This window comes from Balaenoptera acutorostrata, chromosome 17 (assembly GCF_949987535.1).
Source record: "Balaenoptera acutorostrata chromosome 17, mBalAcu1.1, whole genome shotgun sequence".
Classification (NCBI taxonomy): domain Eukaryota; kingdom Metazoa; phylum Chordata; class Mammalia; order Artiodactyla; family Balaenopteridae; genus Balaenoptera; species Balaenoptera acutorostrata.
The window spans coordinates 65,259,670-65,836,385 of record NC_080080.1 but is presented as its reverse complement, the minus strand read 5'-3'; the positions used below and the strand labels follow the sequence as shown (position 1 = coordinate 65,836,385).

General features: G+C 39.8%; 1 protein-coding gene, 1 long non-coding RNA gene and 1 other non-coding gene across 4 annotated transcripts; 1 reads left to right on the top strand and 2 right to left on the bottom strand.

Annotated features, from left to right (window-relative positions):
• Nucleotides 1–119,996: 119,996 nt before the first annotated feature.
• TRNAA-UGC (transfer RNA alanine (anticodon UGC)) lies at nucleotides 119,997–120,069 on the bottom strand. The gene has a single exon. It is a non-coding gene; the product is annotated as a tRNA-Ala (tRNA).
• A 9,058-nt stretch (nucleotides 120,070–129,127) lies between these two features.
• Nucleotides 129,128–534,628, top strand: KCNB2 (potassium voltage-gated channel subfamily B member 2). Of its 2 annotated transcripts, XM_057532506.1 has the most exons (4): nucleotides 129,128–129,760; nucleotides 132,332–132,402; nucleotides 156,176–156,846; nucleotides 531,629–534,628. In XM_057532506.1, exons 3-4 carry the CDS (start codon nucleotides 156,268–156,270, stop codon nucleotides 533,786–533,788), a joined length of 2,739 nt encoding a protein of 912 aa, XP_057388489.1. In that variant the 5' UTR covers nucleotides 129,128–129,760; nucleotides 132,332–132,402; nucleotides 156,176–156,267; the 3' UTR covers nucleotides 533,789–534,628. The 2 variants fall into 2 exon arrangements, with proteins under 2 accessions (XP_057388489.1, XP_007185107.2); XM_007185045.3 differs by lacking the exon at nucleotides 132,332–132,402.
• LOC103014295 (uncharacterized) lies at nucleotides 417,067–424,674 on the bottom strand. The gene is made up of 3 exons (XR_451261.2): nucleotides 424,542–424,674; nucleotides 417,950–418,047; nucleotides 417,067–417,582 (listed from the first exon to the last, which is right to left on the bottom strand). It is a non-coding gene; the product is annotated as an uncharacterized LOC103014295 (long non-coding RNA).
• Nucleotides 534,629–576,716: the final 42,088 nt, after the last annotated feature.

Genomic DNA, 576,716 nt, shown 5'->3' with positions numbered 1-576,716 from the left:
TGGAAGGACTTTGTGGTTGCAGGACTGAGGTCTGTGTTCCCTTGCTAGCCATCACTTGGAGGCTGGTCTTCATTCCTAGAAGATGCCTGGATTCCTCATCATGTGGTCCCCTCCATCTACAAAGCCAGCAATGGCATGGTGAATCCTTCTCATGTTTCAGGTCTCTCTTACTTCCTCTTTTACCACTAGCCAGAGAAAGCTCATTGTTTTTAAGGACTGATGTGATTAGAACCACCCAGATCATCACCCTGTCTTGAGGTCAAGTGTGCCACGTAACATAACATAATCATGAGAGTGATATAATATTATATTCATAGGTTCTGGGGATTAAGACTCAACATCCTTGGGGGCCCAGTTTAGAAATTCTGCCACCACAGGCAGTTTAATTCATTAAAGTGTGGGAGTCAAGAAAGCAATACAGACTGCCAGCAAGATGCAAGTCACAATGGTGTGTGACCAGCAGGAGGTGGTGATCATTGGAACCCATCATACCATGGTCTGCCAGCCACACCATCTAATGTTCTTATTTTCTCTGCAAAGTAGGAGGCTGAGAGTGAGCAGGAGTCACTATGACCAGAAATTTAGGAAGAGAGGGGAAATTTTCAAATAGTCACAGTGAAGAATAATGAGGCACACAGACTAGGGAAACGCAGAAGGATTGCTGGACAGTTCCAGTTGATGCCTTGAGGTTGGAGGTTAGGAATTTCACTTATGCTTCCAGTTTTCAAAAATCTCAGTCAGATTTATGTAGCATAGATAGAAGATGGCATTTATAGATTTATGGATGATCTGAGAGACTTTGATTAATTCAGTTATAGCAAACAGGCCATTCTTTGCAAGACCATCTGATGGGCAGCCATGGCTCCAAGGAGATATTCCACCCAAAGTCCACGGATTTACACTGTTTATTTTAGGGGAAAATAACCAAAATTTTAGTCAATATGATAGTACAATTAAAATTTGAAATTACTACTAAGAAACGCAAGGCATAATCGGATAAATGTTTAGTGTTAAAACAATTGAGCTAACAATATTGAGTTACCAACTGAGTTATTAGATTTCTAAGTTTTGTTAGGATTCTCCAGTCTTGCACAATTTGAACAACTGTGCATAGAACAAAGCTATTGAATGAAAATAGCATTCAATAGCTCTTATGTATATTGCTGGGCAGCAGAATACTCTTCTGAACTTAGACAAGTTACTTAACTTCTCTGAGCCTTGGTTTCTTTATCTGAAAAATTGGAACAATAATATATCTCTCATGGATTAATTATAAGTATTAAATGAGACAACATATGTAATTAGAACAGAGTAAACAATATATGTATTGCATTTACTTATTATAAATGTGTTTTATTGCTCAGTTTACCCAAAAAAGAATTATTAATCCAAATGTTGTCATGCTAACCTAAATCATTGTAAAACCAAATCGATGCCCAAGGCCATTTCAAGACCCAGAAGGAAATGAAAGCAAAGTCTTGGACATTTTTTTCTTGCTGGGAGGGAAATATGAAAACAAATGCAACCCCCTTTTCCCTAATAGACACTTTATCTTAATTTTCTACTTGTTCAAAAGGCTGATTTACCATCACTTATTACATTCTGATGTTGGCAAAGAACCCAATTATTCCTCTAATGGAATTGACCTATAAATTTCATATTTCAAAAGGCTTAGTAAATAAATATTAATCAGAGAATCTCACAAGAACTATGAATGAAAAACATACGTATGAGTTCAACCAAGAAAGAAATGAATGTAATCAGACTGCTACTTGATTTTGAAATTGGAGAAGAAAGTAAATGGCTAATTTCATGACAAATGGGAATTACTCATTGCCAAAATACAATGGATGGTTTGTTGTAGGCTCAAAAAAAAGTACGATATTAATTGAATTTTAATTATATTGGCCTTTCCTGTGGTCTTTTCTGTTCACATATAACTTGAACTTTGCAATCCAATTTAACTGAAATTTGGGAGGGAGTGAAGTGTATTTTAATTTAATATCTGCTCTTTTGAAATTAAACCATCACTGATAATCATGAAATATGTTATGGATACATGTGCTATTTTTATACCACAAGCCAAATTTACATTTTATATCACAAGCCTCATTCAAACTACTTTAACGGTACATATACAAAATTAAAGGCTGGAGTGATTATTTGAAATTTCCAATCAGTTTTGACAGCTTGATTCTACTTTTCTCAGGAAGCAACATTTGCTGTAATATAATTCTAACAATTAATTTATTTGGATGAATTAGAACCATTCGATATAACATGGAACTACAAAGGCCAACACCGAACTCAAGATCACACACATACACACACACACACACACACACACACCACATACAAACACCCTTGACTATGGTACATACATGTTTAAGGTAATACTCACTCATTAATTCAATGAGAGAACAAAATTGAGCTCCACATCTTGGTGTCAGGCATTGACCTTTGTTTTATAGACACAGTATTAAACAAGAAATAGTTGCTGACCTTAAAAAACTCACAGATCAGTCAGAGAATGAAACAGGCAACTGTAATACCCTGTCATAAGTGTTCCAAATAGAAGGTATATAGGCTCATAGAGGAAAGCCAACTCCTATTCTCCTATCCCAACCAGGAGACCACTTTTAGGAGGAGACAAAAAATATGGCTGACTCTATACATTGGCATAGATGCCCCTAGAAAATCTAGTCAATCCATATGTCCTACTGACTATGGGCTTCTAGTCTTCATATATTTGAATTACAATACATTTTTTTTCAGACATCTAGTTTGCTCTAAGAACATCCAGTTTCACCCATCCTCTTCTCATGTAGCTAGACCGAACAAATGAACAGAAAATATAATTTTTGATGTTTAAATATATCCTGAAAAAACTTAAGATAGGGTAAAGGGGTTAAAAAAATATGGGAAGATAAACTCTAGTGACAAAGAAAGAGAGTTAGTTCAGAGAAGACTTCTCTACAGAGGTGATGATAAGGATGATGGTGGAGATGGTAATGACATGATGACAATAATGAGGGAGACAAATGAGGTGGCCAAAGCTTAAGCCAAAAGTTGCCGGGCGCTAAATGCAGCTCTGTAATATTTCCACTACATAGTGCTGATTCCCCAGAACAAGTTGTGTCTTGTAACTAATTTGTTAGATGTTTAAATGAAAGACTGTAAAACTGTGAGAATAGCACCATTAGTACTGTTCCTGGTTCTGTTACATTTTGTTCTTTTCCCAAATTGCTTGTTTACTCTTTTAAAAATCTTATTTATACTTTCTAGGATGGATCACAATGTATTTTAAGTAAGATCATCACCATCACTATATCTTATTGAATAGAAAATTTCACAATTCTCAAGGCAAGTAAACAATAAATTCTCATTTTAATGAGGATTTTGACCTAAAGCAAATTAAACATGTCTAATCTTTTTTCAGCAATCAAATAAGTTCCCAGCAAGAGACCAGCCAAAGAAATCCCAAGTAATGATTTTCCTTGACATTAATGTTATTATTTCTTCATCTGGGTAGTTAGTCCTGTTCCTACCCTCACTCCTATCCACCCCCCCCTAAAAAAAGCTTTTAATGATGTGAATCCTTTTCACTATAACCCTGACACTTCCAGGCAAAGAGCAGAGCATATATCTGAAGTAAGCAATTCTCTTACTTCAAGAATAATATAATTTTCACTTCTATTGTAAGTCATGTTATACATCAAGATTAAAGAGAAAAACACCATTGCAAACCTATTCAATTCTTCTTCTTAAATCCTTTCTACATCCAATAATTCCAACCATCTTTCTCCTCTTTATTTATACCCAAAATAGACCCAATGATAAGGATTTTTCTCTAACCAATAATCATTTTCATAAGACTCAAAAATTTATGTTCATTTTAAAAGGTATACTTCCTAGAGGTAAGTTAACTATTTACTGGTCTATACTAATGATTTTCAGTATTAACGTTGTGGTGTTATCCTTCTGGATAATGAAAAAAAACATATATAGATCATTATTTTGACTTTATTGTGCAAAGCCATGGGCTAGACAATGAGCAACCCCAGAAAAGTCTTTTGTTTTCCATTTGCTTTTATATGTCTAGGTATCTGAAAGTGACAATTAAATGATCAAAATATAGACAAGCAAGGTAGCCCATGGGTAGCATGAGATTATTTCAGTGATTTTAGTGCAACATATATGAATCTGGCAAATATTGCATAGCTAATGCAAAAGAAAAGATAGGAAATAAAAGTGATGTCCTTCTTAAAATGTGAACTAGTAAAATATATCCCAATGTATTCCCATTTGTTTATAAACATTGTAAGATAGTACCTTGAAATATTAATCTTTTTTCTTTTTCTGTATTTCCTTAAAAGGCACCTCTTCCATTGACAGTCAGAAGCATGCAAGTGCCTAGAGAAGACATAGAATTTTTTTCACAGTGGACTGAGAAAAGAAAGAGTTGATGTTTATATTTTAAAATAAACTTATATGTTAAATCAATGATCCCCTATTCTTGAAAAGTCAAAAACCCTGGAAAGTCTATGATCACAATTACAATTTTTCTATCAGGAATTCATTGCCTAAATGGAAAGAGCACTATCAAGCTAATAATGGGATTTGCATGAGAAATAATTTTAATGCAGCATAATTTGTGTAAAAACAATGCTTTTTCACAGATAGGGGTTTCCAGCCTTTGGAAATAAGTTGTCTTCACAATATTATTTTGGCTCATTAAAAAGTATATTTGGGGGCTTCCCTGGTGGCACGGTGGTTAAGAATCCACCTGCCAATGCAGGGGACACGGGTTCGAGCCCTGGTCCAGGAAGATCCCACATGCTGAGGAACAACTAAGCCCGTGCGCCACAACTACTGAGCCTGCGCTCTAGAGCTCACGAGCCACAACTACTGAGCCCGTGCACCTAGAGCCCATGCTCCACAAGAGAAGCCACCGCAATGAGAAGCCAACGCACCGCAACAAAGAGTAGCCCCCGCTCGCCACAACTAGAGAAAGCCCGAGCGTAGCAACGAAGACCCAGTGCAGACAAAAATAAATAAATAAATTTATTTTTTTAAAAAAGACTAACCTATAGCTCATGACTTTGTTTTCTTTATCTTATTACATCTAAAATCGACAGTTATGATGAGACCAGTTGAAATTGTAGGCTTTCAATGAAAGGTTCACCAGGGACTCTGTTCCACTCCCTTTCTTTTTGTTATCAATTGTATTGTGTCCCTCAAGAAGGTATGTTGAAGTCCTAAGCCATAGTACCTGTGAATGTGACATTATTTTGAAATAGGGCCTTTGCATATTTAATTAAGATGAGGTCATTAGAGTGGGGCTTAATCCAATATAACTGGTGTTCTTATAAAAAGAGGGCTATGTGAAAAGACACAGAGAGGGAAGACACTATGTGAAGATGGAGTCAGAGATTGGAGTGATGTATCTGCAAGCCAAGGAACATCAAAGATTGCAGGCAACCACCAGAAGCCATGAGGAGGTGTGGAACAGATTCTCCCTCAGGGTACTTGGAAGGAACCAACCCTGCTGACACCTTGATTTTGGATTTCTAGCCTGTAGAACTGTGAAATAATGAATTTCTGTTGTTTTTAAGCCACCTGGTTTATGGTACTTTGTTACAGCAGCCCTAGGAAACTAACACAGCCTTAGAAATCACTTCGCTGTGCATTCCATTTTCCCCTCATCTTCAGATCTCATGGGGCTCAGATGACAGCAACACACCTTTCTGACTATGTTGCAGTTCATCCCCTTGCTGTTTACTCAATTCTTCCCTGGATCACTTCAGATCATCACCAAGGGAGAAGGATGCCTGACAAGGGCAGTCAGGCCCTTGTCTCTGACTGCATTACATTTATTCTAGGCCATAACACAACCCTTTCTGGTCATTTCCCTTCTTTGAAAAAAGAATGGCTTCCACACGAAGTCTTATATCAATCTTTCATTACTTTATTCTTTTAGATGGCAAGGAGACTTTCAAAATGTCATTATCAACTTCCAAAATTCTTGGTAGTCTATTACAAAAACAAAGACACCTGTGTCCAAAGAGAGAAAATGCTCCATTAGATGAACCTTTTACATTTTAATTCTGCCCCTTGACATTGGTTTTCTGTGTCAAAAAGTGGGGCAAATCATTTAATGTTTCAGTATCTCAGTTTAATAATGTTGACTTACCTTACAGGGATTTCCTGAAGATTAAGTAAGGTTGCATTGAAAAACAGCTGAGAATTATAAGGATAAACATAAAGGTTAAAAAAGAATGACCCTTCTTGACCAAAGAGGAAAGTTCAGGTCTTGATTAATTTACTTTACTCTCCAGCCACACACCATTCTCAAGGGATTCTTCTTACAAAAAAACCCAGACTGCTCATTATATTTGGAGCAATAGAAAGTCACCTTGCAAGGTAGGACTGATATATCTTTTGCTGATTTCAGGTTATTCACATTTCAGTCACTGTATTAACGATAATAGCAGGATAGAACAATGTTCCTGCTTTCATGCATTGCATATTCACACTACTTACTTCCGCAGTATTTCTTAGAGGAAGAACCACCAGAATTTATCATGATCTTGTCATAATATATCACAGCTCCTAAAGTCATAGACAGACTCTATGTTTATAGTAGCCGAGGTATCTCTTATGGTTGAATTTTGTGGGTATTAAATCATTTGGAGAGGAGGGTGGGTCATTGCAATTCATTTCACGTTCTCATTTAAATGTCTTTAAATTGTTTACCTTCAAGAGTATATAGATCAGGCCATCAAGATCCTGCCCACATAATGGAAGCCATAAGCCAAGTTCTTCTGTTATTTCGTTATATGAGTGGTTTGTTCTCTGCCGCTCCATTCTGTGCCTTGGTTGGCTGAACACAGTTGCTTTATTGTATTGAAACTCTGAGGTTAATTTTATGTGTTAACTTATTTTATTGGCTAATTTATACAAATTATTGTATAAATTGTCAAATTTATACAATACAATTTATTTAAATAATAATTTAAATAAATTTAAATTTAATTAAATTTTAAATACAATTTATTTAAATAATAATTGTATTATTTAATACAATAATACAATTATTGCATTATTGTCAGATTTCTCTTTCAAGGACCTGGGACCCAGGACAATGAGGAATGGTAAATCTAGCTAGCATTCCATTCTCCCAGTCGTCAAGGAGAGATGGCTGTAATACTCTTTGCAGGGTTAAGGAAGAACAGCGCAGAACCTGCATTCAATTATGGGCATGGAATAAATCTGTGGAACCCTGATGCCTGGTTACTCCTTTGACTGAGCTTCTGTACTTCCTATTGGCTTAAAGGCTGTCTCTAGATTCCTGTGCCTTCTTATGGGTTGCCCCTTAGAGAGTGTAGTTTGCTAAGTTCTAGCCGAGCTGTGTGCTTTGGCCCCTCCCTGTAGGAGAAGAACAAGTTTGGTCATCCGTCAGGACTCAGGACCTCTTCTGGAAGTGATCTGACTGGAGGTGCAAGACCCGCCTGTCCCAACCTTGGGGCCACAAATGGACTCCCCACCTCACATCGTCTTCTATCCCCACATCTGAGAACAAGCTCCCTGTGAGACTCTGCTGTTTCCTGAAAATATGCCCCTTTCTCTCTTATACTTTCTAAACGTTTTTAACAGAGAATTTGAGGCCTCTTTCAGATCTCTAATCAGTGTGAGTTTATGGTAAGCAGCCCCAGAAGTCAATCATTTTAATAGAGAGTGTTTACGCTTTCTCTTCAGTAATGTTCATCTATACGACTTGTTGAACCAGCCTTTTGGATCCAAACCCGTAAGTGGAATCTCTTCTTCTTTTCTTTAAATTTATGGTCAAAAATTTAAGAGGAGAGATCCAACCACTACCAAACATTAACTAGACTGAGTCTCAAAAGGTAGTGCACTTACGAATTTTCAGGGGTATTTGTTCAAAATGTAGAGTTCCTGACCTGACCTAGAGAATACTGATAGCAGGTGAACCTTATGCAGGTGTGTGGTAGCTTGACTCCAAGATGGCTGCCCTCAGTTCCTTCCCTCCTTGTAAGAGGATACCATTCTCCTAGCAAGAGGTGGAGTCAGAGCAAGAGGTGTTCTTCTACCCCTTTGAATTGTACTGGCCCGTAGCTTTGACCAATAGACTACAGAAGAAGTTGAACTGTGGGAGTTTTGAGCTGGCAGCTTCCACCTGGTTTTCTTGAAATTCTCACTCTGGAAGAAGTTAGCTACCACTGAGAAGTCCAACCACGCTGAGACCACCATGCTGTAAGGAAGTCCAAGCCAGCCACTGTGGAGGCTGTATGCGAGAGATGTCTGTCCAGTTCTAGGTGTCCCAGCCATCTGAGCACAGGGGCCAGATATGTGAGGGGAGTCTTCAAATAACTCCAACCCCAGCCACCATCAACTTGTAACTGCATAAGAGATCACAAATGAGAACCAGCACCCACCCCCCAGCTAAACCCATTAGCTCCCAGAACCATAGAATATAATAATAAATGAATAATGTTTTTTAAGCACCAGACTTTGGGAATATGCAGCAGCAGGTAGATTCTCATGCAGGTCTCATCGCACAACACTTTGAGAAATATTATTTTGGTGTCAGCAAAGATACTGAAACATTTAATGCTCTCAGGCTGTGGATAACTTAAAAAAGGGACACAATAACTTTAGTCAGTACTCCACTGACTAGAGCATTTCTAGTTTCTTGATATCTCTGTGGTGTGTTCTAGCCACCATCCAACACCTTATTTTGCTCTAGTTCTTGGCTTTGACCTTACAGGTGATACAGAATTTTGGTAGCATGTGGCATCTGTGGTTGGCCTGATTGCCTGTTTAATATAAGCCCAGTCCTGGATTTTATTCTGGCAAATAATAGCATATATTATATATATATATATATATATATATATATATATATATATATATATATATATATACACACACATATATATAAAGCAGATAATAGAATATGCTCGGTCCAAACACAGCTGCCATAGTTTTCCTTCCCCTACCAAGAAAGACACCAATTGTAAAAGATATGTCATGTCCAGAGATGCTGGCATGCTAACTCAAGGTCTCCCTTACCTGGAGTTTCTCATGGAAATTTCTTTGGAATCATGACTCTAATAAGATTTCACTGCAATGCATATATATTGCTATTTTTTTGAAATATTCAGCTTCAAACGGTGCATGCCACCAATTTCTAGAAGGCTGATGTCAGAGTTGTTTCCTGCCCTCCCTCTGACTTATGCTAGTGTTCCAAGAAAAAGCACAGCATCACTCAGGTTGTAGGTGCTCCAACTTAGCTCCCTGGTGAAGATGCTCTTCTGGATCAATCTAGAGAGGCGGTTTACTTAGAGATGCAAATGGGACCACCTTCAGAATTTAAAATATCCCAGGATGAGCTGCTGTAATGTAACCCAGATAGATGGTACATCTTCTTTATCTATTCATCCATTGATGGGCACTTAGATTGCTTCCATATCTTGGCGATTGTAAATAATGCTGCAATAAACATAGGGTGCACATATCTTTTTGAATTAGTGTTTTTGTTTTCTTCAGAAAAATACCCACAAGTGGAATTGCTGAATCATATGGTAGTTCTATTTTTAATTTTTTTGAGGAAACTCCTTACTGTTTTTCATAGTGGCTGCACCAATTTACATTCCCACCAATAGTACATGAGGGTTCCCTTTTCTCCACACTCTCATTAACACTTATTTGTTGCCTTTTTGATAATAGCCATTCTGACACGTGTGAGGTGATATCTCATTGTGGTTTTGATTTGCATTTTCCTGATGATTAGTGATGTTGAGCATCTTTTCATGTGCCTGTTGGCCATCTGTATGTCTTGTTTAGAAAAATGTCTATTCAGGTGCTCTGCACATTTTTTTTTTTTTTTCTTTCGTGTGAGGGCTTTCTCCAGTTGCGGCAAGCGGGGGCCACTCTTCATCGCGGTGCGGGGGCTGCTCTTCATCGCGGTGCGCGGGCCTTTCACCATCGCGGCCCCTCCCGTTGCGGGGCACAGGCTCCAGACGCGCAGGCTCAGCAGTTGTGGCTCACGGGCCCAGTCGCTCCGCGGCACGTGGGATCCTCCCAGACCAGGGCTCGAACCCGTGTCCCCTGCACTGGCAGGCAGACTCCCAACCACTGCACCACCAGGGAAGCCCATCTGCACATTTTTAAATCAAGTTATTTGTGGTCTTTTTATGTTAATCAAAAAGTGATGTTAATCACCTTTCTTACTTGGTAGTTACTCTGTTTTCTTTTGATTTGTTTGGTTGTTGCTTTATAAATAAATACACTGTTTAGGTCATTCATATGCAAAATTAATAACAGAAACCTCAATTAAATAGAGTTAGGAGAGCAGAAGTGGGAGCTCTTATGAAGAGAGCAGAGCCCACCAGGGAGAAGAAAGACTCCTTTTCTTTCCTGGCAAGGACTCAACCAATGAAAAACCATGGACTCTTCAGCCCTCCCAACTTCTTTTCCCCTCTATAAAAGCGTTCCCCTTCCCTTGGTGAGGGGGAAACTTGCACGTGGCTCACCGTGGCTGCAGACCCAGAATTGCAATTCTCTGCTCATCCCAAATAAACCCATCTTTGCTGAAGAAATATCTGGTAGTCGATTTTTTTTAGGTCCACACATATGACTATAAGTAGAAAGTAAATCCCTGATACTTAGGAAGTGGATAAATCCCATAAAGAAAAATAATCAACTTCAATATAAAGTAATTCTGTATCAAATATGTACCCAAAGAATTAATTTTACTAGTACCTGGAACTTCTAAAAGCATTCTTTCCAGATGCAAAAACATGCTTTGTAAGGCATTCTCTTTGAAGACAGACAGAAAATGCCTATGGTTTTACCAAAGCCCAAAGATGAAAACCAAATCAAACCAAAATGTCATAGAAACATCATTTTAGGTGTAGTATAAGGAATAAAAAGTACCCCATTACTGAATTATACAGTGAACTTTCTCTCCAATACTTCTAGTTGTTAGTCCATGAACAATGTGAATAGAAAATGAATAGTGTATAAACTGGGGGAAAAGAGTGGATAAAAAAGGAGAGCAGATTTACCCCAATATGTATTTTAAATCTAAGCCTCCTTAGATGCAGTAAAGATCTTTTCTGGAGGAAAGTTCACAAGTAATGCTTGGAAAGTCTTCTCAGAACACTTGGCCTTAACTCCCTTCTCTGCTGACATTTGCTGTTATCTTATCTATCCTTTGAAGGTAATTTTTCTTCCTTTTCTCCATGTACATGTGATTTCTTTATCTGTTAGGTTGAACCATATGAAGTTGCTATATTTAACCATTTTGACCTACAAAAACCAACAATTTCATATATCACAACCTAGTAATTTATCAGGAACAGTGTAACATGTATATTTCTAAACTTATTTCATTTCTTTTGATTTAAATTCTTGCAGAAGGGTTGCTTGTAAATTGCATTATAATTTTTAATAAATAAAAAAATTTATTTATATTATTTAGGATCCAGTTAAGTGACTAGGCAGATGTAGAATACCACAGGGAGGAGGGTGGGTTACACAAGTGCTTTTGCTTCTTCAATTATAAAAGATTACTTAGGGTAATCATGAAATAAATAATCAACTGCAGAAGGAACTAGAAACCTTATACATTTCATACATAGATGGAAAACTAAAATCCTACAAAAATTCATATTGTGGCTTACAATAATCTTCAAAAATATAGATCCGATTCAATCTTAATATCTGGGCTCAGTCAACACGCAAGAGAATCATTGGCAGTAACTCTGGGAAAGAGAAGCCATTTTCCTTCCTTCCTTTATTCATTCATTCATTCATTCATTCATCCAGTTAACATTTATTAAGTGCCTTCCTTATGCCTGGCACTGTTCTATCAACTGGGTTTACACTCATGTAAAAGACAGATATGGTCCCTTCTCTCACTGAATTCACATTCTATTCTAACCATATTGCCACTAGGGAGAGTGAGAACGTTCTAAATACCCATACAAATGCCTGCATAATGATCTGTTGCTGGTCTCTTCCAAGTTTGTTACAGTACATCTTATTTACATGACTTCAGTTAGAAGAAGAGTTATAAGAAGCATACTGAACTTGATATACTTTCATACAATCTGGATTCTGTAATTTGACATACGTTAAATAATTTTTGGAATGAAAATTTCTTAATAATAACGTTATTATTTGCAACATGACTCTACATGTATATCCTGCCTCATGTATATTAAAAGAACTCTGATTATTCCCAGCTTCTCTGGTTAAAAGGAAATTGAATCTCTGGCTCAGTGGTTCTCAGCCAGGGGTGATTTTGCCCTACTTTGTGCCCCCCTCTTCTCTTTCTTCTCTGCCACCCAAGGACATTTGGCAGTGACTGGAGACATATTTGGCGGTCACTACCGGAACCTGATGCATACGCGTCAGGGGTGCAACTAACATCCTACAGTGCACAGTGTAGCAAACGCTCCCCTCCCCCCAAAAGAGAAACCAAAAAATGTTCCTCCCCAAATTATCAGTACTGCTGAGGTTGAGAAATCCTGCTCTCAGTTTTATTATAGACTATTCCCTTTACATGTTATTTTTCCTCTGTCTCCATACCTCACTTTAAAAAGTTTAACTCCATTGGTTTATCCAACCATCGTTTATTTACATCCCTCCAAAAACCATAGTTAAGATATTGTGGGGCATACAAAGATACATAAAATAGGATATCTGGTCTTTCATTTATATCTGAGTGCAAGAACCTACCTTACATCTAACTGGAGAATTACTCGGCTTTCCAAAAAGGATGAGTGACCAATTAAAACATTCCTTTTGGTGATGGTACCAGGACATCTTTTGTGCACTCTGTTCATCACTCCGGTTCTGTCTACCCTGAGGTGAATGCCACTTTGCACAGTAGAAGTCTGGTTCTGAATTCTCTGCAAGATAAAAATGCAGTTCTATTGTTCAAATTGCATTAAAGGCAGAACTGTGTGGGGATAAGAAGGAGAGGAAAATATGACCCTTTGTAATCATAACGTGAGGGAAATGTTGGGCTTAATAACAGGTTACAAAATTGATTTCTTAATCTAAAATGATAAAATCTCCTGAACAGGGGCAAGCTGATACCTCAGATCATGAACAAATAAGGCAATATTTATTCACATTGCTTACCTTGGGATAGATCAAACCAGTAACCCTCTCTGGTCTGCCGTTCATCACGTTTACCCTTTGACAATAGACAGATCTTCCTCATTTGCACCAAAATGGCGATGAGTCAAATCAAGGAGAGAAAATAACATCAGAATTGTGTAATAAATCCCTAACTGAACAATCAAATATAGGTGTTCTTTGACTGCATTTGACTAAGAAAAATAGGGACACAGAAAAGCTAAGTATGAACAAAGCAAGGTTACTGTGTTTTTCCATCATCAATCACGACGCACATACACTACGTGTGTATGTGTGTGTGTGTGTGTGTGTGTGTACACACACATATATATTCTGCATTATCCAGAAACACCCATGTAATGAAGAGGTACCCTGCCTGTCTTTTCTTGAAAAAGCTGATTAAGTGGTTCACAGGAGAGCAGTGTGCTATTTGCTCTTATCGTCAATTTTCCTTATGATTCACCTAGAATATGTCTATCTATCTTGAGACGGCTAAAATTAACAGAACAATTTAGAAAACCCACTGAGCTAAAGTTGCACAGTGCAGGCTACAAGAAGGGAGGAAGGTGGGTGACTCAGGGGATTCTTAATGGAATTTTAAACCTTTCGTTTTCATGCTCCCTCAATTTATGGATAAGGTGCTGTTCTCTTGGATACTTGCAAAGTAACTCATTACTTCAAATTGGGAAAAGCAGTTAGCAGGTATGGTGTTTCAGGAGACTTTCTGGTGTTTAGAAACTTGATTTACAGGGAGAACCATCAGTGACTAAGGGGTTGGTGGTACAGCATTTGCTGCCACTCTGATCACCCTGGGGGGCCTGCTCCAGTATTGACAAGCTCTTCACTAAATCAGCTCCCAGTTCTGACGGAGGTTCTGAGAATCCACTGAAGGATCCAGTGACTCCTCCATGAGCAGCTTGCACCCCTAGGGGAAGGGAAGTGTCTGGAACATCCCCCTCAGTCACGCAGGAGAATCTTCCAGACTGGGAACTAACCCAGCATAGGGGTCATTATTTGCTATGAGTTCCCCACCTCCAAACAGCTCTCCAATTCAGATCACAGCATTTGAGTGGTCACAAGACCTGGAATGGTTCAAAGATTTCAAAATCTGCAACAGGGATACTGGGTAGTTTTCCTAAAATAGATAATCATAAGAATTGGTGCAAAGCCTCCCCCAAAGCCCATACTCATCTCACGGTTTCCTAGGATCTGCCAACTGAAAATTGGCACTTGCCACCTGCCTCTACAAGAATTAAGTCACTAGCTACCGCCGCCACTGACCTTCAACACCCCCTGGAAAGAGTTCAGGGTGGAGATCAGGAATGAGGCACTCTGTGCTCTGGGAAAAACTGGCAGAACAGGCCTTCAGATAGATTTTTTTCAGGAGGAGATTTTATGAGCCCAAATTCTTGCATCTCCTCATATCTAGAAATGCACTAAAATCATTAGTGGTGACATCTATTCGTCGTGACTCGCAGCCAGCCTCTGCCAACATGTGTGCTTGACTGCACGTGCCCCCCATTCACTAAAATCATATATAACACTGACCTTCCCCCCTGCCTCTTTGCAGCCAGTACCTCAGAGCTATCTGAAATGCTGTCTCCCTGGCTATAGTCCTCATTTTGCGCCCAATAAAACTTAACTCGCAACTCTCATTTTGTGCATTTTTTTTAGTCGACATATCCCAGAGAAAAGATGATGCTTCCAATTTAGTCTTGTTATTATGGGGGAAAATTCTCCCTTTAATTCATGACCATGGACCTCAAGTGGACCCAGCAGCCCAAATAAGACCAGGGAAAAGGAGGTTCTGGAGAGGTCTACGAGAAGCTATGGCCCCTGTGTAGTCGTCCCCTCTGTAGGGTCCACCGCCAACACCTGGTGGTGAGTCTGGGGTCTCTGTTGGACAGCAGGGCCACAGTCAGGAAGACAAGCTAGACGCAGTGCAGAGGAGAGGAAAAGCAAGCTGCCCTGATCTATCACCACACCTCAGAGCAACGACTCTCTGAAGACAGTAGCCACTGTCTTCCTGGTTCAGTGAACCCTAACCAGGAACCAAACAGAGAAGGGAATTTAGGAAAGGAAGCTCCCAGCTTAACCGAGTTAACAATAGAACACTCCAGCAAGAAACAAGAGTCAAGCTAGAGAAAGACTGAAAATGAATCATCGGATAAAGCAATGGTGACCATGGCGAGAGCTAATTTGGTGGCAGAACGGGAACGAGAGATTTCTTTAGCCTCGGTTCGTAAGAGATCCGTTGGAAAAGATTTTAAGAAGTTTTACTGCAGAGAGCAGCAAAGACATGTGGTAGTAGCTGGGTGAGAAGCGGGGCCAAGGGGAGATTTTTTTTTTTAAGTTGAAAGAATAACAATGTATTTGTGTGCTCATGATAACGATCCAGTAGAGAGTATGCGTTTAATGTTGCAAAGTAAGAGTATTGCTGGAGCAATGCATTTGGATAGAAAAGAGAAAGAAGCCAGCACACCAGAAGCATTGACTCTAGAAAAGAGAGAGGGATCTTGGCCCTGCTCGCCACCTCCACCTCCACTGCCACCAGCCTGTCCAAGCCATCACGGTCTCCACCTGGGTGCCTGCAATAGCTCCTAAGTAGTTCCTTGCTTCCACCCCTTATCGACCTATGAACTATTCTCAGCACAGCATTCAGAGTGATCCATTGATTGATTGATTGATTTTGGCGCCCAGCAAGGCATGCGGGATCTTAGATCCCCCGCCATGGATGGAACCTGCGCCCCCTGCAGTGGAAGCGCGGAGTCTTAACCACTGGACCGCCAGGTTAGATCAGGCCAGCTCTGTGCTCCAAACCTTGCAATGGACCTCACTTCACCAGGAGAAAAGTCAAAGTCTTTGCAAGGTACCTGGGGAATCTGGCTCTCTATTATGTCTATAATCCTCTCTCTCTCTCTCTTCTCTCTTTCTCTTCTCTAAACCTCTTGACTTTTCTTGGAACTCCCAGGAGCGCCCCTCCTGCCAAGGGCCTTTGCTCTAGCTCTTGCCTCTGCCTGGGACACTCCTGTCCCAGACATCCCCCTCTCTTCCTTTAAGTTTTTGTTAACATCTCAGTTTCTCCCCGACCACTTAAAATTGCAAACTTCGTCCCACCTTCTTATCCCCTTTTTGTGCTCTCCTTTTTCTTTTTTTCCCACAAATATCTACTACCTTCTAAAGATGATGTAATTGACTGTTTCCTTCTATTTACAGGATGTTGCCTCTCCCCGCCCCGGATAGAGTGTGGTTTCCATGAAAGTCATATTCATTAGTGTATCTCCAGCTCCTAGAACCAGGCCTGGAACATAGCAGCCAAGAGATATTTGTAGGATGAATTAACGGATTTAGCTAACAGAAAAACCCTGGTGAACTCTTCGAAGATTTATGAATGAGAAATCAGAAACTGCCTCTCTGTGCCAGGTAAATGCATTCTTCTTTGTAAATCTCAGCAGGGTGTGTCTGCTAAGCTGCAACAATTTAACTTGAAAGCAAAAGGAAGTGTATGATATCTTTATCTACCTCTTTTGCATTCAGTGCAAAGCACATTCATCAAATACATATTTATAATAACCTTCACAGGTGCTTAGCAGTTGCGGATTTATCATTTCATTCAGTTAAACCTCACCAACAACATTGTGAGATGGGCATTATCATTCTCATTTAATTGGTGAAGAAAATGAAAATCAGAAGACTTAAGTGGTTTGCTCAAATTCTTACAAAACTAGTAAATGGGAGGGGGGCAGGTCTTAATTACAGCCTTTCTTTTACATTCCATTGGAGATGCTTCTTAGCTTAGCTGTATTACATGGAGAAATATCACATGTAGCACCAAATGTGGTTATTTTAATATTGAAGAAATTTTAAAATTTCATATTGGTAGTTTGAGAGGCCTCATATCAAATTTTAACTAAATATTTTTATCTATATCCATCCATCTGTCTTTCTAGCCATATATATATGTTTATATTTACTGAGTATTTATTGTGCCAGGCATGATGTTAAGAGCTATGCAAATATTATCTCATTTTTATCCTATCCCAAACACAGCAATCAAGGTGTCTCATTTTACAGATGGAAAAACTGAGGCACAGAGAGGTCCACTAAGTTGCCCCAGGTTGACAGGAGGCTGAGCCACACTGTGAATCTGGAAAGTCTAAGAGCACAGTCAATGTCCTACCATCACAACATATATTTTCCTTCCTCCATTAATGAGAATAAGTTTGATTATCTTAATCAGATAACATTTAGAGTAAAATACTTTCTGAACTCCTTTGCTTCACCCCTGAAGAAAGATGCCTGTTTCTTAAAGTGCCTTTGACTGGTGTTCTGCTCTGGGTCCGGTATTGACCAGGACTGCTGTCCCGCATGGAGCTGATGCAAAATTTCCACAGCAGTGCAGTTAGTGAGGCCACCCTGACCCAGCCCCATGTCTGCTGTAAGTGCTCCGTCTTCACACGTACCCCTCACTGGCTCTCCAGACTGGCCACCATCAACTCAATTCCTGGAGGCTGAGCCTGGCATACCAGCATTATAGGTTAAAAGATGGATGTTTTCATAGGAACCTTCTTATTTTAAAATATGGTTAACATGTCTTCATTGGTTAAAACATTTTCTGAAATGAGATGGTGTGAAGAGACCATGCTATAATTTTAGGTTCAGAACGCAGGTATGTTCGTGTGAAGAGATGGGCATCTAGGAAAGCAACCCACATGCCTGTAAGCTCACTTTAGCTACACTCCAGAAATTTCTCCATGCTCTGAACCAGACCAGGATGTCATAGCTTAGGATCTAAGCTTCTGTGGCCCTCAGAGAGCTAGGCAATACTTTTCACTGTTTCTCTTTAGAGAACAGAGGAAAACAATACTCTTATTTTTAAGAGATCAAAAATGTTACATGGAACCATGTTTCTGTGGGCTTTTCCATCAATTTGTGATATAGGCATTCTGCGTTTATCGAAATATATTAATAATAAGAAAGGCAGGTTTCGCTCATTTAACGTAATGAAATTAGGTTGGATAGGACTAACCTAACAATTAGCCTAAAACCAGTACAAACCCATCCCCTAAAGTGGTTAACTGCATAGTTTCTTTCTGAATGCTGTCTGATTTTTACTGGGTCGACTCCACTAAATTTCCATTAGGCTTATGTTGATATCTTTTAAACACTGATCATTTATTCATTTAACAAACATTTTATTGAGCTTCTATGTGTTAGAAACTGCTCTAGGCATCAGGGAGAAAGACCAATTCGGTCCAGTTCCCACCCTGCAGGCACTCACTGTCTCATTACCAAAGAATTACCTGAATAGGTAATTAGTTATCACATTAGTTAGGTAGTTACATTAGTAACTATCACATTAGTTACTCTAATGTGATAACCACAGTGATAGAGATAGTTACACAAGACACTGTGCCTTGTAGGATTGTTTTAAACCAGATCATTTCTTCTGCATACAGGAGCAAATCAGAAATAGAAACTGCCACGCTATTGCGTGCAAAATTGTTTACCAAACATACAATGCGTACAGCCATGCCAGGGTTATCTCAATAACAGAAAATTTAAAAATCTAATAGTTACAACTCTAAAAAAGCATCAAATCATGATATACAGGGTAGTGGGCTACTTCATGAGCCTAGCCATACTTTAAAAAATAGCACTTTACAAATGTGATTTGTTATTTTAAAAAAAATTTTTTTATTAAAATATAGTTGATTTACAATATGTGCTAGTTTCAGTGTACAGCAAAGTGATTCAGTTATACATATATATGTATATATACATGTATATATTCTTTTTTCCATTATTTTCCATTACAGTTCATTATAAGATCTTGAATATAGTTCCCTGTGCTATACAGTAGGACCTTGTTTTTTATCCACATTTTACATAGTAGTGTGTACCTGTTAATCCCATACTTCCAATTTATCCCTCTCCTCTCCTTTCCCCTTTTGTAACCGTAAGTTTCTTTTCTATGTCTATGACTCTGTTTCTGTTTTGTAAATAAGTTCATTTGTACTATTTTTTAGATTCCACATATAAGTGATGTCATAATATTTGTCTTTCTCTGCCTGACTTCACTTAGTATGGTAATTTCTAGGTCCATCCATGTTGCTTCAAATGGCATTATTTCATTCTTTTTTATGGCTGAGTAATATTCCATTGTATATATATACCACATCTTCTTTATCCATTCATCTGTCAATGGATATTTAGGTTGCTTCCATGTCTTGGTTACTGTAAACAGTGCTGCAATGAACATTGGGGTTCATGTATCTTTTTGAATTATGTTTTTCTCTGGATATATGCCCAGGAGAGGGATTGCTGGATAATATGGTAGCTCTATTTTTAGTTTTTTAAGGAAACTCCATACTGTTTTCCATAGTGGCTGCACCAATTTACAGTCCCACCAACAGTGTAGGAGGGTTCCCTTTTCTCCACACCCTCTCCAGCATTTATTATTTGTAGACTTTTTATTCTTAATAACCAAGTTTTAATCAACGTTGCATCTCTGTTTCTTCTGAATCTCAATAGATTTTTGTCTTCCTCTTCCTGACTGGCTATATATTTTAAAATTTGTATTTATACTTATTTACTCAGAATGTAGGTTTGTTTCTGTCTGCTGCATTTTTAAGTGCTCAACTATTATTCTCATGAATGCCTTTCACTGTTATTGACTGGCAAAAAAAAGGTCAAATCCTAAAACTGCAGAGTAATGAGCTAATCCTAGATCTGCTCGCCATTAGCATGCGGCATTGGCATTAGCCAACCAGCCGGGGGCCAAGGTGCTACTTAAACCCAGACTGACTAACATCCCTTCTTCTCTCTGTTGGGGGAGTATGACTTATATCACCAGGAAAATAAATTCCTGTACTTCTCCATTTTACTTACAGAGACTGCTAGAGGAGATGGAAAGGGCGAAATTTCACATCTTGGCAAGTTCTTGGCAAGGATGGGACCCCATGTAAATTTACTTGGGGGATCTTCTTGATTTACTCATATCATCTTTATTTTTTATTTATTTATTTTTTTAAACATCTTTATTGGAGTATAATTGCTTTACAATGGTGTGTTAGTTTCTGCTTTATAACAAAGTGAATCAGTTATACATATACGTATGTTCCCATATCTTTTCCCTCTCGTATCTCCCTCCCTCCCACCCTCCCTATCCCACCCGTCTAGGTGGTCACAAAGCACCGAGCTGATCTCCCTGTGCTATGTATATAGTCAGCATATAGGTGTGCATTTCTTCGCATAATCAAGTAGAGACTTGAAATTCCTAATGCTCCTTGGAGGAAAGTTCGTGAGACTGATGTAAAAGGAGAGTAGAGGGGAAAAAAAACAAGCCAGCAGTAGGCAGAAGGCCTGGAGAGAAAGACAGCCTCCGGAAATGAACGGTAGTGGGTTGGATAAAGGATCTTAAAGAACAAAGATGCCATTAATATGCACTTTGTAGTTTTCAGCCATGCTGTAACTGCTGCAGAAACCCACAAGCTTTCAATAAAGCTCTGCTACATAAAGCAACTTTGTATTTGAGGTTGTTTAGGGAACACAGGTAAAAGGATCCATAATGCACATTAAGGTCATCTTGGGCCAGAGAAGAGACCAGCCACTTGAAGAGGAACTCAGATTTCAATGGAAAAAGAAAATTAAAGCAAGAATTGACAGGAGAAAGGTGATCCCGAGATTTCCCAGGGTTGATATCTCTGGGTGCATCTGTAAGTGTGTGCACATGTGTGCATTCAGGTGTGTTTTAGAAGGTAGTAGAAGATTTCCCATTACATGTGGAATGGAACTTGAAACACTTAAATTTAAAAACTGCAAAATTAAGTGAACCCATAATGCTAAAGGATCTGGGGATTCCGAGGCAGATAATACTTGGATTACACAACAAACATGTTTCACATCAAATGGTGGTTCTACCTATAAACCACACTAGAAATGAGAGATATTTACTGTTTGTGCTGGTTTTATAAATTGGGTAGCTCAGACGGTTTGAGCCCGCTAATGGAGCCAAACTCAAGAATTTACATCTCACTCCAGTTATTTCCTATTGTGCGAAGGAAATTCTGTGACCAAGGCGGGGCCCCTCCAGGGTGGTTGATGCAGGGCAGTGCAAAGGCCATCTTCCTCCAGGCCCTTGCAAATGCTGCCCCTCCTGCCTGAACTATCTCTCTGCTGCCCCACCCCAGACACAGTGCACTCTCACTCACGTTGTCAGGTTTAGCAAGGTTGCTTCTCTGTAAATTTGTTTTTTCTTTTTTGAAGTATAGCTGATTCACAATACTGTATTAGTTTCAAGTGTACAACATAGTGATTCAATAGTTTTATAGATTATACTCCATTTACAGTCACTAGAAAATAATGGCTATATTTCCCTGTCCTGTACAATATGTCTTTGCTGCTTATCTATTTTATACATAGTAATTTGTATCTCTAATCCCCTCCCCCATCTTGCCCATCCCCCCTTCCCTCTCTCCACTGGTAACCACCTGTTTGTTCTCTATACTTGTGAGTCTTTTTCTGTTTTATTATATACATTCGTTTGTTTTAGTGTTTTTAGATTCCACATGTAAATGATAACATAGAGTATTTGTCTTTCTCTGTCTGACTTATTTCACTAAGCATAATACCCTCTAGGTCCATCCATGTTGTTGCAAATGGCAGAATTTCATCCTTTTTATGGCTGAGTAGTATTCCACTGTATATATTTACCACATCTTCTTTATCCATTCATCTGTAGATGGACACTTAGGTTGCTTCCATATATTGGTTATTGTAAATAAAGCTGCTATGGACGTTGAGGTGCATGTATCTTTGAGCCTGTTGGCCATCTGCGTGTCTTCCTTGGAAAAATGTCTGTTCAGGTCTTCTGTGCATTTTTTTGATTGGGTCATTTGTTTTATTGATAGAGTTGTATGAGCTGTTTATATATTTTGGATATTAATTGCTTATTGGTCATATCAGTTGCAAATATTTTCCCCCTTTCGGTAGGTTGTCTTTTCATTTCGTCAATGGTTTCCTTTGCTGTGCAAAAGCTTTTGAGTTTAATTAGGTCCCATTTGTTTATTTTTGCTTTGTCTCTTTTGCCTTAGAAGACAGATCAAAAAAATATTGCTATGATTTATGTCAAAGAGTGTTCTGTCTATGTTCTCTTCTAGGATTTTTATGGTTTCAGATCTTACATTTAGGTCTTTGATACATTTTGAGTTTATTTTTGCATATAGTGTGAGGAAATGTTCTAATTTCATTCTTTTACATGTAGCTGTCCAGTTTTCCCAGCACCACTTATTGAAGAGACTTTCTTTTCCCCACTGCTTATTCTTGCCTCCTTGTCATATTAACTGACCATAGGTGTGTAGGTTTATTTCTGGGCTCTCTTTTCTGTTCCATTGATCTATGTGTCTATTTGTGTGCCTGTATCATGCTGTTTTGGTCACTGTAGCTTTGTAGTATTGTCTGAAGTCAGGAAGCATGATACCTCCAGCTTTGTTCTTTTTTCTTAAGATTGCTTTGGCAATTTGGGGTCTTTTGTGGTTCCATGTAGATTTTAGGATTATTTGTTCTAGTTCTGTGAAAAATGTCGTGGGTATTTTGATAGGGATTGCATTAAATCTGTAGATTGCTTTGGGTACTATGGACATTTAAACAATATTCATTCTTCTAATCCAAGAACCCAGGATATCTTTCAATTTCTTTGTATCATCTTCAGTTTCCTTCATCAAAGTTTTATAGTTTTTGGAGAATAGGTCTTTCACCTCCTTGATTAAGTTTATTCCTAGGTATTTTAATCCTTTTGATGCAATTTTAAACAGGATTATTTTCCTGCTCTCTCTTTCTAATAGTTTATTATTAGTGTATAGAAAAGTAACAGATGTCTGTATTTTAATCTTGTATCCTACAACTTTACTGAATTCATTTACTAGTGCTAATAGTTTTGGGGGAGACTTCAGAGTTCTCTATATAAAGTATCATGTCATCTGCAAATAGTGACAGGTTTACTTCTTCCCTTCCAATTTGCCTTTTGTTTATTTTTCTTGTCTTATTGTTGTGTCTAGGACATTCAATACTGTGTTAAATAGAAGTGGTGAGAGTGGGCATCCTTGTCTTGTTCCTGATTTTAGAGGAAAGACTTTCAGATTTTCACCATTGAGTATGTTGTTAGCTGTGGATTTGTCATAAATGGCCTTTATTATGTTGAGATATGTTCCCTCTATACACACTTTGGTGAGAGTTTTTATCATGAATGGATGTTTAATTTTGTCAAAGGCATTTTCTGCATCTATGAGATAATCATGTGATTTTTATCCTTCCTTTTGTTAATGTGGTGTATCACATTGATTGATTTGTGAATATCGAACTATCCTTGCATCCTCTCCATAAATCTTTTTATACTCCCCACTCAGGAAGAGTGTCCTCTCCCTCACTTTCCTGCTGTCCTGTTGTGCTCCGTTTGGACCTCTTCAGTCACAGCTCGTGGAACCCTGTGGAGAAAGTCAGCCACAGTACATGAATAATGCTGGGGTAACTATTGAGGAGTTTTAAGAAGAAAGATGCTTTTGACATTTAATTAATTAAATGTTAATTAATTAACATTCTGTAATAGTGTATTGCATTGCATCATTTTGTTTGTATCATATGTCAGGCTGTCTGTATTATAGTGTGAATCATGCCAGGTATAGGGACCTGACCTTCTCATCCTATCCTTGAATCCTAGGTTCTTCCATAACAGGTGGTTACTAACAAATATGTGTTACACGAATAAATTAATAAATAGGTAGATGGATGAATGGATTGTTGGATGAAAAGATAGATAAATTTCTTGCCCCTTGTCATCTGTACTATTTCCCCAAAAGATGCAAGTCTTTTTCTTGTTGTTGTTGCTGTGGTTATATTTTGCTTTTTTAAAAAGTCACTGGGTGGAGAATAAAATATTTAACTGAGAACTAAGATAAAACTGAAAAGCAACTGCTTAGGACCAACCTTGTCCATAATTATACAACGCAACTTATATAAACATGTCATAGCTGGTCTTAAAGAAGAATAAGAAAGAGATTGTGAAATTCTCCTGCAAAGCAATAGGAAATGACATTTTCTACCCTCCGGAGGATCCTTTTCAAGTCTGAGTGTTAATTACAGCTGCTTCCTTCTGGGCCTACTCAGAACACTGATTCCTCTGCCCCCTCAGTAGTAACCAGTGAATGCTGAGAGCTTGCTATGTGACATTTGGGTACCAGGTTCTGTTTCTTGTATTCCTTAATCAATTCAACTGTTCTATCACATGTGACTGACTCTGTAGTGCAATCAAATCAGCTCTGAAAAATTAGCTTTATTTTTGTAGCATTTCTCGAGTGCTGGAAACTCACTCTAATCTGCTGCTTTAATTCAGTGATTACCACAACCAACCCGATAGTCACTGACTCATTTTTACTTGATGGCTATGGTATACCAGGTACTATACTAGACACCTGTACCTCCATTATTTAAAAGCCAGAAATACTTGGACAGATAAAGTAGAATCTTATTATAGAGAGCTCAAATTATTTATATGTATCATTAAAACATCATATATTAAGGTGATTGGAAATCTAGAAATCACACAAATTGCTATTGTGCAAAACTCTTCTTTGCATGGTACTGGAGTGTCCGAGGGGAGTTGAGGTCTAAGATACAGCGTATCCTCATTTGCTTCTGTGGTGTATTCCTGTGGCCTCTGCACTTTAATCATTCTTCACCATTTACATTCTTCTTTCAACTGATTAGCAGGTGAACTGATATAAGGCCCTTGAATAAATATTTCTTACGTAAGTGGGACTGATTTACTAGGACTTAGTAAAATCATACCTCCTAAGGGCTCTCACAGCTAAATTTTCTTCAGAAGCATCATCATTGATGTTGATTATACCACTTCACCCTGGAATCTGTAGCGCATGAAAATTTTGGTTTAATTTTATTTTAATTCTACCTGTTTCCTTATAAGCTATTTAGAGTAAACCAACACAGACCAAGATAGAATAAATAACTGCAGAATATATCCACTTTTCTTTCCAATTGACTTCCAAAGGTCAACTCAAGGTACTAAGTGACACATCCCAAGGCTCAGTTCCCAAAGAGGAAAGCTGGAGGCACTAGATAAAGAGTAGGCAACATAATTTCTTAGAAGAGTGGCAGTGTCTTCTACAAGAGAAAAGCATAATTGCTTCTTGATGCCAGCGGGGGATGGGATGGGGGAAGGTGGGTGGGAGGGAAAGGCGGTGAAGGGTGAGCAGAATATAGATGTGTGGTCAAAGAGAACTAGAAGAAATAACAGATTTGGACTTTACAAATATCTTTGAGTGGGTTCTACATATGTGCTATTTACAAGCTAAACCATATTGAAATATGATGAAAATAAGGGAGACTGACTTAGAGACAGAAAGTATGAGGTAGAGATAAATGGAGAAGAATAAAAATGCTAGATTAGATCTTAACAACTGAGTGAGATGATATGGTACTATCTCTCGATTCATAGATATGTCAGTTAGAAGGCTTTGGCTCTGAAACACAGAAGGCTCAATCCAAACTGGCTAAAACACAGTAGTTATTGGCTGACTCAACTGGAGGTCCAAAGGTAAATTGGGCTTCAAGATAAAGTAACTAAGCAACTTCAGGTTCACTTGGCTGCTGTTTTCTTACTTTTCCTCTCTTCTAGATGTCAGATTCATCCTCAGGCTGGGAATAAGATGGTAACAGCTGCTCTGGGTCTTCTGTCTACACAGCTTCCCCCATAAAGGGTCAGAGAGTCATTTCTTAAACTTCTTGAAGAACAGTACCAAAAAAAAAAACCATTCCTATAAACCTCTTCTTTAATCTCATTGGCCCATATTGGGTCATATGTCCAGTTATGAACCAATCATAGGCACAAGAGATGATCTTCCCTCTCTCTAGACCAGAAGGCTCATCTCTGAATCTGGGGTTTGGTTAACTTGAGGACCCACTGGGCCAGTATGAGTACCTACCAACCATCTAATACTGGGCTGTTTTTTCACCGCTGGCAATAGTTATATTTGAGAATATTTGACTAGCATATTTTGCAGTGAAGCTCTTTCCATTTTAAGAAAAAACTTCTCTTGCAATGCACTTTACTGTTTTTTATTATGGAAATGATATTACTCCCTTTAGAGAACTGTAAATACAGAAAAGCATAAAGAAGAAAATAAAAGTTATGTGCAATTTCTCACCACCATTAAAATTCTGAAAATCTCTTGCTACTCTGTTTTCTATGCATATTTGTTTATCCCATATGTTATTGGGTGTTAATGACAGAGCCCATTTCAAATGGCTTTAAACAAAAGTGAGAATTTATGTAAAGTACACTGGGCTTAATCCAGGGAACTACAAGTCAGCAGAACCATATGGGGACGAACACTGGAAAGTGAGAAGCAAGTGGGAACCTAGAAAGTAGAGCCTCTATCCTTCTCTCTTTTTGCAGCCTGGCCTTCTTGGCTTTGGTGTACAGACCGTCAAATATGGTCCCCTGTAGGTCCCAACTCTACACCTTATTCTTTCTACCATTTATTAAAAATAAGCCTGGGTTCCTAGAAGAGTCAATCACTTTCTCCAAGCTTGTAACAAAAAGTCCATCCTTTGTCCAATCAACTGTGGGAAGGGAGTACTCACATAAGATAACATGGCTGCTGAGGGCCCATGTGTGTGGGTAGAGGATCATTTGTCAGTGAAAGAGAACCACTGTACTACTATACTACCACCCTTACTGCTACTACTGCTGCTACTACTGAGACATAAAACATACCTACAAAAACATGCAAGTGTCATTGAGATCATCCTGAACATGAAGTTGTATAACCTGCCTTTAAAAAGACTCCCAAGCATTCTAACATGAACTCTCTGTTACATGACTATAATTGCTCACAAGACATCATCTTCGGTGGCTGTTTAATATCCCTTCGAATGGATATACCACAACTTAGTTGTACCATGTTTTAGTTGGAGAATGAATGTTTACATTTTTCCCAATTTCCTGTTATCCTAAACAATGCTGGAACAGACTTTTTTGTAAAGTGGTGTTTGCCTTCATATTGGTTTACTCCCATAAAATGGGGTCAATAGTGGAAAATATGGGGGTACAAAACTTACCAAGACTTGATGTGCATTGCTAAATTGTTTTCCAAAACGATTGTACTAAATTATATTTCTTGCAGCAATGCCTGAAAGTTCTCATTTTGTAGAGTGTATCTCTGATAATATATCTAATTATCCAGAAAATTCCCTTTAATGAACTGTCATCATATCAGAACAATTTTATAGGTGCTTACAATTTATTCTGTTATGAAAGTAGAATTCCCAAACATTGCCTGCTCCTTACATCCTGCCTAGCAGTTAGGAACTCTGGGTCCCACTCTCTCTCTCCCAAAAGCCTGGGGCCACCAGGCATTGCCGACTAGTTGGGTGTTGTCTGTCCGGCCTTAGAACAGGGTGTGGTTGAGAGGAAGTCTCTTCTGTTTTGACATGTGTACCTGGGGAGTGATGATCAGGAATTGAGTCCTCAGTGAATGTCAGGTCAGACTGAGAGTAAATTCTTCCAAACTATCAATCAAGAGGAAGTCAAGGTAGGAAGCCAAAAAAGAAGGTGGATACAAGGGCATCGGAAGAAGATTGGAGGCAGGATCTCAAATACCTGAAGGGACCAGGCAGGTAAAAGGGTGGAGCAGATTAGGATGTAGGCTGAAGCTGTCTGGAAAGCCCACGTCTTACTTGAAGTCACCGCTCCTCAGCCCCAGCAATTACTACCCATGAAGATAGCTTAGAGCTCTGGGATTCAAAATCTTTTTGAAAGAAAACAGAAATATAGATTTTTATAGAACTCCTAGTTTTTAAACATTGTCTCAATTAAAAAAATAACAAACCATGTGTTGGACAAATGTGTCTAAATATGGACACAGTTTGTGACCTTTGACCTAGAGTAATAACAAAGCTGGAGTATAGTCACCTGCTGTGGCCTTTTTTTTAATTGAAGTATAGTTGATTTACAATGTTGTGTTAATTGCTGCTGCACAGCAAAGTCACTCATTTATACATATGTATACATTCTTTTCTATATTCTTTTCCATTATGGTTTATCCCAGGACATTGAATAGAGCTCCCTGTGCTACACAGTAGGACCTTGTTGTCCATCCATTCTACATGTAATAATTTGCATCTACTAACCCCAAACTCCCAGTCCATCCTTCCCCCATCCCTCCTCCCCCTTGGCAACCACAAATCTGTTCTCTGTGTCTGTGAGTCTGTTTCTGCTTTGTAGATAGGTTCACTTGTGTCATATTTTAGATTCTACATGTAAGTGATATCATACGATATTTTTCTCTGCCTGACTTACTTCACTTAGTATTATAATCTCTAGTTGCAGCCATGCTGCTGCAAATGGCATTATTTTGTCCTCTTTTATGGCTGAGTAGTATTCCATGGTATATACGTACCGCATCTTTATCCATTCATCTGTCGATGGGCATTTCGTTTTCATAACCACAGACGCAGTATGGATGGAAACATATAAAAGTTTCAAGAAGGGATGATTAAAAGACAGGCAAATATGAAGGTGGTTGGAATTTCCAAATGGGAAAAGCTCTTGTCCATAATAGCAAGACCCCTAGGAAAGACAAGTAGAACCTCTATTTTATAACAGAGAAGGTAACTTTACCTTGGCTGAGGCCACCTTACTCAGATGGTGAGTATTGTCACATTCCTATGCAAAGGACACATCCTCTGTCAATAAGCCTCTGAAATAATGCACTCAGGTAGTTGGTTTCACTGACTAGCACCAGCACACCCGGATTCTGTGACTGTTTTGTAATGTATCACTTCAGCATGGAGATGAGATCCAGATAAGACATCAATTTGTGATGCTCAGGTCTAAAAACAGAGCCAAGGTTTAGTCAACCTTGCCCTTTAGCTTCAATTTCCTTTTAACATTGCTGGCAGCCAAGTCCCTGAGATTGTCATAAATCTGGTCACAGAAACAAGAGCCTGTGTTTAGGAAAGAAAATTGACTTTGTGTTGGAAATTGGTGGACGTGCCTGTTTTGACTGGCTTGCTTTCCTCGGTAAACCTTAGCTATGAGGTCTATCATGGCAGCGATAACGTGCATTACATAGGAAGCCTTTGGATTCATAGCCTTCCAAGGTCTTTCATTGTGAATCAGTTCCCTAAATACAGGCAAGCAGAGCCCTTCTGGCCGTGCCTCTTGCCTCGCTCACACCAGTGAATGCTTGCCCTCTGCCTGGCACTCCAGCCAGCTAGGGATGTGCAGCAATCTGTCCCTGGTGAGGGAGGGATCACTCTGGCAGAGAAACCTATGTTGAACGCTCAAGACGGGCGCACACATTTCAAACTTTATTGCTCCCGGATGCTAGTAGTGGTTTAGCAGAGCAGTCAACATGCAGGTTTTTCAAATAGACACATAACTGGAGATTCACAAACCAGCTATTGGTGTGGGAGCTACTGCTTGCCTTTTGCAATGTTTCATGCTGTGTGGGTCTGCATGCTGAGTAAGATGTGCAATAATCTGCCATCATGCCCATGGTCCCGAATTAGATGCCTGGATGAATTCTAAGAAAAGCGTTGAATGGAGGGTGGTTTAGGATGAGGGGTCCTTTTTTATTCTCTAGACATAAAAGATTCCATTACCAAAATCTACTGCTGGGGCCTTAGTCTCCAAATTCTCAGATACTCACACTGGTCATAATTAGAAGAACTCTCAATGATTATGATACTTAATGAGATATTACAAAGCACAGAAACAGCTGTTATTTATTGAACTCTCACTGTGTGCCAGGGAAAGTGCCTCCTGTGCATTCTCTTATTTAATTTTCATATGAGCCTAGGAAGGGACGTAGCATAATAGTTAAGCACAAAGCTTCTGGAATTAGACTGCTTGGGTTCAGATCCCAGCACACTCCTGTTATTAACCATGTGAGTTTGGACAGTTAACCACCCTGAGCTTCAGTGTCTGTATCTGTAAGTGGCCAAATATTGTATTAATGTCTGTGTCATAGAATTGCTAAAAAGATTAAATAAAATAAATCAGACAATGGTCTTAGCTCAGTGTTTGGCACATAACAAATGCTCAATAAATGTTAACTAATATATATTGTAATTAGTCTAATGTTGGGAAGCAAGGGTCAGATAATTTAAGAAAATGGGCCAAGATCTCATAGCGACAGTTTGACCACATCTGTCAGGGGCCAGCGTCCCTGCTTTCAACCCCCCTTGGTATTCATTTCCATGACAAATAAATAGATGTTCTCGAACTATCTTGCCTCCTGTATGGATAAGTGGACTCAAGATGTTGAGTAGGGCACTTGATTTACCAAGTCACTGGTCCACCAAAGATGGTCCAGCTGTCTTTGTCCCCAGCCTAGTGTCCCCAGCCGCTTTTGTTTGAGAGGCCAACAACTGTAGCAATTCTCAAAGTGACCAGGCATCTTAAAGTCACAGACCAGGAAGGGCTGGAGCTTTCATTCCAGGTAGGATCCTATCACAGGGGGGCTTTCACTGGAGAAAGATTAAGCCTTACCATTTTGGGAAGATCACAGAGAAACCTTTCTTCACACTCACTTAATACAATGCCAGAAAGCTGCTACCACAGAAAAATGGTGCTTCCTGGCATATGTAAGTTCTTTTTTAAATTGTAGTTGGTAAACAAATTTATTGTGTACAAAGCACTCTCACATATACCATCTCAGATGATCCGAATAACAACATTTTAGACCAAGCACTATTACCATCATGTTAGAATTGGGGAAACCGACCCTCAGAGTGGTAAAGTCATTTATCCAAAATCCGACAGCTGGTAGGTGGGAAGGCAGGAGTGTAACCACTTCTAACTCCAAAACCTTGTTCCCCTTTTCCTCCTCCCACTGCCTTTTATGTGCATTTAACCTTAAATTCCACCTAGAATTGCAAAGTCTTATAATGTAAAAGGTGGAAAACATTTTAGAACCACGCCGGTTCCAAGGTTTTTATTTCACAGATGAAGAAACCAAGGACCAAAGAGGAAATTGTCTCAGTTACAAAGCTAGACACCAGCAGACATGAGACTGCATTAACTTACTGGGGAACAGCAACCTATAGTGAACAGATCAGAGGCTTTTAGTTCAAATTATGAATTTAGTCACATAGTAACTTTATGTCCTATTCCAAGTTCCTGTTTCTGCTAATTATAATAAGAAATAACAGTTATAAAGCACCCACTTATGCGATAGATACTATTTTACATGTGTGGAAAATTGAGTTGCAAAGAAGTTAAGTTACTTTCTCAAAAGCAGAGGTGGAAATATAAATTAGATATCTAGTGGGAAGCAGCTGTATCGCACGGGGAGCTCAGCTCGGTGCTTTGTGACCACCTAGAGGAGTGGGATAGGGAAGGTGGGAGGGAGACACAAGAGGGAGGGGATATGGGGATATACGTATGCATATAGCTGATTCACTTTGTTATACAGCAAAACTAACACAACATTGTAAAGCAATTATACTCCAATAAAGATGTTAAAAAAAAAAATAGAGCAGAGGTGGGAGGTGGCAGAGCTGGCATTCTGAACCCAGGCATTTGGCTCCATGAACCATGACCCTAACCATGTGCAGTGCTTCTTCTCCAGCCTTGGGTTCTTCCCTTGTATAATTTAGGGTTATGGTACACACCCTGCTGCATTATAGATGGTATTTGTAAAGACATAGTCCATAATCACCAAAATGTCATTTTTTTTCTTTTTCCTGATTGAACAGGACCAAAGGGAGATTTTTTCTACCAAGGACATCACAACCTGTGAGGTGGTCATGGACTAAATTCACAACCCACCAAAAGTTAAAGCTCTAAGCCGTGGAACAGACTAACTGTTGAGGTCAATAGTCAAAAGAAGAAGACAAGTACATGAAAGAAAACAAAACAGAGTTTAAGAAAAGAAAGACACAACTGCTAGAATGCTATATAATCCTTTCACTGTACAACACCCCATCATGGCCCATCAACGAGGTTCTTCCTGACTGTTATAGATCATAAATGCCCCAGGCTCAGACTGCTCTTTCCTCAATTCAGGCTCATTTAACAGGATACACTTTAGATACTTTATTAATGAAAGTCATGAAAATGAATGAGAATAAGACATATAGCTGCATGAAGTGTGTCTCTTCCTCATTAGACTATTTACTCCTTGACATCAAGGACAATGTCTTATTCATTGTTGTATTCCCAAGGTGTCTTACCTGAATTGTATCTCCAGTGGCCCTTTTCAAGCCCTTGTATGTGAACAGATGCCCAACAAATATTAAAGAAATGAATGACCTCAGGAATATTTCCAAGGATCATGCTTCCTTGCTAATTTATCCTACTCCATACTACTCCTGAATGCAGAATTGGCAATGGTCTTTAGACTCAGCCTCGCCTTTGCTCCACAAAGAGTGAGTACCTCAGAAAAACAATCTTACTCCTCTCCTTTCCTTTTTTAAGATGTCATGTAATATAATATACTTCTGTCATGGGAATATTTCGAAATTAATTAGTTTGATATGTTGGTATGAGCATAGAAAAAAATCAATAAATATACACCAAGTTGTTAACAGGTTACCTCTAAGAGAACACGAGACATTTACTTGCTAATTTGATATATTTTTGTAAAGCATGATTTTCTTTGACAGTGAACATGTACTATTTCAGTAAATGAGAAAAACAATTCAGATTTTTGAAATAATTAGGTTTAATTTGTTTACACTCATTTTATATGAATTAACTGATCTCTTCTTTGATGATATTTAGGAGCTACTTTTAACTCATCAGCAAAATCTTTATCCATCAAATGGTTTATCTCTGAGGTAACTCGTCAGGCATTTGTACTGATTTGTATTAGATTTTTTTAGAGGATTATATCTTCTGAGCTTCTAGGGATGCATAATATTGAGGGTCTTCAGTTTCAAGTGACCCTAATGCATTGGTGACGCCCCAGGAAACTTGAAGAGGAGAGTAACATAGGTTCATAATGGTGCAGAGTTGAAAGGCCTTTAGAAGTAATGTAATCCAACCTTCCTTTCCCTGATGGTCTCTCCTGCACCACCCTCTTTGGAAAAATTCCAGGAAGGGGGATCTTGGAGGCTCATGAGGGAGCATTCTCTATGTCTGTGCAATTGTGCTGAGAAAACATCCCTTATGCATTCAGCTGCAACTTGCCCTGCTGTAGCATCCGTCTATCCATACCCACTCTGCCCTCTGGAGCTACAGATAGGGCTATGTGTCCAGCCCCGTGGCTCTCTCCACCTTTAGGACCTGACAAGAGCTGTTTGCTAGTTTGGTGATGTAAGTAGGATAACACTAGTTGGAAGGAGCTGACATGAGAACATTTTGAAGAATAAGTGGGATGGGGCACAAATTGCTTTTCAAAATGAATCTTCATTAGTTTCACACAATATTAAAACACAAAAGACTTTTTATTTCCTTTACAGGAGCAAGGGAAAAGGTAAACCAGCTTTAGATGAGGGGGGAAAAAAGTGTTTGGTCTTACTGAGATATATAGTTTCTAAAGGAAAGACCAAAATATTTAGTGGATAACCTAGGTTATAGCCCACATCCAGGTAGGAAAGCAAAAAAATCTTGGTAGCCTCCACTAATTCTGCTCACAAGTCCAGAGTGCGGGGCCTTTTCTGCGGTGACTACCCTGTGGTGTCCTAACAACTCTCTACTCTTGGACGGAGCCTAGAGTTGAATGACCTTACAGTGCAGAGCACTATGGTAAGAGCACAAACCACCATCACCCTATGTCACGTTGCTGTGGGTTAAGTGCCCTCACTGGGCAGTTAGCTTCTCTTGATTCCATTACAACTACTTGGCAGGCTTCTGATAATGAAAATGACCAGATGATGAAGTGGAATGGTGGGGAGCTTCTGCACAAATCTATTGCAGCACGAGATTTCTCGCCAGGTTGACTTGAGTCATTAATCAGCATCCTTAGGGCTGAGTTCAGCCAAGGACAAGTCTTGTACTATCATCTAAAGTCCATGTTTCTCCTTCTGAGCCACTGGGATACAGTGAAGACTTTGCCAAAAGGTCTTGCCAAGAATCAGGTGTTGGGCCTCCCTGGTTTTCCTCAGTGTCACCATTCCAATTCCAATTCCTTTAATAAGCATATGACCTTTTGACCTTTCCATTGTGTCAGTTCTGAGCTTAGTAACAGAACAAAGATGACTAATAATTCCTCCACTCAGAAAATGGACCAGTCTTTCTTCTCATTTTGTGCTGCATAAGCTCCTTAGCTCTCTCTTCCATGATTTAGACGACAATGGGAATATTTCCCAGAAAATTTGTTAAAAAGTGGAAAAGTGAAATTCATAAAGATTTAGTAGGAGCTTTTGAAAGAGAAGGAAATAAAGTTCCCCATATAGGCTGAGGAGGGGGAATATTATACAAATGACTTTTGAAGAAAAGAGAAGATGGTTGATAAAATAAGGTCTACAGTTGGAGAGATCACCTTGAAGGTGAGAAAGAAATCATGTTCTTCTGAATTAGGAAAGGAAAAAGGGAGCTTTGGATATATGGAAGTGTTAGAGTGGTGTTTTAGTTTTCTCTGCATGCTATGAAAAATGACCACAAACTTAACGGCTTAAAACAACACAAATTTATTCCCTTATTGTTATGTAGCTGAGAAGTCTGATCCAGGTCTCACTGGGCTAACAGCAAGATGTTGGCAGGGCTGCATTTCTTTCTGAAGGCTTTAGGAGAAAATATGTCTCCTCGCCTTTTCCAGTTTCTAGAAGTGCCCACATTCTTTGGCTCGTGGCCCCCTCCCTCCATTTTCAAAGCCACAGCAACCAGTTGAGTTGTTCTCACATCACATCACTCTGACCTTTTTCTGCCTCCTTCTTCCACATTTAAGGACCCTTGTTATTACCTGGACCTCACCTGATAAATCCAGGATAATTTTCCTGAAGTCATTATTCGCAACCTTAACTCCATCTTCAACCTTAACTTCCTCTTGCCGTGTAAAGTAACTTATTCACAGACATGGGCATCTTTGGGAGATCATTATTCTGCCTACCACAGACAGGAAATTGAGGAAACTTGTGTAGAGTGATTTGTTTTTAATGAATGAAATTGAAGGCTTAATCATTTTCTCAAAGTGAGAAAAAAAGGAATAAGGCTGGGAATATTTTCATTTTCAAGAAACTAAAAAAAGCACACACCACCTGCAACAGCTTTGGCATGCGTTCACTGTCTACCCTGATATACCAGCATTAACTTTACACCCTAGGATAAAGATCGTTTTGCTTACCTGTGATGGTTTAGTTCCTTATTTATACTTTCTTGTTTAATGTCTGTTTCTCCCTTAGAGTGTAAACAACATGGTGTGGGGTGGAGGAGACTATGTCTATTTTGTTCACAGCTGTATCCCCTGCACCTAGCATCTGTAATAGGCTCCAAATGAGCATTTACTGACAAATTTAAATAAATCCTACCAGACAGTCTGACTTTTCCACACTCATAAAATTGAAATGGTTTTACCGGTAACGAAACCCAAAAGCTTCCACAATCAGCTCACAGCAGGGTTTCCAAACCATATGGTTCAAAGGCTCTCCTAAGCCCACCAAGCCCATGTTCTACCTCCCACTCACTCCCTTGGTCAGCATATGCTGTTCCAAATTAGTCCTGGGGACCTACAGACTTGTTAAGGTGGGGTTTATCTTGGTGTCTGATAGCTCAATTTCCTGACCAGCATCCAAAGCCCTGATTTCAAAGTCCTTTCTTCTGAAAGCATCCAACAGCTTGCCTCCAAGACAGACAGAGATTTTTTAACAGCTTTACTGAGGTTATAACTGAAATACAAAACACTGTATATCAGTTGTTTAAAGTATATCATACAATGAGTTTTGACATATGTGTACACTCTTGATTGGATAATAAACATATCCATCACCTCCTGTCCCTTTGGTTTTTTTCTGGTTGTTTTTTATTTGTTTTTATTGTGATAAGACACTTAATATGAGACCTACCCCCTTAACATATTTTTAAATGCACAAGACAATATTGCTAACCATAGGCACAATATTGCACCTATTGCAGATTTTGTAGTGGTGTCTCAAAGAGTGATGCTTTTCTTCTTCCAGAGTCCATAAATTGAGCCATGAACCACGAGGTGCTCATTGCAGGGTTTCTGGAGGAGCATGGTCCGCAGGCCCTTCTATCTCTCCTCTCTGGTTGAAGTCATTCTTGAAGGGTCGAAGTCGCCCTGACTCCAGAGTGGCTCTTGGGAACAATGTTTAATCAACAACAGCCATTACTTCATGTTAAATTCCAGCCCCGGTGCTATGTGCAATCTGGCCATGACCCTCACAATTCAAATTACAGCGAACTTGGATTACATCAGTCTGGGCTACATAGTTCCTCTAGACATGAAATTGGCTGTCCTGACACATTGAGATCAGGGAACTTTCTAAGGGTTATTTTTCTACTTGGAATGATAGATTTGTGCTGATCTGTCCAGTTCTTTTTTGTGCTTATCTAGAAAAATGAGACCATGGACTTGGGTCAGGAGTATAGTCAGTGATGAGCCAAAGTAATAAAGGTAAATCAATCTTTTGATTTAACCCTTAATCATATAAGAAATCTAAAGAATTTAAGTTGTTTAAAATATTAAATACACAATGTTCATTTAATTTTGCTCATTAGAACTCCAAGGTAACTCCATTCAGAACCCCATGGATTCTGACAAGAGAGTCACAAGAGAGCCTGTGAGTCTTAAAAGGAACAAATTCGTCAACCATTGAGGGGAAACAATGGTTTAAAATCTCATCTCACTCCCCACAACAGAGCAAATTCTAAATAGATTGAAGAGCTAAACATAAAATTAAAGAACATAGAAAAATGGAAGCAAATATTCATCAAGCGTTTAGGAGAAGAATTGTCTGCTTGTGGACGCAACAGGAGATATTACAAAAGAAAAGATTGAAAGACTTATATCTACATAAAACATTTAAATACCTCTAATTTAAAAATATAATAGAAATGCAGAGTCAAACAGCACATTGGAAGAAAGCATTTGTTATACCAGAAAGGATGATTAATTTTTTCATCTAAAGGGTTAACATATTTTGATTAAAAAAAGCAGGAAGATCTGATAGGAAAGTGAGCAAAAGATGAGAATACCCTTAACTAACAAAGAGAAAACACAACCGGTTGATAAAACTATAGAAAAATGTTCTACCTTGTAGTCATCAATGAACATTTTAAAAACTGAGATACCATTTCCACTCCTTTAGTTATTTACTTATTCAGTACATGATTCACCCAACCAGTCTTTAGTCAACAAGAACAGGCAAGGTGATGAGGATTAGTGATTAGACACCAGAGTTCTGCCCTTGGTGACACTTCAGCCCCATGGAGAGAGAAAGGCTCAAACAGAAAAAAGAGATGCGAAAAATAGAAGGAGTGGTGAAATATACATGATGTAGGAAATAGTTTTGGAAATATTTCACGTTATTAATAGTACCACAGCTGATAAGAATTTGGTACAAACAGGCCTTCTTATACACTGCAAATAGGAGTCGAAATTGTTACCACTTTTTTTTTCAGACCAGGACGCTCATTTATTAATTTACCTTGAGAAATATCTGGACCTGTCAGGAGGTCCAGATATTATTCTGACTTAACACATCCTCCCTTTTAGGCCTTGGGTTGCCTGGATTGTTACCACCTTTTTGGGCAGAAATATGACAAATTATTTTAAGAACTCTAATGCATGAATTCTAAATTCATACTCTCTGATCCCGTTATTATTTTTCTGGGCACCGAGTCAAAAGAAAAGATTCTATGTCCAGAAAAAATTTACAGACAAAGATTTTCATAACACCATTACTGATCATTATAAGAGCAAAAGATTGGAAGAAACTTAAATAGCCAAATTACAGAGACATTTTGGTTCCTCATCTTCATGAAATATTATACAGCCATGAAAGATGTTTTTCATGAAAAGTATTCTATCGAGCAAATATTTGAAATCTAAAGCGTAGATATACTAAAATTAAAACTATGTGGTAAATTAGCCCTAACTAAAAATACTCCTGAAGGAAAGTTTTAGCAGAAGTGGTGCTTGGATATAGCAATTGTGGTAATATTATTGTTCTTAATAATTCACTTTCTTCATAATTGTAAGAGGGTTATACCTCCCCAGACCCCTGGTTCTGGGCTTAGTTACGTGACTTGCTTTGGCCAGTGAAATGTGAATGGGTATGCATGCTCTCTATCCCAGGAGAAGCTTTAATGCAATTGCACAATTGGAGTCAGCTCTTTGCCCTTCACCCTCTGCCATGAGAACGGCATGTCTGGAATAGAGACTGTTCCTTCAGCCTGCATCTCAAAATGAACAGGTCACCCCGCAGACCCCCTACAATGTGATAGGGAAATGAATGTATAACTATGAGTAGCTGAAGTTTTAGAATTGTTTGATTCTTCAGCAAAGGCTGATTAATACAGAAACTGTGTATTTATTTTGTCGAACACTGTATTTTCAGAAATTTCTTAGTAGACATTTAATGATTTTCAAAATTTCAAATATAAACAAGTGCCTCTGCCTGAAACCTAAGAACAGCCCTGGAGGGAATGAAAATTGTTATTTTCAAACAAGATGGAGGATCATGTCTGGGTACCATGGGAAATTATCATGACTTGTCCTGAGGATTAAAAAAAAAATTTCAGTTAAATTCAATAACTTTTTTTTCACTCTTAAACTTAGTGTACTTTTTATTTTTCTTATTGAAAACAAAGGGGAAAATCATTTGGGACAGAGAAACAGGAACGAATAATGAAGATCCAGATTCAGGCACAATACATATATCCTTCTAAAGTGCAATCTTTCCCTTCCTAGCTTGATCTTATTCTTTCCAATTAATGTGCTCCTAACTATTTCAGAATAATAGGAATCAGCTCTGCCACTACTCTGCTAGCAATGAGTGTAGCGGCTCTGCCTGTTGGCAGGCGTGACAGTAAAGACCCCTAATATTTAAAGTACAGAATGGGCCCCTAATAAATAGCAGCAAATAATATTCAAAATGTTCACTGGAGACAGTATTTTTCTTGTTCCAGCAATGAGAATAAGAATCTGTCAATAAACTCACTATTGCCAATTACATATCTAAAATTGTGTATGGGAGATTTTTATCATAGGGGAGATAAAGAGATGTCCTTTCATGAAGGACAACCCGAGAGTCATACTTTGGTATTTGATCTAGAAAAGACAATGAGAAGTGGACCACGAGTTCCATGGCAAGCATAAAAATGTACAATCATTTTATCACGAGTTGATACTGATGAATATTGGAATGTATGTATTTATTCAACAAAATGTTATTTAGCATCTACTGAATCTCACACATTCTACAAAGTACCAGGTGAAGGAGTTAGATTCTGCTTTTCCATACCCTTCAGAGGCTAATATGACCCTAGCCTTCATCAGCCATATAATCCAGTGAAAAAGACATTAATTAACTAGAGAAAAAAAAAAGGTTGCTATGGGAAAAGAGCAGAATCAACTCAACTAGAGTAAGAAAGAGTCAAGGAAGGCTTCTTAGAGGAAATAAAGGCTAAGCCCATTTTCAGAGGATCCATAGGCGTGATCCAGGACAATAGGAGGATGAGGGCCCCGTGATGGAGAATGGTCCAGGGATAATGAACAGCATGTTAGAAAGTGAAACAGAACCTGCGCCTTAGGGGAAATTAGATAGGTTCAGTGTTAGTGAGGGATGATCAAGAGAGAAGGCTGGATGATTGGCAGGGTCTGGGTCACTCTGGGGCTTCACTCATGTAAAGGACCTGGGGCCTGGTCATAAGAAGAATGGGGTGCCAATCAAAGAATTTCAGGCAGAAACATTATATGATCAGATCTGTGTCTCAGTGAGTTCACTCCAATTTATACGGTAGTCAGTGGACCATCACAGTAGAGTCCAGAAAAGAAATGATGTACCCAGAAGTGTAGTGAGGGCAGGGAAGATGAAGAGTATTTGGATTCAAAACATATTTAGGGGGCAGAATCAATTGGAATGATTGGAATCAGCCAGGTCACTCCTCTTGCTTTGTCATTACACTCCCCATTATTATGTTAAAATTTGGCTTCCTAGATATTTTTCTTCCTGGGAGAAATGACCTTGCCCAGCTGACTGTTATATTTAGATAACTAGATTTCCTATTACTTGTTAATAAGTTATATTTCTAGATAGACACTTCAGATATTTGGGTGCTTCTTTAGTAAATTTGAATCAGGATTCCCAAGTCTGATGAACTCTAGGACTCCAACAAGATAATCTGGCTCTGTAAGGCCAAAAGCTTATTGTCTCTTACAGGAAATTCACCAAAGTCAGGCCATCCTGTGACTCTTCCTGGTAGGGTACCTCCCTGAAACTTCAGTCTCATGGAGGCCTTGAGCCATTAATTAGTGCTGGTCCCATATAGTTGAGATAGCGAGAGTAGCACCAGGAGATAAAGCAGCTGAATGTAAGTAAAAACTTTATTAAGGTAGACCAACAAGGAACTGGTGTTCCCGGAAATCTTGAATACTTCCAGTCGTCGTTCCATAAGCATCAAGACTGCTGAGAAGTGTCAACCACAAGCTGGGTCTAGAGAGGGGAAAGGATCACTAGGGCAGGTGCAAGCTATCCTAAAAGAGAAGATTGATGCTATCCCAAAGCCTAAGTGCAAACAGCTTCGTAAGTAAAACTCATCATGCCTCAGTGAATTTACCTTTTTGAGTTTGCAAGTAGCAATGTCATTTGAGATAATCAGTAAATAATTGTTCAAGACTTGCTTTCAGTCATGTGCTGTTACATGTATTTCCTCATGACTGGCCGAGTGGCTCAAAATACAAATCCATCTAAATCAGTAACTCCCATTATACTCTTAATGCATTATGAATATTTCCTTCATACTGTGTTTATCATTTTCAGTAATATATTTGTCAAATAATTTTCTTTAACATTCATTTATTCCACTAAGCTAGTTTTGCTCACCACCATACTCTCAGTGTCCAGTACCTATCTGGTAAGCATTCAATAAATCTATATTGGTTAGTTGGTTGGGTGATTGATTGCATGGGTTAGGAAGTTAGATTACATGACTATAAAAGTCTGTGGTTTTACGATAGCCCATATTTCTGCAGATAAGGATTTCTGGGCAGTCTAGATGATCCTGATGGATTTCATTCTGCTTCCCCACAGTGAGAAATATACTGTGAATAAAGCTAAAGCTCCGAGAAGTTAAATAGTTTTCTGCAGATCACACCATCGTGGTTCATCAACTCTGGGGCTGAACTAGCTCCATGGCTTGTTAAGTGTGTGACCATGGACAAGTCACCTAAAGTCTCTGTGTGCCAGGTTTCTCATTCATTAATTGGAGATAATAGAAGTTCCTACCTTATGGGACTGTTGCAGGTTTTAAAGTCCTTAGGAGAGTGTTTGGCACATAGGAAGTGCTACATGTGTGTGAGTTACTATTATTACATAATTGAAAATTATCTAGCCTTTCTGATTCCTAGGATCATGAGTCCAACTTTCTATTCAACACATGTACTGGACACTTTCTGTGCTAGCCAGGAGTCTAGGTCTTGAAGATGCAAAAGCAGTTTAGACAGAATTGAAGAACATGAGGTACAGGAAGGACAAATAAGCCAGAGGACAGATATCACCGTAAGATTATGATAAATATTGCTGCTGAACTAAACATTCAAGTGCTCCAGGAGTATAGGTGGCAAAATAGCCAATCTTGCTTAAGGCAAGATGACAACTATTTAATGGAAAAGTTGCCATCTCGGTTGGGCCACAAAGGATGAATATGAGTTAGATAGGTATGGGCAGACTCACATTTATGACACCCTCTCTTCTCTAAAGAGAGAAACTTATTTTTTCAAGAACCTCACAGAGACCCCTGATCTTAAGGCAAATAGGTCTCTACCCTAGTCCTGTGAGCGATATCGGGATTGGTTTAAACCAGTCCTAGTACTCTCTGTCCTTTTAGCCATCAAATGGTTCAGTCTGTCAAATTAGATGCATGGAAAGGCAACCCTTTCTAAGTTAAGGAGACAAAGCCTTATAATTAGAAGACCACTGTTTGCTTTTCCCTTCCTCCATCTCCTTGGTACATAGATGCAATGCTTGGAAGGAGATGCAGCAGGGGAGAAAGCCAATGGGCCTCAGAGGAGGGAGCAGGGAGATAGAAGGAGCCCATGTCCCTGATCCTGTGGTTGAATCACCAGAGCAGCCTGGAACGGCCTGTCTTTAGTCTTGCTAAGGGAGAAAAATACACCCTGATTTGTTTAAACCACTGTGGTCAAGTTTTCTGTTACGTAACAGCTGAAAGCATTCCTGACACGAAGCAAAAGTGGGGATGTATTTCAAACAGAGCAGTGTCTGCGCAGAGGGTCTATTTTGCCTACAGATAGGTCAGCAGCTTAGAATGGCAGCAGTGAGTGTGGATCATAGAAGGAAGAGAAAAGAGATCGGGACACAGCAGGAAATGAGGCAAGAAGTAAAAGTCCCTGAATGTGCTCTATGTTTGGATTTGTATTTGTATTGTATTGATAATTACAAGCCAACAGAGAAATGTAGGCAGTTAAGTGACGTGCTCAATATTGCTTATTTAGGAAAATAACCCAGTTAATTGTGTACAACACACTGGAAGCCAGTTAATGGGTATAGTAGTTTAAGAAAGAGGATGAACTAAAACATCAATATGGGGGGAAGAAGAAGAAAGAGTCAGCCACAAGAGGTCTTCCTGAGGATCATATTTATGGCAACAGCAGGCTCACATACTGTAGTTGTGGTTCAGAAGCCCGGATACCTATGGAAGGAGTTAAGAAGTGAGTTTAGCCTCTGGAGTCGGACTGCCAGTGTGGAGTCATAGCTCCTTCACCTGGAACCTGTGTAAGCTTCCGCAGGACCCTCAACCTCGCAAAGCCACGATGTTCTCACCTGTACAGCGTGCTCAGTAATACAATTATTTTAGTTTATTTAACAGGCAGTTATATATTAATACCACTTACTATATGCCAGGAACTTCCTAAGTGCATTACAAATATTGCTAAATTTAATCTTCATAACAAACCTATAAGTACTATGACTATCCCTGTTTTATAGTATTGCCTCGTTTATTATATTGTTGTGGGAATTCACTGAAGACAATACTTGGAATATGCTTAACACAGTAACTGACACGTTGAAAGCCCCCCGGTAAGCACTAGCTTCTGCTACTGCTTCTTTTTTTCTGTTGAAATTGTTACAGTGAAACTTCTTTTTTTAAAATATCTTACCCTTTGCATGGTAAAGAGTAGTACAGAAACATGGCATTTCTCTTATTTCTCTTCTCTGTCTCTCTCTCTCTGTGAGATGGGATGGTCAGGTTTATTGCAGTATAAATTATGTACAGTAAATTTCACCCTTTAAATGACTGCTGAGTTTAGACAAATGTGTAGGTCTCCATCACCACTTTGGAACACTTTGTCACCTATTTCTACCACCCCAAAAAGTTCCCTTTTGTTTTTCTGCAAGTCAGTACTCTCTCCCCAATCTCAGCCCCAGGAACTACTGATCTGATTTCCTTCCCCTTTTTAGTTTTTCCTTTTACCAAGTGTTATATCAATGGAATCGTACAGTGTGGATTATCGTGTTCTGACTTTTTTCACTTAGCAGAATGCTTTTGAGGTGTTGTGTTATCTGCAGTTCATTCTTTTTATGGCTAGTACTATTTTAATGTATAAATGTACAAGTCTGTTATCAAATAAATCATTTGCAAATATTTTCTCCCAGTCTGTAACTAATCCTACCCTCTCTTCAGAATGTCTTTCAAAGAGCAGCAATTTTAAATGTTGATAGTTTGTGCTTTTTGTACCTTATGTCTTTGTAACTCTAGGTGATAAAGATTTTCTTCTATGTTTTCTTCTAGAAGGTTATGGCTTTATGGTATACATTCATGATTGTGATCAATTTTGAGCTATATTTTTATAGGCATGAGACATGGGTTAAAATTTATTATTTTGCATATGGATGTCAAATCATTTAAGCATCATTTCTTTAGTTAGACTATCTTTCCCCTATTGAATTACCTCCATACCTTTGTTGGAAGTTAATTGTCTGTACACGTGTAAGTTAATTTCTGACCTCTATTCAGTTTCATGGATTTATATGTTTTTCCAGTCTGTCTTAATTAATACTATATAGCTTTAACATAAGTTTCAAAGTCAGGTAGTGGGAGGGTCCTCAACTTTATCTTTTCCCCCAAATTTGGCTATTTTAGGTCTTTTGATTTTCCATGTAAATCTTATAAAGAGCTTGTCAATTTTTAGAAAAGAACATGCTGGTATTTTGATCAGGATTGTGATGACATATATAAATCTATAGATCAATTAGGGGAGAAATGACTTTTTTTTTTTTAAATAGATCTTTATTGGAGTATAACTGCTTCACAATACTGCACCAGCCCCTGTCGCACAACAAAGTGAATCAGCCACATGCACACATACATCCCCATATACCCTCCCTCCTACCCTCCCAACCCCACCCCCTCCAGGCCATCGCAAAGCACTGAGCCGTCCTCCCCGTGCCATGCCGCTGCCCCCCACCAGCTAACCATTCTACATTTGGTAGTGTATACATGTCGATGTCCCAGCTGCCGCCTCCCCGCCACGTCCTCAGATCCATTCTCTATATCCATGCCTCCATTCCTGCCCTGCCACTAGGTTCATCAGTACCATTTTTTTTTTAGATTCCATATATATGTGTTAGCATACTGTATTTGTTTTTCTCTTTCTGACTTACTTCACTCTGTATGACAGGTTCTAGGTCCATCCACCTCGCTACAAATAACTCAATTTCATTTCTTTTTATGGTTGAGTAATATTCCCTTGTATATATGTGCCACATCTTCTTTATCCATTCATCTGTCGATGGACACTTAGGTTGCTTCCATGTCCTGGCTATTGTAAATAGTGCTGCAATGAACATTGTGGTAAAAAACTAAAAATAGAACTACCATATGAGAATTGACATTTAAACAAATTTAAGTTTTCTGGCATGTGAAGTGGCATGTTTCTCCAATTATTTAGAATTTCTTCAGTTTTACTTAGGAACATTTGTTTTATTAATATTTTATGTCTTACACACTTACATTAGTAAGTTTCTCCCTAAATAGAAATTAAGCCATTTCCTGGCTTTATGCTACTATAAATGGTATAGATTTTTAATTTTAATTTTTAATTGCTTGTTGCTACTATATAGGCAAACCACTGATTTTTATATTTATCTTCTGTGAATTTGTTAAACTCATTTATTAATTCTAGAAGCAGTTTTGTAGATGCTTTGGATTGTTTATATAGATGATCATGTCATGTGCAAATAAAGACATGTTTCTTTATTTCTAGTGTGTATCCTTTCATTTATTTCCTCTTGCTTTACTTCACTGACTAGGACCTCCAAAGCAATATGAATAGAAGTTATGAGAATAGATACCCTTGCCTTGTTCCTTATCTGAGAGGAGAAGCATTCAGACTTCCACCATTAAGTCTGATGTTAGCTGTCAGTTTTCACAGATGAGCTTTATTAGCTTCCAGAAGTTTCCTACTATTTCTGGTTTAGTGAGAACTTTTATGATGAATGAGTGTTGAATCTTGTCAAATTATTTTTCTGTGTCTCTGGAGCTGAGCCCATGGTTTGGCTTTTATAGTCAGTTAAAATGGTGAATTATAGTGACCTGGGGATGTTGAAACAACCTCACAATCCTTGGATCAACCCCAATTGTTCATGAGGCACTATCCTTTTTTTTTTTTTTTTTTTTTTAAGAGGCTGAGGCCAGGCCTTCCTTTTGTTCTTTTTTTTTAAATTAATTAATTAATGTATTTATTCTTGGCTGTGTTGGGTCTTCGTTTCTGTGCGAGGGCTTTAGTTGCAGAAAGCGGGGGCCACTCTTCATCGCTGTGGGCGGGCCTCTCACTATCGCGGCCTCTCTTGTTGCGGAGCACAGGCTCCAGACGTGCAGGCTCAGTAGTTGTGGCTTATGGGCCTAGTTGTTCCGCGGCATGTGGGATCTTCCCAGACAAGGGCTCGAACCTGTGTCCCCTGCATTGGCAGGCAGATTCTCAACCACTGCACCAGCAGGGAAGCCCGGCACTATCCTTTTTATAGCTAGCAGGATTCAGTCTGCTAGCATTTTGTTAAGGCTTTTTTTTTTTTTTCCATCTGTGTTCTATTTTCTGGAAGAGTTTGTGTAGCATATGTATTATTTCTTCCTTAAGCATTTGGTAGAATTCACCAGTGAAGCCATCTGGGCCTGAAATTTTCTTTACAGGAAGGTTTTTAAATACAAATTCAATTATTTCAGTAGATATAATGCTATTCGGGTTATCTGTTACTGCTTGAGTGAGCTTTGGAAGTTTGTGTCTTTCCAGGAATTTGTGCATTTCATGTATCAAATTTATTGGCATATTTGCTATCCTTTGATGTATACAGAATCTCTAGTGATGGTCCCTCTTTGTTCCTAATCTAGTGATTTGGTCTTCTCCCTCTTCTTAATCAGTCTGACTAGATGTTTATCAAATGAGTTGCTCTTTTAAAAATAACCAGCTTTTGACTTCATTGCTTTTTCTTTATCGTTTTACTGCTTTTTTATTTCACTGATTTTTGCTCTAACATTTTAATTTTCTTCCTTCTTGTTTTGTGTTTATCTTCTTCTTCTAGTTTTTAAGGTGAATGCTTATTCATTAATTTAACACCTTTCTTATTTTCTAGTATAAACCTTTGATGCCATTCATTTCCCTCTAAGCACTGCTTTAGCAGCATCTCAAATTTGATATGATTTGTTTCATTTTCATTAAATTCCAACTAATTTCTAAGCATCTTTGGGTTTCTCCTTTGATCCTTGGGTTATTAGAAGTGTGTTTAATTTCAAATACTTTGGAATTTTTCCAGGTAGCTTTCTGTTCTAATTTAATTTCATTATGGTCAGAAAACATATTTTTTATGATTTCAATCATTTTAATTTGCTGAAGTTTGTTTCATGATCCAGAAATTTGGTAAATGTTCCATGTACATTTTAAAAGAACTTGTTTGATGAGTGGTGAAGTAGTCTATAAATGAGATTGATTGAGAGTGATGTTTAGATTTTCCATATATTTGTTAATTTTTTTAAACTCTTTTTCTATCATTTGCTGAGAGCTGTGAAGTCACCAAGCTAATTGTTGGTTTACCTGTTTCTCTTTTCACTCTCAGTTTTTGCTTTATGCCTTTCGAAGCTCTGTTACAAAGTACAAACACATTAAGCTGGTTATGTCTTCTTGATGAATTGATATAGTGTAATGTCTCTTTTCATCCTGGCTATATCCTGTGTTCTGAAGTCTAGTTTGTCTCATAGTAATAGATTTACTTCAGCTTTTTCCTGATTGGTTTTTCCTTGCTATGTATATTTTCTATTTTTCTTCTTTTCACATCTGCATGTATCTATTTAAATCAGATTTCCCTGTAGGTAACCTATAATTGAGGCTTGCATTTTGATTCAATTTGATAATCTTTGTATTTTAATCAGGATGTTTAGACCACCTAAATTTAGTGTAATGTTTAATATGATTGGATTAAAATCCATCCTCTTCACAGTCGTTTTCTGTTTGTCTCATCTATTCTTTGTTCCTTTTTCCCTTTGTTTCTTGCCTTCTTTTGAACTAATTGAGTATTTCTTACGCCATTTCATTTTCACTCTGGCTTATTAGTTATACTGATACTTTCTTTTTCAGTGGTAGATTTAGGGCAGTGATTCTAAAATAGGGACAATTTTTCCCTCCAGGGAAAATATGGAGGGAAAAATGTCTGGAGACATTTTTGATTTTCAGGACTCAATGGAGGTGTTGCTGGCATGCAGCTGGTAGAGGTCAAGGATTCTGCTAAACACCACAACAAACAATGATCACATCAAAAGTGCCAGTGTTCGTCTGGGAGGCTCCCTGTGACTTCACACTTCTTATTTCTTTTACACAGCCCACAACACTCTCTCACAGCTGAATCTCCTCCCGTACTTCACTGAGCATGGACCCCTCCCCTTGCTTCCACCAGAGCGTCACAACTCACATTCCGCATCCTCCCCAGTGGATGTTCTTCTCCCATCAAGTCCTATCCCCCCACAGCTAGTCAGGACCCCATCCATCCTCACCATCTGAAGGGCTTTGCCCCCTCAGTGAAACTCTCACGCTCTTGTGTCATCAATCAATTCCTCTCTATTAGATCATTCTTATCAGCATACTTATAGACTCTAATAGCTCCCTTCTAAAAGCAAACCAACAAATCTCTGTTGACCGCACATCGCCCCTCCAGCAACCACCACATTTCCTGCTCCCTTTCACAACCAAATGTGTTTGAAAGAGGTGTCCGTACCGGGCTCTCCTTATCCCTACCTACCATTTCTTCTCTCTTCCCCACCGTACTCCTCCACTTCCAGTTTCACCTTACATGTCTCTTAAGCCATCCCTGACCACCCTGCCAAAAATAAGTCACCCTCTCTTAGTTTCTTTCTCAAACTATTGATTAATTCATTCAGACCACTTATTACTGCACATTCTTTTCTGTGTGTGTTTTCGCCGTAGGCTGTTTGCTCCCTCACCAGAATGTAAACTTCATGCATACAGAAACCATGTCCAACTTGTCCACTCTTGTACTGTATTATCTATGAACAGCATAGAGCCTGGCATATAGTAGAGGCTTAAAATATTCCAGGAAGACTGACTGACTGACTATACGAATACATAAATGAGTGGAACAGTGCCATCGAAAACAGGGCATTAGTTGTGATGTTTAGAATATACTCATCAGAATGTGGCATAGCTCTTTTTTAAAATTTGTTTTATTATTCACTGTTTTGATTGAACTTGAAATTTCATTTATTATAATGCTGAAATGGCAAAGTGGCATCAGGTTGTTGTTCCCTTTGCATATTTTCATGGATAATTCAAAGGTGAATATATATATATATATATATATATATATATATATATATATATATACATATATTTTTTTAAATTCACTGTTTCCCAAGCATAGCTACAAATCCTTCATAAGTTTCTAATGTTCAATCTTAAGAATTTAAAACTAGATGAGTTACAGTGTTCCAGTTCTCTGTGAGGCACATTTTCCCTTTTTTTTTTCTGTATAGAGCTGCAATCTACAAAAAAGACAGGCAATAATTTTATAAAATATGTGGCATTGTCATTTGAAACTGGCTACAATTTAACTTTATTTAGATCTCCATTTAACCATAAGTTGGTTTTCTATGTCTGTGAATCTGTGTCTGTTTTGTATATATATTCATTTGTATTATTTTTTAGATTCCACGTATAGGTGATATCATATATTTGTCTTTCTTTGTCTGACTTACTTCACTTAGTATGATAATCTCTAGGTCCATCCATGTTGCTGCAAATGGCATTATTTCATCCTTTTTTATGGCTGAAAGGGAGATAGAGGAGGGATAAGTTAGGAGCATGGGATAAACAGATACAAACCACTATACATAAAACAGATAAGCAGCAAGGATTTACTGTACAGCACAGAGAACTATATTCAATATCTTATAATAACTTATAATGGAAAATGATCTGAAAAAATGTATATATATACCTGAATCACTTTGCCGTACACCTGAAACTAACACAATATTGTAAATCTGCTACACTTCAATAAAATTTTTTAAAAAGATCCCCATTTATCATTTCTTGCAGTTTTCAAGGAGCACTACCATAAATTCAAAAGAGCTTTAAAAAATGTTTTACAGAAACTACACCCTTCTTTTTTTTCTATATTTCATTTACCATTGTTTGTGATAACCACCAGAGTATTTTTATATAAATCAAAACATTCTCCCTTTTAGTCCAACCACTTTTCTGGTTATATGAACGGTGGTGTCACACACCATCGTTTATGACGTCACAGCACTTTATCATGAAGGCATTTGTGATGCTGTGAGCAAAGTTTAGAGCCTCCGGTCCTTCATTTAGCCTTAACATATCCCAGTGATGGGCTTTTCCCCCTTGGACCTTATCAAAGCTTTGATATTGAAACTATCCTTAGGAATGGGCATTTGTATTCAAAACTATGTGATGTTAGACAGAAGCATTCCAAAAGGAGAAGAAATTTTACAAAAACCTAAAATCACCCAATGCTTCCACTGCTAGAAATATCAGGAAAGCAGAAATTCTCCTTCAAGCTTTCTACTAATCACTTCTGGACTTCAAGTTGCAGTAGAAACCCCAAAGAAGGCAAACCAAGGGTCGCAAATTCTTCTGAAAACACTCAGTTGTTCAGCCATCTCATAAGATTTCAACCAGTCTCAGCTTCAGTAACTGAAAGATGTCTACAAAATTGGGTTCTAGTCATTTTAACAGCTTTGCAGATAGACAAAATCATCAAGGTGAAGGGGAAATTGTTGGAGGCAAAACTCTCTCCTGTTTTTATATTTCAATTCCTTTATTTGAAATGCTCTTCCATCCCAGTAGAATTCAGTCAGTTATTAATTTCTTCTAGCACCAGGATGTTTGAGAGCAGGGAACTGAGACAGTGTTACCATTTGATTAGTGGTTTCCGAGAAAACAAAGTTACCAAAAGTGCAATGTTGCTGGTTATTTTGAGAAGAAAATGTACCCTGGTTCTAATTTATGATATATATTTTAACTGGGCTTAGTTTTATCTTGTCACTCCAGTGATCTTTGCCTTTGAGAAATATTTTGAATTTGAATGTCATAATAGCAAACTGTGACTGATTGAAATGTAACAACTTATGTCAAAGGGGTGCTTCCTTGTTTCCTCCAAGAACCTTAGAAAAATATGACAAATGTTGAAACTAGTGCTTTTAGCAGTGTGAGGCTCTTATAAGAAGAGATCTTTGGATGATTTTGAAAAGAATTTTAGAAAGTAATTGCTGCTTTCTCAAGGAGAAATGTTTCCTCTTGTAAGAATTACGGAAACCTTGAACATCCAATTCTAATGTGGTTTTTTCCCCCTAGAACTTGTTAATGTACTTGATATTTTCAGGGAGGAAGAAATTTTCCTCTAACCTTCTAGGTTCTTCTGGCTGGTCTGAGAATTAAATTGACATGAGACATTAACAGGAGGAAATCAAACAAAAATTTAATACCATGGTTACACGGGAGAGACCCAGGAAAACTGAGCAACTGATGAAAAAAGCCAAAGCCTTCACCTTGAATACTGTGTTTGGCTAAAGACAAAGAGGATGTTGGGGGTAGGGGTTTGGGATTTCAAAGGGGAGGAAGGCAATTCACATGGAGATGAAAAAGCAAAGGTTTGGTAAACAAATGTTTGCTGGGCCAGAAGAGACATTGGGACCGGGAGAGGACTTTGATCTCCAGGCCCTGCTAGTTTCCGACACCACACTTAGCCCATATTCTTTGCAGGTATCTCTGGCAATAGCTCTATTTCAGGAATAGGCCCTGTATCTAAATTCTTTTAAGCAGGTATAGGAAGGTCAAAAGTTCTTCCAGAGTCTTTTGGGCCTTGATTGTTTTCTGCTTAAAATAATCTACATGACAAAGAGACACATTTTGGGATGGCAAAATTTGTTCCCCTATAATATGCATGTGACAAATTACTGGCTTTACTACCCTTTGGAGCTAGTCATTTTTAAACATGGTGAAAATAATCAACAGAGGCCTAAATGTCAAGGTGCCCTTTCTATGATGATGGTCATTGTTCAACTACATAAGAACTGACGATTTCTAAAGTATTTTTTACACAGTACTTTAACACTGTTATTTCAATATTATAGTTAAAGTCCCTGATGCAGGAGAAATATAATTTTGTGTTTGTTAAACCACTAGGTGGCATTTCAGGGAGCTGGGAGGAGCTTCGGTCCTTTACGTCTCAGTGCAGAAAGAATTCAACCAGAGGCAAAATGATAGACAAGAAGTGATTTATTAGAATAGGACGCTTGCGAGGGTTACAAGTGGGCAGGCGAGCGTTGCGCTCCCCTGAGTACTTAATGGGTTACAGTTTTATAATCAAAGGAAAAGTGGGGAGGGGGAAAATACCACCTTCTTCCTCAGTCTTGAGTAGACGTCATGCTTCCATCATCAGCTCCTCCTCCAGGTTGGGCATGGGAGTTCTCTTGTCCCTACATGGTCAAGCTGGGACTGTCATGGCAGCATGGAAAAATTATTTCAGGTCTCAGTACAATGAGGGTCTTTCACTTTGAAATGTTACCTTTCCATAAATCACTGTTTTTTATGTGTGCAGAGAGCATGTCCTAGAGGTCATTAACTTAATGAGCTTATTGGGCAGAATGTGGGTCTCATGCCACCATAAAACATCTCATGTTTTATTGTTTTGAGTCATTTCTCATGCTTCTGTTGGCATGGTTTTTTGCTAAGCAAGCCTGCTTGGATTTGTGGTTAAGTAAGCCTACTTTCTTGAGTGATCATTAACTTACAGGGGTCTCCCATACTTCTTTTTATTTACTTACAGTCCCCTAGTGGGATTAACTATTTAATTACCTACTTTGTCCCTTTACTCTGTCCCTATCATTTGTGCCTAGTGCTAACAAAAACATATATGTGTTTTCTAAAGGTAATTGAATCCTGACTACTTTAAGTTCACCCTCTACTACTGATGTGAAAAACCCATATTAATGGATTTAGTATTGGCTTACTTGCTTTGGAGTCCTTGAAGCCCCATAATTTTTAAATAAGAATACCATACAAGTTGTCACAAATGTCAAATTTCATTTTTTATGGCTGAGTAATATTTCATTGTGTGTGTGTGTGTGTGTGTGTGTGTGTGTGTGCGTGTGTGTGTACACACCATGTCTTCTTTGTCTATTCATCTATCAGTGGGCACTTATGAGGCTTCCATCTCTTGGCTATTGTAAATAATGCTTCAGTGAACACAGAGGTGCATATATCTTTTTGAATTAGTGTTTTCAGGTTTTTTAAAGACATTTCAGGTGTGGAATTTCTGGATCGTATGGTAACTCTATTTTTAATTTTTTGAGGACTCTCCATATTGTTTTCCATAGGGTCTACACCAGTTTATATTCCTACCAAAAATGCACAAGTGTTCCCTTTTCTCCACACCCTCACCAACACTTGTTATTTGTTTTCTTTTTGATAATAGTCGTTCTGACAGGTGTGAGATGATATCTCATTGTGGTTTTGATTTGCTCTTCCCTCATGATTTGTGATTTTGAGATCTTTTCATGTGTCTATTGATCATCTGTGTGTCTTCCTTGGAAAAATGTCTATTCAGATCTTCTGCTCATTTTTTAATCAGGTTGCTTGGTTTTTTGATGTTGAGTTTTATTAGCACTTTGCATGTTTTAGATATTAACCCCTATTGAATGTATCATTTGCAAATATCTTCTCCCATCTAGAAGGTCCCTTTTTGTTTTGTTGATAGTTTCCTTCCCCATGCAAAAGCTTTTCAGTTTGATGTAGTCCCATTTGTTTATTTTTGCTTTTGTTTCCCTTGCCTGAAGAGACACGTTCAAAAAAATATTTCTAAGCCTGATGTCAAAGAGTGTACTACCTATGTTTTCTTCTAGAAGTTTTATGGTTTGGGGGTCTTACATTCAAATCTTTAATCCATTTTGAATTTATTTCTGTATATGTGTGAGAAAGTAGTCCAGTTTTCCCAACACTACTTATTGAAGAGGCTATCTCTTCCCCACTGTATATTCTTGCCTCCTTTGTCGTAGATTAATTGCCCATGTAAGTGTACGTTCATTTCTGGGCTCTTTATTCTGTTCCATTGATCTATGCGTCTGTTTTTGTGCCAGTGCCACACTGTTTTGATTACTGTGGCTTTGTAGTACAATTTGAAATCTGGGAGCATGATATCTCCAGCTATGTTCTTCTTTCTCAAGATTGCTTTGGCTATTTGGGGTCTTTTGTGTTTCCATACAAGTTTTAGAATTATTATTTCTGGTTCTGTGGAAAATGCCATTGGTATTTTGAGAGAGATTGTGTTCAATATGTAGATTGCCTTGGGAGATATGGTCATTTCAACAATATTAATTCTTCCAATCAATGAGCATGGTATGTCTTTCTATCTGTTTGTGTCATCTTCAATTTCTTTCATCAGTGTCTTGTAGTTTTCTGAGTACAGGTCTTTTACCTCCTTAGTTAGATTTATTCCTAGGTATTTTATTCTTTCTGATACAATTGTAATGGACTTAGAGGGGATTATGGTGAGTGAAATGTCAGACAGAGAAAGAAAAATACTGTATGATTTTGCTTATATGTGGAATCTGAAAAACAAAACAAATGAACAAAGAGAAACAGAGTGGTAGATACAGAGAACAATCAGGTGGTTGCCGGAGGAGGAGGGAGATGGGGCGGGGGGAATAGGTGAGGGAGATTAAGAGGTACAAGCTTCCAGTTGCAAAATAAATGAGCCATGGGTACGAAATGTACAGTGTAGGGAATATAGTCAATAATTATGTAAGATCTGTGTGATGACAGATTGTAACTAGACTTATCATGGTGATCATTTTGAAATGTATAGAAATAACAAATCACTATGTTGTGTAACAGGAACTAACATAGTGTTGTAGGTCAATTATACTTCAAAAACAAACAAACGAACTCACAGAAAAAGAGACTGAAGCCAGAACCACACACCTAGGCTTGTCGTGAATTCCTGACTATCATAACCGTATGGGATAATAAATATTTATTATTGTTTTAAGCTGCTAGGTTTGGGGTAGTTCTTTACACAGCAATAGATACCTAATACAACTGGTTATAATGTGAAACTCCATTTTATCTTAGCCATCAGTTGCTCACAATTTCCCCTATCAACATTCTATTTTGAAGAACTTCACATGATCTGGATTTAATTGATTTCTTCCTCATGATTAGATTTGGGTTAAACATTTTGTCAAGAATAGTACATCAGTGATAACTTATTCCCAACTATCTTTTATTGCTTATCCATTAGGACTCAGATTAAACATTGCTTCTGCAGGTAAGTCTTTCCCGAGCCTTTGTCCAGCTTTAACATCAGAATTTCTCTTTGTTATACTCTCTCATACAACATGGTTTCTTTCTCAAAGTGCTTTCCCCAATCACACAATCCTAAATGCAAATATTGGGTTAATGTTTACTACCCCCCGCAGCATGAAAACTCTGCAAGATGTATTAAATGTATAATAAATGTATTATTTATGAATAAAGTCATTGATTTATTATATCTATGCATGTGAATGCATATTCACATATGCATGTGAATTTTACCTTGAATCCATTGGATGCCTACTGTATTCTAGGCCTGTGTTAGGCATTTTTTAATAGCTGTAATTCAATGAAATATACAATGTTCATTTATTAATTTGTTCATTCAAATTGTTTTTGAATGTCTACAGTGTGTTATATTTTGCATTAGGGACTTAGACTACTGGTTAGTTGGTGCAATTGTGAACCTCAAATCCTTTAAGCAACAAAATAAGCCATAATTTCTTCAATATGTTTTAAAGAACTCAAGGAGGAGCTGTATGTCTATAAAACTGGTAAGAAACAATGATGTTCCAAAAACGTGTGCCCTTGATTCATCTGTTAATCTAAGTCCAAAGAGAGACAGAAACTAAGAATTCTACCCTTGTTCTACAAGATTTGGGGGATTTGAAAAGGGTTTCTTTTTTTTGATTTATGGAAAAAACTGATGTGTTTAGTTTAGCAAAAATATTTATGAATTTTATGGTAGAAGACTGAGCACAGATGGTCAGAAAAACAAAAGAGATGAACACGGAGAGTTTAATGGAAGGAATTGAAATTGCTAAGTTGGGAAGGGTTTGTATTTGCTGCCAAATGTAACATAGAAGCAAATGCATCAATGCAGGAACACATTTATCAACTTAACACATGCTTGTTGTGTGGCTACCTCCCACTTGACTGTACTGAGCATCCCCACTCAGTGGAATTGGCTGGAACCTCTTTATTTGTTTATTTTTGGATGTGAAAATCTGTGCCCAGTGCTCAAAACTTCTTCTGGGTATACCAACCATATCAATTACCAAGCAAGAACAAAATACAAAAGAAATAAGACAGCAAATGACAAAAGACCCAGATCCTCTTCCACTAAGGTGCTGCTTCCAATCAATATGGCAGAACTAAAGATGAACACGAAGGTCAGCCATCTGGCCAAGGCTCTGGCCTCAAAGGACATTTCCTGATTTTCTTTTCTCCTTGGGTTCATACAAGCAGTGGGGCAGGTAAGGCAAATCACACAGATTAACAGAAACATTCATTGAGAGGAAAAATGGTTCAGATAAAAGAGGCAAAATGTTTATAACATCCTGAGCATGATTTTACTGTATGGGTGTGTGCATATTTCTCTTTTTAGACTATACACACACCTACCAACCACACACAGACACACACACAGATACACACACATTTATATACCATAGCCAAGTTAGTGAGATGACATGCAAAGTAAAAACTGAAAGAAACTACTTCTAAGCTTAATAAAACTGAAATATAATGTTAAACCTCTTATGTCCTAAATCCTTTTCAGTATAACAAAGATAACAAACTCAGGAGGCCCACGTTTGACCATTGGATATAGTAAAAAAAAAAAAGAAAAGAAAAGAAAAAAAATGTGCACATGTAAGGTATAAAGTTGGTGAGTAAAGCCAGATAGAAGCTTAGATTATTCTTGGTCGACACCTTAGAAACACATTTAATTTACCCAAATCTATAAACCAAGGTCAAGAGCCATGAATTTTATAGAATTCTTTTGCTGGATGTGGCTATTGCTCACTCTTATGCTGGAGTGGAATAAAAAGCTTAAGCTAAAGAAAGTGCATTGGGAAGATTCATCTCCACAAATACACAGGGACTGCTATGGAAGAGTGGGTGTTAGTCCCTGGTTTTTTGTTTTTCTTTTTTCTGTCTCTTTTCAACCCTATGGGTAGAACTCAAAGTACAGTTGATCCCATTTTTTTAAAAAAGGAAATATCTGGTGTTCTCAAGATATTAAATTTAATAGTGTAATGCATTCCACTTGAAATTTGTGTCTCCTTTTTAATAGATTGCAATCCTGGAATCCTTAGGTCAAAATTCTAGCCAAGGAGCAGACAGGTCTAATGCATGGCATTTCCATTATGACAACTAACATATATTATTGTCTTTTAAGGAAATCTACTGAGAATATTATAAGGTTATTTGCATTTCTTAACCTTAGCCTTTGACTCAGGTAATTGGTTAATTATGGGGTATGATGGATGGATTTAATACAAATTCTCATCTGATTTCCATACCAAACCCATAGTGTAATGCTATTTCAGGAGTTTGAGAAGAATGACATCTTGAAACATAACACAATAATTTCCAGTTGTCATTTAAAAATGATGCGTTCTGTCATCACTCACTGCCAATCTCCACCATTTAAAAAAAATTTACCTATTATGAAGGGAAAATTCAAACATATACAAGCACAACGGGATAGTATAATAAAACCCTCATGTACTTATTTTCCAGCTCCAACAATGATCAACTTTCTACCTTCTTATTTCACCAAATTCCTCAGCCTACTCCCTACATCCCTAGACTATTATTATTTTGTTCAGAGTTCTTTTTCCACCACTCTGTTTCATTTTTAGCTTGACTACTTGATATCATCTCTGGATGGAGTGGATACACGTCTTCTACTCTTGCAGATAGAAATGTAGGCATTTTTGTAGGTACAGAGGTCAAGGATTTATCATGATCTAGTTTTAATAGACAACTGGTCTGGCAATGCAAATTCTGCCAAAGAGAAGAACAGCAGATAACAATTCTGAAAACAGTCATTGTTTCTTGACCAGTTTCCAGCCAGCCTGGAATTTCTTCTTCTTCTGGGAACACAATTACTTTCTTCTTTGCAGAACCTACTTGTTATGGTTTGAATGGACCCAGACTGTCCAGAGAACTCAATTCCTGTGGTCATCAGAAGTCATGAGCACATGGTATGTGAGCCCTCCTAGGGCAGATGTTCGTATATTTCCTTTGACATTGTGAACTATGAGGACTGTGTAAGCCTGAAGTTAAAAGTCGTCTTTCCGGGGCTTCCCTGGTGGTGCAGTGGTTGAGAATCCGCCTGCCAATGCAGGGGACACGGGTTCGAGCCCTGGCCTGGGAAGATCCCACATGCTGCGGAGCAACTAGGCCCGTGAGCCACAACTACTGAGCCTGCGTGTCTGGAGCCTGTGCTCCGCAACAAGAGAGGCCGCGATAGTGAGAGGCCCACGCACCGCGATGAAGAGTGGCCCCCACTTGCCGCAACTAGAGAAAGCCCTTGCACGGGAACGATGACCCAACACAGACAAAAATAATAAATTAAAAAAAAAAATTCATCTTTCCCATCAGAGAGAGAGAGCCTGAGAATGAAGCAACACAAAAGAAAGAGAGAAAGAGAGCAAGATAGAGACGACAGAGAGAAAAACAGAGAGGCAAAGAGAATCTGGCGAGAACCACACCAGCTGTGCCAGGGGCACTCTTGAACTTTTCAGATACATGAGGCAATAAATTCCCTTTACTGATTAAGTGAGTTTAAGTTGGTTTTCTGCCACTCAAAACAGAAAGAATCCTAGTACAATAAATGTCTCCTACCATTTTACTGGCCACCAGCCATAGATACTTCACCACAGATTCATTCAGCATTCAGCTACCCGGCAACACGTTTTCCAACCACCCTAATGGAGGCACGGACCCTGTGCAGCGCCACCTCTGTGAGGGGCTGGAAGGCTCTTGAATCAGGAGTGTGAGAACTGCGTGTGCAAAAATGAACTCCGCCTTTCCCTGCAGTCATCTTCCTCCTTCAGTGTTTCCCATCCTATAAATGGCGCCTCCATCAGTTACATGAAATGGAAACTCAAGTCCTATTCTTGCCTCTTTCCCACCTTCACGCAACCACCACTCATCCATCACTAAGTCTAGCCCACTCTGTCTCTGAAGCACAGCTCAGCTCCAGCCACTTCTTTCTGCATCTGCTGGCGTCACCCTGTCTGAGCTAGGTCAGCTCTCCCGTATGCAGCTCTACTCAGAGTGTTTGCTAAGATACCAGAGTCTGTCACTCTCTTCCTTAAAACCATCACCCTGAAAAGCCCTATGGTGATCTGGTGCCTGACCAGTTCCCTCCAGACCCGAGTTCCATCATGCCCTGCCTCACTCTTCCTTCTAGTGCACGGCCCTCTCTGGTTTGGTCCAGGATACCCGTCTTCTGATTACCTCAGCATCCTCAGGCAGACGGCTGTCCTCTCCTTGGAAGGGTCTTTCCCCAGTTTTTACTGGGCAAAATACCACTTATTATCTTGTTCTCAGTTTAATGTCATCTCTATCGACAGGCTTCCCTAACCTATCCACTTAAAGTAGTTTCCTCTGTGTGACCCTTGTATTCATCTTTATTCTTTTATCTTTGGAAATAATACAACTTTAATTTTGTTTATTTCTGTGTTTACTTGTTTGGTTTTTGTCTCTCCCATTGGGCTGTAAGCTCCCTGAAAGCACCATGGCTCCCTTCTTCACCACTGTGTCTCCAGGACCTAGCACAGTTCTTAGCACCCAGTGGACACTTAATAAATCATTGTTTAATATATCTTTAGTAAATAGTAACAGCAATAAGTAGCTTTCTAGACAAGCATATAAATAAAAAAGTTTTAAAAATAAAATACATTGTTAAATATTTAGGAGAATATTGTTAAATATATAGAAATTTAAACAAAAGTTTTTATCAAGATGTCTATACTGGGGAAGTCCCTGGCGATCCAGTGGTTAAGACTCTGCACTTCCACTGCAAGGGGCATGGGTTTGATCCCTGGTCAGGGAACTGAGACCCTGCATGACGTGTGGCATGGCCAAAAAAAAAAAAAAAAAAGAATGTCTAGAATTAATCTATTATTATGATTATTATTAACCTGTCCTATATGTCAGGTTTCATTGGAGGCAGCTACATCACCTTTCATTCGCTGGTTACTACTTACATGATGAATCCATAGAAGTGACTTGTGTCCACACATGGTACTGAGGGAAAGGTTCTCCATCTTTACGCTGAATTAAAACATAAACCCAAGACATCCTGACACGTTCTGAAATCAGAAATTGGAATAATTGTTGAGACTGTGGTAAAACCAAACTAATTTTTAGTTTTAAAAGTTTACTAATTCAGACACGAATTAACCATGGAAACAAAATTATTGTGTATGTTGTAAACAGCCCTAAACTACATATGCTTGCATAGAAACAAAAGACCAGCAGAAAATCCATCAAAATGTTCACTGTGGTTTCTTTCAATAGTTGAGCTTGAATGTGGTATTATTTCTTGCATCTCTAATTTCTAAATTTCCCACCATGAGCTACAAATTATGTTTAAGATTAAAAATAAATTTTATTCTATAAGATATAATATAAAACATAAATAATACTAAAGAAATGAAATGATAATCTTGGAAATCCAACATCCGCATAGTTTGAAGGCCACTTTAGAGCAGGAAATATAGTAGAAAATGCATTGATCTGACAACTTCTGAGCTACAACATAATCGTGTCCAGTATCATTAGGGTATAATTTCACTTCAGTGTTATAAGAGTTTCTGTGACTAACAGTAACTAAAATGAACAAGAGTTAACGTTATTTAGGATTTTATTATGCACTAGGCATGGTGACAAGTTCTTATTGTATATTACCTCATTTAAATCCTTTCCACAGTCTTATAGTTTAGGCCAGCAGTTCTCAGTGTGGTCAGGGACTTCTGGGAATCTCGAAGATTCCCTCAGGCAGTCTGCAAGTTCAAAACTGTTTCTAAAATAATCCAAAGACATGATTTGTCTTGTTCACCAGCTGTTCTACAGGTGAGAAAGTAAGTCCAGAGACTTAAGTAAATTGACCAAGATCATACCATGTGGCATTGAGAAAACCTTTAAAAGTTGTCAGTGTCCTTGTTGGTTTCACTCAACTCTGCCTAACAGAGCAACCTCAAAAAGCTGAGATTTTTGATAGATTGAGAGAGACCAAGAGAAAGCCATTCCTCCCTTCATGTCTGTGACTTAGAGGTAAAAATTTGACTTTTACTTTCCTAGGTTTGGGCTGAAACTTCAGGGTCGTTGAAGGACGATGAGAGCAGTTCCTTGGCCTTTCCAGGAGGCTCCACCTTACCTTACCTTCTGATTTGTCTATCAATCCCATCCCCATTCTGCATTGCTGAGGTTTTCTTCTCAGAGTTACGTTTTTGGATTAGAGGTTCCAATATTCTCAGTGTGGCACTATTAGCAGGGCATATGGAAACCCTGGATTCTGGGGCATTAAAGAACAGTTGCACACCTCCCCTCGCTGAGACAGCCAAAAATGTGGGACAAATTCATCTGTGATCATAAAGGCAGTATGCTTAGAATCTGCAATACAAGTGTTTATTATGAGCAGCTAAGCAGATTAGTTCATTGCTACCTTGAAGAACAAAAGAGACATTGACATTTGGAAGGTGAATAGGAAAAATTTGACAAGTAGGTTAAGGCTGTCCCAGGTAAACAAGATGTCTGGTCACCTTGGGCATACAGTGAAGCTGTGTATTAACAGGACCCAAAACAACTGAAGGCACCCTGAGGACCATGGACCCCTGGAGATTAGGACAGGGCACTGGGGTACACTCTGGAGAAAGCCGAAGGTGACTTCTACTTCCTCGACCTTTTGTCCAGATTTTCTTTGCTCAGCACACAAGGGAGAATTCCTAGCCCAGGCTATTAGAACCAGGCAAATATTGGAAGAATTCAAATAGAAAAACCGTAATTTCTTCTCTGCCTCCAAGTCTAAGAATTCTAAAGATTGAGAAGGTAAAGGATAATGCCAGGCAAGAAGCTATTTGAAAATGGGTTAAAAACAAACCAGCCATTGTTGGAAACAAAATGTTGGGACAGGCAGTCATGTGTACATGGGCTTTTGACCTCTGCACGGTCACTTAAGAATGTGTCCTGGTCTAGAACTTGTGCTTACAAAGAGGTAAAGAACTCTCACAGCCTGTGCTGGCCATATCTCTTTGGAAATGGCTTTCCCTGTTCCAGACTTGATGTGTATTTCTTTGTCCTACTTAAGCGTGTGCATCGGATGGCACCTGGCCAACCCCACTGCTGTTCCCAGCAGGAAGGGAACGAGGTCCTTCGCCTGCAGCACAGACCATCTCCCTGTGCCGACTGCAGGGTGAGACCCACTGGCCGTGGAGGACTGACGCTCACCATTGAAGCTGATCTTGCTCTGTCTCTGCTCTATGTGTCAAGCGTTGTTCCATCCAGCGCCTGTGTGAGTCGTGTCTATCTTGGTGACTCCGACATCTGCAAGCCATGCGGTGGGTTGACAGCACCTGCTGCTCCTAGAGATAGGCAACAGGTGTCACTTGCTCGCCACTAAAGGCACCTCTGGTGCCCTCACCCCCACCTGCATGCTCACCCTAGGTCATAGAGCAGAAAGTTCATAGCCAAGATCCCAATCCCATTAAATCTCAATTCATTACTTTTTCACCAAACGCATCAAAGTTATTGTTTACCCCAAAATATATTATATACTCTGAGAGTCCCACCACTAGAAGTTAAGTTAAACCCCAAAAGCAAAACAAAAACAGTCCAAAAACCCTTGGATGTATATGTAGTATCGTGGAATAAGATTCCATCCTTCTCCAGTAAATAAGGATAAAATTCTGAATCCAGACTGCACAGTCTTATTCGGCCACCAATCCCTCTTCTCCCCTCCTCCAGTGCATTAAAGCTCATCTCAATCATTCTGGTAATCAGTTAAGTATTGTAATGGGAAATGAGTTCCAAGTTCAGGTTCAGAGAAAATAGTCTCAGTATATCCAAACTTGTTTCTCACAGAATACAGTCTCACACTGGAGGTTAAGAAGATACAAGAAAATTACATTTTTTTTACATTATCCTTTTTATAGTTGTCAATGTCAGTTGATAAATAATGACAGCTAATATTAATTATCGTCCACATACCTGAGGTAACACTGAATGTTTTCCAGATGAGTGAGTATGAGTCTCATTCCATATATTCAAGTATGCAAGAAAGAGTTCATAACTTTATTTTAAATAAATCAACTTAAATTTTATTTTAATGCCCATCCCTCTGGCTGGCAGGAAACTCAATGTCAGTCATTCTCTGGCTTTCTCTCCTACCAAGCCCAGAATTGTCATACTGTTCTGACATCATACAAAGAACCAAGGACACAGAGAAGGGGCATTTTTGCTCATGGATCATGTATTTTCACAGGTTCCCACTGAAACGTGCATCTTCCCCACTCACGTGGCTTCTCAGCTCTGGGCATGCGCAGCTGCTTCGCGGCTACTTTTGGGTCACAAGGAATGGTTGTGAGGTTTCCTGAGGTCTCATCAGCCTGCACCTATCAAGTAGCCATTCTTCTCTCGGGTTTTGCTGCCTCAGGGGGCGCTGCCAGGAAGCAGCATGAACATTGCCTGGTTTCAGAAGCCACAGACCTCTCTCTGCCACTCTCACAGTCACAGGGTATTCGTGTGATCTGAGAGAAATCCTTCTTCCTCCAAGTTTTTCCACATCCTTTCCTTCTTTACACACTCCTTTCTTCTTCCCTTTGTAAAACCCTCAAGCTCTCTGCGAGATTTGGAAAAACTAAATCCAGATAGAGTCGCAGGCTACTTGTATCAATAATTTATTCCTTTCCCCACAGCTGCCCAGAAGAAGTCAGAGGAGCCAAGCTCTTGTGGGAAACGGCAGAAGGAATGAGGAAGAAAAGGCAAGGAAGGAGGAAAAGTTAGCATCTCCTAACATCCAGCCTTCTATCAGATCAGCAAAACCGTGCAATGAGCCATGTGTTACCATGTGAATTTTATAAACAGGAAAACTGAAATCCAAGTGATTACCCAGGTCACATGACTATTTAATACTATTAAAAACTCTTAAGTAACAGACTGGGAATGTAACTTTAATTGACCCCAATATGTTCAATCAAACTTGTGTCATTCTTTGTAAATAGGCTATACCATGGAATGGTAGAATATATCTATTTATAAGTATCTATTTATCTGGATTATTGTAAGGGTCTAATTAGTTTTTTTTTTAATTATGAGAGAGAACCTTGGTATTGTTTGAAATACAGATACAGATGTATATATCTGTATATACAGACATACAGATGTACAGATGTATATATTAAATGCTTTTGCTCCTTAAAGCATTTTTCCTCATGAACTCCACTAAGATTGTATTAACCCCACCAGTATCAACCCAGGAACAAGTATTTTCAAGGCAGCTTGGCAAGTTTTCATACTTGGAGGATTTCAACAAGAATAATCACTCAGTGGGGCATTGCTGGCCACGACCCTCCTGCCTGCTGGGTTTTGGGCTTTTAGGCATTTTGACAATATGTAGTCTTTAATTGGCCTCTTTGCAAATGCTACTTCTCACTTTTGGCATTAATTGCTAATTAATAAAGGCATGAAAATGTCAATATGTCAGCATGCGAGCCAACACCTCGACATGGAGGAATTAGGTAGAAACATAGCATTTAGATTTGGGATAGGCAAAGGGAATATACTCATCAGGTTCCAACATCTCTTTTTTAGACGCACACTAAAGTGGTTGGAAGTCAACTTTCCCAAGACCCGCGGAGCCTTATCTTCCCCAGGAGACTTAGATCAGAAGGTTCTGCATAAGCAAGATGCTGGGTAACTCTTGCCAAACCCTTCAAGGTACCCACCCACCACCCGAAGTGAGGATTTGTTTGACCTGAACTCATTGGTAAACTTGGGATGCTTCAGGTACAAATATACACAAATATCACACACTTGAGTGGTCTCATTACTTCAGTTTGCTGCTCCTGGGGTAAGAGGTGAGCTTGGCCTTGGCAAGGGCGAGAGGCTTCCCCTGGCCCATGAGACTCAGCCACTGCTCCAGCCCAGGTTCTCAGAGAGCTCTGAATGACAGTGATGAGCTGGAGCCCTCTGGAAGGAAGGGACCTCCAAATTCCCCTCTGCTACCATAACAACTGCCAATGTGTCCTGTGGGAACTTCATGGAGGATAGGCTTGCAAATATTTCTCTTCACTGACAGCCACTAAATACCAGGATGTACCATCACTGAAAATTCAGAAGGTTAAAAAATGGGGAGAGTTCCTTTCTCCACTACTTTTTCTCCCCCTACTTGAAAGCCTCTGTTAAAGCCAAAAAAAAAAAGGAAAGAAAAGAAAAACTATGCATTAAAATAGGAGAGGGCATAGCATTTTCTGAATATGATAGGAATTCTAAAAACGTTGAGTTGAAGTGGGCCCCCCTCCCAAGGTATCAGCAACTGAAGACCTTATCACGTTGCTAAAGGGCAATGTGTATTGGACAGAGAAGAATGTCTCAATTCTCCACTTTGCTTTTTTATAATAAATTTATTTTGGAATACTTTTACAGAAAAATTGCAAAGGTAATAGACACAGTTTCCTTCTACCCTTCACTCCGTTTCCCCTAATGGTAGATTTTTACATGACCATGGTGTCTCTGTCAAAACTGAGAAACCAATGTTGGTTCAAATTATTAACTAAACTCCAAACTTTATTTTGATTTCACCAGCTTTTCCACTAATGTCCTTTTTCTGTTCCAGGATCCAGTCTGGGCACAATTCACATACCGTTGTCCCTCAGTGTGTAGCAAGGATGGGCTCCAGCAACCACGCCCCACGGTGGATACCCAAATCCGCAGATGCTCAAGTCCCCTATATAAAATGGTATAGTAATTGCATATAACCCATGCCCATTCCTCCCTTATACTTTAATGCATCTCTAGATTACTTATAATACTTAATACAATGTAAATGTTTTGTAAATAGTTGTAAATGTAGAGTAAATGCTATGTAAATAGTTGCTGGTGCATGGCAAATTCAAATTTAATTTTTAAAAAAATATTTTTGATTCATAATTGGTTGAATCCAAGGATATGGAGGGGCTGACTGTACTTATTTGTTTAATCCTAGTATACTTTGCCTTTTGAAATGGAGATGCAGCTCAGAATATCAAAATATAGAAGAGAATTGAAGTAGTGGTCTATGTAATTCAAAAAAATGAGACCTGTAAATGAGAATCCTCTCCCCTCCATATAATGAAAATAAATTCAACTTAAGTACTGTTTAAAAAAATAGTTAAAACTCTGTAAAATGCAAAGGATAATCATTTCTACCTCATGAGATTACTTGTGAGAATTTAAATGAGATAACACACAAAAATTTTAGTAAATAGTAAGTCTGGCATAAATACTAGCTGTTATTACTACACATAATAACCAAAGCTATTAAACTAGAATCCTTTGCAAATTTATATTCTAAAATTATAATTCTTGGGGCTTCCCTGGTGGCGCAGTGGCTAAGAATCTGCCTGCCAATGCAGGGGACACGGGTTCAAGCCCTGGACCAGGAAGATCCCACATGCCGCAGAGCAACTAAGCCCATGCACCACATCTACTGAGCTTGCGCTCCAGAGCCTGCGAGCCACAACTACTGAAGCCCGCGTACCACAACTACTGAAGCCCATGAGCTACAACTACTGAAACCTGCGTGCCTAGAGCCCGTGCTCCGCAACAAGAGAAGCCACTGCAATGAGAAGCCCAGCACCACAACAAAGAGTAGCCCCCGCTCACCGCAACTAGAGAAAGCCCACGTGCAGCAACAAAGACCCAACGCAGCCAAAAATAATAAATTTAAAAAATAAATAAATAAAATAAAATTATAATTCTCTACTCTGCATAAAAACCTGAGAGCCTTGCTTAGAACAAACTGGAAATGGGCTTTGAGACCAGAATGGTAGGGATGACCACACTGGCCGACAAAGACAGGAAGAAAATGCTGCCACTGATGTCATGCTTCTGCAGCTGTACTAGTCTTGGTCGATCCCCCAAAGACCAGGAGGCCTGAGACTTCTGTGAAACCAAAACAGTATCACTAAACAGAAGTTCAGTGAGTGCAATTCAGGAGTTAGAGGAGCATTTGGGATTTCAGCCCAAGCACAGTTTATTAAAGATAAAAAGTAGAGACTTACTTTTCCAAAATAGAGGGTCCTGTCTCCCTCTCAGCAGTGTGCAAATGCAAAGAGCCAAAGATATAAGAAAAGTTAAAATATAATCACAGAAGACAAAAAACAAGAGCAGATAGGACAGAAAGCCTCAAACGTCATCATCTCTTCTGTGAATGAGGCTACCAAGGCCCCATAGCCAGCAGAGTCTACAGACGGACGTTACCATGTCTGAAGGCCAGTGATTCTAAAGGTGCAGTCAATGGCCCCTGCTGTGAGGGTCTTGTAAGAGGCTGAGAAATTGATAGGAAATGCAATGTAAATCCCTTCTTTAGTTGTTATCAGATCAATGATATCCCTCACTCCGGCTGTTCATTTTTACATCATTCAAGTCTGAAATAAGGAAACTGAGGTTGCTCTGTTTAACTCCTGTTTAAAATTTGTGTCTGGTTACTAAAGGTCACCAATAAATTTCATTTTACATGAAGTTCATTAATGTTCTAAGCTCCGTGATATAGCCTAATGCCTTTATTTGCTGGTAATAATATGCTGGTAAAAGGAAGTATAGTCTCATAGTCATTAGATTTACTGTCTACCTTGAAACCAAGGCCATAGCCCACTAATCAGGTTTGGAAAGCCATTCTCCTCTTAATTTATGAATGAAATGAAAGTACACTAATTATATCCTTGCAATGCTGCCAATGTATGCAAGTAATTAAATACTTGGTTCAGGCCTCAGAAGGAAGTTTTAGCAATTGCAGACACATACTAGAAATAATCACTAATACTGGAATTTTCAAGAGGTGATTTCCCATGTTTTTTTGAAGAAAAAAATATGTGAGCCATGAATATGAATTGTTCTCTCTATAGAAACACATCTTGCTTTACCCAGTGGTGAAAACTGCTAATTAAGCTTTTTGGTAGAGATCAGATCTAAAACATAAACTTAACCTGATGGAGAGTTGATGGGAAGTATAATTTGACCTCACTAATCATTATATCCAGCTTTTAGGAAAACCTTGTTCCTACCCTGTCCCTAATCTCAAAATTACATACTACTGTCTTTTCTTTATTGCTCATGTTGGGTTTTTCTGACCGCTTTGTCTTAGTCGCCTTTGTTTAAAATTTTTTTTCTCTCGGCTGGTATTTAACACTGGCATCAGTATGATATTTTTTCTATAGCATCTCATTTTTAAAAGCTTATTAAGGAAATGAACAAGGTATCATACTTATTTCTTGATATCTTTAGCGTTCCATGATACCGAGAGATAATTAATGTCTACTCAATCTTCTATTATGGAATTTGGCTTAAACATATTCACAGGGCTTACTTCACTTTGTTTTCAAACCGCTAGTCGATGTTAGCAGATGGCAGGATTTTTCCAACATTTAGATCCCACTATTGAAAAAATTCACAAAAGCATGAACTTAAATTAAGAAATTATACTTTAGTCAATGATAATAAGGCAATATTTATACTGACTTAAAGCACACTTTCAAATGTTCCATAAGTAGACATTATGAAGTAAAAGGGAAAAGGAAGAAGATACTGGGGAGTCTGTAGGGGGCAGAGGTCTTTGAGGTTGTTATTAAAGTATTCCTTTCCTTCTTTATCTCTGTTTTTCCACTCACCACAAAAACATACATTATATAAAATAAATGAGTCATGGGGATGCAATGTACAGCATAGGGAATATAGTCAATAACATTGTAATAATTTTGTATGGTGACAGATGGTAACTAGACTTATCATGGTGATCATTTCGTAGTGTTTAAAAATATCAAATCACTATGCTGTACACCTGAAACTAACATATCGTAAGTCAATTATACTTCAATTAAAAACATTTTTTAAAGGCACACATTATAGTTATTGCTTTTGTCCATCATTCTTCTGGAAGACAGGTATGGATAGGGCCGGAGTGATAGGACCATGTGTCTACCTGCAGAAGGGAGAAAGGCTGCCCTGGGACATGAGAGGGCCAATAACAGACGAACCATATCTGTTGCTTTTTCCCTGAGATTCTGCAAAACCCTGGAAATTAGCTTAGTGGTGACTATTATAGCTGTTAGAAGCATGGAGGCTTTGGCTAGACTGACCGGATTCAAATGCCAGCTCCATCGCTTACAGCTGAATGACTCTGGGCAAATTACCAAATCTCTCTGTGTCTCAGTTTCCTCCCCCGTAAAATGAGAATTAGAGGTGTGATTATCTTGTGAGGTTGCCATGAAAATTATATATATATATATATATATATATACATGTGTGTGTGTGTGTGTGTGTGTGTGTGTGTGTGTATATATATACACATATATATTTGTAAATGCTTTCAAGAGTGCCTGGTATTTAAAAAATGATATGTCTTTATTAAATTACTCAGTACACGAAGTAAAATATTGCTCCTCTCCTGAAAACCTTCTAATTCTTCTCATTTCACTCAGAGTAAAATTCAAAGTCTCTCCAAGGGGTCTGCCCTATGTGATCTGTCCCCCTTTCTTGTCTGACATCATTTCCTCCATTCCAGCACTCGGCTAGAAGGCATTTTCTAAACCCTTTTGCATAATATGCAGCTGACTTCCGGCCGTGGCATGTGCCCACCACAATGCACCACCACGATTTCTAGGTCTGGCCAACAGTTACCAACCATCCCAGTTTTAAAACTGAAAGTCCCATACACTGGGAAGCCAATCATTCCCAGGCGAATAGGGAGCGTTAATCACCCTACCCGTGGCCTGCAATCCCTCTTGTGACTTTTCATACTGTCTTCTACCACCTGCTGGATATCGATGTCCAGGGGGACCTTGAAAGTCACCTGTAGAAGATGACAGAGCCGTCATCAGCCTGGGCTCCTGAATGAAGCAGACTTACGTGAACAAAATAAATTTCTGTTCTGATAAACCATTAAGATTTCATTGCATTAGCTTAACCAATAAACTAATTACCACGCTGGTCATTCTGGCCTCCTTCCTGTTCCCTGAACAAAATAAGCATACACTGGCTGTCACTATGCTCAGAATGCTCTTTTTCATACATCTGAACAGCAATCTCCCTCACCTCCAACCATTCTTTGCCTAACTCTTGTTTTCTGTTGCACTTGCTCGACCTGACCAGTTTATTCCAAATATCAGCATATTACCCCATTCTCCTCCTCTTTTTTTCCCACAGTATCATCACCTTCTAATTTATACTACATCACTTACCCTCATTTCTTATGTTTACTGTTTATTATCTGTCTTGCCTCCTTCCTCAGAATATAAGTTTCACAAAGGTTGAGAAATTTGTTTTGAGTACTGTATAGAGTCTAAAATATTGCATGACACAGAGTAGACACTCAATAAATATTTGCCAAATGAATGAATTACTTCAATTTATTTCATTTTCAGAGTTTATCAAGTTGACAAAATTGAAATTAAACCTTAAAACAGCTCTCCTCCTCAAGAAGTAACACATTTCATGGTTTCAAAACAACAAATCCTTCCAACCATTTCCAGAATATGATTATGGATTTGAGAAATTCTACACAGAACAATCCTGCTCCTTACTGTTTCACAATAACCTTTGCTCCTGGTTTGCACCCAAATTTCTCCAAAACAGAGAATCTAAATTGAATATGTCTAAAATCAAATATTTAAGTCTATCAGTGTCTTGGGCCTTGTAATCACCTTTATTACTAGTTAGACTCTGCAGTACCTCAAACCATGTTCTCTACCTTTTTAACGCTATAGCATTAAAGCTGTAGCATATAGCTTACTATGGGCACTCCCTCTCTTTTTGTTTATCTGTACTCATATCAGTGCTTGCATGTCTCATTAATTCCGAATGTTTCAAAGAGTGTTAGAGACTTACTCAATATTTACCCTTATAAATTGTAAACTCTTCTGCAAGTTGGAGGTATAGCATCCTTGAACAGGATGAAGGGACAACGGAGTCAATTGCTCTCCTATTGTTCCATTTTACAAAAATAAAGAACATATTTGTCATATTTGGTTCCTTGCTTAGAGAAGGTAGTATTATGTACGAGTCTTTTATGGCGATAATTAAAATGCAAAGATCCACAGGTCACATTTTGTGTCTTCTTTCCAAGGAACAGAACACAAAGTATCACCTATTTCTATGGGCACTCTTTTTGGTTCAAGGTTCTAACAAATCCAGACATATATACACTAATATGTATAAAATAGATAACTAATAAGAACCTGCTGTATAAAAAAATAAATAAAATAAAATTCTAAAAAAGTACTAAAAAAAAAAAAGAGATTTGGATTTGGCAGGAATAGCACCCCTGAGTGATTGCTTTCATAGTTCACAGAGCTTTTGCATTCAAGGAAATGTTACCATGGAGAAAATCTTCCATCCATTGATAGGATTGGTATGATTCTAGAAAAGATTAAACAAGCCACCATGGTTAATTTAAGCGTTTATTTATACGCCTCTGAGAACGTTTTCAGAACTGCTGTTATCACTGAAGGGTACATATTAAGAGAAAGTGCCTAATTAGAGATTAGCTTTGAAGGACTAGTTACAGATGACCTAATCCAAAAGCTTTCAGAATTAATTGTTTATAATTTATTTTGAATTTATTTCCCTGTGAACTTTTAAAATAAACCCCAAAGTTGACTGTGTATCAGGCACTGGGCTAGGTGTTGAGATGATATGGTGAACAAGACTATGCCCCCTCTAAAGGAGCTTGCAGGCCAGTGGCGAGGATGGGATGAGTAAATAGGAGAATGTAAATCAGTGCCACCACATGGTATGAAAGAGGGAAGTACTTACTGAGTGCCTTAACCCAGGTTTGGTTTGCCAGAGGAGACTAGTGATGCAGGTAGTTGAGGTGATGGTGAGTCTGGTGTCACAGGGAAATTGCAAGCTGTTCACTGTGATGGGTGGTCTCTGGGGGAGGGAGTGGAGGAAATGTAACCATGCACATAGGCACATAGGCTTGAGAGGTAGCATTCTGTGCACTGCACAAAGGAGTCTGAACACCATTTGAACATAAGACAAGCCATTAACGGTTGTAAGCAGAAGGGTAACACTATCAAATGTGCCCTTTAGAAAGTTTACTTTTCTGTAAAAAGGTGGAGGGGTTTTAAATGATTTAAAACAAACAAACAAACAAACAAAAAAAACAAAAGCAAAAACTAGAGGCTGAGGGACCTCTTTTGACAGGCTTTCCTTGAAGAGGGTCAATGACGGTTGTGGTCTAAATAGTGGCCAAGACATTGGAGGGAAATAGAATACAAGCTGAATGTGTGGATTGGTGGTGACAGTCAACAAGCCTGGAAACATTGGAAGAGTTCATGGAATCGGTTCAGGAGATTTTAAAAATTTGAATTATCGGTAGGAGAACTAAAGAGACATCCATACTTTTTGCATTGGCTTCACATTTCTTAATCTTGTTAAAAGTCCAGTTTGGGGGAAAATGATTTCTCTATTTCAGAGGCTTTCAAATTTTTTATTACAACCCACAGAAAGAATTATATTTTACATCGTTATGCACATGTACAGAGAAATGGAAACAAAAAAATCCACAAAACAGCAATCACCCTCGTTACATATACCGTACTCTGATATTTTCAATCCTGCTACCATTTTTATTATCTCTTCCCAACATAGTACATTTCATGGTCATGAGTATAAAAGTTTAACTTAAGTAATGAGGAATGCTCTGAGGACATTTTCTTCCTTTGAATACAAGGTTTTATGCAGGAAAATATGCCGGAAAAAGTTCTGGACTTTGAAATCAACGCTGGATTCACAACTTACTAATTATCCTGCCTAAGGCAATACCTTCTCCTTGAGGACATATGGTAATTCTACGAGCTATGATTTATTAACATTTTCTCCATAGCAGGCATCGTACTAATTTACACCAAAAAATCAAAATAAAACAACCCGAGGTAAGGATACAATAGTAATACCAAATTAAAGGATTGCTATCCTGATTAAATGTGATGATCCCTAGCATAGAATCTGGAACCTAGTAGTTAAAAAAATGAATGAATGAAAATATATATAATGTGAATCATTTATTAAAACCTTTATTAAACAGGAACTATTTTATTTTTATTATATAGTTTCAAATATTCAAAAGAATACACACAGACACACACACGCACACACATACACAGATGTTTAAAGAATTACACTAACAAACCATAAACTCATGTACTCGGCAATCAGCTTAAGAAACGATATATTAGCGACACCTCGGAAGCACCCTGTGTGCTCCTTGCCATCTCATCTTCTTTCTTTCTCCTCAGAAGTAATCACTGCCCTGAATTTTGTGTTCTTCTTTCCCTTACGTTGCTGTATTGTTTTCCCACATTTATATGAATCTTTAAAAATATATTGTTTCCTTTTGCATCATTTTGAAGTTATATCCATGGAATCACTTTGTGTACATTTTTTCTGTGACTTGCTTTTTTCCTCTCAGTATTGAGCTTCTGATATTCACCCAAGAGGATACATATAAAAGGAGCTCATCCACATTTAGTGTTTGATACCTCACAATTTATTTATAAATGGATGGGTTATTTCCAGCTTGTTTGTTTTTTTTATTACAAACAATGGTCCTAAGAGAAATCTTGTACATGCTTCCTGGTACACATATGCATGAGTTTCTAGAATTGCCAAATATAAAACAGGACTTCCAATTCAATTTGAATTTTAGAGAAAAAATGAATAATTTTTTAACATAAGCACGCCCCATGCAAAATTGGGATATACTAATACTGAGATTTGTCATATCTCTGGAATTAAATTTAACTAGGTGTCCTGTACTTTTATTTGCTTAATCTTGCAATCCTATGGAATTCTTATTCTTAGGAGTGGAATTGCTAGGCCACAGGGAACACACAACTTCAATCTTTGGGGTGTTGTCAAATGTTTTCTAAAATAGCTGAAACAATTGGCCACACACACCACCACCAGGAGATTATGAGTTCCCATGGCTTTATATCCTCACAGTTATGGAATGAACCATGTCCCCCAAAATTCATATGTTGGAGCCCTAACAGCCAACGTAACTGTGTTTGGAGATAGCTCCTTTAAGAAAGTAGTTAAGGTTAAATGAGGTCATAAGGGTGGGACCCTAGTCCAATAAGATTGATGTCCTTAAAAGAAGAGGAAGAGACATCAGAGCCCTTTTTCTCTCCATACAGAAGAAAGGCCATGCGAGAACATGGTGAGAAGGCGACAGCCTGAAAGCCAGGAAGAGAGGCCTCACCAGAAATCAACCCTGTTGGCAGCCTGATCTTGGACCTTCCAGGCTACAGAACTGTGAGATAATAAATGTCTGTTGTTTAAGCCACTCAGTCAGTGGTATCTTGTTATGGCAGCCCTAATAGACTAATACCTTCATCAATATCTGGCATACCAGACAACTTTGTGACTCTGGTGGTAGGAAATGGTATGTCTTTGTAATTTTAATGTATGTTCTTCTGATTACCAACAAAGTTAAGCATCTTTTTATATGTTTATGGGCCACTTCTCTGAAGTACCTACCTATGTCTTTGCCCATTTTCTTTTTGAGTTGTCTTTTTCCTATTGAATTACTGGATATTAGTCCTTAGGTAATTATACGTGGTTCAAATATCTTTTTAAAGTTTGTGACTTGACCTTTCCAGTTCTCTATGGTATCTTTTGATGAACAGAAATTATTAATTCTGATGAAACTGATTTATCTTTTCCTTTACGATTTACGCCTATTTCTCTTGCTTAAGAAATCCTTTCCTAACTTGATATCAAACATATTTTCCTCCATTTTCTTCTAGAAATTTAAAACTTTCTGTTTCACATTTTCACATTTAAATACATCAGAGATTGATTTTTGTGTATGGTATGAAGTAGAGATTTGATTCACTTATGTTCTATTGTCCCAGCATCGTTTATCAAATGACGCACTCTTTTGCCGTAGGTCTACAATGTCTCTTATCTTATAAACCGAGTTTAAATACATGCTCCTATATATCTCTATTTTGTTCTATTGATCAAACACTCTTTTGCTACTCCACACTAGACAGTTTCTTAATTACTATAACTTTATATTAAGTCTTGATAACTGGTAAAGCAAGGCCTCCCATCTCATACTTTTTCTTAAGCAGTCTTGGCTATTTAGAGTCTTTGTTCTTCTGTATAAAATTTAGAATCTGCTTGAAAATTTCCCCAAAGAATCCCTGTTGGGATTTTCATTACGTTGGACCTATAGATCAGTTTGGGAGGACCTTTATGATTTAGAATCTTCATATCCGTGAACACAACCTAACATGCCATTTATTAAAGTCTTTTTTAAAACGCCTTTAAATAATGTTATAAAATTTTATTAAATGTTTGTTCTGCATATATTGAGGTCTCATATCATCTTTCTCCTTTAGTCTGTTAATAAAATGAATGATATTTGTAGATTGTCTAATATTAAGCCACCCTTGATTTCCTGGAATAAACCTAACTTAGTTATGTTGTACAATCTTTTTTAAACATCACTAGGTTTTTCTATTTTTTTACTTAGGATTTTTGCATCTATACTCATGAATGAAATTTTACTATATATTTTTTGATTCTACTGTTCTTCCCAGGTTTGTGTTACACTAGCCCATAGAATGAGTAGGAAAGTATATTAGTCAGTTTATGTTCTGGTAACAAATAAACCCTAAATTCAAATGGCTTAAATGTCAAATTTTACTTCTTGTTCACTGGTCTGCAGATCAGCTTCAGCAATACTGGTCTAGGCTGTGCCCAGCTGGATTCTACATGTTTTCTCATTCCAGGACCCAGGTTAAAGAGCAGGCACTCCCTGGGAATAATCTTCACACAGACAAGCCCAAAGTCAATGGGAAAGCCACATGAATAGAATGGGGATGTATTATCTTATTCTAGGGAGAGAAGAAAAAGTGAGGAACAATATTACAATCTACCACAGGGAGTGTTCCCTTTTTCCTGTGTTTTAGAAAACCTTATAAACAATTGAAATGATCTTTTTCTTGAATGTATGGTGGTGCTTATCCATAAAAGCATCTGAACCTCCCGTTTACTTTGTTAGAGGAATTTTAACTATTAATTCAATTTTTTTAGTGGTTGTGTGTATTTTCAGATTCTATTTCTTCTTCAAGTTCTTTAGGTAAGTCACATTTTTCTAGAAATATATAAATTTCATTTAGCTTTTCAAAATTATTGGAATAACATTGTTTTTAATGTTGTTCGGTTGTTTTTTAAAACTCTGCTAGATCCATAGCTACGTATGCTTTGTCATTTCTAATGTTACTTGCCTTCCTTCTCCATATCACTATAGGTTTAACTATTTTATTTTCAAATAAAAAACTTTTTATTATGTTGATTCTTTTGATATTATTTTTGTTTCTCATCACAGTGAATTTTTAACCTCATTTTCTAAACACACTTGAAAGACGTACTACATGTGATGAGAAGCACTAATTTCACCTCTATTCTCTCTGTATAAAAAATGATGCCCAATTATAGACTAGTGTCCTTTTATGAATATTTCAAGGGTTGGTAAAGTTGTTAGTAGATTGAATGCAAATATTTATAGTGCAAATTATCTGCAGTATAATCTTCCATGCAGCCTGTAATAATCTTGACACATTTAGGTAAGTTCTTAGGTTAATTAAAAACTCCCAAATGGCCTTTTCTGAAATAAATAGGTACATGTCACAGAGATGTTTCTGTCTGTGCTTGGAACTTTATGATAGCCATATATGTTGTAACACACATAGAGGTATGCTTCTTTTTTTATAGTAAATGTCACTTCTCTCTATTATTTCAGTGCTACACAGTATGACAAAATGCATGAGGCAGGAATATTTATAGAATGCAGGTTTTTGAGGGTAATTACTTTGAGATTTTAAAAACACTTCGTTGTCTACATTACTAGTGATTGTGTCCACATCATAGAGAACACTACAAATCATATAGCTATCACTAAAGAAATTATCTTTAAAACATTCAAACATTTTATGGCTCTCTGCTTATTATTCATATTTTGTACATTTTTAAATGTCACAACTACTCTATGGTTCATTAGTTCAGTTTCCTTTCTTCATTATAAAACTTACTTAAGCCATGTGCTATACTATCCTAGCTTGTTCTCATTCTTTTAGATCAAATATTTATATTGAAGGATCTCTTCCTCTTTTTAGTTCCCCAAATGTATAGTAACTTCAATTAGTATTCTTGAGTTTTATAAAATGTAGAAAATATGAGAGGAATACAAATAAGCAGAAGTGTCACAACAGTTAATTTTTTACCTTATACACAGACAGCATGATTTTATTTCTGTTTTGCCTGGCAGAACAGGAAAGATAGGACATGTTATTGTGAGTATTTTATTTTTAAGAAAGTGAAATCAGGGACTTCCCTTGCGGTCCAGCAGTTAAGACTCCGTGCTTCCACTGCAGAGGGTGTGGGTTCAATCCCTGGTCGGGGAACTAAGATCCCACATGCCACGAGGTGCAGCCAAAAAAATTAAATTAAATTAAATTAAATTTTTTTAAAAAGTAAAATCAAAGTGAAAGTACACTGTATTTCTCACTTTAACTTACTTTACTGCTAAAATCTAATTATAATCAAGTGATTCATTAAGGATTACCTGATATGTAAGTGAGCAATGAAAGTTATTTCAAGTTTTCTTCTATATCTGAAAATATTTTTCAAAACTCATAAGAGATTTTTCCATTTCTGAAACACATTGAAAATCACAGAATTCAGATTCACAAAGTTGTTTGATAACAAAGTTGAGAAAATAATTTTCCCTGCCAAAGTAGCACTTTAGTCTCATCAGAAAGGAAAAAAAATGAGATGGCAAATATAGACATATAAATTTAGGGTCTCTGGAGATTTTCTTCTTTTACTCAAGGTGAACCTTCTTTTTCTAATACAAAACATACTAATTAGATTCTTAGTGATGAAGCAATACGATGTAGAGATTTTTAAAAAAATACATTGGATGGGATAAAAAGAAAATTAGACATTTCAGAAAGAAAGATTGGTGAACTTGAACACATAGCAATAATTCACTTCTGAACCCATTCAAATCTGGTTCTACCCTCACTTTTCATGTAGACTTTCTCTCCGGGTCAGCTCCTTGGTTTCCACTAGTATCCTCCCTCTGTAGGCTTCTCATCCTTCGTGTAAGTATTCTCAAGGCCCCCCTCTCTTCTCCTACTTCCTCACTTCTCCCCTCTCTTCCTCACCCTATATGTTCTCCCTGGACAATCTTATGCATGCTCATGACTTTAATTATAACCTTGCTGTTTATGACTTCCAAATTAATAGCTGACTCAAATGACTTGCCTGTCTCAGATCCATATGTCCAATGTCAATGTTTTCTCCACTTGGAATGCTCTCCAACTCAACATGTACAGTAAGGGATTTATCTTCCCCAGAAGCATACCTATGACTTACATTCATAATCTCATATAACGACACCACCGTCATCCATTTACTGAAGCCAGAGACTTGGGAGTTACCCTAAATTTGTCCTTTCCCTTCACTATTGAATGGATCATCAATTTCTATCAGTTCTTCCTTTTATAACAACCCCACTACCACCATTTTCCTACTACTAACATACTGTGGGCCCTCGTCGGTTTTCCCTTATAGGAGAACAACAAGAACTGCCCTATGGTCTTTCTGCTTCAAATTTTACCCACCCCTAGTCATCCCTTCAATTTGCTGCCAGAGAACTTTTTTTTTTTTTTTTTTTTTCAAACATCTTTATTGAAGTATAATTGCCTTACAATAGTGTGTTAGCATCTGCTTTATAACAAAGTGAATCCGTTATACATATACAATATGTTCCCATTTCTCTTCCCTCTTGCATCTCCCTCCCTCCCACCCTCCCCATCCCACCCCTCTAGGTGGTCACAAAGCACCGAGCTGATCTCCCTGTGCTATGCGGCTGCTTCCCACTAGCTATCTATTTTACATTTGGTAGTGTATATATGTCCATGACACTCTCTTACCCTGTCACATCTCACCCCACCCCCTCCCCATATCCTCAAGTCCATTCTCTAGTAGGTCTGTGTCTTTATTCCCGTCTTGCCACTAGGTTCTTCATGGCCTTTTTTTTTTTTTTTTCCCTTAGATTCCATATATATGTGTTAGCATACTGTATTTGTTTTTCTCTTTCTGACTTACTTCACTCTGTATGACAGACTCTAACTCCATCCACCTCATTACAAATACCTCCATTTCATTTCTTTTTATGGCGGAGTAATATTCCATTGTATATATGTGCGACATCTTCTTCATCCATTCATCTGTCGATGGACATTTAGGTTGCTTCCATGTCCTGGCTATTGTAAATAGAGCTGCAATGAACATTTTGGTACATGACTCTTTTTGACCTATGGTTTTCTCAGGGTATATGCCCAGTAGTGGGATTGCTGGGTCGTATGGTAGTTCTATTTGTAATTTTTTAAGGAACCTCCATACTGTTCTCCATAGTGGCTGTATCAATTTACATTCCCACCAACAGTGCAAGAGTGTTCCCTTTCCTCCACACCCTCTCCAGCATTTATTGTTTCTAGATTTTTTGATGATGGCCATTCTGACCGGTGTGAGATGATATCTCATTATAGTTTTGATTTGCATTTCTCTAATGATTAATGATGTTGAGCATTCTTTCATGTGTCTGTAGGCCATCTGTATATCTTCTTTGGAGAAATGTCTATTTAGATCTTCTGCCCATTTTTGGATTGGGTTGTTCGTTTTTTTGTTATTGAGCTGCATGAGCTGCTTGTAAATCTTGGAGATTAATCCTTTGTCAGTTGCTTCATTTGCAAATATTTTCTCCCATTGTGAGGGTTGTCTTTTGGTCTTGTTTATGGTTTCCTTTGCTGTGCAAAAGCTTTTCAGTTTCATTAGGTCCCATTTGTTTATTTGTGTACTTATTTCCATTTCTCTGGGAGCTGGGTCAAAAAGAATCTTGCTGTGGTGTATGTCATAGAGTGTTCTGCCTATGTTTTCCTCTAAGAGTTTGATAGTGTCTGCCCTTACACTTAGGTCTTTAATCCATTTTGAGTTTATTTTTGTGCATGGTGTCAGGGAGTGTTCTAATTTCATACTTTTACATGTTCCTGTCCAATTTTCCCAGCACCACTTATTGAAGAGGCTGTCTTTTCTCCACTGTATATGCTTGCCTCCTTTATCAAAGATAAGTTGACCATATGTGTGTGGGTTTATCTCTGGGCTTTCTATCCTGTTCCATTGATCTATATTTCTGTTTTTGTGCCAGTACCAAACTGTCTTGATTACTGAAGCTTTGTAATATAGTCTGAAGTCAGGGAGCCTGATTCCCCCAGCTCCATTTTTCGTTCTCAAGATGGCTTTGGCTATTCGGGGTCTTTTGTGTTTCCATACAAATTGTGAAATTTTTTGTTCTAGTTCTGTGAAAAATGCCAGTGGTAGTTTGATAGGGATTGCATTGAATCTGTAGATTGCTTTGGGAAGTAGAGTCATTTTCACAATGTTGATTCTTCCAATCCAGGAACATGGTCTATCTCTCCATCTATTTGTATCATCTTTAATTTCTTTCATCAGTGTCTTATAATTTTCTGCATACAGGTCTTTTGTCTCCTTAGGTAGGTTTATTCCTAGATATTTTATTCTTTTTGTTGCAATGGTAAATGGGAGTGTTTTCTTAATTTCACTTTCAGATTTTTCGTCATTAGTGTATAGAAATGCAAGAGATTTCTGTGCATTAATTTTGTATCCTGCTACTTTACCAAATTCATTGATTAGCTCTAGGAGTTTTCTGGTAGCATCTTTAGGATTCTCTATGTATAGTATCATGTCATCTGCAAATAGTGACAGCTTTACTTCTTCTTTTCCGATTTGGATTCCTTTTATTTCTTTGTCTTCTCTGATTGCTGTGGCTAGGACTTCCAGAACTATGTTGAATAATAGTGGTGAGAGTGGGCAACCTTGTCTTGTTCCTGATCTTAGTGGAAATGGTTTCAGTTTTTCACCATTGAGGACAATGTTGGCTGTGGGTTTGTCATATATGGCCTTTATTATGTTGAGGAAAGTTCCCTCTATGCCTACTTTCTGCAGGGCTTTTATCATAAATGGGTGTTGAATTTTGTCAAAAGCTTTCTCTGCATCTATTGAGATGATCATATGGTTTTTCTCCTTCAATTTGTTAATATGGTGTATCACATTGATTGATTTGCGTATATTGAAGAATCCTTGCATTCCTGGGATAAACCCCACTTGATCATGGTGTATGATCCTTTTAATGTGCTGTTGGATTCTGTTTGCTAGTATTTTGTTGAGGATTTTTGCATCTATGTTCATCAGTGATATTGGCCTGTAGTTTTCTTTCTTTGTGACATCTTTGTCTGGTTTTGGTATCAGGGTGATGGTGGCCTCGTAGAATGAGTTTGGGAGTGTTCCTCCCTCTGCAATATTTTGGAAGAGTTTGAGAAGGATAGGTGTTAGCTCTTCTCTAAATGTTTGATAGAATTCGCCTGTGAAGCCATCTGGTCCTGGGCTTTTGTTTGTTGGAAGGTTTTTAATCACAGTTTCAATTTCAGTGCTTGTGATTGGTCTGTTCATATTTTCTATTTCTTCCTGGTTCAGTCTCGGCAGTTTGTGCATTTCTAAGAATCTGTCCATTTCTTCCAGGTTGTCCATTTTATTGGCATATAGTTGCTTGTAGTAATCTCTCATGATCTTTTGTATTTCTGCAGTGTCAGTGGTTACTTCTCCTTTTTCATTTCTAATTCTATTGATCTGAGTCTTCTCCCTTTTTCTCTTGATGAGTCTGGCTAATGGTTTATCAATTTTGTTTATCTTCTCAAAGAACCAGCTTTTAGTTTCATTGATTTTTGCTATTGTTTCCTTCATTTCTTTTTCATTTATTTCTGACCTGATCTTTATAATTTCTTTCCTTCTGCTGGCTTTGGGGTTTTTTTGTTCTTCTTTCTCTAATTGCTTTAGGTGCAAGGTTAGGTTGTTTATTCGAGATGTTTCCTGTTTCTTGAGGTAGGCTTGTATTGCTATAAACTTCCCTCTTAGCACTGCTTTTGCTGTGTCCCATAGGTTTTGGGTCGTCGTGTCTCCATTGTCATTTGTTTCTAGGTATTTTTTGATTTCCCCTTTGATTTCTTCAGTAATCACTTCGTTATTAAGTAATGTATTGTGTAGCCTCCATGTGTTTGTGTTTTTTACAGATCTTTTCCTGTAATTGATATCTAGTCTCATAGCATTGTGGTCGGAAAAGATACTTGATACGATTTCAATTTTCTTAAATTTACCAAGGCTTGATTTGTGACCCAAGATATGATCTATCCTGGAGAATGTTCCATGAGCACTTGAGAAAAATGTGTATTCTGTTGTTTTTGGGTGGAATGTCCTATAAATATCAATTAAGTCCATATTGTTTAATGTATCATTTAAAGCTTGTGTTTCCTTATTTATTTTCATTTTGGATGATCTGTCCATTGGTGAAAGTGGGGTGTTAAAGTCCCCTACTATGATTGTGTTGCTGTCAATTTCCCCTTTCATGGCTGTTAGTATTTGCCTTATGTATTGAGGTGCTCCTATGTTGGGTGCATAAATATTTACAATTGTTATACCTTCCTCTTGGATCGATCCCTTGATCATTATATAGTGTCCTTCTTTGTCTCTTGTAATAGTCTTTATTTTAAAGTCTATTTTGTCTGATATGAGAATTGCTACTCCAGCTTTCTTTTGATTTCCATTTGCATGGAATATCTTTTTCCATCCCCTCACTTTCAGTCTGTATGTGTCCCTAGGTCTGAAGTGGGTCTCTTGTAGACAGCATATGTATGGGTCTTGTTTTTGTATCCATTCAGCCAGCCTGTGTCTTTTGGTGGGAGCATTTAATCCATTTACATTCAAGGTAATTATCGATATGTATGTTCCTATTCCCATTTTCTTAAATGTATTGGGTTTGTTATTGTAGGTGTTTTCCTTCTCTTGTGTTTCTTGCCTAGAGAATTTCCTTTAGCATTTGTTGTAAAGCTGGTTTGGTGGTGCTGAACTCTCTCAGCTTTTGCTTGTCTGTAAAGGTTTTAATTTCTCCATCGAATCTGAATGAGATCCTTGCTGGGTAGAGTAATCTTGGTTGTAGGTTTTTCTCCTTCATGACTTTAAGTATATCCTGCCACTCCCTTCTGGCTTGCAGAGTTTCTGCTGAGAGATCAGATGTTAACCTTATGGGGATTCCCTTGTGTGTTATTTGTTTTTTTTTCCCTTGCTGCCTTTAATATGTTTTCCTTATATTTAATTTTTGACAGTTTGATTAATATGTGTCTTGGCGTGTTCCTCCTTGGGTTTATCCTGTATGGGACTCTCTGTGCTTCCAGGACTTGATTAACTATTTCCTTTCCCATATTAGGGAAGTTTTCAACGATAATCTCTTCAAAAATTTTCTCAGTCCCTTTCTTTTTCTCTTCTTCTTCTGGTACCCCTATAATTCGAATGTTGGCACGTTTAATGTTGTCCCAGAGGTCCCTGAGACTGTCCTCAGTTCTTTTCATTCTTTTTTCTTTATCCTGCTCTGTAGTAGTTATTTCCACCATTTTATCTTCCAGGTCACTTATCCTTTCTTCTGCCTCAGTTATTCTACTATTGATCCCATCTAGAGTATTTTTAATTTCATTTATTGTGTTTTTCATCATTGCTTGGTTCCTCTTTAGTTCTTCTACATCCTTGTTAAATGTTTCTTGCATTTTGTCTATTCTATTTCCAAGATTTTGGATCATCCTTACTATCATTATTCTGAATTCTTTTTCAGGTAGACTACCTATTTCCTCTTCATTTGTTAAGTCCAGTGTGTTTTGAGCCTGCTCCTTCATCTGCTGTGTGTTTTTCTGTCGTCTCATTTTGCCTATCTTACTGTGTTTGGGGTCTCCTTTTCACAGGCTGCAGGTTCGTAGTTCCCGTTGTTTTTGGTATCTGTCCCCAGCGGCTAAGGTTGGTTCAGTGGGTTGTGTAGGCTTCCTGGTGGAGGGAACTAGTGCCTGAGTTCTGGTGGATGAGGCTAGATCTTGTCTTTCTGGTGGGCACGTCCACGTCTGGTGGTGTATTTTGGGGTGTCTGTGGCCTTATTATGATTTTAGGCAGCCTCTCTGCTAATGGATGGGGTTGTGTTCCTGTCTAGCTAGTTGTTTGGCATAGGGTGTCCAGCACTGTAGCTTGCTGGTCGTTGGGTGAAGCTGAGTCTTGATGTTGAGATGGAGATCTCTGGGAGATTTTTGCCGTTTGGTATTACGTGGAGCTGGGAGGTCTCTTGTGGACCAGTGTTCTGAAGTTGGCTCTCCCACCTCAGAGGCACGGCCCTGATGCCTGGCTGGAGCACCAAGAGCCTTTCGTCCACACGGCTCAGAGTAAAAGGGAGAAAAAATAGAAAGAAAGAAAGAAGGAGGCTATAATATAGTGAAGTAAAATAAAGCTATTGTAAAGCAAAGCTATACAGACAAAATCTCACCCAGAAGCATATACATATACACTCACCAAAAAAAAGGAAAAGGGGAAAGATTAATATCTCTTGCTCCCAGAGTCCCCCTCCTGAATTTGGGCTGATTCGTTGTCTATTCAGGTATTCAACAGATGCAAGCACATCAAGTTGTTTGTGGAGCTTTAATCCGCTGCTCCTGAGGCTGCTGGGAGAGATTTCCCCTTCTCTTCCCTGTTCGCACAGCTCCTGGGGTTCAGCTTTGGATTTGGACCTGCCTCTGCGTGTAGGTCGCCTGAGGGCGTCTGTTCCCCGCCCAGACAGGACGGGGTTAAAGGAGCAGCTGCTTCGGGGGCTCTGGCTCACCCAGGCCGCGGGGAGGGAGCGGTACGGAGGAGGCGGGGCGAGCCTGCGGCGGCCGAGGCCGGCGTGACGTTGCACCAGCTCGAGGCGCGCAGTGCGTTCTCCCGGGGATGTTGTCCCCGGATCCCGGGACCCTGGCAGTGGCGGGCTGCACAGGCTCCCGGGAGGGGAGGTGTGGAGAGTGACCTGTGCTCACACACAGGCTTTTTGGAGGCGGCAGCAGCAGCCCCAGCGTCTCACGCCCGTCTCTGGGGTCCGCGCTGATCGCCGTAGCTTGCGCCCTTCTCTGGAGTTCGTTTAGGCGGCGCTCTGAATCCCCTCTCCTTGCGCGCAGCGAAACAAAGAGGCAAGAAAAAGTCTCTTGCCTCTTCGGCAGCTGCAGACCTTTTCCCGGTCTCCCTCCCGGCTAGCTGTGGTGCGCCAACCCCTTCAGGCTGTGTTCACGCCGCCAGCCCCAGTCCTCTCCCTGCGATCCGACCGCAGCCCGAGCCTCAGCTCCCAGCCCCGCCCGCCCCGGCGGGGGAGCAGACAAGCCTCTCGGGCTGGTGAGTGCTGCTCGGCGCCGAGCCTCTGTGCGGGAACCTCTCCGCTTTGCCCTCCGCACCTCTGTGGCTGCGCTCTCCTCCGTGGCTCTGAAGCTTCCCCCCTCCGCCCCCCGCAGTCTCCGCCCGCGAAGGGGCTCCTAGTGCGTGGAAACCTTTCCTCCTTCACGGCTCCCTCCCACTGGTGCAGGTGCCGTCCCTATTCTTTTGTCTCTGTTATTTCTTTTTTCTTTTGCCCTACCCAAGTACGGGGGGAGTTTCTTGCCTTTTTGGAGGTCGGACGTTTTCTGCCAGCGTTCAGTGGGTGTTCTGTAGGAGCAGTTCCACGTGTAGGTGTATTTCTACTGTATCTGTGGGAAGGAATGTGATCTCCGCGTCTTACTCTTCCGCCATCTTCTCTCTAATCCCCCCAGAGAACTTTTTATAGTATACAGTTTGGACCATGTCATGGCCCTAGTTCTAAGTGTTTCAGTGGCTCCTTATCACACCAAAAGATAAGATGAAAATGCCTTACCGATGTCTCGCTGCCAAATCCTCTGCCTATCTGCTTGGTATCATCTCCCACCAGTGCTAGTTGCAGAACACCTCATGTTCTCATGCAGCTCTATGCCCACCCATGAAGGACCATCTCCCTGGACATAACTATCTCCATACCCTGACTTCCTACCTCAATATCCCTGAAAATTCCTACTCATCCTTAACTCTCCTTTCAAAAACTTTCTCCATAAAGCTTTCTAAGATTCTGCCAGTCAGTCTTAAGTGCTTCCTCTCCTATACACGCATGTGCTCTTTGAGTTTCATAAGACTAGGTGCAGAAAGAATTTGATGCAAATAAAATCATGATAAATCAGAGCATGCTTTCTCACCAATAAGGTTGTACAGATTCCCAAAGTAGGAGGGGTGGGAGTAGGAAGGAAATCAGAGAAAAAGGAGTTTAGCTACTGGTTAACCTCTATGCCATTTGGACTGGGCTCTGGGAGAGAAGAGGAAAGGGTGTGGGGTGGGAAGTGATAACACAATGTCCAGATAGATTTGTAGGATCTGAGAGTAGAGAAGATCAGAGCATCTCCCTCGGGAAAGGAGTAGAACAATGGGAGAGAAATGGCTATATGGTGTATCTCAGCAGACAGGGCCACCCAGGATAGAGCAGAACTAGGATGGTGGCACTGTGGGTCTGAGAGCTGCAGGCAGATAGGATCTCAGAAAGCCACATAATGTATTTTCAGGCCTCATGGGTCTTGTGGCAGCAAAATTGATTCCTGTGCACCAATGAAGTGAACAGAAGTAGCAAAAAGAGTCACTAGAACTAGGACCCTGACACAATGGAACCAGAAATAATAGATCATGACTCTCATGGACAAATTGCTTAGAGCCAATTAAGATTTACCCTTGGAGTTGCTTAGGTGTCCAACCTTTTCCTCATCTCCAACTCCAAAGGTAAATCGTAATTGATAGCCAGTCATGGTAGCCACGCCAAGTGATGGTGATTCCACTGGGGGTTCTAGGGAAAGCTTTGTTCACTGCTAGGAGGCCCTGGGAAAGACAACCCCTTTCTGTCTCTGAGCATTGTTGTCTCTTGATTATCTCTGCAACCACTGCTGCCATCTTATAGTCATGAGGCAAGACAGCCTGAGAGCAAAGCTAACATACAGAGGAGGCAGAGAAGAAGATGAAAAAAGCAGGTCCTTTATGATACTGAGCCACTGTATCAACCCTGAAAACTATCCTCCAATTAGGTGAGGTAATATGTTTTTCTTTATTACTTAAACCACTTTGAGTGAGAATTTTCTGTTATTTGAAATCAAAGACATTCTACTTATACAATTTTCTTGTACCTCAAAAAACCTAAAACTTTCTCTTTAAAAAAACAGCATGATCCTTCCTCTTTGCTCATCTGTAGGAGTTTCACTATCGATGGTACACCCTTTGTCAGCCATTGTATGTAGAAATGGTTCAATGAAGCATCAAATAATGGCTGAAAGGGAGGCCAAGCTGGAGTACATAGTAAATTTTATATAAGTACATTTTATATAAATACACTCAGCTGAGGGTTGTGCAGACAGCACACATCAGTTGAGAGAGTTTACAGGGTGAAGAACTGAGACTCATTGGTTGAGGGTGTAGAGTTTGGTCTGCAACGCTAGTTTTCACCGCCTGAGTGCACAGGAGAGTAGTCAGCACAAGGAGGGGATATACATGAATGGTTCCTTAGGAAAACATCTCAGGGAGAGAGATTATACATTTAATTAAGTAATAATTTTATATAACTATAAAATTATATAAAAATCAGTGCTGCCTAGGTAACATCAATCAGGGTACCTAATCAGTATGGTTTTATGGTCTCTGTTCTGCAGAAATTAGAAGCCTAAAGAACAGAAAAGAAAGCAGACAATGGGAGTTACACAGGCTGCTGTGGGGGCAGGCAGGCCAAGAATCTAAGAGAGGGAAGAAGGAAAGGCTGGAGGGAGAGGGAAGGAAAGTTAAAGTTTGAAGGACCTAGGGTGGTAGTGATTGCAGTTTAGCTCCATCTAACCATGAAATTGGTTGAGGAGGGAGGCAAGTGAAGGTAGAATGGAGTGACAGTCTGCAATAATTAGGAAAGGTTGAGTAGATATAATAGGGACAAAGAAGTGGGAGAGAGGATGGACCAGAAATGATGATTCAGAGTCTGATATGTAAGAAATGGATCAAAGGGCAAAGGCTAAGATGCAAGTAAGATGGCTGAGTGAGCGTGAAGGATGGAGGTCACTGAAGGACAGTGGAGGATGGGGAAGAAGTACTGAGCACCACGTGCTAGCCTGTCATCTATATGGATGGAAAGAGGAAGACCATTTCAGAAAATAGAATATTCCTTCATTATTATCCAAATATTCCACACGCAGAGATTAAAATTGCATTTAATGAAAGCGTTCAGCATAACACTAATCATCTCTTATTTATTTGAAAACACCAAGAGATACAGTACATATTTATTAAGGTGTCTGCCTTAGTCTGTTTCAAAGTGTAGTCACCATTCACACTGGCTTGCTGAGCCATTCCTGAAGGAAAACTTATGGGTTTGCTGAGAAGGCCATTTGATTACCTTGTACACAAATAACAATACTCATTTTTTAAAATTTCCTTTTCAATAACTGATGTTTTATGACAACTTTCTGCTCTGCTTACCAAGAAAGGTTGAGATGAAAAAATTAAACAACTCTGTCTCTAGTTTTCATTGTTATCTTTCCTCTGCTGACTAGTTCTTTTTTTGCTGTTGTTGTACATTTGTGTTTGTTTTTGTTTACTCCCTTGCAGGTTGTTATCCAGGCTGAGCCTTTGGATTCCAGAGGAGCTACAGCTTCACCCTCAAGATGCAGACTTTGCAGCCTCCTGGGCACCATCAGACACCTCCATTGAAGGCCCAGAATGAGACCTTTGGACCAATGTCCTTAGACCACATGTCCTGTACGTTCTCTAACTGCTTAGAACTAAGGTCTTTGTTTCAACACTTTTCTTTGAGAGTCAAGACTTTTATGTAATATGGAATGACGAAAGAACTTGAACTTTGAGATCCAACAGCTCTTGTATTTTTCCTAATTATACTTCCTAGAGAAAGTTACTTGACCTCTCTATGCCTCAATTTCCTGTCTGTAGAAAGGGGGCGACAATACTGTTTCTCATTCACAAGTATTATAAGAATTAGGTAAAATAACACCTTATGATATCTGATAAAAATATATGCTCAATGAATAGTAACTTTCTCCTCTAATTTTCTTCAAATAGGTAAAGATTCAGTTTTTTAAGCAGCCGGAAGACTTCATTTGGGTCTTTTGTTCCATTTTGTTTGTGTCTATAGCTCACGGGGGAATAGAAATTTTCTTTCCAACAGACCTCTAATCCTGGCTTTTATGTTTGGTTTAGACTCCCATCACCCAAATTTCCCTCAAATTTTCTTTCTTTTCTTCAAATAAGTCATTAAAGTCACCCTTATGATGACTTATGAAAGTCCCATTAAATGGACATAAGCAGACACAATGCACCATATAGAACACATATAGCACAGATTTTCTAATATACCATCAATTGACACTACTTCAAATAACATGCATTTTAATTAATATTAAACTTACAAATAAAAATATTTTTCTTTATTCCTAGATTTTTTTATATGCTATATGAATGATCTCTTTAAAAAGTTTTTCAAGGACTTCCCTGGTGGTCCAGTGGTTAAGACTCTGCGAGTGGAAAAAAAAAAAGGAATCTGTGCTCCCAATGCAGGGAGCACGGGTTTGATCCTTGGTGGGGGAACTAAGATCCTGCATGCCTCATGGCATAGCCAAAAAAAAAGTTTCCCATAAAGTGTTGACGATGCTTTTTTCTCTTTAATCTCCTTCCCTTAACAGCAGAGGCATTCCAACTCCTGTCACCAATAATTATCATTAAGTGACAATTGCTGCCTCTTACAGTGGAAAAAAAAAAACCCCCACAGGAATAAAAGTCAAGAGACTGTTTTAGCCCAAGCTCTGCTATCAACCAGCTGGGAGAAGTTGAACTAGCTCACTAGATATTCTGTTGCATTCAGTGATTAGAACAGAATTGCTCTTCCCAAATAGTCTTGAGCACAACATTAACATTCTGTTAAGTAAGAAAAAGAGAGAGAAAGAGTGTTTCACACGAGATTAATCAGAGCAAAATGTTTCTTAACTGCAGAACTTTTCAGGGCCTTTAGTACACTAATGAATATGGTGGCTCTTTAGAAAAATGTATATGCTGGATTTCCCAAATTTTTTGAATCTGGAATGACTCTTTCCTGATATTACTGTTGCAGAAGACAGAAGACAATTTGGGAAACTCTTCATGGGGTATTTTCTGAAGTCCCTTTCTCTTTCAAAATTCTGACTACTAATTAATTGATGTTAAATAACATTGAATTAGTTCTTGTTATATACCCAACAATGTGGTAGCACTGGAGGTACTGAGATAAAAGATATATTCAGTAAGATAAGATAAGATTCGGTAATCTAATTAAGGAGAACTATAATACCAGAGTTATACAAATCCAAATTGTTTGTTAGTTTTATTCATACCCCCTCCTCACACCCATCTTCAATGATATCGAAAGATCATCTTGAGGCTAAACTAGGAAGTATGTATACAGTGAGATGGGAGGGTCAGTTAAGCCTCTTTGGTGACAGTGAGAGTTATGTCAGCAGAGGAAACCCTTCTGCTCACTCTCACTGGCTCTCCTAGGAGAGATGCTTATCCTCTACCCTTCATTTTAGTCATGCCTAAAGAGAGGGGTTGCTGCAAGGGGTTTAATATCCCCATACATAAAGAGCTCTCACAAATCAACAAGAAAAATACCAATACCTCATTGGGGAAAAAAAAGATAGAGGACGCATGAATTAAAAATCTACAAAGATAAAGTAAACCTTAAAATATAATATAATATAATATACACTCACACATATTCCAAGCCCTGGAAACAAACAAAAAAAATGACTAGAACAAAATTCTTGTCCTCAAAGACTTGTCAGGTTTAGACAAGCAGTTACAAAACACTATGGTAATGCTAAAATAGAAAGCTCCAAGGGTCCTACTAGGGCACAGAGATGTTGTTTCTCTCTGGCCACACCCACAAAACCACCCAGGAGAAGTGACGTCTTAGCTGAGTCTTGAAGGACACGGACCGGGAAATGAGGGAAAGGAATTCAAGCAAAATATTCATTCTTTTCTGTGGTGTTATATAAAAATCCAAGGATTGTCATTTCCAAGTAGAAATAAAGTCTGTCTTCCTATTTTTTCTGACCTTATTCCTAGCACCTCCCTTTAGATATTTACTTTGTTTATATATAATACAATCAGTCCCTTAATGCACAGCTCTACGTTTCTTAATTAACGTGTTTTCTAATAAAGGGCCGTAGTCAACATGTTAAACAGATTGAAGCACACTTGTGAGGTACCACATCATATCCTTGACCACCTGATTTTAGCCAAGGATTGTTGAACACTTAGTTGTATGCACTCTGCCATATCTCTCTACTTCACTATTTATAAGCTGTGGAGATCACTCGCCTATGATGCACAGGGACCACCCCAAAATGGGGAGGTGTTAATGTCTCCAGTCTCAATCCTTAACCCACGGGAGACAGGAGGTGGTGGAATGCCTCAGTCTTTCTGTCCTAAAGTGCAACGATTCTGAGATGTATTCTGCACAGCTCCTCAGAGGACCACCAGCAAGATTGCATTCCACAAGGTTAATACACTCATCAAGGCACCATTGATTGGCCTTTCTATCATTGATTGGACTTTCTCTCTGTGGTAGGCAGAAGATGTCCACATACTAATCCCCAGATCACATTAATATATTACCCTATATGGCAAAAGACACCTTACCAATGTAATTGAGGTTAAGGACCTTGAGATAGGGAGATTATTCTGGATATTCCAGGTGTGCCTAAGCTAAACACAGGCTTTTTTAAAAATTTTTTTAATAAATTGATTTTATTTATTTATTTTTGGTTGTGTTGGATCTTCGTTGTTGCGTGTGGGCTTTCTCCAGTTGCATTGAGTGGGGGTTACTCTTTGTTGCAGTGCACGGGCTTCTCATTGCAGTGGCTTCTCTTGTTGCGGAGCACAGGCTCTAGGCGCATGGGTTTCAGTAGTTGTGGCACACGGGCTCAGTAGTTGTGGCTTGTGGGCTCTAGAGCACAGGCCCAGTAGTTGTGGCGCACAGGCTTGGTTGTTCCGTGGCATGTGGGATCTTCCCGGACTAGGGTTCGAACCTGTGTCCCCTGCATTGGCAGGTGGATTCTTAACCACTGAGCCATGAGGGAAGTCCTAATCACAGGTTTTATATGCAGATAATCTTTCCTAACTATGGTCCGAGAGACAGGTGACTATAGAAGAATAGTCATAGAGATGCAATGTTGTTGGCTTTGAATATGGAGGAAGGATCCATGATCCAAGGAATACAGGCAGCCTCTAGCAGCTGGAAAAGGCAAGGAAAAAGGTTCTCCCCTAGAGCATCCCTCCAGAAAAGAATGCAGCCCTGCTGACACCTTGATTTTAGCCCAGTGAGACCTCTGTTGGACTCCTAACCTACAAAACTCTAAGATAATAAGTTTGTATTGCTTTAAGCCACTAAGTTTGTGGTCATCTTTGGCCACCCCAGTGTACAAGTGGCCCGTGAACAGAGCACCCCTGATGTTAGAGTTGAAAGCTATTCATGGACCCGAAACATGAGCTCTCTTTCACCAATACTGCTGTTGAAGCCTGACCTATCAGCAGCAGAGACCAAGTCTTAGCCCTTCGTATGGTACCATACCTCCAGGAGAACACTTGATGGCAAATTAATTGCTGCAGGTCTCTATGATCCTAGAGTTTACATATATAATTCATACCTAGTCCAGAGAGCAGTTTGCTTTCTGGCCATAGTGCCTCAGCCTGCAGTATAATGACGGCTCTAAGAAAGCTTAGTTACTGATACAGGGTCTCTCACAACACAGGCTCAGACCAAAGAACCCATTTTATGTGGAAGGGGGTACCCTGAATGGCACGTGACCCTGAGATCCACTGTTTCTCCCATTCACCATATCACCATTCAGAAGCACTCAATCTGACAGATCCCTGGGATGGCCTATGAAAGGCTCAGCTAATGCACCAATGTAGGATCACAACCTGTAGGGTTGGTGTGCAGTTTTCCAGGGTGATGCACTGAAGAAAAGGATGATGTATTATGTGGAAGTAGGATCGGTGCCTCTCGCCATCATGCCCAGTGTCCCACTTACGAGAGCTGTATTTCTCATTTCCACTGAAGGTTGTATAAATTAGAGTATCGTTCAGTAAATAGTCACTGCTTCCAGTCCTCTGACACTCCATGGGAAGAGTATATTTCTCTGCTCTATTGTCGTTGGACTTGGCAGTATAATATGCTTGGCCGCTTAGAATATATCTCGCACACTTTGACTTTAGGATCAAAGGACTCTCTTTAGCTGGTAGGACGGCAGTGAAGATGGCACATGCAATGGCTTGATATGTGCTAGTGCACTTGGCTTTGTCTTCCTGTGCTTCTGCCATCACCATGAGAAGAACATACCCAGCTGGCCTGCAGTTCCCAGAAGAAGAAGACACACACAGAGCAGAACCAATCCAGCCAACCAACAGACCTGCAGCTTAAAGCAGAGCTTTTCCAATAGATCTGTGCGTATAATACATGTTTATGGTTGGAGACTACTGAGTTTTGAAGTGGTGTCTTCTACAATAATAGCTGACTGGGGCTTCCCTGGTGGCGCAGTGGTTAAGAATCCGCCTACCAATGCACGGGACACGGGTTTGAGTCCTGGTCCAGGAAGATCCCACATGCCGTGGAGCAACTTAGCCCGTGCGCCACAATTACTGAGCCTGTGCTCTAGAGCCCGCGAGCCACAACTACTGAGCCTGCACGCCTAGAGCCCGTGCTCTGCAACAAGACAAGCCACCGCAATGAGAAGCCCACACACCGCAACGAAGAGTAGCCCCTGCTTGCCACAACTAGAGAAAAGCCCACGCACAGCAACGAAGACCCAACGCAGCCAAAAATAAATAAATAAATTAATTAATTAAAAAAAAATAGCTGACTGACACTGAGGCCCTAGTTCCAAGGGAGGTGGAGCACACTTCCATCAGGGGACACAAGTGGCAGTTCCTCTGAACGTAAAGCTGGATTACAACCATCCACTTTGAGATCATCATGCTGGTAGACCACGTAGTGGAGCCAGGGAGAGGTATACCTGAAACCTGCCAGATTCACCCAAACATCTCCAGGTGCTTCTATACGCATTGTAACAGTAACCAGGCAACGCCCACAGCCACAGCTGTTAAAGACAAGATAACCAAAGGCTCAGAGTCCTCAGGGATTAAGGACTGTTCTTCCACCAGGCGAGTAAACTAGACCAGATGGCCAATGGAGTGAAAAATGAAGAAATTACAGAGTGGGTGATAAAAAATGGAGATAATGGAATATAACCATGGCTACTTTGGGCCAACCTCAAAAGTTGGGACTGTAGTTTTTCCAGCTAACCCTTCTGTTCTAAGCCCTTTTTTAAAAAGAAGGATTATGAGCTCCTTGAAGAGTCAGTGATAGCTTGGAATTGAAATGATGCATGAACGGATAAAATGAACTACCTGGTGTGAGGAGTGAATCAAGCAGAAGAAAGAAGGAAAGGAAAGAAGGAAGGAAAGTGTAATGGATTGAATAGTATGTCCCCAAAAGACATGTCCAAATTCCAACCCCTGGTACCTGTGAATATGACCTTATTTGGAAATAGGTTCTTTGCAGATGTAATTAAGTAACTAAGTTAAAAATCTCAGGATCCAGACTTGGGTCCACCCTAAATTCAATGACCGGTGTCTTTCTTTATAAGAGAAGAGAGAGGGAGATTTGAGACACAGAGACACTGAGGGAAGAGGCGACGTGAAGACAGAAGAGGCTGGAGTTACGCTGTCACAAACCAAGGAGCACCTGGGGGCACCCGAAGCTGGAAGAGGCAGAGAAGGATTGTGCTCTAGAGACTTCGGAGGGAGTGTGGCCCTGTGAACCCCTTGATTTCAGACTGCTAACCTCTGGAACAGTGAGAAAAGGAATTCTTGTTGTGTGACGCCACCAAGCTTGTGGGAATTTATTGCAGCAGCCCTAGGAACCTAATATGGGGGAAAGAAGACAGACAAGCAAGAACTGCCAATACTTGAAAATAGCTTAATCTTTGATACACCGATTTATAAAATGAGGGAGAGTCAGTGATCACAGTGATTCCTTCTAGCCCAAAATATTCATGCGTCTGTAAAGATCTTGCACTAAGATGTCATCTACGGTATTTTGAAGGAAGTAAGAGACCTCGAGCAAGATGGAATTCTGAAGAGCCCCATTAGCCATGCTGCACAGAGGCTCTCCTGCAGCACAGGCTGGGGATACTCACTGGGTAAATCTTTTCTCCAGAAACGGAAATACGAAAGTTTCCTTTGCATTGTTCTGTGAATTACATGCGGAAAATTGCCCTGTGAGAATTCAGTGAAAACTATTTGATTCAAAATAGTTAACACAATTTTTTAAATACGTAGAATAAAGAAAATAGATTTTAGTCTTAGTGCAGCAGAAATAGAAGAAAATGGAAAATCCTGATGAATGTAATTCAGGTATAAAAGATAGACAGAAATGAACGTAATAAGCAAATTAGCCTCCAGCTCTAACATTAGGTTTCAGTTCTACAGGTAGAATAATTTGTGAAAAAAAATATTTTTTACTCACTAATGTCTTTGGTTCTCAATTTTGTTAATCAGTTAGGAAAGCTGGAGGTATAAAATTATTCTACTGGTTCTTAAATAGAGATGTACAGTGAACAAGTTGAGAATTTGCATCATAGGAATACAACTATAGAGAAAATCATCCAGATGTTCCGGTGCTTTTTGAACATAGATTTTCAGGTGTGAGTCATACAAATTCACTTGCTTGTATATGTAGCAAAAACTACATATTTTTGCTATCCACAATCACTCCTTGGGGAGCTCATTTAGTTTCATGGCTTTAAATATCATCTTACTGACAACAACTCCCAAATTTATGCCTCCAGCCCAGACTTTTCCCCTGGACACCAGACTCATACATCCAGCAGCCACTTGACATTCCCACGTATATGCTGTATAAACGTCTCAAACTTAGCATGTCCCAAACTCCTAATCTCCTCCTTAAGCAACAGCTCCCTTCTCCATTTCCATCAGTAGCATCCGCATTCTGGTCACCATCTTTCCTCTCGAATCCCACACCCAATCCTTCAAGAAATTCAGTTGTCTCTCCCTTCAGAATACATCCAGATTCTGGTCATTTCCACTGCTTCTGCCCTTGGTCAGTTCCATCATCCTGACATGGATCTTGCAATAGTCTCCTAACTGATACTTCAGCTCTGCCTTTGGCCTCCTGCAATCTGTTTCTCAAATAGCTGCAGGAAAGAGCCTTTTAAACCTGAAGTTAAGGAACCCTCCTACACTGTTGGTGGGAATGTAAACTGGTGCAGCCACTATGGAGAACAGTATGGAGGTTCCTTAAAAAGCTAAAAATAGAACTACCATATGATCCAGCAATCCCACTCCTGGGAATATATCTGGAGAAAACCATAATTCGAAAGGATACATGCACCCCAACGTTCATTGCAGCACTATTTACAATAGTCAAGACATGCAAGCAACCCAAGTTTCCATTGACAGATGAATGGATAAAAAAGATGTGGCGTGTATATATATATATATATATATATATATATATATATATATATATATACACACACACACACACATACATACACAATGGAATACTACTTAGCCATAAAAAAGAATGAAATAATGCCATTTGCAGCAACATGGATGGACCTAGAGATTATCATATTAAGTCAGACAGAGAAAGACAAATATCATATGATATCACTTACATGTGGAACCTAAAAGAAATGACATAAATGAACTTATTTACAAAACATAAATAGACTCAAGGACATAGAAAACAAACCTATGGTTACCAAAGGGGATAGCAGGGGGGGGGGGGTGGGGGAGTTTGGAATAATAATAAATTAGGAGTTTGGGATTAACATATTCACAATACTATATATAAAATAAACAAATAACAATGTGTTACTGTATAGTGCAGGGAACTATATTCAATATCTTGTAATAACCTATAATGGAAAAGAATCTGAAAAAGAATATATATATGTATAACTGAATCACTTTGCTGTACACCTGAAACTAACACAACATTGTAAATTAACTATACTTCAATTTTTACAAGGTTAAAAAAACTTAAGTTTTATCATGTCATTCCTTTGTTCAACACCCTGCAATTTCTTTCCTGGTCACTGAGAGTGAAAAGCACCCAATTACCTACCTCCCTGACCTTGCCTGCTACTACTAGTCTCCACCACCACCTCTCCAGCTACCCTGGCCTTCTTGATCTCCCTGACCACAGCAGGGAAGGCTCTTCTCAAGGCTTTTGCTACTGTTTTTCCCTCACCTGGAATGTTCTTCCCCCCAGTTCCCACATGGCTAGCAGTCTCCACCTCCTGCATGTCTTGGCTCAGATGACACCTTCTCACTGAGACCTTCCTCAACCACCTCTGTTTATCTGGATCCTTCAAGAAGCAGACACCAAGAAGGGGTCAGATGTGCAAAGATTTTATTAGGGGAAACCCCTCTTAGGGAAATTTCGGTAGACATCTTGGGAAGGCGACGAGAATCAACAGATTGCGATGCAAGTCTGATCCCAGAAAAAGAAGAGATGGAAGTTGGGGTGGAGGTGTCCGAGACTATGCAGTCTGCAGGGTTGAGGATTTTGCAGCATCTTCCAGCAAAACTGAAGGGCTAGATACTACTAGAAAACAGTGGGCTACCTGTGCAAGCCCACAGAGTCTGGGAAGAGGGGTGTGATAAAGTCAACATCCTCGGGGGCGTCCATAAAGATGTCCCCATCCCATGTTTCAGGATCCCCTGACTTTGCAGAGCAGACCTGCATTGGCTGAGCGTTCAAACATCCCTGCAACTCTAACAGATCTTCAGCCTGTGTCTGCCCTGCTACTACAGGACATAAAAACCTCTTTATAAGCCATAAGACTGTCACACTTGTTGACAGCCCCATTTATTTTCCTCTGTAAAGTGTAAATACAACTTAGCAGTAACTGACTAATTCTGATGTCTTTACAGGCACTGCTCTCCGGATTTTTTTTTTTACAAATGCCTATATATTACACCTGCCGCAGCATTCTCATTCCCATCAGGACATGGCTTCAGATCACCGCCAGTGAAATCTTTAGGAATGGAGGTGACATCACGTATCAGGGACTATCGGTGTCCCTCTTACCAACCTGCACAGCATCCTCTCCATCTGCTGCTGGGGGGTGGGTGAGCCAAGCCCAGATGCCCATCCTACCACCTGTCTGTCTCCACTGACGGTACCACAAAGTCCAGGTGTTCCAAGAGGCAGGCACTAAGATGGGATTCAATGTGCGTGGATTGTATTAGGAGAAATTCCTGTGATTCAAGTCTGACCCAAGTGAAAGGGAAAGGAAAAGAAAGTTGGGTGAGAGCATCCTAGAAAGTCATGCACTCTAAGGGAGGTTCTGAAAAGCCCTCAGAGAGTCCTCAAGCCAAAGTCAGCTGTCAGAGGATCCCATGTGTCCCAGGCATGGGCCTTCCTTGGTGCAGCAGCTGGAGCCCTTGAACTCTGTGGCGGGTATAACATCCTCTCAAAGGTGTCCACATCCTTATCCCTAGACCCTGTAAATGTTCCATTGAATATCAAAAAGGGGGTTTTGCCAATGTAATTAAGGTTAGAGACCATAAGGTAGGGAGATTATCGTGGATAAGAAACCAATCTAACCACATGGACCCTTAAAACAAAGACCTTTCTCCCACTAAAGGCAGAAGAACTGTAGCAGAAGGTTGTCAGAGAAATTCAAAGCATGAGAAGGACTCAGCGTGCTGTGGCAGGAATGCAGGCAGCCTTTAGGAGGTGAGAGAACTCCAGCTGACAGCCAGCAAGGAAATGAGGACTTCAATCTTACAACCACAGGGAACCAACTCTGCCAAAGACCTGAGTGAGCTGGGAAGCAAATTCTTCTCCAGAGCCCACATTTAAGAGTCCAGGTCTGCCTATACCTTGATTTCAGCCCTGTGAGACCTAGACCAAAGGAACCAGCCAAGGCAACCCAAGGCTTCTGACCTACAGAAACCGTGAGATAGTAAGTGTGTGCTGTTTTGAGCTGCAAGGTTTGGGGTAACTCGTTACAGCAGCAAAAGAAAACAAATACACACTTCCTATAGCTGGAGGCCTGAGGCACCTTCTCCAGGCCTCCACACCATCCTATTGAAAGGCAATCCAACCCTTTACTCCCTAGCCTTCCTCCTGCCTTATTACACTCATAGCACATAGCACAGATCACTTCCTAACAATTTATATAGTTTCCTGATTGGTTGGGTTTATTGCCTGTTTCTTGGCATAAGGACAAGTGCCAGGAGCATAAGAAAATGCTTTTTAAAATTCAATTTAAAATTGAATGAATGAATGAATTAATATTGCCATATTTCCAATAGGTTTGGATTGTGGCAGTATGCAGTTAAATCTGTGGGACATGGGTCAAGAAGTCCAAGAATAGGCGAATGTAAAGCTATAAAAAATAAGTATCAGTGCCACTGACCTGCTCCATGGATTTGGATGGTCACAGGTCACCTGAGCGACAGCGTGTCCTATGTACATGCTCACAGATTAATTAGTAATTTGCTTCAAGGGACACCTAGCTACAAATCGCTCAGCTCATTGATTGTCCAGGACATGGCTAGACCCTTCCTCCCTCTTAGATATCTTGGAGCCACCCATTTAGTGCAAGAAAGCTGGTAAACCTTGACTTCAGCATTGTTTTAGCTTACAAATCACATTGACGCCTGTGATCTGGTTATTCTGGTGAGGCCATTCACCTGAGGTCCAGGCAATACAGTCTCCAATTGAGAGATAAACTGAAGCTCAGAAAGATAGTCATTTGCTCAGTCATGCAAATAATTGCAAGCAGAGCCTGCACTCAAACCCATGGTTTTTAATTTCAAAGTCCATATTCCTCACATGGTGATATGCTGCCTTTTGGCTTGATTGGTGTAAAAAATTATGAATGAGAAAGAAGGCATGTAGAAACAGAGAAATTGGTTTAAGAGATCTAAGTGTGGGAGAGTGAGAAGATTTTGAGAAGGGAAAAAAAAATAGGGCATAATACATTTAGAAAGAGCACCAAAAAGCTTTATTTTTGAACATGGCTAAAAACAGACCACGTACATTAAATATGTACATAATCATTGGGGATTCACCCACATATCTTATTAACCTGGATGTGACCCAGGGAAAATTCTAATGAAAATCATGACTCCAGATGCTCTTTTCTCAATGCACTGAGTACAAAATAAGGAGAGAATCATAAGCATTGCTGAAGTCAGAACATCTTAAATTACCATCTTTCCTCAAGCCCACTGGCTTTCACCTGACTAGGAAAGAACATCAGGTATAGGTGACAATGCTTTCCTCATGTCCCATGCTGTCTTCTAAAATGGAGGCTGCCATGATTGTGCCTATAACATGCATGGTTTTTTAAAATGGGGAGATAACTACAAAAGTAATACTTGGTCATTTTAGAAAATTTGAAAAATGAAGAAAAATATGAAGTGTAGGAAAAATATTTCCCAAAATGTTACCTTCCACAGTCATTGCCTATTAACATTTTAGTATACCTCTGTCCAACTCATTTTTGTGGGTTTTTGCATATTATAAAGAAAATGTTATAAATAAAATGGAAGTACTTTAAATTCTCCCTCTCCAGGTCCATTTTCTTCTCTCCCCAGAGCCAGCTGCTTTCAAAAATGTCATATATCCTTCAAGTTAATATTTTATTTTTTTATTATATACATATTTGTGTTATTCTGTGTTTTTAATTTTTTTGCATAAATGCTACCATACTGTAGTAAAGTTCTCTTCAACTCAGTTTTCTTCATTCAACCTATTTTTAAAATCTATCCTTATTGTCAAAAGTGAATGCATTGCTCATGGATTTTTAACTGCTAGATAATATTTCATTATATGACTAGACCACAATTTATTTATTCCCTCTGAATAACATTTACTTTTCCATTTTTTCTCTTATATTAAAAAACACTACTATGTATGTAGCTGTGTATGGCGACAGATGTTACCTAGGCTTATTGTGGTGATCATTTCACCATGTATACAAATATCGAATCATTATGTTGTACATCTGAAAGTAATATATTATGTCAATTATATCTCAATTAAAATTAAAAAAATAAAATCTTTTCACATTAAAAATAAATAAATAAATAAAATACTTGTCCTAGTTATTGGTCACACACTTTACTGTTTTCCTCATTGGCTATTATGAATGGTCAATATTTCCTTCAGTCCCCATAATCAACCTCAATTTCCTTTCTTTCTCTTTTTTCCTTGAGAAAATGGCAGTCACAATGATTAAGGTAACCCTATGGCTCTGTGAAATGTGTACTAGAAATGACCAGCATAAAGTCCTAAGTCTATGCCTGGAAATAAAAGATTCTTCATATTATGGTCTTGTATAGTTACTTCTCCAGCTTACTCCATACCTCTCTCCTCCTCATACCTAATGTGACAGATGTATTGAATGACTGAAAACATTTTATATGAACATGTTTTCAGATTCTTATGCCTTTGCTCATGCTATTTTCTTTTTTTTTAAATTTTTTATTGTAGTATAGTTGATTTACAATGTGTTAGTTTCAGGTGTACAGCAAAGTGAATCAGTTTTACATATACATACATCAACTCTTTGAGATTCTTTTCCCATATAGGTCATTACAGAGTATTGAGTAGAGTTCCCTGTGCTATACAGTAGGTCCTTATTAGTTATCTATTTTATCTATAGTAGTGTGTATATGTCAATCCCAATCTTCCAATTTATCCCTCCCCCTCTCTTATCCCCTGGTAACCATAAGTTTGTTTTCTACATCTGTAATTCTATTTCTGTTTTGTAGATAAGTTCATTTGTACCCTTTTTTTTTTTAGATTCCACATATAAGTGATATCATATGATATTTGTCTTTAATTGCTCCACCCCTTCCCACTCCCATCTCTCCTATATGTACCCCTGAAAAACCTCATATATGATTAAGGAGTCAGCTTTGACGCATTCCCTAATCCTTTCCTGTAGAATTGGTAGATTAGTTAGGGCAGCATTTGCTGCTTTAATAAATTATCCCCAAATGTCAATGAATTGATATATCCACTCGGGCCCCTTCTATCTTGAGGCTCAGGTACATAAAACATTTTGTTTTTCTATGTTCTAAATTCATTCCCTTTATGCTTTGGAGTTAGTTCTCTTTATTCTAATTTAACAGATGACATTTTAATAGTAGCTTATTATTATTTAAAACCTTTAGGCCCCATGCTTCTGTATTTTCTAGGTTTAGACCCAATATTTTGGAATGAAGTTGAAATTATTGATGGTATTTTCTTGAGGATCACTCTTGTTGATAGTTGATGTTGTAAAGAATTCTCAGCATTGACAGTATATGACTCTGGTTTTAGAATGTTGATGGATACTTGGGAAAACAGGAAAACTATTTCTGGTGATGATAAACACAAAGAGAAGGAACATGTGGGCATAGCAGTTACTTTTATAAAAATAGGACAAGACAAGTTATTAAGTATGATAGACCCAAACGACAAAAGTGAATAAAATTTTAGTGACTGCTCTTTTAATGCCTAAAAAGATAAGAATTCTCCCTTTTCATATAACTTTGGAGGAGATTATACAGTGTTTAGGGTCATATATTCAGAAAGGGTGGGATAATATTATGATGTTTTTTAAAGTATGGTTTAGTCATTGGGCTAATCTCAAGTAAAAAAAAATGAAGTGATTTGTTCCATTAGACCAAGAGTTCACAAAACCTAATTATTCCATCATTTCCTCAGGCATAATCTCCATGTCTGTTGTTTTAAAAAGCGAATTCTCAGAGGATGCTATTAGTAACTCACTTCTGCACTGTTTGTCCCACACTGGAAATAGTGCAGGTGTTATAAATGTCACTGTGTTTCCAAAGCATAAACCTCCATTAATCATTTATATTTATGGTTTATCAGGAAATAATGTCACTAGGCAGCAATAGGATATTATTAGGATAAGGTAAATGGGATACTGAGAATTTGTTAAGAACAATGTGCACTTTCACTCCTCTGTGCCTTCATGTGTGTTGTTCCCTTGGCCCAGGATCCCCTTTATCTCCCTCTCTCTCTCTCTCTTTCTTGAACTTCTTGAATTTCTGCTTGTATTCAAGACCCAGATCAAATATCAGCTCTGTAAAGTTTCTCTGTCTTCCCTGGTATAAAGCTTTCTCTCCTTCCTTTTGCTATACAAGTATTTTAATACTTATCAGGCTCTGACTATGCACTTCTCTTTAGTTCTCTTAGTTTAGTTCTCTTGAGTTTTAGTTTAGTTCTCTTTAGTTCTATGCCTGCTTCTTGTCTGTCTACTCTATGACATTTAAACTTTTAAATTTTAAACTTTTAAATCCTGCTCATTTTTGTTTCCCCGATAGCTTGACACACAGTAGGCACTCAATATGCTTACAAAATGTGTTGTTTTTTTTCTGAAGGGTCCCTTCACTCCATCCATGCCTTCATCAGTACCTGTCAATATGGATGCCTCTTTGCAAATGTTTGTACAATCGAATAGAATCCATTTACATGTAAGACAAATATTTGATGATCATTTTAATTTTCCTAACACCCTCTAAATGGCACTAATAATAGCAGATAGATGCCTATTGCTGTTACTGTGGCAGTCCATAATGGCACTTAGGAATGAGTAATTGGCTTCAACTTTCTTCAATAAAAGCCTATAAACTGAAACCACTATACATGGATACTGGAATTAGACAATTAAGTAAATGGATGGCAGAAGGTGGGAGCCAGGTTTCTCCCTGTTGGAGTGGAACAGACAAGCAAGGGGAGGCTAGAATGATCCATGTGATGGTAGATTAGAATTGGCGATATCAGTATGAACTCCTGTTTAGCTTAATATAAATACAGATGTATATACAGATAGACTTACAGATGCAAATAAATATACATGGTACGTTATTATGCACATATGTATTTCCTGGCTCTGTTAACTGAGAAGGCCTAGAAATAAACACTTCAGCAGCAACAAGCACACCTAGTGCTCAGATCTTGATTTCTATACCATTCTTCAATAAAAGGAACCAGGAATCCTTGGAGAAATGGTTGATTATAGAACTGGAGCAGGAAATGTACAAGATGAGCCTGGAGTATCTTACAGCGCCAGAAAGTAAGAAAGTGCTAAAAAAACCAACAATGATGGGGATGTCAAAGGCACAGGAGTCAACTGGAGCAGCTCCCAATGGCCAAAGCTGCAACAATTTAAGCAACCAAATAAAGTAGTATTGGATTATAACCTAAAGTGTAAAATAAATATCTATGAGTCCATACTGATATAAATGATAGACAAACAAACAAATAGGGAGAAGAGTCAGACCTTCTCTGAAGAAGAACCAATACTTTTTATAACTACTCCACCCTCAAGAAGGTGGAGCAGAGCTCCTCAGTCCGTAAGTGTGGGCTGTACACAGTGACTGCCTTCTGAAGAGCGCAGTAGGGAAAGATGAGAAAAGAGTAGCTTTGCAGGGGAGAAACTTGACAAACACTCGCTCAGTCAAGGACGTTAACCCTGTTTGAGGTTAACAGTGACAGTGATAAATCCCGTCGCTGGTATGTGATGAGAATGGTGATTTTTGTCAGTGGATCTTCTTTTATGAGAAAAACACCAGAACAATTCCAATAGAGGTAAATTCTACTAAATTCCTGACCAGTACGCCTCAAAATTTTTGAGATCATCGAAAATAAGGAAAGTCTGAGAAAATGTCCCAGCCCAGAGGAGCCTGACATCTAAAAGGAATGTAGCATCTTGGATGGAATCCTGGAACACAAAAGGAACATCAGGTAAAAACTAAGGAAACCTGAATAAATTGTGGACTTTGGATCATTAAAAAAAAACTAAAAACCTATCAGTATATAATGTAAAGAGCCCAACCAGAGTGTAGGCTACAGACTGCAGTATGGTGAACATGTTATATGTATTAGGTAAATGAGCATGGGAATGGTCTTTACTTACATTTATGCTCCTCACCCAAACACGCAAAGGGACCCTAATCATATAAGCATAAATATTTATACCCATAGATGTCTATATGTAGATATAAGTACTAATAAGTAAGAGTAGATAGGCAATTATATACATTTCCAGCTTATTAGTTTGACCTTCTTTTCAGAACTGGAGCCCTTTGTTTTCATTCATCCTCTCTCATTTCAACAGAGTATAAAAATTTCATTAGGCAAAGTGGTGACACAACTATAGGGCTATTGGCTTCTGCAGTTTTGTAAAATTGAGAGATAAAGACACACAGACAACACTAAATCACTGTACTTAGGAACTCTCACCGAGTGTAGCTTCTGATTACTTCTCTTGACATCCCCGTAACAAGTGACCACATGTTCATTCACATATTTCACAGGGATGCTGGGCACATTGCTTTCCTCAACCCCTGACCACACGCGGCTCACTCCCCATCTACTGAGAGATACAGACAGGTGAACCAGGCAAGTCGGTGCACGGTAACAAACTGCATCCCACAGCAAGGAAGGCGTCCCCAAAGAGGTTCGATTCAGCTGCACTTGAAAGATGAACGGTGTTCATCTGGGAAGTACGACCACACTTGATCTTGAGAAAATTGAGACGCTTAGAAAAACAATTCATTCTGTGCTTCTACGTGAGGACGGGGGAGAAGCCTAGGAATAGAATTACTTTGCGAGAACAAATGTATGGATACCAAGGGGAAAAGGGGAGGTGGTATGAATTGGGAGATTGGGATTGACATATATACACTATTGATACTATATAAAATAGATAACTAATGAGAACCCACTGTATAGCACAGGGAACTCTACTCAGTGCTCTGTGGTGACCTAAATGTGAAGGAAATCCAAAAAAGAGGGGATATATGTATACGTATAGCTGATTCACTTTGTTGTACAGTAGAAACTAACACAACACTGTAAAGCAACTATACTCCAATAAAATTTTTTTAAAAAATGAAAGAAAGGAAGGAAGGAAGGAAGAAAGAAAGAGAAAGAAAGAAAGAAAGAGAAAGAAGAAAGAAAGAAGGAGAAAAAGAAAGAAAGAAAGGAAGAAAGGGAGAAAGAAAGAAAGGAAGAAAGAAAGAAAGGGGAAAAAAAGAATTACTTTGCTAAAGAAAAATCGAGGCAAAATGGCAAAGTCAGTGAGGGTTGAAATCTTTTATTTTTTAAAATTTGTATTGAAATATAGTTGATTGTGTTAGTTTCAGGTGTACAGCAAAGGGATTCAATTATACATATATATCTATATCTATTCTTTTTTAGATTATTTCCCATTATAGGTTATTGTAAGATATTGAGTATATTTCCCTGTGCTATACAGTAGGGAAATAAGGATTGGTTATCTCTTTTATATGTAGTAGTGTGTATATGTTAATCCCAAACTCCTAATTTATCCCTCCCCACCCTCTCCCCTTTGGTAGCCATAAGTTTGTTTTCTATGTCTGTGAGTCTATTTCTGTTTTGTAAAAAATGTTTCCTGCTCTTAGGTGAAGAGAGTTTAGGGTCTGGTGTACTTTTTGTTTAATTTTTCAGGAAAAAATATTTTCTAGAATTCTTTTCTAAAAATCCAAGCATCTATGTACAAATTAAGTGCTTTTTTCAAGTTTTAAATAGTTCACCTCTGCTTCATGAGTGGGAAGGGCAGCAACATTTCAGAAGTGTCCAACTGGGTCTCCCCGATCTCGAGGAAGGAAGAGAAATTCCCGACTCTTCTATGGAATCCTGAATATCAGAGCATACCCTGTGTGCTCCCCTCCCTAAATTTACCATCCTTTTCTTTAACACATCCCCTTTCTGTCTCTTCTAAATGGTATTCCAAACCCTACTCCTCCCTCACCACCAAGACTCCCCCCTTTAGTTTCTAAGTGTTTACTTCTTCCTTCATTCTGGTATTATCTTGTCAGTATCTCATTCCTTGGGATTGGATCTCTACTCTGTCCTAGAGAAAGCCCCCTCTCGACCGTCATTCCAAAGAGGGAAAACATACTGTGTAATATTTTAACTAGAAATAATGGCTCAAATTTGTGGCTTATCACAGAGGAATAATTTAATGGCAGGAGTGCCCAGGCAAGTAGAAAGAAAGGGTAGCTTTTTGGTGATCTGAAAGGGGAGGTAAGTACTACCGTCAAATTTTTTTTCTGTGGAAAAGGTAGCCTTGGTCTGCCCTTTGGTCCCAACTGGACCCTTCAGGACCATTCAAAGCAAATTTAATCTCTCTTCAAAGGGATGACTTTTAAAATATTTAGAAACAGTTTTTATGTCCCCAACATACTAGTTATTTCCCTCAGTAGCAACAGTGTGGAATTTGTTTATTGAAATAAAATGTAACTAAGATAATAGTTTACAATGATTGAAAGGTGTTTTCATTTTTCTTCATGTAAACATTTTCCCTGACAACCATTCTGTGATTGCCTCAGGGACAGGGGTGACAGAGGCCACCTCAGGAAGAGCCTGACAGCTGCAGGGAGAGGAAGCTCCCACACCAATCTGGGAATCTTGGAAAGGAGAATGGGGGCTGAGGTAGGAGAAGCTGGTCTGTGAGACACGTGTGTCTCCGCCCTACCTTTCTGGGTTAAAGTCGCAGAGTTGAAAGCATTTTAGGTAGAGGGAAGCCAAAAGCTGAGGGACAGAATCCACCTAATTGGCTGACACAGTAAAGTGGCAGCATGGAGGGAGCTTGGGGGACAGTCCTGACCACACTCAAATCGTGTGTGGGTAGAAGCGGCCTAGGACGGCACGCACACCCCTCAAGCGTGGAGCCTACCTGGCCAGAGGGTTCACAGCATGGGGACGGGGAGTCCACATTTAAGTCCACAGGACAACCTGCCCAACCTGAGACCAAAGGCAAGTCATGGCAAAACCTCTGCAGTCTTCAGCCCCAGACAGCGCCAAGCTGGGGCCTAGTCACCAGAGCGAGGACCCCAGGCCCTGACTGGACCCGTGGAACAGAGTGTGAGTTCACAATAAATCCCAAAATTTTAAAGCTGACAAATACCAAAAGCATTACAAAATCCAGAAAAAAATGGTATAAAATTATTAATTAATTACCCTACCCACTTCTACAATTTCTTTTTCTACATTACTTGGCTGTATCACATGTGATAATTACTTTTTATAAACCATCTTCTATAGAGAAAATGGAAAGATAATAAATTCTTTCCTCTGAACATTGATTGCAAACTGTTTTTCTTATTAATAGTGAGACACATAAGACATGTGACTTCACATACAGACACCCCAATTGTTTGTTGTAATGCTACAGGTTTGTGCTGTGCAAATACAGAAATTCTCATGAATTCTGTTTTGTCCAAATCTCCTAAAAATGTGTAGTATCTTTGTAATTGTAGTTATACATGGTACATTTATATATGTATGTTTATAATAGTATGCTATTGGCAGGAAAAAACTTTTGCTTTTACCAGGTGGCAATGAGAACCAACTCTTTCACTTAACAATTTTAGATGTCGAAAGATAGGAATCATTTTTAATATAGCTATTGGCCATTTGGTTTTCAGTTCTCTGAAATGTCTGTTCATATCCTTTGGCTATTTTTCTAATTTTTTGCGATTTTTCTTATTGATTTGGATGTATTCTTTATATATCTTAATACTTCTTGCTTTGCAAAACTTTCTCTAATCTGCTGTCAAAGAGATGCACTGTGATAATTTTTAAGTTAAAAAAATTTTTTTCACATTTAGTTCTTTAATCTATCTGAATTTTGTTTTCGCAAAGGTGTGGCTTTATCTTTTTGCTGCAAGAAAGTAACATTACACCATTACCACTACTGAATAGACCATCCTATCCTCACTGAGTTAAGATGTTATCTGTATCATAAAATAAGTCCCTACATCTATTTAGACCCAGACAACACACACATTATATCACAGAGTGTTGTATGTAAATTTCTGAAATAGATGGATAGTAAATGCTAGAGAAACCACAATCCTGAAGGAGTACACTATTGTGAATAACTGAATTTTCCAGAGAGCTAGGGGGCAGCACTTTAAGGTTCAAAATTTTTTAAATTATATCAATTTTGAAGGGATATTATTCTAAATGAAATATCCCTATTTTTTATTTATCCTTTGAGTTACAACTCTAACAACTGTTCCTTGTAACATTTCAAACTGCAAGGGGGAAACGCATTTTGGCACTATGGTAGACCAAACTAATAAAGAAAACTTCATTATTATAAATTCATAGAAATAAGGGAAGAAATACAAACAAATTTGAAAAAATATATGACCAAGCTAGAAAGAAAGAGAAGGAAAGTCCCCAGTGCTAAAACAAAAGGGAAGATTAAGAGCAGAGCTGTGAACTCACAAGCTGGAGCTGTGGCATCCTGGAGGGATATAGAATCAGTGATAAATTGGAGGGTCCAGGAGCTGGGGTTTTCATCTCTGTGCTAGGGCATATGTGACTTTGGGGCCCCATATGTTCAGGGTACGTAGAACTGAGATACCTGCATACAACTGACCTCTGGGAAGGCTGCCTCCTCAAAAAAAGTTGAACTTGAAAAACTTTATCTGCCAATACCTCTGCCCAGGGAAGTGATAAGAAGCTGTGGGTGAAGAAGGAAATTTAAAAGTCTGAGCCATGTACCAGTGATTCTTACCAAAGGCATGATAAGGGAAGCATCACAACAAAAAAATTAATGTTATCAATGAGTCCTGATGTGGGGTAACATCTGGGGCACCAGGCAAAAGCAAATGCACAACCACTATACAGCAAGCTTCAGCGCACAGGACATGTTGTTCTCACAGAAAAATAATCTCCGTTGAAGACAAACTCACCTTCCAAAATTATAAGATGTACTAGGAAATGATCTGTCTCATGCAAGAGTCAACAGAAAAAAGAAAAAGCCATGTTAGATGTATAGACTAGTAGCATATACAAAGTCACAAAAGCAGTCATATCTAGAATGACAAAGATACATTTAAAAATGGAAACATTATAGAAAAAACAGGACATTATAAGAAATAAAACACATTCTCTTAAATAAAAAAAGAATATCTAGAAATAAAAATTTTAATTATTTGATATTAAAATGTTAGGGAATAAATTAGACTGCAGGTGAGACAGTAGAAGAGAGAATTCGTGAAGTAGAATATCAATCCAAGAAAATTTATTTCAGTGCAACACAATAAGAAAAATAGATTAAAATATGAAACAGCTGTTAAGAGACAAGGAGGAAAGAATCAAGAAGGAGAGTGTATAAATAATGGCAATACTGAGAGATAATGACTGAAACATTTTCAGAATTTGACAGAAATCCTCAGATTAAAGAAAAGACACCTCACCTAGTTAGGATGAACAAAAATAAATTTACACCTGGAAAAATCATAGTAAAAGTGTGAATGATCAAAAATAATCAAAGTATGAAACTTCAAAATACCTAGTTTAGTTAGGATGAATAAAAATAAATTCACAGCTGGAAAAATCATAGCTAAAATATAAAACATCAAAAACAATAAAAATCACTCAGAGATGAAAGCTTGATTATCAACAACAAAAAATGTATGCTGATAGCTATCTTCTCAATGACCATAATAGAGGCTAAAAACAAGAGGGTATTTTCAAACTACTGAAACAAAAGAGCTGTCATCCTTAAATTTTAAAAGTATTTAAACTCTCATTTAAGAATTAAATTAAAAAATACATTTTTAGGTAAATGTTTTTAAAAATACTAATGGATGTACTTTAAGAATAAGTATATTGATCATGAAAGGAGTAGGATATATATGAAGCAGAGAAGAACAAAGGCATTAGAAAACACCTGGATAAATCTAAATAACTGTAAAAACAGTTAACTGTAAAAACAAGAGCAAAGATTAATTTGGAGTTAAAGGATTTAAAAAGAAGGTGAAACTAAAATATTTCACAATTATGACAGGAAGATAGGAAGCACAGTAATTCAAGCCCATGTGTTCTAAGGTGCTTCGATTGTTCAAGATAAAGTCAGACCTGTTGATTTTTATTAGCTTTTTAGAATCAAACATGCATGTTAAAAATTTAAAGATAATTACTAATTAAATAAGAAAAGAATCTATAACACTAAACCAGTCGAGAGATAAAAAAGGAGAGGAATAAAGAAAAGTTGATCAATCCAATAGAAAGACTCTATGATCTTACAATTCCACTACTAGCTGCACAAATGAAGTTATTTACAAAACAGAAATAGACTCACAGACATAGAAAACAAACTTATGGTTACCAAAGGGGAAACAGGGGTGGGGGGAATAATTAGGAGTTTGGATTAACATGTACACACTACTATATATAAAACAGATAAATAACAAGGACCTACCGTATAGTACAGGGAATTCAATATCTTGTGATAATCTAAAATGGAAAATAATCTGAAATATATATATATATAACTGAATCATTTTGCTGTACACCTGAAACTAACATATTGTAAATTAACTATACTTCAATTAAAAATGGTTAAAAAAGGAAGATATAGACAACAATATTCATTGCATCATTCATCTCCACCAATAGCAGAATAAATAAATTGTGGTAAAGTTGTATATTAGAACATTATAGGCAATTAAAATAAATTAACTACAACATGGATAATGCTGGAAAGGAACATTGAATATAAAAAACAAGTAGCAGAATGGTAGGTAAAAATGATGCTATTTACTTAAGTTTATACAGACAAAAAGAGATCGCAGTTGTTTATGAATACATCTATGCACAGGTAAATGACAAAATCACGCACAGATATCCTAAAACTGATGAACTGAGGCTCTGTAAGGCAAAGGCATGATTAATATGAACATCAATGCTGATTAAAATCATACATAGCTGGAAGGAATGAGCAAAGGAAAAAAAAAGTCATGCACAGGAAAGATTCATTCCCACATTAAGATAATGGTTACCTCTGGGGAGAGTGGGAGGGAGAGTGGGAACTGGGATGTGGGTGAAATGGCTTTAGTTCTATCTACGATACTTTATTCCTTTTGTAAAAAGAGAGCTGGAGCAAATATGTCAAAATATTGACATTTGATATATCTAAGTGATGGGTAGACAGGTGTCTGCTACAGTTTCTGTACTTTTCCATATATTAAAGTTATTCATCTTAAAATTTAAAAAACTATTCAAATAACTCAGAAGTATATAAATCAACATCAGTCTTCCATTCCTCTCCTCTGGCAATTTTATCTTCCTGTATTTTCCTTTTGCTTGTGCAAGAATATATACATATACTTTTAAAAATTGTATCATAGTTTACATATTATTCTGGAACTTAATATTTGACTCAGTATATTGTAGACAATTTCTTCCAAGTAAATACACAAAGACTTCTTTGTATTTTTTCATAGTATGAATTTATCATAATTTTCTCCAGATTCCCATATTGATTAGATTTCCAGGAGTGTTTTTTTGTTTGTTTGTTTGCTTGGGGAGAAATTGCTACTAAAATAATTCTGTAATGAATTGCTGTACTTTTATTTCTGTCAGATAAATTCCCAGAAGTGAGATTTCTGGATCAAAAAATATATACATTTTACATTTTAATAACTATCACTAAATTGCTTGCAATAACAGTTATAATATTTTTCAGTCCCACCAATTGTGTACAATAATGCCAGTTCATGTCTCCTGGCCAGCATTAGAAGTTATCGATCTTTTCAATCTTTGGCATTCTAAATTACTGGGTGGGTTTTTGTTTGTGAGTTTATTTCATTTTCCTAACAACTTGTAAATTTGAGCATCTTTCCTATGTTTACTGGACACTTGTGTTTTCTCCACTGGGAATTGCCTGTTAATATTTTTTGCTCTTGTTAAAAATAATTTGATATCTTCTATATAACTTGTTCATTTGCTCAGTAAACATTCATGGAGCAGATAGTCAGGGCCTGACAATGGCAATTAAGATACAGATGGTACCTTCGAGGAACTTGTAGTCTAGTAGAGGGATTCGAGTGATAAAGTGTTACATGCACTGCAAGAAATGTATGTCCAAACAGAGTACAAGGGAGACACTTTGGAGATCCAGGAAGGATTGGAAAGCTTAATTCAGAATGTGATGCTTCTGCCACTGTGTCTTGAAAATGAATGAGTATTTGCCAGGCATTTCCCACAGCTGGGAGTCCGTGTGAGAGAGAAGAAACGGTGTATTAAACCTCTCAGATTAGTGCTTAAGAGTTGTGACACTGAGATAGGAAATCAGGAGTTGCAGCTTCGGGAAGAGAATGAGGAGGAGGAATTCCAAGTGCCTGTGACATATCTGGCTGAAGACATTCAGTGAGTAGTTGAATAAATATGTCTGGAGCGCAGAAGGCTGGTCCGAGTTAGAAATCTAGATTTGAGAGTCATCAGCATACCGGTAGCGATTTGTCATTAGTTACAGCAATGACATTAGTTACACCAGTTATAGAGCTGGTGAAGCTGTACCAGCTCTCTGGGGTTTCTGGTATGAAGGATGATTTGTCAGCAAACTAAATGGCCTCCAACTTCTATTTTTTAAAGCTCTTATGTCTGCTTTATTGGGTTTTTTTTAATGTATCTTCCTTTGTTTTTACTAGTCATTCTTGATGGTGTCAAGTATCACCTATTATACTCCATTTACTGCCTACTTTTTTTTGTTTTAACATCTTTATTGGAGTATAATTGCTTTACAATGGTGTGTTAGTTTCTGCTTTATAACAAAGTGAATCAGCTATACATATACATATATCCCTACTACTTTTTTAAGAAGTTCCGTACGTAGAAATTGGATAACCTCCCCCCAAATTTAGGGTTGTGGGTATATATTAATATCAGTATCTATGAATATATCTAACTAGAGGTGGATGAGGAGCTTTCTTGGTAAAATACTGAGACATGGAGGTTTTGTCTTTTAAGAAGTTTGTGGTTTATGCCCTGATTCTGGTGTGTTTTCCAGGATAGATTAAGGGGTCAGATACTTGGGTTCTGGATCAGTGAAACTTTGCTATGTTAATAGACTGAGACATAATCTCAGCATCTTTAACTGCCTTCCCTTTACAAATAAGCTATTTATGAATTGAATTTTTAAAGAAACTCATTTAACCAAATGACTTACATTTTAATTTCAGACACTTTAAGATGAATCTTTAATAGCCCTACTTCTATCATTTCAGCTTGAAGACCATCTTCATCAAGCAGGTCAGGGCTAACAATGAAATGCAGATAGCACCCTCACTGTTTAAATATGCCCATCACTCAATCCTTAGTAAATTATATTTTGTAATCAAATCAGTACTCCAAATTATTCTGATTTATGAATTCTAACCTGATCTCCTATTTTCTTTTCATTTGGCATTGCATTTTGTATTTTACTTTATACTATCAAAACAAGATATGCATGTGGTTAGAAAATCAAACAGAAGAGCTGATAATGAAAAGAAGAGTTTGCTGCTCCATCTTTCCAACACACTAGTTTGCTCTTTAGAGGCAATTCTTTAAAAATATTTGTTTCGAGTCCCTTTGGGATGTCTCAACAATCTTTTAAATTGCTCATTAGTGTTTGTGGTTTTACAGCTTTTTTAGACAGTGTCTTCTGACTTCCTACTGATAGACGAAGGTTAATCTCATCTGTATCTCCCTACTTCACCTTCCTTTTTTCCTTACGTCCCCATGTTTTACCACTGTTTACACTTTTTCTATTAGATACCTCTGCAGTGTTAAACAGCTTGTTAAAGCTCCAGTTGCTATCCCAACAACCATAGCCAATATCTCTTGATCCCCCAATAAAGATCAAGACATTGATATCACTGGCTTTCCCTACACCTCTTCAACTCCAACCCATCTCCTAATTTCTTACTTTTTATATTATTGAGGTGGATAACCTTTACATTCTTTCTTAGAATACAATTAAGTCTCTGATTTGTTTATGGGTTAATTTTTAAAACTTTTATTGGACTATAGCTGATTTACAATGTTGTGTTAGATCTTGCTGTACAGCAAGGTGAATCAGTTATACATATATGTATATTTATATCCACTCTTTTTTAAATTCTCTTCCCATATAGGTCATTACAGAGTATTGAGTAGCATTCCCTGTGCTCTACAGTAGGTCCTTATTAGTTATCTATTTTATATACAGTGGTGTGTATATGTCAATTGTTTATGGGTTAATTTTTAAATCGAAATTTCACAGCTGTAACCGAGCAAGTGGGTCCTCTGCTTAAGGGAAAGACCAGAGAGAAAAGGATTTATTGCAGAGCAGCCAAGCAAGGAGACAGAAGGCAAAGTTCAGCTGTTTCCTCCACTGGCTTTTGAGTGGGATATTTATCATGGGAATGGGGACTGGGAGGGCGTTGGGCTTGAGAAAAGATTGGGGAAGGTAACAGGAAGTTTCAAGGGTCCTCTGCACAGGCACGACTGTCTTCATGTCTCTTCGTGGGTCACATGTGCAAATCTGGGGGGTTCCACGTGTTATGTGTGGTGGATTTTTGGCCCGTGACGTCTAAAGTTCACTGATTGGTCATCTGGTCCCTCAATGAGCCTGTGCAATGTTCAGTGCAAGGAGGTTGCCAACAAGCTGCTTCTTCACCTGTGATTTTCCTGCTGTTCTGCAACTAAGCTCAAAGGTCTTAATTAATCATCTTTTGCCTTATTTTAATCAAGGCAAATGGATATGGGGGTATGGTTTCACAACTCAAAGTTTACAGTATTATGAATATGTAAATTCTGTTTCCTGCAGAGTCGAGTTGTGGGATTGGATTACGTTCCTTCTTCTGTAGATCCCACGTCACTACTGCTGTGCCAGTCAAAGGAAACATTCCTACAGTTAAGTTCAAGTAGATCCTCCTTTCTCTGCTCTACCATATGTCTTTACTATATTCTCAAGCTTCTCAAAACTCATTCTATCTAATCAATTGAATCTCCTTCTAACCCTAAGACCTGAATCGGGAAATCTCGGACCCCTTGCTCAAATCTGAACTGGTTACTCTTTAGGTGTCAGTCAAACTACCATTTGGGGATTATATACTATTGTTCTTCTGGTTTGGCACTTCGGTCTCCTAAAGCTTACCTTGTCCTTTTTTGTTTTTGTTTTTTTTTTAGTTTAGTTGGAACATGTCTAAGCAACTGTTTAAGAATTGATGAACATCTAACACATATATAAGGAATCTAAAAAAAAAAAAAAATTGGTTCTGAAGAACCTAAGGGCAGGACAGGAATAAAGACGCAGATGTAGAGAATGGACTTGAGGACACTGGGAGGGGGAAGGGTAAGCCTGGACGAAGTGAGAGAGTGGCATGGACTTGTATATACTACCAAATGTAAAATAGATAGCTAGTGGGAAGCAGCTGAATAGCACGGGGAGATCAGCTCGGTGCTTTGTGACCACTTAGAGGGGTGGGATAGGGAGGGTGGGAGGGAGACGCAAGAGGGAGGAGATATGGGGATATACGTATATGTATAGCTGATTCACTTTGTTATAAAGCAGAAACTAACACACCATTGTAAAGCAATTATACTCCAATAAAGATGTTAAAAAAATACTATTCAATCAAAAAAGATTGAAGCTGAAAAAATTACAATAATGTTGAAAAAAATAAAGTAACTTACTTAGAAAATTTTTTAAATGATGAATGGAAAGAAAATATTTTGAGTCCTTGAAGTCTAAAAATCTCTTTAATTTCCCTCACATTTTATTGATAGTTTAGCCAAGTATGGAATTGTAGGTTGAAAATCATTTTTACTCAGAAATTTGAAGACTCTTTGCCAGTGAGAAGTCTGATGACAGCTGCTCCTTGAAAGCTCTTAGGAATTTAGCATGTGTTCTTAAAATAAAACATACCTATTGAGGACCTAAGAAATTCCAAATGGCCTTTTCCCTTATATTTTCAACTGCAGACAAAGCTTCAAACTTAAATTATAGACACCTGATCTGTTAAGAAATGTAAGGATTAGTTATGGTATGTAAAAATAATTCATTTTTACAACCTTTAGAGTTCTGCAAGTAATTGGCCATGCCAATCAAATGATCAAGCTGGGGTCTTCCATACCTATTCTAATAAGGAGTTTGAATCTTATGTGGGCACTTGTTTCTTTTTATGCTATGTTATAACTTGAAAATAGTGAAGTCCTACCCCCTAATCAAGTACTGTTGATCCTAATATAAAAAATAGCATGAAACTAATGATTAACTGTGAAGACAAAAGCACCATTGGGGCTGATTTTATTAAGGGAGACTGCTCAATATCTTTTGATACTAGAATTTTAATTAAAAGTGTTATGTGTTCCAATTTTTCATTTCCTTACCTTCCATGGGAAGAGTGCCAAGCCTGAAGGATTAAATACAAAACCAGAAATAATTAAAATATATAATAAAAGAGAGACTTTTAAGTAAACTTTTTTCATGTGCTATGCTCTGAGTTCATTTTAGGTGAAAAGAAAGCTAGTGATATTACCTTAGTTGAGTTGTCTGCTAAATAGTCTATGTACATAATCGACATTACAATCCAAACATTCATAAGTTTATTTCTTTCTACAATTCCACTTCTGTGTTACTTAATGTTACCAAAGAAACATAATCTTTTCTGCAACCAGAAAATCAATGATGAAGGCCCCCTAAATGATATCAAGAAACATAAAAAATATTACTGATTTTTACTTGTTTCTTAATTCTGTTTACAATTTGCAGGTAATTTCAGATGGCTGATTTCTGAATTCGTACTGAATTATCTATGCCCCTTAAAGCCATAAAGATTTGAGGCCTAATTGCCTTTGCATCCAGCATCCCAGCAGCATAGCCAGCCAGGGTACCACTGTCAACTGTTCCCACACCTGAATATAGAAACACAAGAAAACATTTCTACACAGGGACTTCTGCACTACCATTCCCTTGCTGGTCCTTAGTGCTCAAAGCAAAATGCATGCCTTTGTTATGCAACATTCTATTGAATTTTCTTCCTACTGGATTTAATTTAACTTGATGTAATGCTATTACTTTTTTCCAGTAGTCGATGTTGTCTTATATATTTAGTAAACAGTCAAATTACATTATTTTCTTTTATGGAATTTCAGCCTCCTTTTGAAATCTGGCAGCACTGAGACCAGAAAAAGAAGAAAAGGACAAAGAACAGTTGAACGAGCCCATCTTACAGGGATCACTGCCTTTGGTACTGTTATTTTCTTTGTAGCTCTAGCCCTCCTCTAAAATGGGAGTCAACTCCATCATTACCTTACTGTTATCTCCCATTTCACCATAAACATAGACCTGCATCTTGATTTTTTTGTGTGGAGTTACAAGCCATATGGTATATCTCACCAAATCTAACTCTAATAATACTATAATCTATGAAACAGAACATATATGTCATTTTTTATATTTTACATTCATGTGGTACATCTTATTATGTATTATATATTTAATCTCATTTAATCCTCAAAGAAATACTGTGAGAAGGGGATTATTAATCCTATTTTACAGATGAGAAAACAGGGGCTCAGAGAGGTAAAGGGATTTCCCTAGGGCCACACAGCTATTCATTATCAAGGCCAGGACACTAGCCCAGCCTTCTGAAACGAAAGTCTACGCTTTTACAAATATCCAGCACCTATTCAACGTCCCCTTTGGTTCTTTCCCACCTATCACAACGGGGGCAAATTCAAAAGAGAGCAACAGTTCACATGACTCTCAGGTCAATGTGTTTCAGCATGTCTTATTTCAGATTAAGTGAGGAAAATCGGCCATGGCCTGACAATCCAGGTTTTCCTCCGTCTTGTACCAACCGACATTGTCAACCCTATTATTCTCTAATCTCTCATGTGCACTTTTGCTCTAGTGAGACCAAGGAACTTCTTTTCTAAGAAATGTTAAACATTTAAATTGTTACAAAAATTTCTGTTATCAATTAATTTTGACAAAGTCCCCACTGTGAGTAAGCTACTCAGAGGACACACAGGGAAAAGAAGAACCCACATTTTCTGAGTGCCTTCTGTGGTTGATATCTCTATGTATATTAGTTTAATTAGCCTTTAAAGCAAGTTTTCAAACCATATAAAGGTATATCCTTTTCCTTTTTACAAAAATGGGACCTGAGGCTTAGAGAAGCTAAGTAACTTGCCCACTCTCACGGCAATTTCTTGAGTTTGTTTTGAACTTCATAGATGATTGTAATTTCAAAGCTCATGGTTTTTCATTTTGTCTTTACCAAATTTCTCTCAAGTCGCTGATCATCTAATTAGAGAAACACATGACCTTTGCAATGCTCTATAAAAAGCAATGATGAGATAGCACTTAATACATATATTAGACATCCAGTATAATATACTGTAGAAAAAAGCATGTCTGTTCTAAATGCGAAATGCTACCTACCATTTTCTAAGATAAATGAGTAGCAGATAATGTGTTATAGCTTAAGAGAGAACAAAACCTCTTCTGCCTAAAGTAGTCAAGGAAGGCTTCAGGGAGTAAGTGAGACTATGATTATTACTTAGGTGAGACTTTTTAGAATTCCGATTGATGGAGAAGGAAGGAAAGAGTATTGCAAGATAAGAATGTGGTGTGGTTGAAAGTGTAGAACTGGGAAAAGTCGAGTCTCTTTGAGGGATAGTGAGTAGTGTGGAGAGTGAGGGTGGAAACATGGGCTGGAGTCAATCATGGAAAATCTGAACCTCAGGCTAAGGGGTTGGGGATTTATTCTATAGGTAGAAGGGAATCTTTTTTTCTTTATTATTTTTTTGGCGTCACCACACGGCTTGCGGGATCTTAGTTCCCTGACCAGGGATCGAACCCAGACCCCTTGCAGTGCAAGTGCAGAGTACTAACCACTGGACCACCAGGGAATTCCAGAAGGGTATCATTTTTAAATCCAGCTGAGATGGGATGATAGGAGTGTTTGGGGAAGGTGATAGTGGGGAAAGAATTCATACTGGAGGGAATTATGGGAATGAGGTAAAGTAGGAAGAAGTTTTGTGTGTGTGTGTGTGCATGCGCGTGCCCACAAGACTGGGTTAGGAGACTTTATGAAAGAAAAGTCAAAGAGACTTGGTAAGTAACTGAACGTGGGAAGGAGCAAGCAATGAGTTAAGATGCCTGCCAAAGCTTTCCAGCAGGACAATGGAAAGAACAGAAGTAACTTAGCAGGCCTGGAGATTGAGGGGAGGAACTATTTTAGATGAATTATTTGAGGCAATGGCAGAATATCCAAGTGGAAGTCTCCAAGAGACAGCCAGAAATGTAACACTAATTGCAATTATCAAGGGTTAGAAAATATGGCTTTGGGAGTCATCTGGATCTAGATGAAGGTTCTAGAGGCAGTGATGGCCACCAAGAGAGAAAAAGGCAGGGACATCAGAGAGAGGCTGTGGTCAGCACTGATTCTAACTTTCCTAATTTTATCATTTCTGTGCAACTTTCTAAGGGATAACCCAACTTGTGGTAGAAATTATTATATATCTTTTAGCTACTACAACTGTCACTCTAGCTGTGATAGATATAAAATTGTTCACAAAGTGTGACAAGAAGGAAATAGGGAAGGAATATCAAATAGGAACACCAAAAACTTGGCTAAATCTATATATTTCTTAAGGGAAAAAAGTAGAAATTGTATAGAAATTTTACAGAAAAAATAGAAATTGTATAGAGATTATTTACTCTGACATTGTCAAGTAGGTTTTCATTTAGACATAAGACATGTTAGAATGTTAATTCTCTAAATCATAATTATGGATAAAGCAATAAGTAGTCCAAGTATTTAATAATGTTAATGTTTATTATGTGATATAACTATATATTTTCAATATACAATGAGGCCCAAAGATATATTACATAATGTGCCTTATTATTTAAATGATCAAAGTATCACATTTCTTAGGTGCTATTTACATTAGCAAGTATTATTAGGATACAATGTTCTAAAGCACATTTTTTTTTCTTGAGAGAATAAGAAAAGTAGCTCTTTATTGTAAGCAAGTTACATTCTTTAAGTCTAAGTGTCATTTTGTTTTGCTTTGCTCTGTTTTGTTTTCAAGAGGGGCTTACTATAAGCACTTGATACTTTGAGAAGACAATATTTTATAATAACTTTTCATATCTTACAAAAGGGATGTTTCAAAAATAGAGGTTTTGGTTATCTTAATCTCACTCTTCTGTTGTATTTATTTTGTGACACTAAAGTAATCTCAATGTTACCTCCATTCATTCCTCAGACACAGGATCTGTAAATCTCTGTTTCCTCATCAGTCACTCTGGTAGTACAATTGTAATGTTCCTCTTCCTATTTTCTTATTTAATCATTTACGTTAATCTTTTCCAAATTCCCTCTAATCTGGCCACGTTCTTCTGGTAATAAAGTGTACAGATTCGACCGTAATTTTCCAGGTCAAATTGTAACAGTCATTTAAGTGTCAACAGTCACGTTTTTCAAATGGGGATCCCAGGAGTTGTTCATATAGCTCTGCAAACCAAACAATAATACTGTCTATGGGCACTCAAATCTCGTGCTTTGGGGAATAAACTGGAGTCTGTAAAGAGATAGGAAAGTGTTCCTTCCTCAGCATTCACTATTTAACTAATTCAATTTATCCACTCTGCTTTTTCTGTGTAACTTTTCGTTTGCATTAGTTTCCAGTTCTACAACTATTGGTAATTGCCATAGGTGATATAGAAAATTACGTAAGCCAATAACCTGGCACTGTATTGAAATTCTCATTCCTGGGAACTCTCTTGAGCTTGTAGTTCTTAATAGGTAAATTTCATTTTATGTATATATAGAAACACATTCTCCTCCAAACAACAATTTCATGACATCCTATACGGTGCCCTTCAAATTTTCAAATAAACTTTGTGCAAAATGCTGAACTTTAAAGATTTCTCATTAGAATATAAGTATTAGAAATGTTTTTTTGTTTTGTTTTGTTGTTGTTTTTGTTTTTGGCTGTGCCACAGCTTGCGTGGTCTTAGCTCCCTGACCAGGGATCGAACCCGTGCCCCCTGTAGTGGAAGCAGGGAGTTCTAACCACTAGACTGCCAGGGGATTCCCAGAAATGTTTTAAATTAATGCAATTCATAGTAGAAAAGATGATGAGGCTTACACTAGATTTCTCTTGTTTCAATTGTTATCAAACGCAGTTGTCATAACATTACACTTAGGAATTTCAAAGCAGTATAAGAGAATGACATGCTTCTTTTTGTGTGTACTATCATTAGCTAACCCTACCTGGTACCAGTGATGGACACCCCCAGCTAATATCAGGGGCTAGTTTTGGAGGTAAATATATGTAGTGAAAGAGAGAAGAAGAGAAATTCTCTAATTTCTGCAGGTGAGATTTCATCCCCCTACTCAAATTAGCATGAACCACAGATGTGGTTCTAATTTTTGTTGCTGTTCTCAGGAGAGGTTAGTTTTCTACTGAACTCACTTTCTTATGTGCTGGGAAGGAAATGACAGGATGAGTCATGGCCGACTTAGAGCTCATGATGATTTGCTTCTTTAGTGTTACTAACATCTCTCAACACAGTGCCATGTGAACTGATCCATTGCTGGGGCAGTATGGGGACTTCCATGATAGCAGGAGCAGAAAGTCCAATTAGATAGCTTTCATGCTAATTAGATTCATTTAACAGGCTGAATTTCCATGTTTGATTCTCCATTCCCATATCTGATTATCTCTATGAGCAATGCAATTAACTAAATCAAATATTAACTATGACAGATTCTAAAATCTGGTTGGGGCTGGTTTAGCTCTGCATAGAGTACAAGTGATGGTGGGGGGATGAGAAAAAATAGTCTTTTCAAAATTTTCATCTCTGTATTTTAAATTCCAGTCAAAATCACTTGCTCTTGTTTTCTAAAATACATACCTGTGTTTGTTGAAAGAAGTCTTCATTATTTCAATTGAAAAGGATTAGACTAATAAAAAGAACCAACCACCTAACATGCACATTGACAGTATTTAACTTCAAATAATATACATAATATATAAAATAATAATATATTATATGAAGTAAAATATTGATTGTCATAATTAGCATATACATGTAATTCTATAAACTGACACTTTGTTAGTAGTAATTAAACAAAGGTTGGCATTAGTGAAAATAATTGTTTCATTTCTGTATTTTTAAATCTGTGTGCCTTCTGATATGTGTTTAGCAGTTTTGACTAGTTATGCACATCTAGTCATCTTTAATACTAAATGCTTTTCAATAATTACTGTGTTAAATGCTTGATATAATTTTCCTGAATATACAGTGCTAGCATGCTTTAAAAAAGCTTTGATTTTATATTTATTACCATAATGTATTTTATTTAGAACAAAACATTAAAGCACAACTTTAATTAGTAGTGAGAAATAATTGTCAGGCTATGGATCCCAGTAATGATCAATATTTCTACTTGATACTGCAAGGTTTTAAAGGTGCAAGAGCGCTAACAACAGGAAACACCAAGAATTATGGCAGCATTACTTTTTCATCATTCTGAGAATTAGTGGCCCTTTGGGGAGGATATCTCTATTGAATGTACTATCAGCTCAGGCTTCATTCTCAGAAGGGAACAAAGGCACTGTCAGAGTATCTGCCACAGTTTAAACCCAACTGCTTCGTTAGAGTCCTAGGTCCACTTGGAAATTTCTCTGAAAAGACCATGGGTAACTAATTTAATTTTGCTTGCCTTGGCTGTATCTTGGCTTCTGAGAGACAAAGTCCTTGCATAGCCAGGAAGGACATGTTATATCATTCTATCCACTTTTTGCTTATAATAATGTAAAGTCTGGGGCTGAGAAAAATGTCCCTGCATTTGCAAAGAGGGCTCTTTCACTTGTAACTGGTTGTGTTTCCTCTACTGTTGGAGATTATCCATTTGCTACTTATCCAAAGCCCAGATTATTCTAAGAGCCTCAGAAGCTTTCTGAAACACTGTGCTGGTGGTATGTTCACAATCTGGAACTGTTTTGTCCTTCTGCGTGGATCGTGAGCCACACAGATACCTCCCTATGTAAGCCTGAAAGCCTTCATCCTAGCCCACGGCAACATGCCTCATCCCAAATGTGCCCAATCTTGACACATCACATCTCAGACAAATGTCATGGAGACAACTAGTGAGTGGTGTGGGTGGGTCAGCATCAATCTACCTGTTAGGAAAACAACAGATGCCTGTCCTACCTCCATTCACTTTAAGGACCAGCAACAAATTCTTTCTTTTGCTTTTCTCTCCTTTTCTTTTCCTTTTTGTAGATTGTCTTTGGCGACTCCTACATTCATCTTAACCAGATTTCCACCCTAAAAATGGAAAATAATACTTCATACAATATTTCCCACATGAACTTGAGACAACCTCTGAAATAGGAAGAAAGATGGTATCAGCGTGGGGTGAGATGGAGGGAAATAGCCTAAAATTTTAAGGTCACACTATCTTAGGTCAAATTCCAATTCTGACAGCGTGATCTTGGGCAAATAATTTAAATTTTCTCTGGTTCAGTTACTTTCTTTATGAACTGGAATAATAATGATAGCATCTACCTCAAAGAGCCATTATAAGGATTAAATTAGCCAATATCTGTAAAGAATTTAGCCCAGTCCCTGACATGTTGTAATGTTTCGGTTAAATTTACCTGTTATTACACAGCACAAATACATAACAGAGATGGGGCTCAGATCTGACTAGGAATCCAATCCTTTTTCTACCATGTCCTGGAAAAACATGATTAAATATTTTTTATGTAGCATATTTTTGGAATTTCCAGTTAACTGGTCCCAGAAATTCTTTACCCCCAACTTCATGGCTTCCTAAGAACTAACTAGGTTGCTTAGATACTAATGACGTTGGGAAGGAGCTCCAAAGATTGATTCAAACACTGTACTTATATCCCTGTTACTACATAGCAAAAAAATGTTGTGCTTAAGCATTTGACATTTTCCAAAAAGTTCATGCTCCCTACAAGACCTGTTAAAAAAAAAATACAAGTACAGTCATTCTGGAGCTTCTCTCTTACTTTAAATCTTCAAAGGACAGCCTAATCTGTCTCAACTAAATTCAAAAGAATCAGTGAAATAGTACTTATCTCCTCAATGATGAACACACAGGCGGCTCATTTATTTTTCAAACTTTCACTGCAATGTGGGAGTGCAGGATTTCAGTGGCTGCTAGGACTCTGTGAGTTGCTCTAAATTGCCCAGCTTTCCTACCTTTTTATTTAGAAGGGAAAAAGAAGGCAGTTTAGGTGTAAGAATGTGGTAAATTCTAATCACCCTTCAGTGCCTGCTTTCTTGTATGATGACGAGCACCACAGCAGTATTTTCCCCAGTAAAAAAAAAAAAAGTGTAGTCCTAATCTATGTGTATATTTGCTTTATAATGGTGCTGATGTTTAAAGAAGATAAATATTCACCCATCTTTTGGAAAAACCAAGTTATACCAAATAAAAGTAAGTCTGCCTTTCAACTGTTAAAGTAACTCCTTTAGCTGGTTAATGTATATCCTTCCAGAACACACACACACACACACACACACACATATTTACATTTATATTTGTGTATTTTTTCCTTTAATGGGTTTCACATCATTCTTAAAGACTCCTCTTTTAAACTAAATTTTGTTTCTGTTTGATTTTACTCATATGTCATAAACTTCTTTCCATTTAACTTTTTAAATAAATTTAAATCAAATTCTAATTATTTAGCCTACAAATAACTTGTAAATTCTTACCCTTCTGCTTTTAACATTTTAAAATATGTTCTTTCTCCAGCCTTTACTACTGTATTCTTACTTATACAGGCTCTTTCTGTAAGTCAGCTTGCCAATGAAAATTCCAATTTGATAGGTTAAAGTGTAGTCAGTAACGATGTTATACAGATTATAGTAAATATTTTTCAAACACTTTATTCAACAAAAAATACCAAAAACCTATTTTGCTTGATATCGTGTGTATATACATAAATATACCAATACACCAGCATTATGATGTATGAGGAAACACATTCTTCATCTAAATTGATCTAATGACACACATAAGAGTATTTCAGATTAAACTTATATTAAAGTGATTTTTTTACCAAGTATTATGAGGAAAGCATTTTGACATTTTAAACAGATATTTCTCTCCTTTACTTTGAATATAATTTCATCAAATCTCACGATAAATCTGAAAAATTGAAAAACAAGCAAGAGGAACATTTCCATAAATATCAATAAAGGTTAAAACAAAAGATGGCTTAAGAAGCAATGTGAAAACGTCTGACTTTTTAGCTAGATCATTTTAATCTTTTCTTCGGAGAATAACTAAAAAAAGACAAAATTATATACACTAAGGCAGTAAAACCACATGGTGATAATCAACACAAAAGAGTTTTTGCAGCCATCCAGAATTCAAGCTGTGCACATGGAGAACTCAGCTATTCCAAAAAATTTGTATACTAAGGGTTATTCTCTATAGCCCATTTGAGCTATGAGTAATTTTGTAAGTGGAATTAGATTTTATTTCCAAAGATTGTTTTTCCATATCATTGCAGGCTTACAGACAAGACTCAGGCATGATGGATAATTACTCCTAGTACCCTCCTTCCCATTATGGAGATAGCAGCAGTGTGTTTTACTCAATAGATAATCTGCTCTCTTGATCAATGACCACTTAGTAGGAAAATGTGTTCAGATTTCTGAACTATAATGGAAACTTCAGGTTAAAAAAATGTTTTTTAACAAACACTTGGCAAATAATTAAATTCTTATTGAAGGTGATCAGTGATACTGATGTAGGGCTTGTAAAGTAAGGGGATTTTTCACACCCATAAATTTATGCAAGATCATACCACTTATATTTAGGCACACCCCTAAAACGAATATTAGTCTTTCCAGACAAAATATTTTGTAAATCCCATTCATTTAACAAATATCGAGTTCCTGAGAAAAGTTGCAAAATAAATACTTGTTGGATGAATAGGTATTTTCTGTATGTGTAGCTTTGGGTTATATGTAAAGAATGCAAACAAAGTTATAGAGAATCTACCCTGGAGAAACATTTAAGATGGTGAGACTTTTACATAGGAAGCACATACATTCTGTGGGACGCTGAAGGTCATATGTCTTTAAAGAGAGAGCTCAGACCGCGTGCTATGGACGTCAAAAGGGAGGGGTCACGGAGGAGGCGGAGTTTAACATGGACCGTGAAATACTGGAATGATTTGGACCTGAAACTGGGAGAGGAGCACCCCAGAAGAGACTCCAGCGGCGTGCAATGGCATAGAAGTGTGCAGACACTGTCTGGCAGGGAATGGGGAAGCCAGAGAACATTTGTGACCAGGGAATGATAACGGCAGGGTTGTGGCTGCGGAAGAGTAATCTGCAGGAAGTGTGTATGGGAGGCTGGAAAGACTGGAGGCGTAGTAATGGACATCCGGCAGGTCCCTGGAAATTTGGAGCTGAAGCCTGGGAACAGGTCAGGGTTGGGGATAAAGGTCTGAGGATCTGGGAGTCCTCTTCCTTTTCCTAGTGTTCGTACTTGAGAAGCCTGGAAAACAGCAAAGGACCAGGATAGGTCCCGGGCGGATGGGCGATGGCGTTGGAAGAGCCAACATCTATACTAAACATCCTGCCCAATATCTGGCACCTCGAAAAAACCACCCAGCACAAGGTAAGGCCCGTGGAGATGTGGAAAGTCAAAGTGTAGAGAACCCTAGATGATGGAGCGTCCTGGTGTACGTCAGGGCTAAAAGAGAAGCAAGGATTAAGTGAGATACGTTTAAACCTGAGTGTGTTGGACCTTCTTCAGTAGCCATCTTTCTTGGCCTAAAGAAACTCAGAAGGGAGTCCCCACTCTAAATACACTGTCACGGCCTGCATTCTTTTTAAAAGGGTGTTTCAGGCTACTTTGTTTCCTGTAACTGTGCAGGCCGTCTCTATCTCGTGCCTGTTGAGGAGCCCATGGGTCGGCAACCCAGAGAGCCCAGTGATGTTATTATTCAAGTTCATCCCGTCTTTACCTCGACATGAAGGTAGGGGAAGTTCTGGGTGTCCCTTCGGTGGCCTCTCCAAGGAGGAACTTGGCACAATTCTCTAGATGACAGGGAGAGCAGGCCAAAGAAAGGAAGCCAGAGTATGAATAGCGCCCCCGTGGGAAGCTAGAGTTACGGCTGCCACCGACCAGGCTTTTCCTTCAAACCCAGGAAAGCGAGGTTTGGGGGCTGACGACGGCCCCCAAGCGGAGGTGGAGGTGCTCGGGGGAAAGTCAGATCCTCTCTGCTCTCCTAGTTATCCCCGCGCTCTTTCCCCGGGAGGATACTCCGGGCCCCATCACTCAGGAGCGGTCTCTCCTCGCCCCAGTTCCCCGGGTCGAGCTGCGGGCCAGGGTCAGGGGCGTGTGGGGCGGGCGGGGGGAGAACCTAGCAGCCGAGAGCAGAAGGGCCCAGGGAATCCCGCGAAGCCGCCCGAGCGCATCCCGGCGGGGCGCCCCGGGCTTTCCCCGTCGCCCTGTCAGCGGCGCCCGCGGGGCCGCGGACCTCCCGCTCCGCAGAGCGGCAGCCGCCGAGGGAAGCAGGTGGGTGTGCAGCCGGGCCCGGGCCGCGGGGAGCGGCGGGCGCGCGGGAGGAGTGGGAGGCGCCCGCCAAGGTGTGGGCGGTGCCCTCTCGCCTGCGCCCCGGGCCCCGGGGCGCTGTCCCCGCTCGAGCGTATGGCTCCCGCGCCGCCAGGCCGAGCCCTGGCGTCCCCGGCGGTGCCCGGCCGGCCGCGCAGCCTCGCCACCCCGGCCGCTGCCCACCTCGAGAGCTGCTAGCGCCCAGGAAGAGGAAGAGAAGGAGGCGGCGGCGGCGGCGGCCGTCGCTCCAGCCCGCGGGTGCGCGGAGCGCGGGAGGAGGCGGAGCGCGAGGCGGGGTGGCCGCGGGCCGGTGTGCGCGCCCAAGCCGGCGCCCCCGAGCGCCCCGCCTCGCCTCCCGCGCCCAGCCTCTCCCCGGCTCCGCCACAGACACACACCCACCAAGCACCCACCGCCCTCCGCCCCCGCCGGCCGCCGCCGCCGCCGCGCCGAGGGCAACCCGAGCGAGCGGCAACTCCCCGGCTGGCGCGGCTCGCCTTCCCGGCTCCTTCCGCGCGGCGAGCTCAGCCCCGCTCGATTTTTCCTTTTCTATCCCAGCCCTCTCTTGTCTGGGCGGCGGCGGCGGCGGCAGGGGGATGGGGGCCCGCGAGGGGAAGGGGGTGAAGATCGATGAAGATTATTGTTCTTTTTAAGGATGCCTTAGCTTCCTCCCGCCGCCTCTCCTTTGAGCCTTCCTACTAGAGACCGTGAACCAGAGTCAGGGATGTAAAGAGAGGGGTGAAAAAAAAAAAAGACCAAAAAAACAAAAAACAAAAAACCAAAAAACGCCAGGAGCTCCAGCCAGCCGGGGAGACCCTCCTCTCCGTGGAGGGGAGGGGGATTTCCAGCGACACATCATTGGCGAAGGGCACCGTCGCGGGGAGAGGAGCCCCGGAGGGAGCGGGGAATCCCACAGCCCTTTGTGGTGCCCGAGCCCGTGCCGCCTGCCGAGCGGGGTCGGTGGGAGCTAGGTAAGTGGCGGGGGCATTGCTGCTCCCCGAAGGGGTCTTCCTTTAAGAATGAATCATCGCGGGCAGCCTAGCCAGACTTGAGTTGCTAAAGGAATTGGAAACTGCCATATGGCGCCGAGTGGACTTACACACAAAGCTGACTTAGCCCTGAGAGGGTTATTAATGCAAGACTCCATCCCCGTGGGGAAGGCGCTCAAGTGTTAGCCCCTGAAAAGCTTCCGAGCAGTCTGCCTGGGAAGGGATGGGAGATGTTATTTCTAGGAGATGAGCTCTTGTTGCCTTCTGTTCATTTGTTGGTAAATGCCACACTCACATGCACACACTTGTGGGACCGGATTCGGGGAGTGTGATGTCTCTGATGTATGAACAGTCCTCAGAACACAGAGACGTGCATGCATTCTGTTCTCCGAGCGGCGCACGGTCTCCGTTCTGTAGCACAGGGTTCCTGAGAGAGAATGAGTCTGTAAGGAAAGAGCTTCATGGCTGTTTCCAACACACTCTGCTTAGGGGACCTGGGAATATAACTGCCCTGAATGGCACCAAAAGACACCGACCATTTGCCTCGTCGTTTGCTTCCAGGGCTTAATGACGGTTTTCAAAATAGTATGCTACCATCCATCTCGAATTATGAGCATTTTTGTGTATTCATTCATAAAAATTTTAAGTGTGCAGTATGCAAAGACATGCCATGTATACATCATTTACGACCGCACAAGTGTTACAATAATAGATTACACTGAAAAATTTAGGATGCACAGATATACACTGGGTTCATTTCATGCAGGTTCAGCATTCCTTCTAATCAAGTTATGCAATAATGTCAGTGTTTTAAATAGTATTTCACATTTCTGTTTTTGCATTGATGGGTTTTGGAATTTTGTTGGAAATCTGATTTTTTAAGCTCAGCTCAAAGGAAATGTCAGAATTTGTTATTGTTTTTAAATGTGTAGTATTGTGTGCGACAGAGGTCTCTTGATTTATTTACCAAAAAACATCATTCGAGATAATCACATTTCATAGAACAAGAGAAAGATAAATTCCAGTCAAAAATCTAAAGCCTAACTTGTCGGTACTGAATAACTTACAGGAAAGATTTTGAAAAAGAGGGTATCATTAAAAAAATTATGTAGGTATAAAGTTTTACTTTATTTCACTCTTCAGAGGTGTGTGTGTGTGTGTGAATAAATATAAAGTTGTACAAAGCTTACTTGTCATACATGAATAAGCTCTAGGGACGTCAGGACTAGAGAGTTCTTGGTTCTTAAATTTATCAGAACTTAAACAGTTCAGTTATTGGGTGCACTGTACATGTGTCTGTGCATTTAATTGCTTCTAGAGGTGGTGTTTTTAATGTAAGGCATAAATACGTGATTACTTGTTTGGCTACAGTTCTGAGAATTTGGAGGACCCAATGTATAAACACCTTTTCCCCCACTGAATGAAAAGTAACTTCATCACCTAAAAGAGTTAATATGCCTCCACCAAGCAAATACTGTACTCCCCTCCCTCATGCTGTCAGATTCAGACCAGTTGTTTATCACAAATAGAATTGTGTCTAAATGCACTCCTTTTCCTTTTCTGGCACAACTCAGACTCTTGGAGAAAGGAGTGAATCACTTGGCAGTTCTCTTTGCATTCTTCCTCCTTTTAACCTGCACCTTGCCCTCTCTGTGTTAGTGTTCCCAAATCTCCCTCATACACAAATACACACCGCTTCCAGAAAATAACTCCATTGCCTGCCACTTTGAGAATGCTAGTGTCTCTCTTTTCTTTTGCTCCTGTGTTTTTCTAAGTAGAATCAATCCGTGCATCTGTTGAAACTATTTCCAGTCTCACTTGTCTCCACATCCCACAGTTCAGTTTTCCAGGCATACGTGTTTGCTGAATATTCAGATGGGATTAGTGAAAATTATTACCTTAGCCAATCTTTTCTGTTTGGCTTTTAAAGTTTCCTTGTTGATGCCTTGGAGCAACTGTGAACATGAACTTGCCCTTCTAATTTCCAGTATGGTAGCAAAAGTGAGACTGCTAGCGAAACAAAATGATAGGATAGGCTTTCAGTCACATTCTTGGCAACTTTAAAAGCATATCTGTCCAGGTTTCTTGCATACCTGCCTGCGTATCTGTGGAAAATATTCTTTATGCATTGAAATTTTTTTTCTTGAATTTATATCTGGCATTTTGAAATGGTGTTCAAAGAGAGACTGGTGTATGTGTATGTATGTACATATTAAGTATATATAGACACATAATTAATTAAGGCAGATTCAGGAAGAGGATCATGAAAATTTGTCACAGTCTAGGCATTGAGGAATTATTAGAAGACAGTAATAATAATAATAATAACTTTTATTAAAATGTTAAAAAATTTAAATTAAAGCATTATTATTATAAACATACACATATATACATATGTGTATGTATACATATATATGTGTGTGTGTTATGAAAGTAAACCAAATTTCTGGTAAAAATTGGAAATCTACAAGATAATTTCATTCTGATCTAATGTATTTTTTCTTGATAAATTATAAGGAAGTAATTAGTTCCTTGAAATTTGCTATCCCTTAGACTAATTCCTAAGAAGCATCATAAGAAGCGTCACTAAAGTTGATAGGACATCTCCTCATGAACATTTTAAGGTAAATATATAAGGTTAAGACTTTCCATTTACTTCAGAATGTAATATTACTTGAGGTTTGCTTATATTTGTCAAGTGGATTTTACAAAAAACTCTGATGCCTATTATTTTCATAAGGGCTTCAGAGGAGTGGAGAGTGCACATGCATTATATGTGATATTTTTTAAGTTCAGCGTATTTTTTAAGGTAAGAGTTTATAGCCTTGTTACTCCCGAAGTGATAAAATAAACTTTATAAAGCAGCACAGCCGTCAAATTTTTAGTCATATACTACAAGTATCTTTGTACTTTGGATCTATAGTCCATTCTTGTTCATTGCTTATTTCCTCTTTGAGCTTCTAAAATATGTATTCCCACCAACTCTTCACCGAAAATCCAGGTTGTCTGGCAGAAGGTCAAGAGTGTAAGACTCAGCACTCCTTGGCCTGTGTAAGCCAAATCCTACTGTATTATCTTTAAGGGAAAAGTGCCTGTTCCTGTAGGTTGAATTGTACCTATCTGTGCTGTCTGATTTAATGCCATGTATCCACTCACTAACTTATTCATTAATTCATTTAATACTCATTATGTATAAGAAGAAGAGTGCTTGATTAGAATGTAACAAACACAAGAGATGGAAGACCTAGTCCTTTCCCCCCAAGGATTTTTACAGTATAGAGAGTAAAACTTGAATAACTAATTGAAGAATTGTGTGTATGGTTCAAAATCAGGCATCTCTTGCATACATACGTGCATGTCACAATTTCATACTTAATAAATTAATTAAGGCAGATTCAGGAAGAGGATCATGAAAATTTGTCACAGTCTAGGCATTGGGGAATTATTAGAAGACAACAATAATAATAATAACCTTTACTAAACTTTTTAAAAATTTAAATTAAATTAAAGCGTTATTATTATAAATAACATTTTTATTATTATTTTATTTATGTCAATAAAATAAATTTATTTTCATTATTATTATCGTAACACATAGTTGAGCCAGCCACTTTTTAAGTGTTTTAAAAATGCTAAATATTTTAATTCTCACAACCACCCTATGAGGCAGCTATCACTAATACTCTGTTATATAGACATAAAAGTTAAATTACAGAGACTTTTCTTGTCTAAAGTCACATAGGAAGTAAATGATACAGTCAAGCTTGAACCCAGGCATTCTGGCTTCACTTAACCACTATGATATTAAATATTAAGAAGTGTGGTCTCTGGCAGAATGAGAAATGATGTTTTCAGCTCCTAGATTTATTTGGAGCTATATCCTCGCATTAAGGGATACCATAGTTATTATGACAGGGAATGCTTGGAAAAGACCAAAAATGGGGACTTCATTTTAAATAGGAGAAAACCCCAAAACTTTCATTATGAATTTGAAATAAGAAGGTAGTTTAGAGGCTGATTTTTAAAAGATGGGTGGAATTTTATCAGAATGCTAAAACATTAGGAAGTACTGCCTTTACAGTGACCAGAGACTAACACTGGGCAAGACACATGATCTGACTGGTCAATTTCTAATGGTAGTTTATTTTATATTCAGTTTCAGTTTTTTTTTTTTAAAATGTGAATTATTTTGAATAAAGTATAGTATTATAAATATTTTAAATTTATTTTTTAGAATTAAATATTCATATATTGAAAGGAAGTTATTAGTTTTGCAATATAATTTTCTTTTACCCCTGTCCCCACTTTTTCTTCTGTAAAATGTACCCCCAATATATTGTTGGAAATTGGAATATAGTCACTTAACAGGTTTACTTTCTTTTTTTAAATTTTTTAAAATTTATTTATTTTATTTATTTTTGGCTGCGTGTGGGCTTTCTCTAGTTGCGGCGAGTGGGGGCTACTCTCTGTTGTGGTGCACGGGCTTCCCACTGTGGTGGCTTCTCTTGTTGCGGAGCACAGGCTCTTGGCGCGCGGGCTCAGTAGTTGTGACACACGGGCTCAGTAGTTGTGGCACGCGGGCTCTAGAGCGCAGGCTCAGTAGTTGTGGTGCACGGGCTTAGTTGCTGCGCGGCATGTGGGATCTTCCTGGACCAGGGCTCGAACCTGTGCCCCCTGCATTGGCAGGCAGATTCTTAACCACTGTGCCACCAGGGAAGCCCAACAGGTTTACTTTCTAGTATGTTGTCTAGAGTGCATTTATTTTGCTAAGTGATAATAACTATAATAAAACCATGAAAGCATAAATCAAATCATAAGTTGAGTTTTTCATCAAGAAAAGTTTTTATAAGATTTAAAGTGAAGTTCTTTCGAAATATCAACTGCTTCTGTTTATGTGAAAAATACCATCATTAAACTTGGGAGATAAAATGGCCAAGTGTTGCCTGCAGGATGCCATACAATCCAATCTTTAGATACACCCTCATGATTGATTGACATTTTAATTTCTCTCACAGATGTTAGGTCTCATAGGCCCAGTTGCATTGTATTATAGACAACTCTCAACCTACAACTGGCTTGGAGCATAAAGGTTGATTTTAAAAGTTTGGATTTTTTGAAACTTGTAATACATTTATAGAAACAGTACTTTAGATGATGCTTCGGTGTCCAGACCAATCCACAAATACCCTTTGAATCGATAATATACCTGAAGTACAGTACTGTTAGTACTAAAAACACAGCCATTATGTATAGCAATATTCCCGGGGAATAATTTGATTTAAATATTACTTATTTACTGCTGCTTCTATGCAGGGTTCTTTCAGGATACAGAGGTGAACACAGTACTGTCTGGCCCAACAAGGAGGAGAGAAAATTGAGTTTGTATGTAACCGACTCTGACATTAGGCAGAATGAAGAGAGCTTTATAATATTGGTATAGGCAAAATGTTGAATAATTGATTCAGAGTTCTATGGAGAGAGCCAGGGACTGCATACCTCTCAGTATTCTCATTTGTTATTTCATCCTTAAGGTATCTACTGAGCTGCTTCTCTGTGTCAAGCCCTAAGCGAGGTGTTGGGGACACAAATACGAATAAGACATCATACATTCACAGCCTACACATGTAGGCACATAAATCATAACAAAATGTCTTAAAAGCTATTGGTGGAGCAGGATGGCAGTTCAGCTGAGTAGTTGCCTAAAAAAAGCATCCCAAGAGTAAAAAAAATATGATTTCTTTGAATTCCTAGATGCATGTAGCTGTGATTCTCTACTCAGTCAGACCCAATGCCCCCTTTTTCTCAAGCAGTATTTTGTAATATCCCTTTTACTTTCCTGAAATGATATTACAGATAGTGTAACCTGTCTACACATGTAATGTTTCAAAACTCAATATGAATTCTCTATCTGTAATAGAAAGAAGAAATAAAAGGAAAGCAGCTTATGAAAATTGCAAGTATATCAGTATGTCTACGCTCAGGTATACTACAGTAAAAGATGTCATAAAGCAGTCAGATGCTTGCTACTTAAAATGCATGAATTTGGACTTAAGAGAAAATATTCAACTGAATATCAATGACACTTTTGTATATTTGGCATTTTGAAATAAGAACAAAGCAAATATGTTCATTGAGTGTGACAGCTACAGTTGCAAACAGATGTGGGTGTGTTGTATTAGTGAATCAGTTAACATGAGCAGTGTTATAGTGAGTGATGTGACTTTCCAAAATGGTGAGCAAATCCTGGTGAAGTTCCCAATATGGTAGTTACATTCCTAGAACATTCCTATGTAAAAATATTTTGTATACAACAAGGTTAGAATCTAGTCACAGATAATAATAAGCAAGTTTTTCATTTACTTATGTGTCTGATGAAAGTGTAAAAATAATGGAGGACACAGAATTTCTACCCACATTGTAGGGTTTCTTGCATTCCTGGGCCTTGCCTTCCAAATACTTAACAGTTTTAGAAGACTCAGTCAAAAGGACTGGATTAATCCCATTCGGCAGCACTGATTATGGCTATATTCTCCTACAGAAGGAAGCCACTGTAATTCTAATGCATAATTGGGCTATTTTGGAAAACCAGACTTCTCTAAGTTTTTAGTCGGAAGGGAAGTTTAGAGGCTGACTAAATAATAAAATGAGCAGCAACAAAATTCAACCCCTTAGATTTCTAAGCACTAGAAACAAAGTAATAGTAGGCACAATATGCAAAGCTGACTAATCTTATCATAACTGTCAGAGTTTTATTTTCTATGTGGGAGTGTCAGACAAGACTTCACAGTTGAAGTGACATCCAAGCTAATTTTTAAGAGATGAGTAAGGTGCCTCCAGGCTAAAAAGGAGGGAGATGGATAACATTCTAGGCAGAGGGAACAGCATTTGCAAAGCAGTTTCATCAGAAGGGCTTCGCTGTTCATTGGGGCTCAACGTTGGCAGTTGTAGGGAAGTGATGACAGATAAGACTGAAGAACTTGGGGATTAAACGTGAAAGGTGTTGTACGCCTTGCAAAGCCCCTTGGATTTTATCCTGTAGGACAGGCAGTGGGGGTCAACTGCAGTTTTAAATAGAGTGATGTGGTCCACTTTTACTGGGGGACAGTCTCTGAGCTAGCCTGAGGAAGAGGGGCTATAAGAGGAAAAGAGATTGATGCCTGGGAGACTGTTGAGGAATACAGGTAGGATAAGGTCCAGGACTTACCTTTAAAAGGAATGGTGAAGAAGGGGAGAAGGGTTTGGATACTCTGTAGCAAACGGTTGTAAATCAAGTGTCTCCAAATCATCCAGCTCCCATCATAGCACGCTTGAAGCCTCTTTCTTCTTCAAAGGTCATTGTATTAGTTAAGGTAACTTGAGCTTCAGTAATAAACCTCCATTTTGCAGTAATTAATAGAGTAGAAGATTATTTTTGGCTCATATGAGAGTCTATTGTGTGTGTTCCATGCTGTGATTTGGGGACCCAGATTCTTTCAATCTACACTAGGGGCTTGGAGTTCTTTGCATCTAGCTGGCAGCTGTGGAAGAGAATGAGCACAGAGAAGGCACAGTCCAAGAAGTGACACACCTTGCTGCCATTCACATTCTGTTAGTGAGATGATCACATCACTCTATCTAAATACATAGAGGGGAATATGTAACCTCTGGCTGGTCAGCAACTCCGTAGCAACATTCCTGTATCATGAAAGGGGAAGCACAGATTTTGCTAAACAGCTGTTTGTATCGTATTCTGCCTCTGTGGCTGCATGTAGGAAAACCTCAGCCCCAGGAGACCACCTGAATCCTTCTTGGTCGCTGCATCCAAAGTCCAGGTTCTATGGGTAATAATGCTAAACCCCTCCTCCCCAATTAAATCTGTATATGGCCCCTCCTTGTCCAGAGACCTTTATACTTAAAAGGCAGGTTACTGGCCTCCTGTTCTACAATGATGGGTCGGGTTTAGAATAATTGCCTTCAAAATTCCCATTTGGAAGAGGGAAGAATGGGAGGCATAAAGCAGTCATTGGCCCATAATATGAAAGAAATCCCATTACACGTTGCTAAAGACCTCCTGCTCTGGCAGCAGGGGGAATTCCTCTATTAGACTCTGGTTTTGCTGTCTTGGAAGAACTCCTTTGTTCATTGTTCTCTGTAGCCGTGGTCACCTTCTGGAAGGTTCTTCCTTGTCCATTACTCTCCATGGCCACATTCAAAATGGGTGTTGAGAAGTATATCCTTCTTGGGAGTTATATTACTTTCTCAGCCAGCTTCTTGCTGGTATAAGTTTGGATGCCTTGAGGTTGTTTGTTTGTTTATTTTTGGCTGTGTTGGGTCTTCGTTGCTGCACACAGGTTTCCTCTAGTTGCGGTGAGCGAGGGCTACTCTGAGTTGTGGTGTGCAGGCTTCTCATTGCAGTGGCTTCTCTTGTTGCGGAGCACGGCCTCTAGGCGCACGGGCTTCAGTAGTTGTGGCTCGCGGGCTCTAGAGTGCAGGCTCAGTAGTTGTGGTGCACGGGCTTAGTTGCTCCGAGGCATGTGGGATCTTCCCAGACCAGGGCTTGAACCTGTGTCCCTTGCATTGGCAGGCGGGTTCTTAACCACTGCGCCACCATGGAAGCCCCGAGGTTGTTTTATCGTCGCTAGAAATTAGGCTCCTAGTTTCTTTGACAATACAATTCCCTCAAAATCTTCATAGGTTTCTTATCTATTTGCTGTCAGTTACACCACTACCTACCATGTAAGTTCTTTCCTATTTATAATTCTTGAACCTTCCTCATTTCTTTGCTCATGTCTCAACCACCTGTGTCTCAACTGGTTATTTTGGGGTCATCTGAAATAATAGGCTTGGGTGGTTAGGTAACTTCATTAATCAGATCTTTGGCTGCAAGGCTGAGTCCCTTTTCTAACTGGGAAGTCTTAATGGACATTTGTTATTCAAAGCCTTTTTCAGTGTCATTCCTCACCTTTAGAGTCCCCGAAGCAGGGGTTTGTTCCAGCTTTGTAGTCTTATATTTCTAGAGTTTGGCTATTTGCCCTTATTTCTGTTCTCAAACTAGCCAATTCTTTCATAAGTTCATCCATTATCTTGTAATACCTTGATATAGGCAGTGAGGAGTAACCATCACAAACTAGCATTCTGGCTCTTTCCAACCATTTCCTCTAGAGCTGTAGACCTGCCCTCTAAGTTATCACAGTTTTGCCAGGGCATAACAGGGTTCCAGGTCTCTGGTCGTTTTTTCCTCAGCAATGGCCAACAGCACACAATCAAATTTTTGTTCAGGCAGCACCCACTTCAAGGTATCAGTTTCAGAATAAGTTAGGATGATGCTAGCTGCTGTAATGAACTAAACTATTAGTGGCTAAACATAATAAATGTTTATTTCTCACCCACATAACAGTCCAGTGGAGAGAGAGCAACAGTGAGCATTGAAAAGACATCGACTTCTTAAACCTCCTGGCTCATGTGTGACAGCAACACTTCTGTTTATGGTCCGCTGATGACAACTAGTCAGATGGAGCACCTAGATGCAGGGGGGCTGGGAAATGTCATCCTGGCGTCCCCAGAACGTCTCAGTGCCAGCTCTTTCTTCCAAAATTGAAACCCAACTTTAGGTAGACAGTGATCTGTTCCCTGCTACCATCCTCTTCCTCCAGAATAAATTAGGGGGAAAGGGTTTGAGCTGCATTCACTCACTAGTTAATCCACGCTATTGATGGCATCTCCCCCATCTCACTCCTGTCCTGTCTTTGGCTCTTGACGCAGACTTCTGGAACTACCACACATTTTCCTTCATTCTCTATATCATCCCTGGTATAAGCCTCTTGTAGATTACAGACTCTGGCGGAGTGCTTTGGGATGAAGGATGGTAATTATACCATAGACAAGAAACTAATTCTAACTGAATGTGAGATGTCACTGCTCTTAGAAATGTATTTACCACTTCTCACCATGGGGGTTTGTTTGCTCACCGGCCCGGTTCTCTCTGGGGCCCAGATACCAGCCATTTGCTGGGCCTTTCTCTTGCTCTAGACTCTTCCTCACGTCTCTTCATCTAAAATTTTCCCTCTCTCCTTTCCCAAGGTGCCAGTGGACTTGGTGTGTAAGTCCACAAGGGGATTTGCCTGGAATAGCGGAAAAGTCCGTGATGTTTTTTTCTGAGACAAAGCAGCGGTTCTTTCACTAAGAGGGCTTGTTGCTTTCTCATAATCCAGTTGGCTCCAAGTTGTAGCCAGTTTTTTAAAAGATATGCACTTAGCAAATATTTATTAAGCACTTTTCATATGTAAAGCACTCTTCTGGGTCACCAGGTTAAACAAAATTGGTCTTTACCCTTGCTGGGCTTACAGTCTACCTGAAGGCAAACATAGGAACCCCCAGTTTCCTCTCTAGTGGCCAAGTACAGTGAGTCTGCCCTGGCTTAAACGATCAGTGTTTCCTTATGAGCTATTTGGAAAAGAAAGGTGATCGGCAGAGGCAAGCCTCCTGAAAACAAAAGGGTGAGGGTGGCACTTCTGGAGTGAGGAACAGCATGTAGGCTGTGGTTTTGCTGAACTAGGGGAGTTGGGCCATTATGTCGCCACTGTTACCCAGAGATACTTTTATACTCTGCTTCTGATCACCTAGTTTATTTCTTGCAGACTCCAGGACTTGAGCTATTTGGTTCTTTTTCCACTCTCTCCTTTTATCTTCTAGCAGTGAGCACTCAGTAATGTCAGGATAGGCTGGTCCTAAAAGGAGATCAACCAGGTAGGAAAATGTGGCATCTAGAGTGAGTGGAGACAGATGGCAGATGGCAGTCCAGGTAGACAGGATGTTAGGTTGAAGGGGCACTGGGGCAAGTCCTGGCCAAATAGGGGGATGCTAGCCTGAGAACAGGGAGTATTTGGAGATTTAGACAGGCAGGGGCAGGTGGGGCAGGCAAGATTAAGATGATCCAGCCCCATAGGACCAAATGCTATAGTTTGGGGAGACTTAGAGTTTAGGAAGAGGTCTATGTTAAGTAACTAGCAGGGGTTCAGACCAGTTTAGGCATAGGTGTGTGTTAGGAAAGCCACGTGATGGTCACATTATCAACTCAGGGATTCAGGCACAGTGGACAGGGCCCTTTCCTCTACCATCATCAAACCACCAACACCTCTGTCTCAACTTCCACTAAAGCTTACTACTCAGGCTCTTAGCTTCTCTTCTGTCCTCTTAATCCATTTGCCCTTTGCTTTTTTTTTTCTTTTTAGTGATTTTTAAAAAAAATTATTTTTTATTTATTTTTGGCTGCGTTGGGTCTTCATTGCTGCGCGGGGCGAGAGGGGGCTACTCTTCCTTTCAGTGAGTGGGCTTCTCATTATGGTGGCTTCTCTTGTTGCGGAGCACAGGCTCTAGGCACGCGGGCTTCAGTAGTTGTAGCGTGTGGGCTCAGTAGTTGTGGCTTGTGGGCTCTAGAGCGCAGGCTCAGTAGTTGTGGCTCATGGGCTTAGTTGCTCCGCGGCATGTGGGATCCTCCTGGACCAGGGCTCGAACCCGTATCCCCTGGCGGATTCTTAACTACTGTGCCACCAGGGAAGTCCTGCCCTTTGCTTTTTTGATAAAAGGCAAATCTGATCACATCACTCATCTACCTAAAACCCTTAAACGATTTCCCACTTTTCTTAAGATAAAGGCCTAAATCTTTAATTTGGGGGTTACCATATTCCTCCTTCATTTTCCAAAGCATCACTAGTGTAAAGCTGTTGTTCATAACAGGCTCTGGTCAGCCTGGCCCCTGCCCGCCAGCGTCATCTCAGGCCCACTCGCCCCTCGTTTGCTGCTACAATTTCTGGGTTTCTTTTAGTTCCCCTTAGGTGCCTGGGATTACCTGCCATGAGGCCTGCACACGTAGTTGTTAGTGATGCTCTCTCCCACTTTCTTAACTCTTACTTGTGTCTCTCATCTCAGGTCAGAAGTCACTTGCTCTAAGAAGTCTTCTCCGGCTCCCAGAATGGGACAGGTCTCTTCATTCTTCTCTTTCCTAGCACTGTTTTCTCCTTTGCAGTACTTACCCCAATTCTCATTTTAAATTGTGGGTAATTACTTGCCAGGTGTCATTTTCCTGTGTGAGAATGTCAACTCAGTAAAGGCAGGGACTGTCCTACTCCTTCACTGCTTTATCCATCACATGTCTGCAACTCCAGGCACCTAGCTGATGCTCATTGTTTATTTGTTGATCCAATGATGGATCAACAAATGATGGATGGAGCCAGGACCTGCGTCAGGTTCTAGGTCACAAAACAGCACCAAGAACACAGTTAACCAAGAACTGCTGGCCAGGGTTGAGCAGAGGAGGAACAGAGCAAGTCTGCCTGGTGATGGACTGCCAAGCCACGGCCCTGCACTATTTTGCACTCACACAGTCTTACATTCTTCTTGACGAGAGCCAGATGGTCCTAGAATCTGGGATGGAGAAGAGTTTGTAAGCGGAGGTCCAGGGGCTACCACTGCTAAGAATGGAGACTGTGGAATGAGATCCACATGAGGCAGAACATGGTGCTTCCAGGAGAATTTGTCTCTCATCCCTACTTCAGAGCATACTAAGCCTCATAACTTCACGGGAAGGCTGGCTAGACCAGTGATTTCCAGTAGAACTTGATGCAGTGATGGAAATGTTCTCTATCTGTACTCTCCAATATGGTAGGCACTAACCACATAAGCTAGTGAACTCTTGAAATTGACTTGTAAGACTGAGAAATTATATTCTAAATTTAAATTTAAATAGCCATCTATGGCTGGTGGCTACCGTATGAGACAGTGTAGGCCTGGAGACTCTAAGTTAGGAAACTCTAAGTTTCAAAAGCAGCACGGTTTAAATTCTAGAAATATCCATTTACAACTAATGTTAGCCTCCAGTTAACCATATATTAACATGTCTGGAGTCCAATGCCTATTTTGACTCTGATGAGGATCTCCCAGTACCTCCTAGCAAAGAGATTTGAATGTCCTGTGTCTTGTTTCTAGCCGTAGGAATTGTTCTTTAACGAAGGCATTTCTTTCTCTGTGTGAACTGTACAAAATGTAAAATGTTATACAAAGGTAGAACTTAATCTTTGTAAGTATCAGTGTAATGTGACCTTAAATGCTTTCTCACACCCACTTTTCCCATCTCGGATTTTTTTTTCTGTTTTTGTTCCCTCCCCTTTTCTCTGTTTCTCCTTCCTCTGTTCTTATTTTCTTTCTAACCTCTAAAATGACAGACACGACACTGTGTCTTTTAGCAAGTTCCTTTTATTTCACGTATTGATTTCTTTACTTTTGTGCCTATTTACAAAAGCCGTTTTATCAGTTCAGATCATTAACAAAAACCAGCCAAAGAACAGTTCAGTTCATCGGAAAAAAAAAATCTGAAATGATGATAGCTCTTGACAGGCCAATTAATACATTTTTGGAGATTTATCAGATATAATAATTTCAGTATTTAATATGTAAAAAAAGTAAGGTGAAGCATTGTACTGTTTTTTTGTTTTTTTCACAGCTATCACCTAGATAACATTATAGTTGCTCTTAATCCTTTGAAAGTCCTCATGGGACTGGAGCTCTTGAATCCTGATTCTGCTTTTCACAAAAGAAAAGCTTTCCAGTAAGCTAATACCAGGGTGAGAAAGTGGTGTTTAGAAGGAAAAATTCTGAAACATAACAGTAAAGTAACATTTGAAAAGAGATGGTCCATCTTTAGCCCTTTTCTCTAGTCTGTATAGAAAAAATGTGTCTAGGGGCTTTCGTGCTAAATGTCTCCAGTTCATAAAATCACAATTATTAATCAGACTATCGTTAAATATTCATTTACTTTTGAGATAAATGTCATTTTAAATTTGGAATCCTAGTCTTTTCTAATTCTAAGGAGAGCATTTTCATTAGGCTTTATAGAAAGAGTGCACGTAGAAAGCTTAGAAGCTACTAAAAAGCTACTTCTTTAACTTGACTTCTGGTTTCATTCAGGCCCAGCAAAATACTTGGTTTCCAGCATAATAAACATAGTTTGTAATCATGTGTGTATATATATACAGCTAAAGTAGAACATTATAGTAAGGGTTTGGGGCATTTTATGGCATTTGGAACACAGTGCTTGATATGTAATAGATGTAATAGATGCTCAGTAAATATTGTTGAATGAATTAATTAATAATGAATTAATTAAATAATTCATCAAATTCATTAATTTATTTAAGACCTCAAAGAGCTTTCAATATTCCAAATGGTGGCTAAGGCTATAGCTCCCAAGCAATAAATGAAGATTGTATTCTACAAAGCCCCATGAATTAAGACATCTTCATCATTACCTCTCTCTTCCTTTACATCAGTATGTTTAAATCAGGTAGGAAGCTTTAATTAGGTGTCAAATAAATATTTAAGTACACAGTATTGCCTGGGCCTACACAACACATGCTAAAAGCACAAATCCAAAATTTTCTGTAATATTCGTTGCAGTAATCCTGTGGGTTCCTTGAGAGCAAGGGTGCCTTTACCCAATTTTGTACCCCCTGCACTCAATATATACTAATAGCCAAGTAACACAAATTGTTTTGGAAGGAAGGAGGGTAATGAGAAAGGAATCATGGATCTAAGTCAGTATGTATTATTTACAGCTTACGATCTCTTTCCATTCAGACCATTATTGGAATAGTAGAAATTACAGATTTATGTGGTAGTCAGGAATCATTAATAATTAGGTTCAACTCATCAGTATTTATAGGTTTAACTGGGTGTGAAATAGCTAGGTGGCTCCTGCTTCACATTTTTTCTCTTCTATCATTCTAATTTTATATTTATTTCTGAAGCTCTGAGGTAGCAAGGTCTAGTGGAAAGAATATGGATTCAGGAACAAGAGACTTGGCTTCTCATCCTGATGCGGAATGGACCCTGGGAAGATCATTTAAACCTACCAGTGTTGCCCTTCCAAAGACCGAATTTTATATGTTTAACATTTAAAAAATATTTTTAAAGCATCTATCTTGACTGTAGATCTCAAATACTACGACTAATAGCATTACTTTTGAAAGCCACACACTAAAATTTATGTTTAGTTTTGAAAATTTAGAACTGCAGAAACAGTTGCCAACCCTACCATCTCTATCCAAAAGAAAATTATTCCATTTAATATATTTTATACATGCCACCTGTCTAGGCCAAGGGATAGACATAGTGTTACAGGAATTATTTGAAAAATTATTTCATTCTTTCCTTCTCTATCATGCTAAAAAGGTTACTCAATATTGGTCTCATATTTCTATTTATTTATCGTTCTAAGGCATCCAGAATCATGCCATTCAAGGAAAATCCCCAGGGTCTTAGAAGGTTAAGAACATGGACTTTGAGTTAAGATATTGCTTCACTGGTATCCTGGAATGAGCACGTACTGGTTATGTCATCTTGAGCAAGGCACTTACTTTTCTGAACCTCAATTTCTTTATCTGTAAATCAAAGATGATAATACCCACCCCAAGGTGATTGAGAATTAATGAGAATTCTCATTATGAGAATTAAGCGGAATAAGTACAGTGGCTGCGTATAGTAATCACTCAATATGTGGAAAGTGATAAAAATGATAATTATTAACCAAAGTCACAAAGCAAATGAGATCATAACTTTGGCTGTCCTTCAGCTACAAGTCCAAGAATATCCCTACCTTCTAGGAAATACAATTTCTACTTATGGACATTTTGATCTTAAGCTGAAACAAAATCCAAATGGCAAATCTGAAACCCATAGCTATTACTATTTTACACTGACTTCCTCTTTTATTATAATCCTGACTACATGAGGCTTGCAAAGGTGAAAAAGAATGTTTTGAATATCACCATCACTAAAACCAATATAATTAGTTTTTTTTCTTTAAGAAAAAAAGAATAGAATAACATTAAAGAAGAACTGAAAAGCGGGGGGAAATCCATAATTTCACCATCCTTAACCACACTGCTTCTTTCAATGAAAACAATGGCTTGCCCTTATTTCTGAATATATTCACCCTTGGCTCAGGTCACTTTCCCTATTATACTGTTGCAACCATAATTTTTATGATTTTTCCACACTGTGTTTCACATTATTTATTTCAAGACTGTATCATCTGGTACAAATCACATGAACTCAGGGCTTCAGTCAGTCCATCTGTGGTCCCTAATTTTCACATTTTTATTTTAGAAATTGTTGGTGGAATAGTGAGCTGATTTTTTTGTCATCAAATGCTTTGATATTTTCTTATCAAATTGTGCTAAATTATATTATTAGCAGTAAATTTAACATCCTAAGATTCATAGATGCTAGTAGGTCGTCTCGTCCATCTGCCTTAACATTCTTACCATTAATTATTTATTATCCTGGTAGCTCCCTAGCATTTTCTACAACAGAGACACATGGTAGATTGAGAAAGTGGGCAGGGGCCTGGGGAGGAATATTTATAAAGTGCCATACACAGATGGATGCTTAATAAATGCTGTTTAATGATCCTCACTGACGACAAGGGCAGATGGAAAACATTATTCATATAAGGGATATGGCGATGGATGTTTATAGTTCAGTGAACCTCTTCCCTTTTCTGCTTAATGCACAGGGGGAAAAAAATCAAGCATAAAATTACTTGTGACACGTTCTTATTTTTAAAATTAGATCCATTAATGAAGGATACCATTGATTTGTTAGAAATTGGGTTTTTTTTTTCATGCTGGAAACTAGAACACATCATTTTGAATATGCACAGTCAGGAAAAGAGGGAAGGGTACCAATGGATGTGGTTACACTGAGGATCGTAAGGTGAGTTTGCACAGTCGTCTGCTCTGAGTCTAAAGATATGGTCGCCTATACATTGTGATTTGAATACATTGGGAAAGTTTCTACCCTTCACCTTAAGTTATTTTCCCAATCCAAATACTGCTCTGCTTGTATTTCCATTACTGTAGGCTCATTCCTTTGATTAACCTTTGCCCCCCTCTTATAGTCTTCCCATGACAATATTTTATATCACTTAGAAAGAGAAAAGATCATCATTGAAGGGTATAAGCTCATCTTTTGAAAAAAAGTTTAGACTCTAACTTTGATACTTTCTTTTCTTTTCTTTGTCCTTATATTAGTAGCAGTTCTATCATAATGGCTTTTCTGGCTCAAATACTTTTCCTAGGAGTGAGTATAAGCTGAGGAATTGAAAATTCACTTTTGCCAAATTTTAAACTTAAGAAATTGACAAGAGTGAACTTTTTTCTTGTTCTTCATCTATCCAGTGGAATATGTAGATGAGCTGAGGTCACACAGAAATCTCATAGAACCAAGAAATTTCAGAGATAGAAGGTAGCTTGGAGACAGTCTTGTCCACTTCTCAGTAGAACAGGCGGTCACCTGGGGTCTGCCTGAATATTACCAGGCCCAGGAGTGCCTTGAGGAAGCAAATTCCACTTTGGGGCAGCAGTAATTATTAGAGAGTCTTACTTGTTTATCACTTGTTCCTTACATAGCGCCAGAAAATCTAGCTCTTATTTTGAGCCCAGGCCTTATTAAAATAAGCAAATAAGGGCCGGCAGAACGTCTAAACAAATTGGAAATCACCATAATTAACTGGTATTGGATGATGTTAGCCAAAACATGTGGCCGAAAAAAGGATAGTAGTGCTTTGAAATTCATTAGTCACTCATTGATTCATTCTTTTGGGTAGTCCACAAACGTTTGGTAAGCACTTGCATCCCAAAGGTACAAACATGGATGAGAGAATGTTCATCACTTTTAAGAACTCACAGCCAAGAAGGTATTTTCATTTAAGGCTCACATGGCGCCTTCTTCTCTTTTGCAGTAGCTGCTTCTGTATGTTTGTCTGTAGCATGTTTATCTACCTCCACTAGAATATAAGTTCCATGGTGTCACCTCAAGCAGAGTAAAGGCTCATAAATATTTGCTAAATGAATGGATAAGACAGAATTCTAAGTGAATAGTTGTGATACAATGAGAAAAGCATTAAAATAAAACAAACTTTTAACCCAGCATGGCAGAAGAGATGAATTCTCCCTAAACAAGATATTTGTTCTTGACCTTGAATAACGAGTAAGAGTTTATCAGATGGAGAATTTGGAGAAGAGCTTTTCATACATGAAAGTCATGTTGGGTTTGGGGAGTGGCAGGTAATATGAGGTAGCTGGAAGGAGAGGAAAATGATTGTTAAATAAATGTTAAATAAAGTGATTATTGACTTTTTCATTCACATAATATTTATTATGTGTCTACTGTATGCCAGGCACCTGGGATACAATGATAAATAAAATCAGACTTGATCCTTCCCACAAGGAACTTGGTTTAGTGGAGAGGATAGGTATTAACCAAATAATCAAAATACTCATCCCAACAAACTTAAAACTCCTGTTGTGAAGTGCTCCAGGTAAAGGTACCTGATTATATATAAGTTCTTAGAATAGGAGGATGACTGTATATTCAAGGAAGTCAGATGGTATTGACTAAGATGTGATCCTTGAGTTAATATCTGAAGGGGACGTGGGGAGAAAATAGAAGATGTGCAAAAATTCCCTGTCGCAGAAGGCGAATGGCACGTGTAAAGAAATGAAAGCAAAAGTTAGAACAGAGACACAGGGAGAGGGAGGAAGGTACTGAACCGCAGAGATAAGTAGAGGACAGACCTTGCAGTCTTTGTATTGTTCTGTGTCTATCCTGAGACTAGAAGCATGGAAGCGTGTTCTACTAGAGATGGCCCGGATCTGCCACTGTTAGGGCTGCAGCGTGCAGAACCGACTGCAGGGGTCCAGAGCCGAAGGAGGTAGTTATCCTAAACACCGGCCCTAGGGAAGCAAAGCCAAGGGAAGAACGATTCTGTGAAGTGCATCTGTCTTCAGAAGAAAACAGTCTAGTTGCCTGACTGCAGTGATTACCCTCTAAAGAAACGAGCTATGTATAAGAGATAACACGCCTCAACTTAGTGTCATTTGAGTCCAGTGTTTTGACATGGGTGTAGACAAAGAAACAAAAGGTTTTTAAAACTTCCACTAGAAGGTGAAAAGCAAAGAATAACGAGCTGGGGTGTAATGGAAAGAGACTTACGTAGTCATCTGCAGATCTGGGTTCTGGTCCAAGTTCAGCAACTACCAGAGAGAGGTCAGCCAAGTCACGTGACCTTGTTGGATCTCAGTTTTGAAAGCTGTAAATAGGGAAATTGGACCAGATCATATCCAAGCTCCCTTCTGCCACATACTCTGATTCCCATCTCCAAACATGGGGGTATCTAAAGCACGGTATACGTTTAAGTCATAGAAAGTAACCTCAAATCTGACTCAGTATTGGAGCTTTTAATAAAAGCTCCATTGCCTACAGTGTGTTTGGTTGTGGAGAAGTAAGGGACCAGAATGTAGTTGAAAAGTGTATTTTTACTATGAAACAGAGCCCAATTGAGAAACATCCCTTGGCAAGAATCTTACTGCTAAACATTCCAGACCAACCATTGCATGATCTAAAATTTAATTTTATTGGAAGAAACCTTAAAAAAAAAGTTCAAATCCTATCCAAGCTTCATGAACATTTTTTTACTTGGTTTCATAGAGGCTAAATCTAACTTATGCCACACACCGAGATGGAATATGAAATTGAAGTCAGTCACCCAAATAGAAGGTTGTATCATTCACAGAGAACCCCAGGTAGCGACTGAAGTTTGTGATTTCTTTTATCAGGATATTACAGGGTGGCCCAGCCTCATTTCCCATTCCTTTTCAGTGGCGCCAATAGTTTCTCTGTTTGTTGCCTCTTTTATTTTTCTCATCGCCTTTCATCTTTATTCATCCCCTGCACTCCACTGCGACTCTGGGAAGACTTCTGCAAAAGGAGACATTTAAAAGAACATGTCTTGGGCCCCAACATAAAGGGCACTTTTACCGTCATAATAGAAAATCTTCCACCAGCTGAATGGCTGAATGCTCATATGAAGTCTGAGCCTTTTTTGGTGGGCTTTGAAACAGACTGAAAATTTTAAGCCACAACTATACCTTGTAGTTTATAAAAGGTCTAAGATGCAATATAACATTAGTATTATGTTTTTCAGCATAGAGAAGGATTTTTCATGAGCTATGTCTTATAAAAGGCCATTTTTCTAAAGGCAAACCTAGTGTTTTACTCTCTAATTATAGCAAATGTATATATAGGAGCTAATTCTTTAAATAGTTCTCTCTTCTGGTGAAGAAAATTCATATTATGTGTCTAAATAAAATAGTTTATAAATTTGGTTAGTTGGAGACATTGATGATATGGAAAGATGCTCATATTACATATTCTACTTATTACTTGTCTTTTCTCCTTCTTACTGCAACACAATGCTTCCTTTGAGCACTGAAAGCAAAGCTTTTAGGATTTTGTTTGAGTGTATCTAAAAAAAGCATCGGGTATACCAAGGATAAAAGTCCTGGATTTTTTTTTAAACTAAGGAGTAAATAGTTATGCTAATATCGAGGAACCTATTGTTGTTAGCAGCCTTTGTTTGCAGAAAAGAAATGCTACTTCCACTTTTCTGAGGACAAAGACAGTGTTTCAGTTACTACTAGAACTTGACATATTAAAAAAACAATAAACAGTATAAATTCATTAGTATTTCTGGCCAAGTTCTAAAGTACTTCAGTAGGTTTGTTGAATTTCTTAGGATAGCTGAAGGTTTCCAGGACCTTACTTTAAAATAAATCTGATTTGTTTTTCACTAGTTATAAATTTATTCTTTTTCTTTAGTAAATTCTGGAGGTGCTTTTTAAAATTTAGTGAGTACTAATTTTTTTGAAGCACTGATTACATTTCAGCTAACTGTTACGGCGCCTTTCTCTCCAGATAGCTACTGCAAATAATCTTTGCGACTCTCTGAAACAGATATAGCTGTTCCAAAAACATGCATTTACTACTTAATACCATACATGAAAATATAAGAAAATGCCTTAGAGCTATACATAGAGTGATTTAGACTTACAGGTCTAGGAGCTGCTTGTTTGCAAGTGTGTGCTCAGCCCGTACCAGCAACACAGAAAGGAAATGGTAAACATCACTTAGGTCTTTAGAAAGATTTGCTTTTCATCTTCACAGAATCGCACATGGGACTTATCCTGCCTTGCTACACTAAGGAAGTATCAAGTATATGACATAATGGTAGTATTTTTGAGACTACAGTAAAAAAAAAAAAAAATCCCCCCCCACTCCCCTGCCTCAGACCTGGAGTCTCAAGCAGTAATTATGATGCCATGATCAGAAAGTTGTGTTTTGTCAGGTTGAGCCCTGAATGGGTGGCAGCATAATTCCACGCTGCGGGTGGAGCCTGGTGCAGCTGTGCAAAACGAGAATGTTTGTTGTTGTTTATTTTTTTATTTTTTAATTAATTAATATTTGGCTGTGTTGGGTCTTCGTTTCTGTGCGAGGGCTTTCTCCAGTTGTGGCAAGCGGGGGCGGCCACTCTTCATCGCGGTGCGCGGGCCTCTCACTATTGGAGCCTCTCTTGTTGCGGGGCACAGGCTCCAGACGCGCAGGCTCAGTAGTTGTGGCTCACGGGCCTAGTTGCTCCGTGGCATGTGGGATCTTCCCAGACCAGGGCTCGAACCCGCATCCCCTGCATTGGCAGGCAGACTGTCAACCACTGCACCACCAGGGAAGCCCTGTTGTTGTTTATTGTTTCAAGAGTCACTTTTTTTCTCTAACAGACTGATGAAGGGATGTTTAATACATTTGCAACTGGTCGACTGACTGTTGCAAGCTTGACTTTGAATTGATTGAACGAGGTGAAATAAACCAGCAAACAGCCCAAAGAAAAGATTCACTGAGATTCTTCCCTTGACATAAAAATGTGTGTTCAGCTTATATCTATTTGTGTATATAAATTCTACACAGTTGTGGGCTTCCCTGGTGGCGCAGTGGTTGAGAATCTGCCTGCCAATGCAGGGGACACGGGTTCGAGCCCTGGTCTGGGAGGATCCCACATGCCGCGGAGCGACTGGGCCCGTGAGCCACAATTGCTGAGCTTGCGCGTCTGGAGCCTGTGCTCCGCAACGAGAGAGGCTGCGATAGTGAGAGGCCTGCGCACCGTGATGAAGAGTGGCCCCCACTTGCCGCGGCTGGAGAAAGCCCTCACACAGAAACGAAGACCCAACACAGCCATAAATAAATAAATAAATAAAATATTAAATTCTACACAGTTGTATAACATCTCCACAGTTTAAACATGGAATTATTACATTTTATATTAAATGTATCAACTAAATTGAATTACATGATTGATTCTCATGGGATAAAATTATGATGGTAGACAGCATTTCACTTATAAAACTAAACGTGAGAAAACAGCATCATATCCTCTTTAATTACTAAAATTAAAAACAAAAATTTTGCAAGCTCTCAAGAGTGGCAAGACACAGTAAACGGACAGATTCATTGCTAGAAATAAAATTAACGTGGCAGAAAGGAACAGATTAAAAATGGAAAGTTAAAAACACTAAATAAAATGAATGAAACTTTTATGATGTTCTGAATGCAGTCTGTTTCAAGCCCTCATAAATATTAAAGGGCTCTTGAAATGAAATATGAAAACCACCTTTTCTTAAGAAACTAGACATGAAAAAATGTCTTCATGGAATCTGAGACACTATGTTATGTTTATTTCTATCTGAAGTTAGGATGGTGATTGGAGAGGAAGGGTGGCAATGGCCACAGAATCATAGCGAGAGGAAAAAAATTAACCAAGTGTCATAGGAAATGAAAGAATTGTAGGCATGGAAATGCCATGGTTTGATGCATGAAGAAACTGAAGTCCAACAAGAAAGGTGAGGGGGATGCAGGAGGGCAGCCCAACTAGACCCGGGGGTCGTGAGCCTGAGAGCAGAGCCCCTTTTGCAATCTCATACAACCTCCCATAAAAAGCAACTTGGTTTAGATGTTTTTCGCTTCTTCTGGAGAGAAACGTGGTATTTTCAGCTCAAGAGGTTTTCTTATTAAGGATGTAGAAAACTTCACAAAGTATGTACAAGTTTGAAAAGATAGAGTTTGTTTTTGTGGTTGGTTAAGAGGCCGTGAGTATAGAAAGATCTAGGGAACGGGATAGGAAGAGAGGGAGACGAACCGAAGAGAGATAAGTTGGGGGTGGGGAAATAGAGATGGGAAAATGAGAGAGAAAAAATACAGAGGAAGAGAGAGCAGGAAGAAGGGTGGGCGAACGGGCGGGCAGGTAGACAGAAAGGCTCAGCGCGTTTCTAAGGCACTGCTGAGCAGGGCTTGACCTGAATTACAGGCTTACAATTGTGACCACTTGTGTTCTACAACTATTCTGAAAGGCTGATTAACTCTGGACACTAGTTACAGCTCCTCAACTGCTCGAGAACTTACACCTTTGAGTCTCTGCTCTTTACCAGGTCACAGGCAGAATATTCTGCCCAGGGAGAATAAAAAATTTTTAATCACAGTAACAATAATCAGAGCAGATCATCTGTAAGTCTTTAAGAAAATAAAATCAACAGGTTACATTCACTCATGCTAAATTTCTCTACCCCTGCTTTGAAGAGAGGGCATTGAATTTCAGGCTGTCTTTTATTGTGGGGTTTGTAATCAACACTGAATTTCTTATAATAGAAAGTTCTTGATTAGTAAAGAAGATACTTTGAAATTTAAGTCTTACGACCTCTCTTCACTTGAGACACATACTCTACAAAAAGGGGAATTCACTGTAGGTCATGAGTGTGAAATTATTTGAAATAAATGGTGACCTACTGGTAACTATGACAGAGCATTTATGCTTTTAGTAATGGCTTTTGCAAGAAAGGAAGTCACACTAAGCCCTTGACCTTAAACATGAGATGTTTGTACTGCATTGGAGTTTGCTCTCAGTCTTTCTGGAAAACCTCTTATATGATACCATAATCAGTTCAAAGACCATCTCGCTTCTTCACATTAGTATAAGTCATGATATTCTACAAAGAATGAATTCATTTTATGTTTATGTGTAGCCAAATTAAAAATGGATTAGCTTTCCTGCTTATTATTCATATGGACTATTCACATAATCTATATGGATGGCTGAGATATCATTGCACCTGAAACCAAGTAATTTGATGGAGAATAGACATTCCTATTCACCACTCGAATTGCCCATCTCTAATATTTTCAGTTGTTTTGCCCGATCCTAATAGTATTACTGTGCCCTCTCTTGCATGCTGTATGTGGGGTGTGTGTATGTGTGTGTGTGTGTGTGTGTTGTCCATTGCCATCTGAATACAAAATTTCGACGTGGGCATCAGTGGCATCAAAGTTACGTGCTCTTACCCGTTATAAATACAGTGCTCGGTAGAGAAAAACTGGGACCCGTGATTCCTGGCCTTATAGGCTTAAAATCCATTAGAGGGGACTGAACGTATGTATAAGGGAAAAAAATTTAAATGCTAGCATTTATTTAATAGACATCAGTATAGCTTTTAATCGTAGCTTTTGTGCAGTTGATTGGAAGCTAAACTTAAAGGAGAAATGTGAGTTTTCTTATTCTATTCAGATATACCTCCCTGTAGTGAGCACTTCACATAAACTATCTCATTTAATTGTCATAACACTGCCTATAAAGTAGATACTGTTATCCTCATTTTGTAGATTAAGAAATTGAGGCTTAGAGAATTTAAGATTACTTGCCCAAATTATTGTAATTCTCCTTTATTGTAAAAATAGGCATTTTTATCATCTGCAATGAGAGCGTGTATGTATATGCTTTAAATATCTCTGTAACTATGTAGTTGAAAAAACTCCCATTTCAAGTATATTTCTTAGCCGTATTTGAAATACTTCTTATATAGTCCAGCTACATTTTTTTCATAAATTTGATTTATTTTCATTTGAGAGAATACTTGGCTTCCAGGTGGAGAAATAAATTTAACTTACAGGAGTGGAGAAACCAAAGACATGCCAAAATTGGTGTGTATCTTAAAAGAGAATTCTAATTATAAGGACCTCTTAAATCTAAAAGCTTTTCCCTTTGGTATAAGCCATTGACTGTGTGAAACATGGTGTTTTACATTGAAAGCGGTATTTGGGATGAATTGCTTGAAGCACCATGGTTTTCTGCAAAAACATTATAGGGGAAGATCAAATAAGAAGATGCTTACTGCTGCAGATCAGAAGACTAGATCAATAAGAGGGAATGTTAGAGCAGTCATGTTTTAAAGAATTAGTACACAGGAGAAAAGAGCTGTGGGTCAAAGAATATAAACACACACACACATTCTGACATATCTTATGTACACACAAATATATACACATAACATGTAAACATAGATGCATTTTGGGCAAGTGATCCAAATGACTCTGCTTATGCATTTTTCTGGCCATATACATTATCCCCATGAGATCTTTTGTCAGCTGTCTTGTGGAAAACAATTAAAGAACTGACTATTTAACATTTATCAGACCCTCACAATATATAAGCACTGTGCTCAGTGATAAAGATATAACAGAGAAGATAGCCTTTGTCTTCAAGGGCTCCCAGCATCCTTGGGAAAGGTGTTATTGCAGTGATATGAGGAAATAGAAGAGACATTCACAGAGGTTCATGATCCTAGAGGAGATGTATTATGGAGGGCTTTCTAGAGGAAGTGATATCTGAGCTGAGTCTTGAAGAGCAAGCCACAGTTAGTCAAAGGGAAATGGGAAAGGTGGAGGCCCTTCCAGGACAGCATGAACGAAGGCCAGGAGCTTGAAACAAAACAGTGTGTATGGTCTGGGGCTGCTGGAATATGGTGATGAGGGAGGAATGAGAGGTGAAGGTGGAGAGATAGGTCAGATCTAGTAGGGCATGGTAAGGTCAAATGTGTTTCTTAGATCATTCTTGTAGCTGTGTGGAGAATGGTTTTTGTGTAGATAAAACCAGAGCTCAGGATCCAGTTTTAGGTGCTATTGTAGAAACGTAGGCAAGAGATGCTGAGGGTTTGAATCAGCATCATGGTTCGGTGGTAACCAGGACTGGGTAATGGGGATGGAGGGCTTAAGCAGTGTTTAGGAGGTGCAGTTGGTTAAGACCTGGTGCTTATTTGCATGTGGACAGATGCATCAGGATTTCTCAGAGTTTTAGCTTGGATGTGGAGGTGTGGTCAATTTAATTTAAGGTGTCTGTGTTTTATCTGGGAAGAGTTGATCAGCACAGGGGTAGTTTAGGCTAGAGCTTGAGAAAGAGGTCTCTGGTGACAAATTTGGGAGCTGTCAACCTATAAGTGTATAAAATTGAATACACAGCTGCTTCTGCATAGTACATTGTGTTGTCTTTTCCTCCTTATACCTGAAAGCAAAGATGTACATCTCCATCAAGAGACGGTAATTAATATTATACCTCCAGGTTATGCACGAACAACAGAGTGAGCCCATAGAGTAGGAAATGCTTTAGGAAAAATGCAAGTAACCAAAGGGTTTGTGGTTGCTTTCTTCCAGGTGCCTCCGTGGAAATGCCTGCCGCGCAGGGATATTGCTTGAGTTGACCTTCCCGCGGCTCATTCTTTTGAGGACCCTTTGTTCAGTCCAAAATGGCAGAGAAGGCACCCCCTGGCTTAAACAGGAAGACATCAAGGTCGACACTTTCTCTTCCACCGGAACCGGTGGACATCATTAGGAGTAAAACGTGCTCCCGTAGAGTGAAAATCAACGTGGGGGGCCTCAACCACGAGGTCCTGTGGAGAACGTTGGACCGGCTGCCCAGGACCCGCCTGGGGAAGCTCCGCGACTGTAACACGCACGAGAGCCTCCTGGAGGTGTGCGACGACTACAACCTGAACGAGAACGAGTATTTCTTCGATCGGCACCCTGGAGCCTTCACTTCCATTTTAAATTTCTACCGGACAGGGAAGCTCCACATGATGGAAGAAATGTGCGCTCTCTCTTTCGGCCAAGAGCTTGATTACTGGGGGATCGATGAGATCTACTTAGAATCCTGCTGCCAAGCCAGGTATCATCAAAAGAAGGAGCAGATGAACGAAGAGCTGCGGCGGGAGGCGGAGACCATGCGGGAGCGGGAGGGAGAAGAGTTTGATAACACGTGCTGCCCTGAAAAGAGGAAGAAACTGTGGGACCTGCTGGAGAAGCCCAACTCGTCCGTGGCTGCAAAGGTACGAAAAGCAGAGCGTTGCTTTCCTGTGCGCCGTCCGAAAAGGTGGTACCTGTATTCTAGAGAGTGCTGTTTTCTTCGTTTAAGATGTTTGGGTAGGAGAACACAGGATGGCTGTGCAGGGAGACATCCTTTCCAAGATCTTACGGAGTCAAGTCGAGTTATTCTTCCTGTTAAGGCATACGATGGCATTACTCTTTCCTGTTATTATGATGTAGGCATAGACTAAGGCAGCAGGGCGATGAAGAGTTCAGGTCACCCCGGCGCTGTGTGGGGTTGGTGACTTGGAGGCTGAGGAGAGAGCACAGCTCAGATCCATTGGGCGTGGTGTCTTGCAGAAAGGCCTGGGCTCCATCCCAAAGAGGAGCCAGGTGCTGTCGTTGAAGGTGGAGGAGGTGCCTCCTGGCCTGGTTCTCTGGAGGTGCTGGGGAGACCGGAGAGCGTGGTCCGGTGTAGCTCAGTGGGCTTGGGACTCCACACACGAGGAAGGAGCTGCCTTACGAAGCAGTGTAGGTATGAATCAGTGTCAGCGTGCCTCCATTGACCTCCCCATGTGAGGTCTACTCTGACAGTGATGTTTCTGTCTGTTGGTGTATAAATGCGTCCACAACTGAGGTATTCCTGTATCTCAGAGTTCGTAGAGTGTTTGCTGAACATGAAGGTCAATTCATATTTTTCCGTGGGGCCTGCATACATCTAAATCTCAGAGTAAAATTTTTGGCCACTAATTTCAGTATTTAATTCAATGGTGTGACTCTGTTTATCTACTTTGATTTAGAGCTTTGAGGGTTAGTGCAAACTGATTTTCATCTCATATATTTAGTTCTTGATTTCAGTATGAATTATAAGAAAAAAGCCAAAAGAGTCTTCTTTAGCTGCAGAAGCGCAGTATTGATACTTCATGCAGATTAGATGAAAATGGAATATGCAGTAGAGAAGAGAAAAGAGTGTGTTATCTTATAAATTCTTTGGACTACTTACTGGTTTTTTTCAATTGTCTTTTCTTATAAACAGTAAAGATTACAGAAATATAATTGATTCTCTGTGCTTTTTGACTGGAAATTAAAATTCTTCGTGATAGTCTACACCATATAAATATTGTAAATAACCGGCTGAATGCAGATGATCATAAAGCTGCTTCTTGCACCGATGGATATTTCTAGTTTTGCATCTTTTGACTTCTAAAGGCATTTCACTTTCTTGCCAGGATGTGGAACTGAATGGAACAAAATGTTATTTCTGCTGTATGAAATGAGGAAATGCACATTTTGTGGCAAATGAAATATTTCAATTAGGTCTTTTTGTTGTTATGAATAATTTGTTTACTTTTGTTTCATCTGTAAGAAAGAGAGAGATGTGGGATTTGGTTGAGAAAGGTTACTGCTCTTTCCAATGTCAAGTGTTTAAGTTACACATTTGAGTTACTACTAAAAATATGGAGTGAATTTTGAAGCGGAATAAGATAAACCCTGGATTTAAGGGAGTGTTTTGGGTGTCAGATGAACTCTTTCGAGCTTTTAGGCAACTGAGGAATAAATCATTGTACCACCAGATGTTCCAGAGGGAGGTAACCAAATATGTAAAAATAACAGCTAAATCCAAGAAAATTTGAAAGGTTCATGTGATTTATTTGCTGATAACATTATTAACACATACCTAAAATTAAGTGGTGTTATAGAAAAATTTCAAACATATACATATTTTTTTCTGAAGAATTTCTGCTAAGTATGGAAAAAGGTCAATAATCTCATTTCCCAGATGAGGGAGTTCATTTAATCTCTAAATTTTAGACACAGGGCCATGTCTTTTTTTTTTTTTTTAACACCTTTATTGGAGTATAATTGCTTTACAATGGTGTGTTAGTTTCTGCTGTTTAACAAAGTGAATCGGCTATATGTATACATATATCCCCATATCCCCTCCCTCTTGCATCTGCCTCCCACCCTCCCTATCCCACCCCTCTAGGTGGTCACAAAGCATTGAGCTGATCTCCCTGTGCTATGCGGCTGCTTCCCACTAGCTATCTGTTTTACACTTGGTAGCGTATATGTCAATGCTACTCTCTCACTTCATCCCAGCTTACCCTTCCCCCGCCCCATGTCCTCAAGTCCATTCTCTACGTCTGCATCTTTATTCCTGTCCTGCCCCTAGGTTCATCAGAACCATTTTTTTTTTTTTAGATTCCATATATATGTGTTAGCATACAGTATTTGTTTTTCTCTTTCTGACTTACTTCACTCTGTATGACAGACTCTAGGTCCATCCACCTCACTACAAATAACTCAGTTTCGTTTCTTTTTATGGCTGAGTAATATTCCATTGTATATATGTGCCACATCTTCTTTATCCATTCATCTGTCGATGGACACTTAGGTTGCTTCCATGTCCTGGCTATTGTAAATAGAGCTGCAATGCAGAGCCACGTCTTGATCTCTAAGAAGGTGATGTTGATAATGGCCTATTGTCTGTAATACTCCACTATATACCCCTGTACATCAGACAGAGTATTTAAACTTGCTTCAGATTATGTATGCAAATTATGTATGTACAGATAAGATATCTACCTATAAACTATACCCAGCAGCCAAGGACCTTGGTTTTGGAAACTTTTATGTAGTTATAAATAATAAATTTGGTTCCGAATTATTAATCAAGCTAAGGAAATCTCTGCTAACCTAAGCAGATTCTCTACTAAGTTTCCATAAAGGATTTGTGTTTGTTTGTTTAAATGTCTACATTTCCCTCTCTGTTTGAATGGGGAAATATTATGTAAATTCTTTACATTTGATTACATGGTAGTTAAGTGAAAGCATTGTTCATTTGCCTGAGGTTTGGAGCCTTTTAAAAATAGCTCTGTGTGATGCCTTATGTAAACCACTACCTTTCCTGTACTCTTCTCAAGTCATGTAACTTGTTATTTTTCGAGAATAATTATTGGTGTGGGGAGTGCTAATGCTATGTGTGTGTGAATATGTGTGAATAGTATTTTTACAACTTAGGAAAAGTTCATTTTGTCAAAGCTTCAGTTGGATGGTACTCTAGCCCTCACTATATTATGGGTACATCAGGATCCTGCTTGTGCTATGAAACTCTTGTGTAGGAATGCTTGGAATCTATGTGTTTTTTCTCACTTGCTTGGGAGGTAAGATATCTTTGGAGGAAAGTATCTGTTTACCTTGCCTTTTCAGTTATCGCTTATTCAGTAATAATTGGTAATTCAGTTGAATGTATATAGATTGTTCTTTGTGTGCTGTACACATTAGACTAGACGTGTAGAAACATATTCCCTTCTCTCCAGAATTTAAAAAATACTCTCTTAGCTTAAACAGGGGTTTCATATACTTGAAAATACTTGGTTTTTTTCTCTTTTGGTTTTTCTGTATTTTATAATTTATAATAGTTCTGTCATAAAATATAAATGTTGTGAGATTACTTGCCAGATCCCTAGCATAGCAGAAAACTTTGACCTTTTCTATCAAATATTCCACAGTAAGTTAAAATATCTATTCACTGACATGGACTAAATGCTCAGTAATCTATTAAGTAATAATTGTTCAGTCCATGCTAGGTGTATCCACTGTGATATATAAAATTATTGCAAGGCCCACTGATCTGTCATACCATCTCTGGGTATGACCCTGGCAATAGCAATTCAGCTCTTATCAAACATGCTCCTTGGTGTCATTTCTATTAATGGAACTTTCTAGTATATTAATAACTGAAAAAAAATGCCAAATAGAGTTTAAAAGTATGATATATTTAAAATGTCTCTGTTTAACAAATTAACATTTTTATACATTCACAGAGTACCATGCAATACAATTGTACTTTTCACAAAATGGTAACAGGACTAAGAGATGCTGGTAGTTTTCTGGGGTGTGGTGTGATCTAGTAATGGGACCTGAGTTTATGTCTGTGGGATGGACTTTGTTTTTCAGTCCTCTGTATCTAGTGACTGTGTATTTTCCCTCACCTGGAGATAATGTACAAAGTGTACATTAGAGGCTATTTGTGAATGTGGGCCCAGCTAAATGGGCCTGGGGAATGGCTGGGACAAATCTCCAGTTTGCCATGACATGGAATTGCAGGCTCTGGGATGCCTGACATAGGAACATGCAAGGGGAGGAGAACATGCACGGGCTTAACTGGCTGCCAGTTTCCTGCGCAGTTATTTGGAATTAGACTTGATCCGGTACCTCTTCCAGCCCAGGACAATTTAGTCAGCCTCTGAATTGGAAACATTTTCCTCTTTTCTTTGGCCTTTTCCCAAAGGAATTGCAGTAGCTATTCCCCTTTAGATACTGCATAAGGCGACTCGGGTCTAAGAGGTGTTTGAAAGTGTTTATGTAAGGGAAATGTGTTCTGCGGCAGGAGGGCTTATCAGCCTTTTGGATGAAAAATGACCAGGAAGAAGCACGCACAGCCCACCTGAGAGCTGAATGGAACTAGACTCAGTACCCTACAGCGCCCTCACTAGGATATCTGAGGAAGATCAAGAGCAAAGTCAGCGGGTCTTCAGGCAAACCCTGTTAGGAATGGCTGAGCCCAGGAGGCAAGCCTCAGTCCAGCAAGTAAGTGGACGTGCTGTGCAGGACAGTGCTGGCCAACAGGCCAACCCCAGGGGTCTGGTCAGGAAACCAGACTGTAAGCAGCCCTTACTTGAAAAGGACAGTATAAGGCGAAATCTGCAGAAGGACATACCTGATCATCTGAGCCAGTACAGCTACAGGTACAGAGCGCCACCCAGCAGCCCTGTTGGGCAGGGTCCAGGGTCGATGGGGGCCACTGTTGATTATCTGCTTCCCTCTCCAGTGTCCCCATTTATCCACAGCTGTCACTTATTTAAGGGGTACATTTTTTCCCATTCTCTTCTTCTCCTCTCTTTCCCCACCCCCCTTTTCTCTCTCCGTCTCTCATCCTCAGGAAGATGGAAAGGATGATTGATTAGAGAATTATTAACTTTCTTCAGTAATGACCCACTAAGGAGAAAAATTAAGCTAAATTTAAATTCTCCCTAAAGAAAGAAACTGCATATGAAGGATACAGTTTTTGCATACAATTTTTGTCAGGTAGGGTGGATCTTGAAGGGCTACAAACTATTGAAATACCTAAGATTTGTTTCACCCCCTCCCCACAAGAACCAATTTTCTCCTCTTGGCAATGACACTGAAAATGCATAGAATGGAGGGAAGGAGGTGACCGTGTTTCCTGCATCGGCTCATGAGCTGCAAGGCATCCACAAGGCCACCGTCACTGGCGAGGTGCAGCGCAGCCCTTAGAGCAGGCATGAGAAGGGTCCCAAGACCTCAGTCCTCCTTGAATCAAGAGGGAAGCTGGTGAGGGTGGACGTCTGTCCCTGGAGCTCCAGGTCTCTGAGGAGCCAGAGACCAAAGTCATGGGTTTCCTAGGGGATGATGCCTATTCATTGGCCTTCGATGGTAGCCTTGAGAACCGCACTCTCTCTTCTGACGGAATTAAGAGTGTGGGCCTTTCAAGTCACGGAAACAGTAGAAAGAAAATAAACCCAAATAAAACAAAACTCCTGTGTACTCATCAAGAGGAAAAGAATGCTTAACATTCTGATTCTGTTTCTAGTATATGGATCAGTTATTCTCATGCTTTGAATGAAAAAAAGGAAGGTATGAGAACAGAGCCATAAATGATTTACTTTCAGTCCAACAACAGAATTTTCACATGTTGTGCGTAAATATACACACACACACGTAGTATATATATATATATATATAGACATATATACACACATATATATGTAGTGTATATATGTCTATATATATATAGTCAAGTGGAACAACTCTGTCCATACAAAACCCTCAGTTTAGCTTTCTGATGACTTTCTTAGTGATTAACAATAACAGTAGCCATCAAAACCATGAATGGGCCCCCCCAAAGTAAACAATGCCATGTGAGTACACTCAGAAATCTCCCTGCGTTGGGGCCCCTCTGGGGACTGAGCGGTACTCCAGTTCTTACCTCGGATTGCCAGTGGCCTAATTAGTGTACCAGCCCTGCTGTTTCTGTGTTGAATGCTTACTGTTTTCGCTTCTTGGCCTTTCCTTTCTGTATCCCCACCGCACAGATTAGGTTTTGGTGCTTTTCCGATAACAGGGCACAAGGGCTCAGAGGTGCTCACAGGAGGTAACTTAGCAGAACTTGGCCAGTCTGTGGAGGATTCACTTGGAGATATATTTTTCCTTTTTAAAATAGGAAACCTGCAGATGAACAGGTTGAAAGCCTTGAAGAAATTAGGTATAAGAAAAGAAAACAGATAAGATAGAAAATAACATTGGGTTTTGATGAAAATGTCTCAACTATTCCATTGTTTGGCTCCAGTGGTCCTATTTCTAGATCCGTGCTTCTTTGCTTTCCCCAAAAAATTGCCTTGAAAATGTACCACTCTCTGCCCTTTTGGCCTCATTTGATCAGGAAGAGAAGGGCGAGAAAAGGAAGAAATTGATAAAATGTTTATGTCCCGTGTCCTTTTACAGAGTGCCAGAAGTCGTGGTTTTGCTGAAAATACCCCAGTTAAAGTTATTAGACTTTTGTCCTAGTCTAATTATTTATAACATCTCCTTTCACTCTTAAAAAGTGCCCCAGTTTGGACAATAAACTATATGATCACCTTACATGTGAATATTTTTAAAAAAGAAATTATCCATGAATCATGTACTTTTCATTTCCTCTTTGCTTGTTGGTTACATCTGAAGAGGGCCAGCCTTAATTTTCAAGCAATTTTTTCATCTCTTCTGAAAAATCATTGGTTTCTATTAATATTTTAAAAAGACATTCAGATTTCTTTCAAGCTTGAGTTTTAAACCTCAGTAAGTAATTATCATTTTCAAAGAAAAAAAAACCTAGGGACTTCTTTCTTCATTATCTAATGTTATCACAAAACAGAGTACATTGGCAGTATTTAAATATTCTGGTTTTGAAAATCCATGTGCCCTGCTTTGGTTATTAACAGATTTGTTTTCTTTCAAGTGAGAGACTTTATAAAGTGACGGATGTACTATTTTAGGTAAGCATAAGTATTATGAATGTTTAACACTCTCTGCTTTGGAAGGCTCTAGAAGGGTTTGAATAATGTTTTAGATTAAGTGTTCATATCTGAGCTTTATCTCCCATTTTAAAAAAAGAAGCAAAACAAATACTTTCCAAATGCGAAGAGTTTATAAGAAAGTTCCCATGGTGCCTATGCCTTGACCTCAGAGAGCTTGCCCATACTTTATCTTTTAAGCATTTACGCTGTCTAGTGGAACTTGGCCCTGAAAGTTTCATCTAATAAGTGTATGAAAGTACAGTCTGTAACTGCTTTGATTACTCAAGGAGATGGGTAGTCTCTGCCTCATGCGTATGGATTTATATTGTTACTATTTAACTTTTCCCCCAGCATGTTAGGGTATTCAGAGTATCTATCAATTAGTGCTGTGATAGGGTACAGATAGAGCAGTTCGTTGCATTGGAACTGAACATGGGAAGATGCTACTTTGAATGTCATTGATCTTTCCCCTTTTACTAGCATTGTTATATTTGACAAAAATAATTTGTCGTATAGAATGAAAAGAAATAATCTCTTTCCAAAGAACTTGTTAATATAAGGTTGTTTATTATGGAATGTCAAATTAGCCAATTTTTATTGAATATTAAGTATTGCATATAAAATATTGAACATTTATTGAATATTAAATATTGCATAAATCGAATCATCAAAAAGAAAAACATCCATTTATTTTTAACTCCTCTACACTTCCACCTTGTTCCACAAGAGGAAGCTCACTAGAAATACATATGCTAAGAATTCAAATAAAATAACAAAAAAAGAATTAAAAGCAAAAAATAGAACTAGAAGAAATATGTTTTAAATTGTCCCAGTAACACTAGGGAATGCTTCATTTTCTGCAAAATGTTTTGCATAATTTTAATTAAAAAATGACAGTCTTAAAATTTAATAATAGAGTTGAAATTCATAAACAAAATTTGTGTGATTAGAAAAATTTGCCCGTCTGTTCTTAGAGAACCTTGTTTAGTGACTCAAGGTGTAAGAGCCATTCTTAACACTGAGACTCTGTCTGTATACTCATGTGAATTGACCATTCTGACTGATAAGAAAGATATTTTCAAAATAATAAAGTTGATTCTAGATGAATTACTGGAATAAAAATTCCCTTTTGATCAAAATATGATTACATAGGGAAAAATAAACCCAGCTGCTAATGTACAATTCATGAATTAACCATAGATTACAAGATTTTTTTGATTTGGGCATTGATTTAGCATTGGTGGTTTTATTCTTTTTGAAACTAACCCTAGAGTTCCATGACTTTCGATAATCTTTAATGTGCCGAGGCATAAGTCTGAATTCTGTATAATGTAAGGTTGGTCTGAGGCAACTAGTGACTTTGATAGTGAGCTTAGCCGGCCACTTGGCACTGTTAATCTCTCCCAATCTGTTTTTTTCCTCTGATTGTCATATATACTAACTCTTATTAAGTTCCCATATTTTATAGAGAAGATCATATGGTATAGCAGAGATTCATACAGGACACATCCTTCATTTAAAATATCCTATTTAAATATTCTAAGAGTGATACAAGCTTTTAAGGCAGCAGTCAGCCTGGAAATTATTCTTGCCCACCGATAGCCTGGGTGGTCATTAAAACCCTTCCTGCCTCTGCAGTGGAGCTGAGAAGGATAAAGGAGTTCCCAGGTCATGGTCGCCAGCGTGTTCCACGGAGCATGTGGGCATTGGAGACAAACTGTACTTCCTGTATCTGTAACATTGTAGTTGAAGATAACTTTATAGTTTACAATCAGAACTTTGAAGAACTTCAGGAGATGGAGACTTCTCTGCAGTTGCTCTGTCAGCTTTGATACACAGACATAACCAATCTAGAATAAAGCAGCTAGACATAGATCAGCTGGGAACAGAGAACTATAGTGACAGGCAGGGGAAAGGTGGGAGAGGAAGATGTTTGCTCTCATCCCTCTAAAACTTTTCCAGGAGGCACTGAAAGCTAACATCAGAACTCTATCAGACTCTGCACCTGTGTATTATTTATTTGCAGCTGTGTATACATCTGTGTTTAAGTTAACTCCTTAGCTAGTGCAGAAAATGAATGGATTTTTTTTCCCTCTTAAATCATCCCCTTTAATGTCTTTATAAAACTTTAAATGAAACAACTCTGGATATTACTAAGGACCGGTACCTGAAGTAGATAGATCCAGCTGATGTTTGTGGTCAAGTTTCTGTGTCTAGGGTGGGCAAACCAGGTAGCAGCAGCCTTTACCTAGTGGTACCTGAACTAGGTCTGTTCTTGAGAGAGAGAGAGTGTGTGTGTGTGTGTGTGTGTGAGAGAGAGAGAGAGAGAAAGTTACTCATATACACTGCCACCTCTCCATTAGAGCATATTATATAATAAAAAACCACCTGCACAAAAATGCAATGAACTTCAACCTGTATTTGGTAACTTAGGGTAGGTGTAACTTGTCATCCAAATAAGACAGCTCATTCAGAATATAAAGTTTTATGATAACCTGATTGGGCATGAAGTCCATGGAAAGTGTTCTAATGGTCCAAGAATAGCAGGCAGAAGTATTTCCATCACTGTCCCAGGATTTTGTTTCAGGATGCTAGAGGTCATTGCCACCCTGGATTTCATGCTTTTACTTATGTCTTGTTGAGTCACTCTCAACACAACAAGTGTTGAATGCTACTTTAAATAGCTTCTCAAGCCTACGCCACAGCAGCGCCAAGGACAGCCAAGTAATCCCAGCGCGGCGCCGAATGGGGTTGCTTGATCGGAGCATCCTTCACTGCAGGCCAACCTCAGGATATTTGCATATGAATGAAAGATCTTCCGACCTTCTGATCATTGTTTTATTTCGAATTAATATAAAACCTAGAGTGCGGTTTTGGATATTGATGTGCAGTTGTCTTATCTGGTGTCATCTAAATTAAATCCACAGCCAAATGTGTTCCTCAAATTAGTTTTTTTTTTAAACATTCATATTTTAGTTTATATCTCAGAGTTACCACTAAGACTCTGGCAACATTTTGTATAGGACTATCTAACTTATACATTGGTATCCAAACATGTCCTTTCAGCCAGACTTTGGTTGAATTGGAAAATAAATCAATGCCACTATCTATGAAGTACAGCAACAGATTTGTGCTGTGATAATTTAAATGTATTTCATTAATACAATGGAAAATTTCACTTTGGGAAACTAGCAGAGACCTGCGTAATATCTTTAAGGTAAACATCCTGTTCTATTTCAGTGCAGTTTTTAGCTTAAAGGCAGAAAAATATTGATAGACAATCTTGTTTTTCAAAAGGTGATAATTTGCTCTGCTATAGTTGGAATGAACTACCTATGCAATGAAAGAAAATATGAAACAGTAAGCTAGAATCTAGGGTAACATGAATTTGCTCTTACATATTTGCTATGTAAAAAAGCTAGCACATTTTATTATATTTCTTAAATGAATTCTGCAGGTGTGAAAATTACTGTATGTTATAAGTAAAGTAATTGCATTATGCGTAATGTTAAAATTCAAAGCAAAGGTCTGTTTTAAGCACTGGTATTTATTTTTCAAACTCTTGCTCATGAGCCATTATAAATATTTTAAATTGCATGGCGTGTTTACAAAGTGCTAATCACCTACACTTCTTTTTTCAAAGTTTTGTGTATAGATTATGCATGAGACAGCTTAAAGGGGAGCAAACTGTTTTGATAGGCATATTTTAACATTGTATCGGGTATGTTTACGTGCTCAAAAAAAAGAAATGTTATATGACTTCGGGTTCTGAAAAAATTGCTTTGGGTCCTGTGTTTCACTGTCTTTGTTAAGTTATCCGGCAAATGCCAAAGTGTTGATGAACTTTTCTACCCTGTTGCCCTTCGAGGCATACATCTGAAACTGAGTCCGAAGATCAGGTGACAGTCTCTGCCATTTATCAGACATTCTGACCTGGCTGTGATGGGGTGGCCACGGTGTAATTTTAGTTCAGAAAAAGATTCTCCAAGGTGCCGTATTGCCACCAGTGGGTACTTTGAAAATATCCAAATGCCTTTCTTATTGCAGCTCAGCCCACATGAAGAAATGCCTTCATTACTTCCTTCCAGCTCTTATTTCCTCTCTAAGGAGGCTCACCTTCCTCTCGTCCTCTTTGCTACCTACCTGCTTCTCAGCCCCTTTACCTGGGTCAGCACTTCCACGCGAATACAGAAGAAACCGTGTCCCCCTGCCCACTCCATATACAGCCCTGCAGGTCCCCTCCAGAGTCCTGCTCATCAAGGCTTGTTTTGGTGACACCTTATTGAACAACTATTGGTTTCCATTTAATTTCCTTGGCTCCATCTGGATTTCACGTTTGTCTTTAGCCTGGCTCTACATCTTTTCAGTGAAATTGGATGTAGTGAAGAGTCCAGATGAGAGAAGGTAGAGCAACCTAAAAAATCCAGACTTCATTTTGTCTTTAATTTATAAACAGGCATTTGTGTTCCTTTATCCTAAAGCATCAGAGCCTGAGAGTAGGTAGACTTTTTTCTTCTCGACTCTTTAAAAGCAGTGTCTAAATAATACTTTTTCTCTGTTTGAGAGAATCTGATTCTTCACCCACCCTATGCCCTCTCTTAATCCATGAGCTCTGCCTGTGCAAATGAAGCTGGTTTTTCTTTCCACTCCCTCATAATAGTTGTCGCTGTCTGCAGAGCTTTCTGTTTTGAGTAGAAATTTTACTCTGGGGAAAGAGACTGTAGTTAATTGATACCTGCTACAGTCACAGATGCTTTTCACAAGGCTATATGATCTTCTGTTTTCAAAGTCCTCTGTGAGGTCTAGCTATAACTTCCTAATATCATCAGTGTTCCTGCTACCCTTTTACTCTGTCTCTTATCCTGAGCCATTTTTTTTTCTAACAATATTGCTACCTTCACAACCTGGAAAAAATGAACCTCATTCCCTGAAGTCCAGAGTCATGACGTGGAGACCACATTTTCTTGTCCCTTCAGTAATTTGGATAACCTTCCTGAAAGGGCAGGAGGGAAAGAATTCGTATTGGGTGTCTGTTGTGTGTCATACACTGAACTTGGGGATTTTTCACATTGACCGCTTACAACAGAGGTCGGCAAATGTTTTCTGTAAAGGGCCAGATAGTAAATCTTTTCAGTTTGGGAGGCCATACAGTCTCTGTCACAACTACTCAACTCTTTCTAGTGTGAAAGCAGCCAGACAACACGTAAAGAAATGGGTGTCTCTGGGTTCCAATAAAACTTGACAGCGGGCTGGATTTGGCCCATGGGCCATGGTTTGCCTACCGCTACTTTATATCAATGCCTTGAAAAGACATCATAATCCCATTATACAGTTAAGAGGGCTGAAACCCAGAAATATAAAATTTGTGTCTCTTGTCCCTCACCACGTGGCACATTGGGATCTGTATCCCTTCCGTCGGAAACCTGGCTTTCCCATAGTACTTCTTTCTGTCCAGTTGTATTTATCATTCCTTTCTCATCATTATCCAGTGTTCTTGTCACTGCCCAAGAGTCATTGAAGACTTTGGTTTATGACCAAAAATCATCCTCCTACTGTACCCCTTGGGTGTCACGCAGGACAACTACCCATCATTCAGTTCCAGCTTAAATTTTCCCCATCTTGAGCTCGCTTAGCACAGGGAGGAGACTACCTTTGGAATCTTGAATGCTGATTACAACCATGGACCCTTCCTTTTCCCACTAAATGTATACTTGGTCCCTACTGCAAGCTCCATCGCCTTTACTTATCCCATTCTTTTTCTTTTAAAAAAATTTTTATTTTATTATTTTATTTTACTTTTATTTTATTTTTTTCCTACTCCATTGGGACCACTGGATCCACTGCCGTGGTCCAGGCCTTGATCATCTCTTACTTGGATTGTGGCTATGTCGCTAACTGGACTTTCTCACTTCATTTCCCCCCCCAGTTCTCACCTATTCTTCACGTAGCCAACAGAATTACCTTTAAAAAACATGCCTCTGATTGGGTCAGTTCTGAACTCTAAACCTCAGTGATTTCTCGTTGCCTGCACCCTAGTTCAAACTCCTTAGCGTTGCGTTTAAGACTCTTCCTATCCAGCCACATGCCTTCCAATTCCTCGTACACTGTGCTCCAGTTATTCTAACCTGTCAACCATTCCTGAAGACAGGGCTCCAGTCCAGACAGGTATTTACTGCACTCAACAAAGCAGTCCATCCATCCAGAGGGGACACCTTTTTTCTCATTTGCACAGCGTGCCTTGTAAACTGGCTACAGCTACACCTGTACACACTTGGCATGCTCCTGTGGCCGCCACTGCTTTCCTCATCTGGAATGCCCTTTGCCCCTTCTCTGTTCTTCCTTGTGTCTCAGCTCAGGTGACCCTCTGCTGTGATGTCCATCTGACTCTCCCCCCTGTTTTCCCCTAGCTCTTTCTTCATACTTGTAATCTAGAGCTTCTATCTCTGCCTGTCACCTCCTCAGCTAGGTTGTCACACTTGAGGGACCAGACTACGAGCCTTCATCTTCAGTTCCTGACACCTAGCACTGTTCCTGGCCACTCCGTACCTGCCAATAAATGGCACTGAAGGGCAGACGTAACGGCAAGACCAGATGTTTCATAGTATTTCTATTTCTTTATGAAGATTAAACAACGTCGGTAGAGCTTGAGGATCTCATCCCAGTGATGAGACCTGAATAATGCTGTTTGTTTTAGGCAGTTCAAGGAAGCTGGATATCTTACCCATTTTAAATGACTTTATGTTTTTGAAATAGGCTGACAGCCATAGATGTGGTTTTTCCATTTTTACTCTGTATAAATTCTCCGTCTAGAGTAGCATGTAGGCTGCTCTGTATGCCACCGAGTTTATGCAAAGAAAGGCATCAGGTGCTGCTGAAAGGCAAGCTTTCAGAGGCTTTGCTAAGATTGCTCATTTTATCTGAACTGCAGGTTCTGGAAACTCTTGTCCTAGGTGAAAGGTAGCCTGTGTGTGAACCAGGGGAGGAGGGCTGGATCTGGCCCCCAAGGGACGGGCAGTCCTTCCGTGCCCTCTAGAAGATGGATAGATCCTTTCATTACATTCAATCAGCCTCCCTTTGGAGGACCTTGGGCCCAAGTTGTGTTATCCCATTACTCAGGAAAGTCACGAATGTGGATAATTCCAAGATTTGAGTTAAGACAGATCTCCAATATGATGTCTTTTTGTAGGAATATGAAGAGGGTCTGAAAAAATAAATTCTTAATGGCATAATGTAAAAAGGGAGATCAGGAATCTTTGTTTTTACTACAAAAGCTAAAAGAATCATAATGGTGTCAATTTAGGGGAGAACTTACTTTTATTTGTAATCCAAAAAGATATTTCCTGGAAACTTCTAGTTTGAGGGTTTTAAAAAATAGAAATGAGGCATTCTTTTTTGTCTCAAAATTGCTTGCTGTCAGCATGCCACTTGGTCATCAGGCATGTTCAAATATTATTCTGATATTTCACCGTACTGATGGGATTTTCTAATTTGATTTTTTAGAAAGAGCCTTTTTAAATTTCCTAGTCTCTTAGGAAGTAGTTTTGACATGTTTCAATTTACTAATCCATGAAATGATTGGTTGAAGAGCTACCTTGTATATAAGAAACTTTTAAGCCTTATATATGTCTTCTAAGAATTTTAATGAGATAGCTGCTAAGAGTAAATTTGTTTTCATTTGTTAACTCCTTTGACTTTATCACATCTCAGTTTTTAAGAGTTTTTAGTAACATTGTATTATAATTTAATTCTGCAATTCTACTGCAAAAAGAAACAGTCAAGTTAAAGTATTTTTCCAGTTCTGCCGTTATTTGTGCACTGACCAGAGGAAAAGGCATTTTTGAAGAGATCGTGAGATTATATGGGAGACAAACTTGATAGATATAAAATGATCAGAGAATGTTCTTTATCACCAGGCGTTTGGCATTTCAGAGGAAGGATCGAATTTTGTCAGTTTTTAACAGGTAGGGAAAGCTTTGTAAATGAGAGAGAATTAAGTAGGAAGGATAGAAAAATATTTGGAGAAGAGGGAGAAAGCATGAACAAAGGCAAAAAGAAAGGGATTAAGGTGCCTGATGCAGGCATGGGACATCAGGAAAGCTGTCAGAAGTAGGAATTGGGGTCGGAAGGGTCAGGCAGGGCCATGTACTGCTCTGGCTTCAGCGCCCACCTGAGAGTCTGCACCCACACAGAAGGTCGTAGGTGGGTGACGTTTGGGCCTGTACTTGTCAGTGGCTGGTGGGAAGCTGCAGGGTAGGTGGGGTGACCCAGTGATGAGAAGCACAGGCTCAGGAGTAAGATGAACTTGGGATGGAGGGCTGACTCTGCCACTTAGCCAACTTGGTGACCTTGCTGAGCCTCAGATTCTCAGCAGAATAGTGACAAGGATCCCAATCTGTACCTAATACAGTTATTGTGAAGATTAAATGGCCTAATTAGCTGAATCCCTGGTCCACAAGCCCACCTAGAATAGATTACATGTGAATGTTACAATTCTTATTACCATTATTACTCAAAAGAATTCATTTTGAACTATCACCAAGAGGAATTCTTTTCCCCCATAAATTTTGGGTATTCTTCTGTTGCACTTCAAGTAATTTTATTAGACTGTGAAGACAACATCCATGTATAGGGAATAAACTATTTTCATCTCATTTTTATAATCGAACCCTTGAAAAGCAGCAAATTAAATTAATGTTTATTGATTTATCCAAATTTCGTGAGAGTGATACTTGAGATAAATGGAACCTGGCATACAAATTAAAATTTAAATCTTGGGCTTCCCTGGTGGCGCAGCGGTTGAGAATCTGCCTGCCAATGCAGGGGACACGGGTTCGAGCCCTGGTCCGGGAAGATCCCACATGCCACGGAGCAACTGGGCCCGTGAGCCACAATTACTGAGCCTGCGCGTCTGGAGCCTGTGCTCCGCAACAAGAGAGGCCGCGATAGTGAGAGGCCCGCGCACCGCGATGAAGAATGGCCCCCGCTTGCCGCAACGGGAGGAAGCCCTCGCACAGAAACGAAGACCCAACACAGCCATAAGTAAATAAAAAAAAAAAAAAAAAATTAAAAAAAAAAATTTAAATCTTAAAAAGCCTATTTTGGGGAAATGGGTCCTATTAATGTAAACGATGAAAATGAAAGAATGAACTGACCATTCCAAAGTTTGATTACAGCATAGCCTTTGTGTTCATTGCTCTTCCCCTGATGGTTGCCTTCGTGTTAATCACCAGCATTAATATAACTGCCTGGAAGTTGAGCAGCTGTAAATAGCTCTATTCTTGTTCCCAGACAGTGCCTGTGCTTTGGGAGAGGGAAATGATCAGACTACCACTTTGTGTTTTCTGGTTGGGCTCACTGACTCCTATTTCTTATCTAAGTATCTGTTAGTAGGGTATGAAATTGAACACGGATCATTGACCTCCTAAAGGCCTGTCATTATGATGCATTAACAGTAATATATTTGATTGCAAATAATTATTTGGCTCAGGAAGAATTGGACTCAAAGTAAATGTAGCCTCAGCCATCAAATTTTCCATGCTGAACCTCAAAAACTCCCAAGTTTGTTAGAAATGTTATAACTTGGGAGAGGTTAGACGAACACTATCACTTGTGGCAAATAAACGGTTTTTAACTACTAGTTTTTCACGAAGAGCGACATTTTCTGCGCATAAGATTGAGACAAGTGTTTGGAACAGCATTTGTTCCTTGATGTGTACATTTAAAATAAAATAATAAAAATTCTTTCAAAATTAAAACATCAGATTTTAAAATTGAGATTAGCAGTTAAAAAATCGTCTTCTTGATTAAGAACATTTACTACCAGGCCTCGTTTTCCCTAAATTATTCAGTGTATTTTACAGAGATATATAACACAACAGGCTAATAAATGACTGAATGGATTGTAGGTAGATAGATCGATTGATCAATCAACTAGATGGAAAGATAGACTAAATAGAAGGATAGAATAGATAAATAGAAGGAGACTAGATAGATGATAGATGGATAGATAAAAGACAAAAAGGAAATATGGGTAGAAAAGTAAAGAGGAAACTGGGGTGACTAGCCTATAAAATATTTATGACGCAGGTGCCTATTATAATTGGTGGGGGAGGGCAACAGGCTTTGAGCATTCTTAATGCTAAAGCAAACAGGAAAACACATAAAAAGAACAAAATTATGTAAAATCTGGACTTTGCAGGCAGGAAAGGGAGGAGGTGCGTATGGTCAGCTCTTCAGATGACCATTATTTTATCGAACAAATATTTACAGAGCAACCACCAGGCTCTGTTCTAGGTGCTGGGGAGCAAACCTCAAACAGAATGGATACAACCTACTGCCACCACTATGATATTTACATTCTAGAGGGAGGGGACAGATAATAGACAAAATAAATGAATAACTGTACACCATTAAAAAGTGGTCAGTGATATGGGGGGAAATAAAACAAGAAACAGATACAACCTACTGCCACCACTATGATATTTACATTCTAGAGGGAGGGGACAGATAATAGACAAAATAAATGAATAACTGTACACCATTAGAAAGTGGTCAGTGATATGGGGGGAAATAAAACAAGAAACAAGGTTAAGGAGTGACTGGGGTCTGTCTGGTGGTTTCATTTCAAGTCGGCTTTCCAAGAAAGGCTTCACTGAAAAGGTTATTTCTGAGCAAAGTTCTGAAGAAATGACGGAGGATGCCTGTGGACGTCTGGGGGAGAGGGTTACAGGCAGCCATGGAAGCATGACTGACAGCAGTGGTCCTCAGCACGGGGTGATTTTATCCTTCAGGAACCATTCGGCAATGTCAGAGGGAGTTTGTGGTTTTCCACTTTTGGGGGAGGGGTGCTGCTCTCATGTAGTGGCGGAGGACAGGGTTGCTGCTAAGTATCCTGCAGTGCATAGGACAGCCCCCGTGACGAAGAACCATCTAGTCCAAAGTGTCAGTAGTGCCGAGGTTGAGAAACCTGGGCTACTGCAAGGGGCGTGCAGCGCAGTGAGCCTGGGGGAGCCGTGGAGGAGATGGGCTAAGAGACAGAAAGGGCGTCCAGGTGCTGGAGGGCCTTGTCAGATCGTCCCAGGACTTTCAGCTTGTCCCTGAGGGAGAAGGGGAACCCGGGGCAAGTTCCGAGCGGTGGTGATCTGACTCACAGTGTCACGGGCCACCCCCCAGCTCCTGTGCTAATAAAATTTACGAGGGGGAAAGATGAAGCTGGAGACTCTTGTAATAATTCTCTAGAGAGACCAAATCATATTCAATGACAAAACTATGAATGAGTATGTTATTTATTCAACAAAATAGCATCCAGAATATTTACATTTTGTGTCTTTCATCTTAAAACCGAGGTTTATGAGTACATTATCTTAGCCACCCATTTTTTTAAACTATGGAGGAAAAATTGCTGTCAAAATTTAGGTTTCAACAGATAATAGAATACCTCAGGGGGGGAAAAAAAAACTGCTTTCATGCATAAATTAGTCTAAGGATGCTAGTAAAGGTAGATTTGTCCTCAGCCATCCTTATAATTAATTAACTTCTTTGGTGCTGTCTAAAAAAAGGAACATTTGGGAAAAAATAAAACCAGGCACAGATGAATCCAGATACCTTTTTTAGGGGCATCTAAGGAGGATTGCTTAAAAAAAAAAAAGTCCATCAGAGAAGATAGACAAATGGAGGTTTAAAAAAAAAAAAAAAGACAAATCTAGACACAGATAAACATGAGGACCTCCACAAAAGCAGGGAAGTCCCAAGTCAAGGAAATGCCCTGGACCTTATTTGGCTTCAGTGCCTGGAATGAGGCTCAGAGCTGACATTCCTGAGGGCTTTCTCCCACCTCAGGTCCCCAGGACTCATTCGATTCAAATGGAAGATGCTTTTTTTCCCCTTACCTATAAATTAATATAATATATATTTATATTCACGTATATAAATATGTATTTTTTTAATATTTCATTAATTATAACTAGCAGTAATGATTTATAGGACGTGAAAATGTATATATATATTTATTTGCTTTTATTTTTCATTTTTTAACTTTCTATTTTATATTGGAGTATAATTGATTAACAATGTTGTGTTAATTTCAGGTGTACAGCAAAGTGATTCGATTATACATGTATGTATACATGTATGTATGTATAACTGAATCACATTGCTGTACACCTGAAACTAACATTGTTAATCAACTTATAGTCCAATATAAAATAAAAAGTTAAAAAAAAAGAAAAATAATAGCAAATAAAAAATAAATATGTATATGTATATCTTTTCAATTTAGACCAGATTGAGACTATCATATGAGGCTCCGCCTACTGACAGTATTATAAGCCACTCCCCGCCCCCTGGAGAACATGGACTGTCTCTCGGGAAATTCCACAGCCAATATCTATGTAATCTTGATTCACTGAGCAAGTAACACATTGCTGTTCCTGCTGTATGAAAAAGGCATGGTCTTATACATTTAAAGCATTTAAAGTCCTGGAACACACGTCGGTGTTCGCTTCGTGGTTACTTGCTATTGACAAAAAATGACCATTGGGAGCCCCGATTTGAAGCTGTTGAAGATACAGAAGGGTTTGCCCCTTTCTCTGAGCCCAACTCTCTTGGCTCCCCTATTCTGGATTAGTAGAAGGAGCGTGTGGTGGTGAAGAGGGGCCTCTGGAGCTTCAGCCTTGCAAATCACGGCTCTGGGAGTGGAGGACAGCCTGGTCCTTCAGGCACGGAAGCACCTCATGCCTTAAATGCTCCTCATCTGGAACGTTGAGGGGGTCCCAGTCCTGGCTCACAGGTCTTGCTGAGGATTGATTGGCTTAATACACGTCACATGGCTTTGTAGACTACCTGGCAAACAGTCAGCACTAAATAAGGGGATTTGTTGTTATTGTTATCATTGGTACCAGAGTGTAGGCAAAAGATGCCATCAAGCTTTGTAAACAACTCTCAAGGAACAGGGAGAAAAGTTGCAAGTAATTCCCTGGGAATTACTCATCATATTTAAATCAATAAAGTTTTCTTTTAGGAAATCACCATGCATTGAGTTATCTGTTTCTTCTTAATTAAATTTTCTGCGGATGTGTGTTCATATTCCCAGTTAGATCTTAAACTGTATGAGGGCTGCAAGTTCTGTTCCGTATTTCTTTCTCTCTCTAATACTCTAATTAGTGTTCCAGTGTCAAAGCATTAAGCATATGATCAGTAAATGCTTAGTTTTTGAATGTTTTCTTTAAAAACAAGTTATATCAACAGTGAAAAGCTGGAAAAAATTAAGATTTTCTATGTAAACGATATTGATAGAATATGATTTCTTGTAACTGCCATCTACTGGGTTTTTCTGAGCAGGTTTGGAAAACACCTTATTTATGCCAGATAATGGCAGGGGACATTTGTTTGAATTTGTCATTTGATATTTTTCAAATCCATATTTTCAGAAAAGAAAGGAAACTGACAGTTTGAAAAGGCAGTAGTTTGAAACATTTTAAAGGGTATGGCATTTCTATCTAGTCAGATCTCTTCCAGAAATTAATTGCAAATTCTTGTGTTCTGTCTCACTCTGAGTAGACTTTTATTAACCCGCCAGCATTCCAGAATAGTGACATACTGATGTTTCTCCATGTGGAGCAGAACCGTCCACAATGCCAGATGCCTCAGGCTTAGCAGAACGAACTCTTACATTTTCGTCTCCTACCTCCTTACTGCAGAAGAGAAAAACTTTTGTGAAATTAACTGCTTAGAAATACATCAGACTGGTTTACCAATGCAGAACCCACTCCTGTAGTTCTATTCTACTTTGAAAGACTATCTCTGAGAAATGACAATTGCAGTTTCCATTTGTAGCTGCTCTTTTATTGTTGAGATTAAAGATGGATCTCCAGGTGGTACTTACATTAGGATTTCTCTTTTTATGCATAAGCTCTAAGATAATTGAACTAGGTCCTCAAAAAGATAATAAAATGCATCAATTGATATAATTTTTGAAACAAATGGGTTGAGTGTTCTGTAATTTCTGCACTTAGTTTAAAAAAATCTTCATGGAAAAGAATTAAGTGAAGACCCTTATGACATGATCATGCAGAAAGATGGGATATTTGATATCTAGGAAAGAGACAAGCATTATTGTCCACCATGGTACTTTCCACATTATCTGATTTCAGCCACACCATCCTGTGAGTTGGGTACTCTTATACTTACTTTTGAGGATGAAAAACTAAAGCTGAGAGAGGTTAAGAAACAAAACCAGGGCATTTCCAAATTTCCAATCCTGCTTTGAGTGACTCCATCACCCGGGCTGTCAAGACAGTATAAATAATCCTTGAATAAAAGAAGGAAAACTACAGTCAACAACCCAACCACATCACGTTTATGAAAAGCCTCCTGGATTTCTAGGACTGGGGTCACTTGCAGAGGTCATTTATTTAATTTTCTAGCCATCAGGAAGTAACACCCTTATATTCTAAAGACAGGTAACATATATTATCTTCTCAAATTGCCAGGTGCCCTATCCTGAGCTTAGCATCCCTGAGTTCTTTATTCAGATATGACCTATGAAAGCAAAGATAAAAGCTTAAATTTTCTGTTTGATCAAGTACTACAGTGCATGGCTGTCAAGAAAAAAAGTAGTTCTTTTTTTCCTGGAATGTGCTCAGTATGTACAGACTGGACACTGAAGAAATAACAAATCTTGACTTTGTAACCTTGAAAACAGCCCATGAGCCCAGCTCTAGCACCATGCTTGCTAGATTCACATCATTTTTCACATCGAGTGCCAATCTGTGTGTATCAGCCTGTCTGCCTCAAGAGATTGAGAGCTTTTTGAAGACAGGGATTATATCTTTTAGTTTATTATTTCCAGTTCCTACTTCAGTTACAAGAACATGGTAGGCTGTGTGTAAATGGTGGCTCAGGGAAAGAAAGAATGAATGAATGAATTTGTTACCTCTAACTATAATTTTGTAGCATTTAATATAAATACTGAAAATGTAAACTTCAACACAGGGTGAAACTTTATTAAGTCACTTCATATTTGTTAAAATTGTTACAACACCTTAATTACCTTAGGAAGATAGGGCTAAAGATTACTTTGTATTGAGCATCTGTATATGAGCTAGAGCCAGAGTTAACTTTGTCAGTATGATTCATTTAAAACTGGAAAGAGAATGGATTTGGACATCCATCCACATTCAAGAAAATGGTTAATGCTATGCTCCAGGTGCACTTCCATCTGGTGGGAGTTTCATAATCTGCAAAATATCTCAAAAGGTATGGGTCAGAATATTATCTATAGCCCATGAGGAGGAACCAAAAGTCCTTGACTTTGCTTAATGGCTAAACAACGATTATTTTGTCTTGTTTGACTGCTTTCCATTGCTTCTGCATCTTCTCATTTCTCTGATTAATTTATTCTTTGGCTAAAGTTCTTCTACAGACAAAAGGCAGATGTGGAGGATATGGGGTAGGGGTGGTCTGTCCTAGGAAGATTGCTCTGTTACAAAAGCCTGGGGTATGATAAGTAAGGGTGGTGTGACCTACCGCATGGGAACTGTAGTTAATAATACTGTAGTATTGTATATTTGAAAGTTGCTAAGAGAATAGATCTTCAACGTTTTCATCATAAGAAAAACAATTGTGACCATGCATGGTGATAGACGTTATAACTAGTCTTATTGTGGTGATCGTTTCACCATATATACAGATATCGAATCATTATGCTGTACACCCTGAATATAATATTATATGTCAATTATATGTAAACTTTAAAAAAAAGTCTGTGGTATGAAGACACTTCTGAAATATATACATTCAACTTTTCAACATAGTGCTTTCCTTTCACTTTAATGTGTAAGTTAGAACAGTGGTTCTCAGTCGGGGGGGGTGGGTGACACCTCGTCCCTAAGGAGATCATGTGTGTGTTTGGGAAGGTTGTCTCAATGATGTGGCACTGTTGACACTTAGTAGGGAGGGTCATAAGGAAGAACTGATAGAGTTAGAAATTACCTGAACCTAGAACCTAACTGTGGACATATTTTTAATCCCAGTTTTAATGAACAGAATTTTTCAGAAATGCAACCAAAGTATAAATCTAAAGATGATTGTACTTTCTTTTGCTCTGAATTTTACAGGAGATGTTCACTGTCTCTGCTGATCTCATCATCAGTCCAGCACTGCACATGGTATTTGAGTCACTAATAACACATACTTGCAGATGCTGCGTTCATGGTGATCATACAACTAAGTGCAGGCATGCTACTATTTCATTGTAGTTGTCTAGCCTGAGCGTTTACGTTATGGGAACAGATTATTTTATTATAAATTAGTTTCCTTTTATCTCTGTTATATTACAGTTTTGTTCTTATAATGCTTTTTTAAAAAGAATGAATGTGCAGGTAAGTTAAATTATTCATGGATTCCATTTCAATACAGTAAATGAGGCCACAGAAAATGATGTTTCTCAGAGGAGGTGTTGTGAGTGATAGAATTGAGAAATCCCTGAGTTAAGTTCCATTTGGAGCCATAAACACCCAGAGTCGTTCATTTTCTTCTTCAAAATTTTATAGCCATTTTAACCGTAGGTAATTTAATCATCTCAGAACTGTCTCCTTTTTAAGTACTATGTGGTATTATTAACATATATATATACACCCTCTTCCTGCTTTGTAATTTGTTTGAGTTTCACTAAGTCCAAAAGCAATACAAGAATGGAGGTATCTTCCTGAGATGGTTCCCCTTATTCCTCATTTTCTGCTGCTTTTATTTTTACTTTTTTGCTCTTCTCTGAAAGAACACTGGAATCAGAACGAAGCTAATACCAGTGAGCAAAAGGACAAAGTTACTTCTTTTAAAAGAAAAGCTCACTTTTCACCATGGTAACCAGACTATCATATGACACACATACCACGTGACCCATGAAATATGAACCCTTTCAGAAATACATTTCTACCAGCACATAATGAGCTTTCATGTTAGTGTAGTAAGGACTGGAATAAGGTGACACTTTAGGTTGATTTGGGTCAAATGAGTCCTTTGATATCTTGTAACATTTTTCTTTCACTTTGCAAGAGGTAACACTAGCATTTCATTTCTTAAAAATGCTTAATGAAAGTAAGCTGTATGCTATGAACACAAGGCAAATGCATTCTACCAAGTCCTAGAAATGGCACATTTCCATTTCCTTTGAGTGTTAGGACTGAGAAAAATCCCTGAGATTTCATCTTCCTTCTATTTCTCAGGCTGCGTATAGGCTGTGTATTTGTAGCTGCCTATGTACTCAAGTGAAAACAAAAACAAAACTTAAAAGTCACAGCTGAGCTTAGTGTGCCCATAACCACTGCTTTTTGTTTTTGTTTGTTTGTTTGTTTTTTAATTAATTTTTATTGGAGTATGTTTGCTTTACAATGTTGTATTAGCCTCCGCTGCACAGCAAAATGAATCAGCCATACACATACAGATATCCCCTTCCTTTTGGACTTCTCTCCCATTTAGGTCACCACAGTGTATTAGGTAGAGTTCCCTGTGCCATACAGTATGTTCCCATCAGTTGTCTATTTTATACATAGTATCAGTAATGTATATGAGTCAATCCCAGTCTCCCAGTTCTTCCCACCCCATCCCTTTCCCCCTTGGTATCCATACATTTGTCCTCTACGTCTGTGTCTGTATTTCTGCTTTGCAAATAAGATCATCTATACCATTTTTCTAGATTCCACATATATGCATTATTATACCATATTTGCTTTTCTCTTTCTGACTTACTTCACTCTGTATGACACTCTCTAGGTCCATCCACATCTCTACAAATGACCCAATTTCATTCCTTTTTATGGCTGAGTAATATTCCATTGTATATATGTACCGCATCTTCTTTATCCATTCATCTGTTGATGGACATTTGTTTCCATGTCCTGGCTATTGTAAATAGTGCTGCTATGAACATTGGGGTGCATGTGTTTTTTTGAATTATGGTTTTATCTGGGTATATGCCCAGTAATGGGATTGCTGGGTCATACGGTAGTTCTCTTTTTAGTTTTTTTAGGAACCTCCATACTGTTCTCCATAGTGGCTGTATCAATTTACATTCCCACCAACAGTGTATGAAGGTTCCCTTTTCTCCACACCCTCTCCAGCATTTATCGTTTGTAGATTTTTTGATGATGGCCATTCTGACCGGTGTGAAGTGATACCCCATTGTAGTTTTGATTTGCATTTCTCTAATAATTAGTGATGTTGAGCAGCTTTTCATGTGTTTGTTGGCCATCTGTATGTCTTCTTTGGAGAAATGTCTGTTTAGGTCTTCTGCCCATTTTTGGATTGGGTTGTTTGTTTTTTTGACATTGAGCTGTATGAGCTGCTTGTATATTTTGGAGATTAATCCTTTGTCAGGTGCTTGGTTTGCAAATATTTTCTCCTATTTTTTTTAAATTATGGTAGCTAAAACCTCTGGTTTTGATTTAAATGTATGATGTTTGACAAAGGACAAATAAAGCAAAGGAAGAGGGAAACCTTTTCTAAATATGCGTCACATCTTGTGAGGGGTAAAAATGAAAATGTTTCACTCAACTTTTAAATATCCTTTTGCCCTTTTCTCTTGGAAGCACCTTTTGTTCAGTGAGCTCTTTGCAATGAACATCTTTGAAAATCTCTTCTAACCATAGTACTTCCTAAGTCTACTTTCCCAAAGCCAGGGCACTTTATATCTAGTTCATCTAGTTCTGTAGGCATTCAGAAACTTAGCAGGCCCCGGAAGGCTCTGGGTAGCTTCAGATACAGTGAATCACATAAGCACCGATTTCTATAGCCAGATACTGATCTGTTTCCTTTAGGGCATCCAATGGGATATTAGTGGTTTTGAAGCCAAAAGTTTTCTTTACAAGTATATAAATCAACCTATAATATATTGATAGCTGGAACTGAGCTGGAAATTGATGGGTATGTATAATAAGCTACTTTCAAAGCTTACTCAGAAATACAATAGATATTAAATATGTTACCTACCATGGAAGTGGAAATTATTTGTTCTAGTAATCCTAATGGCAAAACCATAGAATCCTGTCATATGTTTAGTTATCAGTGAAAAATCAGGAGTTATATTTCTATTTCTCAATCCAGTTCCTCCTCCTTCTTCTTAAATGTTTCTGTTTGCATAGATTTGGGTTCACAAGATTTTAAGGAGAGGATGCAAGGAAGATAAGATTCTTATACACAGTGGAAAAAATTCACTGAAGGGCAATCAGACCAGACTATCAATGTATTGAAGATCAGAGTCATATTTCATTCAACTTGGGATTCCTTGCAGGTAGCATGGGGCTTTAGTAGGCACTCAGTAGATACTTGGTGAAATAAAATTATTTGGGTTATTATTTTATGTAAAGATTTTCCTGTTACAGTGTTAGCCTTTTGAATTATAAGAATAGTTTCACTGAGAATAATCTTACATAAGCTTATGTAACTAAGAACTAGATAATCTCTTAAAATGAATATTTAGCTACATCAAATTATACATCCAAAACTTAAAGCATAAGAAATTTTCATTTTTGCTTTAGAGATTCACATTATTATTGAATTATGCTATGTCCATCTGCTCAAGTACTAGATATATTTAGGCTCTAGTGAGCCAAAATGAAAGATTCAATGGATTATTCATCTGCCTCATGCTCTGATACATAGAAACCTTCTGATTTGTAAATTTTACCCAAAACTCATCTTCTCTCTTTGTTTCATGTTAAGGAAATTATGAAATACATACTTGCGTTGAGAATAACTTTGTGATTTCCTTCTTCACTCTAAAGGAGAGAAAATGGAGTTAATAGTAGACTGAATACTTGTGTTGATGCTTAATTTGAGAATGACTTTTCTTTTTCTAACACTAATATTGCAAGATATATAGCGAGAGAGAGAGAGAGGGAGAAAGAGAGAGAGGGTTAGTGGTTCATTTCTAGATGCATGGTCTACCTAAAACTGTGGTAATCATTAGGGCTGTTTACAAATATTTCTTTCAAGTGATCCATGGCTATATGACTTGCATTGGCCATTGAAATATGAACACTGAAGTGGGTGTCACTTCTGGACAGACAGAGATTCAGTGTGCATTTTGCACGTTTCCTCCTTTATCCTGTCTTGGTGAATATGGAAGTGTGTATTGAGATGGGTCTTGCATCATTCAGGGTCTCTCAGTGACTCTGTTGAGTAGAACACCCACAAGGTCCACGCTAATCCTATGTGATGAGAATGACTTTTGTGTATTCAGCATCCGAGATTTTGGTGTTTTTGTTTTGCTTATAACAGCATAACCTAGCATAACCTAACATACTAAGGCTAAAATACCCATCCAGGTTATTTTTGTTTTGCACCCCTGAAAGAAAGTGCAAGTATCTGGTATGAGCATTTGTAAGAGAATCTGAGAGAATAAAAATAAAGGTTTTTAAAATTTGAGCTACTTTGAAATGTATAGATTTTTATTTTAGGCTTCTTTTGTAAAGTCAGAAGAGAAGACAACATGTAAAAAGTTTTCTTTGATTACATTGAGTATTTACCATGCTTGATAGTTGGTGGTTATAATTTAAATTAGAAAATAACAACTACTGTATTTAGAATTCATGGTTGTTTGTAGACATCTTCGTAAAGTTTGTATAGTATTTATACTCAGAAAGATATGCTGAGCCCTAAATATCTGTGTAGAGAGAAGTACTTTGACATATGGAAAGAGTTTCATTAAATTCTTTAATTGTGTTCTCAGTGTAAGCTGGTTTTGGTTTGGGGGAGTATTAGATCTGCTTCTTGGCTAAGGAAAAGGCCAAAGAAAGTGGCTCTGGGCTCTTTAGTGACTAAAGGGAAAGATGTTAAAAATTCAATTCAGTGGGAGAAAAGATAGGTAAAGAATGTGTCACTTCTGAGGTGGGTATTGGGAAAACCAGGGTAACTCCTTTCCTCTTTTATTTTTGTTTGAATTCCTGGGCAACTCCAGGGAAAGAGTTGAGAACAGATGTGAGGTTGGGATTATACTGTGACAACTTTCTCATCTCAGTGGTGTGAGATGTGGAACCATGGGGGTTAGGGATCACTTAAGGGTCTCAGTGAATTTCCAGTGATCCCTTCCTGATCTGGAGCCATACTCTGTTGGCATGGTTGAATTGATTATGTGGCGATCAATTGTGAAGACCATTATTAGGGCATCTAAAATGATTGAATCCGCTGGGGTATGGTTAATTTCATAAATATTGAATGAGCCATAGTCTGCCAAATGGCTTTGCTCTGTTTATTGGACTCACAGGAAGCAAATGGGAACTTCTTCTTTTTTATTTTATTTTATTTTTTTCAGATTGAAGGGAAAAGAAAACCTCTATGTTAATCACTAGGTCTCAGTGAAGGTTGTTTTACTTATCTCTATTCAACAGTAATTAATTGAACAAGATATTATACTAGATACTGTAGGGGATAGAAAGATGAATAAAATTAGCCTCAATTTCAAGGAATTTAGAATCTAGCAGGAAATTATAATCTAGTTATATGCCTCATCTTGATATTGCTTATGACTCAGCTCCATTGATATTTATGAGAGCCTTCAAAGAATTTGGAAGTGGAAGTAAGAAGATAAAACAGGTTCCTTATTATTAAAAATTTAAGATGTTTTCAATTTGAAAAAAGGTTCATAATCTAACTGTACCACAAGAAGCAAAGCAATTTAGTCCCCCCTTATCCCTGCTACCCAACATCATTCAAATGTGTGTCCACCACGTTCTCGGGTTCAGATCACCAAATATAATCCGGCAGAAAATATTTTAAACTGCTCTGGCCTGTGATGAATAGCCTTGGAGATATAGCTGGAGATATCCAAAGTCACATCTTGGGGAGATTCTAATGGTTATGGAAATAAGGAAGTAGAGTATTTGATTTTGGTGGCTGTAGCCTAGACTTTTCTTTTGGTAATGATCAAAATTTCTAGACAAATGTGTCAGTCGAAAAGCTATACACATTGCAGAGAGCTAGATGCTCTCAATATGGTGGTACTTTTCTTTACCTGGGGACTCAGCAAGGAAGCACAGGTAGTAGACTTTACCTGGGGACTCAGCTAAGGAAACACAGGTAGTAACAGAGTCCAGAAAACCTCCTTCCCTGCCCTGCAGATTACTTACGAAAGTTCACTCAGCCAATTTACTTACTCTTTTTAAAAAAAATTTAAAAAGTTAAAGCATTTGGAGAAATAGTTATGAATATGATAGCAGACTAGAAGCAGCAAGTGAGGTTAGAAAATTTTCCTCAGTTACTCACAGTAGTCAGAATTGATGGTTGACAAAAACCTGGGCAACAGAGGAGAAAAATTGTGAAAAACTGATACAAGGACCACAGACTCAGCAACCTGGGACCATTTAGTGGAGGGGAGTCGTTCATAGTTCAGCAGCCCCTGAGGGTGCTGCCATTTTACAGACAGTGATGCAGTCATCCTCTCTCTGTCCCGGGTGAAAACATCAACCTCTTCCCATTAACGTCAGCTCTGCACCCCCTCACAGAGCCCTTCGTGTGCTGTCCCTGGCCTGCCCTGCCCACCATCATTTCCACCCACTCTGCTCCAGCCCTTGAACTTTTTCACATGATCGTCCTCAAATGGATCATTATCTCTGGGTCTTCTGGTTTCTTCTTCCTGAAATCCTTCTTGCGACTTTCTACTCGTGCTTTAATTCTCAAGTCGCTGATCCTCTTAGAGTGAGTTAAGTGACCCTGCCATGTTGGGTTCCCATCACATCCTGTATTTCCTGTATCTCACTCTACATTCGAAGGTAATGGTTAGTTTAATGGTCTTGAGCAGGGCTTGCCCAACTATGGCGCATGGACCAAATTCAGCTCCTGCCTATTTCTGTAAACAAAATGTTATTGGAACTGAGCCATGCTTATTTCTATGGCTCCTTTCACACTCTAATGGCACAACTGAGTAGTGGAGACAGATACTTTTATGTCCCACAAAAGAAAAAAAATTTACTATCTGGGCTTTTATAAAAAAAAGTTTGCTGACTCAGTCTCAAGAACAAGCAACGTGTCTGCCTTCTTCACCACTGAATCTCTAATATTTGGCACATTGTTTGCACAAAGTAGACGTTCCTAACATTTTGAAGGAATGAGTTGAACATAAATGCGAGGAAAGTGGCCAAGGAAAAATGCAGATAACTATTCGACAAGTATGCTCCTGTAATCCTCAGAGCAACCCTGATAAGTAGGGGTTATTATACCCAATTTGCAATTGAGACACTGAAGTTAAGGGTGTATAAATGATTTCTGTAAATGATACAAAGCAAGTAAAAATGGATTACCTGGAGACTGACTCAGACTTCCCTTGCAGTGAGGTGCTCTGTCTTCATACGCAAGGACTATCTCGTACACCGTGGTGGTTAAGAGCAGGGTCTGGCACTAGAGTGCCCAATTTCAATCCAGGCTCCACCATTTAAAACTTCCATGACCAGAAGTCACTGAATTGCTCTGGGCCTAATTTTCCACAGCTGTAACAAGTTCTTTAACCTCCCTGGCCTTTGTCTCTGCAGCTAATAAATGAGTTGATTTCAGCATCTCATTTGAATGCTGCAAAGTTTAAATGAGATATGATGCGTAAGTTGCTTTGAGGTGCTTGGCACATAGGAAGCGTTCAAGACATGTTAATCTTTGTTATTACAGAAAAGTGCCTCAAAATCATTGCTAATAGGTCAGAATTTTCAAGAAATTCCATTCTATTTGTAACTTACGTTTACCTAATTTCAAAGAGGATTTCCAGTGGTATTTTGCCTTGTGTTCTGTACATTCTACAAAAGTAAGAAAGTGGTTTGTGATATAGCTTATTATATCCTATTTTCTGTGTTGAGCTAAAGAAATCATCTGCTGTTGCCATTGGCATTAACTGTGCCTACTTTTTGGAATTTTCCAAATATCATATGCATGGTAGCAAAATGTGATGCCTGGATCAGAGTGTGGTTTACCGCGTAAGGGTTTTCTGCCGATGTTATTGCCTGTGCTACTGGCCCCAGCATTGCAGGAGCACTGCGACGCAGCCAACTTGTTCCCATTTTCACATTGCCTGAAGCTGGCATGTTTTCTTTTTACAAATGACAAGATCAAGCTACTACATAAAAAACACGGAAGTCTAGAATCTATTTACAGTTTTGGGGTTGTTCGGTTGGTTTGGTTTTTGGTTTTTGGTTTTAGCTAAAGCATCAGCGTGTTATCAGGGCACAATAAGAAAGTTTCATAAACATTTTTTAAAGACAAAAATCTAATACTCAATGAAAATATCCTTGCCCATGCAATATAGAAATTGGCTTTGTAGTCTTCAGATCTATCCCAGCTTCTTGAAAGTTAAGCCTTATAGAGAGTTAGACTGTTTTCTTCATCAGATCATTGTTAGAAAAACTTTATTGGACAGATCAGCTTTAATGATATGGTTAAGATTGTTCTGGCCTCATGTGATGAGAATATTAAGGTCATGAAACCAGGGTTCTAGAATTCACCCCTAACTTTGCCAGCCAGTAGGCCCCAACTCATAAATACTGAAAAAGAAATAAAGATAATATGTTCTAGTTACAACAAATCCTGTGTTTTGGTCTTAATATTGTATTAGTACCTGTAAAGAAAGAGTATCAGCATATTCGTTAATTTTCCTTTATAGGCTTCAGTTGACAATTAAGAGCATTTCATTAAACATTCTCTTAATCGTAATTTTATCTCTCAGTAGGAGTTGATATACTTGAATTTCACCATTTGTGTCAATTACATTGGCCTTATATTTGCCAGCAATGGATTCTCTTTAATCAGCATTTTTTTTCACGAAATGATCCTAAAGGTAAAACTTGGATAGTTAAGTTGTTAACATACATTCTAGTGGACAGTATGAAAAATACGATTATTAGACCTCTATCGATTAGCAAAAGGGAAGAACTGTGAGTCATGTGGGTTTGAAAAAGGAGGCAGAATTAGAGGCGTGGACCTTTCAACAAACAGTAATGTAGGAAGCGCTGGTTATAAACATTCTTAGCTTCTTTTTAGATATCTAGATGACAAATTAAGCTTCTCTAGGTTGAAAATCTAACCACTTATGTGTGGAGTTGAAGATTCAACCCTTCACTGACTGCTGGATAGTGATTTGACTCATTATAACTTGACTGATGACTTAACTTCCACTGATAAGTGCTTAAGGGCAAATACTCAGGCATGCTACCGAATACTGGAAATATGACTGTTATCCTGGCAAAGCAAATCTTAACTCCTGAAATAGATGCTGTTGTAGTTTCTTGACCTGGACGGCTTCAAATGCCAGGTCAGCACAGAACGGGCTAACACAAAAACAATTTGTTGAGAATATCAGCAAAGCAACCCTAAATGATGTTGGCAGGCAACTAATGAGGACAAGAAGTCATGAACTGAAGGTCTGCAGACGTGCACAAATTTGTGGATGTATTTTAACTTGCTTAGGTCCTCAGAATTGCAGCTCAAGTTTGGTCAACAATCCAGTAGATGAAGGCTTGTACTTTTCCAGACATGCTCTATTTTTGTTCACTCTGTGTGTGTGGGCAGAAGCCCTGGAAAAGCTTTTTTATCATTCCTGAAATGCAAAATGTTCTATTTAGCTTAGAAGCTCTATTCTTTGTACTAATAACTGATATTAGGCAGCTCCAGCCATTTTAAAAAATGACTTAAGAGAAAATGAACCTTGGCATTTAAGTCTCGGTAACTGAGTGGTCTGTCGTGATTGTACCCAACTAAATTTGGGGAAGTGGCCTCAATTTTGTTTTCATTCCTTTCCTTCCTTTGAGTTGCATAACAGAATAAGTAGAATTTTTTCCACTGGTATCCACTGCTGAATTACTACTAGAGTATTTGCTGCTCTACTGAATTTTAATCAAAGGATGAATGTACATTTCAAATTATTTCAATTTCTGTCACCCTTCTCAATATTTGTTCACTTAGCTTTACATAACATCTGTGTGAGAGATTACATGAATCATGCCATCTCATTCCATGGGTGGGTTCCAGTTATCTTTGCCAGACTATCCTAAAGAGCAGTGGCTTCACAAACAACCATTTTACTCTGACTCACAACTTCATGGTTTGGTAATGCAGGCAGGGCATGGCTTGGCAGTTCTTCATCATTGTCAGGCGACATCAGCTGAGGTCAACTGGTAGAATCCAGCTGGCAGCTGACTGGTCTTTGCTCACAAGCCTGGCACCTTCTTGGGAACAGCTGGAAGGCTGGGCTCATACAGGCTCCCTTCCTTTTTTCCATGTAGTCTTGTGGGGTCTTTCCACATCAGCTCTCCAGTAGGATTGTCAGACTTCTTATATGCAATTCCAGTTTCCCAGAGTGAGCCTTCCAAGAAGCCCAGGTAGGAGCTACAAAGCTTCTAATGACTTAGCCCCAGAACATCATGGAGCCCACCCCAAAATCAAGGAAAGGTGGCATGAACATTGCCTTTCTCTAGATGGAAGGAGTATCATAGAATTCATGGGCATCTTTAATCCACCGTAGATGGGTTAGTCAATTTCTATTCCTCTGTGATTAAGCACACCAAACAAAGCCAGCCTGCTACTCATCGACCATCAGGCCATATCGCCTATAAACCTGATGTATGTTCCATCCTTCTCTTACTCCCTTCGGCCAATCAAATTATCTTCTTGAGTGTTACCTCTGGAATTTAGCCTCTGGGCATCTCTTGCATAGTCTCCTAACTAGTATCCCCAAATGATTGTACCAAAGCACGTGTGTTACGTGTCGCTTCTCATTAATGCCTCCAAGTAGCCTGTAAGGCGCAATCCAAATGCCTTAGCCTGACACACAAGGTCCTCCATTATTTGTTCTCATTCTTCTTTTTAACCATAGCATCTGCCCTTCCCTTCCCAACTCTACCCCACCCCTGCACTGCTCACCGTGTCCCAGTGTGCTCTGGCCATGCTGTTTCCCAAACACAACATGCCCCTGCTTGACCATGTACCTTATTTAGCAGTTCTCTCCTCCTTGAATATTACGCATTACCTCCATACCCCCCTGCTGAAAGTGGACGGCCTATTCATCTTTCAAGGTTCTGTTCAAATGTCACCTGCCCTGCACTCCCGTAACATGGTACTTGTGTCACCAATGCAGGAGTGGATCATGCTTTTGCTGATGGTCATTTCTTGTGAGTTGGAGAAGTGCCAGAGCACCATGGTTACAAGCATAGACTCCGAGCCAGAGGGACTCCCAGTTTCACAACTTATTAGCTGTACTAGGCTGAGCAGTGTCCTCTCAAAATCCACATCCTTTTAGAACCTCAGAATGCGACCTTGTTTAGACATAGGGTCATTGGAGATGTAATTAGTTGAGTTCATACTGGGGTAAGGTGGACCCTTCATCCAATATGACTGGTGTCCTTATAAGAAGAGGAGACACAGAGATAGACATGCAAGGGAAGACAAGATGAAGAGACATAGGGAGAGCCCCACGTGACCACAGAGGCCAAGATTGGAGTAATGTTTCTACAAGACAAGGAACACCAAGGATTGTAGCGGCACCAGAAGCTAGGAGAAAGACATAGATTTTCCCCTAGAACTCGGTCCCACTGACACCTTGATTTCAGACTTAACAGCCTCCAACTGGGGGAGAATAAGTATTTGTTGTTTTAAGCCACCTGGTTTGCGATACTTTGTTACAGCCGCCCTAGGATATGACCTTGAGCAAGTTATGTATCCTCTCTGTGTACCTCAGCTTTCTCATCTTTAAAATGGTCTTAATAATGAATTTTAGTAGAGTTTTTGTGTGAATTAAATGAGTCAAGAGGTAATAACTGCTTAAGACACCACCTGCATACAGTAAGTGCTTCATTCTCCAATTTATTTTTAATGTGTTTGTGTGTATCTGCCACTAGGATGGAGAGCACGTTCTATTTGGTTTTCATACCTTATTTTGAGAAGAAATGTGACATGGCAGAAAGAGTCAATGCCGAGAAACACAAAAACCCTGAATTCAACTTAAGGATGTGGTGTTTAAGAGCCAACATGCGATTTTGAGCCTCAGTCTCCTCATCTGTAAAATGAGACAAATGGTACCGATTTTGCTGGTACCATTTTTGTTTGGTACGATTTTTGTTGTGGGAATAAGAATTACTATATATCTTACATATAATAGGTCCTCAGATAACGAGAGACCTATATACTTTCCCCAAAATCACCCAGCAAAGAACCATGAGCATTTTAATTGCTTAGAAATGCCTTTCAATTGGATGTATTAATTAATCCCTCAGTACCTGTTTAAGTGAATATTTTTGGCAATTAATTCTGTATTTTTCCCCAGAGTATTGTTTTTTAAATAGTAATTTGGTTAAACTACTCTTTTTAAAAATTTTATTTATTTTATTTATTTATTTTTGGCTGCGTTGGGTCTTCGTTGCTGCATGCAGGCTTTCTCTAGTTGCGGCGAGCGGGGGCTACTCTGTTGCGGTGCGTGGGCTCCTCATTGCGGTGGCTTCTCTTGTTGTGGAGCACAGGCTCTAGGCATGTGGGCTTCAGTAGTTGCAGCACGCGGGCTCAGTAGTTGTGGCTCATGGGCTTTAGAGCGCAGGCTCAGTAGTTGTGGCGCACGGGCTTAGTTGCTCCGCGGCATGTGGGATCTTCCCGAACAAGGGGCTGAACCCGTGTCCCCTGCATTGGCAGGTGGATTCTTAACCACTGTGCTGCCAGGGAAGTCCCTATTTTTGTGGTTTTGAATTTTATGTCCTTTCACTTAAACAAAGGTCATCCCCAACAGAGATTAGAATGCTGAGAAAAGCACATGATTTTTAAAAAATGTATCTTTCATGATTTTATGAACTAGCCATCAGTCACACCTTTTCCTGTGTTCTGTGAAGGAGGAGAAAATGGTTTTAACATTCTTGACAAGCTTTCTGTGATGGCATCTTGATGCCAAGTTGGTTTTCTCTTGTTCTCATGACTTTATCAGCAGTCTTGCTTAGAATATTTTATTTGGTTCCTGTTGTGCTGTCACTTTTGAGACAGCCAATCGGCCTAAGTGAGGTTCACCATGGTGTGTGCCACTCAAATTTGCAATAAGAAAGTATTCGCAGCACAAGGCTGGCAGATGAAGTTCATAGAAGGAGCCTGTAAAAAGTCACCTGGGCGAAATGTCAGAAAGAAACGCAACGCCCCATCGCATGGCCACCGTGCTCGTTAGCAAGCCTGACACAGCACAGCTGGGACGTGGCGGTAACAGCAGTGCCCACAGGGTCATCTCCCTCCTAGGCAGCTGGCTGGTGTCTCAGCTACACTGGGGCTCCTCACAAGACATCGTTAGGGCTTTTGTGGCGGTGGCAGCTTTTGGTTTTGTTCTTTGGGCCCATTTGTGTCACTACTACAAATCTGAAACATGAAGACTCTTAACTATGGGGAAAAGCATCACATGGCCTTAAAGAATTTTCTTAGGAGAAGAAGGGAACAATTATTTCAAGCAAGCCATGTGGTCCTATTAGAACAGCTTTCTAAGTTATTACTGAGGAAAGAAATGTCTTTCACCAGTTAGATGTTATATACATATGTTAAGAGAGATGTATTAAGTGGAGTTATTTTTTAATTCTTTGGAAACTGCTTCAAAAAGATTGTGGGAAAGCCTTTTATGTCACACAAACTAATTTACTTGCAGACCAATTTCATTGGGAAAAAAATGCTCCAAGTGAATCTTTTTTCCAGTTTTGATTTGTCTCTGTCAAGATGTGTGTCTCAATAAAGTTGCTAATGATGGCAGGTGAGCATAAAATTATAGGTAAAGTGGTAATTAAATGGAATTTATTTTTATAGGAATATAAAAATCATAAGGTTTTTTTTTCTTTAATTTTTTTTTTTATTTATTATTTACTTTTGGCTGTGTTGGGTCTTCGTTTCTGTGCGAGGGCCTTCTCCAGCTGTGGCAAGTGGGGGCCGCTCTTCATCGCGGTGCGCGGGCCTCTCACCATCGCAGCCCCTCCCGTTGCGGAGCACAGACTCCAGACACGCAGGCTCAGCAGTTGTGGCTCATGGGCCCAGTTGCTCCGCGGCATGTGGGATCCTCCCAGACCAGGGCTCGAACCCGTATCCCCTGCATTGCAGGCAGACTCTCAACCACTGTGCCACCAGGGAAGCCCCAAAAATCATAAGTTTTAAGACTAGCTTTTCCATAGAAACTACAAAGATGTCATATCCCTGGTATTTCCAAATAACAAGAGGAACACTAACGTAATAACTGAAAAAAAGACAAACAGCTTGAAGAAAATTTACGAATGAATCAAGTAGTACCAAAGAAATATAAATTGAAATAATCTACTTTTCAAATTGTACAATTGCAAAGATCTTTTTAAAAGAAGAGGATTCAGTGCTGGTGGGTATGCAGCAAGACGGGCCCCCTGGAATGGGTTAAAATTGTTATAATTTTCTGGAAAACGATTGGTCAGAATGTTCATATCCATTGACCCTGTAGTTTTATTTCTAGAAATTGGTCCTAAGGAATAATAAGAAATTCACTCAGTATTAAGTATAAATACTTCTTTCACAGAATTATAAATTGGAAAAAACTAAAAATAATTATAGAGGAATTACTAGATAGTAGTGGCAAATCCATGGATTCTTATGTACTGTTGATGAATATTTAGTGATAACGCAAACATGCTTATAATCCAAGTAAAAGAAACTGCAGAATTGTAGATGAAATACTATACCATAGCATAAAATTTATAATATTTTAAAAGATAGGAAAATGCATCAGAATGTTATGGTTACTTGTGGATGGCGGGATAATGGCAATTTATTATTTCATTATTAATATTTATCATACTACTCACTAATTATTATTTTACAATAAAAAAACATGTGAACATTAACATTAATTTTTTAGCCTGGAGGCATCTAGAGAGAGGTCCTCAGCTCCATGGCCCCTGTGGGTTTGGCCCTTTATGAGGCTGTGGGTTGGTCAGTTGGCATGAAGGTCTGATAAGCCATGGAGGAGAGGTCATGAATAGACCATCAGGGATGCTCCCCATGAAGAAGAGAGGCCAACAAATAGAAGCGAATATCCACCACATAACTGCTGCAACCTCAGGTGATGAAATAACTCTCCCTAAGGTGGAGCAAAAGTTGAGGTGGAAAAGTGTATCTGAGATGACAGTGCCAGAGGCACATGAGAAGCAGAAGGAAGGAAAGTGGGCTTCATAAAAGTAGAAAGGACTGTCCTTCTCAAGAATGTTGCAAGGCACTCCAAGGGCCCCTTGTTTCCAAATGCAGCGATCTGGGGAGAGAGATGGAGGGCTGGAATCTGCCTGATGTATTTATTGGAGACTGAGCTAGAGAATTTAATTGTGTTGCTGTTACAGTGACTTGTTCTTCATTACTGCATTCCCAGACTGGTGTGTCCTGGCAAAAATATTGAAATGTAAGAATGATGAGGATAAAACACTTAAAGTCTCTGTGTCTAACAGTAATATAATATGATTATATATGATTAATATGAGCAATAAAGTATGATTTTTGTGATTTATATTTTACAGTATATTTAGAAAATGATCAATTTTTAAAAATCCTTAGAGATAGCTATAGAAAATTCAACTTCCTTCTGAAGGCTGTCACTTCCACATTGGATAACTGGTCTTAGGAAAAGAAGACCTAAGATGCACTTAGGTCTTAGGAGAAGATACATAGATGCTCTTCCTGTAGGAATGAAAAAAACAAGCTTGAATAATAACAGAAAATACTATAAATAAAATTTAATTTGTCCATTATATTTTGAAGATCACATATTTATTTATAAAATTAAAATTATGATTATGAAAGAAAAGTGACATTTAGACTGGGTCAGTAAATGAAAAGGCAGGAATTTATCCATTCATTTATTCCTTCATTCATCAATATTATATAAGCATTTATTGAGCATCTACTGTGTGTCAGGCATTGTTCAAAGAGCTAGTGTTTTGGTATAAACCTAGCAGACAAGCTCCTACTCTAATGGAGCTTATGTTCTCATGGGGCTGAGAGACATAAACCTGAAAGTATTTTCAGATAGTGATGAGCTACTCGGGGATTTTAGAGGAGAATGATGTGATAGAGACTTCTGGGCAGCTACTCTAGGTCATGTAGTCGAAGCAAGCCCCTGGGAGAAGGAGCCTGCCATGTGCATATTTGCAGCAGGATGGGGTGGCCATTGGTGGTAGAGATAGGGGTGCCTGGGATGGAGAGGTAAGAGTGATCAGAGAGGTGGGAAGAGGCCCGGTAACACAGAGCAGTCAGCCAAGGACTTGGCTGGACTTGGTTTTGACTGCAGTGGGCAGACATTAGACAGTGTTAAAGTGGGGATGTGATGAGATCTGATTCGTATTTTTAATAAATCACCCTGGCTGCTGGTGGAAAGTGGACTTTAGGAATGCACGAGGAGAAGAAGGGAGGATATTGGGAGGCTATGGAATAGGTAAGTGAGCGGTGCTCATGCCTTGGATGAGGGTAGTGGAGCTGGAGACAGAGAAATAGAGGATGTAAGTTAGAGATGCCTGTCGGTGTCAACAGAAGGAAGGGAGCCCAGGAAATACCCCGAGGGCACTACTAACACTGAGAGGTTGAGTGGACGAGAGAAGACAGCAAAGGAGACTAATAGAAAATGACAATTTGAGTGTTGTCTCTCAGAAGATGAGAGAGAAGAGTGTTTCAAAAAGGAAAGGATGAGACATAAGTCCAGGGGCCAAAGGTAAGATGCCACTGTGCAGATAAATTAGCTCAAAGCCAGGAGCCTGCTCTGAGCTTCACAACCTGGCCCATCTAACTTCCAGTCATCATATAGATGCCAGCCATCTAAAGATTGTCAGAGGATGGCTATAAGGAGGAGGAGCAAGGTGTACAAACAAGTGATTTTCCTTAACATTCATAATTTGGTAAAATTATATATAACAAGTAATTTTCTGTAATGGAGGTATAACTTTTAGCAAGAGAAACACGGTGGGAAGGAGGTGAATTGTTTCAAGGAGTATTAGAATGAAAAGAAATCGCAGAGGTTATGGTCCAAAACCCCTTTCATTTTACAGATGAGGAAACTTGAGTCCCAGAGCGTTTAAGAGAACTTGTTTAAGGTCACATGGCTAGTTGGTGGAAGAGCCAAAGCTATAACCTGGGTCCATGTTTCTTAGGCCAAATAGGTCCTACACACACACGCACACACACACTCTCTCTCTCTCTCTCTCTTTCTCTCTCTGTCTCCTGTCTCTCTGTCTCTCTCTTTCTCTCTCCCTCTCTCTCTCTCTCTCTCTCTCTCTCCCTCTCACATATGCTCACAAGTGCATACACGTATGATCACGTGGTATTAGGTGATAATTATTTGCTTTTAAAGGTGATTTAAAAGAGTAATGCCAAAAAATAAGAAGCTCTCCGGTAGCATTTTTAAAAGTTTATTTGATTTATAAAATTTCAGTTAACACTTTTCCAAGAAGTTTCTTTATAAACTGTGTTATGTTTTGCCCTCTAAAAAAGCCTTAATTCCTTCTGATTCAAAAATGTAGCATAGGAGTTTGGGATTAACATATACATACTACTGTATATAAAATGGTTAACCAACAAGGACCTACTGTATAGCACAGGGAGCTATACTCAATATTTTGTAATAACCTATAAGGGAAAAGAATCTGAAAAAGAATATATATTTGTATACATATATATATACACACACACATACATATACATATAACTGAATCACTTTGCTTTACAAAGTGAAACTAACACAACATTGTAAATCAACTATACTTCAATTAAAAAAAATGCTAGCATGATAGATCTCGTCATGAGGGTTTGTAATCTTATTCTTTTTTCCCATTAGGTACAAGACTTTCCCTACAATAAATATTATTAGTATTTTCTTCTGCCTTTTTATTTGTGCTTGAACATAAACTAGAGTAGACACAGATAAAATCGGATTTGTAATGTACTACAAAATCTGGTATCAGGCAAAAAGAGCAAGAAACAAATATTTAATATTTTATGCTGCAATGCCTATTAGGCTCAGTTTAGTATAATTTTATTTGCAGTTCTTGGAAAATCGGTAAAATATTTTAGACCATTGAGCATTATGCACAAGTGAGCATTTTCCTCCATCATTTTTCATTACAGTCTGCAATGGAATGAAGCATTATCATCTAGACATCTTCAGTGTTGTCACATTGCATTCAGGGTACCATTCACTTAGAACTCTGTTATCCAGGGGCTGCAACTTATATGGAGTATATCCACAAGATACGGCCCTGGATATCTTCTTCTTCCTTATGTAAAGGAGCCTGAAAACCTAAAATAGTTTTTTCTTGCCCCTGTTAAAGTACAATAAATTAATAATACCTGAAAAGAATTTGGTGACCTTTCTAACCATAGTGTAATCATAAGACAACAGGGAAAAATCTACACATCAATGAACTGGAAAAGATCAGAGCAGGGAATTGTTGGAGGGAAGAGAAAAGCTGATGACTCTTAAAGCACTTAAAATCACATCTCTTGAAAAGTAGATGCTGTACTGAAATATAATCTCCTCAGCTTCAAGTCTTTATAACAGCCCAGTCTTCCTACATAAATCAGTGGGATCTCGTCTTCCAACTGATATGCTGACAAACTGGACTCCAAACCAGGAACAAAGTTTGAAACAAAATCTAGACTTTCACCAGTTTAATTTATGATGCTATGAAAATTTATTTCATATTTTTTTCTTATTTGTGTTTACCAAGCATTATTTTTAAAAGCCTAGAAATGCAATTGATTTGTCTCTTACTGAAATTTTCAAAACAAATCATGCCTAGCAAAAGAATAGAGATGTGATCTCTTATTGCATATTCAGTAATAATAACACTAATAATAACCAGAAACTATACAGCACTTCCTATATGCAAGGCACCATTCTAAACACTTTACAAGTATGTTAACTCATTAATCCTCACAACCAACCATATGATGAAAAGTCTATTATTAGCTCATTTTAAAATGAGGATGAGGAATGACTGGCATTTATACTTATGAAGGCAGTTGCCATGTGGCTGACAGGGCCTTGGAGCTCCAGCCAGGTGTCAGGTCTGTGCCTCTGAGGTGGGAGAGCCGAGTTCAGGACACTGGTCCACCAGAGACCTCCTGGTGCCACATAATATCAAACAGTGAAAGCTCTCCCAGAGATCTCCATCTCAGTGATAAGACCCAGCTCCACTCAACGACCAGCGAGCTACAGTGCTGGACACCCTATGCCAAACAACTAGCAAGACAGGAACACAACCCCACCCATTAGCAGAGAGGCTGCCTAAAATCATAGTAAGGTCACAGACACCCCAAAACACACCACCAGACATGGTCCTGCCCACCAGAAAGACAAGATCCAGCCTCATCCACCAGAACACAGGCGCTAGTCCCCTCCACCAGGAAGCCTACACAACGCTCTGAACCAACCTTAGCCACTTGGGGCAGACACCAGAAACAACGGGAACTACGAACCTGCAGCCTGCGAAAAGGAGACCCCAAACACAGTAAGTTAAGCAAAATGAGAAGACAGAGAAACACACAGCAGATGAAGGAGCAAGGTAAAAACCCACCACACCAAACAAATGAAGAGGAAATAGGCAATCTACCTGAAAAAGAATTCAGAGTAATGATAGTAAAGATGATCCAAAATCCTGGAAATAGAATGGAGAAAATATAAGAAACGTTTAACAAGGACCTAGAAGAACTAAAGAGAAAACAAAAAATGATGAACAACACAATACATGAAATTTAAAATTCTCTAGAAGGAATCAATAGCAGAATAACTGAGGCAGAAGAAGGGATAAGTGACCTGGAAGATAAAATAGTGGAAATAACTACTGCAGAGCAGAATAAAGAAAAAAGAATGAAAAGAATTGAGGACAGTCTCAGAGACCTCTGGAACAACATTAAATGCACTAACATTTGAATTATAGGGGTCCCAGAAGAAGAAGAGAAAAAGAAAGGGACTGAGAAAATACTTGAAGAGATTACAGTTGAAAACTTCCCTAATATGGGAAAGGAAATAGTTAATCAAGTCCAGGAAGCACAGAGAGTCCCATACAGGATAAATCCAAGGAGAAACACGGCAAGACACATATTAGTCAAACTATCAAAAAATAAACACAAAGAAAAAATATTAAAAGCAGAAAGGGAAGGGCTTCCCTGGTGGCGCAGTGGTTGAGAATCTGCCTGCCAATGCAGGGGACACGGGTTCGAGCCCTGGTCTGGGAAGATCCCACATGCCGCGGAGCAACTAGGCCCGTGAGCCACAATTACTGAGCCTGCGCGTCTGGAGCTTGTGCTCCGCAGCAAGAGAGGCCGCGATAGTGAGAGGCCCGCGCACCGCGATGAAGAGTGGCCCTGCTTGCCGCAACTGGAGAAAGCCCTCGCACAGAAACAAAGACCCAACACAGCCATAAATAAATAAATAAATAAATAAATTAAAAAAAAAAAAAAAAAAAAGCAGAAAGGGAAAAACAACAAATAACATACAAGGGAATCCCCATAAGGTTAACAGTTGATCTTTCAGCAGAAATTCTGCAAGCCAGAAGGGAGTGGCAGGACATATTTAAAGTGATGAAAGGGAAAAACCTACAACCAAGATTATTCTACCCAGCAAGGATCTCATTCAGATTTGTCAGAGAAATTAAAAGCTTTACAGACAAGCAAAAGCTAAGAGAATTCAGCACCACCAAACCAGCTTTACAACAAATGCTAAAGGAACTTCTCTAGGCAGGAAACACAAGAGAAGGAAAAGACCTACAAAAATAAACCCAAAACAATTAAGAAAATGGTAATAGGAACATACAGGGTGATAATTACCTTAAATGTAAATGGATTAAATGCTCCGACCAAAAGACATAGACTGGCTGAATGGATACAAAAACAAGACCCATATATATGCTGTCTACAAGAGACCCACTTCAGACCTAGGGACACATACAGACTGAAAGTGAGGGGATGGAAAAAGACATTCCATGCAAATGGAAATCAAAAGAAAGCTGGAGTAGCAATTCTCATATCAGACAAAACAGACTTTAAAACAAAGACTATTACAATAGACAAAGAAGGACACTACATAATGATCAAGGGATCCATCCAAGAAGAAGATATAACAGTTGTAAATATTTATGCACCCAACATAGGAACACCTCAATACATAAGGCAAATGCTCACAGCCATAAAAGGGGAAATCGACAGTAACACAATCACAGTGTTACTATGTGTTAAAGTGGGGACTTTAACACCCCACTTTCACCAATGGACAGATCATCCAAAATGAAAATAAATAAGGAAACACAAGCTTTAAATGATACATTAAACAAGATGGACTTCATTGATATTTATAGGACATTCCATCCAAAAGCAACAGAATACACTTTCTTCTCAAGTGCTCGTGGAACATTCTCCAGGATAGATCATATCTTGGGTCACAAAGCAAGCCTTGGTAAATTTAATAAAACTGAAATCGTATCAAGTATCTTTTCTGACCACAATGCTATGAGACTAGATATCAATTACAGGAAAAAATCTGTAAAAAATACAAACACATGGAGGCTAAACAATACACTACTTAATAACCAAGAGATCACTGAAGAAAACAAGAGGAAATCAAAAAATACCTAGAAACAAATGACAATGAAAACACGAAAACACAAAACCTATGGGATGCAGCAAAAGCAGTTCTAAGAGGGAAGTTTACAGCAATACAATCCTACCTCAAGAAACAAGAAACATCTCAAATAAACAACCTAACGTTACACCTAAAGCAATTAGAGAAAGAAGAACAAAAGAATGCCAAAGTTAGCAGAAAGAAAGAAAGAAATAAAGATCAGATCAGAAATAAATGAAAAAGAAATGAAGGAAACAGTAGCAAAGATCAATAAAACTAAAAGCTGGTTCTTTGAGAAGATGAACAAAATTGATAAACCATTAGCCAGACTCATCAAGAAAAAAAAGGGAGAAGACTCAAATCAATAGAATTAGAAATGAAAAAGGAGAAGTAACAACTGACACTGCAGAAATACAAAGGATCATGACAGATTACTACACGCAACTATATGCCAGTAAAATGGACAACCTGAAAGAAATGGACAAATTCTTAGAAAAGCACAACGTTCAGAGACTGAACCAGGAAGAAATAGAAAATATAAACAAACCAATAACAAGGACTGCAATTGAGACTGTGATTAAAAATCTTTCAACAAACAAAAGCCCAGGACCAGATGGCTTCTCAGGCGAATTATATGATACATTTAGAGAAGAGCTAACACCTATCCTTCTCAAACTCTTCCAAAATATACAGAGGGAAGAACACTCCCAAACTCATTCTACAAGGCCACCATCACCCTGATACCAGAACCAGACAAAGATGTCACAAAGAAAGAAAACTATTGGCCAATATCACTGATGAACATAGATGCAAAAATCCTCAACAAAATACTAGCAAACAGAATCCAACAGCACATTAAAAGGATCATACACCATGATCAAGTGGGGTTTATCCGAGGAACGCAAGGATTCTCCAATATATGCCAATCAATCAATGTGATACACCAGATTAACAAATTGAAGGATGAAAACCATATGATCATCTCAATAGATGCAGAAAAAGCTTTCAACAAAATTCAACACCCATTTACGATAAAAACCCTCCAGAAAGTAGGCATAGAGGGAACTTACCTCAACATAATAAAGGCCATATATGACAAACCCACAGCCAACATCGTTCTCAATGGTGAAATACTGAAACCATTTCCACTAAGATCAGGAGCAAGACAAGATTTCCCACTCTCACCACTATTATTCAACATAGTTTTGGAAGTTTTAGTCAGAGCAATCAGAGAAGAAAAAGAAATAAAAGTAATCCAAATCGGAAAGAAGAAGTAAAGCTGTCACTGTTTGCGGATGACATGATACTATACACAGAGAATCCTAAAGGCTCTACCAGAAAACTACTAGAGCTAATCAATGAATTTGGTAAAGTAGCAGGATACAAATTTAATGCACAGAAATCTCTTGCATTCCTATACACTAATGATGAAAAATCTGAAAGACAAATTAGGAAACACTCCCATTTACCACTGCAACAAAAAGAATAAAACACCTAGGAATAAACCTACCTAAGGAGACAAAAGACCTGTATGCAGAAAACTGTAAGACACTGATGAAAGAAATTAAAGATGATACAAACAGATGGAAAGATATACCATGTTCTTAGATTGGAAGAATCACCATTATGAAAATGACTATACTACCCAAAGCAATCTACAGATTCAGTGCAATCCCTATCAAACTACCAATGGCATTTTCCACAAGATTAGAACAAAAAATTTCACAATTTGTTTGGAAACACAGAAAACCCCCGAATAGCCAAAGCAATATTGAGAAAGAAAAACGGAGCTGGCGGAATCAGACTCCCTGACTTCAGACTATACTACAAAGCTACAGTAATCAAGACAGTATGGTACTGGCACAAAAACAGAAATATACATCAATGGAACAGGATAGAAAGCCCAGAGATAATCCCACGTGCATATGGTCACCTTATATTTGATAAAGGAGGCAAGAATATACAATGGAGAAAAAACAGCTTCTTCAGTAAGTGGTGCTGGGAAAACTGGACAGCTATATGTAAAAGACTGGAATTAGAACACTCCCTAACACCATACACAAAAATAAACTCAAAATGGATTAAAGACCTAAATGTAAGATGGGACACTATAAAACTCTTAGAGGAAAACATAGGCTGAACACTCTATGACATAAATCACAGCAAGATCCTTTTTGACCCACCTCCTAGAGAAATGGAAATAAAAACCAAAATAAACAAATGGGACCTAGTTAAACATAAAAGCTTTTGCACAGCAAAGGAAACCATAAACAAGACGAAAAGACAACCCTCAGAATGGGAGAAAATATTTGCAAATGAAGCAACTGACAAAGGATTAATCTCCAAAATTTACAAGCAGCTCATGCAGCTCAATATCAAAAAACAAACAACCCAGTCCAAAAATGGGCAGAAGACCTAAATAGACATTTCTCCAGAGAAGATATACAGATTGCCAACAAACACATGAAAGGATGCTCAACATCACTAATCATGAGAGAAATGCAAATCAAAACTGCAGTGAGGTACCACCTCACACCAGTCAGAATGGCCATCATCAAAAAATCTACAAACAGTAAATGCTGGAAAGGGTGTGGAGAAAAGGGAACCCTCTTGCACTGTTGGTTTGAATGTAAATTGATGCAGCCACTATGGAGAACAGTATGGAGGTTCCTTACAAAACTAAAACTAGAACTACCATATGACCCAGCAATCCCACTACTGGGCATATACCCTGAGAAAACCATAATTCAAAAAGAGTCATATACCACAATGTTCATTGCAGCTGTATTTACCATAGCTAGGACATGGAAGCAACCTAAGTGTCCATTGACAGATGAATGGATAAAGAAGATGTGGCACATATATACAATGGAATATTGCTCAGCCATAAGAAGAAATGAAATTGAACTATTTGTAGTGAGATGGATGGGTCTAGAGTCTGTCATACAGAGTGAAGTAAGTTAGAAAGAGAAAAACAAATACTGTATGCTAACACATATATATGGAATCTAAAAAAAAAAAAAAAAAGGTTATAAAGAACCTGGGGCAGGACAGGAATAAAGACACATGTAGAGAATGGACTTGAGGACACGGGGAGGGGGAAGGGTAAGCTGGGACGAAGTGAGAGAGTGGCATGGACTTATATATACTACCAAATGTAAAACAGATAGCTAGTGGGAAGCAGCCACATAGCACAGGGATATCAACTGGGTGCTTTTTGACGACCTAGAGGGGTGAGATAGGGAGGGAGGGAGACACAAGAGGGAGGAGATATGGGGATATATGTATATGTATAGCTGAGTCACTTTGTTATACAGCAGAAACTAACACACCATTGTAAAGCAATTATACTCCAATAAAGATGTTAAAAATAAATAAATAAAATGATGGTGAAGGATTAAGACATCATTAAATTAAAAATGAAATCATTCCAAAGGAAAATAAAATCAACATTTAGATTGCGTCAATTCAGAAGACAAATGGTTTACATAACACAGGATTTTTGTAATTTAAAACATGCCAGAATAAGACTGGCAGCTTGGGTCATGAGGGGATAACAGGGTGACTTAGGCCAAATCCAGTGAGATCAGATTTGTAGGGAAAATAATTTTGTCTCAAATCAGTAATGACAGGCTGACCTTGGGTTTAAGAAATCACCTTTAGAACACTGCTTTCTTCACTGGTACTGATTAACGGTAGATTTGCTCAAAGAATCGAGGTGTGTATGTTGAGATTACTATAAATTCATGTATCTGTCGTTTCACGGGGAGCACAGAGCACTGAATAAACAGAAAAAATTATGTGCTATAAATCTTAAAAATGAGACCATATTTCAATTCTCAGAATGTTGTATTTTCTTATAAATTCCTGACAATTATGCATCTGCTGGATCTTAAAACATCATTTTCAAAGTTGATTGCTATTCCAAAATAGATAGCTATGTTAATTTTGCCAAAACATTTACAAAGGTAACCAACCTAAAAACACCTCTTAAATATGGATGGGGTTACTCTGTTTGCAAATGCTTCCCCGGGATTAGAGTTGGACTCACCACTTTCAAGCTTACAACTCTTGGGTTTTGGGGACCCTGGCAGATTGAAGTCCCATATCTGAATCTGTCAACATCTCGCAGGTTATTTTAGTCACAGATAATGTTTCTATTGTGCAATATATGATCTTTGAATGATCTAGACTTCCTATTATAAGAAGGGCTCCCTTGCTTGTAAATTACACATGACTCTTTTGCCAACATGGAGGGAGGTATTGAGGGTTGTGTAGATTTTGCTTTGCCCTGTGGAACACTGGCTCTTTACAATGGACTGCGGAAGGGACACCTTCTATTGTAATGAACCTTCCACCTTGCAACACATGAAGACCATAGTATCGTTCTTACAGTTTCAGCTTTTTGCTTTATATTTGTCACATATGGGAATAGAAAATATCAGGCCTTAGCTCACTCCAATTGGACTTAATATCCTAGGTGGCCCACTTGCTGCCCAAGTTTGAGAAATCCATTTATTTTTTCAGATCCTCACTTTCCTCATTTTGGGGGCAATTGGATTGTGATAAGGGTTAAATGATATTAATTAATTAGCTAGCTAATTAATATATGTGCCTGAAACATGTTTAAAACTCACTAAATGTTAACTATAATTTAAAGTAGAAAAAATAAAGCCAGCTTGCCTATTATTGAGTTCAAATGAAATAGGGCATATAAACCCTAAAAACACTGTACAAATGTCAGGTACTGTCAAATAATAAATCCCCAGCAAAGTCATTATCAGCCTCATACTTTACTTAACACTGATCATCAGTATATTCTGTGACTTTCCTCAATTCATAACTGTTCCAACAACACTCGGTATTAACATAGAAAGCCTGACTGTTTGCCTATCCCAACTTAATTTACTAACAGACATAAGTTTACTTACTGTTCTGAGATTGAAGAATTCAGCAGTGCTGGGTTCTGGGTGAAGAGTGATACTTAACCCGCCCACAAGTAACTCACGATTCGCTCTACTGATCTTTTGGTATTATAAATGTAAATATGAACAACATCATCTGGAAAACACAAGGAAATAAAATTTTGTTGAAGACTTGGCTGGTGAATGTTTGGAATAAGATATCACTTCCAGTTCTTTGTCATTTCAAGCTGATGAAATTTTTGCCCCAATTTCTTCCTCCCTGAAGTTTTCCATCTCTTTTAAGCAAATTATATCACGGAATATAGTATAGGAGTTAGAAACACGCGCCCATGAAAATCTGGTTCTAATTCAGGTCTTCGTAGTAAAACTCAACACATTGAAGCAGGCGGTGCCAGGCGGCCATACGTCAGGGTCAAAGTCTCGAACAAGATAAGTAGAAGCGGTTGCCTTGGGCTTTGTGGAGGTAGAATGGATTTCTGAATACTGCTGCATGAAATCACTGATTTTTCCCAAGGAAAGGATTATTTTAGTCCTTAGAACTCCTAGGCATTTTCAAGTTTTAACTTAAGAAGAATTATTTTTTAATAAAGTGCAGCGTGAGAAAAACTGGAATGTTCTTTTTCAGTAGATTTCAGAGTTAGATTCTCTGAGTTTTAACACTTTTTTGGAAAATTAAACATGATGGTATGGTTAGGAGATATGGTCCTCTGTTTTGAAATAACATCTATGAAGTGAATGTCATTTTATTCACACAATCCCCCCTACACACACACACAGTTATAGAATAAAAGGCAGCTAGATAACAGTGGATCAAGAGCTGCTCCATGGTTACATATGGACTCATTTGTTTCTGTCCCACTGTATCATTAAAGTGTTTTCAACACTATGACGAGACAGAGTGAATCTGGATTTAGAAAGATAAGCTGAAAATAAAAGTAAAAATAATGGATTATGAATAGGCAGTTATCTTCCAGCTGAATTCAGTCATAACAAGCAAAAAATGGGCTATCACATTTGGCCTCTGCAAATTCCTAGGAAATCTGCTACTACGCCTATGATGAGTAGGAATTTATATTCCTCAAAAAAAAAAAAAAGCTTTAAACACGTTTCACGCTGTTATCCAGTATACGTTGAATCACTGACAGACCATGATGCTTTGTGTTTACGGTGCTTTGCTATAAAAAATATTTCTAATTAGCCCCATGTTTCTGCAGCATTTGACTTAGAACAAAAAAATGTAAAAGTAAAATCCCTCTTACGTCGAATCAGTGTTTTGTTCTGTATTAAGATCTGGCCATCTGTGGAGTTTGCCCAACTGGTGAGACATCATGCCCCAGTGTCAACTGTGCTGCCAGAAGTAAAATTCATCCCACTTTGGTCTGTCCCAGCCATTCTGGGATGTCTGATACCCATATTCACACATCTGATAGAGTCACATTGTAACCCTGATGTTGTTAAACACTGGACTTGTTAGTTGCTATCAGTTGGCATATCAGCAGTTTAATTAGTGGAGTTGCTTTCCTCTACTGGTAAATTCTGAACGGTCCACATTGAAAATTCATCACCAGAATGAAGTAATGCAGTAGAGTGGTTTCTTGAGCTCTTGCAGTTATGCAAATCAGGTTATCCGTTCAAACTACTCAGAGATTACGGGTTTAAACTCCCACACCGCCACTGAGATAATGACACCAACTCAAAGCGTAAATGTGGACGATCTAATTTTAGTTGGGTGGCGTGAATTCTCTTGTAGAAATGCTGCCTGTCTTCCTGCTAGGACAGACGGGGAAGCGTACCGAGTCTCACCATTGATGCAAACTGGTTTTTTTCTTGTAAGTGTGTAATGTACAGTCCACGTTAAGCATCTCTTCTTTCTGATAACATCACAGCCTCTTCTCCCAGTGCTGTTGATTGCATAAAAATAGTTTTATTAGATATCGATTAAATGCCAAATAGGAAGGCAGCACCTTCTAATTTATTTCTAATGTATTTCTTTATTTTAGCTCCTACCACTGAAGGATTTTTGTTGTAGTTCTGATGGGTCAACACATGGTGTTAAATGTAGCATCAGAGAAGATTTGGGTTCAATTCAAGCTCTGCCCTAAAGTTCGTAACTTTGACACTTGATTTCTTTTGTCATTAAATGAATACTCCCCATCTGACCTTATTGTTCTTACAATGAAATAAGATCACACGATAAAATACAGGATCAGGCATGGGGTAGATACTGGTGCATGATTATTGCAGTTATTTGATATTTGTCTTTGCTTTTTATTCTGGAGAAAGGGTGTTTATAAGGGTGTGTGCTCTTGTATGGCTTTTCCAAGGAGAACTGCTTCAGGGCACTTTAAATCTGCCACCTGTGACTAGATACCCAGAGTCTGTCTTCTGCAGGTTCTGTCCTTTCTGAAATAAGTTATTTCATTTCTTGAATAATTTCTTGTCCCTACTGCATCCTGACAGAAAAGTTCAGGGGAGACACTGTTTCCATGGAGACCTGGAGAGATGTCATAATTCCTTAGGACCACATCTGGTGGCACATATGACCTAGGTGATTGAATGCCGAAATGCTTTTAAGGTACCAAAAATATCAGAGAAACAGGGACTTAGTCAGCTAGGGGTACCATAACAAAACATCATAGACTATGTGGCTCAAACAACAGAAACTTATTTCCTTACAGTTCTGGAGGCTGGAAATATGAGATCAGAGTGCCAGCATGGTTGAGTTCTAGTGAGACCTCTCTTCCTGGCTTACAAATGTTACCTTCTCACTGAGTCCTCATATGGTAGAGAGAAAGAGAAAGCAAGCTCTTTGGTGTCTCCTCTTACAAGGGCATGAATCCCATCTCGAGGACCCCACCCTCATGACCTCATCTAAACCTGATTACCTCCCAAAGACTCCATCTCCAAATACCATCACATTGGAAGTTAGAGCTTTAACATATGAATTTTGGAGGGACACAGTTCAGTCCATGGCAGGGACTACGTATTGCCACTGAGAGGCCCCCATGACCAGGTGATAGATGTGGCCAGGGCAGCAGTAGCAGCAGTTCACAACCATGAATATAACCTCTTTCCACATAGCACTAGCTATGAGCTGTCCCTTGGACTCCATGTTTGGAGTGCCTGGAGAATGTATGGCCAATCCAGGAAACAGGAGCATGGAACTCCTTAGAAGACTTGAAATCTAGCCTCAGGTCTATCTCTTACTAATTATATGCAGTGGGAACATCATTTTTTTCTCTGAACCTCAGTTCCCTTGTCTTTTAATGAAAATCTTAAGATCTTCTGCCTCCTTTGAAGGGTGGTTGTGAGAATCAAATAAGATGTTGTATGTGAAAACACTTAGTAATCTGTGGTCCTGTGTTTTTGTTTTTTGTTTTATAACCTGGCTTTACCTGGCTCTGAAACCATAAACTGAGGGGCATGCCAGGCTCAGGATGGAGCACAGAACTCACCTATGCTCTGGAGTTTGGATTTTCAATTGCATGAGAATTACCTAGGGTGCTGGTTTAACACAGATTTCAGGACCCCAGTCTACGAATTTCTAACTTACTTGGCCCGTGGTAGAGCCTGGAATCTGCATTTTAACAAACATGCAGGGGATGGTTTGGATAGAGCTGGTCCTTGGCCACTTTTTGAAAAATGCTGTTCTGCCCCATAAGAGACTGGACCATTGGGGGTTGGGTATGTTTGGGGGGATTCATGAGAAATAATAAAGTAGAGAAGAGGTATGTATTATAGACTGGGAACTCTATTTTAGACACTAAATTTTGGAAAGTTTACAAGAAATTGACTAAGATTAAAAAAAAAGATTCCCTAGCCTATAAATCGACTTTTCTTTGCCCACATGAAGCATACCGTTTTTTAAAAGGTAAATGAATAAAATGAACAGATAAAGGAGGAAAGATAAGACAAGCAGATTCATCCTCACTAGAGTCCTTCACCTCAGAGCTTCAAGTATCATAATTTGCTTTAATAAGTTTATAAAGTCAGTGGACAAAAGATAATTTAAGTCACACAGAAAATAATGTATTGCCATTTAAATGTCAGCTGCCCTGTACAAGATTGTCCCAGTGATTATCCCTAGTTCTTGAAACCCAAGGCTACATACTGACAAGGCTGAAAAGCTTCTCTGAGCTATTTGAAAAGATTAAGACATTTTAAAGTGCTCAATGGACCGTCATATCACCCTTTCTTTTTTTTAAATTTTGCGTTAAAGATTCCTTTTGAATTTATACATTTTGTTGGAATTAAGTGTAGGACCTCTCTGAATTGTCATCGTCTATTTCCTGGCCATTCAGATTTTCAAGTGAAAATTTGGAATAGCTACAAAACTAGAGGTGGGGTGGAAATATAGCTGGCATTTTTAAAGTAATACGGATTTTGGTGGTGCAAGTGGCATGTTTATAGAGAGTGGAAGCTAACGACAGAACAAGGTCATCTGTCACCTCCTGGGTGTTAAACGTGGCTTGCACTGGGCTTTGTTTACTCCAAAATTTATCGAATTTTTTTAACCACCAAAGTCAGGCATGTTCCATTATGTCTCCATGTAAAATTCTTCAGCTTTTAGGTTTTTAAAAAATTTTCATTCAGGTCTCCCTTCAAATACTCAATGTTGTTCTAAGAGTTCATTACAAACTACCCCATATAAAGGAACCCCTCTCTCTTCTATCACATTATTTGGTTTTATTTTCGTGGCACGTAGTGCTGTCTGAAATTTTCCTATTTCTTTATCCATTTACTGTCTCCCATTTCCCACTAGAATGTAAGGCTTGTGAGAGCAGGGATTCTGTCTATCTATGTTACAACTCTTTCCAGTTCCTAAAGCTCTACCTGGCACACAGAGAGAAGCTTAATGAATATTTACTTAATGTATGGGGCGGAGTTGGTATGATGGGCACAGCTTCCTCAGGCTCTCTATCCTGCACTTCGCCTTACACTGAAATGCTGGAGGAGACTTGGAGGGGCTTAAATGAATCTGTTAGCTCTCAGGCATCCTTTGTGAGCTTCCAGAATTCCTTCCTCTCTCAGAGTTCTGTGTCTCCACACCCTGGGCCAGGTTTCAGCTCTGATGTGATTTATGCAGACTAATTCCAAGTAACCAGTGAAACAGTGACTGAATAATTGAGTCTATTGTAAAAAATGCCAGCTAATCAACAGGAGCCATGGTTTATTGTCCATTTTTGTGTTTCCATTCTACTACTGTATATCCATCAGATGCACCGGTTTCTGCTTCATGTTGGAAGCAAAGTGAGCACCAAATGGAAACGTCGGGGCATGGGAGCTGAACCTGCTGCTCAAAGATGAGAGTCCTTGGAATCTCTTCAGGGTTGGATGGAAGAATGGGTACAACCTGATTTGGGCACAAAAGCCCTGCCTTCCTAAAATGATATTCCCCTGCCTTGGCTGTTTCCTTCTTCCATCTGAAACATACATCAATGAATGTACAGCTTTGTTTTTGGAATCGGAGATAAGGGTGTTTTCTTTTGAAATCCAGTTCAAATACCAGAAACTATCATCTAGGAGAGGCTGGAGGGTTAGAACAAAGGTCGATCATGAGATTACCTGTTAGTTTCTCTGGCAGTGGGCGGACATTTATGATAAGGTTTGATTAGGCAGAGAGGAAAGGTTTAGAAAAGTTGGGGAAGCAAAATGATATCTACAGAATCAGTCCAAAGTAGGGTACCCAGGTTGCAGGCAGAAGGTACCATGAGGACTTTTTCGAGCTGAGAAACCTGGAGGAAAGGGGAGGAAGGGAGAAGACACAGACCAATTTCTGGAACTCACGGATGTTCCCCGAGCTGACCCTGTTGGTCTCAGTTGTCTGGGTTTCATGCCTTCCTCTCACTTCTAAACTCTCCATCTAGTGGTTTTCCCAGACACTGAATTCCCTCACATCCCTCAAAAAAAAAAAAAAAAATAAACAACCGATTAAAAATAGAGTGATTTTTGGCAAGTGCTGTCTACAGCCTTTTTTTAGAAAACACGCACCATAATATGATCTAAGCTTCTCAGGCTCCTCAGCAAGGCATATAAATATGTGGGAGCATGACTTGGGGGCTCACAGTCTAGAACATCAGCAGTGACACTGGGAGACTTGCATCCTGCAGGTGCTCTGCAGCCTCCCACGCCGTGGTACCTCCCCACACAGCTGTTTCTCTACAGCCTCTTGTGTTGCTGCATCTGTGTGACAGGGAAGCTAAAAATACCTGCCAAGATGGCAGTGGAGACTGACGTTATCTCTCCAGCCTTGCAAGCTGCACACCGTGTGTAAGAAAATGATATCGAAGCACTAACATCCCAAATGATTCAAGTTTCTGGAAGACCTCAAAATAGGGGACTTGGTCCAAGATCACAACAAATAGTGCCTCCAGTGAATTTTGAGGTCTCGTACCCTTAGAATCGGAGAAGCTCTCCTTTTTTTTTCTTGTCAATGAATTCACCCTAAATATTAACTTAAGTATAGAAATGTTACTGTGTTGTCATGCATCCATCTCATGTTAAAACTAGATTTTAATGTAAGATTATTTTAATAAAAATACATTTTTGTGGTTTTGCTGTTGATATTGAGACAAGTAGTAGTGAAAGGACTGACCCATTTTCACTTCAAAACATTACTTTATTATCATCAAATTTTATTTCATCTAAATCTTATCCTTCAAAAAAAGAAGATTTGTTCCACATTTTCATGGTATATAGACACCATCAGTTTTAGGCAACAATGAAAATAATCTTCAAAACTGCAACAATAAAAGTGAGATTTAAACAAAATTCAGAACCATTCAGTTGAAGTGATGTATTAAAGGATTACATACATATTCATTCATGGGATGTGTTAATACTTATAGCTGTGTGGTCCAATACGGTTATTACTGAACATTTCAAATATAGCTGGTCTGAACTGAAGATGTGCTACAAGTGGAAAGTACACACCGGATTTTGAAGACTTGGTACAAAAAAAAAAGTGAAATATTACCTTGTATGAAAATTTGTATATTGATTGCATATTTTCAGTATATTGTGTTAAATGAAATTACTATTAAAATTGATGTCATTTCATACTATACTACAAAGCTACAGTAATGAAGACAATATGGTACTGGCACAAAAACAGAAATATAGATCAATGGTACAGGATAGAAAGCTCAGAGGTAAACCCACACACCTATGGTCCCCTAATATATGACAAAGGAGGCAAGAATATACAATGGAGAAAAGACAGCCTCTTCAATAAGTGGTGCTGGGAAAACTGGACAGCTACATGTAAAAGAATGAAATTAGAACACTCCCTAACACCATACACAAAAATAAACTCAAAATGGATTAAAAACCTAAATGTAAGATGGGACACTATAAAACTCTTAGAGGAAAACATAGGGAAAACACTCTTTGATATAAACCACAGCAAGATCTTTTTTGACCCACCTGCTAGAGTAATGAAAATAAAAACAAAAATAAAAAAATGGGACCTAGTTAAACTTAAAAGCTTTTGCACAACAAAGGAAACCATAAACAAGATGAATAGACAACCCTCAGAATGGGAGAAAATATTTGCAAACGAAGGAACGGACAAAGGATTAATCTCCAAAATATACAAACAGCTCATGGAGCTCAATATCAAAAAAACAAACAACCCAATCAAAAAATGGGCGGAAGACCTAAATACACATTTCTCCCAAGAAGACATCCAGATGGCCAAAAGGCACATGAAAAGATGCTCAACATCACTAATTATTAGAGAAATGCAAATCAAAACTACAATGATGTATCACCTCACACCAGTCAGAATGGCCATCATCAAAAATCTGCAAACAATAAATGCTGGAGAGGATGCAGAGAAAAGGGAACCTTCTTGCACTGTTGGTGGGAACGTAAATTGATACAGCCACTATGGAGAACAGTATGGAGGTTCCTTAAAAAACTAAAAATAGAACTACCATATGACTACCAGCAATCCCACTACTGGGCATATACCCTGAGAAAACCATAATTCAGAATGACACGTGTACCCCAATGTTCATTGCAGCACTGTTAACAATAGCCAGGACATGGAAGCAACCTAAATGTCCAACGACAGATGAATGGATAAAGGAGATGTGGTACATATATACAGTGGAATATTACTCAGCCATAAAAAGCAATGTAATTGGGTTACTTGTAGAGTTGTGGATGGACCTAGAGTCTGTCATAAATAGTGAAGTAAGTCAGAAAGAGAAAAACAAATATCGTATATTGATGCATATATGTGGAATCTAGAAAAATGATACAGATGAACCTATTTCCAGGGCAGGAATAGAGACGCAGATGTAGAGAATGGACATGTGGACACAGCGGGGGAAGGGGAGGGTGGGACGAATTGGGAGATTAGGACTGGCATATATACACTGCCATGCGTAAAATAGATAGCTGGTGGGAACCTGCTGTATAGCACAGAGAGCTTCAGCTCGGTGCTCTGTGATGACCTAGATGGCTGGGATGGGGGTGGGTGGGAGGGAGGTCCAAGAGGGAGGGGATATATGTATACGTATAGCTGATTCACTTCATTGTACAGCAGAAACTAACACAACATTGTAAAGCAATTATACTCCAATAAAAAGAAAAAACTATGGGGGGCTTCCCTGGTGGCGCAGTGATTGAGAATCTGCCTGCTAATGCAGGGGACGCGGGTTGGAGCCCTGGTCTGGGAAGATCCCACATGCCGCGGAGCAACTAGGCCCGTGAGCCACAACTACTGAGCCTGCGCGTCTGGAGCCTGTGCTCCGCAACAAGAGAGGCCGCGACAGTGAGAGGTCCGCGCACCGCGATGAAGAGTGGCCCCCGCTTGCCACAACTAGAGAAAGCCCTCGCACAGAAATGAAGACCCAACACAGCCAAAAATAAATAAATAAATGAATTTTAAAAATATATATATTTTAAAAATCTATGGAAAAAATAAATAAAAAATAAAATAAAATAAAATTTATGTCACTTGCTTATATTCTTGAAATGTGGCACAGACATTTTGAATTACATGTATTTCTATTGGCCAGCGCTGCTTTAGATAACTAAAGTTTTCTGGTTACTCTACTGGGAAAACAGTTCAGTACAGTGTTGCCACGGAAGAGGAGATCTAACAAGTAGCTTAGATGTTCCGCCCACAGAGCTGACCATTGCCTCTGCAGCAGAAACTGGGAAGACCCATCTGGAAAGAAACAGGCAGGTTTATTGTCTGTGCTGATTCAATCCTGAGTCCCTCTTCTGCGATATCAACAATATCAATTAGTGCTAAGTAGAAGGAGTTAATGGATCTTAAACTTTCTGGAAAGAAAGGGTCTCTCATGAACTAACAAGTGCAGTAGCAACAGGCGCTTCAGTGCCCTCTTGAATTTGTCTGTGATAAATCCCAGTATCCTTTTCTAACCAAAGCGTTTCTTTTGGAAGCAATTGCTGTCCAAGGTTGTCAGGCCCTCCAATATTATGTTTTAGATATATTAATTCAGTGCATTATGTGTTAGGCCGTTAGATGCAGAAGTGAATATCCAGATTTTTTCATTTTAATTGTGGTAAAATATACAAAGCATAAAATTTTACTATCTTAACCATTTTTGTTTATTGAAGTATAGTTGATTTACAATGTTGGGTTAGTTTCAGGTGTACAGCAAAGTGACTCAGCTATACATACATATATATATTCTTTTTCAGATTCTTTTCCATTATAGGTTATTACAAGATACTGAATGCAGTTCTCTGTACAGTAGGACCTTGTTGTTTTAACTGTTTTTAAGTGTATATATTGCAGTAATGTTTAGTACATTCCAGTTATACAATCACTCTCCAGAGCTCTTTTTGGTCTTGCAAAACTGAAACTCTATACCCATTACACAACAGCTCCCCATTCCTCCCTATTCCCATGGTATCTGGACTTGACTCTGTCTGAGGCTTTTGTTTTTCTGAAAAATCTAACCATCTCACATGTGAATATTCTAGAATAAAAAAGATTATTATGAATATGAGTGATTCTGTACATATGGGTCTCCCTTTTATATTGACGTGAGATATAAGACTGCAAATTTATGTAGATGTAGTTTTCAAAAGAATCCCAGTGAAATTACATCTCTTAACTCTTTCTGATCTGTATTTTTTATTTGCTCCAAATGATTTAAACCCAGCCTGTCAGTAACGACCTCTCATACATACCAAGGAGCTTCTGCCATCTGCTGGTGTACCTGGAGGACATGGCCAGTCGAGATCCCCAGCATGATCACATCATGCCGTCCACATCCCAGCTTCCAGATCTTTCTGTTCTAAAAACTAGAAAGATGGTATGGATTATCAGTTCAGCTAATGGCTCTTTCTGTCATTTCCCAGAAAGTTGTTTTTTCTTTTTTGTCTTGTTATACCATAATAACAACATTACTTGACTCAGATATTTTCCTTCACTCGTTTAAATTAGAGATTTAAAAAAAAAAATAGAAATAATCCAACATCTACACCACAGTTTTGATAAAATTTAGACTAAAATCTTCAATTAATTACAAAAGCAAATAAAGATCTATTGAAATCTGTAGCTTACTCTAATCACTTTTTGAAATTCACTTTGCAAGTTGATTGAAAAGTTGGTTAAATGTTGGAGACCGTATTCATACATCCGATGAGAGAGTTCATGTAAATCCAGGCGTATACCCAGGCAGTGTTTCCTGCTTTGTTGTTATTTCATTTGCTATGTTTGATTACTTACAGGTAAGTCTGCCTTTTAAGACATTAATTTGTAGTATCTCTAATCTATTTGAATAAATTATTTTCTCTATTAGTGCATAGTTAATGAATATCCACAATGTGCCAAGCCCTACGTGAAGTGTTAAGAATAAACTGATAAATAGGATATCCTTCTGATCTTCGTGGAATGATGCACAAAGGAATAAAAACATGATTTAGACTTCTCTTAGGGTTTGGTTTTGTTCTGCAAAACAGGAATGAAAATGTTTGCCTGGTTTCAACAGATTATAAACCTTTTAAAAATGCTTTATACATGATTTCAAAAGGAGAAAACCCCACCACCTCTGTAACTAGTCTTATGAATCATATCCAGACAGTCTTTCATTATTATCCAAGAATATAGAGGGCAGTTGGAGAATTTCTTGACCTTCCAGTATTAGGAGACATTCAAACATGTTACTAACATAACCTACCATCATACATAACAGTTGAAGCAATGTGAGAGTAATCATGACCTGCTAGAAGGTCTAAGAGTAAATATTACCTTGATGACAAGTGATTGAATAAACATCTTCCTACATAGGCAAAGTGAAATGGGGATGAAAGTCATTTCCTCGTGTCAAGCCTCCAAAAATGATTAATTTATTAAACAGAATACTCAGGCAAATTTTTAAAAAATACATAGGAATCTAATGAAGAGGGACATGAATAATCTAGATGATTAAATCCTAGTGTGCAGTTCTCTTTGTTTTTTTAATTTTATTGAACTATAGTTGATTTATAATGTGTTAATTTCTGCAGTACAGCAAAGTGATTCGGTTATATATATACATATGTGTGTATATATATATTCCTTTTCATATTCTTTTCCACTGTGGTTTATCACAGGGTATTGAATATAGTTCCCTGTGCTGTACAGTAGGATATGCAGTTTTCTTTATAAGTTGGTCTACAGTTAATGCCACAAGGACTCTATAAGAATCTGATAAGAGAATCCTAATGTTTAATTGTTTTGTTCCGTATCGGAATGTTAAGTCACGTGTAATTTGCATGCAGCAGAATCTGATCTGAGGGGATGCATCCCGGACCCCTATCTGTTGAAGTGCTCAGTGCATCTTACTTGGAGTCAGAGGAACCTATAGGAGAGTCCCGTGGCATGGCTCTCAGAGCCCAGGTTCCAGTGCTTCTGTACCTGGGATCTGTTCCAGTTCTTCCTAAACTCATCATTGTGGGCTTGTGTGAGACACTGAATCTCCCTGAACTTGAATTTCCCCATCTATAAAACAAGGGTGTGGGCTTAGCATTCTGATTTTACAAAAATCAGAATGGTGTAAGAAGAGGGAAACCGGAGGTTTGTAAATGGTGTTTTGGGTGTGTCTTCATTGACTGGCTTGTTAGTCATGACGCTGTCTCATTGCAGCGTTTCTGTTGTCAGGAGTTCTCTTCCAGTCAGCCAGAGTCAATCAGCGCTGAGGTTAACTTTCTCTGGCTGTATTGATCGAGTGAAACAGTTATCCCCAAAGCTGGAGGAAAGGAATACATTCCTTCTACCGACTTAGATCATAGAGATACCCATCACAGTTCAGGGGCGTTTCTTGTCCTTTACCCTCTGAAGTTGACATGGCTACAGGAGTGCACACAGACTCACCTCCAGCTTTGAGGAGGACAGGACGTGGGCGGTGGAAGTCCTCTGTGGGCCTTGGGAAGCAGACACCCAGACACCGAGGAAGGGGTTGGGGAGGAGAACTGAGCCATCATTTACTGAAACAGGGAGGGTGGAGACAGAAGAGGCAGGAAAGTGAAGGCTGGGAAGTGCAGTTACTGGTGTGTCCTGATAGAGGACTTTAGAACGCATGCCATTTGGACACGTCTCAGGGGACAATGAAAAACCAAAAAAGGTTTTGCAAATGGAAGGTAGGTTGATAAGTTGTTAGGGGAAAGAGGCGTGTCATGACCGTGTGAGCAAGTTGCAGGGAATGAGGCTTCCAGTATTCAGGAAGCTTGGACCAGATGACAGCGATTACCCATTTGTAACATTTCACAACATGGAGGCTGCATTTCACTGTTGGTTTGGAAAAAAAAAATAAATGGAAAAATAAAGGAAAATGGCTCTTCGTAATGATGGTTTCTTCTAAGGATTTCAGAATGAATTTCCAAATTTTTTTCCTGTGTTTCATGTTTCTATAAAAGAGTATGCATATTATCAGCTGGATAAGTTTAAATCTGTTTTTCTAACAAATAACACTAAATCTTAGAGCTAGTATTTATCTTCTTGGCTATATTCTAAATGCATTACGTGTAACTAATTCTCACAGCCACCACCCGAGGTAGGTCTGTTTCTCTCCCTGTTTGATAGATGAGAAGTCAGGAACCCAGAGCCTCAGGTGTGAAGGGTCACACCCACTCAGGCTGGCCCCAGAGACACGCTACCATTTGCATAATGTGTCCTCTCTAACCACTGCTCCCTTTGTGCCCTCACGATCACCCCTTCCTTTCACAGACGGCCAGATGCTGCAGAGATTTTTCATCAGTTCATAAGCCTACGTTCATTAGTGAGAGTAGTTAAGCAGGTCGGGAGCTTATCCTATAAATCACCTAGTAGATACAGAACTAAAAACCATGTCTCCTCCTTTTTCTACCCACTCCACTTTAATGTATATAAATCAATCCAGTTTCTTTGATGTTTGTGTTAGTAAAATATTTCAACATGAACTATTTTACAAGTGCATACTCATTTCCCAAGTATCTTTATTCTGCCCGATGCATGCTTTGCTTTCTGGACTGGTCTCTCCTTCAACGCATGTGGAGCTGGATACCTCTGAGGGAGAACTTCTCCAGTTATCTGTGTGCTCAGAAAATCTGGGAGAACAGCCTGAAAGAGGAAACACCCTTTCAGTGCCTTTTCCTCTACAGCCACGGCACTTCATCCCTTTGAGCTTGTGGAAACGCTTTCTTCACCAAAAAAGATAACAGTATGGTTCTGTGCTACATTTACGATCTCTCCCCAAACGTTTTTTAATAAGCCTGAGATGGCTTTTAACAAATTATCTTTACTCAGAGATGTGTGTTTTAACTAAAGAAGGAATTGAAAATCTATGGGTTATAGAATAAAGGACTCAAAACGTAAACTTATATGATCATACTAGCTAGGTGCTCACTAGAGACAGTGGCTCTGCATTCATTTATTGGATCAACGTATTAAGAATTGTGACGGACAGGGAATTCCCTGGCAGTACAGTGATTAGGACCCTGCACTTTCACTGCCGAAGGCGCGGATTTGATCCCTGGTTGGGGGACTAAGATCCCGCAAACTACGTGACCAAAAAAAAAAAAAAAAAGAAAAGAATTGTGACAGACAGACTCTTAGGATGTCCCCACGACTCCCATCGCCTGGTGTTTACACACTGTGTCATACTCGCCCCTGGAGTGTGGCTGGGCTGTGACTTGCTTCTAATCAATAGAACGGGGTGAAAGATATACAAGATGACACGTATGTGATTTTGTAACATCTCAGCACCCATCTTGCTGGAGTCTCTCTCTCTCTCCTTGCTGCCTTTGAAGAACTGGGCTGCCTCTATGGGAGCCAACATGGCAAGGGGCCGAGGGCAGCCTCCTAGACCCAAGGAAGCTTCCAGCCAACAGCTGGTAAGAAACCACAGCTTCCAGTATCACAGCCGTAAGGATCTGAATTCTGTCAACAAAATCAGATCCTTTTCTAGTAGAGCCTTAGATGAGACCTCAGCGCTGACTGACACCTTTATTGTAGCCTTGTGGGACCCTAGCAGAGGACCTGGTCAAGCTATATCTGGACTCTTGACCCACAGAAACTGGGAGATGCTAAGTGTTTGTTGTTTGGAGTCACTAAGTCTGCGGTAATTTGTTGCATAGAAATAGGAAACTACCAGCAGCACCTACAGGGTTCTAGACACTGTTTTAGGTGTTGGAAATGGAGGAATGGACAAAACAGTCTCTGCCCCAAGGAGGCTGCATTCAAATAATTGGAGAACATATACATGTTAGAACCTTTAAATCACTCGAATTATAATTTCCAAGTAAAAAGCTCAGTAGCCTCAGCTAAATGAGAAAGAAAATCCAAATTTGTTTAAAATCTTTATTTCCAATATGGTAGATATTTTACATTTGAAGATTTTGGTTGTGGTCCAAAGGAGAAAAAAAATTATTCCGAACAAATGCTAGCATTGAATTACCAGGTGATGCTATTCGAGGAAAGATCATGAGGATGGTTTGGTCAGCTGTGGAGAGAGAAAGAATTGTCTAGACTCCAGCTTCAGGATCAGAGTTTTGCAGTGCTTCATAATTTGGTCACACTGCACATGTAGCCATTTCAAAAGCAAAATACTTAAAAGCTTAAAGACCAAACTGCCAAAAGTCACCAGAATAGAAAAGCAATTTCAAAATTAGCCTAGCAGTTCTGTGTCTGTAGAAAGACTACTGTCTAAAGGAAAACCTAGAATCATTCTGCACCTTCAGAAGATTGAAGTCACATTTATTCACCTGGCACATAAATTAGTTCTGGTGTCTGGGCTGGAGAGCTGAGGAGGGCAGGGTCTTGGCTTGAATCTCTACACAAGTAACCTGGCTTTATGTGCAGCTCAATTCTGCCCAGCACACAGGCCGTATCCCACCGTGGGTCATCCATCTGGCAGTTTTGTACTGCTAGGCTCTTGGGAACCAGGAGCCTGTGCTTTATTCAGCAAACCGCAAAGCTAAGGCCACATTCTATGGAATAGATTTAAGTGTCTTTTAAAATAAGTAAACCATCACATCAGCACATACTTGGGCAGCTTATAGGTATAATGTGTTGCATGCGGTTAAACGGCTAACATTTGTATCATGTGTCCAGAGGGTGTCCATAGAGCTAGCTCATATTGAATTTCTTGTTATTAATAACATATATTGAACACTGGCTCTGTCTAGACATTGTGCTGAGCATTTCGATATGTATTTCATTTTCTTTTTTTTAACTTTTTATTTTATATTGGAGTACAGTAGATTAACAATGTTGTGTGAGTTTTGGGTTTACAGCAGTGTGATTCAGTTATCCATATACATGTATCTATTCTTTTTCAAGTTTTTTTCCCAATTAGGTTGTTCTAGAATATTGAGCAGAGTTCCCATCGTTATCCCCATTGTATGGCTGAAGAAACTGAACCTCAGAGAGCCTAAGGGACATACCCAAGTTCCAACAAAGAGGAAGTGGTGGGGTCCAGATTTTCACCCAGGCAGTTTGATCGTAGAGCTGGCGCCCTTAGCCATCATGTGTGCTGCTTCCCTTTCACGTGATAAACATGAGGCCAGAAACCATGTTCTTTCATTGTTCCTCATAACAACCTTGTGAAGGATGTCTGGGGACGATGGAGTGGGCATTGAATGCCTCTTCCAAACAACCAGGTTGAGGAGAAGCTGAGATGCAGACGTGCATCTCCTCTTCACACAGCCAGAATAAATGGGACCACTGGGGACTATTGTTCTGAAGAGACGACCATTGTGTGCTATTTATGAAGTGTTTAGAAGAACACTTTACGTACAATAGCTCCCCCATCAATTTGATAATGCCCCATATCCAAAAATACCTGCCAGATTCTTTTACCTTGAAGCTTTGATCTCCGTGAAATTGTTCCTAGTCCTTTAACTTTAGTAAGAATCAGTTTAGCTCACTCTTTCATGAAAGCAGAGTTTTATGCAGAAGAGAATACAAAAATGTTAAGGATCCCAGGTGCTAAATCTAGAGCAGGAGGTCACTAAGGAATGAAGAAAAAGGGCAGAAGAGATAGAGCCTAATGACTAACCAATACGAAAAACACTTCCTAGAGCTTCTAAGCTTGGATTTTTCTGTACATCTCATTGTATTTTCTATCCTAGTAGAAAGTTGTAGAGTGGAAACAGTAGAAAGGACCTGTAGAGGGTCAAACAACAAAGTCTGGTCTTTCCTGGCAGTCCAGAGGTGAAGACTCCTCGCTCCCAATGCAGGGGGCACGGGGTCCGATCCCTGGCTGGGGATTAAGATCCCGCATGCATCATGGTATGGCCAAAAAATAAAAGATAAAAATTAAAAAAATAAGAAAGCAGAACTCGATGACTAAAATTTCTGAATACTGATGAACATAGAACAAAATAAACATATTAAGAAGATTTTTTTAAAAAAAGCTAAGTCTAGTCAGTTCTGCTATCCACTTGTTTTAAAAACACAGTTGATACATTAGGGGAAAATGTCAGCATTTCTTGTTTTTTTAATGCATGATGTTGTCCGTGGTAAGCACTAGATGAATAAGGAAAACTGTACCCAACTGAAAGGAGCTGTGTAGGAACGCCCAAATCACAGACACGCACACACCTCAGACCTCTGCCAGCTACCTCAGTTCCCCACGTGTTCTGAGCCACGCCATCCACATCTGGGCTTCCAGCTTTCTCTCCAGTTTCAGCTAACCATCGTTCCGCCACTTCACAATAACTCACAAGCTTCAGCCCTTCAAAGCTCACTTCCACAAGCAAACTCCAGGCAGTTTCAAGATACAGTGTTCTATTTATTGTAGTATTTAGGTATTTCTGGACCATTTAACATGTGTAAAACTTTGCTACCATTTTTATTAGGTGGCTTCTTAAAATGTTTCCCTGCTGAATTTTTGAGCATCCATTTTTCTCACCAGCCCCGTGGTTTTTATTGCACAATCTTACATTGCACAATGATTTTTAGAAACTTTAGAGCAGAACTAACTGTCTTGTCCTTTATCGTGTGGATTGTGTCTCTGTTAGGGTGTGTGTGCTGGAGGGGTAGCTGACATTTGAAGCACTTCTTTTCCCAGTGGTTTAGCAGGCTAGCAGGCTTGTCCCAGGAAAGAAGAGCTAACCAGGCATCAAAATAATAGTTTTTAGGAGAGCTTCTAAAGGCTAGCTCCCCCAGATCTATGTGCATTGATTCTCTAGGTTGTTGGGAGACAACTTTGAGGCAGTGAGAGTCTCACCTTTGCATCCACAGTTTCATTCTTAGATGTAGCTGATGTTGGGAGTTGGTGGAAGTTATTATTGCTATAACCAGATATATGCAGGAGCTGGCTCACACCAGCTGGTGATAAATGGTGTGGACATCTCTTCCCTACTGAGTGTTCGGTGAAATACTGCTAGTAGCTTGAAATCAGCCACAGTGGGGATAGTTACACCATAGAAATTGGCAAACCCAACAAATCAGGCCCACCCTCTGCCTCCCCCAAGAGCTGGTTGTTAAACATTTACCACAACTGCTAGTTTTCATGGTTATAGGAGTTTAATCTTCAAGTGACTTCTTTTCTTGTCCACCTCATTTAATAAGATTCACGTAATTACTAATACAGATGGAGACATATGACAGGGCCGGAAGTTAATTAACCACAGAATTTTTGTTCTTTTTTCCTTCCAGTTCATCCCAAATCCAGAAGTCTTCAGTTTTATACATTTGGCACAATTTATATTTCATTTTTACATTTAGCGGGTGTTGATCAAACTGCCACTCTCTATTGGCAAGGCATCTGTAGGTAGCATGTGTGCCTTTCCAGCTACGGACGTGACCTCACTGATGTTGATTTTTTTTAACATAACAAATAAAAAAGGCAGACTTTAGACATGCTCTCCCTAACAGAGCAAACCGGTAGCAAGACTTGTGAGCATTGTCTTTTCTACCAGCCGGCAGTTATTTTGGCAAATGAGGGGAAAGAAGATACATACAGAGACCCCCTTATATCCTGAGTCTAAAAGGAATAAGGGCATTTGTGTCAGTTTCCTAGGGCTGCCTTAACAAAGTATTACAAACGGGGTGTCTTAAACAACAGAACAGTATTGTGTCACAGTTCTGGAGGCTAAAAGTTCTAGATCAAGATGTCAGCAGGGTTGGTTCCTTATGAGGTTGGGGGGGGGGATCTGTTCCACGTCTCACTCATGGTTTCTGATGGTTTGCTGGCTGTCTTTGGCTTCTGCCACTTCACCCCACTTTCTGCCTTCATCTTCACGTGGCGTTCTTCCTGTGTGCATGTCTGTATTCAACTTTCCCCTTTTTATAAGGACACCAGTCATAGTGAATTAGGACCCACCCTAATGACCTCGTCTTAACTTGATTACATCTGTAAAGACTGTATTTCCAAATAAGGTCACATTCTGAGGTCCTGGGGGTTAGGACTCCAACATATCTTTTAGAGGGGAGGACATAATTCAACCCATAGCAGCATTGTAATTAAATTGTTAAATCATCAGACATTAATATCAATACATGAACAAATGTTCTTTGTCAGGCTAGAGTTCTAACAAATAAATATTTCATTCCTTTTGAAAAAACAGGTATTCCTACTGAGTTGCTTTCCATATTATTCAGAATGGCCTGAAGGAGCTGTCGATCCATCCTCAGCCTCGTGTCAGTACCTCCTTTGTGCGAGTATAGCCTTAATTTTAGTATGGGGTCAGCCAACCCACTGCCTAATTCTGTACGACCTCCAAACCTAGAATGGTTTTCACATTTTTAAAGCGTTGAAAAAAAATATCAAAAGAAAAAGAATATTTCATGACATGAAAATTATATGAAATTCAAATTTCAGTGCCAATAAAGTTTTATTGGAGCATGGCCACTCTCATTCATTTGCATTTTGTCTATGGCTGCTTTCACACTCCACTGGCAGAGCTGAGGAGTTGGAAAAGAGACCATGTGGTCCACAAAGCTTAAAATATTTACTCTATGCCACTTACAGGGAACTTTGCTGACCCCTGCTTCAGGATGCGAATTCTGTGAACTCTACTTCACTTACAGTCGTTTGCTGCCAATCCTGGATGACACAGCCCAACACTGAGGCAGATAATAAGTATCTCGTGCTGTGAGAGGATGTTTCCTTTCATCTGTGATAACGTCATGATTTGGCCTAATCTGTTACTATGAGAAGAATCATGCAGTTAATTAGTAAGCATTTAATTAGAAAACTGAATCAGTGCAGTTAATGGGCATGCTTAATATTCCATTGACAAAATTAACTGGTAGAGATCAAAGGTATGTTCATTACCACCACCCCCCGCAAGGCTCCCCCCACTACAGCGGTATTTTGTTAAACATCACCTCCATTGGGACCTAAGACTCCACATTTCTAACCACCCCCCAAGTGACGTAACCCCTGCAAGTCCATTGGCCACACTTTTCATGGCAGGAGTTTAGATTATGAACAAAATGGATGGATTTCTTTCTATAGAGTTAGTTTCTTTCCCATACTAACTAACTGTGATTTTTAGATTAAATATATTTGTATTACTGGGAAAGGCAAGTAACTCAGTTCCACTTTTCTTTCTTGGCATTGGGATTTCAGTATAATTTTAATTGATGCTCTATTCCCTCAGCCGGGGAAGAGCAACTATGAAGAACGCTATTAGTTCTCATCAACTCAAATCTAATTAAAGAGAACAGTAAGTTTAGGAGAAAATACATCAAGTTAAAATTTGGATCCAAGTAGGTCCTGATGACAGGATTAACATAAGGAAGATCATATTTTTCAAAATGTTTAGGTACAATTGGAGAATGAGACAATGCGTTTTAATGATTTGTGTTGATTTGGGGTTGGACTAAAATATTACCTTCCTTCTCTCCCTCCTCTACGTCTTTCAAGCCACCTGGAGTTCTTAGGGAAGCCCGGAAACGTGCTAGCTTTTGTTGTATTGGGGAGCTGATCCAGGCGGTGTGAATCGGAAATCTTAACCTTTGTGTCCGTGACCCCAAGTCTGGTCTGAATGGATACCACAGGCTTCACACTCAAGCCTACGGATGAAGCCTAATCCCTTCAGATTGCTTTGTGATGCCCCAAGCTTGGTGTGAGGCTGGGCGTTCCTGGGGAGGTGACCGCTTGTCTGTGTCTGTTGGCAAGTCTGGACTCAAAAAGGCTTCCTCTCCCCTTTGGCAGTAAGCTGCAAATCCTGATTGAAGGTAGGCAGACGCAGACATCCAAGAGGGCAGGTATCTGTCACCTTTCATGATCCAAGGATTTGGGAGTGCTTCTAAAGCAATATAATTCAACGTATGTGAGATTCTGAGTCATCACCATTAGGTGTGGTTACCATCAAAACGAAGGAATTATCTTCCCAGTGACTTTTCAGCCTGTCACTCAGCTGAGTTTGCCTGATGGACAGACAAGGCCCCAGAGGGACTCCATGTGATCCTTCTGGGGAATTTGGAGCCCAGAATTGAATGAAGAGTACCCCATCGCTGCCGCCGAGATCTCACCGAGTGATAGTGGGGAAGGCTCCTGGTCTTCGGTTTTATTTCCTCACCTCTAGTATGGTCAGGTTTGCCTCTTGCTACTTTCATAGGATGGAGGTCCACCGCAAAGGCTGCTACACACACTGCCGTATTTAACTATGCAGAAAGGGGTGAAAACTTCATTTGGGGTATGAAATACAAAGGAGAAAAGTTAAAAGTCTGTGTGAGCAAAGCATTCAGAGTAGAACAGCTCCCGGCTGCCTCCCTTCTGACCGAAAGTATCATAATCTGTGTCTTCTCTATGGCATCCGTTTCCTCACAGAGAAACGGTCTGGTTTCTGACACCTTTCTGCCTACTAGTTGTGTCACTTTGGGCAAGTTCCTTAATTTCCTTGTTGCCTTGGTTTTCTCATCTATAAAATGGGAATGGTAGAAATCCATAGGGGTTTTATGAGGATTATAAGTTTACAGATCTGATTGATTAGAACAGTGTCTGGCATATACACGGCTCAGTGAAAGCTAGCTCTTACTGTCGTGAGTTTTCTGATGTTCAGAGAACCTGAGGCAACGGTGGTGAGATGAGAAGATCTGCGTTCAAATCCTGACTCTTGGCTCAAATTTGGGCCTATCCCACAGCATCTCTGAAATGCCTTCTCTGTAGAACAGGGAGCATAGTACCTATCTCTGATGGTTAGTTAAGGTAAAAGGACAATTTATGAAGAGTCTGGCATTGTTACTCTAGAAGAGGTGGTTGAAGTCCAGCTCATTATGGAAATATGGACTACTAAAAGGTACCGAATTAACTGAGAGAAAGCAAGCTAGGTTTTTACTGAAATTAGAAAACTATTTGCAGACAAATATCCATTATGAACCGTGGCAGGGATGCAGTTTTCCTCTAGTTTGCTCTCATCCTTTCATTTTGATTCAATTAGGTTATAATCATGATAACAACATTTATTGAATGCTTTATGTACTTTATCTCATCAGTCTTCACCGAAGCCAGGCAATGTTATGATAGGGAACATTTTGATCCCTGTTATACTGTGTATCAGAAATCTGTAGCCCAGAGAGGTTCAGTAACTTGCCTGAGGTCACATAGCTACCAAGAGGCAGAGGCAAGGCTATAACCTAGTTTTCTTTGGCTCCGAAGACAGTGCCCTTTACAACTAGGATGTTCTCCCTTCTATAAGTCAAGTCAAATCTCTTGATCCCTCAGAGCAATGTTTGTCATGACAGTTCAAATTAGAGAACATCGGATCTTCATTTTAGTTCAAAGTAGGGAGAGAAGTCAAAGGAGAAGAAAGAGTAAGGATCCGTAAAAGTCAAGTACTGACCGATTTCTGCTACTGAACAAATGCTGACATGCCATAAGGCTGAATCACTGTCTTCCAGTCTTGAAATATCTGCTTCCCCAATCATTTCCCTTATAGGAGGGCCTTATGGGCAGTACTGGGTTGGAAGGGGAAGTGGGGTAGGTGCTCTTGCCTGGAAGACATACTTGCTAAGCAAGCACCTGGTTTGTATGAAGGTGTTATGCATGTTGCGGTGGTTGATGTGGTTGATAGTGATTCTGGAACTAAAGCCTTCCTGCCACCGTCACTAGGTGGTGGAAATGCCAGGCCTCTGACTCGGTCTCTGCTAACAGTAACCAAAGGTAGGTGAGGGTGCAATGGTCTACTCTACAGTGTGGCCTGGGGTAACCCCGTGTTTAGTAGCATTACTGGATTAAACCAGGCTGCAAAGAATAGCCCTACTCTAAATAAACTCTGTATTTTATAGTGGCCTGTATCGGGAGAGTTAATCTGGTTTCGCTTGGCACGTTGTACTAAGGGATTTCACAGCTTAGTTCATTGCTTTTGTAAACAACGTTTTTCTTCCTCCTTCTGAAGAGATCTGTTTTGTAGGGAAATTAGAGCCATCAATCCATCCAGAGGGATGCAGTCACATCAGTCTTTTCTACCAGATGGTCCCTATTAGCTGGTCATGAGTGTGCCTGGGCTGGGAGACAGGAGGAAGCAGAGAAGGCCATAGAAGCAGGAAATGTGTGCGGCGTAGCTAATGCTGCTCATGTAGCAGAGGTGCCCCAGTGCTTGCCGCTGAGCTTCGAGTCATTCTCTCCTTCTTTCTCTGTCTCTCTCCCTGCCTTTCTCTTAATCTCTCTCTCTCTTTATTTATTTATTTATTTATTTATTTATTTATTTATTTATTTATTTATTTTTGGCTGTGTTGGGTCTTCGTTTCTGTGCGAGGGCTTTCTCTAGTTGCGGCAAGCGGGGGCCTCTCTTCATCGTGGTGCGCGGGCCTCTCACTATCGCGGCCTCTCTTGTTGCGGAGCACGGGCTCCAGACGCGCAGGCTCAGTAGTTGTGGCTCACGGACCTAGTTGCTCCGCGGCATGTGGGATCTTCCCAGACCAGGGCTCGAACCCGTGTCCCCTGCATTAGCAGGCAGATTCTCAACCACTGCGCCACCAAGGAAGCCCCCTTTTTTTTTTTTTTTTAATTGAAGTATAGTTGATGTACAATGTTGTGTTAGTCTCTGGTGTGCAGAAAAGTGATTCAGTTTGAGATACACATATATATATTCTTTTTCATTTCCTTTTCTATTATGGTCTTACGGGATATAGAATATAGCTCCTTGTGCTGTATCGATACAATAGGATCTTGTTGTTTATCCATTATCTTACTTTTCCTTTTAAGTAGCTAGACCTCGGAAGTCTTAGAAGACCTCTCCAAGTCCCTCTTCTCTCATCTCCTTTACATATAAATTCCATTTAACAGTTGAATTGCACGGATAAGCATTTGACTAAAAGATTGTTAAGCCTACAGGTCACCAAAGACTTGCCATCAACCTCATGTGAGAACAGTGAGGAGCCAAACAAAGTAGATTAGGTGCTGCAGAGCCAGCTAGGGACCAGATTTGAAGATAATTGTGGGGGGATATTTTAAAAAGAAGAAACAGAAGAAGTGAACAAGCTATGGAATGAGGAGTAAATAGAGGTCAAAAACTTGAAAGGCCATGGGTAGGTGTTTCCTTGTTTCTCCTCTTACCAACCCTGAGACTTGGGCCTTTGTGTTCTCATCTGCAAAATGGGATAATAATGATGCCAATCTCATATAGTTGTGAGGATTGGGTGAGGAAATAATGGAAAGCAATTAGCACAGATTAACACTTAACATTTGTTCGTTATTGTTAGAATTATCACTCTTTTCCCCACAGAAGTAATTAGAGATTCTGTGAGGGATCATTTAAGATGCTATGGCTTTGAAATGGGTCAAAACCTATTCTTCTGTCATCTCGTCTTTTTTTTTTCTTCTGTTTCCATCTTTCACGTTACACTAAAACTAGAGTAAACACCCCAAAGTTTTCCCCTGTAGGTGTATGGAAACTTGCAAAATATTGGTAAACTGCTGTGAAATTACACCTTTTTGCTCTCTAATCCCTAGAATTAAATCCCGCCAAGGGCACGGGCCGCCAAGCTTCACAAGTGTTGCTAATTCTTTGGCCTCTCTCCAAAATAACCATGCCACAATCTCATTCACAGCCCCAGAAAGTCCTCTTGTAGAAGCTGAGTTCTTCTTTTAATGACTATTTCTAATGGTGCAGTTGGCTTGTATAAGGCAAACGTGTATTTTCAAGTCAGCCTTAAAATCTTAACTGCTGTCTAATTTCTGCCTATTAAGTAAAAACACCACACACACACACACACACACAGAGGAACCAGCAGTGCCCCCAAACTCCTGCGAAATCCAATTTCAATCAATTCTTAGTCTTTTATAGCTGGAAGGAACTCCGAAGCCCTTTGATGCCATTTTCTCCATCTTATGGTTGAAGGAATTATATTGGGGAGGTTGGATGACCTGCCTGGACACATGGTTGTTCTGAAAGAGCCTGGAGCTTTTCCTACTACATGGCATCATTTCCCACCCCCAAATGGAAAAACTCCAAATCAAAACACCCTTCATGCCTTTAGAGGATAAATGCCCGAAGGAAGTGCTTCCAAGGCCAACTTTAGATGGTACTAAATTCATCACCCAGCTTACGCAGATCATTGTGTCTTCTTTGAATTCTCATTATTGGCTCCAGGCATGCCTGGTGTGCACAAATGTTCACCTAGACAGCTCCTTCTTTCCTTCTTTTTTTTTTTTTTTTTTTTGCTGCACCTTGAGGCTTGCGGGATCTTAGTTCCCTGACCAGGGATCGAACCCGTGCCCCCTGCAGTGGAAGCTCAGAGTTCTAACCACTGGACCACCAGGGAATTCCCTGCAGCTCCTTCTTTCTACCTCCAGTGACCCCACAGAGGGGAGATAGGAATTGGTCTTTAAAATTTTAGATAATTTCATAGTTAACAAATTCATCATGATGCAAAGGAAGCCAGAATTTTCTTTGAGGTTGATGAATGTGACCTTCCCCAGCTTGGTCTTTGTTGGAGAAGAAACTTGGGCCGCACAGCTCCAGATTCTGACCCAGGATGACTGTTTATCAACTTGTCCTATGACCCATGGTGGAAGCACAGAAATATAACAAGCAGGCCCCAAATCTATTGATTAGACCTCCACCAGTTACGTTACTGATGACCTGCTCCTTAAACTTCGGGCAGAAAACCATTCCCAGTTCTCATGCAGCCATTTATTTTAAAACTTCTTAATAGTTCACGTTTTCTTTGTTTGGTTTGAGATTTCTCTCCCCACCCCTGTGAGGGTTGCCTTATGTTATTATTTGACAAACAGAGCCTCTTTCCCCTGGTCTCTCCTCTGCCTCTCCCCCAGATATTCTGCTCACTAACTCTTTCCTACACAAGGTTGTGCAGAGATGCCGAGGGAAGTGTGTGATTTCATCCAAGTTTGGCTCCTCAGGCTTCACGATCTCTGAGTAGAGCAGCGTGTCTTAGAATCCTGGCTGTTTTCTAGAGTCACCGAGGGAGTATCAGAAACTGAACTTGCCGTGGTAATCATTTCACAATATATGTAAGTCAAGTCATTACACTGTATACCTTAAACTTTCACGGTGCTGTATGTCACTTATATCTCAATAAAACTGAAAGAAAAGGCAAATGCAGGTGCCGAGGCCACACCGTGGACCACTTGAAGCATAATTTCAGGGGAGAGGTCCTGGCATGGGTCTACTTTTAAGCTCCCCAAGTTAATCTAGTGTGCAGCCAGGGTTCAGAGCTACTCACTTAGGGTTTTCCTATAACAAAGAATTAAACTAAACATAGAAATAAGGAATGGAACCCCTAACGGGTTAGACAGACGGCACAATGTCAGGTGAAAGAGAGCTGATGGCAGGGAAGGCAGGACTGGATGTGCATGAGTACGTCATGGATTTTTTTTTTATACTGACTTTTCAAGAGCAGGTGATCAAATGTATCCTTGCATGTGTCTAGAGCTGTAGCTTCAGGATGGTGTGGCGGTGGCCCTGACCCACGATAAAGGAGCTCCTATTAGGCAAGACGTGGAGAAATAGAGTAGGGTGTGCTTTGTCCAATGAATGGCAGTCCTCAGCTCTGATTCTAGGATTTGCTTGCTGGTGTGATACTGACTATTTTTTGTACATCAGTTTCCTGCAACACAGCGACTTCTCCAGCAATGGAAACATGTCTGTCTCCAGTGCCAGACAGCTAGCAGGAGCAAACGATGTGCTTGTGGAACAAACGAGTCAGGGAAGAATGAGTAAATGAGCAGCAAAATTGTACCACTGGGCCAATCCTCCATTTTGCTGGGTTGTACTATGGTTGTCAATGATATCGTGTCAGGACATATCATGGAAATGAAGAACCTAAGTCATGCCTTATCAGAGTGAAGTCCTTTAGAAAATCATACCCTGACCTTTCAGAAAGTGCTGCTTTCAGTGGGTATCTGTAGTGGCACTCAATCCAGTGGGCTAGGAACACTAATGCTGAGGGCCATCAATTAAAAAAAAAACTTCATTAAAAATTCCATTTTTAAGCTCTATAAAATCAGATGCTAGATGAAAAAATAGAAGAAAGCCCATAAAACAACTCGTGATAAAAATGTATTAGGAACAAGGAATTTAATTACAGTGTATAAACTCTTGGTGTTACATCATCATTGACTTAAATACGGACCAATGGACTTTATGATTTTGGTGAAACCCTTTCATCTTCCAAATCCAAGGTCTTTTAAATGATACTGTTATAAGCGAATCAGTTAATTCAATTTTATATTACAGGTGGTGCAAGACCAGTCTTAAGAAAAGGTATAAAAGCAAAAGAAGTTGGTCTTAAGTGCCCTCCCCAGCCATAATCTTGGAAACTTACACAGTGGTTGTCTAGTCTATACATGTTCCTGTATTGGAAAAGGAGGTGTGTGTGATGGGTGGAGAGACAGGGTCGGGGGCAGATTGGTAAAGGGACAATGAAAATTACAAGAATTTAAAAAATGAAAGCAAAAGTGCAGGAGATCAAGCAACAGCTACCTTGTATCATTATGCCATTGATGAAACTGCCTGAATTCCCCTTTACAATCTAACAAAATGTTCTTATTTAATTAAAATTTTGATGCATCAAGGTACCATCGTATGGATTAATTTGGGGATGATTATTTTGATGGTAATGGTTCTGCTGGTGATAATAGACTTAATTGCTCCCTACTGGTAGACGCATTCATTTTTTTCACATCCCTTAAAGCTCCATTTCTAAAGCACCTTCCAATGTACTTACTTTCCTGTAACTACCCAGGTGGGTTAAATCAAGCCCATGTAATTAATTCTTCACTGTCCGCTCAAGAGATATGGATTATATCTTTCTGTGTCAGGAAAAGAAATGGACATTATAGATGTCCTGGGCTATACCTTCTTTCCTTGCTTAGCTACTCTCATTACTAATGCTTTCAGTCCTTTTAACCTTTGTTTTTATATCATGTTAAATTAGAAACCAATGAAATTGGGTATTTGGGGTTCTCCCTGAGCCATCTGAACACCAAAACAGCTGATGGCTAGCATGCACTGGAACTTGGTGGTCAGGCTGGCTGGACTTGAGTCTTGACACTGCTTCTCACTAGCAGTAGGACTCTGGGCAGGCTACTTAACTAAGACTCAGTTCCCTCATCTGTAAAATGGCACAATCAGACCTCATGGGTTAGTCATGAAGGTTAATGAAACAATGTCTTGTAAAGCACTTACCACAAGTGCCTGGGACAGGTGAAGAGCTGGATTGGTATTAAGTACTAAATGTAATGCCAGCTATTTCATATGAAGCTATGACATGTACCTCCATAAGCCAGAAACACTTACTCAGTGAATTGTCCACTACTTATTCATCGTATACTCTGAACACAGGACTACATTAAAGCCCAGGATTTGAATGAACATTGAAGTTTAATTAAGTAGGATTTACCTAAGTAAGTAAAGAGGAAGAGTAATCTGTACTAATATCATAGCCTCTAGATACAGCCTCTAGATACAGGGAGCTATGGAGTACTTGAAGTGTGGCTAGTCTGAATTGAGCTGTGCTATAAATGTAAAAGACATGCCTGATTTTAGAAACTTTGTGCAAAAAAGGAAAGTGTAGGGCTTCCCTGGTGGCGCAGTGGTTGAGAGTCTGCCTGCCAATGCAGGGGACACGGGTTCGAGCCCTGGTCTGGGAAGATCCCACGTGCCGTGGATAGCTGGGCCCGTGAGCGACAATTACTGAGCCTGCGCGTCTGCAGCCTGTGCTCCGCAACAAGAGAGGCCGCGATAGTGAGAGGCCTGCGCACCGCGATGAAGAATGGCCCCCGCTCGCCGCAACTAGAGAAAGCCCTCGCACAGAAACGAAGACCCAACACAGCCATAAATAAATAAATAAACAAATACTTAAAAAAAAAAAAAAGGAAAGTGTAGTCTCATTCATTTATATTGATTATATCAATATATTGAACTGATAATATTTTGGACGTATTGCGTTAAATGAAATTTATTATAATTAATTTCACCTATTTCTTTATACCTTTAAAAATATGACAGTGAGAAAACTTTAAATTACATATAATGGCTCACATTCTTTTCTAGTAGACAACACTTCTAGATGGTACAGCCCATCATTAAAAAGGAAACAGTGGAGTAGGCAGTGACTCAAAGAACTTTTAGTCTAGTAGAAGGAGATGGTATTGATACACATGAGAAAGGAGCCCATGATACCTTATATGGCCTGGTTCCTAATACCTAGGGGCTTTGAGGTCACCTGCATCTTTTACATATTCAGTGGGTGTGGGGAGAGGGACTTAAAACAATGGCCGCCACCACCTGGAAAGCTACCTAAGCAGCAGAGGAATTTTCCTAACCAGTTTTGAGAACTTAACAGCACCCCTTTGTCTTCTGTAAAATCAGATATCAAAATAGCAAAATGGAGGTAAAAGAGCCTGCTTCTGATGCTGCAATCTTCAGAGCCTCTCTGTGCAGAGAACATTTTTTTTTTTTTTTTTTTTTTTTTGCCTGCGTTTGTGTAGTACTTTTGCCAATAGAGTCGAGACATACTTTGGAGTACTTTGTTGAAAAAATATAAGATGTGAAAGAAGCCTGAATATAGAGAACTTGAAACCAGAAGAAAAAAGGCACATTTTAAAGCTTTTAGCCTTGTCAAGAAATAGCTATTTTGACTTTCCCATAGATGGGAAAGGCTTTTGAGCCTGCCAAGAAAAGGAAACAAAATTTCAACTAACCTACCAGAACTTTATTTTCCTTTTCCTATATGCCAGGTTTGAAGAGGCTTTCCTGTCTTCTAGTGCAAGAGCGTGCTTTCATTGTGTTTCCAGTACCGTTCAGGTACCCTTTCCACGCAGAGCTAATAAACAAAAAGTATCTTGACCCTTCAGTTTTGGAAGTAAAGAAGGGAAGGATGGAAGTAAGGATAGAAAGAAGGACAGGATCTTTATGGAGGGTCTTCTATGTGCCAGGCATCATCATGTGTGATGAGCTAGAACTCTCTGGAATGTAATTTAAGGCATGAAACAAGCAGCTTCCTGGTCATCCCAGGACAAAAGTGACAGTATGCACCTGCATCAATCCCTAATCTAGACTGAGACCATTTAGCCTTTATCCTGAGCCTTTTTTCTGCCCATCCTGCATGTCTGACTCACATCTTCCACAGGGAGAAAGATCCCTCCGCAGTGTGGATGGTGGCCATTCACTCTGCTGAGATGTCTGCCTTTTGCTGAGAATGCAGTGCACGTTTTTGAGGCTTACGCATCTTTTCCTTCCGAATTTGTATCACTTTTGATCACTGCTAGGTTTTTCCCTTCTAGAAAATACTCTTTAATGCCATGAATCCCTAATGGGAAAACATAAAAGCTGCTAGACACTTCCTATCCGGAACTGATTTTTGAAGACGAGTGGACTTCTGCATGAGCAGAGGAAACTACATCTGATGGACAAATTTCTCTTTGCTCTGAGCAGAGGCCTATCGAGAAAACTTGTTAGGAGAACAGCCGTACTCAAAGAAAATAATAACCCTGCAAAAACATGCAGAAAGGAAGTTTGAATAAACTTTTCTCTCATGTTCCCAGCAATTTGAAATTGGCTGAATTGGGACAACTCAAAGGAAATAACCTTCGTTTTTCAGTAGGTTATATTGGTTTGAACATCTGGGGAAAGAATGGCCCTTCATTCATTGAAATGTGTCTGTAGAGAATATAATGATATCATTATGATCAGCCACCTAAATTTGTGTGTAAAATGCTGTGTTCTTTGAAAGTGGATTTTGTGCTATACGTGAACCAATTGTTTTCGTACCCTGTAAACAATAATTCATACCAGAAATTTAATTACCCATGTGTACCGTAACTATGCCAACCACATAAAACCCTGGTTTTTTAAAACCCACACCCCCTTCTCTTCAGATGAATGCCCTCTGGAATTGAAGTGGTGTTTTTTGTTTTATTTTGTCTTGCTGTGAATTATACTGCTTGATGACGTGAACTGGTTACCTACCAGATTTCTATCCTATACCGTTTAGTCATAGTTTGTCCAATCCTGATGGTACAGGTTGAAATCTTTTCAACAAAAGGGAAAGAAACAAGGGATGAAAAATTTATTCATCTTGCAATGTAATATGGTGACACCACGTACCAGACCCCAAACATAATAATACCATTGCTCCTGCAGCATTAGGACAAGCTTTGCCAAATTGGACCTGCCATATTAGAAACTGCATACATTTGTCTGTAGAACATAAACGTAGCCTTTGACTCCAATCTTACTAGCAGTACTCTAGTAAGTAGATAGTCACCACTATCTGTTAAATGTCATTTAAATGTGTCAAGCATTTGCTTGGGTCTCTGTGTTGGCTTACAAGCCAATCAAAATTTGTTGAGTATTTTCCACATGCCAGGAACTCACTGAACTGTTCACTTACATGATCTCATGGGGTCCTCGCAGAAACCTGTGAGCTTATTTCTCTTGCTTTACAAATAAAGAGACTGATACCTAGAGGAATTAAATGGCTTGACCAAAAGAAGTGAAAGTGAAGACTCAAATCCAGGCCAGCTGACCCCAAGTTCAGTAATAGACTTGTTGGCCTGCCCCATTAGGCAAGCTGAAGGTATTGAGACAGGAATGTCCCAGACTGCGGTAAAGAAAAGCGTACAGTGCCAGGATTTCCTATCTACTCACCTTATTAGAAATGAGAAGAATTCTATTTGTGATCTGTGTGAAATATAATTGAGTCACAGCACCAAGTTGGGATCCATAGAGCCTAATCAGTACCACACCTGTACTGACTGCGTCTAATGTGCAGTGATGCAAAATCCTAGAGCCCATCTCCTACCTAAGAGCCACGTCTCACGGAGGCAGGGATTCACCCCCCAGCACTTGGCATTTCATGTGCTGGGTATGTGTGCCAGATCTCTGCCCCGTGCCGCTTTATAGGCACTTTGTCATAGAGTTTATATCCCATGGTTGGAATACGTCCCATCTGAAGGAGTTTCAAGCTGCTCCTGGACGCTTCATGTGAGCAGCACTGCAAGATGGCAGTAGTGCATCTTATGTTCTCAAATGCATGGTTTTATATGTGTATATGTATCACATCAATTCTATCTTAGCGAAGCCTAGTAGCAGAGCTGCCATCTTCCTCTACTGCTGAAGGCATCCCCAGGGAAAGTATTATATATAGTTCACTTTGATTCACTTGGCTCAGCTCTTAGTGATATCAGAGCTTCTGGGCTCCTATTTTCAGAGTAACTTATGGGTGTCCTGTTCATCTGGAGCTTCAGATGGGACACGGGACTGCTCTACATTCTGTCAGCTAAACTGCCTGGTGATCTCTAAGTGGAAACAGATTATGTTCTGATGCTTCCAGTTGCCAGCCTTAAGTACTCATGAATTGAACCACACCTACTTGGAGATAAAACTCCAGATGGAAATATCAACAATTCTCCTGCCTTTATCAATTTTAGATACTGATCCATCAACAATGTCACCTTGATTAGTAGATGACGGAGAGCATTGATGAGTGTTTCCAACTATTGTCATTGGTATTCAATACATATCCTGTCTCACAGATTACCAATTGGTATGTTAGGCCACCAGCCACTGAAATGTCAATTATTGTTATCTTTTTCTCTTCTTTAGCTTTTTCATTAATGTTGACAGCAGAATTTTTCACCTTCATTTTAAAACAGATGAAAGACCTACCAGGTTGAGTTAAGGAGTGTTCTTGAGGTGTGAATCAATTGTATTTTTACTATTTTTCTAGGTGTATATAAATTGAATATCATCTGATATAGATATGTCAGAAATATTTGTATATTCAAATAGCACAATATATTCAAATATATATGTTAAATATATTATATATACATTAATATTTCTGCTTGAATTACATATTGTCTTGCATTTGCATTTTTTGGTTGATATTTAGTTCTTAATGTTTTATAATCCATATATTACGAGAAGTCTAATTAAGAGATATATATTTTTCGTAAAGTTCTTATTTCTTATGGGGGAATACCATGACAGTCCCTCAGAACTGAATTCTTTCAAGAAAGTGAAGAATTGGTTCATAAATCTTCTTGCATCTCTTTGTTTGGATGATGAGTCAGAAAGCTAATATTTAGACAGAGGTTGTACTTCCAAAAAATTAGATCAAAAAAGTAATTTTTCAGCTCTCCAATTGGCACTCTTTGTCTTTTTTGTCTATTACTCATTCTCCAGTGAACTCCATCTATTCAGGTGATTCAGAATCAGGCAAGATTCCCACCCTTTGGCACTTCCAGTGAAAGTCCAAACAGGAAGTTCAAGTGAGTTCTAAGTTATAATTAGTCACCCTTTATTTTTAACACTCGAGAGTAGTTTTATTTTATTTATTTATTTATTTTTTGGCTGCGTTGGTTCTTCGTTGCTGCACGCAGGCTTTCTCTAGTTGCGGCGAGCAGGGTCCACTTTTCATCGTGGTGCATGGGCTTCTCATTGCGGTGGCTTCACTAGTTGCGGAGCACGGGCTCTAGGCACGCGGGCTTCAGTAGTTGTGGCACGCGGGCTCAGTAGTTGTGGCACACGGGCTTAGTTGCTCCGTAGCATGTGGGATCCTCCCGGACCAGGGCTCAAACCCGTGTCCCCTGCATTGGCAGGCGGATTCCCAACCACTGTGCCACCAGGGAAGTCCCTTGAGAGTAGTTTTAATAAAGGCTGTCATTAATAAAGTTAACTTAAACTTCTGCCTTAAAAAAAAAAAAAGTAATTCTGTATCAGCCTTGAAAGGAAGAAATTCTGACACATGCTACAACATAGATGGACCTCGAGGACGTTATGCTGAGTGAGAAATAAGCCACACAACAAAAAGACAAATATCGTGTGATTTCATTCCACTCAGATGAGGTAACTTGAGTAGGCAAATTCATAAAGACGGAAGGTAGAAGGTGGTTACTGTCGGGAGGGAAGAAATTTCCCTCTACCCTTCTAAGTTCTTCTGGCTGGTCTAAGAATTAAACTGACACGAGACAGGTTAACAGGAGGAAATCAAACAAAAGTTTAATGACATGTACACGTGGAAGAGACCCAGGAAAACTGAGTAACTCCCCAGAATGGCTGAAACTCTTACCTTGAATACCAACAAAAGAGGATGTTGAGGGTAGTGGTTTGGGACTTCAAAGGAGGGGAAGGCAATTCACATGAAGAAGGAAAAGCAAATGTTTGGTAAATAAATGTTTGCTGGGCCTGCAGAGCAGTGGGAAACAGAGTGGGCTCTGATTTCTAGGTAGGTGTTGCCTGGAGTGTCCCACAGCACACCTAGCCCATATTCTTGCAGATGTCTCTGGTGGTAGCTCTATTCTGGGAATAGTCTGCCTAAAACTTCCCGAGTCTTCTGTTTCTTAAAAATAATCAGCCTAAATTAATACTCCTGACAAAGAGACACATTTTGAGGTGGCAAATTTTGCTCCCTTGTATTGCCAAGGGCTGGCGGGAGAGGGAAATGGGAGTTAGTGTTGAATGGGGATGGAGTTTCAGACTGGGACAATGGCAACGTTCCAGAAATGGGTAGTGGTGATGGTTGTACAACAATGTGAATGTACTTAATGCCACTGAATTGTACACTTAAAAATGGTTAAGGTGGTAAATTTTATGTTATGTCCATTTCACCACAGTTTTTTTTTTTTTAAGGTCATTCTGACATGGTTTCCCTGTAACTTGACAGTGTGATTCTCCAAGTCCTGAGGGAATTGCAGACAGAGGGAGAAAATTTAAGGAGGGGACCAAGCACCCATTTAATAATCTATGGTTTGGGGGATATACCTTTCCTAACTTTTTAAAATTAGTCCAAGAGTTGGGAAACGGCATCTTCTTCTATTTACCACAGCTCTCAGCAATTCCTGATAGAGATTTTGCAATTCTGAGAAAGATTGCAGAGCCACAAAAATAATAATACATTTTTATAAGAAAGCATTTGAAATCTTCTAAGAAAAGTTATAATGATTCTATTTTCTTGGCTGACGTTCCAAAATAAAAGGAAGTTGAGTAACCTCAAGATCACTCAGTAAATACAAGGAAGAGCTAAAAATGGATCCCACGATTCCCCTACTCGCCCTGCATCTGAAAACACATGCTCGCCTTGTCCTTCTCTGCAGCAGGGGGCTTGGCAGGATACGTGAGGGGCTGGCAGCATGAAGAGAATCTTCCATGTCTTAAAATAAAAACCTATGGTGACAAAGCAAACTCTGTTACGAACGCTGACTCTGCCTCCTGACCCAGCATTATCTACTGATGGAGAGGAACACGAGGAAACGGCTTTCCCTCTACTAGCCATGTTGCCATTTCTGGATGAATTCCTCCTATTTGGATTCTTAATTGTTTGGGTCCTTTGTAACTCTGCTTTTCCTCTTTTTAAAAAATTGCATTCCTCCTCGAGTTTGTGAGAACTTTTTCAGTGCCGAGGAAATTAAGAGAATTTTAAAAATCAATTCAGTATCAGCAAACACGCTAGTCTTCAATTTGCTTTAAAAAGCACACACATTTTTTACAGTTCCTTTGGCTACTTACCCAACGATATCTTCAATGACATTTCAATGAAATTATATATTTCAGTGAAAAAGCAAGGGCTTGGTGCTGTCAGACAAAGCTGGACAAGGGTTACAATGGTGTAAACAGATCTTATTTATTAACTGCTGGCCGTAGGGGAAAAAGCCGAGCTCCATTTCGAATTGCGAAATGCATAGAGGTAACTGGGCATTTTAAAGGGAGAATGAGGGAACAAGCCGGGGCTCCAGGAGAGTCAGAGTTAGGATTCTGTTCTCCCACGGGGACCAAGGTCCCAGCCCTCCTAATGATTACATTTTTTTTTAAACATCTTTATTGAAGTATAATTGCCTTACAATGGTGTGTTAGCTTCTGCTTTATAACAAAGTGAATCAGTTATACATATACAATATGTTCCCATTTCTCTTCCCTCTTGCATCTCCCTCCCTCCCACCCTCCCCATCCCACCCCTCTAGGTGGTCACAAAGCACCGAGCTGATCTCCCTGTGCTATGCGGCTGCTTCCCACTAGCTATCTATTTTACATTTGGTAGTGTATATATGTCCATGACACTCTCTCACCCTGTCACATCTCACCCCACCCCCTCCCCATATCCTCAAGTCCATTCTCTAGTAGGTCTGTGTCTTTATTCCCGTCTTGCCACTAGGTTCTTCATGGCCTTTTTTTTTTTTTTTCCTTAGATTCCGTATATATGTGTTAGCATACTGTATTTGTTTTTCTCTTTCTGACTTACTTCACTCTGTATGACAGACTCTAACTCCATCCACCTCATTACAAATACCTCCATTTCATTTCTTTTTATGGCTGAGTAATATTCCATTGTATATATGTGCCACATCTTCTTTATCCATTCATGGAATCCAGGTCCTGGAGAGAAAGATGGTCTTGAGTTGTAGAAGGTACATCTGCATCTCAAAGGAACCGAGGAAGGATTCACAACTCTAAGTCCTTTTTAATAAATGCTCTGAGAAAGGGAGGTCAGGGGCTTATCTTCAGGTTGTTGCTAGCAGAAACAGTAAATCCTCTTGATAGCCGTGAGCTTTTCCAGGCGGGAAGTTACAAGTGATCCGGGTCATCCAGGGATGCCATCTTGAGCCACACTGGGAGAAGCCACACTCCAGTTTGGCCACGTGTCTTAGTGCAGGAGTTTGAATGGAATGTTCCTGCCCAAGGGTTTTGTAGTTCACAGCACTCATGATGCTATGTCTCTGCAGAAAAGATGTCATGTCTCCACAGAAAAGAATATAGTATCTGATTCGGAGGGAGCAACACAAAGCCTGATTTTAAGCCCCACTTTAGTTCTTCAGTGTCACATAAGATATGAGAATCATGAGTAAGGTTGACCTGTCCTTTGGTAAACACTTTGCTGATGGTTGCTTGTGTTTGGGAGAAGATATCAGTGGTTTACTTTAGGATAAAAGGAATAAGGTTCATCTTTTAAACTGCACAGTAGTATTTTTGCATCAGATGCATTAGAAATTTCAGTAATTCCTGTTGCATGGTGCATGTTTTATATATATTTTTTCAGATAATAGAAAGTCAGAGTTTGAGTAAAATATTAACAAATTAATATTAATGAGTGGGTGTTCGTTAATATATTCAGTTTCCATCTACTTTTAGTTCACAAGCCAGAATTCTCCTGGTTAAGTAGGACGTAAGATTTTTTAGTCTATTTAGAGAAATGTGTATGGAATAATGCACATCAGAAAAGGAGAGAGAAATTGCGGATTCAGAAATGACACCTGTCTAAATAGCTTTTATAAGCAAATAGAGGACTGTATTACTCACCAGACCACGTAGTAATACCTAAGAACCAATAGAAAATGTCTTTATAATAGGCATTCACTTCATAAGAAATATGTTTGCTACTAAATTAACTTGACATTGTCTCTCCTATGGAATTTTACATTGTGCAAAGTGTTTTAAATTTATTTTTTTCTTTCTCTGTATACTTTTCTTGTCTTTACAGAAATGTGCACAATACAAAACTATGTTTGCTGTGTTTTTCACTTAAAGACATTTTTCTTGTCTACTTTTAAAAGAAGGGATTTTCATTAAATCTGACAGCCTAAGATTATATTTTTCCTATTATTCCTCTGTATTTTACAGAATGGAACAAATTGTGTTTATTTTGAAATCTTCTCACCCATAGTTTCCAGAACTATACCATGCTGGATTTATGGGTATGGATTTCTGTTTTTAAGTTATTCATCACTGAGAGTCTGTTGCTTGTCTTGTTCTAAACGTTTCTGAGGGAGACACTGGAACACCACCTCTGTTCACTTAAAGGATTTGATATCATTCACTTTGCAACAGGGAGACTGAAAGATGAGTCATGGGCCCTTTAAAAGCCATATTTCCCACTAATCATCAATGAGAATAGACGCTTCAGTGATGGAGATGTGAGGTCAAATGGGTCACGCAGCAGCGTACCACTATGAAAATCTTCCCAAGCCTCTGCCGTGGACTAGATCCCATTAGAATCTTAGCAAACCTCTAAGCACAGTGATCTTTTCTTCCTTGTGGGGATTCTGAACAATTCCGAATATGACATCCAATAAAGTGGTTAATAGAGCCACTTGGAATGCCTCCAATGGGGCAGATCATTCAATTGCAACTGAAGGAATGACATCTGCATCTCACTCAACAGGTGGTTCCTCCCATAGTGGTAAGTCTGTTCTTGATCTGTTGACAATGAGAAGGCAGTGAACCTAGAAGCAGGGACTAGGTGAGTGGTCCAGGGTGCCAACCCATTTCACGTTGCTGTGGATCATAAATTAGTAAGGAGTAATTAAAAGGAAAAACAATACCTAGAAATCCTTAAACCAAAGTAGTCACTGATCTCCGGTGGCCTCCGCCTGCAGCAGCTTGAAGCAGGATTTCGCTTCCTGGCCGGAGATTGAGGTCAGGCAGCAGCAGTGAGAGCAGTGAATCCTAACCACCAGACCGCCGGGGACCAGTGGCCAGTCACAGGGCTGTGGCCTGTCAGCTATGAAGAAATCAATTTCCACATAGAGACGGAAAGTAGTGAAGCAAGTTGAAGGGTTTATTAGGAGGAAAAAGAGTGCAGTACGTGTGGATAGACACATGGGCGGGCTCAGAGAGCAGTTTGAATCACTTTCATGGGGCATTTCTTCCGGGTTTCCTTTGACCGATCTTTGCCTGGTTCTGAGTCTGTATTTGGTGTATCTCAGGGTCCTCCCCTGTGTGCATGTGCATCTCTTAGCCAACATGGATTCTAGCGAAGAGGCCTATGGGTAGTTGACGTCACTTACTATGGGGTGACCCCCCCCCCCTCCCTTTTGACCTCCAAGGAGCCTTTCTGTGCATGTGTAGTCCGGGAAGTCTCCTTGACTTCTAGAATGAGGAATATGTGGTCTTTTATCTGGGCAGGGTCCAGCCTCCTCCATCATCCTGCTTTTGTGGCGTTTCTGCTGTTATGGAGTTTCTGTCCACAGGGGAGAAACTGTTCAGCCTGGGGCCCATCTGTCTCCTGCCTCAGTCACATACATATTTAATTCCTTAAATAAAATTATTTTTTGTGGGGGAGGAGGAACAGATAGGTGATATCCTGTAGCTATTTTATAACTTCTGCCTATAAGTCACTTTTGTATATAGCCTGCTTTTATTTTCACAAGTCCATTCAACCAGTGATTCCAGGTTTCTTGGTTACCTTAGGCCCTTTTCTAAAATCCAAACCTGGGATTTCAATCTGCTGGATGCCTCAGTATTATTCTCTAGCTCCCACTTAGTGGCCGCCTTTTTCTAATAGCTCTCTTCCTGCCCACTTGCTCTTACTTAGAACAAAAGGAGACAGGAAATGACTCTGGAAGAGCTCTGGCTTTGAGTTAGGCACTTTCACTACATTTTCTCATTTAATCTTTACAACAGTCTCCGTTTTACTGCTGAGGAAACTGAGGTTCAGCGAGGTTATGTAACTTTTGCTCAAACTCGTGTTGACAATCTTTGTTGAGCCTGGGATCACCACCAGCCAGGTGCCTCTGCTGCCGCCTGGGCATCCTGCATCCCAAGGTCTTGTCACCAATTTAGTCAACTCACTGATGAGTGAGTGTATCTGTGACGGTCTGCTTAAAAAGAGCGGTTTCAGGATTTATAGGGTATTTTTTGCTGCTTATTTTTAAAGGGAAAGCCAACAGTTATCATACTTTCTAAAGAATTTACCTGTCAATGTCTCTAATCTCTGATGAAAACATAGAAGTAAAGATATAGATGTAGAGATCCACCACCTCCCCACCAGTAAAAATGACTCAGTCTCCCCAGAGACACTTCTATGTTTACTCTGTGGCAACCAAGGCCTATTTAATAGACTGATACATTTGGGAACTTCAAGAGAGCATTGGTGTCAAAACTGACGTTAATTTTCCAAACCCTAGAATTACTGTGTCACAAACCTGTGGGAAGCATTGGAAAAATGCCTTTTCCTGGGCTCTGCAGCATTCATTGAGAAAACTTCGGCTAAGAGAGTCTAGGGAATGAGGAAAAGACAAAGCATGAGCCTCATGCTTTTCCTTCAGTAGAAACAGGTTCAGATTTTTCCCATGAGACAGCTATGCATCATGTTTCATTTTCTACAAGCCTTATAAAAATAACTATATTAAAAAGTTTCTATTAATAGCCGATTTGACCTACAGTTGATTTAAGTCATCATTTCCATAAGTAAATAATTTCTCAGGGAGGCTATTTGGGCAAAGGAATAGTAAAGAATTTTCTCTTGGGAATTCTTTCAAAAGTTACATTTCAATGAAGATGGTGTTGGATAACAAAGGCAGCGTGAAGTGGAATTATGGATTTGAAGTACTTACCATCCAACACTGAAACAACTCATTAAACCCCTACTGTTAAAGATTACTTGACAGTAACATCCACAGAGACTTTCTAACCCCCAAAGTCAATGAAAGCAGCCCTGAGCCACACAAACCAGTGATAAAAGGCTCAGCAGTGACTTGGCTCTAGGCCCAGATGTGGGTTCATCCACTATAAATTTTACTAGATAATCATAGTCAATTCCAAGCACCTTTTGAAAAATGCTTTTATTTTTAATTTAGGCACTAGATCCACATCCAGGCCACCCAATCAACCTTACGCTATTAGAGGGAAATGTAATAATGATTTATTACCTTATTTTAAGATATAATAATGCTAGAAAAGAGTTGATCAGAAATTAACCCCTAATTTAGGATAGGCAACTTTCTGCTCAAGCTCTCTACTTGGATGTGTAACAGACATCCCAAAGGCAACAGGAAAGAAGTAACCCTTGAGTCCAGGGCTACCGCCACACAAACACACCAGATGGGCATTACCCCTTTGGCCCCATCTCAGTAAATAATATCACCCAGTGATTCAAATCAAAACAGTAACGTGTCATCCTTGATTCTTCTCTCTCTCACTCCCAACGGCAGCAAGTCCATCAGTCCTACCTCCATAATCGACTTTGACCTCTTCTCGGTACCTTCTCACCACTAGCCCAAGGACCTAGCATCATTAGCCCTTGTGCAGATTTTTTAAAAGGCATCCCTTTCTCAAGACACAACCATCTGTTGGAATATTGCTGTTCTGTACCTTTTTTTCTCCAAACAAGAAACATCTTCCCCTGTCTGCGGGAAAGCTATTATAGCAAATATAGGTCCATGATGTTTGCACTGTGAATGGCACCCATGGGGTTGGGCTGTACAAAACCTGCAGAATCTTGTGTGGCAGCCCTGAGTCAGGCAACCGTCATCTGATGTCTAGGCTACTGCAAGAGCTGTCTAACTATCCTGCTTCCTCTCTGGCCCTCCTACTACAGTCATTTGTTCACAGAGCATCTAGAATGATCTTTTTAAAATCAGACATCAAATCATGTCCCTCCCCTCTTCAGAACCTTCCAGTAGCTTCCATTTACACTCAAAATAAAATTCCAACTCCCTTCCATGGACTACAGATCTTTTCTTCAATCTTTCCTCCAACTGATTACCTCTTTTGTCTCTGCCCTCTTGGCTCTAGCCACACTGGTTTTGCTGTTCCTGGAACATACCAGGAGTATTTCCATCTGCATTAGTTTCCTAGGGCTGCCTTAACAAATCACCGCAAAATGGGTGGCTTAAAATAACAGAAATTTGTTCTCTCACAGTTGTGGAGGCAAGAAATCTGAAATCAAGATGTCAGCAGAGTTGTGCCTTCTGGAGGTGATGAGGGAGAATTCATTCCATGCCTCTCTCCCAGCTTCTGGTGAATGTTGGCAATCCTGGCATCCCTTGGCTTACAGCTGCATAACTCCAGTCTCTGCCTCTGTCTTCTCTTGGCCGTTTCCACTCTTCTCTTGTGTCTGTTTCCCCTTTTCTTCTCTTTAAGGACTTGTCATCGGATTTAGGACCCACCCTAACCCAGGATAATCTCAAGATCCCTTGCTTACTTTCATCTGCAAAGACCCTTATTCCAAGTAAGGTCATATGCCAAGGTTCCTGGTGGACATACCATTTGGAGAGCCACTATTCAAACCACTATACTACATAACAGCTTTTACATCTGCAGTTTTTTCCTTGAATCTTTTTTCACCTTGTAGACATGGCATTGCTCCTTCACTTTATCTGTTTCTTCTCAAGTAATAATTTTTCAGAGACTTTCTCTGACTGCCCTATCTAAAATAGTAACTCCCCCCTGCCACTGACCATTACTCTTGATTGTCTTGTCCTGCTTTTCTTGTTCTTTGTGGCCCTTTAATACCATCTGCCATTTCATGGTGTATTTTTGTTTGTTTATTTGTTGATTGATTATTGTCCCCATTAGAATATAAGCTTCATGAGGTCACGGACTTTGTCTTCTTCATCTCAATATTGCTTAGGAGTCAGCAAGCTATGTCCCACCAGCCACATCTGCCCTACCACCTATTTTTGTAAATAAAGTTTTATTTGAGCACAGTCAAACCCATATGTTTATATATCATCTGTGACCACTTTCGTGCTATAACAGCAAAGGTGAATAGTCCCGACAGAGACTGTACGGCCCACAAAACCTAAAATCTGCACCATCTGGCCCTTTAAAGAAAACTACATGTGCCTGGCAGATGTGTCCAGCTTATAGTGTATATTTGTTGATTTATATTGTAAAGAGTTATTTCCAAGCAGAGAAGTTTAATTTGGTCTTCGGGTTGACACTCTGAAGAAGAAGATATCTGGGTTCTTTTTTTTCCTGTTTCAAACTTAGAATACTTCATACATGCTAATTTGGGGGGTTAAAAGAGGAAGGGGGAATTCTATTGAGAAAAGATTACAGAATGCACTTCTTAGATCACAAATTACTTTGAAGCGTGTGCCACCTTGTTTAATTTTCAAAAGCACCCAATTAGGTCAGCATTACGCTCTCTGTTTCATAAGCAGGTAAAATGAGGCCACCCAGCCAGTAAGAGGCAAAGGCAGCACTCCAGCTGGGCTCTAACTTTAGGTTCAGATCGCTTGCCTTTGCTTCTGTTCCACCGCAAATGTCATCATCCTAAAAAGACAGCAGATTCATTTGCTTCCAGCAGTCTCTATGGACATGTATCCATCATGAAGCATATCTTAGGCTGCCCAAATCCTAAGTATGATCTTACATTTTAGTGTAAAATTTAAAGATGAAAGATCATCAGCTACCTCATAAATAATGCTATATATTTTTTGTATTCCCACAACACCTGGAAGAGTGCAAGGTACAAACCAAGGTAAGTAATCGATGCTTTAGTAAATGCAATTGGATTCAGTACCCAATACAAAATAAAAAGAAGTGCTGTTTCATGGCCGAATTGACTTAAAATATTTTCTTGAAATCTCAGATGGTCATCCACAGGATGGAGGAGAAGGTAATAGGTACATGGGTACACGAAATGGTTAATAATTAGACTCTTTGTGTCATTAACTGCTTTATCAGGTTCTTCAACCATTTGCTTTAATAAATATTACATGAAGAGGCAGTAAACATCAGAATGGATATGAAAAAGAACAATTAGTGAATAACAATACTAACCTGAAAAATTCTCCTAGAACATGGAGCAGAGAGATAAAGCAGGCAAAACTATGACAGAAAAGATAAAAGATATGGAGGACAGGATGAGAAATTCAATGTCTATATAATAGGAGTTTCAGAGGAGAAAAACAAAGGAGACAGAGAACAAACTATTATCAAGCAAAGTCTTGAGTATTGAATTAGAAAAGATTCAGGGAATGTGACAAGATTAGTGAATGAAGAAGAGGCAGAGCTATGTCCTAGGAAATTTCTAATTTCTAAAGTAAGTAGAGTACCTATAAACCAATAATAGGTTGCCCAAAAAGGAAAGTTACTCAAACAACAAACATAGTTTGACCCTGATAACATTTAGGCATTATGCTGGTTGGTAAACTACCTGCAAGGTTATTTAAGGGATTAGAAAGTATTCATAATCATGATTAAGACTTTGAATAGAAGGGTAGAAACTTCACTAGTCATATCACTTTAAAAGACAGGCTCTATATATCTACCTCAGACTCAGTCCTTTCTTGTTTTTTATTTATACATAGTTGCCAAGCACTCAGTGCTAGATGCTGGTGACACATGGCCGAATAAGGTACGCTCCCCGCACTCAGGGAGTACACAGTCAGGTGGGAGACAAACAATTTCAGTAGGTGTGGCCTATGAGAGATCAAGGAACGCTTCTCAGTGGAAGAGACTTTTGAGCTGGAAGTCAGGGAGGAAGGGGCATTATAAGCAAAAGTGCCTGCGTGTGCCAGAGTACAGAGGCAAACAAGTTTTAATTTAATTCCCATAGTCTTGGTCTTTTTTTCACTTCTTCACCCCTTTGCTTTCAGTTGTGCAACACTGAAACACCAGACCAACTATTTTTTAGGAAAATTAATATCTTCATACATTGTTTCAGTGATCTTCTCCAAACGAAGAAGTGCACAAATTAAAGTAAAAGGTCAAAAAGGATAAAGAAAGAAAAGGGACAAGTGTCTTAATGACAAAGCTCCTTGCACCTTTGAGAGTCAGCTACCGCCGGAGAGTTTTAACATGAAATATTTTGCCTGTGTTATTCATTCAATAAGCCCCAAGGCAGAAACCCTGCTTACTCTATGGCTTATGCAATGCTGAATTGGCTGTCAGTATTCAAATCATAAATAATCATAAAGGCACACAAAAACTTGGAAATGCAAAAGTGAAGGCTTTCATTATAATGTTAACTCATCCAAACTGTGCTCATATATTGTCTTTCAATTCTGGATAAACTTTCTGGGGTTGTTTAACTATATGAAAAATGTGCAATACAGTCAAGTTGCCATTCTAATGAGAACCTTAGAGTTTCAAAATTTGGGCCTTTTCTGAGCATTATGGCTTAAAGCCTTCACATTGTATTAGCAGGAAGTTTCATATTAAGGAATAATAGCAGACAGTCCTTTGTATTTGTAAATAATTGTCCCCTGTGCAAGCAGGAGCACATGTATTGTGAAAGCTGTTTTCCGGTAGAGGTCATAGATTTCCTTGATTACCTGTGTACTTTCTCACCACAACCGACTTAGGACCAACAGCTCACCTTGACATTCTGAAGATGCCCAAGGGGAGTCACATTGCCTGAGACAGAAAAGTTGGTGGTCCACACATGTGGGATAGAACCCCCATCCTGTGTGTGATCAGCTGGCATCAGGCTCTATTTTATTATGGTAGAAAACTGTTCAGTATGTAATCAAATTCACTTGAGTAAAAGTAAAGTGATTTTAATTCAATTTAATAAATACTTATTGACCACCTCTGATATTCCTATGTTCAAAACATATACTAGGGGCTTCCCTGATGGCGCAGTGGTTGAGAGTCTGCCTGCCAATGCAGGGGACACGGGTTCGAGCCCTGGTCTGGGAAGATCCCACATGCCGCAGAGCAGCTAGGCCCGTGAGCCACAACTACTGAGCCTGCGCGACTGGAGCCTGTGCTGCACAACAAGAAAGGCCGCGATAGTGAGAGGCCCGCACACTGTGATGAAGAGTGGCCCCCACTTGCCACAACTAGAGAAAGCCCTCGCACAGAAATGAAGACCCAACACAGCCAAAAATAAATAAATAAATAAATAAAAATTTAAAAAAACATATACTAGGTGCAGTATAAAATACATAGATTGAAACATATTCCCTACCGACAGACAATTAAGTTATAATCTATAGGGATAGTGATCAGTTAGACAAAGATTTAGCATGATAGTGTACAATTAAAGAAGTACAAAGTACTTTGAGGGTTTATAGGGAGAAATTACAGGGAAAGATGAAAAATAAATTCCCAGAAAGGAAACCACTAAAGGTAGGATTTTAAAGATGAACAGGACTTTCTAAACCAAAATTTATTTAGTTAAATACAGTAATTTGAGTAAATTCAGCCCCCGTTATACAGAAATAAATTGAGTTTCAAATGTCTCCATTTGCAAGATTGTTCATGTAAAGCTCTTACTATAGTTCATGTTATGGAGGACTTGTTAATCAGCAGCAATTGGCAATTTTATCCTTAAATTATTTAGAAGAAAAAGGAAAGGAAACATTTACTCATGAAATTCACTTTTAAACTACATTTATAAAATATTCTAAGAATTCTCTTTCATTGAGCAATTGTATAATTACTAAACTACAGTAGTGAAACTAAATGAGAGGAAGTTCAAAATTACTTTAGAAGAAAAAAACGTTTCTGTGTCAATAGAAGAGACTTATTAAGTGGTTTTAATGAAAATATTAGACTATCTAAAAATCAAATAAGGTAAAAAACATTTATTAATAAGATTCACATTTATATAATGTATATCTATAAGACATTCTCCTAAGAATGATAATCGTGTCAAGTTTCCATTTGAACTATTGTATAATCATTACATAATAGCAATAAAACCAAAAGAGAAAAAATTCAAAATTATATTAAGAGAAATTTAAAAATCTTGCTGTGTTTCTGGATGATTTTAATGGGCTTGTTAATGACAGTAAAAATGCTGTAATTATACTACTTACAGATGGAATTACATAGATGTAACTTACAAGAGTCACATTTTGATAAACTACAATGATAAAACATTATTCTAAGAATTATAATCCCATCAAGCTTCCATTTGAGCCATAATCATTTAATACAATGATTGCAATACAAATTTTGCAAGAACATCAAAATTATTTTAGTCTCGGGGGGGGGGGGAAAAGCATCTTGCTGAGGTTCTGGACCTTCAGAAGGAGGCTTATTAAGGTGGGATCCACTTGGAAGGTGGCTCACTTCTGTTTTCAGGTTGTGTGAAGGGAAGACCAAATCCAGAGCTTGGTGCAGGGACATTTCTTGATGCCAGTAGAGGATGTTTTCAGGCCAGGGAAGTCCCTCGGTGGAGAGAGAATTCCTAGACAATTCCTGGGGAGATTTGTCCTCACTTTTAAGAATAGAGGAAGAAGAGGGGATTCTTTTTTGAGAAACTATGTCCTGGGAACCCTGAGGAACGTCTGACCACTGATGGGACCACAAAATGGAGAACCAGCACTCCGGCCTGTGGCTCCTGTTCAAGTGGGAAGGTTGACTCAAAAGAAGGTACCAAGTGCCAGCACAAGGAGCCCCAGGAGGAGTTCTGGTCTCATTGAGGACTTAGTGCATCAGGATGCAGGTGGCCTCACGGAGGGCTTCTCCCCCTAGAGTTCTGGCCCCATTGGGACATCTGGTCCACCCAGGGTGCTGGACCTGAATTCCTGTACCATCATCATTAGATGCCCATTCTTTCTTGGTGATCTGGTCATCCAGAGGATTCCTTGATGATCTTTGCAAGCTTCTACCAAATGCCCCATTTCCAATATCAAGGACATAAGTATACTTTTCAAAATGTTTAACTTCTTCTGCAATAAAGTTTGTCTAATGTACACCTCTTCTCTTCTTAAGTTATTGAGATTTCTCTCAGCCAGCGGGGCTCTCAAACTATTACCATGAACTTTTCTTTCCTGAGAAATAAACTGGCTTTGATAAGAGTTAGTGATTCATTAGAACTTTTCTAAAAGAATTTTGGCTTGTATTTTATAGATGTCCAGCTCTTCACAGGCACGGATGGTCTTGTATCAACTTTGGAAAGATTCATCTCTATTTTTATGAGTTAAATTAGTTCTAAATTGGATATTTGATGAAAATTCATTCCATTTTTTTAAAATGCAGATCAGAAAGAATCTAATGTTTCTGCTAGACTTTTTGCATTTCCCTTTCTAACTGTGTTTTTTCTAACTGCAGGAAAGCTTTCTCTGTATGGAGATTTCTAACATAATCTTTAAGTTCGTTGGTTATTTTATTTCCTTCAGTTAATTGGGTGTACATCTGGTTTCTCTTTTCTTCTATCAATATGTATTTGACTCAGACATATCAGTTGGTTTCCTCAAAACTGCTTTTGACCCCTGTTCTATGAGGTCTCCATTTTCTGATGCTTTCGTTATATCCAATTACAAGTTCCCACTATTCGTGCTGCTTCATGAAGAGCACCCCAGTCTCTCCTCTTTAGCAGGAGGTCATCCAGAGGCTTAATTTGACTTTTCTGGTCATTTTAACTTGTCCTGTGGGCACTTTACAGTTTTCTCCTATTTTGTTCTATTTAACAAATTTGTTCATGCTTCCTTTCAATCCCTCAATCCCTTATGAAAGCAACTTACACTTCCTTGAGGAGTAGAATTTTCATCCAAAGCATCTTTTAGTGCTGTATGAAGTTCTTCATTTTTCTGATGTGTTTTGAAGGCTGTTTTAGTGACAGCTACTTGCAATTGGATGTGTGTTGATGCACCTTCTAAAGATTGAATCTTTCTCATCATGTCAGGCATCAGTTCAGCTTTCCTAAATGTTTAAATTCCTCTTCTCGAAGACCTTTTCTAAAAGTCTCTATTGTAAACCCAAGTAAAGAGCTGGACTTTTCCAGCTCTTCCTTTTCTTTTTCAATGATGCTAAGCCCCTCAAGAATTTGATGTCCTTCTTTCTGTAGGGCAGAGACTCCAGTAACCAGTTCTTTGTTTTGCGTAGAGTAGACTTTTAATGATTAAAAACCCTACCCTGACTATTAATGCCACCACTTCCACGGCAATCCGTGGGGCTCTGGGCCTGGTCTGAGGGCCCTGGCAGCACTGCTTCTGCCCAGCCCAGCATCTCCGGGCCAGCTCAGAGCACCATGACCCACTGTGGGTCCTCCAAGGCCCCTGAGGCCACTGCTGACTTGGCTCAGCTTCCAGGGCCCTCATGGCCACAGCAGACTACACAGAACACTGGAGAGCATTCCTCCAAGACCGAAACCAGTGCAGGGCAACCAGCACAGACCTCAGCGGAGGAGGGAGAGAAGACAGACAGCTCCCAACATCCTTGCTCCACAAAATACATAGATAGTGATCATTTTGTATAACATTGGAGGATGTGAACCAAGGCTACTGAAGGACGGGGTTGATGGCCAGGTCCCCCAGGCCCTACCTGATTGCCCAAGAACTAAGGGGATCAGTGTCACCCTAGAACCCATTCAGGGTCACCGGTTGGGCAGCTTTGCTGTGGAGGATTTGCAGGCCCCTGAGCCCGGCCAGTGCTTCTTGTTCTCCTGAATAAACATTTTATTCTGCACGCCTGGAGACCTCATCCTGCCCCCAGGAGTCACAGAAAACTGTGCTTGTGGCCCCTCCTTGGTCTGTGTCTGTCCTGCTTTCCACAGTGCAGGGAGCGCTGCAGGAGGGCACCCGGAGGGTTTCTGCTTTCTTCCCTAATTTCACCTTTAAAAACTAAGGAAGAAGTAAGTGGGATTTTCATAGTCCACGCAGTTTAAGAATACGAGCCCAACTGTGAGCAAGGAAAGTACGATTTTCAGACTCTTTCTGCCTAAGGTGAAATGTTTGGTGTGCTATTCTTCAGGGCACTGATACTCAGAGAGATGATCTCGAGGGTACTAGAGGTCTCCCCTAAAGTGGCAGGAGTGCTGGGCCACCTGAGCGCCTGCCCCCTGTGGAGGCTGACCCTGGACATGGGATAATAGCCAACATTTATGGGACACTTCTGCAGTCCAGGTGGGGTGCTGATTGCTTCTCATGGGTTAGCGCATAACAGTGTCACGAGTTAGGGACTTCTGCTTTCAGCTCCTGCAGATGTAGATGGATTAACAAAGGCTTTTAGGGATCCTATAACCTGCCTAAGGCTCACGACTAAAAGGCCCTTGATTCCAATCCAATGTGTAATGGTATCAGACGTGGCATAGTGAAAGTGGGGAAGTATTCCAAGCAACAGTGAGTAGAATGCTTTGGTTTAACATGGGATACTGGATGTAGAATCAGAGACTAATGGGAAGGGAATTTGGGAGCGGTCATCATTTGTGGAAGATCTTGAGTAGCAGAGTGAAAAAAAAAAAGCTACTTAATTTTTCAGGCCAGGGTTTTGCAGACAGCTCCACTGAGCCGTAACGCTTGCAAATATGTGTGCGCCATGTTGGACTGGGGGCTGGGGGATGGGTGTAAGAGCGAATCAGTTGGTTTCTAGGCTTTTTCCACCCCACCCTACTTAACGCAGAACATTTCCGCTTGGATCTGTTATAGTTTAGTATGACACTTTTTTTAAGAAAGAATTCTATTGCTTAAACATAAAATTTTAACCAGTGTTTCAAACAACGAAAAGTCACTGGAGGTATTTGAAAGGGAGTAACATGATATGGGGTGAACTGTGGTTAAGGTTAAAATAGTCATATAAGATGGATTGTAGTAGAGAAAGATGGAAGGTAGGGCAACTGGAAAGGATGATTTTCACACTGGCAAATTAATAGCTTTCATATTTCTGCATTTTTACTATTTATTTTATAAACAAAGACCTTAAACATCTTAAAGTATTACTTCCAGAAAGCAACTGCAGTGTGTCAGTTTGTCAGTGCAACGTCATTGCCTCCTTATGATTTTCTTTCCATAAATAAATGGACCTCCTCCGTGGTGCTTCCAGTGGGGCCCTGCTTTCAATGAAATTCTCTTTGAATGCAAAAGTTGGGTCATTTTAGCTTTTTGATGAGATCCAGTTTTGTGATTTAGGTTACCGTTAAAAGGGGAATTGATTTTCACTGCAGGCATTATGTGACTCACCTGGGCTTTCAAAGCTATAAGTTCCCAGGAGATAAGGATGAGGTGTGTCAGCCTCTCTCTTTCCAGCGGCTGCCTGTCCCACCCTGTGTCAGCTTTACCTCCTGACTCTGTTACTCTGCAGTTTCCTCCCAGATGAAATCTGCCCAGGGGACTCTGCAGGGCCGGCCCAGGGATCAGGTACAGGTAAAGTGATTGACGTCTGAGGAAAAGCTCTCCCACATTTCGTGCTAGGGTGGGTTTGAGGTCAGACAGGCTTCATTTGTTTCTGTGCTTGAGGATCAAGTGCCATAAACACACCCAGAGATAGCATCTACAAACACCTGTCACTTCTCCCATCCATAACTCTAACCCTTTCCATCATCTTTGGTTTGATTAATAGCCTCATTGCCGAGGGGCAACACTAAATGCTACCTGCATCACATAACCTTTTATAGCACAGACAGCACTTCTGGAGAATCTGTTATTTCAAAGCCTAGACTACCTTTTCCGACTTGTAACATAAAAAGCATCTCTCATTATGACACTCATTCATGTAACAAGTCTTTATTGCATACCTACGACATGGCAGTCACTGTTTTGGGTACTGGGAATACGGCAATAAGCAACACAAAAATTCCTACCCACCTGATACTGCTTTTCAGTGGAGAGAAATAGACAAAATAAATTTAAAAAGCATAGTATGTTAGAAAATGATAACTGCTATGGAAAAAATAATGCAGGGAGACAGCTGTGGACGTGTTGGGGGATTGCCAAGTTTAAGCAGGGTGATCAGGGAAGGCTGTGGACGCAAACCAGTGAACGTGGGCAGAGGAAACGGCAAAGACAAAAGCCCAAGGCAGTGCCTTTAGCATTCAGTAGGCATCACAGGGGCCAGGGAGGTGGAAGTGCCAAGAACAGAGGAAAAGGGCAAATGAAGAAGTGGGGGGAGGACACAGGGGAACAAGTCTGGAAGAACCTTGTAGGACTGACATTCACGCCCCACGAGCTGGGACACGACCGGAGGGTATTGACAAAGGGATGTGTTGCCGTGATCTGACCCGCTTTTGCATGTGATCACTTGAGTTGCTGTGCTGGGAGTTGGATGGAGGGGGTTAGGAAGGATCAGGGAGGTCCATGATGTGGCAGCTGTGAGCATCCAAATGATAGGAACCAGAGTAGTTGCAGGAGAGATGGTAAGAGGTGGAGAGATGCTGGTGCGGGCTTGACGAGGATGTCTCCAGGCTTTTAGCTGCAACAGCGGGGAGGATGAAGTTGTCATGAACTGAGATGGGGAGACGGCAGGGGGAGCAGGTTGGAGGAAAGCACAGAGAAAGCCTGTAAAATACCTATTGCTGGTCCTTCATATTACCATTAAAAAGTTAATGTATCAAACATATTTATGAAAAACATATCTATGGTATTCCCAAATAGAAAATTTTAAAACAATCAACATTGTAAATAACATTATAGAGGAAGATCATCAGATTATTTGGGGGAGGGGGGATATGTTATTCACTGTTATATCTTCAGAACCTAAGATGCCCTGGCACAGAGAAAGTACTCAACGGATATTCACTAAAGTCAATTAGATTTACCACTGTGGAAACTAACGTAGGTAAATTTGTTCTTAAATCATTCCTGGCTTTATGGGTATTTACAAATTGTAAGACTGAGTTTGTCCTAGGCAGAGACTTAGTTCCATCCATATGATTATGTTTTATGCAACTAAAAAAAGCAACCATAGCCCCAGTCAAAACAGACTAGTTGCCTCCCATCAAGCTAATCATTAAACACAGTAAACCTTTCCCCTCCTAACCAGCTGCCAAACTGTGAAAATAAACTGGTTACCACGGTGAATAAGGAGGGTGGAGTTGTGTGTGCTTGGAGAGAAGGGAAATGGCTCACTGTGTCCATGTGGAGAGAGTTTAACATCCCTCATCCTTTCCTATTTTGCCACAGCTTCACTACCAGGACTGCTATCTCTATTTATTTTTTACGTAAAATCAGAAAGATGTGTTTCCTTTTCAAGATTATTTTTTAGACGTCTTCATCCTTTTTAGACATCTTCTTGAAGATAGACACCTTCAACTTTCTTTTCTCTACAAACAGAAATAATAATAATACATTTAATACAAAGAAAAGCTATTATGCAGATACAGACTTCGTGCTGTCTTCAGTAGCACACACCTAATACCATCCCCCCATGCTAGAAAATCACATTTTGGATCCCTTCTTCATACCTCTTTCTGCTGCTTAAAATAAGGGGAAAAGGCCCTCCTGTTTTATTCCATATATGATCCACCTAAAGAAAATGTGATTTTGCCCATTCTCTAAAGATTTTAAGAAAATAATAACGGCCAATATCTATAACACTTTGCACAGCACCTTTGAGTTCATTATCAAGTGTAATTTTCATACTACTACCTTGATTTTCTGGATGAAAAAAAACAAAAGCTTGGATTGAATTCTGCATGAAATGTCAGGGGAGCAATATTTTATGGTGTTATGTTTTATTCAGTGAGTTGTCAGAAATGTGTGCAATTTTATTTATTTTTTTATACAGCAGGTTCTTATTAGTTATCCATTTTATACATATTAGTGTATACATGTCAATCCCAATCTCCCAATTCATCACACCACCACCACCACCACCACCCCCTGCCGCTTTCCCCCCTTGGTGTCCATATGTTTGTTCTCTATATCTGTGTCTCTATTTCTGCCTTGCAAACCGGTTCATGTGTACCATTTTTCTAGGTTCCACACATATGCGTTAATATACGATATTTGTTTTTCTCTTTCTGACTTACTCCGTATGACAGCCTCTAGATCTACCCACGTCTCTACAAATGACCCAATTTCGTTCCTTTTTATGGCTGAGTAATATTCCATTGTATATATGTACCACATCTTCTTTATCCATTCGTCTGTCGATGGCCATTTAGCTTGCTTCCATGACCTGGCTATTGTAAATAGTGCTGCAGTGAACACTGGGGTGCATGTATCTTTTTGAATTATGGTTTTCTCAGGGTACATGCCCAGTAGTGGGATTGCTGGGTGGTATGATAGTTCTATTTTTAGTTTTTTAAGGGACCTGCATACTGTTCTCCATAGTGGCTGTATCAATTTACATTTCCACCAAGAGTGCAAGAGGGTTCCCTTTTCTCCACACCCTCTCCAGCATTTGTTGTTTGTAGATTTTCTGATGATGCCCATTCTAACTGGTGTGAGGTGATACCTCATTGTAGTTTTGATTTGCATTTCTCTAATAATTAGTGATGTTGAACAGCTTTACATGTGCTTCTTGGCCATCTGTATGTCTTCTTTGGAGAAATGTCCATTTAGGTCTTCTGCCCATTTTTTGATTGGGGTGTTTGTTTCTTTAATATTGAGCTGAATGAGCTGTTTATATATTTTGGAGATTAATCCTTTGTTGATTCATTTGCAAATATTTTCTTCCATTCTGAGGGTTCTCTTTTCATCTTCTTTATGGTTTCCTTTGCTGTGCAAAAGCTTTTAAGTTTCATTAGGTCCCATTTGTTTATTTTTGTTTTTATTTTCATTACTTTAGGAGATGGATCAAAAAAGATCTTGGTGTGATTTATGTCAAAGAGTGTTCTTCCTATGTTTTCCTCTAAGAGTTTTATAGTGTCTGGTCTTACATTTAGGTCTCTAATCCATTTTGAGTTTATTTTTGTGTATGGTGTTAGGGAGTGTTCTAATTTCATTCTTTTACATGTAGCTGTCCAGTTTTCCCAGCATCACTTATTGAAGAGGCTGTCTTTTCTCCATTGTATATCCTTGCCTCTTTTGTCATAGATTAGTTGACCATAGGTGCGTGGGTTTATCTCTGGGCTTTCTATCCTGTTCCATTGACCTATATTTCTGGTTTTGTGCCAGTACCATATTGTCTTGATTACTGTAGCTTTGTAGTATAGTCTGAAGTCAGGGAGTCTGATTCCTCCAGCTCTGCTTTTTTCCCTCAAGACTACTTTGGCTATTCGGGGTCTTTTGTGTTTCCATACAAATTTTAAGATTTTTTGTTCTAGTTCTGTAAAAAATGCCATTGGTAATTTGATAGGGATTGCACTGAATCTGTAGATTGCTTTGGGTAGTATAGTCATTTTCACAATATTTCTTCTTCCAATCTAAGAACATGGTATGTCTCTCCATCTGTCTGTATCATCTTTAATTTTTTTCATCAGTGTCTTATACTTTTCTGCATACAGGTCTTTTGTCTCCCTAGGTAGGTTTATTCCTAGGTATTTTATTCTTTTTGTTGCAGTGGTAAATGGGAGTGTTTCCTTAATTTCTCTTTCAGATTTTTCATCATTAGTGTATAGGAATGCAAGAGATTTCTGTGCATTAGTTTTGTATCCTGCTACTTTACCAAATTCATTGATTAGCTCTAGTAGTTTTCTGGTGGCATCTTTAGCATTCTTTATGTATAGTATCATGTCATCTACAAACAGTGACAGTTTTACTTCTTCTTTTCCAATTTGTATTCCTTTTATTTCTTTTTCTTCTCTGATTACCATGGCTAGGACTTCCAAAACTATGTTAAACAATAGTGGTGAGAGTGGACATCCTTGTCTTGTTCCTGATCTTAGAGGAAATGCTTTCAGTTTTTCACCATTGAGAATGATGTTTGCTGTGGGTTTGTCGTATATGGCCTTTTTATTATGTTCAGGTCGGTTCCCTCTATGCTCACTTTCTGTAGAGTTTTTTATCATAAATGGGTATTGAATTTTGTCAAAAGCTTTTTCTGCATGTATTGAGATGATCATATGGTTTTTATTCTTCAATTTGTTAATATGGTGTATCCCATTGATTGATTTGTGTATACTGAAGAATCCTTGCATCCCTGGGATAAATCCCACTTGATCATGGTGTATGATCCTTTTAATGTGCTGTTGGATTCTGTTTGCTAGTATTTTGTTGAGGATTTTTGCATTTATATTCAACAGTGATATTGGTCTGTAATTTTCTTTTTTTGTAGTGTCTTTGTCTGGTTTTGGTATCAGGGTGATGGTGGCGTCATAGAATGAGTTTGGGAGTGTTCCTTCCTCTGCAATTTTTGGAAGAGTTTGAGAAGGATGGGTGTTAGCTCTTCTCTGAATGTTTGATAGAATTCACCTGTGCAGCCATCTGTTCCAGGACTTTTGTTTGTTGGAAGATTTTTAATCACAGTTTCAATTTCATTACTTGTGATTGGTCTGTTCATATTTTCTATTTCTTCCTGGTTCAGTCTTGGAAGGTTATACCTTTCTAAGTATTCATCTGTTTCTTCCAGGTTGTCCATTTTATTGGCATAGGGTTGCCCTATAATGTGAATGTTGTTGCTTTTAATGTTGTCGCAGTGGTCTCTTAGGCTGTCTTCATTTCTTTTCATTCTTTCTTCTTTGTTCTGTTCCGCAGCATTGAATTCCACCATTCTGTCTTCCAGGTCACTTATCCATTCTTCTGCCTCAGTTATTCTGCTATTGATTCCTTCTAGTGTAGTTTTCATTTTAGTTATTGCATTGTTCATCTCTGTTTGTTTGTTCTTTAATTCTTCTAAGTCTTTGTTAAACATTTCTTGCATCTTCTAGATCTTTGCCTCCATTCTTTTTCCGAGGTCCTGGATCATCTTCACTATCATTATTCAGAATTCTTTTTCTGGAAGGTTTCCTATCTCCACTTCAGTTAATTGTTTTTCTGGGGTTTTATCTTGTTCCTTCATCTGGCACATAGCCCTCTGCCTTTTCATCTTGTCTATCTTTCTGTGAAAGTGGTTTTTCTTCCACAGGCTGCAGGACTGTAGTTCTTCTTGCTTCTGCTCCCCTCTCTGTGTGCAATTTTATATTTTCTTTTGTGACTTTCAAATCAGAAGTGGGAAGACTTTTTACTTCACTGATAAGTTTTTTTGTATGTATGTTTCCTGATCCTGGAAATTATAACTACTAGAAATGTTTTCAGTCCTTTCCTGTTTTGTTGTTTACTTTATTGTTTTATGGTTTTGTTTTCCTTTCTTTCTATGACATTGAAGTAGAATCAAAAAGAACATAGGTGTTGGAGCCAGATGTTTGGATTCTGGTTCTTCCACATAATTGTGTGTGTGTGTGTGTGTGTGTGTGTGTGTATGTGTGTTGTGTGAGAGAGAGAGACAGAAAGAGACAGACGGAGAGAGAAACTGAGATACTTAAGGCAAGTTATCTGAATTCTCTAATAAGTCTCGATTTGCTCCTCTAAAAAATGGGACTATCTGAACAACCAATGGATAAAAGAAGAAATCAAAAGAGAAATTAAAAAATTACCTTGAGACAAACGAAAGTGGAAATGTAACATACCAAAATTTATGGGATGCTGCAAAAGCAGTTCTAAGAGGGAGGTTTCTAGCAATAAATGCCTGTCTCAAGAAACAAGAAAAGTCTCAAATAAACAACCTAACTTTACACCTCAAGGAACCAGAAAAAGAAGAACAAAGGAAGCTCAAAGTTAGTACAGGCATACCTCGTTTTGTTGCACTTTACTTTGTTGCACTTTGCAGGTACTGCATTTTTTACAAGTTGAAGGTTTGTGGCCACCCTGCATTGACAGATGATGGTTAGCATTTTTTTAGCAATAAAGTATTTTTTAATTAAAGTATATACATTGTTTTTTAAGAAATAATGCTATTGAACACTTAGACTACAGGATAGTGTAAACATAACTTTTATATTTACTGGGAAAACAAAAAATTCACGTGATTCACTTTATTATAGTGGTCTGGAACCAAACCCACAATATTTCTGAGATATGCCTATAGAAGGAAGGAAATAACAAAGACTAGAGCAGAAATAAATGAAATCAAGACTAAATTAGAAAATATCAATGAAATTAAGAGCTGGCTCTTTGAAAAGATAAACAAAATTGACAAACTTTTAGCTAGGGACACCAAGAAAAAAAAGAGAGAAGACTCAAATAAAATCAGAAAGAGTTGTTATCGTTGCACCTGATACCACAGAAATACAAAGGATCATAAGAGACTACCATGAATGATTATACACCAACAATTGGACACCCTAGAAGAAATGGATAAATTCCTAGAAACGTACAGCCTACCAAGACTGAATCATGATGAAATAGAAAATTGCTAGTAAGATCAATAATCAAAACCTCCCAGGAAACAAAAGTCCAGGACCAGATAGCCTCACTGGTGAATTTTTTTGTTTTTTTTTTGGCTGCGTTGGGTCTTCGTTGTTGGGCACGAGCAACAACATTGCTTCTAGTTGCAGCGAGCGGGGACTACCCTTCGTTGCAGTGCACAGGTTTCTCATTGCAGTGGGTTCTCTTGTTGTGGAGCATGGGCTCTAGGCATACAGGCTTCAGTAGTTGTGGTGCTTGGGCTCAGTAGCTGTGGCATGCAGGCTCTAGGGCGCATGGGCTTCAGTAGTTGTGGCACATGGGCTTAGTTGCTCTGTGGCATGTGAGATCTTCCCCTGTCCAGGGACCGAACCTGTGTCCCCTGCATTGGCAGGCAGATTCTCAACCACTGTGCCACCAGGGAAGTCCCCTTACTGGTGAATTTTATGAGACATTCAAAGAAGAATTAATACTAATCCTTCTCAAACTGTTCCAAGAAATAGAAGAGAAGGGAACTCTCCCAAACTCATTTTACAAGGCCAGCTTACCCTGATACTGAAACCAGACAAGGATGCTATGAGAAAAGAAAATTACAGGCAATATGCCTGATGAACATAGGTGTAAAAATCCTCAACAAAATACTATCAAACTGAATTCAACAATACATTAAAAGGATCATACACCATGTTCAAAAGGGAATTATTCCAGGAATGCTGGGATGGTTTAACATCTGCAAATCAGTCAGTGTGATACACTACTTAACAAAATGAAGAATAAAAATCATATGATCATCTCAGTGGATGCAGAGAAAGCATTTGATAAAATTCAACATCTGTGTATCATAAAACCCTCAACAAAGTGGGTATAGGAACATACCTCAACATAATAAAGGCCGTATATGACAATTCCACAGCTAACATCATCCTCAATGGTAAAAACGTTTCAACTTTTCGTTTAAGATCAGGAACAAGATAAGGATGTCCACCCTTGCCACTTTTGTTCAACATAGTATTGGAAGTCCGAGCCACAATAACTAGGCAAGAAAAAGAAATAAAAGGTATCCAAATCGGAAAGGAAGTAGTAAAATGATCACAATTTGCAGATGAAATGATATATATATAGAAAATCCTAAAGACTCCATCAAAAACTGGTAGAACAAATAAAAAAATTCAGTAAATGTTCAGGATACAAATCAATACACAAAAATTTGTTAAATTTCTATACATTAATAACAAATTATCAGAAAAAGATATTAAGAAAACAATCCTATATATAATTGCATCACAAGGAATAAAATAGAAGAAGCGAAAGGAGGTGAAAGACCTGAAAGCTATAAGACAATGATGAAAGAAATTAAAGAAGACTCAAATAAATGGAAAGATAGACTATGCTCATGGATTGGAAGGATTAATATTGTTAAAATGTCCATACTACCCAAAGCTATCTACATATTCAATACAATCCCTATCAAAATTCCAATGACATTTTTCATAGAAATAGAACAAACAATCCTAAAATTTGTCTGAACCACAAAAGACCCCCAAGAGCCAAAGCAATCTTGAGAAAGAAGGAAAAAAGCTAGAGGGATTACATGCCCTGATTTCAAACTGTATTGCAGAGCTACAGTAATTAAAGCAATATGGTATTGGCATAAAGACAGACACATAGATCAGTGAAAGAATGGAGAGCCTAGAAATAAACCCACATGTATGTGGTCAACTAAAGTATGACAAAAGAGCCAAGGAAATACAATGAGAAAAGGACAGTCTCTTTAGTACATGGTGTTGAGAAAATTGGACAGCCACATTCAGAAGAATGAAACTGGACCACTATCTTAACACCATATACAAAGATTAACTCAAAATGGATTAAAGACTTAAATGTACAACCTGAAACCATAAAACTCTGAGAAGAAAACATATATGATAAGCTCCTTGGCATAGGTCTTGGCAATGATTTTTTTCAATCTAACACCAAAAGGAAAAATAAACAAGTGGGACTATATCAAACTAAATAACTTCTGCAGAGCAAAGGTAACCATTGACAAAATGAAAAGTTAACCCCTGAATGGGAGAAAATATTATATTTGCAAATCATATTTCTGATAAGGGGCAAATATCCGAAATATATAAAGAACTCATACAACTCAATAGCATAAACAAAACAAAACAAAAACAATCTGATTTTAAAAATAGGCAGAAGATCTGAATAGAAATTTTTCCAAAGAAGACATACAGATGGCCAACAGGTACATGAAAAAATGCTCAACATTGTTAATCATCACAGAAATACAAATCAGAATCACAATGAGATGTCAGTTCACACCTGTTACAATGGCTATTATCAAAAAAGTCAAGAAATTAAAAATGTTGGTGAGGATGTGGAGAAAAGGGAAACCTTGTGCACTGTTGGTGGGAATGTAAATTGGTGCAGCCACTGTAGAAAACAGTATAGAGGATCCTAAAAATATTAAAAGTAGAACTACTAACTATTTATTCAAAGAAAATGCAAACACTAACTTGAAAAGATATGTGCAACCCCATGTTCACTGCAGCATTAATTACAACAGCCAAGATATGGAAACGACTTAAGTGTCTATTGACAGATGAATGGGTAGAGAAGTTGTGCCATGTAATAGTTTACAATGCAATATTACTCAACCGTTAAAAAGAATAAAATCTTGCCATTTGCAATAACATGGATGGGCCTCAGGGGCATTATTCTTTTTTTAAAATTAATTAATTAATTAATTCATTCATTCATTTTTGGCTGCATTGGGTTTTCATTGCTGTGCGTGGGCTTTCTCTTGTTGCGGCAAGCGGGGGCTACGCTTTGTTGTGGTGCATGGGCTTCTCATTGCGGTGGCTTCTCTTGTTGCAGAACACGGGCTCTAGGTGCGCGGGCTTCAGTAATTGTGGCACGCGACCTCAGTAGTTGTGGCTCGCGGGCTCCAGAGCGCAGGCTCAGTAGTTGTGGCGCACGGGCTTAGTTGCTCCACGGCATGTGGGATCTTCCCGGACCAGGGCTCAGATCCGTGTCCCCTGCATTGGCAGGTGGATTCTTAACCACTGCGCCACCGGGGAAGCCCGTCAGGGGCATTATTCTAAGTGAAATAAGTCAGACAGGGAAAGATTAACATTATAACATCTCTTTTATATGCAAAATCTAAAACAAAAAGACAAAAAAACCAAGCTTATGGACACAGAAAACAGATTGGTGGTTGACAGAGTCAGGGGATGGGGAGGTTGGGAGAAATGGGTGAATTCGTTTTGTTTTTTTTTAATTTTTATGTTTTACTTTAAATAAATTGAATAATTTATAATTTCAAAAAAGAATTAGGTCTAGCTTAATAATTTCCAAAAAATGGGGCGGGGGTGTAGTAATAATTACCTCTTAAGAGTCTTTGTGAGGATTGGCTAAGTTAGTTCATGGAAAGCATGTGGTGCTGAGCCTGATACATAATAAGCTGCCTCTTCATCCTCTTCCTGATCTCTGAACGTTGTGGGTCCTCCAGGATTGGTTCTGAGCCCTTTCTCTTTTTTTTTGCATACATTCTCTCTAAGAGATTGTATCCATTATTGTGGCTTTAAATATTATCTGTCTATCTATCTGCTTTCACCTCTCTAATTTATATCTTTTGTCCTCCCAACTTAGATGTCTCACAGGCATCTCAAACTTAACCTGTCTAAACCTGAACTTTTGGCCTTTTCTTTCTCCAGTCTTCTCCATTTCAGTGACACCATCATATAAGCAGTTATAAGACAGAAACCTAATAATTATCTGTGGTTTGTCTTCTCCATCCCTCTTGAAATACAACCCAACACCAAATTCTGCTTCCTCCTTATCTAGTATATATCTCAAATCTGTCATTTCTCTCCAGCTTCGTCAACCTTTCCCACCCCAGCCCAGTCTAAGTCCCCATCATCCCCCTCGTGGACAGCTGCTTGATTTTCCTACCTCCACCCTTACCCACTCTAATCCTTTCTCCAGGCAGCAGCCATGGAGATCTTTGGGAACTGTTATTAAAATTAGCAAAGGAAAAAGGTATATAGGTTGGAGTCTAGGAGAACCCAGTCATGAATTTCCAGTTGTTCTCTCCCCATGGAGTCATTTGAATAGCACTTAATTCTCCTAGCAATTATGTACGTGTGTGACAACACATGTGTAATATTGCCAACCAGGGAAGCTCAGGTTAGCTTTGGTGTCCAGGGTTTTTACTGGAAGTCAGTCGCATAGGCATGGAGTACCATGTGGCAGATGTTAGTTACTCAGCCTCCAGCCTCTCTAGAGGCAAAACTGATACCACATGGCCCAAGGACCCCACCATCAATCACATTGTTGACATAAACTATCTGGGGACCACAACCCCAGCTAAACAATGACATTCTTATTAGGCAGGTAATTCCAAGGGCTTAGAGGTTAAATGCCAGGAGCTGGTCAAAGGGCAGACTTTTCTTTGTACTGTGACAAGTTTGAACAACCCAGGCTTGCTGAGTTAATCTTTTATTAGACATTGATCATTTGAAGTTTCTAAAACAGGCCAAGCCCTTTTCCTCCTTGGGCCTTTGTAGTTGGTACTTCCTCCTCATCCCTCAGGTCTTATTTTAAATGTCATCTCTCAGAGAGATCTTTCCTGAACACCATACCTAAGTAGGCCATTCTTTTATTACTTTCCATCACAGAACTGTCACCAAATCCTTTGTAATATTTATCTCAAATGATGATTATGTTTGTGTGTGTGATTATGTGCTTGCTTATTGCCCATCTCCTCAACTAGATTTGAAGATCCATAAGGCTGGGAACTATGATTGTCTAGTGCCCAGCACATTGTCTGAGATGTGATTGTTCCTCAAAAGGCATTTTTTGAATGATGGGAGCTGTTATTTTTGTCTATTTGTCTCCTTGGTTTTTATTTGTAATTTTAATGAATGTTTTCATTATCTAATCTGTGAGTCAGATGTGTGGATATTCTGGCTGCCATATCTGTAACCTCTCAGGTTGACTAGGCTGACCTGGCTGGTGAGGCAATTTCCACTTTTCTGCAGGCCCTTCATGTGTGTCTTTGTGAAGCACCCACGTTGTGAATGAGGGAGAAAGGCAGACCTTGAGGGAAAGCAACTTACTCTTTATAACTTCTTCTTGGAACCACGACACAACTCAAGATCCATTACAGCCCTTAGATCACACCTCCATTTGCGTTGGGAATTGCACGTGTATGACATTTACATTTTAACTGAATCAGTCCTATTCAGAGATTTTGGTAGAATTAATGTGTCATAGCTTAGTAAGATTTTAGAGTATGTATAACATTTTCTTTTGAATTTCACTAAAATATTTAACTAATAATGGTTACAGAAATAACTGAATAAAAAGATAACTTTCTCAGTTCAAGGAAATCTGACACAGAGAGGAAAGAGATAAATATATCCAAAAGACTCTGATTCACAGCGACGTGTATAATTTTGGAAATGTCACTATAATAAACAGAAACTTCTCTCAGTTTTGAAGTTTTGAAAAAAATCTGTGGCGGTTTTCAGAAAACTTATTCTTTCCTAGTTATGTGACACGTACTTCCTTCAAATTTTGAATAGAATTTAAGATAATATAGTACTTTAAAATGAAACACAGCTGTAAAAAACCTTCCATTATTTCATGATTTCACATTTTCTCTTTCAAAGGATGTCAAATCCCATGGCTTGTCATTCTGGGTCCTGGAGAATTAGGGGCCAGCCAATATTTACAGCTTCCTCTTCTGATCACCTAGATCTACCCCATACCAGCCTTACCATACTACCTGCTGTTCTGTGTCTCAGATATAGTCTAGTTGAAGATCACATGGTTGAGAATATTGACTTAGACATGTGAACAGACATGAATGTGCCTGCATGCTAATAGTATCATACAAAGAGCATCAGCTGAGCTTGATGAGGAGAGTTGGGCTCAGTCCCACCACTGATTAGCTGGATCACTTGACCCGGTTTCCTCATTCATAAGATAAGATTGAACACGATGATCTCTAAGTTGCTTACAGCACTGAAAGCCTAGATTCTGTCTTCCTTTGCTGATGGTCTAAAAGACTTCATTCAGTTATCAAGAGATTAGATTGTGCTTAGCCAGCTGGGAAGACAGTTCAGCCCGCTGAAAGGTGAATGACCAGTGAAGTGCTTCTAATGGGTGGTCAGTGCTCTTAGTGATAAGTCAATTTGAGCTTCTCATGACTGTAAGTGATGCTGTCAAGGTTAATTACTATGGCAAGGATCTCTGTCTTTGGTAAAGCCTGGATTTGGAGTAAATTCATTTCAATAGAAAGTTTGGGGGAAATTTTGAGGACTAGCATTTACTGTAGAATATATAAACTTGGCATATAATTTGACTGGCTTCCTGTTAAAAAAGAAAGAGAGAGAGATGTAATGGGCAAGATGCTGGGCTTTTCCTCTCTTACCCACAGCCCTCTCTCAGAGCATCTTCACTCTCAATCTTCCTATTTAGATACTCACTATTTCTCACCTAGACAATTTAAATAACCTACAGACTTATGTGCCCACCCCCTCTCCCTACATAAAGCAGTTCTGTATAGTGCTATGCAGACTAGTCTTTCTAAAGCGTGGAGAAATGCTTTAGAAAGATTAAATCTGCAGAAATAAGTACAAACTCTTCAGCTTGCTATTCAAGGCCATAGACAGTGTAGCTCTAACCTGTCTTTCTGGGTTTATCTCCCACCAGTTGTCCATGTTAACCCTTTGTTCCAGAAAAATTGAATCACTCCCTGGCCCTAAGTATGCCCAGCCTCACCTAACTCTGCTCCTTCACTGTCCCCATTGATTTTTAAAGTCCTGCAAGCCCTTAAATGTTACTTTTCCCATGAAGACTTTATTCTGCAACCACAAATGTGTGTGACCTCTCTTTCTCTTAAATTCATCTGTTATTCTGGGTACTTATATTCTGCCTTCCATTATTTTGTACCTAAAATAATAAAATTGTGCAATTTCAGAGCTGAATGAAATCTTATAGATCATTCTTATTTGAAAGATATTTTATTCATCCTGCAGAATTCTAAGCGGGGACAGAGATTGATTTTTCACTAGAGTGGTATCACTCACATTCCTATGTTCTTATGGTAGAATTTTGCACAAAAGAGATGCACATTTCATATTTATTGGATACATTGGATGCAGTCATCTCAATGGAGAAAAATAAGTACAGATGTAGAAAATCACAAAAGACTCTTCTTATGCTCACTGATACTGTTACAAGCTAATATGTTGAACACTACAGCCTGCAGAATCTTTCATTCTTCCTTAATTCATTCACCCAGGATTAGTGAACAGCTACTCTGCGTTAGGCACTGGATTGGGTTCTTACTGTTCTGGAGTGCTTACGGATTGGCAAGATACTTGTTATGAGACTTGCGATTGGGCCAAAGGAAGAAGGGGGTCCTGTCCCAGGAACTGTAATAAGAAAAATTCCACCCCAGCCTAAGTATATGGAGATGAGTCTGGTCGGCTGTTGGCATTAATGGTACCATCTTTCATTCCTCTCTGTGTACAGATTCTTGGTCACTATCACCTTGCAGTTCCTATCTTCGAAAGGTAGAGTACCTTTCACTGCCTCTTGATTCTGAATTTAGCCACGTGGACTTGCCTTAGCCGATGTCACGTTAACAGTTGTATCACGGGCAGGCAGAAGCTTGAAAACACATTGGCTTGTCTCTGTCTCCTCTCTCACTTTGTTGCCGTGATCACAAGAATACGCCTGGACTAGCTTGCTGGAGGATCACACAGGGCCATGTTCCCCAAGTCTCTTGAGTGTGGCTGTCCAGGATGAGCCAACAGTCAGCTGACACCTAGACACGTCAGGAAGCCCAGTTCCCATCAGCTAAGCCCTGGCCAGAACCAGTCCCTGCAGACTCACTGGCTAAATAAATAGTTTTTCCATGCCACTGACGCGCAATTGTTGTTTTGTAGCATTAGTGGGGCAATAGATAACTGATACAGTGAAAGCAAGGGGAGTCCTCAGTCTTACACAAGCACTAGCAAGAAAGTGACAAGTGGTCCACTAGTGGTTTCCTGTTTGCTTACATATCTAAGAGCAGCTGGATCATTGCAAACTCACAGGTATTCGGGAAAGTTTATTTTGCTGCAAAATTATTGCTTTTAATTGAGTTAAATGATTTAGAAAAATAATGGAATCTCTCTATTTAGAACCATAAAAGAGATAATACTCAACTAACTCATTTTCTTCAAACTCATTAGCATAGCCATTTCCACTACAGTGGCAGCAAATTAACATAGACTGTTTCTCCACACCAGCAGTTATCAACATGCAAACACATCCTGAGTCATGGGTGGTTTAATAAAATTTGACAATGGCACATTGCTCCTTGAGAGACAATTTTATGGGTATCATAAGGCTTTGGGCAGTTGTGATCATATAAGATAGTTTTATTTTTTGTCCTAGTGGAAGATCGGTTTATGTTGTCATTTGTTCTTTTTTTAAATTTATTTAATGACAGTTGTTTCCAAGGTCTCCAGAGTCTTCTGTTTATTGAAAAGGTTTCTGGCTCAATGCACAGGTACTTTAGGAGTGTAAATCTCAATGTCAAGTGCAAATCTCCTGGCTCCGGGTTACAGTGGGGATCTCGTGACCATTAAGAATTCTTCACATTCTTAGGCTTATTATGTAATTACAATAATCAATACCGTGTGGCATTGGCAGAGGGATAGACACATAGATCTGTGGAACAGAAGAGAACCCACAAGTAGACCCACATAAGTATGTTCAACTGATTTTTGACAAAGATGCAAAAACAATTCAATGGAGGAAGGAGAACCTTTTTAACAAATGATGCTGGAAAATTGGACATCCATAGGCAAAAAAAAAAAAAAAAAAAAGAACCTCGACTTAAACCTCACACCTTAAGCAAAATTAATTCAAGATGGATCACATGCTTAAATGTAGAATTATAAAACGTTTATAGAAAAATAGAAAATTTTCAGGGTTTAGGACTAGACAAAGAGTTCTTAAACTTGGCACCAAAAGCAAGATCCGTAAAGGGAAACACTGATAAATTGGGCCACACAAAATTAAAAATTTTGCTCTGTGAAAGACCTTGTTAAAAGGATGAGAAGACAAGCTATAGACAGAACATATTTGCAAACCATATATCCACAAAGGAATAGTATCTCGAATATAAAAAGAATTTTAGAAACTCAACAGTAAAATAACAAACAACCCAATTAGAAAATGGACAAAGACGTGAACAGAAATCTCACCTAAAAGGATATAAGGATGTCAAATAAGCACATGAAAAGAGGTTCAGCATCACTAACCATTAGGCAAATGCAAATTAAAATCACAGTGAGATATCACTACACACCAATCTAGAATGGCTAAAGTTAAAAACACCACATTCTGATGAGGCAGTGGAAAAACCAGATCCCTCATACATTACAGCCCCTTTAGAAAGCCATTTGGCAGTTTCTTACGTAACTAAATATGCAGTTACTATATAGTCCAGCAGTTGAACTCTTGGGCGTTTATCCCCAGCATATACAGGATAACGCAGACTTTTCATTGACTGCTGTGTTGTTTTAAACCCAACATGTCTTGGTTTGTGATTTAAGGCTTCTACCTATGTTTTAATATTATTTACCAATACATTAAAATCTTTTCCATTAAAAAAAATTCTTCACATTCTTATAACTCTTATCATACATACATTCCAATTTAAAAACTAGTAGCATTAGCAAAAAAAAAAAATACTGTGCTTGACAGGGACTGGCACAGGGCATGAATCAATAACGTCTGGGGGATTTGGTATTGCTCTGTGTTAACAGGAAGCCATGTTCTTTTGACTCCGTTGACTGGTTTACTGCTGAAGGCCATCCATGACAGAGTAGAGAGTGTACCAGACTCTTGTCCCATTTCCAGTTTTTCCAGTGCCTCTTCTTCTGGCAGCGGAAGCTGGCAGCCTTCATTTGACATGATTAGGCCCCAGCCTGGCAATAATGCATGCGAGGCTGGTTTAAATGTTGCATTTTAGCAGGTTGGTTAGGGAAGGAAGAAATCCTTGAAATGCAGAAGCATACACGTGTACAGACAACCACAGATGAATCACCATTTGCTCAGTGGCAAATGCACAGACTGGATTCATTCCCTGCCATCAACCTCAAGGGGCCATCTCACAATGTAGCAGAAGATCTGCCTGCCACAGAGACCTGCAAATGTTTCATAGGGATAGTCTGGCACCCAGAGAGGAGAAGAATGAGAATAGGTGGGGTTTGGCTGAGCTTTAGGTCTCCCTCCTCTATAATATCTAAGCCAAATCATCTTGAAAAGTCACTGAAAGCTTGGTGGAAGTTAGAATGGTTGAGCCTGAGCCTGAGACCCTCTTTGATGAGTCAATGTCATCTGCCATTCCACGTTCATGTACATGCTTGGTTTTCTTAGTAACATCATGTTACTTAGTAACTTCCATGAATTTTATATTTGATGGATATCATGCATATTTTTCATTGATTTGATTTCAGGGTGGGATTGTGAGCAGTTTTTGCTTTGGCTTTCTGTTATTTTATTATCATGTCTGTAATAAAGTAATTCATTTAAAAGTGAAAACTATAGAAAATAACAAGCGTTGACAATGAAGTGGAGACATGTACACTATTGGTGGGAATGTAGACACCACAGAGGTACAGCTTCTGGGGGAAACAGTATGGCAGTTCCCCAAAAAGTTAAACATAGAACTACCATATGACCCAGCAATTCCACCTCTGGGTATATACGCAAAAGAATTGAAAGCAGGGACTCAAACATATATTTGTATGCCAGTGTTCATAGCAGCATTGTTTGCAATAGCATTATTCATATCCTTTTGGCGAAAATAATCCAAATGTCCATTGACGAATGGATAAACAAAAGGTGGTATATACATATAATAGAATATTATTCACCTTTAAAAAGTCAGGAAATTCTGATGCGTGCTACAACATGGGTGAACTTTGAAAACATTATGCAAAGTGAAAGAAGCCAGACACAGAAGGACAAATATTGCATGATTCCACTCAGATGAGGTACTTAGAATAGTCAAATTCAGATGGACAAAAAAATAGAGTAGTGGCTACCAGAGGCTTGAGGGAGGGAAGAATGAGGAGTTACTATTTAGTGGGTACAGAGTTTCAGTTTGGGATGATGAAAAAGTTCTGCAGATGGATGGTGGTGATGGTTGCACAACAAAGGGAATGTACTTAATGCCACAGAACCTTACACCTAAAAATGGTCAAGAGAGTATAAATTATATGTTGGGTATGTTCCATCACAATAAAAATATGAAAGAGGAAAAAACACTGTTACTAGTAGCCTAAGTGCATCATTCCCTGGTCATTCTGTGGACATTATCCCTCAGCCTCTTGATTACCCATCTCTACAGAAAGAACTAGCATGATGTGATTGCATAATGATAAGGTCATAGGCTATAAAGTCAGATGCATGAGTCCAGATCCCAAGCACATCTCGTATAGCTGTGGGGCAAGTTAATTAACCTTTTTTTACCCTTAATTTTTTTTCTGTAAATGGTGATGATAATATCTACCTTGATAGGTTGTTTTAAAGAATTAAGCATCTTAGAGAGCAAAAGTGTCATTGTTTTTTACTAAGCCTTCTGATTTTCCTTCAGTTGGTTTGCTAAACACCACTTCTGTTAACAACATTTTAAGTTCTAGGTTTCATCAAAGGTCAAGGACATATCAAGGTCTAGGTTTTGACCTAGACCAAGGTTTTGGCAGGGTATAATGGCGTTTTGAATCTAATTATTTCCCATTTGCAACTTTACTCTCTTGAGGAGGTAATGTACAATAATACTTTACAAATATAGTACTTTTCATTCATCAGCCCCATTAACTTATCAAAGAAGAGTTCAGTATAAATGAAAAGAAGCTTTACAAATACCATCATGGTAAAGATTGTAATTCTCTTTATTAATAAAGTCAATGTGAAGTCATTTGCTTAAATTACTGGTGATAGAAGATATGCCATTTGTCTTTTAGCCCTAGCGTTTGGCACATATTAAGTATTTAATTCATGTTTTGAATGAAAAAATTTTAAAACTAACTTCTGACTCATAGAGAAGGATATTTGTAGGTTGAAATCTATAAGGATGTAACTATGAAACTGTGCTGGTAGCACAAAGGCTATCAGATTGAATAGTTGAAAGAATTGTTAGAAAAGTTTATTTGTTGCTATTGTAGAGTGTTGGATAAAGTCACATCAAATAAAAAAGGATTTTTCCCTTCTATAAAAAGGAAAGGATGGTATTATATGGGTATGAGAAATCAAACATGCTCCTAAAACAACCCAAAAGTAACTGCTGTGGTTTCACTTTGCTAGAGGGGTTGACTACTATTTGTTCTTTTAGTCATTCCCTTTGCTTACATACAACTAAATGTAGAAATGACTAATGAGGCTGTAATACCGGTCAGCGGATTTTGGAAGAGAACAATATGAAATAAAAAAGGATTGTTTTTATCACAAAGCAAGGTAGTATCTGTAGGAACATTGGGGAAAAACTTAATAAAAAGTATGTAAGTATTCTTGCCAAGAGTTTTTTTAATCAAAGTTTTTATGTTTATGGGTTTTCTGATGGAAGCAATGAGCACAATCTTTGCTCAATTTATTTCAAAGCAATATTGAGGAAAATTGAACAAAATATGCAACAAAAAAAACATTCTGTGCCATTCCCCTGGGTATGAACAGGCTGGCAGTATAACAGATGCTTTCCATTTGGTTTGTCTAGAGTTCTAGGTATTTGCAGGCCATATATTACCATTGGTCCACTTCCACTATTTTCACTGACATTAATGGGAGCCTCATTGCAGAAATAAGGCAATCTACAGTCTTATTTTTATTTATGGAATGAGATCATTCTATCTGGTATAAGAACTCCATTGTTCCTCATTACACACTCAAAACAGACAAAAATTCTAGTAGCAATTATGTGAGTGCATTGGAAAAGAATTAAGCCTCAGAAAAGTGTAATATTGGAAGCATTCATTTAGAACAGGGATGTTTTCAACAACACAGCAATAAACATTCCAAACTGGTTGCACTGTTTTTGTTCACATTGTCTATGTCCTTCACCTCCCCGACCTAGTTTTCACATATGCATGGAAAGTCTTTAGATTTAGAGGTGAAAATTGTGAGGAGATGGCAGAATTTCTTTTGCCAAAGTCTCCACTGCAAAATCAAGTGCAGTAATTGCCAAGCATAAAAGACTTGAAAATGGTTCATTTAAATCATAAACGTATTGAGGCCAGTGAGCAATGAGCATTCACCTCAAATCCCATGGATAATAAAATTGTTGTACCTCTGTTCTAGGATTTTTTAAATCCACATTAATATTTCTTCTCTCCCCTCACATCCTGGGAAGACTCCACCATATTTTTTCATGGCTTGAGAAGGATTTCTGTGTCTGATCTGTTTTTTCTGCTTCCTATATTGTTGCTCTGTTATCTAATGTTTACATATCCATTCTAGGTAGTATTCGAAACCTTTTCATATTTACACTAGATCATAATTCCTTAATTCCTAAAATCATAATTCCAGTTAGAGCTTTGTTGAATTGTGTAGTTTTTTGGGGTTTTTTTTTTTGGGTTTTTTTTTGGATAATGGAATTCACATTTAAATGTAGTAGAACTCACTTATAATTGGATTGGGCAGTATTCAGCAGAGGTTTAGGTTAGTTGGGCAAGCAGGGATGAATCTTAAGATGTTGACATTGCCTTTTATTTCACTGCGAAAAGAGAATCAAACAGAAGAGAACTTCCACAGACTTCACCACCACAGCTAATCCTCCGTCTGTATCTGAATCCACCTACATTCTCTGCTTTTGTTTCCTCTTACAAACAGCAGCCTTTCCACTTTGCATTGGGTCCTGTTATGGGTTGACTTGTGTCCTTCCAGAATTGATACATTGAAACCCTAACCCTAGTATTCAGAATGTGTCCTCATTTGGAAATAGGGTCAGTCGTTGGCGGATGGAATTAGTTAAGATGAGGCCATGCTGGATAAGGATAGTCCCTTAATCTAATATGACTGGTGTCCTGATAAAAAGGGAAAATTTGGACACAGACACACAGGCAGAATGTGCTGTGAAGATTGGACTTGAGCTGCCATCAGCCAAGGAACTAGCAAAAGCTAGAAGAGAGGCCTGGACCAGACGCTCCCTAGCGAGCAGAGGGTGCACGCTCCTGCCAGCATCTCAATCCTGGACCTCTCGCCTTGGGAACCATGAGATAATAAATAACCGTTGTTTAAGCCACCCAGTTTGTGTTACTATTTGGCAGCCCCAGGAAGCTGATACTGATCCCGGCCCCCTTCTTACCAAGCCATTGTTCTCCCCAGCACTAGGAAATCTTCCCCTCTGTGTGGACCATTCCCATCAACACACAAACGTACCATAAGCCCCCTCCAGCTATGGCCCTGTTTCTTTGCACCCTCTTACAGAAAAATCATTGAAGAAATTGTTTATACTCCCTTTCTCTCCCTCTCCTCCTCCATTCTCCTTGAAACTAACTCCATTCAGGCTCTCATCAAAACTGCTCTTGACTGCCGCCTTGCCAAGTTCAGTGCACGTATCTCAGTATATATATTTTACCTCATCCATCGGCAGCATTCACTTGGCCTCCAGGTCACCAATCTCTTTTTCTTCTTCTCCAAATTCACTGGCCACTCTTTCTCAGTCTTTCTTGCTGCTTCATCCCATTTTGCTGCCCTTAAACATTTGTGTTGCAATTATATCTCAGTAAAGCTGTTGTAAAAACAGACAAACAGGAGAGTACTTCAGATCTCAGTCCCCAGACCTATTAAGATGCTCTGAATCTACATTCATTCTTAGATGATCTCATTTGGAACCCCTGTCTTTACATAAAATATCGCTATGCTGCGACTTCTAAGTTTGTCTTCAGGCATCTCTAATAAGCATCTCAAAGTAAACCTGCCTCTTTCAAAGCTGTTCTTCTCCAGTCTTACAACCAACAGCTCCATTCTTCCTGATGTGTGAACTAAACATTTTGGAAGCATCCTTAACTCCTCTTTCTTCTTAGCCCCCATATCCATTATACCAGAAGATCCTGTTGGCTCTACCTTTTTAACAGCCAGAATTCAACCACTTTTCACCATCTCCACTGCCCATGCAAGCCACCGTCATCTCTCACCTCATTCATTTGCAAGTCTTCTAGTTGAAGACATACAGTGTTAATAATTGCCCTGTAATCCACCCTCCACATAGTTGTCTGGATGATCCTTTCAAAACAAAACCTAGGTCATGTCACCATCTCCAGTGGTCTCCATCTTGGTTCCATGCAAAGTCCCGATCATGACCTATAAACTCCGTGTGATTTGCTCTCACTTACTCTGTTCCAGCTTCCCCAGCCTTGCTTTTTGTTTTCTTTTGTTTTGTTTTGTTTTGTTTTGTTTTTTTCCCAAGCCTGCCAAGCATGATCCTGCCTGAAGCCCTTACACTTCCCTCTGCCTTTGATGGCTCTGCTGGCTGGTCCCATGGCTTTCTTCCTCATTCCCTTCAAGTGCAAAAATGTCATCTAACTGGAGATCTTCCCTGACCAAACCCTTGTCATCACTCTCTATCCATCTTACTTTATTTTTAAAAGAACACTAAAAACTTCATGAAGTCAAAGACTTTATTTTGTATCATGGACCATTTAACAGATCCTGACACACAAATGTATATTGAATGAATTACTGAATGGTCCAGGGTTAGCCTGATAAGGTTACACTGCCGAGTATAGCCTGGTATTTCTGTACTTCACTCAGTGCTCTGATATATCTACCTAGGATCCTGCCATGTGTCCCTGTGTGGATTCTAGATGGTGATGCCCTTTGAGGAATGTTTCTCTCTTTATCTATATTTTCTTGATGTCTAGATGAGTGCCCATCACATGATAAATGGTTTTGAATGGCTAAGTGTATAGTTAGTTTTTTGGCTTTAGATTTTTAATCCTGAGCTATAATCCTGACCCAAATTGATTCTGCTATAATCTTGTTCCATGACAGATTTGTTTTAAAGGGATTTAGATAACACATCTTCCAAAATATGATAACTAAATCATGTTTTAGAAGATCCAAGGTACATTGTGAAACCTCAGTTAAATAAGCTGAAGCAGTAAAAGTAACATCCAACTTTTATGGAATAGCATGGACAATGCTCTTATTTGTACACAGACTCACATAAAAACAATTCTAAACATTTTTCTTTTCATATGTATTAATAGGATATGCCCTTCATGTCTGGCAAGAGCCTTTCATCACATGATAACTAGATTTCACTGGTCTTGGTCCACAATACATAGCACATGACATCAGTATTTCTCAAGCTTTTCCATTGAAATACTTCTAATATCAGAGGATAGCAACATACGCTCCCAGGAGTCTGTCTGTGTAAGCCAAAGGAGTCAACAGCAAACTCAAAAGTAGTTCATGTTTTATTATAAAAAATTATGGAATTTTCCATTCTACTCTATAATAAGCCCATGGAGTTTTTGTTTTGACATAAAATATTATGGAGTATTTTCAGTTCAATTATTTACATTTTTCTCCGAATCCTCAAAAGTAAATCAAAGATGAACCATGTTTATCCTGTGGCTTTGAGTATTATTCCCTGGGACCTGGCATCAGTTGAAGTCCCTGATCTGGGACTTACTACACCATCTCTGGTGAACAGCGGAATTGACCATCCTTGTGAGACGTAACTTTGGCAGCTATTGAACCAACCCGACTGCCTAGGAAGGCTGCTCTCTGATCATATGGCTGCTTTTGGTAGCTGATAACTTCCTGTCTGATCCAATCCTCATCTCTAATGGAATGCTGCATCACTGTGTAATGGGTCCTGTTTTATTCGTCCGGTTCTGTTAAGTCAAGATCAATAATGCAGCTAACATCCTGAAAGCTCAAATTATATCCAAGTTGCACTATGGTATCACTCCTTCCTTAGCACAAAACTTAGTTTAATAATATCGAATGCTTAATAAGGTTTTAGTTACCTGAATTTCCAGAGCACTATAACACAGTTTCAGCTCTAAGACATTTAGCGGTTTACCCTGGCCTGTATTCCAGGGAATGAAGCCTTAGAGGACACCTAGAAGAGCTTACGGACAGAGAGCCGTGGCATGAGTAAAGGTGTGGAGGAATAAACAGGATGGGTTAGGGGGTGGAGAACCTCAGGGTAAGGGGGCCATGGAAGGTGAAGTCAGAAAGATAAGAGAGGTCAGACAACGGAGGAGGGCCACATCTTACCTTCTCACGTGGCCTTGACTGCCAGAGCCATGGAAATTGGAATTTATTAGGTAAAAGTAATTACGTAGCCAAGAGGGTGGGGCGGCGGGGGCTTTTGGAAGCTCTTGATCCAGGAAGTGACATGAAAGTGAACTTGGTTATGCTGTCCTGGATACTGTGGAGTGGAACAGCCAGTGAAGCAGGGCTAAGGCTCTCCCACAGTCCAGGTGTGAGGCACGGAGGCATTACGGGGTAGAAGAGGGTGTGGATTTTGGAGCTGCTTCCTAGCTGTGAGACCTCATGTATAAAGTGAGGACGTGACCAAGCTCACGAGATCATTACTGATGACTAATGAGATAAATACAACGTTTAGCAGAGTGTCATGCTGGGCCCTCAGAAGTGCTAGAGGCAGAGTGGGGTAGCTGGGAGCTGGAGCCTAGTGCCTGGGTTTGAACTCTGGCTTAGCTACCGTGTGCTGGATGGGGCTTGCTGCACAAACCGAAACTTCTCTGAGCCTCACTCCCTCCGCATTATAGAGCTTGCCTCAAAGGGCAGTTTGTGAACAACAAGGTCCTACTGTATAGCATGGGGAACTATAGTCAATATCCTGGGATCAACCATAATGGAAAAGAATATGAAAGAGAATGTATGTATGTGTATATATATATATATATATATATATATATATATATATATATATATGTGTGTGTGTGTGTATGTATAACTGAATCACTTTGTTGTACAGCAGAAATTAACACAACATTGTAAATCAACTATACTTGAATAAAATAATTTTTTAAAAAAAGGCAGATTGTGAAGATTAAATATACTAAGCACCCATTTCTGCTAGTTCTTGTACCCCCTCTGCTCTCCTGGAACAGCCTCCAGACTGGGAGCCAAAAGAAATAAAGGAGCAGATGTGGCAAAGGTGGAGAAGAACTGATAACTGGTTTTATATTAAGGGTGATGCAAAAAATAAGTCAGCCCTCAAAATGGTTAGATGACAGAAAACGAGAAATCAGGAAATGGAGTGAGTTTGGTTTGGGGAGGATGAGATATAGTGGGTGATGTTGAACTTGCAAGTAACTTTCCACGAGAAATATTAGAAGAGCTTTTTTGTTACGCCAATGCCAAGTTCCAGTGATGAACTTATTATTGGGGCAGCATAATATATTTTCACTCTTTGTTTATCAAGTACTGAAGTAGGATGTTATTAATACTTTCACTAAGGGGCTCTCAACCCATAGCTGCCAATTGTACTTTCTGAGGGGTAATGGAATTTCATAGACCCTCTCATGTGGCTGTTTGTAAAGGAAAAAAAAAATATTTCTTTCACTAAATTTTCTAGCTGGAGGGGATCATCTGATTCAACCCCCTCATTCTTTGGCTGAGTAAAGGGAGACCCAATCCAGACAGCTGATTTGCTTGAGGACATACCGCTGCTTGGTGGACAAGCCAGGTTGGGCCCCTGTCCCCGCACTCTACTTGCTTGTTCTTGGGATGACATCTTGCTGCCTTTCATAACTGTCTTGTTTTGTTTTGTTTATCCCCCAGACTAGCTGTATAGATATTGACTAATAATTTCAGAGTAACCTACATCTCAGATATGGTACTCTGTGGCAGTAGATGTTGAGAGAAAGGCCCACATAGGCTGCAGGCTTTCATAAATGAGACTTCTTTTCCCAATGAAGAATGCCATCTTTGATTCTGAAGGAGAGCTGTGTCCTTTAAACAGGAGTTCCAGACAGGAACGCAGTGCCTTCGAGTGGTATTTTACTCTTCCATATGGATTGCAGCATTACTGGATGAAGGAACTGATGGCTGCAGAAAGATAGGTCTGCTTTTCCCATGCTCTAATCCCAAGTGAAATGGATTTTTTTTAATTGAAGTATAGTTGATTTACAATGTTATTTCAGGTGTAGAGCAAAGTGATTCAGTTTTATAAATATACTATATATATATATTCTTTTTCAGATTCTTTTCCATTATGGGTTATTACAAGATATTGAATATAGTTCCCTGTGTTATACAGTAGGTCCTTGTGGTTTATTTATTTTATATATGGCAGTGTGTATCTGTTAAACCCAAACTCCTAATTTATCCCTCCCCCCTTTTCCCCTTTGGCAACCATAGGTTTGTTTTCTATGTCTGTGAGTCTGTTTCTGTTTTGTAAATAAGTTCATTTCTATCATTTTTTTAGATTCCACATGTAAGTGATATCATATGATATTTGTCTTTCTCTGTCTGACTTACTTCACTTAGTATGATAATATCTAGGTCCATCCATGTTGTTGCAAATGACAAGATTTCATTCCGTATTTATGGCTGAGTAATATTCCATTGTATATATGTACCGCATCTTCTTTATCCATTCCTCTGTCGATGGGCACTTAGGTTTCTTCCATGTCTTGGCAACTGTAAATAGTGCTGCTATGAACTTTGGGGTGCATGTGTCTTTTCAAATTAGAGTTTTTGTCTTTTCCTGATATATGCCCAGGAGTGGGATCCTGGATCATATGTTAGCTCTATTTTTAGATTTTTCAGGAACCTCCATACTGTTTTCCATAGTGGCTGCACCAGTTTACATTCCCACCAACAGTGTAGGAGGATCCCCTTTCCAAGTGAAATGTTTTTTTATTTACTTGTAGGGATATGTCCCCTGGAGTTCATGAATTTCTCTATGCTCTGACTGAATATATGTAGTTACAGATCAGTTAGGCTGAGTTTTCCGCAAGCCTTTGCCTTTCTGGTTACAGCACAGGCAGTTTATGTCCTGTGCTGCCGCAGCCTTGATGAAAAAGTCCAGGGCAATGGTCTCCTTTGCACAGTGGGTAGAAGTGTGGTTCTTTGGTCTCTCATTGCTCTGCCTCTGCTGAATAGAATGCTTGCACGCTTGGCTGTTAAGTCCAGGTTGCAGGCCTTAGATCTGCTTCTGCTGGGGTTGTTACCCTCTCTTCAGTGGGGTCGAGGAGGTCTCCTGTTTATCTCTGCTTTCCAAAAGCATCCAGTGCTTCTGCACTTTCTCTGCGGGTCTTGGGCGCCTGAATTCAGCCCCTGGAGGTGAAGTCTACCTTCAGCTCATTCTACTGCACCCTCACTTATCCTGTTGCTATTCATTCATTCTCAGCCTGTCTAAAAGGACATACATACCTGCACTTTGGAAAGTCAGATAATCAGCTTGCTGAGAATGGAGGCTTTCCCAGATGGCAGCTACTTGCCTGTGTAAATCGAGTATGTTCGCAGGTGCATCTTTTCCCGAAGCATCAGCAGGGCTCAGCAGAGTGGAAAGTAGTATTCCTGTTCCACGAAGAAGGGTGACCTGTTAACTGAAGAGAAAACTGAGATGAGAGTGTAGTGACTTAAGATCCCTGATCTTTCAAATTAGTGCTCTTTTGAAAACTAACTGAATCTGGGGATTAAGAATTAAATTTTAGGGGACTTCCCTGGTGGTCCAGTGGTTAAGACTTCGCCTTCCAATGCAGGGGGTGTGGGTTCGATCCCTGGTCCAGGAAGATCCCACATGCCTTGGGGCCAAAAAACCAAAACATAAAACAGAAGCAATATTGTAACAAATTCAATAAAGACTTTAAAAATGGTCCACATCAAAAATATCTTTTAAAAAAAAAGAATTAAATTTTAAAACCTTTAGTTCTGCTCAATTAACTAAGACATTTGACTTTACAGGCTGTAACAAGAAGGTTTCAATTTTCCTACTTTCTAGATGTGTATATTTAGTTTTCCTCAGATAACGTGTTAATATTAACCTGTCTGATTATATGATTTTTATACAAAACATATTTCCTTTTTAGAAAATAACTAAGGCTTAGCTTTTCAAATATACTGTGTTGGGCTCAGGCCATGATAAATGTTCTCTGGAGTGTGGCTACCTCACCTTACATACAAAGTCTCCTGAAAAGCTCAGCCTGACTTACTGGTTACCAGACGGTTATAGATCAAGGCAACAGAGTATCGTATACTTTTCTAAATTTTATATAATAAACTATACGTAACATTTTATATTATGTAGTAATACATATAATTATTGTACCGTGCCCTCTGAAATTTCAGAATACTGCTGACTAGAATTATAAAGAAGGTGCCTTACGATATTAATATCATCCTGTTCACACAAGAATTTCTGTAATCTCTAAAGTCAATTCTAGGACTTCCCTGGTGGCGCAGTGGTTAAGAATCCACCTGCCAATGCAGGGGACACGGGTTCGATCCCTGGTCCGGGAAGATCCCACGTGCTGTGGAGCAGCTAAGCCTGTGCACCACAACTACTGAGCCCGCGTGCTGCAACTACTGTGGCCCGCGCACCTAGCGCCCGTGCTCCGCAGCAAGTGAAGCTACCACAATGAGAAGCCCACGCACCACAACGAAGAGTGGCCCCCGCTCGCCGCAACTAGAGAAAGCCCACGCTCAGCAACGAAGACCCAACACAGACAAAACTAAATAAAAAATTAAAAATAAAGTAACAATTCTAGTAAATCCCAGAAACTAGAAACCGTGTCATCTGACTCAGCCTCAGAATCTTTCTCAACACAGCTATCCAAGCAGTCATTGGCACTCAAGCTGAATTCTCATTGTCACCTGGGCAAATTCAAGAAAATACCATCATTGAGATAAGAGTGCATCCAAATACTAGAAGTTATTCTTTTTCCATATTTATTTTGTATCCATAACATGTTAAGTGGAAAGAGAATCAAAAGAATCACATGGTCTAGTACTGATGAAATAATACATCGGATCCTTGTGAGCAGCATTTATCCTGACGTAATGAAAAAGTTCTTATTCGTTCCTTCATAATGTCAGGAAATACGAAGTAAATATTAGGGATGTAAAGAGACACAGTAGCTCACGTACCCTACTATCACCGTGGAACAATGTCAGTACCTTTCCATTGCTTTGACACGTTTTTTCCCCTGTTCCTTCTCAAGGGTTTTCATTATTCATGTATGCAAGCATTAATTAATTAATTCCATAAATGTTTATTGATTTCCAGGCACTGTGCCAGACCAGTATAGAAAGAAGAATAAAAATAAAATCTGTTTTTCAAGAGCTTTTTCATTTAGGGTGTGTGCGTGTGTGTGTGTGTGTGTTTGGTGGAGTAGGGGGACGGCAGAGCATATGTTTGCAAGCAAATTTAAAAAATTAAAAGATCAAAATCTGAACTAAGTTTTAGGGGAGCTTGGAATGAGGATAACTCCTGGGATCTAGAGAGCAGAGTTAATGACTGTGTCACCGAGGCACCGCTGCCAAAGGGAATCAGCTCCACCTCTTGTCCATTTGGGGTCATTCTCCCCAGTGGAGATTCTAGGAAGAGCTTCTGATTGGCCTGGCTTGGCTCAGGAGCCCACCCCTTGGGAAGGGAGGGCAGAGCACCTGGATTGACGGGGCTTCCGATGGAGCCCAAGTAACTCCCAAAGTTCTGCTACCAAAAGAAGAGAACAGACTCTGCACAGGCAAAAAGAGCAGATGCCTGCTGCAGAGGGGGCCACGTGAAGGCCATTTCTCATCCAGTGGGAGGCCATATTATTAGAGGTATGGGCAGGGTGCTGGGGGAGTACAGAGGGGGAGAGCTTTGAGAGAAGGAGGAAATTCACACATTAGAAAGCAGCAAAAGATGGGGTTGGACAGGGTGGGAGGAGCTGGATCATAAAGGGCTTTCTATGGTGTATTTGTGAGTTTGTACTTTATCCTGTGAATAATGGCTAGAGATCGAAGAGTATTAACATAAAAAAATTATTTTAGAGATATTCCTTGGCTGGGGAGGCTGTGGACAGATTGGGTGAGAGAAGAGTGAGGTCCTCAGTTAAGAGAAATGCAGCATTGCCTATGAGCAGCATTGGTGGAGTTAAAAGGTGACAGATTGTAGACACGCTTAAAATGTAAAGGATTTGTCAACTGGCTGACCATGAAGGAGAATTAGAATTCTGAGTGGCTTTGGGGTTTCTGGCTTGAACCAACGAAGAAAGGAAATACAAAAATAAGGTGCTGCACTTTTGACATATTGACTTGATATTTTCCTGGGACTTCCAGGTGGCACTAGCCCAAGGGGCAGTGGGGTAAAAAGATTCAGAGACCAGCTGAGAGGTCAGGGCTGGGAATTTGCCAGCGAGCAGTATGTATAGGTGATAGTGAAGTCCTTGATGCAGGCAAGATTGTCCAGGCAGAGTGTAAAGGGATATGAGGGGCAGGTTAGAATCCTTGGAATTTACAATATTTAAGAGGCAGAAGGAAGAAGAGGGCAGGAGGAAAGAAGGAGCGTCATCTGTCCCTGCCTGACCCTTCCCTACCCTCAAACTATAAGTAGGTTTGACAGATCTGTAGAGATTCAAATAATCCCTTTTCTCTAAAAAAAGCATGCCTAGTACAAGTACATCCTGGTACCATGGGGAGCTCTTCAAAATGTGAGATCTGAAAAGAATATTTGATCAGTGACCAACAGCTGACACAAACCCTCACTAGAAGGCTTAGAATTTGTTAAGAACTGGACCGGCAGAAGTGCATTCGGCGTGTTGGAATCAGAAAGCCCCTGAGTGCATGTCTGAGATGTGTACTTCTACACTGAGATATTCACACCAGGGTATGCAAGTTTACTTTATGAGGTGCACACAACAGAATTTAAATGTCACCTTTATTGTGTTTCTACCCTATGAATAAACATGCGCATCTTTACTCCTTTACACTCTTAATCCTTCATCTTTAAATAACTTAACGTCAAAAGAAATTTAGGAGGTTTCCAGGTTATGAAAAAAAAAAAGATAATTTCACTAAGGTCCAGGAAAGCAAGAAACATTTCTCTGAGGTATGACAGGTCTCTATTACTATTCTGAAACACAGATGTTGGAGTCAATACATAATATGCCGGTCTTAGAAATCAGAAAAAAAATCTGTGACCTAACGCCGACTGGGACAGGCCATACCGATATGTATAGATCTCAGAAAAGAATGACTTGGGGTTGGGGAAACCTCACTCTTATAATCAGCATCCCATGTTCTTACAGTGGTCTTTTTTTTTCCTTACCGTGTTTCTGACAATCTCTCTTTTTTTTTTATTCTAAGTTCTAAAAACAGTATGTGCAAAATGCACATTCATAAAAACTTGGGAAGTTTTAAATGAATTCATTGAAAAATATTTATTTGCATGCCTGCTATCTGCCACGTCTTGTCCTTGGAATGGAGGTACCATGTTGAATGGACCAACATGGCGCCTGTCCTCTCAGCTTGCAGCCTATAGGGAAAGACAGACACATGGTATTAAAAATGAGGCATGATGGGTGTTCTGACATTGGAGGTCCCAGAAGCCATAAGAGCACATAGCTAAATATAGGGGTCAAAGAAGGTAACCCAGGAGAAGGGATGTTCAAGCTGAGACCTGCAGGTGAGTGGCAGAGGGGGTGAGGCAGGGTCAGAAAGAGATGGCAGAGGGAACATCAGTGTGAGAAGGTCCAGATGCCAGAGAGCATGGATCTGGGTACATTTGTGGAAACAGAGGAAGTTCAAAATGCTGGAAGGGCAGCACGTAAGAGGGGGAATTCTCCTGACGTCAGTGCTTTTTGTTTGAAATTTTGTCTATGAGATTACATTTTTCCTATTCGAAATACAAAATTTCTCAACTTATTGCTTTGTCAAGACCTTGACCTTTCAACCAGAAAAATGCTCTCTCCCTTAGATGGAGTTTGTAGTGTGGCCTGTTGTAGCTTAGCCACTTCCACAAATGTCCTGGTACTAGTCTTACAAGCTCTGTCTGGGCTTCTCCAAGTGAACAGTGTGTGATCATTCTTTTTTGGAGATTTCTACCTAAGAAACTTGAAAGAGAATGAGAAGCAAAGCTACAGGGCAGTAAGTTGGTACTGAAAAAAGCAGACAATAAATTATCTTGCCAGCATGGTAAGCGATCTGAAAACAAACTTCACCTCAAACACATTACCTCACTGAGTGTTCTGTTCTGACCTGTAAGAAATCGTTTCTCGTCACTGGGTGATAAGTAATTTTCTAAGGCTGAGAATGATTGTACACACTGTGGTAGAATTACATATCCTGGGTGATTTTGTTTAGAAACAGAACCCTGAGGCACAGAACTCGGAGATTAAACCCATATCATGTTTACCCAGATCAATAGTTAGAATTAAATGTGTGTCCTAAATAGCCATCATAAAATTACTTTGCTCTCCAAGACAGTGGTCTTCTTCCAAGTTCGCTGACATAGAATAATGAGGATGAGATGTCTACAAGATTCCTGTAGAATTCCCTGGAGAGGACTGATCCACACCAATGCTCACCTCCTAGCATCAATTACCTGGGAAGCTTGGTGAGAAGTTACTTGGAAATGCTACTGAGAATAATAAAAAGCATCTCTCACTGACAAGAAGCTGAGGATGTCTTCCTAACTCTTTGAAAGGAAATAATCTGATTCAATTCAGTCTTTGATGTTGATAGTTTTTGACGGTAACATATTGAAATATCTGTTCTTGAAAACAAAGCAATTTTTTAAACTGATTAATCCAATAAGTGTTTTTATGGTATTTTCTCATATCTCTGTGAGCATTTGGGGGGAACAGTATTAGTGTTTTTTCTTGCAGCTCTATTGTCATCAACCAATGGAAATTTCCAAGAGGCTATGTGACAATAAGAGAAATTTTTCCTCACTTAAGTTTATTTTGTGTGTGTATTCTACTTAGCCTGTTTTCAAGTTTGACCTGTCATCTTTCTCCCTCAGTGAGTGATGAGAAAACTGTCTGAGGAGATTTATTCTTTGTCATTTGCAGCATGTGAGTCTCTCTGTGAGCAAGAGGTGCAACAGTGGAACTCATTAACAGTTAGATTGCAGCAGTAAAAATACAAAAATAAACCGTAGTCTTCAAGTATTGTGCCATTAAAGCTAAGGTCACAGACTGTATTGTTCCAGGTAGCTAAAGAGTTAGTTGGTTTTTTCAACTAAAATTTTGTTTCAGTAATTACATTTTGACCTCAAGCAGTGATGGTTCTACAATATCACATTCTAGAAGGATGTAACGGCCTTGTTAATGGAGACATCGGTCCACATTCTTTTAGTGGAATGCCTTTTAAAATAGGATGCCTGATGCCTCCAAATCCCATATCACAGAGCACAGAGACCCAGAGCTGGTCTTCCCTGGGTGCCTGACGGGCAGCTGTTGTTGGGAGCTGGATTTGTCAATGGTAAGGGAAGAGTTGGGGGTTCCTGTGCAGGGCAGCTGGAGAAGTCTTCACCACAGAGGGCAGGGCAGACCAGAGTCCATGAGAGGAAGTATGGCAATACCAGAGGCTGACTGAAGTCCTGATTCCTGGAATCAAAGTCTGGAAACCTGGGAGGCAGAGGCCCAGGAGATGGCCGAGAACATCACTGTATGTGCAGCGCCCCTGAAAAGTGTATCCTGTCTGTCCTCCACACTGATAACCAAAATGATCTTTCTAAAATACCCATCTGATTTTCGGTCACCAGCTTGAAATTCTTCATGGGTCCTATAACTTCCAGGTTAAAAAACCAAAGACCCTTTCTGAGATCTTCAGCTGGTCACAGTAGGCCTTTTTTGAACCGGTGTTAGGCCATCATTCTGGCCTTATTTCCTGTTGGTACCGGGGGTGCACTCATCACCTTAGCCCCCAGAACCTACAAAACTTCCCCAAGTTCATGATGCTATTTCTTCTGCTGAAATGTCCATCTTCCTTGAGCTATCATGCAGCTAATTCTTATGTAGCTTGCGTTGACTTGGTTGAAAATTCATCATCCCCCCACCCCACGGTACCCGACACGTGCCTTCATCATAGCATTCACCACATTTTACTCTAATTGTTCATTATGTTTCTCTCCACTATTCCATACACACCTTGAGGGCGGACACCAGGGCTCATTGTACTTGGCATTTCAGTGCCTGGCAAAGTGCTTAATAAACATTTAAATAAATATTGAATAAATAAATTAATTAACTACTTTAGATTATAATTACCATAGAGAAAATGAGGGAATTTAATGTACTCATTCATTAATTTGAGGTACATTATGTTCATAAATAACCTTAACATTTTGAGTCAAGATAAATGTGTAGGTGGATATAGATAGATAAAGCAGAGATAGATTGTTCTTTCAAAGCTATTTCATTCATATAATTGCTCATCAATAAATATGTATTGAATGACAGCTACGTTATTGAGGTAAAATTTACTACCATAAAATTCACCCATTTTAAGTGTACATGTCAACGATTTTTAGTATGTTTGCAGAGTTGTACAATAATTACCATGTCCTAATTTTAGAACATTTTCATCACTCCCAGAACAAAGCTTGTGCCCATTTGCATTCCCACACCCAGCTCTAGGCAACCATTAATCTACTTTCTGTCTCTGTAGATTTGCCTTTTGGGGACATTTTCATAAACGTAATCATACCTCTGTGACCTTTTGTGTTGGGGTTCTTTCACTTGGCATAAGGTTTTTGAGGCCCATCCGTGTTGTGTAGACTGTATCAGTACTTCAGTCCTTCTTATTACCAAATAGCATTCCATTGTATGAATAGACCACATTTTGTTCATCTGTTCACTAGTTGATGGACATTTGGGTTGTTTCTCTTTTGGGGAGTAATAGAACTTTGGAATTAAAGAAAAAATTCTTCTGATTGTGAGTCTGGCTTAAACTTTGCATTGCTGCCTATAAAATCTGTCTTTATTTTTTATTTGGTAACGAGGCTGGAACCCAGCTTCTTTTATTTCTGACACTAAAAACTATTATTTTTTTCCGAAATTATTCATTCCACTAACAAATCTGCATTAAAGCTTGCTCTAGCCATGAAAAAAAAGTTCAAATTCTTAACAATTTAAAGCTACGTAGTCATAGCTGGATAGTATAAGAGAGATTTTTCTGAAGCCAACCTGTCATATTTTCTACACTCATTGAGCTTTGAAACATGGGAAGAATTTTATTTCAAGTCACTTGCTCCTATGAACAGTTGCTGTGTGGAAATGGACATGATTTTCATCTTGAATCCGTTGAAAGTGGACTTGTCAAATGCTGTGCAATGAGAGGAACCACATGATTTGATAATTATTGTTTTCTTCTCTCCCAAGAAGCAAATCGCTGTCATTACCAACTGTCATCAGTTAAATCAACTATCATCTCGGTGTCTGCAGACCAGCTAAAGATCCCTCCTTTAAGGGAATAAAGCCAAAAATAAGCATGCTCATTTCCCACAAAATCTTTCTGACTTTTACATGGTCCCCACACGTCTGCATCTCTCGTGGCCCTTTGCACTTTCTCTAATTCTCGGTTTACCTGTTACCCCCATTAGACTTGAACCTTCTTGAGGACAACAACCCAAGGCCTACTTGGTTAGGGCCATCATTTCTAGAAGCACCCAATTTCACATTTTAATAGGACTTTAAGTAATTGACCACAAAAATTGTATGTGACACATTTTATTTCATTGTGTCTTCAAATGCATAGCTACTGCCTTAAATTCAAACTATAAAAGGATCCTATGATTATTTCATTCAGATTCCATGGAGCATCTAGAACCATCTGTTAAGTGTCTTTTAATGCAGCAGGTACAAGAAGAATCTCACAAATCCCCTCACGTTTTAAAATCAGAGAAGAGTGGTCACATTTGCCAAAGCTTCTGGTTCCATCCTCCTGAAGATAAAAACAGCCGGATGCATAGGAGTCTTGAGGGTAGCCAGGTGTGTGTCCTATTTGAAAGATCCATGGCAGAGCCCGAACTTGCTACATTGATGGAGCTGAGTGTCAAGTCTACTCAGTGCCCGTTTTCATATGATGGGCTGGTTCAGCTCCCCCAGGCGACGGGACATTTAATCTGTCTCCCTTTTGAATCAAGTGTTTATATAAATTGACGTTTTAAAAAATAGGCTTTGTCTTCCCCAGCGCCTGTCGCTCCCTGTAAGACTCTAAAGAGAGCTCTGGCAGCAAACGTCACTGTGTTTCCCCGAGCACCTAACTCTCACAGAATAAAAACGAAGCCTCCTAGCTGTGAGGATACCTTTTATCACTTTGCACAAATAACCAGTTGACTTAAATCCTCTCGTAACAGCCAATGCCGAAGTTGCAGTAAAAAGAAAAGTCTTACCTACTTGAACTAATGCCATTTTACTGCACTATGGGAAACTCCTTCCAGCTGATAATCGGTTGAAATCTCAGCAGTTAGTAAGCCTTATAATTATTCCAGTGAACGTAGCTGGTAGTTTTTACTCCTGCCTAAGGAGCTAATCTGTCTGCTGCAATAATGTTCAACTTCTGCAGGTGTCACAGGTTAATGGTATATCATAGTGCAAATACAGCAGCTCAGGAATCTTTTTTTTTAATTTTATTGAGGTATAATTGATTTACAATATTGTGTTACTTTCTGCTGTGCAGCAAAGTGATCCAGTTATACATATATATATATATATATATATATATTCTTTTTCATATTCTTTTCCATTATGGTTTCATTTGATAGCCTCAAAGTTCTCAAGCCCAGTGATTCTTATGGAGAGCCTGGAAGTTTCTAGATTCTTCAAAGCCAATCATCAGGGAACTTTCATGGCAACACGTATTGTCATGATGTTATCGTCTTCTCATTAATATTTACATGCTTGGTTCTATCTCATTTCTATCACTGCTTTTCTCCTTCTGTTCATTTCAATATTTCCACATGAGTTGACTAAAGATCTCTAAGTTCCTATTTTGGCACTACGTAGAGTGAGTTGTTTGTCAGTGGTCTGTGATGAGATAAATGCAGAAATGGAGGGTAAGCATTTATATATAACAGTTTATACGTGTCTGCTGAATCTAATGATAAAAATTGAGGGTGTGTGTTTTGTACATCTTTGGTTTTTTTAAATTCATTTTTCTATTCATTGATTTCTACTGTATTTGACAGGAGTATCAATCTGTGAAGGACTGGGGTGGGGGGAGCAGATTCTTTACCACGGGTAGTTTAAGAAAACATTATCCCATTCTAGCAGCACCTGGCTTGTGGGAAGAATGGACAGGTCCCCACGTTTCCCACCTAACAATATGATTTGCCATTATTTTTTTTTTTTTTTTTTTTTACAAGGAAGTTTTTTTTTTTTTAATTAATAGACTTTTACTTTTTTTTTTAAGTATTTGTTTATTTATTTATTTATGGCTGTGTTGGGTCTTCGTTTCTGTGCGAGGGCTTTCTCTAGTTGTGGCAAGCGGGGACCACTCTTCATCGCGGTGCGCAGGCCTCTCACTATCGCGGCCTCTCCTTGCGGAGCACAGGCTCCAGACGCGCAGGCTCAGTAGTTGTGGCTCACGGGCCCAGCTGCTCCGCGGCACGTGGGATCTTCCCAGACCAGGGCTCGAACCCGTGTCCCCTGCATTGGCAGGCAGACTCTCAACCACTGCGCCACCAGGGAAGCCCCGATTTGCCATTATTAATATTTGGGAAAGTTAGTGGGAAAGTTCTTCATCTCCAGTGGTTTATAATGTCTTCCATCTGACATCATGCCAACATCCAAGGATTGTATTTTGGGATAAAGATACACGTGGGTCTTGAATTCTAGGCTTGTACCCACCAAAATGCTCCCCATGCATACATATCATCCCATCCCACATACATAATCTCACAAATGATATAAAACAGCTTTCTGTTTTATTTCTGAAACCATACTCCATAATACTGGGTTTTTTTCCTAATTTGGGGTTTATTGGTACTTAATATTGTATTATTCACTGGCTTTTCAAATATACTGATGTCCTTCCTCATTCGGAATTGTTTTTGTTCAAAAGTAGCGAACTAAGAACAAGCCTCGGTCTTTGCTCAATCTTAAGTCAAATAGTAGTGCTGCTGCTGATGTGATTCACATGAATTTTGCTTTGAAGGCTTTTTGCTAACGGTGAAATTATGCAACTTGCTTCTGATAATGGAAAAATAGAATACTGTGATTATCATAATATTATGATATCATTATGCCTGACAACCCTCTTTTGGTCACCATAATTAGCTGCCTTGTCTAATTTGAACAAATGAAGGGCAATTGAGTCGCTTTTGCGCTGCCTCCTACCACTGGCGGCTGGCTGAGCATCAGCCAGGGCTGTGGACGGTGTGTGTGTGGATCTGTGTGTACGCCGGAACGGTGGGCGGGAGCTGGGAAAGATGCGCTTCTCACAGCGCTTTTCTTATCCGGATAGGTATCTGTGCTCTGCACAAAGTGGAAACCACGCCTCGTGCCTGGATGTCCTTTCACAGAGGCACTGCTGTAACACCTATTGCCGTGTCTCAGAGCACACCTGCTTATGCCAGGCTTTGTCCTTCCCGTGCCCTTGGACAAGGTTCTCTGGGACTTGTTGAGAGACTGTGTCACACAAGGAGCACCAATCCTACTGTCTGTCAACTTGCATGTGCACCCCACAGGCCAGAGAGAGGGCAAGCTCTACGTTCTAAAAAAAGCAACAACTCCCTGTACAAAAATGTCACTCATCCTGCCTCAGATTGGGCCCAGGCTCAGAGATATATACGCATTTCATAACATTCCAGAAATATTCTCGGAATGACTGAAAATTTAGCCCGTTTAACCTTATCGGAGGAAGCCTGCTTCTCCCAATAGTCACAGAGTTTCAGTTTGGACTGGATATCCCCAGAGAGGAGAGAAAGGAGAAACAGAGAGAAACAGAGGACCAGGGGAGGGAGAGAGCAAGAATGCCCCTGGTCTGTGTCACCCCTGCATACAGGAAACATCAACTCTGCCCACCTAGAAATCTGGATTTCCCCCAGACATGCTCCTGTGGTTTACAGTTCAATACTGTTTTTCCCTTTGTTGAACAGCAGGAAAACTTGCGTTCAAATTGACCATTATTCCAAACATAATATCAAATGTTTATCCCGAGGATGAAATAGTAGATACATTGGGAAAGAAAATAGAAATGTAGTATTAAATGTGTGCGTTTTTGTGTCATCTCTCGTCCTTAGGAGAGGAAGAGGTATAATTGTAGCATAACTAAATTATGAACTATTAAAGGCTATGGAAGCCCTTGAGGCCTAATTTAATTTTTGTTTGTTCTTCAAAGGTCATTTCTTAAAATATCCTCTTGCAGGCATAAGGTGGCCGGAAAGAAGACTGGCTTTTAGAGTCAAATCAGCGAGTTTGCATACGTGACATATTCACATCTGTTCGCTCATAAAGATGTGTGTTTCCTTTTGTCCCTCCTACCATAAGCCCTCTGCAGTATTCAGAAATATGAGAATTTATATATTGTGTGGATTTGTTCCATTTATGTATTCCTGTGTTTTAAAGAGAAAGCTGCCTTAAGCAATCATTCTAAAGACCAAAAATGAATCCATCATGTAACAGCAGTTTTTAAATAACATTTTTTAATGTGTATGGAAAAGTTAGATCAAAATGTTCTAGACTTCTACATAGACATTAAAAAATAAAGTGTTTTCAAATGTTGTCAGATATAATAAAATATGGAAAATTGTATACCAACTCATGAGTATGAGCCATTGGTAAATGTATTTCTTTTTTTGTTTGGTTTGGCTTGGTTTTTTTAATTATTATTTTTTTGTATTGCTTTAAAAACACTGAGTATAAAAAAATAAAAATAAAAATACTGAGTATAACGTGTTACCTACATTATCAATCTGGCTCAAGCAAAAATTAGTAGTAGTGTCTCCTTTTAATAAAAAGTTTTATGGCATCTGTGTTTCCATCTTTTCTCATTAAAAAGATAAAATACAAGCTTTTTAATCACAATAAATATTTCATTTGTTCAACTTACTAAACTCTGTGTTTCTGGCTTGTAAGTGATATTTTCCCCCTGAAAACAAGGACACCTAAATTTTTGTCCCAGTTGAGTCATTAACTTAACTGTATAAAGCTGAATAGTTAACTCTATGAGCCCATATTTCCTCATCCATAAAATAAAGTTAATAATGTACCATGTTTAAAGGGAACTTTTGAGGAGTAAATGATACAATCACCGTTAAGGAAATAACACCGCACTTGGCATAAAGTAAGCGCCCAACATAAACAAGTTGTTATTGTTAGTTAGTTGTAAAGAACTTCCAACCTCTCTTCTGTCCCCACTATTTCTCTCCTCCAATTTTGAGAAGGAAATGAAATAAAAATTCAGATTTTAATGAAAGTAGAATATTTAATGATGTTTCTTCGACCTGGAAACTTCACCCTGTTAGCACTAGAAATAGTTTACTTCAATACAATAAAATATGTGCTTCAAAAAAGAGGAACCAGGTATTCAAGTAAGTATGGTATTTCCTTAGAGAGTGATGAATTTTTCCATCTGCACATGATTATGAGGCTATAGTAAGTGTTTTCAAAGATGACAGGTTTTAGAAGTTAATCAAGTCATCAAACCAATGAGCATTTAAAAAAATAAGAGCCGTCTTAATCAGTATTGGATGTCTCCTTTAATTCATCCATGCAAAGATCTTAGGTTCAGAGGAAAAGGTTCCTCTAAGCAACAAAGGCAGAGCCATCAACAAATTAAACAAGAGCATTACCAACTACTCTTTTCTTTTCCGGTATAATTTTTCTATTCTTTTTTTTTAAATTAATTAATTAATTATTTTAATTTTTGGCTGTGTTGGGTCTTCGTTTCTGTGCGAGGGCTTTCTCTAGTTGCGGCAAGCGGGGGCCACTCTTCATCACGGTGCGCGGGCCTCTCACTGTCGCGGCCTCTCTTGTTGCAGAGCACAGGCTCCAGACATGCAGGCTCAGTAGTTGTGGCTCAAGGGCCTAGTTGCTCCGCGGCATGTGGGATCCTCCCAGACCAGGGCTCGAACCCGTGTCCCCTGCATTAGCAGGCAGATTCTCAACCACTGCGCCACCAGGGAAGCCCAATTTTTCTATTCTTGAGTAATTCAACTCATCTGATATATTTCCTAGAACTGATTTTTGATGCACCAGTATGTCCATAACCCCTAAATGAATTCCTGCCAGAGCTTCGGTCATTGTGTAACACAGACAGCCAAATCATTCCAACAAATTTCTTTGTCCTAATTGCTTAATACTTTGTCTGTTTTGTATTTTCCAAGACCTCTTGCAAATTAAGTATTAGCTATACAAGGTGACACATCAAATTAGTGACAAAGATAGAGTATAGATTGGGTGAATCGCGGTCCTAGGCTGTAGCCAGTGAACCACACCGAGAAAGTGATTTTTCTGAAGTGATTTAGTAGCTGCCACTTGCAGAGTCATCTATTGGAGGCAGTGTGGTGTAACCTTGTCAGGGGACTGGGAATAAATCTGATGGTGTTTGATGTTTCCCTCCCTGCTTTCCTTCCTTTATTCTTCCCATCCTTCAGTAAATATTTATTAAGGGCTTCCTCTGTGCTTTGGCAAGAACCCAGGGGTGAATCAGACATGGATCCTGTCCTGAAGAGGTTTATAATCTAGTGGAGAAAGAAAGCAGGAATCACCTGAACCCATATGCTAAGTGACGTGAGAGTTGTCTAAAGTAATAGGATAATTCACATGGGAAACATGATTTCAGTTTTGAGAATTAAGGAGAACATGAATCTCTTGGAGCCTGAGAAAAGTTTTAGACCTTTCTCAAGAAAAGTAAACTTCCCATTAAGCATATAATTTCAAAGAGTTTATGGAACCAATGGAAGTATGTGTGTGTATGTGTGATGTGTGGTGTGGTATATGTGATATATGTGTATGTATGTGGTGTGTGGTGTGTGATATGTGTATATATGTACGTGATGTATGTGTGGTGTGTGTATGTGTGTGGTATGTGTATATTACATGGTGTGTGTATGTGTGTGGTATATGTGTACGTATGGTGTGTATATGTGTGTAGTACTGTGTATGTATGTGGTGTGTGTATGTGTGGTGTGTGTGTGGTATGTGTATATTTGTGTGGTGTGTGTATGTGTGTAAGGTGTGTATGTAGTGTGTATGTGATATATGTTGTGTGTGTATGTACGTGGTATATGTGTATGTGTGGTGTGTGTGTGTGTGGTGTGTGGTGTATGTGTGGTGTGTGTATGTGTGTGGTGTGTGTATGTGTATAGTATGTGTGTATGTGGTGTGGGGGTGTGTGTATGTGTGATGTATGTGTGGTGGGTGTATGTATGTGGTATATGTGTACGTGTGGTGTGTGTATGTGTGTAGTATGTGTGTATGTGTGTGGTATGTGTGTAGTATGTGTGTATGTGTGTGGTATATGTGTACGTGTGGTGTGTGTGGTGTGTGTGTATTGTGTAGTATGTGTGTATGTATGTGGGGCAGTGTGGTGGAGGCAGGGAGTGCTAGGCTGTAGGATAAGACTGCTTGACTTAGAGAATGAATATTTGACTTGAGCCTTCAAGCAGGGGTAGAACTTGGGTGGGAAGGATGTATCAGAAGGAGCCTTGGACGGAGAGAGCAACAGGAGGAAACTGGGAACTGAAAAAGCACAGCCATCGAGGAAACAACGCATTCTGGTCTTGGATTCTGCTTTCTTCTCATGTCTGAGAAGCAGTTTTCTGTTTGAATCACCCCGCTAAACTTTAGGGACCTTCATGAGCCACAGACATGTTAAAAGTTTCTTATTTTGATAAAATCCTTTCTTTTCATCAAGTATCTTTTTTTTCTACTGAGAAGGGTTTATTTTTTCCTATATATTAGTCCCTGTGAGAAAAGGAGGTAAAAATAGTGGCTTTGTGTTCTTTTTAAATCTTTTCCTGTGTACATCTAAAATGGGGTTATCTTCCCAAGAAACTTTGAATGTCACTTTAAATAATTCCAGTCATTCACATGAAAGACTAAAAAGTCTTGATCTGAGCAAATCATTATTTAATCAATGTAAACATCATTGCTGCCTTACTGTTAAAGTTTATTGTGCTCTCCTTTGGCATTATTGGGGGTGTTTCAAGGCCTGTATTCAAAATAGACTGGTACAGCAGATAACTAACCAACCAATTCACTTTCCATAGTGTGTGAAATATGTCTCTGCTTTTTAGAAAAAAATGGGATAGACCCACCTCCTACAACTGCAGAGCAGATTAGGTGAGGTAATACTTGTACAGGGCTTGTGAAAGGCTCAGATCATAGGAAGCGCTCAGCACATGTCAGCTATCATCATCATTTATTTTTACTTTTATCTTAGATATTTTCTGTCTTCTCAGTACCTGATTCTCCAGCTAAATACCTTCCACATACTATTCAGCAAAAATTTTACCCAGGAAGTCATCACCCCCTAGAAATAGGGCACTCTTAAAGTCAATCCAATGTCAGAAAATTCAAACTCTCAAAACAGATAATTTGGGGAGCAATTAGTGACAAATCTCTTTGTCCATTGGGTTGCTATAACAGAATATCATAGAGTCAGTAGTTTATAAACAACAGAAATTTATTTCTCGCAACTCTGGAGGCTGGGAAGTCCAAGATCAAGAGTTGGTGTCTGGTTGGTGTCTGGTTCATAGATACCCGTCTTCTCACTGTGTCCCCACATGGCAGGAGGGATGAAGGAGCTCTCAGAATTTTCTATTATAAGGGCACTTATCCCATTCATGAGGACTTCACCCTCATGACTTAATCACCTCCCAAAGGCCCCATCTCCAAATAGCATCACTTTGGGGATCAGGTTTCAATATATGAATTTGGGGGGCACTCATTCAGTCTATAGAAACATAAAAAGTGATTTTTTAAACATGAAGTAGCATTCGAAAAAATACAAAAGTATGGCAAGAGGGAGGAGATATGGGGATATGTGTATATGTATAGCTGATTCACTTTGTTATAAAGCAGAAACTAACACACCATTGTGAAGCAATTATACTCCAATAAAGATGTTGAAAAAGTACGTACTGCAGGTTCCTTATTTATTTTTTAAAAATTATTATTAATTTATTTATTTATTTATATTTTTGGCTGCATTGGGTCGTCGTTGCTGCACGTGAGCTTTCTCAAGTTGCAGAGAGCAGAGGCTACTCTTTGTTGTAGTGTGCAGGTTTTCTCATTGCGGTGGCTTTTCATTGTGGCGCACGGGCTCTAGGCGTGCGGGCTTCAGTAGTTGTGGCACATGGGCTTCAGTAGTTGTGGCTCGCGGGCTCTAGAGCACAGGCTCAGTAGTTGTGGCGCATGGACTTAGTTGCTCTGCGGCATGTGGGATCTTCCCGGACCAGGGCTCAAACCCGTGTCCCTTGCATTGGCAGGTGGATTCTTAACCACTGAGCCACCTGGAAAGTCCCTGCAGGTTCTTTAAATAAGCTCCTCTAAAACTGTAGTTTTCAAAGTGTGATCCTTGCACCAGCAGCATCAGCATCACTTGGCAATTGTTACAGTTGCAAATGCTCAGGCCCAGACCCGAACTACTGTATCTGAAACTCTGGGGTTGGAGCTCAGCAATTTTTTTTTTTTTACAAGCTCCCCAGGTGATTCTGATGCATGTTAAGGTCTGAGAACCACTGCTCTAACACATTTCAAATTAAAACTAAGCTTCAGACTTCCCTGGTGGTCCAGTGGCTAAGAATCCGCCTTCCAATGCAGGGGATGCGGGTTCGATCCCTGGTCGGGGAACTAAGATCCCACGTGCTGTGGGGCAATTAAGACCACTCGCCACAACCAGAGAGCCCGTACGCTGCAACTAAGACCTAACGCAGCCAAAAATAAATAAATATTTTTAAAAAATTTAAAAAAAAACTAAGCTTCATTATGGAATAGGCACTGTTAGTTGCACATTAAAAATGTTATTATAACCATTTTCCTTATATTCGTTATATAAGAGATTAACCGGCTGCATAAAAGCAAGCATATCTCATAGCAATGGAAGTCATTTAGTGACCAGGTTATGTATTAGTAACGTCAGCCTCCAGCATCCTCACTGCCCTGCATGCAACAGCATGTTGATACTGTGTAGATGTATTGTGAGCTGTGATATTTTACATTACACCTGTCCCTTTATGTAGGTTTTTTGAAACTTCCTCCTACTTTTCCTACAATTATCCTAACTTGAGTACAAAATACCTAGCAAAATGCAAAGCATTAGGCAGACTTTCATTGTGACCTTTGTATTAGTGATGAGGTCAAAAGCCCACCCTGGCATTGTATCACAGTACCCCGGCACTGTATCAAAGCATGATCTCATCCATGGGTACACATAACCAAAACATCAGTTGATTTCCCTGGATTCAAATTTCATGAACATACCTGTTTGAGGGTGGAGGAACTTACTCAGGACTGCTGTCATTTTCCAACGAACTCGATTTCTTCCCCACCCTTCAGCTTGTCACCTTCCAGGGAACTAACTCCCCATTGGGACCAAGACAGATAGGAGTTTCTGAACACAGACAGAAGTGTGCATCCTCAAATAACACCAAACAAATCATGCCAGCGATACAGAGTCTATCCCTACCTGTTCCTATAGTCAGGGTCCTAAAATTAGGAACACGGTCCATATGTGCCCTGGTTGCAGATTTGTCTCAGGGGGAAGTCTGGTTTTGTTTTCATTTTGTGTTTTCTCCCCCAGAGCCTGGAAAATAGGGATGGCCATCAATTACTTTGCTGATGGCTGTTCAGAAACCTCAGACTCCCTGAACATCAGAGAGGAAGGGAGGGCTGACCTTGTCAGGCCCTCACTGTCTCAGGCTACCAGCCCTGGAGGGAAAGAAATGATGTGAAGAAGTTGAACTATGATGTGCTATTCATTTAATTTAAAAGCCAGCTTCTGCCAAGAATCTGCTAGAAAAATAGTGAGCTGAACTGTTCCATGTTGTGCTCTGTTATGGGAGTCCCTGCAGCCTGGAGGACCCAGCCCTGGATGAGGCAGAGCTGGCGTTACACCTTGGAAGAGGCTTAGGAAGTGGCTGGGAGGGGCTTGGGTCACCAGGTTTAGGGGGTGGCGTGAGGGGTCCTGTAGGTCTGTAGGTTTCCAGTGATCCATTCCTCAGAGCCACGCTGCCCTGCGTTTGGGCCGTCCTTTCTCCCAGTCACCTGGCCTCATCTCTGGGCCAGTGGGGAGCATTAAGGCACCACTTCCCTGGCCCGGTTCTACCAAGGAAGCTTTTAGGTTTGCTTCTCATCTTGCTGGGGCAGTAACTGAGTGCTCTTATGTAAATATCAATAAACACTTCATCATAAGGCCAGTGAGAGAAGCATACGGAAATTAAAGGCCTTTTCTTGTCCTAGCTGCACATTTTATGCACAGTTCTAATCTCAGTACAGTGCTGTTGGAAGGAGAGAGCTTGGCCATCATCTTGTGCAGAAATGCTAGAAGCACTCCCTCCTCTAAGGAGATGAGCACATGAAGGTCCAGCTCCTGGGAAGTATCCTCTGAGATGGATACTTGCAAGCACTAACTTATTAGGAAGCGACCTGTAGGGGAACAGGGAGAACAGGACTGGGCAGAGGAAGAAGTCGAACTGTGGTTACCACCACGACCTCAGCTGATCCCACAGGTCACTCTGATGGTTGTCAACAGTTGGGATGAGAGGACCGGGCTTTTATACCTCTAGTGTGATCCCTCCTTGGGTATAGGCTGTCCCTGAGAAGAAGACATGACCTTGGGCAAAACGACTCTCTTCCAGCTTGGACAATCCCTAGAAAAGGTCTCAGCTAAGAGCTACTGGCTACCAATACTTCCAGCCTCTTAGAGGATGAGGACTTCAGTCCTGAGGTCAGGGTAGGGGGAAAGCTGGGCCATGCTCCAGCATTCACTACAAAGAATAGCCAAAAAAAATAAAATAAAATCTGACTGTAATAGGTAGTTGAATTGTTTATGTGGGTAGTTCTGGGGCCAGAGGTATGATATTGCCAGTGTACTCGAGGAGGAAGCACTGGATTGAACAGTTTGTTATTCATGGAGAGTAGATGGTGCTTCCAAACATCATCTTATTAATGTCACTCTTAGAAGTAGATTGCCTTTGATTCTATGCTTAAAATTTTTAATGTAGAAGGTAAGTTTCCAGAACGAGGCCAAAGACTGATGTCTGCATTTGAATTCTCAGTGTAGAGCTGCCAGAGGGTAGGCATTCCACATGTAAACCATCCAGCTCGAAAAATCTATCCTTGGGTAATGTCAATGACCGTGAAAAACAGACCTCTGCTACTAGAGTTAATTGAGAGAGTTCAGGTCTAAATTACTTGATCAGTCATTTAGTCAATGACATTTATTGAGCAAATAACCTTTTATATAAAGGTTGTAGGGCACCACCAAAGTGGAATGCAAATAATGATTACTAACATTTGGCTCATTCTTCATTGTCTGTAGAATATTTTAGCATAATATTATCTCACTTAATGAGCTGTGTTAGTGTCCCCATTTTATAGACAAGGAAGGTGAAGTTCAGAAAACAAGTAAATGGCTACATTCCACTTCTTTGTTCTCAGTGTTCTTTTCTGTAACATAAGGGTTATGCTAATATTACTTATGGGTTGATTCATTTGCAATTGCAGGTGTTCAGTCTACAGAGACAACAGTTTCATGTGGTTCAATCCAATACTATGCAGTGTTACAGTGAGGCTGAGATATTGTGTTTAGACTGCCTTGAAAGTGCTCAATAAATAAATTAAAAAAAAAAAAAGAAAACAAGTAAATTGCCCAATTTCAAGCAACCGATAATAAGTGCTATTGTCACACCAAACATTTGCTAGGAATCTGCAGTCCGAAAGGAGTTAGTGAAATGACACAGCGATTACAGCTCTCTCTCAGAGAAGGAGTATCAGAGAAAGCTGGTGTGTGTGTGTGTGTGTGTGTGTGTGTGTGTGTGTCTGTGTGTAAAACAGGTAAGCAATCGTGGACTTGGTGTATAGGTAGGATGACCTCAGCCTTCAGAAGGATTCTTTGACCTGACACTCAAAAATATGGAGTAGGCGTCAAGATAAATCAAGGGTTACTCTTTCAAGTGATCTCCCTAAAGATGAGGAATCTAGCAGTGACCCCGGACCTGAAGGTGTGAGAGGTAACAAGTCCAAGTGTGATTTAAATCTTAGTTAGCTCAGGACTCTTTCTTTCTACACCAGTGAATCCCTTTGACATACTTTTTCAATTCCTCAGTCTGTCCTTTACCTAATCATCTGTGAGACTGAAGCTCAAGCTATTTGCCAGTAAAGTGGTTCAGCTGTAGACTTATATCCCTGGAACCTGTTTTCTTTTAAGATGGCCTTTTCTGTTGCACACAACCATATACTATGGTCTAAGACCCACCTGATTTTCCTCACTAGATTTTATAGGTAGTACCCATACCCCATTGACCAATCCCATTAAGGAATTCCCACACAGGGTCCAATCCAGTTTTTCTGGTAGAATCTAAAGACAGAGTAAAATGCAGTGTTAGAAGGAATTTAAGTTAGGTCTTACTAGTGGACAGCAAGGAAGAAAAGACCAAGAACCTTGGAGACACCATATCTGTAAAGAAATGAATCTTCCTGGTAAGTCATTCTAGTTTCTGTAAAGATGGACATGACGGATGGGGGTCTCTGATCTGCTGTAACAGTGGCTGTGATGGTAGGTGGCTCAGTAGACACTGAGAACCCCCTAAAACTGAGTTTGTTTGAGGGTGGAGGAAAGTAATGAAACCAAGTAGGCCAGAGCACCCATGGGTGTCAGTACACAATGTAAGGTCTAGACAGATGTAGAAGAGGGATCTTAAGAGGCATCAGATTTATTTTTTCTGGTGTATGGAGGAGCATGGGAATGAGATATTTGCTACCAGGTCTGCTGACAGCAGATAATAGCAGTCAGGCTGCCTCAGTTGGAGAAGTGGGAGTTCAAAAGAGGCTCAGTCTTTAAAGACCTGAGGTTACCCAGGCAGATGCAGACTCAAAGGGACAAGACAGGGATCCAGTTCCTGACTGGGATATACTTTGGGGATTTGGCTAGACAACTGGGGCAGAAAGTCCATCCCTAGAGCTCGGGTCCCCAGTTGGGAGGAGCCAAAAACAGGTGTGGCTAGGGAGGGAGGGATATCAGATAGAGACTCCCAGAGCAGGACCTTCCACAGCCGGGGCAAAACTGAAAGGTAGTTGGTCAGATTCACCTAAAGGAAGCTGAGGGAGAGCTGGGCTGGTCGGGGGGCGGGGGAATGAGAGGATATGGAACTGGCGGCTGGATGCTGAGCCTCCTGGAAATGGAAGGAGAAGCGTCTGTCTGAGAACTTCTGTTTAGAGAACACGTCACACAGTGGTGTCTGTGTTTCTAGAGGATCCAAAAGAGAATTGATGAGACCTTTCCTAGGCATCCAGCCTGAGCTGAGCAATGAGTGTATGTCTGGTCAGAATGAGCCTAAGCACCTTCTAAAGACTCTGATCCTTCCCTCCTCTCACCAGCTAAAGTCCTGTTTCCACAATTAAAAATAACATGTAGCACTGATCTGCTAGCTCAATATTGATACTTGGTTATGGGTCTGTAGATGGAAGTGCATCAAGGGTTTTGACTCATTGTGTTGGTTTCAGACCACCAACCTCAATTTTTCTTAAAAGAAAAAAATAAATAAGTACAGTCCACAAGATACCCAAATTGACTATAATGCCTTTCCTTTAAGGTGACTGTGAAGTCATCAGGCATCGGGACTACTACTTAATTCCTTAGAGGGATCAATTATCAGTTAGTGTCACGGTGCCAGGTTTCTCCTCATGCAAGTAGGCACAGGGATTCATAGTTGTGCTTTTTGTTTTTGTTTCTGTTTTTTGCTTTTTTACTATCCCCTGGATCATGTTGTTTGCATCTGTACAGAATGCTGTGATAAACACTCCATGAGTTAAAGTAAACATGACCTGTCTTTTCATTGTCTCATGCATAATGAAAAATAGGGTTATAGTTTTTGCATCATATAAAGCCCCCTTTGAAGGGGAACAAAGTTGCCCCAAGTTTGTTAAAATAACAGTTGGGTCTCGTTGCTTCATAATCATATAATTCTCCAAAAGTTTTCAAGAAGTGGTCCTGCTTTGCCATTGCGTTGCCCACAGCTCCGATCTCTGTTCATGAATCTGTGTGTGTTTAGCGTGTGTGCAGCTCATTGTCTGTCTGGTTCCCTGTTGAATCACACTCCCACGGGTGCCGCCTGCTTCCCGTGATCAGCTCCAGGGCTTCTTTGTTTAATACCAACTTGGCACCCGTTTCCGCCATCACCTTGTAAATGTTGGTGCTTTCTGATTAGTACTTTGTGGACTAAGAAAGGACCTTGAGAGGTCATTTAATCTCAAACCTTGCCTTCCAAGAGCATCAGAACAGAACCATCCCAGAGAGGTAAGAACCTAATTCTCAAAGACATTCAGAGAAAGTAATTTCACAGCTTTCTTTACTATCCAACTTCCATATTTTAAAAGATAATAATAACCTTTACAGACAGAAAGTGACTCTTTTTTAAAATCTCTAATTCGGGTTCCTCGTGCTGCCATTTAAATTCTTCTTGGAAGCCCAGGAGGGATGAAGAATGGTTGGTGGATGCCCTTTATATTCTGAATGAGCCTCCTAATGGTCCCTATATTTCTCTTCTCCTTTAGCTACCTGGTCATTGATCTTCAAGCATCGCTTTTTTGTTTGGCTTGGTTGCTTGGTTTTTGTTTTTTAGCTCCGTTTCACAGAATGAGGAGGCATGGTGGGTCGGTGATAGGAGCTAGGGAATTTCAGAAAACCTGACGCCACGCCTGCGAGCACAGCTGCACGAGTACATTAATCGTCACACACACAAAGGTCCCACCTACATTCACACACGCCTCACAGAGAGGTTATCCAGAGCTCAAGAACTAAAAGTGGCAGATCTTCTAACTAAGAAAGATAGGACATGAATAAGATTTAATATTTTTCCTGTTCAGCGTTAATTTTCTCCTATTTTCTAAATCATCAAGATGTGACCTGGAAAATACACTTCTTCACTTTCAAATAAACTATGAGTCAGGGTGTCAGCCAGCAAGAAACAGACCACACGGCACACTCAAGTTAGGGTGATTGGAGGAGAATGTAACAGAGGGACTCTTAGGTGGAACAGGGTGAGGGGAGCCCCCGAAAGTGGGAATAATGGGGCTCTGTTCTCACTCCAAGGCCTGAAGTGTTGAGGAAACCAGAACCCAGGCACAGAGAGGACGGTAGAGAGAGTCCCTGATGGGAACTGGCTTCCTGGGTGAGGGATGCAGCCAGACCACTGGGATTCCATGGCCCACTGCAGCCATTCTTCTGCCAGCGTGCACCATCCCCAAAGGCGGCCAGTCCCCAAAGGAAGCAGGACGGCTTGGGAGCCTGTCGCTGTGATCCATTTCAGTCAGTCCTCCAGGGCCCAGAACAGTGGGGGGAAAGGTGGAGAGTAAGCTACGTCATCCAAAATGACTTGTTCTGATTTGCCGAGGTCATCCAAAATGACTTATCCTGGTACAATAAAGAATCAAGAGTCAGCTCTACCCACCACCAGAGCCTCCCATCAAGCCTCTTAGATAGCCTCAACCACCAGAGGGCAGACAGCAGAAGCAAGAAAAACTACAATCCTGCAGCCTGTGGACCAAAAACCACAGTTACAGAAAGACAGAGAAGATGAAAAGGCAGAGGGCTATGTACCAGATGAAGGAACAAGAAAAAAACCCAGAAAAACAACTAAATGAAGTGGAGATAGGCAACCTTCCAGAAAAAGAATTCAGAATAATGATAGTGAAGATGATCCAGGACCTCGGAATAAGAATGGAGGCAAAGATTGAGAAGATGCAAGAAATGATTAACAAAGACCTAGAAGAATTAAAGAACAAACAAACAGAGATGACCAATACAATAACTGAAATGAAAACTACACTAGAAGGAATCAATAGCAGAATAACTGAGGCAGAAGAACGGATAAGTGACCTGGAAGACAGAATGGTGGAATTCACTGCTGCGGAACAGACTAAAGAAAAAAGAATGAAAAGAAATGAAGACAGCCTAAGAGACCTCTGGGACAACATTAAACGCAACAACATTCGCATTATAGGGGTCCCAGAAGGAGAAGAGAGAGAGAAAGGACCAGAGAAAATATTTGAAGAGATTATACTCGAAAACTTCCCTAACATGGGAAAGGAAATAGCCACCCAAGTCCAGGAAGCACAGAGAGTCCCATACAGAATAAACCCAAGGAGAAACACGCCGAGACACATAGTAATCAAAGTGGCAAAAATTAAGGACAAAGAAAAATTACTGAAAGCAGCAAGGGAAAAACGACAAATAACACACAAGGGAACTCCCATAAGGTTAACAGCTGATTTCTCAGCAGAAACTTTGCAAGCCAGAAGGGAGTGGCATGATATACTTAAAGTGATGAAAGGGAAGAACCTACAACCAAGATTACTCTACCCAGCAAGGATCTCATTCAGATTTGATGGAGAAATCAAAAGCTTTACAGACAAGCAAAAGCTAAGAGAATTCAGCACCACCAAACCAGCTCTACAACAAATGCTAAAGGAACTTCTCTAAGTGGGAAACACAAGAGAAGAAAAGGACCTACAAAAACAAACCCAAAACAATTAAGAAAATGGTCATAGGAACACACATATCGATAATTACCTTAAACGTGAATGGATTAAATGCTCCAACCAAAAGACACAGGCTTGCTGAATGGATACAAAAACAAGACCCATATATATGCTGTCTACAAAGAGACCCACTTCAGACCTAGGGACACATACAGACTGAAAGTGAGGGGATGGAAAAAGATATTCCATGCAAATGGAAATCAAAAGAAAGCTGGAGTAGCTATACTCATATCAGATAAAATAGACTTTAAAATAAAGAATGTTACAAGAGACAAGGAAGGACACTACATAATGATCCAGGGATCAATCCAAGAAGAAGATATAACAATTATAAATATATATGCACCCAACATAGGAGCACCTCAATACATAAGGCAACTGCTAACAGCTATAAAAGAGGAAATCGACAGTAACACAATAATAGTGGGGGACTTTAACACCTCACTTACACCAATGGACAGATCATCCAAAATGAAAATAAATAAGGAAACAGAAGCTTTAAATGACACAATAGACCAGATAGATTTAATTGATATATATAGGACATTCCATCCAAAAACGGCAGATTACACGTTCTTCTCAAGTGCACACGGAACATTCTCCAGGATAGATCACATCTTGGGTCACAAATCAAGCCTCAGTAAATTTAAGAAAATTGAAATCATATCAAGCATCTTTTCTGACCACAACGCTATGAGATTAGAAATGAATTACAGGGAAAAAAACGTAAAAAAGACAAACACATGGAGGCTAAACAATACGTTACTAAATAACCAAGAGATCACTGAAGAAATCAAACAGGAAATAAAAAAATACCTAGAGACAAATGACAATGAAAACACGACGACCCAAAACCTATGGGATGCAGCAAAAGCGGTTCTAAGAGGGAAGTTTATAGCTATACAAGCCTACCTCAAGAAACAAGAAAAATCTCAAATAAACAATCTTACCTTACACCTAAAGAAACTAGAGAAAGAAGAACAAACAAAACCCAAAGTTAGCAGAAGGAAAGAAATCATAAAGATCAGAGCAGAAATAAATGAAATAGAAACAAAGAAAACAATAGCAAAGATCAATAAAACTAAAAGTTGGTTCTTTGAGAAGATAAACAAAATTGATAAGCCAGTAGCCAGACTCATCAAGAAAAAGAGGGAGAGGACTCAAATCAATAAAATCAGAAATGAAAAAGGAGAAGTTACAACAGACACCGCAGAAATACAAAACATCCTAAGAGACTACTACAAGCAACTTTATGCCAATAAAATGGACAACCTGGAAGAAATGGACAAATTCTTAGAAAGGTATAACCTTCCAAGACTGAATCAGGAAGAAACAGAAAATATGAACAGACCAATCACAAGTAATGAAATTGAAACTGTGATTAAAAATCTTCCAACAAACAAAAGTCCAGGACCAGATGGCTTCACAGGTGAATTCTATCAAACATTTAGAGAAGAGCTAACACCCATCCTTCTCAAACTCTTCCAAAAAATTGCAGAGGAAGGAACACTCCCAAACTCATTCTATGAGGCCACCATCACCCTGATACCAAAACCAGACAAAGACACTACAAAAAAAGAAAATTACAGACCAATATCACTGATGAATATAGATGCAAAAATCCTCAACAAAATACTAGCAAACAGAATCCAACAACACATTAAAAGGATCATACACCACGATCAAGTGGGATTTATCCCAGGGATGCAAGGATTCTTCAATATACGCAAATCAATCAATGTGATACACCATGTTAACAAATTGAAGAATAAAAACCATATGATCATCTCAATAGATGCAGAAAAAGCTTTTGACAAAATTCAACACCCATTTATGATAAAAACTCTCCAGAAAGTGGGCATAGAGGGAACCTACCTCAACATAATAAAGGCCATATATGACAAACCCACAGCAAACATCATTCTCAATGGTGAAAAACTGAAAGCATTTCCTCTAAGATCAGGAACGAGACAAGGATGTCCACTCTCACCACTATTATTCAACATAGTTCTGGAAGTCCTAGCCACGGCAATCAGAGAAGAAAAAGAAATAAAAGGAATACAAATTGGAAAAGAAGAAGTAAAACTGTCACTGTTTGCGGATGACATGATACTATACATAGAGAATCCTAAAACTGCCACCAGAAAACTGCTAGAGCTAATTAATGAATATGGTAAAGTTGCAGGTTACAAAATTAATGCACAGAAATCTCTTGCATTCCTATACACTAATGATGAAAAATCTGAAAGAGAAATTATGGAAACACTCCCATTTACCATTGCAACAAAAAGAATAAAATACCTAGGAATAAACCTACCTAGGGAGACAAAAGACCTGTATGCAGAAAACCATAAGACACTGATGAAAGAAATTAAAGATGATACCAACAGATGGAGAGATATACCATGTTCTTGGATTGGAAGAATCAACATTGTGAAAATGAGTATACTACCCAAAGCAATCTACAGATTCAGTGCAGTCCCTATCAAATTACCAATGGCATTTTTTACGGAGCTAGAACAAATCATCTTAAAATTTGTATGGAGACACAAAAGACCCCGAATAGCCAGAGCAGTCTTGAGGCAAAAAAATGGAGCTGGAGGAATCAGACTCCCTGACTTCAGACTATACTACAAAGCTACAGTAATCAAGACAATATGGTACTGGCACAAAAACAGAAACATAGATCAATGGAACAAGATAGAAAGCCCAGAGATTAACCCACGCACCTATGGTCAACTAATCTATGACAAAGGAGGCAAAGATATACAATGGAGAAAAGACAGTCTCTTCAATAAGTGGTGCTGGGAAAACTGGACAGCTACATGTAAAAGAATGAAATTAGAATACTCCCTAACACCATACACAAAAATAAACTCAAAATGGATTAGAGACCTAAATATAAGACTGGACACTATAAAACTCTTAGAGGAAAACATAGGCAGAACACTCTATGACATAAATCACAGCAAGATCTTTTTTGATCCACCTCCTAGAGTAATGGAAATAAAAACAAAAATAAACAAGTGGGACCTAAAGAATCAATAGTCGAGTACCGACTGGAAGTTGCCATTGATTTCGGGGAATGCCATCTCCTGGTGCATTATCTTAGAGTTAATGCTTCTCTTATCAAGGGTTGGAACAAGCCTCAGATCTCCCTGCAAGCTTTTTTCTACCAGTGTTAATTATTCAGACATTTTACCCTTTAAGAGTGGAAAGAGTGGATTACTTCTCAGGCTTTGATTTCAGCATATTCCTGAATCTGTCCTTTTCTCCCTCCCCTCAGTGGGGAAGCAAATGCAGACTTGTTTTATATCAGCGACGTAGGCTCATATGTTTTTTCTGGTTCCAACCTTTGGACTTCACAATAATGTCTTTCTGCCTCTATGTTTCATAAAAGTGGAAGCAAAGTGTTTCCGAAAGTCTGACATAGTTTAAAGGATGAGAATCTGGCATGTGGTTATTCTTATCCCTATCCTATTTTTATTGGCAGGCTTGGTGACATAAGAGATTTTAGAACTCAAACTCTCTCCCAGGATCGCCTTTCTACCTTGCGGACATCAGTAGCCTGACGTGTAACTTGGATATATATACCCTGCCAGGTTGTTATGGAACAGCTAATAGAAAATGGCAGGTGCTGAAAAAAGTGACGCTTTATTTACCTTTTGATAGTGTTGCCCTCTCCAAGTACTGACTTTATTTACTGCTTCTTTACATATTCTCATCAAGCAGCCACTGGTTTGAGTTTAACCTCTCTGGTTAAACGTGTCTACAACAGCAGAAATGTGAATACTATTTTTCTCCTACTGAAAGCAAAAAAACAGAAAAGAAGAAAAAATCTCCCTAGTCTGTCTCTATCACTTCAACTGTAAAACAAAAAAAGTTTTTAATTTTTATTGGCATGAAATAAGGTCCGAAAAGATATCCCCCAAACTATTTTTTTGAATTTTTTGGAATTTGGTTAACCTTCTTAAATAAAAAATTAGATTCTTTCAGTCTCTCAGCTGTCTTGTCAAGTATGGCTCTGTTTGATGACAGTAGAACTGCTCAATAAGTTACTTTTTACCCAGAATGGTCTCAGAGGTGCCTCTTACAGTCCAGCGGTTGTTCCACAATGGGAAATAGCTACACTGACCCTGGATGAAGCCATGAAATGGAGCTTTTGACTTTGCCCTGCCTTGCCTGGCAGTAACCCAACTAAGTGTCCGTGGCCTTCATTCTGCCCTTATCTTTCCAGAGAATCTGTCAAAGCACCTCCATACCCTCCAGACATTTTTATCCTGTGTCTCAGTGTTCTCTGGACCACATTAGCTGGCAGATATTTTAGGGCAATAATTAATTAATTTTAATTCATCCCCAAATAACTTACTTAAATTTCATAAAGGCCTCTCAGACACACCAGCACATAGGCGTGTTGGCAGTTTGGGGGCAGTTATGCCTTCTGGCATCCTTCAAATCACATGCTCCAGGATGTGGCTAATACTTTGCACTTCTACTTTGTTTCTTACATTTATTTCTTTCAGGTTGCGTAACTCCCAAATAAGAAGGCAGTACTTGGAAATGATAACTGATTTATCTAAAGACACAAATAATGAGAGCCAATCATGAACGGACATGGCGAATGTGCCCTTAGTATTGTGCAGGCTCTGTGTATTTTGAACTATAGGGAAAGAGCGCTGTGTATGATCTTGCACTGGTTGTTGACTGCTCTGGCCCAGAAGTGATACCTGTCACTTCCACTCACAACTAACTGGCCAGAGCACATTGCACAGCCCAGCACAACTGCAAGTGGGCCATCCTACCATGAGCCCGGGAGGCAGAGAGCCAGGAATATTTGCGAACAGCTCTGCCTATGTGTGCCAGGCTCTCAGTGAGGTCCAGGCTCACGGTCTCCCCTTGCGGTCTGTACCTTCACACTGAAGAGTCCGCTACGGAAACCGGCAACTTCAGGAACGTTTCATGAGGTCTCTGGTAAAGAGTGCATAGGAGCATATATGAGGGGAAGTCTCAATTATTCGTAAAGAATCACAAGAGGCCTTTTAGAGGAGATCATATTTAAGATGTAACCTGAAGGACAAGTTGGCCCTAGCCAGGGAATAAAGGATGACCTGCTGTGGTCCTGAGGAGGGAACAGCATATTATGCAAAGGCCCAACACTGGGTGCTTGAGGGGCTCATTTATTAACTTGACTTTTATCCTAATAGATTGTTTATTTATGTATTACTTAATATTATTCTAAACATGTGCTCAACTACGCTTGGCTGCTCTCCATAAAAGGAAAAGTAAATAATTCATCATATATGTTCATTCTGTAGACTCATGTAAGCAAGTTCAGTCTAGAAGGAGAGGGGGAAGGCGGGGAAGGGGAAAAAGAAGGAGAAAAGGAGAAGAAGAGCAGTTTCTTTTTAAGACGTGCCAAGTGCCATATCAGCTGTGATGTCTACTCACAGTCTTGCTGGCGGAACAGGTAGTAGTGTTTTACTACTCACCGAGTCCTACTGATGCAGTGGCAGGTTTCTTTCCCTCTTTTATCCTGTAATACGCAATATCGTTTTGTTTTGAAAATCATCATCATGGTGGCTTAACTCAGAAGGCCAGACACCTCCATGGACTGGTCCTGTGACCTGCGCTGACATTAAGTTGGATGATGTGGTTTTCTTCTGTAACAATAACGTAACAATAGCTATCTCTTATTGAATGCTTCTCACATGCCACAGATGGTGGTCAAAGCTTTACACGCATTATGGTTTATTGCGCTTTAATATTTGAAAGTTTAATAACCACTCAGGAAATTATTCATTATGACAACAAATCTATAAGGTGAGTATAATTATTGTGGGGTTTTTTTTCCTTTTTTACAAATAAAAAAAGAGAAGTTCAGAGATGGGAGTAAATTGGCAAGGTCTTAAGCTGAGATCATTTTTCTTTTTTTTTGCCTTTCAGTAGATTTGAGAACCTCAAATGTTAGGAGAAGGATTATGGCAATAATAATAATATGAGACCCAAAATCTATGATAGCCATTGGTGTCCAGTTTCTTGGCTGATATATCTTTTACCTGTGATAATGCCTATTATTATTTTTTTTTAAGAAAGACCCCATTGAGGGAGTAGTCTTTTTTTTAAATTAATTAATTAATTTATTTATTTATGGCTGTGTTGGGTCTTCATTTCTGTGCAAGGGCTTTCTCTAGTTGTGGCAAGCGGGGGTCACTCTTCATCGCAGTGCGTGGGCCTCTCACTATCACAGCCTCTCTTGTTGTGGAGCACAGGCTCCAGACGCACAGGCTCACTAATTGTGGCTCATGGGCCCAGTTGCTCCGTGGCATGTGGGATCTTCCCAGACCAGGGCTCGAACCCGTGTCCCCTGCATTGGCAGGCAGATTCTCAACCACTGCGCCACCAGGGAAGCCCAATAGTGCCTGTTATTAAGAAAGGGATGGAATATTCTCCCTAACCACCGTTTTGGACTCCTTTTGATTATACCTGCTGCAAACCTATGGTGTCAGCCATATCCATAAAGAAGAACCCAACCCCCAGTAATTCCTGACACTCTGTGGAAACAGTGGAAGCAATAGGAAGGTGTGGCCCTTGCTCTCCTATTCCCTAGAATGAAATTGTCTTGGTGACACCAGTCATAAAACCATCCAATTTATTAATTTTTTAAAATACAGAGGATAATGACATTCCTCTCATCTCAGATCTCTTCTGTTGAAAATATGCTGTTGTATTTTATTACTAAGTACATTTATTTAACAATTAAACACAGGTTTGGTTTATAGAGTGACTGGGGTTTTCCTATCAAAATATATTTTCTTTGGAAAATATCTGTATTACCCCTTAATTTTCTGTCTGCCTAAGTCATTATAAATGTCCTCCCACAGATTTCATTGTAGTTGAAATGTAGAAAGAAGCTTTGGGGCCTGAGCATTAAACGCTCTGCTCCTTTGCCCCTGCTCAGTCATATTATACCGGGGAGAAGTCATGAGTAGGTGGTGGCAGCTGGCAATTGTAGTATTTTAGTGAGGAAGGAAGGAAGGGAGGGAGGGAGGGAAAAAGTTGGGATGGAAGGAAGGAAAGAAGGAAAAGAGAGCGAGAGCGAGAGAGGCAAAGAAGGAAAAAAAAATCAACTCTAATTGAAAATCAGTGAGCCAAAAAGACAAAAGGAAAACCCTAGGAAAATTAAATTTAATAGAAAATGTAACAGGAAAAAATGGTTAAAGGAAATAGTGGAAAAGATGGCCAGTCTTCTATATTCTGAAGACAACATTCAGAGGCTCTGAAGCATTCAAGATGAAGAATGGAACTAAAGAAAAATGGAGTCCAAACTAATGAGTGAGCAAGGCTGGGCTCACCCATTTCATCTTCTTGCGTGTTTCACAGTATGACCTTGAGAAACTGGACCCTAAACCACATATTCTAAGTATATTTTATGCTACCTTGTTCTTCTGAGATGATCTTTTAGTTCCTGGATCTCCAGACACAAGTAAGTCCTGCTCTTTGAAGGTACACCAGTATCTTGGTGCTGGGAAGGAGACACCTTTGCTGCCAAGTTTACTGAGACTGAGCTGGGAGGGGTCAGAGATCAGGAGACAGTTGTCATGTATGGATGACAGTTATACGTTCTTTTCTCTCATCGGTTGTGGAGAAAACTTTTCTGGACCTCAGCTCTTGCTATTTTGCTATAATTCTTCACCTGACAACTGCTTCTCTTAATTTACGTCAGAACATCCCCACAGAAGTCTTTCCCAACTTTTTTAAACACATCTTGAAATCTTCCTTCCAAAAATGCATCATGGCCAAGCTCATCTCCTTCCTAAACTTTTCCCACCTCCACGGAGCCTCTCCTGATCATATTTCATGGTTTTCCCTGCTGTGTTCTCATCACCTTCTCTCCTTCCCTCTCTTGGAGCCTTCATCACACTCTGTTGTACTTACTTATTTGCACTATCTCTCTCCCATGCTCAGTCATGGGACCATTCATCTTGGCATCCCCAAGGCCCAGCCCAATGACGGGCATTTGCTTGATAAAAGTTAGTTGAATGAGTGCATGAACCAAGGTTGGATTCAGACGTTCGACAAAAGCGTCTCCTCTGTGCCGAGGTACTTAATCTCAATAGTGTATGGTCTGCCCTAGACACTATATATACATCATCAGCTAATCTAAATACTTTGTATTATAAATGTCTCATAACTTTTCAAGTACTGATACTTATAAATTTGCTAAAGAATTTTTCTTCTATTTCTGTTAATTCTTGACATCTTGTTTTGTACTATCTAGAGTACAACTAGTTGAGGGGACCTTTTGCAGAAGGGAAAGAGAGAGGTGAAGTTCCATTCAGTCTCAAATAAACAAAGGACCCCAAATTTGGACTTTGTCATTATCTCCAAGTGAGGCTATGCGTACATTAGAGATACACTGAAATAACTAAACGAGGAGGACAGTCATCTTCCAGATTTACATTTTTTACCCATTCCTGGTGTGCATGCTTCTATTTTTGTGATCTTTATTTTAGCATTTCTTCATAGGTCTCTCTCAAGCCTAGGCTACGCCTCATCATCTGGAGGTTGCTGTCTTTGCTGGTGAACTCTTCTGATGAGTTATAATGTGAGAATGAGTTTGATATGGTTTCTCCTCCTTGAAAATAGAAGTGTCAGGAGGGTAAGTGTCTTTTCTTCCAGCCATATTCCCACTATCTAGCATGAGATTGGCAATTAATAGGCCCTCAATATTGCTATGCCCCTACTACCTAAAAGAAGGTGAGAAGAAGGTAACAGATAGGGAAAATGTCAGAGGTGGAAGAGGGCAACACTGGTGCGATGGTCAGCAAAAGCCGTTCAGCGTTGGTGCGGGACTCTACAGTTTACCGTGTGCCTTCATATACATGAAGCCATGGAACTCAGACTCCACCCTGCGTCATCATTCTTACTTAACAGATGAAGACACTGAGCCTGCACGAGGTAGAGCCGAGCCTGAACCGGTCCTCTGGCTTGAAGCCTTCTGTGCTGCTGGCTCCCACCCTATACAGCAAACATGCACCTTGCTCTCTGACACACCTCGGGCAATAGACACTTTAACCAATGGCGTCTGTGGTCCTTCTTAGCTCCAAACCCATATATACAACCCCCTGGATAGATCCTTCTGGATTGCCCAAGCGCAGCCTTTCCAAGAACAATGCACTCTCATCCCCATGCCTGCTCTGTTTCCAGAGTTTGCCATCTTAGTGACCAACATCCTGGTCTTCACAGCGGGGCAAGCAGGAAACCCCAGGTCCCTCGAAGCTCCCCTTACTGAATCTGTGGAATCTATCACCAGATCTGTCGATTTGCCTCCTCACTGCTCCCCAGCTCTGACCCCTTCCCCATCACCATCACCTGTCCTAGCTAGTCCCACAGGCTGCCACCCCAGCAGCCCTGCCTTCTGCATGCATGGGACCCCGCTTCTGGTCTGCTCTCCACCTTGCAGGCAGAGTGAGCTTCCAACCTGCCAATCTGATGCTGCCAGCCCCCTTCTTGGACAGCTTCACGCGGTTAAGGCAAATCCCCGTGCGGCTGGCAGCGCCTGCTGTCTGTCTCCGTCTCCTGCTGTGCTCTCTGCACCAGCCCCGGGGCCTCCCTTCCACCCCTGGAACGTGCAAGGCTTTCCTCGCCCAGGCCTTTGGCCACGGCTCTGGCTTCTGCTCAGAATTCTCTTCCTACCCTTTTTGCTTGGCCAACACTTACTCATTTTTCAGTGAGTCCCTCCTCTGGAGTCCTTGTCAGCGTTGCAGCTGGTGGGGGTCATTGAATTGACATCTGTCTCCTGTTAGATTGGTGTCATGCTCAGATCATCAGGAAGCAGTTGTCAACAGCATGGCCTCCACGACACCCTGGAATCCAGCTCCTGGAAAACCCATGGGCTCTGCCTTCCCTTTGGCAGCCGACTCTGCTTTCAGGTGTCAGGCCCTCCTCTGCCTAACAGTTAGGCCCCTGGCACACACTGAACCTCAGATACCAGATGGGATTGTTTCCCCAGTCTCACAATCCAGGGACCCAAAATGCAAAAGGCTCAGGGTCATGGTCACGTTTTCCAACCCAGAATCGGCTGAACAAGAGCTCTTGAGGAGAACCAAGAAATGGTAGGGTTTCCCAAGCCCACCCTAGGACGTTTGGTCATGGAACATTCTGAACCAGCTTTCTCTCCCTGGCAATTATGTGAAGAGGCTAAAAGGCTTGGCTGTGACTTGTCAGACAGTCCCCCACGTGCACGTATTATCCCACGATCACTCCCTGGATCCGTTCACTTGGGCAGATTAAAAGTAAATCCTCACCCTCTACCTGATCGTGATTTTTACATCTTGCGCCTGGGAATTAATACTTCTTTCTTCTTTCCTTTATTCAGGTTCTAAGTACCTTTCCCTTAAGAGTTAGAGCTTCGCCTTTTCTGCTCCCAAGTAGCCTCCTGCCCTTTTATTTGCTCTGCCTTCTTATCATAGTGTAATGGCCGTATTTCATAATCTTACTTGAGGATGTTGTGTATCACTGTCCTCTTTGTATTTTTATTGTGTACCCGCAGTTCCGTAAATTAAATATGAGTGTGTGGTTATGGCCAGGAAAATCAATCTTTAAATGAATTAATATTTCAACGCCAGTTGTATAGCTATTTCCCCATTTAATGTGTGCCTTGGCTTAGAAATGGAAAACAGTGAATGTATCATTTTGCAAAAACTTAAATCAAAGTGAAGATAAAGAAAGTAAGCTAAATATGCCATAAGATTTTGAAAATGAAGGTTGGAAGAGAACTAATGCTTTAATTTGTGAGAGTCCAGATCTTTTAAGACAAACAGTGGCAACTTTATTTGATTTCTTTCCCTGCCATTTCATTTTCATGGTATGGAAAGTAAAACGTGAATCACCTATGATGTACTTTCCATGGTATGGAAAGTAAAATGTGAATCACATAACAACCTATGATTGCCAAATAAAACAGAAGATGCCAAATTAAATTTGAATTTCAGATGAATAATGATTTTTAGCATAAGGTTGTCCCAAATATTGCATGAGACATACTTATACTAAAAATTTTATTTGCTGAGTGTCTGAAATTCAGATTAACTGGGCTTCCTTTTTTTTTTTTTTTTTTTTTGCTAAATTTGATAACCCTACTGTATAAGGCAGTTGTAAGAAATAAAAGCAATTTCCTGAGATAATATAAATGAAAGAATCTAGCATAATACCCAACACGCAATAAGTATATTACTTTCTCTTCCCTTTATTAAGAAGTCACAGGCTATCATTCTGCAAAAAAAAAAATCTTTATTATAAAGAGAAATGGTTTAGATTTGAGAGCTTTAGCACCAAAGAAATGTTACTTATTTTTCTTAACACTGGAGATGTCAAAATCACTTCCACAAAGTTGTTTAAGGTTTAGTTTCACTTAACATCTCTAGAAAATCAATCCTTCCCCTTCTCCATTAAAGCAAGCCATATTTTAGATAAGAAAATTAAACTTTTGGTTGCATCAATGGTTTCCCGCCCGTGAGATTATTCCAAAATTAAACTGTAGGCAAGAAATATTAAATATTTAAAATTTTTACTTCTTCATTGTACCTCTGAACAGGGTATTTGTGGGGAATGCATGTATTTTATCATCTTTCTCCATCTAATGAAGGATATGTCTATTGTCATTTGGAATAGTTCTAGGCACTGAGCCAGCAAACTGATTACTAACAGTTTTAGAGAAGAACAGTGATGGGAGCAGTTGAAAGTTAAATTCAGTCCAGTAAATTTTCAAAGCTGAACAGACCCTTTGGAAAGTGGGCTCTCTTTTCTGCCAGTAGGACATCATAAGCTTTCTAGAAGGTAGATTGACAATATGTATAACAAATTATAAAGCTGTGCGTTCTGCTGAGATGAACTGACTCTGCAGAGGGGAGAGGGAAAATAAGGGTGCTTCAACTCTCCTTGTTAGTTCACTTGACCCATCTCCATCCCTCATCCTTTGGTCCAGACTGTCGACTCCTTGGGAGCAAGAATTATCTAATTTTTTTTGTACTTAGAGTAACTTGCACTTAGTAATTATTTGTAAGCTGATCTAAATTTGAATGAACTGAGGATATAATTTGGTTATCCTAAATTAATCTAAGAAAAAAACCTCTAAAAGCACATATCTTTTCATCCAACAATTCTATGAATTTATGCCAAAGAAAGAGGTTTTTATATTTACAGAGATGTGTGTCCAAGGATGTTTATCACAACATTATTATAGTAGAACAAACTGAAGACAACTTAAATATTGGCTATGGACTGAATTGTGCCTCCCCCAAATTTATATGTTGAAGCCCTAACTCCAAATATGATGGTATTTGGAGGTGGGACCTTTGGGAGATAATTAGATTTAGATGAGGTCAAGAGAGTGGGGCCCTCCTGATAGGATTAGTGACCTTTTAAGAAGAGACACCAGAGAACTTGCTTTCTACCTGTCCCTCCCTGCCACGAGGATGCAATGAGAAGGTGCCTGTCAACAAGCCAGAAAGAGAGTCCTCACCACAAGTCTACCATACTGACACCCTGATCTCAAACTTCCAGCCCCCAGAACTGTGAGGAAGTAAATTTCTGTTGCTGAGGCCACACACTCTAGACTGTATTTTGTTATGGCAGCCCCCTCAGACCAGAACAATATCCAAGAGTAGGATATTGGTTAAATAAAAGATGCGAAAGCCATATGTCAATTACTGTGTCATCATAGTCATTCTTTGAAAGACTTATATGAGAAAATTTTCATTGTATTTAAGTGAAAAATCAGGCTAAAAAACAGTATTAAATATGGTACTATATTTTTTAAACCAATACACTTACACATATTACACAATATGTACAGATTTTTGAAAAATACAAGTCAGGCACCAAAATGTGAATAAATAATTGTCTCGGAATGATTGAATTATAGATTACTTTTCTTTTGTTTTTCTTTGTGCTTTACCATATTTTACAAGTCCTGGGTTTTGAATATATTTTACTTTAGTAATTAGAAAACTCAATTTAGAGTTTTTGTTTGTTTTTGTTTTTGAGGTTGGTTGGTTGTGTTTTTGTTTGTTTATGAACTGACATCCACCCTGAGGAGTGACATTGAAAATGAAGAGGCAGTCCAGGAGATAGTTTCTCAGACCTGGGAGTCTTTCCCCATGATGGCTGAGAGTCCCCAGCTATAGCCAGCAGCCTCTTGCTGTACCAAGAGACAGAGTTCAAAGCTCCAGTAGCAACATGAACCCCACCTAAATGAAATGCTCTCAGTTTCCTCTCTCTCTACTTTTTATCTCATCATTATTTCACTTGCCAATTTTTCTGCTATTTCTGCTCATTGGATGAAAAAACTAGTAAGCTAAAAAGAACCAGGAAATCTTTAACAAGTAGAAACAGAAAGATGTTTTAATGAGCTAAAGAGACCTTTAGAAAATGAAACAAAATGAAGGGAAATGTTTCAAACAGAAAATGAGTTGTTTCAGTGGTATGACTTGGCTACCCTACACCTCCCTTTAGACCGATTTTAAATTCCTAGTGCACTCACCCATTTCCTTAATCTGTGCACAATTTGAAAATTTGTCTTGCTATCAAAAATATGTTAGCAATTACACTGCAAACTCAGAAACAGACGTATGTGCCTTATCTTCCTTTGGCTGTACAGTCAGCTCATTAACCAAGACTTTTGCTTCTCTTCTGTGTCTTCTTTTTGTCATATAGCTCATTATAATAGTACATCTGAATAACTGTGCTGCTCTCATAAAATGGAAGTATTTTTATAGCTTACATTCAAAAGCTTCCAGTCTCTTCATTTGTTGGGTAACCTCCAGCCCTTAGCATGGATGAGACCCTTATATCCTGACATCTTATTGGAAATATTGGCAAAGTCATACCTTGTTAGCAAGGTTGGGGTTGAAACCTTCCACGGGACAGTTATCCTTGCCCTCTTACGTTGTAACAAGCTATGTGGAGTGACGATAATCCTGGAGAAGTGCCTGAATTACAAAGAAAATGTGTGAAAAGACTGGTGGCACACAAATCCATAACAGACTAAGTCACAAGGAAGAATAGGCAAGAGATCATAAACCACTACTGAAAAACATACAACAGAACTTTGAAGAGGGGTTAGGACTATTATATAAGAAGGAAATCAATATGATTCTTTATGTAGTTATTTTAAAACATAGTCTTATGGAGTGCGTATAAATAATAATCTTAGCAATACCTTCTTTCCATTTCTAGACTTTATTTAAATACCACGATTATTTACTCCAAAATGCAAGGGAAACTAAACTAATTTGGGAAGCATGAAAACCAGTTCAAAACTGCAGAAAACGGAACAGTCTCTTTCTTGGGACAGTTGTAAATGTCCCTTTACCTGAACCACGTTGTAGCTGAGAAACAGTGCAAAAGAATGGAGGTTTAGCTCTTCTCTTCCAATTCCAGAGTTTCTGGAAGTGTCTTTGCTGTACCCTGTTCTCAGTCTGACTTTGTTCTCCTGATATCTTTGCTCACTTTTTAGATTTGGAGGGAGGAAGTAAACATTAATTCCATGTATTGTTGACTAAATATTTGGGTCAAAAATCTATATGATTTAGAATGTTTTCATTTAGCCTGGCAGTGTGATACCCAGTTGTTATTCACAGAGAAGCTGATTGAGAAATGTCATAAGTGGCACTGCCCCTGTTCCTGTTAGTACTGCTATATTTTCTGGTCCTGTTTTTCTTTGTCTAATTCCCTGCAATACTAATAATGTGCTGTGTTTTAAGAGCTGGATGAATGAGCAGTCATTCAGGACTAGTATAGAGGAAGACAAACACTTGATTGAACAGACCCTTAATGAGCACCTACATGTGTTGCATTTCAAGCACTGTTCTCTAGAATACAAAGCGGGCAACAGCCCTTGAGGTCTCCATAGTCTGGTGGGAACAGCAGAGGTAGACGAATATCTATGATATAATATATAATGTGATGCATGCTGTCCTGGAGGTGTAAAAGAGCACTATGGGAAAATTATACCTTAGTCAACACCTTAATTAATCTTTTTTTATTTCTTTGCTGTGAGGTAAAGGGGAGGGGAAATATTACAAGAGAAGTTATAGAAAAAAAAGTAACATGAAGCAGTGCCTGGAAGTATCATGAGGAGTTTGCCAGACAGAGAGGGCAGCATTGCAGAAAGAAGAGCAAACTGTCTATTTTATTTTTTTAAACATCTTTATTGAAGTATAATTGCTTTACAATGGTGTGTTAGTTTCTGCTTTATAACAAAGTGAATCAGTTATACATATACATATGTTCCCATATCTCTTCCCTCTTGCATCTCCCTCCCTCCCACCCTCCCCATCCCACCCCTGTAGGTGGTCGCAAAGCACCGAGCTGATCTCCCTGTGCTATGCGGCTGCTTCCCACTAGCTATCTATTTTACATTTGGTAGTGTATATATGTCCATGACACTCTCTCACCCTGTCACATCTCACCCCTCCCCCTCCCCATATCCTCAAGTCCATTCTCTAGTAGGTCTGTGTCTTTATTCCCGTCTTGCCACTAGGTTCTTCATGGCCTTTTTTTTTTTTTCCCCTTAGATTCCATATATGTGTGTTAGCATACTGTATTTGTTTTCAAACTGTCTATTTATACTTGATGTTATTCTTCAAAAGAATTTTAGGTGAATACCATTCCATTGGTCCATTTTCTGTTTTCAATTTGCAAATGTTACTTGGGGTGTCAGCTCCAGGATTCTAGACAAAGAGGAACCTGAAGGTTAACAAACTGACTCAAATGAAAACTAACAAGGAGGCCTTTTCCTGCCCAGCCATGGGTACTCTGTGTGTTTCTTTCCACTGAGAAAGATGCATTTGCAGTGAATTGCAGTCCTATGAAGTTTTACTTGATACCGGGATATTCTCGAACACCTCCTCCCTTTTCAGAAAGTTTCTCAGAAAGAAAAATGTTCATGACCTACAAAAATAGCTGATAATGTTCAGTGACTCCTAAGAATATTTGGATTTTCATGAGGCTTCAAGAATAAACATTTAATATGGTCATTTCAGTCTTTGGTAACCAAGGGGAGAGAAATATTTTTGCTAGTTCTGAAGCTGCTGTTGTTGTTACTGACGTTGTTTAATCTAGAATTCCTTTTTGATGCCCTTAGACATCATCCCACATAAAAGAGGCCCCCAATTCTGTCTACTGCAGGCCCAAGACCCTGTGCTATATATTAGTAGCAAAATTTTCAGATTCGCCTAGACGGTGGGGGAGGAGTTGAGCGTCATTAGGGCTGGCTACACCCCAAAGTATACTCATGGATTTGCTTTTGACATATTTCTCCTTCTGACTGTCCTTATTTTTAAGCAGTGGCTACCATTCCAAACTTATTTCAATACACTTTAAATTGGAGGTCTAAAATAGCCTTTGATGAAATTTAGATTAATTTGTATTAATTTCAAGGGAAATGTCAATTGAACACTAAAATCATATTAAGAAAGAACAGAGTGTATAATGCTTATCTTAATGATTGATTAAATTTTACCTCTTGTAGTTGGCCTTTTTTTAATCCAGCAAAGTCTTACTGAGTGTATAATAAGGCAATAACTCACAAACTAGTTCATTTGTCCTGGTTTCTTCACAATCAATGCCACTTTTTCAGATTTTCCCTTCCAATGAACTTGAAGAAAAAAAGCAATGAGCTTTATATCTGATATTTTTACTTTCAACACTGAATCTCCAAAGATAAAATGGCAGAGTTAAATCATCTATGTAAAAGACAATATGTGGGCCTTAATACCATTCGACTTGTAACTTCAAAAAGCCTTGGAGGATTAACCAAGATGGCGGAGTAGAAGGACGTGCTCTCACTCCCTCTTGCGAGAGCACCAGAATCACAACTGGCTGCTGGACAATCATTGACAGGAAGACCCTGGACTTCACCAAGGAGGACACCCCACGTCCAAGGACAGAGGAGAAGCCACAGTGAGACGGTAGGAGGGGCGCAATCAGAGTAAAATCAAATCCCATAACTGCTGGGTGGGTGACTCACAGACTGGCGAACACTTATACCACAGAAGTCCACCCACTGGAGTGAAGGTTCTGAGCCCCACCTCAGGCTTCCCAACCTGGGGGTCCGGCAACGGGAGGAGGAATTCCTAGAGAATCAGACTTTGAAGCCTAGTGGGAATTGATTGCAGGACTGTGACAGGACTGGGGGAAACAGAGACCCCACTCTAGGAGGGCACACACAAAGTAATGTGTGCATCGGGACCTAGGGGAAGGAGCAGTGACCCTGGGGGAGACTGAACCAGACGTACCTGCTGGTGTTGGGGGGTCTCCTGCAGAGGCGAGTGGTGGCTCTGTTTCACCGTGGGGATAAGGACACTAGCAGCAGAGGTCCTGGGAAGTTCTCCTTGGCGTGAGCCCTCCCAGAGTCTGCCATTAACCCCACCAAAGAGCACGGGTAGGCTCCAGTGTTGGGTTGCCTCAGGCAAAACAACCAACAGGGAGGGAACCCAGCCCCACCCATCAACAGTCAAGTGGATTAAGGTTTTACTGGGCTCTGATCGCCACAGCAACAGGGAGGGAACCCAGCCCCACCCATCAACAGTCAAGTGGATTAAGGTTTTACTGAGCTCTGACCGCCACAGCAACAGTCATCTCTACCCACCACCAGAGCCTCCCATCAAGCCTCTTAGATAGCCTCAACCACCAGAGGGCAGACAACAGAAGCAAGAAAAACTACAATCCTGCAGCCTGTGGACCAAAAACCACAGTTACAGAAAGACAGAGAAGATGAAAAGGCAGAGGGCTATGTACCAGATGAAGGAACAAGAAAAAACCCCAGAAAAACAACTAAATGAAGTGGAGATAGGCAACCTTCCAGAAAAAGAATTCAGAATAATGATAGTGAAGATGATCCAGGACCTCGGAATAAGAATGGAGGCAAAGATTGAGAAGATGCAAGAAATGATTAACAAAGACCTAGAAGAATTAAAGAACAAACAAACAGAGATGACCAATACAATAACTGAAATGAAAACTACACTAGAAGGAATCAATAGCAGAATAACTGAGGCAGAAGAACGGATAAGTGACCTGGAAGACAGAATGGTGGAATTCACTGCTGCGGAACAGACTAAAGAAAAAAGAATAAAAAGAAATGAAGACAGCCTAAGAGACCTCTGGGACAACATTAAACGCAACAACATTCGCATTATAGGGGTCCCAGAAGGAGAAGAGAGAGAGAAAGGACCAGAGAAAATATTTGAAGAGATTATAATCGAAAACTTCCCTAACATGGGAAAGGAAATAGCCACCCAAGTCCAGGAAGCGCAGAGAGTCCCATACAGAATAAACCCAAGGAGAAACACGCCGAGACACATAGTAATCAAAGTGGCAAAAATTAAAGACAAAGAAAAATTACTGAAAGCAGCAAGGGAAAAACGACAAATAACATACAAGGGAACCCCCATAAGGTTAACAGCTGATTTCTCAGCAGAAACTCTGCAAGCCAGAAGGGAGTGGCATGAAATACTTAAAGTGATGAAAGGGAAGAACCTACAACCAAGATTACTCTACCCAGCAAGGATCTCATTTAGATTTGATGGAGAAATCAAAAGCTTTACAGACAAGCAAAAGCTAAGAGAATTCAGCACCACCAAACCAGCTCTACAACAAATGCTAAAGGAACTTCTCTAAGTGGGAAACACAAGAGAAGAAAAGGACCTACAAAAACAAACCCAAAACAATTAAGAAAATGGTCATAGGAACATACATATCGATAATTACCTTAAACGTGAATGGATTAAATGCCCCAACCAAAAGACATAGACTGGCTGAATGGATACAAAAACAAGACCCATATATATGCTGTCTACAAGAGACCCACTTCAGACCTAGGGACACATACAGACTGAAAGTGAGGGGATGGAAAACGATATTCCATGCAAATGGAAATCAAAAGAAAGCTGGAGTAGCTATACTCATATCAGATAAAATAGACTTTAAAATAAAGAATGTTACAAGAGACAAGGAAGGACACTACATAATGATCCAGGGATCAATCCAAGAAGAAGATATAACAATTATAAATATATATGCACCCAACATAGGAGCACCTCAATACATAAGGCAACTGCTAACAGCTATAAAAGAGGAAATCGACAGTAACACAATAATAGTGGGGGACTTTAACACCTCACTTACACCAATGGACAGATCATCCAAAATGAAAATAAATAAGGAAACAGAAGCTTTAAATGACACAATAGACCAGATAGATTTAATTGATATATATAGGACATTCCATCCAAAAACGGCAGATTACACGTTCTTCTCAAGTGCACACGGAACATTCTCCAGGATAGATCACATCTTGGGTCACAAATCAAGCCTCAGTAAATTTAAGAAAATTGAAATCATATCAAGCATCTTTTCTGACCACAACGCTATGAGATTAGAAATGAATTACAGGGAAAAAAACGTAAAAAAGACAAACACATGGAGGCTAAACAATACGTTACTAAATAACCAAGAGATCACTGAAGAAATCAAACAGGAAATAAAAAAATACCTAGAGACAAATGACAATGAAAACACGACGACCCAAAACCTATGGGATGCAGCAAAAGCGGTTCTAAGAGGGAAGTTTATAGCTATACAAGCCTACCTAAAGAAACAAGAAAAATCTCAAGTAAACAATCTAACTTTACACCTAAAGAAACTAGAGAAAGAAGAACAAACAAAACCCAAAGTTAGCAGAAGGAAAGAAATCATAAAGATCAGAGCAGAAATAAATGAAATAGAAACAAAGAAAACAATAGCAAAGATCAATAAAACTAAAAGTTGGTTCTTTGAGAAGATAAACAAAATTGATAAGCCATTAGCCAGACTCATCAAGAAAAAGAGGGAGAGGACTCAAATCAATAAAATCAGAAATGAAAAAGGAGAAGTTACAACAGACACCGCAGAAATACAAAACATCCTAAGAGACTACTACAAGCAACTTTATGCCAATAAAATGGACAACCTGGAAGAAATGGACAAATTCTTAGAAAGGTATAACCTTCCAAGACTGAATCAGGAAGAAACAGAAAATATCAACAGACCAATCACAAGTAATGAAATTGAAACTGTGATTAAAAATCTTCCAACAAACAAAAGTCCAGGACCAGATGGCTTCACAGGTGAATTCTATCAAACATTTAGAGAAGAGCTAACACCCATCCTTCTCAAACTCTTCCAAAAAATTGCAGAGGAAGGAACTCTCCCAAACTCATTCTATGAGGCCACCATCACCCTGATACCAAAACCAGACAAAGACACTACAAAAAAAGAAAATTACAGACCAATATCACTGATGAATATAGATGCAAAAATCCTCAACAAAATACTAGCAAACAGAATCCAACAACACATTAAAAGGATCATACACCACGATCAAGTGGGATTTATCCCAGGGATGCAAGGATTCTTCAATATACGCAAATCAATCAATGTGATACACCATATTAACAAATTGAAGAATAAAAACCATATGATCATCTCAATAGATGCAGAAAAAGCTTTTGACAAAATTCAACACCCATTTCTGATAAAAACTCTCCAGAAAGTGGGCATAGAGGGAACCTACCTCAACATAATAAAGGCCATATATGACAAACCCACAGCAAACATCATTCTCAATGGTGAAAAACTGAAAGCATTTCCTCTAAGATCAGGAACGAGACAAGGATGTCCACTCTCACCACTATTATTCAACATAGTTCTGGAAGTCCTAGCCACGGCAATCAGAGAAGAAAAAGAAATAAAAGGAATACAAATTGGAAAAGAAGAAGTAAAACTGTCACTGTTTGCGGATGACATGATACTATACATAGAGAATCCTAAAACTGCCACCAGAAAACTGCTAGAGCTAATTAATGAATATGGTAAAGTTGCAGGTTACAAAATTAATGCACAGAAATCTCTTGCATTCCTATACACTAATGATGAAAAATCTGAAAGAGAAATTATGGAAACACTCCCATTTACCATTGCAACAAAAAAAATAAAATACCTAGGAATAAACCTACCTAGGGAGACAAAAGACCTGTATGCAGAAAACTATAAGACACTGATGAAAGAAATTAAAGATGATACCAACAGATGGAGAGATATACCATGTTCTTGGATTGGAAGAATCAACATTGTGAAAATGAGTATACTACCCAAAGCAATCTACAGATTCAATGCAATCCCTATCAAATTACCAATGGCATTTTTTACGGAGCTAGAACAAATCATCTTAAAATTTGTATGGAGACACAAAAGACCCCGAATAGCCAAAGCAGTCTTGAGGCAAAAAAATGGAGCTGGAGGAATCAGACTCCCTGACTTCAGACTATACTACAAAGCTACAGTCATCAAGACAATATGGTACTGGCACAAAAACAGAAACATAGATCAATGGAACAAGATAGAAAGCCCAGAGATTAACCCACGCACCTATGGTCAACTCATCTATGACAAAGGAGGCAAAGATATACAATGGAGAAAAGACAGTCTCTTCAATAAGTGGTGCTGGGAAAACTGGACAGCCACATGTAAAAGAATGAAATTAGAATACTCCCTAACACCATACACAAAAATAAACTCAAAATGGATTAGAGACCTAAATATAAGACTGGCCACTATAAAACTCTTAGAGGAAAACATAGGAAGAACACTCTTTGACATAAATCACAGCAAGATCTTTTTCGATCCACCTCCTAGAGTAATGGAAATAAAAACAAAAATAAACAAGTGGGACCTAATGAAACTTCAAAGCTTTTGCACAGCAAAGGAAACCATAAACAAGACGAAAAGACAACCCTCAGAATGGGAGAAAATATTTGCAAATGAATCAACGGACAAAGGATTAATCTCCAAAATATATAAACAGCTCATTCAGCTCAATATCAAAGAAACAAACACCCCAATCCAAAAATGGGCAGAAGACCTAAATAGACATTTCTCCAAAGAAGACATACAGACGGCCACCAAGCACATGAAAAGATGCTCAACATCACTAATTATTAGAGAAATGCAAATCAAAACTACAATGAGGTATCACCTCACTCCTGTTAGAATGGGCATCATCAGAAAATCTACAAACAACAAATGCTGGAGAGGGTGTGGAGAAAAGGGAACCCTCTTGCACTGTTGGTGGGAATGTAAATTGATACAGCCACTATGGAGAACAGTATGGAGGTTCCTTAAAAAACTAAAAATAGAATTACCATATGACCCAGCAATCCCACTACTGGGCATATACCCAGAGAAAACCGTAATTCAAAAAGACACGTGCACCCGAATGTTCATTGCAGCACTATTTACAATAGCCAGGTCATGGAAGCAACCTAAATGCCCATCAACAGACGAATGGATAAAGAAGTTGTGGTACATATATACGATGGAATATTATTCAGCCATAAAAAGGAAGGAAATTGAGTCATTTGTTGAGACGTGGATGGATCTAGAGACTGTCATACAGAGTGAAGTAAGTCAGAAAGAGAAAAACAAATATCGTCTGTTAATGCATGTATGTGGAATGTAGAAAAATGGTACAGATGAGCCAGTTTGCAGGGCAGAAGTTGAGACACAGATGTAGAGAATGGACATATGGACACCAAGGGGGGAAAACTGCGATGAGGTGGGGATGGTGATGTGCTGAATTGGGCGATTGGGATTGACATGTATACACTGATGTGTATAAAACTGATGCCTAATAAGAACCTGCAGTATAAAAAAAACAAACAAAACAACTAATACTAAACTTTCATTGGGTTATTTGTATGGAAATATGTTAATATAAATGTTTCAGACATTACATGAAATTTCTAAAAATCTTATATTTGTATTTGTATGGAAATATGTTAATATAAATGTTTCAGACATTACATGAAATTTCTAAAAATCTTATATTTGTATTTGTATGGAAATATGTATGGAAATATGTTAATATAAATGTTTCAGACATTACATGAAATTTCTAAAAATCTTATATTTGTATTTGTATGGAAATATGTATGGAAATATGTTAATATAAATGTTTCAGACATTACATGAAATTTCTAAAAATCTTATATTTGTATTTGTATGGAAATATGTATGGAAATATGTTAATATAAATGTTTCAGACATTACATGAAATTTCTAAAAATCTTATATTTGTATTTGTATGGAAATATGTATGGAAATATGTTAATATAAATGTTTCAGACATTACAGGAAACGTCTAAAAATCTTATATGTTCTGGTATAATGTTATAAGTAATAATCCTAGTTATTACTTTAAAATGTATATCTCAGAAATAACTAATTTTCTTGTCAACTGCATTATTATGAACTTTCATCAAATCTTTAACCATGGTCATTTTTAAGTCTTTTGTCATTTACAGACAGTTCTGGGTGTACTCTGATGATTTTGCAAATATGTTCCTATAAAAGAGTTTCATCTTCAAGAAATTCATGGAAAAGACTCTGACAAGTACAGGTTTCTGGTAACTGACTGTACTGCTGAACTGAATGAATAAGCATTTTCAGAACTCTAATGAAAAACTGATGAACTCATAAAAGTGCTAACAAAAGATCAAGATGAAAAAAAAGAAATTAATTACATGGGACTGAGTGAACTGATGAGGATGAGTATAATTTTTGTGACTTTCTGTCTGAATTAAAAAAAAAAAATCCCACAAGGACTCAGAGGAAAAGAATATACAAATCAATTTTCACTGCAAAGTAAAGGAGCTGTTACAGTGGAGGATTACTGGACTGAATGTCAATATTATGACATAGTATAAGTGTGTTTCATGTTTGGTAATTGCAATCATTGTTGCTTTTGTTGTGGTCATCCATGTACAATGCTTGGTGTCAGTCTATCTATCTCTTGTAAAAATAAAATACAGTGTGTGTGTGTGGAAAAAAAAAAAAAAAAAAAAAAAAAGACAATATGTGTAGAGAGAAAAAAATGTAGCATATCTTTTTAAAAAAAAAACATCAGAATTCGAAGGTATAATCAAGCTCAAGGTTGAACTTCTAAAGACCAGCCAACTTAGTAAATTTCTTAAAAACTTATTATCAAGAAATTATTCATATAACTCTCACCAAAACAAATGGCTTTGGACTATAAATGATTTGGAAATTTCATACCAAAATATCATTTCATTCTCTTTTACAAAAACAATGGTGCCAGATGTAACTTTCCTGACCAGGAAGCCAAATTTCCTCAGCCACATTCCCTGACCAGGAAACCTACCCCACCTCCGCCCCCGACCCCTTCTGTCGTGTGCCATTCTAATTACCACTAGAAAGCAGCTGCCCGAAGTGAGATGTGGATTTTTTGGTGATTCTGGTACAATGGTGAGGAGCCCACACTATAAAAACTAGGTCTGTAAGAATAGATTGGATGGAAGGGTGGATAAGAGGGAAAGAAAGAGAAAGTCGGAGGAAAGCATCTTGCATTATATATGTATTGTCCTACATTTTCAGAGAATGAGATGTTCCCCTTGCAAAATAAAGTCATTATGTGTATATGTGCATGTGTGTGTATATATATATATATATATATAAAATCTCATTGATGAATTGTTCACTTAAGAGTAGCAAACAATGAAACGCACTGCAGACAAAAATCCATATTGGTCAGAATTTAGTTTTCTTTTTAATGATTCAAAAGGCATTTCAGAATCTTGCAATCCTCATTTTGAACATCAATCATCATTATATGTTAAACATGGAAGGATCTGCCATTAACCAAGTGTTACTATGTTTGTAAAACTATTTCACAAACAAGAAGAGAGACACTTCCTATAAAAGGTACCAGTTTAGGAGCTGATTTGAGCAAGGCCACTTGCTCAAGGATGGATATTGTGAGGCAGTGCAGTGTTTCCTCACAAGTGCAGGGCAGTGCTCAGTTTGGGTGTGAACACATCGTTTAACCTTCCTCAGCCTCTGTTGTCTCTCAGGCAACGTGGGGTGATAAGGTATCCTCTCAGCACAACTGTGAGAAATGAGCTAAGAAGAGGAGAGAAAAACACATCACAGATCAATAGATATTTAATAAAAGGTCAACAGAACTTCTCATAGAAAGTGTTCTGTGTTTGAACAGATGATTGATTTTAGAAACTCTGATTCTTTGATGTCATGCCTAGTAAGCTGGATCCCTGCCATGACAATCCTGTCAGTCTGGGGCCACTTTGGTTACTAGGAACCAACTGCCTAAAGACAGCCGCTGCTGAAGTCATATGGCGTCTGGTAGTGCCTGTGAGTTTCTCTAATTCATCTTTGCAGAATGGAAGACGTTTTCACACAGTTGGATTTAAGTTCCCTGCTGATTCTTCTTCCCCTTCAGATGCCAAGAGGATACATTGGTTGGAAGTTACTGCAGCCATGCTCGTGAAGTTGGTTCTATGTGGTACAGGGTGTTTTGTTCACTTCCCATGGAAGATGTTTTCTTTCATTCTGTTGGGAGTTGCTTCTTTACATGATCCCACAGTTGTCTCTTCTGGGGCAGTTTACTATGTGTCAAGTGTCAGGTCTTTAGTTGGCAGGTGCTACTTCTTAGCCAGAACCCTGTAAGAACACTGCAGTTTCTCCGTCTATCAGCTCAGACTCCAGACTTCCCAAGGGAAGTTGAGGCAGAGCTTGCTTTGTGTCCCAACCTGTGGTCATAGAGCCAGTCTTTACTCTGACCTGACTCCCCTGCTGGGAGGCAGCCCCAGGCTTCTAGCAAATACTTGGTAACATTGTGGTGGTCACTTTCTACCCTTTGGATGTTTAGATATTAAAGAAATTGTGACTAATAGAACTGAGAGGGCTACTAGAGAGATAGATTTTTTTTTTCCAAAAGATTTTTGACCACACAGACTGATTGGCTAACAAAGTACTTAGAACCTCTCACCAGGCCCATGTTTACAGTGAGTGTGATGTTGAAGCTTCTGGTGGTGATTCTGTGGACTTGGAGGAAGGAATTAGGTTGCAGAAGACTGACTTCCTTCTTTTAACTGTTTTCTCAACCGTGCTTGAGATTAATATTAAACATAGGCGTGCTGTTAAAAATAAGACATGCAAGAGCATTTTGTACCTGCCTAAGGCTGGACTGACTGTCCATCCTAGGAGCTAGGATGGTACTCAGTGTGATGTGCTGTCATAAGAGGTATCAACCTGCACTATTACTGTGACTTCTCTGTCTCCCCAGCTAAAAAGTAAGCACTTTGAGGGCAGTCATTTTATCTTTGTATCTTCAGCCTCCAGCACTGTGCCTGGTATGTCAAAAGCACTGAAGAGATAATAGAACAGATAAATGCGTGAATAAATAAATGAATCTGTAAGAGAGAGATTGGGGGGGTGGAGAAATAGAGAGAAAAGGATGGGAAAAGGAAGACAAGAAGGAAGGGAGGCTCTGCACATGCTAAGGTTATGGTTATTTAGTGTGGACAGATGTTATACGAAGAACTAAAACTCCATTCATCACCTTTAAGCCATGTATCCTCAGGGTATATTCCAAGTTTTAGCAAAACTGCCTCCCTTTATTTCTTTACTTTTCACCTATATTATCTTTATTTAAATACAACTCAGCTAGACTCAGGAACGTTGGTTTTGGTGTGAGATGTGTGGAAGGAATGTAGGGCTAATTGGCAACCCCCCCTAAGAGGGCACTAACCTGAATGTGTCATGAGTTTTCCATTCTTGACCAAACAGGCAGCACAGAATAATCGCTGAAAGCAGGGTTCCAATATCGGAATCTGCTCTACCACTAATTGTGTGCCCTTGAACTAGTTATTTATCTGAGCCATCATTTCCTCATAGGGCTGTGGAAGGACTCAAGAAGTTGTGTATTAAAGCATCTAGTACAGTGCCTGGCACCTTGTACACATGTTCTAAATGTTAGCACTAAAAAAGCATCCCTTCCCAGGAAGGTGGTTGTTGGAGCAGCGAAGAGGAAAAGGAGGAGGGGAGGAAGGGGGGGAGAAGGGGAAGAAGGGAGAGGAGGAGGGGGAGAAGGGGAAGGAAGGGGAGGAGGGGGAGGAGAAGGGGAAGGAGGGGGAGGAGGGGGAGGAGAAGGGGAAGGAGGGGGAGGAGGAGGGGGAGGGGGAGGAGGAGGGGGAGGGGAGGGGGGAGGAGGGGGAGGGGAGGGGGGAGGAGGGGGAGGGGAGGGGGGAGGAGGGGGAGGGGGAAGGGAGGGGGAGGAGGGGGAGGGGGAAGGGAGGGGGAGGAGGGGGAGGGGGAGGAGAAGGGGGAGGAGGGGGAGGAGTATTCTGAGTCAGCAGCCTCAGCTGCAGCTTCTGATGTAGCCCTGCCTTTGGTGTTGATGACTCTAAGGTGCCTGCTAGGAGCACTGAACACACCATAGAAATCATTTAAGGAGCTGGAGGAGGGAGGGAGTCAGGGTGGTTGGAGGGGGAAGCCTGACATTGAAGAGAACTAAATCTGTACAAGTGGCTATTTTTGTCAGCCCAACCACAGTGGGTGTGCAATCGGGAGTCTACTTTTTGATGCAGCTCTTTTTATAGTCCCTGGTTTTGCTTAAAGGCGACTCTTCCTCCATCCTTCCCCAGGCTGCTGAACTGATTTGGAAGATTGCTTATGGAGTATTTATCATCTGCAATCTGGAATAGACAACATTTAGATTAGGAATTAGCTACTCCTTTAAGATGTAAAAACAGTCTCATTATCAACCCTAGCAGAGATTCAGCCATAAGGGTATTTCATCCATCAAGACTGCAAACACAGCATTCCCATTTCAAAAGTGCTTTAGATTGGCAGCAAAGGCTCAATCTGTATGGGGCAGCTTTGGTGAAAATACAAGCTCACATCAGTACACCACCTTGGCCTATCCTCTTTGTTCTTGTGGTGAAACCTTGATTTCAACCATTTCAAAACATTTTCCCATTGTTATCAGACTGGTTCAACTAGAGTCCCTGCTTCCAAAGAGCATTTATATGAACTTACAAACTGTCTGATGCAAAAGTAGGACGTCTTTGTCATTTGGTGCTTTGAAAATGTTTTTTTAAAGAATTGTCTGAACATTTCCTACCTGTTTGCTATACTGAAAAGTTATTTTTAAGAGCCTGGATGTGACCATGACCATTTCAACACTTGAACCACAGAATCCATAGCGCGATGCCAATGCGTATATCCACGTGTCCCTGGAAGAAGAAAGCTGAATGCGACTCATTGCCATTGCCTCTGAGTCTTCAGTACCAAGCATCCAGACTGAACTGATGACCTCTTTAAAGAGGAAATCAGTGCCACTCTGCTGGGGTGTGCTCTAGGGGGTTACCTGGCTGAGTGGTGCATGCGGCATCTCACAGTAACAAGGAAAGACTTTCAGTAGTTTCAGATAAAAGTCAGCCATCTTAGAAAAATATGGACTTTTTTTCTCCCTTATTCTCCCCCCCTAGAACCAGGCAGGTGGTCCACGCAGGCCTGTGCTAATGAATTAGGCAGCTTGTACTGTACAAAGTGCATTTTCATTACTATGACAAAGCAGGCTACGGGGGAAATTTGATAGGTGGCTTCCACTTAAAAGACAAAATGCATTTATCTGAAGTCAATTCAGTGGTTTATAATGGACAGCAGGGCCCCTTTGTCTTTTTGTCACAATCTTCCTGTGAACACCACCATGATTCACAGTCAAATTATAGTCGCTTTCTACCGCCCCATTTATTTAAATTGCTGACTCCCCAATCTACAGTCGTCACAATTTTAAATAGCATCCAAGAGTGCAGTTCCATTTTTTAACACAATATTTTGAATTTTTACAAATAAGAATTGGTCACCAGGAAGTGACTTTTTGATTATTTCTCGTGCTTTGCTATAGATAAGTATCGGGGCTCTCACAAGTACTTTGATTGCAAGCAGTTGGAATCACATCATTTCCCAGCAAAGCTTATTATTTTACTCATGAAAGTCATTGTGTATCTTACAAAAAAATGGTAATAATTTCTCATTTCCCTCAAGAATCTACACATCAGCCTTGATTCTCAGACTGGGTAAAGGTCTCCAACACTAAAATGATGAAGCTATAACTTAACAAGATATTGTTGACATCAGTGATTCTCAAACCTTACTGTGTATCAGAGTCATCCAGGGTACTTGGTAAAAACTCAGAGACTGAGGCCCATTTCTCCTTCAGCGAGGCTGGCCTTTGTTCTTTATGATCTCCCCAGGGGCTGATGAACGCTAGACTAATCCATTTCATTTCTTTAGTGTATTAAGGAAAAGAACAACCCTGGACTGTCTTCTGGGAGCAGTCATCTCACTGTTTCCCAAGAATATGCATGGTGTAAATACTAGTCATTTAATAAACTAGATTGCCAATTCTTTAATCTCCTTGTTTGCCCAGATGCCAACGAGATTGTTCTTAATGGATGCCATTAAAATAGATTACAGAAACTGGACAGGACTAACTAAAGTTCAAATTTCACAGAAATGACAGCTTCCCAGTAAATCAGACTGCAAGTTTATAGACAAGTTGTTTGATCATTGCTCCTACTTAGAGAATACAGTTGCTGGAGAAATAATTTCCAAATGTCCACACAGGACCACAGTCCTTAATCTGCAATTCCAAAATCTCAAAAACACTAAAGACTGAAACATTTCCCAAGGTTTGCACATAAACTCCCTTGACAATAAAATTTGGCCTGAATTGATAGCCTTTCCTTATTGTATAATTACACAGTTTAGTGTGAATATTGAAATGTTTCTCTGCAGAAATACTACCGATTTGGATTCCCTCCTGGCAATGTTATGCAGTATTCAGTGTATACACACTTTTACCTTTCCATTTTTAAGAAAAAAATTTCTGAATCCTGAAATACATCTGGCCTCAAAATGTTCAGATATGAGCTTGTGGACCAGTATTATTCCATATTGATGATGGGAGTGAGGATTTTTCTGCTACCTTGGCGCAGTCCCAAGAGTTGTTATTGATAAAATTCAACAACATAAAAATCATTATATTGAAACTTAAAGTGACTAATTCTTTTTATTAAGGAATCATGACAAACGTTAATGCTCATTCTCTACTGAATCATGGATCTCCTTACATTTTTTCTGACAAAATCCCCTACTTGGAAAAAACAAAAAGGAGTTTGGTTTTTAGATGCTTTTCCTACCATCCTTCACCTTCCAGCCCACTCTTTTGATCCCCTCTTCTTCAGTGTCTAACCGACAAACTATAGGGGAAATACATTCTAAATTAGAGTTTACGACTGAAGTTTGAGATGGAGGTAAATATGGTGGTCAAAAATGAGCCAAATTATAAAAACAGACAAACAAACCAATGGAACAGAATCAAGATCCCAGAAATAAACCCAAGCCTATATGGTCAACCAGTATTTGACAAGCGAGCCAATAATACTCAGTGGAGAAAAGGCAGTCTCTTCAATAAATGGTGCTGGGAAAATTAGATATTCACATGTAAAAGAAGGAAACTGGACCCCTGTCTTTCATCATTCACAAAAATTAACTTGAAATGGATTAAAGACTTAAACATAAGACCTGAAATCATGAAACTCCTGAAAGAAACCATAGGAAAGAGGCTCTTTCACATGTGTCTTGGGAATGATTTTTTGGCTATAACACCTAAAGCACAAATTAGAAAATAAAAAATAAACAAGACTACCTCAAACTACAAAGCTTCTACACAACAAAAGAAACAATCAACAAAGTGAAAAGACAACCTACAGAATGGGAAAAAAATATTTCTGAACCATATATCTGATAAGGCTTTAATACTCAAAATATGTAAAGAACACATACAACTCAATAGCAAAAAACCAAATAATCCAAATAAGAAATGGGCAAAGGACCCAAGTAGACATTTTTCCAAAGAAGACATATGCATGGCCAACAGGTACATGAAAAGATGCTCACATCACTAGTCATTAGGAAAATGTAAGTCAGAACCACAGTGAGCTATAACTTCAAGCCATCAGCAAGAAGACAAGAGATAGCAAATGCTGATGTGGATGTGGAGTAGAGGGAACCCATGTGTGCTGTTGGTGGGATTGTAAATTGGTGCAGCCGCTATGGAACACAGTGTGGAGGAGTTACAAAAAATTAAAAGTAGAACTACCATATGATCCAGCAATTCCAATTCTGGGAATATATCCAAAGGAAACAAAAACACTAACTTGAAAAGATATCTGCCCTCCCATGTTTAATGCAGCACCATTTACAGTAGCCAAGACATGGAAACATCCTAAATGTCCATCAACAGATGAATGGATAAAGAAGGTGTGAGATATATAGATAAAGATAAAGATACATATTTCAGCCATAAAAATAAGGAGAAAATCCTGCCATTTGTGACAACATGGATGGACTTTGAAGGCATTATGCTAAATAAAATAAGTCAGACAGAGAAAGACAAATACTGTATGGTCTCACTTATATGTGGAATCTGAAAAAACAAACAACAAAAACAAAACTCAGAGGAAAAGAGATAAGATTTGTATTTACCAGAGGTGATGGTGAGGGGAGGCAGAATTGGAGGAAGATGGTCAAAAGGTACAAACTTACAGTTATAAGATAAAAAGTACTAGGGATGTAATGTACAACATGATGACTATAGTTAACACTGCTGTATGATATATAGGAAAGTCGTTAAGAGAATAGATCCTAAAAGTTCTCATCACAAGGAGAAAAAATTTTTTTTCCTTTTCTTTTTATTGTATCATCATGAGGTGATGGATATTAACAAAACTTATTGTGGTAATCATTTCACAATCTATTTCAGTCAAACCATTATGCAGTACACCTTAAACTTATACAGTGATGTATGTCAATCATATCTCAATAAAAAAAGAAGAAAGATTAAAACACACAAATGAGCCAAATTAACATACTATACATGGGTAGTTATTTTTTTTTTTTTTGGCTGTGCTCGGTCTTCGTTGCTGTGCGCAGGCTTTCTCTAGTTGCGGCGAGCAGGGGCTACTCTTTGTTGAGGTGCGCAGGCTTCTCATTGCGGTGGCTTCACTTGTTGCGGAGCATGGGCTCTAGGGCTCGGGGGCTTCAGTAGTTGTGGCACGTGGGCTTCAGTAGTTGTGGCTCGTGGGCTCTAGAGCTCAGGCTCAGTAGTTGTGGCACACGGGCTTAGTTGCTCCGCGGCATGTGGGATCTTCCGAGACCAGGGCTCGAACCCATGTTCCCTGCATTGGCAGGCGGATTCTTAACCACTTCGCCACCAGGGAAGTCCCGAATGGTTAGTTATTTCTGATTAATGTCAGAGATTTCTTTGGGAGAACTCTGCTGCAGTAGACCTCAACTGCATATATATATATTATAAAATATTCATATATACTTATATGTACATTTGTATAATTTACATAGTAAGCCAGTTTCACAGTTGTGCAATATTTGAAATGCAGTCGTTATTGTTCTTTTGCTTTTCTATTGTGGTTGTTTGTGTGACTAGACATACAAAAAACCAAAGTTATTTAGAATATACTTTATAATCAGTAAAAAGTATTTTTCTTGGGATATTTAAGCATCATAGACTTTTTATGCAAGAATCTAATGATACTTGCAGCTGATTCCTAACATTAGTTTGGGTTATAGTTGAGTTTGCAAGTAATTTCTGAGCTAAATAAACAACAATGTGCTTGCATTCCAAATAAGGACTGTTAGTTGTGATTGACAATATATGGATTTTGCCAACTATATTAAGTAATGAATGCTCCTTATGGGCAAAATCAATTGCTTATTCTGCTTAAAATCTTGGCTTCAATTCAGAGTTACTATGAGACAAGGTTACACCTTCACAGTTTGTAAACATGCCTACTTAGCCGGAGTTCATTAATGCAAAGTAGTTGAAAACAAATATTCTCAATAGCATATTTAAAGAGAATGTAGATCCTTTCTGTGATGTTTTCTAGTAGATAGCCAGATTCAATGTTCAGTTTCAACTATTGTAATTACCAACTTCCTGACAGCATGGAAGGTACAGTGACCTTAGTTATGAGTCGTAAATCAGGTCCTCTGCAATAGGATGGGAAGATTACTAAATTAATTAGTACTAACTAGCAGTTGCACATAGAAATGGAAGTGGGTTTGGAATGACATTTGTGGAGAACTGTCCTGCTGTAGGTCCAAGAACAGACAATAGTCTGGATTCCCTCTCCTCAGAAGAATATACAGATCTTAGTACTTGATTCTTATGTAGCGGTTAAATCATAGCATTCGTTTTTTAGATTCCTTACTTTTGATGACATTTTTACTGCAATTTAGAAGCACCTCTATTGGGTGCCACTAAAAAATGAGTGAGATGAGGGGTTTTCCTGTTTTTCAAAATGGCAGCCCTTTACTCACTGTAGACATGCACCACGGATTTAGAATCAAGAATTTTCAGACTATTTATGCCAAAAATATTTCCCTTTACTCAAATTGACAAACTTTAAACAAATACAATCTTCATAGATTTCTTTAAAGAGTTCTCAACTTGAGGGGCTCTCTGAGGAGGGGGGACAGGGTATCCAGTGTTCTGTATGTGGGGAATCGTGCATTTTCCCCAGAATACAGTCCATCAACTTCCCAGAAGCTTCATGGCCCCTCAAAAAATGGTTAAGAGCCCTCATTTTAGAGGAAATAACTACCTACAGATTCTAAACTACAAACGTGTAGCTTACTGTTTTTTATTAAAAGTGTGTACCGGCCCGTGCAACTCGCCCTGAGCTCTGACTCTGGGCAGGAAGTCCTTCTGGGAGTTGATTATCACATCCTCACTTGATTGCTCATTCTACCAGAAGTGACTTGTAAGATTGTTTCCTGATGCTTAAAGACCAGTTGTCTAAGTTGTTTTCTAATACAGCACCTGCCGGCCCCAAGTCTGTTTCCTCCTTTCTCAGCTCTCCCCAGGGTTTACTTCTCCATTTCAGAGCCAGCCCCTGGCCGTTGGAAACAGGGATGCATTATGGTGAGGTCTCACAAGAAGCCCTGCCTGCCCTCCACCAATCTCTGGGAGAAAAGCAAACCACTCCCAGCTCACCGCTAGCTGTCCTGCTGTGATTGTACACAGCCAGCATATGGTGATACAGATTAATTGGTTGCTTTGGCATCATTTTGCAACTCAGTAACAGGGCAAACAAGAGTCAAGTCTGAGACTCCCTGGCAAAAGAACAACACACTGAACCAAGAATTAAGCTAAAAATAGTTTTATCATATTAAATTACATCAGTGTTGTAACCCAACATAGAGTGTTTCTTCAATAGGGGCATCTAAGAACATGATGGCATAGGACGTGCTTTTCACCCTGATATCACGTTTAGAAAGGATATAACTTTAAAGTATTCTTTATGGATAATCATCTCTAGTTTTAATAGTTTAAAAATTATTTACATATTCCAACTATACCACTTATTAAGGTTAAAAGATCCATTTTTCTGTTTTCTTTAAATTTGCCTTTCAAATATGAAGTGATAGGTTCTGGCTTTAGGACACATTGGGATATTTAGTAGATAAGTTTATCTCACCTATCTCCCAAATGGTTTCATAGGCATCATCCCATAATTACTCCACCCTATTGGGCTCTATAATTTTTTTTCTTGTAGTCACATCTTTCAACCCTCCTGAAGAAGATCTACCTGCCATCTGCCACCACCCTCACAATGGAATTCATTCAACAAATATTTATTAAGCACCTATTGTATGCCTAGGTTTCACATTAGGCACTAGAGACACAAATGTTAATAAGGTTCACATCCACATCCTCACTTTAAAAACTAGGATAATAAGGGAATTAAACAAATATATAAGAGATTTCAGTACAGTGTGAAATTGCTATCATATGGTTAAAGACAGAGATACTTGGAAACAAAAAGGAGGAGCACGAAACTTTTTAGGGTGAGAGAAGAGTTCCCCCAAGAGGAGACTTTTAAATGGATGAGCAGGAATTAAGCAAAAGAGAGTGGGAATGCATTTCAAGCAGAGGAAATGGCCTGGATGTGCAAAAAGAAAGATGATAAATCTGGAAAGTTGCATATGATTTGGTAGGGCTGGGGCTTTGGGTTCAGGGAATAAAGTGCCAGAAGATGAGGGTGGAAAAATAATCAGGGACCAAATAAAACGGATTCCCTAAAACTGGTATGGGATTTGGATTTTGTCCTGCAGATAAAAGGGAGACTTGGAAAAAATAGAAAGAATAATCAATCATCAGTTCTATCAGTACCACATAGTTCACCCCTTAATTTTTTCTCCAGTTGTTTCACAAGAATCTTATCTCTCCAGATAAACAAAAGAGAGAAACCACATCAAACTGTGCCATGTATAATACTATAGACAAAACAGACATTCAACAAGAAAATACTGATTGATTGATTGATTGATTGATCGATTGGAGCAGTACGCTGCTTCTAGACAGCTATACTTTGGGCCCAGCTTAGTGACTTCATGAGTATCCTTTTGTAAGTACTCATCTTTTGAGGGTTTTAGACTCTGCCTGTTTAAAAAAAAAACAAAAACAAAAACAAAACAACTTTCCCCGTGAACTCGTGTTTTTCATCTTCTCTCATCATTTGATCTTGATACTCTTTGAGGTTGGATAATATTCAAATGGTGATTTAATTTAGATCAAGTTGAAGGCAACATATTTGTATGACATTTGAAATTGTGTCATGCCAAACAGGTGCTATTTTTATTGACACTGACCCAGAAGAGCTTATAGGATATCATTTTCTGAAACAGGTTCAGAACCAGATTTCAGGTTTGGAGCTATAAGCAGGGACTTAAGTGTTGAATATTAAGGCTCTTGGAATGCCCCAGATCAAGATTCACCTCCCAACCCACTACCTAATGCCTGAAATTCTTCAATAAGAAATTTAGAGCACTGTTCCCTAATACAAAGTAATTATGGCAGGGAAGGACACCCGATTAAGCCTTAGTAATCATTCAGACCTAATATAAATAATGTTCATAAAAATTTTCTCAAAGAGCAAGTTCTTGGGGCCGGGGCAGGGAGATACGAGAGGACCACGAACCAATGGCTGCCAAAAAGAAAGGATAGAGCAGAACAACGCTGGGACGGAGAAACACAAACTTGACCTTTCTCACAATATACTTGGCCAGCCATGCATTCTCCTTTGAGTGCTTCAATAAAAATTACAGCTAAAGAAAATCCCTCAGACTAGCCTTAAATCCTAAATACCTAACTGAATTCTCAGAAGATCTTATATTCATCAGTTCTTCCAACTAAGTAAAGCGTTTTGGAATTTATGTGACTAGGTGTTTTTGAATCTCAACAGGTAGCGTTAGCCGCAAGAGGAAAATGAATTCTAAATTGTTCAATGGGCTGTTGCATCCTGCATATTATAACTTTATTCTAGATATTTTAATTGATGTCTTAGATCTCTTACTGGTTTGAATCGATGTATTTTTCTCTTCTCAAGACATGGTCAGTTTTCAGGTCTGTTTTCTAACTGTGAGCTGAAATACTCACAGTTTCATTTTGATTATGAAAATGGAAAAATCACCTCAATAAATGAGAACTTTCCTTCCTCTTAACTAGAGTCTTAGGGATAATAAACTCCCATGGGATCTAGAGGAAAGAAAAAGAGCAGAGATCTTTTGAAAATAGTAAAATGACTATTTAAAATAACTTTGACAATAAAGCTCCCAAATAATGAAATTTGGTGTTATTATTTCTAACACTATGTTTCAACTTCATATGTTTTCTATATCTCCCTAAGAGTTCTGGTTGTAACCTGGCGTTTTGTACAAGCTGACTCTGATGACGTTGGTTTGAGAGGAAGGGAGACCAGATTTCACGCTTGCCTTTCCAGCCTTTATTCTGCCACTTTCTAGCAAACACCCGGTTTGTGAGCTACTCTGCCATTTCTAGAACAATGCCATGTGCCGTCATACTTGGGAGCTTTACTTTTTAAAATTTCCTTCTTCCTCTTGTTGCCTGCTAAATCCCTGCTCATCCTTTGATTCTCAATTCAAAAGTCACCTCTTTCTTAACTCCATGGACAGAATCAGTGACGCTCTTGTCTGTGCTTATATTTAAAATTGTGCATGTTTTTGCTGCCCTGTTTTTACCTTGCATTGTGATTATGGCTTCAATTAAGACTACTTTAGATTTTGCCACAGTTTAAAAAAATACTTGTTCACAATTGATCCTTTTTTTATTAAAGTATAATTGATTTACAATATTATATTAGTTTCAAGTGTACAACATAGTGATTCAATATTTTTGTAGATTTATTCCACTTTAAGTTATTACAAAATGATGACCATATTTCTCTGTGCTGTACAACATATCCTTGTTGCTTATTTATTTTATTTTATTTTATTTTATTTTATTTTTTTTATAGCTACTTTATTTATTTATTTCTTTATTTTTGGCTGTGTTGGGTCTTCGGTTCGTGCGAGGGCTTTCTCTAGTTACGGCAAGTGGGGGCCACTCTTCATCGCGGTACAGGGACCGCTCTTCATCGCGGTGCGCGGGCCTTTCACTATCGCGGCCCCTCCCGTTGCGGGGCACAGGCTCCAGACGCGCAGGCTCAATAGTTGTGGCTCACGGGCCCAGCTGGTCCGTGGCATGTGGGATCTTCCCAGACCAGGGCTCAAACCCGCGTCCCCTGCATTAGCAGGCAGATTCTCAACCACTGCGCCACCAGGGAAGCCCGCTTATTTATTTTATACATAGCAGTTTGTCACTATTGATCCTTGAATCCCATTCCTTCCTTCTGTGTTCAGGTTTCCTTTTCTTGATGTACATTCTTTAGTAATTCTTTCAAGTACAGGTCTGTAATAATCATTCTCGCAGTCTCTTTCTGAAAATGTGTTTTGCTCTCACGCTTGAAAAATAGTTTGGCTAGGTTAGAGATTATCTTTACTTAGTGTTCCTAACACCAAAAGGAATAAATTAAGACTTCGTACCCATGGTTGGTGCAGCCCGGGAATTTTTACTTACCAAGGATGACACTTCCCACCCTACCCTAGGACATTCCAGAGCCAGGGGCAAAAGTAAGCTGGCCTTTTGCCTCTCTGGCTGGCTGATTCCCCCTCCCAGCAAGGAGCAGCCAGATGACACTAAAGTTGCCCGTCCACAACACAGGTTATAAATGTGTGGCAATATTCTAGGCATTTATGGTCCAGGATGAAAACACGTAACTGCTCGTTTTTATGTCATTCCTAACTACGACCTGTATCTTCTGTAATATATGTTGAACATAATGGAAAAAAAACACAAAAAACTGCACCTGTTTATCTTAAAGAATAAATATTCCAGGGAGGTTTTGTTTCATTTTTCATACCAATTTCCCTTTAAAAGCACACCCTCTATTTCAAAAAGTTGAATCGGATGCCACTTAGAAAGGAATTGCAGCTGGTTAAATTTAGGGTGTTGAACAAATTCCAGTCCAAGAATATTCCTTGGCACTGGGCCTATGGCATTTTTATTTGATTCTAAATTGGATAAATTTTAATTCATTTTAAGTTCTTTGCTTTCTCTATATTTTTCTTCTGAGACAGGCAACTAACCATTGGTATTTATTCTGCCTTTAACACTACAGCTCAACTATGATATTTTGTATACATACTATCAAATTCCCTGAAGTTTTACTTAATATTATACAAATACAACTATACTTTACAACATATCCATCACTTCCATTAAATCTTGATAAAGCTGTGCCCTAAGAATAATATAGGAAAATAATCGCACCATAAATCTTTTTCCATAAGCTAATATGGCCCTATATTTCATGGTATAAGATTAGTAAATTTTGAAGCCCTGAATCTTATTTTCCCATACATTATTTTTCGATTTCCTTATCAGTTTTTTTAAAATAAATTTATTTATTTATTTATTTATTTATTTATTTTGGGGTGTGTTGGGTCTTCGTTTCTGTGCGAGGGCTTTCTCTAGTTGCGGCGAGCGGGGGCCACTCTTCATCGCGGTGCGTGGGCCTCTCAGTGTCGCAGACTCTCTTGTTGCGGAGCACAGGCTCCCGACGCGCAGGCTCAGTAATTGTGGCTCACGGGCCCAGTTGCTCTGCAGCATGTGGGATCTTCTGGGACCAGGGCTCGAACCCGTGTCCCCTGCATCGGCAGGCAGATTCTCAACCACTGCGCCACCAGGGAAGCCCTCCTTATCAGTTTTTATATTCTTTTTTTTTTTGACCTCTAATTTATGCTTCCCAGGAGACAATGTTAATTTTTTAAAAATAAAAGGAAGAGAGAGAGAGAGGGAGGGAGGGAGAGAGGGAGGAAGGAAGAAAAAAAGGCCTATCATCTTTTGCTAAGATTGTCAGGAGCAGTTTAGGAATCAGCTGCATAGGGGTACTGTTTGAAGTCTGGGCAAGGCTAGATCCATGAGGCAGGAAGACAGACGAGAAGAGCAAGGGCACAACCTTGAGCAACTCTTGGAGAGCAGAAGCAGCCACAGAAATGGCTGGAGCTCTCTATTTCACATGTGCATGTGACTCAGTTTCCACACTTCCTTAAGCGAGGAAACGAATCTTGGACATCTCCTATAGGTCTCACCCCGCGTCCCACAGCGAGAGCAGCTGGTGAATGCTTGTCATTCAGCCCTCAGTCCACTGATAGCTGCTACCTACTATCCTATGAGCCAGGGATTCAGTGTGGACAAGGTAGGCAGAGTCCCTGTCATTCCGTGCTGACGTGCGAGCTTTATCAAGTATGGCCAGGGATACCTCTGGGAGGAAGTGACATTGGAGCTGGAATGGACCTGCTGAGAAGGAGCCACTATATGAGTCGCAAGGAAAGAGCATTCCAGAAAACAATTGCCAGGGACCTGAAGCAAGAACAGACTCAGAGTGGTTGAGGGGAAAGAAGGGGGCCAATGTGGCTGGAGCCTAATGCACAATGACAGGAAGTCATAGAGGTAAGCCAGATCCTAAGTTCCCTTTGGCCATGAGAGTTGGTTGAGTTTTATTCTGTTTGCGGTAGTCTTGTAGGCTGATTCACTTGATCCTACCTGCTAGCTTGTCCCTGCACTGCTGCAGATCCTGCCAGCATCACCCAGCTGCTTGGTCCTGTTTGACAGAGTCTGAGGAGACTTGGAACACAGGTGAAAAGAAGGCAACACTTTGCTACCACAGCTTGTCTCTCACCTTCTGAATTAAATAGGCATACTGGGATCCCTTCCCTCCCCCATCCAGAAAGATCTGGTGCCAACTACACACCCACCTAGGAAAAGAAACTAAGTGAATCCTTGGCAAAATTGGAGTGACGTGAGCACGCATGAAAACTGCATTAATAAAAATAAATGTGTAATGAGGAGTCTCTATCCTAAATATATGTATAGTGTTCATTAGAAGGGAGGGAATGAGAGAGAGGATGAATATGAATATTTGAGAACATCTGTATTCCTAGATACTTCCGACACCAGCCACCAATTTGGGGATCCCCAGGGCCACCCTCACTTCTGATCAACTGACTACAAATTCAGGCTTTCCCACTACCCCTTCGGATTTGATAATTCACCAGAAAGACTCACAGAACTCACTGGAAGCACTGTGCTTATGATTATAGTTTTATTATAGCAAAAGAATACAAATTAGGAGAGACACATAGGGCAAAGTCAGACAAGATTCCAACCACAAAACTGTTATCCTCAGGGATGCATTACCCAATTAGCATATTGATGTGTGACAATATGCAGAGAATTGCCAACCAGGGAAGCTCACCCAAGCTTCAGTGTTCAGAGTTTTTGTTGGAGTTTCATTAAGTAGGTATGACTGATCGAATTATTGGCTGGGAGGTTGCACTCAATTTCCAGCCTCCCAATCCTCTCCAGGAATAGATCTGATATCACGTGGCTCAAAGCTTCAACCCTCTAAGGACATGGTCAGTCTTTCTGGTATGATCCATCCTGAGTCACCTCATTAGCATAAACTCTTAAGTATGGTCTGAGGGGCCCATGATGAAAAACAACAATGACACTCTTATCACACTGGAAATTCTCGGGGTTTAGAAGCTCCCTCCCAAGAACCAGGGACAAAGTCCACTCAAATTTTTTCTTACACAGTGGAACCCCTCAAATCAGACTTGTAATTAATCACCCACTCTGTGTAACAGTCCTCAGTACAATTTGGTACAGCTGCTTGAGGAAGGAAGACGCAGTACTCATTGCTTGAAATTTTTAGCCATGGAAAAGCATCATTTTAAAGGTATTATAGATTCATGTTGCCCACCTCTAGGCCTCACACTCTTTTTTTCCAAGCAGTGTTTCTGTGTGCTTCCTTTTCCTAGCTGACAAGGGTCATGATTCTATTCTGTCCTCTACTGAGTGCAAGTTGGATATTTGCCTATGCCTGGCAAATGTTACATTGTGCAGATGACAAAAATATCATGGAAAACACTGAGAAAAAGGCAACCCTAGCTCATCCTTTTGTCCAATTGAAAGCGGTTGTAAATAGAATCTCAATGTCCTTAACATTTAGAATCAGAGCCTGATGTTGACTTTTCAAAATTTTCTTTGTGTACCAGCAAAAAGCACCAAAAAACAACAAATGACGACAAAAACTGGGTGACTCAGTGGGAAGATGATGTAAAGAACTTCATGTCTTATTGCATAATGGGTTAGGAGATGTGTGCCCTTATGTATCAGTGTTCCAGATGACCTTGAGCAGTGCACAGAAATGCTGCCTCCCCCATTTCCCAACATGTGGGACAGCTGTGAGGTGTAGCCTCTGAACGATGACACCACTCTCTGAAAGAGCTGCAATATATCTTTCTCTGGTTGCTAGGCCTACTTTGACCTGAAGAACTCCATGGAATATTATGGCCACATGACAGCTGACTTCTAGATGGAAAGTCACAAAATTGAATCACCTGAATGTTTCCAAGCATTGTGTAGACTAACCATCCAGAAAACTGAATTTTCTTCTAGCTAAATTTTATTATCTTGGAACCTCAGTTTAATGCCCCTCCTTATCATTCCAGGCCATTCCAAGTAAAGGTTTATTTGATCACAGTTCCAGGGGAAATGTGATATCATCTTAAGGGGTTAGTGGGGTGTTTTAAAAGGGTACCCGGAATTTGTTTAAATCAGGTATGGTAAGACACACAGACATGAAAATAATTGTCATGAAGGAAGAAGTTTTTTATGCTTACAGACCCCAAGAAACAGGATGCACAGCATACCATTCAGGGCCACCTGGGGAAGCACCAGGGTCAGTCAGGAGGCAGAGGGAGTGGAGGAAATATAGGCAAGTGTCTTTATTGTCATTTCCACTGGAAGGACTGGGTGAGGCAGGGTAAGCAGGCTTAGATGGATGGTTTGAATATTTTCAGCAGGCACTTGGGTTTGGGGGCTATCCTTAGTAGTCGGGCATATGGCCCAGGGGGGATTAGAGCAGAATAGTGGCCCAGAGTGTAAATCTGGGTAATGGAGGTGGTTAGGGTGTGCTCTCTGGATTGGGTAGTTTGCATATGAAAGGTGCACTCCTAGGGGACTTGTTTGCTATCTCTGAGAATGAGCTAGCCCTGGGAGGGGCACTCTTCCAGGGTCAGCAGGGCCCTAATGTCAACACATCAAATACAGAAAGTAGAAAATGTGGTTTATTACATGGGGTTAGGAAGGGGTCTCTTAGTCATAGGTCCTTTAGCATCAAGATTATTTTTAAAATTCTTTCATTTAGCTTTGACATAACTCATGTATTAATAATTATATAAAGTCCTAGAATTAACCCAAATATTTAAATATCTTTAGGGGGAAAAAAACAGATCTTATCCTATTTCTCAAACTTTAATGTTTATACAAATCACCTGTTGGGTTGCCAGATAAAATACAGAATACCAAGTTAATTTTAATTTCAGATAAACAATAAATAATTTTTATATCGGTTAAATATGACGCATATAATATTTGAGACATACTTGTCCTAAAAAAAAAAATTCATTGTTTACCTGAAATTCTAATTTACCTGGCATCCTGTCTTTTTATTTGCTAAATCTGGCAACCCTGATCAGCTGGGGAATCTTGTTAAAATACAGATTCTGATTCAGTAGCTCAGGGAGGGGCCTGAGACTGCATTTCTAACCAGCTCACAAGGTTTGCCAGTATTGCTGTCCCTTGAACCACACTTTGAATAGCAGAACTCCATCAGGGACCTTTTGACTACACTCAGTGTCCCATTACAGATAGTGGCAACCAATACTACTGACCAAAGAAATGGAATTAGTCACCTTAAATTCTACAGTGTAAATGGATTGACTCTCTAAAGGGCAGTACTTGATTATTAACATATCTGCCTTCCTATTTTGCCAAAGAAGCTAATTTATTTCCTGGATAAAGATTACTTAGGTTCTGATTTATAAATCCTTTGAATTTGCAAATCCAAAGACTTTAGAACCACAATAAAAAAAAAATCCAGGGACTTCCCTGGTGGTCCAGTGATTAAGAATCTGCCTTCCAATGCAGGGGACGTGGGTTACATCCCTGGTCAGGGAACTAAGATCCCACATGCCACAGAGCAACTAAGCCCGCATGCCACAACTAGAGAGAAGCCTGCACGCCACAACAAAAGATCCTGCATGCTGCAACGAAGATCCCATGTGCCACAACTAAGATCCAACACAGCCAAATAAATAATAATTTTTTAAAAATCTACACTTATTTTTGGAAGAATACAAAGATTATTTCTAAAAGCAAAAGAATGATCAGGATGATTGTCAGCCTACTAGAATATTCTCATGCTCAGTACAAAGCACAAACCTAGATGATATACTTTTTATTTTAGAAAGCAATTGAAATTATATATTGAGACATTCAACTAAAGCAACTGCAATTTTTCTTCTGTTTAGGAACAATTTGGTACTTCCATCTTCAAAGCTGTTATTTACATATCAGCAGCTTTGTTCAGCTCCCCTGTTCTTCGGTCAAGTGTGAAATTACAATGAAAAGTAGAGAACAGGGTGGCACCCACAGACAGTAAGATTAAAAAAAGGCAACGAAGGAGTAAACAAGAATATGAGAACAAATAAACAGTACTGACTAGAAGTCCACACGGATTGTCTCAATTTAAAATGAATTTGTATGGTCATAATTTTTTAACATCCTGGATGTTTATTTCCTCATTCGTCTAAGTCTCATCAATTTATAAAATGTTAAGTGGTGGGTTTTTTTTAATTAAGAAAGATACTGGGGACTTCCCTGGTGGCGCAGTGGAATCCACCTTCCAATGCAGGGGACACGGGTTCGAGCCCTGGTCCAGGAAGATTCCACATGCCACGGAGCCACTAAGCCCGTGCGCCACAACTACTGAGCCCGAGTGCCACAACTACTGAAGCCCACACATCGAGCCGGTGCTCTGCAACAAGAGAAGCCACCGCAATGAGACACCCATGCACTGCAGCAAAGAGTAGCCCCCGCTCACCACAACTAGAGAAAGCCCGCGCGCAGCAACGAAGACCCAACGCAGCCAAAAATAAATAAATGAAATGAATAAATAAATAAATAAAAAGAAAGATACTGAAGTAAGTGTGGCCACTAAGATGATTTTAAGTACCTCAACCTTATTCTATCAGAGAAGCTTCAACAGATGCTTACAACCTTTCCCTGTGCTGGACGATTGCATACCACATCCACTAGAGGAGCTGACTGTTATTGTTTAGGGTTATAATATTTCATTATGCCATGGTGAATTTCAAGCTGTTTTTTAATTTCAAAGATCTACAGACCTTTGAGGGAACGGGTCTTGGGGGAGAGTGAATAGGCTGACATTAATTAATTAAGTAAACAAAGAATCAAATATTTTTTCCAAACCTACCAAATTTATAGTGTATCAGACTTACTTTGGTTTATTTTAGAAACACGAAGTTTTATGATAATGGTTTTATTCTGTTGCGTATACTGTACATAGTACTCCTGAACCTACAATCACTCAGGACCTTTTCCAGATCCATTCATAGATTCTAGTCTGACCTGTGACTTTTCTCTGGAATTTTATGGGAAAAAATGATCTTTTAGCTGGGGAATATGTGTGTTTTATAGTAAGAAATGATCACTGTATTTTTATGGACTCTCTATATGTAGTATCATTCCCCCCATCCCAGGAAATGAGCCCACAACTGTTTTTAAGTATAAATACTTAGAAGGCAACCTATTTTTTATTGCCTAGAACTATTCAGACAAGGGAAATAACATTTTAGACCTAAAAACCGTGATATAGCTTTAAAAGATTTTTCTAATATGTATACTTGGCACATACAAAAAAGGTAACATATATGTACATTAAAAAATAATAATAATAAAGACCCATGAACCCACCACCTAGTTCCCCTGGGAGCCAAGCCCACCCCAGTCATATAGCTCTTTTCCTGTGGAGGAAATGAACTACCCTGTGCTAAGCACTCTATAATATACATTATCTCATTTAATCTGTCTAACACTCCTATGCATAGATACTAACATTTCCTTACCATGTTATAAATGAAGAAACTAAAGGGTTAAAAATCTTGTAAAGGGACTTTCCTGGAGGTCCAGTGGTTAAGACTCGGTGCTTCCAATGCAGGAGGCACGAATTCAATCCCTAGTCAGGGAACTAAGATCCCACATGCTGTGCACCGTGGCCAAAAAAAAGAAAAAAAAAAAGATCTTGTAAAGAATTTCAAGCCCGCTACCCAAGTATAGGCTGCACACAGTGACTTCCTCCTAAAGCCTGCAGTATAGAAAGGGGGAAGAGGAGTAATTGTATAGTAGAGAAATCTGACAAACACTACCTCAGCCAGGTGATCTAGGTCAATGTCAACAGCGAAAAGTCATGTCATTAATAGGTACCCTTGATATAATGTTGTCGAGAATGGCATTTTTCCTCTGTGCCCTTCCTACCACAAAACCATAACCCCAGTCTAATTATAAGAAAAACATTCAACAATCTCCAACTGAGGGATGTTCTCCAAAATGCCTGACCAGCACTCCTCAAAACTATCAAGGTCATCAAAAGCAAGGAAAGTCTGATTAACTGTCACAGCCAAGAGGAGCCTAAGGAGATATGATGACTAAATGTAATGTGGGATCCTGATGGGATCCTGGAACAGAAAAAGAACATTAGGTTAAAACTAAGGAAATCTAATAAACTATGGACGTTAGTTCATAGTAATATATCGACATTGCTTCATTTATTGTAGCAAATGTCCCACACTAATAGAAGATGTTAATAATAAGGGAAATTGAGTTAGGATGTATGGGAACTCTACTATCACCATAATTTTTCTGTTGATCTAAACTGTCCTAAAAAGTAAAGTTTATTTTTTTAATTACATTAAAAGGCAAAAAAAATTGAGTACACACTTCACCAAAGAGGGCATAGGAATGGCAAATAAGCACAGGAAAAGTTGCCTAATGCCTTTGTTCTTTAGGGAAAATACACATTAAAACCACAATTAGATACTACTGGACACCTACTGGAATGGCTGAAATAAACAATCCTGACAATACCAAGTGCTGACGAAGAGGCAGAGCAACTAGAACTCTTAGACACTCCTGGTGGAAATGCAAAATGGTGCAGCCAGTCTGAAAAACAAGTTGGAAGTTATGCTGCTGTCTGATTCTATTTATATGACATTCAATAAAAGACAAAACTATAGTGATGGAGATCAGATCAGTTTTGCCTGGTGCTAGGGGTTTAGGGAACGGTGTGACTACGAAGTGATAGTGTTGGGGGTGATGGAGCTGTTCTGTATCTGGATTGTGGTGGTAGTTACATGAATATAGTCGTGCCTCAGCATCTCTGGGGGATTGGTTCTAGGACCCCCTCAGACACCAAAACCTTCAGATTCTCAAGTCCCTTACATAAAATTGTGTAGTATTTGCATATAACCTATACACACCCTCCTGCATATTTTAAATCATCTCTAGATTACTTATAATTCCATGTAACACAATGTGAATGCAATGTAATACAATGTAAATGCTATGTAAATATTTGTAAATACAATGTAAATGCTATGTAAATCATTGCCAGCGTGAAGCAAATTTAAGTTTTGCTTTTTGGAACTTTCTGGAATTTTTTTTTTCCCGAATATTTTCAACCCACAGCTGGTTGAATCCGCAGAGGCAGAACTCGAGGATACAGATGGTCGACTGCATACACGTGTGAAAACTCATCAAACTGGTCCACAAAACGAACCTCATTTTCCAGTTCTGAATTTAAAACAAAAAGAGAGACACTCTAGAGAACCGGCCCATTGCTATGAAAGAAGAGAATGGTGCATCTGAAAGCAGGAAAGCCTGAGCCTCCATTACAGAAGGAGCAAAAGGCAAAGGTTTGTTTGTGGTCCTGATGCAAGGACATTGTCCTTCCAGAAGAGGCTGAGACCACTCTATGGCTTTCAATTACATCATGGCGGAGTCTTCCTTCTGTGGTCAGTGAAATCCCTAAAGGAAATTTCTCAACATTCAAATTCAAGGTAAAATGTGTGTAACTTTATGCTAGCATGGTTTTCACAAGGTCTTTATTCAGCTAATAAATCAGAGTCTCTAAAAATATAGCAATTTATTTCTCAAAGGAGTTTGATCCAGGCGTTTTAATACCTTTTGAAAGTTTTATATCCGTTGAGCGTCTATGAAAAAGACTCCCTGCTGTTTTTTAGGGGTGTTTGCACTGAATTTTGAGTGCAACCTCACTTGCATATGGGTGTATGTAATACTTACCTCAGTTCAACGTCGGTGTGGAAAATGTGTGACTGCCTGTAGACTCAGGTACAGGTATTATGCAAAATAAATAAAGGAAGGAATGGACAGGGGACTATTGCCACTGTTTCCTGGGAAAATGGCTTTACAGTGTAAGATGAAACAAGCTTATCCATATTATTTGAATTTTTTGAACTGCCACAGCATCCGTATCCAGACTAATTACAGACTGGTCTGGACAAGGAATTAACACTTAAAATGTCTATTTTGGTTTTCTATTTTGTATAATAAATAAATAAATAAATAAATAAATAAAATGTCTATTTGGGGATTTTTCTCAGTAAACTGTGGTTATCTCTTGGGAATTTTTGTTATTATACCTTCGGAGGCATAATGATCACAGGGTCTCAATGAAGTAAAAATAGGAATGGTAGCCCCAGGTTGGCCAGGTCAGGGTCCCCAGCCCCAGTGCTAGGAACAGAGCTGGTGTCAGGGTGGCATTTCTGTCTCCTCCTATGAGATTATGAGCCCATGGAGGACAGGAGACTTTCTCCTGGGAGAAAATATTTGCAAATCATCAAACCTGGCAAAGGACTTGTATTCAGAATATATAGAAAGTTCTTAAAACTCAACAGTAAATAAACATAGTCAATTTAAAAAGAGGTAGACTTGAGAGAGCTTGGGTCCCTCGGGCCTACCATCATAACTACAGTTAAGAAAGTTTGGTTGGGTCGATGATTAAACCCTCTGTTAAGTCCTTTATAACCCAGAGAGGGGTCATGGCTCATTGATCAAGTAGAACAGCTGCAGGAAGGCCCCAGCTTGAGCAGAAAAGCCTGTGTTTAAAAGGCTGTAGTCACTGATTAGTTAGCAGGGAGATGCCCGCAGAGTTGCTGCTGCTAATTTCTGAAGCAAGGTCTGTGCCATCAAGAGCCCGAAGAAGTCACCATGCCCACGGTGAGGCTGGCAAGCTCTCAGAGGCCAGGTTGGCTTGGGCCTGCCAAGGCCCAAGCCCTGCCCCTCAGTAGCTGTCTACCTTGGCAAAGTTAATGCTTCTGAACCTCAGCTTCTGGATCCTAAAGTGGAGAAAATACTACCTATGGCATAGAGTTAGTGTGACAACTAAAGGTGATGATAATGTGCGAGAGCTCGAGAGCTAGTACATCTTTGCCAGGCATTAAATCATAGCAAGAATCATTTATAAAGCAGTAACCTTATCTGCAAGGAGAGGAGTAAAACCTTTGGACCTGCTCTCTATAGACTTCTGCCAAAAAAAGTGCAGAGGAGACCACAGGTGGGGTCAGAAGGGAACTGATGTCTGCAGAGAACAGCCAGGGGAGGAATGGGGTCAGGAGAGGTTCAGATCACCAAACAATACACCCAGCTCCAGAAGGTTCCTGGGCTAGAATGCATCTCAGAGAGCCTGCACCTCTGATGATGGAGAGAATTACCTGCTGTATTAGTTTCCTAGGGCAGTCGAAACAAAGTACCGTAAACTCTGTGACCTGAAACAACAGAAATTTATTTTTTCAGTTTTGGTAGCTAATAGGCCAAAATCAAGGTGTCAACAGGGCCATGCTCCCTTTGAAACCTGTAGAAGAATCCTTCCTTGCCTCTTCTGGCTTCTGATGGTTTGCCAGCAATCTTTGGCATTCCTTGGCCTATAGAGACATCACTGCAATTCTCCATCCTCCGATGGCCTTCTCCCTGTGTGTCTTCCCAGCGTTTTCCCTCTTTGTGGGTCTGACTCTGTGTCCAGATTTCCTCTTTTTATAAGGACACCAGTTACATTGGATTATAACCCACCTTAATGACCTCATTTCAACTCGGTGACCCCCTTACAGACCGTATTTCCAAATAAGGGAACATTCTAAGGTAGTGGGTGTTAGGACTTCAACAAGTACTTTTTTTAGGGGGCACAATTCAACCTAAAACACGTGGTTATGTGAGTTAGAGGTCTTCGTTGTCATTTTGTACTTACAAGTAAGAGATGGCTGCTTGTTTTATAAAGCAAATGTTCTGGCTTTCTTGAGCCAAGAGAAAGGTTCCATCCTTGAGAGCTCAGTGAAAAGGAAAACTGTTCGTCCACCAAGCCCAGCTCTTTACTTACCACCGTATCTGCACGTCTGCAGTATGAGAGTGGGGGAGGAGTATGGAAAGGGCAGCATCTCCATCCTGCAGAGGCCAGCTGAGGAAACCTGTCCAGAAGTTCAGACTGCCAGAAAATTCTGGATCTTCTCACATTGGACTTAGCCCAGAAGTGGGCAATATAAAGCTTCTGTGCTAGGAAAAGTCTCATCCCATTGTGGGCTGGAGGCGTTCCCTGGGCTGTGTAGTCAGGGCCATGGCCTGAGCACCTGAGGAGCAGGCAGCAGCAGCCTTCTAGGAAGCAAGTGTCCTATGACATTGCACAGGCCAGTGAGTTGCCAAGGTCAATGGCTCCCCCTCACTTCCTGCCATTGCTGCCTTCTCGCTTTCTGGAACCCTCTACCCCATTCCCGGCTATTCTCCGCCCTGAGTATTACTGTGTGTGATATCTTACACCAGTATCCCACATGCATATAAGCTGGGGGTTTATATCACAGAGCTGATACAAGGACAGTCACGTGGACGGTGGTCGACAGCCATGGCTCTCAACCTTGGCTGCATATTTGAATCACCTGGGGAGTTTTTAAACATTTTAATACCTAGGCTTTCCCCAAACAAATTACAACAGAATTTGTTGGAGATAAGATCCCAGCATCAGGATTTTTCAAAGTTTCCTTTGATTTGAAATGTTTGATTCCAGTGTTTGGCCAAAGTTAAAACCCACTGATTTAATGGGAAGCAGAGTACAGGAACTAAGTTACTTACCTAGCTACGATGTCTGACCCTTCCAGTAAGCTAAGTTAGAGAGTTACTGCAGTAGATCAGGTAAGAGAGGATCCGAGCAGTTCAGGATGGAGAGGTGACGTAGCCTCAAGCAGTCATGAAAGGGGAAATCAACAGAGCTTGGGGAAATTGATAGGGAGTTAAAAGAGGAAGAAGCCTAGATAAGGCCTAAGTTCTATTAAATCAGTATAAGGAAGGCAGGAGGAAGAAAAAACTAGTTTGGTTTTGGACGTGTTGAATGTCCTGTGCTTCTGGAGCTATCCAGGTGGCAGTGTCAGATGCTCAGGAGAGAGGTGGGCCAGAGCTAGCATTTGGGAATCATTGGCATAAAATGATACTGGAAGCCTTGGGGGTCAACGAGTTTGTCTTGAGAGAGCAGGTAGAGCGGGGAGAGCAGAGCTCTGGTAAACACAGGTAGGGCAGAAGAAAAGGGGCCAGCAAAGCAGACCAAGGAATTGCAAGGGTAGAAGGAGAGCCAGGAGAGGGTCACAAAAGACAAAGGAGCAGACACTTCCCGGAAGAGAACTAATGCACAGGTCAGACGATGATGCCAGATCCAGCCTCGTGTTTATTGAATTTGGCAATATGGAGGTCAAGGGTGACTTAGACCATTTTAGCAGAGCGCTGGGGGTGAGGATGGGGAAGCTGACTGCACTGAGGTTGAAGCAGGAAGTAAGGAAACAGAGACACAAGTAGAGATGACTTTTCTGAAAAATTGGCTGTGAATGGGGAGAGACGCTCAGTGGTGGCCGGAGGGGAATGCAGAATTCAGGGAAGGAACCGTGTGTGTGTGTGAGTGTGTGTTTATAAGCTACAGGGAAGGAATTAGTACCAAGGAAGAGATTGAAACTCCAAGAAAGAGATGCATAATCAATATGTCAAGGATCCTGACTGGGAGAGAGGAAATGGTACCTGGAGATGGTGGAGCTTTGAGCCAGAGGGACACCTTTGTTTTGTTTATTTTATTTTATTTTTGTGAGCCTAGAGAAACAAGGAAGTTTCCTCTAAGGAAGGGTAGGGAATAAAAACATTTTCATTTGACCTTTTCCTTGTAGGAGGCCGGGGTTGGTGCAATGGGGCTGATGCTGACGTTGGGACACTGACAGCAGAGGAAAAGTGAGACTGCTGGGAACAGAAGGAGCCAAGCAGTGAGTGTGAGCTGCACCCCAAGAGGTTCTGAGTTTCAAAGTCAAGGAAGTCGAGAGTGGTCTTCAAGTTCAAAGGGTACGAGTGGGGCCGAGATCACTATACTAAGCCAAGGTCAGGTGCCCTGTGGGATGTGCGTGGTATGGAGGGAAGAATCAAAGACACAGCAAGGAGAGTCCTGGGATCTGAAGCTTTCTTAGCCATCACCTGGGTCAGTCATAAAGCTGGGAGACCGCCGCAGCAGAACCACTCTGTCTCTCTGCTCTGAACAAAGCAGGACTCAACGGTGTCTATTGGGAAAAAGGGAGCAGGAGTTTGGTCAGGAGGCTGGAAGAAAACAGTAAAGTTTTGGAATGTCCACAGAGGAGAATAGAAAAGGAAGCTGATGAAGGAGGAAAAAAAGAGTGGTCCAGTTGACATCAGAGACTAGACATTTGTAGCAGCGTCAGCCCTTGCGGTTGAGTTATTGCCTGCATTTGTGCCTGACAGCCCAGGTGTGGTAGCAAACAAACAGCATTGTGAGGTCAGTCGTGCTGGGCAGGTGTGGCAGGAGTCCAGGGCCCAGGCAGTCGAGGAGGCTGGGTAAAGAATGAGCCAACTAAGTGCAAAAACAATGTTTCTAAACAGAGATTTAAATACAACTCTATAATCATAGGGCTAATGGATGACTCATAATTATGAAAATTAACCCAAGCCTGGTTTTAGATGGCACTTTTCTACTTTCTAAGAGTAAAATCTCCTGGTTCTTTGCACTCAAGAAGATCATCTTGTTCTATATTCACTACACAAACCTCTCAGTTTCCACCTTTCTCTCAGAAGGAGTATGTTTTACTCTCTCTTCTCATGGTTGTAGGTCATCAGGTAGACAGAGAAGCAGCTGCAGTTCCGGAGGTACTTTTGCAGTGATTAAATAGTGATTGAGTTGGCAGTCATTGAAAACTCTGGGCCCACAGTTCCATATTTTTTGAAGGAAGAACATTGGTTATTTCCCATGGGTGTTCCCCATGGGAGAACATTAATGGAGAAAAAAGCAGAACTTCACAAACTAACCTGGGTTGACATTTACTTAAAATATGCCAAGCACTGTTTATCTGGAGTATCTTATTACAGGCCCTAGCTCTGCCAGATAATTAAAGGGCAGCTGGATAACGAGGATAAAATCATGGCAATATCTTCCAGGAAGAACTTTTAGGGCTCTTGCCCATTTGTTTAATGAACTTAGTCTAAAATAAGGAAGGTATTATGTTGGGGCCAGGAGGGGGATAGAGTGGGAGCACAGGAGAAGGTTGCTTTCCCTCTTGTTTTCAAAAGAGATGGCAGGATAGAGGAAAGGATATGAATCTTTTTAGTTTTAATAGAAAAATGTTCATTCTTGGCTCATTTATTCTGTTTTATGACATTATATTGCATTATAAAATATGGAAATGAAACTCACCCTGAGGAATAAAGAATGCCACCTTCCTGTATTTTTATTGGAAATTAAGATGTACAATATATTAATGAGAATTTATGGGGAAAAAAAACCCTGGATAATCTGGGAAGAATCCTGCAAAGGAGCATGCCTCCTGCAGACACTCAATAAATATTAATAGATGGTCATGAGAATTTAAATTTGGTTCTCTGATCCAATTCTGCTGCCTTCTTTCTCCTACCACAGCTCCCTAAAATTAGGCAACCACAGTGTTCAGGGCTTTGAACAGAACATATATTTCTGAAGTTGTATGGAATTAATTAACCAAACTACAACATGGCTGATCTGGAAAGCTGGGATCCACGTCGTTTATTAAAAGTGAGCAAATCATCGTCCCTGTCTTTGGAAGAGGTCAAGTTAGGGAGAGTGTGATGGGGCTTTGCCCCAATTCTAAGTGGCATCATCACAGGCAGGTAGCTCATCAGGCAGTGATACTCAGAGAGGATTCACCAGGAGCCTTTTCAGGATAAGCTGGTTGTTCAAAGGCCAGGGGTGATGACTGGAGGGATACCTGAATGAGACCAGCTCAGAGTCAAGGTCTGGGGCAAAGCCACCAGAATTCAGATAAGGTTACCAACGTGGCAGGCAGAAACAGAGAAATCCAGCATGGCCGGGGTTGAGCGTCAGCAGTTTGGACAGCCTCTGCCTGAGACAAATGAACTGATAGGCCACGTGGTCGATTCAGATGCATACCTTGACCTAGTCTTGGTTTTTTCTTCTCTTGGGGCTTTATCAGATCCCCTTTACAAAGATAAAAGCAAACTGGTGTAAGGAGAGGTCTGGATGCCATGGAAGGTGTACAGGTTTGGAGCCAGACCAACCAAGGTTGAGTCTCAGCCTGAGCACTTAAGAACTCCAAGGACTTAAGCAAATGAACTGACCCCTCTCTGCCTCCGTCCTCCTAACTAAGAAGTGGGGACAGCGATGCCTGTCTGTCAGGTTGTTGTGGGCATTAAAGGAGGTATGAAAGCATCTAGCACACGAGAGTTTCTGATTAAATATTTCTCTCTTTCCCTTTCATGAGGAAACATTCAAAACAACGTAGATGACGTAGGCCTGTAGTGAAATCCCCCTTTTTCAGATAGAGCAAGTAAAGCATTCCCTTGCCCAAGGTCTCAGGATGTGGATCTCAAATTTGGTCACTGCAATAGCATCACCTGGGAACTCAGGACCCATCCCAGACGTACTGAATCAGAAACTCATGATTAGAAATCAGAAACCCAGCAACCTGTGTTTTACCAAGCTTTGCAACTGATTCTGCTGCATGCTGAAGTTTGAAAACTCTGATATTAGGATAAATCAGGTCCGTAACTCACAGTGTACAGCAGGTATAGAGCTCACAGGCCTCAGGTAAACAGTTCCTATGGGACACAGTCTCATATTTTCCTTCCCAGATTCACCTGGTGTTGGCAATGCTTTACTTTGAGCTGTGCAGTGTTGGCCTCAACTAGAGTCCACGTCAGGATGGTACGTGAGTCCTGGACTTGGGGAGATCAGTGGTTCCCCAGATTCTTTCTACTGTCAGACCATTAATTCCATTACATAGCTTCATCAGGTTTGGGAAACAAATGTAGAACTCATCATGTTGCACTGAAGCCAGTTTTTTGTTTTTTTCATAAACAGGAATGGAGTTGTTTTCCAGTTTTACTGAAATATCGCTGACATATATAGCATTGTATAAGCTTAAGTTGTACAGCGTAATGATTTGATATGTGTCTGTATAGTGAAGTGATCACCACAATAAGACTAGTCAACATCATCGCCATACCTGTTAGAAAAGTTTTTTCTTGTACTGAGAACCTTTAAGAGCTATTCTCTTAGCAGCTTGCAAATATACAATACAGTGTGGGTAACTCTCGTCATTGTGTTGCACACCATGAAGCCAGTTCTTAATGGGCACCATCACCCACCCCCCTTCCCTTCTTTCTAACTGTATTTGGTGACAATATCAAACCGGCCACTGGGTACCTTGGGATGCTTTCAACCATTGCAAAACCTTAGCGTCTCAAAAATAGTCATGAACTCTCCACAATAGTAGCCTGGAGAACAAGCTTCCAAGTGACCTGGACAGTTCAGCCTGGGGACCATGAGACGTGGGATCAATCTACAATTTCTGACCCCTGCAGCCTACCCCCGATCTCTCCCCTGCACCCAGTCCTGCAGGCCCTGTGTTGGGTGCTGCCTCGCTGGAGGACTGTGAAATGATTCCCCCAGCAGATGTCTGTCATGCTTTGGATGAACTGCACACCTGCTTCCTCTCCCTCACTGTCTATTTACATGAAAGGAAAAAATGAAATACAGCCTTGAGTTTGTTGAAACACATGCATTCACAAATGAGCTTCTTTCAACAATGCCCAAGGAGATTTGGAAAACAAAACCAGCTCTTTCTCTCTTGTACATACAGTGGCCACCAAAGGATAAGCATTGTTCTGTCAAGGTCCAACACTTGCTAGAGTGATCGCTGGAACCTTCAGGGAAGAGAGTTTCTGTTTATAACGAGAGGAAAATGGATTAATCAAAACTCTAGCCTTCAGCTGTCAGCACTAGAATACAGTATGTCATGTGGAGTATGAGATGGCTTTGACAAGAATACCATCTTGCTTGCTTTAGTCAATCCTATTTGGAGCAAGCTGATTTAAGCAATGATTTTTCTCTGCAGCAGATGAATGCATACCAACAAAATCCATTAGTTATGAAAGTTGTGGCATCGATTTTAGAATAAAGTGATGTTGCAAAAGAAGGAAATCATATTCTAATATCGCCACTGCTGACAGCTGGTACCAGCATCAGGAGAGATCTATTTCAACCAAGCAGTGTGGCCTGCAGGAAAGATAGCAGTTGGAAAGAGGCGATCATGTCCACTTTACCTCCACTTCTCAGTAGAGATTCTGTCCTGAGCCCCAAATTGTCTGTTTGTCTGTTGACAGTGCAGGCAGCACACCTCTAGGTTGAGGGAAAGGCCACTGGTTTGGGCCATTGTATATAGTCTTAAATTCCATTTGCCTATGTTTCCTCTTAGTTGAGAAAATACGCAGTAGTAATCACAGAACAATCCTACTCAATTCCTGTTTGCTGTTTATGTAGCATATATTAGGAAAGTACGTTTTGAAATTTATCAAGGGGAAAATGAGCACTAACTACCTAGTTTGTTTTCGGTGCTTTCCTGCTGGACAGAAGAGTAGAACAGAATTAATATCTATTCTGGGGAAATCTATCTCTAAGATACACTAGAATACATTCCCCAACGAGGAATGACAGAGTAACCCCCCAGCACAGAGTCTGAACTAACTGTGGCAAATACCCTAAAGGGGAAGACATTTACCCTTTAGCACAATTCAACGGGCAGTTTTAAGTTTATAAACCTAATGGCTCCCAATTAGGGAATATCCCAAGAATCTATAAAGCAGGAAGAGACTCACGTAACTCTGTATAACTGAGGGAAGTGTGTGTCTAGTCAACAGCAAACGTTGTTTACACTGTGGGAAATGAGGTCTCAACTCGTCCCTCGTTATCGTCCCTGACAGACAGCCCAGCTTCTGCCATCAGGAGGGACTCTTACCCGGGATGGTTCATTAACAGTTTTGTCCCATTGGGTGATAATTGCAGGAAAAAGTACCTGAACTTGTGAAGCCTTCAGATGGAATTATCTCATTTCCATCTACATGTTGTGCTGACCATAATTTCTATCCAATATCTCTATCCACCTGGGAAGACAGACAGGTAAGCAAACAACTACAGCAATATGGTTAACCAACCCTCTGACAGAGATATGTACAAGGCACAATGGAAATATAGTAGCCCAGTTGCTTAACTCTGCCTGGCATGAAGTTTGAGCTCAGCCTTGAAGTTAGGAAGGGCACTCCTGAAAGAAGGTAAAAAAATGTAGAGTGGAGGGAAACGATCTTCAGTTGGAATACCGCTAGACTGGGTGCTTGAAGTGTGTGTAGAGGGTGGAGAGTAGTTGGAGATGAGTTGGAAAGGCAATCAAATTGTGAAGAGCTCTGCATACCCTCTTGTGGAGTTTGGGCCCCGTTCTGTGGACAAAAGGGAGCTGCTGAGGGACCTCAAGCAGAGGTGGTTCTGTGAATTCCTGGGAGTTTCCCGAGTCTCCTTTGGCAACCTGGCTTTGGCAAGAGGTGGTCCCAGGTGTGGCATCCCTGGCTGAGAATCATAGACCTTTCATCCTCTCCAAACTATGCCTCAGGTGCTTACACTCTCTTTAAATAGGAAATTTTCCACTGGGGGGTTCCAATCACAGCTCAAGCTCCCTTCTTTATACGAGAGCCCTGGCCCCAATGAAAATGAAAACTTAAGTATGATAAAATAATAACCTCTCCATATATTAACCATATCTCATCAGAGGCCAACCAACTGTCATCAACTTGGAGGTCAATCCCCTTATTAGTTACCCTTAGGAGAAAAGGAATAGCCCTTGAAGCTATAGGGCTCCAGAAACCCTACAGCTTAACCTTATGGCTACAACTCAAAAATATCCCTTCATCAGCAGTCCTAGGATAGCTCAGAAAACAGTAAAAAATATTTTTCTTATACTAATGGAGTTAGGACACAGACACCTACCTATAACTCTCTACCCCATAAGCCATCTGTGTCTTCAAAGACCTTCATGGTATTTAATGATTCCTATGATTAAGACATAGGCTGTGAGAGTTTGTGTGTGTATGTTTTAACAGAAAAGGTGTCTTAAAGGAACAATCTGTAATGCCCAACCTGAACTCCAAGGAAGGAAATCTAAGTGCTGTTATTTGTTAAGCAGAGCAAGAAAATGTTCCTAAACACTGTGAGAAATAAATAAAATCTTCAAAATTAGTGGGAAGGAAGGTAGCAGAGCAGTTGAATATTGGAACAGAGTCATTCGACTGAATTTAAACCCTGTGTCTGTCACTTAACAGCTATGTGACCTTGGGCAAGTTACTTCTTGAATTTAGCTCTTTCATCTGTAAAATTGGGGTAATAATAGCACCTACCTCATAAAGCCATTGTGGGGATGACATGGGATAATCTGTCTAAAAGGCTTTGCTAGCCAACACAAATTAAGTGCTCCATAAATGATCTCTGTTATTTTTACGAGGGCCAGAGAGATTTCTTGTTTCACTTCAGAAATCAATAAAGATGCAGTCCACCGAAAATGATCATGTGTATTCAGTGTGCATAAAAGCTTATGAACCGAGTCCTTGGCCAAACCACACAACGGTGCACATTTTCTTTTAACAACATGCATTAACTTCTGAGGAAATTGTACTGTTCTTAAATCCGTCCAAATGATATTTTTAAAACATTCCATTGTGATAAGAACTCAGCTACATTTGTTTATGATGATTTGTGTCTTGTTGAAGAAAAAGGCTCCCAGCCATTGGCTGAGAGATGTAACCAGAGCTAGCTTTAGCTGAGGATGGTGGTTTCTCCAGAAAAGTCATCTGAGGCTGCAGTTACTACACGGGAGATGGATGGACAGAAGCTGTATAATTAAGGAAAGGATGCATTACCAAAAAGTTATGATGATAAAAAGGGGGAAGAGGATACGTAATTAACCTTTCCAACAGTTAACATCAGTGGTTACCTAAGCCTCTTTTCACAGAACTGCTCATGTGAAAAACATCCAGTTTTGCTGTGGCGTGTTCTTAAATATTTAATTTACCTGCCTGCAGATAAAGTGATTTCCTCTCTTTATTTTTTTGTTGTTGTTGTTGTCGTTGATAGAGTCCTGCTTTTCACCACATCAGCATTCAAAATTGTATTTTATTAAATGAATTGATTTTTAAAGGAGCCAATTTTTTCCCTGGATTCTCTAGGTATAAACTAATACCTGATAAATATGAATTATGGGGAGGTCAGCCTAATGTTTTTGTATTATTGAAGTATGAGCGTGAGATGGGGAATTTTAGGTTCTCTGACAGCCAGGTCTCAGTGAATGTGTGCTAGGACAGGACAGTCAGGGACAGAGCAGGGACAGAGACCAGGAAGACCTAGGGGTCAGGGTCAGGGTCAGGGCAAGTGCAAGCAGAGTGTGGTTGGAAGATTAGGTTTGAGGGCAGTCTAGCCATGGTCAGAAGTCAAGGTGTTCCAGGAACCAGGCAGAACAGACCATTTGATAGAATATTATAAAGAGAAAGCCTAAGCCCTGATATCTGAGAGGTAAGCATGTTTATCCAATCATGACAGCCTTCAGGAAGGCCTAGGAGCAGAAAATGAAGCAGATAAGTAGTTGGCGTCAGGAAGATCCCATGGCAGACCACGGAGTCCCAGCCCAGAGGAGCCGAGTGCAGGATCAGAACTTCAGTCCTTGAAGGGCTTGGACGAAAGCTAAGACCACAGTTCCTGCTGAACCAGGCAGAGCATCAGTCAGGAAATCAGAGGAGGAACTCAAGGACATGGGCTAAGAAGAGGAGGCAAGAGCCAGGCCCTGGGGTTCAAGGACTGAGCACACTAAGTTGCAAGGCTGGATGCTTTGAGCCACTAAGGTACTGGCTAGAGGACCCTGACCAGACCAGCATTAGCCCACATCTAGGGCGGGTTGCACCTGTAGGTAAGAGTTAGTCAGGGTTTCTCAGCTTTGGCACTATTGACCTTTGGGACCAGGTTATCCTTTGTTGCAGGAGTTGTGCTGTGCTTTGTAGGATGTACAGCAACATCCCTGGCCACTAGTCATTAATGTCCAGTCGTGACCATCAAAAATACCTCCAGCCATGGCTAAAGGCCCTGCTCTCTATTGCCCAGGCCTGCCAACTGCTTCTGTATGCTCACCTATGTGGTGAAAATAGGCTGCTGAGTTTTTGTTAGGGTGGAAGAAAGTATAATCTAATCAGCTATAATTAATAGGTTGTCAGAGATCTTCATGAAATTCCAGAGAAAGCCCTGTTGAGGCTAGTTGTTCCTCCTGAGGAGAACATGATCCAAATTTTACCATTTGATTATTCACTCATCTTATTAGCATATATTACTTTAGGGTGGTTCCAGAATTTCTCCAGGGAAGGCGTGTATGTTACTTAGATTTTTTTTTGATGTCACATGGCTTTCAGAGTACTGATGGAAATTGGGAAGAAAGGCCTAAACCTGCCCAGGCCATTCTTGGCAATATTAAATCTTATTACTAGGGTATTTTCTGGGATGTTAGGTAAAAATCTTTCAACTTATCAAGTATTTTGAGCTGGTCAGTTTTCTCATTTGTTTTTCTGGAGTTTGTTCATTTTTACAATTAATTTTGTACCTAAGACCTTTATAAGAACTTTAAAACTATGAAACTATATGCTAAAATATATTTTTATGCTAACATTTATTGAAAGTATAAACCAAATCACTCATTTATACCAAGGTTTGAGCTATGGCTGATATGAGATATAATAATCAGTGAGAGATTCAGGAATCTAAAGTGGTAGATTATAAAGCTTCTGAAATTCTTAAAAGGAGTATTATGCAAGTCAAGTTGTTAGTTATACTAAATATTAGCTATAATAACAATAATTTTAAAATTACCAAGGGCTTATTATATGCTACTGTACAAAGGGCGTTTACAGCATTTCTCATGAAATCCTTTATAACCCCATGAGATTATTGCTGTTATTATCCCCATTTTATAGGTAAGGAAACCGAGGCATGAAAAGTAACTGGCCTAAGGTCAGTCACAGGTGCAGTGGGTTGTGAAGTCAGCATTTTATCCCAGGCAGTCTGACTACAAAGTCTGCACTCACCATGATTATACTATTCTGTCCATTTTTCTCGTATATGAACTAAAGGAGTTGTATATGAACTATTTCTGCAGTCTTACTTTTCACTCTTTTTTTTCACATTCATCTCATCTTCTGTCATTATAATTATGTATATAAAATAATCATTAATGTATATAGCATCATGACTAAAGCTAGTAATACTGTATGGCATGTTTGAGATTTGCTAAGTGAGTAAATCTTAAAAGTTCTCATCACAAGAAAAAAAAATATTGTAACTCTGTATGTTGACAGTTGTTAACTAGACTTATTATGGCGATCATTTCACAATATATACAAATATAGAATCATTATATTATATACCTGAAATTAACATGTTATATGTCAGTTATATCTCAATGAAAAAATCATATTGAACATATAAATGAGAAAATTCTCATGCCCTAGTCTAAATCTGTATTTCCCTGAGTTATACTTGGCAGTGAGGGCAACAGCAAACTACAAATATAATAACGTGAGATATTAATAACAATGTCTACTATTAATTCACTCCAGTGCCTCCTATATAAAGACCTGTTGAAATTCTTCATGACTGTGACTCAGGGAATTCCCTGCCCTCTCTGCTGGGCTCTAGAGGCAGAGAGCAACCCAAAGCCAGTTTGCCTTGGAAAGAGAAAGTGGAGTAGCCCATTAACAATTGGCCAAGCAGAAACATTTAAGCAGCTGAGCTCACCATGTGGGAGAGGCATCAAGACACCAGAGATGCCAGCTTATCCCTAATGCTGTCACCAGCGTAGGGATCACACCTCACTTCCTGCCCTGAGCTCAAGATTACAAGTTCCCTGGGGCAGAGGGGCTCTTCACCTGCCTTCCTTGCCTTCTGTCCCCCTGGGACAAAGAAGGGACAGGGAAGACAGTCAGCCGTCCCCTGCCTGGTTCGGGCCTTTCACAGCCTCCCTTTCATCCCTGGAACAGTGTCTGAAAACTCAATCCTCCAGGGACTGGCCCCAGCCAACATCTGGAGGTGGTGGTGGACCCCAAAGAGAAGGAGAGTGTAGGCAATGTCGAAAAACACTCAAATTCCAATGTTTAAAAGTACTGTGCATCCATGACCTGGCTAAAAGGAATGAAATGGGGTCATTTGTTGAGGCGTGGTTGGACCTAGAGACTGTCATACAGAGTGAAGTAAGTCAGAAAGAGAAAAACAAGTATATTAACGCATGTATGTGGAACCTAGAAAAATGGTACAGATGAACCAGTTTGCAGGGCAGAAATAGAGACACAGATGTAGAGAACAAACATATGGACACCGAGGGGGGAAAGGGCCGGGGAAGTGGTGGTGGTGTGATGAATTGGGTGATTGGGATTGGCATGTATACACTGATGTGTATAAAATGGATGACTAATAAGAACCTGCTGTATAAAAAAATAAACTAAATAAAATTGAAAATTTCAACAACAACAAAAAAGTACTGTGCATACAGAACAAAACCATCTGTGGCCAGATTGTGGCCCCAGGCTGCCAATTTTTGACCTCTGTTAGAACTTCCCATCATGAGAAGGCTTCAGTGATTCCTTCAGAACAGGAACAGTTTGACCTGACAGGAAACGTGGCTCTCGCTTCAATCACGAGACGTGTGCGTGTATTTTTAAACGCATATTCTTTATTCTCCCTTTAAGTAAATAGATATTTGAAAAAGCCAGATGCGTGACTTTACAGCGTGACTCACAGTAAACAATCCAACGGCAACGCCCCTCAGCCTTGAAGCAAAAACAGGAAACCATTTTGCCTCCCTCCCTCCCTCCCCCCAGCCTTTTATTAATAAATCTGGGGCGGGGGGTTCAGTTGGGAGGACAGAAAGTAAGTGGCTGTATGAATGAGCTTTTAAAAAATGACCTACAGGTGAAAAGAGCCAGGTACCCTCATTTTACACTACAAAATCCCAGGCTGTGCCCTTCTTTAGAAACCATTTAATTATTTCCTATGTTTTCAAAAACACATTGCTCTTTATTCATCCTCGTGTCCTTATCTACATATGTTTGGTTTGTGTGGGCACTGGGATCTCAGGAGGATGTTATCAGCTCCACTGGTGAATAGATTTGGCTTTTTCAATGTAGAACTCCTAGTTCATGGCATCTTATTTGTGTTTCTCTGATTGCTGCTAACAGGATCCTTTACAAACATCTGTGGTGGGGTGGGAGGAGACTTGGGGGCTGGGCCTGAGGGAGATGAATATAACATGGCCAAGGACGGGTACTGGGCTGATAGTCGTGACATACAGTTCAGAAATCAACATGCATTAATCCAACTCTGTAAATCAGGTCCAGATCATGGAATCGGTTAAAGACCTGCAGAGGAAAGCTCATTAGGGAGGGAGGGCGTCTGCTACCTGCCAAGACCTCCACTGGGTGATCTTGGACCTAATCTCTACATCTTCAGCTGGGAAATGAGAGGGGTTTGAATAACTTCGGAGGTTCCTTCCATCTTTAACATTCTATAACTCTCTGATTTGTTATTCTTTGTGTTACCGAACCAAACTTGGGTGCGCGTACCCACACACAGTAAAGCCAATCCACTGACCCCAGGTTATGGTGAAGGAAAAATGCAGCATTTATTGCAGGGCACCAAGCAAGGAGTCCAGGGCAGCTAGTGCTCAAAAGACCTAAACTCCGTGATGGGTTCCAGCAAAGCATCTTTAAAGCTCAGGTGAGGGAGGGGGTCTCAGGGCATGTGATCAGCTGTTGCACAATTCTCTGGTTGATGGTGAGGTAACAGGGGTTAACGTTATCAATCCTTAGGTGCCAGTAGGTCTGGGGTCTACGTGCTCATGGTCATCAAGTAGTTAATTTCTTCCATTGGGTGGTGGTTTTAACATCTCTCTAGGGACTTCAGAGAGGCGCTAAAGCAGAAGATATGGGGGAGGGGTCTGCCCTAAGAAGGCCCCATAGGGTCTTGCTCGGTTACATTTGATCTCATGATGTATGGGCTTTAAATGGAATCGACACCAGAAAATTCACGGGAAACGTAGAATCATCTTAAACCCAAGAAGATAAATTCCTTTATTTAATGAAGTCTACATTGCATCAGTGTTAGTTAATTCAAGTAGCATCTTCTCTCTTCCTCTGTTTGTAGTACACTGTCGTACCAAGTGCGACAGTGAATGAATCAAGTGCCTAGGGGCGAAATAGTGCTACATAAACATTAAGCTCAACGGATGGCTGAATAATATCCTATTTGTTGTCATTTGAGCCTTGCATATTTGCAAAGTGCTACTAAGTCGTTTTATTAACCCGTTTAATGTGGCACTTGGCAAATGAGAGGGTGAAACTCTTAGACCAAAGAGGTATGGCAGGGGATGAATATTTCTTGACCCTCTTTGGAATTGGAAATGATGGAGATTATGAGAGAATTGAGCTGAGTCATCCAAGAGACCCCCCTGGAATGGAAAGTCAGCGGCCCATGCCTTCAATGTGTCTTCTTAGAAAAGTCACTGACATTTAGTGTCCCCTGGTTCTCGGTTTATAAAATTGGTCTTATAAAAAGTATTGTCCCAGAAACTTCAAGATGATTGGCCAGAGACAACCTGGAAAACTGCCCCCATATAAGCAACCTAAGCCGCCCCTATTGTGTGCAGCTCACTTCGAGTTCACCCAAGTGCTCTTCCACATGTACTTTGCTTCTAATAAACACTGTTTCTAGTTCAAAAAAAAAAAGTATTGTCCTAGTTAATTCTTGCCACCATTTTTTAAAGAATTTCTAGAATCCCAGATTTTTAAAAAGTGATAAATGAATATACCTTATGGTTATATTATAAATACTCTTAAAAATAGTGTGTGTGTGCACACACACGCATACGTGCACACTTGCATGCTTAAAATATCTGCTTTATTCTTCATACTCAGGTTCATTAGTCACAGTAGAAAAAGAGGACCTAGTATGTATGTAAGCTATTACGTATAGAATGGATAAACAACAAGGTCCTGCTGTATAGCACAGGGAACTATATTCAGTATCCTGAGATACATGACCTTCTGCTTGATTTTAAGACAAAAAATTTATACATACAGCTCTTCCAAACAGTTGGCTGGTACAGTGTTTTTGGAATTTATATATCTATTGATTTGTTATTGAGCATGTAATTTGTTACTTCTTCCAAAGGAAACTCCAACGCTCACCTTCTTTGAAGTCTTCTACACTAAAAATCTTGTTATTTGAGACATCTGAAATGAAGTGGGCCTTTCCTCCTCCCCACTCTCTTTTCTTTAGCACAGGATATCAGAAGTGCTACTCTTTCATGCTTTGTACTTATAAACTAACATTAGACTAAAAAATGTATTGTCTAAAATAGTGTCTGTGAGAGTTAATAGCTCCTGTGGGTGGGCCATATGATAACTCTACCATCACTCTCTGTGTGATATTTATAATTATTAGTGTCTCCTTTCTAGCCAACAGTTATATGGCTTAGTTTTCTAATTATGGAGACAAAGAATGAGTTTTCACACAGAGGTATTATTGTTTTTACTGCCCTGGAAAATGAAGATTTATGAAAAGAAACCAATTTCTGTTGGCCTCTGGCTTCCTACCAGTCTTTTAGGTTCAGCTGTTACTTCACCACACTTGAAGGAGGATAAGAATGCACATTTCTTTGTTTGGGGGATTTTCAGTGGTAGCTAGATTCCATGTCTCCTTTCTCTAGAAATCATTCAGATTCAGTATAGTTTAAAATAACAAAGTAAGCTATTCGAATCCCAACCCAACTTTGTAAACTAATTTCCTACTGGGTCACTTGGAAAGCCAAGTGTAGAGTTTGGCTGACATCTTCCCTTTTAGACATAGCTGCCAATGCTACCCACAGAGCAGGTGATGGTTAGGAGCCAGGTAGTACCCAGCAGCCAATTATACGTAGTTGGATCACTGAGCTCCCTGGTGATTTCCTCTGCCCCAGTCAGCGAGTACACAAACCGCTGGAAAATCTCCAACACCCACTTGGCTTGTGGCTCTCTCATAGCCTCACTTATTGCTTTCCATGTGGAAGCCGATCAAGGCTTTGGCTCAGGAGGCTCAGGAAGAGAAAGGTGGGCTTTATCCTCAGCCTGCAAAGCAAAGGATAATGCGTTTGCATCACTTCTGTATTCCACAGTCCTCCGTTAAACGAAGGCAGTGGTCTCTATTTGAAAGATACCCTTTTCAAAGAGGACTTCAAATGCATTGAGCACTTACTCTCTTCTGTTTGGAATCACTAGGGTTTAGAGTTTTTTTTTTTTAATTTTTACCATCTTTATTGGAGTATAATTGCTTTACAATGGTGTGTTAGTTTCTGCTGTATAGCAAAGTGAATCAGCTATACATATACATATATCCCCATATCTCCTCCCTCTTGCGTCTCCCTCCCACCCTCCCTATCCTACCCCTCTAGGTGGTCACAAAACACTGAGCTGATCTCCCTTTGCTATGCAGCTTACCACAATGTTCATTGCAGCTCTGTTTACAACAGCCAGGACATGGAAGCAACCTAAGTGCCCATCGACAGATGAATGGATAAAGGAGATGTGGCACATATATACAATGGCTTTAGAGTTTTTGAGAGTCCTGTAGGTTGGTATAACTATTCCTTCTGTATCGACAAGGAAAATGGTCGCTCAAAAAAGTAAAATCATGCTTCTAAGGTCACAAAGCTGGGACGTTGTGGCTCTAGGATTTGAATCAGAATCTCTCTCTCTCTCTTTTTAAACAGTATAGTTACATTTATGCATACATTCTTTGTGCTATTGATACAATTGTCATCTAGGTTACGTCTAAATATGCTATAAACTCTACCATACGATGCTGTAATTTTGCTCTAAACTACCATATGTCTTTTCAAAACGTAAAGAAAGGAAAAAAGAAAAAAAGAAAAAAAAAAGATACCCTTTTCAACTCCCCCTAGTGGTGACCATAGGAACAAAAGATAAAATTCCAGCCACACACACATCTGCACACAGGACAGCTTCAACGCAGAATGTTCCCGTTTCTCGGGATGAAGAGCCAGGCACGCTGGCATCTTTACTTCAGGCTGAACTAAAACCAGATTCCTTCCTGGCAGGAGTCTCTCCAGCCAGCTGCAAACTGCCTGGTGCCTGAGCTCCCCAATGAGGACAAGAAAAGGAAGGTTTCAAAATACATTTGGCGCGGTGCTCCAATTCCGATCCCGTTAATTTTCATTTACCCTTTTCCAGAATTCAGTTCATAGATTTGATTTGAAAGTCGTCAATGAGTTTTATAGCTCTTAGAAAATCTTACCGTCTGGCTGTAGAGCTCTTCTTTTTTTAATGCAGCTTGACAATTTCAGAATATAAAATTACAGGTAAATGAAGAAAAGGTGCCAGATCAGTACATGTAAAACAGCATTGACTGACTTATATAGAGGGTAACTCAAGCCGAATGGTCTCCTTCTCAGCTCAGCACAATATTGAATATATGAGAGCTGTATAAAAATGGACTGCTGCTTCCCAGTGACCCAGTATTTCAATATCCTCCACTACTTTTCAGGATTATGAGTTTAGTCTAAGAATGTTATTGAGATTTATCTAGCACCCTTCTTCCAATTACTGTGCATGATACTTGGGAGAGAGGATGGACCCACCCATTTATTCTGAGCCGTTACTGTGGATAAAGGTGCTGTGTCACTGTAAATCAGAGTCTCTCTGTCTGAAACGTTATTTAATAGTGTCCAGAGCTGTAAGTGGAATCTAGTGGTTGCAACTCAGAGCCAGGAGCCAAATATTTTGTGTTCCCCTGTCAGCCCAGACATGGTGACTTTATTCTGCAGCATCTGACCATCTGTATCCTCAGAGGGAATTGAAAATAAGAAGCAAATTTGACAAATAAAGACCAACATAGCTGCAAGATCCTGATACTGAAATCATTTCATTTTAAATCATAGGGTTAATGTATGTTTCCCATCTCAATTTGCATTATTTCTCTTCTATTTCTTTTATAAAATGACGGCAGAAATCATTTAGCTACTGAAAAATGTTAATATTCTCAAGTAGAAAGAGATCTGTAGATTTAAAGCATTCAAGACCAAAGAGCTTCCCAAACGGGACTTCCCTGATGGTCCAGTGGTAAAGAATCCGCCTTCCAATGCAGGGTATGCGGGTTTGATCCCTGGTTGGGGAACTAAGATCCCACATGCCATGGGGCAACTAAGCCCGCGCATCACAACTACCGAGCTTGTGCGCCTCAACGAGAAAGCCCGCGTGCCACAAGCTACAGAGCCCAAGCGCCCTGGAGCCCACGAGCCACAACTAGAGAGACAAAACCCGCACACCACAACTCGAGAGAAACACGAAAAGATCCCGCATGCCTCAACAAAGTCCCGTGTGCCGCAACTAAGACCCGACGCAGCCAAAAAAAATAAGGAAAATAAATAAAATAACTATTAAAAAAAAAAAGAGCTTCCCAAACTTGGGACCAGATTTTCATTCTGTTTCAATGTTTGATTTGTTTAAATTTCAAATCATTAAGAAATTCTCTGCAATTCAAAACTACAGTGAGGTATCACCTCACACCAGTCAGATGGCCATCATTAAACAGTCTACAAATAATAAATGCTGGAGAGGGTGTGGAGAAAAAGGAACCCTCCTTCACTGTTGGTGGGAATGTAAACTCGTGTAGCCACAATGGAGAACAGTGTGGAGGTTCCTTAAAAAACTAAAAATAGAACTACTGTATGATCCTGCAATCCCACTCCTGGGCATATATCTGGAGAAAACTCTAATTCAAAAAGATGCATGCACCCCAATGTTCACAGCAGCACTGTTTACAGTAGCCAAGACATGTAAGCAACCTAAGCGTCCATCGACAGATGAATGGATAAAGAAGATGTGAGATATATATAGATATATATAAATATACATATACACACACACACACATATATATAATGGAATATTACTCAGCCATAAAAAAAGAATGAAATAATACAATTTGTAGCAACAGGGATGGACCTAGAGATTATCATACTGAGTGAAGTAAGACAGATAAAGACAAATATCATATCATATATGTGGGATCTAAAAAAATAATACAAATGAACTTATTTACAAATCAGAAATAGACTCACAGACATAGAAAACAAACTTACAGTTACCAAAGGGGATAGCAAGGGGTGGGGCGGGATAAATGAGGAGTTGGGGATTAACATACACACTACTGTATATAAAATAGATAAACAACAAGGACCTGCTATATAGCACAGGGAACTCTACTCAATATTTTGTAATAACCTATGGTGGAAAAGAATCTGAAAAAGAATATATATATACATATAACTGAATCACTTTGCTGTACACTTGAAACTAACACAGTATTGTAAATTAACTACACTTCAATTAAAAAAAAAAAGAAATTCTCTTTTTATTCCCCATCAGACTAAAGTTTCTTGGTGATTAGCATCGTGTCTAAATCACATTAGAAAAGTCCACCCTTTCCAAACAGTATGTTGGTATAAGATGTCAAGAAATTTTTGATTGTACTTGCTCTCCATGTGTCAACTCATCATGTGTTACTAAGGATTCCAGGGCGATCCATTTAATTATTCGGATTTGATTGAAGATGAGACAGTGTGCAAGGAATGCCTTGTTGTTTCATTTTGGTTATCTAAGCCTCTGAGAAGATCCCAAGCTAGGAGTGCTTTGCTATGACCCCGTGCTATTATGAGATGGCCATTCTTCTAAGTCATCCATCCTAAGTGGCTCTTCTCATCCACTCTTTCTGGATAACTCCTGAGTAAGACCTACTTCACTCAAGTAATTTTCTCAATATTTGTCTTGCTGGCTGGGGGTGAAGTTCAAGTTGAAGTTCAGTTTCATATTGAAAATATTCTGCTGACCATGGCGGAGTGTTTGAAGAGAGTATTTGGCTATTCACTGAAATTTTTCTTCCTCTGGGTCTTTTTTTTTTATTTTACTGCTGTACATTTGACCTTACTACAAGTTTTAGTTTAAGAATCCTTCAAGCAATTGTTATCATCATAACACAAGAAAGAGAATGATTTTACTATGCATAAGAATGGTCATGGATTCAGAGCTAATTAGACTTGTAAGAAACTTTAACATTTACCTTCTGCAGCACCGTCTGATGTGTGCATCTACTCTACAACATACATACGTCTGACTGATAACGTCCGACATCACGTCTTACAGAACTCTTCCCTGCAATAGCTCAAAGGTTTTATGGGGATCCATTTGTTCCCACTTTACAAAATAGTCAGGTCACCATCATTTCTATCCTCCTACAATGGATCCCAGCTTCTGCTTTCCACCCCTTCCCCCATAATTTATTCCCCACACAGCAACCATTGTGACCTTTTTAGACCATAAATCACTCCCCTCTTTACAGTGACTTCCTATGAAATCCAACCCTGTACCCTAGACTGCAGGGCCCTGCAAAACTGACCTTGAGCTCCCTCTCCAAACCCCTCTTCTCTCCTCTTCTCACTGTTGTTCAGACAAATCGCTCATCTCTCAGGTCCTTGAATAGTCAAGACCTCAAAGCCGTCTTCTGGGAAGTCTCTTTCAAAGTTATCCAAGGAAATCCTTCGGTCTTTGTGGTTCAGTGTTACCTGTTCAAAGAGGCTCTTGCTGCCCCACTATCTAAAGATGCCCGCCCATGCCACATCCCCTAACTTTCTGTCCCATTCATCTTTTTTGTTTTCTTTACGGGATCGATCACTACCAGAAGTTACTCCTTTGCTCCCACTCCTTAGGTGTAGGCTCCTAAGATCAGGGACCTGTCTCTTGTTCACTGCTGTAAGTCATGCACATAGCAGTTTGGTCAAATGAGAAGTTATGGTCCAAGATTTTTATAAAACTTGCTTCCAGTCACGCTATGAGTAGGAACAAACTCCTGTTTCTATGAATATACCATAATATTTCTGATTCCGTGACCTTGCTTATATGCTGTCCTTTCCCGGGAAGGTTGTCAGTCTTACGCATAAGTTCTAGCATCCTTTAAAACCAGTCCAGCTGCCCACCATTTTGGAAGCCTGCCCTTACCTCCTCAGGTTGGGTTATGCAACCAATGCTAAGTACTCCATATGCCCCCTGTAGTCTCTACCATTGTTCTTATCACGTTATTTTATAATTATTGATTTCATTGCCAGGCAGTTCCAGGAGACCAGGATCTACTACAGGGAAGGGAGTATTTAATTCATCTTAATTTTCCCAGCCCAGAGCATGCCACTAAGCACATGCGCAGTTCAGGTTTGCTGAAGGAGACCAGAACCTTAAACTTCTGATTGTGGTTGACTGTATAGTCAAAATACATTGTGTGTTCTACAGATGGAAGCCATCAATATTTTAGTCCACATTTTATTCCTTACAATTATTTAGTTAGACCTTCAGAGTTTAAAAAAAAAAAACCCTCTATAATCCAAGGTCACTCGATTTAAACTGTTTTCAACACCGGGGAATGTGGCTTGCTGTGATAATTTTCAAAATAATCTGAGGATTGCTAGGGATAATTTAAATGCACAGATAATCCCCAAACCTTACTGTAGAAATTAATTACTCCAAACATTTCATCAAAGGAGCTAACCAATGAGGAACTATATTGATATGAGTTTAAACTTCCTTACATTTCTCTTCCTAACAAAAATACGTGGGAGAAAGGGAGGGGAAAAAGGAATTATAAACAGCCCACATGCTCGATAATGAGCTTCTGAATAATTGAGAACTGCCTAAATTTGTGTTAGTCATTTTTTGCTGTTCCCTAGGACTGTCAAGTCCGTCCTGGGGGTGATGAGAGGCACTGAGGAAATAATAAAATGTGCCGTGCTCCTTTTTCTCCATTCTCAGGGAAGAAAATAACATTAATCCGGTTAACAATTCAGATAAAACCAGAAAGAAAATTGGCTCGGGTTTCACCGTGTTCCTTAATTGAAAAAAGTTTTATGCCCTAAGGGAAGACAATAGCATTTAATCAGGTATTTTTCTGACATTGTGTTTTATGTGATTAGAGATACCTGCCATGAATAATAAGTCATTTGTTTTGTTGGTGCATTTCCAGAATTTCTGGTATATTGTCTTCTCAGGTAAAGTAACTTTATGTCTCCTTAACCTATTTTCCTCTGGCAATGATTTAAACAGCTCATGGAACTTAATGTAGAAGATGTGATTCCTTCTTTCAGTAACTATTGAGCACCTACTGTGTGTCAGCCATGGCATTAAGTGCCAGATGAGACACATTGTAGGGTTTATGTTTAATGAGACCTTTCCCCATAACCAGCATATTGAAAAGGGCAATGCCATTTTTAAATGAATAAGTATTTCCACATCAAAATGCGGCTTGCAGACACAAAAAGGTCACTTGTTTTCTGCAAAAATAAAGTTGTTCGTAATTAAATCTGAAGGGGGGAAGAAAACCTGAAAACAAATTAAAAAGCAAGGAGGCTTTATTCACAACTTTACAATGAGCACGCTCACGTTTATCTGTTTATAGAATCATAAATTATACTAGATTTTCATGTCAACTATTGTAAGCACAAAAATACTATTATAATCTGATTTGACATAGCTGTATTGTTTGAAATATATACACTCATCTCTGATGATACACAGGGCATGACATTTACCAAAATAAATCGTGTGTTATACAGATGGAAACCATTTATATATATACACATACACACACACACATATATATTCATTTCATTACTAATAATTACTTATACATTTCATTACTAATAATTATTTAGTTAGAACTATAGAGTTTAAAAAAATCATTTTGCTCATGAATCCCTGTAATCCTTAAGGTGTTTTATGACGAATCTATTATTAGATACAATTTTAGAAGACTAAGATATAATGCATTGCTTATGAAAGGTTCTTCAGTGAGTGAGACCCTCTCAGGAAGAATATGCACATTTAAGAATCTCCCCAAAACCTTACTCTTATGTACATTGAGAAGATACTCTCTTCCCCCTTGCCTGTGTAATCAATGTTCAAACAACCATCCTAAAGCTCTGTGTAAGGCCAGACTGGCTGCCACATGAGATTTTTCTGGAACTGCAGGATTTTCCATGGGTCATATCTCCTTTTGCCATACGACTAGATAAACTCAGCCGTGGCTCAGCTCAGAAAATGTGAATTATCACCGAGTGTGGCTCTCTCCACACTTCCTCTGTTGGATTCATTGGGCCGATTGTTTTGTGTAATCAAACAATTCAGTTGGGCTTCCTCAGGGCCAGCATAACTTGAGGATATCTTCTGAGGGCCTAGATTTGCTTCATTCAGAGTATCTTAAACTGATTATGTATATCCTAAAATAAAAACTATCTTTAAAGAACTGGAATAAAAATGGGAGAGAGTAACACTCAATCATTTGAGAAAAAGACTCTTAAAGCAGAACAAGCATCTCTTTTCCCATTTTTCTTTCACTATGAGCACATCTCCTAGTGCTCAGGGATGTAGTGTTTTATATAAATTCACAAGTGAAAGTGATAGTAGATCATTGCCTAAAGCTTATATTTTCTTGCTGCATGCTAGTACTTTCCACACTAATCATTTGCTAACTATAAACAAACCCATTCCATTTATGAAGCACTCATCATTTTTGCCTCTAATCATAGTTAGAAAATGAGTCTTACTTTCACTGACCTGTGAAGTAAACCATGAAATAAGCGCTTTGCCCAAAAACAGAAAGTCACTCCATGAAAACACTGAGATTAAAACCTAGAATATGAAGTTTAAATAAATAGAGTGCCATTTTTCAAAAATGCCAAGGTGGGTGGGGGAATGCATATCACTCCAGCAGAAGCTCTCCACCTCCTCGATTTAACCAAGTAGCAGGTTAACCACCTTGATAACTAGCCAGATAATTCACCTGTTAGAAGGCTTCCATTCTCTTCTAACATAGACTGACTGGTCCCAGAGCATACTGACAACTCAGGGCTAAGAGGATGCCCACTCACCTCCTCTTCCCTTGAAACCCTGGGTTCCATTACTAAGAGTCTGTTGTATTTGCTTCCCAACCTATTTATGCCATTTGAGGTTATTGTACTTATGCAACTTAATTCAACAGTATGTAAACCTGTAGAATACAAGTACAATAAAAATGGGTTGCTGGGGACTTCCCTGGTGGCACAGTGGTTAAGAATCCGCCTGCCAATGCAGGGGACACGGGTTTGAGCCCTGGTCCGGGAAGATCCCACATGCCACGGAGCAACTAAGCCCGTGTGCCACAACTACTGAGCCCGCGTGCCACAACTACTGCAGCCCACGTGCCTAGAGCCTGTGCTCCACAACAAAGAGAAGCCACCACAATGAGAAGCCCGTGCACCGCAACAAAGAGTAGCCCCCACTCACCGCAACTAGAGAAAGCCCACATGCAGCAACAAAGACCCAACGCAGCCAAAAATAAATAAATAGATATAGATAGATAGATTTATTTTTTAAAAAGGTGGGTTGCTGCTTTTATGAAAACTAAAGTGAGTATTTAGAGATATTCAGTAAGGGTGTGTGGCTTAAAAAAACAACAACTTTTGAATTAGGTGTGGATATGGCAACTTTAAAAGATTGGGAAGAGGAGGAATATAAAAATCGAGACAGATCTTCACACAAATTGCTTAGCATGGGTCTTTCACTCCGCTTTGAAAGAACGAAAACGAGATTGTCAATGTCGCATTTCAGAGTATGGTCTATGGAAGAAAGATAATGCAGAATTCCAAGAGTCCGTATCATAGAAATGATCAGGGTCTTGCTTTGTCTTCCTCCCCACCCAGTAAAATATTGGCAAATGAATGTGCATTTTACATTAAAGTGGCATTTTAAATTATGTATTATTTTTTCTTACTAATTTTCTCACTTTAATTTTTTTCATTAACCACAAACTACTATTCTTGCTCATGTCGGATAACATGGTGGTTGAGTACATAGGCTCTGAAGACAGACATCCTGAATTCCAGATCTGACACTTCTTGTTGTCTGTGTCTTTGGGCAAGTTGCTTAACTATTCTGATCTTCCCTTTCCTCATTTGTAAAATGATGATAATAATAGTATCCACCTCTTAAGTTTGTCAAGAGGATTTAGGAGATAATGCATATTAAGGACTTGGCAGAGTTAGTGTCTAGTAGCACAGTAAGCCCTTAACCAACAATATCAATTTATACATCTTTATTATTATAGCAAAAATTGTAACCCAGGTGTTAGTCAGCTCGGCTGCCATAAGAGAATACCACAGACTGGGTGACCTAAACAACAGAAATTTATTTTCTCACAGTTCTGGAGGCTGGAAGCCCAAGATCAAGGTGTCAGCAGGGCTGGTTTCTGATGAGACCTCTCTTTCCTCGGCTTACAGATGGTGCCTTCTGACTGTGTCCTCACCTGGCCTTTTCTCTGTGTGTGCGTAGAGAGAGAGAGCTCTTATGTTCTTCCCCTTCTTATAAGGATGTCAGTCATATAGGATTAGGGCCCCAGCCTTATGACCTCATTTAACCTTAATTACCCTGTCTCCGAATATTATCACACTGGGGGTTAGGGCTTTAAGATATGAATTTGGGAGCACACAATTCAGTCTGTAACACCAGGTATATTTGTACCCTACTTAAAATGAATGGAACTTAGAAGTAGCTTTGGGATGCAGAAATGACCCATCATGTAGGATGAACCCCCAAAGAGAGACTATGTTTCAGTCCATAGTGATACAGATTCAGGAGAGAATCTTAGTTCCATGCCTATATCTACTGATCCACTGTATGAAACTGCAGTTGTTAATTTCTTTTTTCTCTAGATCCACGTATAAGATTGAATTATAAATGAGCCCCTCATCTACTTGCTTCAAGAGGATCTATTAAAGACTAATATGACATTGCTCAATAGCTAGTCTGAGATTTCTTGATAAGATAAATATCAAGCAGCAAAAACAGACTTGTTCTTCTTAAAATTACATTCATTTGTTCTTCCATTCATTCATTAAAAAAGCAGTCAAAAATTACAAAATTCCAGTTATAAGTAAGTACTAGGGATGTAATGTACAACATGATAAATATAATTACATTGCTGTATGTTATATATGAAAGTTAAGAGAGTAAATCCTAAGTGTTCTCATCACAAGGAAAAAAAATTTTCTATTTCTTTAATTTTGTATCAGTATGAGACGATGGATGTTCACTAAACTTACTGTGGTCATCATTTCATGATGTATGTAAGTCAAATTATTATGCTATGCACCTTAAACTTATACAGTACTTTATGTCAATTATACTTCAGTAAAACTGGAGGGAAAAAGAAATTCATTGATTACCTTCTATGTGCAGACACTAAGAGTTCAGAGCAAATAGTTCCTAGAGCATAAACTTAAAGTAGCTCACAGACCTTTGGGAAAGACAGACATGTAAATAAGTAATTATAATAAACCAGAAACACAGTACACAGTTTTTGTTGTAAGATTAACTGCCATGAAAATGTAATAATAAATGTCATTTATTGGGTGCTTACTATGATATTCCAGTTTCCATGCCAAGTGTTTTATATTCATTATCTCATCTAATATTTATAAAAATATTGAGTTAAGTACTGTTATTGTCAACATTTTATAGGTTTAGACAGATTAGGTGTCTTGTCCAGTGGCTCATAGTTGTGAAGTATTAGAGCTCACAGGAGAACTCACTTGTGTCTAATTCCAGAGGACATTTCCATAACCACAGTCTGTGCTGCCTCTTTGCCCTGGGAGCACAAAAGAGGATATAAATCCCTCTGAGCCAGGGAATACTGAATAGAAGAGATTACTCCTGAGCTGAATCCTGAAGGATAAATAGAAATTGTCCAGTTGGAGGAGGAGGAGGAAGCAGGAAATGTAGGAGGCTGAGTGAGAGACGTGAAGAAACACAGCTTACTCAGGAATGGAGAGTAGGACATTTATCAGGGAATGGCCCTTTGTGAGATCACTATGAGGACAAATGCTCAAGGACCTAGGAAGTCATGCTCTATCCTAAAGACAGCAAGGGACCCTGGAGATTTTTGAGCAGGAAGGTAATGCAAAATGAGATATGCTTTCCATTTTGTTAGGTAACTCTCTTGAAGATATGTATGCTGGGCTGGTATAGCAGAGAGTTGTGGCATTTAGAGAAAAGAAGACTGGTTTACTACTACACTGGTCCAAGCAAGAGGTAGTATGGATCTAAACTTAGGAAGTAGGAGGAGAGCTGGAATGTAGAAAGATATATTTAAGAAATAGACTTGCCAGTAGTTTGTGGTTAATCAGATATGAGTCGAGTGATTAGACTGACTCCCAGGTTCCTAGCTCAAAGAATGGGGTGCAAATCTGTACTCTGAGGCAAGAGAAGGAAAACAGGAGGAGGCATGGGATCGGGGGAATGATGGAGTTCCATTGAGGATGACTTCCTTTGAGTTGCTTGTAGGATAACTAAGTGAATGTCACCTGCAGACAAACAGAAATGGAGTCTGGAGCTCTAAGGAAGATGTCAGGGCTGGAAGTGGGGATTTAGGAAGCTATCATCACATCTGTAGGTGACAGTTCAAGTCAAGGCAGTAAATGAAAGCTCCCAAGGGAGCAGCTCAAGGAAAGAGAATTCACCCAGGTCAGCTCCCAGAGGAACCCAGAGTTGATGAAGACCCTGGGGAGGTCAGGAAGGCTGGAGAACCAGGAGAGAGGAGCATTCTGGAAGCCAAGAGAATTCAAGAGGGTAACAGGAGTCAATGCCACAGAGGTTAAATAAGGAGGATCTCTTAAATATCCGTTGAAGTTGATAATTAGGAGGTCACTGGTGACATTGCTGCAGTGGCTTCGGTGGAAGGTGAGGACAAATGCCAAAAATGGTGGTGGGTAATGGAAGGTGAGGAAGTGGAAACCTCAGGTAAAGAATATATTTTCAAGAACTTGGGCGCTGGGGGAAGGACGGTTCGGTGACAGTAGCCAGCGGGGAGGCAGGTTCAAGGGAGCTCTGGTGGGTTCTCCTGGTTACATCTAATGTTTCCAATAATATCCTAACTTTTAAGGATCAAACAGAATCTTAACTTTAAAGGCCTTTGAAAAATACCATGTAGACATTCTTTGCAAGTTTTTGCTTCATTTGCTAGTGATAAATAAAATTTGTTTGCACTTGAAATTCATATATAAGATTTTCCTATGCTTACTGTATGTCCAGCTGTTATAAAAGCCTTCATAAAAATATCTGTCCTAAGGAGTATCAAATTTAGCATGCTTTTATTATGCTTTTTCTGTCAATGTCAATTCAGATGTCTTACAAATATGTTAATGATCAGAATAAAGAAAACATCCTACTGCACGTTTCCATGAATAAACAAAGACCAAGTAGAGGAAGAGAGAGTAACCAAATGACTCCTCCCAGAGATTTGCATGTTTGGGGCATTGAGAGGCGGAGATCACCAAAATCTGACTGAAATGTTCAGAGTAGCTAATAGGAGGCAAGATGCTGGAGACTCGATATGGAACCAAACAGGACCCTATGGGGCCTAGAACAGACCCCTCCCCCATATCCTGTGCTTCAGTCCCTCTCTGAAGTATCTAGATAACAGTATCTGATGCACATTTCCTGAGTTGTTTTACAGATGCTAAAACCCCCACCAAATGGAAGACATTAACTACTTGATGACCGTGAGCAGGTAGCCCCCAGACCTACTGGAGCCTAAGGATTGATAATGTTAAACCCTGTGACACCACCCTCTTACCTCGCCATCAGCCAATCAGAATTGTGCACACACACTGGGGCTCCCCTCCCTCACCTTGCCTTTAAAAATGCTTTGCTGCAGTAATTACCACAACATTGTAAATCCATTATGCTTCAATCAAAAATAATAATAACAAAAATAAATAAATAAAAATGCTTTGCTGAAACCCATCAGGGAGTTCAGGTGTTTTGAGCACAAGCTGCCCTGGACTCCTTGCTTGGCGCCCTGCAATAAACCCTACACTTTCCTTCATCACCACCCCATGTCAGTAGATTGGCTTTATTGTGCACAGTCAAGCAGGCCCAAGTTTGGTTTGGTAAGAGTTAGAGGCCCTTTTTTCTAAGTTTCAGACAAGAGAGGTCTGGAGTTCTAAGAAACAGGGATGAACATTTTCGCGTAGCATGTTCATCCTCAGGTTGACTCTCAGTGGGATGCTGATGAGCTATAAAGAGCACCTCGGTCCAGGCTTCACTTACTCCTTCGTGGAAGACCATGGACTGGATGGGAAGGCCATCCTCAGTGGGAAAGGACATCCCTCTTCATGAAATGCTGACTGATAATCATTTCAGAGCAACCAACACATTCACGAATCTTTCACCTCCAATTTTCCTGGCTTGTTTACCTGTGCAGGAGGTACCTGGGTGATCCACACTCCCCTGCAAAGTGAGGACAAGGAAAGACTTAGAGTAAGATATTGAGATAACACCTTTTAGGGCTAAAAGTGAAATTTGTCCCAGCAAAAATCAATCGACAACAATAGATGTTTCAAACACTTCTTTTGCACTTACTGTGTGCCGTGCCCAATCCTACCAATGGGTATATCTGCAATTCAGAGAGAGAAAAGAAAGAGAAAGAAAAAATCATCAGGCATGCCCAGCACTTTACATACACTACCCATGTTTACTCATGTTTACTGTAATAGTCCAATGAGGAAGTGTTATCATTCCTTTTTGTAGCAAAAGTCATTGAGACTGGGACTTCCCTGGTGGTACAGTGGTTAAGAATCTGCCTGCCAATGCAGGGGACATGAGTTCGATCCCTGGTCCAGGAAGATCCCACATGCTGAGGAGCAACAAAGCCCGTGCTTCACAATTACTGAGCCTGTGCTCTAGAGCCCACGAGCCACAACTACTGAGCCCTCATGCCACAACTACTGAAGCCCACGCGCCTAGAGGCCATACTCTGCAACAAGAGAAGCCACCCCAATGAGAAGCCTGCACACCAAAACAAAGAGTAGCCCCCGCTCACCGCAACTAGAGAAAGCCCACGCACAGTAAAAAGACCCATCGCAGCCAAAAATAAATAATAAATTTAATAAATTTATTTTTTTAAAAAAGGTCAATAAGGCTAAGAAAAGCCCAATAACTAGTCCAGGGTCACAGAGCTGGTAAATTGCAGTGTCCAACTCAGCTCTTGCCTGAAGCCTGGTCTCTGTGTTGCCCCAGGCTGCCTTCTTGCGGCCAAAAACTTGAGCTAACAAAACCCCTCTGTCCCTCTCATAAATTGCACATTCTGCATTTCTCTGGCTTAATCAGCACTTTAAAGATATTTTTTCCTCCAAAAAAAAATCTACGCTTTTTTTTTTATGACCACTAATAGCGCTTGTGACTTTGTAAAGTAAGATGATGAAGTGAAAATCAATGTGTTTCAAGGTAAAAAGTAAACATCCCTACTGTCGGCAAAGGATTTCTCTTGTTGGAGATATTTTCTACCTGTATTAGCATATTTAATAAGTTTTCACTCTCTCCCCAGGCTAAATTGTGTTGACTGTCAGTGTCTATTAAACCTTCCTGCATAGCAGAATCACTTGGGGGAAGCCTCAGGAAAAAAAAAAGCTTAAAAATGCCAGAGCCCCATAGTCAGAACTTCCATTTCAATTATCCTCTTGCAGAGTCCAGGAATATTTATACTTTTTTAATTCCCCAGAAGGTTCTAATGTGCAGCCAAGGTTAGAAATCCCTGAGCTACACCATGTGATCACCCCGTGATACACTAGGAGGTAAATCATGTGTTTACAAGACAGACAAGAGTCCTCAGTTAAATGTTCTGCCTTGATCTTCTGTATATCATCAGCCAGATGGTGGAAGATAGCCTGGTGATGGATCAATAACACTTATCAACAAAACTATAGGTCACAGGATGTGTTTGATCCTTACTGATTAAATATCTTAAAATTTAAGCAGTTAGAACATTGAGAAAAAAGAACTTCTTCCTTCTCCCTTCCTCACACCAAACAGTGATGCTTCCATCCAGAGACTGCCGACACAATTTTAAACAGTTAAAATTTAGCTCAGCAACTAAAGTGCCCCAGATTTTCCAGGAAAGTACCAGTTTCAAATATTCTTTCTGATATTCTCATAATTACACTGATACCACATTGATGTGTGCATTTATCAAGTATTTGTTGGCAGCCTATCGTTATTTTAAGTACTGAGGTTAGTTCCTGCTTTTTATCAAACTTACAATCTAGAGGGTTGAGCAGAAATGAAGGAATAAGCAGACTAGAAACAACCAGGACTAGGACAGAAAAACAGGGAGTGGGATAGAGACCAGTGGGTGGTTACCTGTGAGTTAGTGATTAGGGGAAGCTTCTCTGAGGAGGTGACAACTGAGCGAAGAGCCGAATGACAAGAAGGAACCAGTCTTAATGAGAATCTGGGGAGAGAGCGTGTCCCCAAGGCAGGAATGGGCTTGGTACACTGGAGGCCACTGGAGCTAGAGCATCAAGATATGGACATAGAGGTGGGCATGAGAACTAAAATATTGCCTGCCATATCAGTAAACAAAGGATGTTGCAGCCATCAAGCCATCACATTACAGCCGCCCCCGGACAGTGAGCCCTGAGGGAACTCAGGATGGAGACAAATGGGCTGTCCACTGCCAAGCCCATCTAGCAGTCAGCCGCTGCAGCCATCCCCGAAAGTGCACCCTGAGGAGACTCAGGATGAGAAAACACAGGATACTGGCCCCAGATAGCTGAGGTGCATATCAAAGGAATGATTTCAGTGAGCCCAGACTCTTGCATCTTCCCATACATAGCAAAGCACTGAATTCCTTAACTTGAGATGTCTGGTTTTCTTTTATTAACAGTAATCTTTTGATGTTCTGACAACCTGGTCTTTTGTTGCAAAAGCTCCTATATATCCTGGCTCCCCACTTGCCTCTTCAGAGCACTTCCTCAAAGTGATCTGAGAGTCCTGTCTCCTGGGCTTGAAGTCCTCAGAAAGTTCACCGAATAAAACATAACTCTCAACTTTTAGGTTGTGCACTTTTTTTCAGTCAACAAGCAGATGACTAGTCATGTAGGAACTGTTTTCAACCCTGGCTGTACATCCTGGGACATTATAAAAAAAAAAAAAAAAAAAAAAAACCCCAAAGCCTAGGCTCACCCCAGATCCATTGATTCGAAATCTCGGGGGTTTCAACATGAGTTTTCTCCACATGTTCCTTGTGTGCAGAAAGGAAAGCCAGGTATGGGGTTTTATTTTACATATAATGAGAAGTAACCAACGGAATGGCTTTAAGCAAGGAGGTGGCATCACTTAGTGGAAAATGGATTGGGGTAGACTCAGCAAGATGAAAAAAAGGAAATCAGTTAAGAGGCAATTGCAATATTTCAGAAGAGAGAGGTGGTTTGTCCTAGTCTGGAAGAGGTAGGAGGAAATAGTCAGGCTTGGTGTGTTATAGGCAAAGGGTGTGGAATCCACCACACTTACTGGATTAAAGATGGGATGACTCCAAAATTTGAGGTTGAAAAATGGTGTGAATGGAGATATTCTTCACCAGGATGGAGAAGGCTGGGAGAGGAGCAGGTTAAGGATGGGGTAACTAAAATATGATATGTAAGGTCTTCATATAATAAGGCTTACAAATAAGAATCTGTTGTTCAGCTTGTCTGTTGGTCAGCTAAGTGGCAATTATCAAGTAGGCAGTTGAATATATGAATCTGTAGCTCAGTTCAAGATTGAGGATAGAGATGCAAATTTAGAAGCACCCCTTACATGGAAACTGTTTAAAGTCATGAAGACTGTTTGGGAGTGTCTGGAGAGAAAACAGCCAATTGATAGAAAGTGTTTCAAGAAGAAAGGAATGGCCAGTTGGTTTAAATGGCGCTGAGCGTCTGATAGAGAAGTAACACTGGAAAAATCTTTGCCTGATTTTGGGGTTTGGGAAATGTAGTCAGCGAAGGTAACGCTGTTGACGACATCAAGAGTCTTGCCACAACTTAATAGATACTTTTTGAAAAATAGATCTAGACTGAAAATATATAGGTGAAGATGTTAAAGGTGTGTGTGTGTGTGTGTGTGTGTGTGTGTGTGTGTGTGTGTGTAATGCAGCATCATTACAAGATAAGTAAGATTTAGAGTTTTAATACCAACACAGGAAAAACAGCATATGGATCACATTTCTTTCTAAATTACAGCAAGTGGATACATTCCAAAGTAGACTAATAGTGACTCAGTAAATTTTACATACTGTCTACTTCCCTCTTTCTTTAAAAATTCAGTAGGACCTAAGAGAGTTGATATGTAAGAAGCAACAGTTACAGGGGAGGCTAGACATTTCAATCAATTAAACAACCTACTTTGGAACTAGAGGAGCAGATTCACAAAAAGACCCCTCAAATAAATAATCTGAATGTTTTCTACTGCTAGTCTGAGATTTCCATTGAAAATTGTGTAATGTGAGTGGAATACTAAGATACTTTTAAAAGCAACTTTAATTTGCTTAAAGGAGAGTGCAATGCGTGATATGATCTCTGTTGCCACAAATGACCAGCTGTTTCAATGACTACAGAAAATCAGACACAGATTACTGTTGCCTTGAATTTAGTCATTATCTATCAGAGATTTTCATTTCCCAAAACAAACAAACCAAAAAACTAGAACTAGAATTTCACCCGTCAAATGTCCTAAAGTGTTCCATATTAAGGCGAACTGTGAAAAATTAAGAGAGTGCAGAATCCCTGAAGATGACTCTAAACACATGCCAAATAGAGTCAAAAACATTTGTGCAACCATTATTCATGTTCATAATAAAGAACCAGCATATTTCTGTTCCTCTTCCTACAGCAAGTGAGCCAGAGGCTCTCTCACAGATGCTTATAATGATGCATCAATAACGAAGTTAGCTCCTATAATTTTAAAGTGTATGAAAAAAGGTGAGTCTTTTGTTCCCAATGACTGAAAGATGAATATGTAGCCCTAAGAAGTTGTTGTTCAACTCGCAGTATAGCGTGTAACACCCAGGAAAAATTATACCCCAAAAGTAAAGCTCCCTCCTTGTAGTCATAAATAGATCATAATAGTCACCCTTTTAAAAGGCTCCATCTGGCATGCCTCACATTGAGCACCACATTTATGACCCATGATCTTTTATATCACCAGGAAATATTTACTGAGGGAAATATTTGTTCAGGTTTGTTTGTCGTGGGGTGACCACCTGTTTGGAGCCATTGGGATAATCAGTGTTTGAACTATTACAGATTCAGCTAACAATTCTTATATGTGCCTGGGTTTTCATCACAAATACAGAAGAGCAAAATGAAAGATGATCTTAGGTCTAAAAGGATAGAGAGATAAATACATTTGCTCCTATTTATTGAGGCAAACAGCTGGCTGATGTTAATTGTACAGCTAGAAATTTGGTAACTTTCCAAAGAAATAGAAAACAAATTTGTTACTTCGTCACTATTCCTGTGACTTTAGGACAGTTTCAGAAAACTGATTCAGGTCAAATTTTGAAGTAATTATGGTTTTCAGCTTCTCACTGGTGCTACGGGAGAATTTATAAATATGCAGGGCATTTATTGAGAGAATAAGGTTGGGATTTATGTACCTTTTCAATCTAATCAGATTTTCTCTAACTTACTAAAAATTACAAAATCCAAATATCCTATTAAACTCTCCTGGAAATGAATACCAGGGAAATAGTTTTCGATCTGTTGCACAGAATAAATAAGCCAAACAGGGATATTTTAGATCTGATTGTGGCTAAAGTAATTAAATGAGAACTTTAGTTTGTCACCAAATGCTTGTCAACCACCTCCTGAAAAGTATGCTTCTGCGTGCATGTGACTTACATAGAGAATTCCAGTTGCACTTTGCAAGTGTCCAGATAAGTTATAATCTGACAATTCCTGAGCAGAGAGCTTGCTAGATATTCTTGGAACTGTTTTTACGTGAACGAAGTGGTCAGTTGGGATCAAGTATGTGAAAGTCTCTATAAGCTACAAATAGTTCTATTTATTGGGCACAGAATGACCTCTCTAGTTCATAATGATGGCATGATATGATATATAATATATGAGATGATGAGATAATAAGAACTTCAGATCCTTTTATGCTCCTCATTTCACGATTCAGGTGATGCTGGCGATGACATTTGTCATCTCTGATGGAGAATGCTTGCTTACCTGAATTTTTAAGGAGTATTGTTCAAAGTGTCTTAAAAGATATTTGAAGGTTCTATCAATGCAGTCTCCACAAAGACTTCTGAAAAAGTACTTATACGGTAGTATGAATCTTCCTATTTTATCATCTCAGAAACCAGAAGTTCTGGTTCCATGCCTTACTAATAAACATAACACTGACAATAAATTATCCCCAACGCTATGAATGCAAGAAAAAAGTGCCCTCATTTACAAAGGGGTGTCAGCAGCAGATCCCTCCAGGCTCCGTGTGCTCAGAGGAGGCCCCTCTGGTGGTCCCTGCCTAGACTAAGGAGTTTAGCTTTGAACTTCTCTAATTTGATCAGTTTATTCTTCTACTAATATTTTTAATTTTATCACCAAGAAAATGTGCTACAAATGGGAATAGCTTAATAAAGTGAAATGAGGTTTGCGGGATTCTACATCCAGCACCTGCCAGGTTCAGACCACGTTCTCATCCATCTGGGATAACTCCTGCTGACAAAGTGTAGCTCTGCGAAATCAATTACCCCGCATCGCTCACAGTAACATGGTCTGAACTAGATGATGATTATGCCATCTTCAGTGGGTCCATGACAACTCCCAAGGGCTTGTCTGTAATGCTACTGGGATGTACCCCATGGATATCTTTTGGGGAGTTGGGGAGGAAGAGGTGGACAAACAGCTAAAAGAAGGCTCTCATTGTCTTCCAGTTTTTTTGAACTGTTTCTAATGGTCAAAACTTTCAAAATTTTGTATGTGTCAAACCATTTTTCAGACCCCTTTGTCATCTGCAATATTCTTTCTTTGTCCTTCTTCACCCATCTTTTCCCTTCGTAACATGCATACACTGAACCCTTTCCTTCAAAGTGTTTTCATCAGGAGGTCGTATGATGGGTCAAAGTTGGAAAACATACAGCGATTCTGCATTTGACCTTGATCCTGAGAGACAACTTACATCTTTTGCATCTTTATAAGTTTGAAGAAAATAGCCCTAGGCTTGGAATGCTGCAGGCTCAGCCTAAATGTATGATCCCACATGCCGCGGAGCAACTAAGCCTGTGCGCCACAACTACTGAGCCCGTGTGCCACAACTACTGAAGCCCGCGCGCCTAGAGCCCATGCTGCACAACAAGAGAAGCCACTGCAATGAGAAGCCTGTGTACCGCAACAAAGAGTAGCCCCCTCTCGCTGCAACTACAGAAAGCCTGCACACAGCAACGAAGACCCAATGCAGCCAAAAATTAATTAATTAATTAATTTTTAAAAAATAATTTAAAAAGATAATAAAGAGAGTGATTCTTTAAAACAAAAGAAAGAAGCAGTCCAATTTATTCAGTGGAAAATACGACATGCTACATTTCTATATTTTATTCAACTATAATTCATGAATGTTTACAGAGTTCAGTCTTTAACTGTGGGACATTATGTCTCTTGGCCCATAATTTTTGGTTATTAAATAGGTTTGGATCAAAGATTCCTGAGATAGCTTGTTTATTCCTATGTATTTTTTTTAATTTTTTAATTTATTATTAATTTATTATTTTTATTTTTGGCTGTGTTGGATCTTCGTTTCTGTGTGAGGGCTTTCTCTAGTTGCGGCGAGTGGGGGCCACTCTTCATCGCGGTGTGCGGGCCTCTCACTATCGCGGCCTCTCTTGTTGCGGAGCAGAGGCTCCAGACGCTCAGGCTCAGTAGTTGTGGCTCACGGGCCCAGTTGCTCCACGGCATGTGGGATCCTCCCAGACCAGGGCTCGAACCCGTGTCCCCTGCACCGGCAGGCAGACTCTCAACCACTGCGCCACCAGGGAAGCCCCCTATGTATGTTTGTAAAGAATCCCCAGTGAGGTCAGTAGCCCACTTGAGTCTGTGGCCCTAACTCCCTAAGGATGTTTGAGAAAATACAGTTATTACCTTAGAACTCCATAAAAGGTCGAATACCTAATCTGTCTGTTGGGAGTCAATAAAAATAAGTTTTGGGACGTCCCTGGTGGTCCAGTGGTTAAGACTCCATGCTTGCAATGCAGGGAGCCTGGGTTCAATCCCAGGTCGGGGAACTAAGATCCCTTATGCCGTGTAGTGCAGCCAAACCAAAAAATAAATAAATAAGTTTTGCCAATGACACAATCTCTACTCCCTTTTCATAGATTTTTTTTGTCCCCAACTCCCCAAGGGCAAGGATGAAGTTGGCTGCAGTTGTGTTTATTATTATAACAGATAGAATTTCAGATTCTCCTTCTCAAGTGACACTTCGTAGAGCGATGTTGCTTTTACTGATGATAAAAATGGCCACTAATGTTCTGGTGTTTGGCTTCCCATAGTAAGGATGGCATCTGAGAGTTAAAACTTCCTTGCAAGTTCAGAGTCTTCCTAAAAGAAGGAAACTTTTATTCCAACTGAGGTTGGTGCAAGAAGCTCTTTGTATAGTTTTCCTCACATTACATTCATCCTGTTTCCTATGTGAGATGATTCACCAGTGGCTCGAAACATGAAGGGGAAATCCTAACTTGAATCCTGTGTTTCCCCTTAGGGAAAACAATGCAGGCTAAATCCCTGTTAGACCTGGAGAGGATGGCACTAATGCTAAGTCCTGCTAGAGTCCTGTGTTTCAAAGATGCCATTACTTGTCTGAAATAGAAGTGTTATATAGCATATTGGGTCATCACAAACCCCCTTTTTTAGATGCTTGTCCCAAAAACCTAAGGTATCTTTATTGACAGCAGTGTCCCTTCTTCCTATGTTTGTAAAAAACTAGAATATATTCACTGATCTCCCCTGAACCCTATTTTGGCGAGCCCCCTTGGGAAAATGGATATTGTACCAACTATAGTTTGGGTTTTAGACCTAAACTTTGAAAGAAAAAGTGGCTTGTATTCAGGCTTGGAGCAGGCGTAGAAGTTTTCCAGATGGACCCATTGAGGGCTATGAGGCTGAACCAAAAAGCAGCAACATGGCCTCATTTCCCGTTGTACACATTTGCTAAAACAAATGCAGAATCATTTAAGCCACTTCCTCCAGGCTCTATGGAGGGAAAAACTTAACATTTAAAGGAAAAATTAAGTAACTGATTTCCTTATTAAGTCTCTGTAAAAGATGAGGTTATTATTAGTCCTGTTAGCCTGCCCGGATCTCAACTTGGATAATTACATTCCTCCTACGTAATTTATCCCTGTAGTTTTAGTTGGTTTCAGAATTCGACTACATTTCTCTTCAATCGTTGTGTCGTGTTGTTATTTGGTATCAAACAGCTGTTATATTCTACCACAGAGCTGAATATTTTTCAGCAACTGATGCAGTGATTTCTGTCCTAGAGGGGCAAGTAAGGCAATTTGCAAGGGCTTTGAGATAACAAATAATCCCTAAATGCATAGATGTGTGACATTAATTATTGATAGCAGTGGTTACACTCATAGAGTCACTGTTCTTAAAACAACACAGAGCATCATCTTTGGTCTGCCAAGACACATATGCAGAGAAAAATCCCTGTTTCTATAGGTTTTGTCTCTGGGTTGACATGCACTCCGAAGTATTAATGATCTTTCTTCTGCCTTGCTAAGATCAGACTGGTTTTAATTAAATACATACTGCAGATACGTATTTAATTAAATACGTACTAAGAACAGATGTTCATTTTGTTTTTTAATCAACTTAGAGGAGGTTGGTTAGGTCATTTCCATGTATAACAATGTGCTATGTGGCCATTCTCCCTTCGATCACTTGTTTGTTTATATCCGACTGGAGGTGACAAAGATTGAAAGTCTGCAACTAAAAGCTACTCGGAAGTCTGACATCAGTGTGTCAGTGAATTCGGTCGTCCTCTTAGGGACCCACGTTACTGCCAGTGCTGTTGTCAAGTGCCATGTTTGACACCCCTAATGGAGACGAGCAACCTCTGCCACCCATTATGGTTTTCACTTTTGGTTAGCTTTCAGCCTCAGGGTAAGTAATAATGACCTAATTCGTAGACATGTAAGCAGCTCCCTTCTCTTTTTCACATCAGAAAATGGGTTTCTCTTTGTTTTTTTGATGAATGGGGTAGCACATCTGAAATATCTTCTGAGAACTGATGCTCATTAAGATTGATTTCTACCCAAATGTCCTTCAGTTTTATCACCCAAATCTTTGGAAAGTCATGGGACCTGGCAAAATGTGGTCACCGCCAAGATACACATGGTCACTGCTGACAACTGTAGCTCTGTGTCAGTGGCCTTGACCTGTGGAAATAAACAAGGCAGAGACCTTTTTGTTCACTTTAGGGGACATATGACAAGCAAGGACAGCACGGAGGAGTCAGCACCAGCAGCAGGGAGGTCAGAGCCAGTGGTTACTGACCTGGGCTGGGACTGCTGAGAACCAGCCAACTCCATTGTCTCTGTTTGTCTTTCATGGACGGTCTACCCCCATCACATTTTCTGTATTGCCCGCTACTCTCACACCTGACCTGCATCAGATGCCCATGTTTTGTTTTATGACTGTAGCATCTCGCCAGCTTTCTTCCAAACTTCCCTAATGGCTGAAAAATCCCAGAAGCATGGCAGCCGCTCTAAATAATTAGGAACTACGTACCCAAGGTAACACCCTATCTAGACCACTAACATCACAGCTCTGTAAACGGGACATAATAATACTGTCTCCTCTCTGTAATCCTGTGACCTCACAGGTCTAGCAGACGAGGAGCAGTGTTGAATGCCTGTAGACAGTGACACCAGAATTGAGTGTCTTCAAGATAGTTGTGGCGTAAAGACAGGTGGACACAATGCTGAGAGAAATGTGAATGACAGCCCAGTACTGGGGGTTGGTGGGCATGTCTGGCAAAGGCAGAGAGAAGCAGGAAGCATGAATGAGGAGTTACAAACTGTGCTCCTACCAGGCTGCTGTGATAATGGGGTCAGAGGGGCAGAAAAAGCACAGAGGAGGCAGTGAGTAAGCCTGACCTTGAGCAATAGCTTTACCTTTCCATCCCGGGAGGAGAAGGATGCGTGTGCAGGCAGGAAGGCATTTTCAAGAGATAGAACTCTGTGCAAAGGCATGTGAGACTACCAAATGTGAAATAGATAGCTAGTGGGAAGCAGCCCCATAGCACAGGGAGATCAGTTCGGTGCTTTGTGACCACCTAGAGGGGTGGGATAGGGAGGGTGGGAGGGAGACGCAAGAGGGGGGAGATATGGGGATATATGTATATGTATAGCTGATTCACTTTGTTATAAAGCAGAAACTAACACACCATTGTAAAGCAATTATACTCTAATAAAGATGTTAAAAAAAAAAAAAAGGCATGTGAGAGTGGTGTGTTCCAGGAGGAAAACAAACAAACAAAAAACACACAGTGGTTCAATACGGCCAGAGTGAGCGGAGATGAGGGGACATAGCAGGGTGTGGGGCAGGTCTGGAAAGGAAGTAGAGTCTGGTTGTGATAACTACTTTGGGGCCATATATGGGAGTCACACTCATCCCCAAGGCACTGGGGAGCCTTCAAAGGACTTTAGATAGAGGAAGGGTGATGTGATCACGTTTCTGTTAGCAGAACTGTAGAGTGTGTATATATATGTATATATATATATATATATATATATATATATATATATATATATATATATATATATATATCTGTAGATAGATACAGATATAGAAGTGGAGAGATTGTAGGGAGGCGAAAAACAAGTTTTAGGGAGCTTCCTTAGTGGTCCAGGGCAATTGCTAACAAGAGCAAGTATACCTGCCTTCCTCCCTTCCTCCTTTTTTTTTGTAAAACCTGAATATTACTGCATATCATTCTCTTTACTCACTGCTGTGATGGAATACGGAACCTAGAAAATCGAATCTGTTTTGAGTTATAAAGTATCACCAGCCTATAGCAACTGCCGCTGGTCACTTAGAAATAGGATTGCAATGGGGAAGATGTAAGTGCCTAGGGGCAGTAAAAATAAAATCAAATTGATTCTTCTGCTGATGAAGATTAATATTAGTATTTGATTGTACTTACATCAAAGGTTTTAATCAATATTGTGCTTCCTTTCCTACTTCCTTGCTGTCCACACAGCCCCCTTCCCCAGAGGTTTAGCTAAATTAACTACTAATTAAGCCATAACATTTGCAGATGACTTGTAAGGCTTTGCTATATTATTAACAAAATGAAAGGAATGGCAATCGATTTGGAAAGTTCATTCACTCAATGAACAAAGACTATTTGAACATCTGTTATCTGTGTTTGTCAGCTACTATGCTAACGATTGGCAATACCAAGATGCAAAATAGTGTCCCTGCTTCTTGGAGCTGGAGCAGTGGCCTGGGAGGGGTAACTAAGGATCTGATCAAGTGCGGGTATTGAAAAGAAAGTACTGGATCCCCGCAAAAAAAGAAAGGAAAAGAAAAAGAAAGTACTGGATCCCAAGGCTTCACGGAGTAGTGGATCTTTTCGCTCCTTAGAATAAATGTTACAGTGAGAATATCACTTCAAATCAGATTAAAGATGAGACATGACAGTGACTAGGTTGGTGGGCACTGGTGCCAAACTGCCTGGGCTCACATCCCAGTTCCACCGCTTACAAGCTCACCTTCCTCACTGGTAAAGGTGGATCCTCACATCATAAGGGTAACTGTGAGGTTCATGTGGGTTAATATCTATGAAGTGCTCAGATCAGTGCTTCCTGCATTGTAGCTGCTCCATCATTGTTATTTATTATTATTGTTAGGATCAAAAGCCAGGCAACTTACAATAGCAAAGTGGAAAAGCAAAATAAAGTTAAACAGATCAGATATATTAAGGAAGAGATGTCTTCTCCAGATATCTGTCCTCTCTCTACAGAGGTAAACTTTCTCCCTTTGGCCATGGTTCTAATGAGAGAGTTAACATCTCCGAAATCAGACAGCCATGAGAAAGAGATTATTGTTCTTGCTTTCCAAGAATAACATGGTGGGGTGTGGGACTCCTAAGGGAATTATAGGATGGAATTTCAGAACATTATCTTAGAGTACAAATCCGTCTTCCTGCATACAGCTATGTTGTTAAGAGTTAGTCCTGCCGCAAATAAAGATCTTGGGAAATTGATAGAAAACAGTATATATTGTTAGCCCAATCTATTGACCCAGTGGTGTTCTAAATTAGCCCTTTTTACCCCTCATTTACCAGATTGATTCACGCTCCTCTCAACCTCAAACCCATTTTCAGTCTGGTTCTTTCAATAATATAACCATACTTTCTTTTAAAGTATGGAACCCTACCAACATCATCAGGTCCTGGAGTTTACAAACCATTTCACAGAATGCTTTCTCTTCAGTCCGCATGCACGAAGCCTGCAATGGTAAGCTTTGTGCAAAAGAGGACTGATCATTAGAACCTTTTATAAACGTGGTCCTTCTCTATGAGCGGTCAGGGTGAGGTAGGAAGGGCACTGGGCTGGATGAGGAAAAATGACCTGGCTCTAGTCCTGGCTCTGACCTTGGAAAAAAACCCACAACTTGTGGGGCTTCAATTTCTTCATTTGTTAAACAGTGGAGGTAGACTATGTGAACTCTGTGGTTTTACTCCCTTTCAGGCTCCCAACGAATGAAAAGTGATGAATGTTTTAATTAGAGATATAATGAAGTGAAATGTAAGATGATTTCATTCATACATTCAGCAAGTATTTTTTTTAATTATTTCACATCAGCCTAGCCCACTGCTTTATTTATTTTTTTATAAATTTATTTATTTTATTTATTTATTTTTGGCTGAGTTGGGTCTTCCTTGCTGCACGTGGGCTTTCTCTAGTTGCGGTAAGTGGGGGCTACTCTTCTTTGCGGTGGGCGGGCTTCTCATTGCAGTGGCTTCTCTTGTTGCGGAGTATGGGCTCTAGGCGCGCGAGCTTCAGTAGTTGTGGCACGCAGGCTCAGTAGTTGTGGCTCATGGGCTCTAGAACGCACGTTCAGTACTTATGGTGCACGGGATTAGTTGCTCCGTGGCATGTGGGATCTTCCCGGACCAGGGCTCAAACCCGTGCCCCCTGCATTGGCAGGCGGATTCTCAAGCACTGCGCCACCAGGGAAGCCCACAGCAAGTATTTCTTGAAAGCTTAGTATGGACCTGTACCAGGTACAGGGCTTGGGGCATGGTGGTAGCAAGGGCTACCCCTTATGGAGTGTATATTCTAAAGGGGGAGATAGACAATAAAGAAATTAGCAAAATAATTTCAGATTGTTAGAAGTACTCTGAGGGAAATAACTGAGTAAGGGCAGAACGAGTAGCAGAAGGGGGCTCACAGGTCTAGAGAGAGTGGTCACCTGGTCAAGGATCTTCCCCCTCCCCCCCACCTGCCCCGCAACCTTCCCTTCCTCCCCACCCCCGTCTCATGGGTACTTTTGTAATCATGACCCACAATGAAGAGTCTGCCACAAAGGAAAAGGAAGAGAGGTTTCCAAGAGAGGACTCAGCCTACTGCAAAGACCCCCACAAGGAACAAAGATATTTGAGATTTTTAACACAACCCACCAGGCCTAAATATGCACCCACTAACAGTCAGTGGGAGATTTATAGCTGTTTTTGAAAGCTACAGAGATATGGTTTCACAGCATGCAGACGATGTCCATTAAGTCCTATATCTCAAAACATGCCTGCTCCCTAAAGAGCTCTTGAAGTGAAGTATACGACCCATATACTGTGTGCAAGCCAACGCGAGCAAGCTGATTTCTGGAATCCGAGGTGGTTGTGAGAATCACGTGGTATACTCTTCAGTGAGTAAGCCCTTGTAAACTCCCACTGTAGGTGTGAGTTACTATTATGCTTCCTGCTAAGAGAGACATTACAGACGGCATCTGCAAGCACCGTCCACTTCCAGACGTTCGGCTTGGTTCTGAGGGCAGCTCTGTTCTTCCTGCTTCCGTCTTCCTTTGCAAATATCAGACTAACCTTGCCTGGGAGTCACAGCATCACGAAGGTGAGGTCTGCCCTTTCATGGCTCGTACAGACGTTGGCGTTTGACTTGCCAACTGAGTCCCCGGAAACTGCTTAGCATCTCAAATCAGAAAACACCATCTCGATGGCATCTGGGCAGTCACTTCTCTATCACACAAATGTGAGACAAGAATAAATGTTTGGGTCACATGTTTCTCCAGGAAATAATAAATGAAGAAAAAAAAAAAAACTAGGTTAAAAATAAGCCCAAAGAAAGTGAGTGTTTTTCTAAATCTTCTATTGAGTTAGTAAGGGATTTTGGGAGAAATAAACCAGAGAGAAGGAAACAGAAAGGCAAACCCAGTTGGTAAAGCAGAGATGCTATTAAAAGGACTGAAAAATTGCTAATACGTCCTACCATGGCAATTTTCCTGATGCTAACCTTGCCAGTAGTTTCAACGCAAGTTAAACAAGAGCCAAGCACCTTCATGTGGCAGTGCTTCTGGGTTTAGCGAAATACAGCCTTCCATTTGAACTCACTAAATCTTACACACAAGGGATCTCACTTCTGCTCTGAAACATAGTCTTCTAATACGAGCTCCAATACCAGGTAATCGAATGAATTCTGTCTGCAATTCCCTGCACATCACTGATATATTTCAGAATATATACTTTGATCAGAGGTACCTACATCTGTGTAATAATTATTTCATAGTATTTTTTGACATTTCATAATGTTCCTAAATAAAAATCTTTAGATGACAACAAATATTTGAACTAGTAAACAATCCGTTTCATGTCATAGTTTTAAAAAACACCTGGTTTGCTCTTACACTGTTGGTGGGAATGTAAATTGGTGCAACCACTATGGAGGACAGTATGGAAGTTCCTTAAAAAACTAAAAATAGAACTACCATACAACCCAGTAATCCCACTCCTGGGCATATATCCGGAAAAGACGAAAACTCTAATTCAAAAAGATGCATGCACCCCAGTGTTCATAGCAGCACTATTCACATTAGGCAAGACATGGAAACAACCTAAATGTCCATCAGCAGATGAATGTATAAAGAAGATGTGGTATATATATACAATGGAATATTACTCGGCCATAAAAAAGAATGAAATAATGCCATTTGCAGCAACATGGATGGACCTACAGATTATCATACTAAGTGAAGTAAGTCAGACAAAGACAAATATCATATGATATCACTTATATGTGGAATCTAAAAAAAAAATGATACAAATGAACTTATTTACAAAAGAGAAGTAGGCTCCCAGACATAGAAAACAAACTTATGGTTACAAAAGGGAAAAGGGTAGGGGGGAAGTAAATTGGAAATTTGGGTTTAACACAGATACACACTACTATGTATAAAATAGATAAACAACAAGGATTTACTGTATAGCACAGGGAACTGTATTCAATGTCTTGTAATAACCTATAATGGAAAAGAATCTGAATCACTTTCCGTACACCTGAAACTTTGTAAATCAACTATACTTCAATTAAAAATTAAATAAATAAAGTATACGGGAGAATGTGGGGAAAAAACCCACCTGGTATGGTACCTGGCATGGAGTGGGCAACTCAGTGTTTGTTGAATGAAAACTGTTAAGTAGAGTCTTTATCTCTAAGAAGCGTCATCGTAACCTAATCCCCACACTAACCTTGAATGTGATCCAGAATTCATATGTTTTGTTTGCGAATTGGAAAAAAGTTCTGGAGGATGTTTGCAGTTAGAAAATATTAGTCACAACACATTTTTAGTGTGTTTCGAAGAAAACTTTTAATACCATTGAGGATTAGATCATTTAATGGGAAAATAAACAGGGATCCCATGTACTTGATGTATTTCTCGACCATACCCTCAAGCCAGTTCTTCAACTCGGTAATGCTTACTTATACTCCAGGCCCAGAGTCATGTCCTAAGGGAACTTTCTGGATGCTAAATCTGCATCCGATCTCTTTTTATACACTCACAGCACCAAGTATGGTGGCCTCAAAGTACTAACCTTGCTGAGGATCCTACTCAGGACGTCTCAAAGGTGAGGCCTCTTTCATTGTTCACACAGTTATAATTCTGCATCTGTTTGGCTCATTACTTGATTGATGCCTATTTTCCACATTAGACTATAAGGTGCTTGAGGACAGGATCATGAAAAATAATATTTCTTGAACAAACATTGTATGAAGTGTTTTTCGTGTCCAGTTCCTTTGTGGCCCATTAGTCATTTCAAGCAATCAGAAAAGCAGCCTTTACATCTCGTAAATTATGATCCAGAATTTTAATGCATGATGGTTAGGGACGATACTCTGTCCCATGTGAAGATAAAGTCCAAACATCAGACACTCTTTCTCTTTTCCAAGACATTTTTTTTTCTTTTCCATTATGGTTTATTACAGGATATTGAACACGGTTCCCTGGGCTATTCAGTAGGACCTTGTTGTTTATCCATTCTATATAAAATAGTTTGCATCTGCTAATCCCAAACTCGCACTCCAACCCTCCCCCACCCCCCTCCCCCTTGGCAACCACAGGTCTAAGACAAACATTTTAACCAATATCCCTAACCAATTTCTCTTCCAATATATAAAAATTTGTGGTCCTTACTCCTATAAATCTTATTTTCACCCAAAGGTATATGTGACCTTAAAAATTATAATTAAATTAAAATTAAAATGAACAAAAAGAGAACATTGAACTTGGAATAGTTGCAGCTCTTCTCCCTGGCAGCTCCACGCAGCAAGGTACCATTACTCTGGAGAACTGAAAGGAAGGAAGGTTGATTAGCTCTGGGACATTGGTCTCTGAGATAGAGGAAGACTTCTCCTTTCAACGTTATTAGAGAAATACTTTTTTCAAAATGAATTCATAGTACGAATTTTGCCCCCAAATATGTCCTCTATCACTTCTCTGACAAGGACAATCAATATACAAGAAGGTTTCTTCCTGAGGAAGCCTAAAAGATCCCAGATGCTCTAGATTCTCCAGTATATTCGGGGCTGACCAATGGCTGACGTCAGACCTTCCACCATAAAATTTAGAAACAGATGCCATTCTTAAATTGTAATCTTTCTTCTTTTTAAAGAAATAAAGGAATACCATTATATAAGAATTAGGAAAGTGTTTTTTCAGTTATTAGGACAGTGTTTTTTCAGTTATCTATTGCCACAATGGTGCTGCATAATAAATAATCACAATACATTGGTGGCCTACAATAATAAACATTTTTTTATTAAAGTATAGTTGATTTACAGTGTTGTGTTAGTTTCAGGTGTACAACAAAGTAAATCAGTTATACACATATATATTTTTTTCAGATTCTTTTCCCTTATAGACTATTACAAAATATTGAGTATAGTCCTCTGTTCTATACAGTAAGTCCTTGTTGGTTATCTATATTTTATATATAATAGTGTGTATATGTTAATCCCAAAGTCTTAATTTATCCCTCCCCCCACTTGCCCTTTGGTAACTATATGTCTGTGTGTCTATTTCTTTTCTATGTCTGTGGATCTATTTCTGTTTTGTATATAAGTTCATTTGTATTATTTTTCTTTTTTTTAGATACCACATATAAATGATATCTTATGATATTCGTCTTTATCTGACTTACTTCTCTTAGTATGATAATCTCTAGGTCCATCCATGTTGCTGCAAATGGTACTATTTTATTCTTTTTTATGGCTGAGTAATATTCCACTGCATATATATATATATATATATATATATATATATATATATATACCACATCTTCTTTATACTTTCAGCTGTTGGTGGACATTTAGCTTGCTTCCATGTCTTGGCTATTGCAAATAGTGCTGCAGTGAACACTGGGGTGCGTGTATCTTTTTGAATTACGGTTTTCCCTGGATACATGCCCAGGAGTGGGGTTGCAGGATCATATGGTAGCTCCAAACTTTTTTTTTTTTTCCTTGCTCACAAAAAAAAAGCAAGCAGGAGAAAAATAATTGCCTAATGACTTTTCCAAGGGTAATTAACCTTTGTTTCTTATTATTTTTCTTTATATCTTTTACTGTCTGGTTTATCTTGGTATCCATTACTCTAACTACAATTACCTCACTCTTTTAATTATTGTCAGTGGGACCAGAACATTAAAATTCCATTGGCTTGATATCCCTCTCACCTTGACTCCTATTTGGATGCTTTTTACCCATGGAGCCAAGCTCCCCACTAGCCTAAGTCTAGGTGGATGCGAGGTGGGTACCTCATTTGCACCCGAGATGCTATGGGGGAGGAGGAATATGCCCATTGGGAGGATGCCAATCAGAAATTAGAACAGGTCATCAAACAGTCTGAAGAAACTTTAGCAGAGAAAGTTTAGCACCAAGGAGACAGAGGTGAGAAATCAGGTGAGACAGAGAAGGCTGAAGGTTTAGGAACAGGATGCCCATATAACTTATCATTCATTTTATTCTGAGAATGAAATGAGGCATTTAAATAATTACACCAGAACAGGAGCCGTAAACCTGGACTGTCCCTGGCCAGGACACATGGTTGCCATCAGAGGGAAAGGAATCCAGAGCAATCCTTCAGACTCTGCTATGGTGGAGACTTTATCACTCTGTCCTTCTTTGTCCATATGTCCATTGCTGACCAACTCCTCTCCGATGGACACATCAGTTCCTTCTCTTGCTTAGTTAAAGAAGTACCTTTAATCAGCCATGGTCAAGTCTTGTCTTTGCATCACTTGTCTTTAAGGTGACACTCCTGAATATCCCTGATGAGACCAGTTTTGTGTTAATTTTATAGTATGGCTATTAGAGGAGAACAGACCTACATCCTTTATTCCCAAGTTTTTGAAGACTATCCTCCAATACCATTATTCCCAATTTTTTTCTGCATTTATTAGAAGGACTTCCATTAAAAAAAAGCACACCATTGTAAAGCAATTGTACTCCAATAAAGATGTTAAAAATAAATAAGTTAATTAATTAATTAAAATACTTCACAGGAGGAAAAAATTGGTATTATTTTTCAAAGTTTTGGAACCTCACATCAAGCAATTTTGGTGCTTGGAAGAGGGAAAGCATGGGTGCCCCCTTAAACATCCCAATCTAAAGCCCTCATGTCTCTGGGTGGACATTCTTAAGTATTTAAAATGTGATAGAATGGGTCAGAAAGGCATAGCATCAGCTATGGAAATTGTGGTACGTAAATTATGGCTCAATTTGCTGAATAACTGTCGTAATTGTCAAGCTAGAGCATAAAAGCAAAGAGAAATGATGAGCGTCATCTCATGAAAAGAGGCCTGTCCAAATTATATTTATGTTATCTATTATCCTATCTTTCCAAACATTTCTTTTTCTACTAACATCTTACTTAACGAAATAAGCTTCAGTTATCTGGAACAGGTAAGGAAAGATTTCCATCTGTTTTCTTTTTTGTGTTTAGTTTAGTTTTGTTTTTTTTAACCTTCCTGATTTTGAGTCAGAATTTAAATTGGCTTTCCCCATTCCAAGATTATAAACGTATTTTGTCCTTTTCTTCTAGACCTGTTATGGTTTCATTTATTTTTAACACTTAAATCTTTGGCCCATCTGGAATTTATCCTATCATAAGTGGATCCAGCTCTCTTTTTTCATATGGCTGACCCCTTACCCCAATAACGTGACGTTTATCATATATAAAGACCTATAAGTGATGGGGTCTATTCTTTTTAATCTTCTTCCATTGGTCTATCTATCTATTCATGTGCTTATATCACATTGATTCAATTATGAAGGCCTCATAGTGTGTTTTAACATCTGGTAGGGTTAGTCCCATTTAATCTCTCTTCTTTCTCAGAATTTTCCTGGCTCTCCTTGTTTATTTGCTTTTCCATATAGACTTTAGAAGCATCTAGTTTTGTTTCTTTAAACTCATTGATATTTTTATTAGGATTATGTTAACTTCATAAATTCCATTAGGAGGAATGACAGCTTTCTGTTGCCACATATTCTGATTCCAAATATATGAGATTTTTTTTCATCTATTAAGTTTTATTTTGTGTCCTTCAGAAATGTCTTAAAGTTTTCATCTAACTTTCCACATTTCCCGTTAAGTTTTATCTTTGGGAGTACTATTCTAAATGGGGTCTTTTCTTTCATTATATCTTCTAACTTGTATTTATATACAAAGACTGTTGATTTCTATTCATCGATGTTCTAGCTTACTGAATTCTCTCATTGTTTGTATGCTTTTTCTGTTGATCCTCTTGGGTTTTCTAGTTAAAAACTCTTATCTAAATGTGATAATAGATTTACCTCCTCCTTTCCAGTTTTTATACTTCTAATTTCTTTTTCTTGTCTAATTTCATTAAATGACAGTAGTAACAATGGGTATGTGTTTAATCTGTAACGTTAGCAGGAATGCTATTTATGTTTCTCCATTAATTTCGATACAGTTTTTGGCTGATCTGGATGATGGCTAGATGGATGGCTGGATAAAGATATAGAGATATATTTTTTATGTCAAGGAAGTAGTTATCAATTTTTACTTTAATTTTTTTTAAAGGAATTCCTTTATTTTTTATTTTTTATTTATTTATTTATTTATTTTTGGCTGTGTTGGGTCTTCGTTTCTGTGCAAGGGCTTTCTCTAGTTGGGCCAAGCGGGGGCCACTCTTCATCGTGGTGCGCAGGCCTCTCACTATCGCGGCCTCTCTTGTTGCGGAGCACAAGCTCCAGACGCGCAGGCTCAGTAGTTGTGGCTCACGGGCCTAGTTGCTCTGCGGCATGTGGGATCTTCCCAGACCAGGGCTTGAACCCGTGTCCCCTGCATTGGCAGGCAGATTCTCAACCATTGCGCCACCAGGGAAGCCCCTAATTAATTTTTTTAATTAAAAAATATTTCCTGGACTTAGACAATTACCTTTTCTGTGTCTACAGAGATTATCATGTTTTCCTTAAATCTGTAAATGTGATAAATGATATTAATACATTTCCTAATACCAATCTTTGTATTTCCAGAATAATCTCTACTGAGTCATGAAGTTTTACTGTTTTAATGTGTTGCCAGATCCTAATTGTTCCTATTTGATAAAGGATTTTTACATTTATATGCATAAGTTCTATTGAGTTCTAGTTTTCTTTTTTGTGTAGTGCTTGCCAGATTTTGGTATGCATGTTGTACAGACTCATTCTGTAAAAAATTTGGGTGGGTTCTTTATTTTTCTATGTCTTGGAGAAGTATAAATTGCATGGGAACTAGATGATCTTTAATGATGTGATAAAATTCCCAGCAGGCTTGATGGATTGCCTACTCCACGTCAAACACTGTGCTTGGTCATTGGAGATAAAGGGATGAATGAAAGATGGTCCCAGCCTTCAGGGAACTGGGATGTGATAAGCATGTCATGGATGTGATAAGCATGTCAATAATATATTACAAAACGGGATTATTAGTTTCTATAATAAAAGTATAAAGAATGATTTGTTAAAGAAAACAGTGAACTATGCTCCGTCAATGATGGGGTTACTCATGAGAAAGGCAGGCACAAGCCTAACCAATGCGATTTCAGGAGCCCTAACCCCCTAAACTTGCCTCCAGCTGCTGAAGTTCCTTCAGTAGGTGACTAAAGACTTCTTATTTCACATTATTTCACATTGTAAGTCTTGAAATGCAGCTGCCCCTGGGAGAGATGGAACACCCTTTTTGTTTACACTCAGAAAGAAATGATTGATGGACATCTGTTCCTGATGGTAATTTTATTTTTTTTTTAACTTTTTTATTTTATATTGGAGTAGAGTTGACTAACAATGTTGTGTTAGTTTCAGGTGTACAGCAAAGTGATTCGGTTATACATACACACGTATCTATTCCTTTTCAAACTCTTTTGACTTCCCTGCTGTCCAGTGGTTAGGACTCTGCGCTTTCGCTGCTGGGGTCCAGGTTTGACCCCTGGTTGGGGAACTAAGATCCCACATGCCACGTGGCCAAAAAAACAAACAAACAAAAACAAAACAAAACAACAACAAAAACCACCTGATGGTAATTTTAGTACAGAAAAAGAAACAGTAAAGGTTGTGAGTTCATGGTAGTGAGACTAGTGAGGAGGTCCCAAAAGGGAAGGAAAGGATTGTCAACAGTAAACTTGGGCTTCCCTGGTGGCACAGTGGTTCAGAATCTGCCTGCCAATGCAGGGGACATGGGTTCGAGCCCTGGTCCGGGAAGATCCCACATGCCGCGGAGCAACTAAGCCCGTGAGCCACAACTACTGGGCCTGAGCTCTAGAGCCCGCGAGCCACAACTACTGACCCCACGTGCCACAACTACTGAAGCCTGCGTGCCTAGAGCCCGCGCTCTGCAACAAGAGGAGCCACGACAATGAGAAGCCCGCGCACCGCAACGAAGAGTAGCCCCCGCTCGCCGCAACCAGAGGAAGCCCGCATGCAGCAACGAAGACCTAACACAGCCAAAAATAAAATAAATTAATTAAAAAAAAAAAACAAGTAAACTTTGTCAATTTTACTCCTTTGTCTGCGTATCTACCTGTAATGCAGTCGGTGAAGAAATTAGCTTGTTTCTTCACCAGTGTCTGTCTGCCTCTCTCTCTCACGTTCTCTCACTCACTCTCACCTTTCTCTCTCTCCCATTCTTTCACTCTCCTTGTAAATTTAGTAGAAGAATTATACAGAAAAGTACACACACACCAAAAAACGGATAACTTGATTAATTTTCACAAACTAAACACACTCATGTAACCCTCAGCACCCTCAACTGCCCTCCAATGAGTACTCTCCTATTTTTGACCTTGATGTAAATAAAATCATGTAATGTATGCTTTTTTTTTTGTATTTGGTTTCTTTTGTTCAATATTATGTTTGTGAAATTCAGCCATGTTACTCTATGTTTATTCAGTTCTCATTGCAGTATAGTATTACATATATGAATACACCACAATTTATTTATCTGTTCTTACATGGGTAGTTTTCAGTTTGGAGCTATTATGAATTCTCATACTGCCATAAGCATTCTTGTCCATTATTTTTCATTATCTTCCTATCGGGTCTACACCTAGGAGTGGAATTCCTAGGTCATAGGCTAGGCAGATGTTTGCCTTTTATAGGTACCGCCAACCAGTCTTCCAAAGTGGTTATGCTCATTTACAATCCCCCCAGCAGTGGTTAGACTTCCATTTGCTCTGTATCTTCATCAATACTTGCTAATGCCTATCATTATCATTTTAGCCATTCTGTGCAAGCCACACGTGAAAGTTAGTTTCAGTGCTTAGTAAAGCTTTGGCTAATTTTGATTAAAGGACTCACTGTTTTTTTTCAATAAAAGGAGTGGAAAGTTTTTAAGTAGTCAAAGATTTCATTCATTCAGAGGATAAACATCATCCTACTGAGGCCAATTTTCATTTCAGTCAATACTGGGCAAAGTCCTAACATTATCACGATGCACTTTTTAGGTTTAAAAATGTTTTCCAATTGTAATGTTGCTGCTTTTATTCTGTACACCATAGTTCTAATAAATGACATCTCTAAGGGTGTGGAATAATAATTGTTCCACATAAATGATGCAAAGTAATGAGCCAAAGAATGGTTTGTGAATTACAGAGAAAACAGTGGGTTGAACTGTAGTAATTACTGAAAAATTAAAGAAATCAATCAGAAAGTCAGTAACAGGTAAAGAGGACTTAAGCAGAGCAGAGAAAGGAAAGAGTTTTTTATTGAGGTTGGAGAATTCCTGGTAAATTAAAGGTCATGAAGAGGGAGTTTCAAAAAATGTGCACTTTAAATTGTAGAAAGTCTACTCCACCAGGATCAGTGCTCTTTAACAAAATCTCCCCAGGTAAGAGTGACAAGTAACTCTAGACATTAAAGCAAATACTGATCGCATCCTCCTTTTATACTGGGAGGGAAGAAAATGGAAATGAAAGAGACAGAAGCAGAAGAGTTGGAATGATCTGAAATGGTCTCTAATGAATATTTTAATTTTTTAGTGCAAACTATTCCCAGAATACATTCAGACATGAGGGCTAAAAAGATAGGAAAGTTAGGTTTTATCCCGTCCTATTAATTCTTAAAGATAAAGTATTAAATATAATAATATGTACTTTCTTTTTTAGTAGCACTTATCAGTGTTTTGTTTATTTGTCTTTATCCCTCATGGACTGTTCACTCAGAGAAAGCAGGGACCTTTGACCATTGTTCTCCATTACTTATCACAGCACCTGAGCTACTCAGTAAATATTGGTCGAACACATGAATGCACAAACACACCATCTAGGTTAACACTTTCCTTTGGTTTTTATTGACTAATCTCCAAATCTAATCTTTCATATCTTATGTTTTAAAATAAAGGGGGAGATGTTAAGATCTAGTTCCATTATCCCAGAATTCTTGTCCTAAAGGAAAATTTTGCACAAAGGGTTCCACAGAGCAGGAGAGAGAATGAGAAGGCCAACTCTGTCCTTGAAGAAGTCAGGAGAGGGCATGAAGAATTTCCTAAAACCCTAAGAGCAAACCCCAAAATTGATACGTTAATATTAAAAGTTTGTCAGAACTAAACAAAGGTACAGAGAAACCAACATAATATAAAAGAAAAAAATACTTGAATACAGTTTTTTTTAATTACCTGTAAAAGATAATAAGAGAAAATAGAAAATAAGAAAGATAAATTTGTCACAATTAAATGACTCAAAGTTAGATCACCATAAGTAGGACAAATTTTAGGATATTTTATACAGAGAAAAAAACTTATAATCAGCCATATTTGAGACCAAGAAGGGAAGCTGGGATAAGATGGATCCTTCTAAAATGAAAATAGATTTCCTTAAAGAGGAAAGATTGGACAGATTTCTGCAAAATGTGATGAATAGTAATGCTCATTACCGTGAGAAGTTAGTGAAGATAAGCTTCTTGGATTTAAGCTAGATCCCTGAACCCGGGTCCTTTGCAAATTGCACAGCTGCCAGTGCATCAGCCTGGTTTTATTTTAACAACATTTACAATTTCCCTTTCAGTTGCAGCAAGGCTGAGGGACCATCTGAACAGATAATGAAATAACTGTGAAAGTTCAGAGCATGCTGAACAAAACAAAATATGTTTTGCCTGATTTATGCAAACTAAACATATCGTCAAGGTTTTGAAGCAGTTAGTCCAAAATATGCACAAAATACAGCATTTTTCTCAAGTAGCCTGGCAGCAGATGAATTAAATGGAAATGTGTCTCTGAAACAGTTTAATCAGATTGTATAGATGTGCTGAACATTTTGATAGTTTCGTGATCTGAATTCATGAATAATGTCTTTTCCTTAAGGAATACCTTATCAAGTTCACCCTAAAACCACAACTCTTGCCCCTTATTAATGGAGTTCTTCCATTACAGATTCTAGAAGCGCCTTTATTTTTGAAATCTCTGCTAAAAAGGAAGTGAAATTAAATACATTGTTTACTCCTTTCCACATGAAAAAACAAACCAGATCCATAGTGGGCCTCTATGACTTGCTTTCACACAGAGAAGATCCAGGACTTTGTATGTCTGAGGAGGGCTTTTCTACCCCTGACCATGGCTGCAGTGAAGAGGTCAATGAATTCTGCAAATATCCAAAGTTGGAGAATTCTTTTTTTTTTTTTTTAATTGGAGTATAGTTGATTTACAAGGTTGTGTTAGTTTCAGGTGTACAGCAAAGTTAATCAGGTATACATATACATATAGCCACTCTTTTTTAGATTATTTTCCCATATAGGCCATTACAGAGTATTGAGTAGAGTTTCCTGTGCTATACAGTAGGTCCTTATTAGTTACCTATTTTATATATAGTAGTGTGTGTATGTCAATCCCAATCTCCCAATTTATCCCTCCCCCGCCGACCTTTCCACCCAGTAACCATCAGTTTGCTTTCTACATTTGTGACTCTGTTTCTGTTTTGCAAATAAGTTCATTTGTACCCTTTTTTTAGATTCCACATATAAGCTATATCATATGATATATGTCTTTCTGTGTCTGACTTACTTCACTTAGTACGACAGTCTCTAGGTCCATCCATGTAGCTGCAAATGGCATTATTTCATTCTTTTTTATGGCTGAGTAATATTCCATTGTACATACGTACCACATCTTCTTTATCCATTCCTCTGTCGATGGACATTTAGGTTGCTTCCATGTCCTGGCTATTGTAAATAGTGCTACAGTGAACATTGGGGTTGCCTGTATCTTTTCAAATTATGGTTTTCTCCGGATATATGCCCAGGAGTAGGATCACTGGATCATATGATAGTTCTATTTTTAGTTTTTTAAGGAACCTCCACACTGTTTTCTGTAGTGGCTGTATCAATTTACACTCCCACCAGCAGTGTAGGAGGGTTCCCTTTTCTCCACATCCTCTCCAGCATTTATTGTTTGTAGATTTTTTGATGATGGCCATTCTGACCAGTGTGCGAAGTTTTAGAATTCTTAAACCCAAGTGTCATACATCCTAGTGTGTTAGATCCTGAAGGAGGTTGCAACCTGCAGAAAAATAATCTTCCAAGAGGGGAAAAAAACCCACTGTCCCTGGAGAAGACTTGAAAGGATTTTGAATGAATAAAAGAGTTTCTGCTGTGTCGAGTTCTCAATGGTTTTATATTTCTGAAGGAGCAAATTGTGATTCATAGAGCAAAACCTCTGTTAGGGCTATGACAAGTGGTGCTTAAAATAGCCTTGCTCTCTCCTTCTCTCCCAGCACTTCCGCCTCATCCAGCAGGTTCATTCAAGGCCTAGCCTGTAGAAACTGGAAAACAAGCGATGCCTACTGTAACTGACACCTTAAAAAGACATGGCAGAACATCCCAAATAGTCACTGATTTTTCTATAATGCCCTTGGAGGAAGCAGAGTAGCCCAACTTTTGACGCAATAATATCTCGGATTTTGGTGTGAAGAGTTTCTGCTCTTATGAAAAGAGAAATGTCATCATTTCTCAACTTCTTTGATGGTGGCTGATGAGATTTCTACGTCCCTTGCTTTTCACCTTTCCTCATTGGACTCTGCAATAGTCAGTCTACACCTATCGCATTAACATTCCTTTCAGTAACTTTCCCAACAAAAACCCAAGGAATTGGACTTCCCTGGTGGTGCTGTGGTTAAGAATCGCCTGCCAATGCAGGGGACACGGGTTCAAGCCCTGGTCTGGGAAGATCCCACATGCCACGGAGCAACTAAGCCCGTGGGCCACAACTACTGAGCCTGTGCTCTGGAGCCCGTGAGCCACAACTACTGAGCCCACGTGCCACAACTACTGAAGCCCACGCACCTAGAGCCCGTGCTCCACAGCAAGAGAAGCCACCGCAATGAGAAGCCCGCTCGCCGCAACTAGAGAAAGACCGCGCACAGCAACGAAGACCCAGCACAACCCATTAATTAATTAATTAATTAATTAATTATTTTAAAAACCCAAGGAATTATTTCTCTTAGACCTAATGGGTGACTTACCAAACCTTCTCCATCCCTTGTCGGCCTTCCTGCTGGATTTACTGTTAGCAACAGCGCCAGTTTTTTTTGTTTGGTTGTTTTTTCTTTTGCTGAGAACAAATGCTTTTATTCACTCATTCATTCAATACACGTCCACTGAATGTTTACTATGAATAAGCAAAAAGACTCTTTCTTAGCAAAAAGACTAAGTAGGCTTTTACCTCGGGGGTCAGTCTGGCCAATAGTATGTTGTAGAACTGTTAAAACATTAGCATGAAGAACTTTATTCAGCATAGCCCAAACACATTCTACTAAGAGCTAGCACATGTATTGGTCCCTCTGGTCTCCACAACGTCCCTACAAGTAGGTGTCATCACGTGATGCTCCTTTTTCAGACGAGACACGAGAGGTAACTTGCCCACGGCCACAGAGCTAGAGTGGCCAGCTGGGACCCACACCACACACCGCTGCAGTCCGGCACAGCTGTCTAAGAACCAGGGGGATAAGGCACTGCCCAGGCAACAGGAAGATTAGTTTTTGAGAACATCCTTCTCTGAGGAATGACCACCTCTTCAGTAGCGAGGTCAGCGCAGTGGAGAAGGGCAGTTGGGGGATGACAGCCGGGTCCACTCTACGCACTTCACGTAATCCTCAGCGCCCAGGGTGCACCCAAGGCCCTCAGCAAACTCGGGTGAGGGTCCTGTCGCGGGGCAGACTCCCCGACTCTGGGGGCTGTACTGGGTCCGAAGCCTTGTCCAGCCAGTCAGTTTTATTGGGGATTCCTTGGTGATGGATAAAAAGTGAAGATGATTAGAATGCCTTGCAACTCTCTCCTTATAGAAATCTGTCCATTTTCTCATCACAGTACTGCTGGACATGTTTTTATGCACATTCTCTATCATGTTTTTAAATCTAATTTAGTAAAAAAAAAAAATTCATAGATTATATCAAATTCTGTGCCAGTAAAATATTTCATAAACATCTTCATGGATGTCTCCTCTGTCATCAAATGGGAAATTTGAGTAGGGGAGGACGGATTGACTAACAATATTGTTATTTTACAAATGAAGAAATGTGTGGAAGGACAGACATGATATACAGCTTTACCCAATGGAGTTAATGGCCCATAATTTAATGCCAGATTCATACCTTTGAGTTTCACTCTTAAAATGTGCTGCTCTTCTAACTCAAAGTGGGAGAAATTCTTGCAGCCATTCTCTTTGTAGGCAAAGCAAATGTACGATCCTCTAACAAAAATGAAAAAAAAAAAGTAATATCATGGCCTACCACTGTAGTGTGGAACAAAAATATTATATAACTTCTTTACTAATGTCAAGATTTCTTTTCCTGACAGTCAAATAACTTGCTAAATTTAAATATCTTACTCCTACTAAAATGCATCAAGACTCATTTCAAGTCCAATATTCTTTGTACCTTAGGAGAGAATTTGATTTGGAATAATTATACAACGGGCAGCATATAAAACCAATGCAGTCCTAGTTCCACTCCTGATTTGCTCTGTGACTTTGAAAATGTCAGTTTAACTCCCTGGGGCTCACCTGGGAAATGCAGAGTCATACCTCCTTCACACATCGCCTTTTTTTTTTTTTTTAATGGGACCTCTATTAAATCTAGGCCTTAAATTTCCACTAGTTCCTAATTTGGGTCAAGGTCTTTTTTTTTTAACATCATTATTGGAGTATAATTGCTTTACAGTGGTGTGTTAGTTTCTGCTGTATAACAAAGTGAATCAGCTATACATATACATATATCCCCATATCTCCTCCCTCTTGTGTCTGCCTCCCACCCTCACTATCCCACCCCTCTAGGTGGTCACAAAGCACCGAGCTGAGCTCCCTGTGCTATGCGGCTGCTTCCCACTAGCTATCTATTTTACATTTGGTAGTGTATATATGTCCATGCCACTCTCTCACTTCGTCCCAGCTTACCCTCCCCCCTCCCTGTATCCTCAAGTCCATTCTCTACATCTGTGTCTTTATTCCTGTCCTGCCCCTACGTTCTTCAGAGCCATTTTTTTTTTTTTTTAGATTCCCTATATATGTGTTAGCATATGGTATTTGTTTTTCTCTTTCTGACTTACTTCACTCTGTTTGACAGTCTCTAGGTCCATCCACCTCACTACAAATAACTCAATTTCGTTTCTTTTTATGTCTGAGTAACATTCCATTGTATATATGTGCCACATCTTCTTTATCCATTCATCTGTCGATGGACACTTAGGTTGCTTCCATGTCCTGGCTATTGTAAATAGAGCTGCAATGAACATTGTGGTACATGACTTTTTATGGTGTTCTCAGGGTATATGCCCAGTAGTGGGATTGCTGGTCGTATGGTAGTTCTATTTTTAGTTTTTTAAGGAACCTCCATACTGTTCTCCATAGTGGCTGTATCAATTTACATTCCCATCAACGGTGCAAGAGGGTTCCCTTTTCTCCACATCCTCTCCAGCATTTACTGTTTGTAGATTTTTTGATGATGGCCATTCTGACTGGTGTGAGGTGATACCTCATACATATCGCTATTGTAAGGACAAAGTAATATGAACTAACATAGTGCTGGGCCAAGTGGGTGGGAAAATCTTTTAGGTAATTATGATGTAAGTTTTTCAATTAATTGATATTGAGTGAATATATTTTATGATGATATTTTAGAAATGCTTTATTTTCTAAATCTGATGCTAATCTTTAGGCTGCACATTTCCCTTCAGTAGCCTAACATAAAATTCTTCCTCTTCTGTCCCTCCTGATACACTCCTTGGTACACCTACCATGTACCAAGAGACACTGTATTTGTTCAGTGTCTTTGCTCTCATTCCTCACATTTGATTAATCAAATCTTTCCAGTCCTTTTATTCACAGCTCCTCTCCTTTCCATCTTATCTTCCAGTGTAGCCCCTCCCAACCTGACACCTAAACAACTGCGGGTTCGAATCCAGGCTCCACTACTTACCAGTAGTGTGAAACCCTTTTTATGGGTCTCAGATTCCCCAGTGATAGAATGGAGAGTAAAACCCAGGACATAGAAAGTAAAACTCACCCTGGTAACAATCAGGCTGCGATAACAGACAGAGTCAGAGACAAAGTCAGCACAAAACAATGATTCTTCCAAGGTCAGCCACCAAATGTCTTACCACTTTCTTTTTGAATGATTACTGCTTTCTTATCAATGACTTTCCCAGCCCCACTTTGTTCCTGAAAAAAAGATTACTGAGATAGCTAATTGCTAAACTACCTTCACTTTTTGACAACCAGCCCAGAGCTAATCCCATTTCAGGGAATCCCAAACCAGAGCTGATCCCCATTCACTTCAGCCCCTCCTTAGAATTATTCATCCAAGCCCAAATCCTACAAAAAGCCCCTGCCTACTCCCTCTTATCGAGACATTCCACCATTTCCCATGGCGTGGGCTCTCCCTCATTGCAACAAGTTGAATAACCCTACCTTGTGGGACTGCAGACATTTTCCTGATTGTCTTTATTAGATGGGATTTAGCAGCAAGGAATAATATCATTCCCTTAAGGCTGGTGAGAGAATTAAAAGAGATAATGTATCTGAAGCACTCACGGCGATGGGTGTTACATAGTAAGCACTCAGTACATACCAGCTGCTCTTCTCTTTATCATCGTCATCATCATCGTCATCGTCGTCATAGCACCCGTCTCACTGAGGTCTGCCACCAGTCTCTTCCCTCGCAAGTCACCCTGCATGGGGCTTCAATTTATTCTCATCTATTTATACTCTTATTTGAATTTTTCAGTGGTTCTCCATTGCTATCAAATAAAGTCCAAACTCAGTCTCATATCCAACTCCTGCCATATTGACACCAATGACCTTTGTCTTCTACCAAAGAGCTTCTACTCCACGTGGCTGTTTTTTTTCTCCTGGTTCCCAAAGCAGAGCTTACATGTGGCCTGTACTCTTCTACTCAAGACAGATTCCCATCTTGTAATGGCCCTCTGACTTCCTTTCCAACTCTCCAAATACTGCCCATCTTTTTTCATCCTACTCCAAAGCCCTCCTCCTCCAGAAGGTATCCTCCTTAAGCTCTCACCCACTCTGATCCGGACAAAGCCTTGTTTATTTCATTCAACTTGCATAAAATCATATACTTCTTTGTATGGTTACTTTTCTCACAAATGCATTTCTATCAGTTTGTAAGCCCTCAGCAAATACTGGATCATATATCTCTTTTTTTTTTTTTTTTAATATTTATTTATTTATTTATGGCTGTGTTGGGTCTTCGTTTCTGTGCGAGGGCTTTCTCTAGTTGTGGCAAGTGAGGACCACTCTTCATCGCGGTGCGCGGGCCTCTCACCATCGCGGCTTCTCTTGTTGCGGAGCACAGGCTCCAGACGCGCAGGCTCAGTAATTGTGGCTCACGGGCCCAGCTGCTCCGTGGCATGTGGGATCTTCCCAGACCAGGGCTCAAACCCGTGTCCCCTGCATTGGCAGGCAGATTCTCAACCACTGCGCCACCAGGGAAGCCCCATATATCTCTTTTTATTACAAATAATTTTTGTCATGAGTAAATGATATCTTTTGAATAAACAGCTTCACAAATTAACTCTTCCATTTCCCTAAGAAGTATATTTATTCCATGAACTCCTTTCCAACTAATTTACACAATGAATTTCTCTAAATATGTGGGATTTCCAGGGTCGGCTCCTCAAACATGTTCAAGGTGGGATTTTCAATTTCAGACTTCAAAAAAAGGCATAATTTGCACATAGTTACATTGCCTTTATCTGTCTCTCTGTTGCAAAATTGCATCTAGAAATGCTTGCCTGTATCTGAGCTATGACTTCTTTTGCTCTGTGGTAGTTTGAACTTTTCAGTTCTCTTACTTTGTGAAATAGCATCATAGTGAATTTCTAATTATTTCTACCTCTAATTCTGCCCCCCTGAATTAAATTAATACTATTTTCTTTACCTCTTGAAGTTTTCTAAACTGTTCAGCTTATCCTCTCTAAATTCATTACCCCACTTTTGATTCCCTTTGTCAAATCAGTTTATAATAATCTTCCATTTCACTCATTCTGACTTATTCAGACAGAACCATCCTACTTTGCTAAAGTTCATTGGTTTTGCTAGTTTCTTCTCAACATGATCTCCTTCCTTTGAGACGCTCTTGCTACAAAGTCCAGGGCATGTTTCTATTCTTATTCATCCTTTTCATACAAGCCAAATATATTTTTTTCTAATATCCTTGAAAAGAACTGTCATCTACTAAGGTTTTATTATAGTATTCCTTAGCATGTTCTAGCATTCTTTTCTTAGAGATTTAAATACCCCTACCCACTGAATTAGGATTATATTTTCTTCCTCAAATTTCATTTCTCAAAAGACAATATTCTCTAATAGACAAAACAAAGAAGTTAGTGGCTTTGTCCTATTATGACTTGCCTTTAACCATGAATATTCATTGAACCCTCCTATTCACATTCTCTTCTGGTACCAAGAACCATCATCCTGGCCCCTATGTACTCATGAGGGATGTTGTCAGGATTGTTGCGTTTGCCTGTGAAACCTCCTGATCTATTCTTAAAAAGTATTAAATAAATGTGTAGTGGTTATTATTAATATGACTAATGACTAGTCCTGTTATTACTCTGTTCGTATTCTAACATAGGACTGAAGAAGACCTGTACAACTCTGGGAGGGGGTGGGGAGACAACAAATTCAGGTGCAAAGACCTAAGTTCAAATCTTAGCTGCAACCCCTTATAGCCAGATGACCTTGGATGACACTAAGCTGCTCTGAACCTCAGTTTCTACTGTAGATAATAGCAACTATGTAATACAGCTGTTGACGTTTTACACAAAAGTGAAATATCAGAATTTATTAAAGAATTTGAAGCTAATGATCTCATCCCAAGGAAGTTTCTACACTCCACTAAACTGATTCCTCAGTTAACACACACACACACACACACACACACACACACCCTGAGCCCCACAGTGTACGGAATTGGGAAAACTAGACAACGATTAATAAAATGTAGTCCCATTAAATTCACCTTCTATAAGCAGTCATTGATCCTTCTTTACAACAAAAGTGAAAGGAAGAAAAAGCGAGAGAGAGAAAGGAAACCACGCAAGTCATCCTTTCCTCTTGCTTCTTCCTTAGCCCCTCCCCCCATCCAATCAATTGCCAAGTCCAGTGACTAAGGTGGTTTTCACCACCTAAATATATCTCACACTCACCCCCTTTCCTGCATCTTCGTCCCACTCCCCCCACCAACATCTCATCCTAGGCTACCGCCAGCCTGCCAACACCATTTTTGCCCCTCTCCCATCTATTTGCTAATCTGATCATGTCACCATCCTCCTTGAAACTGTCTGATGACTTCTAGGTCACTGTAAAGGGCCATTCTTCAGGGAATAGCAGTGTGTACCTGTAGCTGCTGCCCTTTCTCATTTAACAAGGCTGATACTTTTGCCTTGCTGGCACTTGTCATATTCTGTATTGTTTGCTGGTTAGTTGTGCATTTGTCTTATGTTCTCTCTTTCCTGGTAAGTTCCTTGGTGGGGAGGGCCAGTGCCACACACATGCCAAGTGCTTGGTATCTGTGTATTGAATGATGTGACAATCTAGTTGCAAAGACAAGCCACAGAGGTGAAAGAGTAGAGAACAAGTTTGAGGCAATACCTTCAGATTCTGTGCTATCGGCAGTATACTTAAGTGTTGTGTGAGGCGTTCTTATCTTGCTTGGAAAGAAGCAAGTGCAGTCAGATGTCTTGCTTACTTCCCTCCACCTCTACCGTCCTAGTCCAAGCACCACCATTTATCATTTGGACAATTCAATCTCTCTTACTACCCTACCCCCTACCTTCTACCCAGTTCAATCTTCAGTAGCAACCACAGTGATCTTTTTTGAGTGACTATAAATCAGATTATGTCACTTCAATGTTTGAAACTTTTTAATGATTTTCTATCAAACTTAGAATAAAATCCAAGCTTAGTATACGGTCCTCTGAATTCAGACACCTTCTTCGTTCTCTGACCTCTAGCTCTTCTGTTGTGACTGGGATGGTCTTTGCCAGGATCTTCCCAAGACCTAGATCCTTCATGTCATTCACAACTCAGTTTAAATGCTACCACCACATTTTCTGCATCACCCAAAGCTGTGGGGTATTTATTTACGTGAGAATGGTCTGTCTCCCACTGTGTCCCTCAGCAGCTCACTGGAGTATGGTACCCTATCTATCTAGTCCACCACTGATCTCCCAGAGCCTAGACCAGTACCTGGCTCCTAAAAAAGCAGGTGGGGAGGTTGGATTAACATATACACATTACTGTATATAATAGATGATCAATAAGGACCTATTGTATAGCATAGGGAACTCTACTCAACACTCTGCAATAACCTATATGGAAAAAGAATCTGAAAAAGAATAAATATATGTATATGTATAACTAAATCACTTTGCTGTACACCTGAAACTAACACAATATTGTAAATCAACTATACTCCAATATTAAGTAAAAATTTTAAAAGCAGGTGCGGGATATTTGTTCACTTCCCAAGCACTCCCTCATATCCGAAGCCAGTCATTTTGCAAATCCTTCATCTCCGCTTTCATGAACGTGCTCTCTCCCTCATAAGGCATCTCTGTAACTTAGGAACCTCTTTAATACCCTCTGTTTGCTCAACATTTATGATCCAGCAGATAGCCCGAAAGAGAAAGCCACCATGAGTCATGCTGTGCAATTTCGAGTACCTTGAGAGAGGTGATATTTTTCACAGTGTCAGCTGCAGTACTTTCCAAGTACTTCCCTGTTGCCATGGAAAAGGCTTTATGAAGCAAATCCAGCCAAAGAGAAGCAGGTTCTCCATGGCTCCTGAAGTCTGTGCACAGTCCCACCCCCAAATGGGCCCAGCAAAGGACTTGCTCGTGGCAGGGCCCCAGTCAAGGCTGATCTGAGTTAAATGGACTTGGGACTTTGATGCCTGTCATACGTACTCTGCTTCCAAGTCCCTGTCAAATGCCAGTTTCCAGGATTGCAGATGAAAGTTTCATGATAATCTTTGCTGGAAACTAAATTCTCTAAAGGCCAACACCTGTAATTTTTTTCTCTACCCATAATAATCCTTAGAGCTCACATTTATTCAGCACTTACTTTCACTGTGTCACTTAGTTCTAAAAACCATCCAGGTGGCAGATACTATAATTAGTTCCATTTTACAAAGTAAGAAATCGAGGCTCAAAGAAATTAAGTAAATGATCACAGGTGACACAGAGGATACACACATAAGACCAGACCTCAACCCAGATGCCACCCTGGGGACCACTGACTTCACTTTCCCCTCTAGGGGGGTTTCCAAGAAGCCTGCACGGATCCTTCAAGGACTGTGCAGGAGTCCCCATCTTGTAGCTGGCAGAGGTTGATGGTCAAAAGGCAGCTATATTTTTGTCTCCTGCTGTCCCTTTGAACTCTATGCATTATAAGTAATTTTCCTCTTCTCCACAGACCCCATAATTTTTCTGCTCACTCAGAGGTAGACACTTTGTGTGGCTGTCTTAATTGAGACATGAGAGAGTAGGGTCTAAGGTACTAGTTGACACTCAGAAGTTGCTTGAATCTGCTCTCTGGGCTTAGCTTGCTTTGAGCCACCTTGGTCCCGCCCCTTTCTTGTGTCCATTCCCCGCCGGTCAAGGAGAGAGACAAGGGAATAAGACAGTTCTTACTTGAACTAGCGCCCCTGAAAACCGGCTCCATGCTTCCTGGCCTGGCAGATGTTTAAAAGCTGACTGTCTCGCACCTCTGTGTCCATGACTCTCTGGAGGACCCCTGCTGGATTCTCCTGCCCTATTCCCTGGTCCTCCCCCACCGGCCCGCTGGTCACTCCCTGGGCTCTGCCATCACCCTGTGTTGTGCCTGAAGACCATTGCCGCTGGGGTCCTCCTGCCCCTGAGACAGGACTGGTGGGTGGTATCTAAGAAAATCCAGCAGCCCTCTCTCCTGCTTGGACCACAGGCACACTCGTGTCCCTTGTCCCCCAAACTCTGCAAGTACTCATCTCAAAGCAGCAGTTTTATGGTCCTGAGACCAAAGCAGTGAGTGTTCTCTGGATATGCTGGTTCATGGTGTCCCGGTTGTGGCATGTCCCACAGCTGCCCGGCCCCCCACTAGACTTGCAGTGTAAGAGATGGCAGCTCCCGGGATGGGGGAAGGGGTGGGGACACAGGGCAAGCCTGAATCTAAAGAGCCTCCTCACAGCCCCCTTTCTCTCTCCTCTACACTCTGATTTCTTTTCTTTTCTGTTTTTTTTTTCATTCTCATACGATATACATAACATGAAATTTGCCATTTTAACTGTTTTTAGGTGTGCAGGTCTATGGCCTTAAGTATATTCACATTGCTGTGCAAGCATCACTGCCATCCATCTCCAGAACTTTTCATCTTCCCCAGCTCAGACTCTGTACCCGCTAAACACTGCCTCCCCATTCCCACCTCCTCACAGTCCCTGGCAGCCACTGTCTGCCTCCCGTCTCTTTGAATTTAACTACGCCGGGAACCTCATATGAGCACAGTCCTACAATAGTTGTCCTTTCATGACTGACTTATTTCACTTAGCAAAATATCTTCAAGGCTTATCCATATTGTAGCATGTGTCCAAATTTCCTTTTTTAAAGCTGAATAGTATTCCATTCCACATTTTCATTACCCATTCATCCATCAGTAGACATTTGGGTTGCTCCCATCTCTTGGCTATTGTGAATAATGCTTCTATGAACATGAGGGTACAAACGTCTAAGTCCCTGCTTTCACTTCCTTGGGTGTACACTCAGAAGTGTAATTGCTGGATCATATGGTAATTCTATTTGTAATTTTTTAAGGAATCACCATACCATTTTCCACCGTGGCTGCATCATTTCACATTCCCACCAACGATGGACAGCATTTCAGTTTCTCCACAATCTCCCCAACACTTGTTATTTTCTGGTTTTGTTTTTGTTTTCTTATAATAGCAACCATCATGAGTGTAACGCGGTATCTCATTGTGGTTTTGATTTGCATTTCCTTAATGACTAGTGAGGTTTCGTGTGCATTGACCATTTGTACATCTTCTTTGTAGAAATGTCTATTCAAATCCTCTACCCATTTTTAATCATGTTTCTGTTGTTGTTGTGGAATTGTAGGAGTTCTTTATATATTCAGGATATCAATTCCTTATCTGATATATGATTTGAAAATATTTTCTCCCGTTCCATGGACTGTATTTTCACTCTGTTGGTGGTGTCCTTTGATACACAAAAGTTTTTAATTTTGAGGTAGTGCAACTGATCTATTTTTTCTGTTGCCAAAGCTTTTGGTGTCATATCCAAGAATTCATCCAATGTCACAAAGCCTTTCCCCTATGTTTTCTTCTATTGGTTTTATAGTTTTAGCTCTTACTTTTAGGTCTTGATCCACTTTGAGTTAATTTTTGTATATGGTGTAATGTATCTAACTCCCTTTTCAAGGTTCTCATTTGCTATGGGTCTTAGCATCACAGATTTTCTTTAGAAATCTCATATGCAAATTTTTCTTACACTTACTTTGTATCCAGTATTTATCATGCTGGTACTTCAGTCAAAGCTGAGTCAGGAAGAGTCTAATTCTAACAGCTGTATGATAGGAATAGCACAAGTAGAAACTGCAAATTATCGACTCTTCCCCAGTTGGATTCCATGTAGCTTAAATCCAACTAGAGCAGAAGGTCCACACGATGGAGTTTCCCACCCTAACAAAAGCAAAAACGGAGTAAAAATTTTGCTATCTGTGAACAGTAAGGAAAGGCAAGAGGAGTATTCCACTTGTAGAAGGGAAGACTGAGGGGTGATAAGAATAGTTTTCAAACATATGACAAGGGTTGCAGACAGCTGTTCCCTTACTTCACCGAGGAAAGAATAAAAGGAAATAAGTTTAAATTGTAGCATGAGGGATTATTTTAGATATATCCTGAGAATGTGTATCTAGGTTACCAAGGACGGTAAATCTCTCTGTCTTTAGAGATTTTTCTTTTTAAAGGAAATAGAAGACTTAATTGGAGTTGGGGATAAAATAAATGACTCAAAGTTTCTTCCCTGTTGAGAAATGATATTGCAGGAAAAAAGCCCATGTTTTGAAAGGAATCAGTTTCCTTATCTGACTAGTCAGTAATTTTGAACACTAAATTAAAACCCACAGTGCTCTCAGCTATAACTTCCACATATGTTGCTGCCTATTCCCTTTATACAATTTCTGTGTCATTTACGATAGCTAAATGTATGCAACAGTAATAGCTACATGGAATCTTTATGTTACTTTTGCTTTTTCCTTCTCTGCTGTATTTGTTTTATATTTGAATGCTGCAAAGAAAGGATCAAACAGCATTAAACATTTCTTTGCTATTATGGTCACCTATGGTTTGCCACTTTTATGAAAGGAAACTGGTTCGGATATCTGTAACATCAGATAATTCAAGAATCAGTTTGGTTTTGGAATATAGCATGTGACTTAGCAGGGAAAGATTGACCTTCTTATGATAGGTGAAGGTAAGGAAAGCTGGCTGTTAGTAAATTTAGTTTGCATCCTTTGCTCAGGAGGAGAAGGAAGAGGGGAAAAGTAACTTGGATGTATCTTGGGAAGTCAACTGGACATGAGATTTTTTTCCGTAGTTAATCCATTAAATAATCAATGTGTGAGCTGACCTAATAACATTAGCAATCCCAGTTCTTTTTTTCTTCCTAGTGAATTCAAGTCACTTTCAGCTAGGTTACACTTGGAATGTTTACCTTCCCACTGAGTTATTATTACTTCCTTACTAATGCAGAAAGTGAACCTCTCAGATGTTGCAGAGTTACAGTTGGCTTTTCCCCTGAAGCTCATCTCTGGCTCTAACCTCTGCTTGCCTGTCTGGCCTCATCTCATCCCACTTCCCACCCTGTCTCATCCCCACCCTCTTTTCCAGAAGTAAGTCCTCTACGCCAGCCACGTTGCACTACGTATCTCCTCCGTGCCTTCTCAGATGGCCATTCCTGCCCTGAACATGTAGTGATTGTACCCTTCAAGTCCCTTCCAAGCCTTCCTGCTTCTCACACTGAACCCAGGCTGAGTGGCGTTTTTTCACGGTACCCAGGGTTTCCCCTATCACGGAACTCTACACTTGTACTTGTCCATGTACGTGTCGCTCCGAACATTATCTCCACTCTCTCTGAGCTCCTCAGTGGAAGGGCTGTGACATGTTCATTCCTTGAAACCCTTGCATCTGGCATATAAATGTGTGCGGTGATTAAATGAATAAATTATTATCCCAATAGTAACTAGCAATTCATTTAAACAAGTACTGATAGCTGTTGGATTGGTGGGGTCCGGGGGATTGTTTTGGTTTTGGTTTTGCCTGCACCATGTGCCATGTGGGATCTTAGTTCCCTGACCAGGAATGGAACCCACGTCCCCTGCATTGGAAGCACAGAGTCTTAACCACTGGACCACCAGGGAAGTTCCAGACTTTTGTTTTAATTCAGGAAACCAAATCTACCCTTGAAAATACAGCGTAAAGATTGTTTAAACCTATATACTCGGCCATGATGAAAAATTCTAACCAAACATTTCCTTAGCCATGACCTTAAAAGAAATGAGTAAATTAAGGACAAATGAGAAAAACACCTCTCTCAGTTGCTACACCAGCACCCAAGAGTTGTAAAGAGATCCTAACCGCCAACTTTTTATTCATTCACTTAGTCATTCAGCAAACATTTGTGAATGCCTCCTTGACATTTATAAATAGGTTATGGTACCAAATGCTGGAGGTACAAGTCTCAGAAAGGCCTCGTTTCTTCCCTAGGAAAGTTCACTTTATGTTCTGTGCATTCAAATTCCAATGAATATTATTCTTTCTTCAACAAAATATCTTTTTAATTGCAACCACATAGAAAAAGAAAAAGGTGGACATGAGGAGTAGTATGACATATGTGAGGGGAGAACAAGGTCAAAAAACACAAGTTCATTTCTAACCAGTTTTCTCATGTGGACTCAGCTCAAATACTGATGGTTGAAAAAATATAATCAAATCGCATTCACGGCCTTAAATTATTATAGTGTCTTGTTAAATAACGCGATGTGAACATGTGGGAAAATAACCTAGTTTTTACAGTATTTCAGTGCAGTTTTCTATTTGGTCTAATATCCTGAGTGCTTGGGTTGTTACAGTAATAAGTATCCTAGAAGTACTTATGCATATTTTCATCAGTAAGAAATGGATTAACGTCCATGCTTGGAGGCCATTTATCACATGGCCCAAGCAGAGAAGTTGGAAAGAGTTCTTGGATCTTTTTCTAACTTGCATAGTTGATTAGAGCAGGTCTCCTCATCTCAGGATTTCGTTTGAGAAAGGACAGATTTGCGCCTGCAGGGTTTCAGTGTTTATCCAATCTTAAAACCCTGGACATGTTACAAAACAGCACATGGGCTTCCATCTGTTTGCTCTTTCTACGGATCTATTTTTTGGAAGGATTGAAAAGATTTATTATGCTAAAAATATATTCTATTCTCTAGTTTCCAAGCCAAGCTAAGATCATAAATTTCCCAAATCCTCTAAGGATGAGGACGCTATATTCACCCGTTCTTTAATACTTTAAACCTAGAAAGTCCCTAGTACTACTTAAGCCAAAGTCCCAAAGTAGAACATAAACTAGCAGTAATGCTGGTGCCTTTTCTTTTCTAGCACTGAGAGAAAGCTTAACATTTTAGATAGTTTGAAAATATCCCTTATGTTTCTTATTTCTGCCTTTTTCAGATCACTATAATATTATTAAACATAAATGCATGTAGGCTGTACGTGCACACATTCATTATCTCCAGGTTGATGTTACAATTTTCTGTTTGACTGTAACCTCTGAGGCCCCTCCAGGCCTCCCGTGATTCATTGTAACTTCATTCGCTTTGTCATGGCTCTGCCCAGTGAAAATTCTGCATATCTGCCCCCAAAGACTAAATTGCATCTGTTGAAAAGTGAAGAGTCGAGTCAGTCATTTATTTTGGATAATACTGCCCAGAAGTATTCCCCACATTTTAAATATGTTGGAGGCCTGAATTATTATTACGAAGACAGTCTTACATTATTTATGTACATGGAGATGCTCACCAAATACGTTAATATTTAACCGAATTCAGTAATTATCCAGCTCTCCACATTACTTTGGAAAACCAGCCTAGACTACAGAAACGACTTCATTAGTAAACGGTGGATAGACTGGACCCAGTTGAAATATTCAAAATAAATAGAAATCTACTAATATCGCCAGGGTTGTGTTCTGTGCTGCAGTGCTAGAACAGCCTCTGTGTAAAGGATATACGGAATGAATAATAATGAGAGCGAATTATTATTTGCGCAGTTCTTCGAAGAAATTTGTGAAAAATGTTTTCTCCTAAATTCTCACCACAACTCTATAAGGAAAATCTTGTTTTTACCACTTCACAGATGGTGAAAGTAAGAATTAGGGAAATGAGGTGACTTGCCTCAGGTCACATTAGTACTAGGTGATGGTTCAGTGCTTCTAAATCGCACATTCTTTCTACCATGTACAGTTCCAATATTAGCTTTTATTATATTGTTCTCTTTGGCTTTATAAACCTTTTTCCAGGCTTTGATGATTTAAAATAAAGAAAATAAAAATAATGTATCTGTTTGAAATTTAAATGTCCAAATGATTCTTTTTATGTGACTGGCCTTTGTAACCTTTGATGTAGGTATACATCATTATATGAATTCTGAGAGACAAAAAGTGAGAAATCGTGTCAGGAATTCTTATTCTTTATAGGGATAAAAGGGTAGTAGGAAAAGAAAGAGATGGAAAAAAAAAAAAAACCTGTTGCCCAAAACAACGACAACAAAAACTAGTTATTCCATAAATGGTCACCAGAAATTGCTACTGCTTGTCAACTGAGAATATCCAGTGTTCTTCAAGATCGTACCTCTTCTGCTTTTCACTAGTTCTTCTGCTTTTAGTGTAACACAACCCACTTCATTGTAGTCTTCTTGCCTTCATATGACGTACTCCCCCTCGTGTTGCTGTAACAGTAGAAATTCTTAGAGCTGAAAAATGTCTTCATAGCTATTTGTCAAAAAAGAAGGGAAGGAGGAAGGGCAGGAGTCCTCATTTTCCTGTTCAGAAGGTAACCAAAAACATAGGTTATCCCCATGTGTGGAAATATGCTCACCCACAGGTGTTCATCAAGATGCACTTATCCAAAGAGAACTGTGTAGGGCCATTCAAAACCCATCCTAGTGCAAATTCACTGTGGAATAAAAGGATCCCTGGGACATTATCTAATAAATAGAACAAGCCAGCCAACCCCTTGCCCATGTAAGAATTATTTAAATTCTCATTACTATCCATTCCACCCATTCCAGGTGTATCTTCTTCCATGTTTCATTTATTCTCCTAAATCCAGGTGCATAGTAACTTTGCATCCTAGTACCTACTTATTATCCTTCATGGTTTATGAATTGCTTTTCAGTCCTATGTACTCGGTCAAGCATCTGGCCCGTTGGCAGGTAGGCACACATGCCTCTGTCCTCCCATGGGTCACAGCACAGCTGAGAATCAGCACCTGGTCCCCCAGCTCATGCTTCAGACACCATTTTAATCTCACCAAGGCAACATCTTTAATGTCTTTGTGACGCTGGGTGAAAGAAAGCAATGAAAATTTGAGTGAAAGCCATGAGACTCAGGGCCTGAGAGTCTAATCTTCATTTGGAAAGGGGTGGAGACTGAGATATTCTGCAACTTCAAATAAGATCCCTAGGCTTACCCAAGCTTTAGCTCAAATCTTGAGCCATTTAGGTTTGAATTTCAAGCAGTTTCTGATTTGCTCTCCTTATATATCAATGCCATAAAATAAGCATCAATTTTAAAAAGATGCTTAATCTTCGTCTGCTTTAATAACTCATCGTATTGGGAACGCTCCATAACCCCTTAGTAGTCGTGCTGGCTGAGGTACCTGGCAAGCCAGATCCTCAGGTTATGAGCCACTGTTGTATGGTCTTGCCCTTACATCCCCACAGCGTGAGCTGTATACTCACCAGGAGTCAAAAAGGACTTTATCACTCACAACGATAGCAGTAGCCAGGGCATCAGCATTTTCTTGTACTTGTTCCCCTAAGCCCAGTTCTTTCAGAGTCCACAGAGAAGGCCAGGTGACACCTGGATTGCATTACAGGAGATGAACCCTAGGTTTAAGGATCCAAACTCTTTCATAATGAACGGTAAGCAAACTTACCTTTGCTTTGAAGGGACATACTATCTATCTCCCAAGGCTATTTGCTATCCAAGCGTCTTTGGGGAAATGGTCCAGAACAAGGGGAATCATGTTTCTGCTCATCGACATGGAGAAACTCCAGAGACCCTTGGAGAATTGTTTCCCTAAAGTAGGTAGAGGAGACGTTAGTAGAAGGAGAAATATGGATTATCTTAAAAGATAAATACTTAATGGTAAAGTTCTAGAAGGAGTTGGAAGAACTAGAACCAAGAGCATTGAAGGGATTGTTGGTTTTAGAAAGGAGAAGAGGTTGTTTCTAACTAGAATAAGAGAGAGCAAGAAAAGAATAAGTATATTAAGGGAATTCCCTGGTGGTCCAGTGGTTCGGACTCTGCGCTCTCACTGCCGAGGGCCCAGGTTCAATCCCTGGTCAGGGAACTAAGATCCCACACGCCTCACAGCGCGGCCAAAAAAAAAAAAAGAACAGGTACATTATGGTAAAAGATTAAAGAAGAGAGGTGGAAAGCTGCAGGAACTTTGATCAGAATACGGTTTTCTTTGGGGGGAAGGAAGAGATGAGGACAAATGTGAAGATCTACCTGGATGGTTTGGAGCTGGGAGGAGGGGTAGGTGAGATGGAAAAGATGTGAAAGTTTCATAAGTTTTAGATAACTACTGTGGGGCATGTGACATGCTGTCAACAAAGGCTGGATAAAGGGAAGTAGTGAGGGTCCAGCTGCAGAGAAATAGATTGTCACCCCTTAGTGGGGCAGATTAGAACAGTTTCTGTCTTCGACCTGTATCCCTCAGCTCTATGAAAGCTGAAACAGGAGAAGCAAATGGTAGAAGCTATTTAGGTTGGGAGATAGCAGAAGGTCTAGGGGGTGAGGAATTCTCAGTTACTAACATCTTTGACTGTAGGGCTCAGAACTGAGGAGAAAAATAAAGGTAAAAGGGGGCTGATGGACCGGCCTGGGGGTGAGAGGTGAGGGAAATTTATCATTAATTTAAAAATATTGTTGAAGGCAAGGAGCTGTCCAACAGAAGTGTGGAAGAACAAGAGCTGGAAGGTGGAAGTGTTGTGATTGCAGAGAAAGAGTGTGAACTTCGGCAGAGGAGCTATTCTAAACGAAAAGGGGACTTGGGAGTGGCTTGTTGAAGTGGAGCTCAGATGAAACCCTCTGGGGAGGACGTTAAGGAACTGTGCAGTCAGGAGGAGAATCAATCAACTGAGTTATAATGAAGGCAGTGAAAGACTGTGTAGACAGCAAAGGGATCCACCACCTCTTCCCCTGCCCCTGAAGTTTGTATCTTTTCTTAGACTTTCACTTGGCCCTTGTATTCTGTCACATCAGCACATGTGGTTTTGCCCAAGGGGTCTCAAGTATACACTTGATAGAGATCAGATACTTTTTTTACACAAAAGCATTTTTCTCCCCACTGGGTTATTTGTTATTGTGGCGTTTTAGGGGTTCTTTTTGGGGGGAGGGTGGTATTCTTTTTTTTTAATTGAAGTATAGTTGCTGTACAATATTATATAAGTTACAGGTGTACAATATAGTGATTCACAATTTTTAAAGGTTATACTCCATTTATAGTTATTATAAAAATTGGCTATATTCCTCATGTTGTACAATATATCCTTGTAGCTTATTTTATACCTAATAGTTTGTACCTCTTACTTCTCTACTCCTATATTGCTCCTCCCCCTTTCCCTCTCCCCTCTGGTAACCATTATTTTGTTCTCTATATCTGTGGGTCTGCTTCTTATTTATTATATTCACTAGTTTGTTGTATTTTTTAGATTCAACATATAAGTGATATCATACAGTATTTATCTTTCTCTGCTTATTTCACTTAGTAGAATGCCCTCCAAGTCCATTCATGTTGCTGCAAATGGCAAAATTTCAGTCTTTTTTATGGCTGAGTAGTATTCCATTGTATGTATATACCACATCTTCTTTATCCATTCATGTTTATGGACACTCAGGTTGCTTCCATATCTTGGCAATTGTAAATAATGCTGCTGTGAACATTGGGGTGCATGCACTGGGTTTTTTAAGTAATACTTAACTGAGAAGGCATATTTGTGGCTTTGTGAGTCATTCAGTTTTCCATATAAACTAGTTATTTCTAATTATCTATCTGTGCATCTGTGTGAGACATCTTTTAACCTGTCCAGGAATCATGTATGTTAAATTTTAAACTTTGCATCTCTAAACGGCAAAAATGTCTCATGATAATGATAAGGAAATATTGGGAGAAGAGACATCCCATCCTGCAGATTACGTACTATGAGATGGCTCTAGAATTTTGATTGGAGAAATGTTTGGAAAAACATTGCTACTGGAAGAGAAGCAATTCATAGGAGAAAACGGCATGTGATGAAGTAGATAGGGCATGTATTTGGATCAGACCTAAAGAGAGCTGAGGAGCAGCCTTGACTTGACCTCCTGGGAGACACTTTTCTGAAGGACTCATTATCAACTGATGAGAACTCACAGCGTAATTTGAAGACCTTAATGTGGAGTGGAATCAAACCAAAATTCCTTGCTGGAAGTTCTCAGACACGAACTCCCAGCCAGTCCTGGAGCAGTCTTCCCAGGAGCTGTGACTTTCCTGAGGCATCTTCAGTCCACTATTTGGCCAGGAAGAGTAGAGTGAGCTGGGTATCCAGAATACGGGTGGATATGAAGGATGCACCCAACCTAGTCAGGCCTTACTATAAACGAAATGAGGTGAGGTGCCCCCAGGGATATTCCAGGGAAATAATTACTATGACTATTGTGGAAAAAAATTAATCACCATCTTTGAATATAATTTAGGGAGTCAGAAATATATATAGCATCACCTTCTTGTTTCTCTCGCTCTGCATTGAGCCCTGCAAACAGGGCAGTTGATTCCTCCAAATCGTGCGAGCGCTGAATAGAAAATTGGCAGGACAGAGGGGGTCGTGCTAGTCCTCAAGTGACTGTTCCTCTAGTGAGGCTCATTCCTCATGTTCCAAGAACAATTGTACATTTGAAGAGTCACTCAGAGGTCCTGCATTACTGGGGGGAAAGATTAAGGGAATGAAGCATGCATGCAGGGCAGAGGCTAACCAAGCAAATGCTAACCAAAGCCACTTTGTTCAAAATATTTCAGATTATAAGCACACTACTAAGACTTCACATTAATGCTGAGTGTAATGGGGTTTCCAAATGTTTTAATTTAGAAATAAGATATTTTATTATAGGAAGAAATAATATACCTCACCATCCTCAAGATTAAACTAAAACCAGGTATGGTTTCATGGGTTGCGGTAGCTTTGCCTTGTCAGGAAGGAGAAAGCAATAGAAAAAAAAAAATGGTAAAAGGCTAGGCATAAACTCCAAGATGCTGAAAGAAAGATGAATGGTGCCCACGGCAGAGAGTTCTGAGAATCATGTTTTCTTTATTACAACTCTGGCAGGATAACCTATAAACTAATAGCCTCTGTCTTTGACGGTTGGCATTGAGAGTTATGGGAACTAGACTTGGTGGTACTTAGAGTACTTCAAAATAAACACCTGCACTTGTTCTGAAGTTTTCCATGCAAAGAGTTCCCAGATGTGTGACTTCCAAGGGCCCTGGAGGTGTAAGCAAGCTAGAAAGTACTGATCACAACTAAGAAGTACAAATCACGCATGGCCCAAGTAGAAATTTCACAAGTATCTGATTAAGGAGGTTGGTGTAGTCAGCCAAACTGGATAAATCAGATGAAGAACTACCCCCTGCCCTGACCTTTGCAAATTCATTTCTAGAAAATATTCCTTTATTCACACACTCATTTACTCCTTCAGCAATCCTACCAATAGTTACTATATTCCAAAGACAGTATGCAAACTATAAACATAAACAGAGCTCCGTGTACAAGGATCCGTGTTTGGCTTTCCCAGTGCATGTCAGCCTTGGGCAGCCTGGCTGCCTTTTTCTTTGGCTCCTCATAACAATTCATATTTAAGATCCTTTATTAATTTGGAGTATAGCAGCAAAATTTTCAATCGCGATATTCTGCTCAAAGAATTCTCTAGATTTTAAGTTAAAACGTCGACAGCAGATCTATTCCACTTCCATTCTCCTGCCATTGTTTGTCTTCTCTTGAATTTGCCAAGTGCCTGTGAAAGAGCTAACAGAAACTAGTGTTCAGAAAAATTCACCATAGGGATATTATTCAAAATTGTCACATTGCAGTTATAATTTTGCTTTTTTTAAAAAAAAAAACTGGCTACAGTTTACAAAGTAAATTTATTTTAAAACAAGCTCATTTTCACTTATAATTAGTGAAATAACAATGACAGTGAAAAAGCTGGATGTTTCTCCGGAAAAAAATTCAAAAATGGAGGTATTTTGCAAGAGCGATAGCACACCTGTTACTGTGGCCCTGCAGCAGACAGATGCTTGTCGCAAGTGGTAGTGTCAACCTCAGTTAACTCTTTCTTCTGGGACTTTTCCTTGTTTGCTAGAAATTTTACAAGTTAGGGTGTCCTTTTCACAAAGAGCTCCCCTATGCCAAGGAATCTGAAAGCTACTCTGTTGCCTGTTTATCACCTTTTTCTACTTTCACTGCCCAAAACATTATCAGCTACTCTCTCCCTCTGTACTTCATATTCAAGGTGGACCTCAATAAAATATCCACCGTAGGCACTACCATTCAAGGTTGGAGCATGGTAGCTTTTAATTCTATGAAAAGGAGTTTGAGCCCAGCTTTATCCATTCGATGTATTTAGAATCGTACATACATGGTACTCTGGGAACCAGAGAGATCTTTACTGTTAAGTGGCCTCCGGGCTGCAGCTCTCGAGAACAGCACCCTATAGCTGCCCTTTCCTCACCATCAGAAGAGCCTCCTGAGGTGTACGGGTCTGTCTCACAGCAGACATGTCCTTTAGGTTACCTGGCGCTTCTTGGCAACTAGCCCCCCCAGAGGTACCTCCTTCCACTAGGGGTCTTGTCCCTCTGGTCATGGACTGAAAAACCATGATTTTTAGACAATGAAAGACTTTAAAGTTTAAAACGTATTATCTTGCTAGCTAGTTAATAAAATGTTGTTGAGCTAATTAGGAGCATAGCAAGATCTACTAATCCCATAGCAATCCTACAGTAAGGGGAAATGTTACAGACCTTGAAAAACAAATACTTTCAGGCATTTGAAAACATTTGCTCTGCTAAGTTCAAAGCTTTTTTTTTTTTTTCAATGTATTTAGGAAAGAAGTAATTTACCAAGAACCAACCAAGACTGTAAAATGTTTTATTAGCAAAGTTTGGGTCTGGATTGACATTTAAACAACACAGCTATATTTCCTTAGAATTATTTATGGGCTTTGATTTATACATCATACTGGTCTTCCCTCTTTAAATTATATTAAGTAGGTTTTATGGTATTAATGTTATCTTGAGGAAATGTACTCTTTCAGCATATAAGTGAATACAAGTTAATGGGTATTAACTAATTACTTCAGAGTAAATGTTGTAGGTATTATTGCTATTTTATGGTATGGTAACTTCACCTTAAAATTTCTGGATCTAAATTGTAATATATAAGTCTACGTAGACAGTAAAGTGGATAATAGTATATAAAATGAATAAAATTTCATACATAATTTTTCATAATTTCATAATTTTTCTAAGATTTTAGTCAAAGAAAAAAATCCTTGATTCATATGAAAGTTCCAAATTTTTGAAGCCAACATGAATTTGGGATGTTGAATAAAGAAGACAATTCTCCCCCAAACTTTATTTTTTTTTTTCGGCTTATTGGCATTAGCTCTAAAAGATTGTGATTTTTAAAAAATTTTCTAAGTAATTTTCTAAGTAATCAAACTTATTTTCAGCATTATCCTAAAATTTTTTTAATTTTTATTTAAAAAGTAACCTAACATTATAAACTATTCAAGACAACAAATTAAAACAAAATATTTTTTACATATATTTATCTGTTTTCGTATATATAAAACAACATATTTATGTATAATCTATTATATATTATGTAATATATAAAACAATGTAATATAAATATATAACTATAATTTATATATTTATAGATGTAATTTTATATATAAAACTATATAAAAATATATTGTATATATGCGATATATTTATATGTATAAAACAATATTATCTAGATAATAATAGTAAAAAATGACCTTTTACAATAAGATACTCATCATCCAGATACAATTATTTTCCATTTTGCATAATTCCACGTACTCTTCTTATTACTTATATATTTCCTAGGTGAATCATGATTTACATAATATTTTTATTCTATCTTCTCTAGATTTATACTATTTTCCATATTTATACATAGTCATTTTTATTTTTTAAATTAAATGATTTAATATCATCTAAATGGCAGAAAACAGGTTTACAAGAGTTGTCTCTCCTGTTTTTTAGAAAATCTCAGATTCCACCTCCATTCAACAAATATCTTTTGAACACCAACTGTGTGCCTTGCAATGTAATTTGTGAGGCATTACTCTAGAAAAATGAATAAGACACCATCTATGCCTTTGAGGAAATTATAACCTAATAAGGAAAAAGCAAAAACATACCCCCAAAATGTCCAATAATTCCTACAGGTGCTCTTTAATAAAAGGTTCATTTTACTTTGCCCAGAGAAGGCTAGGAAAGGTAAGAAGTGATCCTCGAGCTGAGTTTGGAAAGGCTCCAGCATTAAAATTTGAAATGTTTTCATGATCTGGATTAGAATTCCACTCCAGAAACAACATGAAAATCAGCTCTCTCAGGAAGAGATTGGAGTTAGAAGCAACCTTCAATGTTCTCTTGCGATGGCCACGCACTCCCCATGCCTCCTCCACCCCACCCCCGCCCTGCGCCCTTTACAATATTGCCCCCAAGTGGCCTTTCAGCCTCCACTTGAACATGGGACCTCCCAGGATGCCAAGCTTGCAGGCATCTTTCAGCCTCATGGCTGGGATTGTGCGGTGCTTCTGCAAACAAGTTGCTTTACAGTTTCCAGCCCTTGATTGATACTTTAACTGTTTAGTTTCTTAGGTATATATTAACATGTTCATAAACTCAGTATTCTTGCATCAAGATTCTGTATTTCTTTTTGCATGTATACAACCAATCAAGGGTGGGAGATCACTTTAAATATGTAAAATATGAAATTTTGATTTCATTTGATAGAATCATTGATGCTAGCAACCTAGGAGTCCCTGGTTTTCTCAGAAGTCACTAGGATTTCCCTATGCTCAAACTGAAGAAAATGCAAAATAAAAGTGATCGTCCAAATAGGGCAAGTCACAAAACAACAAACAACACGTTTGCCACAATAGCCTTGGATATTCCAGACAAATAGTTGGTCGAGGGCATCAGTGGATGAATGTTTTCCGCATGAAGCCCAGCCAGTCCTCTCAATTCTCCAACTCACTATAAATAGACTGACCTTCCCTGATATTTGCTTCAGCAGGAGAGCTAGGGTAGAACAGAGGTCCCTGTGGAAAGTAAATTAGATTCCCTCTCCCTTAACACTCATTCTTATCATATATCACGAGGCAGGACTGGCCCATTGCTTAAAGCAGCCCCCTTTTCATTCATTTCACGTGTGTGTTTCTTCCTGCATTACACTGTATCTGGCATGAATCCTAAATACTGCTGCTGCTGGGGAGGCTGTTATTTACACCAGCGAGGCTCAATTTGCACTTGGAATATAGCAAAATAACCAGATGCTTTCTATCTTCATTTTATCAATAAAAACAGGTCATACAATCAAGCCCTTAACTAGGAGATTTATCTGTTTTCCAAATACGAAAGGGATTGGCGCTTTTGGCCCCGACAATCCCAGCCCTTACTGGCTACTTGATTTATCAACCTCGGTTTTCTTATCAGTCAGGTGGGGATTACAGTACATACTTCAGAGCAGTGCTTTTCAAACTCCCTACTGAAGGACCAGTGTCTAATTTTTTTTCTTCTCTCCTTTCTTCCTTTCTTTGCAGTTTCCAATTTGTTATGGACCAATACTTTCGTAAAAATAGATAAATAAATAAATAATTAATTAAAAATAAATTAGGATAAAGATCATGCTCTTGGCTGTTTTGGCAGTGTCAAATTGCTGTAAAAAAAATTCTAAATGCTTACTCTCAATTTCTGTACTGTACTTACCTTGTCACAGATTAGTGACAATTTGCAGATGAGCACAGGTCCACGGACCATACTTCGAGTAGCATTGCCTTAAAGGACTGATTTGTGATTTACTATGTAAAGCACCTAAAACAAAGCAAGATATTACACAAAATCAGTCTAAATGATGCTACTTTCATTTACTTTCTCTAAAAGTTCGTTATTCAGATCATTTGTTAGTTGATTCATCTACCTATTCATTCAACAATTATTTATTGAAAACTTATGAAGAGTTGGCCACTGTGTTAAATGCTGAGCATACGGTATTGAAAAAGAACCCCATTTCTACCCTCAAAGACCTGAAAATGTTTTCACTAAAATATCCAAAAAATTTGAGATTAAGAACCTAAAATTATAAAATCATTGCACCTGTCTTATTTTTATGCCTAATGTCCTTTTTTTACTTTTCAGTATTTTCATCATCTTTGGTATTATTTAATGTACATCCACGACACACACATATGCACACACATTATTTATTTTAGGGCCCAAATAGTTGTGAATTATTCTTTTTCTTAGCCTCAGAAAGAGAATTTTCCCTCACCAGTCTCGTAATTCTTTACTTTACAGTATGTTAATCACAATTCCTTTCAGTTTCATTGGGATTAATTCTATTAGCCTTCTTTATAATTCTAAGCATGAATATTATATGACTATAAAATCCATTTTTCCTGAATACAAGCTCTTACTTAGTGTGTCAGTCATCATTTAAAATAGATTATGTAAACCAGCATTCTGCTTACTTTTTAAAATCCCCTCTGCATTGAAAATTTTTTTAGACATTTCGAGTGAGAAAGTTAAATCTCTTTATTGCTTTGGAGAAGAGCTACCCAAAAATACTTTTTAAAAACAGGAGCTCTACTATTATCCATTTTTCAATAGTTCTTCAGTAGCACAAGACATCTTTGTCTTTCTATCACCACCACAGTGCAACATGAGGCGTGGGGGGCAGTCTTCCAAAAACTGAGACTTTGCGACAAATAATAAATGCTGGAGAGGATATGGAGAAAGGGGACCCTCCTACACTGTTGGTGGGAATGTAAATTGGTGCAGCCATTATAGAAAACAGTATGGAGGTTCCTTAAAAAACTAAAAATAGAGTTGCCACATGATACAGCAATCCCACTCCTGGGCATATATCCCAGCAAAACTAAAACTAATATAATTCAAAAAGATACATGCATCCTTATGTTCATAGCAGCACTATTTACAATAGCCAAGACATGGAAACAACCTAAATGTCCATCAACAGATGAATGGATAAAGAGGAAGGTGAGATATATATATATATATATATATATATACACACACACACACACACACACACACACACACACACACACACACATATATGTGTGTATACACACACACACACAATGGAATATTACTCAGCCATAAAAAAGAATGAAATAATGCCATTTGCAGCAACTTGGATGGACCTAGAGATTATCATACTAAGTGAAATAAGTCAGACAGAGAAAGACAAATATCATATGATATCACTTGTATGTGGAATCTAAAGAAATGATAGAAATGAACTTATTTACAAAACAGAAATAGACTCACAGACATAGAAAACAAACTTATGGTTACCAAAAGGGAAAGGGGGGTAGGGACAAATTAGGAATTGGGGATTAACAGATATACACTACTGTATATAAAATCGATAAACAACAAGGTCCTACTATATAGCACAGGGAACTCTACTCAATATCTTATAATAACCTATAATGAAAAAGAATCTGAAAAAGAACATATATATGTATATATATAATATGTATATATATAACTGAATCACATTGCTGTGCACCTGAAACTAACACAACATTGTAAATCAACTATACTTCAAGTTAAAAAATATGCTTTTAAAGAAAAAAAAAGCCTGAGACTTGGAATCTGCAGCCTAACATCCAACAATTCTGTGTGTCCAAAATCAAATCAAATCACCGAGGTACAGTGACTTCTAGTTGTGTTCAATATCCAGCACTTCGTCAAACAGAACCCTGTGCATCCTGAGGACAGGGACCATGCATAGTCTGTCTCTATATCCCAACATCTAGTACCGTTGTGACACCTAGTAGACACCAAACGTCTGTTAAGTAAATGTTAAATACAATGCTAGCAATTTTTCAGATATGGTTGTGTATCTACCTAATTTTGCTGTGCATATTAAGATTGTTTTTGCCATTTAGATTTAATAAATTGCAAAAATTCCCATTTACCCAGAGGAGCCAGCTGAGTAATTTCTGGTGCAAAACTCAGATTCTGCTTTATAAAAAAGAAATTATTTGATGGAGAATTTTATGGTGTACAATAGTCTCCACACAATCCTTTAAATCTCAAACTCCAGTTAATGTGTGAGTGCCAGAGGAGAAATTTTAATGGAATAGTTTTATAACCCTGTATGAATGAGATGCAGAAAGTTAACACATGGCATAAATTGGGAGAGGCTAATTATTCAAATCACTTCTCATTGTGTGTGTGTGTGTGTGTGTGTGTGTGTGTGTGTGTAATTAAAATATAAAGCAGGACTTCTGTATGAGTATCAATCTTAAAGTTCTCTTCTTTTACAGTCATTTGATCTTGTACAGTCATTTGATTGGGAATCCAGCAGTGTGGATTTGTGGCTGTGTCTAATTCTGTGTCCCATACAGCACCTCTCATCATTCTCCAGCATATGTCTACAATGAATAACTCTCCGCTGTGACTGGCAGTACCAAACCCATGGCTCTCAGACACAGACGCTAAAGTACATCCTGTAAAAAGTTGATGATCACCAAACTTGATTATTGTACCAGAAGCTAAAACTAATGCAGCAAAGCCTCTGAAACACATGAACATACAGATCCTTTCTATGGAATGAGGTAGAACATCTCCAAAAGTGAACTACAGAAAATTCCACCTCTCCTCATTTCTACTAACATCTAAACATAGGACCTTCTCAGCATTACTGCATTACATCTTCTTGTACTTACGGACCTCCTCCTGTGTGCTTAACCCTGAGACCTGGGCATGACGGGGTTATAGTGAAGTCTAGTTAAGGTAGATAAGATGTACCATCTGGAAAAATTAGTGACAGGACAATAAATTATAAAGTGTCCCTACTATTCTATTTAGCACTTTATTACATTTTCACATTTACTTTGCATTATTCTTATAATTTGAGGTTCAAATGAATTTTGATGTTGGAGAAGTTGAAACAACCTTAAATCTCTGTAAAGAATTGGACACAGATACCACAGCTAGATCTTTCCTCTAAAAACTAAACTTGGTGTACCTCTCAACTGAACTTCCATCACTTTCTAGTAAAGGGCACGAACCCTTCCAGAGCAGAAAGTCTGCTCCCCCAGGGCTCCCAGAGAGCATCTATGTATTAAGGTTCAACAGCTCTGAAATGTCAGATGGCTCCACGTGAGGGGAGAGAAGATTCCAATACTACCATTGGCGTGATTTGTTCATGAAGCCATTGTGCGGCCAGGCAACTCCCCTGCAGGAGAAAGCTGATATTTACCTGAAGTGAGCAATAAGTTTCTTTCCTCTTTCTTTCCTTCCTTCCTTCCTTTCTTCTTTCCTTCCTTCCTTCCTTTCTCTGCCTACATGGATATTGAGCACTTGAAATGTGGCTCATTCACACTGCGATGTACTGTAAGTGTAAAATACACACCAGATTTTGAAGATTTAGTGAAAAAAAGAATTTTAAATATCTCTTTAATAAATTTTATGTTGATTACATGTTTAAATGATAATATTTTAGAAATACTGGGTTAAATAAAATATATTATTGAAATTGATTTCACCTGTATCTTTTTAATATTTTTAACGTGACTACTAGAAATTTTAAAATTAAGCCTGTGGCTCACATTATATTTCAATTGGACAGTGCTGCTTTAGACAATGTAAGTTAATATGAAATTTATTCCAGATGATTTTTACTTTCTCAGAATCTCTTCATTGTTGGAATCTTGTCAGGAAAACCATGAGAAAAAGTATTAATTCTGTCAGCAAAGCTTAATGCTTACCATGCATCTTAAAATCCTATAAGTTTCTTTCTGGAATGAAAGGGACTTCCCTAGCGGTCCAGTGGTTAAGACTTCGCCTTCCGATGCAGGGGGTGCGGGTTCGATTCCTTGTCGGCGAGCTAAGATCCCATATGCCTTGCAGCCAAAAAACCAAAACATAAAACAGAAGCAATATTGTAACAAATTCAATAGACTTTAAAAAACTGGTCCACATCAAAAAAAAATCTTTAAAAAAACAAACAAACAAAAGTAACTGAACGAAAGAACCATATCTTATGTTTCTGTTGAGGTTCCCTAGAATGGCACTCAAAAATATTAACTGATTTACACTAATTAAAAAGGCTGACAGTTTTACAGATTTAACTTAAGCAAACAGTTTTTTAAATACTTTTGAAGGAGATTTTCTTCCCAGATATGACTTTTAGAACAAATATAATCCTCTTTTTACTATCCCACCATGCTTTTCATGACCATTTCTACTACTTTTCTACTAATCAAAAAAGAGATTTATATTATTTGTCAGCAATATTACATGTTCCATTATATTTCTTGCTTTGTTTACACTCCTGCTGCTATGATACAAACTACAGTTGAAATATTGCAGACCCTATAGTTCTATTACATTAATCTTAGATTTATAGCCAAACGTATTATTAAATATTTATGTGGGATGCAAAAATGATCAATAGCCATATTTTTTTTTCAATAGCCATTTTCTACAGTAGAAAATCTACCACTGAATAGGTTCAGTGTAATCATTCTCAGCACAGGATAGTGGAGATGCTCCAACAGAATTTGATGGTTAATTTCTCAGTCTTATTTCTCTATGGAAAAGTATTCTATAAATGAATGCCCAACAACAGTGAGCAAGTATTAACAAATTATTGAGTCACGCGTGGTTTTAGAAGTTTGGTCATTTGTAATTTATAAAGTCAAGACTTCTGTTGTTATCAGGTCACTTTTTAGGTTAAAAGGGATCATTTACTTCTGGGTTTCACATACATAAAATTCAGAAAATAAGTCTATGATTTTATTGCTTTCTCATTAACACAATGTAGTCAATCGCATCAAAACACTGACTGACTATTTGGAGAGCGTTTGCACTAGCATATGGTTAATACATCCACCACCTCTACATATAGCAATAAGCTTTTTTTTTTCTTTTGTAAAGTGAAATCATTGGTTTCTATTCAATTCTATTGAAACGAGCACTAAATTTGGAATCAGTAGGTTTGGATCCAACAAAGCAGAGTTGATACTTAATGTCTGTGTTATCTCAGGCAACCCGCTTATAATAGACACTGTTTATTCCTCAACAAAAGCCCCTTTACTGGGTGGGTACACCCATGCTCAACTGCTCTGAGTGTTGGCTGCTAGCAGAGCAGATCTGCCCCCTGTTCACAAAAGGCCAAGAAGAGCTGCCTTGCCCAAGAGTTACACATCCTGCCCCATCTCCACCAGGGCAGCCTGCACAGGGTAGAAAAGGCCACCTCCCTTCCCTAAGGTGGGACCAGTTCTATGATGCAGCATACTCGAGAGCTCCCTGCGGGGTCAGGGCTGCAGCTGGTTGCCCGCTGATACCACGTTCTCAAGTAGCTTTTTTCCCTTGCTCCACCCTGCTTTCCTCACTCCCCTTCTCCTGAAAGCGCTCTTCCAGTATGTCAGTGAACAAGGATCCCCATCTCAGGCTCTGCCTCTCAGGAACCTGAACTAAAATACCTTCTAACCTCTGAACCTCAGTTTCCTTATCTGTAAAATGAAAGTAATAGCTGACCCATGGGAATGTGAGAATTCAAGATATATCATATTTTATGAAAGTGTTCTGTACCCTGGAAAGAATTAAACAAATGTTAGCTATTGCCCTCGGCAATGTTACTACTAAAACGAATGGTAACAAGCTGATTTTTGTAACTCTCTGGGATTTACAATTCCCACTCTCCCAAGATGTGCTATAAATGCCCCTTTTGGGTGCATCAAAGCTGACAAATCCTTCTCTGCACCTTCACATAAGCCTGACTTGAATGGAGAATTTCCCAGTTGCTTTCAAGTTCTACTAATTTTAAAATTCTAAGTGGTGTTTTTTCATGCAACTATATAGACACTTCTGCAATATTCAGCTTTCTTATCTCACCCTTCTCACTATGGGATATTATTCTCTGATTAGTGTACACAAAAAATTGACCACTCATCTGTAAGTCTACAACATTTCCTCCCAGTTAAATTAGAAATATTTAGGGCTATTTCGCTTCAGTTCCTAAGAGATTTTTACTTATTTATGGGATATTTATTTACTTATTTATTCAGAGCATCTAATTGCTTCTTGGACTGGTCCGTCTTAGTCAGGAAAGCTATGATGTCATTCCCTGAACTGAATCTTGTTACCTTTGAATATTATTTATTTTTCCTACACAGGAAAAATAAAATCAAAAAGAGTAAAATCTCATGTTCCTACATGCACACTGGGCAAATACAACTCAGATAATATTCAATTGTCCATTATTTTTTTTTAAGCGTTAGAAGAAAACTATTTAAAATTAAGCTTTTGATGTTCATTTTCAGCCTAAGGATTGTGATGTTTTGTAAAGGCTGACCCCAGACCAGTACTTTTTCAGATTTTTACAGTGCCTTGAAGAACTAGAATTCATTCATTAGCTCCACTTGTAGCAAGATGCCAAGCACTGTTCTAAGAACCTGGTGAGCAGAAACATAAAGAATGTCCGCTCTCTTCATGCCTGCAATGTAGACAGTGAAACCAACTAAACCAGAGAATGAGTCCATGTAACTGTGACAGATGCCGTGAAGAGAGTGGACATCAGGCAAACCGGAGTTTTCAGAGGAAGCTTCCCAAAGGAGGGATCATTAAACTGACACTGGAGGAGAAGTAGGAGGAAGTAGAGGAAGGAAGAATATTCCCAGCAGAGAGATTAGCATGTGCAAAGCCACTGTGGCAGGAGGGAACAAGGTCCATAAATAGGGCTAGAGGGCCTGAGATGAAGACAAGCATTAAGTCTAAGAGCAATAACCCAGAAAGGTTAAGAGCAGAATTGAAAAAAAGGAAGAAGGTCACTCAACTAGGAGTCATCTCCAGCCAATGAAAATGTATTTTGTGTCCACTCACATGCAAGGGGTTATGCCCCCTGCCGGAAGCCTTCCCAGTAGGGACTTACCAATATCTCTCAACTCCATCGCACTAGTCCCTCAAGAGCAGTGCCTTTCAGAGGTCCCTCTGGTACCTTGCAGAGGTCACCTTTGGTCCATCTTGAACTGCTCCCACACCAAGGCAACTAAAAGCAGTTAGAGCCTTATCATACAGCTACATTTGTTAAGACTAAAATCTGTTCTCCACCATAGCTTCCTAGGTAATATGGCAGACGGGAGAGAAGATGGCAGAGTAGAAAGACCTAGGTAATATGACTGGCATTGCAGTTTGGTTTTGCATACAGAGCTCTTCAAGACTGGACTATCTCTCCACCTCCATGACTCATTTCTCCCTGAATCATTACATTCCAGCACCTCCAGACTGCTTTTGGTTTCACCAAAATTGTCATCAGAATTGGCACACACCATGATGTTTCAGGCTTCTGGCCCTTGCTCTCCATCAACACTCAGCTTAGACAACCCCTCCCCAAGGAAGCCTTTCCTAGCCTCTCACTGCCTCATCCCATACCAGTAATCTGCCCCTCTTCCATGTCCCAATATCATCTTTCCATATTCTTTGTTGAATTTTCCATGATTTTAAAATTACACAGTTATATATCCATAGCTCCCCACTAGACTAGAAGTTCCACAGAAGCAAATCCATGATCAGTTTTGTCTCCGTATCTCTAGGGACTGACATAACTAGTTATTGGACACAGCTAAGCAGGCAGTGGGTCAGTTTGCTCTCCAGACCCACTGAATCAACTGTCCAGGAATCGAGACCAGCACTGTCAAATGGAAATATAATAATGCAAGCCACATTGTCAATTTTCTAGTAGCCACAACCAAAAAATAAAAATAAACTGGAGAAGTTAACGTTAATAATATATCTTCTTTAGCCCAATATATCCTACAAATTATCATTTCGATGTGTAAACAATATAAAAATTATTAATATTTTCTATTATCTTTTTTTTATACTCAGTGTCTGAAATCTAGCGTATACTTTACACTCACAGCAGATCCCAGTTTGGACGCATCACATTTGAAGTCTTCAGTAGCCACACGTGGCTAGCGGCCACCACACTGGACGGCACAGATCTAGACAGCATCCAGGTGAGGTCAGCAACAGCAATGACAGCAATAACCGCAAGAATACTGAGAACAAGCTGAACAGAGCTGATGTGGACCTCATTGAAAAGAGCCTGAAGGAGTCAACTGTCTGAGAATTTAGAGGTTTGCATTATCTGATTTGGCTTTCTGTGCTGATGGGACAAAATGTTTCCATCAGTTGCTACATAATATCTGGAGATAGTTTAAGGACTGTTATCACTTGAAAAAACTCAGGAATTCCTCCATGCTTCATAAATCACTTTTCTTGGTTCTAAAACTACAGATGGTAGGAGGTAGCTGGGTGCAGTTACAAAGCACTGTACAATGCAACAACTTTTTTAAATTCTGAAAGATAGTATTCCTACTTCAGTGGGGAGAGGGGAAGCCAACAGCTGGAATATTTTACTAGTAACAACATTTCTTCCCTTGTTCCCAGAATCAACATTATAGCTTATCTCGCTTGATCAACTTATTAATATCACAGAGGGGCTGAGATTCAACAAAGGAGCCTGCCCCCCTCCTCCACCAGAGAAACGTATGGAAACACAGAAGTAAACTATATGGATAGAAAGACTCTGAGTCTCTGGAATATGCCTATTCATCTGTTGCACCCAGTTCAAGGACTGACATGTATTTATTGAGAAATAGAATCTTTTTTCATTCATTTTTTTACTCATTTGTTCAATAAATACTTATTGAGCACTTATTATGTGCAGACCTTGTGCTGGGCCCTGGGACTATACAATCATTGCCTTCAAGGAGCATACAGCCTCTAGGGGAAGTCAGACATTGAACAAGTCTGTGATATGCATGGTGAAATGTGCAAGAGCTTTTAGATACAGGATGGAACCTGATCCAGGGGGTCAGAGAAGGCCTTCCAGAGGAAAGGTTATTTAGGGGAGACCTGAAGGAAGCGTGGAAGTTGGCCAGTTGAGTACAAAGGGGCAGAATAGTCCAGGCAAAGTCCAGGCTTGTGGAAGACTCAAATTTAAGAGAGCGTATGGTGGTCTTGGCTTCCAGAAGCTAGCCTTTCCAGGAACTAGAAGAAGTCCATTACGAGTGGAGGGTAGGACTTAAAGGCTAGAATGGCAGTTAACGAGGCTTGAGGAGGAGCCCAGGGGTCAGCTCACAAAGAGACAAAAATGTTAAAATGGCAGGTGCTAGAGATGGTTGGTTGCAATCAGTTCACATGACTGGAACCAGGGAAGGCATGGCAGGGTGTCTGCCTGGAGATGGAGGTGGGTATGTGAAATGGAAAACACAGGGCAAGATGACAGGCAGTAAATAGACGAAAGGATAAAGAAGAATGAAGATTTTTTTTTTAATTAGACGATTTCATTAATCACAGTGAAAAAACAAGACTGGGTTTGACCCAATTATCAAAGTGCAGTAACCTTGGAAGGGAGATTCATTTATTGAGGAACAGGATTTTCAGGCCCTGTGCATATAGTATCTTATTTAATTCTCCCAACAGTGTATTTTGCAATAAAGAAACTGAAGTTCAGAGTTGTTTTGTAACTTGCCCAAGGTTATATGCTAGTAAGTGGTATGCAAGGGATACAACCTCAGGTCTGTCAAGCCACAGTGCACAGTCTTCCCACCAGGCCCATCAAAAAAGGGAATCTTAGCTGATCTTTCAAGAGTAACCTTTAGAGTTCAAATGGGGTTCAGTCTCTGACATTTAAAGTTATATTGGAAAAGTTGTTAAACCTCATCTGTTTGGCCTTAGTGTTAAAACTGAGAATTTTACTAGTTTCATTACCTTTCTACATGCATAAGTAGTCGTAATATACATACAGTGCTTTGAACTAGCAGCAAGAATGGTGACATATAAATCACATGTTGATTGTTACATTTCAAAATCACATAGTTCCCATTTTTAAAAATTAGGACATGTTTTAAAATATGTTAAAAAGATTGACTAAGTTAAATTGCACTGGCCCAATAATATTTTATGAGATGTATATTATAATTTTAAGATATGTCTTAAAAGAAGACCGTAGGACTTCCCTGGTGGCGCAGTGGTTGAGAATCTGCCTGCCAATGCAGGGGACACGGGTTCGAGCCCTGGTCTGGGAAGATCCCACGTGCCGTGGAGCAGCTAGGCCCGTGAGCCACAACTACTGAGCCTGCGCGTCTGGAGCCTGTGCTCCGCAACGAGAGAGGCCGCGATAGTGAGAGGCCCGCGCACCGCGATGAAGAGTGGCCCCCACTCGCCGCAACTAGAGAAAGCCCTCGCACAGAAACGAGGACCCAACACAGCCATAAATAAATAAATAAATAAATAAATAAATAAGCAGTCCCTCTGCATTTAAAAAAAAAAAAAAGAAGACCGTAATCAAGTCCATTAAAAAAGCACTACACTAATTTTATAAAAAGAAGAGTATTTTTGCAAGAAAAAAAATGCTTAGATCAGGGAGCAACTTTAACTCTTTACTGTCTTTTTTTTTTTTAACATCTGTATTGGAGTGTAATTGCTTTACAATGGTGTGTTAGTTTCTGCTGTATAACAAAGTGAATCAGCTATATGTATACATATATCCCCATATCCCCTCCCTCTTGCGTCTCCCTCCCACCCTCCCTATCCCACCCCTCTAGGTGGTCACAAAGCACCAAGCTGGTCTCCCTATGCTATGTGGCTGCTTCCCACTAGCTAGCTATTTTACATTTGGTAGTGTATATAAGTCCATGCCACTCTCTCACTTCGTCCCAGCTTACCCTTCCCCCTCCCTGTGTCCTCAAGTCCATTCTCTACATCTGCGTCTTTATTCCTGTCCTGCCCCTAAGTTCTTCAGAACCATTTTTTTTTTTTTAGATTCCATATATAGGTGTTAGTAAACGGTATTTGTTTTTCTCTTTCTGACTTACTTCACTCTGTATGACAGACTCTGGGTCCACCCACCTCACTACAAATAACTCAATTTCGTTTCTTTTTATGGCTGAGTAATATTCCATTGTATATATGTGCCACATCTTCTTTATCCATTCATCTGTCGATGGACACTTAGGTTGCTTCCGTGTCCTGGCTATAGTAAATAGAGCTGCAATGACCATTGTGGTACATGACTCTTTTTGAATTATGGTTTTCTCAGAGTATATGCCCAGTAGTGGGATTGCTGGGTCGTATGGTAGTTCTATTTTTAGTCTTTTAAGGAACCTCCATACTGTTCTCCATAGTGGCTGTATCAATTTACATTCCCACCATCAGTGCAAGAGGGTTCCATTTTCTCCACACCCTCTCCAAAGGATTAATCTCCAAAATATACAAGCAGCTCATGCAGCTCAATATCATAAAAACAAACAACCCAATCCAAAAATGGGCAGACGACCTAAATAGACATTTCTCCAAAGAAGATATGTAGATTGCCAACAAACACATGAAAGGATGCTCAACATCACTAATCATTAGAGAAATGCAAATCAAAACTACAGTGAGGTATCACCTCACACCGGTCAGAATGGCCATCATCAAAAAGTCTAACTCTTCACTTTCTGATGTGCAATTAGCCATTTTTTTTTAATTATTCTTTTTTAAAAATTTTTTATTTTTATTTATTTATTTTTTTAATCAGTCATCAGTTTTATACACATCAGTGTATACATGTCAATCCCAATCGCCCAATTTTTTTTTACTGAAGTTGTTAGATTATTTTCCATAACTGCATTTTTTTTAAATTTATTTATTTATTATTTATTTATTATTTATTTTTGGCTGTGTTGGGTCTTCGTTTCTGTGTGAGGGCTTTCTCCAGTTGCGGCAAGCAGGGGCCACTCTTCATCGCAATGCGCGGGCCTCTCACTATCGTGGCCTCTGTTGTTGCGGAGCACAGGCTCCAGACGCGCAGGCTCAGTAGTTGTGGCTCACGGGCCTAGTTGCTCTGCGGCATGTGGGATCTTCCCAGACCAGGGCTCGAACCCGTGTCCCCTGCATTGGCAGGCAGACTCTCAACCACTGCGCCACCAGAGAAGCCCCATAACTGCATTTTTAAAGTGTTAAGGCACAGACAGTGAACAGGAATGTTCCCACTTTGTAGAGCTAAACTGGCAGCACAAATGTGCTTTTCTCCAGAGCTTCACACTGTGCTCGTAGCCCTTTAGTAAAATGAAGCTTATCAAGAAAAGATTTGGAAACAAGGTGGGCAGTATATGAGGTTTCAAGATAGTTGTCACTGTATTTCTATAAGGTTCCCCCACTGGAACCTCCTGTGATTACCAGTGGCCTTGCAAAGTGACTACAGAATGGGACCTCCTGGGAATCTGGCTTCTCTTGTGGCTTCTGCTCCTCCTGAGTGCATATTGTCTTACACCGGTATGAGCTGCCCCTCTCCCTGGTAACTTTCCCTCAATAAATGCACCTCTCCAAAGGGAATAACATTCTCTGTTTTCTGCACCCTTTATCTCACGTAAATTACTCTTGGCTTCAAGAATGGCGCTTTTAATCTTGTTTTCCTCCATCACAGATATAGGATTACACAAATGCTAAACAATTGTTCCTGCAAAATGTCCTCTTAGATGGGCCCTAAAACCTTTGGTTTTCATGATAATGCCTCCAATTTTTAAAGCATGAGTCTTCTGAGGAAAAAAAAGTCTGAGCGTGAATCCAAGACATAAAAGCGTTTGGTCTTGGTCTTACCAGGTCTCTATAAGGAAGAAAGAGGGCAGAGTGGTTTGCTATGGTTATTGCCATCTTTTAGAGGAGGAAGCATCAAAAGGAGCTAATCTGAGATTGATCAAGGGATAGCAAACAAAGTTGAAAATGCTAGTGTGGGATATTATGCAGTGCTGTTTTCTTATAAGTTTTCACTGTTTTGATGCCTTTTTAAAATAACAGCTTTATTGAGACATAATTCACATCCCATACAATTTGCCCATTTAAAATGAACAATTGAGTGTCTTTAGTATTGTCAAAGAGCTGTGCATTCATCATCACAATCAATTTTAGAACATTTTCATTACCCATAAAAGAAACTCTGTATCCCTTAGCCATCACCCTTCTATCTCTCCATCTCCCTTGCCAGCCCTAGGCAACCACTAATCTACTTTCTATAGATTGGCCCATTCTGGGCATTTCATATAAATGAAATCATATGGATACAATACATAGTCTTTTGAGACTGGCCTCTTTCACATAGCATAATGATTTCAAGATCCAGTCATAATGTAGCATGTATCAGTATTTTATTTCTTTTAATTGCCAAATACTATTCCATCGTGCGGATCTACCACATTTTATTTATGTATTCATCAACTAATGGACATTTGGGTTGTTTCCACCTTTTGGTTATTGAGAATAATGCTGAAATGAGCATTTATGTACAGGTTTTTCTGTACATATGTTTTCATTCCTCTGAAATATATACCTAGAAGTGAAATTGCTGGGTCATATGATAACTCCATGTTTAACCTTTCGAGGAACTGTCAGACTGTTTTCCAATAAGGCTGCACTATTTTACATTTCCAGTCGCAGTATATGAGGATTCCAATTTCTCCATGTCCTCACCAATACTTTTCTATCTTTTTGATACTAGCCATCTTGGTGGATGTGAAGTGATATCTTGTGGTTTTGATTGGCATTTCCTTGATGGCTAATGAGGTTGAGCATCTTTTCATGTGCTTATTAGCTTATTAGCCATTTGTATTGATGCTCTTTTTAAATCTATTTCTCTGCTGGGTTTTAAAAGTAACACCACTTAAATGCCAGGTAATGACCAGAGTCCTTCAAATAAAGGATTGACTCTTGTTTGTATTTGCCTCTATAAAGCTGTCATTCCCTGTACCTGGAGAAGCAGTGTCCCATAGCAAGCAGGCCCTTTACTGGTGTCTGAGGAAATATGTTTTAAAAGAAGACATTGTTCCTACCCCTAAGGTATTAAGGAAATTAAAAGACAAAGTCCATTTCCTTGCCCTCTGCTTAATCCAAACTTAGTCACAAGAACAGATGAGTATCTTTCTCAAGTGTATGATAAACCAATATGACTCTTGAAGGAAAGATTTCCTAATTATCTGGCAAATGGTCAAGTTCACACCAGCAAGACAATTAATTCACTTTTGCCCAAATCCAAATAGCTTAAATAATCAATGGGAAAGTATTTGAAGTTAGGGCTTGGAAATTACCAAAAAGAAAAAAAAAACACATATAGTTCCATTAAATTTGAATTTTGATGTCAGTAGTTGGTGAGATTACAAGGTTTAAGTGTTAGAAACCTGGAAAGGACCTAAGCTTCTCATTTCACAAATGGAAAAATACAGACTTAGACACTGAGGCACTGACTCAGATCCGTACATGATACTGGAGGAGGTAGAACCAGAACACACGTGTCAGGTCCCCCTCACCCTCATTCAGTATATTTTCCATAATACCAGACTGTTTCTCTAAGATCCCTTATCAATGACTTTAAATGTATATTAGGAAAAAAATGTTAAGGACCTGGCTTTGTGGAGATGAACTAAGAATCAAGTGTCCTGGAAGAGAGAAGCCATTTCCTGTATGACTCAAATTTGAGGAAATTGTCTGGACTGAATGCATTCAGTTGTATAGAGCTGCCCCTCAGTGGTTCTCAAACTGCAGGTCTCAACTCAAATGGGGTCATGAAATCAGTGTGTGTTTGTGTGTGTGTGTGTTTGTGTGTACTGGCTTAAACAGTAAAAATAAAGTTCACTTCCTCCTGCACTGTTGATGGGAATGTGAATTGGTACAGCCACTATGGAAAACAGTATGGAGTCTCTTCAAAAAACTAAAAATAGAGTTACCATATGATCCAGCAATCCCACTCCTGGGCATATATCTGGAAAAAACTATAATTCGAAAAGATACATGCACCTCTATGTTCATTGCAGCACTATTCACAATAGCCAAGACATGGAAGCAACCTAAATATCCATCTACAAATGAATGGATAAAGAAAATGTGGTATATATATACAAGTGGAATACTACTCAGTCATAAAAAAAAGAATGAAATAATGCCATTTGCAGCAACATGGATGCAACTAGAGATTATCATCCTAAATGAAGTCAGAAAGCGAAAGATAAATACTATATTATATCACTTATATGTGAAATCTAAAGTATGACACAAATGGACTTATCTACAAAACAGAAACAGACTCATAGACGTAGAAAACAAACTTATGGTTACCAAAGGGGTAAGGGGGAGGAGAGGGATAAATGAGGAGTTTGGGATTTGCAGATACAAACTACTATATATAAAAGAAACAACAAGGTCTTACTGTATAGCACAGGGACCTATATTCAATATCTTGTAATAAACCATAATGGAAAAGAATATGAAAAAGTGTATATAACTGAATTCCTTTGCTGTACACCTGAAACTAACACAACATTGTAAATCAACTCTACTTCAATAAAAAATAAATTTAAAAAATAAATAAATAAATAAATAAATAAATAAATAAATTTAAAAAATTTTTTAAAAGTTCCCTTAAGCAGAGGCAGGGAAGGACGTAGCCACAAACATGCAGTGATCTTCAGGGTATCAAAAGGCCACTTACCACAGACATCTCTCTGCCAAAGTGTGAGAAATTGACCTCATTTCCTCCATCTGTAATTTGGATTAAGCTATTATTGACATAACAACAAACACTTATTGAGCATTTGCTATGTGTGAGCGCTCTACACCTATTAACTCCTTCATCCTACGTTCAGCCTACAGGTACACAGATGGCTACTAACTTGCTCAAGATCACACCACTGGTTAGTAGCAGAGGTGGGGTTTGACCCCAGATAGACTAGTTCCAAAGCCTGCCTTACCAACGACTGAACCATACTGCCTCCAGAACTGGTTAGGGAGCATTTACTATGTGACTATTGACATGAATTAACTGATTCAGTTTCTTATTCCAGGAATCTAGTGGGGCATCTCCTTTTTGATGCTACTTTATTGGGCACTGGCAGCTCTAAAACTTCTCTCTATATGGCTTTGGGAGTGGACATTTGGTTGGAGGGTGGGACCCTCGAGAATACTTCTTGAAGCTATGCATAGAAAGAACACTGTTTTAAATCTAGTTCTATGTTTATTTGGGGAGGCTTCGCAAGTAGGCTGGTGGAGATGGGGGTCATGCCATTGCTGGTGTCCAGGTCTAGAATATGGGGTGCCCGTGCAGAGCAGGTTGGGGAGGAGGGGCAGGAAATGGAGGACACAGCAGTGAAGAGTCCCTGGCAGCCCAGGTCAACCGGTAAGTATGAAAGAGACAAGAGGAAGAATGAGGGCCAGAAACAAATGTCGCCCCCTTCAAAACCAAACCTAGGGAATTCCCTGGCGGTCCAGTTGTTAGGACTCTGCGCTTCCACTGCTGAGGGCCTGGATTGAATCCCTGGTTGGGGAACTAAAATTCCCCCAACAAACAAACAAACCCAGAGGCAAAGCTCACTGGGCATGCAGGGCCAGCCAGTTATAACCTGCTCTAGATTTGTCTTATTAGGGGAGAAATAATTAATTACATGGAAAGAGGTTTACAGAGGCTGGAGTCCATGTTCGACTTTAAAAAAAAAACCTACTACAATGCCAAAATTTAGGGACTAAAATGAAAATCTGCTTGTGCAAACATCTGAGACAGTATTGTGTCCACTGAGCAGATGCAAGCTCTGCTTTCTTGCACAAGCATAATTCTGCTGCCAGAGTGAGTTGTCCCTGGAGCCATGTGGCCAAAGGCACACCGGCTAGAATTGTACCAGCAGAGTGCAGACAAAATCTGCAAATAGAATTCCTTGTAGGCTCTATTGTCATTCCGGTGTCCAGGCCAATACTCTCTTTTTTTGGAAGGACAAGAGGGGTGAGGTTGCTTAGCAGATCCCTTCTTTACCAAATCAGGGAAACAGCGTACTGTCCCTGCTACCAGCTTTATGAAGGGAATGTGCCGAAAAGCTCAGGAGGGCTCCAGACTGGTTTTGTTCCCGGCTTGATTCCGGCTGTTATCTCTAAGCCTTTGCTCGTGCCATCCTTCTTTCCAGAAGTGCCTTCCCTGCTTTAATCCAGCAGTAGGTGTCTATTATTTCTTTTAAAACTTGGTTTAAAATTTCTTCCTTCTCCGAGAAGTCTTCTGTGATTATAATGTTCTCCCCACCCCATATCGTTGTGGGATCAGTCCACCCAGTACTTGGATAAAATTTTTATCACTATTTAAAAACACATTTATACAATAGAAAACAAACAATACTGAATGTGTTAGAAGATACTTGAAAATATGTGGTCTTTAAGAACATTCTAGAGAGTCCTTTGGAACTGGTTCCCACCTAACCAAAAGATTATGCATTCAGTTAGTAAAAGTTTGAAAGAATTTTTTATTTGTATCATCATATATCTTGCCTATTGTGGGTTCTTGTTGCATGTATTAATTGCTTGATCATCTTTCAGACTGTAATTACTGTTTGTTTTTTTGTTGGTGGTCGTAAGCTTGTTTTGTTTTATTTGCTTAATCATTCTCAGGTAAGGTAACCAATGGCCAATATAAGAATTTTTATGTATCCTAACATATAGTTATTACTCTATGATATTAGCTTATCCATATTGCCTATAATTACACCCAGGTTGTTGTCTTTTGTGTATGTGTGTGTATAGTATATTATAAACTACTCCAGATCAAGGACTCTGTCTTCTTATTTTTCAATAACATGAAAGTACCTCACAAATACATACAGATACATACAAATACATACCACAGCTGCTCACAAATAACTATGTTAGTAAGTGAATTGTCCAGTTTAGAAGAATCCACACATTGAACTCATCTCAAAAAGCTAGAAAGACACAGGAGGGTTTTTTCTTTATGTGCATTCATTTGTTCTCAAAATAGTACGATCCATAACGAGGAGAGTGAGTTTTCTTCCGTTCCAGCTTAAGTGCTTGTCTTGTCTGAGCAGAGACCGTTTATAAATGTTGAGCTCCTATGCATTGGCTGATGACCCCAGTGGAAACAAATCAAAATGATCAAATTGACAAATTGTGATTTTTCTGTATATTTCTAACCTCAAAGCCATTATGTCATTGTTATAATGCAATTTGGGTAAAAATAAGAATTTGATCAGAGCCATGCAATTTAAAGCCAAGAAATGCATACTAGCTCCTCTTGCAGCCTTTCAGAGGTAGTGACAGCACCACTCCCCAGAGATGGGTCTTGAGAGATGAACGCTCACCAGAGGAGCCTGTTAGCTCACAAGCAAATGCATTGAGACTTGGCTTCTTAGAGCCAAGGTTGCCTTTGCATAGCAGAATGTGCGTGGGCGCTCTGTCTGGTTTTGACACTGACCCTTCCTAGGTCAGGACTGGACTGGGTGCTCCCTAACAAAGGGAAAATCCCGATTTGCTTGACCTGAAAAACAAAGCAAATCGAAGACTAATTCTCGAACGTTCATTACAAAGTCTTATTAAAATAAATGTTCTGCTTAAATCTTTCTGTTAATTAAGGTGACGTCCTAATGTCCCATGAATGCTCTGTAAAATGGGGATAGTTTATGTCTACTGTGGCCAAAGACTGTCTTTATCAGAGTTGTTACCAAGTTAAAATGCTTGGTTGGGATTTTATTTCATTGAGAAATGCTAGAAATTTGAAACTCAAAAAACTTCGTGAAATGGCCGCCATTTTAAATTTCTTCAAGTCTAGAGACAAGCCGAATTGAATTTTTTCTTTAATTAGTTAAACAAATCATTAGTTTTCAAGTATAAACAGAGATGTTTAAAAGAAATAAAATGCCAGTATTTTAAAATGCCACTAAATTTAACATATTTATAAAATGCCACTAAATTTAACACTAAAGTTATAAAAGACAGCAATTTCCACAGTTTTCTCATCTATAAAAAGGGGATTCCCTCATAGCTGGTACTCAGTAAGTGAAAGATGTTATATTTATTATTATTATAATTAATCAAATCACCATTCTTTTTAAGTGGGGTATAGTTGATTTACAACATTATATAAGTTTCAAGTGTACAGAATAGTGATTCACAATTTTTAAAGGTTATACTCCATTCATAGTTATTATAAAATTTGGCTATATTCCCTATGTTGTACAATATATCCTTGTAGCTTATTTGTTTTATACATAGTAGTTTGTACCTCTTAATCACCTACCGCTATCTTACCCCTGCCCCCTCCCCTCTCCCCATAGGTAACCACTAGTTTGTTCTCTCTGTGAGTTTGTTTCTTTTTTGCTATATTCACTGGTTTGTTTCATTTTTTAGATTCCACATTTAGGTGATATCATACAGTATTTGTCTTTTTCTGTTCCACTAAGCATAATACCCTCCAAGTCCATCCATGTTCTTGCAAATGGCAAAATTTCATTCTTTTTTATGGCAAATCACCATCCCTGCTTACTTTCTCTCCAGTTTGTGAGATTGTATTATATTCTGTAGAGTTAAATTTTTATCTCTGAAACCCACACAAACGATCTCTTATTATGTGCTCATGGTGGTTCTAGTAGCTTTACATATAACTGTGGTATCTTCCCAATAACCCACAAAGGTCAGTATATAAGCCTCACTTATCCTAAGAGAGAACGAAGGTTCAGAGAGATTAAGCCACCCACCCAGAGTCACAAGATAGTGTTTTTTGCACTCTTCCAAATATCTTTTTTTAAAATTGCAGCATTTATTCTCAGCATTATTGCAGCATTATTCTCTCAAAAAAGAAAAAAAACATACAGTAACTCAAATTAAGCCAATTCAGTGTTGCCTGGTAGGGAAGATATGATTTAATTAACAAATTCTAATGGTTTATGAGCAGCATGTCATTTGTTTCTATGTAAGCAGCACTCCTGCAGGGCTTGTCAGTGCTGAAAACAATTTGTCCTTTAAGTATTTTAAACATTCCCTCTGCAGTCTGGTTTGCACTATTAGCTTTACAATATTAAGAAAGTGTTTTACCAAGCAAAAATAAGCCATCCCAGCTTGGTCCTGTCAAAATGAGAATAAATTCTGAATTAGTGGAATTTTTATCGGGTTGTTACATATTTTAATGGATTTCACAATTCATGTCAGATTATTATGCAAAAACCCAAGTCAGTTAATGCATCCAAAAAAAAAAAAAAAAGTCAGGCTTTGTATCAGCTTCCCTCTCAGCATAGCATCCTTTAAGCTGTCATCCCACCTGGGCACTCACCATCATGTCATCATTAGTGGTCCATGTTCTAAGAGTTGGGATTCTAAGGTTCTGGGATTAGCAGATGCAAACTATTATATATGGGATGGATAAACAAAAAGATCCTACTGTACAACACAGGGAACTATATTCAATATCCTGTGGTTAACTATAATGGAAAAGAATATATATATGTGTAACTGAGTCACTTTGCAATACAGCAGAAATTAAACACATCGTAAATCAACTATACTTCAATAAAATTAAAAAATGTATATTCTAAGAGTTGGCATTTTACGCAGAGGACATTTCATTCACTGGAGGGGTAAAGGGGTAAAGGTCCCCCCCCGGGGGTCAGAGGACCCCCAGCCTCTGAGATGGTGACAGAGCCCACATGGCAGCCTGTCAACTTGTGAAAGTGTGACCAACTGTGGTGAGTGTGCAAAAAGCACATAACCGTTTTTTGCACGCTCAATCCAGGTGGAAAAGTGAGGAAAAATCACTGTTTTCTAAAACCCAATTCCATCCTGCCTCCCAATTGCCTCAACTGATCCCTGATCCTGGTTCAAATCAACTGTAGCTCCTGTGCAGAAACGCAGGGTGATGGGTAAGATTATGGGAATCAGAACCTAAATAATACAGAAGTCACTAAACGGATTGGTTCTCTTCATCAGGTTGAAGAGTACAGTGTCTACCCACTATCCACCCAGAGGACCAGTGTCTGCCCTCTCATGCTGCTTATCAAGAAAAACATGTGCTAAGTAGATCTATGAAAATATGAAACTGGTATTTTGTCGTGAAGTCCATCTTTTATATCTTGAAAGTGGGCTATTTATTCTGAAAATATATCTTCTCTTTCTCTCTCCTGGTTCATTAAAAAAAAAAAAAAAAAAAAAAAAAAACGGAAACAAAAACCCTGTGTGAGTTCCTTTAGTAACCACCTTCTGCCTGCTGTCGAGGAGGTATAAATAATTTACGGAGCTTCCATTAGGGTCAACCTGAGTGTCTATTACCTACAGTGTGCCCATGTCAGAGGAGCATAAGCATCGAGCTAATGATCCAAGATAGAGATAGGGAAGGTTTCTGTTGCTTTCAGTGAATGCAGATGTGTCCTGATGTGTAATTTACCAATACAGATATGGAAATTAACCGAAAGACAGAAGATAACTGGAATAGTATTCTATTATAGTATGTGGTGTGGAGCCATTCCCAGCACTTCCTCTTCTCTCATTGCCCAGCTTGATTACCCATCTGATGTTTCTTTAAGAGCATTTGTAAAGGAATAGGAATTGCTGCTGGCCGGGCTCTCTTAGAGCAGCCCTGCTTAATTAAGTCTCTCAGAAGGGATTCTGTTTGGTTTAATGAAATGGGTGTGAGAAGGAATCAGAACCAGCGTTAAATATTTATGAAATGTGTGTGCCCTGCTGACACATTTTGACACATTTTCAAATCAAAATCTCTAATAATAAGCTCATCAGCTCCCCAAACCTCCGACCTGGCCGAGTTCTCCTCCCACATGGCCCACCCTTGCCTTCTCTTCTCCACCCGCGGCCACTCTCCTGGCAAAGGCCTTCAGAGTCTCTTCTGAGAATTATTACAGCCAGCCCTTGGCTGACCTCTGAGGCCCACTCACTTCATCTTGCTATTGGCAGAGTTAGAGCCGTACAACTATCTCAGCTTGTGTCCCCTCCACTCAGGAATCTGTGAGGGCCCCTCACCATTCCTGCCCTCATTCCCCATCTCTGCAGCCAACAGTTACCCACTGCTTGGCCGCCAAAGGCTAGGGACTCTGTCCCCTTCGCCATGCATCAGATAACCCCCTGCTCACTATAGGAATACTCTGCTCCGAGGCATCCAATTCCCAGGCCAGGGCTTCAGCTTCCTTTCTACTCTGCCTGATTCTTCTCAACCCTCTCAGAAAGACGGGCGTTCTCCCTTCAACTTCAAGGGCATATTTTATTGCATAGATTATGTGAGAAAATGTATGTTGAGTGCCTATAGCATAGTGCTTAGCACTCACTAAATTAATAATATAAATAAGTATAATTAAGTATAATTATAATAATTAAGTATAATAATAATAAATATATAATTAATTATATATTATAATTATATAATTATATATTTGTATATTTATATAATTATATATTTATATATTATATATAATTTTATATAATCATATATAATACTTATAAAGTATAATTATAATTAATTAGTATAATAATTATTATATTAATTTTATTATAATTATTATATAATAATTATAATTAAGTATAATAAGTATAATAATAATAAATAATTGTGCTAATTAATAATAATGATCATGATGATTATTATGATCATCATTATTAAATCCTTAGAATAGTCCTTGGCATGTAATAATTGCTTAATAAATGTTAGTCTTCTCCCCTCTTTAAGTTGCTTACATTATTTATATATATATATGTGTATATATATATATATATTTTTTTTTTTTTTTTTTTGGCCGCGCACTGCACAGCATGCGGGATCTTAGTTCCCTGACCAGGGATCAAACCCATGCCTCCTGCAGTGGAAGCACGGATTCTTAACCATTGGACGGCCAGGGAAGTCCCTATTTACATTATTTATAAGCAACTCCCCAGATTATAAATGGTTTTCCTTCTTAAAAGCTTTTGACACTCAGAGTTAACAACACACTAAACTGTTGTACGCATTTGTGTGGAATCCTCGTCTTCCCCCTCTTCGGCTCACTGCCTCTGATTTATTCTCTGGTCTCCTCTGAAGTGTCACCTCCTCAGCAAAACCGTCTGTGACCACCCTTTGTAACCCTCTTCCAACCCTCCTGTCTTCTCTAACTTCACTTCGTCCCGTTTCATTATGGTGCTCAACTTGTAATGTTTGTTTGTAAGTTTGTGTGTTACCATCTTCCTCTCAGCCTATACGATCATATCCATGAAGGCAGGGGCCATGATGTTTGATTCACCACCAGATCTTCCGCTCCTGGCACAAAACCTGTCCCATTGTGGTCACTCAATAAATATTGATTCAATTAACTGTCAATTTCAAACCGAATTTGCAGAATTGACATTTACCTTCAGATGGTGAAAATGGGGACTGTCAAGAGTGGTCAGTAATGGAAAAAGCCAACAAATAAGTCTGAGTATGTTGAGCATTATGACTTAAAAAAAAAAAAAAAATTCTCATTGTGAAACCTGTACCGTATTGCTCCTGGAATACGTTCCCATTGCTCTTCCCATGCATGGCTTGACAAGCCATCATTCTCAGGTCCAGGTACGACCAAGAGCGTTCTACTGGAAAACAGAACCATCATCTGATCCAAGCATTGAAGGGCACCGTGTTCAGTAGAGTCTCCTGTAAGAAAACTCAGTGAAGCCAAGCTTCAAAGATGGGAAACTTACCTTTAAGTATGTTTGCACAGATTTATTTCTACTTCAATTTCAATTACCCAGTTTAAATTTCTACTGAACACCATTGCATATCAAGCGCTATATAGCCATACACAGATCACATTTTCCAGGCCAGAGGTACTTGACTTGGAGAGTTAAAAAGCTTAAAAGGAAGACTCATAATGTTCTTATCATTACAGTCGCTCTGTTTGAGCACATTTCGCACAGAACAAGCCTCTTTGGAATATACCTTTGTCCAGATAACACTCTTGGACCTCTCAGGATCCACTTGCAGGGACATTCAGAGAAGTAGGTGTGTTTCCTACAAGCAAGCATAACTGCCTCTATGACACCCTCCACTCTATGAATTACTTTGTAAAAGAAAAGCAAAATTCTCATCTCACTTATTTTTTAATGATTTAAAGAAGGTAGGAAAGTATTTTTTTTTATAAGGGTGGGAATCCCAATTAAATCAATTGCAGGCTTTGAAATTAACTCAGGTCAAGTGTCATCTTCTTGACCCCCACTGTATGCTTGGTGCCTTTTTCTGTGCTCTCATCACCTCCTCCATATACCTGCATTGCACACTCTCACAAAAGATGTGCTCCTTGAGGATAAATACTCTTTCTGCTCTGAATTCCAAGGAATTTCTATATCCCAAACTATGTCCGGCACCCTGCCTGGCACAGAGTAAGAGCTTACAAACTAATAATGAACGAATGAATGAATGAATTAGTCCGTGACTTGGAGATCTGTTAATCAATTGCTCATGCATTTATAAGCCTCTTCATTTTCCTCTATTTTAGAAATCATTCTAACTACACAAGTAATACCTGATGAATCTATCACTGAATACCATATTGTGAAGCATATGGCTTAATATGAGATGTCAGGTAACTCCAGATGTGAATATTTACTCAGTTTATAGGAAACCATTCTTACCTTTGTTCTGGGCAGTAAGTACTTTGTGAGCCATTCTTTAAGCTTCTGGCCACGGATTTTCTTCTTGATAATAAATAATGGCTCTCGTTTCAACTTAAATTAGTCAAATGAGTCTGTGATCTAAAAAGAGAGCTTTATAAAAAGCAGCCCACGGTATTATAGACCACATTTCTCATGAACATCACTACTGAGCTGGGATACATTTTTTGCTCCTGCTTGTTAGGGTTTCAAAAAGGCAAACCCAATAAATCCACTCACATTTAAAGTGAGCTGTTAGCCTGCAATAGACACGGTGTACCCTGAACCATCCATCCAGTGACAAAATTCCCATTTCAATGCCTCTTTCTCTTTTGTGTCAAATGAAGAGGACATCACTACTGTTGTTTTCTAGACTGGAGCAGGGGTACAGTGGGCATTAGCTCTGGGTATATTCCAACATTACTTGGCTGTTATCTTCTTTCCATCTTTTGTCTCACAAGGATGCCAAAAGGATTCACAGGAGAAAGTCTGTCCAGTTCTTTGAAATGGATAACATGAACATGGCAGATATCCACGTCATTGATCAATGAAATAATAATCTACAGTCTACTTGGTTTGGGGTTTATTCTAGTGTTTTCAGTTTAATTATTGCACATTCATGTTTTCCAGTTCTAATAAGGACGTTGTTATTAAAAGAGACCCTTTGAAGCTTAACTGTCTATTTTAAGGGAACATTAAAAAAAATACTACCTTAGTTGCCTGAGTTACCGCCCAGACGGGAAGATGTAAAATGCATTGTTGAATTGGTCTGGTGAGAAAAGTAAAAGCCCTCAAAATAGAGCTGGTGGAGTATCAGGAGAAGAACGTGTTTGTACCAGAGGTGCACATCCGTGTCCCTGGAAGGCTGCGTCCACGCCCTGGAAGATGGACGTGGGGTTCTTTCCTATATCCCAATATCACACCACCCATCACCAACCAAACCACTCTTCAGTGGGATAGTGTGCCTTTCTTCCTCCAAAGTCCTCATTTATCAAAGTCAGAACTAAGCAGGTGCCAAGAATTGGGGGGTTGGGAGGGATGTAGTACAGGGTAGAAGAAATTGCTCACCCAAGAAAGTGACCCTCCAGCCCAAGCCAGCATCACTGCCATTGGGAGGAAAAGCATCCCACTCAGGAAGCAGCCGGAGGTGAGAACTGGGGTGTGGTTCAGTTGCCCCCCCTACCCCCACCCCGTGCGTGATGACAGCAGCAGATTTAAACGGCCTTAAGAGGCAGGGAGCAGTGGGTCTGTGCCTCCAAGCCGCCAAGGGGACTTGGAGGGAGAAAATCAGACAGCAGGAAAACTCACAGACTCTCTTGGAGGGTTAATCTACATCAGGAAGGGGACATGGTCATAGGGCTGCATTCTGAGGGCCCCTTGCTCCATTAAAAACATTTTTTTAATTATATTTTATGACTGCATTAGAATATAATCCAAGCTTGGGACTTCCCTGGTGGTGCAGTGGTTAAGACTCCGCACTTACACTGCAGGGGGCGCGGGTTTGATCCCTGGTCCTGGAACTAAGATCCCACACGTTGCATGGCGCGACCAAAATAAATAAATAAAATTGAATTTAAAAAAATATATAATCCAGGCTCAATCATTATTATATATTAGTTGTGAAATTCATGTCTTCTTCTGATTTGAGGTGAATTTAAAATGAAAACATTGGGAATTCCCTGGCGGTCCAGTGGTTAGGACTCGGCGCTTTCACTGCTGTGGGGCCAGGTTCAATCCCTGGTTGGGGAACTAAGATCTTAACAAGCTGGGTGGCATGGCCAAAAAAAAAAAAAAAAAAAGAAAACATTTAGTGGGTCCCTAAAAGTATCATGGTCCTGGGCACGGTGGGCACTGTGTCTAAAGGACAAGGTGGCCAAGTCAGGGAGAACTTGAACCTTCCTCATACTATATTCTCTCTGAAGGAAACAAGGTGGGACAGAATGGGAAAGTGTAGGGTAATGGCTCAAGTATCACTTCTTCCTCCTGTAAGCTGCATGACCTTGGGCAGATTAATTTTTCTGAGTCTTGGCTTCCTCATAAATTGTAATTATGAGGATTTAAAGGAGACATATACAACATACTTTGCCTACTGCCTGTTTTAAACCACTAAGTAAATGGTAGCTATTAATAGTGACAGCAAGTGTGTGATATATAGGAAAGCACTTAAACAGAGTCAAAATGGGTAGCTTCTAGTTCTTTTTTTTTTTTTTTAACACATTAGCTGTGTGACCTTAAGCCAGGCACTTAACCTTTCTGAGTCTTAGTTTCATCATCTGTAATAATATCCACCCTGCCAACCTCACAGGATTGCTGAAAGAACAAATAAGATAATGGATGTAGAAGCATGTTTATTAGAGTTAAAAGCATTACATACAGGAATTATGGTTATTACCAAAGAAGTAGAAAATTATGGAGAGGGAAGTCCCCAGTGCCTGGCACACAAAAACTATTCAGTAGATGTTTATTAAGTGAATGCCTCACAAAGCTTTCAACATTCGAAACACTAAAATCTCCACTGCTGTACTTAATGGTGAAAAGCATTGCAAAGGCAGCTCAAGACAAAAATAACGCATACTTTATATGAGAAGGAGATTGTAACTAATAACCCTTAACTATAACTTTCACCAACATGTAAGATTGCAGGCTTCTGGAAGGTACACATTACTTGTATTTTTGTATCTTCCACATTTCCCATCCCAGGGTTGATACAAGATAGGCACTCAGCACATGCTTGAAAATTGAATTGAACTGAATTTACCCAATAGGACTTGCTCTTATAGCCAATCTTAATCTCTCTTCATACTGAAATATTCTCAATTCCATTCTTTCCCCCAAGTTCTTCCTTTGCAATTTGTGTAAGACTCTCAAATTAAGGACTTTCAGTACGTATTGCTTGAATGAATAAATTAATGTTTCCCACTGTCATTTTATTTTAAATTTGTGTTGCTAACCACACAACCAACAGATGCTTGAGAAAATATACTTTTTTATTATGGGAGATACAATAGAATAGTTTAAATTCATATGGTATCTTAATCAAATCAGACTTCAGAATTCCACTCCTGATTCTTGGATGGATGAATCACCACACAAGCCCATTGTACCTTGGAGAAGAATCATGACCAAATCTAGGAGTTTCTCAGGGATGGGACCAGTCCTGCATGCTCTTTTCCCAGCTTTGGAGAATGGCCCTTCAGTGTTCAAAAACAATGTGCTCAAGCGTAAAGAACTCTCGTGCCAGCTTGTCAGCACCATGCAGCCTATTGAATCTTTGAAGCTGTGACCACTTGCCTGTTACGAGAGAGTGTCTTTAGAGAATTAGTGTGTGGTGCATTTTGTGAAAATTGCTCCTTTTGGCAGCATCTGAGAATAAATTGACATCTCAGTGGTGCAGCTGTGATGATAATTGACTGAAGTTCTCAGCAGAAAGGGCACTGACCATCTTTCTCCAGCCAATAGCTCTGTCAGAAAATCCCCATTCCAAACACCTCCCCGTCAGCCTTTAAAAGGTAGATCTCTGTCACTGGCTTTCTTTGATGTGCATCTTTTACAGTTTTATCCTTTCCTCCATCAGTTCTAATGTGGTGTGGTTGCTGGGATTGCCCCTAGATAGGTGTTTGGATGTTAATCAGCTTTCATTTGGGGGGAAAAAAATTGAAAGGAAGTCTTCCGATTTCATTTATAATTTGTGGGAGGTTTCTGTGACTCATGTCTGTCCTGAAAATGATGGACGGTCACTTGTAAATTATCTTGAGTGGTACATAATAGTTCATGACAGCAAGATATTCTACCTGGAACAGAGAACAGCTTTTCAAAACAGAAACGTTTACCTTTCCATGAAAAAAATAGCATAAAGTAGAAATGGGGTCTTCATCCTGGGCCTAACCTTATCTCATTAGCATAAAGCAATTCAACTATTAAGGTGAAAAGAAAGTCCTGGCACAGAATCTTCTGAAATATGCAAGGGGGTTAGCTTACCTGCTGACCACAACTTTTACATTTCTCTGCGTGGGCCAGCTCTGTCGAGCATCTTTTTGAAGGGTCACATCTCCTCCACATATAGACTGTGTCTGCACATTATTTTTGAATCCCCAGCGCCTCCCCAGGCCCATAGCAGGAGCTCAGTAAGTGTTCTTTGGCTGAGTGAATCACATAGGCTCAGCTGTGTGCCCTGAATTGGCAACCCCACACTTGGCCCAACACAAGGTCAAGTTCTACCCTCTTCCTAGACACCCCCCCAGCCACGTCCATGTCCCACCAGGCCCCAAGAGGGGTCTCAGGGATGACTTTTATCTTCAAAACTCTCACTCGTTCAAATCCACACTTGAAAGGGATCAGAATGGCCAGCACTTCGGTGTAGACGTTTCCTCTTCCCCGACAGACCGGGGAACAGGACACCAGGCAGCTTCATTTATTCGTGACTGCCAGACACAAATGCAAGGGACCATCCACCGTCCACCCGCCCCCATGTAGCAGAGCCAATAAAAAGGCACTAGTTTTAGAGTCAATGTGACTTTGAAACCTGGCTCTGACATAGGCCATGCAGCTTTTGATTTAATAAACAAGAAACAACCTTGCTCAATTTTGTTTTCTCGTAATTGGGATACTAAATACAAGTGCCCCCAGCTCTACCCCAGGGATTAGGTGAAATACACGAAAGAGCCTGGTGCAGAGAAGCTTCTCAGCGAGTGTTGGTGGCTCTCCCCAAGGGCCCCTGGCAGGGTCAAGCCCACCAACAATCGAACAGGAGCCTATGATCATCAGTGATGAGTGCATGGCAAAGAGAAGAAGGCATAATCGGGTGCTCAGTGTTTGTGTGACAGCCACGGAGAGGGGGATCGTGATGCAGGTCCATGATCCTACACTGCATAGTGGGGATGCCCTCCCACAAGAGCCTTTCCATTTAGCACAGAGGGAAATCCATGTCTTCCTCTGTAGGTCACTCTGGCGATAGTGCTAGGGATGCAGTCCGAGGTACCCACCCAGGTGGTACATCTTAGCTGAGTTCCCTTACATCCCCTCCTTCGCTCACCTAATCCACCACAACCTCCAAGCAAACACACAACTGAGGCCAAGAGCCTCTTCTCCTACAGATTCAAACTTCTCCCCTAGAATAGCATTTCCAGAAACTCCTGTTTTCTGATAGCAGATAACGCGTTGCTTCCAGTTTTGACAGATTTGGTATTCCGTGCAACATACCTAGTGATGTAGCCTTTTCCTTATTTCCAGAAGAAGCATCAATAGGCAAGTGGGGACTGGCCTACTCACGCTCATTCGTATCTTCAATTTAAAATAAATTAGGGTTATTTGCTCTGTTGGAGATTGTCTTTAACTTTTTTCCCCTTGGTTTGTGTAGTTTGTGTAATTCTCATTAAAAATATATATATATGTATATCTTCACCACTGCCCAAAATTATTTAGGAAGAATCTTAGGCAATGTGGCTTTGCCCAGAGTGATCAAGATTATTTGGAGACATTCCACAGTTGTTGAAGATATCTTAAAACGAAGCTGAAGGCTCCATGCTGTTCCAGCCACCGGTGAACACAGACGTGCCAAAGGCTCAGCCTGTCTGAGGTGGTCCTGAGCAGAACTTGCCCACTGGGACAGCCAGAGGGACAGTCAGCGGGTCCAGTTTCCACCCAGGTCTGTGTCTAGGGCTTCTCCCCACCCACTGCGCGTGAATAGCAGGCAGGGCCAGCTTTGGGAGGGCAACCCAGCCCCCTGCCCATCAAAAGATTGTCATCTCCAACATGGAATGTATGGACGCAGAGACCTAGAGGAAGAAAGTTGTTCAGAGGCAGAGCCACGACAGGACCAGCCGAGCAGATGAAATGCTTACATCGTGGACGAGGCTCTTATTCGGCTTCTGGAACCAAACAACATCTGTCGCAGTCCTTCGGGGCCCAGAGGCCCTCATCACCTCCATGTCAGAAACAGGAGGGGGCAGGCCCGACTGTGACACCATCTGTGTGCCAGGGACTCGGGCCAAGAGGCCTGGCACACGTGGGCTTCATTTCACTCCATCCAGTCTGCAGCGAGGAAATGTCTTGGAACGGATAAGCAGAATTTTCCTCCTCTCTCTCACTTACGTAACCCGCCACAAGCCCCAAGCAAACACACCACTGATAATGTGCAGCTTTCCTGCGTCCACGGCGCTTCTTTCTACGGAGACCCTCTGACCTGAAGCTCACCTCCTCCAGAGCTGCCCTCTGAGAACAGTGACGGATGGCACTGCTGTTTTCCACAGAGGAACACGCCTGTCCTCCTTGGGCCCTTGCTGTGTCATCAGCCACAGCCCAGCTAGGGACCTTCCCCAGCAAGGCTCGGATGACAGATAATCATCCTGGGCAGGGAGAGGACCCACACATCTTCCGAGTGAAAACCGCGAAGCTGCATCTTCTCCCTCCTATCCGCCCCCGCTTGGCCTTGACCATCCCTTGCTGCTCAAAGTGTAGCCCATGGCCAAGCAGCATCTGCATCACCTGGGGGCTTCGTAGCTCTGCAGCATCTCAGACCCACCCACACCCCCCCACACACACACACAGGATCAGCATCTGCATTTCAACAAGATCCCCGGAGGATTCCTATGCACAGTCACATCCAAGAAGCCCCACTCCGGGTCTTCTGTTCAGGATCGGATGTGTGATTATTTTATATTAGCTTCAAGTGGAAGGAAATGTCTGCTTCTTCCAAATCTTAGAAGAAAAAATAATGAAGACCCTGAAACATCTGTAGACTGAAAAGCACCACTACACAGAAGTCAGTTGTTAACACTCGCAGTTATTAGGCAGAGCTCTGGCTACCTGTGCCCTGCCCCCGGCTCAGAGAGGCTCTGGAGGAAAGAGCTTGTGTTCGTTACGTAGAAGCACCCACACCATGGAGTGGAACGTTTCCTGTGAGGCCCTGGCCCTCACTTCTTCCTTCTGCTGCATCCAGAAAAGAGCCAGTGAAAACCACTTGGTACTTCCCTGTCACTCAAAGGCCATTAATTTTTTACAAGATGAAAAGTACTTTTTCCAAAAATAAAACCCGGAGTTATCATTTCAGTAAGCTGGGGAAGTATACATTCCTTTTTAAAGCTGCAAATGAGAGCAGTTCCATAACAATTCTAAATTTCTTCTTCTAGTTGTTTTTTTTTAAGTACATAGCATTGTACTTTATTTTTTATTTATTTTTTAAAATTTATTTATTTATTTATTTATGGCTATGTTGGGTCTTCGTTTCTGTGCGAGGGCTTTCTCTAGTTGCAGCAAGCGGGGGCCTCTCTTTATTGCGTTGTGCGGGCCTCTCACTGTCGCGGCCTCTCGTTGCAGAGCACAGGCTCAGTAGTTGTGGCTCACGGGCCTAGTTGCTCCGCGGTATGTTAGATCTTCCCAGACCAGGGCTCGAACCCGTGTCCCCTGCATTGGCAGGCAGATTCTCAACCACTGCGCCACCAGGGATGCCCTGAATTTCTTCTTCTGATGCTACAGTCTTCTCTCCTTAGCAGGAAAAAAAAAACATAGGAAAGCGCTCAGGTGTCCTTTAGACACTCAGGCACACCTGTGCCCGACAGCGCTCTCATCAAATTCCTCCTCGGCGGGGACGATTTCTCCCACGTAACCATGCAGCACTGCCTTTATCTCTCTAGTCCTCGGTTTCCCCTTTTGCACTAAGCTGTTATAAAAGCTCAGATGCCTTCAGGGGCCACCCATGGAATGAAAGTGAGTGAGGGGGTGAGGAGGGACTTGGAGCAAAGGGAGAAGGTAACATGAGGACATGGGTCAACGCTGGGTGACCATCCCCGCTCACTCCATGGTCCTGTTTGGACTTCCCAAAGCTGACACGGCACGTCTTTGTTTTCATTTTAACCGTACCAATTCTGCCGAGAACTGTGTGTGTGCGTGTGTGTGTGCGTGTGTTCATCAACGCCGTGCACTCGGAGTTCCTCTGCCACAGGGGGCGGTAAGGAGACGCCGTCATTGATCCCCGGAGCTAGCGCATTCTCTGGATTCCAAACAAGATGGTCTGCCGGCAGAGATTCCCAAGGCGCAGCTTGTTTACGTTTCGTTGTTGCCATTGTTGTTGTTGTTTTGTCCTACACAGCATTTTAAGAAATGTTTTAATGACTTGGAACATTTAAAAATCAGGAAATTTCACATCTTTAAAAAAAAAAATCCATATTTCTGGCTTCCTTTGAATTGGAAAATCTGAAGACACCCTTGTTTCCCTGTGGCAGCAATCAGCTAAATATATAGCCGCATCCCACCCTCTCCGCTCCCCACCATCCCCTCCACTCCCCAGAGTCTCCCGCTGCCCAGGCCTCACTCCTGATTATGACTCACCTGCGCCCAGAAGGCATTTCCGTTTCCAGCCCCTTTTTACAGCCTGAGGCGAAGCTGGGTTCCCAGTCGCAGGGCTGGTGTGTGAGAGGCAGATGGCTGAGAACATGGCTGGTGGGAGGGTCCACTTGATTTGGTTTACAAAGCACTAAAAATGTTTCTTTATCTCAGAACATGAGATGAAAAAAAAAAAAAAAAAAGAAGGAATGCACTGAGAAGAAAATTAAACCACTGTGTGGTGAAACGCCGTAGCTATTAAACGGGATGCCAGCCACCAACGAGCAGCTAACGGCGGTTTAACTAGCAGGTTCCTCTTGCTGTCAGTCTTCCTTTGGGCCTCTCCCTGGCTCCAGCCTACCTCAGGAACTTTCTGCGGTCCGTGCTGTGTACCATCTGGGGGCAGACCCTTTACGTCCTCACGGATCCGGTTGCAAGGATGCTCTCAGGCTCTCAGTTTACCCACTTGCCCCTTGTTGCTGCCTTGCACTTTAAGTATCTAAAAGCAACTCATTGATTGCTGTTCCTTTGTTTTAATTTTATTATTAATTATTTCAGATCTGTAGAAAAGAACCAAGGACAGCATAACTTACCTGCTTCCCAACTTTTTTTTGAAACCTACTCATTGCTACCCGGCTCCAGATTGTTTTTTCCTAAGGAATGAAATGGTACAGGTATCCCACTCTGATCACTTTCTCTTCTCTCAGTTCCCAGAGGTTACCCACAGCCTAAATGATCTTTCTCTCACATTATTTAAAATAACATTGTTTAGATTTTTTTTTTTTTAGCAAATTGGTGAATAGTGTTTTTTTTATTTATTTATTTTTATATGTATTTTTGGCTGTGTTGGGTCTTCGTTTCTGTGCGAGGGCTTTCTCTAGTTGTGGCAAGTGGGGGCCACTCTTCATCGCGGTGCGCGGGCCTCTCACTATCGTGGCCTCTCTTGTTGTGGAGCACAGGCTCCAGACGCGCAGGCTCAGTAATTGTGGCTCACGGGCCTAGTTGCTCCGCGGCATGTGGGATCCTCCCAGACCAGGGCTCGAACCCGTGCCCCCTGCATTGGCAGGCAGATTCTCAACCACTGCGCCACCAGGGAAGCCCCAACATTGTTTAGATTTAACCATCGGATACAGGTTCCTTTTTAAGTGCTATGTAGTGTTCCACTGGAAGATACGGTATGATTGATTTTAATCTCTTCTTTTCTTGATGGACATATAAATTGTTCCCAACTCTTTGTTATTACCAACAATGCTGCAGTGAATGTTCCTATAGCTGTCTTCACACACACACACACGTGTACAAGTCTCTTTATATGCCCGGAAGTGGAATTGTGAGTCACAAAGCAGCACTTCTTTACCTTTATTTTCTCACCAAATCCTTCTCCAAAATGACTGCATTGTCCAGCTCTTTAGCAGCCGTGATGTAAGAGGGCTTCCTTTCCTTTCGCTTTTCCACTACTTGGCATCATCAAGGCTCTTAATTTGGGCCAATCTGAGGGTGAAATGACATCTTGTCATTGTGTAAATTTTTGTTTTTCTGATTACTAGGGAAGTCAAGCATCTTCTCATGTGTTTAGGGACCCTAGGAATTTCCCATTTTGTGAATTGCCTGTTCACTGATTTTACACTTTTTTTTTTTTTTTTTTTTGGCTGTGTTGGGTCTTTGTTTCTGTGCGAGGGCTTTCTCTAGTTGCGGCGCAGTGCGCGGGCCTCTCACTATTGCGGCCTCTCTTATTGCGGAGCACAGGCTCCAGACACGCAGGCTCAGTAGTTGTGGCTCACAGGCCGAGTTGCTCCGCGGCATGTGGGATCTTCCCAGACCGGGGCTCGAACCCGTGTGCCCTGCATTGGCAGGCAGATTCTCAACCACTGCGCCACCAGGGAAGCCCTACACTTGTTTTTTTTCCTATCAGGTTGGCCTCTCTGTATTGACTTGTAGGCCTGCTTTCTTTTTTTTTTTTTTTTTTTTTTTTTAAAGGATTTTCTTATTTATTTATTTATTTATTTGTTGTTTATTTTTGGCTGTGTTGGGTCTTCGGTTCGTGCGAGGGCTTTCTCCAGTTGCGGCAAGCGGGGGCCACTCTTCATCGCGGTGCGGGGACCGCTCTTCATCGCGGTGCGCGGGCCTTTCTCTATCGCGGCCCCTCCCGTCACGGGGCACAGGCTCCAGACGCGCAGGCTCAGCAATTGTGGCTCACGGGCCCAGCTGCTCCGTGGCATGTGGGATCTTCCCAGACCAGGGCTCGAACCCGTGTCCCCTGCATTAGCAGGCAGATTCTCAACCACTGCGCCACCAGGGAAGCCCTGTAGGCCTGCTTTCTAATTCCACTAACAAATTTTTGAAGGTTCTGTGCCTCACAAATGTCTTCTCCCAGTGCTTTTTTTTTTTTTTTCCTAATATGGGGGTCTTTTGTTTACAGAGGTTTTGAATTATTTTAGTAAGAGAAAAACAGTTTATTAACATGTGCAGTGCACACACATGTGGGAAAAATTCAGTGAGGAGTAACTCAAAGGGGTGGTTAGAACTTGGGGCTTGTGCCGTGTCTTAACAAAGAACAGTATATTTGTAGAGAAGTGACAAGACAAAGGAAAAGGGGTTTAAGTTTTTAGGGACAGGAAACTGTGGAAAGGTGAGTGTATGGGGGGAAACTAATGGAAGATAAGTGTTATTTTAGTAAGGTTTGTTACCTAGATTCCTCTTACTACTTCTCTGGGCTGATAAGAATCTAAAATTGTCTCCCATGATTAAGAATCTAAGAGTTGTCAGAGGTTTTGAATTTTAATGTAGTCCAGTTTGTTAATATTTTCCTTTATGGCTTATGCTTCTTATGTCTTAATTAAGAAATTTTTTCCTGGGACTTCCCTAGTGGTCCAGTGGTTAAGAATTCACCTTCCAATGCAAGGGACGCGAGTTCCACCCCTGGTTGGGGAGCTAAGACCCCACATTCCACGGGGCAACTAAGACCACGTGCTGCAACTACTGAGCCTGCACACTCTGGAGCCTGTGCACCACAACTAGAGAGAAGCACGTGTGTGCCACAACGAAGATCCCACATGCCACAAATAAGACCCAACACAGCCAAATAATTAATTATTTAATTAATTAAGTTGGTCACACATATTTAGTTTAAAAAATTTTTTTTCTTCCTACCTTGAGATCATAAATACATTTTCCTCTGTTATTTTCTAAAAGTTTTAAAGTTTTACCCTCCATATTTTTTTTTAATTTTTATTTATCTTTGGCTGCGTAAGGTCTTCGTTGCTGTGCACGGGCTTTCTCTAGCTGTGGTGAGCAGGGGCTACTCTTCGTTGTGGTGCGTGGGCTTCTCATTGTGGTGGCTTATCTTGTGGAGTACGGGCTCTAGGCACATGGGCTTCAGTAGTTGTGGTGAGCAGGCTCAGTAGTTGTGGCTTGCGGGCTCTAGAGCACAGGCTCAGTAGTTGTGGCGCACGGGCTTAGTTGCTCCATGGCATGTGGCACCTTCCCGGACCAGGGCTCGAACCCGTGTCCCCTGCATTGGCAGGTGGATTCTTAACCACTGCACCACCAGGGAAGTCCCTACTCTCCACATTTAAATCACTGATCCTACCAGAATTTGTGTACATTAGGAAATAGGAATCTATTAATTTTCCACTTTTATTGAAGACTGTTTTTCCACACCAATCTGCAATATCATCTCTATCATATATTTATTGTTATATATATTTGGGGCTGTTTCTGGGCTCTCTATTCTGTTTCATTGGTCATTTTCAATCTATCCCACATTGCTATTACATGCCTTAGTTACCAAGGAAGGCTTCATAACAATGGCAACTCCAACTATTTTTTGTATTTGAGACTTAATCTTAGCTCTTCTTTTTCTCTTATTGAAATAATAGTTGACATACAATATTATGTTAGTTTCAGGTTTACAACATAGTGATTCAACATTTAAATACATTACAAAATGATCACCACTATAAGTATAGTAACCATCTGTCCCCATACAAAGTTATTACAATGTCGTTGACCATATCTCTTATGCTGTATATTTCATCCCCATAGCTTTTCTTAATCTTTGGCTCATCTGTGAGAATTTTAAGATCAGCTTATGGTACTTCATGAGACTCTCTATTGGGATTTTGATTGGCATTGCATTGCTCTAGATTAATTTGGAATGTTGTTTTAAAGAGATTTTTTATAAGGCTAAGGAAGTTTCTTTTTATTTATAGTTTGGTAAGAATTCTTCATCCTAAATGAGTATTGAATGCTATCAAATTTTTTTCAATGTCTACTGATATGATCATATGTTTTATGACATAATCTCTTTTAATCTGTTTATTATATTTCATTAATATTTCATGAATAGATTTTAAATATTAAACTATGCTTGCATTCCTTTTTTTCTTAAGCTTTGGGCCCATCAGTTCCATGGTCCCTTTTTTCTAATTGAAGTATAGTTGATTTACAATGTTGTGTTAATTTCCACTGCACAACAAAGTGACTCAGCCGTACATATACATACATTCTTTTTTCTACTCTTTTCCATTATGATTTATCCCAATATATTGAACATATTTCCCTGTGCTATACAGTAAGACCTTGTTGTGTATCCATTCTATATGTAATAGTTTGCATCTACTAACCCCAATTCCTAGTCCATTCCTTCCCCACCCCCACCAGCAACCACAACTCTGCTATGTCTGTGAGTCAGTTTCTGTTTCACAGATAGGTTCATTTGTGTCATATTTTAGATTCCACATATAAGTGATATCATATGGTATTTGTCTTTCTCCTTTTGACTTACTATGATAATCTCGAATTGCATCCATGTTGCTGCAAATGGCATTATTTTGTTCTTTTTTATGGCTGAGTATTCCACTGTGTGTGTGTATATGTATATAGATATAGATATATATGTCTCACATCTTCTTTATCCATTCAACTGTCGATAGACATTTAGGTTGTTTTCATGTCTTGGCTATTGTGAATAGCGCTGCTATGAACATAGGGTTGCATGTATCTTTTTGAATTATAGTTTTTTCCAGATATATGCCCAGGAGTGGGGTTGCTGGATCATATGGCAACTCTATTTTTAGTTTTCTAAGGAACCTCCATACTGTTCTCCATAGCGGTGGCACCAACTTAACATTCCCACCAAGAGTGTAGAAGGGTTCGCTTTTCTCCACACCCTCTCCAGCATTTGCTATTTCTAGACTTTTTAATGACAGCCATTCTGACCAGTGTGAGGTGGTACCCCATTGTAGTTTTGATTTGCATTTCTCTAATAATTAGCAGTGTTGAGCATCTTTACATGTGCCTATGGGCCATCTGTATGCCTTCTTTGGAGAAATGTCTATTTAGGTCTTCTGTCCATTTTTCGACTGGGTTATTTGTTTTTTTGTTGTTGAGTTGTATGAGCTGTTTGTATATTTTGGAAATTAAACCCTTGTTGGTTGCATTGTTTGCAAATATTTTCTCCCATTCTGTAGGTTGTCTTTTCATTTTGCTTATGGTTTCCTTTGCTGTGCAAAAGCTTGTAAGTTTGATTAGGTCCCATTCGTTTATTTTTGTTTTTATTTCCATTGCCTTGGGAGACTGACCTAAGAAAATATTGGTATGATTTATGTTAGAGGATGTTTTGCCTATGGTCTCTTCTAGGAGTTTTATGGTGTCATGTCTTACATTTAAGTCTTTTTTTTCTTTAACTTGTTTATTTTATTTATCAATTTTTGGCTGCGTTGGGTCTTTGTTGCTGCACACGGGCTTTCTCCAGTTGTGGTGAGCGGGGGCTACTGTTTGTTGCAGTGCCTGGGTTTCTCATTGCAGTGGCTTCTCTTGTTGCGGAGCATGGGCTCTAGGCATGCGGGCTTCAGTAGTTGTGGCTCGCAGGCTCTAGAGCGCAGGCTCAGTAGTTGCAGTGCACGGGCTTAGTTGCTCCACAGCATGTGGGATCTTCCCAGACCAGGGCTCGAACCCGTGTCCCCTGCATTGGCAGGCGGATTCTTAACCACTCCACCACCAGGGAAGCCCCATTTAAGTCTTAATATGCCGGCATTCCTTGAATAAATTCTCCTTAGTCATACGTACTGCTGAACTAATTTGCTAATATTTTATTTAAGAATTTTTCATTCATACTCATTAGTGAGATTAGTCTATAATTTTCTTGTACTTTCTATTCACTTTTATTTGTTAGCCAAATGAGTTGGGTAGCTTTCTCTTTTCCTGGTCTTTAAAATGGTTTGTATAATAAAGAGATTATTTGTTCCTTGAAGATTTGTTAAGCATCACATATAAAACCGTTCCGGCTTTGTGTCTTTTGGGCAAAGTTAGGCTTCTGTTTACTGATTTCAGTCTCTTTAATGACTGTTATTGTATGCAGACTCTCAACTTCTCCTTGAGTCATTGTGGTATTTCATTGTTTTTTAGGAAATTATCCAGTATCTTCGTATTCAATATTATTGGCATAAACATGTTCATCATACTACTTTATTTTTTAAATTTCTACAGTATCAGTAGTTACATCCCCCTTATAATTTCAATATTTTTCTATTACTATTTCTACTCCTCTATCTCTGTCTCTTCCATCCTCTCTTTCTCCTGCCTTTTTTACTTTTTCATTTACACATGTCATCACAAAGCTCAACTCCGAATAGTAATTTCTTCTGCTACAATTTTGAAATTATAATTCAATTCTGAGATGGTAAGTAGGGCTATTTCTAAATATGCATGATTTTAGGTAGAATGTGCTGCCAGAAAGATTGTCTCCTGGTATTTTAATCTCCTATTTTCTCTGGTATTTTTCTAATTCTGACTAAAGACATCAATGTTGCAACTTGGAGTACAATCAAACCCCATCTCCCAAACCTAGGGCTTCTAAACTAGCTGTTTTGCAAGAAAAAAACTTTTTTATCCTTCCCTGCCTTCATATCCCACAAATTATCTTTCTCTATATCAGAAATAATTTTAATTGCTAAATTTCATATATCTTAAGATATTGTTTAGATTAAATTTATTAAAAGAAAAATGTGTTCTTTTTTAGGTATTTGTTCATATATTCTTGTGCTTAACTACAAAGAAAGCCCGTGAGCTTCTTCACTTGCCTCCTAATCTTCATACCCTGCCCTCCTATGCCTCACCCCTCTCCCCCAGCTGTGCATTATCACCTCGTAGAATCTGGGGACTTGTTGCACCTCAAAGTCTCTGACACTTTTCTGTTATCCTAAAGGCTGTTCTATCTTAGTCTCTCTGTCTCTTTCCCAGATACCACAAAGAAGAGTAAATCAAACAGAAAGCGGTTGGGGAGTGGGGCACAGCATTCCTGTGACAACCTTCTGGCTCTTGGACAAAAGTTTGACTTAAAAAAATCTCCTCTTGGGACTTCCCTGGTGGTCCAGTGGTTAAGACTCCGCACTTCCCCTGCCAGGCCCAGGTTCAATCCCTGGTCATGGAGCTAAGATCTTGCATGCCACATGGCATGGCCACACACACACACAAAATTCTCCTCTTTCTTTCCTAGACGGTGTGCCTCCCCCAAAGAGTTAGACATAAAGCATGTGTCTCTCTGGGAAGCATAAATCCCCACCAGCTACTTGGCTCAGAAAGAGATCCTTTTCCCAAAGCACGTTCCTTCAGGAAGGGAGCAGAGCTGCCTGCACCTCTGAGCTCATTTGGCTTGTACCCACAAAGCCTAGACCTGCCCCAGCCCCAGTAGGGAAATTGCCCTTGACACTTCCTCTGGCAATGACGTTCCCCAAGTGTCTCAGAAAGTTTCAAGTAGCCCAAACTCTGTCAGCCGAACAAAATAGCAGCAAGTTTCAACAGATAATCAGCTTTCATCACAGTGGCAGCTGGCACATTGTGAACATTCGGTAAATATTAATCAATAGCTACCCAGTGGCACTGAAGAGAGACAAAAGAATAATCTCATGGCTTAACCAAGGTCACACGAAACAGACGCTGGGCCCTCATTTTCCAGGGATGGCACGTGTTCCACCAGGTAGAGCTGCTTAGGTGGGAGAATCTGCCCCATGCCAAAAGCATTTTGCTTCTACAGGCAAGCTCTCCAGGACAAAGGACATGTTCTGCTTATGGTTGATCTGTATTAGTGAAAGGGGATTATTAAGGATGCCCTAAACCAGCCTCATAAGAATCTTCTGTAACTATTTTCTGAGCCATCAGATAAGGGAGCTGAGGCAGATCCTGACTGTGGATTTTAAAATGAAACCACATTAGCAAATACCTCGTTCCCCAGAATGACCTGTTTGTCTAATACAAATACAATCCAGTATCACATCCTACGTGGTTTTCTATATCCAAAAATTGGTCATGGTGGTGATAGATCTTGACTACTTAGTGAACAACCTTCCAAGATCTAAAAAAAATGGAAAATATTGTTTAAAAATACAGAGAGAGAAAACTTTACCAAATGACATCATAAGTTTAGTAGAGAAAACTTTACCAAATGACATAAGTTTAGTCTGTTTGCATGGGTGAGGGCCTGGCCTGGTTCCTGACTTTCTTGGATGGTACAATTTCAAACAGTCACCCTTTGTTGAGCATATCAGATGATGGGCCCAATGTCTAGCGAAGAACAGGAAAAGGGCTTCTGATCAAGAGTCACTATCTGGGGCTTCCCTGGTGGCGCAGTGGTTGAGAATCTGCCTGCCAATGCAGGGGACACGGGTTCGAGCCCTGGTCTGGGAAGATCCCACATGCCGCGGAGCAACTGGGCCTGTGAGCCACAATTACTGAGCCTGCGCGTCTGGAGCCTGTGCTCCGCAACAAGAGAGGCCGCAATACTGAGAGGCCCGCGCACCGCGATGAATAGTGGGCCCCGCTTGCCGCAACTAGAGAAAACCCTCGCACAGAAACGGAGACCCAACACAGCCATAAATAAATAAATTAATTAAAAAAAAAAAAAGAGTCACTATCTGAACCGAGCGGATTTGCCCTGCCCCCTGCATATAGGCGGAGCTAAAGTCTTCCTGGTAAAAGGCTTCCTTCCAGGGCAAACTGTTGCTCCAGGGATATTTCCGGCTCTACTTTCCTAAATGCTTTCCTCTCTGACTTAACTGGTCATCCCTCTTGGATCTTATTCCCCTCTGCCCACAGACAGGACCCAACTCCATCCTGCCCCGACTCCCCTCACTCAGTGAAGTCCAGCTCTGAAACCCAGACCTAGGCCAGGGCCCTGGACTTGTTCTCTCCCCAGAAGGGGAGCTTGGATATGAACAGGCTTGAGGGAGGGAACAGCCCACCACAATTCTTCAACCTGTGCCCTGGTTCCTGGAAGTGCGCTATTTGCAGGATGCACCCAACAAAGAGAGTCTGCCTCACCCCGCCTGTGTATCTCGTCTCCCCAGATTTTAAGCTCCTTCAGAGAAGAGCCTTTACACTTTCATCAGGTGTTTTGCACATGACAGTCTCCTAATAAAGATTTCTTGATTGATTTCCAGTCAGTTAATTTTTTAACTTACCTATAATCACAGTCATGATGATAAAAGGTTGGGTTTTTTTTTAAACAGCTACTGAAACTTTGCTTTTGATACAAAAAAAATTCCTGGAGAACCAAGCCTGAAGTCATTCCTTAAGGCTTTGACTCAAACTGACTATTGCTTTTGACACAGCTATACATTTTAAAGTAAGAAAAAAATTCCATGGATGTAAAGGTAAATTATACTTAGCGCCTTGCTATCTCTTAAGCCTCAGACTTGCAAAACAACAAAATTAAGCTCCTTGTTCCTCAGCAATAGAGGCTTCTATAATGATTCCCCAGTAAGATCACGAACATAAACTGCTGCTGCCTCTCAACAGAGGGAAACATAAGCCAGTCTCTCTCCTTCATAATTATTTTATTTAGAAGGCATAGAAGAGACATATAGAAAAATAACAGTGTGAAGAGTACAGGGAGAACTCATTCCTTGGAGCAGGTTTTAAACGAATTAGAAATGTATTTTCTCCATCTGCTGCTGCTACTGCTCTTATGAAATTCGGGATTCACAAATTGCAGTTTGTATAACACTAACTCTGGGACTCAGAACATCTACTCAGGATCTGTAACCCGAGGGAAATGTTCTGGATTACTTCTGAAAGCTCCACAGCACACTAAGGGACATACGCTCTGTAAGGCTTCCCTGACATCTGACAGGTAGTACCACATTCTTGTCAGGGGAGAGGGAGGATGTTAGCACCATAGCACCAGGTACTGTACCGTATTTCATGTTTGAAAATCCTTCACGACACTTAGGTGTGACTACCCCCAGCATCCCTTAATGGAGAGATTCTCATTATCCAGTTAAAAAGACACACTCACTGAAGCTAAAAACACAGGATCACAGGACAACAAAAGATAAAAAAAGGAATTTAAAGGTACATTCTCACCACAGCCTCTCTCAAGGAAAACAGACATCTCCCTAATCAAAAAGAAATAAATAAAAACACATGAGCAATAAATAAAATGGAGTGATAAAAGCAAAACTCAGCACCTAAACAAATCCCATTGTTTTTCATCTTCATTCTTCATTAGGCTTGGAAAGGGGAGGGAAAGAGGGATGGAGAACAAGTTCTCTAATCTTCTCTCAAAAAGTCAGATTCAGCTTCTACAGTTCTAGAACATTCTCTGTAGCAGAGTAACCACAGATGGCCAATCTACCTAAATACAAATACCTGAGTCATTTCATTCATTCTCCCAACAGTGCCAGGCACTGGGACTACAAAGATGAAAAACCGAGGCACTGAAGGAGCTTCAAGTCTAGTGGGGAGTCAGAGACACTGGCAATCACAATAGACATGTCCATGCTTTAACAGAAGAAGGTATAAAGTGTGGCGGGGCAGAGACAGAACTCAGAACCAGTAAGTCTCAGCCCATGAATCTAATGCTCTTCATACCTGTGAACCTCAGGTTCCCTCCCCAGTTCCATTACACCCTGAAAACCACCTACCACATCTGTTTCCACAAGTCACCACAAGAATCACAGCCCCAAACTTGTGCAGGTAATAGTGGATGTTCATGAACTTTGAGTACCTACTCTCTACAGGGGGCATTATTTTATTTAATCTTCACCACTAACGCATTTTCCAGCTGAGATCATTGAGACCCAGAGAAGTTACATGGGGCCATATCAGATAGTAAGAATCAAAGGAGCCACCTCTGACCTCAAAGTCCATGTTCTTTCCATTACATTTCACTGCTTCCACTGCTTTGCCCATAAATAATTATCAACAACAATGCTGAGGTAGCCCTGTTTCTGTGTACGTAAGTTTAGTCTCTTTAGTGTAGATTGCAATCTGTTGGCAGAAAATTAGCTTTCAACAATGGTGACTCATTACATGCATCTTATGATTGGATTACACTGGAGAATCCTCAGGAATCCCAAGCATAGCTCTACTACCATGAGACTCTTGGCACAAATCCCATTGTCCTCAGGGCCAATGCAGTTGTGCAGGGGGAGACTGAATCCATATGACACGTAGTTCAACAGGAGCAGTGACCAGAATTGTCACCTCCCTTAATTCTGATCATGTCAGGCTAAAGTATCTTATATAAATGCTATTGAAATGGGACACCAATTTCCTGCATTGATACAAAAATCTTAGTGGTTATAAAACCATGCTGTTTATGTATTTTTTTAATTAATTTATTTATTTATTTATTTATTTTTGGCTGCATTGTGTCTTCATTGCTGTGCTTGGGCTTTCTCTAGTTGCGGCGAGTGGGGGCTACTCTTCATCGCGGTGTGCGGGCTTCTCATTGCTGTGGCTTTTCTTGTTGCGGAGCACGCGCTCTAGGTGCACAGGCTTCAGTAGTTGTGGCACACAGGCTCAGTCATTGTGGCTCGCGGGCTGTAGAGTGCAGGCTAAGTAGTTGTGGCACATGGGCTTAATTGCCCCGCAGCGTGTGGGATCTTCCCGGACGAGGGCTCGAACCTGTGTCCTCTGCATGGGCAGGCAGATTCTTAACCACTGCACCATCAGGGAAGTCCCTATGTATTTTTAATGTAAAATAAGTTTTGTTCTCTTGGAACTGTGAAGATTGTGGCCAGATGTCACCATGAGGCATCGATGTCAGATTTAAGGAATAGAGCTGGAGGTGATACTATTTACTGTTTACATTTGCAGGATAGTTGTACCGTATATGTGCAGGATGGGAACAGGGAAGTTGTCAAGATCCTGGATAAAGTTCCGTCACTGTCTTAAAAATTATCATGCATGCTTATGTAGCAAGAGTTGGAAAGGAGGAAGATTAATAGCAAAAGGATATGCTAATACAATTATTAATGGATAGGGTTCATAGGAGACAATTCTCAGAAATGGCAACCATTGGGACTTCCCTGGTGGCACAGTGGATAAGTCTCCGCACTTCCAATGCAGGGGGCCTGGGTTTGAGCCCTTGTCAGGGAACTAGATCCCACATGCATGCCGCAACTAAGAGTTCGCATGCCATAACTAAGGAGCCCGCCTTCAGCAACTAAGACCCAGTGCAACCAAATAAATAAATAAATATTTAAGAAAAGAAATGGCAACTATGCAGCTTAGATTGTAGACGACCCACCTCCTTTCCAAGATGTGCATCAAGAAAACCAAGGCTAAAAATTCAGGTAAACTGGGCTCTTATAAATCCATTTTAGCACCTCCATATAACACCTAAAATGCAGAGAAGCACTGGATGAATAAATGACCAATTGAATGCATGATTTCATTAACCATTCATTCATGGTTCATAAATCTTTGTATTGTGGAACATTTTCTGCGATTTAACTAAAGATGGCCGTGGTCCAGACAGAGGAGGTGACACTTCAGCCTAATCTGAAGGAATGCTCAGGCCACAAGTACCTAGGGATATTTTCCTTTTAAAGAACCAGAAGCACTCAGGATTAACATATCACATTCACTATCAACCATTATTCCTTAGTGTGAATAATTTAATCAGATGTCACCCTTGTAATTAATGACTGATCCAATGGGAGTTTTGATTGGCTCTGAGTGGAGAGGAGAGAAGTGGGGAGGCTGGCAGCTGGATCTGAAGGTGTGGTCCCAGGTCCAAGAAGCCAGAGCAGCTTGAAAGAGGAGGTGGGCTAGAAGATGGGGGGAAAGCCAAAGCCATCATTTCCACACCCTCAGCTCTGCTGCATTCCACTGTCAGTGCCCCTTGAAAACACCAGTAGGAGAGGAAATTTGCAGTTGCTCCCTAAGCTTTATTAGGTTTCCATCCTAAACTTCTCTCTCACTGGGGATTATTCAGTATCGATATTTTCCCACTACTGGGCTCTCACTGCATGATTCCTGGGATGCAGGACACTCACTGCTCTTCCCCAGTCTGAAGGGAGAGAGAAGGATGACTGGGTATATGCAAGGGGCTTCCAGGAGCGATGACTACAGGGCAGAGCCCCCCATCATCAGGAATGGCAGCAAAAGTAAGAAGCTTCCAGCAGGGCCACCACCCATGGAAAGTCAAAAATGACCTCTTCAGCAAACTAAAAGGCCTTGCCACAAATGTCTAAGCCTACTTGATCCTTGTCTGTCCATATTTCTTTCTCTCTTTCTTTCTTTCTTTTTCTTTTTTTTTTTTTCCATAGGAAAACTGAATTTTCTCAGTTAATCTGGAGTCACATACTACATACCTGTCACATATCATGTGTTTCACATAAATCACCTCACTGAACCACCTACACCCTGAAAAGCTGGCAGATCAGCCCTGTTTTGTTAGATGAGGAAACTGAGGTTCCTAAAGGTTGCATAGCTTGCCCAAGGTTTATGTCACTGCAAAGTGGCTGAGGCAGGATGTGAACCCATGTACAAGACTCCCCAGCCTATGCCCTTTTCTCTCTCCTGCACCTCCTTGTAACCTAATTCTATATCTCACTCAATTCTTATTTAATTTTTTTTCTAAATCCCGTATGAAAATTGTTGCCTGTGAAAATTTGTCTACCATCTGATAGCTCTGGACACAAAGCCATTAGGTTGTAAATTAAATTAAATTACTGTTCAAACAGGTATGCAAAATAATCTTTAAAGGCAGCAATATGCTTAAGGAAATGGTCATGATAACATTTCACTTCTGAAACTATGAGCTTTGCAGTGCCAGCTGATCAACCCTCCGGAATCTTTAATGATTTTGTCTTGGACTCCTGCACAGCCAGAAAATTTGGTTTGACCTTAGGATGATGGATGTGGGTGATTTTGATCCTAGGACTGATAAAAGAAAGAAGTTTATGCAAGTTCACAAAAAACAAGATGGCCGTGACTCAGTGTGATTTGCTATTTATGAAGAGATTCTGTTTGCTTTCATGACAGATTTATCTGCCCTGACATTTATTCTGCTTATTAAAAAAAAATTCATACTCATCAGTTCGCTCTCTGGGCATGATAAATACATTTTGTGTCCCAAGTCCTATTACACTAAGTTTATTTTCCATTCCAGCATGGGGCAGAAAATATATCTCTGATTTGTTCTTTCCAACTCTGTTGATTGCATCATCATGTGATTTTTATGCATTTCATACTTTTAGATACTTTACTTGTACTTCTAGGACTTATACGTATTATTTATTTATTTATTTATTTTATTGATTTTACTTTTGGCTGCTTTGGATCTTCATTGCTGTGCGCAGGCTTTCTGTAGTTGCAGTGAGCAGTGGCTACTCTTCGTTGCGGTGCAAGGACGTCTCATTGTGGTGGCTTCTCTTGTTGTGGAGCACGAGCTCTAGGCATGGGGGCTTCAGTAGTTGTGGCTCGCAGGCTCTAGAGCACAGGCTCAGTAGTTGTGGCACACGGGCTTAGTTGCTCTGCGGCATGTGGGATCTTCCCAGACCAGGGCTCGAACCCATGTCCCCTGCATTGGCAGGCACATTCCTAACCACTGAACCACCAGGAAGTAGGACTTCTACCTATTTCGGCATATAAAGTCCACAATATTAGTCAACACAATTCAGACCGAAAATTTAATCATAATACCTTTCACAAAATAACAATAGCTCTAAATGAGCTGTGCAAAATGGTTTTCTATATGTATCACCTTATTCAATCTTTGTGTTTATTGCTGATCAAAATTAGTTGAAACTAGCAAGTCATCATATCATTACCTCACCTTTTTTTTTGGCCACCTAGCAGATAATACAGGAAAAAAAGTTTAGGTGATATCTACACAACACCAAAATGTGTAGCCACTTTCTTTTTTCTGATCCAGATGTCTGTTGTTATACAAACTTAAAAGCCAAATAGTTTGTAGTGGTTACCAGAGGGCAGAGGGAAGGGGGAGGGGCAAGTGAGGTGTATGGGATTAAGAGATACAAACTACTATGTACAAAACAGATAAGCAACAAGGATGTATTCTACAGCACAGGGAATTACAGCCATTATCTTGTAATAACTTCTAATAAAGTATAATCTATAAAAATACTGAATCAGTATGCTGTACACCTGAAACTAATATAATATCGTAAATCAACTATATTTCAATTTAAAAAAAAGAAACACACCTTAAATTTTTTTTAGGGGCTTCCTTGGTGGCGCAGTGGTTAAGAACTCGCCTGCCAATGCAGGAGACACGGGTTTGAGCCCTGGTCCGGGAAGATCCCACATGCCACGGAGCAACTAAGCCCGTGTGCCACAACTACAGAACCTGCACTCTAGAGCCCACAAGCCACAACTACTGAACCCACCTGCCGCAACTACTGAAGCCCGTGGGCCTAGAGCCCGTGCCCCACAACAAGAGAAGCCACCACAATGAGAAGCCCGTGCAGCAACGAAGACCCAACGCAGCCATAAAATAAATTAATTAAATAATAAATTTTAAAAAAACTTTTTTTTTCAAACATGCCACATAGTTTGATTGAATTGATTTGCCATGTGGACATTGAAATGTTCACAGAGAACAGAGTAAGTTCCATGATATTATAAAATCAATTTTGAACCCAGGGGTGTGCCGATCCGAGTGATACGTTGATAAAGTCATGTATCAGCCCAGTTGTCCATTCTTTCATGCTACCCACCATTACTGAGCCCCTGCCCTCTGCCAGGTACTGTTCTGGCCAGGCTGGCACTTTCCTTGCTCTCTTGAGCTAATTATCTAATTAATAAATCTCAGAGAATAAGTGCTATGCCAAGAATTGAAATTAGAGGTGGAGGTAGGTAGATGATGGAAGTCTCCCTATGGAGGTAACATTTCACCTGAGATCTGAGTGACAAGAAGGAACCAGCGATGCAACAACCTTCAGGGCAAGCATCACAGGTGTAGAGACAAGCAAAGATGCTAAGAGGTGAAGGAGTTTAGCAAGAGGTGTGTGGTCGGGGTGGAGCGCGGAGGAGGAGATGAGGTCATAGAGAGGAAGGGCAAGGTCACCGTGGGTCTTTACAGGCCAGGGGAAGGAGTTTGCATTTTATTCTAAATGAGAGAGGAAGACATTGGAGGGCGTCAAGAGGAAGGGTCTGATCTTATTTACGTTTTTAATGTTTGAAACATTTAAGTGACTATGCTCTAATTCTTAGAATACAGAACGAATGAGTTGCCTGTTGATTAGATCAAATTACATGACGTCACGTCACCTCCTCCCTTCACTTTTCCCCTTGCAGCGTGACCACAAAGAAGCCATATTTTGACACCTTCATCAGTCTTTTCAAAGACCTCTCTCATGGCAGCAGCACCCTTGTCAATTCATCTTGTTTTAGATGTTCACTGATCTAAACCCGATTTGCCAATAGCCTTACGTGTGATTCAAGCAGGCCTCCATCACTTTCTGTCAGTTCATGAAATCCTGTGCCTCCTTCTCAAGAATTTTAATTTGATTGGGTTATTTGTATGGAAATATGTTAATATAAATGTTTTAGACATTACATGAAATTTCTAAAAATCTTATATGTTCTGGTATAATGTTATAAGTCATAATCCTAGTTATTACTTTAAAATGTATATCTCAGAAATAACTAATTTTCTTGTCAACTGCATTATTATGAACTTTCATCAAATCTTTAACTGTGGTCATTTTTAAGTCTTTTGTCATTTACAGACCGTTCTGGGTGTACTCTGATGCTTTTGCAAATATGTTCCTATAAAAGGGTTTCATCTTCAAGAAATTCATGGAAAAGACTCTGACAAGTACAGGTTTCTGGTAACTGACTGTACTGTTGAACTGAATGAATAAGCATTTTCAGAACTCTAATGAAAAACTGATGAACTCATAAAAATGCTAACAAAAGATCAAGATGAAAAAAAAAATTAATTACATGGGACTGAGTGTACTGATGATGATGAGTATAATTTTTGTGACTTTCTGTCTGAATTTAAAAAAAAATCCCACAAGGGCTCAGAGGCAAAGAAAAAAAAAAAAAAAGAATTTTAATTTGACTTTACAACAGGTTTGCATTGCGTATTTTAGAGCATCTGAACACTCAGGACACAGGCATAATGGTATGGATAGAGCCTAAAGTTAAGGGAGGGGCATTTGAGAAGCACTGTAAATATTCAGGTGAGCGTTTTCATGTTTTGTTTCCTTAGATCTCTTAGCTTCAAGGGCTGAGATAATAAATATTCCTACAATCCACTGGACCTTGTCCCTCAGGCCCCTAGAAAGTGGTTGGGAAAATGGACCAACAGTCATGAAAGAATCAGTGAACAGAATAATACTTACTAGCCTTCTATGATGTGATGGGCAGACCAATGGCCCTCCAAAGACATCTGTATCCTAATCCGCAGAATATGTCAACATGTTACGTTATGCAACGAAAGGGAATTATAGTTGCAAATGGAATTAAGGTTGCTAATTAGTTGACCTTAAAATAGGGAGCTTACCCTGGATTATCTAGGCAGGCCCCATGTAATCACAAGGTCCTTAAAGTGGAAGAAGTCAAAAGAAAGTCATAGAAAGATGTGACAACTGAAGAAAGGTGTAGAGAGATGCAACGCTGCTGGTTTTGAGGATGGAGGAGGGATCCATCAGGACCCAAGGAATGCCAGTGGCCTTGAGAAGCTGGAAAGAGCAAGGAAATAGATTGTCCCTTATTGTCCCTCCTAAAAGGGACACAGCCCTGTCAACACACTTTGATTTTAGCCCAGTCAGACCCATGTCTAATTTCTGAACTACAGAACCATCAGATATCAATTTGTGTTTTTTAAGTTGGTGGTAAATTGTTACAGCAGCAATAGAAAATTAATACAGGGACTTCCCTGGTGGCACAGTGGTTAGGAATCCGCCTGCCAATGCAGGGGACACAGGTTGGAGCCCTGGTCCAGGAAGATCCCACATGCCACGTAGCAACTAAGCCCATGCACCACAACTACTGAGCCTGTGCACTAGAGCCCGCAAGCCACAACTACTGAGCCCGTGCGCTGCAACTACTGAAGCCCACGCACCTAGAGCCCATGCTCCACAGCAAGAGAAGCCACCGCAATGAAAAGCCTGTGCACCACAACGAAGAGTAGCCCCCTCCCGCCACAACTAGAGAAAGCTCTCACGCAGCAATGAAGACCCAACGCAGCCAAAACTAAATAAATAAATATTTTTTTAAAAAAAAAGAAAAGAAAATTAATACAGTCAAATAAAGCTCCATGTTGTAGAATAAGTTAGGAAGCACAAGAGGTGAAGATGAGAAGGATAAATACAGAGTCACAGGCTAAGGGGTTCATAGGGGAGGCGAATCTTGGTCCTGAAAACCTTTGATAGAAAACCTTTTGCAGAAGGTAAGACAAAGCAAAGCTTTTAACATCTTTGGGGCCAACACTCATGAGCAGCAGCCTGCCCAGATTAGTACAGGGTACAGAGTGTTTTTGAATGATTTCTGGATACATTTTAAAATATTTGGGCTAATTAATATAGCTGCTGATTAAGGGAGAGATTCTGTTCCTAATTTTAAAAGTCTATATTTCATAACCATTTAATTGTCATTTATAGCTCATCAAATTAGCAGGACATAATATCCTTGAGCTTTTATTTTTTTTCAAGTTTCCAAAATAAGTTTCTGTAAACTTCCTTGGCTCTTTGAGAGGAGTTATGATGAAGCATCAGCTATACTCTGGCAGAGTTTTGTTTTGCTGAATGTTCCAGACTAAGAGAAAGTTAGCTCAGGAAATTCTCTTCAGTGGATATTAATAAGCTTGACTCTGACGACAAGTTTCATCCAGTCCCTCTTCCAGAAAGTCAACACTATCCCTGGATGTCTGTCACATAAGCCAGTTTGGGAAGGATACCATCACCTGAGTTCTTTGCTGTGGGAGTTGCTCTGGGTTCAGTATTTGTCTCTAAATTTTCTCCTTCCTTAGGACAGATGCAATGTGTATCTTTCACCTCTGTGTCCACCACCCCCTGCAAGCACGGTACCTTTCACAAAGCCAACATTAAATGATATTTCATGAATGAAGTAAATGAAGTACTCTAGTTATAGCCCAGACGGTGAGCTAAGTAGCCTTTTCAGATTTATAATTATGTATGAATCTCCATACTTGCATATGAAACTTCTGCATTTCTACATTTGTGCAGATATGTGTGTCTGTAAATATACAAAGTTCATCCTAATACATCCAGTGTTGTCAGCCCAAAATATCAGACTGCTGAGCACTAAATTATGAGATCGAATACACTAACGCCAATGATCCAGAAAATATTTCAGAAGAAAGCGCTGTATCGAAGAGTCAGAAATTCTCTTTCTTGAGGTACTTTTTCAAAATGACTGATTTGGACACAGTATGTTAGTTGAGCGTCTTCTAGATCTAGTCTCTGTCACTAGAAAGAAAAAGTCAAGATATGAGTCACTCAGAAAAACTCAGATTGTCAGCCTGATACAGACCTCAAGACAGAAAATTTCTTTTCTCTTTTGTTGTTAATATCTATTTATCCCTAATGGGCATTTTTAAATCATTTTTTGTTGTTGTTCTGGACTGCCTTATGGAAAACACAGACTACGATTGTGCCTACGAATGCATAGATTTAAGTAACATTAGTGCATTATCTAAATTCTAGACAATTCCAGACTGAACTTTTTCATTATGTCATTACAATATAGGAAATTGCCTTGATCTTTCCTATCTGTGCCCCTATACTGTGACAGAGACCACACCTCATTAATTTTATATAATTCCTTATACCTAGAATACAGTGGCCTTCAAAATTTTTGTTGAATTTCACTCTGTAGATAATGGAAAACTAATAAAACAATGCAAAATCAAGTGAAAATAAGAAAATTATCTAATTCATTTTACTGTTTGATGTAATAATAATAAAACTGGATAATTAAGGCCTCCAGATGCTAACTTATGCAGTTTAGCAGGTTAATAGAGAATGTAAGAAATTATCTGAACATCAAATTTAGAAAAACAACTTTTGCCACTGTCAAGATCTTTGAAGTATAAATCATCTTCAGCTTGAATTATCCACAGACTATTCCAATCCTCTGTCTTTGTTTTGCATGTGTAATCACAGATCAAGATTAAGTGTTTTATTTAAGAACCTATTTAAAAGACAGTGGTGGCTAATCATTTAAAATTAGCTCCTTGACTGGCACTGCAAGCCATGCACAACCAAAGCTGGGGCTTGATCCTCATTACTCAGATTGATTGCCCACTTCTCCCAAATTCATTCATTCAAAACCCTGTCTCTAGCACGCCCTCTCATTGGGGCTGTCTTGCTCTCACCCCTGAAAGCATTATTGCTTGGGGAGGAAAGATGGCTGTTTTAAATGAATCCAAAATACGGGAAATCTATATAAAATCCCATAAGTAAAAGAAATTCTCACCCTAAGACTGTGTTCTTTATTTATAATTTTGACCTCTCGGATGCACCCTATTCTCAGATATTGGAGGCCTTGGCGTGCCTTGGAGGAGACTGTAACAGACGCTGGGGGAAAGATAGAGGTGCCCTGAGCGGTTACAAAGCCTGTATTGCGCTTCAAAGGCAGTCACCTCTGATAGCTCTAGATTTTTAAGGATTGCTTAGCTTTTCTAAAAGCAGCCTTTGGACTCTGGGAACTGTCTTATCTGTCTTCCGTTTCATACTTCAAATTCTGTCTTTTTAAATGGGGATTTATTTCTCTATGGAATTCAAGAGGATTTGCATGTCTAACAAGGATGAACCTCTTTGGAAGGAACTGAGGAGGATTCTTTGTTACCACTGACGTATCTGACAGATTACAATTAGAGACAGAAAACACCATTGACATTGAAAAGCTGACCACTTTTTTTTTCTGGAATAGTTATTTCCTGGACTGCATTGTGGAAGCCAAAGCAACATTAGCTTAAACTATACTTACCAAATATATTGAAATTAAGCCAGGGCTCTTATCAAAACCAAGCCAGTAGTTTCCCTTGCTTTTTCACATTCCTTTCCAATTTTGCTGAGCTTCCTAGACATTTATTTTAAAAGGTTGTTTCTTCATGGACTCGTGAACATTACTTTACTTTTCAGACAACTTTACAAAAACTGTTTAAATTCAACACATATTCAATAACTATCTCCTGAATATTTACTATAGACTCAGGATTACACCAAGCCAATCGAATTCTAAGGGCTTTTCTCAGATGTAGCAATGAGCTTGGCTTCTGATACGTTTATTCTAGACTTTCTTTAATTTAAGTGAAAGCCTGTCAGCTTACTTTATCTTTTTTGCTCCAGAAAAGTGATTTGCCCAACTGAAGGGCAATTGCTTTAGCTGAGGACCTTTATGCTTAAGTACAAGAAACAACGAAGTATAGATTCCATTTTTAAGTAGTAACTTTAGTAGTCCTGAATGCCTGTAAGTTGCTTTTGAAACCATCATTCGTTTCATTGTTTTGGCCCTTTGCATCACTCTAGTCTGGAAGCAGTAGGTCAGAGAGGGTTGTGGGAATCCAGCCAGCCAAGCAAGGATAGAGACCTAGAATCTGGTGCGAAAGGCACAGACACCTGCTACAGAGGATAGCTCTGGTGACGCAGAGAGGAAGATGCAGCAGACTATCCCAGGAGAATGACCATCTCAGGTGCATTTTAGCAAGCGACTGGCAAGAAACAGTAGCAGGGTTTCAAAAAAAGAGGCAGAACTCTGCCCTGGGGACATACAGGCAATAGTCAATATATAAGAGTCAGACAGCCACACATTGTCCTTTCTGAAAATATAAGCAAATATGTACATAGATTCCTATTCTCAGCACTCTTTTTTTACAAAATTTTATATTCTTTTCCATTGTGGTTTATCCCAGGTTATTGAATATAGTTCTCTGTGTTATACCGTAGGACCTTGTTGTTTATCCATTCTATATATAACAGCTTACATCTGCTAACCCCAAACTCCCACTCCATCCCTCCCCCAACACCCTCCCCCTTGGCAACCACCAGTCTGTTCTCTATGTCCATGATTCTGTTTCTGTTTCATAGGTAGATTCATTTGTGTCATATTCTAGATTCCACATATAAGTGATATCATATGGTATTTGTCTTTCTCTTTCTGACTTACTTCACTTAGTATGATAATCACTAGTTGCAACCATGTTGCTGCAAATGGCATTATTTCATTCTTTTTCATGGCTGACTCGTATTCCATTGTATATATGTACCGCATCTTCTTTATCCATTCATCTCTCAATTCCTCACCACTTTTTTTACACCGAAAGTAACTTTTTTCTACACTTTGCTTTTTTCACTGAATGAATTCTGAAGATCACACCATCATAGTCCCCCTTTCTTTTTTACAGCTACACTGTGCTCCATTGTGGACGCGCCTTGGTTTAAGGTACTGAAGAACATTTGGGCTGTTTCCAATCTTTTCTTCTTACAGTATTAGAATTAATAGCTTTGTGCATAGGTCACTTTGTGTTTTTGCCATTTTATCTTTCGGCTAGATTCCTAGAAGTGGGTTTGCTGATTCAGGGTGTATGTACTTTCGCTGGGTGCTGCTATATTCCTTTCCATAGAGGCTGTGCCATTTTGCATTCCCATCAGCAGTGAAAATCAAGTGTAGATGATGTTATGTTGGAGAAACAGGGTAGGAATGCGAGATACTTCAAATCTGGTGCTTCCGTTTTCTGTTGAAATTGAAAACAGGGTCATCAGTGAATCAAGACAGAGGTAAGTGTGTAGTTGGCATCTCAAGAGGAGCGGGGAAGCGCTGGAATAGCTGAAGCTGAGCAACAAGGTAGGATGGAACTAATCAGTAGTTTTGAAGGCTCAGCCTAGACTCTGGTCTTTGAGTTTCTCCTCGCATCAGTCAGCATAGTAGAGCAAATTTCTTCAGCAATGGTTCATGGACCAAGTACAGGACTTCAAAAATGCAAGTGGAAGGGCTTCCCTGGTGGCGCAGTGGTTGGGAATCCGCCTGCCGATGCAGGGGACACGGGTTTGAACCCTCGTCCAGGAGGATCCCACATGCCGCGGAGCAACTATGCCCACGAGCCACAACTCCTGAGCCCGCGTGCCGCAACTACTGAAGCCCATGCGCCTAGAGCCTGTGCTCCACAACGGGAGAAGCCACCGCGATGAGAAGCCCACTCACCGCAACAAAGAGTAGCCCCCGCACACCGCAACTGAAGGGGGCCCACGCGCAGCAATGAAGACCCAACGCAGCCAAAAGTAAATAAATAAAATAAATAAATTTTTTAAAAATGCAAGTGGTTGACTTAATCTATGTCAGGGTTGGAATGGTATAGACAGGGCATCCATGGCACTGAAGGTATTGTCAAGAGAATGGATTCTAGGCTGGATGAAGAAGGAAATGAAGCTAATAAGGGTCTAATGAGGAAGGCGTTAAGGGACCAAAGTCCATGATGAAGAATCAAAGATGGGTGTTGTAGGAGAGGAATGAGAAAGTCAGATGAACATGAAGCTTGGATCAGAGTGTGCAATTTTAGAGTTTGAGATTTCAGATTTGGAGCAGTGCCAGGTGATAGCAAGGTCCTCGGGGGCCATGGGAGTCAACAGATGAATTGGAAGGGAATTGAAGTTCAGAAGTTGCGAAGCTTAGAGGCAAAGGCATTAGAAAGACATTGGAGTCCCCTGGGATAGGGCTAAAGTTGACCAAATTATTTGATTACTGACGGAAATGTCTACTATTATTTCACTCTGATAGAGCCTATTTCCTAAGAGTTCATAAAATAATTGTTAAGTGAACAAATGAATGAAAAACCCAGCTGCTGTAGAAAAGACGTATCAGCTTTTAGGAGATAATATGGTTTAGGGATATTAGTGATATCTACCATCAGTATTTGGGATAGTAGTACTGACTTCTTCTGTGATTTTGTCTCTGATGGCTGACTAGTAAGGGAAATTGGCATATATCTTTCCCTGTGTCTTATTTTTCTCCATATGTGAAGAAATATATAGTAAAAAGATGTATAAAGGAAAAGTTGGGAAATCAGAGTTTTGCAAGGGCCCAGTATTGTTGCTAGTGATCTGTGACCTTTGGCAAGGCTCCTTTTTCTTCATAAGAAATGGTTTTGGATAATCTCTTCATTCACTTCTAACTCTAAAATTCAGGTGTCTGTGACTATGGAAGTTGAAGTAAGTCAGAAAGTAAAAAATTCCAGTTGTATTCATACATCTAGTCTGAAATTATTTTGGTTTCAAATTGTTTTGAAGACAAATATTGAAACTCTTGAATTGACCTTTTAAAACTACTTAAGGGAAATCATGCCAGTTTCTTGACACAAAATAAGATTCAAAATGATAGAAACACCTCTCAAATATTCCATGACCTTAAACCAAAGGTTACCGCTGAAAAGATGATCTTCCCCATGAAAGCTAGACCTCTAAGAAGTCAGATCTTGCAATCTTGATCAGGTAAATAACATATAGGTTTCCCTTTCTACCTATTTTAGGTTTAAGAATGAAAAATATATTTCTTTATACAACAAAAACTAAATTTTATCTAGCACTTGCATGGATAAGACACAGCTCTTTGCCCTTGAGATAATTACACGCTAATAGGGGAGATAAAACCATGTGGCGATATAAACAAATAACCACAGTCCAAAGTAGGCCAAATCCCATATGAGTAGTAGAAGTAAAAATAGATCCCCAGGTTATTCTTTAAAGGTGTTGAGAAGTAGAGAGTAACTGAAATATTCCCATTTCTCATTTCTTATCTTTAGACCATCTTTTTTCCATTTTCAGCTCTTTCTATTTTTATCAAAATGATTTGCTTTTGTATACAGAAGTTGGCTATATTGCCAATTATTTTTATTCAAATGATGTGCTTACAGGTAAGTATAGCATTACTAAGATGCACAACTACAATGCTATTTTTAAGTGTAGATAGAGAATTTTAGACTCTTTGCGATTCAGTTAACCAAAGTGGATTGTCCACTTTCTGTATAATATTAATCTCTCCCCATTTTTCGATCTTGGACATTTCAAAGTTCTTTAACAATTAGACAAGAGAAAGAAACTGAGATACAAATTAAATTAGCTTAGCTGGATGCCTCTAAGTAGCTTTGATGTTTTAAAAAAAGAAAAATAACCCTTCTTCATTGGTGCTCCCATAGCACTTTATGTGAACTTATACTTGAAAATGCATTGCACTGTATGGTAATCCTTTGCTCAAATGCCTGCCCTCACCTCTTACCCTTTACCTGCTTCTTCTCTGCTCCATCATTTCCTTCCTCCCTTCTTCTCTTTCACCAGAATACAACATCTAGGGGACAGGAACCTGCCCTATTCACTTTTGTATTCCTTGTACCTTGTACAGAGATAAACACTGGACAGGTGGATGGATGGATGATGGGTGGATGGATGGATGGGTGGGTGGATGGATAGGAGGCAACTATAACTGAACTCTTCCACAAGATCTGGAGAACCACACAGGATTGTCTTTTAACCATGAAACCACCTGCCAAGTATCGACCTCACTTTCAATGAGTTTCTGACTCCTGTTCTATCAAATGGTTTATTTAAATGGCCTAAGAACCAATGTCTCTAAAAGTTTCTCAAAAGCTCTCCTAAGTTAAGCCTGGCCTCTGAAAATGAAGATACTGGAATATTTTTAAAACTCACTGCAGACTGATGAAATGCACTCTTCCAGCCTTATGGAGGGGTCTCTCTTCTCCTTTTGCTCCCTCCAGGCTGGCCATATAGAAGGTTCCCAATTAACAGGATCTTGCAGTTCTCTGCTTCCCTTTAGCCATTCAGATGGGATTTAAAGAAAGACACTGGAAGCGTAACTGCAGAAAATAGAAATAAAACTCAGAGCCTTAGGGAAATATTTAGGTGCTAAAATTATAAGCAGATTAGAAAGTTAGGTGAATTTTAATGATGTGGGGCATTTTTATAAGGAAGAAGGCTCTCAGCAAAAGAAGAGTGATGACACCTCTGCAAAGTGCAGGGGCCTCTCAGGGCAGGTGACCGCAGTCCTCCGCTGTATGTGACTCTGATTGCCCAAAAGTGCAGGCATTGCAATGCCACTGATTGGTCACCAGGAAGTAGAAAATTTCAACTGCTCTGCATATGAGACACGCTTGCTTCTAACAAAAGGGCCTTCAGTCAGACACCTAAAGTCTGTGGCAGCACCCCACTTTAACCCAGAACCCACCAAGAACTTTGGGAAGGCTGATTATTCAACTCCGTCCAGAACTCATGCAGAGCGCTGTACTCACCAAAAGCCACCAGACCGTCGGGAATTCATATAAGTTATTTGAGATGAAAATCCAGGGTGCAGAATCCCTCAGGGCCACTGCCCATAGGAGGGAAAATGCAGGGTCAAATCCACAGGATTCACCCTCAACGAGACCTTTCTCATCCATCATTGGAAGCAAGCCACTATTCTATTTTCTCTCTTCTTCCCCTTGATGCTTCTGTCAAGTTGTCAAGCAGCACTGGAGCTGCGATTTTCACTTTCATATGAAGATCTTAGGCTTCATTTCTGCATATAAGTAAAACTGTTCACTGTATTTAAAGAAGGTTTAGGGGAGAAAAAAATACAAAGCAAAATGAGAACCTGGCATTGTGCCTTTTGCTCTTTCTTCTCCGCTAAAGAACACTCATTTCTGATGCCTTAATTTCTTAAGCCTTTTACGTTTTTACCCTAAGCCTCCTATTTGAAGAAGCCAATGAATCTTTTGCTTTTTTATTCCCCTATAGATCTTAAGACTCTAGCTAGTATCTAAAACACTTCCAAGGGACTTCCCTGGTGGCGCAGTGGTTAAGAATCTGCCTGTCAATGCAGGGGACACGGGTTCGAGCCCTGGTCCGGGAAGACCCCACATGCCGCGGAGCAACTAAGCCCAGGCGCCACAACTAATGAGCCCGCACTCTAGAGCCCGCGAGCCACAACTACTGAGCCCACGTGCCACAACTACTGAAGCCTGCGTGCCTAGAGCCCGTGCTTCGCAACAAGAGAAGCCACCGCAATGAGAAGTACGCGCACCGCAACGAAGAGTAGCCCCCGCTCACTGCAACTAGAGAAAGCCTGCGCACAGCAGCGAAGACCCAGTGCAGCCAAAAATAAATTAAATAAATAAATTTTTTAAAAAATAAAATAAAATAAAACATTTCCAGGAAGAGATTTGGATCATCTCCATTAGTCCTAAGATTAGGTAAAATTAAACATGATAATTTAGAAAAAGTATTTGTTTCAGTTTCTTTACAACTAAAATATTCAGTAGCTTCGAAAGAGTTTAAAAGATACTCTGTAGAATTCAAACTACATAATGAAAGAAAGCTGCTTCCGTGATTTTATGTAAAAAATCATTTCCCCTCTCAGAGTAGAAGCTGGTTTGCAAATTAACGAGGTGGAGCCAAAATAGAGAATTGCATTGTAAGTGAGTGACTCACAATGTTTTGACTTTTTAAAATATATCTTTCCTGACAGCAAAGACTGCCTTGTCATTTGATTGCTTTCTAATTAATGTTAAATTTTCCATTATAAATATCACACTTTTGCACCAGAACTACCACTCGTGACCTCATATTACCTGTCCTTGAAGGACACACTGGGCAATTATAACTGTGGTTGTCTGTGATTACAAAGATGTATCTCTTCATATTCTAACCCGGAGATGTGGTACAATCAGTACCACCATGAGAATGCTTCCATTAATAGCAGCGAAGCAAATCAATGTTTGTTTGCTTGCAAGTAATATTAGGTACTTGCTGATAAGCATGTCTTCCTTGCTACTTTTATTTACAAAGAATTTAACCAACCATGAAGTATCCTCAACAAATAAATCCAAGGTACGGTACTCATAAACTATTGAAAATTCTATTTTTTAAAAGAGGAAACTGTATGTCATGCAAAGTGGAAGGTGGATTGAGCAGGTAAAGTCAATCCAAGACACAAAATATGCCCAGCAGAGCAGACCCCGTCTGAAGTCCCTGCCTAGAGGCTTCACGCAAACTTAAAAGAAGAATTTGACCTGGAGAAATACTGGGACCCATTTGGATTCTCTGAACACACACAAAAAAATGTTTGCAAATAGAAAATCAAAGCTGTATTTAAAAGGCTTCGAAGTCAGACTATGCCAGAGGTAGGTCCTGAAAGCATCAGTGCCTCTCTGCCTATATGCCACCATTTTTAGTAATTTAGATTCGAGGTAGCCCAGGGTGGCCTCCCTACTGTCTGTGAACCCAATGGACAAATTTTAAAATTAGCCTTGGTATCCACCGAATGATATGTGATAAGATTTACATCTGGAACTAATCAGTTCTTACGTTTAACTTCCAATTCATTTTTTCCTTGCTATTTGAGTTGAGGTAGAGAATTCATTTTTTCCCAACCTCCTAAGACTCTGGTGGTAGTACATCTGTCTACAGAACTGTCATTCTCCACTTGAATTAAGACTATGTTCAATCTCTTCTTCTGGCATGTCCTGCTCTAAGCTGACTTTTCCGTAGGTGTTTTTTCCCACCATCCCTGATTCATTCAGCAAATATTTATTGAGCGCCTCTCCTCTGCCATGCACTGAAGGAGAGCTTTGAACAGTGAAGGAATATAAACTTTTCATTCTACCCCTACTTAACTCCTCCTTATCCTTTATATGAACCATCACTTCCTCAGGAAAGCATCCCTGACCTACAGTCTAGGTCAGTCTTCTTTGTTGTAGAGCACCTCAGCCTTTACTTTACAGAATGTATTTGTTCGTAAATAAACTCATTTACTGGTTATTTTACTAATGCCTGTCTCCCCTACTTAAGTACAGGAACCATGTCTGATTTTGCTCACCAGTTTATCCCAGCGTCTGGCACACAGCAGTGCTCTGTTAATTGGTGAATTGATTGGTAGGTGATGAACAGATGAATTGATGAATGAAGCATCGTTTCTTCCCTCCAAGGGCTCATAGCCTCTGACAGAGAAATAAGCATAGCTCAGTGTGGAAAAATAGGTTTGGGGCAAAATGATAAACAGCTTTGCTAAGGTGTTTCAACATTATCTTGTAGGCAATGAGAAGCCAACAAAAATGTCAAAACAATTAAGATAGTGTTTCAGGAGGCTTCCTGAGGTGGCAGGATGGGAAAGGGGGAGTAGGGAGGCCGGAAGAGCAGGGAGGGGCTGCAGTGGCCCGGGTCATGGAGGATGAGATTTACACAAAGGCAAAAGCCGCAGAACAATAGAAGTGGAGGGGCTGAATCACAGTATCCAGACATCCCTCTGCTTTCTTAGGAGATTAATAACCTTTGCAAGGCATACCCTCCAGAGGATGATCCCCTCCTATAGAGAGAGTAGAGCCTGGCTTGTAAAAACCCTCTGACTCAGGGGACCCACGCAGCAAAAATATTCTTGAGCCAGGGGCTGATCCAAACTTGGGCTTGACACACGTGACAATATCAGCAGAACACCAATTTGCTACGTTTCTTCCTGGCCATTTCGCAGACAGTTTCAGGAAGGTTGAAACTCCAGGTTAAGTCAGACATTAGTCAACCAATATTTATTTAGCGTGGGCCGTATATCAGGAAGTGGGGATAGAAGGATTAGAAAGATGGGCATGAATGAGGCCCTGTCCTTGCGAAGTTTAGGGACTGATGAGCAAAACAGCAGATGAGCCCGTGCAGCTCAGTGAAGTAAGTATCCTGATAGGAAAGGCACAGAGGGCTGTGGGCACAGGCAGCAGCACCCAACCTGGTCCCAAGGGACACGTGGTCCCAGAGGACACGTGATCTAAGCTGGGAACCAACTGAGGCCAAGAGTTCATCGGTAGAGGGCTTCCCTGGTGACGCAGTGGTTAAGAATCCGCCTGCCAATGCAGGGGACACGGGTTCGAGCCCTGGTCCGGGAGGATCCCACATGCCGTGGAGCAACTAAGCCCGTGCACCACAACTACTGAGCCTGCGCTCTAGAGCCCGCGAGCCACAACTACTGAAGCCCACGCGCCTAGAGCCCGTGCTCGGCAACAAGAGAAGCCATGGCAATGAGAAGCCCGCGCACCGCAATGAACACCCAACACAGCCTAAAATAAAAATAAATAAATTTATATAAAAAAAAGAGTTAATCAGTAGAGAAGTAGTAGAAGAACATACCAGGCAAAGGGCCCAAATGTAGGTTTGAGCACCACCAGTGTATAGATGGTATTGAGAACCACTGGAAGAAATGATGAAGAGAAAGAGGCGTGTATAAAAGAACATCAGCATTGAAAGGATATGTAAAGGACATACACAGTGGAGATTGGGAAGCAGCCAGGGGGGTAAAAGGAAAATGCAGAGAGTGCCAGAACGTCATGGAAGCCGAGGGAAGAGGTATCCAGAAGAGGAAGAGGATCAGTAGACTAAAATCCTACCAGTGGGTCAAGAAAGGTAAGGGCTGTAAAGTGACATGGAATTCTGAGACAAGTAGGATCAGTGACCCCTGAGACAGCAGTTTCAGGAGAAGGGCCGAGACAAAAGCAAGATTACGGCAGATTGAGAGAAGTTGCTAGATATGGGTCACTATTTACTATGCAAACAGTTTTTTGAAAAAGAAAATAAAAACAGCACAGGGCAGGGGCATAAGAGAAAGTTAAAAATGTTTTCTGGCTATAGAAATTTGATTTTGCCTCAGTGCTCTAGTTCAGTGTGTTACAAAAAGACCTTCAGGGCCTGGACGTGGACGCCCCATTCTAGCTTTTTATTGTGCATTGACAGCCACTGGCAAAGGAAAGGGAAAAGAATCATTCTAAAGTCTTTTCCTATAGAGGAGCCTTCTTGAACACACCATCCAAGCATAATGTGTTTATTCTGTTCTCAAGCCTTTTTTGAATAGGAATTAAAATCTCTATAGCGTCAGTAGCAATTTTCTGCAGTGCATGCGTATTCACATGGAGAATTCGTTTTCCCATTTAGAGCATTATGAGGTCTCTGTTGATCAGACACTCTGACAAGAGCCTACATCTTTAGGCTCCACTTCAGGGTCTTCTCCATGACCTCTGTGAATTCAAGACCGGCCTTGCCTTCCCAGCAACACTAGCAAAGAGAACGCACAGATTTGGGATGTGCTTATCCTTGTGTGGACATTGTACGGGATCTGTGTTAGGACCTTTAGCCTCAAACCAAACAAGCTTTATTTCCTCCAAACACATGTACACACACACCAGCACACACTCACAGACACACACACAGTCATACACAGGCACACACCATTCAAAGCCTTTCACCTGGAAATAGCATTTAACAGCCAAGGGAACTAAGGCACCAAATGATTAGTTTTTAGATAAGCATCACTGATCAAACCAGAGCCAGATCCCTTCTCATTAGCCAGCACTGCTTCTTAGCCAGGGTTTTCATCATCTCCAATTTTCAGCATCATCTCAATGGCGTGACTTGCAGCAGGTGATTCTTACTGTACAATCTCAAGTTTGCAAACCACTGCACTAATGCCTTCTTTACCAGGACAGTCTCCGGAGCCAGACTGGCTCGATTCAAATCCTGCTTCTGCCACTTACCAGCTATGGGTGATTCACTTAATCTTTCTGTGCTTCCATTTCCCACTTTGTATAATAAGGACAACAGAATCAGCTGGCAGTGTAGTAGGGAGGACGACACGAATTAACATATGTCAACTATTTAGCCCTGTGCTTGGCCCTTAACCACTTGGTCTTTCCTTTTCCCTTCCGTAAACTAAGGATGATAATTGTACCTACTTTCAAATATGTTTGAGACACTGATATGAGCTGATGCGTATAAATGCTCAGTTGTCACTTTTAAACATCTCCCTCCATTTAATTTATGTCCCCATCAAAGCTTGCCTGGAAAAATCAGGATAGTTGGTGGGCTAGTTCATCAAAATTTTTGTGCATCTTCATGGTGGGTCATTTTCCCATTGATTTAGTCCCTTAGTTTATGTCACTTTCCCCACTTTTCATGTTGTGTTTGTAACAACTCAAGGCATGAAACCCAACTTCACATGGAAAGGATTGTCGTGGGTTGTGGTGGATGGGAGATGGTTTGTGGCTCTCCTCTTGTATGAAAATACATGAGGTAATCAAAACAACTAAGTTCAGGGAAAACCTCCACAGTATTTACAGTTTCATCACTCCAACATCCATAGGCTTTGAGAGACAAGTCACAAAGAAGGTGGACACATGCCCTACAGTGACCTTACTTATTAACTCCGTTCAAAGTGGGAACTAGCTTTTATTTTTCATATAAATTTATTTTTATTTTTTACTTTTCATATCCTGTATATGTTTATTTTTTATTTTTCATATCCTGTATCTATAAAAGATACATATATCCTGTATATGTAAAAGATATTTATACAACCTATCACGTGCCATGCAGTGTTCTAACCACTTTAGATATGGTATTTATTCTTTATAACAACTTTGTCATGTGGTACTAATATTATCATTATCCCCTTTTTATATGTGAGGAAACTGAAGCACAAAATGAATAAGTAGCTCAAGGAAGATCAATCCAGTCATAAGAAGCACAGCCAGGAGTTGGACCCAGATAGTCTGGAGCCAGAGGCTACATACTTAAGTGTCATGTTGCCCATCTCTCAATAACTAACACCCGAGATAACTCCAGAGGATGCTCAACCCCAGGTTTTATTTTATAGGCAAGGGAATAAATGTTTAGGAGAAAGCGTCTGACCTTTTGAGCAGCCTCACATACCTAGAAACTTAGTTATTGCTCTTTTGCTCAGAAATGCACCACTGATTCAAGTGAGATAAAGCTTAGCAACAAAGCTAATTTAAGTACCAAAGTGTGGTACTTCTTCTCTTTAAAGTATACGATTTCTAAAGCGAAGATACTTTTTATGTAACATCTGTATTTCCAGAAGAAAGCTAGGTGAGTTTGGGAGAGAGCATGATGGAATAGAGACACCTACTGGTGAGAATGAGCCTCACTTCACAGATTTCTATCAGTTACTTTAAGAATGACTGATTCTCACCATTATTTGAAATAGATTGGATATGGACAAGATATTATATTTTTAAAGGAAAAAAATCAGATGTCTCCAACTATTTTTTTAAAAAAAAACACTTAGGTTGTAACTTCTGCTCTAGAATAGTTAGCTCTGGTTTTCCATCTCCCACTTTTTAAAAATTTTTTATTTATTTATTTATTTATTTATGGCTGTGTTGGCTCTTCGTTTCTATGCGAGGGCTTTCTCTAGTTGCGGCAAGTGGGGGCCACTATTCATCGCGGTGCGCGGGCCTCTCACTATCGCGGCCTCTCTTGTTGCGGAGCACAGGCTCCAGACGCGCAGGCTCAGTAATTGTGGCTCACGGGCCTAGTCGCTCCGCGGCATGTGGGATCTTCCCAGACCAGGGCTCGAACCCGTGTCCCCTGCATTGGCAGGCAGACTCTCAACCACTGCGCCACCAGGGAAGCCCCCCTCCACTATTTATATAACAACTCAAGCACAGGATCTCCACTCTCCCTTATAGGAATACCAAGCTATTGATATATCTTAAGATCTTGCATCAATCAGCTCTGAGGCAAACACCAGGCTGGGTGCAAAGTCCCTGGGGCCCTTCATTACTCTCATTTCAAGTCAAAAGACCTTAACTGAACACTTGCATTCCAAGGAGAGGTGAGAGAGAGGCTTCTCCCACAAAGCATTCCCTTCTCAGAAGCCAGGAGCCAAGATGCCTTGAGGCATCTAGACAGGTGCTTTCCATCCAGTCTGCAGCTCCCAGGAATCAGACCTGGTCTGATCAGATCAGATATTCTTGTCTCTTCGGGGTCACTTCGATGTTACTTTGATTCCCCAGAGATGACATTCTCCCATCAAAAATGTCATGAATGTGTAATCATTTGAATTCTCTCCCATACCATGTCAGTTGGTTGAGGTTGGAATTGTACATTGAAAATTGGACTTTTCTAAGCTTTTTCTAGGAGAAAGAGTTCAGAAAGGAGAAATGGGGAAAAATGGATGATAGAAAATGACATTTAGGAGAGGAGAAAACTTTGTAGAGAGATGGCAATATCACCCTTTGGCTTTGGTTTCATTAGTTAAAACACTTTGGATTCTGATTAAACTTTCTAAACTTCCTAGCCATAACCATGTATAATTGAAAAGTCTTGATGGCTTTAGAAGAAATCGTTCTTAGTTGGGTTGTTGGGATGCAATAGTTTCTTTTGTTTGGTTTTAGTTTTGATGTGGAATGTGGAGTCAAAGTAAGAGAATGTGCCTTCCTGAAAGTGCAATTGAATGATACAAAAGTGATTAAGGCATCCAGTGATCCAAACAGGATAGCTTCATCTATGGGGTTGGATGAGAAAATTTAAAACAAGTTCATGAGAGACATGCACACTGGCATTAAGAATATAGCCAACTATTGAGATGTAACACTGAATATTAAAATAAATTCATGAATACTACCAATTAAATTTTATCTATTAAGCACCAAAGTGTAAGCATTGTGTTTGGAGCTCTAAAGAAAACAGATCTCAATCAGATCTTTCCTGACCCTTGAAGAGTTATAATCCAGAAGGAGAGATGAGACAAATGACAAATCTCTGAGACGGTAGGGGGAAGCCACTGGAAGAGTGAAACAGATAATGGCAACAAAAGCATCCTTCACTCCTTGAACTCCCTCTTCCCCCACATCTATTTCACCCCCAGAAAAAAAATGGGCAAGACAGGAGGTAATTGAAACAATTAGAAGGTTAATGCAGTTGTTTAGGAATAAAAAGTTGAAGGGTTGAATTAACAGAGGGTTGGGGGGGAGAAGAGATGGATAGGGAAAAAAAGATCTTAAAGGAGGAATGAATAGAATTTAGGGACTTGGATGTAGAGCTTTGGGGAGAAGAGTTATACATAAACATAGATCTATACATAGAATACTAGAGCTGGGGGTGGGGGGGTACTTTAATTCCAGGTTAGAAAAATGAAATAAAGGCAGCACTAACAGAAACAGAAAAATCAAGAGGGATTTGCTGCAGGAAGGTGGGACAGAGGGTGTCATCTGAGTTTCCTTTTCCAACTATCTGTAAGGCTAAAGGGACCGATGGATATGTAGGTGGAAATATCGCCTAGGAGGTTGGAAACTGGTCTCATGAAATGATTTCTGAATCAGGAGATCCTTGGAGAGCATCCATGAGATTTTGTGAACCCCCTGAAACCCTATACAAAGAAATTATACTAATTTGTTTAATATTAAGGGTTAATTCGAAATCGTCTTTACTCCCGTGTGCTTTTGTAGGTTAGTTTAATATAAAAGACTGTTGGTTATAAGGGAAGTTTCTAGACATAAAGAAAAGTAAATCATTAAGTTAAGAGGGAAAACATTTTCTGGTGAGAATTTTTCGATGAGTACTAAAGTTGAGGAATGATTTAGCTATTTAGAGAGTGAATAAATCAAAATGAAATACACCCATCTGCAGCTAAGAGAAACCAAGAATCAAAGGGTTGAATTTAACACCAAATATACTTTCAGTGGAATGAGAGGGAGTGTATGCTACAATCAGTTGGCTAAAAGTCATCAATATGTGAAATATCACCCTTATTATAATGTTCACAATAAAAAAGAAAGCCAATAAACAGACAGTATAAATTAGAGGGAATTTATTTATACTGTCCTCAAATGAGCATATGGTCATTTTATTGAAAATAAAGACTAAATTCCAAAGTTAAAGGCCTGAGACCTAGTCAAGAAATCAAATCTATTTAAAATGTCTTTAACTGGCAATGATATGCCACATATTTAGGTTTTAGTTCAAGCATAATTTTTATTCTGGGGACTTCCCTGGTGGCACAGTGGTTAAGAATCCACCTGCCAATGCAGGGGACACGGGTTGGAGTCCTGGTCCGGGAAGATCCCACATGCTATGGAGCAACTAAGCCCATGTGCCACAGCTACAGAAGCCCGCGTGCCTAGAGCCCGTGTTCCGCAACAAGAGAAGCCACCGCAGTGAGAAGCCCGCACACCGCAACGAAGAGTAGCCCCTGCTCGCTGCAACTAGAGAAAGCCCACGCGCAGCAACGAAGACCCAGTGCGGCCAAAAGTTAATTAATTAATTATCTTAAAAAAGACTTCTTATTCTGCCAATGGTGTTGAGATTAGGCGAGAAAAAAGATATTATATACCGTTTATTTAAGCAGTAAATTTTTAAAAGAATGATGGTTCCTTGTACCAAAACATATTCCTCCAGTAATATCAGCCTTATAATTAGGCATAATAGGTGAATGTTTTGTGGTATAATTTAAAAGTTTTCACAAATCAAAAATATCTCCATTGCCTGAGATTCTGCTGATATATTCATTTGGGTCAGGATATAATCCGACTCTCATGGTGGTTTCAGGTTGGTAGAACAGGAGTCAGAGCTAAAGACAGGTAGACAGATGTTTCCATGGAGAATGAAAACGACAGGGCAAGGAATGTGCAGCAGTAGCGTGTGCTGTGTTGGAGAGCCCTGAGCAACCCCAAAGAGGCTGAGAACTTGGCCTTGCTAGGAAAGGGAGGGGAAGGCACCAGCATGAAAGGTGCAGAGGGGAGAAGGGGAAGCAGGCTGAAGAGTAACCAGGATAAATATAACTTGCCCACAATGTCTCCCAGGCTGGCCTGGATGCCACTATGCAATTGAGCAATTACATTTTCATTTTCAACCTACCTGGTCATGATTTTGCAGAGAGCAAATTAGTTCCTTTCAGCCTATTTCTACTGTGAATTTTGATGTTCTTTGTGTATCTGCCAAATATGTGCTACCTGACAATCTCCCAACCATATCATTAGGATGAAAACTTTAAAGCAAAAAGACCAAGCAGCATAAAAGTTGGGCCTCTTGCAGCAGTGCTAGGTCATCATCTGCCTGTGCTTTGTTTCTGCTTAGACTTTCAGAAGCAAACACTATTTATGCAATGAGAGGATGCGGCTGTGGGAATGACACCATGGAGTTTTTCTTATTATGATCACTATGTTAACTCTTTTATTTATACAAAAAGCTTAGAATTTGTTTTCTTCAGCTTAATGCCTTAGGAAATAAGACTTAGAAACTCTAAGGGCCACAGATGGCATTTGTTGGATTTGTATTTGTGTAAATAAAAATTTGATGAGAATGACACACATATTCAGTGGGCATTCTTTGGGTTGACTACACAGACCTGGACAAAATCCTAGAAAATGCTTTTTTTTTTTTAATATTTTTTATTTTTGGTTGCGTTGGGTCTTCGTTGCTGCACGCAGGCTTTCTCTAGTTGGTTGAACGGGGGCTCTTCATTGTGGTGCGTGGGCTTCTCATTGCGGTGGCTTCTCTTGTTGCAGAGCATGGGCTCTAGGCATGCCGGCTTCAGTAGTTGTGGCATGCAGGCTCAGTAGTTGTGGCTCGCGGGCTCTAGAGCACAGGCTCAGTAGTTGTGGCACATGGGCTTAGTTGCTCCGTGGCACGTGGGATCTTCCTGGACCAGGGATTGAACCCGTGTCCCCTGCATTGGCAGGCAGATTCTTAACCACTGCACCACCAGGGAAGTTCTGAAAATGCTTTTTAAGGATTTCTAAACCAATGTGTAAATAATGTGGCAAAATGAATTTTGTATATTTTATTGTATTATCTAAAATGATCCAAAACCATAAAATAGTACTCTGATATTATGAGAAAACTGATGATTCCACCTCTCCTGCTGCCCAAACCTTTCAGCCTCCTAGAGGCCATTTAATGTAGTACAGCTGGCCGATGACAGCCAGAGCTCATTAGATTGCAGTTGGATGTGCTATCTTAGTATAATGTGTCTAGTCATGCTCTGCCTGTTTTGAGAGGTCCAATATTAGTTTCTTGGCATATACAAACCTGGCCTGACAATTAGGAGACCTAGAAGCCTAAAAGACAAAGCTGTGCTCAATAATCAACTCTGCAAACAACAGCTGTGGCCACAAATAAAATAGCCTTTTATTTGTAAGTAAATAGTGTGGAAAGGGCTTTCGGTCACCCATATCCTCAAACACAGCTAGCAATACTTATCATCGTCTCCAAAGGAGAGATACAGCTGTTTATGTATAGAAATGCATGTATCTGTATGTATGCATATGTTTCACCATAGAATTAAGGTACTTCTATGGAAAATGTTCACCTCTTCGCATATTTATGCATCTTCAGCACTACATGGGAGAACAGCTCCACCTGATTTGTTGTCCAGCTGGCGTTCCCCTAGCCCTGTCCACTAAGTGGTCTTCTTTCAGGAGGGGCCACCTAAGGCGTATCCAAAGAACCCCAAGGCTCCAGAAACCCCATTTTGAAAACCGAAGAAGTGATTTTCACTATGGAGATGAAGAAAGATTTTTTCTTTTTAGAAGATGTAGCTTTTAAACTAGGCCTGATTCAAAACAGTTGTATACCACACAGAACACAGACTTCTGAACAGACACTCCTTCCTGCCATTAGAAGGAAAGGGATGTGTGGTAGCCTTCGGACCTGACCTTCCACCTCTCTTTCCATCTGGGGTATGTGTTACAGGCTACAAGAAATAAGGCATGGCCTTATAAGGCAAGGCTGTGACAGGGTGACCATGTGTAAGTCAACAACTGACAAACTTCTCCCTAAAAAGTAAGAAATTCAATCATGAGAATGTTTAGGCTTTATATGAAACTTATCTGAACATTTATCGTAATATAGTCAGTGTATTTTTATATGTAGGCAAAATATCTTGGTGGTTGAATTTTGCCTTACTAGCCAGGAATCACTATAGACCTAAGTCTTCATCTGTGAAAACTATTTGTGGAACATATGTAATAATATTAGCCACCATTAAATAAGTACCTACTAGGTGCTAAATATATTTAAGCTCTAATCCTGACCTTATCAGCTCTATTACCTGAAGAGTAGACGCCTCATAGCTGAGTGACATAACTGGGATTTGAGTCCAAAACGTGACCTAGAAGCTAAGGTTGTAGTTTACAAGGATGGAATCAGTTATTTTAAAATTAACTATGTAAGTCGTATATAACTCTCATGTGATAAATAAACATTTACCTAATCAAAAATTAGGTCTTTTACTTTGAGACAAATCACATAATTGAAAAACCCACATGATATTTAGAAACCGATATCAATCAATGGGCTATCAATAATGTTAACTTCTATTAAATCTCAAATTATTTAATTAAGAGGTTAATAAAAAATGTCTTAAACTGGCAGTAATGACCAGGCATAATTCAGTCTATGGCATTTCCTTATAACAAAGATTTATAACCTTATAAACCTTATAACAAAGATTTGCTAAATATATTTGCTAAGAAATATCATAAAATAAACCACCTGAGGGGCTTCCCTGGTGGCGCAGTGGTTGAGAATCTGCCTGCCAATGCTGGGGACACGGGTTCGAGCCCTGGTCTGGGAGGATCCCACATGCCGCGGAGCAACTAGGCCCGTGAGCCACAACTACTGAGCCTGCGCATCTGGAGCCTGTGCTCCGCAACAAGAGAGGCCGCAATAGTGAGAGGCCCGCGCACCATGATGGAGTGGCCCCCATTCGAAGCAGCCGCATAGCACAGGGAGATCAGCTCGGTGCTTTGTGACCACCTAGAGGGGTGGGATGGGGAGGGTGGGAGGGTGGGAGGGAGGGAGATGCAAGAGGGAAGAGATATGGGAACATATGTATATGTATAACTGATTCACTTTGTTATAAAGCAGAAACTAACACACTATTGTAAAGCAATTATACTTAAATAAAGATGTTTAGAAAAAAAAAAAAAAGAGTGGCCCCCACTCGCCATTAGAGAAAGCCCTCGCACAGAAACGAAGACCCAACACAGCCAAAAATAAATAAATAAATAAATTTTTTAAAAAATAAAATAGGGCTTCCCTGGTGGCGCAGTGGTTGAGAATCTGCCTGCCAATGCAGGGGACACGGGTTCGAGCCCTGGTCTGGGAAGATCCCACATGCCGCGGAGCAACTAGGCCCATGAGCCACAATTACTGAGCCTGCGCGTCTGGAGCCTGTGCTCTGCAACAAGAGAGGCTGCGATAATGAGAGGCCCGCGCACCGTGATGAAGAGTGGCCCCCACTTGCCACAACTAGAGAAAGCCCTCGCACAGAAACGAAGACCCAACACAGCCATAAATAAATAAATAAAATTTAAAATAAATAAATAAATAAATTAATTAAAGGGTTGTTTTTAAAAAAAAATAAAATAAAATAAAATAAAATAAAATTGGGTTTTTAAAATTTCCTCACATCAGAGAAATTTCTTGTTGCTAACTTGACCGTTTTAATATGGTATCCTATAGTGTGTCCTTATTTATCTTTTTCCTACATCCCTCTGGGGCGAGTGACCTTTACAGCTTCTGGACCCACACGTTCTAACTGGTACTGGGCTGCTATTTAGAATACAGGTGTTAATTATCTACTTCAGAAATTGTAGCTATTTACTTCCAACAGTAAATACAACTTAGTTCCTCCCAGTTAAGAACGGTTTTTCCTGCTGACGAGGGTTCCAAACCCCTATGACGTTCCCTCTCCTTTGCAAATACCATTAAATTCACTTTTGAAGGGAATCTATGTTATGGCTCCTTGAGTGTTCTCAACTCTGCCTCTCGTTAAAGACTGGACCCTTTCATTGAATAATACAACTAAATTGTATTAATTTCCTAGGGCTTCTGTAACAAACTACCAGAAACTGGGTGACCAAAAACAACAGAAGTTTATACTCTCATAGTTCTGGAGGCTGGAAGTCTCAAATCAAGGTGTCTGAAGGCTTTAAAGAGGAATCCTTCCTTGCCTCTCCCTAGCTCTTGATGGCTGCTATCAAGTTCTTGGAATTCATTGCCTTATAGCCGCACCACTCAATCTCCGCCTCTGTTGTCACATGGCCATCTTCCCTCTGTGTGTGTCTCTCTGGATTTCTTCTAAGGACACCAGCTATTGGATTGAGGGTCCACCCTAGTTGAATATGACCCCATCTTAATTAATTACATTTGCAAAGACTATTTCCAAATAAGCTCATATTCTGAGGTTCTGGGTATACATGTACTTTCAGGGGACACTATCAACGCAGTATGCTGACTTTTCCAAAGGACTAGATATTTATCTCTATCAAACTCACCAGTCAGCAACATCTACAGACATGGGCTAAATGGCAATTTCATAGGAAAGAATGTGCTAACTTCAAACAAGAAATGGTAAGAATAAAGTTCTTCTACCTCTAACATTATATACTAGTTAATAATTCTGCCCCAAACTCTACAGTCCATGTTTTTTTAAATGCACTTAGATCATAACAATATTGGCATTTCTATAGAACTTTATAACTTCCAAAACACTTTCACGTGCATTATGTAATTTCCTCATCACTACAACCTAGTAATGTCAATGAACTTGTCATGATTAGCCCCAGTCTATACTTGGAGAAATTGAGCCTCCATGTCTTGACTCAGGTCATGCAGTTAATTTTGTAATGCAGACCCGGGAGGAAGGTCAAGTGATCTGACTCTTCACCCAGCATTCTTTCTGCTGCCAAGTATGCGAAAGTGTTTAAAGTAATGACTGGGAGAGCGAGTCTGGTCAAGGAGGTCTGGGTGAGGAGGTCTGGGCGTGAGTAGAGACCATTTCCCCATCATCTGTGAAGCTTTTTTCTAGCTAACTACATCCACGACCCTAGAATCTCTGAACAGTGCTGAAAATCCCCACAAAGCCTAACAACACATCCCTGCTTCCAAAACTGAGATCCACTGGTTAAAAATCTACGGAAGAGCCTCCTAAGCTGATTTTTTTTTTTTATTTAATTGTTTGGATTTGTGTCTGAGGTCAGAGCTTCTCAAACTTAAATGTGCATATGAATCACCTGGGAATCTTGTGAAAATAAGTTCTGATTCCGTGGGCCTTTTGGATGGAGCCTGAGATTCTGCATTTCCAATGATCTCCAAGGTGACGCTGCTGATTCGAGGACCGCACTCTGATTGATAAGCTCTTAAGTAGCCTTCATGATAGAACCCAGGAAGGACTCTATCCAGATAACAGAATGAGTCTATGTGATTGTAGAAAATGTCCACATCCAACAGCTATAAACAGCAGGACCTCTCTGCCCAATTAAACACCTCCTTAATCCCTAATAAGAACAGACTTGCTTGAGCCCATTTAAATCATGGGTCTCCAATGGTTGCTGTCAAAACAAGCCAAAGAGAAATCCATTCAAGGCCCTTGTTTGTGATGCTTGGCTTCAGGCCATGAAGAACACCTGCCATCCATGCAGCAGAAGCGTCCGTGAGCTGCTGCCCACTGGCCCGGGGACAGCACAGCAGCCTGACCCCAGGAGCAGGTACCAGGTGAACCCTGCAAGTTCTCTGCGGTCACGGCTGGATTTGGCTCCCATCTAACCTTCTTCCCCTTGGCAGAGCTGCTTCAGTTCAGCATGACCCTCGTAAGTCTTCTGTTTTCTGGCATTCCATAATGTCGTCTTAATGATGTTGACCCCAAAACGACTTTCTAGAAGAGGTTTGCTGCAGAGATTCACTAAAAGGAAAAATAATGATTGCATTACAGCTTTTGTTGTTTTCTTTCTTTGAAGCTGCTGCGACAGTCTTTAGATATGGGGCTAACGGTGGAAATAAATCCTTGCAATTCCCTGTTAATGGTGATTGATGAGCTGGTGAGGCCGACTAGGTGTCCAGGGAGCACAGCCAGTTTTTAATGGCACTTGAATTCTGTAAATGTAGAAGGCTTCCTTGCAGAAAGTGGAAGTTGGAGTGGGTGAGAAATAATTCAACAAATGAGCATGCTTCTTTTTTTTTTTTAATAAAGTGGATGGGGTTTTTTTTGTTTTTGTTTTAAATTTTATTTATTTATTTATTTATTTATTTATTTATTTATTTATGGCTGTGTTGGGTCTTCGTTTCTGTGCAAGGGCTCTCTCTAGTAGTGGCAAGTGGGGGCCACTCTTCATCGCGGTGCGCGGGCCTCTCACTATCGCAGCCTCCCTTGTTGCGGAGCACAGGCTCCAGACGCGCAGACTCAGCAGTTGTGGCTCACGGGCTTAGTTGCTCCGCGGCATGTGGGATCTTCCCAGACCAGGGCCCGAATCCGTGTCCCCTGCATTGGCAGGCAGATTCCCAACCACTGCGCCACCAGGGAAGCCCAAGTGAATGGTTTTTTGTAAATTTATTTATTTTATTTTTGGCTGCATTGGGTCTTTGTTGTTGCACGTGGGTTTTCTCTAGTTGCGGCGAGCGGGGGCTACTCTTCATTGTGGTGCGAGGGCTTCTCATTGTGGTGGCGTCTCTTGTTGCGGAGCACGGGCTCTAGGCACGCGGGCTTCAGTAGTTGTGGCACGTGGGCTCAGTAGTTGTGGCTCCCGGGCTCTAGAGCACAGGCTCAATAGTTGTGGCACACGGGCTTAGTTGCTCCGAGGCGTGTGGGATCTTCCCAGACCAGGGCTCGAACCCGTGTCCCCTGCATTGGCAGGCGGATTCTTAGCTACTGAGCCACCAGGAAAGCCCCCATAAATGGGTTCTTAAACTAGTTTTTGCCCTCTGTGATTTCAGAATGTACACTTAGGGTAAAATTTTATAAAAGAAAATAGTTCTGGCAAATAATATAGTGTGTGTCTCATAATGTTTTCATGTACCAAGAAACTGGTGTTTAAGAGAAAAATTTGTCTGTTTCTATTTCAAAACCTAAAGTTCTTATCGGAATTCTTTAATATGAGGAAACATCATTTTCAAAGACAAATGATGATTTATTGAAGTCAAGGATCACTCAGAGTTTCTACCTGTGTAAGATAATAATGGAGATCTGTCAAGGCTACTCAGTCTCCCTGATAAACTTAGTCATGAACATGGCAGAGTCCTAGAATTCCCATCTGCACAGCAAGTAAGGTTGACATTCCAGCTTATAGAGCAGTCCCTCGGCATCTGCGGGGGATTGGTTCCAGGACACCCACGGATACCAAAATCCATTCATGCTCCAGTCCCTTATATAAAATGGTGTATGTAGTACAGCCGGCCCTCCCTGTCCGGGGTTGCAGGACCCGTGGATACGGAGGGCCGACTGTAAATATTTGTATAATCTATTCCCTTCTTGCCCTTTCCTACTGTCCTTGCAATGGAAACTTCTCTTCTTGTCTTCATTTGCACCCCTACCCCTATCTGTCCCACACATCCTAGTTTGTGCTCTTCTAAATGCAAATCTGAACGTGTCATTCCCTGGCTTAAAATGTCTATGGCTTCTCCTCCTGACAGCAGTGTCCTCAAGCTTTAGCGAGCATCAGAATCACCCAGAGGGCCTGTGAAAACACAGATAGCTGGGCCTCTCTCCAGAGGTTCTGATTCAGTGTACATGGAATGAGGCCTGAGAATCTGCATTTCTCACACGTTACTACATAATGTTGATGCTGCTGCAGGGACCACACTTTGAGGAAAACTGGTCTTCATAAGGAAACCCACCAAACTCTCCATTAATGCATCCAGCACCCTTCAGGATTTGCCCATTGCCTAACTTCCCAGAAGCGCCCCACCCCCGCTCAGCTGTGTTCCTCTGCCTGCATCAGTCACACCAGACTCCTCGGATCCCAGAAACCAGGGCTGTCGCAAGCTTGTGAAAGTTGTTTGCTGCACAAATGACAAGAGGCATCATTCACATTCTAATCTCTTTCTTGGCGCCCTCTGGAGTGGACCAGTGCACAGCCTATATATACCCTTATACACAGCAGCCCTGAAACCCCCAGGGACTCCTATGGAGGACCCCAGTCAAACAAAATTACTTGGAACTTTCTGAGCAAACCACATAGTCTGGGCTTTGAAGCTTCACTTATCTTGAGAGGTCAGCCTATCGCACCCGTTAACCCCTTTTCTGTGTGGAAACTTCTACCCATCCTTTAAGGCCTCCCTCACAAAAAGAAGATTTATGATTAGAATTGTCCTGAGAGCAAGGAAACATTTTTCCAGGAGGAAAAAGAAGGATGATAGAGCTGTAAATACTCCACTGTTCAAAATACTCTGTGTTCAAAATCTGTTTTTTCTCCCTCAGGTTTTCATGAATTATCTTTTCAAAGAACTAGAAAATTGAAGGAGAATGAGAAGGAGAAGAGAGAGGGAAGCTTCTTTTCATTTTCTTATTTTGTTTTAGGTCTTCACACATGTAACATATTTATTTATATAGGCATGGTATTTTAACAAATTATACTTGCAAATAAATATTAAATGCAACATTTGTAACTTTACACTTTTATGAAGTTTTTTGGTAACTTTCCTCTGATGTTTTACTTTTGGTTACATGGAACAGTGACGTGTGTGTGTGTGTGTGTTTCATATTCTTTTTTATTGAAGTATAGTTGTATGTATGTACTTTTTAATAGTTAACCTACACTATTAATTCTTCTCAGTGGCTTAACATTTATTGCACAAACCTGAATCCACCCATATCTATACAGGGAACTATCACTTTATTCACTGGTTGGATTAACTGAGGCTCCAAGTCATACTCAGCAAAAAAAAAAAAAAAAAAAAAAAAAAAAAGGGATATAGAATGAATACAGCACTTTTTTAAAGAAAATGTACCCTTCTGTGAAGGTGAAGCTGAAAGCTAATATACAGTCAAAAGCAGGCTTCTCAAAGAATAAGGTAAAAAAATTTTTTAAAAAGCAATCTGCTCAACATAATGAAAAAAAAAAAAACAGAAAGGATTAATAAAATTACAGAGCTTAAACTAGGAAATGATTATTTTGCTGAAGTTGTAAAGTTGGTCTGTTATCGCAAAATGGGATATTTGTAATATGAATTTCTATCGTTAAAAAAAGTCTATTGCCGGTTAAAGCTTTTAGGCTGACTTTGGACCATGTGGAAGCAAGAGAAAATGACTAGGAACCTATCTTATTCTTCTTGGGTGATAAGAAAATATTTGGTTTCTTCAAGGTCTATTCTCCTTTCCTCCAGTCCCTTTTTTTGGTTATTCATTTATTTAAAACAGATTTGCGAAGTGTCTGCTCTGTTTCTACCTATAGAAAATCGGTAGTCATTCCCTTCCATAATTCGAAAATCCTGTTTGAGAAACAAAACTATCTTCTGTGAAACTGTCAAATGATTAGTTAAGAAGGGTGTAAGGTTTTACGGGTGTAACAGATCAAAACTCTGGCCAACTGAAGCTAATACAGGGCGGGGGAGAGACAGCTTATTGGAAGGAACTGTTCCAAGGCAGAAACTGAGGGGCTTTGTCGCTCCTTCTTCTGGGACACTGCCATTAATGTGACGCCATCCAAGCAACTCCTAATCTCCAAGTCTCTCAGTTCAAGCTTCAGATTTGCAGGAGGAAGAGAAGCCGATGGGGCCAGCCTGGAGCAAGGATTGTCCCCTGAATCAACATTCCAAGGAGGTAAGGTTGCCAGATCAAGTACAGAATGCCTAGTGAATTTCTTATAAACAACAAATACTTTGTTGTCTCATACAAAAATTTGATTCAGACTTAACTGGGCATCCTGTATCTTTATTTCCTAAATCTGGCAATCTTGCAAGGAGGCAGCTCTCTGAGTGCAGGCAAGGCTGCAAAGGGAGACCATGTGAGTCACCTGCAAGAAGTGTGAGTGACACCTTCTGTGCATTTGGTAACCCAAGAAATAGAGGCTACAGGCATTCGGAGGAGAGAGGCCAGTGTCATCTGGAGTGCAAGGGAGGGCTTCCTGGAGAAGTGGCAGGATTTGGGCAGATAGAGGACAATGGGGGAGGCAGTGCCTTATGCGATGAAAAGGAATGACATGCCCAGGAAGCAGTGAGGGTCCCAGCCTGGCTGGAAGGGGGAATTCAAGCCAGTTCAACCACCAAGCGTGAGTAAGAAGGAATGGAAAGCTGAAACCGGCTGAAAAACACATGAAAGCATAACAGTCTTTACAAGGGTCTCAAAATTTGAATCACTTACTGATTCCCCACCCACATTGAGGATGAGTCCCACTGGCACATAATTAACAGACCCCTTACGTGGTTTTCGAGAGTAACACGTGTTGATCTTTATTTTCCTCTTGCTCACCTTCCCTGAGTTCACTCAGCTCAGCTAAGTGGAAGATGCGGCATCTTAGGAGCTTGGCAGCTGTTAAGAAAAGTCCAGCTTAGGGAATTCTTCTTGATTCATTTGCACCAAGTAATAAAACTGTCTTTCCTCGTGGCCCTCCAGCTTATGCCATGCACATGAATACGCTGTCTTTGTAGGGTGTCAAAAGGACAACCATCTAGGCATTGGAGTCACAGAAAGAATGAGGGACTTCTTACGGCTCAACAGGAATAGATGTACAATTTGGGAAGTTCTCAAATAATTACAGTCATTAACATTTTGGGGGAATTCCCTGGCAGTCCAGTGGTTAAGACACTTCACATCCACTGCAGGGGGCACGGGTTCGAGCCCTTGTAGGGGAACTAAGATCCCGCATGCCATGTGGCGTGGCCAAATAAACAAACGAATAAGTAAGTAAAAATAATTAACATTTTTTAGCACCCTACAGCTTGCAAAGTGCTATCATGTATTTTATCTTATTTGTTCTCATATTAGAATTCTTCAGAGAAATAGAACCAATAGAATATATATATATATTCAGATTATTCCATAACATCTTACAGAAAATCCGAACGAACTTTTGGGCCAACCGTATATATGTAAATGCATATATAGGGGTGTGTGTATTTATAGAGAGAGAGAGAGACAGACATTAAGGAGCTGGCCTCACACAATTGTGAGGACTGGCAAGTCTGAAATCCACAGGGCAAGACAGCAGGCTGAAAATTCAAGTTAAGAGTTGATGTTTCAATCTTGAGTTCAAAATCCACAGAGCAGGACTTCCCTGGTGGCACAGTGGTTAAGAATCTGACTGCCAATGCAGGGCACGCAGATTCAATCCCTGAATCCGTGGATCCTACATGCTGTGGAGCAACTAAGCCCGTGCGCCATAATAACTGAGCCTGCACTCTAGAGCCCGCGAGCCACAACTACTGAGCCCACGAGCCACAACTACTCAGCTCGCGTGCCTAGAGCACGTGCTCCGCAACAAGAGAAGCCACAGCAATGAGAAGACCGCGCACCACAACGGAGAGTAGCCCCCGCTCGCCGCAACTAGAGAAAGCCCGCCCGCGGCAACAAAGACCCAACACAGCCAAAAAAATTAATTAATTAATTAAAATTTAAAAAATAAATAAATAAAAGCAATGGCTTTTAAAAAACCCAAATCTTAAAAAAAAAAAAAAAAAAATTCCACAGAGCAGGCCAGGCAGACTGGAAACTCAGGCAAGGTTTCTGTGTGACAGTCTCAAGGCAGAATTGCTTCTTCTTTGGAAAACTTGTCGTCATCTTAAGACCTTCAACTGATTGGATGAGGCCCACCCACATGATGGAGGATAATCTGCTTTACTCAAAGTCTACTGATTTAAACATTAATCACACCTAAAAAATACCTTCACAACTTCCAGACTGATGTTGGATCCAAGAACTGGGCACCACAGCCTAGCCAAGTTGGCACATAAAATTAGCCAGCACAGTCCTCAAAACAATGCTCTATAGGTAAGCAAAACAAGCCTTTATTTTCCACATTTTCTATATGGGAATAATAAGCCCTAGAAAAAGCTAATTGTGGTGCCCAAGTCCTCAAAACTAATAGAATAATCAGAAGCAGGATTCAAACTCAGACCTGTCAACTCTAAGTCCCTTACTATTGCCTCCCCTCCACCCACCAGGTGCAGTAGAATCCCTGAATCTTTGTTTCTTTATCTATAAGGTAAGACATGGCATACTTCAAGATTTCATCTAACTTGATTGTTCTATGATTTTTTTTTTTTTACATTCTAGGTATCAAGTTAAATGAAATCCTGTTCAAAGGATATACTCCACTAATTCTCTTTCTTGTGTCCTTCCCCCAAAATCTGTTATTCACACACTAAAGAGAAGAGTCTGAACATTTATGGTGTGCTTTCTTGGAGTTAGGCTGAGCAGTCTAAAGAAAAGAGCCATAGTTCCTGCCCTTCAGGGGCCAATAGAGGCAGTAATGTTTGTGTTTCACCAAGCTTGGCCCATCTTCATTTTTACTCTCTGGCTCCTGAAGACTTTGTAAGAACAAATTACCTACAAAGAGGTTGTCTAATCACTGGAGTGGGTGTAAGATTAAAGGTGTCTCCATCTCACTGTTGCTCCTTTCTTTGCAGAGATACTATGAATGAGATTAAAGTTCCCTTCACCAGCCTTCTACCTAATGACTTGCTTCCCAAAATCTAATCTTTTAAAATAAGAAATATATCATGTGTAGTGAAATGCAGCTTATTTCAGGAGATACCAAGAAAATATTACAACAGTATCTTTAGTCATAAGATAGCCAAAAACTCTCCTCTCAAAAAATTGGTTTTGGATCTGAGAATAAAACCAAAAGAAAAATTTCATAGTATGTAGAACTGAATTGCTTCTCACATCCCACCCCATCCCAAATGAAAAGCATCATGCAGGCTTCTGGCTGACATCTGCTTGTGTGTGGATGACTAAGTCTTTTGAAACCCCTCATTCAACAGTCCACAAATGGGGGGTGGGGGATTGAATTCCTGGGCTCCTGTTATCCATGGGTCCAAAATAATTAAAAATCAACTGACCCTTTCAGTGGTGCTGGTTCTTTGCCTGAGTCATGTGGTGCTAGCCCATAAGGGATTCATGCTTGTATATGCAAATCATCAGAGAACTTAAGCACAGAATCTCATTTGTCCTGGGAGGGCAAGGGGATATTTGGGAGAAGAAAGGGCTGGTCATCAACCAAGGGCCCCCAGCCTTAGAGGAGAGCACCATGGTTTCAAGGAATATGAGATATTAGGACTGCAAACAGTCCTAGATTTTTCTTCCTTTGGTGCAAATCACAGGATTTATTTTCTGGTTTGGTGAGTCCAGTAGTCTTCTGGGAAACAGCTAGAAATAGAAGATAGGTAGATGAAAGTCATGATATTTTTACCTACTTCTCACTTCTTCCCTCAACAAATGGTTTGGTCTTTAGCTTACAGGCTCAGAACTGTCATTGTGCTTTGTCCTTTTCCTGAAAATAGAAGAAGTTTCATGTTTCTAATAATGCTCATCACAGACCTTCTTCCTGCCAACTTAAATAAGTTGATTCTCTCCTGAAAATTCTTATCATCACGTTTCCCCATGTTGTTTTCTATTGCTGACCAGGTTTTGTTTTTTTAATGTACTATATTCCACTAAGAAGATAACGCAGGAGTGCTATATAGTTAAGAGCTTATAACTCACTCAGTTTCACCTCTCAGCACATATTTGTCAAAGAAGGAAGGAGAGTTTGGGGGAGATGAGGGAGAGAAAGTATCTCCACTGACCTCAGTGCAAGGCACCCAAGTTCCCATGTGTTTTGGGGGAGTACTGAAAGTTGGTGAATACAAAGCAGATGATCACTCAGGAGGCCCAAGCTTGAAAACTTTCTGCATATTTTAAGACTCAAGGCAGGTCAAATTCACCCGAAGCGCCTCAGTCTACCTCTTTCTTTTTTAATTGTGGTATAATTGACTATAACATTGATTTAATTTTAGGTGTACAGCATAATGATTTGATATCCCTCTATATTATGAAGTGATTACCACAATGAGTTTAGTTAACAACCATCACTTCACATAGTAACAAAATGTTTTTCCTGTGATGCAACTTTTAAGATCTACTCTCTTCACCACTTTCAAATCTACAACACAGTATTATTAACCCATGCTGTACATCCCCGGGACTCAATTTATTTTATTATTGGAAGTTCATACCCTTTGACCAGCCTCACCCATTCCGCCCACACACCCAGCCAACCTCAGTCCAGTTCTTAAATATTGGCAAACTAGATGGTTCAGTCCTAAGGCAGATGAGCTACAGTTATCTGGGTTTGGCATGCAAACCACTGGCGAGGTGAAACAATGTGCTTGAAAGTCTTTCAACTATGAACATGAGATAGGTCTCCAGTTGTATTTAAATGGGGGAGAAGCAGTTTGTGTTCATTATTCCCTCCCAATGCTGACCAAAGGCTTTTTCCAGACACAACTCCAGCACATATAGTACTTTACATTTTATAGATGCTTCATGTGCTTGACCTAGTCTGGTCCTTAACAAGCCTCCCAGGCAAGTGAGGCAAATGGAAGGCACCTCATTTTGCAGATGAGGGCACTAATGTTTGCAGAGGAAACTGGCTTGTCCGCGTGGCCACGGAGGTAGGGCCATGGGTTTTATTTATTTTTTAACATCTTTATTGGAGTATAATCGCTTTACAATGGTGTGTTAGTTTCTGCTTTATAACAAAGTGAATCAGCTATACATAGACATATATCCCCATATCTCCTCCCTCTTGCATCTCCTGCCCACCCTCCCTATCCCACCCCTCTAGGTGGTCACAAAGTACTGAGCTGATCTCCCTGTGCTATGCAGCTACTTCCCACTAGCTATCTGTTTTACATTTGGTAGTGTATATATGTCCATGACACTCTCTCACTTCGTCCCAGCTTACCCTTCCCCCTCCCCGTGTCCTCAAGTCCATTCTCTACATCTGCATCTTTATACCTGTCCTGCCCCTAGGTTCTTTAGAACCTTTTTTTTTTTTAAGATTCCAAATATATGTGTTAGCATACAGTATTTGTTTTACTCTTTCTGATTTACTTCACTCTGTATGACAGTCTCTAGGTCCATCCACCTCACTACAAATAACTCAATTTCGTTTCTTTTTATGGCTGAGTAATATTCCATTGTGTATATGTACCACATCTTCTTTATCCATTCATCTGTCGATGCAGACTTAGGTTGCTTCCATGTCCTGGCTATTGTAAATAGTGCTGCAATGAACATTGTGGTACATGACTCTTTTTTTTTTTTAATATCTTTATTGGAATATAATTGCTTTACAATGGTGTGTTAGTTTCTGCTTTATAACAAAGTGAATCAGCTATACATATACATATATCCCCACATCTCCTCCCTCTTGCGTCTCCCTCCCACCCTCCCTATCCCACCCCTCTAGGTGGTCACAAAGCACCGAGCTGATCTCCCTGTGCTATGCGGCTGCTTCCCACTAGCTATCTATTTTACATTTGGTAGTGTATATAGGTACATGCCACTCTCTCACTTCGTCCCAGCTTACCCTTCCCCCTCCCCGTGTCCTCAAGTCCATTCTCTACGCCTGCATCTTTATACCTGTCCTGCCCCGAGGTTCTTTAGAACCTTTTTTTTCTTTTTAGATTCCATATATATGTGTTAGCATACGGTATTTGTTTTTCTCTTTCTGACTTACTTCACTCTGTATGACAGTCTCTAGCTCCATCCACCTCACTATAAATAACTCAATTTCGTTTCTTTTTATGGCTGAGTAATATTCCATTGTATATATGTGCCACATCTTCTTTATCCATTCATCTGTCGATGGACACTTAGGTTGCTTCCATGTCCTGGCTATTGTAAATAGTGCTGCAATGAAGATTGTGGTACATGACCCTTTTTGAATTATGGTATTCTCAGGGTATATGCCCAGTAGTGGGATTGCTGGGTCGTATGGTAGTTCTATTTTTAGTTTTTTAAGGAACCACCATACTGTTCTGCATAGTGGCTGTATCAATTTACATTCCCACCAACAGTGCAAAAAGGTTCCCTTTTCTCCACACCCTCTCCAGCATTTATTGTTTGTAGATTTTTTGATGACGGCCATTCTGACCAGTGTGAGGTGATACCTCATTGTAGATTTGATTTGCATTTCTCTAATGATTAGTGATGTTGAGCATCCTTTCATGTGTTTGTTGGCAATCTGTATATCTTCTTTGGAGAAATGTCTATTTAGGTCGTCTGCCCATTTTTGCATTGGGTTGTTTGTTTTTTTGATATTGAGCTGCATGAGCTGCTTGTAAATTTGGGGGATTAATCCTTTGTCAGTTACTTCATTTGCAAATATCTTCTCCCATTCTGAGAGTTGTCTTTTCATCTTGTTTATGTTTTCCTTTGCTGTGCAAAAGCTTTTAAGTTTCATTAGGTCCCATTGGTTTATTTTTGTTTTTATTTCCATTTCTCTAGGAGGTGGGTCAAAAAGGATCTTGCTGTGATTTATGTCATAGAGTGTTCTGCCTATGTTTTCAGTTTATTAGTTTATTTTTGTTTTGAGGTGCAGGTCCTGTCCCTATTCTTTTGTCTCTGTTTTTTCTTTTCTCTTTTGCCCTACCCAGGTATGTGGGGAGTTTCTTGCCTTTTTGGAAGTCTGAGGTCTTCTGCCAGCGTTCAGTAGGTGTTCTGTAGGAGTTGTTCCACATGTAGTTGTATTTCTGATGTATTTGTGGGGAGGAAGGTGATCTCCACTTCTTACTCCTCCGCCATCTTGAAGGTCTCATCAGGCCATGTATTTTAATTCCTTGTCCTGTGTTCTTTCCACCACAAAACACCCACTATCTTCAAAAGATATAAAATCAACAAGTTGGTAAATAGGGGCAAATCTCCACCTGCCTTACTTCTCTCACAAACAGAAATCGATGCAACCAACTTTTGGGACCCAGTAACGCCAGTGCCAGGAGCCCTATTCTTACCTCTGTGTGATCCTCTGAAAGTCTGTGTCTATAAGTGAAGAATTAAATCATTATCCAGGCAATGCAAAAGGGAAGAAAAGTGTTATCCAGAAAGAATGTCTATTCCCAGTAAATAAATGCTTGGAACATACAGAGTATGATGTTTTACAAAGCCTTCCCATTTGAATTTTTTATTTCTTAAGCAACAAAATTATATTTTGGCAGTTCAACCAAAATGATGGGCTCAACTGTGACTTGTCCTTGGTTTGGTTTGCAGACGTGGAATTAGCACAATGTTTTAGTTGAGAAAGAGGCTCGCCATATGTTAGAGGTGAAAGGAACCTTGGAAATGATGTAATCCAAATTCCAAGGGGGTTGACGGATATCACCCAGGTAATTGTTTGGAATTTCCACTTCATTTGCAATATACAAACATAAGTCTATTTGCTGGAGCCGAAAGAGCCAGCTCTGGAGGCTGGTTATTAGGGGTGACAGGATTAAAAACCTAACTTGTGCATGGTTATAATAAATGAAGCAATACGTAAATGCCATAAGGGTTTGCTCTACCAAAGTAAATATCCATGTTTAGAGGTGTATCCTGTAGCTTAGAGCAAAATTTCACATTTGTTCTATTTATTGTGTTAAAAAAAAAAAAGAAAAAACTCTACCATAACACAATAACCTTGCATTTGGCTTATTGCATCACACATCATCCTTGGTATATATTGAATAATTTGTCTAAGGTGCTGTCTTTCTTGGAGAATTCCAAGTTTCACAAGATATTTAAAATAAACCATTCCTTTACATTGATAGCAAATGGGTTTTGACAGATTGAACATGAGACAGAAAATAATGCACTGCAATACCTTATAGTTTAATATGAATGTGGGGTTGCTAAGGGCTTGAGTGTTTGGATTTTTTTTTTTCTTTAGTAGTTCCTTTTCTTCAAGAATGTCCTTCAAATCATGCTGTGCACATGCTAAATTTTCAGGTGTTAAAAGTAGCCATATCCATTAAGTTGCCATCAACCAGACCATAGACTAAATTAGAACTATACAATGTTCATTATTTCCCAAAATTAGATACCAAAGTAAAATGACCTACGATCTAGGTCAGATTGTGGAGTCATGGAAAAACTGAAGGTCCACCTTGGATCTTCTACTTTGTTCTTTGTCTAAAAGGTTGGAAAATAGTAGAATGGTTTCATTTGTATTTCTACTTTTCTCTTGCTCTTGGAGGTGATAATCCTAAATAAAATGCATCCAAAACAGGCAGGTGAACAGATAAGAAGATATGGAAAATCTAGAATATGGATTATCAGCACAAGAATGCTGGCAGCAATCCCAGTACTTAAAATGCCCAAAGGTATATCAGGAACAGTGTGACCTTCTAGAAAATACAGAGGAGCCTAGTTCCTTATGGTAAGAACGTAAGAGTAGATGGAATCTGACCAACGCTTCCTAAGAATATTTAAGTGACAGAATATTGTAAATGTCCCCCTTCCATTGGCCCCTGAGGGTAAAGCTTTGAGGTGAGCATTCCCAACTTGTCCTTAATAAACCCTCTGAATCCATTATCCATGGGTTTATCTAAACCTTCTTGAGGGGATTTCTAACTTTAGCCTTCACAGTCTCTGGAGCAGATGAAGAGAACCTTTATTCTACTGTCATTCATTGATCCACATTTTTAAAGGAACTCCTGAAGTATACTCAGGTAAAAAGTACTTAATTTTGTTTAAGAAAAAAATATAAAACACTAGTAGTTCAGTACTGTTCTTTAAGCTAAGAAAACATAAATCTTTACTTAATATCTGCAGTGCATTCTGGAACAAACTATGGTTTTCACTATAAAGTGATTTAAGAGGAAAGATGGGAGCTGGAAGAAACAGGAAGAAAAAACAATGAAAGGTATAAATGAGGCATAAGAGGAGAAAAGATTAAGGTTAAGGAGAATAACCCAGAAGTAGAGAAACTTAGAAGGACAAAGAGGAGAGAAGTTCAGAAGTCCTGATGTCAGTTATAGATAATTTTTTCACAGTCTCATGTTTACTGAGATGTGTGGCCTCAAGATATTTAATCATTGTCTACTGAATGCTGAATTTCTAAATTAAACAGTGTCAGGATATTTTTCTCAGAGCTACAAATAATAACTGAGACCAGTAATACCTCTTGAGGTCATTGGCAAAGGTCAGATGAAACCAAGCCAGACCTAACCTAGAATCACCAAGGATCACGTGTTCCAGACGCACAATCTGTACTAAGCAAAGAAGTGCTTTATTCTGTTACCCTCAGACCCTTCATCTTCATGCTTTGTCTTATCAATTTAGAACACTGGGTTACAGTGAGGAAATCCCTGCTTAAGCTGTCTATACCCTGCCTGGTTTTACAGATTTCCCACATACCTGTTCTTGGTCTTCGTCTTTCCAGACTGAAGTCCTGTTCATTTCAGCCTCTAACACTATGAGTAATTTTCATTTATTTGGTGATGTCTGTGTGCCGGGTAATCTTCACAACAGCCATGAAATAACTACGATTGTTGTCTTCCTTCGACAGATCTGTAAACTGAGACACAGAGAGGTTAAGTAACTTGCCCAAAGTCACACAGTAAGCGATAAAGCCAAGCTCAGAGGTCAGAATGACTGACTCCAAAATTCACTCACTGATCCTCTTTTTACTTCTTATTGAGTGCTTCCTCTCTCCTTCCACATCTGATATGGTGCTGCTCTTCCTCTGCCCCACGGTGATCCCTGAACCGAGATCACCATGGACAGTCTTCAAGTTCTTTGTTCTGAAAGCTTTCTCAACTGAATGAAGTTAGCTCATAATCCTCCTCTCCCACCTGAGGCTGGCCAGAAGGCCACATAGCCCAGGATGGAGGCTCCCTGACTTGGTTCAGCCTTCAGTGCTTACCACACAAATCGTACTTGTTCTTTGGAAACATTGTTGTACTGAGGCCATATTATCTCTCCACGCATAGGTCTGCATTCGCGTTTTTAGTTGTAGAATAAAACTTCTGGCAATCATGAATTTTTTCTAACTTATATAACATGTATGGCAATTCATGTAAGGAAACATAAACTAGGTGGTTAAGAGAGAAAAATTACAAATAACTAAGAGAGGAGAGATGACTATTCCCCGAAAACTCTTCCAAAGGTGCCTAAAAACAATAGGCAAGGGGTGGGGGAGAGAATGGATTTTTTTCAAATGGCTTAGACCCTAGAATTTAAAAGTATATTACATTAGGCTTCTTTTTATTACTGTGAATTTTTACTGAGAGTAGAGTTGCTTTACAATGTTGTGTTATCGTCTGCTGTACAGCAAAGTGAATCAGCTGTACATATATGTATATCCTCTCTTTCTTGGATTTCCTTCCCATTTAAGTTACCACAGAGCACTGAGCAGAGTTCCCTGTGCTGTATAGAACGTTCTCATTAGTTATCTATTTTATACACATTAGGCTTCTAAGTGAAATGAACTCATAAAAAAGTGAATGTATTTGTATTAGTTGGAGAATTTGGGGTTGTAAAGTGACCTTCTTGGAATACCTTTGAGCAAGACATATCGTTTAAGGAATGGTGAACCCATATGTCTCCTAGCTGCCTAAGCAACCAAGAGGCCTTGCTGACTTGACTTTCTTTTCTTTTCCAGATCTTGGCTATCGTATCCATCTTGTTCATCGTCCTCTCCACCATTGCGCTGTCTCTCAACACGCTACCAGAGCTGCAGGAGATGGATGAATTTGGACAGCCCAATGACAACCCCCAGTTAGCCCACGTGGAGGCCGTGTGTATCGCCTGGTTTACCATGGAGTACCTTTTACGGTTCCTGTCCTCACCAAATAAATGGAAGTTCTTTAAGGGCCCGCTGAACGTTATCGACTTGCTGGCCATCTTGCCGTATTACGTCACCATCTTCCTCACGGAGTCCAACAAGAGCGTGTTGCAGTTCCAGAACGTGAGGCGCGTGGTCCAGATCTTCCGAATCATGCGTATCCTCAGGATCCTGAAACTCGCCAGACACTCGACGGGCCTGCAGTCCCTGGGTTTCACCCTCAGGCGGAGTTACAATGAACTGGGCTTGTTGATATTGTTCTTGGCCATGGGGATAATGATATTCTCCAGCCTGGTATTTTTTGCCGAGAAGGATGAAGATGCTACCAAGTTCACCAGCATCCCGGCCTCATTTTGGTGGGCCACCATCACCATGACCACTGTCGGCTACGGTGACATCTACCCAAAAACGTTATTAGGGAAGATCGTGGGAGGCCTCTGCTGTATCGCAGGGGTTCTGGTGATCGCCCTTCCCATCCCAATCATTGTGAACAATTTTTCTGAGTTTTACAAGGAGCAGAAACGCCAGGAGAAGGCCATTAAGAGGAGAGAGGCTCTCGAGCGGGCCAAGAGGAATGGAAGCATCGTTTCTATGAACTTAAAAGATGCCTTTGCTCGCAGTATGGAACTGATAGACGTGGCTGTGGAGAAGACGGGAGAGTCGGCCAATACAAAAGACTCCACGGGTGATAACCACCTCTCTCCAAGCCGGTGGAAGTGGGCCAGGAAGGCTCTGTCGGAAACAAGCTCCAACAAGTCTTACGAGAATAAGTACCAGGAGGTCAGCCAAAAAGACTCCCACGAGCAGCTGAACAACACTTCTTCCTCCAGCCCACAGCACCTGAGTGCCCAGAAACTGGAGATGCTCTACAATGAAATCACCAAGACGCAGCCTCACGCCCACCCGAATCCCGACGGCCACGAGCAGCCCGAGAGGCCGTCTGCGTATGAAGAAGAGATAGAGATGGAGGAGGTGGTCTGCCCGCAGGGGCAGCTGGCCGTGGCGCAGACCGAGGGCATCGTGGACATGAAGAGCACCTCCAGCATCGACAGCTTCACGAGCTGCGCCACCGACTTCACGGAGACCGAGAGGTCGCCCCTGCCGCCGCCCTCCGCTTCCCACCTGCAGATGAAGTTCCCACCCGACCTCGCCCGGATAGAGGAGCACCAAAGAGCCAGGGGCCCCCCATTCCTCACCCTAACCCGACAGAAGGGGCCCGCGGCCAGGGACGCCAGCCAGGAATACGCTCCAATCGACGTAACTGTGAACCTCGACTCCAGCGGGTCCCAAGGTGGGCCCCACGGCCCCTTGCAGTCGGACAGCGCCACCGAGAGCCCGAAGAGCTCGCTGAAAGGCAGCAACCCGCTCAAGTCCAGATCGCTCAAGGTGAACTTCAAGGACAACAGAGGCGGTGCCCCGCAGACCCCACCCAGCACGGCCAGGCCACTGCCGGTCACCACGGCGGACTTCCCACTCAGCGCCCCGCAGCTCATCAGCACTATCCTCTTAGAAGAAACCCCCTCCCAGGGAGACAGACCCTTGCTGGGCGCTGAGGTTCCCGCACATTGTCAGGGACCCTCCAAAGGGCTGACGCCTCGGTTTCCCAGGCAGAAACTCTTTGCTTTCTCATCCAGAGAGAGGAGGAGCTTCACGGAAATAGACACGGGCGAAGACGATGATTTCTTAGAGCTCCAAGGGACCACGAGGCGGGACAAGCGGGCAGACTCCAACCCGAGCTGCTTTGCAGATAAGCCTAGTGACGGAAGAGACCCTCTAAGAGAAGAGGCCTCTGTGGGCTCTTCCTCTCCACAGCACACAAGTCACAACTGTAGGCAAGACATTTACCATGCCGTGGCGGAAGTAAAACAGGACAACAGTCAAGAAGGGTGCAAGATGGAAAACCACTTGTTTGCCCCAGAAATTCATTCCAACCCAGGAGACACAGGGTACTGTCCCACACGTGAAACCAGCATGTGACTAGTTACAAAGGCAATAATAAAAACAACAACAACAAAAAACTTGTTTCTTAAAAATGCGGTTAATAATGCCTGTGAACTAAAAAGTGGGAAGCCCCTCCCCCCAAAAAAGTGCATAAAATGTTATTTTTGCATGGCATGAACAGTTTAGTTTAAGTACTGTTTAAATAAAGAATCAAGACTGCATTTTGTAACAAACAAACAAAAATGACTGAGGAACAGTGAACAAATAAAGAGAGCTCTATTACGAACCGGTATTCTGCAATGTCTGACATTTTTGATCCTTTCATTTCAAATTGTAGACAGAGTTTCGACTTTGAGCTTTTCTGTTACAATGAATTTGAGAATTTGCACATGAAAGGATGAAATGTCATTGCATGAGTTCGTAATTGCCAGGCAAGGTGCTTTGAGCTTGCAAAAGGCGTAACTTTGTAAATAACGGGGCTTGGGATGCAAAAGTGTCAAGAACAGATGGAAACAAGTTTCTGAGACACAGGCACTTCCTTCACAGCTACTGCCTGGAGGAGCTGTACAGACTTCTTGTTGCAAAATTGCAACCTGTCTTAAACCATCTCACATATCTTGCTTTGGGTTATAAAGCTCTTATAAGTACATTTGTTTAAAGGAATACAGTATTTTTATTGACTTGTGATATAACTCATAGGGTGCATTTTTCTTTTTTGCTTCTGCTTAGTTGTGGCATTTGTGGTTTTATTTATAAATCATGGAAATAGGCAAGATGTAATGACCAGATATCCAAAAACTTGGAATTGCAGTTTGAAATTTTGCCAGTCAATTATATATCACTAATATCATGGGGAAAAGTATATATCATGCCACAGCCTATTACAGAAATGCATTTTTTAAAAACCTGAACATACTTAAAAGGTGATATTACACAACTAAACTTTTTTTTAATGGCCCTCCACTTTTGGAAAGCAGTTCTTTAAAAAAAAAAAAAAAGGGAGGGGGACTTCCCTGGTGGCACAGTGATTAAGGATCCGTCTGCCAATACGGGGAACACGGGTTCAACCCCTGGTCCCAGAAGATCCCACATGCCGCAGAGCAACTAAGCCCATGCACCACAACTACTGAGCCCGTACGCCTAGAGCCCGTGCTCCGCAAGAAGAGAAGCCACCGCAATGAGAAGCCCGCGCACCGCAACAAAGAGTAACCCCCACTCGCCGCAACTAGAGAAAGCCCGTGCGCAGCAACGAAGACCCAACACAGCCAAAAATAAATAAAATAAATAAAATTTTTAAAAATGTATGTTGGCCATCTAAAGACAACTGTATTTTGCACTTGAATCCAACATAACCTTTTCTCTCTAAAGATCTAAAGATAGAATGTAGACATGCCAAAATGGGAATTCCAAAAAGTGACTTTTGGCAAACTAAAAGCAGCGTTATTTAAGTAAGACTGCCACCCCACCCACCTGTACCCCATAGATAGAGTTGGGTTTGGAAATGAGTTAACATAAAAAGAACCCTGGCCTGGGACTTCCCTGGCGGTCCAGTGGTTAAGACTCCACGCTTCCACTGCAGGGGGCACAGGTTCAATCCCTGGTGGGGGAACTAAGATCCCGCATGCCGCATGGTGCAACCAAAAAAAAAAAACAACCCTGGCCTGATAATGGGTCACCCAGTATTTCCCAGTGAGGGGAGAAAACACTACCACCTGGGGAAGGCCACAAATGCCAGTAGCACCATCCAGTGATTGCAGCGTCTAGAAACACCCCCTCATGTTTCCAACGCCCCCAAGAGATGGAGGATTATCCTAGTTGAAAGCAATACTTCCAGCATTTTCAACTGAGAACAGTGAAATCCAGAGGCGTTAGGATACTTGCTAGTGATTGTCCTGTTAGTGAAGACTGTGCTAAAGCCCAGGTCATTTGGATCCACTTTGCCTCACAGGAAATCAAGGCTCTAGCTCGATATGCAACTACCTGATGGGTAATCCTGGATGAGCCTTGAAAACCTCTCTCAGTTTCAGTTTTACCCTGATAAAAATCAAGACAAATTATTTCTAAGGTACCTTAAGACTGCAAATTAATATGATTCCTTGATCTCTCAGGAATGTGCAAGTTTGCCTCCGCATAATGCATTTTGTACGTGTGTGTGTGGGTGTGGATGTATAGTTCAGAGAAATAGGAAATAAATAGGGCCCAATTTAAAGCACAACTTTTTGTTTAAGGAAAAAAAATTCTAAATTTTATTCTATTTTTAAAAGAAAAAAAAAAACACACCAGAAAAAGAACAACCCAAATATTTAGAACCTAACTTAAGACTTTAAGGAATAACATGTCTTTATTAACAAAATCTGGTCATTATGTCTCAGATAAGAAAACAAGTTTTGATCTTGGCTGAAATCCAAGCAGCCCTACTGCTAAAAATAATTTTAAACATTTCTTTTTCACTGTGCTTATTAGAATTTCCTGATGGTTTTTATGTTTGTTTCAGAACACAACCTTTAAGAGTTTATGGTCATTAATCATCGATATTTACATCACTCATACTTATTTCAGTGTCTAAAACTAAATGTTGCTCAGTTTTTGTAAATCTAGGTGTCTGAATTTTCTATATATAGTTTTCCAAGTAAACAGATATATCTGCTGTTAGACAAATAGCAAATAAGTCATGAAAATTATTTTCCTTACATAGTCTCATGAAGCAGTTATTTTGTAATGTCTCTGTACTGATGAATCTGCAGTTTTTAAAATTTATCTGATAGTTTACTAACGCCGACCTTTCTTATGTCCATTAGGCCTTTAACTGAGAATCCTGCTCCAGAATGCTTAATGTTAGAAATCTTTCCTAGATAAGGAATTCTAGACATTCTCCCCAAAGGCATTCTCCCTAAAAACTTTTCCCCTTTAATATTTTTCTTAAGTTTTAAAGAATTTTCAAGAACCTCCTATGGAAAGTTTAACCTTCAATTCTTCTTAGCCCCTCTGAGCCAAAAGTCTTCAGCTAGGAAAAAATAAAATCTCCTCTAAAAAAACTTTGACTTTGTTGTTTCACAGGGAAGCACCTAGGGTTCCCAAAATGCACTTGTGCAGTGCTTCCTTAACCTTTTCAATGAACTGCACCTAATGCAGAGAATGAACATATTTGCCTGAACTGGTCTGGGAATATACCAAGCACAGAGTTCTTGCAAAGTCTTATGGTTCCCATTAAAAAGTCATGAAAATGCTGCATTTTACTTCGTAACATATGTTTCAATATCAAAGAAATAATGTTTTCTCTTACTTACCTACTAGTAAAATGGATACTCTTTGAACTTCAAATACCTCTTTTGTACCCCCTGGAAAACACATCCCCAGTTTGAGAAATACTGCATAAGTGGTGGGGACATAGGCTGGTTCCCTGAGGGGCCCTGGAGGTTTCTGCTGCTGGGACAACCTGCTCATTTTCACCTAGCCCAGTGACCAGGGACAAATGTCAACAAGGAAAGACTGTTTGAATGAACTCAAAATAACACAGTCCCAGGCACTGTTAGTTCAGTTCTGCTGGCTATCCTAACGGGTGTAAATTGCCACAAGATTGTTTTAGCTTAAAGCTTGAGATCGATCACAAGAGGATAGAAATGGGTGCACGGATATATGTCTTGAGTTGGGTCACAAATACAGGAGTGGCACCCTGAATGCCTAGTGTTCACCTAATTAGTCTCTAAACATTTTCACTAGAAATTTCTCCACTCCAGCACAGCCAACAGCTTTGAAGCAAGCATTTAGATCAAGCATTATCCTGATATGAACTAGATTTGGTAACAAGAAGAATAGTGCCAAGCATCTGTTCCCGTTAATTTCTTGTCAAAACAGTCTCACTGTCACGTAGACATGAGGAAAGTCAACAATTCAACTATTTTCTTTTGGAATTTGAACAGAAAAACAAAAAAAGCCTTATGTATGTAGAGTATTTTAAGAGTTTTTGGTCATGCTTTATACTCATAACAGCCTTCTGAATCAGGTATTATTTATCAATAAAAGACCAGCGAGGTTAGGAATCTTGTTCAAGTTCACACTGGTCACTGGTGAATAGTAGAACAAGACCTCATCCACATCCTCTGGCTTCAAGTCCGGCATTCCAATAAACAACAGGAAAATATGTTTAGTTAAGGAGGTTTTTTCTATTAATATTTAAAATTACGTAAATAAAAGCAGAGGTGCATTTATCATCATGCAGTTTCCTTAAAGCAGCAGTGGATCATGCCAAATGGTAATGACTTGAGATAAATGACATTGACCATCTTTAGCACATATGTTTGCCCATTCGGGATTCTGGTTATAAGGTACATATTCCTGGGTCAAAGAGAAGAATTTATTACTCATGATGTAACATGAATACACATTAGGCAGAGGGCTGAAGGAAGCCACTTGATTTTCTAAAAAAAAAAAAAAAAAACTTCAGAACCATTAATACTTCAAAGTTCAAAACTACTGTCTAATAGATTTTGATTGGCATTTCACTATTCATTCAGTAAATACTAGGTGAGCACCCCTATAATCTACAGAAGGCATTGTGCTTGGTGTTAGCATACAGCCCCCAGCCTCCTGGAGCTTACTGCCTTGCCCATTTAAAACCAGGCTGAGAAAAAAAAAATTTTTAAATAATAAATAAAAATTTTAAAAATAAATAAAACCAGGCTGAGGATCATTTGGGTTACTGGAAAGTGTCTCTTCTGAGTATGAAAAAATTATCCAATTATCAAACCAGGGAAGCATATGGCAGGAACAAGTGAAATGCTTTTCCAAAGAACTGTTTTCCTAAGAAATAGATGGATGGTATAAATGGAAGACTGGTACATAATTATTTTTGAATCACAGTTTAAATTTACATTTGAGATAACAAATTGTTAATCTTATTGAGTAAAGTTATGGGTTGTCTTTCCTTATTATCTGATAAATTGAAAAATAATTTTTTAGTTACATATATTGCTTGTCAAAATAGCTAATAATAATCTATCACCAATAACTAGAGCAAAATTTGATGCCAGTTAAAAAAAAACTCTAACAAATTTTATATTTTAATAGTGTGTTGATGGTTATTGGGTGAAAAACAAAACATTTTAATGTTTTTTCTTACTTCTTATTGACTATAGGCAACACGTTAGCAATGTATCACTATTCTGTTTAGTCTTCTGAATTTCTAAATGAAAGATGTTTAAAATTAAGTAATTAGGGGCTTCCCTGGCTATCCAGTGGTTAAGACTCTGCATTTCCACTTGTTGGGGAACTAAGATCCCGCATGCCGTGCAGTGTGGCCAAAAAAATTTTTTTTAATTTTTTTTAGTAAATAAATAAAATTCAGTAATCAAAAGTTGCTTAACTTGACTCAAGGAATTTATTCACTTAGGTCCATGTGAATTTGAAAATATATTGAGTAATTTTCCACTGCCACTGTCCTCACCCAAACAGAACTAAAAAAAGAAAAAGGAGACTCTACAAAATCTAAGTAAAAAAATGCAAACATTCAAAGGCCCATCCCCTAATAAGAAAGAGGAAAGGTCTCAATTCCAAAAACTTGGTGAACATTCTATATTATTGAAGTTACCACTCATTGGAATATAATGCTATTCTTTAGTGGCTCCAATTACCATTTCTTCTACTTGACGTCTTAAAACAGCCTGACTTAATTTCATAAATCTTATTTACCATTGCCATTAATGCATAATCTCTTCCTTATTAAGTCTGAAAGGGTTGTAGCCTATAAATATACATATAAATAAAGGAAGGTGAGGGATTATCTTCAGTAATAAGACAACCCAAGGCCAGCAAAAGATACAAATACCACCAAAACAAAGGAAGAAAGCCTAAGAAATATGTCGGTAAACTAAACATGTTTTTAAGCAGAGAAATTTATATTTGGTACAAGTATATATATATATAAATATATAAGAATATATATATATATTCTTGTATATAATTTAGACTTAATACTTATTAACATGAAATTTGCAATTGAGACCATAGTTTCAACTTTAATCTCTCTCCTGAAGAAATGATTTCTTATTATCTCACAGATACTTCCATATTTCTGGGATAAAATATTTCATTCAACAAACATTTATTTTCTACCCTGTGCCAGAAATTAATTTACGCACAGTTCATTCCCTCAGTTTTACAGTCTAGCAGAGATTTCATATTTAAAGAGATTATATTCCCAAGTGAAATCCAATTCCACAGGGTGAGCTGGAAATAGTATGGCAGTATGTTTGAGTTTGTTGGCTGAGAATTTCTGTTATCCACTTTTATTTTCTCTCAGACTCAAGTTATTTATTTTCATTCCTTAATCTAGAATCTGAATGACCACCGCATAAGCTTTCTAAACATCCACGCATAAAATTATAGTAGCTGTCTGAAAGCTAGTGACAATTTCTTTCAATGTAGATATTGCCCACTTCAGCCAAAGGACATATGACTCTGGCAAAAATGATGTTGAAAATAATTGTTTTATACTCCCATAACTGTTCTGTTTGATTTTTTTAAAATCCTAGTCTGTATGCTGTGGGAGAAGCCATCACTGCCTGCTGGTGAGGAAAGCTTAATGCCAATCTGAGCAATATAGTTAATCTCCCATCCACTGTGGGTAATGCTGGCAAGTGATATAGCTGAATAGCTTTTCTTTTAGTTATTTTTGCTCCATTTCAACCTAAAAAGACTTCAGATTGAATACCAAACTATATAGACTTTCAGAATCAAGACTCAGGGAGATAGACACAGAATAGTGGCAAGAGAGGTAAATACACAGATTCTGGGAGGATGTCAGGAGCCCACCATCCTGCTTTTTAGTCTCTATGTTGAGTGCCCTCTAGTGGTCAGTTTGAGAGAAAGTGAAATTCTAATTGCCAAGAAAGGATGTGGTAAGGAGGATTTGAAAGAAAGTTCTCTACTGTTTTCCACCTTCTATTACCCGTGCATATAGTCAAAATCATAACTATGTCCCAGATATTTTTTTTCAGTGATCATTTCTTGGTTTTCTTTTTCTTATTCCAAAATATCTGATAAAATTGTTGCTGCCCTCTGCACAGCACTTTCAAAATAGTCCTACTTGCTGCCTCCAAATCAAAACAAAATCACCAGATTAGCTAACTATTTAGCAGTGTCCTAGGCTGCTCTCTGGATACACAGTAGTAAATGCTACTTTGACCTTTCTGCCATTAGTGAAAAGATAAAGAGAACTCAAAGTGCTGACTTTTTTTTAAGAAAAACAAACCTGTGAAGACAAATCTACAGTCTCCATTCTACTTGAAGATTACAAGTAGAACCTGAAATATCCCTGAATTGACCCTGGTGATAAAAACAGGTGGTTTCTAAACTTCCAAGCCATGTCTGTGGGTACTGGCCAGAAATTCTATTACAGCCACTTCTGCCATCTTTAAACCAAGATGCTCCTAACATTCTTATTTGCAGCATATGGGTCAGGCTATGATTTTAACCTGCAGATTATACTCACATCATAATGTTTAATTGAAAAAAACAAAACAAAACAGATACACAGAAGGTAATCTCTTCTAATATTACCCAAATTACTTATCCAGCAAAATGCTATCACCAGAATTAACAAATATGCATACACTATGAAAATCTCACTAAAGAATTTGCAAAATCTTCCTATTTTTTTTCAAAGCCAAAGAGAAAAAAAAGAAAGAAAGACCTGCAACTTACAAAACACTGGGTTTGTCATACAATAGCCAAGTTTAAAACTTATGCAATTTTAAAGAGGTATAATATTAAACCATTAAAAATTCAATAGTGAATGTATAAAAAAGGTTTATTACGCAAATGTAAGGTACCATTAGCACACTGAAGCATTTTTAATAACCTTTCATTTAACTGCACAATGACTACGTCTGCTCTTAGCACCTTGCTTTCAATCCGAAAGCTTTTCTGTTTCATATTGTTTCTTGTGTGCCACCTTGCTTGCTTTGTTTTGTTTGAAGAAGTGAGGGTAAGTTGGAGAATGGGCTTAAAGGGGAAAGTTATTGGACAATTTACTAATATTACGTTCTGTGCCCTGGGGTGCAGAGTGGAAACCATTTGTGGAAGTGACTTGATCTTTTCACTCCCTTCCACCTTCTTTTCAAGTTTCATCCTCCTGGTTTGGAAACAGATTCTTTTGATCAAATCTCAGATGGTATCATCCAGATTCTTCATTTCTCTCCTGTCTGCAGTACGCAGTAGCAATCCTTCCCTAGGATCTGCTTGGATATACAGGACTTCAGCGTCAAGTCAAGGGCAGGATCAAATGAGCCATTAGCAATAGCAACTTGGCGCCCAAAGTCAAGATCAGAAACCTTAGAGAAGCCTGAGGACAAAGGAACTCCTTGCACCATGTCATAATATGATTTGATCAACAAAGCAATGACACGATGTTTTCTCCTACTATTAACAAAAGAACAATAATTTTTAAAGTCTCTATTAATTTCTTGAACTTCAAAGGTAAATAACTAGGTTGATGAGAAAAGTGGTGCCCAACTCACTAAGTTATCACAAGATATCATTCTAAATGCAAACTTTCACTAAAATTTTGTGTGTAACCGATTAGTGTGTGTTTTCAGGGCAGTATACAAAAAGGAAAATACCAATATTACCCTTTTCATCATTTTCAATGGTAAACATTTTGATCAGGGAAAACTGATATTACTGTGGTAGTTTTTATATGGTTCTTGGCCAAAACCGTAATGGTGATTTAAACAAAATTTTAGAAAAAGATTATTAGGGGTGGACAAAAGGCCATATTGAAAAATAGTACTTTACTGTGCATCCAATGAGAAATAAGTCATATGTGGATTAAGATTTTTTTAAGTTTTTTATGTAAAAATATCTTTAATGGTCATTTGAAATTAATATTTCTCATCTTACTATAGATGAGTTTTTAAAAGACTATTATAAATTAAATGAGGTAGTATATAGTAAAGCACCTAGCACAGTACCTGAAGACAAATAGGAGGATTTTTATTTAAATATTCCAAAAGAAAGCAGCATTCAACTCACATTTGTGTGCTAATTACTTAGTCTTCTAAAATTCTTCTGTGGCTTCCTAAACAGTCAAAATTTTAAATGTGTGTCTGAGTGTAAATGTAGGTTTTACTCACTGTTACCTTAAAATGGACAGCATTTTATTTGCTAAATTATATATATATATATATATATATATATATATATATATATATATATATATATATATATGCCATGTGGCTTTAAAGACAGATTGACATTATTTGGATAATGCCCAAATTATTTGGATAAATAACATGCTTTGAAAACTTACATAATGCAATTTTTTTTTTACCTGACAGCCGTAGATTTTTAATGTTTAATAGACAAACATCAATTTCTTCTAGAGAAAAATCAGCTTCCTATAATTACTAAGACTTCAGAGATATTACACATTTGAAGAGCCTTTACACCATCCTTATTAGCACAAAATTAAATACTTAGTCATTACGTGAATATTAACATACCGCTCCATTTTTCTGCTTTAAATACATGTAGACCTAAGGATATATTTCACAAAGTAATTCATAACTGAATTTTGTTCCAGATTTACAGTAATTGGCTGTTTGCCAGATTAAACTCTAAAATGAGAGCAAAAGCTTTCAGTATTAAAAGATTCTTCATTAAATTTTGGTTTTGGAACCTGGAGTATGGACCATCATCATTTGTTTTATTTATTTTCTTGTGTTCAAATCTTATTGACCAAGAAAGGTAACAGAGGAGGAGCGTCGTTTTCTATTTCAACTTATTTAAAATGCCAAGTCACAAAAATTTACCTAGAGCCCTTATTTCCTACGGGTGATGACCAAGGACTACATATAATGCAGCACACCTAGTCCTTACACTGATTAAATGTAACTACTCCAACCAAATCAGGGTGACCACTGTGCAACCAGGGAATGCAACCAACTCGCACGTTAAAGACAGACTTACTTTGGGTAAATCTTCCACTGACTCTGCAAAGGAATTTCCAACATATGCTAAAATTTCACCTTCAGAGTATCCAGTATTCATCATTGGTAAACTCAAAATAATACTTTGATTTTCACAAAGTTTTGTTTGTTTGGTTGGTTTTTGGTTTTCTTTTTGGTTTTTTGCCTAGTAATTTTATGAAAGCTTTAGTATATGACACATTACTTAGTTTGGAGTTTCAGTCAATGAATTATGATGCTTAAAAAAATAATCCATGTTCTAAAACATAATTGCATGACCGTTTAGATCTCATTACTATTTAGTTATAGCTTAATGAATACTGTATTCCTACCTGTTTTCTCAAGAAATAAAGTTCCAAGCTTATTAAATAGTATTCAGATAAAGCATTATGCTGCCCAAGCAGCTCACTAAATGCATTTATTACCTGTCTCTACGTAGCTTATGTAAAAACTCAGTGTCGACTGTTCATGTCTGATGCTTTTAAAAGCTACCAACGTGATTGTCTCATCTTATTATGTCAGCATACTATGTTACGGTATCACGTATGGAAACCATGGTACAAAAGTAACTGTATACTGCTTGCTCAACATCTAGCCCAAAAACAGTTCTGAGGCAGTGCAATAACGCCTTTAGTTAAAACAGCTTACTATTTGAATCATTTCGATCTGTGCATTCTTTACCGTAAATACTGAAGTCGTGTTTTTTAACTGTCTTTCCAGGCTCATAATAAAAATCTCTACATCATATCTACATAGTCTAAATATGTCGAGTAATTTAGTTTTAAAAAGTGTTGTCTGTTAATAAACTAAAGAAAAATAGCTGCTGATTTTTCCAGATAACTGCTTAATTTATTTCCCATTGCCAATGTAGACCTGCCTTAAATGGTTTCTTTCACCACAGTTTTGTGTAAAATAAAAGGAGAGTGTGGTGAAGGCTGACCTGTCTGACATTAGCTCTTTTCACTAGTCAAAGGATATACGTTCCTCAGAAGTGACACATTTAGTGATGTCCGATTGTCAAGTATACATTATTTTCATTTTTGTCTTCAAAAGCTAAAGTTGGATATCTACAAAATTAACATATATAGACTTTCAAAGACTAATGTTTTGGGTGGAAAGTGGGACTAAGAGGGAGGAAGAGGAGGTAAAGAGATGGATGAAGGGAGAGAGAAGGGGAAAGAAAAAAAGAAAACCTAGTAGAGAAAGGCCAATCTCCAAAGGAGTTAAATAGGGGAAACTGAAGTTTATGATGCACGTTTTTTTGAAAAGTTGATTGGCTTTTGGGAAGGTTATAGTGTTTGTGTGTGTGTGTGTGTGCATGTGGACATGAGTGAGTTTAGAATCAGGAGGGGGAGCCTGAACTATCTTCTGGTTTTTTGGTTAACTAGAGTCATATATTATGAAAAACTAATGTGTCTAACTCCCCAAACTCATTAATTCAATGTTTAATGTTAGAATTGTCTTCTGGTTAAACTCAGGACAACTCTGTGAATATTCACAAAGTAATTTTATGAAAACTTATGGTGAAACTATAAAACTATCAGTAATTAATGCACATAAAAAGCCTTGCCGGGAATAATCGTGGATGATTTCCCAAGAAACAGGTTGATAAACAACCTGATTCTTTTTTTCCTCAAGTTGTAGAGATTTTAATAGTTTCTAGTAAGTCCCTAAAATCTCCCAGATTAAAAACACTCAAGACTATTTTTAAAACCTAAGGAATATTGAGTGTCAGAAATTCAAAGCTAAATAATAGTTCTTAAAATTGCTGTATACGTTAAATAATACAATTTCATATTTCTAAGTTACATATGGTATTAGATTAATAGGGACTGTCGCATGAAGCATCATTCTCTTTTATTAACTTTAATGTTTTAGAGCGTTTTCATACTATCTATGAATGCTCTGAATGCCACAGGGGAAAAGAAGCACAGTCAGTATTTTATTTTTGAAGATTTCTCAGTTGGGTTATCCTGTCCAGTCCACACACATAATAGCATTAGCATTTCATCTTATACTATATTGAGATATTTTTAATATAAACTCTCACTAGAAGCCAGAGCTTATGTATGCATAAGTGGTAACCCTTGTCTAGTCTCATTCATCTGCCTCAACGTACTTTATTTCGTTCTATTTGCAAACAAAATGTTTCGATTTCTGTTTTGTAAAGAGGATACGATGTAGCATACTCGTGTTTGTTCAGCCATCCATCTGCACCATTAATACAATGCCTTTCTCTCCCGTTTAATGGTGTTTGTATCAGTGTCCCCATGTCTGCTGCATTTTAACTCCATAAAAAGAAAATGTGATTTTGTATTAGTCGTTTTGCTGATCAACTCAATATTTCTGCACCAGTCAGCATCCTTATATGCATGTAGTGGTCTGTACAATCGTTCCACATCAAAATACTTGTTTACTTTGTGTCAAAATGTCTATAAAATTGCTGGCATTGTTCTCCATTCCAGTCTGGTAGAGTAAGCAAGATAGACAATAAATGTGTAAATGAATCATCTGTGTCATTTCAGTTCTCTGCACGAAGCCACTTCACATCAAGCATGGCATACGTGCCCGCCACCCAACAATCTATAGTTTCTTGACACCTCATTACCGACTATTGAGACAAGAAAGTGTAGGATAAAACTGCTAAGGCTGGGAAAAAATAAAAGTTGGATCCATTGCCATTGAGTACTCTCCTTTTCAAATGAATCCTTTTAGACAGCCTACGGATACATCACTTGGTTTCTTTTTTTTTTTTTTAATTCAATGTACACCACCTTACCAAAACTCTGGGGTGAGATCATCAAAGAATTTTGAGATAGTCCCCCACTGCCATTCCTAAAACCAATTCAGGAGAGTCCCTGTCAAATAAATCAAGTCTTAACTCCTGACCCCAGGGCCAGCTTCATGGATGGCTGTGTGACCCATGCAGTTACACAGAGGTGCGGGTACTTAGAAGAACCCTGCATTTAATTTAATGCCCTGCTGTCACCATCTTGAAATCCTGAATAATTTTTGAATGAAGAATCCAGTATTTTCATTTTTCGTTAGACCCCATAAATTATACAGCCAGTCCTGCCTGACCAGGGAGGCAAATGATAAGACTGCCAGTTGAATCAGGCTCTCCAAGGCAAGAGGTGAACAGATAATGAGGAGAGAGGCTTATTTATTTAATTATCTCTTACATAGCACTTACCACGTGCCAAGTCCTAGACATATATTTACTCATTTAATCCTCATAATACTAGTACTATTAACATCCCCATTTTACAGAAGAGGAAATTGAGGCACAGAGAAGTTAAGTAGCTTGCCGACGGTCACACAGCTAGTAAAGCCGGGATTTGAACCCAGGCAGCTTGGCTACAGAGTTTGGATGCCTGACCATTTAGGCCAATGCCAGCTCCTGTTTTGCAATGCTGCCTCTCCAACAAAGAAAATTTCCTCATTTTGTTTGTTAATAGAGTGTGGGGGACACGCATTACAGTCTTTACCTGAAAGACCTTTTCTTAATAGTCTAAACGTTTCAAGGATGGTACGTCCTGAGAAATTGCAAGTCTCCACAACAACATTTCCCTGCTCTTAATGCCAAGGACACTTGCCTGAGTTAAATTATTAAGAGATGGCTATTACTATTAAGAAAAATGTTGCCAGCGTATTTGTGACCCAACACAGCTATGGCTACAGAGAGCCTGGTGTCTGTACACCTAAATCCTGCCCTGAAGACAGAGGGGAAAGGAATGACAAGGAGAATCGGCTGGACTTGGGCTCGATGACACTTTCCTCCATTTGCTCCCTCCTAACGCAGATACCACCACCATCTTCCTAAAGCAAGAGGGCCCCATCCTGGTTGTCATTTCCTTTAAAAGAGAAAGAAGCACATAAAAGATGCATTTTTATGGACATAAGAGGTTGGGGCTGGTGATATAGAGAAATTCAGTGCTGGATTCTGAGAATTAGACAAGAAGCAACGTGTTCACCAATCAATCTGCAAGAGTCCTTCCCTCTGGGCTAAAGTTCAAGGTCCAAAGCTGTGGATAAGGAAACAGGGCTTCCCCAAAGCCTGCTGTACCCACACTCCTCCAGGCTTATCTGTGCCACCCAGGAGCGGTCCTTCCAATCAAAAGGTCCATAGGCTTCTCTGGTCATCCCAGACGGTCGGCAGCCCCCAGGGTAAGGGCCGTCTAACCAGGGAAGGAAATATAAATCTTCTCCCACATAAGCTTCTCCATCTCATCCACCACACTCCATTTCCCAAACTCTACTTTTCTGAAAGTTCAGGAGACACAAGACTAAGAGAGAAAATAATGAGGAGTAGTCAGGGGAAGAGCCACCCATTCCTAGAATTCCGTCTATCTCACAAGACCTGGAATAGAAGCAGCCTTCATCTCCCTCCCCTTGTTGGCCTCGCTGAATGCTAAATTCTCACCCCTTTGCTATGGTCCCTTCTTTCTGCTCCAGTGCACCCTATTCAAGCTCCACCCTCAGCCTTAGAAAAATAAATCCTGCAGTGCACGATTTGGGCCACAAAAATGATGGAGGTGGGAGGGGGCATAATAGCATGGCATCTACTCTGAGCCAACTAAAAAGGATTTTTTTCCCCCTTCTCCATCTTTTCCCATGTTCAACCTCATGGAAACAGATGGGTTTAACAGTGTGGCTCAGGCGGCTGCAGAATAGCAGAGACAGCGCTGGGGCCAAAACTGAGCACGTTCCCTACTTCAGCTCCGGGGTTTTCCATTTCTCAACCCTTATGCCTCCTCTGAAAGTTTTCTAAGATTATAAAGCTCCCTGGAAAGAACTTTAGAGCTCGATTTGCAAAGTGGGCAACAACCCTAATCAGGGCAAAATTTTGTGTGGAAGCTTCTGATTCCATTGGCTGAAACACTGTGACACCTCAGCTGACTTTGAATTTTGTCATGCCTCACATGCAAATGAAACCAGCGAGACGCCAGGAAGCATCAGCACAAAGTTGGAAATATCGGAACTCATCACAATGCTCAAGGTTGTAACAAGGCACAGGGTTTCATTCTGGTCTCTATAACTCACAGATAACCTTCAGAGCAGAGACACCATGACCACTCTGGCCAAAGTAAAAAAAAAAAAAAAAAAAAGAGAGAGAGATGAAAGAGGGCTAAAAAATATGGGAGAAGAATCTGAAAAAGAATGGATATATGTATATGTATAACTGAATCACTTTGCTGTACACCTGAAACTAACACGGCATTGTAAATCAAATATACTCCAATAAAAAATAAAAGTTAAAAAAAGAAAAAGAAAGAAAGAGGCCTGACTTGAGAAACAGCACTATGTACAAGGAAAAAAAACTTTTTAAAAGTATACCACCATACTGCAAGACAGGAATAACACCCACATGATAACATAAATATTCTGTTGAGTGATTTTTATAATAATCAATATTTAAGTGTTCAATACATATTGTGTCTTTCTGTGCTAGGCACTGTGCTAAGTACCAGAGACCCAAAACTTATAAGAGGGGGTCCCTGCCCCCAAAGAGCTTACAGACATCACCAGGGGGGTGACAAACAGCTGCCACCAGTGTAGCCATTCCTTCCAACCCCCTGCCCTCCCCCATGTCAACAATTAATCATGCATTCCTTTCCAGTGAGCCAGGACACAACACCCAAGTCAACCACCGCCAGCCAGGCAGAGCATATAATCCCCAAATTACTTCATGCTCCTTTATCACCAGACAGACAAAGACCCTGATGTCTCCTTCTACAGTGGTGATCATGATAACTGTTATCATGGCAGCAAACATATCTGCAGAGCCTATTATGTACCATACCCTGTTCTAGAGCTTTCTATGCACTCCCTCCTTCAATTTCGTTTCCCTAAAGTGGTTGGTTAACAGAAATTGTATGTGGTCATCACTGGAGACTCATTTAAAAGAAATGGGAATAAACTCCAGTATGAGGAAATCAGATGTCCTTCAGACGAATTTTCCACGAGTGATAGATGTCTCACATTAGCGATAATGAGAGAGCTGGTGAGATCTGCTTCCCAGGATGTCTTCAGAATTAGGATAGATTCTCACACGGCTCTAATGAGAAGTGCAAACCTGTCCGAATGAGGAAGGACAAACCAGATGACCTTTCGGTGCTCTTTTCATTTCCAAGATTCTATAATTTGTGGTGCTCCAGAATCAAATTTATTTTTTTGCTAAAGTCTGTGGAAAATTGTATTCATTAAATTGTCTCCACATCCACTTAGCACAGATGACAAACTGGCAAAGGGAGGGGGAGGCAAGCAATTTGCAAAAACATATTTTTAAACTTCTATTAATCACATATCTACATTTTTTGTTCTGAAACACAAATCTTGTTTGGAGAATTACTCTCAAGAATACCTCAAGGCGGGCTTCCCTGGTGGTGCAGTGGTTGAGAATCCGCCTGCCAATGCAGGGGACACGGGTTCGAGCCCTGGTCTGGAGAGATCCCACGATTGCCACAGAGCAACTAAGCCCGTGTGCCACAACTACTGAGCCTGCACTCTAGAGCCCACGAGCCACAACTATTGAGCCCACGTACTACAACTAGCAAAGCCCGTGCTCCTAGAGCCCATGCTCCGCAACAAGAGAAGCCACCGCAATGAGAAGCCCATACACCACAATGAAGAGTAACCCCCGCTCACCGCAACTAGAGAAAGCCCACACGCAGCAACAAGACCCAACGCAGCCAAAAATAATTAAAAAAGAAAAAAAAGGTGATTGTAATGATATGTCTTGGTCAAGGGTGCACACTTGAGGTTTAAAGTCGTGGTATGGTATTTCCAGTTACTGGTTTAATTGTGCCTGTAGATTGTTGTCACCCAAGTCATTATAGATAAATTTAATTAAAAAAAAAAAAAGAAACTGAGCTTTGGAAGCAAGAATACTATTTTAATAATTTAGATAAGGCATGAGGGTCTGAAATACGACCCAACAAGACTCAAAAGGAATGAAAAGAATAAATGGTACTTTAGAGAATTGCATTTCATATGCATTGTGTGCTGTTGTTTCCATTTGGACACTTTGTATCACAAAAAAGGAAAAAAGTTCACATTAGCTTAAAGAATAAAAGGAACCTATTAGGGCTTCCCTGGTGGTGCAGTGGTTGAGAATCTGCCTGCTAATGCAGGGGACACGGGTTCGAGCCCTGGTCTGGGAGGATCCCACATGCCGCGGAGCAACTGGGCCCGTGAGCCACAACTACTGAGCCTGCGCGTCTGGAGCCTGTGCTCCACAATAAGAGAGGCCGCGATAGTGAGAGGCCCGCGCACCGCGATGAAGAGTGGCCCCCGCTTGCCACAACTAGAGAAAGCCCTCGCACAGAAACGAAGACCTAACATAGCAATCAATCAATCAATCAATAAATCTTTAAAAAAAAAAAAAAAGGAACCTATTGGTTCAGAATTTGAAAACTCCAGTGCCAGTAATAACTTCAAGTGTGGCCTGTTCCGTGACTCAGGCCTTGTGACCACAGCCCAGAAGCTCTGCATCCTGCTGCTCTGCCATCGGTGGGGACAGCTTCATCCCTTGTCACCTCACCAAGCTCTAGGCTCTCCCCTCATCACTAAATGAGAGCTGCCTCAGCTTCAGGCTTCATGTCCTTGCACAACTTTGTGACTCTCTTTAGGAAAAATAAGAAAAGCAAAATTACGTGCAAAGGAGAATACTTTCTGATTGCAAAAGGAAATCACAACAAACTACAAATGTTAAAAGCTGACAAATACCAGAATATTACAAAATTAGCAGCATACTTTATTATTGGTTAACTGCCTGATACACGCCTAGGATATCTTCTTTCGACACTTTAGGCTACATAATCTTTGAACATCTCTGCATGTGATGATTTTGTAATATTTTCTTTTCTTTTTTTATTTTTGACTGCACCCCATGGTCTACGGGATCTTAGTTCCGCAACCAGGGATTGAACCCAGGCCCTCAGCAGTGAGAGTGCGGAGCCCTAACCACTGGACTGCCAGGGAATACCCTGTAATATTTTCTGTGGAGAATATAGAAATTAATTTTGGGATCAATTTTTAAAATTTATTATTATTATTTCCAGCTTATAAAAGACTTTTTTTTCCGTACCATTTCACAACTTCTTTCTGGAAATGCCCCTTTTGCAAATTCCTCCAGAGTTTCTTGCGTAGGTAGCACTTCCTATCCCACGGAAAGCACAGTCCTTTGACCCTGTTAGTCACGGCCTCCATTGGCCAGTACTGAAGCAGCTGGTCCTCGGCCACCCCAGCTTTGCTTCACACACCCAAGCAGAGAGTAGACCAGCCTCTTGGTGTCAGCAGCAACTTCTTCTTGGTGTCATAGTTAGGGTCTGCGTGTGCAACAAGTTCTACCATGACCTGCGTGAATGAGGTTATTACCAGCCCCAGGACTACCACCAGGACTGCAGTAATGTTATGAAACACCCCCAAAATCGTAGTGGCTAAAATTACAAGTATTTATGTTTTTTCACTCGTGTGTCCACAGGGGAATTGGGGAGGCTATGACTCAGGCAATGATTCTAGGTTTAGACTGGTTCCACATCTATCTCATTCTGGGGCTGAGTGGCTACCCAGGGCTCATTATTCTCATGGTGGATGGCAGAAGTGAGAGAGGGCTAGCCAAACCATGCAAGTGCACTTAAAGCCTCAGGTAGGACAAGCCATACATTAAATTTGTTATATCATTGGTGAAGGTGGTCATATGACCAAGCCAAAAATCAGTTGAGAAAGAAGATATATTCTGTCCAAGGAAAAATCATGGCAAACACAAAGAGGGAAAGAAGAATCATGAACCAAAAACACCATCTACCAGACTCTTCCCTCTTGGGCACAAATGATTCATTCTTATCCAGCAGGGAAAATATCCTCACTCTCCACCAAGACACTCCAAAATGTAATCCAATCATTGCATCAGGTCCGTAATCTCATGATGTTCATCAGGTCCAGCTGCAGCTCTACTTGATCTGGAGACTATGAACTAAAAAGCAAGTTATGTGCCCTTGCACATCCATCATAGAGTAGCAGAACAGGGATAGGGTAACTGCAATAAACACTGCCATTCGAAAAGGGGAAGAATGATAGGCATACAGCAAATGCTGGTCCAAAGACATTTTGAAATCCTTTGGGACAAATTTTGCAAGTTCTCTACTGTAGAGGTAGGATATACTATTTGGTTAGTTTCTGGTCCTCCTCCCTGGGAATACCTCTCTACAGCTCTCCAATCTACTGTTTTCCATGAACATTATTCTACATTTCAAATAAAATCAGTTTTTTTAGGGAAAATTTTGGATCTCTCTTTCCTTTGGCCCTCCTCTTCCCTGGGGCAAACTCTCTGAGCCACTGCTCTGGGCACTGGGTGAGGTGGTAGCCTCTGGTCTTCTTGGCTTACCTATCCTGGTATGGAATCTCTGCCCTCGAAGTATCCTGGGGTGAGGGCTGCCTCACTTGGGGTAGAGCCTCCATCCCATGCGTAGGCGCTAGGTGAAGGAACCCCAGAATTCTCAGCCATACTCACCAAGAATTTAGCCTCTTCGACTCAAGTTGAAGATGAGAAATGCTGGTATCACGCCCCTCCTAGTGAGATATGGTTTCCCTTGACTGGGAGCTCAGGAGAGAGGGAGTGCTACATTCTTGGCTGGAGTGGAGCTTCAAGCTGAACTGGGAGGGGAGGGAGGGAGGAAACATGTAATGGTTGAAACATCAGAGACTGTCCTTATTCTTAGCAAGTTTCAGTACATTTTCTTGAATAAATGTTCCTTCATTGACTGTATGGACAATTTCCAGAAACTTTAAGTGGTTATTTTAAAATAGTTTCCGCCAGCTTTCCTTGAATGGGTCTATGGAGCTGCTTATACTGTCATCCCAGAAACAGCCCCCAAGAATCGTTTTACATCTTGAACAATCACAGAATCCTTTAGGCTAATGATACATATAACAGCAGACCTCTCTCTAACTTTTGGTGTGTGTGTGTGTGTGTGTGTGTGCGTGTGTGTTTTAGTGTATTCAGTTCCAGTCAACTCTAAGAATATTCTTTGAAAGATGCATCTCTCCATAATTTCAAGTACTTTGGGCATATCTAGCTTTCACAGGACCATGCCCTTGGTCTTATTTCTAGAGCCATTTTTTGTCCTGCCAAAAAGACTTTTCAAAAATCTTAACAGAGGGTGGCCACACTTTAATGTGGTTATTGCACTGGGATGGAGTCTTGTAAGCCTTTCTAATTCAAAGAATTTTTCCATTTTATCTTTTCTTTCTTGGAGATTAAAAGAATTTCCATTTTTCAACTTTGTATATTTCAGAATTTCTGGGTTCTCTATATCTCTATCAATTCTGCTCGCAAACTAGCTAGATCTTTTCCGAGCTCATCTCTTTCTTGCGGCACCTTCTCAAATGTGGCTGTTATAAGCAGTTCTTGACATCAATGTTCTATCTTGACACCTCACCCAGTGCCATGAGTTCATTTGATACATTTTTCTTTCCCGTTATCATATGCAACAGTTTTATCAAATGTTTCTCCACTATATAACATGCGTTACCATTTTTCCAACCTCCTATCTTTGCTGTTCACTGCATGGCCTCATAGCCAGTGCCACATAGAGTGTTAAGGCAGCACCCTAATACTGATACCAACAAATGTACCACTCTTGGTTCGGTTAAGAAAATTGTGTTACTGGAAAGTATTACAGGAATCAAACAATTTAATAGAGGTATTAGAGCACACACACTGTGGGAAGAGCAAGAGAAATGAAAGGCAAGAAGATTGCAACCTGACGCCAAAGCAAACAGTTCTCACATTTCACCAGGAAACTGTGACAACCCCTGGGTTTCTCTGAGGAAGCTTCCACCAACTCTCTCAGTCTGCAGCAGTGAAATTTATATCCCTGAGAAGAATGAGAAGCTGCAGTGCTCATCTACAAAGACCTCACAAGAAGGATGACCTCTCCTCCCGCCACCTGCTAAATCTCATACAAGTTCCTCTCACCGGCAAGTTCGAACCCAGGACCACACAGGGAAGAAGATTCTGGGAAGTGCAGTTCTTGGTAGAGTAGACCTTGGAAGAGGTGGTTGAAAACAGCCCGTCCAGCACGGAAAGTGAGCCCCAGTCTAGAGCAGCAGGCCATGCCTTTTGTATGTAGCTGGGTCTGCTACTTCCTACCCAAGTCCCTGGAGAACATGAGCCTTGGAGGAAGGAGCTATAACTGTGAGGGGCCCTCAGGTGTTAGTTTCATGAACTTTGTGATAAAAGAGCCTCTGGGATTCTTGGCCCTTGCCAATACTGAGCTCATAAGCCAAACATTTTAGTGTGTACTCTTAGCATAGTTTAAGCATATCTAATGATGCCACTTACACACACACACACACACACACACACACACACGGGAAAAAAGGTTAATAAAAGCCAAAACATAATTAAATACTGAAAATGATATAGAATGATACTTGCAGAGCTAGAAGAAAACTTAGGGGTCCCCAAACAACTCTCTCATTATGTAGGAATTGAAAATAGAAGAAAATCTTGAAATGAAATAGATATAACAGTATCTTAGTTGATGAGGCATGGGGTCATGTACAAAGCAGTGATTTCACTTCTGAGATGTAAGTGTCGAACAGTAGAGATGATTTGACCAGGGTCATTTTAACAGACACTGGGAGGAGGGAAGGGGAAGCGGGTTTTGTGATGCAATGTGAAAATGGAAATTAGCTATTGTTTTCACTTTTTCCCCCTCCAAATTATTCCACCCACTTGATTAAATGGAGAGGAAGCAGACATTCTTTAAAGTTCTTAAATGCTCTGGATACTAAAGCAGGAAAGAAGAGCAAGGTTGAGGTGAATGAGAGATAGCAATCTGGTTGTTGGGAATTCCCTGGCAGTCCAGTGGTTAGGACTCCAGGCTTTCACTGCCGAGGGCCCGGGTTCAATCCCTCGTCTGGGAAGCAAGATCCCACAATCCACGCAGCACGGCCAAAAATAATAATAATAATCTGGTTGTTTATAAAAGAGGGAAATAAGGGTTTGCACGTCAGCAGACATGGACGCACAGTAGGCTAATGCCCTAGGTTAATTTTAAAGAAATAAGAGCCTCCAAACGAAGGGAGCATTTCTGCCCAACGCTTTGAGGAAAAAGAAGCAAACCACAATGTACTGAATTCAGAAATAAGCATCTTTCACTTCCGTTCTAGGTTTGGGAGCCATTCAGCCCTATTTTTCTCTATGTAAACAAGGGTTTCTCAACCTGTTTACATTCTCAGCCACTAACATGTTTGCTGTGGAGGTGCTTCCTGTGATTCTAGAACGTTTAATAGCATCCCCAGGTTCAGCCACTAGATGCCAGTAGCGCCCCCCAGTGGTAACAATCAAAAATGTCGCCAGAGGGCACATCTGGGCAATGCCTCTTGGCTTATCTAACTGTGCCTCTAACTGTTCTAGAAAGGACCTACCAAGAGGCATTCATGATTCAGAAATCCTTTCCTTTGGCAGGGCCACATTTCCCTGGTTAGGAGTAATTACAAATGAGCATATAATCAGAAGCCTCTCCTTAACTCTTGGAGACATTGTAGATTGTGTTGCATTAGCTGCCCAGCAAGATCCTTAAACTCTCTGGCCAAAGTTTTGTTTGTTTGTTTGTTTGTTTGTCTGTTTTGGCCACTAGGCTTGTAGGATCTTAGTTCCCCGACCGGGGATTGAACCCAGGCCACAGGCAGTGAAAGCAACGAGTCCTAACCACTGGACTGCCGGGGAATTCTCCAAAGTTGTCCTTGATAACAGGATAGCCCTGGATTATCTTTTAGCCGCGCAAGGAGGTGTCAGTGTTGTAGCCACGCCGCCTACTGTACCCGGACTGACGCTTCTGGGGAAGCTGGAACTCAGTTACATAAGATCACTGAGCAAACCACTTGGCTTAAAAAGGTGACTGCCTCAACAAGGTCTTTCTCTGACTTATTTAACTTTGGTTTGGGTCTTGTGGCCTGTGGCTCTGAAGTACACTTCAAACCTTGGGAGCTATCTGGCTTACAGTTATGATAATAATCTCCCTGATGTGTTGTATTCTCTCAAAAGCTTTAAAGCCTTCTTCAAAGCCGCTGACCACCAAGTGATCACCCTGCAACTAGAACAGCCAGAAGGGAACAGAGAGAATGACTGACTTAAAGACTGTGAACCTGGAACCATAAACTGTGACTGTCACAAGAATTAAGCAAAAATGCCAGGACCGACGGACACCACGCTGAAGACCACTAAAGCTGAGAGGACTACAGAGCCTACAGAGCAGTAGCTGAGGATGGCACTAATGCCTCACATCTCTCAGACTGAAAGTTTGATCAAAAGGGGAGAATTGTTAAAAAGAAACACACGGGCCCAAAATGGAGTCACTAGGTGGGTAAGGCCCACCTAGACTTAATGCCTAACCAAACTGCAGTTTCATCCCCTCTCGGTAGTGCAATTTTAATCCAGTCAGTCTGGAATTTCCTGATTCCAGTACAATGAAACTCCTGCCATTCCCTCTCCCCCAAAAGAAGATGAACTGTCCTGAAACAATCTTTTCTTTTCCTTTGCTAATAGCCTTCCTATCCATCCCAGTTCCTACCTATAAATGCCTACCGTTTTGTACAATGCCTCTGAATGCCGTTCTACTTGCTAGATGGGATGCTGCCTGATTCATGAATCAATTAATAAAGCCAATTCTCCCTTCAGAAAAAAAAAAAAAAAGGAAAGAAAAATGTTGCCAGATAGTTAAGAACAACTTACCTAGACTAACAACCAATAAGATGTATGGTTCAGAACTACTAGGGAGGAAAATTTTTCCTTCTACCCTTCTTTGGCTGGTCTAATAATTAAATTGACATAAGATAGATTAACAGGAGGAAAAAAATTGATTTTGTACATATGGGAGCCCCATACAAATATGAGACCTCAAAGACAGTCAGGCAATTGAAGCTTATATGCCATCTTGAGCTAAGGAGTGGGATGGGACCTGGGGCTTCAAGTGGGAGGAGGGCAATTCACAGGCCAATAAGAAAAGCACGTTTGGTAATTAGATGTCTGCCCTGCCATTCAGGTAAGTATTCCAGATAAGAAGTTATCTCTGGTAGCAGCTCTGTTTCTGGGCCAGGACCCCTGTCTAAATTCTTTTAGGCAGTTAAGGGAGACATAACAGTGTTTCTTGAGTTTCCTGGGTCTTGACTGCCTTCAGCTTAAAGTAGTCTGTGTACCAAAGTGGCATGTTTTGGGGTGGCCTTTTCTGCTCCCCTTCTGAATGATGACATTGCATCTCTGTTATACCTTGAATTGCTTTCTTTGGTAAAGTTTAAATAATGTTCCTCTTGTTCAAAGATAAAAAGGCATGTTAAAAATTTTAAGAGTTTATCTGAGCAAACTCCATTCGAATCGGACAGCATCCAATCTAGCAGAAAGGAGCTCCGAGGGGCTGTACAAAATGAAAGATTTTTATATGCAGAAGGGAGTGGGAACAAGGAAGGTATACTAGGTTAAAAAAAAAAAAAGTGGGTTGGTGATTACCAGGTTACTTTCCTTTTGCAGACAGCAGAGGTCTATCAGGCAGATGACCTAACTAGTGCTGATTGACTGGTTGCAGATTCCATTTCAGGGAGAGCCAAAAGTCTCAGTTTGGTGATGGAGGTTTAGCATAAGCAACTCCATTTAGGTCCTGTTCTCTTATTTTTAGCACTCCGTATGAAGAATCTTAACCAAGATTCTTAACCAAGGAAATTAACATATTTCAGAAAGATTTTCAACAGGCAGGGATTACAACTAAATGCTTTCTTCTTGACATTCTGTCAACCATCAGTTAAATCAACTACTGAAGGGCAGCCAGTAAGGCCACCCCAAAATAAGCCTCTTTAGCATAAAGATTATTTTGAGCTGATTATTTTTAAGAAAGAGCAAACATAGGAGAACTCTGAAAACCGACTAGAAGTTACCCTTTTTAAGGGAGGTTTACATTTATAAGGAAAATCTCCATTTGTAAGGGTGTCTCCCTCTCTGTACCAGGGATACAGAAGATGAAGCTCTTACAAACTGAACAATAACAACCTTACCCTTGTTTGCTGTGCTTTTTTTTAGATAACCTCCCATAACTGGCCTCCCCATCCCCCAGCATCTTTCTTTGTCTGTAGCTGAGGATGGTATTTTAAAGTGGTGGCGGGCTTCCCTGGTGGCACAGTGGTTAAGAATCCGCCTGCCACTGCAGGGGTCCCAGGTTTGAGCCCTGGTACGGGAAGATCCCACATGCCGCGGAGCAACTAAGCCTGTGCGCCACAACTACTGAGCCTGCGCTCTAGAGACCGCGAGCCACAACTACTGAGCCTGCATGCCACAACTACTGAAGCCGGTGCACCTAGAGCCCGTGCTCCGCAACAAGAGAAGCCACCACAGTGAGAAGCCCGCGTACCACAACAAAGAGTAGCCCCCGCTCGCCACAACTAGAGAAAGCCCGCGTGCAGCAACGAAGACCCAACGCAGCCAAAAATAAATTAATTAATTAATTTTAAAAATAAGTAAATAAAGTGGTGGCTTGGGGGAATTCCCTGGCAGTCCAGTGGTTAGGACTCTGAGCTTCCGCTGCACGCGGCACGGGTTCAATCTCTGGCCATGGAAGGAACTAAGATCCCGCATGCCATGTGGTGCAGCCATAAATAAATAAATAAATAATTTAAAAATAAAAAACAAAGTTGTGGCTTGGGCCGCTTTGGGGAGTTTTGCTTAGCTTTCCTAGTATCTGCCATCTGTACAGGAAGTATATACGTTATTAAACTTCCATTTGTTTTTATCTTGTGAATCTGTCTTTATTATGGGGTAAGGGTGGGGAATGGAATCTCGGCTAAGAATCTAAAAGAATAAAGGGAAAATTATTTTTCTTCCCCAACACTACATTACTCAAAAAGATTACGTTCCTGGTTAATTAATAATTAACTATCCCGTTTTTCTTGGGTATTTCTGTTTCATTTTACTAAGCAACATTTGTATGTAATTGTCCTCTTGCCTGAAATCTTTTCTGGAACCAGGTAGGGTTTAAATAAATCGATAAACTAAATAACTAATAAATATAAGAATCCCATGTAAGTAGTGTTTTTTTGTGTTTTGGGGTTGTTGTTTTTTAAAATTTTTTGGCTGCACCTCCTGCAGCGTGCAGGATCTTAGTTCCCCAACCAGGGATCGAACCCACGCCCCCTGCATTGGAAGCGTGGAGTCTTAACCACTGGACCGCCAGGGAAGTCCCTATCACCATATTTTAAAAAAACACTACTAGGACTTCCCTGGCGGTCCAGTGGTTAAGACTCCACGCTTCCAATGCAGGGGGCGTGGGTTCGATCCCTGGTTGGGGAACTAAGATACCACATGCCATGCGTGATGTGGCAAAACAAACAAACAAACAAACAAACAAATAAATAAATAAATATGGTGATAAGGTTAATTTGTGTATCAGGACCCGCAAAATGGAAACCACCCAGTGGCCAGGTCCACATTACAAATCTAAACCTAAGTCAGCCCATACTCACAGGAAAGCCCTGTCAAGGAAACCTAAATACACCAGTCACAACTCTGCAACCCAGCTTTAGCTAGCTTACCTTAGCTTAGAAAATAGGACTTGTTACCCTTGTAAAGAAATCCCAGCCAATCATGCCCTGTTTCCACCTGCCTCTTCTAACATTTATAAAGTTCTTGCCCAAAATCCCTCAGGAAGAGTGCTCCACTGCTTGTGAGGCACTGGGTTCCCCAATCCGTGGATTGTTTTCCCCTAAATAAAGGACATCAGACCTATTACTAAACTGTTTCAGCCTTGTCATTGGACAATGGTAAGGTTGAGATTAACAAATTCTATTTCCCATGCATATGAAATGACCCATTTAAGTAGATGTCTAACATCTCTGCCCTTTTGCTTAAATGTCTATGATCAGATCCTGGTGCTAGTGGTGATTTCTAACAAAGAGAGCAGCTGAGAACCCCCAATTAGAAGGAAAGAGCAGAAAGATGCAGGAAAGAAGTTGGAATTAGTAAAAGAGTTAGAAGGAGACCCAGAAAGGAGGAAGGAGGGACTTGCAAGAGGAGAGATGGTGAACTCTGTCAAATGCTCTATAGGGAGTGGGGAGTGGTCGTTGGATTTGTGGATTAACAGAGGTTCCTGACCACAAAATCTAGAATCTATAAAAAGAAAGGCTGATGAATCTGGCAACAAAAATGTTTAAATGGCAAAGAGACCATGAACAAAAACAAAGAACTGGAAAAATTTATTTGCACATAACCATGAAAGAGCTAATTAACTTATAAAGAGCTCTTCCCAATCAGTAAGAAAAAGAACAATGCAATAGAAGAATGGGCAAAGGACCCCAAAGAAGCAGTTAACAACAACAAAAAGAACTCCAAAGGGTTTTTGGATGCCTAGAAAGTACTCAACCTCATTCAAAAGGAATGCAAATTAAAACAAAAATTAGATATCATTTTTTTCTCCTATCAGAATAGCAAAGATCTGTTTTAAATAACAATACAAAGTATTTGGCCATTATGTAGGTGTTAAAAAATTAATAAAAAGAAACCTCAAGCACAGTTGGGAGACCAGCAGAGGGAGCTCTCATGCCCTGTGGAGATAGCAGAGGCCATCAGGAGGAAGAAAGACTCCCCTTCTTTCCCGGCAAGGACTCGGCCAATGAAAAGCCAGGGACTTTTTGTTTTTCTAGCCCTCCCAAGTTCCTTGTTCTCCCTATAAAAACTTTCCCCTTCCCTTGTCCTGTGGGGACTTGCCCATGGTTCGCCATGGTTGCAGACCCCAAATTGCAATTCTCTGCTGATCCCAAATAAACCCATCTTTGCTGGAGAAATATCTGGCAGTCTATTTGTTTCAGGTCAACATAGGAAACTGGCATTCTTACACACTGTGGGAGTGTTAATTGGTATAAATTCTTTGGAAGAAAATTTAGCAATATCTATCAAAAGATGAACATCTGATTTGCCCTAGCAATGCATCCTTTTAGGAATTTATCTTAAAGAAATGTTCCCATATGAGCAAAAATACATGTGTACAAAGAAGTTCACTGCAGCCTGGTTTAAAAGAGCGACACTGAAGAGACCTAAATGTCCTTTGAAGGAGCTCAGGAATTGCCACCCCAAAGATGCTGTTTTGGTGTATTCATTTATTTCTAGCTGAAGGCACTTAAAGAATTGTAAATGCAGGGTAAGGCTTTCTCTGAACTCCCCTTATCTGCCTAAAGACAGATTCTCCAAAAGGAACTCAACTGTCATAAGACCCCTCCTCTCCCCACTTCCCTCCGCTCTGCTCCCCCCTTCATCAACCAAGGGAGATTGACTCTTATCACAGGGGAGGAGACTAGAAATTGACACCACACCCAGACAAACTTTGTCACAAACTGTCATACCTCCCATCGATCCTTCTTAGGTCCCATTCATCCATTGTTCCTAAGAATCATTTATTCTCCCCTGAAAGACCTATGTCTCTCTTCCCCTTCCCCTATTAAAATGATATATAAGCACCCAAATCTCATGGCTTTTTTGGATATTCACTTTTTCTCTTTTCCTGTGGTGCCCCAGTGCATGTAATATTAAAAATTAATAAATGTGTAGACCTTTTCTCCTATTAATCTGCATGTTGTCAGTTTATTTCATACACCCAGCTACCAAATCTAGGAGGGTAGAGAGAAAGCCTTTCCTCCCTTGCACCATTAATACCTAGGTGGTTACCCTAATCCCAGCACAGAGAATGAATTCCATAAAGCTGTTTTAAAAAGAAAGAAAATTTAAGACAAGTTCCTAACTGAAAAAAGAAAATGGTAACCATAGTTGCCTCTGGGAAAGAGGCTGGGTGATTGAGAGCTGGATTGGGGAGGAGATGTAGTACTTTTTGCTGTAAATTTTTTGTGCTATTTGGATTTTTTTCATGTGCTTGTAACTTTTTTTTCAAATAAAAAAAAAGTTGAAAAAGTTTCAGTAAAGCAGGAAAGGCTGCAGCTGGAGGACAAGGGAGTAAAAGGAAATCTAAACCAAGAAATGCATGGAATGGAGGTAGGGGTGCAGCATCTGGGCTCATCTTCCCTCCCTTTTCTTTAACCCTGATCACAGCCCACTGTGCTTCTTATCACTGTCAGGGTTGGAGAATAAGGCTCAGGGAATAAGGCTTCTTTACAAAGTCAGAAGGTGTTACCGAGGACAAGTTCGCTCCGCTCACCGCACGACAGGCCAATAAATCGAAGACCAGGTGTTGAGGCAAGGAAGACGACTTTATTCAGAAAGCCTGCGACCGAGAAGATGGCAGAATAACGTCTCAAAATAACCATCTTTTTTTTTTTTTTTAAATAACCATCTTATCAGGGTTTGGATGCCAGTATCTTTTATAGAACAGAGAGGGGGAGGAGATGAGGAAGTACAGTAAAAAGGCCATAAGATTTGCAAATGTCCCCTGGAATGGCCAGCCTCGGGGAGGGGATGTGTTAATTTCTTCTTTCTTGCAGCCATTCACAGGTGGACAGGGTCCAGATGTTTCCCTGAACAAAGGCACTTCGGTTTAACATTCAGGCAGAGGAGCAGGGTTCCTTGAGGCCGGCAGTTGTGTATAGACTGTATCCTTTTAGTGAACAAAAGCAACAGGATGCAAAGGTTAAAGTAAAAGGAAGAGAACCAACATGTCAGATTTGGCTCTTCGCTGTTACAAAGGGAAAATGATCAGGGAAAGGTCAGGCGATGGATTCGGTGCCTTGCTGGGCTGACTCTCAATTGGCTGTGCAGACTCCTAGCCCCTTCCTTTTCCCCACCCTCTGCCTGCTGAGAACTTTCTGCTCCCAGATGTGCCCCCAAAAGCACCTCCTGTGAACATTTTCGGGGACCTTGGATTTTTCTCTTAAACTTAGTTGAAATTGCCCTGGGAATTTCCTAGATACTGAAGCACTGAAAGCAATGTCATAAAAGCAGGCTAAAAATTCTTCTTTGTGCAAATGGAAAACTTTGCTCTCACTCAACAAGTAATCAGCCATAGTCTCCAAAGAGCCATTTCCTTTTTGTGAGAACAGAAGCCCATTTCAGAGACTTCATAAATGTTAACTGTTTTACAAACGAGCCACCATCAGAAGGACCGCTCCACCATTAAAGATGGAAGCAGAAACCCAGGAAATAAGAGACTCGCAGGAGAGGGAATTCCTTTAGCTCTGAGAAGTTTTCTACACTGCCTTTTAGGCTGCAATATATATTTTTTTAAATAAATTTATTTATTTTATTTATTTTTGGTTGGGTTGGGTCTTCGTTGCTGCGCGCAGGCTTTTCTCTAGTTGTGGAGAGCAGGGGCTACTCTTCGTTGCGGTGCGCGGGCTTCTCATTGCTGCGGCTTCTCTTGTTGCGGAGTGCGGGCCCTAGGCGCGCAGGCTTCAGTAGTTGCAGCACGCAAGCTCAGTAGTTGTGGCTCACGGGCCTAGAGCACAGGCTCAGTAGTTGTGGCGCACGGGCTTAGTTGCTCCGCGGCATGTGGGATCTTCCCGCACCAGGGCTCGAACCCGAGTGCCCTGCATTGGCAGGCAGATTCTTACCCACTGCGCCACCAGGGAAGCCCCTAGGCTGCAATATTTTTAAACGGGCCAAGCAATTCCAAAACCCAAAATATTATTAATCATTTAATCATCAACAGAAAAATCAGGCTGATTTAAATTTGTGAGGGAAAAGATTGCTTTAATAAGATCAAAGCACTCTTTTTTCAGATGAACCAGGATACAAAGAGTTAAAAGTCAACCGTCCTTTTTGCAAAATATAAAAGCAACACAATGTAAAATTGTAGTTGTAAAAGTAGAAAAGATCTGGAGCAATTATTTCCTCTCCATTAGAAGTGGATGGTAGTGGGTTTTAATCTTTTTTGAGTCACAGCTGTTTTTTAGACTCTGATGAAAAATGTAAATGGTTAAAAATTCAAGTCCAAGAGTTCAATGGCCTGAGTTCAAATTCCTGTCCACCATGTATTAACTTTGTACCTTAGGCAACTAATTTAACCCTTCCAAACCACAGTTTTCTAGTCTATATAATAGAAATAATAATATTAACTGTTTAACAGGGCTGTTGTGAGAACTAAATAACTCACCTATAATGCTTACAGGATTGCCTGACACTTAAGAAGCACTCCATAAATGCTCCCTATGACTCCAATCACATGGACTCAAGCATCCAAAAATGCAGGGATTTCTGGCTTTAGACAGGGCTGGATGCAGTGGCTCAAATGATACCCTTTTGTCTCCTCTGCCTTCTCTATGTTGCCTTCATTCTCAGGCAGCCTCTTCCAAACGGCAATGTTCTTTCAGAAACTTGAATGAGAATGCATGCCTCCTTAATATTCCCAGAGAGTCTGGTTGCCTGTATGCCCTGCCCAGCCCTGAACCAATCATGGTGCCCAAGGGAATGCAAAGCTCTGATTGGCCTGGCCTAGGTCAGCCAGGAAGAGGAAGATCACCCAGGATGGGGGAAATCACCCCTACCCAAGTATGGACATGGACAGAGGGGGTGGGAGGGTGGTGTTTCCCTGAGAAAAATCAGGATGTCATTCCAAAGGGAAGAGTGAATGGAAACTGGACAAAGAAAACAACAAATGACCACCCATCCCAGGTTAATCGCCTTTATTTTAGGTGATTAACCTATCATTAGGGATTAACCTATTATTAGGGAAATTGAAGAGATTCCATGATTTTCTCTATTATCCATTCAATGCTTCTTTTCTTTTCTTTTTTTTTTTTTCGGCCGTGCCTCACGATGTGCTTATCCTCTGAACTCCCTTGCTCATATTTTTCTTAGGCTAATCGAAACACAGGATCTTAGTTCCCAGACCAGGGATTGAACCCGGACCTCTGCAGTGAAAGCGCTGAGTCCTAATTACTGGACCGCCAGGGAATTCCCCATTCAGTGCTTAACAGTTCTGAACGTGGGAAATTTCTTCTTTTGTTTAACTTTGAATCTTTAAGAGAAATTAAAACTCATTTTCTCTGACAGTCAAGAGTCATTTCCAAAAAGAAAACTTGTTCTTACCACATTTGACTCTGCGGTGTTTGGTTTTCTGGCTCTCAATTCCTTTGTCAGTAAAAATGAAAGGGTTGGCTTGGGTGATCTCTAAAGTATCTTCTAAACATCTGTGATTTTGAAGAACAGTAGCAATGATTACACAGAAAATTTGCTTGTTACCATCAATTCTATGAACCCTGGAAAAGTCTTCCTTTAATCTGGGCTGGTTCTTCAGAGTTCATCTCTAAGCAACAGATACTGGAGTGCATTGATTTAGAGTGCAGAGACTGGATCCAGAGTGCCTAGTTCAAACCCTGCTTCTGGTCATTACAGCTGTGTGACTTTGAGCAAATTGCATAACCTCTCTGTTGCCTTTTCTGTAGATTTAATAACAGACCCTGCCTCATAGAGCTGTGTGAGCATTACAGAATTTATACATGAAAATGTCTGACACTGTTATGTTAGTAAAGGTGTTGCCCATTACTAAGCAAGCAACACCTCTCAGAATAAAATCACCTTACCTATAGAGGAACAAGGATAAAAATTAGGGTGGACTTCTCATCACAAATCACACGTGCTAGAAGAAATTGAAGCGAAATATTTAAAGAGTTGAAAGAACAAGTCAATTATTGGTTACATAGACATACATTTTTATCAAAAATCCATGGACCTGTACCTTAAAATGAGTGCATCTTATTTTATGTAAATGATAGTTCCTCCATAAAGTTTTTTAAAGTCTACCATAAGCCAGTTAGCAAGTGAGGGCCTGGGGGATTTTACAAAAGAGAAGGAAGGTTGGTGGGAGGGCTTAAAGCATAGTCCTTACCCCTCATGACTTTAAAGGCTAAAAGAGCTAGTCATGGGGTAGGGAGGAATAAGTAGTGCAGTGTTTTGAGCAGCCTAAGAAAAATATGAGCAAGGGAGTTCAGAGGATAAGCACTCAGCAGTTCCTGGGAAGGTCAGGGAAGGTCTCTGGAGGATGCGACATTTGGGATTAGGTCTAGAGAATAAATGAGAGCTTGTTGCCATTTATACCGTTGTCTCCAGCTACCACCTTGTAACCCATGCAGCATGGCGGCCTGAGGAGTCACTGCTTTCCTGAATAGCAAACCCACTCTCTTCCACGAGGCCTCCTGCTGTGGAGAGTCTTCTGAAATTTCCCTGCTGGATTCAGGCTGAGAAAAGACAACGAGGCTGAGTGCTGCTTTGTATTTTTTACTCTGCCTCATCTAGAGTTTGCAACTTCTTTCCCTTTAAATTTAGACAAAAAATGTCCAGAATAGAGTCAAATTTCAGTTGATACTATTTCACTGTGATTTAGGTTTCTTTCTCAAAAAGAACAAAATTATATGCAGAAAAAATTCAGGTATCAGAAAGACCCAGAGACTTCTCTGGTGGTCCAGCAGTTAAGACTCCATGCTCCCAATGCAGGGGCCCGGGTTCAGTCCCTGGTCAGGGAATTAGATCCCACGTGCCGCCATTAAGACCCAGTGCAGCCAAATAAATAAATATGTATGTATGTATGTATAAATAAATAAATAAATAAATAGAATCCTGGTGTGTTGCTTTATTTTTTTAAATTTATTTATTCTTTAATATTTATTTATTTATTTACTTGGTTGCGCTGGGTCTTAGTTGAGGCAGGAGGGCTCCTTAGTCGTGGCTCATGGGCTCCTCAGTGGCAGCATGTGGGCTTCTTAGTTGTGGTATGCAAACTCTTAGTTGCAGTATGCGTGTGGCATCTAGTTCCCTGACCAGGGATTGAATACAGTCCCCCTGCATTGGGAGTGCGGAGTCTTAACCACTGAGCCACCAGGGAAGTCCCTGTGCTGCTTTTAAAAAAAAAAGAGAGAGAGAGAGAGAGAGAGAGAGAGAGAGAAAGACCCAGAGGCCATTGTTCACTTTGTTCTAGTTTTGTGTCCAGGCTTGAAATGTGTCCTACGATTGTCGCCTACATTGCTGTTTTCTAAATGTGTGACGTGTGCTATGACTAAAAATTGGAAAATTAAATACAAAGTGTTCATCTTTGTTTTGGAAAACGATCTTCCTGGAAGATTGGCTCCCATCTGTCCTCTCTAGTCTGTCTTCCCATTCACCTCTCTTTGCTCTTCCCAGCCCAGTCCTCACGGCTCTTCCAGCCCCAGCAGGATCCACCACTTCTTATGAAAATGTACCGAGCTACCTTCAGAGCAGCTCATTAGGAGGCCCCTTCCAAATCCCTGAAGGAGCAAGAGCCTCAGGCCCTACACCATCTGGCTCTGCCCCGAGGCTATTTCATGGGACAGGAACATTCCTTAATCTGGGGACAGCTGGGGGGGGTCTTTTCAGCCACACCCCACAGCAGCTCCCAGGCCTATGGGGGAGGCGTAGTTAGGAATGGGCAAACCCATCCTTTTTCTCTTCCCTCTAAGTCAACCTATTGCTGAGCACCGTACTCATTAGCTCTGAACAAACCTTAATATCTGAACACATGCTTTAGATGTTAAGCCTAATTAAACCGATAACGCTGCTACTTTTCCTTTTGTGTGTTAATGGAAACACATACAGGAACTACTAAAATAATGACTCTCATTAGAGGAAGAACAAAATTAGCATTTATAGGTTCTAATTAAATTTTCCCTTCCAAATAAGATGTTTTTTGCGTTTCACTAAAAATAGTGAACTTACAAACTGGAGAAGGAAATAATAAAATGCCCAAGTAATTAAAAGGAAATAGATGCAAAAGGGGCACCATTTTCTGTTTCACGGTTTCTGGTGCTTACAGACTATCTAGAGTGCCACGAGCCATGGGAAACCCAGATCCACCAGGGAGATAAAACAGGATAATAAATGTGAACATCCTTTAAAAGAAGGTGAAACATCTCTCTTAAATATCAGTTGCTTATTATTATCATTGCTGCTGTCATAATAACACTAGCCCTTGGGGTTGGAGAGAGAGTCTGTATGGACCACAGAACATTAAATGCATAAAATGGAAATGGTTATCACTTTCAGTTCTTCCAGGGTTCGGAATATCAGAAGTTGTTCAAAGCCTTTAAAAATCAAAACCAAAAATACTCCCTTGTGGAATGTACTGTTTAAAAAAAAAAAAAAAAAAAAAAAAAAAGAGCACTTGGAGCCGTAGAATTTCACCTGGACCTTGTATAGCACACTCAGACAAAAATAAGCCTTTATTTTCTTCCAAAACGCTCTGCAAAAATGCCTACAACTGCTTAGTTACTACCAAAGGAAAATGTCTCCTATTTTGGTGGCCCTGCAGCTTTTCTCTCCCTAATTAGAGCCTCCATATTGTCTGGCCATCTGCTTCTGGGTTCTGCCCAAGTTGTGGTAATGGAAGGGGTATTTTATGATCTCATCCTTTTAGTGGGAGGATAAATTCTACATTAGTCTGTTCACGACAAAAGACCTTTGGGAGAGACACATAGGCTCCCCATGGTGCTTTCCGTTTAGCAGCTAAACATTCCTCCTGGCTGCTAAGGTCATGGGGGTTCCTGTTTGACCATCTCACAGCCAGCTAACACGAAAATGCCATATGCAGAACATTCTACATACTCTCGGCCCCTGTTCTTATGTTGTCTCTTTCTACTTGATTTGCTACTTGACAGAAACCTTTGTATTTTCTCCACTTATAGCTGCCCTCTCTTACTGAGGCAGGAGAAAGTTGGGCTCCAGGCTAGACATTTACAGTTGGCCTCCTGTTCACACTTGCTGGGGTAAGAAGATGGGCTCCAGGCCGATTACCAGCCCCCTGTTTACATTTCCTGAGGCAAGAGAGAAACAGGCTCCGGACTACATATTTATGACCGGACTCCTGTCTATATTTCAAGATCTGCACTTCGATATAAGAAACAACAACAGGAATAGCGTAGATAACCGGACATGGGACACTTTTACGGCAGGGACAGAGAGGGGCTAAACCCTGTTCAAAGATCAAGAGGTCATACATTTCCCATCCTTGGGGCAAGGGAAACATTGCACATGTGCAGAAAGGCTCCTTGGGGGTCAAAAGGAGGGGGCACCACCCCATAATATGTGATGCTAAGGCCGCCCCATAGGCCTCTGGGCTAGAATCCATCTTGGAAAAAGAGTTGCGCACGCCTATTGAGGAGGGTCCTAGGGCAGGTCAGGTGTAGAAGAAGAAGCCAGATAACTGGGCAAAGGTAAACAAAGACCCGGAAGAACTGCCCTGTATAAATGACTTCACCATCTCTTTATTGCGTTCCTCCTCATTAGGGAGGATGGCCACACCCTTTCTCTCCTTGTGCATCTCTGCCTCGCTTCTGTCTTAACTAAACAAACTGTTTCTCTGTGCGCTCTCCCACTTGTTGTTGTGCTGTATCTCTAATAATAAACTTTGTACCTGTTTTTGCAGTTTTTGCCTCCTTGAGAAATGCATTTTTCACTGGGGGCAAGAGCCAGGGGGTGTGGTGGCTAGGATTCCTGGTTTTCATCCAGGCTACCCAGGTTCAATTCCTGGACAGGGAATTAAGATCTCGCTTCATGCCAACACTTACCTCTGCCTCTCTGAGATCATTACATTGAGTCATTTTGGCTATTCGATACAACCCTGTTTGGGTAACCACCAGCCTGGACTCACCCTTTGACCCCAGTGTCTCATTTATCCACACGCAGTCAAACACTCTGGTACATAGCTCCTAAGGATAGCCTTCAACAGCTCCTCGCAGCCCTGTACATGCATTTTCCTCCTCCAATCAAGAGGTGAAGTCTACTTGTCTACCACTGAATCTGGGATGGCCTTAGGGCTTGCTTGGACCGAAAGGGCATGGAAGAAGTAACACTGTGCTAGCCTGGGCTTGGGCCTTCAGAGACCTAAAAGCGTTTGCTTTTGCTCTTTTATTTTTACTTATTTATTTTTTTGGTTGCACACCTTGCGGGATCTTATTTCCCCGACCAGGGATTGAACCCAGGTCCACAACAGTGTAAGCGCCGAGTCCTAACCACTGGACCACCAGGGAATGCCCATGTTTTTGCCCTTTTAAAGCACAGCTGTCATAGAAAGAAGTCCAATCTGTCCTACTCAAGAGAGGCCATGACGACAGGCTCTGGAGGAGGCACTGTCCTCTGACTGAGCAGCACCGGGCTCCTCAGTTTCCTGGTTCTTATGGATTTAGTCCCAGCAAGTACCGCACTGGTGCTCTGTGGAGAGCAGAGAGAAGAATCTTAGATTTGAAACCAGAAGAAATTCCTGAAACCCAAAGAGCAAACACACTAAGCCACATTCATGCATGTTACTTGTATTTGTACAGTAGCTTTCAAACCAGCTTCTTGGATCTCTGGCCCTCATCCCATCTTGTGCTTGGCTCTTTTGCATATTGGGCTTACAAGTGAGCTAGTAAGAAAGAATTTCATAGATATATTTTTTTTAATTGAATGAGGGGAATTATACTATGTATTCTATTGTTTAACCAAAGATTTCATTACATAGTGACCTCTACTGGGAAGAGTACATGTATCACCAGGGCTGACAACAAAAAGTAGCCAATTCAGTCTGTTTGGTCAAAGAATTGGTTAATTTGGAAAGGCAGTGCTGGTCAAATCTGTTATTTAGAATTAAAGCCCAATTGTACTCCGAATCTTTTTATTTTTAAAAAGATTTTGTGAAATATTTCAAACTTATGAAATATAGAAAATAATATAATAAATACCTGCCACTCAATCTTGTCAAATCTTAACAATTGACCATATTTATCTGTTAAAAAGAAAATCACAGGCCCCAAATGATGCCACTTGTGCTAAAGCCCATGATGCCAAATCTAGGCTTAATACCTGACTTGCAGTTTTGACCTTCCCCAGAAATGTAATCTTAACCAACCAGTCTAGAATCTTCTGGTCAGCCCCAATGACTAATCTGTCATGTGGACCCTCTCTAATCTCCCTCAGGAAGAAGAGGCATATCTGCATGATAAAACCCTTGCTTTTCTCTTCCCTCCCAAAAAGAAGGTGTTAACTTTCTCTTAAACAAGGTAATATATCATCCTTTTCCACTTGAAATAATATTGCTGTGAGGGAGAATAACTGGATGTGCTGTGATAACCTCAGTCATTAACTGGGAGGACCCACAGCACTGCCTTCATACAGCTGGCTATGCACTTATTTGTAAAAGTTGATATGCATGGAAATTTTGGGCTTTAATTCTTTAGCAGAAGAAAGGGGAGGGGGACCTCCTGTTGATCCAGGAACCACTACCAAGAAAATGAACTCTGGCTGGTGTCTGCTGCCCTGGGGAGGACTTCTAGGGAGAAGAGGGAATAGTATAGAGTCAGAGTGCCTGCTTTCAGGTCCTGGGTCCCTACTTTACTAACTAGCTAACTCACTTACCAGTCTTGGGTGAGTTAACACTCCTCTCTGTGCTGCAGGTTCATCCTCTATAGGATCCTAATAGTATCTACCTAATAGAATAGCTGTGAAGATTAAATGCAATAATTCATATAATGCACGTAGAAAAGTTCTTGACATCCATTAAACATGCAATAAATTTTAGGTGTGGTTGATATGATCATGATCATTATCATCATTAGTTTCCGGCTGAAGGGACTTGGTCTGACCTATAGAGAAAGAGGGCAAAGACAGAAACGGAGGTGTCTGGTTTTTGTGAATCAACACAGCAAATCTTGAACCATTTTTTTAAAAAATAAATTATTTATTTTTGTATGCGTTAGGTCTTCGTTGCTGCTCACGGGCTTTCTCTAGTTGCGGCTAGCGGGGGCTACTCTTCGTTGCAGTGCGCGGGCTTCTCATGTTGCAGAGCACGGACTCTAGGCACGTGGGCTTCAGTAGTTGTGGCACACAGGCTCAGTAGTCGTGGCACACGGGCTTAGTTGCTCCGCGGCATGTGGGATCTCCCCGGACCAGGGCTCGAACCCATATCCCCTGCATTGGCAGGCAGATTCTTAACCACTGCACCACCAGGGAAGTCCCAACAGGCAGAATTTTTTTTTTTTTTTTTTAAAGGGGACTTAATCAGTGAAGGCAGTTTACAAGTAGAGGGGGGTTTTTTGTTTTTTTTTTTAATTAATTAATTTATTTTTGGCTGTGTTGGGTCTTCGTTTCTGTGCGAGGGCTCTCTCTAGTTGTGGCAAGCGGGGGCCACTCTTCATCGCGGTGCGCGGGCCTCTCACTATCGCGGCCTCTCTTGTTGCGGAGCACAGGCTCCAGACGCGCAGGCTGAGTAATCATGGCTCACGGGCCCAGCCGCTCCGCGCCATATGGGATCTTCCCAGACCAGGGCTCGAACCCGTGTCCCCTGCATTGGCAGGCAGATTCTCAACCACTGCGCCACCAGGGAAGCCCCAGGCAGAATTTTTAAGAGCTATGCTTAGAAACGTAAGTAGGGGCAAGATTATGCAATGCCCTTTAGCTCTTGGTAAGGAGTTTGGGTTTTATTCTGAGTGATAACAAATCATTACAGGTTTTGAGAGGTGAAAAAGAAAGATTGTGGTAAAAGCAAAGAGATTTGTTAGGAGATGACTGTGGTCCACATGAGATATGAGGGTCACTTGGGTGAGGGTAGATATGAAGATGATGGTTAGTAGTCAAAATCTGGATCTACTCTGAAGGTAGAGCTAACCAAAGCTATTGAAGGACTAGATGTGATGTGTGATGTAGAGAAAGAAATCAAGGATGACACCTTGGCCCAATTAATTGGCTAAGTGGACAGAAGTGCCATTTTTACCGAGGGAAGATGAGGAGTGGGTCTAGTCTGACGAGGTGGAAGTTATATTTGGACTTATCAAAAAAAAATATTTTTTTTTGGCCGTCGCACGCAGCTTGTGGGATCTTAATTCCCCTATCAGGAATTGAACCTGGGCCATCAGCAGTGAGATCTCGGACTCCTAACCACTGGACCAGCAGGGAATTCCCTGGACTTGTCAAATTTAGATGCATAATAATCCAAGCTGTGATGTACAGTAGCTCAGCAGAAATGTTGGGGAGGTGGATTTATATTTGGGTCTCAACATGATCTTGACGGTTTTAAAAAATGGGAGGAGATAAGATCAACTAGGGAATTATAGTGAGAATCCAGAAGTTCAAAGGATAAGGATCAGGGCATTACAACATTGCGAGTTTAGCAAGAGGTAGAATGGCCAATAAGGATTACTGAGACGTGGCTAATGAAGTGTAAGAGGAATCAGAAAATGATGGTTTCCTATAAGCCAAATAAAGAAAATGTATCCAGGAGAAGGGCGTGATCAGCTGGGTCAAGTGATGCTGAGTTTTCTATAACCCTTAGACATCATGGAATCATCTTAATAGCTGGTATCTGCATATATATATATATATATATATAGTAGTTTATAACATCAAAGTGTTTGTTGGTACAGTAATTATACAGGATATCGTGTGAAAGAAGAGTGTTATGATAAATTATAGCATATGTTGTATGCTGTGTTTCACTTAGAAATTCATAAGCCACCTTAGTGTATGGATTAGTATATAGCTCTGAGAAGTCCATGGGGAAAAAAAAACCGGATACTTTCTTAAATCCAGAAATTTCCCAAATTGTGTTTTAGAAATTGGTGGAGAACGAATTCAGATCTAGAGCTCTGACTCCAGAGCCTGAATTCCTAACTGCACGGTACTGCACTGCCCTATAGTTGTAGACACTAGCCATATTTGGCTATTTGAGCACTTGAAATGTGGCACCTCCAAACTGAGACGTGGATAACTATAAAATATACACAGGATTTCAGACGTTTCAACAATGTAAACTAGCTCAATAATTTTTTATATTGATTACAGTTTGAAAGGATATTTTGGATATATTGGGTTAAATAAACTATGATATTAAAATGAATTTCACCTTTTTCCTTTTTTAAATGCAGCTCCTAGAAAATTGAAAATTACATATGTGGCTCATTCATTTTAATAAGTAGAGGCTTTAATAAGTACAGACTGTCCATAGAATTTACTTCATAGCGCTGTCATGGTCAAGAGATTTCCGCTCGTTTTTTTTCACCAGAATACCTTGTGTTATCCAGAGTTGGTTCATTTCCAGGCGGAAATAGGTAAAAGCAACATTCTTCCCCTGGGTCTTCAGCTGTTTTCAGACATATTCTTCTACTCCCACACAATGTTCTTATCGCTTTCACTTTTGGCAGATGCATTTTATTAAAAATATTGGCTAATCGGTGACTTGTACAAGGCATACACCAGAAGGCTTTTTTTTTTTTTTTAATAAAGCAAGAAAATTAAGTGATCATAGAGAGTCAGTCCTGGACTTCAGCGTTTGACTGCATGTCCTTACAGGGTGAACCAGCACCACGCTGATGTCTATAGTTTGACAGTTAGTCACATGCTAATCCTGTAATGCTTGAGAAACACCATCTAAATATCTCAAGGGGCTACAAAGATCTTCTAAATATTTTTAAAGCTCTAAAAGATTAGAATTGTCTAACATAATGTTTCCCTTCCTGAAACCTGCTTCATTTTAGTTCTAAACATTCCTTCAGTCCTTATTAATTTATTGTTTCTGTAAAGGGAAGCAGTCTTCATGAGTAAGAAGTTTCTTTACCAGTAATGATATATTGTGTCCACTGCCTCAAAGTGGAGTGGAAATCTGACACTCATCTAGGGTCATTTTCTTTATGCAGTTCAGTAGCTATCAGCCCTGGTTCTGTATTGGAATCACCTAGGGAGATTTTGAAAAACACAAATGTTCTAACCTTGCCCCTAGAAATTCTGATTTAGTGACTATGAAGTCTACCTCAGCCAGCTGAGAAAATCTGATGCAAAGCTCAGCCTGAAGACTATGTGAGGACAGCAAAACTAATGTTTTGGGCTCTCCAAAACTTATTTAAAAAAAAAAAATTGGCGCTTCCCTGGTGGTGCAGTGGTTAAGAATCCACCTGCCAATGCAGGGGACATGGGTTTGAGTCCTGGTCCGGGAAGATTCCACATGCTGTGGAGCAACTAAGCCCGTGTGCCAGAACTACTGAGCCTGCGCTCTAGAGCCCGCGAGCCACAACTACTGAAGCCCGCATGCGTAGAGCCCGCACTCCGCAACAAGAGAAGCCACCGCAGTGAGAAGCCCGCGCACCGCAACGAAGAGGAGCCCCCGCTCACCACAACTAGAGAAAGCCCGTGGGCAGCAACGAAGACCCAATGCAGCCAAAAATAAATAAATAAAATAAATAAATTTATTTTAAAAAAAAATTAGTTTGCACCCAGGTCTCTTTTTTCTCCTCCTGCCTGCAAGAATACTAAGCACCTCTGCTCAGACTTTCTTAAGGAAATGTCCCCAACTGGACTATATTCTTTAAGGAGAGGAATAACATCTTTACGTTTACCCTGCACCATACTAGTCAAGTGCGCCTCACGTAATTGGTACTCAGAAGAAAAGCTTGTTTCAAAAGTACATATGTAATTTGGATAATCATAAGACATTTGTAAGTGCAGAAATAAAACAATTTACATTATTCATAATGAGACCATTGACTTATATTAGTCACAAATATTCAACATGGTAAACATAAGAATTTAAGAAACTTACGGGTTTCAAAGTGTTCTTTAGAAAATAGTCCAAGGCAAAAACAGTCTTGGGAATTGGAATAGCACGGGGAATGTCATCTAGGCTTTATGGGAATCTATGTCAGTTAACTTGGGCTGCCACATAATATACCACAGACTGGGTGCCTTAAATTTATTTCCTCACAGTTTTGGAGGTTGGGAAGTCAAGATCAAGATGTTGGCTGATTTGGTTCTAGGGAAGGCTTTCTTCCTGGCTTGCAGACGGTCACCTTCTCACTGTGTCCTTATAAGAGATACAGCGAGAAGGTGGCCATCTCTGGTGTCTCTTTTTATAAGGATACTAATCTTATTGGATCAGGACCTCACCGTTATGACCTCATTTAACCTTAATTACTTCTTCTATAAGGAGCCCTGTTTCCATGTACAGTCACATTGAGGGTTAGAGCGTCAACACATGAATTTTTTTTTCGCGGGGGGGAATACACAATTCACTCCACAGCAGAATCTTTCCAGAGTATCT

Coding starts and splice junctions, on each gene's coding strand:
- KCNB2 (XM_007185045.3), top strand. CDS start 156,268: ATGGCAGAGAAGGCACCCCCTGGCTTAAACAGGAAGACATCAAGGTCG. Junction 156,847..531,628: donor ACTCGTCCGTGGCTGCAAAG/GTACGAAAAGCA, acceptor TTTCTTTTCCAG/ATCTTGGCTATCGTATCCAT.